At 41.3% G+C, this 552,651-nt stretch overlaps 5 protein-coding genes and 3 pseudogenes across 13 annotated transcripts; 4 read left to right on the plus strand and 4 right to left on the minus strand.

Annotated features, from left to right (window-relative positions):
- Nucleotides 1-55,966: 55,966 nt before the first annotated feature.
- Nucleotides 55,967-112,191, plus strand: SH2D4A (SH2 domain containing 4A). Of its 3 annotated transcripts, none has more exons than XM_090258943.1 (10): nucleotides 55,967-56,142; nucleotides 61,012-61,389; nucleotides 74,860-75,019; nucleotides 76,385-76,556; nucleotides 92,124-92,204; nucleotides 96,117-96,228; nucleotides 97,917-98,118; nucleotides 101,201-101,331; nucleotides 109,418-109,638; nucleotides 110,121-112,191. In XM_090258943.1, exons 2-10 carry the CDS (start codon nucleotides 61,209-61,211, stop codon nucleotides 110,211-110,213), a joined length of 1,353 nt encoding a protein of 450 aa, XP_090115069.1. In that variant the 5' UTR covers nucleotides 55,967-56,142; nucleotides 61,012-61,208; the 3' UTR covers nucleotides 110,214-112,191. The 3 variants fall into 3 exon arrangements, with proteins under 3 accessions (XP_090115069.1, XP_090115070.1, XP_090115071.1); XM_090258944.1 differs by having other exon boundaries at nucleotides 55,967-56,122; XM_090258945.1 differs by lacking the exon at nucleotides 55,967-56,142 and adding an exon at nucleotides 56,669-56,765.
- On the minus strand, nucleotides 87,543-89,080 carry LOC149996383 (isocitrate dehydrogenase [NADP] cytoplasmic pseudogene; annotated as a pseudogene).
- A 6,244-nt stretch (nucleotides 112,192-118,435) lies between the features above and the next one.
- Nucleotides 118,436-418,399, minus strand: CSGALNACT1 (chondroitin sulfate N-acetylgalactosaminyltransferase 1). Of its 3 annotated transcripts, none has more exons than XM_090258275.1 (9): nucleotides 418,282-418,399; nucleotides 276,593-276,687; nucleotides 190,511-191,439; nucleotides 153,637-153,853; nucleotides 145,293-145,394; nucleotides 132,215-132,393; nucleotides 131,200-131,294; nucleotides 122,724-122,805; nucleotides 118,436-120,120 (listed from the first exon to the last, which is right to left on the minus strand). In XM_090258275.1, the coding sequence occupies exons 3-9, from the start codon at nucleotides 191,142-191,144 to the stop codon at nucleotides 119,831-119,833; spliced, it is 1,599 nt and encodes a 532-aa protein (XP_090114401.1). In that variant the 5' UTR covers nucleotides 191,145-191,439; nucleotides 276,593-276,687; nucleotides 418,282-418,399; the 3' UTR covers nucleotides 118,436-119,830. The 3 variants fall into 3 exon arrangements, with proteins under 3 accessions (XP_090114401.1, XP_090114403.1, XP_090114402.1); XM_090258277.1 differs by lacking the exon at nucleotides 418,282-418,399 and adding an exon at nucleotides 325,810-325,874; XM_090258276.1 differs by lacking the exon at nucleotides 418,282-418,399 and adding an exon at nucleotides 276,905-276,996.
- Nucleotides 332,145-332,299, plus strand: LOC149996385 (small ribosomal subunit protein uS14 pseudogene; annotated as a pseudogene).
- A 13,259-nt stretch (nucleotides 418,400-431,658) lies between the features above and the next one.
- LOC149996386 (keratin, type I cytoskeletal 18 pseudogene) lies at nucleotides 431,659-432,702 on the plus strand (annotated as a pseudogene).
- A 30,338-nt stretch (nucleotides 432,703-463,040) lies between these two features.
- Nucleotides 463,041-497,163, plus strand: INTS10 (integrator complex subunit 10). Of its 4 annotated transcripts, none has more exons than XM_090258907.1 (18): nucleotides 463,041-463,283; nucleotides 463,829-463,896; nucleotides 465,106-465,209; nucleotides 465,921-466,060; nucleotides 468,258-468,339; nucleotides 469,098-469,238; nucleotides 469,689-469,860; nucleotides 470,280-470,449; nucleotides 471,177-471,310; nucleotides 478,586-478,742; nucleotides 480,109-480,191; nucleotides 481,246-481,398; nucleotides 484,699-484,807; nucleotides 489,306-489,385; nucleotides 490,468-490,630; nucleotides 491,625-491,718; nucleotides 494,638-494,715; nucleotides 496,764-496,986. In XM_090258907.1, the coding sequence occupies exons 1-18, from the start codon at nucleotides 463,155-463,157 to the stop codon at nucleotides 496,918-496,920; spliced, it is 2,214 nt and encodes a 737-aa protein (XP_090115033.1). In that variant the 5' UTR covers nucleotides 463,041-463,154; the 3' UTR covers nucleotides 496,921-496,986. The 4 variants fall into 4 exon arrangements, with proteins under 4 accessions (XP_090115033.1, XP_090115034.1, XP_090115035.1 ...); XM_090258910.1 differs by lacking the exon at nucleotides 463,041-463,283 and adding an exon at nucleotides 463,537-463,668; XM_090258908.1 differs by lacking the exon at nucleotides 494,638-494,715.
- Nucleotides 497,164-499,252: 2,089 nt separating this feature from the next.
- Nucleotides 499,253-533,694, minus strand: HGSNAT (heparan-alpha-glucosaminide N-acetyltransferase). The gene is made up of 18 exons (XM_090258167.1): nucleotides 533,421-533,694; nucleotides 529,973-530,088; nucleotides 526,722-526,858; nucleotides 526,395-526,516; nucleotides 524,041-524,110; nucleotides 514,828-514,897; nucleotides 514,037-514,146; nucleotides 513,018-513,094; nucleotides 511,878-511,908; nucleotides 510,328-510,488; nucleotides 509,153-509,268; nucleotides 507,308-507,429; nucleotides 506,766-506,892; nucleotides 505,538-505,624; nucleotides 503,331-503,408; nucleotides 502,633-502,703; nucleotides 502,423-502,535; nucleotides 499,253-501,683 (listed from the first exon to the last, which is right to left on the minus strand). Exons 1-18 carry the CDS (start codon nucleotides 533,677-533,679, stop codon nucleotides 501,502-501,504), a joined length of 2,049 nt encoding a protein of 682 aa, XP_090114293.1. The 5' UTR covers nucleotides 533,680-533,694; the 3' UTR covers nucleotides 499,253-501,501.
- Nucleotides 533,695-536,857: 3,163 nt separating this feature from the next.
- POMK (protein O-mannose kinase) lies at nucleotides 536,858-549,395 on the minus strand. Of its 2 annotated transcripts, XM_090258168.1 has the most exons (6): nucleotides 549,341-549,395; nucleotides 547,891-548,002; nucleotides 545,670-545,810; nucleotides 544,151-544,247; nucleotides 542,841-543,143; nucleotides 536,858-538,197 (listed from the first exon to the last, which is right to left on the minus strand). In XM_090258168.1, exons 5-6 carry the CDS (start codon nucleotides 543,120-543,122, stop codon nucleotides 537,427-537,429), a joined length of 1,053 nt encoding a protein of 350 aa, XP_090114294.1. In that variant the 5' UTR covers nucleotides 543,123-543,143; nucleotides 544,151-544,247; nucleotides 545,670-545,810; nucleotides 547,891-548,002; nucleotides 549,341-549,395; the 3' UTR covers nucleotides 536,858-537,426. The 2 variants fall into 2 exon arrangements, with proteins under 2 accessions (XP_090114294.1, XP_090114295.1); XM_090258169.1 differs by lacking the exon at nucleotides 547,891-548,002 and having other exon boundaries at nucleotides 549,341-549,365.
- Nucleotides 549,396-552,651: the final 3,256 nt, after the last annotated feature.

Below are 552,651 nucleotides of genomic sequence, written 5' to 3' on the forward strand. Positions count from 1 at the left end.
CTCAGTCCCCACCGGCCGTGGGGCCCCCGTCCTCCCGCAGCACAGGCCTGTGAGTCTCTACTGGCAGAGCATCCACAACCACACCCACGGCTCAGTTACTGCACTGTCTTTGCTCCCTGTTCCAGTGTTCAAGCTCGAGCTGAGACAGCATCTCTATCTCTTATCTCTTTTAACACATGATATTTTTTAAGAGTTGAAATACCATGGGGAGAACATAAAAGAGGGGACTGGTGCTCTAAGGCTGCTTCAAAAGCCATAAACACCTAAAAGTGAAAAAAGATAAAGTGAGGTCAAACCAAGAAAAACACATCTGGGGTACTGTTGCACCATTTCTTTGAATAATGACGCAGGGAATTTGAGTTGTGTTTGGATTCCAAAGGTAAAATTTCCAGAGAAAGACACTTAGTGCCCTATGACTTGGCTGTAGGGGCATGTCCTGATTTACTCCTGTCAGCTGGGTGGATGACTGATAACTAAATATTCTGATGTCAAATAGGCCAACCAGATTAAAGATGCAACTGGACTGCTGATTGGATAGGTTTTGTATATAAATGGATCCAGCCTCAGCAATAGCCATCTGATACCAAATCCTATGATCCATTTGCAAAAGCAAAACCGGAGACAGGTGTCCCATAGCAGCCAATCACTGAGAAAAAGATGGCCTGGCTTCTACACTTTTGAGGTCACAGGAAATAGTCGATTTTTTAAAATATAATTTTTCTCAATATGTGTTCTTCATCAAAAATTCCCATGTTAATATTTTAGTTTCTTTTCCCATCCACACAGGGTGAAAACAGAAGCTGATTTAAGTCTCGCATGTAATGATCACTCTGTAACAATATCACCAGAGCAGCAGTTCTCAAAGCGCAGTCTCTGGACAAGCAGCATCTGCATCACCTTGCTTCCCCAGAACCACTGAGTCAAAAACGCAATCAAAAACTCAGGAGGCGAGCTCCAGCAATCTGTATGTAACGAGCCCTCCAGCTGATTCTGGCGTAGCAAGGCAAAGTTCAAGGAAAACATTATCATTATTTTTTACTGATTACAGGGATTCATTATTATATCTTAAGCAAAAGGAAGTGACTAAATTGCTGATTTTTTGGTCTGCTCTCACATCTATTGTGCAAGATAGATAATTCTGGAATTGCTGTGCTCTCTTGTATCTAAAACATAAATCCACTGAAGATGGAATTCTGAAAAGATAGCTTCCTTGCTGTTTGCCATTCAGTTCCTGAAAAAACATTAGATCCTGGGGGGAAAAAAAAACAAAACAAAACTTTGCAGCTGAGTTGCTGACTGTTGTAGATTATTCTAAAAGATGCAAGGATGTTGCAAAGTTTCAGACTGGGTGGTATCTGATTAGACTGGGCAACATAAACTCCCAGAGTAATTAGTGAGCACTGCGACTCCAAAAAGAACTGGGATGCAAAACTAAACACAAAGGAATAAACAACTTTTTGTTTGGATGTAAGTGGATGGAAATATTTGGGAGACCAAGGGAAAGAACAAACAATATGTAGTATCATTAGCATGATCAAGTCCTTTCCATCCATCACTTCCATTTTGAATTAAAGCTGTTTTATTTCTGTGTAAACCCTTGAAACTATCTAGAATATACAAAAGTAGAAAATAAAGAAAAAGAAGGGTCTCCTTATAAATCTTTGCAACCTAAAAGCATGACTGTCAATAAACGCTCCTTGGAAGATTAGTGAGTGTTCACATTCCTCTGAAAATTAAGTCTAAAAGAAGGAAAACCAAGGGATCATTTGTATCTGATATGATTTTATCTTTACTTCTTCCGAAAAACAAAACTAAAGTAAAATCAGTACATTGGGCTTTTAATGAGCAATGGAAATAAACTTTCCTAAAACATGGAAGAGTGCAACATTAAGTGAATTTTGAAACCCTAAAACTCTCAGCTACCTCTCTGGGGAATCAGGTTTCTTTCTGCACTGATCGTGTGGGGGCAGAAAGGCCCTTAGGAATTCCTAGAGCTTTTCTGCCAAGTTTTCTGCTTTCCTTCTCTCTCAGGATCCACAAGATGTATGCAAGTCTCACATCTTACCTCAGGCTTCTTGGCGACAATACTTTTCAAGAAGTCTTTCCCTTTCGGTTTAGTATTTGCACAGCTTCTGTCATCTGTGTCTTCTGTTCTTTAGAAGAAAGTTGAAGTGCAATTTTGGGGGGGGAGGTTATTAACGATTTCCAGCAAAATAGTCCACTGAGCAAAAAGGAAGGGCAGGAAAGAAAAAAAAGTGGAAGAGGAAGGACAACTTAGTGAAAATGAGAAGTAAGCAAGTAACTACAGTCTTTACATGTAAATCTACAGCATAAATGAATGTCCTGACTTTGGAGAAGCCTTTAAGGTAATATACCCAGAAACTATAGGAAGGCCTTACTGGGTGATTTCCTGGCTAATTCTCAAAGCTGTGGTAAAGAGATATTATGTTCTTTGTAATAAGCACTGCCATTCCTAAATAAAGGGTACAGTACTTGTGCCTCAAAGATATTTTATGCAATGACTCTCCACTTAGAATGGAATGTGCTGGGAGACTGGACTTGCGAGGGCTCATGGACTCAGAGTAGGAAAATGTCATGCCAATATTCATTTTCAGTTAATCAAAAGGCCTCAAGAGGCAAAAACTGCTCCAAGGTTTTACATATCCTCATAAAACCCTCTTTTGTTCTGATCTTTTTCAACAGCCAGCACACTACAAAGAGAATGACCAAGGTCTTTGTCACCAAAAGTAACTTCCTTCCTATATTAGGGCAGGGCAAGTAGGGAAACAAAAATGTCAACTTCTAGATTTTAGTGTCAGATATTTTGAAGCATTCTAATTTCCGTAATACCCTAGGGAAGTAGTGAAATAGGGAACCATGGGAGGATCCATGACTGGAAGTGTCGCTAGAGAGAACACGGTAGGAGCCATTGCCAAGTCCATCTCCCTGGCCCCAATTAAAACTGCCCCCAGGAAAGAACCATAGGTGACATGTAAGGGTGACATTAGGTGGAGAGGGAGAAGAGAGCTGCTTCACAGACCCAGGGGAGGAGAACAGGGGTTGTGGTGAAGTCCAAGAAGACCACCACTCAAAAGGACGCTGGACTTGAAAGCATGGGTGACCTTTGCTATATCAGTTTCAGTCGAGTGGTGAGGACAGGAGCCAGGCTTCAAGGGACTAAGAAGTAACTGAGAGAAGAGAAACCAGTGACTGAAGAAAATGCTATTAAGAAGCCTGGCAGTGAAGCAAAGGAGAGGGAAAGGGAAGTGACTAGACGGAACAGTGTGACGTTAGGGAAGAAAAATGCTCATACGCATTTAAAGGCATGGACAAAGGACTAGACAGAAAAGAGAAATGCAGTAGGAAAACTAATGAAATAAATCTCCAGGGATGGTGACAAAAGACAGAGATCATTAGCAAAGATGAAAATACTGGTTTTGGAAAGAAATGAAGGATTTTTTTTTCCCATTAAGATAGGAGGGAGAATAAGATGGGTAACTTTGGAAGTGGACAAGAGGGAACCTGAGGCCTGCAATGCCTCATAGCTTCTTTTCTTAACAACCTTGGAAGCCATGCTCTCTGTCGAGAGTAGGCATGGCTAATGAAAAGGGAATAGGAGTAAACTGAGTTTATGTAGAGCTGTATGGACACTCATCTCAAAAAACCATTTATTTAAAGCTTCTTCCTCCAATCACTATATTTTCTTATAAAATGACACTTTATTTTAAAAAATATTTTTATTGAATTTTTTGGGTGACATTGGTTAATAAAACCATATAAGTATCAGATGTACAGTTCTATAATATATCATCTGTATATCGTGTTGTGTGTTCACCACCTGAAATGCGGAGACAATTGGGGAGGCAGGAGCAGAATTAACACTGATTGGCACCACTTTCATCTGAAAGAAAAACCACAGTCGATGTGACCTCAGATCTAAATGGGACATACATGGTTGTTGTCTCAGTTGCTCCCACAGGGGACACAAATAGCATTAGCCCATGGCAAGGTGATGACTGCCTTTGCTCTTGGCCTCTTTCAGCCAACCCTGACTGAGAAAGCCTGTCATAACCTCACTTCGGGGGTCCCAGGCCTGCTCACTTGGATCAAAATGGGGAAGCAGAGTGTAACCCAAAGCACTGCATTTACATCCACTTTGAGGTTCTAATGTCCGGCTTCTGCTAAGGCCAAAGGAACATGATGCCAAACTCAGGGCAGAGTCGAAGGAAATAAGTCTTTGCAAAGCACCAGGTAGTATTGCTTCCTGGCTGCTTTCTACAAAGCTGAGGAACAGTAAGCCCTACAAAGCTAGGTTTTATTAGAAATGGAAAAATATTCAGCTTCCCATATAGACACTGAGCTAATAATGTATAATATCCTTTATAAAATATTAAACGTAAAATGTGTGCAATCACAAAACTTTTGAATATATCAATACTAGCTTAGAACACTGATTATGTTTCCAATAGGTAAGCTGCCACCGGGTAAAGACTGGTCTTTTGAAGTTTGGATACACAGGTGAGCTGTGTATACAGCTAAGAAGTAATATACTTAGTCACAATTCATCCAACTATTCTTTTCTAAAAATATATTAAGAGAGGAAAAACATTTACTAACTCTTTCATAACCAACATAAGCTGATACAGAACAAGATTTAAAGAAACTCAAACAGCCAGGTATATTTTGGTACTGAATAAACTAGAACTCAAGTTTAATACTTCTGACTTTAATACTCACTGAGCCTTTTCTTAAGATCAGAAATTACCTAAGACTTACATGTTATATATACAGAACAATCTTACTTGACAAGAAAGCATATTGCTTTAGCTATCAGGCCTTTAATTATTTATTTTAATTACTAGGACTTTATCTATATCTTTCTCATCATTATAGGGATCTAAGTTCTCTGAATCTTCTCTTCTAAAGAAAGTTACTTCCTCTCTGCTCCCAAACTCTTGAGAGTTCTCTTCCTTATGACTAGCAGAAGAAAAAAAAGAAAAGAAAAAAAACCTGTGGCACATACTATATTTTCCTGTGCCTTCCTCTTGTTCTATCATGAAAAAGTTCCCTAGCAATTAAATTACTTTATTTGAATGCCTCCCCTCTTTATTTTCAAACTGTATGTTGCATTGAATCATTTCTTTGCTTGCAATTCTTAGTCCTAAGAGACTTCTTATATTCTTTTCTAGTTTTATTGAGGTATAATTGACACGCAGCACTGTACCAGTTTAAGGTGAACAGGAGCACAGTGATTTTACTTAACTATATTGTGAAGTGATCAAGAAACTTTTTAATGGGTCATTTTTTCCTAAATGTTTTAAGATCAAACCACACTCAAAAAAGTGTTTTTAGCCAAGCTATTCAGTAGCTGCTTAAAATATCTGTTTAGAAAAAATAATTTAAACCATTTTATTACATCTTCCATTATCTTCCCACCAACAAATCTGTAGACTATACCCATTTTACACAGTAGTATATTAAGGCAAATTTATTTATCTCTAAAAATTTATTTATTGAGGCAATTTTATTTGTATCTCCAATCATTAAAGCCTCATATGGTAGTTGTGAAAATTACAATTAATATAAATTAATTACATGTAATATAAAACTTAAAAGTGTCTATAAGTAAGCAACTGTTTAAAAAATGTTAGCTGCTATTACCATTTCAGGATTAAGAAAATATTGATTATCTATTTTGATAGTTGGCCTATATTTTCTGCCTAAGAAATCTATGAGGTTTTTATTCTTCCTGAGAAGTCACTCGAATGTCAAATTTTTTAGAGATATTAAATTCCTTGCTTAAAAGTGAGCAGGAATTGTGGTTAAGCAAAAATCTCCTATTAAAACTTCAGACATATGTATGGAATAGAACAAACTGCAAGGCTAAACATGAGGTGTAAACTATAATCAAAGTTTATGTTTGTTATCGTTCCCTAAGCAGATCTCTCAAACTCTAAATTATCAGCTTCTGCTGATGCTTCATCCAACAAAATACTGTTGAGGTCATATTATTCATGAATTTTCCTGAAGTGTGAGTCCAGGAAAACTGTGTGAGTCATAGGCTGCGTTTTTGTAACTCTTAGAAGATATGAAATACTTTAAAATTGCAAAAAAATTGCAGCATTTTACCATACTGTGCTAGATTTTATAGTCTTCAGAATGTGGGGATGGGGAATGAAACCTTCTATAAACGGGGATTGCATGTTTTTCCCATGATTGCATGTACTTTTCCAGTAAAAGTACGTTTCAGTCAAACTACAGGCTATTTCCAGGCGGGGCACATCTAGAGAGAAACCAAATGGGTTACAGAAGCCCAAGTATGCTGTCAGTCACTTTAATGGTGAGAAATTATTTTTTTCCTATGAAAGTCCACTTGACTATACTCAACTAAAGAATTCACGTAAATTTAAAGCAATTCGATTTTTGAGAGGATAATAAAATAATTCAATCACTTTACTAATTAAGAACAGATGACACAGAACCTTAACTAAAAACAACAATAATCTAAAATATATTTAGAAAGGCAGAGAGGATGAAGGAAGACAAAGGAGACAGAGGGGGAGGATCAAGAAAGAGAAGGAAAAAGAGCAGGGAACAAAATATCAGAACAGAAATATTTCACATAAAAAGAAAAAAAAAACTTTAGGAAAGTTAGACGCAAAATGATATAGGAGAACAATGAAAAGAGCTCCTTTTCATTAAAGAAAAAGAAGGAAAAAAATTTGCTAGATATTACAAAATGCCCCTCCATAGGGGTTTTACCAGTTTGCATATACACTAGCATTGTTTAAGAGTGCTGGTTTCCCCACTGCCCTCTGTAGAGACTATATTGTCTAACTTTGCGATGTTTGCCTCTCTGATACATGAAATGTCGCATCTTGGTATAGTTTGGTTTTTGGCTTCTTATTTAAGTATGATATACATATAGAAAAGTGTACATTTTCACAAACTGAACATACTCATCTAACCACCGTACTGATGAAGAAACAGAAAATTCCTAGCACTCTAGAAGTCCTCTTGAGTTCTCTTAGTAAATTTTAATTTGCATTTCTCCTATTTTAAGCAAAGGTAAGCTTCTTTTCATATGTTTAAGAGATATTAGCATTTTTGTGATTTTCTATTTAAATATTTTCCCATTTTTCTACTGAATGAGCCATAGTATGATTGATAGGAAAGCCACAAGTTTTTTAGGAGAATGGTACTAATAGAAACAACATCAACTGAGACAGAAAAGGATAAAAACATTATGAAATAAAAAGAACTCTAGACCCCAAAACTTCTACAGACAGGAAGCAGAATAGGAAAAGTACTCAGCTACAAACATGGGCTACATTTTATTGAAAGGGAGGAATTAAGAGCTCAGAGGGCAGAGTCAAGAGCTACAGAGAATCATTCTTAAAATAGTAGGCCTGAGACCTAATGAAGAACCTGGTTATAGGTGCCTGCCAAGTTTTTAGAATTGCTGTGTTCTTCCTGTTTTCCCCCTTTTTAAATGGGAACATCTATAGCAGCTATTCTATGCTGTCCTGCTATTGTAGGATGCACATATAGAGACAAGCTAGGTCGTCTCTTTAGTTTGCAAGTCTTTAGATTGAGAGGAATGTTATTAAAGTAGCTGCATGTAAAAAACCTGCACTTGGGAGGCCTTAGCTGCACCCATACTTGATTTAAATAACTTGATCTTGAACCTTAAGCCTAATGCACAATATTTTGGGGTCCATTTTGCTTATGTTTGGAATGTGGATTTTTGTAGCCAGAGAACAAACTGTAGAATATTGTATTTTCGAAAAGTGGAGAACATTCCTGGCCACACATACTCTCTTGAGAACTTTTCAATTTTCTCATTAAGAGATGGAGTCTATGTCTCCTCCCCTTAAACTTGATTGTGGTTTGATGACTGTCTCAATGAACAGAATATAACAGAAGTGATACAAATGGCTTCCAAGGCAAGGTCATTATAAGGAATACAATTTCCTTCTGGCTCTCTCTGTGTCTCTGTCTCTCTCTCTCTCTCTGTCTCTCTCTCTCTCTCTCTGGACACTAGCCTCTGTAACCCTGAACCACCACCATGTAAGAAGTCTGAGGCTGCTGTGCTGTGAGGAGTCCACACTAGTCATGAGGAGAGATCACATGCACAGAGAGATGCCTGGCCAGTCCCCAGATGTTCCAGAACTCTACTGATCCCACAGCAGCCAGCATCAGACCGCACCACATTAGACACTGCAAGCCAGAACTACTCAGTTGAGGCACTCCCAAATTCCCGGTCCACAAAATACATGAGAAATAATATATGAGTCATTATTATCAGACATTAAGTTTTGGGGTTATTTGTTATGCAGCACTAGATAACTCAAACAGATACTGATCCTTGCTCACAAAATAAGATAGTTTCAATTCTCTACTGAATTTAAAGTTAACAAGAAACTCAGACATGGTGTGTGAAAACAGCTCAAGTTTTAGAAATTCATTCTGGATTGCAAGAGATGTTGGTTAATTTCATACATATCATCTATAATGTAGTTACCTGAGTGCCTTATGCTCTAATTAGCAACATAAGATATAACGCCTGAATTTTCTAGCCAACATTTATTTCATTGGTATGAGATCTTGTTTCCACAGAATGAAGGTAAGTTAAAAAAAATTTTAGTCAGTACAAATTAGAATAATAAATAATAAGAACACTACCACCAAAAAATATACGCATGCTAGGAATAAAATTGGAAATTGTGTTCTCAGATCTTCAGCAGTTGTGAGCTTTGCTCTGAATGAAAATGTTAAAGAAGTCATTTGATAGAAATTATTCTCTGAGTCAAAATAATATTCCTTTTCAACATAACTGGCCAATCAAATTTATCTAAAGAAAGTTGGGACTTGATAGCTTTAAAAATCCTAATTCCATCATTTGATACTGCCAAGGGCCAACACACAGTTACTGGATATAATTACCAATAATTTTATTCTATCACACTTAAAAATAGCACTAAACTCTTGCCTTAACTAATGTAGTAAGCAACAATAGAAATACTGGTTTATGTAATTTTGATACAGAAGAAATATCTGAGCTGACTTGTGAACATAGAAATGGCATTAAATTACTGAGGCAATAAGGTTCACGGCTGCTATAATTCAACTGTAAAAAAAATCGGTGTTTGCCTAATTTTTAAAAGGGTTAGTGTGGTTTTCTTCTGAAATCTTTTGGAGTCTCAGCACATTTTATGATATTCAGTGTGTGTTTCCTCTTCCTCATTAGTAGTTTTTATCATTACCTTTAACCGGAGATTAGGATGTGACTTGTTTTGTTCCAGTTTTCCCCCAGTGACTGAAAAATAACAGATTCTAGGTGTACTTTGCTTCCTCCAGCACCCTCACCCTGTCAGGGAGAGAGGAGGCTTTAGCCCAACCATAGCCCAGGTGGGTGGAGCTAGAGTGGGACCGCGTGGAGAGCTGGCACAAGCATACAGGGTGCCTGATATGTGCTGTAGATCCACCTGACCTGACGGGGAAAAAGAGGGCTGCACTGGGAGTGCACCACCTCCACCAATGAATGGCTAGACACAGGAGCACATCTCTTCCCTTGGGTCAGTGGGCAGCCCTGAGAAGAGAGCCAGACAGGATCATTTACACAATGGGATGTGTCCCCAAGGCCTTCTGCTGAGGACAAGCCTAACTCACTTCAGCTGAATGAGACTGGAGGCAGGCATTAGTCAAAGGGGCTGAGGGTTAGATGTGGCCAATGACCAGCCAGGCAAGTCAAGATCTACCTCACTAGAATTCAGTCGGAGGTACCCAGAGGGATTCTTTAAAAACTTCTAAAAGCTCCCACATCCCCACAAAAATGAATCAGCTGTGGGAAACCACCACATTCCAAGAGCACTCACAACATACTAGCTTGGAGATGGACCATCAAGAGCTCTCATGGGCCTTGTCTCCCCTTCCTGGGTGGGACAGACTAGCTGTCCATGGGTGTTGATCCAGGTAGAGAACAAGCAGGAGAGCAAACGAAGACAGAGAGCAGAAGTGCATTAATCATGCCTTGTTATTTTCTGTATTCCTCCTGCTTTGACATCTGGGAGACCTTGCTCACCCTAGAGACACTATCCCTCCCAAGGCTAGATAATCCCTAGAGACCTGCCTGGCAGAGTACCTTTCGTAGGCAAACCAACCAATCCAAAGCCCATACCCATCACACTCTGAGCCATTATCCCCCTGACCTAATTGCCCCAGGACCAAGTACCAGAAAACTAGAGATAGCCCTTGTACCCCAGGGCCTGCTGAATTACTCAAAGCAGCCAATCCTGAACCCATTTACCTGCCTTGCCCATTCCCATGGAAACCACAATAGGAGCATTTGCCCAATCTTTCCCTCTCTCCTTCTACCTCCAACTAACCCTGGTGCTTCCGCATGTGCCTGTTGTGAACCATGCGACACCTCTTACTTCCAGAAAACTGTGAGTGAACACTTCTCCCTTAGCGACAGTCATTTTGCTATTACTCAGGTATGACCTACCATACCTGAGTAGACGAAAATTCCGGCACTCTGTAGACAGGAAGCCACCCCATTGGAGGCTTCCCGGCAAGAAATAGGCCTCAGGAAGGGAGAAGCCTCTCTTTTGAATAAAGTTGGACACTTGATTATTTCACTAGATTGGGCATTTAAACACAGACATGAGACTCTTCTTGAGACAAATAGTGACAGAAGATGCTTTGTTCCCAATGGGTAGTTGGCCTGGAAAAGCTACAGGATCCACCCAACAGTCTGCAAGCTTCTGGGAAGAAACTGAGTTTGTTACAAAAGATTTCTTAAGGTCACCTGTGGTCTGGAATGTAAGATTTTAGCCAGTTTGACTAGCCACAGTACTTAGAAAACAGTGTGCCCAATCTGTTGAAGCACCCTTCGGCCACCTAGGCCATCCATGCCCAGCTCAGCCAGCGCATCCATGTCCACTTCTTAGCAGAACCAATTCAGATTTCTTCCTTTCCACCTGCCCCATTCTGCTTTTAACTTATCACCAACTTTAGCTTCCAACTTTTCTCCTTGCCTTGCTCCTCAGATCCACATGCCTCTCTTCCTTACTATGGTTTTCATGCTCTAGTATTCTGATTCTCCACCTGAGTCTTCATCTCACCTCTCCAGGATCAAATTCAGAGCCACCCCAGTAAGCCTCCATTTCTCTCATGGCCAGGACTCTACCATGGCTTAGGCAAGACTAACCCAATCACAGTTATATGCCACTTAATGATGGGGACATGTTCTGAGAAATGCGCTGTTAGCTGATTTCCTCATTGTGCAAATGAGAGTTACTCTAATTTGGTCAGGATCTCTTTCTGAAAATTTCATTTCCTCCTTTTCAAAGACTAAGAGAAAGCATCTAGAAAAGAGACTGAGCCCTGGCTGGTGTCGCTCAGTGGATTGAGTACCAGCCTACAAACCAAACGGTCTCCAGTTCGATTCCAGGCCAGGGCCCATGCCTGGGTTGTGGGCCAGGTCCCCAGCTGGGGGTGCACAAGAGGCAACCACACATTGATGTTTTCCTCCCTCTCTTCACTCTCCCTTCCCCTCTCTCTAAAAATAAATAAAATGTTAAAAGATAAAAAAAAAAAGAAAAGAAAAGAAAAGAGACTGAGAAGTTTCCTTTCTTTCCCTCATCTCAGGAAAGCAAAAGTCCCAGGGTAGAGAGGGGGGAAAATCACACCTCATAACCGAAAGAGTTCTCCCTGAGAAACTTGTCTTTTCAGTTCATATTCAAAAGTACATCCCTGGACACTCCTTTCCTCTTCCAACACTTGTCCCTGAAATCTTACTGCTATTCTTACAGCCTGCTCATTTACGTAACTGAAATTATGCAATTAGGCTGAAATTTAGTCTACTTTCACAGATTCTAACACAATGACACTTAATCATCATTATTAACAATGCTAGTTATAATATATACCCTTCTTAGGAACATATAGCATAACACAAGTGGCATGTTTTCTAATAATTTTCTAATTATTCATAAACTATTAATTTTGAGTATTCATCATGTATCTTTAAAGGGAATTCTGACATTTCCTGTGCTTGGAAACTGCTCCACTTGGCAATTGGTTTTCTGATATATCAGGTTAACAAATTTCTCTTTGACATGAAATAAACTGCAATGTTTTCACATTTAGGTATTTCCCCATTTACCTAATGAGGGTAAAGGCCAATACAAAGGCCAGCTTAGTGGGTCTGATTACAAAAATAAAGGCAATTTTTATGGATAAGCAGAAAGTTAAAAGTTGTCTTTTCTACCTCTGTTTTTTTTTTTTTAAGTTTAAATGTCCATCTTTTTTTTGGCAGTGCATGAAATGTTATCCTAATATTGTTACTGTTCATAGATTTCCTTTATGATGTATTTGTTACCACCTTAATGCTTTGGTTATAGTTTTGTCTATTTAACACTGAAGCTATTATTAAATAAAGGGCAAAAAGCAACATTTGTAAAAAATGGAACTACATCTCCTTAAATCAGAATAGAATAGACTTGAGTTGTCCAATAAAATCATCCCTCAGTTATATTTATGAAAATTCTTCATATCCAACTACTCAATATTTCAGACTACACTGAAAGAAAAGCATAATTCACAGGTCATCAACCTGCCTAGATCCTCAAATACCATGCCTCTGACCATTTGATTTTATGCTACAGTAGGTTTAGATACTAAAACAAGAATATTTTTCTTAGCCCTGCAAAATACCCTGAATCGTTTCTCTTACAGTGTGAGAATTCTTCTCTTCACACAGTCATGATTATAGAAAGGGTAGTATGTTTTAGGACCCAAACATTTCTTCCTGAAATATACTCTTGTTAGACTTTTTCTTCACATGGAAATTTCAATGCCAAGCAGTGACTTACCAGGCTTGCATCTGGTCAAGTTCTTGGAGAGGTTCCTCTTTGCTTTGAGGTTGTGTCTGAAACTTGAAATATAAAAGGTATTCAGTTAAGCTGCATGATGTTAGTGACTGTTTATCCCAGAGAACTCCATGACAGAGTGAAAATCCAAATCTCTTCTTTCTGTAAAACCTTCAAAGTCTTTTCTTCCTCATTTTCTTTCTCTTATACACTTTGGACCACGATTGAAAACCACACAATCTTGGTTGACTTGTCAAAGAAAAGGTGTAAAACATACATATCAAGCAAATTAGGAATCATCAATTGCAAAATGATGCACAAGTTTCTTCAAATAGTTGTAGCTAACCCCATGAGCTGTCTGTCTATATTTGTCAAAAGAGTACGTTTTTGTTTTTTTTTTCTCCCAGTGCTGGAATGATCTAAGTGCAGCAAGGAACACTTCTGCTAGCCGAGAGTGAAAGGGAGAGTGATTCTAAAACAAGCCGGAGGGTAATCGGACCCTTTCACTTTGATAATTAATCCAAAGCATGTTTCAGGAAGTGCACTGGTTAGCTAAAGTTAGAGAAACAGTGGCCTCTTACGGAGTCCCAGATGTCACACTGATTACACACAGTGTGGGAGCTTGTAGTCTCCTTTGACACTTATTCAAGTAAAAATACAGGGTGAGAGGGCTACAGTAGAAAAGCCATCTTAGACCTAATTATTTCACTTTTATAAATAACATCAAAAAGCTCCCATTCTGTTATTATCCCATATCCCTTCCTCCCAGCAGTATTTACCTTCCTCATCCAGACATTTTAAAGATGCAAACGAGGCTCAATGTTTAAAATGTTAGTATCGACCTGTGAATTTTGAGTTTCCTAATGGTTCTGGCACCCTCTGTGGTGATATCATAAGCAAACAATCTTACAGTGTTTAACAACCTAAGATATTGAAAAATATCACACAACTGGGAAAAACCTTCTATTTCTATACAGGGCAGTTTTGCCCAGTTCACATATAAAATATAGGCAAGAATCACAAACACTGGAGGATAGCAAGAGATAGTGAGAAATTCATAATTTTCTTCTATACCATTTTACCAATGCAAGCACAGCTAAGAAAATCAGCACATGTGGGTCTATCCAAAGTCTAATAACAAGCTGATGTTAAAGTAAACCAGAGAGGCTGCACCCTTGACCCTTTTCAGATTTGGTACTTACTGGGGTTTGGGGAATTTTGTATTTAGACAACTCTGAAATTCTGCCAGGCAGACCCTAGTGTTTCACCTGGGATATGGTGGAAGGACATCCAGAACAGATAGTGATGGTAAACATGAGCAAGGCCAATGAATTTACCCTGGGAGAAGACAAAATATTTGAGGAGAGTTCCCTTAACTTTGAATAGCGTGTATTTGGTGGAAAACAATAACGCACAGATAAAAGTAAAATAAATTCAAAGCTAGAATAAAAGAAGGACTCCACTTATCAGAAACTTATCTGTCAAAGAAATTCCCATGGTTATCAATTTCAGTGGGAGCACAAGGTTATGTCAAATGACATATTTAGCAGAAAACTTGAGCCAGACCATTTTAACCACTCTATATTGCCTCAAATAAGTAGCCCTGACATGTCCTATTAGCTATTTACTAAGCACAAAGCGAGGAATTATCATGGATCAATACAAGATTCTAAGATAAACTATTTTATTGGTTTCCAATTATTATTTTCTTCAAGGGCATACTGTGGTCTTATTTCCTATAAATACTTTATTTAGTTAAGTATAAATTCATAAAAATTTTTCAACACATAATGTCACTGGATGGTCAATTTTCATTATTCCTGAATGCACATTCATTGAAAACATTTTGCAGTCCTAGTGGCAAACCACAAGAAATTGTGGCAAAGGTCTCCTTAAAGTAAGCAAACCTAATGAAACACATTGTACAAGGAAGCATTGTTTGCAATTGTGACATAACTGCATTCTTATCTACTTCCGGGGTTGCTTTTGTATTTATCGGAGCTGTAAACAGCTTCCAAAGGTCAGCCTGCCTTACAGAGGGGTACTCTGATTTCCTTTCGGTCAAGGCATAGATCCCTGCTCTGTTTTTGCAGTATTTTATCTTCTTCAGCTCTAGCCCCTTTCTCCTATGAACGTTGCCTCTCCCTCTGTGCCATGTCCCTGTATCTATTCCACTCCACTGGTGTTGCCTAAGTCAGAGAAGGATGCTCTCTCTCTACCTACTATATGCTATTTTATTTTGAAACAGTTGTAAGGAACACAATACATCTAAAGGTTTTAAACAGGAGTAGTTTATCTCATTTCTTTTTCTCTTTTGCTAAATATTTGTCTCATTATAAAAGTAATAAAGGTTCATTGTAAAAAAATTTAGTAAATTCTAGAAAAGTACTAAAGTGATAATAAAAATCAGTCACATACCATGGGCCAGAGATAATCACTCTTAAAGTTTTCTTCCAGTCCCTTATTCAACTCATATATTTATTTAAAATATTCAGATAGCATAGTAACCTGTTTTCTCCATCTACCTTTATATTTTGAATATTTATGTCTCGATGTTCTTCAAATATGATTTTAATTCCTACATAATTTTCACAATTTATTTACTTCTTGATCCGTGGTAGAGCATTTAGATATTCACTCACTTTTTATTATTTTACATATTACTTAGAATATCTTTCTAGACATTTTAAAATTGCCTCTCTTCACAAAAACAGCATGCGCACGGAGTAAGTCTCAGTTACCTGTGAGTTGAGGGTAACATCGCATTTCTTCACACCAGGGCACAGAGAAACTCTACAACTTGCCTGAGGCCACATAACTAGTGCCAGTTACGTGCCGCATAATGACATCTGGTCAATGATGGGCCGCACATAGGAAGGTGGCCCAGTAAGATCATAAAGTAACTGAAAAACCCCTATCACCTGGAGACGCTGTAGCTGTCTTCAAGTCCTGTCGTAACTCCTAACTTCCTACAGCGTTGCATTACCCACGTGCTTGTGGTGACGCAGGTGTAAACAAACCTACTGCGCTGCCGGTTATATAAAAGCACAGCACATACAATCACAGTAGTCGCTGTGTCATCTAGGTTTGTGTGAGTGCGCTCTACGACATGTTTCCACAGCGACGAAATCATCGAACGACAAATTTTTCAGAATGTATCCCTCCATTAAGCAGAGCATGACTGTATTTGAAATTCAGAATTCTTTGCTTTTTTTCAGTTTCTTCATCTCTCATGCTTAATCAAACACTTGACTACCCATTTGAATTGCCTTTTCTTAACCCATTCATTTCTATTTCTGCCCTGGCTGGTTTAGCTCAGTGGATTGAGCGTCGGCCTGCGAGCTTAGTGTCTCTGGTTCGATCTTCCAGTCAGGGTACATCAGAGAAGGAAAACTCTGACTCCAAAAAACCTCCGCTGCCTTGCGGCATACCTCTTCAGGGGAAAGGCTAAGGGAGTAAACCCCGACAGAAAATCCGGAGCCGGAGTCCCTAAGGCGGTTTGACGTTGTAGTCAACACCGGCAACTCCTGCGGCGCACCTGAAGCCAAGCTGTATTGACTCCGTCTTTCCCTTGGATCCTTCAGCTGCGAAGAGAGGGGGGGTCTGCTGCATGGGCAACAGCAGACCCTCCATATCACCCTGCCCAGGCTCTGTAGCTTCAGCGTCATCGCAAGATGTCGATTCAACACGGGAGGAGACAGATACCGTGTCACTCCCGAGTCGGACTGCACAGCCATTCTCGGCGGTGCAGATAGACTCTTAAGAAGCTACACCATCGTCTCTCGAGACGGACGGCTGCCGACGACATTTCTATTTTATACTATTGCCACCCCGTTCCTGGCCCTTGCTTGTAGCCACACCCCAAAGGCCCTTAGGGCTTTCCTGCCTTTGGGACCTCCTTGTTTGGTTCCTTTCCGCACACTCTTATCAGATGGATCTTACTTTATGCCACTATCCTGTTCAAAACTTCACTGACTTCTTAGCGAAACTCTAGATGCAATAAAAACATGTGTGCCTGGCTCTCAAAGCCCCGTTTTTCCCATCCAGTCCTACCTCATCCACTCCCCTTTCTGTCTGCTCACGCTCCCATTCCTGGCTTCCTGCCCTCTCTTTATAGTATTTACCCCGTACTGTTTCACCCATCTCTTCAAATTTTACTCAGTCCCCTAAGACCCAATTCAAGTCTCATTTATTCCGTGAAATAGAGGGAGCTTTTCATTGCATTTGAAGTTGGCTAGCTTGAGTTCAAAACTGCTTTTCTTCTTTTGCTTGGGACGGTTGAGGAGAAATAATTAATTCTTCTGAGTCTATTTCTGCATATGCAAATATAAGTGACTATACTAATATCTGCCCTATATCAACCTCCCAGGAAGGATTGAATATTTATTACAAAACTTTGATAAGCTGCTAAGTGCTAGACAAATGAGAGAAAATCCCACACTTTGAACCACTTCAGTATCCCACTCTGTACCACATAATACAGCATTGAATTATGTTCTGTCCTATCATAGACTCTCGGGTTTTATGTATATTAGTCATTTTTCCTCAGCTTATCTGTAACGTCTCTGAATACTATACAGTATCTTATATTACTTCTATAATCCCCAGAGCCTGTCACTGCATGTTGTCTTCATGAGTGCTTGTCTAATCTGGATGAATTCTGGCTGGTAAGGTCTGGATTTGGGTCACATTGGGATTTAATATAAATGGAAGAGCCCCAAACTACTGTATGTCTTCTGGAGCAGGAAGATCTTATACTTTGAAGAGTCCTAGAAGTCTAGGATCAAGGTTAACATACTCCTTTGTGAAGTCTATGAAAATGTACCTTCAGTTTGGATCTTGCCTCTCAGAGCTAGCCTCTGAATTTTCACCGCAACCCTTATTAGGTACATTTGCTCAGATCAGAGAACAGAAGCAAGGATGTCCTGTAGACATCTAGGAGTAATAACCCAGACCTTTGGATGTCTTTAACAGAAAGGTCAGACTACCTAGTCATGATGTTAAAGATGATCTGCTGATATCTTCTTATGAGTTACTGACTTAATTTGAAATTCATTTCTCAGTGTTGGTTATCTAGTTAAAAGAGACCTAAAGAGCATATTCCCCCTAATAGGTACCTCTAAAAAAGCCAGTTCTAGGGTTAAGATTAACCTTAATAACAAAATAGGATTAAGGTTAAAGTTAGGGTTAGTGCTACATTTAAATTTAGAATTAGGGTTACAATTAGGTTTGTGATGAATGTTAGAGTTAAAATGAGGTATAGATTTGGGTGTGTAGATGTAGATTTATGCTAGAATTAGGGTTCGTCTTGCTCTTAGGTTTAGGTTTGGTGCTGCAGCTGGGTTAAAAGGGCACAAGTTAGGGTTAGAATTAAGGTTAGGGTTAGGTTAGATTTCTGATTACAAAAGAGCATTTTACAAAAAAAGACCATACTTAAAAGAGTTGTGAGTATTTTTTTAAAATGTTCTTAAAAATTCCACTTTGTATATAGTAAAAGATGACAGGACTTTCACAGTTTTGCCAACTTCCCGGAGACTAGTAAAGCGCTACTGGGAAAGAGCCTTCATGTAGAGCTTTCCAAGATTAAATGCAACTATACAGTTTTCCATAGGTTATCAGAGTATCTTTTAAACCTCTAATTCTGAAAAGGCAAGTAACACTTTCAATGTTGATGTTAACACCCTAAAATTTAATTTGCAGATTGTTTTTAGTCTGTATCGTTCTCTTCGCCTCCTGACATGCCCAACGCTCCACAGAAAAGCTGACACCATTCAAGAAACAGCCCATGATCGGCGTTCCACTTACATTTTACCTGAACACTATATTTTACAATAAACACTATGTACTTTGGAAGCGCTACTCACTTGTCAAGCACCATACACAGAAAACAACCTCTTTTAACAGAATTATACTTCTAAATTGTTAGATATCACTCACATCTGTATTTCCAGCCCAGACCTCTTTCTCAAACTACAAACTTGGAGTTTCAATGAACAAGTGATGTCCCCATGGAGCACTTGAATTTCACAGGTCCGTAGGCCTCACCCAACATACCTGCTACTTCTTCTTTTCCATTCTCTCTAACACTAACACCATTTACCAAGTGCTTCAAAACAAAAATCTTTAGTCGACTCTTTTTTTCCCTCACCTCCCACTGTCTCTTCTTATTGTAAAAATTTTATCAAGTCTCCTCTGCTGCAGCCCCACCATCTTTCATTAGGTCCTTATTACCTCTTGCCTAAAACATTGCAACAGCCTCTTAAATAACCTTCAAATAATTTTCCTCCTTTCAAGTTCTTCCTTATTCAGTCTGTCCCCCTACATTGTCACCACACTGTGACATCTTCATCATGTCATCCACCCACTGAAAATCTTTCCTAAATTTCCTTCCAGAGCCTCTTCTGTGAACACTTTCTCACTCTTTTCCCCTAGAATTTTCTAGGTCCTCCTTTGCCTCCTGTCACACCCTGCACAGCTATGGTTGCACTTACCACACTTTATTACACTTGTGTCCCTGGAGTAGACAGGAAACTTCTGGATGTTGAGACTCTCATTCATTCCTCCACCACTGGGGCACTGAGCAATGTCTGGCACATAGTGTGTGTGCACAAAATTTTGCTGAAAAAAAAAAGCTATGTACAGAACTAAGTAACTTTCACAGATCCTCTTTATATATTAGTACATCTAGTCCCAAAATAAAACTTATGCTGTGTAAGGTTTCTTTAAAAAGCACACCCTGCATCTTAGCAGGAAGTTTCAGATTAATAAACAGCTGACAGAACAAACTAAATAGTATCCAGTGAATCACCAGTTGACAATTCATTGCTGCTAACTAGAGGCAAGGAGAGAGTGAAGATGGAGACAAAACATTATTCTTCACCGAGGGAAGATTTTTCAAGATGCGTGGAAACTCTGGGTATCAGGACATTGCCTATTTCCCTACACCAGGGTTAAATTTTGGGCACAGAAAAAGATTGTAACAAAAATGAATACAGAAACTGGATCAATACCAAATGTGTGGCCACCGAATGTCTACCACCTGCTTTGTCCTCTTGTGGAACGTAGAGCTTTGCACGTGGTATGTACTCAGTTTTCCTTGCTATTCATGAGAAGAATATGATGAAAATATGGACAATATCTGTTTTCTTATAACCACTGGCTAACTGTGCTAGAACAGAACTAAGCTGGGGTAGGGGAGGTGTCACAGTTTTAAAACCAAAGAGCTCAGCTGCCCATTTGCATTACAGAGTGAAGGCCTAGCAGCCACAGCCATGGTCACAGGCTGCCTGGACCAGATGCCAGAACCTGAAGCTTTTCTCTCGGTAATAAAATGCTAATTCCCAGCACGCTGAGAGGTTAGATCCTCCTGAGAACTTGGAAAGGTGCATGTGGTCAGAGGAATCAGGAGTGAATGATGGGTGGGGACCTGGGATCATGGCCAAATGGTACAGAAAAATAGAACTTGGACCCACAGTCTCTGTAGCAACCAGTGCAAACAGCCAAAAGTTGGTTAATAAATGCAAGCTGCCTTCATGTTTGCCCTGCCACCCACCGCGCTTCCAACACATGACCAACCAGAGAAAGCCAGGTAGACTTTCCAAATCAATCACACAGGACGCTCACCTCCAGCTTCTCCAGGGCAACAGCCTCCAGGCAGCAACCTGACACCTTCTCCGTTTTCCAGTATAAAGTTCCTATTCCCTGCCTGCCTTGGAGTCTCTGTCCAACACAAGTGATGTTGGCTAAACCCTATGCCACAGTAAATTCTGAATAAATAGCCTCTACTTGTTCTCATTTGGGTGGTCCTTCTGCTTCTTCACCCTGGGTGTCTTTGAAACTTTCCGAGAACCTGCAGCGTATGATGGAAGGAGGACTCAACTCATGGGGAAGACTGGAGAGCAGGGATCTGGAATTGGAAGGGGGCACTTTCAAGTTCTGATAGAGTAGCTGGGGTGCAGGTACAACACACAGGGTGATTCCTCTGGCCAGGGTCTGGGAGCCTCTGGAGAACAGGGGAGAAAATGAAGAAGTACGCTCAGTAGTGGCCCTGTGGTGACTTGCGCAGGGAGAGGGGTGCACGTGGCTTGTGCTGGGCCCCGAGCAGTGGCGGTGGTGGTGGTGGTGGCGACGTTGGCACAAAAACTGACTGGCTGTGCAGCAAGGACGCCCCACAGGGGGTGTGGGACCACCCTCAGGTGTGCGCTGTTCCCTTGGCAAGACCCCACTATTCAAGCCCACCACTGTCCTGGAGCTGGAGTGGTGGCTTGTCATCCTAGCGGTGGCCACCTGTCTGCAGTGACAGCTTCAACAACTGGAGCGAGAGGAACAGCTCTGCAGCCCAGAAAAGCTCATCAACAAGGTCTCCAGGTGTAAGCAGTCCCGGTGATGGACCTTGTGGTGGGCGACAAAGTGAGATCCCCCAGAGCAATATGGCACCACCTGAAAATGGATGACAGCGTCCCCACCAGGCAGCCTGCGATGGTGAAGAAGGTGCTGGCCTGCCACCCCATTCTGCTCTCTGGGTCTTAAGTGACTGATGCCCACATTTGGCCTTAACTGGCAAGCAGGCCTCATTTGTGTCTTTGCTCACTTCTGAAACAAAGAGCAAGGACAGTGTAAAGAAAAGAGATTGTCATAGGACCAGTCGGGGTAAAAGAGCCTGAGACGGAAAGCAAAATGTGGCTGATTCAGACATTATTAAAGCCAAAGAATGGTGGGTTCTACAAGATGCAGTTATCCGTAATGACAGCAAGAGCAGTTTGCTCATGGCTCTCCTCACTTATATTCTTTTTTTTTTTTTTTTTTTTTGGTTTTTCAATTACAGTTGTCCCCTTTTCTCCCAATTTCTCTCCCCCACCAAACCCACCCCCTCTCCTGCAATCATATCCCTCCCCGTTGTCCATGTCCATGATCACTTATGTCCTTGACAAACTCTTCGTACTCTGTATCCACTAACTCCATCCATTGTTGGTTCGGGGCTGATCCCCAGAGGCGTTAACTCCTCCCCATGCAGATCAATGATGCTCCAGCAGCCAGAGAAAGGCCCCAGGCTTGCTGTTTGAAGCTCTCCAGTCATGGAAAATCCAGACAGTGAATGCCTAGGAGATATGAATGGATCACCCACAGTGTCTGTTGCAGTGTATTCCATGCGCTGCTCAGGTCCACTTGTGTCCCACGTTAAGTTCACTCTGTTCTGTCATCGTAGTGGTCAGTCACAATATTTAAATATGTAAATGAATAGGTTTTCTTCAAAGTACAATGTAAGGTTCCTTGGACATGCTACAGAAGTTGGTGCTAAAGCCATAATTCATAATTGACTCTTTCCTCTAACATCCATTCTAGACCCTCATTCGGGACCAGCAGTGCCTCTAGGTTGCTCTAGGTCTAGGTTGCTTGCCCAACATGATAACCCAGACCTTCATCCCTGAGGAGCCTGAGACCCTGGCCACCAGGCCATTGTCATGGTGTGGCTGCTGTGGTTGCCCATTTATTATTTGTTTAGAACACTAGGTTAATGCTTGAGTTTAAAATGTACTTCTTCCTGCCCCATAACACAGCAGCTGTTCTATCTGCCACGATAATCACTATATAATTATTTTCTTTGCCAGATGGTCTACTGGCATGAGAATCTGAAATGGTTAGATTTACATTACAGCTTAGGTCTAAAGAAGCTTTATAATGTCCCATGTTAGAAGTATCTCACCATCTTACACCTTTCAGGCAACAAGGACCTCTAGCCCAGTATAGGTAAATGCTTTGGGGACACAATGCACAAATTTCCTAAGCTGGTCACTAGGAGTGATGACGAGAGGGCACTATGCCTACTTCAACCTCTTGGTTCTCAGATTGATGCATTATAGCTAACTATGAAAAAATGACACATTATAATAGCTTTGGGTTCAAAATCTATCATATCTTGCCCTGGCTGCTGTGGCTCAGTAGATTGAGTACTGGCCTGCGAACAAAAAGATCACTCGCTCAATTCCCAGTCAGGGCACATGCCTGGGTTGCAGGCCAGGTCCTCAGTTGGGGGTACACAAGAGGCAACCACACATTGATGTTTCTCTCCCTCCCTTCCTCTCTCTAAAAATACATAAATAAAATCTTTTTTTAAAAAAATCTATCATACTTTATCTAGGAGGACAACCCCAAGCTATTACCTTTGGTATATATAACTTTATGTTCTGATATCCTATCAGGCCAGCAGCTTTTAAGTGGTGTGGTACATCACAAATCCAGCAGACCCCATAGTCACGTATACATTATCACAACTCAGTTGCCATAACGTAGGTCCCTTGGTCTGAGGCAATGTTAGGCAAGACCTATTATATGATATCAGACCCTCTGTGAGAACTCAGAGAGTGGTACTGGCCAAGATATTGATGTATTTCTATTTTGCTCTTACTTCTAAGGGATCACTCCTTTTTTTAAGAGTGTATTCCTTGCTCTAGGGAAGGGAAATTCATCAGTGGAAAACATGTCAATGTCGATGACAATAAGGATGAATTAAGGAGGATAAGAGATTCCAATATAATCACCTGCCATCCAACGGCTGCATCATCACCTTGAGGGATGAAACTGTATACTGTATGCACTGTGGTATAAGTGTATTGAATATGTAACTGGTGTATCAGAATTTGAGCAGCCATAGTTGCTAGATTGGCCGTGATGAGAGGGACTCCATGCTGCTGGTCTCAAGAATAGTCTTCATCTCTGCAACAGTGGCTATTGCCTTTATGGGTCAAGTTCATGAGTATGTATTCATTCATAAAAAGCTTAAAAATGTTTTGTGTATGTCTGAAGTTATTTCCCTTTTTTGTTACTTATATTATATATTTGCTGTTTGTCTGTTTTTCCCTTCACATACTTTTCTTACTAATCTTTTTTCACAAACCAGCTGCTGGTTTTGTTCATCTCTACTGGTAGTTTTCCTCTTGTATCTCATTAGTTTCTGTCCTTATTTTTGTTTCCTTTTCTGATGTTTCTTTGTGTTTGTTCCATTGCTCTTTTTCCAAACTATTGCATTGGACAGTTAGCTTGTAATTTTTAGCCTTTTTAATTTTCTTTTAAACATATTTAAGGTTATAATTTTACCTAAAAATATTTATTCAGCTTTTCCACACATTCGAGCATGTAGAGTTTTCATTCTTCTATAATTATAAGCATTTATTAATTTTTTATTTCCTCCTAAACCAAAACTTAGTAAATTTTCAAGCATAATTTTTTAAGTTATAATTTTGCTAGTCATTTCTAATGTTACTGAATAAACTACAATTTCTACTTCAATAAACCCTAAGTTGCAAGTTCTCAGGGACACAGGGACACTTCCGATCCAATGCTTGGCAGACGTGGTAGCATTTCCTCGTTCTCTTCCTGGGTGGAGCCAGCGCCCCCCGCCCCGCCCCCTGCTTCCACTCCCCGTTGCCCCTGGCCTGGCTTATGTGAGGGGCTCATTCAGACCTCTGCAGGCTGTAGGGCAAACACTTCATGTCCTGTCTCCCAGGGCAGCGGGGCAGCAGGCAAACCCTTTTCATTCTTAGCACCTGAGTATTTCCCTTTCTTTTCTGCAAGCTCAGTTCTGTTATAAAAGGGTCATTTGCAATAGTGCATTGTAAAGAGTTTGAAGGAGGAGGATTTTCAGGTTGTCTAGTCTTCTGTGTTGCTTATAACTGGAACAAGTTCAAACAATACAGATGGGTAGAAAATGAAGGTCCATGTTGGTAGTCCTTACTCAGTCTTTAGAGTTAACCACTGTGAACAGTGTGGGCTCTTTCCCGCAAGACTTTCCTCTAAGCTTAGACAGTCCTCTGTGTTTGGGAGAATGATGACAGAGAGCCTGGATTCCTAGGCTCTGCTCTGTCACAAACTAACTACCTGTGTGACTTAGAGAAAAGCCATTAACATTCATAGGTCTGGTTTTCTCCTTTGGGAAATGAAGGGGCCAAGGAGATGCTAAGATGTAGCTCACTTTTTCTCTGACTTCTTTCTTAGTCTGTCCTTTTTTCAGGTTTCTGTATTTTTCTTTCATGGAAGTAGACTGTCGTTAGTAATGTATAACTTCCCTGTAATTATAAAGAAAAGAATAAGAGGATTCATGCTCTAAGGTCCTTTAAGCACGCGCACGCACACACACACACACACACACACGTGCACACACACAGAGCCTCTCTGCTTATCTATATGAACAGTCCTAATAACCTAGACAGATAATAGTACCCTAACATGCTATGTATTTCGGAGCATTTGCTAAAAATGCAGATTCACATTAAAAATATTGTCCCTTGGTTTTGAAAAAAGAGCCCTGGAGAATTCCAAGGAGCAGCTGGTGGAATGCAGAGCAAAGCTCTGACATCGGGAATGTGGCCTTGCTGGCAGCCCTGGGACTACCCAAGGGCACTGCTTACATCAATACTGAAAACTGTTTGTCATGTGGATTGTGAGGTCCCCATGCTGACCTTGGACAAGATCCTTTCTCTCCCTGGGCTTCAGCTGCTGCTTCTATGAAATAAAGGTTTGAATTCTCTTCTAACTTGGACATTCTACTCGTTCATAATCCAGCTGCAATTCTCCCGTATACCAAAACTTGTCCTTTATAGTAGGACATCCCTTTGTCCAGAGCTGGTCCTCTGTACAATCCTGCGGTGACACTTGTCTCTCAAACGCTGCACTCTGGTGGCATGGTTCCTTGGGCCACCCTGAACCCTCCTCCTACCGGAGAGGAAAAGATTTTGTAATCACACTTATTCCAAGGGGGTGGTCTGTCCTTCCTCGGGATGTTTATAATTTTGAAGACGTCCTCAGGCATGGGCAAAGTTTAACCCAAAGAAATAAATTATTTGTAAAATTAAATACTTGCCTGGCTCATTTACGGGAAAACGGAAGGTTGGGGTGTTGCACCTTTTTATTTCAGCGGAACCCCTTAAATGACCATCTTTATTCCCTGCAGATAGGGAAAAGCCTATTTGTCTATTGATCTTGCATCATTAATTAATTCATTCTACTTTGAATGAGTCACAGTCCTGACTCTCAGCACCTTTAAGGTAGGCTACGCTAAGTCACGATGTTCTGTAGGTTAAGGGTATTAAATGCATTTTCAGCTTACAATGGTTTCATCAGGAGGTCACCCAATCAAAAGTCAAGGAGCATCTGTGTTACTTTCTTCTTACTGTGAACAGATTTAATTATTCCTTTGAGGCATCTCTGAGTCCCAAATCATTAAATAATTAGTGACCCGAATGAGCACTGTTTTAAGACTCATTTGCTACTTCTTAGACTAGAAAATGAGAGGCTCAATTTCCTAATAACTTACCAGCCTTAGGGGAAGGACCAAGTTAATCCTGTTAATGACATCACTGTAATTGACTACCGAAGAAGGCAAGAATCTCAACAATGATTGCTGCCTCTCCATTCAGCATGGAGGATGGGAAGAGGCCTGGTCACCTGATCACAGCTGAAGTCTGGACTCTGGGTTTGAGGAAACTGGTCCAATTCACAGATGAGCAAACTGATTCAGAAAAGTAAAAGCTCCCTAGATGTGACCATTACATCACAGTAACTGCAGGGTCAGGAATAATACAATGAATGGCCTTCGAAGTGTTGTCCTAGATGCTAGGAGAGTGCATTAAAATCATCTACAGGACTCAAGAAAACACATGTGCCCAGATTCCACCCAGACTTATCCATCAGAGCATTCAGGGGTGCTATCAAGGAATGCTTGCTTATTTTGTTTCAAGCTCTAAGGATGCTTCTGATGCGTGCCTTTGATTAAGAACTATTGCATTATCATATGCTTTATTTACGCTTAAGTTGTTTGGTTTACTTGGTTCATGTGTTTGTTTCCCCGTTGAAGTCAATCCAGTTTCTGTTAACACAGAATATCTGAAGCCAGCATTTTGGTGCTTCCATCAGGATTATTCTCAATACTTACTTTAGCCAACTCACCCTCTATTTCTTCAGGATTGTAGCGTTAGGAAGGCTGCATGCACTGATTTCCCACATAGCTTCTTTGATGCCTTGTCTTAAAAAGGATCACGTGGTAGCACTTTGGATGCCAGGATGAAACCCTGGACATACAACTCTGTCCTTGAACAAACCCAGGAAGTAAGTTTTCTTTTCAGACTAGAGGATATGCACCTGGTTCTGGAGCCAGCCGTGGCCAGAGCCTCTGCAAGCCTACAGTACCACCTGCTGGAAGAACTTTTTACTTCATGCAATTTTAGTAAGTTGAATGCAGTTAACCTAGAAAAACTCAAAAATACAAAAGCAGTCAGCCAGCCCTTTTCATGTAGTCAAACAGAGGGTCAGTCTATAAAGGAAAATTCTGCCACAAGGATACAAGGATGAGAGGGGTGGAGAGAGGGTGACAGGAAAGAAGGAAAATGGATTATTGCATTTCAGTTAGGCAATCACTATGTTAACTATCCTACACGTGCTATCTCAAAAGGCAATGCACAGCTAGACAGCTTTATGAGATGCTTAGGAGTAGCAGTAGCAATATTATGTAGAAAATATATGCCTATTAAACAAAAACAGGAAAAGCAAGATATTAAAACCCGTGGACTTGCTCCACAATCAATAAATACTCTATTTTATGCCAACAAGAAGCTCTAAGCCAATAAAAACAGCTCTGTGCTCAATAAGTCTGCTTAAAATAACTACAAGGAAATTATACAGCCCCAGGAGCTACTCCAGCTAGAAGCAAAAATGATGGATTCTGACAGGTTTTGAGGAGGGAAAAAGAAAGGCGCTATTTCAAGAGGAGTCATCTGGCAAGCCATGAAAACAGTTATTTTACACCTAGGACAATTTTAATCTTGGGATGAGCCATAAACCTTAAATAAGACACAAAGATCCCGGGGATTTTAATCTGGGATGTTTCAGTTCTGATTGCAAGAGGTCGATGCAGCCCTTAGGGCGGGGGCCCTCATCGCCACCATGGTCCAGGACCCTGCTGTGTCTCGGGCTTTGAAAAGCAAAAATGTTTTACTTCCTCATTCCCCATCTAGTAAAGTCACTCGTTCTGTTTACTCTTTTAGATAGCACACGTTTCCTAAGTACAACAATAACAATACTAGTGCTGAAGACAAGTCCCATGATTCCATTGAGAACAGAGCGGGCCGGGGAGGGGAAAAGGTCAGAATTTTTTTATTGAGAATTTTTGGCTCTTTAACGCACACCAGGAAAGTCTAAAGTCTTTCGATGGTTATTTCAAGTTTCTACAGAGCCTGAGATTCCCGTGAAACCCCTATTCTCCCTATAGCTTTCCCTGCTACTCAGACTGGGCCACCTCAGTTGTTCAGAAGGATCTGGAACCCTCCCCAGGTTCTTTGGCATCACTTAATACCCTAGGATGTGTACTTTTGCTGGTGGCCTAGCAATTCTAGTCTTAAAAGATACAGCAAGGCCAGACTACCAGAACTAACTTTACAGGTTGAATCAATGTGAAATTGTGGTTTTTTTCTTCATCTGCCACTCACAGCCTAGAAGGTTCTAAACGTCAGTGAGAAGTAATATAAAGAACGTGGGCTCGGAAGTCAGGGAGACTTGGGTCCAAATCCCAGCTCAATCATTTACTACCTGGGTGACTTAGGCAAATGTAGTTCATCTTTCTGAACATATCTGCTCCTTGTAGGTAAAGTGGGAATCATATGGTGCCTACCTCATGGGTTCTGCCTAACAAGTTATGAAAAGTGAACAAGAGAATATGTGATGTGCTTAGCCTAGTGCCAGGTGTATAAAAGGAACCTGAAGAATAAGGATGACAAGAGTCCTGAGGGCAGAATTGGCAATGCTCTTCTGCTAGGTTGTAGGGGAGTCATGGCCAAGGAATCGAGAGAGGACAGAAGGACACGTGGGGACCAGAGGACCTACACAGAACTAAAGTGCCAATAATGTGTGAAAGCTGCTTGTCAAGAGATCAGGCAGGTGGCTGTCTCGGCATTCACACTGTCCCTCCGCAGTTCAGACCCTGAGCCTCCTGAGGGTGCCTTCAAGGAGGCAACAGCTTTGCATGTTGCCCTGACTCCTCAGGATGTGCAAGGAAAAATTGAAGTTCACAAAACAAAAAGGCTTGAAAGGCCCAGCATGCGGATGAAGGATGGGGCCTCAGCCATCTGCATGGGGCCATCTGCCTCCCCACAGTCCTTTCAGGCGCCGCCCACAATGCGCGGGATAGACAGTCAATGTATATGTGTAAGATAGAGTCTCTGGTCCAGGGCCCGAGGGTGAGCAGAGAGCCAGCCCTGGGCAACTCTGATGCTTCCTTTTGGTTTGGCCACTCAGGATGGTGACTCAGGGTGGCAATGGCTTCCAAGGCTGACAGTTTGTGTCCTGACTCAGCCACTTGCCAGCCCTGGGACCTTAGGCAGATTACTTACTCCTCGTAGGCTCGGTTTGCTCATCTGTAAAGTGGAAATAACACCACACACACACACACATTCACACATAGAGCAAGAAGACCAAGATTTTTCCCAGGTACTATGGGACATGCTCACTTTGGACATCACACTTCTCACCAACGGACAATGTGCTATGAATCTGAAGCTCTCACCATGTAATTGAAGGAGTGACCTAATCAACATGTGTGTGATTGATCAGTAACTTGGCCTCTAGGATAGAACTTTACCATGTCTGCATGCAAGACGTATTTCTGCCATTGGATTGAGTTTTAATTATTGCTTTTGTGCAGTGTTATGACACTGTATGGGGTGCATGCCAAGGAGGCATGGGAGATCTGTTGGGCACAAAGAAGATGACAGTGAGGGGGCATACAGAAGGCAAGGAGAAAGGAACCAGTGCTTGGCCCCAGGTGTCCTTTTACTACCTCCATCTGAGTATGTGTGGTGTCTGGGTGGGAGGTCCCAGGCCCAGTCAAACAGGCCAAGAGGGGCAGTAGCCAGATGGAACTCCATGAGCTCGTGCAGTGCAGCCCAGCACACATTCTCCCTGGGATCTGTCCCTGAGTCTGGGTAGAGATAAGCCAGATGACAGGCAGGGGGACTCTGGGGGACACATCACACTGCCAAAGTCCAGCCTGCTCCAAAACAGAGATTCCAGTTCTCTGGAATGCATATTTCGTGGGATCACAGAACCATTCTGTGTCAGGCCAGCAAGAGTCAGCCCTTGGGATACCAAGAAGGCTTGACTATTGGAATGACCCCAGTTCCTGGCCAGTCAGCAGGGCCAGAAGTGGTCTGGCTCTAAGACCCTTTCCACGCTCTGCATCAGAAGTTCTGTGTGGGGAGCCCTGGCCCTAAGAAGGTGGCCTGCGAAGCAAAGTGATCCCTGTCCATCCAGTCCCAGAGGCCCAGGCTACCTGAGGCAGGAGGTGCACAGGAAGCAAACAGTGCATGTGCCAGTGACTGTGACTTAGGATCCAGGCTCCCTGGGATTAGTCCCCAAATCTGGACCACAGGTTGGGACTTACGGGGGATACGCTGGGCTTCCAGGGTCCACTCTGCTCTTAACAGAGTAGCTAATTCTCCTGATGTCAGATCTTGAGATATTTCACAACTGTATGTCCAAAGATCTAAAAAGCCATTCTGGGCCTGACCAGGGCTACCTGGGATGGGAAACACCTGGAAATCATGATTGTCAGACAGGCCCCTAGCCTATTATGACAGTAGGGACATATGGGATTTGACAATACTCACCATTCAAACGTCCTCATTAGTGGTGCAGCTCTAGGAAAGTCTTGTTGACTGAGCATAAGTGAATGAGGGTCTTCAGAGGAATTCAATGACAAAGTTTTATTCAAGTGTCTTGAGGTTTGCAAATCAAAATACTACCAGTTCTGAAGAAAGCAGGAAAGTTGAGAGCTGTAAAAGTTACACTCTCGGGAAGAATCAATCCCGCATTGTTAGCCTCTGGATTGGTTGGAGATGGTAATCTTCCAGATGTCCAGTGGTCTGGACACATGAACATTCTTTCTTAAGATCTTTGGAGGGTTATCTGTGTCTCCAGGCATTGATGCATAACTGAAAATGTCAGCAGTTTAAGTCCTCAGGTTAAAGTAAAAATAAAACGTATTCATTATGATTCTGCCCATTCTAAGTAATTCTGTTACCTTGGCTATGTTGAATCGATAACCAAGTGGTAAGTCCATTTTGCATCTTCTCTCTTTCCTCAGGTTGATTCAGAAAGATAGCCTGGTGGGAGAGAGCAGGCCCTATGCAAAGGCCAGGGAGGCCTGATGCCTGGGGGCAGGTGTGTGGGAGCAAACTACATGCAGAACTCTCCAGGCACCTGGGATCAGTCCCTGGGTTGGCACTTGCAAGGACGGACTGGCTGGTAAGAACTTCTGGGGGACTCACAGCGACACCAGGGTCCACCCCAGATGAATGTAGCATACATATACACCACATATGTACATATACAGTTGACCCTTGAACAGTATGGGGGGTTAGGGGTGCCAACCCCTTGCAGTCAAAAGTTAAGGATAACTTTTGTTTCCCAAAACTCATTTGTCTGTCAGTATCAGCAGAGTATTGTTTCCTGGACCCTTGTAGCATAATTCAATATATCTGCAGACTCCCATCCACCAATTAAAAGCAGAAAAGGTATTTATTGAAAAAAATCTGTGTATAAGTGGACCACAGTTCAAACCTGTGTTGTTCAAAGATCAACTGTATGTGGAAATAAGGAGTGTGCAATACCAAATGTAGCAATAAATAAACTTCTTACTTACAGCACAATTTAATAATATACTTTTTCCTACCCTAGTTAATTTACAGATTAAGTATCTATAGTCCAGGGCTGGCAGAGTGCTAGGAAGCTGACTGGCTCCTATATCAATGGTGGCTTTGTAAAGCAGTACAATCCTTTGGGAAGCAATTTGGCAATATGTGTAAAGAATCATGAAAAAATATTAAAGCCCTTTGGCCCATAATTCTACCTCTGGGAACATATCCTAAGGAAATAATCCAAACTATAAGAAAAACCATATGCTCATAGATGCTCACTGCAGTACTTACAGTGAAAAATTGGAAGCAATTTAAATACTAACTAATGGAGAACGTCATGGTACACCATTGCACAATACAAGACTCTATTGTTACAACTAGTAAAAAGTTTAGAAGCAGATGTTTAAAAAATTACATTATATGAGTTAAGAGAATATCTGACTTTCTCCTTACTAAATGTCCTGTAATTTTCCTGCTATAATAGAAGAAAAGTAAAATTAGAGCATAATCGAGTTAGAAAAGTACTTTGTGATTCAACTAACCACATCAAAATGAAAGAAGGCAAGAAGTTTTGGCCTGCCGGACAACACTATTCACTTTTTAGGTTTCTTTTTTTCCTTAATTGCAGACACAGTGCCAAAGAATAAAAAAACATTTTGAATGTCTCTAGAATATCTTGGAAACCAAACTGATTGAATGATAACAGACATTCTATCTCCAAGCGGCCATTGCATAGAGCAGACAGACCACACACCCGCTCCATCCACAGCAAGCCACAGGGCTGGGCTGCCTCCTGACCCGGGGTGGGTTCGGGATAGAGCAATATTCAGCAGACCTGTCTGATGGGATCTAAGGCTTTGTTGTATTACAAGAGCTATGGAAAGGATCCAAAGAAGAATTATAAAGGGATAAAGACCAGTGTTCTTAGTCTCACTAAAAGTCCTCATCAAAAAATACTGTACTGAACTGTGCATATTTCTATAAGCCATTTCAAATTCCTATTGGAATAAGATGATTATGTATATAAATAAAACATCTAGATTTAAAATAAAAGAACAATAACAACAACAAGAATTTACTCTATGTTCAGCACTATCAGAAACATTCTGGACACAAGCTGGGTGGCAGAACCCTTAAGCAAGGTGCCTGTCTTCACAGGGGCCACACATCTGGAGGGAAGATGGGGCAGTGAGGAAGGTGTATGGGGTGAGGATATGGCAGTACACCAAGAGATGAACAAATGAGGACCAAAGTTCTAGAAAAAGGGTAAGAGAAGAGAAGGGACAGGGACTGTAGCAATGGAGAGATACTAAAATAAAAAAATACATGCTGGGAAGACAGCTTCCCATGCACCACAGAACACGCAGAGCATGACCGTACCATTATAAAATAAATGGAGTTTTGGTTTGGCTTCATATTCCTGTTTTGTATTCGAGGTCCTAGGAAATTCCATTCTGATCAAGTGCAAACACATCTTTTTCATTTGACTGTATCTGAGAAGTTTCAATCGAGTCCCCAGGTTGTCGTGTCTATGAAGGAGACAGGTGAGGGGTGAGTGCTGCTGACTCAGGTCTTCTGCATGCTGAGTTCTCTGCCAGCCTGCCAGTGCGTGAGCCCATCAATCTTGGCACTGGCTGGCACATTCAGCCTTTACTGTTAGGTTGCCGAATGTGGCTTTGGTCACAGCCAAAAGATTATTTGAAAGCTTAACCAGTCACTGAAATTATTCTGCTCTTTTATTGCTTAAATGACAAACTAAGATATCATTCCTGAAGGAAATGGCCTGGGTTTTTATTACTATGCAGATAAGATAAGGTTACTTCATTCTGCTGTCGAATTTAAAAACTTTGCTCTCTTTTCCAAGAGTTCATAAGACGCTGGGACAGGGACATCACTGAATTTTTTTGCTGCAAACTGAAGACCACATGGGAATTTCTGCATCAGTCAGTCAGCATCTGGTGGGCATCAGATTGATGCGCGGCACTATGCTGGACAAGGCAAGTGGAATTTGTTATTTATATAACAAAAGGCCTGCTGTCAGGATGCTCAGGCTGAGCATCTCAGATCCGACAGAGCATAAAGTAAAAACAGAAGAGTTCAGTGACAGTGAAAGTCACCAATACAGACTGATTGCGAGGCCCACGTGATTCTCGTCCCAGCTGCCACCACCCACCCTCCCCAGTTCTGCCTTTCCCTCCCTCTGCCCTGATCAGTCTGGCTGTCCCTCCCCACCCCCACCACCCTGTTTCCCAAGCACATCAGAGCCCTCCCTGCCTCAAGGGCCTCTGAACAGGCTCTTTTGACTCTCTGAAATGCTCTTCCCGATGTCTGTATGGTTTCTCCTTCACGTTGTTCAGGCTTCACCCACATTTCTCTCTCTGAGGAAGGCTTTCCCTGGCCATTCTATCTATATTTGCAACCCCTTTTATTATATTCCCAATTCCTTACTTTATTTTTGTCCTCAGCACTTATACAGTCTAACCTAACATATGTAAGCTCTATGAGGGCAGGAAATTTTGTCTGTTTTGTTACTGCTACATCCCCAGAGCCTAGAGCAGTGTACCACATGCCAGGCATTTGTAAATATTTGTCAAATATTTATGAAGTGAATGAACAAATGGCCTCTCGTGTTCCTGGCTCTGCATGTCACATACACGTATTGAAAGCCTCTTAGCAACACCATGAGGCAGATGTTATTTGTAGGAATCAAAATGCTTGTCCTTAAGTCCATGACAATGTGTTGGAATCCTCCCAAAAGCCTTCACAGGGCACCGTCAAAGTTATGCTGATCTAAGGCCTTTGGCCTTTCAGGCTCAGAGACATTTGGCCAAGTTTTCAGAACTCCCATATGTTCATGTACAGTGAGAGAGAAGCTGCCCCATGAACAGGCTGAGCACCATGTATGGTGGGTATCCTTTCCTCTGCAACCAGACCCACCCGGGAAACAAACCATCTACCCATAACTACATCCTCCCACACCTACCTCCACGTTAGGACTGTCCCACCTGAAGCCCCACCTGAAGCTTGCACCCTGGACAAAGCTCCATCTGCCCTGGACAGTGCTTGGGGGAGGGCTAGTCTCTTTCCCCTGCCCCTCCTTGGCACTCTGCATCACTGGTTCTCCTGCCCTGTGGCTTCCAGTCTGATGCCAGTGGGAGGCACCAACAAGACAGCTGAAGGTCAGGAGGAGAATGAGTCAGGGTATTTCCTGAAATTGCCCACAGAAGGGCCATCAATTTGGCAGTGGCCAGAAGGTCTGGTGATGGCCTTCCATCACTGGGTGGTGATACTTCCCCACTGTGCAAAGTCTCCAGGGGCTACTACACCTTCCCTTTTTGGTTCACTTAGCCTATCCACACCTCTATAAACAATCTGTTTATTAAATTAGCTTCAATTAACCTCTTGAAGTGTGCCATCTGTTTTCTCCTAGGACCCAGCCTGATGCTCGCTGTCAAAGTCTGACTTGTCTGAACTTCAGAGGTTAATCATTGACTGATTCTTCCATCAATGAACAGGATGTGCTCTGACAGATCAGCACTGTCCAGCTGAGCTTCCTGTGGTGGTGGAAATGACCGCCATGTGCACTGGCCAACATGACAGGCACCAGCCACATTGTCTGTTGAGCTCCTGAAATGTCACTAGTGGGGAAATTAATTTTAATTTAATTTAATTTTAATTAATTTAAATTCAACTAGCCACATGTGGCACGAGGTCTAGCCACTTAGTCAATAACTGCTGGCCTGGTAGGTAGTTATATGTCCTTCAAATCTGTGTCTCATCCTTTATGATAGCAAACTTCCTTATCTCCAGGTTTTTGGTGAAAAATTCACCATAGCTCTCAGGACTTACAACAATACTATCTAAAGAGGCTAGACAACTTGCCAAAGTAGGTTGTTCATTAGTAGTTACGAGAGGGAACCCTGGGCTTCTTATAGTCTGGGGGAAATGTAAGTGTGAATTATTTCAGGGGGTCTCTGTCTCTGCTCTGTTTCTGTTGGAGAAGTGGACCAAAAATTTCCCCTTTATCTATAGAGAAAAAAACTCAGCACAGAGACAATAATATAACAGTAGTGAGTATGTTCAGAGAGAAGTGACTTACTGACTGAATTGGGGAGAAGAACTGGACGTGCATAAGCTGGGCTCTCTCCTCTTGGGAATTAGGGGCCTGTAGGAAGCATTCATTCTGCTCTCTCCTCCATCCGGAAACCACACAAAGCAGTAACAGGTGGAGAGGCTAAACTGACCCACAGGGTATGTGTGTCTAATTCTGGAGCTCATTGTCAGAAAGCCTTCTTCTCAGCAGATAGAAACTATGCCCTAGGATTTATCTGTAATGAACCAGTAATTTTGGTCTCCCATCTGTCTTACTCCTGTCTTATTTCCTGAGTGGTTCAGAACTTGAAAAAGAAAAGGTAGTGTTATTAATGAGATTCTCCAAACATTCCAATTTAAGAGTCTGGTAACTGTTTTGTGACGACAACAAGCCACCTGACATGGCAAGGAGAGCTAGCAAGGTAATAACGTATCTCTAAGGAGGAGCTCCGTGAAAGAAGGTGTGCACAGGAAATGCAGGAGCAAGAAGACCAGGCAAGACTTCTCATCACTATGTGTCTGAATAAAACACTTTTTTGATTGTTATTTTATCAACTAGGCATGTAGCTCCATGAGAGAAGGCATTTTGTTCTGTTCATTGTTGGATCTTCAGCACTTAGCTTCTGCCTGGTACATAGTAGTTGCTCAATAAATATTTTCAGAAAGAATAAATAAAACACAATTGGCAGTGGTAGAACCATAGACTTCTTTTACAGGGCAATACACTAAGGCCAGGGGAACTCGATGACCCAAGGAGAAACTGCTAACTCATGGCGAAACCCAGGCGCCTGGCTCCAATGTTGTCTCCCCCTCCTACAAGCCGCCTCCCAACTCCAGGCTCTTGACAAATTATCCCACCTTTAACTTGATTTACCTTAATGCTGTTTAATCTCTGACTTTATGTTTTGGACTAGTCAAGCATAGCAATTCCTCTCCCCCCAACATGGCTTGTTTCCTCTTATCTCTGAGCCTCTGTGCATGCTCTCCTCACTATCTGAAGTAAGCTGGGCCTCGCCAAACCAGGTCCCTTTAAATCCACATACAATCAGACCTCCCCCCTCTAAGAACTCCTTTCTGATCAACCTTACCTAGTTTTAGTTATACCATTAAAGCACTTATTTTACCTACTGATAGAAATATTCTTGTGAACCATGTTTAAGGAGAACTTTAGGTAGAATTGGAAGATACGAGTATAGTCACTGAACTCTCATATGTGGGAATAGAAAGTGTCCTCTTTATAAAAGTAATAAAATAAAATCAGTTAAAATAAAAACCCTGATTCAGTTATTTACTTTAAAATTCTGCTGTGAGAAAAGCTAGTATATTTGTTTATGGAATTTCATGTTGTTCTTAAATTCACAGTATTCTTTGATTTTTAAGAAAGATGACTTTTTACAATAACTACTCCATTACATTCACAAAGATGGACCATTTAATTCTAACTTTAAACAGGAACGAAAAAGAAGATTTGCAGTCACTTCAGGAGTAAAGGGGAATATTTATTTTCAGAATTAATTCTGAAGTTTTGCTTATCATTTAAGGCTTAGTTTTGAGTACATAATAATTTAATACTTGTCTATTTTCTATTCAATTTTGCAATAATATTTATAAGGTACTGCACTATGTCCCCAGCTGTTGATGTGTCCTTGGAGTTTAAAATCTAGTGTAGAGACAGGACTTACACATATGAAACAATTAAATAACTACCTAAGATAGAATAGATTTATATTCCACGCAGATTAAGAAACAGGAGATAAGTATATAAACATGTTTATGATTTTCAGATAATGGTTTCCCTTTCTAAAGCATTATATTGGTTGATTACTCAGCAATCCAAATTATAAAGCACAATTAATGAGGCAAGACATTAAGCAATGACTCTAAAAACTGATATGCTTCATTAACTATATCTTTTTGTCAATTGCCAGGTATTTTATTCCCTTGACTCTTTTTTTTAAATTTATTTTTCAATTATAGTTGACATACAATATTATATTAGTTTTAAGTGTACACATAGTGATTAGACATTTATAATCCTTAAAAAGTGATCACCTCGATAAGTCTAGTAACTACCTGGCACCATACATAGTTATTACAATATTATTGACTATATCCTCTCTGCTGTACTTTACATATGCATGACTATTTGTATGACTGTATAACTAAATTTGTACTTCTTAATCTCTTTCACTTTTTTTGCCCATCACCGAACCCCCCTCATCTGGCAACCATTAGTTTGTTCTCTGCATCTATCAGTTATTTTGTTTTTTAGATTCCACATATAAGTAAAATCACATAATACTTGTCTTCCTTTATCTAACTTATTTCACTTAGCATGACACCCTGTTGTTGCAAATGGCAAGATTTCATTCTTATGGTTGAGCAATATTCCATTTTTTATACTTACTGCATTTTTATTCATTTATTTATCGATTGGTACCTAGGTTACCCCCTTATTTCAGCTATTATAAATGATGCTGCAATAACATAGGGGTGCATATACCTTTTCAAATTAGTGTTTTGGATTTCTTTGCGTACATACCCAGAATTAGAATTGCTGGATCATATGGTAGTTTTATCCTTAATTTTCCGAGAAAGTTTCATATTGTTGCACTCACTTTTTAAATTCTCGCTGAGGACATGTTGTTCATTGACTTGAGGGAGATGGGAAAGAGGAAGAGAGAGATGTGAGAGAGAAACATGGTTTGATTGCCTCTCATATGTGCCTTGACTAGGGATTGAACCGCAACCTAGGCATGTGCCCTGACTGGGAATTGAACCCGCAGCCTTTTGATGTACAGGACAATGCTCCAACAAACTGAGCCACCAGGCCAGGGTCCTCCATACTCTTTCCATAGTGGTTGTACCAATTTACAATCCCACCAACAGTGTACTAGGACCTTTTCTCCACATCCTTACCAACACTTGTTGTTTGTTGAATTTTTGATAATAACCATTCTGGCATGTGTGACCTGATATCTCATTATGACTCTGATTTGTAAATCAATTATATCTTTAAGTATTTAAGTCAAAGAGAATAATTTTCAAACTCTGTTTCACAACCCCTTAAATAAGACCATTATTCAAAGAAGTTAGAGAAATACAGAGGTGCCTTAAAAAATTATTTCCCTGTGTGATGTCAGTTGAAAAGCCAGTTTGACAGCTTCACTTCCAGACAGGCAAGCTGGCTCAGGAGGGGTAAGCTCCAGCCAGATGCTCACATCATGAGTGACTCAGGGGATGCTGTTGTGTCACGGCACGAAGGCCAGCACGGCAGAGAGACGAGCGTCAGTGGGGGCCGAGCATACTTGGGGATTGCAACTTGGTTGACACAAATTCAAGAGGAGTGTGAAATTTGACAAAGAAGATTCCCAATCTACTTTTCACTCCAGGATGGCAGAATGTGCAGTGGTTGAGGACACAGACTTGGAAGTCCAATTGGCTGGGTTGGTATCCTGGCTCTACCACTCATTAGCTCTGTGGTCTTGGAAAAGCAACTTCTCTCCCTCTGTTTCCTCATCTATAACATGAAGATAACAAAAGGTTTACTATGATGGTTAAATTAATGAAACATGTAAGACCCGAGGTACCTGGAACATAGTAACTATTTGATCTATATAAGCTATTTTTTTCACTGAAATTTATTTTAATTGTTTCTTAAAGGAGACACCAGTCCACAAGGCAATGGTCTCTGGTCCCCTTTCCTCAGGAATATACCCGGTTCTAAAAATCAGCAAGAGAAAAGAAAAGGTGAGAAATGACACAGTCCATGTGACTATTTGCTGTATCCTCTGTACCTATCATTTTTTTCACATGTGTCTACTCTCTGTTGTCTATCCACGCTGTGTGATCTAGAACCACATGACTCTCAAGGTACATAACCTCCAGGAGGGAGGTAATAAACTACTGCTATTTAGTCAGGTTTTTATTCTATTTCAAAGTATAGGGTAAGCATAAGGCAAAACTAGAGCCAGGCAAGCAGAAAAGAGTGGAGGGCATAGAAGCCTAAGTGAGACGAGTCTCTTAGAGGAGGAAAGATGCTGCCTCGTCTGTGTTTTGAATACTGAACTCAATCCCATGACATTTCTGGGGCCAATGGACCTTTGAGGAAAGGAGGTGATTAGGACATTTAAAGTTTGCATGATCCTTCTGCTCAAATAATCCTGGTCTCCTGTTATCGGGACCTAGTAGAAATCTACTTGAAATTTTCGCTATGTCAACCTGAGGAAACCTTGTCTATCTTGCCTTTTTACATATTCCCCTGCCTACTACTGTGCTGAGAAGTTACTAACGCTTCATACATATTTTTTTGACAGCTAGATCAGATCCTGAAAACTTGTAACTGAGAATAACTCAAATACTTCAGTTTCACATGGGTGTCCATGCATGTGGGCCACTCCCTTTGGAAGGGTGGGGGACAAGCTGGGGAATGTGCAATGGATTTGGAAAGGCTATCCAAGTGTTGGATGCCTACCAAGCACTTTTGTCTCCAAAGCCTCCTACATCACCAGCCTCTGGCTACTCACCACTGCATGATGGGACCTGGATCTGATGTCTTCTGAGCTTTGGCAGATAGATAGCAAAGTAGTTTTGAAAGTCATCTAGGGGCATCAAGATGAGAAACACCAAAAGGACCTCTATGTCCTCCTAGACTTTTGTTCTTAGTGAGGCTCCAGCAAACTGCCATCACTGATCAATGTTTATTTGACACATGAATGCTAAATATGACTGGTTTGCCTTTGAATTTTAGACTGATCCTTAAGAAGGAAAAAAAATGTTAGTCCTACTGATACAACCAGAATTTCTAGTCTTGCATCATTTCACACTTAAACCTCCAACCATTAGATGCCTGGTTTACGAAAGGAAAAAGAAAATAGGTTGACAACTGGATAAATCTTGTCATGGACTGGAAATAACAGATTATTAGCATTTTCAAAATCCTCCCCATTTATTATTTTTTATAAATAGGTATAGAATATTTGTTGAAACTTGGATATTATTGCATATGCCTTTAATTACATTCAACTCACAATATTAGGCTAAGTCATTGTCTATTTCTCAAGATTCATGGAACTGTAGAATCTTAGATCTTTAGTCTCCTTTCCTTTTAAGTCTTTAATTCTATAGATGAGGAAAGTGGGACTGGAGAAAGAAGACTGTGCCCTGGTTCCCTGTTCTCTTAGAGTCAAGATGAGCTTCCAGGTATCCCCCCTCCTCTTTCCAGTCTTTATTCTGTTCCAAACTGTCATTTCTCTTTCAATCATGGGCCATTTCTGCAAGAGAATAGCATTTAGCTGGTAAGGACTCATTTCCAGAAGCATAGGTGCTTTAGTAAATTTAGGAAAACTTAGGTAATGACTAACTCACCACTTCCAAAAGTAGAGCTACAAGAAGGTTCTTTTGTCCTCTGATGAAATTACTTCCCTGGGAAAGAACACAGCCACACCAGATGTGGGAAAACAGACACCAGTCCCAGGGCTGCCAATTGTTACACTGAGATCCGCTTGGGGGAAAAGGGGAGGCTCTGAGACACAATGAACACAGCTCCCACCATGCTGGGAAGAGGGTAGCATATGGTGACAGTGCAGGAGGGAGGAGGTGGTGGCCTCATGCCAACAGCTGTCATGTCCCCAGGGAGGGGAAGGAAGCATTTCCATTGGGGCTTCCAACAAGTTTAATAGAATAGGGGGAACCAGAGTGTACCTCATTCTACAGGCAGAGAACCCAAGGACTCCCACAGTCATGGGGCTGATGGTCATGACTCTTGTTGAGAGAGGCCAGTTAAGCATGAGCTATACAGCTAATAGGTAAAACTAACCCACCCTTTCTTCCAAGTTACCTTAGTAAAAGCCAATTAATTATATGCTTGCAATTCAAACATAAAATGTGTGCCCCAAATCTTTGTATTATGGCATTGTAATACATGTTTGTCATCTTCATTACACTATAATATTTGAAGGCTGTAGCCTGTAGGAGGGGACAGTTTATTAAATAGACAGTAAGTCTTTCTAACTGGCGTATTTGCTCTGAGGGCCCAAGTTCTACCAATAGAGGGATCTCCTGTAGGGACCCATACCAATCAGATGTTTAATGACAATGAAGCACTTCTTTAGAATTGTTATAATCAGAGGAGTCATGGACTTAGGAACCCCGGCACTGAAAGAGAAAGTGGGAGATAATGGCCCATGAAGGAGCAGAGAAAGGTAAAGAGGACCAGGAGAGTGGACATTCACAGGAGACAAAGAAATACCAAGTTTCAAGAAGAAGGAGACATCGCCAGGGTCAAAAGCAGCAGCAAGGCACTGTGAGTTAGGGATTCATCTTTGTTCATTAGGTTGGACAAGTTGGTGGACATTCATTTGGCAGAACAAGAGCAGTTTCAGTGGGAAGACAGGGCTGTGAGCATTGAGGAGTGAGACAGAGCCTGATAGCAATAGTTTGGGGGTGAATCATTGATGAAGAAATGCAAATGATTAATTTACTTTATTAGTTCGGGAAGTTAGCTTGAGCTCTGGCCGGGTGGCTCAGTTGGTTGGAGTGTCAACCCATACACCAAAAGGTCACAGGTTTGATTCCTGGTCAGAGCACATACCTAGGTTGCAGGTTCAATCCCCGGTTATCACTGGTTGGGGCATGTATGGGCAGCAACTGATGGATGTCTCTCTTTCTTTTTCTCTCTGTCTCTCTCTCTCTCTCCCTTCTCTCTCTCTCAAATCAATAACTATATCCTTGAGTGAGGTTTTTTTTTGTTTGTTTGTTTTTTTAAGTTAGCTTGAGAAGCAAGGAGGAACAAATTGAGAGAATCTATCAAGAGATTTTTAGGGTGGGAGACACTTGAATGTATTAATTGACTGAAGATAATTGTCAAAATAGAGGAAGACTCAGAATATAGAAAGGAGAGGCTATGATAGAATGGAGGACATGGAAGAAGCAGAAAGGGGTGAAATTAAGTATAGAAATAAAGAGGATGACCTTCAAAAGTAGAAGGCACTGGGATTGGAAGAAAAAAGACATGAATGGGTATGGAGGTAAATCAATTTTTAGGAAGGGGGATGAGAAACTGAAAGAGATTATAGAAGATGTTCACCATGTATGCAACTGCCAAGTGTCTTTTGGTCAGGTTATGAATTTTCCACATACGAATCATGCCTTCATAAGGTAGAAACCAGACCTCATGCTCCTGGCATCCCTTGCTGTGCAGGTGCAGGATGTGATTCAGCTTCCACCAGTCAGATGCTTCTGCATGAGATACTGACTTGGAAGGAGCCATGTGAGGAGGTAGGCACATGCAGACTCTATATTTTGGCAAGTGAGATGAAATGTTTCTCTCTTCAAATGTAATAGGCACAAAACTTCTGTTGTCCAGGCCTGAGACTCATCAGTGCCTGGTGCAAGCTTAAGTTTGGATTCTGACACTGGTGTTTGTTACAACAGCCCCCATGTCATGGCTGGGTCTGCGTGGCTTCTAAGCTGGTGCTCTGATCCTTCTGGAGAGTCTCTGAACTACAAAATAACTTTTAACAAATGTGGCATTTAACCAGTAGATTGGATTCTGTTGTTTGTAACAAAGCACCTTGACTAATACACCCAAATGTCTAAAAGCATCAATTTTCTCAAGAGAGAAGGCAAGGTCATTTGCTGAAATTGAGAGGTGAGGGCTTGAAGAGCCTGATAATGGTTTAGAGTAGTTGATGAAAAACCTGGAGAAGAAGCTGATTCAAGACTAGCTGAGGAATTGATGGGAAGCCTGAGGGCACAGCTAAAGTAGGGCCATGAGTCATGGGAGCCCTTATCTTCATTATTGTGTGATTTTCTTTCTCCAGCAGAATAGAGGAGAGAGGAAGGGAATTGAAAACCTGGGAAGAGAAGGGAAGGGCATAACGTGGCTGATAAACCAATAAGATTGGGGGAATTGAGGGAATTAAAGGTCCTTTGAGCTAAAAGAGCAGTATAGAGTGAATTCATGAGAATGCTGGGAGACTAGTAGGTTGTAGCCAGAACTTGCAATGTTCAAATTTAGATTTTAGAGCCAGAGAAGAGCCAGGTCATGGAAAGATCCGAAGGAGTAGAGGATGTCTCTAGAGTTAAAGAGACCCAGGAATATGTAAGCTATGCTGAAGGATGGGTCATCAACCTGTGTGGGTGGTAAAATCCCCTCGGATAATGGCAGGATTTGAAGTGAAGAGAAAAGCTTTGTATCATATCTCATGGTCTTTGAGTGAGGGGCAGTGCTTAGAAGCTGTACAGGTGACGTGGGTTGAAGGGATGAAATAGTGTAGCGTAATGCAATAGTCTAAAACTGGAATGAGCTCTAATACAAGAAACTTCATAGGCCAGAAACAGTACTGGTGGGTGAAAATATTTAGAAAGGGGACACAGCCAGAACTAAGGACTATGAAACTGTGAAAAGTTGACACAAGTGCCACCATTTAAAAATAGAGCCCAAGCAGCCATTCCAGAGCAACTGCCTGCATGTTTTGCTCCTTGAACCTTTCAAATGCTTGAACTGGGCAATATAACCTTTGAACTGGGCCAAAGCAAAAGAGTAAAACATTGTTTTACAAGCAATTCTTTGCAAAATAAAGAAGAAAGAAGACATTCTGATGATAGAGACTGTTGATTATGGACACTCCTTCTGAAGCTAGAATCAGTAATCAGCTTTGCATAGCTAAAGAATTATTCAAATTGTTAGCCCCATACATAGGCTGCAGGTCCCAGTAAGCTGATGTAATGTATCTTCTCCTGAATGCTCTCAGCTTTGTCTGGGGCCTCTGTGGTGTTTATACTTTTTATCCCTTCATTAAATTGCTATTGTAATTACTTATGACATTTCCCCCTTTTTGATAATATGCTTATTGCATATTAAGAACTGTTTCGTTTTGTTACCCCTTCCCCCAGCAATAACAGGCATTTACTGCATGTTTGATAAACAGGCAGAAACAATCATTCATTTCCCTTTCACTTTAGCAATGGAAACCACAAAGCTGAAGATTTTAAACATGTTATTTCAGTAGGAAGAGATGGAAAGGCAGGAAGAGGAGGAAGAGGAGAGCCACATGTGGCTTCTCCTCTTTACTCAAATATACTAGGAGTGGCTCTCTTAATTCTGTCTACATTTGTTGCCCTATCAACAAAACGTTTTACAATAAAAATACATAATTCTTATGAAATACTATGAGGATTTAAATAAAACAATTAATTCCAACTACAATATCTTCAAGTGGGATCAAGGTGAAAATTTAAAAAATAAATATTCTCACAACCACAGAGCACCCTCAAGGGAGTGCTCCATTCTCTGCCTCGATTTATCATCAGATACCCATCTTCATCAGTTAGTCCTTGCTTAGGCATGAGGGAGTACAAAATAATTAAAATGTGCAAGTCGATCTGAAGGAGTTGATAATCTAGTTGGAGAACCAAGAAAAAGAAACTGTTGAATTATAATTCAAGGTGACATTATTAAAATCACAGGACCAATCATGTAAATAATAATCCTTCTGTGTCAGAGTTCTAGAAATGCTATGTATTTCCAAACAAGAGTTACTTAGTGTGTGTCATTCACATTCTAGGGATAAAAGATTTATATCATTGCATATGATGAATGATAATTTGAAAAATAATAAAACTTCTAGGGAACATAAAAATAGAGGCATATTATTCTGTGGCAAGATAATAATATAAATCCCCATGAGATTCTCCCACCCTTTCATATGGAATAGCATTTCATTTCAGCACATTCAAGCTACACAAGCCAATCTTGAGGTTAGATTCCACAAAACACACTGATAATTTCTTAGGTGACAAAGTTACTTGACCTTAATTTCCAAAAATGAGCTTACCCACACTATTCAGGCAGGCACTGATTCCCTCTGGGCAAGCCCAAATCTGGATTAATTTGTTTCTTCAACAAACATGCATTAAGTAACTATTCTGTATCAGGCACTGGGCTGGGCTCTGGGGATACAAACATAATGAGAGAAAGTTCCAGACCTCCTATACAAACAGGGGCAATGACAGTGCCAGAGGCAGTCACGTTAGGGGTGGGGGTAAGAGTTGGGGGTGAGGAAGAGGCTTGGACTTGATGTTAGAACCCTCAAGGCCCAGCCCTAGTTCACCACTACCCAAGCTATTATGTAAAATAGGCAAATGACCTCACTTGTCAGTTAAGATCAAAAGGCCTATCTCACCAATAATAGCTTGAAAGTGCTCTGAAATGTTCATCTGTACAGATCCATGGTGTCGTGATCACTTACAGCACACTCAGAAGACTGGAAACCATTTCTATTGGACCATCAAGTGTTATCTCTTTAGTGACTTACACTACTTTCATGGAGCCTAACTGGGAAATAGATTCTTTAAAAATCAGTAAGACTTGAGTATTTTGTTCCTGAGCATTTAATTAGCCTTTTTATTTAGCCAGTTGAGAAGGGCTGTTAACCATGTAGCAAAACTAACCATAAAATGTATGCTTTCAAGCTACATTCAGAGAAATTCTTTCTCTTCCATTTCAAAATAATTCCTGGATGCCAGGTACGTTCTTCCTTCCTCTCTTGTGTGAACCACTCTCCTGAAAGAAAGGAGTGTGGATTTGAGGCTTCAAAGGAAAGGCGAGCTTACCTAAGAAAGCAACTGGGTTATGTATTCGTTTTAATAATCACCTCCAGCTTTGATCAATGCAGCTCATTTGACTGGGTGTCATCCTGCAAAGTGAAAGGTTGCCGGTTCAATTCCTGGTTGGGACACATGCCTGGGTTGCTGCCTGATTATCGTTATTTCTCTCCCTCTCTTTCTCTCTTCCTTCTCCTTTCTCTAAAAAGAAATAAATAAAGTCTTTTAAACAAACAAATAAATAAAAACCACCGCCATTCTCAGTATTCTTCTGGTGTTGATTTCTCTGTTCCCTCCCTTTTTTCTCCTTATGCGTCCTCCTTTGGTCAGAATTTGACCTACGCAAACATTTGGAACCGGTTGTTTGTTCTATCAATCCCTGCTTATTGCACTGAAGGGGATCACAGCCTCAGCTTTTCTCCAGAGGAGGCTCGAAAGCTTAATGTGGTCCTTGCAGGTCATTTACTGTGAGCCCAGGGCTGAGTAAACTGAGGTGGAGTCCTGAACACCCCACAGATGGCCTTGAACTAGCACAGCCCTGAAGGCAGGTCCTGTCTGCCTCTTCATCAAGAGACAGAGGAGCTTCTTGTTAGGAGAGAAATGCAGGTTCCCTTCACTATTCCTCCTGAATTCAGTAAGGTAAATGAGCTAGTTCATTTAATGTAATGTAATGACTGTGAAGATTATGTGTCAGAAACTCTTGTTTTAATTCAGGATTTGCCACTAACTGGCTCTGTGAGAGTTAACCTTGTTCCCCCCGCCCCTCCACCTTTCTTTTCAGCTGCAAGTAAGGTCCAAATAATGTTCAGATTTCTTCTAGCCCTAAATGCTGTATAATTTATTGTCTTTCAGTGAGGACTTCTAAAAATGCAGCATTCATTCCCAGTGAGGGGCAAATGTGGTTATATAGATTCTAAATGGATACAGACTTTTTTCTCCAAAGGGAGTCTACCCTCTTGTACTGATCTGTTTGTATAGCATGATCTGTCATTTACTGGCCATAACTTTCACTATATTGGATACTATACAAATTTCTCTGTCATTAAAACACTAAACCGCCAATAAACCAATTCTCTGTCTCAAACAATAGCATGCACTATTGAGGTCACAGGTTGGCTCTTAGTTAAACATACACTTAGAGGAAGAGGTAAAGTGTCTTCCTTTGCACTTCAACTTCCAGTTAGAGACAGTCTTCAGGCAAACAGTATAACTGAGGGGAATGGTTCAGTGGGGAGAACAGGAGTTCTAGGGAGCAGAACCAAAACCTCTTCCAGGAAAGACAAGGAAGTGAATGAGAACACCTGGGGCCATGGAGTGTGGGTGGGGAGTCTTGGGGCCAGAGAGGGATGTACTTTCCTCAACTAAAAGTCCAGAGGGAACATCTGGGTTTCCTAACAGTAAAAAGATTGGAATTAGTAAGTGTTAGATATATGGGGCAGCCAGAGTGAGCCAGACAGTGTCATCTCATGCACTGCATTTAATTCCCACCCTATTAAATGATACACTGTGTTTGTGGATCATCCATCCCCAGACAAGATTATGGGACTTTCTTCAAGACCAGAACCAAGAGGATAAACATCTAGTTTCATGTTTACTTTAATAAAGTCTAGGGGCTACCATTATTACACTTTCAAAATCCCACATAACCAATTAACTTTGTTTCCACATATTTTAGTGGTTCCTAACCTTGGCTACACATTAGAAACTCTTAGGATGCTCTGTAAAAAATTGTGATGTCTGTGCTCCATCATACCCCAATCAAATAAGAACCCCTTGAAGGGAAGAGAAAAAGGGACAAACTTTAAATCTCCCTAGGTTATTGTCACATGTGCTTGAGAACTACTTCTGTGTTCCCTGGCAGTAACCCTTATAAAACTGAAATGAACTTGTGTACTTTTTGCAAAGATTGCACATCAGAGAAGTCTGGAAATCAAAACCTGCTTCTGAAGCTGGTCTAAGGAAGAGATGATCAATACTAGCTTAAAAGCATATATTTTATGGTTAGTTTTGCTACATGGTGAATAGCCCTTCTCAACTGGCTAATTAAATGCCGAGGAATAAAAGACTCAAATCTTACTTTTTTTTTTAATACTATTTCCCAGTTAGACTTCATGAAAGTAGTGTACGTCACTAAAAAGATAACCCTTAACAGTCAGATAGAAATAGTTTCCAGTCTTCTGAGTGTGCTGTAAGTGATCACGACACCAGAGATCTGTACAGATGAACATTTCAGAGCACTTCTAAGCTATTATTTCATTCAGTCCTCACAACATATTTGGTGAGATAGGCCTTTTGATCTTAACTGACAAGTGAGGACATTTGCCTAGTTCACACAACAGCTTGGGTAGTGGTGGAATTAGGGCTGGGCCTCAGGTGTTCTAACATTCGTCAGAGCCTGTCCCCAACCTCCCATCCCTGACCCCTGCCCACTCAACTGCCCCTGGCACTCTGTCATTACCCCTGCTTCATAGGAAGTCTGGAACCTTCTCTCATTATGTTTGTACCCCCAGAGTCTAGCTCAGTGCCTGAACAGAATAGGTACTCGATGCACATTTATGAAGATGAAAAAATAAAGCCCACATAGAGTCATAAACCAATCAAAATAGTTCATAATCAAATCTAACTGTTGGCAGAAAGCTGAAAATACAGAAGACCTTCAATAATTTTTGCTTTATGATTGATGACTTGACTGGGATATATTTTAAAATTTGATCAATTTTTAATAAAGTTGAAATGTTTATTCTTTTTCTTTCACATATATTTCATATTCAGTGTAGGACAAAGGCATAACATACTTCTTTAAAAATTAAAAACAGTGGTTGCAGATGATAAAATATGACAGGGAAAATATTTTTTTTTTTTTCAGATTTAATGTGTTTTATTGATTAAATTATTACATTTGTGCCAATTTCCCTTCCCTCTGCTCCCCTCCACCCGGTGGCCCCCCTCCCTCCAGTTGTCCCCCCCTTTTAGATTATGTCCATTAGTTGTGCATACAGTTCCTCCCAACCTCTCTCCGTCTATTCCATTCCCTCCTACCTTGATCCCCAATTCCTATATCATCTCCCTCCCTTTCCCCATTCCCCCTCCCTGTTGACCTCCCCCCAATATGCTTCCCGTACCCACAGTTCCTCTTCCACTCTCGTTGCCTATTTAGTTTGCCTTTGTTTCATCTCCCTAGCTTCTGTTTTTTTTTTTTTTAAACCAGTCCCTTTAACATCTCATATAACAGTGGTTTGGATCTAATGAACTCTTTCAGTTTTATTTTGTCCTGGAAACACTTTCTCTGTCCTTCTATTCTGAATGACAATTTCGCTGGATAGAGTATTCGTGGTTGTAGGTTTTGGATTTTCATTACTTTGAATATTTCTTGCCAGTCTCTTCTTGCCTGTAGGGTTTCCCTTGAGAAGTCAGCTGATAGTCTAATTGGGACCCCTTTGTACATAATTCTTTTCTTCTCTCTTGCTGCTTTTAAGATTCTCTCTTTATCTTTAATTTTTGACATTTTGATTATAATGTGTCTTGGAGTGGTTCTCCCTGGGTCCAGTCTCTTGGGAACTCTCCTTGCTTCCTGGACCTGCAGGTCTATTCCCTTCCCCAAGTCTGGGAAGTTCTCCTTTATTATATTTTCACTCAATTTTTCAAGTTCTAGTTCATCTTCCTCATTCTCTGGCAAACCAATGATTCTTATGTTGGGCCTTTTATAGCTGTCCCAGAGGTTTCTGATCCTTTCATTGTTGCTTCCTATTTCCTCTCGCTGCATTGGTTGACTGCTTGTTCCTTCTCCATATTCCAGTTTGTTGAAATGAACTCTGGATTTTATTTCCTTTCCTTCTGTCTCGTATGCTGTTTTGTTCCTTTCGTTATGAAAGTTTTTCGCTTCTTTCATATCTTTTTCCTGCTCTTTTGTGAATTCTGTAAGCCACCTGATAACAATGGCCCAGAACTGAGCCTCTGACAGGTTTCTTATCTGTTCATCTGTCAGGTTCTCTATCTGCTGCCTGGTGAGTTGTGTCACCGGGATTTCTATAGTTGCCTGCCTCATTTTGACAGATGCGTTTTGTTTTCTTGGGCCGGCTGTGGGGGCAGTGCCTGTGTACGCGTCACAAATCAGCGACCGGCCGGCGCCTGCCTGTCCGCGACCTATTTCGCAGCCCTGTGGTGCTTTCTTTGGGGGCGGGGGTCCAAGATGGATTCACACAGTTATTCAGCTAGGAGACCGGGATCCGTCCTCCCGCCCCCCTGGGCCTCACTGTTCAAGGCGATGCGGCGGCCACTCTCCCCAGCTCCGGAGTCGCGCACCGCCAGGGGCTTGGCCGCCGGGACTCCTCGCCAGGGTCGCGCACCGCCAGGGGCTTGCGCAGCCCGGATTCCTCGCCGCCCGCCGCTCCGGGTGCGACCGCAAACAGCACTGCCCTCTTTAACTCTTACCTGCCCAAATGGCACCGCTGGTTTATAACTTCATATGTTGGACTTCCGTGTAGCTTTATTTTCTGGAATTTCTAGTTATCCTTTGTTTTGAAGTAGTTGTATTCCTCTATAGTTGTAGAGGGAGACCTAGCGTGTCCGTCTAAGCCTCCATCTTGGCCGGAAGTCGAAAATATTATTGTTTATCCTACTTTTTCCCTAAAGAAAAAAATCTGAAGGTTACTTCCATTTTCTGAAGAACTCAAACACAAACCGACCTTACGGAAGTGAACAGTGGCTCCTCTAGCCTTTCTGGAGGCAATAGCGCTGCTGTGCCGCACAGCCCCGAGGGCCTCAGGCTTTGTTGGCTCTGCTTGGTACCCCTCCAGCTGGCAGTGCCATGACCGGTGGCTGTACACCCAGCCCTGGGCAGCGGGGTTCTTCAGCAGCCTTCCAAAAGGAATGCTGAGAACATGTCAATTAAAATGTGGGAAATTTGCTTCCTGGTGTCCATTACTGGAAATAAATGACCAATTTTAAAAATTAGTACATACAATAGTAAATGGATGTCAGCTTTTCCCTTGGGATGCTGGCCCTGGATGGGCATTGGAGCACTCCTAAACATGTGTCCTGGTGATACCCATCATGCATGTCTCTAACTTGCCAGCAGCCAGCCAGCAGGTGATGCTCAGCCTGGTGGCCCAGAGCTCACATTCAATCAGGAGTGTTGCCAGCGCGTGAAGGCAGCAATCCTCTCCATGTGCACCCTAGATCATGGGTGGGGAAGTGTTTCCTACTGAGAATCCTGGCCCAGAGGGAGGGGAAGAGTAATCGAGGGCCTAGTAAATACATAACAGAGCTGCTTGACTTTCTTTAAAGCAATAGAAAACATTGTCTACTTTCGATATGGAGAAGAAATATATTTTTGGTTCTAGATTTTGCCAATTGATAGAGAAAACCCCAGGAGATGGGAGAGAGGAAATAAAAAGGGAAGGTGGTAGAGGAGAGGGGAGACAAAGTGAAGAGGATGGAGCAAGAACTACAGAAATTAAGAGTAGGAGAAGCAGGGAGATATTTACAAATACAGGAAAGAGACACATGGCAAGAAGGATGGAAAAGAGACGAGAGAAAGGGAAGGATACACTGGGCTCCACGTTGAGTGAATGACTGTACTATGTGTATTTAGCCTGCGTTAATCTGGGCTCTTAATATCCATTCAACTAACACGTACTGCATACTATTATGTGCCTGGGTGTTGAGCAGGATTCAAATTTGCATAGCATAGTTCTTGCTGTCACTTGCTATCATAACATTTACGCTTTCAAAGACATACACAACATACACACAGCTATAGTACAGGGCAGAGCTGCATTGAAGTGACAGCAGGTGCCCTGGCTGTCTGCTCTCTGCCATCCCCCAGTGTTACCACAGGGCCTGACACCTTGCAGTATTCATTAAAGGTTCTTGATGTGTTAAATGCTAACTTGTGATACAAATATATAAACATGGAAGAAGCACGGACTGTTTCCGGCTGGGAGGAAGGTAGGCGAGAAGGTTTCCTAAAGATTGATGCTTGAAGGATAGGTGGGATTTCATAAGCCAAGTTGTAGGACAAGCTATTTTAGACAAATGCCACAGTGTGAAGCTGTAGTTTTAGGGCCTGAAAATGCCAGATTACCTGAATGCAGGGTTCGTATTAGGAAGATGATAAAGTTGAAAGACATTAGTGCTAGGTTGTCCTGGTTTTGAAAGTCAGGAAGAGGTTAAGTCTTATTTTGGACAAGAACAAGGGGTGGGCGTGAAAGTTTTTTAACAACCAAATTAAGGATTAGAATTAATGTTTAAAAAGATGAATTTGACAACTCCATTCAGTAATGCCTGGCATGGAGCACCTGGAGCAGAGTTTCTGATAGCATGATCTGTAATCCCATCTTTGATCCAGTCACTAGGAGTGCTTGTTCAAAATGCAGATACCTAGGTCTTGCAGATATTATATTTCTTAGCTCTGGGGTAAGGTCAAAGATCTATGTTTAAATAAGCTATCCAGTACCTGAAATTTCCTATGCATAAAGCTAGCTAAAAATGGCTTTGAAGCAAGACCAGTGAGGAAGTGTATTAGTTATTTATTGCTGCATAACGAATTTCCCCCAATTTAGTGGCTTAATACAACACAAATTTACCATTTCAAGGTTGTAGGTCAGAAATTTGAGAGTGGCTTGTTTGGGTGATCTCATGAATTTGCATCAAAGCTATAGGCCAATGCTGCAGTCAGCTGAAGGTTTGACTGAGGCTGGAGAATCCATGTCTAGTTCATTCTGTGGGTATTGCCAGGAGTCCTCAGTTCCTCTCCACGTGGGCTTCTCCATAGGGTTGGTCATAACATAGCAGCTGGCTTTCCTAGGAGTAAATGATCCAAGAGAGGGAGACTCACATACATCAGGACAAGCCACAAGGTCTTTTATAAGTAACATAATGTAGTCCCCTCCTTATCTGTGGTTGGCTAACAGTGCTCTGAAAATATTAAATGGTAAATTCCAGGAAAAAAACAACTCATATATTTTCTTCTTTTTCTTAAAAGATTTTTATTTATTTATTTTGAGAGAGGGGAGAGAGGGAGAAGACCATTGATGTGTGAGAGAAACATTTACTGGTTGCCTCTCACACTCCAACTGGGGACCTGGCCTGCAACCCAGGCATGTACCCTGACTGGGAATTGAACCAGCAACCTTCCAGCTTGCAGGCCAGCACTCAATCCATTGAGCTGCACCAGCCAGGGCTCTTCTTTTTATTGAATTTATTGGGGTGATATTGGTTAATAAAATTATATAGGTTTCAAGGGTACAGTTCTATAATACATCATCTGTATATTGTATTATGTGTGCACCACCCCAAGCCAAGTTTCCTTCCATCGCCATTAACCTCTCCCATATCCTCTTCTCCCTTCCCAACCCTTTCCCTCTAGTAATCACCGTACTGTTGTCTGTGTCTATGCAGTTTATAAGTTTTAGACTGCGTGCCACTCTAATGAAGTCTTTCCTGCTCTGCCCTGCCTTGGACATAAAACAGCCGCTTGTCCAGCATATTCACACCGTACATGCTACCGACCCCTTAGTCACTTAATAGCCATCTCAGTTACTAGATCAACTGTCATGGTATTGTGGTGTTTTTGCTCAGGTAACCCTTGACCCAAAGCCATTCACATAACTTTTATTACAGTATATTGTTATACTTCTATTTTATTATTAGTTATGTAAACTCTTACTGTGAATAGTTTATAAATTAAACTTTATCATAGATATAAATATATAGGAAAAGACACAGTATATATAGAGTTTGATACTATCTGTGGTTTGAGTCATCCACTGATGGTCTTGGGATATATCCCCCAGAGAAGGAAAGGACTACTGTACTATGAGGAGGGATCAGTGAGGCTTCCTTGGAATCTAGGTGACACAAGAGGCAAAGTCCACAACCTAGGTGTGAAGAGATAACTTGAAATTATAGTATGTGATGTGAAATAATATGAGATACAGTATTCCCTCACTTACCGTGGGTATTACATTCTAGACCCCCCCACGATAGGTGAAAATCCACGAAGTAGGAACCTTACATTTATTTTAGTATTTATATATATTTTAAGGTTTTATAAACCCTTCCCACACACTTATAAACCATTCCCAGTCCCTTATTAACCTTTCCCACTCCCTTATTAACCTTTTCCACTTTTATAAACACTACTTATGTTCTTAAACATATTCTACACTCTTAAACCTACGTAACTTTAACAACACACGTATATAGTACCGCAAAATCCCGCGATATAGAGAAAAATCCGCGATAAATAATTAAATATAATATTTTAAAAAATCCCGCGATACAGTGAGGCCGCGATAAGTGATCTGCGATATAGAGAGGGACTACTGTAGTTTGTTTGAACAGTTATCACTTTCAGAAACTGTTGTAAGCATTTTATATGTTTTACCTCATTTAACCCTTGCAACAATTACTAAGTTAAGTAGACACTGCTTTTATTTACAGGGAGAAACCAAAGGACAGAGCAGAACGGTCAGTAGCAACGTGGGAGCCCTGTTAATAAAGGACCTGGAGAGAGATGGAGTGTGGAGGAAGGTAACTGGTTGTTACAAGTGTCCTATGGAATTTTTACTGGCTAATGAACCACCCTTCATGGTTCATCAACTGTTCAATCCACAGAGTGTTAGGATTCATTGTGAGCTGGCCACAGCTAACCAGGGGCAAATGACACTCCTGCCAAAGGTCACCCCACAGGCCACTCATTTAAAAGCAGTGGGAACCAAACCTAAACCAGAAATTCCCCCGTTAGGATGCCTAGAATGGCTCCTAAATAGCTAGGTCTCTAGGACTGACCTCTGCCCCAAAGCGCTGGCTGTCTTCTGCAGTTAGGAAAGGCTAGAAATGAGCAAGTTTCATGTTTGAACAGAGCCAGTCAGGTTCCCGAATTTACCAGGCAGGCTGTGGAGAGGACTGAACGCTCACCGTTTTATTACATCTTTCCCCAGCACCTGCAATCTGAGGCTCACCAAATCAAGCCATTTTTCTCCAATTTCGTATGTTCCTCTTCAATGGAACATACCTTCCAATGTGTTTGTTTCTGTTCCAGTTTCCTCCAAGATCTCCTTTTCCTGTCCTCAGTGAGCTCCTCCCCAACCTGTTCTGGCTGAAACTCACGATTGTTGACCTTCAGATTTCATTTACTATTCTCGCGGAGTCACTTGTTTTCAGTCTCCATCTTTCCAACCTTTCTCCTTCTAGATCCTGTCCTACAAAGCCACACCTGTACTGGCAAGTGCCTGAGAGTTTTGATCATTTACTTAGTGACAACAAGAGAGACAGAGAGAAAGAGAGAGGAAAAAAAAATTTAAAAAAGGTAAGCTCCAAGAGACGCAGGAGCAGAACCCGAGAGGTGGTGAGCCGACTTGGCCCGTGGGACTCAGTGTAACTGAGAAAGGGCTGCCGGCTTCGGCAGGCTCCACCTTGCAAGAAACCCTGAGCTCTAGGGTGGAGAAGGGGCCGGGCCGCCGATATGAATAAGTTACGCAGAACCCGAGATGGCGGGACGAGCTACGAGCCATCTAAGACTGCAGGCGGACGAGGTGGCCGGGACGTGGACCACCGCTGCGGGGGCCAGTAGACCTCCGGGACAGCGGGCCTGGCGTGCAGCCGGCCGCCGGGCCCTGGAGCGTGTCCAGGAGCCCGGGCGGGGCCGCAAGCGCCCAGCCAGTCACCCCAGCAAGCGGGCCGTGGGTGGGGCAGAGCGGGCGGGCCGGGACTGAGGGACGCTGTTTGCCAACCTCTCACCGGAGTGTTTGTCCAGCCAGCCAGTGCTGCTCCAGGGTGCCTCTGCCCTTCCCCGCCTCCCGCCCCGACAGCTTCGGCCGCCCTAACTTTAGGACGTGGCGGGTGCGCGGGTCGCCCTGCCAGGTGAGCCCGGGGCGCTGCAGGTGGGTGCCGTGGTGACAGAGGCCGAGAAGGGGAGGCCGGGAGAAGACCGGGGACCGGGCGGTGGTGGTCGTGGGGGTTCCTGGAGGGGACGCGGGAGGGCGCAGGGCTGGGCAAGGCCAGCGGCTAGGCCTGGGCGCCCTGGCCCCTTCGCCGCGCCCCGTGCAGGCTCAGGTGCGGGGATGGGCGGTGAGCAGGGCCGCGGCGGGCGGGCGGGCGTGCGTGCATCCGGTGTCCGGTGTCCGGTGTCTGGTGTCCGGTGTCTGGAGCGCCGGCGGGCGAGCCAGAGAGCCAGGGCTCAGGGTCGCGATAAGGGGTACCCCGGAGGGGGCGGGCGCAGGGCACGTGGGAGAGCCTTGGGGCAGTTCTGGGGCTGCGGGCGGGGCTCCGTGTCCCCGAGGGGCGTGTGCACACACGTCAGACGGGGTTGCGGCCGGGAGGGAGCTGGGGCAGCAGGATGGTGGCCGCCTGGGAGGGTCTGCGATGCCCTAAGGTTTCCGGACTCGTCTAGCAGCCCCGGCGCCGCGCCGCCTCCCCTGGCAGCCCCCGCCTCTCGCGGCCCCGCGACGGCAGCCCCACGCCGGTGCGCCGCAGCGACTCATCGCGGACGAGCACAAGCACACACGTGGGTAGAGTCCTGGGGACCCCTTCGCCCCTCACCTTCCAGGAGAAGGAGAGTCAGGAAACCGGTTTCAGCACGCCAGCTCCCGGGGTGTGCTGCAGGCTTGGAGCGCGGAGGGCCGGGGCCTGCCTCAGACTCCTGACATTGGCCCCCAGGTAGTTCGGTGGGGATGACTTCCTCCCCCTAGTAGTAGGCACCGTGCGCTGCCTGCCCCCGGGGCTGCTGCAGGCACGAAGTGGGTGGGCGTGGAGACGTGGAGTCGCCGTGAGAAGTCACAGCTTGTCTCTCCCTGCTCAGGGTCACAGGGAAGAAGCAGGCGTGGCACATCTCTCTAAACTTTGTCTCCTCTCCTCCTAAAAGGCTTTTGTTTGATTGCCTGTTTAATGGAAACGACTCAGATACAGTATTTTTTAAGAGAATAAGTAAGTGGAAGGCATATATTGCCATAGATTTGGCATGTGAGTGGAATTTTCCAGAGAAGCTGATGTGCACAGTGATTTAAAATTTCTAGAGAATGGTATATATATATTTACAAAACTTACCAAATTGCTGCCAGCTCTGGTAATTCACTTTATCCTCAAAACGGCCCTTTTACAGATAGATTAACAAGGTAAAGTTGAATAAGATAACTGCAAATCTGAAACAGCTGGCTGTTTTAAAATTCAAACTATATTCTTAACATTAAAGCTATACTGTCTGTATTATAATGTTTTTATGATTTATGCTGTATCTTGGGCTCTTTTTTGTTGGTTTGCTTGCTTTTGTTTTCATTCTGTCTCAGAGTAATTAAAAACTCAAGTTTTGTTTTGTAGAACAGGTCTATGGAAGGTGTGAGAGCCAGGCCAAATCTATGGGCATGCTGGAAAACAACTGACCTTATGACCTTTGAGAAATTTATATTTGGAATAAATAGCAGCTGTGGAATAAATAGCTTGTCCTTACTGTCTTTTAAGAAAAGTGCTGTAAGAAGAAGAAAATGGAGTTAGCTGAGCCTTTTCTTTTTTATTGGCTCCTGAATAAATGGAAGTTTGCTGCACTCAGTATGTTAGGGGAAAGTCATCGCGTTTGATTCAATATCACAATGATTGTCCTGTCAGACAGTGAAAGTGGGAGAAACCCTGGTTGGTTAATTTCCTTCTTTCTATTTCCTCTATCCTGGTTGACTGCACTTGGCTCTGTAACTTCACATAGATTATCTGGCATAGTCCTCAAAGGCTTCACAGCGCAGGCCTTCATTTCACAGATGTGGAAACTGAGTCCAGAGAAGTGAAGCCACAGCCCAAAGTCATACAGCTCATGACAGGGAGAGCTGGGAGTCCAGGCTGGGGTCCTTTGCTGGTTGTCCTCTGAGCACCCTGTGCTGGGTTTGACTCTTCCATCTGAAAGCATGGGGAGGAAAGAGTTCATTCACAGCAGTAGGAATCAACAGCCTTAGAATGGCATGCATGTTTATTTAGCAGCCTGACCACAGGACTGTTGTCAGTTGAGTCCTCAGGTATCCTCTGAGGACACAGGGAAGCCAGAGTATTTCCTTCAAGATCCACTGGTTAAGTTTAATACTAAAAATTCACATTTGCTAGAAAAGGCAAAACAAAAAGTTAAAACTGTGGACGAGCTTCAGCATCTCATCACAGAGCTCCCATGGAACTCTTCACACTGGGAGAGGCTGGCTATACCATTTGCTGTTGTGTGAGACGGGAAACGGAGTAGTAAAAAACGTGAGCAAGCAACGCCCACACCCGGGCCAGCATGCCTGTCAGTTCCTTGCTGTTTGTTGTTCCTAAGGTGGGCGGGGGGAGGGGGTCTTTTCAATACCTGGCCTCCCCTGAGCTTATCTACAATTACCAGGATGAGGCACTCCCTGTCCCACACCTTCAGTTCAGCATTTCCATGGCTGCAAGAATTTGCTGGTCTTCATTTGGAAATGTCACATGTGAGATCCCATTCTGATGATGTTCTGATTCGGGGCTCGCAAAGAAACTCCACTGTACTGGTGGAGTACAGTCAAGCCGAAGCAGAGCCAGACCGCCCTGGCTCCTCCACTTGCCATCTTCTCCATCTGTGATATTGGGCTCAACTCCAAGGGCTACTGTGAAGACTAAATGAGGGCTGAAGGTAGTGGCCGGCACTGAGTGTAAGCACTTATTACCAGGAGTACTCTGGATGGGGGAGAGGGGAGGGATGTGAATTGAGCACTTTGGGGGTTTTGGCTTTTAGGCTGTACCCACACTGTCATGTGGCTAGGATTTACCCCATTCGAAATGGGGAACAGAGAAACAGCCTCAGGCTTCACTGGGCTCCTCATTTCCCGCCATGTTTTATTTCTGTGAAAGTCAGCGATGGGAGTCGTGGAAGGGGCAACAGAAGGACATTTACTGGAATGTTAAGGAGTCATCATTCACTTTGATTTCTTACCACTTCATCTCAGAGCAGTGATGGTCCCGTGTGCCGAGGAACCGAATTCTTCCTCTGGTTCCTGTCATCTACAGACAAGAGGTCAGCCTCTGGAAATGTCTCCATTAGTGTGTGTTTAATGAGCCCTGCCCATTGGAAGCTGTTAGAACCCCAAAGTCAAGAAAGTATCACAGGACATCAATTCTGTGGCTGTTACAGCCTTTGAGGGTCACCTCAAAACAAAACACGAAGGGAGAGCCTGGGAAAGGCATGCTTGGCTGAATTAGAGCCAGACACTGCTTTTAATCTATTTTAGTTTTCTCTTAATATTGTGTTCCATTTGAGTTCCAGTAATTAAATGCTGCAGAAGATAGATTATAGGATGCAGTTAGCAAGAATAGTTGTAGCCTGCTACACCATGAATAGTTAGTGAATCTATGTGCTATGTTATGCAAACCATTTTGGGTTTGAGCACTTGTCTCAAAAGACTGGTATAGATGGAGAAACAGTTTGCAAGAAAGAGGAGGAAGAGAGGAAGCTCAGGGACACTCCTAAGAGGTGGGAGGAGCATCACAGTCTGGCATGTGGATGACAACAGGGGAAGGAACTAGGAGGCTCAGTGACTAGTGTGAAGTCTGAGACAGTTTGAACTTAGTTTGGAGAAGTGACATTTGAGAGGGCCTGGCTACATGGTGAGATTATTGAGGCATTATAAGCACCAAATTATTCGTTTGTTTCTTAGAATTTTGGTGAGCCTATCATATTGAAACAAATGAGTCTTGTTTTTCCAAAATGGAAACGTATACCCAATCGCCTTCTTGTTATAAAAGTATGAAGGTTTGCTTTTTTCTTCCTTTTTTCAAATCAACCAAGCAGAAACGTGTAAAGTAGAATGAAACGTCAGTGGAATTGTCAGCCCGTTTTCAGTAGAGCCGCCATGAGACCACTTGTGAATATACTACTCCAATGCTACCCTTGGGTAAGAAATCAAAGTGGATGACTCCTTAACATTCCAGTAAATGTCCTTGTGTCCAGGCCTCCAATCGCTGACTTTCACTGTCTTTTTAAAAGAGCCTCTAATAAACTCTTTTTTAAAGCAAGGATCCTTTGTAATGAATGTGGTCACCTCTCCATTCCCCCAGTTTATCTGATCTGTAAATTTAGATTTTATTAAATTAGGTTATCTAGAGGAGGTACACCTAAAACCTGGTGACCTTCCAGAATGTGCGTGAAGGTTCTCTCTTGCATTTGCACTGTTTTCATGGTTCTGGTAGGTTGTCTGAAATTGCATTGTTCTTCTGTGAAGATGAGAGAACACAGGTGTGTTTATTCAGTGCTACTTTTAAGGGGAAAATAGCATTGTGGTCTAATTTTTATTTCTCCTTTTTCCTTCCTTGAGTATGGTTCTGTTTTGGTTTGGTTTGCAGTAGGTAATTCTCTGAAGTCTCAAAAACAGTATTTCTTTAAAAATAAGTTGTTTGGAAAGAGCTTTTAATTTCCTCCTTTTTTAAAAAAATTCTTTTCTGAGCCATATAGTTGCTTTGTTAGGCTCTGAGGTAATAATGTGTTTGCTTGGTTGGAACAAAGCCAAACCTCTGTTAATATTTTTGTTTCCCTGAGATTGACCTATAAAAAAAGTTAAGGTTTGTTTTGTTTGTTTGTTTTTTTTTTTCTTGATAAAGTATCTTTGGAAATTACAGGGTAGAGGTTACACAAACCCAACAAAGTGTGCCTCAGCTTTTCTTTTCCTCATAAATGAAAAACAATACTGTATTCCCGCCAAGCTTTATTCGTAAGCCTGTCCTTGTCCGGCGCCTACACATTTTAATACCGCCTGCTTTTTGGCTCCGTGCAGGTTCGTGAACAGCATTGTGGTCAGGATGTTCAGTGTCAGGAACCAAGAGCCAGTTTGCTGAATTATTATCCCAGCCATTTGGGATTGCTGTGAGTCTCTGGGAAGGTCCATCCAAGTGCCAGCCCAGGAGCAGGCACACCTGGAAGCCATTTTCAAGAACTTCTGCCACAGGTGTAAAAGACTCCAGACCTGCAAAGATGCTGAAACAGATACTGTCGGAGATGTACATAGATCCTGATCTGCTGGCAGAGCTCAGCGAAGAACAGAAACAGATCCTGTTCTTCAAGATGAGGGAGGAACAGATCCGCCGATGGAAAGAAAGAGAAGCAGCAATGGAAAAGAAGGAGTCCTTGCCAGTGAAATCCAGACCAAAGAAAGGTAAACTTAGCTAGTCTCTTCTGTGAATGTGTTAGGAGAACGGCTCCTGGCTTGTTTTAACATTTCACACCAGTCAGAAGCAAGCCAGGTGTGAGTGCCGGTTTGGTAGATGGACCCTAAATGTTATTGAGATTCTAATAGGGCAATTTATCAACTTGAAGTCTACACTCAGGAGCACAAACACACACAGCAATTACCCTGGAGTTGTGTAAGCGTAAGCAGGTTGCTTGCTTGAAACCAGGCTGACCTTGAGCTGAAGTAAAAAGTTACCTGAGAGTTTGATGTGAGCGGTATTAAGGAAGGTTTCTAGCCCCGTTATTGTCACAGGTGCCTAGTGATCCACTTACCAGCATACAAAGTCCTTGTATCAGCATCTTTACAGCAATTGCATTTGCATTTTTAAGACTTTAAGAGGTTTTTCTTAGAGTTATCATTTTAAGGGAAACTCCCTCTTAAAATACAAATACTGCTATGATAAAAAAAAAGTCATAATACTTTTTAGTATTCTATTTTTCTTACTGTGAGCTAGCTTTTCAGATGTATTTCTTCCTGAGCCAAGGAATTCCTTGGTAGCTTGAGAGGGCCTTTTGAAACCATGGGGTGGGGGCGGAATTCTTTGTGCATCAAGACTTAAAAGTATAAACACACACACTCCTAGAGAAGCACATGTTAACCAGGCACCCAAGCCAGCGCCCTTACCTGCCCCCCACCTGGTCAGATTTTGTTACGGATGAATAACTGTTTAAAAAAAAAACAATTTTCAAGGTCGCTTACACAGGCATTCAAGACCAATTTCTCCTCATGTTTTGTTAAGCTAGGGAAAATAAAATTTGATAAAACCATTCAGGGTTTCAAAGATTGAGAAAATGAGCCTTACTTGAAGGCTGGTATGTGCAGACTCAAAAACGAAGTCAGTTTAGCGACCTTTGCCTTATACTGCTTTTTATTAAAAACTTTTTCCAATTAAGCCTTTATACTGATATAGAAATAAGTATCTCATGTGTTATATTATTATTAGTATCATCATCATCAATGGCAGCTATTTGTTAAATACCTGTTTTGTCAAACACTATGCAATAAACATTTGCACACATGATATCTCGCCTTCACAAAACTTCTGCAAAATCAGTATTAATTTTCCTGTTTTACAGATGAAGAAACTAGGATCAGAGAAGTAATATATGCAAGGTCACACCCCCAGCAGGTGCCCCATTCTGTTGGCTGTCACAGTGCTCTCCACTATCCAAAACAGAATGTTTCCTTCAACAAGTAACGTGTCCAAACTGAAGCATCACCCTTTTACCTTCCTGAACTGGTTTATGCTTCTCCTTGAGTTATTATCAGAGTTGATCAGATATAACTGGGCCTCTTTGGGTACCATGTTCATTATGGACAAAATATATGATGTGGTGGGTGAGTTTGGGGACTAGTGGGAGCCGAAAGGTTCTTGCCCCTAGAGTCAATGGCCCAGACTTTTTGTTAGGTGTTGGGCTTCTTGTTTGCTGAATTGATCTCCCTGTGGTGACTTAAGAAACAATTTCAGTTTCTTTGCTTAAATTCTTCCTTTGTAGAGTTTTGATTCTACCTTTCAGAAAACATGTATGACTCAGAAAACACGTATGACTATATTGGTTAAATGATCATGAAAAAATATATTAATGTGCACAGTGAAAGTTCTATCAGTATTTCATGTAAGAAGTTTATTATGCCCTTAAATTTAACACTCGGAAAAATATATTTTGCATTAAGCCAGTTCCTCTTCTGGTTACAGAGAAGGCAAGTGTTTGAGATTCTTTTCCTACTTCCCCTTAAAAAAAGACAGCAGTTCTCTGTCTTTCCTATTGTTCTGCTTCTGAAGCTGAAGCCACAGATAAAGAGGGCATTGTCATGGCAGGTGATTCCCAGAGGTGTGTTTGTGCTGCAGACCTTCTAGCCCCTGGCCAGTTTTTGCTGAGAGGCCTCACTGTGGGCTCGGTTCCTTTCAGGCCTAAGCTCCCCGCCTTCCGGGCCTTCTCTGCCTCCTCCACTGCCACCCCTCCCCACACACCCAGCTTGTACCTGTTGGATTTGAGTATTTCTTTTTCTTAGCAGTTCTTAGCCAGGCTGTGGCTTTGGAGATTGGCCTTTTCTGGCTCATTAAATACATCATTGAGTTTATTTAGTTTGCTTTGTGAGTTCATTTGTTACCCCCCAAAAATTTAATTCTAAAAATTAAATAAATATACCGTATGCCACCCTCCCCCCCTTGACACCTCTCTAGCTCATTGCTAGGCAGTGCTTTCATGTCATCTGGGCATCTTTGTGTGTACGGTCTGCTGTGGTGAGGTTTCAGGGGGCATCACTAAAATGTCTGATGCCGTGCATCCCACATGCCTGTTCTCCTTTTAGTCATCTTAAGGCTGAAGTAGGAGGGGCTGAAAAACAATTGAAAGTATGGGTTTAATTCAGTAATAGATCAGAAAATCATTTGGGGAAATGTGATTCCTAGAGAAGGAGGGAATTAGGGAGCTCCTCTGCCTGCTATGCTGTCCAGGGTGGTATCCTTACGCATGGGTGGCTGTTGAGCCCCTGAAATGAGGCTCGTTGGCCCTGGGGAGTGCTTGAAGTGTAAATAACTGATTTCAGGGACTTGGTCAGAAGAAGATACTGTAAAATGCCACATTAATAATTTTATATTCATTCTATATTGACATAGGATTTTGGATATCTTGGGTAAAATAAAAACATATTAAAATTAATTCACCTGTTGTTTTGATTTTGTAACGGAGCTACCAGAGAATGTGTAATTATAGATGTAGCTCATTTTTGGACAGTGCTGCTCTAGCCTATAAAAGTAGCACCAGCCAGTGTTTACTGAGCTGACAGTGTATCAGGCCCTAAACTCAATGCTTAAATATATTATCTCATGAAATAATCACAGCCAAGCCTGAAGTTTAATTAATGTTCACACTTTTGAGGCTGAGGGATGTTAACTAACTTGCTCAGGGCAACAACTAGTAAGTGATAGAGCTGAAATGGACCTTGAGTCTTACTCTCCCAAAGCTGGTGCTATGAAATATGTTACATGTCACGCTAACCTGGGGCTTAATACATATGCTTGCATCAGGGCCCTGCCATGGAATGTTTATTCTGTATAGTTATTTCTGGTAACACAAACAGAGGAGACCTTTACCTAGTAGAGGGCTGCCCAGCACTTGTTTCATTTGGTCTCTGAAGTTGACAGAAACCTAATGCCAGAGGCTGGGATCCGGTCACTGTGTGTGTGCCCTTGAAATGGACTTGGAGTCCTGGAACTTCACTGGCTGGATTCTCATTGTTACCAAGTGGGCAAGTTCTTTTATGCAAAGCCTTCCCTTTTTCAAGAAACAATGATCAAGCCATTAGTTTGTGCCACCTGCAGAATCTAGTTCCTTCTCTCCCTTCACCTTAAACCCACTGTGCTGTCCTCCCCCACTGCATTCAGTTCTCATCTCAGTCTGTTCTTCAGGCACAGCTGACTCTGTGGAGTTGCTGCTGAGTCTCTCTGTTGGTATCATGGGTCTCCTGCCCTCTCCAGGACTGTTTCTTTTCCATCTCTGCCTGACCCCTGAGTGTCTGTGTTCCCCAGGGGGTGCCTCACTCTGAGTCTGAAGCACTGGCTTGAGCCCTGTCTTCTGCCTTAGTCTGTTCCCCTAACTGAGCGTGATAATTTAACTGGGCTTGGCTTCTTACATGGTGAGCAGCCGGTGTAGATAATAGAAGTTGCTCTTCCCTTTCACCTTCTGGGCTTGTAGATTCTGCTGGTCTCCTCTCCTGACCGAAGCTCTCATCCCACCAACACCTGCTTCCCTGGGTGCAGTGCTGTGCAGGTTCCCCAACTTCCCTCTGTCCTTTTCTCTCTAAAATAAGCGTCAAAATTTATAAACTTTTTAAAAGATGGACAAGATTACTACCCAAGTTAACAAATCTAGCAAACAATGGGGAAAGCAAACAGTCTTAAATAATTTCAGTAAGTCCTGATAGGGCTCAGCCTGGCCCTCATTGAAGTGCACATGGGCTGGATGGAGCCTTCTCCTGGCCCTTCCCGCTGTGCGAAGCCCAGGGAGTGTGACAGTAAGCCCACACCCCCGCTTGTCCAGTGGAGTCCTATTTATGTTTGTTGTCCTGGCATCCCTTTTGGGGGGTTCACTGTTTGCACTCCGAAGTGTTTCAGTTTGGACAATGCAGTACGAGGCTACCCTGAACACAGCACAGGTTTTGTGCTCATGCAGACCAGGTTTGAAGTCTAGCTTCCGTTTCACCGGCTCTGAGATCTTGGGCAAGTTACTTACCCTGCCTAAGTCTCAATTTCCTCATGGTAAAAGGGCTAGTAATAGCCTTGGGGATACTCTAAATATTTAATGGCAAACACAGCACAAGCATCCATTAGAAGGGACATGGGGCCCTGGCTGAGTAAATCAGTTGGTTAGAGTATCATCCAGATACACCACGGTTGCGGATTTGTGCCCTAGTCAGGGCACATACAAGAATCAACCAATAAATGTATAAATAAATGGAACAGTAAAATTGATGCTTCTCTCTCTCTCTCTGTCTCTCTCTGTCTCTCTCTCTCTCTCTGTCTCTCTCTCTCTCTCTCTCTCTCTCTTTCTCTCCCCAACCCCGCCCTCCAATTAATTTTTTTTTAAAAGAAGAAGAAGAAGGGACATGACCAGAGCAGTCCTAGAGGCCCCTGCCAGCCAGACATTTGTCTTATGGTTTGCTTTCTGGATCAGGGGTGGGCTATCCTAAAAGAGGGGCCAGAGTGGTGGGAGATACTTGGAAAGTTGGAAGTCTGGGGAAGTATATCAATATTTTAACAACTTGGGTATTGGTAGGTATCCTGCTTTTACCCACCTTGATGGTACATACTCCCATTGTATTTAAATTTGTTAGGAGGCCCCTGGTATTGATGCTCTCCTGTCTTCCATTCATTCAGTCCTTGGTCAGTCCTCTCTTTGTGGGGACAGGGCATACAGTAGTCCCCCTTATCCACGGCTTCGCTTTCCACGGTTTCAGTTAACTCGCCATCAGCTGTGGTCAGAAAACATTAAATGGAAAATTCCTGAAATAAACAATCATAAGCCTTAAACTGTACACCGTTCTGAGCAGCACGATGAAATCCTATGCTGTCCCGCACGCATCCTGCCTTCGGATGTGGATGGTGCCCTGCCCAGCGTCTGCATGCTGGACGTGCGCCCTGCCTGCTGTCAGACCCCTGTGGCAGAACCACAGTGCTTGTGTTCAAGTCACCCCATTTTACTTAGTAATGTCCCCAAAGCCATTCACATAACTTTTGTTACCGTGTGTTGTTATAATTCTTCTATTTTATTATGTTGTTATTGTTAACCTCTCCCTGCGTGTAATTTATAAACCATCATAGGTAGGTACATAAAGGAATAAATACAGTATATCTAGGGTTTGGTACTATTCACAGCTTCAGGCATCCACGAGGGTCTCGGAACGCCTTCCCCACTGATAAAGGGGGATGGCCGTATAATTCTTCTCTCTTCCTCTCACACAAATTTTGCAGAATAGTGGGTCAGTCCTCCTTGGTACCACAGCACAAAGAATTGCTCTACAGAGACTCATATCTACACCTTATTCCCCACATAAAACTTCTATGGGGAAGTTTTGCTATGGTTGGCTGCCCTGAGGTGGATGCAGGCGGGATGGAGGCCAAGTGCTGACTCTGAAGTACAGTCTCAGAGCCAGGAGGGCCCTGAGCTGCGCTGACCTGCACACAGGGAGGTCATCCACACCGACACCTCCAGTCCCTCCCTGCTGCGCCCCCACAGGGCCACCTCGGGTACAGGAGTCAGATGCAGTGATGATGATGTGGACCGCGTCATGCTGAACTACAAGCCTGGAATAAGCCTGGCCACTTCCTTGCCAAGGACATGCATCATCACCCCATTATGTGATATTTTACAACACTGCCTATTTAGAAGTTTTATGTGCAGAATGAGGTGTGGATATAAGTCTCTGTAGAGCAATTCTTTGTCCGGTGGTACCAAGCAGGACTAACCCACTATTCTGCAAAATTTGTTTTTAGAAGACATTTTCAAGAATCCCTAAGATAGCAAACATGAACAGCACTGTAATATATAAACATGATTCAAAGACTGGGAGAAAAACTTATAATTCAATGGAAGTGCTATATAAAGTTCCCTCTCTCACTGTCCTCTGATTAAAGAGTGTTTGTAATTTCAAGGTGAAGAAGACAGAAAATCCAGAATGCCTGGATAGCATCATATATATGTAATTTTAATAAATATAATTTTAACTTAAAATAAGGAATTATATTTCTAATTTTTAAATTTTGTTTTTCAATGCTTTTAGAGAGAGAGGAAATGAGAGAGAAAAACACTGATGCATGAGAAAACATCCACTTGTTGCCCCTTGTATGCGCCTGGACTGGGGATCAGCACCCAGACCAGGGATTAAACCCATGACCTATCTGTGTTCCCTGACTGGGAATTAAACCTGCAACTTTTTTGGTTATGGGACAATGTTCCAACCCACTGAGCCACAACAGCCAGGTGTCATTTTTAATTTTAAAATATTTCTCAATTATAGTTTACATTAAACATTATATCAGTTTCAGGTGTACAGTATAGAGGTTAGACATTTATATATAACTTACAAAGTGATGCCCCCATAAGTCTGGTACCCACCTGGCACCACACATAGTTATTACAATGTTATTGACTGTGTTCCCTGTGCCGTGCGTTACATCCCCATGACTGTCCTGTAACTGCCAGTTTGTACTCCTTAACCCCTTCGCCTTTTTCGCCCAGGCCCCACCCTCCTAACTCCCCCCACCCCCACCCCATCTGGCAAACATCAGTCTGTTCTCTGTAGCTATGAGTCTGTTTCTGTTTTGTTTGTTTGCCTATTTTTTTATATTCCACATATAAGTGAAATCATATGGTGTGGCTGCCCTCTTAGGATCCCTTAAGTTTACACTTTACCTTAAGGAGGTACTTTGGGGGCAGAAGTGTGGTTCTATGTCTATCACTTTTTAACTCTTACCAAACTGGAGCTTTTCTCTTCTCCGTGTCAATGCTTTCTTTTTCATCTGTTCTCCACATGTCCCTCTATCCAACAGTCCCTCAGCCTGGTCCCTGGTACCTGTCCAACAACCCAAGTGTAGAACCTGCTCACGTTTCCCTTGTTTAAAGAAATCTTCCAGCCACCTCTGCTCCACGGCTGCTCTTTCTGCTGCCAGGCCTGGGTGCGATGCCTGGGGCACAGCAGGAGCTCAGGAAGTAACTGAGTCCTCTTTTTCTTCCCCTCAGACAAACTTCTTCAGAGCACACCCTTGCAGCCTCCATCTTTCACCAGTCTTTCTGCCCCACTTTTTTAGCCTGCCCCCACCTGTCTCCCCCAAGTTGTTCTCTCAGAGGTCAGAGGCTGCCGAAGGTCTGGCTCAGTCCTCGTCACCTTTCCCCTCACCTCAGCAGCATGGACTGTTCTCCCTCCTCCTCTCATGGCTGTATGGCCCTGTGTTCTCCTTGTCTGCTTCTATGTTATTTAGTTATTTAGGAATCAGAATCCTGTTGTTCTTTCCCCTTTTGAACCAGTGCTCTCTTTTCCCTCCCTTTGCTTCTGCCTTCTGAATAAAGCACGTGCTTTTCCAAGGTTCTCTTCTAGGCTTTCTTCTCTTCGTGACTCATCTGTGCCAGTGGCTTCAACAATGACATCTGTAAAGTAATCCCCAAGTTCACATGATCAATCTCAGTCTCGCTTTGGAACTCCAGTTCTGTATTTTAGTATCAACTGAAACTCTGCATGTAGATTTCTAGTTAAATTAGAAATAATTGATTCAAAATTTCCCAAAGAGCTCATTCTCAAATGCCTCAAACAAATGCATTTTCTTTTTTTTTAAGTATATTTTATTGGTTATGTTGTTACAGTAGTTCCAATTTTTTCCCCTTTGCTCCCCTCTTCCCAGTACTCCCCTTCCCTCCAGCAATCCCACCCCTCTTAGTTCATGTCCATGGGTCATGCATATAAGTTGTTTGGCTTCATCCTTTCCTATATTATTCTTAACATCCTCCTATTTTGTACCAACCGATTATGCGTCTTAGTCCCTGCACTATTTCCCCATTTCTTCCCCTCCCCCTCCCAGCTGATAACTCTCCAAATGATCCCCATACCTATGATTCTATTCCTATTCTGGTTTGCTTAGTTAAATTTTGTTTTTATTTTTTAGATTCGGTTGTTGATAGTTGTGAGTTTGTTGTCATTTTAGTGTTCATAGTTTTGATCTTCTTTTTCTTAAGTAAGTCCCTTTGACATTTCATATAATAATGGCTTGGTGATGATGAACTCCTTTAGCTTCACCTTGTCTGGGAAGCACTTCATCTGCCCTTCCATTCCAAATGATAGCTTTGCTAGATAGAGTAATCTTGGTTTTAGGTTGCTTTTCATCACATTGAATACTTCTTGCCAGTCCCTTCCTGCTTGCAAAGAGTCCTCTGAGAAATCAGCTGATAGTCCTATAGGCAACCCCCTGTAGGCAACTCTCCTCCTCTGTCTTGCTGCCCCCAGGACTCTGTCTTTATCTTTCACCTTTGGCATCTCAGTCATGATGCATCCTGGTGTGGTCCCCTCTGGGTCCAGCTCACCCAGGACCCTCCATGCTTCCCGGACCTGTATGTCCATCTTCTTCGCAAAATTTGGGAAGTTTTCCTCATTCTTTTTCAATTCTTGCTTCCTAATTCTGCACTGGTTGACTGTTTTTTTGTCCTTATGTCCCAAATCATTGATTTGAACCCTGGTTTCCTTCCCTTTACCATTGGTTTTGTGTGGATTTTCCTTCATTTGACTCAGCATAGCCTTCACTTCTCTTATGTGTTTGCCGTATTCAAGCATATATGTCAAGCCTGTGAGCATCTTTATCACCAGTGTTTTGAATTCTACATCTGTTAGGTTGTCTATCTCCTCATCTGTGAGGTTGTCTATCTCCTCATCGCTTAGTTCTCTCACTGGAACCTTGATCTGTTTCCCCTTTTGGGCCATACTTCTCTGTCTCCTCATTCTGACAGGTTCCTGTGTTTGTTTGCACCCGCATCCCAGGTAGAGCTGTCGCTTCTGTTACATTGTAAGGGGCAGAGCCTTAGGGATTCATCAGTACAGGGTGACCCATTTCACCACATTGTGGCTCTGTATGTGGGGGAGGGGTCCAAGAAGAAACAATGCTGCCTGTCCAGCACTCGCCCCTTTTCCAGGCACCTCTCCCACTTCCACACCAGACTGGCGCCCATCTAGCTGCTGCCCTGGCCGTTATTCCCAGAGTGGGTGGGTATTCAGACGTTCTATGACTGTGGGGGCCCTTTAAAAAAACGGACTCTGCTGAGAGACCAGCAGTTTCTGCCTCCACCCCAACCCCCACTGGTCTGCAGAGTCAGAAGCAATGAGGCTTGATTTTCCCTGGTGCTGGGACCGTGGGCTTTGAGGTCCAGTGAGGAGCTGGGAACACTCCCCAGGTATCCCTCCTAACTTTTTTAAATGTGTGACTGCGCTGTTTGTTGGCCTGCTGCTGTCGCTGCTGCTGCCACCACTGCCACCACCACACCATGTCCTCTCCGCCTTGGCTCCGCCCCTCCTACCTGTCTGGATGAGTATTTCTTCTTTATATCTTTGTTTGCTGGACATCCATGCAATTTGATTTTCTGGAACTTCTGCTTGTTTCTAGTTTTGAGGTAGTTGTATTCCTTTTTAGTTGTGGAGGGAGACGCAGTGTGTCTATCTACGCTTCCATCTTGGCCAGAAGTCGCAAATGCATTTTTTTAAAATTTATTTATTTGTTTGTTTACTTATTTATTTATTTTTAGAGAGAGGGGAAAGGAGAAAGAGAGAGAGAGAAACATCACTGTGTGGTTGCCTCTCACTTGCCCCCCAACTGGGGACCTGACGTGCAACCTAGTCATGTGCCCTGACTGGGAATCAAACCAGCGACACTTGGCTCGCAGGCCAACGCTCAATCCGCTGAGCTACAGCAGCCAGGGCTCCCAAATGCATTTTCTTGATGTCACCATTTCTGCTATCCTCCCACTGACCCCCCAAGTGCTGTGTCTCAAAATGTTGGCATCATCTTTGAGTCCTTCCTTGATTTAGCCACCTGGACCTTACCGCCCTGTTGAACACTGTCCTTTCCCTCATTCAGGCTGTGGTACCTCCTTCCTGGTGTTTTCATCCGCATCTCTCCCTCTTCTCTCCCCACTCAGTCACTGAACACGCACCTCCTACCACCCTGGTCCACCTGCCCTGGCACTTCCTAATCATTTCTCTGATCCCAGAACCACCTGCATGGACAGTCATGGACTCTTCATTGGTCACTTGATTAAGAACATGGAGCTAATACCTTTTGAATATTTATCATGCAACAGGTCTGTGAGGTCAGGGTTATTACCTTTTATTGAAGAGGGAACTCAGGCTCAGAGAGGTGAAGTGATATATATATGGTCACATAAAAAGTTAGTGAGAACACTGGGAGATCAATACCACTTTCTGGCTTCATGCAGTGCAGGCCGAAGTTTATATCCTGCAGCCAGGTGTCTAGGGCCTGTGCCATGGGGGCCTCTGTTCCCCTGCAGGATCCTCACCCCATGGCCAGTTGATTTCTAAACCTTTTTTAGCTCCCGTTGAGACCTTTCTTTCCCATAACCCCCCACTGCTTCCCTGCTCTGACCTTCAATCATGCTGTTCTTTGTGTTGAGCACCAAACCCTCTCCTGCTCTCTGCCTGCCTCAATTCCATATCCCTTCACCAAAACTCAGCACAAAGAACTTCTTATTTTTTTCTCTGTCCTTCCAAAGCAACTTTTCCATTCTTTGAATCCTCATTGGATTTAAAATCTAAGGCGGTATTAAGGTGACCATCCAAACTGGTCCGTTCATCTTCTTAAATATTCCTATAGCACCTTTAACACGACCCTTCCCAAATATGTTACTTTGATAATTAATTAATTGTTCAATGCCTGCCTCTTCCAACTGGAATGTAAGTTCCCTGAGGGCAGGAAGTGGTTGGTCTTGTCCATATGGTCACACATATCTACCTCAGTGCCTGATGCAGAGTAGACACACAATCAAATTAATCAAATAAGCAACCAAATGCCTCGCTCTTTCTCTCGCAGGCTCTAGGTGACTTGCAGGAAATGGCCACATCTGTTTTACCCACGTGTCCCCTGCAGCATCTAGCTCTGCATCGAGCTCCGAGTTAGAAACTGCCAAGTCTTTGTAAAATGAACTAAACAGAGGCTTTAACAGTCTTCCTTCATGTAGGTGTGAAGCCGAGGGTATCAGAGTTTCCCCACCTCCCCTGAGGTTTTAGTGTGTTGCTTGGAAACCCTTGAAGCCTCTCCAATCTCTTTGCTTTCAGGCCCCATTTAAGAGCTCCTGAAGGTGAGGAGTAGTCAGAACAAAGATTATTGTCAATGCCACTCTGTCAAGAGCCCTTTTTTTTTGCACCTGGCTAACTCTTATATGTTGTCTCTAATTCTCTTTCTTCTTGTCCCCAAACCACGATTTTTTAAAACTTCACTATACTCTCCCCACCCACCTCTTTTAAAAATGTCGTGATTCGGTCGGGTTCTCTCCTCTGGTTCTCTCTACTCGCAGTTTCTAAGCACCCACCTCTGTTCACAGACAGCTCTGGGATCTCTCTCCCCCGCCCTGCAGAGCAATGCCTTCTGCCCTGCCTGCACCCTGTGGGCATCTCTGGAGACGGTTTTGGGAGGACTGTGTGCTGTGCAGTACTGAGTAGAACTGCTGGGACCCCTGGGTTCCCCATGTGTCCCCTGTGGCGCTCTGCTGGTCTCCTCTCAGGACATGTCCCTCCTGCTGTCAAAAATACTGCTAGAGTGTAACTTAGGTGAAGGTTGAGAGATGAACATAATAAAAAATATTATTAGTTGCCCTGAGAGAATGTGATAAAGGGAGTTTTATGAGGTGTGACAGCCTTCTAAAGTTAATGAGCCATTTGGTGTTTCTCCAAAAAGAGCCCCAGCTGGCCAGGGCTTGTCCCCAGGAGGACACAGTCAGGATTGATCTTCCCTTCATCTGTGGGTAACCCTTCCCTGTTCCTCCACTTGTGAAACAGCATGAGGTCAGCTTCCTCCTGAAGGAGACATGTGACTCCTTTCATAGTGAAGACTATGACTCATCCTCCCCACCCCCCACCCCCACCCAGTATCTTATTCAGGACTTGATTATCCTGCAAAAAGTCTCCACTGCATGGGGCAGAGTGGAAAGTACCAACATAAGGAACAAATCTGACTTGGAGCAGCCTGCTTTTGAGCATATTCTCAGGCAACAATAGGAAGTAGGTCAACAATACATGGGACAAAAGACACTTTAATTGGAAACCTTCTTCTGCTTAATGTAAGGAGACAAGACAATCCCAGTGTGGATTCCCAGCCTAGAAGCATGGCCTAGCCTGTGGTCCAGTTGGGTGCCCTGTACACGCATCCAACACCCCTGGCTGGTTTGAGATCCTCAGGGCCCAGAGATCTTGACCAACTGTGGACCACAATGGCCCTGGGTACTTCTGCTCTGGGGCTTTACATTTAGCTGCAGCTCTTGGCCTCTCCCAGGTAAGCTCCACCATCCCCAGGTTTCAGGGAGCGTGACCTGTGTGACCACATCTCAGGAGTAAGGCACTAGAATGTAATACAACCCTTGTGACCAATTGTAAACAAGGGTTATTTAAGTAGCTTCACCAAGTATCACACTACCAGTAGTATTATCTTCTCACAAATGGGTGTGAATCTCTGAGCAGCCATATAAGTAAACAATAAGAGAGTGATGATAGCAGTTAACCTCTCTTGAACTCCTAGGACCGGGGCAGGCACTAGGGTGAAGTGCCTGGTATACCTAGCCTTCCTACTCCTATGGCAGGCCTATGTAGTAGGTATTAGTATTCCCACATTGCAGAGGAGGAAACTGAGGATTAGAAAGGCTAAGTAATTTGTCCAAGTCACATAGCTGAGACTTGGCAGGGCTAAGATTTAACTCTAAAATGTATGCTTTTTACCCAAGAACAAAGCCTATGAAGATACTGGAAACACCACCCCCTGGAGCAGCTGCTAATTCTGGGTCACAGGGACCTGCTTCAACTCTAGGGGTTCTGGTATTTGATGTTAGCTCTGCTACCCTAAAGGCTGGCGCAAATAACATGTGCTTTCTTCCCATCTCGCATTCTTCATTTAGAAAAGGGCACATTCAAAAACCATATTCATCATATGTTCAAAAAAGCATTACTGCAGCCACCGCCCAACTATCACCATTTCCATTGTTGCCTAGAAAAGCAGCTTGCTCCTAGGCGAGTTGGAAGTGCTTTGCCTCATCTAATTATTTTCCCCCAAAGACCCTAAATACTTGCATGATGGGAAACATCATAACCCCTGACTAAAGATTTTGTTCAATCCAAACTTTCTTTTGCTTACAGAGAGCAGCAAGTCTGTTCATTGGAAACTGGGAGCCGACATGGAGGTCTGGGTCTGGGTGATGGGCGAACACCATCTAGACAAACCCTACGATGTGCTCTGTAATGAGATCGTTGCTGAGAGGGCCCAGCTGAAAGCGCGGCAGGAAGCGGAAGAGCTCAGGTACGAGATCTGCAAACCCACAGGCGACAATGCCTAGATGCCGCTTGCTCACAGTATGTGGTGGGAGAGTCAGGTGGGATTTCAGGGTCACTACAGTAACGTAGATCTCTCTGGAAAGTCTCTTTAGACTTCTGATAATTCCCTTCCTTCCCAGCTATCCAATCAGCTGTTTCATTTTCCCACTTGTCATTCCTGTTTTGATGTGGATGTGTTTTCCCAGTGATCACTGGCTTCACTAGAAGCCTGCTGGGGCAGTGCAGGCTGATACAGCTGAACAGCAGTAATATAAGTGATGTTCCAGCTTCAGGCCTTCAGAGAAGATTGCTTAGCTATGGGCAGCTGAGTAAGCAGGCCTGTTAGCTACTTACACTGTGCTGGGCATTGGGAATTCAAAAATGAACAAGGGGCTTCCAGTCCAGGAGGACAAAAAGGCAGCTGCCTGCAGCCAGAACAGACTGGGATTGTGCTACAATTAAGTAATAAACAGAGCATTAACTGAGCCTGTCATTCTGATGCACCAAAGAGGGGAAATCTGAGTTGAACCAGGAAAGAAAAATAGCATTTTCCAGCTACAGAAGGTCAGGAAGAAAATTGCAGGCAGAGGGCATAATCAAGACCCCTAGACTTGACATATGGTTCTTTGGGTAACGTTGAGTTCTTCTGAGAGTTTGGGGTATACATGGGCACATGGTAGGAGGTGGGGGCCATGCTCACAAGTGTCTCAAAGGCCAGGTTTACAAGTTCGGACCTCATTCTGTAGACAGTGAAGAGGTTTTTGAACAAGGAAGTGACGTGATCAGCTGAAGATGTAGGAAGGTGACTTGGGTAGTGACAGTGAGAGAGATGATGGATCCCCTCTGCTCGATGCCCAGGGTGGCCTCTCTGAAGCCTGATGGCCCTTGAGTGCTGACAGTCCTCTCTGAGCTGGTGAAATAGACATAGGCACATGGACTTCTACTCAGATCCCAAGGGCTGATGATGCTCCCACCAGCTTCTGTAACTTAAAACTATAAGTGGGCATATTTATTTGCTGCTGATCATAGAAAGGCGGTGTCCCCTAGCAGTTTAACTTCTGAACCAGACCTGAGTTCACATCCTGGCTATCCACTATGTGGCCTTGGATAAAGTATATAATTATTTTGAGCCTCTTATAAAAAGTAAAGGTAACAGTGTCTTTCTCACAAGGTTGTTATGAGGATTAAGTTAAGTCTTTAGAATGCCGAGCAAAGAGCTCAGCATATTATAAGCACTCAGTAAATGGTGTCTATTACTGTTTTTCACTTAATTTGAGTGTAGACATCTGCTTTGGAAAAGCTGTCCATGTTGAAGAATGTTTTTGATAATTCCACATTTGTTTCTCTTCAGCAAAGCTCAGTCCAAAGAATTCACCAATAGCTTGACCACAAAATCACATTACTGTGATCTGCAAACACCAGATACCTGGGAGTCTCAGAACATCTGTAGGAAAGCAGCAGCAGAGGAGGAGTCGGGGCCAGACTTGAGATCAGCGCCACCCTTTAAAGAAGAGAAAATTCCAGTGAGTCTTTCCTATCTGTAAATGTGCAGAATTTCCTCACTGTGGGAGACAAAGATATTGGGACCACTGAGGTGAATGTAGCTGGGCATCAGGATTGTTACTTGAAGCCCTGCTAATCATTTGGGGGGATTTGGTTCTCCTGTTACTTCCCCAAAAAGGTAAAGCACCCCTTCTTCATGGGACTGAAAGTGTGGAAAAAAAGAACTCTACGAGTTAAATTTTGCGTTTGAAGATATTTTCAGGGTTTATTTTTCCCTGTTCTGTATCTTCTATAACAGGGGCGGGCAGCTTTTTCAGTGAAGGGCCAGACAGTAAACATTTGAGACTGTGGGCTATGTGGTCTCTGTTAGAACTGAATGGGCATGGCTATGTTGCAAAAAAAGCTTTATTTACGGAGACAGGCAGAGGGCGGGGTTCAGTCTGCAGGCTGTAGTTTGCTGATCCCTGTCCTGTGACGCTGGCCTATCTGTGATCTAGATTTCATTCTGTTGAGTGTTCCCCTTTTTGTTGAGAACAAATATAAGTGCCTCTTTGGCTTCAGAGATTCTGCCTGTGATTGTGGGGACAACTGTCTCCTCAACACAATAGAATATTCTACTCAGAACTGGTAGGAATTCTCTTATGTTTCAGTAGTTCAAAAAGCTCAGACAAAATTTGCTGCTTGGATTATAGTTTGGAAGAACACGTATACTATATTATAAAGTACTTTCTTCTGCTAGGAATTTCATTACACTGAGAATTAACAGGGGATTTGCAGTTGTTTGACTTCTATTCAGGTCCTTGGCTCTACAACCCGGGCTGCGTGTTCTCTTGACCTCTTTGAGGTGGTCAAAGAGGGGTACAGATACCTGTGTTGCCGACTTCACTGGTTCGCTACATGGCAAAGCACACTGCAGAGTTTCTCATTTAATCTTCACAACAACATTATGACCTAGGGTCTGTTTGTATTTGTATGTCTTACGGGTGAGGAAGCTGTGGGTAGGTGTGGCTGCTCCATCTGCCCAAGGTCTTATAGTTTATAAAAGACTGCATCAGGATTCAAACCTAGGTCTGCAGAACCCCTAGCTAGCTCACGCCATAACTACTGCACTCGATTGCCTTATTAATGTGAGGAACATGAAGAAGCTTTATCAAGGGCTAAAAATATGAGGCTCAAAATATTCAGGACTACGAAATTCTAAAATTTGGTGTATGCCCCGGGGTCAGCCCTGGGTACTTCTTCACGTCTGCAGTGAATCACCCAGGTTTTCTTTCCCGGGCCTGCTTTGCGCTCAACACGTTGCATATCAGACTAGCCCCCCTTTTAACGTCCCTAACATTAACAACAACAGCAACAAAAAAAACTCCTCCTTCAAGGGCGTTAAGTATTCAGGCTTCTCTTTGTGCTTGAATTACAATACTTTTCTAGACAGCAAATTTCACAAGTAAGACAAAAGATTAAAATAAAAATGAGATACCACGGGTATTCTTCTTTTCCTAGATCATCACTATTATAGCGAGAGTGGCTCTCTCCCGTTCCTTAGGTGTCTGCTAAACTGTTGTACAGGAAGAGATTGGCGCAGGGGGTCAGGAAACATGTAGGTACAGGCATATGGAAAAAACAGATAGAAGTTTTTTTCTATTCTATTATTTTCCTGCATCAGAGAAAATGCTTTCAGGGTTTTAGAAAAAATATGTAGACAGTGAGGAGAAGGCCCAAGATCGATTGATTAACCCATTTACTTAAAAAGTACCCATTATGTGCAAGGCATTGAGATGACAATGTAGGAGTAAAAACAGAGTCACCGCTGTCATGAACTTTATATGATAGTTGAGGAGGCGGGCAGAGACTTCATGTAACAAGCCATTTCAAACAACAGTAAGTGCTCCAGGGGAAAGCATCTGTTTCCATGCGCCCCCATTGCACTAGAACTGGAGCAGTACCAGGGACTGCAGGATGGCTTTGCGGAGGACATGCGGCTGGAGACGGCGACACAGGATGACCGCGGCTGGCAGTTCCAGCAAAGGGCCCGTGTGGACAAAGGCTGTGCAGCTGGAGGGAGCAGGGGGCTTTGGAAAAACCGAAGATGGCTGTGTGGCTGGAGTGGAGATGGGAAGGCGGGGAGTTTATGATTGAGTAAGAGGGTGGGGTGGGGCAGGGAAGGACAGGGTCTTGTGCACAACTTAAGTGTTTTGATCCTCTTTTTCAAGAACAATAGGAAATTGTCAATGGTTTTGGAGCAAGGGCTTGACCTGATCAGATTTATATTTTGAAAGGAACTGATCATTTGCAGAACAGAGTAGGTGAGAGGAGTGAGGTTTCTAGCACAACCCAAGTTTCTAAGCTTGGGTAACTGGGCGACGGGGGTGTCATAAGCGTAAATAAGAACAACTAGAGAGGGGCTGGTTGTGAAGGAGAACATGAGTCTGGTTTAGAGACAGCAAGGATTGCTCATGCTACTCGAGGTGACAGTGGTGGATATAAATTGATTTTCTGCATCATAGTAAAACACACACAATTTGACTTAGAGTTTGCAAAGTCTTTTCTCACACATGTATTTCATTTCATAATACTCCTGTGAAGCAGGCCATGCAAGTATGATTTCTTTTGTACAGATAATGAAACTAATGCTCAGAAATGAAATGATTTACCTCCAAACCACAGAAAGCCCTCATTTTTAAATAGCTATTTTAATTCACTCTCATCATAACCTTGATGTGTCTAAAACAGAATTCATCATCTGCTTCTGGAGACGAGAACTCTGATGAGAAACCAAGACTAGAGCTTTGGAAGGCATCCAGTATATATTTCCAAAATTCAATTCAGACAGTAAAGATTTCCAAGTTCCAGCCATAGTTTATATCTAGAAGGATATTGTCATATCTTTAAGATTTAATTGCCTACACCAGGCTTAAAATTTATTATAAAAAGAAAACTTACCAAGCAGATTTTATTTAGTTTAGTGATCCTGATGCTTATCTGAATAACCATGGAAAGATTTAAAGAGCAATCAATATTCCAGGATATTATAAACAAAGAAAAGCAGCTTTAGACTTACTATGTAAAATGGCCCTGTTAGATCTGCAATGTATCTCCACATGACAGATCATCACCAGAAAATGTGCCCCAGTTAAATTCAACCCAAATATTGACCAGAGTCAGTTACTTATAGGATGTAGTGCTCCTAGTTAATAAAGACCCCCTTTTATTTGTACTGAGGAGTAAGAGAAGACTGGATTTCTGCATTTGTATCAGCCAATGTCCCCCAGCAAGATTTGGAGAGTACTTCATAATACAGTAAATAGCCCCATGTTAGTTCAAGTCAGGTTTTCCCCTCTGTATAAGATACATGTTTTCAGAACTTGTTGAACTTCAGAATTGTTAATAAGAAATTGTGGACCTGTAGTAGGTTTCTGAGCTATGGTAATATAATAAGAGCAAGTATGGTAAAATATAGTCAGAAGAACTGGGTTTTTATTCTGACTCTGTCTCTGCAGGATCTCATTTTCCTTATCTATAAAATGAAGGACTTTTAAACAGTTTGTAGCCACAGAGCATACATGCATTACTTTCCACACCTGTACCCAGGGCAGACGTAACTAATAGATTGCAGCACTCCTCCCTGCTGAGCCAGGCTTGCCCTCACATCCTGTCCACAGTCTACTCTGGGCATCCGCACTTGGTTATGGAATTTATCTGTAGAGCTGGACTCTTTTGCTGAGATGATTCCTCCTAAGTTTCCTTCTAGCTCCAAACTTTCATGATCATAAACAATACCCATGCCTGCATGACCTGAAGTAAAATATTTTTTCATATCACTTTGGGTGTTAAGGAGAGTTTTTATACATTTTCAATGGATAAGCCATACCATAAGGTTTGGACTTTTCATATTCAAGCAAAAGTTAGACTAGGGTGTGAGGTCCACAGCTAGTAGTACAGGGCCAGAGTTACCCACTCTTATTTTCAGAAATGAGGCACAAAGTATGCCTTCCTCACTTAATTAGCAGTCTTATCCTGAGCTTTTCACCACAGACTCCGCCCCTAGACTCAAAACTAGACCTTTGGTCCACCTGAGACATAGCTAATCTTAACACATTAAAAATTAGAGATTTGTGCCTTTCCCTCCATGGAGCGAGAACACTAAGAAGCCCAGTCTATAGGTTTGCCTTGGATTATTTTATACCATGATTTATTTTATACAGTTATCTTCATTAGCAGATGGCTTCATCCAAGGAGGTCTCTTCTGGAGCAATGAAAGGTTTGCCCCAATTCTAAAGGTGAAGGATTTCTGCTTCACCCTCAGAGCCACAAGAAGCAAATCTGGGGGGTTTGAGAGGAGTTCTTCAATCCCTGCTTCAGGGTTTAGAAGGCATTGTGGCCAATCTCAGAGCATCTTCCTACACATGATTGTCTTTCCAAAAAAAATTTTAAGAACAGATTTATGTTGATTTAAAATTTTTTATCTTAACAAAGAGTTAACAGTAAGGCTGCCTGATTAAGTACCAGATACCTTGGAGCTGGACTGCTGACCCAGCAGGTGACCTGCAGTCTGGGAATGGAAGTTTCAGTCCTGAGAGGCAGCTCTGTGTCTTAGGACAGGGTGCTGGAAGGAACTAATTCCCATTATAAAGCAGGGATTAAATTAGCAATACTGTTTCTTTACAAAGGAAGCTGAGACAATTTACAAATATAAGGATGCTTGCTCAATAACATCTGATGAAAGCAACAAGAATTATCCACTGCAGTCCCTCAATTATAATATGCTATTCTTACCATGCATGAGTCCAGTGTTGGTCTTCTTAATTTTTCAGAGGAAGAGTTGGCGGAAAGCGAAGGTTGGGTGGTATGTGCATGCTGAGGAGGAGGCTGAAATAATGCCTAGATTAAAGCTGAGTATGTGGGTTTTATTTTGAAAAGCCGTTGCCCTCTACAAAAGAGCTGCCCTGTCCTTATTTTTGGCAGTGGTGATAGCGCTTGGGAAACTCTGAAATGATGCTCTGCTCAGTATCTAGTGAGAGCGTTGTGGTTCTCAGTAGGTCACAGCAAACACGCAGTGCGACTGGGTGGCTGTCACTGAACTGGCGGTGGTGGTACATATCGGGGTTTAGCTGTCACTCAGCCAGGGTCTGAGACACGCAGGTTGGGAAGCAGATGCCATTCGCAGGCAAAGACAAGTGCGATGGTGAGTTAATAGGAGCCAGAGGAGATGACAGGTGATGCGCTTGGTGCACAGACGCACCCTGCCTCACCCCCCACCAGAGAGAGTTGGGGTAAGAACTTGGAGCGCTCGTGGCTGGTGGCTGAGTGGATATCCTTAGGGACCCCCAGTGTAGACAGCCCTCCAAATGCAGCCAGTGTTCCCCACCCGTCTCTTGCAAGAGAATGTGAGAGAGAACAGAGCAGGTCTGAGTGTGGTTGGGAGAATGGCAAAGAATTCTAATTCAAAGATAAATTCCCTTTGTTTTTTTTTTCCGTTGTATGTAATTTGTACACTGGGAACTCAATAATTATCAGTGGACTGACTGTCCTTGCCCCTAAGGGGACCTTGAATAAAACTATATTTGCTCACTTGTAGATTTTATCTCCAGAGAATTACTTATTTTTACAGAAATGGCCTTCAGTGTGGACCACACTGAAAAACAGAAAATGTAAAAAAATTAGAACACAAACATGTAGGATTCAAAGCATTAAAAAAAAAAAGACCTTGAAGCTAGCAGATTAAAAAGCCTTGAGCAAGATTCTTCCTCTTCCTATTTTCTTTAACCAAATGGGGTTAGAGGTGAGATCTTTCCACCCCCACTGTGTGCACATGGAGAACACACACACTTCCCACAATGCCACAAGGCTCTGATACCAGCTTTTAAACCTGTCATTTCATTTTAACAACTGATAACAAAAACTTGCCACTAAAATGTACAGTTTAATTGTAAATTTGACATTGAAACCACGGTGGTTTTCAGTTATATTTTCAGGGTTTTTCTAATTCATAGCCTTCTGTTCCCATTAGTAGGTAGCAGTGAAGGAGCACCCCATAAAATGCTTTTCAGACATAATGAGAAATTCCTCTCAGGTTCTCCTTCCTCTCTGCATCCCTGCGAGATCACAGTGAAGCTTATGTCTACGCAGAAACTCTGTTCTCTGATACCAGGTTTGGGTTGTCTGCCTTTGTAAAGGAGAGATTCGGAAACAAGATACTAAGATCAGACTGCTGCTTTGAAACATAGAAAATAGTATGCTGAATTGCATTTTTTGGACCCATATTCATCTCCAGGTGCTCCTGCATAGCCACCAAAGTTTGGGGTTTTGCGTAGCTTGGGCTTTCTGTAAAGGGTGGAAAGCGGTATTAGGGCACAGATCCTTCAGTGGGTTCATCGAAAGTGAGCGCTAAAGCTTGGTGAATAGGCGAGGCAGAGAAGCCTGCCCCCAGTTCAGATAGATGCCTGTGCCCTCAGCTTGGTGGAACCATCTTGGAGTGAGTGACCTAGCTCTTGTCTATAGACAGCCATATTGCCAATCCCTGAAAGGGAGTCAGGTTCACACTTTTCATAAGGAAGCCCACTGTAAACAGGATGAAAAATGTGTTCCCGAAATGCAAATTAGAATGTTGAGTTGGATGTGAGAAAAAAAGGGATCATTCCAAACCTGTAATGGCTTCCTGTTTGTAATATACCCACTTCTAGTATACATGAAGGATGCATTTCAATATTATTTTTGTGAGAGATAAAGTATTGGGAATACCAGAATGAAGAATTAGTTGTGCTCATTTTGTTAATTTAAGAGTAGAGTCATAATCAGAGAGTTACACAATCACCCAAGCAGCTCTGTGTAAATGTAATAGAAATTTGTGGTAGTGTGTTGGGTAACATTTTATATAAAATAGATTCATAAATCCTGGGCCTTAAAAGCCATTTAAGTTGTTGTGTTTTTTAAAACAGTATGCTACATGAAAAGCTGAACATAAATTACACAAGAGAAAAACTTTCCTAGTCTTGAGAGTTGTACATTATGCAGTTGGTGATACAATTTAATTTTGTATGATTTCAAGTGATATTTGCAATAATTCACTTATCCAAGTCACTAGACAGAGTGCGTGGGGAAGAAAAGGATGGAATCCTGCTCTAGGAGACAGGCGCTGCTGGCCACATGGAGTCAGCCACTAAATCTCTCTGGGACTCAGTTTTGTTCTCTAAAAAATGGAGGTTACAATAGCTACATATCACTGTTTTAGATAATATACATAAAATTGTTATGTAAAGTATTATGTATGATATCAATATTTTTTTATCATTATTTATAGTTAGGTTCCTATTTTCCATTGTGTCAGGACTTCCCACATCAATCATGTTTTTAAGACTCCTTGTCTATTCCCTTAACAATCCTTTATTACTTTATACTTATACTTTATATCTAATAAGTTATTTTATTTCCTTTGCTCTTCTTTTTCTTTTTTATGGATAATCTGTCTGGTATCTCCCTGCTGAGAATGTTAGAGTGGCCTTTGACTCGTTCTCATATCTGAAATGCTTTTCCCTAACAACCCTTACCAGTTTTGCATTATTGCATTTTAGGGGGATGTTACTGCCCAGTTCTGCTGTTTGTGCGTTGCTTTGAGGGGCCGTAGGATGCAGATGTGATGAAAGTGGACAGATGTTCTTCCAGTATGGGAGTTCCATGCTTTAATATGCTCAAAATAAACTCAGATTGTATTATTTAAAGGTATGCCATAGAATTACACATCATATGAGAGCCTGCTGTACTCTTAAGTCAGGCTATTCAGTAGTCTGTGCATAGATTTTTCTAGGGAAACAGGAAAAGATTCCTTGTGGTCTCTGTTGTCCTAATTCATATTTCAGTAAAATTATTCCACAATGACTATGTACTATATTTTCAGCAGTAAAATTGTCTGTCCTGTTTTTCATCTTGTTAGTCTAGTTGGCCTTAGGAAAATATCTCCACTCTATATTATTATTCTTTGTCATTTTTCAAAGCACAGTTTCATTATTCTGACTCTCCCATTTTTTGTAAAGAAAAAGCTAACTCCCAATATGTTCAAAAGCTGAATATTATAGTCACCATTGGGAAATTCCTTCTCCATGTACAGTGGTTAGGAATAGAATGATCTGATTGTTTCGGCACAATGGGTGAGTGATAAGCCATCAATTTTCAAAGAATTTAAATTCAGCTGATCTTAATTAATATTAAAACTAGACTGGAATACCTTTTGGTGATGGAGAAAGTGTTTCATGAATTTATAATGTGCTCATTCATTCACCAAGTACTTATTGAGGCTTTGCTAAATGCCAGTTCCTGCTGTTTGCTGAGACTCCAGATATCCGTGAATTAAGCTGACATGGTCTTGGCCTTCAGGGAGGTTATTATTCTGACCATCAGTTTACTAAGGAACCATGGATTTAAGAGGTGTAAGAACAGGGTGAATAAATACTTAACCTAGTAGTTTGTTTTCAAAAGTAAACTCTTGATTTTAGCTTGTTAATTCATCATTTTCATCTTCGCCATAAAAGTTGAGTGCTAATAATGTTCTATTTATGCAAACTTTCTGGTTTACTTGGTGCTTGGCATTTGCTTGATTGCATAGCCCTACTTTTAAACAGAGTCAATATTAACTTCGTGGCCAGAATGAACTGTTTTTCAAACCAGTTTTAAGAGTGTAATTAGACTAAATCCTCATATTACACATAGTTTCTAGGGGAATATAATTTGTAACCATATCATATTGATGTCGTTAGCAACATCTTTTGATAACCCAATTGCTTCTGTACATCCGAATTGCCAAACTTCTGAGTTTTACGGTACACACACACACACACACACACACGTACACATCCATCCTTCAGTCAGTATGAATGGGATTTGCTCCCAGACTTAGTTGGGTCTGCACTGACTCAAGAGGACTATAACCATATTCTGACTTGATGTCTGGAGGATGTCCACTAGCCCCTGATGTCATTGGCTTTCAGGTTTTCTATTTTTTTTTTTTTTTACTTTTGAATAAATATTATGTAGCAGTTTTATTTTATTTTATTATTAAATTAATTGGCCAGTAGCATTATATAAACATCAGGAGTACAGCTTTACCATATGACACCTGTGTACTCTCTATCACATGCTCACCAGCCCAAGCTTCATCTCCTTCTGTCTCCATGTGTTTGATCTCCTTTCCCCTCTTCATCCTCCCCACCCTCTTCCCCTCTGGGAACCGTCATGCTGTTGTCTGTATCTGAGTTTGGTTTTTGTTTGTTCATTTGTTGTTTTTTTGTTCTATATCTCACATGTGAATGAAACCATACGGTTCTTGTCCTTTTCCATCTGACTTTTTCACTTGGCATAATACTTAAGATCCACTTATGTCTTCACAAATGGCAATATGTCATCTTTTTTAAGATGGAGTTGTATTCCACTGTATATGCCACATCTTCGTTATCCAGTCATCCATAAAGGACACTTAGGTTGTTTTCATGTCTTGGCTATTGTGATTAATGCCTATGTTCATTGCAGCAATACAGTTTTTATTTTTAAATAAAGCAAATATGAAGCAGGTAAGACTGCTTGAACTCTGCCCATAGAGGTTCAGCAGTTGCAGAGGTCTCTGTAATGTAGCAGATGGGAGGTGACTGCAGTGGTTTGTGTGCATGAGAGCAGGCATATGTCTTCTCTGGGACACCACACGGAACGAGCAAGCCATAGACATGGAAAGGACATGGGGGCTAGTCTCTGTTTTTCTACCTATTAATAAGTCACCTTACCTTTTTGATACCCTTATGGGGTTGATATGAAGATCAAATGACCTATTGGACATGAAAGTACTTTGTAAGCAGAAGTGATATAGGCAGATGGGTAGTTTTCCTCCCTTTCTTGTGTTCCAAATAGGAATAACTGAAGAGCATATTGCCTGGGACACAGCATCATGTGGAAGCATTAGAGACAGCAGGGTACCCCTTCCAAGAAGCCTCTTCATCCCCTCCAGGAATCCTCAGAGAGACAACGGTATTTCTGGGGTTGTCTCCCTTCAGTATTGGTGTCATAACTCATCACTTTTGAGCCACTAATATGGCTGTTTTGTAATAAAGGAAATCTCTCTTGTGTCTCACTATTTTTAGCCTATTACATTGTACTTAGTGTATTCCATGGACTTGTAGAACTTGTAAGTGTACCTGAATGAACTTGCTCTCCACCAGCCTTAAGTAAGTTCTTCATATTATTATTATTATTTTTGCCATTAGTACTTAAGTTTAATTACAATGAATAAAAGTTTAGATGAAGAACAGACTAGAATAGTGTTTATAATCAACTTCTGAAAAATCACATTTGTATAAAGGAAATAAAACAGGCTGGAAGTCAAAAAAAAAAAAGTGCAGCTTGTATTATTGCACTTGAACAAAATATGCTGTTCAGGGTAGCATAACATTTAGGCCACAGAAGGCCAGTAGGAGAAGACAGACAGAGAGGACAAACCCCCAGGTAGTATTTGTTCTGGATTCCAAACTCTCCAGTGGCCTCAAAAATATTTAACATTTTGAAACATTCAGTTAGAGCTCTTTACACAAATGACCGCTGTGTCTCCCACACATTTTAGTTGCACCCATGTTTTTCATTCCAAGTCTTATGCAAGTTTAAGGTACACCTGTACCTCACATAATGGGACACCAGTTACACCCACAGCACCCAGGGCCCAGGCCAGGAAAGTGGGGAAGGGAGCCAATTCCTACTTTACACAATACTAGGGACCAAAACTACGGCTGTAGTTCTACCATTCAAGCGCTCTTCATTTTGGTCATTTACATCGGAACACGAAAAATATTGACAGCGAGTATGAATCAGCACTAAGGTAATTCCTGAGCTACTAGTAGAAAATAAAATTTAAATTTAAAAAGTCCCCGGCCATGTTCTAGAAGTGGCATAACTGTATGAATAAGACAAAGGCTGTAAACTTATAGAAAAGATAAACTCTGACTTCCGAACACATTACAAAGTTGATTTTACCCTTCCCTTGAGTATTATACAGAAAAATGTAAACCAGTGGACCTAGTTACCAAAAAAACAGCTGTCCTCCTAAGCCGAGGAATGACCTTAAAGTTTGGCCTGAGCTAGTTTTATCTTCAAATTTTCTCTGAGTTTGTCCATGAACTCATATGTATTCAAGTAGTCAAAATGCTGCACGTTGGGTAAACCTTTAATACAAGCAGCCAAGTCCTTGGTCATGAAGCCAGCCTCAATGGTCTCAACACAGACTTCTTCCAAAGCCTTTGCAAAGAAGCCCAGATCTTTATTGTTGTCAAGCTTAGCTCTATGGGCTAACCCTCTGGTCCAGGCAAAAATGGAAGCAATGGGATTGGTAGATGTTTCCTGTCCCTTTTGGTACATGCGGTAGTGACGTGTTACCATCCCATGGGCAGCCTCTGCTTCTACTGTCTTGCCATCTGGACAAACCAGCACGCTGGTCATCATGCCAAGAGAACCATAACCTTGGGCCACGGAGTCTGACTGGACGTCGCTGTCATAGTTTTTGCAGGCCCAGATGAAGCCGCCCTCTGACTTCGTGGCTTGGGCCACCATGTCATCGATGAGCTGATGCTCGTACCAGATCTTCTGGGCTTCAAACTGGGGTTTGTACTGCTTGTCATATATCTCCTGAAAGATGTCTTTAAAACGCCCATCATATTTCTTCAGAATAGTGTTTTTGGTGCTTAGATAGAAAGGCCAACGTTTAGACAGAGCCATCTGGAAAGAACTGTGTGCAAAGTCTTGGATTGACTTATCTTCATTGTACATCCCCATGGCAACACCACCACCCTCTTCAAAGTTATGTACCAGGTACATCTTTTTGGCAGATCCATCACTTGGCGTGTAGGTTATCTCTACTTTTCCAGGCCCAGGGACAACAAAATCAGTTGCTCTGTATTGATCCCCATAAGCATGGCGACCTATGATGATGGGTTTTACCCAACCGCTTACAAGCCGGGGGATATTTTTGCAGATAATAGCTTCCCTGAAGATAGTATCACCCAGAATATTTCGGATGGTGCCATTTGGCAACTTCCACATTTGTTTCAACTTGAACTCCTCAACCCTCTTCTCGTCGTGGGTGATGGTCGCACACTTGACACCAACGTTGTACTTCTTTATCGCCTCTGCAGCGTCCTTGGTGACCTGGTCGTTGGTGGCGTCCCGATGCTCTATGCCTAAGTCATAGCTGTGAAGGTCCAATTCCACATAGGGAAAAATGAGTTTTTCTTTAATCAGTTCCCAAATGATTCGTGTCATTTCGTCTCCTTGCATCTCTACCACAGAACCACCACGGATTTTTTGAGACATTTTGACTTCAATAAACCACAGCAAATCAACTTCTAATCACTCCAACTCCTCTCAGTCTTGTAGATTCAGCTGAATGCAGTTTACCTCCTTTCAAATAAAGGTTACAGGAGCACCAATATCTTCGTCTGCGCCTGCACTCTGGAGGGTGCGTCCATGGGTGCGTCCCGGGTTCGTCGCCCGTTAGCGGGTCTTGGCGTTTGTATGTCCTTAGGTGGCAACACGACCTGCAGGCTCCTGGCCTGCACACGTCCTTGTGGCTATTGTGCAAGAGAATTGCAACCGCTACTGGCTCGGTTCCTCGTTCCGGGTCTCCACGCCCGCCTCTTCATATTATTTTAACCTTTAGAATAATGGTAAATCTTCTTTCACCTTGAAAATTAGTACTTTTATAAGTGTGGTTCTTAGCATATGTGAATAGTTTTAGAGTTTACAATATGTTTTAGCCACATGGAAGTCCTTGAATAAAAGTATTGATCTCTGGGTTGTTAAACTAACCAATTATTTAGGCTAAAATTCTTCTATAAGAACCAGCTTTGGTAACGAAAACCAAAACCTAAAACTTCAAAGAAAGGATGCCAACCCTGACTGGCACCAGTAGATGGTGCTGACAGTCACAGTGGTCCCTTTAGTCCCCAGCACCACATCCTTTTCATTGTCTGGCTCATGTGCCTTTGCCGAGCTTTGCGTTATTTTAAAAATATTAATAGCCCATCATATCTGACAGGTGCAAAAGCAGTGAGTATATTGGAAGTGCTAGTAAGAAAAGGAATATGACAACAAAAGAAAAATTAGCAATAAGAAAAAAGTGGTGAGAAAACAATGCTGTATGCATGTACAGAGGAATAGAGATGAATAGTCCAGTTGAAGGAATAATTCTAAGGGACAAAGAATAACTCACACAGTGTTTTTAAAGGGTTATACCCATGCGGATGACAGTTTCAGGCAAGTGATGGGGGAAGAGATATTTGGTGAAACCGACAACACTTTGGAATATATGGGTTAGAAGAGCAATGCCAGACACCACTTAGCCTGATGCTAATTCAGGAAACAACAGTTTGTTCAACAGTGTAACAGCTGAGCATGGTGGGGGCGCGGCTGACAGAACCCCGCTCCACAGCTCTGCTGGGTGCACAGGCCCAGGTCTTGTGAAACGGACGTGTGGAGAGGCTCAGAGCGCCGCTGGCATGGTTGGCGCCTTAGCTACAGTGCTTGAGGAGGTGACCGCCTCCTAATTTTCTACAAAGAAGAAACTGATCCTTTGGGCAAAATGATGATCCCTGCAGATCTTACACCATTGAGGAAAGGGACAGTGAGCCTGGTGTTAAAGCTCACATTCCTTAAAGTGGAAAATGTGTTCAGAGACTGCAAGCATGAGCCCTCCAAAGTTATCTTGGACTTTTGAACACCCTTCGACAAAACCTGGTAGAACAGTGCTGACCTTTCATATAGAGAGGAACTGGTTAGTGCACCCTCTGTTGTAGAATCAGAGCAGCTCTACATGTTATTTCAACACTAAAATAAGGAAAAAGTGAGACGGAGTATGCAAGTACCAATTGTGAAACCTATAGGATTCATTACTTTGCCAAGTAATGAGCATAAGAAATCTTTGACTTGCAGCTTTATTTTCCTGTCATTACAATGTTGACATAGTGGAACGTGGCGCCAGCCGGCTGTGTGATCTCAGTAAGCCACACAACTCCTCTGAGATTCCCTTTCTTCATCTGAAGAGTGAGCATGATGCTGCCCATCCACCAGAGATGTTGCCAGAAGTAAAAATAATACTAATGCAATGCCTGGTCATAGCAGGCCTCCAGTGCATAGAAGCCATTGGTGGCATCAGCCTTAACAGCACTACCCAGGATTAGCGGGAACTCAGCAGAGAGCTTGACGGGTGTCCCTCCAGCAATTGTGGTGGCCAGTTCTATCTGCTGAGATAAACTTTTGTAAGAAACAGACCAGAAAGGCAATGGTTAAAAAAACACACTAGAAGTTCATCTTTCTCCCTTACAACATCCAGGATCGGGGCCTGGTGCAGGAGGACTCAGTCATGCAGGGACTCTTGGTGGCTCTGCTGTCTTCAGTACCAGCATGACTGCCATCGTGATTCCAGGCCACAGGAAGGGGAAGTGGCCCGGATGCTGTGTGAAGGAGGTTTTAGGACCCAGGCAGAAGTGGAAAATACCAGTTACCACCTGCATTGTATTGGAGATAATGTATTCGCATGGGTGCACCTAACTGCTAGGGCTACTGAGGCCTAGCCCACAGGCCCAGTTACCATTCGAAAAGAGGCAAAATGCAGGTAGCCATACTGGTTTATTCCATAGCATAGTGAGTGCCCTGAAGTACTTACCCTCTGTGCTCTGTGCTGAATCTTGGTACCAACCTTTTGCTGAAAATATGCAGATAATTCGTGATCTATGCCAAAATTCAGGGATGAGTCCTCAGGCACAAGCACCAAGTCGTTGTAATGTGGGTGGTGGGTGGCTGTATCGGGCTATGCAGTCCATGCTGGGACTTGGCCCAGGTTCTGCGCTCAAACCAGGGACAGGGTGATGAGGGCCTGTGTAACTGACCTGGTTTTAAGAGGCTCCTGGTGTGATATGCCAGCTGGGTCACAATGCCACAGAGGTTGGCATGCGGCTGGCAGGAATAACACTGAGCAATCTAAGCAGTGGATCTGGGAACCCCACTAGCAGGAGTTGCCTCTTGGGAAATCCATCTAGAGTGGCAGATACCTGGATACCGGGCTGGGTTACAGGGTCAGAGGAAGCAGAGGGGAGGAATGTGATCAGGCAGGGAAAGTGGGCAGAGCGCCCAGGCACCAAACTGGTATTCCAGGCATGCCTCCAGTCCTAGGTGGGGAGCAAGGCATTGGCAGTTCAATGGCAGAGACTAAGCATTTCTCTGATCTGGCCTAAAATGACATGGGTACAGCAGGAGTGAAGGAAGAAAGCAGAGAATTGAGATTGAGAAGTAATGTTGGCATCTAGAAGTCACCTCAGGGGCATCAGGGCCTGCTGGGAGCAAGACACCAGCTCCTGGCTCTTGGAGAGGGGAGGCTGGGGCTTCACGTCCCCGCTGCCTCCGTCAGGATCAACTCAGGAACTCAGGTGCTGGCGGGAAACTCTGGGGATCCCGTAGTGAGGGTGGGCGCATCATTAGAGAATGGTAAAAGGAGGAAACATTAGCAGATTTTTTCTGAAATTGCATTGCAACTCTAAATGGTACAAAAATGTGTTTCATTTAATTTTCAGTCGCCCTCTGGTTCCTCAAGAAATATTCAACAAATGTTGGCAGATTCGATCAATCGTATGAAGGCATATGGATTTCACCAGGTAAAAAATTTACATTAGGTCTTTAGGGGGTAAATGCATAGCCATTTCCACTAACGTTTCACAAATTGGTATATTAGTCTCATGCAGCAGTGAAATTAAGCAGCAGAATGTGAAATCTGTCTCTAAAAACCTGTGAACATAGCTGTTCGTCTTTGCCTGTTCATCTGGAGTTGAAAAAGTATTGAGTGTCATGGAAAGAACAGATGCCAAGGTGTATCTGCTAGACTCCTCACTGAAGATCTGAAACAGAGACTATGTCCTGGGCTTCTGTAGACACTGGGGAAGGCTGATTCCAGAGAGTGACAAATGAGGCACTAACTTGCTAGAAATAGGGAATTCAGGCTAAGTTCCTTATGTGTTCATTGTTTGTACTACCTCCCGCATCCACTGTGCCAGAGCTCCTCTGGGCACTCAGACGTCTCTCGCATCCAACCAGACGTGAGATCCTCCGCACAGGCGGAGCCCACTTCCTTCATTGTGCTAGATTGGTATCACATTATGCATTGCTCACGGTCAGTGAGGCATAGACTGGCTTTGGAAACTGTAGTAGGATTTGACCTGCAGATCTGAAAAAGCAGGGTCGGAAACAGGGCTGTAAGGGAGGGGTCCGAGTGACCACAGGCCTGAGATGGGGGCTGTGGCAGAGGCCAGCTCTGGGGCCTGCGCTTCTGTGGATGGTACGATCAAGTCCCTGATTTCTCTGCAGGGACATACTTGAACTTGAATAATTTGCATGTTTGAGACTTCAGGAAATCCTGGTGAAGTTTCAGGGCTATAGTCTTGCAGGTATAATATGTGCCCTTTTGTAAAACAGCAGCAATAGAGTATCTGAAGGAAATTTTCAGTAATGCTGCCCAAGATACATTATATCATTTTAAATGAGGACAGGTGAGAAAGACAAAGGATCTGTGTCCATTCAACCAATATTTATTGAGTTTCTCCCATGTGCAAGGCACTATAATGGGCACTGGAGACAGTGAACAAAACAGATAAAAGCCCTGGCCTGGGCAAGCTTGTGTTCCAGCTGGGGACACAGACAGTAAACATTCCTATGGAGCCAGGTGGTCGTTAGTGCTGTGGAGGGAAAGAATGCAGGCTAAGGGAGCTGAAGGAGGCCGGGAGGGTGGGAATTGGTTTCTTAGAAAGGTGGTCAGAGATAGCCACCTTGAGAAGGTGATACTGGAGTAGAGACTTGCAGAAATGAGGGAGACAGCTATGCAGATGGCTGGTGGAAAGTATGTTCCCAGCAGGGGGTACAGCAAGGGTGAAGGCACAGAAGCACCCTTGACATAGTCAAGGGAAGGCAGAGAGCTCAGCAAGTGAAAAGAGAGATAAGGGCTGAGAATCATGCAGACTTTTATAAGGAATTTGGTATCTGGGTGTTATGTCAAGCCATAATGATGGATGAGATCATCCAGAGTGAGTTGAGATGGAAAAGAGAATTGGTCTGAGGTTGAGGCACATCGGTATTTCAGCTGCGTGGAGGGTGGACTAGACCAGTGTGTCTCAAACGTTTTTAGGTATGAGACAGCCCACCTTTCACAGCCATTCACATCTTCTCACGAGAGGGCCCAAGGCCACAGGCCATTTCATTCCATCTCTAACTAAAGGGGTTATATCAGAAGTCAAGAGAATGACTGAGCAGGTCACTTACCGCGCTTTTCTGTAGAACAAAGGTAATAAAACAGAGTCTTCCTACTTCAGGGGCCAATGAGGAACTGGTGGGCTAGGAGGGGAGGCTTTCTGTAGGAGACGTTTTAACAGCTGGAACTGTCCCTCTATCTCCACACCTCAGCCCCGCACATCTGGACCAGTGTCCAGCCTCAGCGCTGCTGCCTCTTCACCCCCCAGCCTTCACCTTGACTTTCCCATGCCTGGCTCACAGTCTCCATCCTGGGCCTACATGCTTCCAGCAAAATACTTCTAAAGAGGAAATGATAATTTTTTAAATAGAGGAAGTCAAGATCAACTTGTAAAGACTTCCTAAATGTAAATTTTCTGGGGGAACACTTAGAGAAACTCAGGACAAATTCTTAACGTTTTCTGGCTGCTTTGAATACAGTGGTCAGGGCCAGATCTCATCTGCTATTACTCTGTAAAACTCATTAATTTTGTCTCCTTTCCCACTGTGTCCATACGTGTTACACTGTAGATTAAAAAGGAATATTATTTACTAAGTATAGCACTCTCAGATATCTTAGCATCATCTGTATTATTATTAACTTAATATTTTTCCTTAGGTAGACTCACTCTTTAAACTGTTTACTTTTTCTAAGCAATAATATCCATGATGTCTTAGTCTAATGTTATAACATATTTTTTCTAGTCATTTTAAATAATTTTAAAATATGCATGTGAAAGACAAAGCTTTACTTTTTTAAATTTTATTTTTCAATTACAGTTTACATCCAATATTATTTTACTTTAGTTTCAGGTGAACAACATAGTGGTTATACAATCATATACTTTACAAAATGTTCCTCAGCTAGTGCAAGTACCCACCTGGCACCATACATAATTATTACTACATTACTGACTACAGAGCACAACTTTTATGTTTTAAGTCACCCCCCCCCAACCCCCCGTTTAAGCTTAGAAATGGCTAGTAGCACTTTATTAGTATTTCAGGCTTGTAAAGAATTTCAGTAAGGGGATAACAAATTTTTGCACTCATTTAAATCCCCAGACATTGTTCTTTTGTTCTTATAGTACTGATAAACCAAGGGAACTTAGTTCTAGGCAGGAAAAGAATGTAAGAAAAAAATTAAAATAGTAAATAACAAAAGTTTAGTTATATCTGAAGTGTAGTTTATGAATTGTTACCTTTTACATTAACTGATTTATGACTTCCCACAATAACTTCAAACAAGTTTCACAAGATTGAGGTTTATATTTTAATTCTGGTGAAATAATTAACAGCAAGAAAATCATTATTTTTCTATAGGAAAACACAAAAGGAAAAAAAAACTATCATTTTTTGCGATGTAGAATGAAGCAGTCAATCTTCCTGAGACCCTCAGTTGTTTCATTACTTAGCTAACCAAGACTTTTCTTTAGTTCACCAAGTTGTAAATTCAGTTTTCTTACGAGTACTCAGAGGGCTGTATCGAAATAAACAAAGTACATTTTAGGTCTCAGTGATTTGATGTGCTAGTTTCTCTTTACTTAAAAACTCATTCTCTTGAATGTTCTTAATGCTACAGATCTGTACACTTAAAAATGGTTAAGATGGTAAATTTTATGTTATGTATATTTTACCACAAAAAGAAACCCAAATTCCTTTTTTAAGGGAAGACTCATGTTTCTTATTTTATATTTTCCATGATTTTTATTTAAAGTATTTTTGTTTTATTTTTTTTTAAACAAAAGAATTTCTTTTGGAGCCACCTAAAACCATATGTAAGGAGCACAGTTTCCAACACATGGTTCAAGGGCACGTGGCAATACAGCTGAGACTGCTGTTGGAATGTACCCTTATTCTGGGGCCCTGTCAGGAACTGTAGTGTTTCCACTGCTTCCATGAAACAGTGTTTACACATGTCTTAGGGGACTCAGTTTAAAGAGGTAAGTGCTATGTCTGAGAAAAATGAATATTTATTGAATTCTTACTACAACTGTGCTAGGCACTTCTTAAAAATTATTTAGCCCTCATTATAACCCTGTGAAATATTCTTAATCTTCTAATATGACTTAAGGGGAGCAACCTGAGAGAGGTTCAGGAACCGCCCTTGGGTCGTACAATGAGGTAGCGCCACGTGGGCTGCAGCTGTGGTCACACCGTGCTCTCCCCGCAGCTCCACGGCGCCCCCTAGGGCCAGAGGGAGTCAGAAGTCAGGCAAGCCTAGAGCCCTCCTCCTCGAGGAAAACTGGCCGCAGTGGCTCACTAGTGTCTGTTTCTGGTTTTTTAAACAGAAGAAAGAATCCACGAAGAAAACACAAGATGAAGAAATAAAACAAATAGGTGAAGAGAGAACCAAGCAGATTTATAAGAGCTGGAAAGAGGATTCGGAGTGGCAGGCATCTCGTGAGTACCCAGAGGCCTCTAGAAGCCTATTGGTTCAGGGAACAAAATGATCAATCGAGAAAGCACTTAAAGAGCAATGTTTTAATAGTAAATTATTACTGAGAGGCTTAAGAGTCACTTGTTGAATAGAAGAAAGGTTCTCATGTCATCTTTGTACCATCAAAATTATGATGTGTTTATAAGATAGAATGGTATATAGCTATGAAAAACAGAAAAAGAAAAAAAAAGAAAAAAGAAAAAAAAAACATGCTTCCAAAGAGTACTTTATGACCTTGGAATATGTTTATATCTTTTTAGCTTGGAGAAGAAAAAAACATTATAAAATAGTATGCAAATCATCTCTATTTTCAAATGTCTAAGTATATAAAGGAAAAGAACTGGAAAGCTATAAACATGTTAACATTCAAGAGATGGAATTCAAGATTACTTATCCGAGTTCTTCTTGTTGTTATTCTGTAATTTCCTAAAATTTCAACAGTGAATACATCTTAACTCTGTAATCAGAACTCAGGAATAAACAGGCTGGATATCTCAGCACCCCTCCCATGCCTATGACCAAACCTGACACCTTTTTTAATTAGCACTGTCAGAGTTAAACCCCTTGGGAATAACTCAGTGCAGGTGAAGGCAGAGCAGAGCATGCTCCAGACTGCTTGGTGAATTCAAGTTTGGCATGGGACTAGGGTTTCCTTCCATCTTTCTCAGACAGAGAAGCCGTAACTGCCAGATCAGCCCTTGAGGCGCTTGAAAAAGAGGAGCGGCAATGTTTGCAACATGTTGAGAATCCTAAATTGATCTTCAGTTCTATTACAAAGAATACCATTAAAATGACAATTTTTGTGAAATGAAAATATTTGCAAGATCCAATCACTTTTCTGCAGTGAAATCCGAGCATAATGGAATGTCTTTGGCATCTCTTTGAAGTCACACGTAACAGGATTTGACTAATGATGCCTGAAGTGTAAATACACTCAAGAAAAATTATCCTTACATCCTGCATTAGAGTCCTTTAATACTGTGTTGCCAAAACAAAAGCAAAATAAAACAATAAAGCCTCTATTTACAAAGCAATATGAAGAGGTAGCCTTGGGTACTTTCATGTGCACAGACCCATTCTATGATTGTCTAGGGTAAGAATCACTTTACTGTGGTCTGACAGGCTGATTGAGAGTGGATTCAGCTCACTGTGGGCTCTGACCTGGGAGCCTCACTGTCTGGTCACCCTGTGCAAAGCCTGAACTTGTGAAGAGTTCCTGATAGCCTCGTCTTTGCTCCTGACTCAGGGCAGGTGATATCCTGAACTCTTGTTCGTGTGAAGGATTTAGCATCACCTCTTACTGTTCAAAGACCCTCCTACCACCTGGAATCTTCACTAAGTCTGTGACTCATCACATAGTCCTGCCAACTGCAAGAAAGTCTCTAACAAATGGTTCTACATTTCTCTCTTGTCCCTTCTGCCTCCTCTTCCTTCTCTCTCCCTTTCAGAAAGTCCCCAGACTCCCACCTCGTGAGGAACTCTGCACTGAACGCTGGGCTCTTGTGAACGTGCCAGCCCTAATTATCTGAATAACAGGCATTGATAGCGATTGTTCGTTATTATCAGCAGATGCCAGAATCTGTTTTTCAGCCGCAGTGCTGATTCTTCTAACCATCTCTGGGGGCCTTTCTCAAACGTTTTGTTTTTCTAGTGCGAAAGTCCAAAGCCGCTGATGAGAAGAGACGCTCCTTGGCTAAACAGGCGCGGGAAGACTACAAGAGGTTATCCCAAAAAGGAAGAAGCAGTGAGGGACTGCAGAGCCCACCAAGCATTCCACAGAAACCAAAAAGACCCCCACTTCCACCCAAGCCTAAATTCCTAAACCCAGCCGAATACCCCCGAAAGCCTTTTAGGTAAGAAGCTGCGCATATGGCTTTAAGAGTAAGGGTTGAAATGAGCTGAGGAAGGACGAATTGAATAACGGGCCATGGGACACGGAGGACGGGCTAGGTAACTAAATCCAGCCTCTCCTCTAAGCCTGTCTTCCTGAGACGCCTGATCTGGCATTCATCCCCTTCTTATCTGTCAAATATACCTCAATAATTAATATACCCAGTAACTTAGTGAACATCCACCTCATGTTCACTAAATTCCTGTGCTACTAACCCATTCCCACCTGGTGGCAGCAGGTGAGCCAATGAAGTGACAAGAGGAGACAACGACGGTTCCAGTGATTCCTAGTATGACTCTTAGTAGTGAAAGAATATCAGAGTAGGCACCTAAGGGCTTGCTGACTTGCTTGTTGTTGGTAGAGCTACATTTTCATTGCTCAGAATTAAAGGTCTGATGGTAATTCTTACTCTGGGATATGGAGGCATGCTCACATGTTGAAAATCTGGAAATGTTCCTTTCTGAATGAACTCTTTGTTGACAATGGTACTCTTGCCTCATAGATTGTGGAAGAATTACGCAAAATGATTCTGAAGAAAAAGTACCATAATAGTACAGCAGGCACCAATTGTAAAATTATTTTCTCCTGGTTATTGATATATGATTTTTTCATATTCTAATATATAGACAGAATGTAAAATAATCAGGAGAAATGAAATATTGACTGAATGAAGCAAAACTGTCTATAAAGCCCTGCTTTCTAAAAGAAAGACTAAAAATATTTCTCTGTTATGAGAATGGAGAAATAAGAAACAAACAAAAATCTCCCTCTGCTCAGAGTCAGTAGTTATCATCAAGGTTTTTTCCTAATGGGGATATGACCTCAGACACAGTGTGAAGGTGGACCTTTTCCCCTGCTATGATTATGTCTACCTACTCAATGGAAAGGTTCCATTTTAGGACTAAATGACCATGTTTACAAAGTGACGGTTTGGGGAATGACTTCTTTCTTATGGGCAACAAAACAAGAAAGGTAATCAGAAAGCAGGTCTCCTCGCAGTTTTGTGACCAAGCGCCTGAGCTTGTCTGGCAGCATTGGCCGCGGACCTAGCAGGTCAGTGTATGTTACTCCTCCTGTTCTGCAGGCTCTTCCAAGGGCGGGAGAACGACGTGTGCCCTCGCCCGCACTAGCTTCACAGCACAGCATATGTGACTGGCAACAATGAAGGGGGCCTTTACTAAGGGCAATTCTTGTTTTAAGCTGCGCTCATTTAGCTCATTCTTTCAACTTAAGACACTTGCATCAACTACTTCATGTGAGGCCGTCAGACTGGATGGCTTTAAGACTGGCACTTTAAACAGTGATGACCAAGGTCACCTAGGATCCAACCCAGGAAAAGAGAGACCTTGGAGTTTTCCCTTGCTCTCCAAAGACTTCTCAAGGAAGAAAATACCTAATTTGAAGATCAGTAAGAAAACTTACCATCTACTCTCATGTGTGTGTAGTGCCTGCTCCCCAGGAAAGTTAAATATTATAGGCAATTTTCTCCAAAATGCTATGTTTTTGTGTGTATATATGCATATATACATGTCCATCTGACATATATGTCACATGTAACTCGTGGTAGTATATGTTACCATAAAAAGCATAGAGTTGCAATGTTTATTTGTCATGGAAGGACATTCTAGTAGCTCATCCAAACTCATTATTGTTGATTTTACATTGAATTCTGCTCAAAATAGTGGGCTTTTGTGCGGGAGTTGGAAACATGTTTATTACATTGCAATGGTACTTTTTGTAATGGAAACTGATTTACATTCTAGAACTTAAGTTCTGCTACTGAACTGATTTCCAAAGGCTTCTGCTGCTTATATCTTTTTCTTACTAATCTTAAAACACTCTTCTTTCTTTAACTTTATATTTCTCAGACTGTCTTTTAACAGAATTAAACCTCTTCAAAGTGTGGGAAAGAGGAAATCAAGTCAGGGAGGTGAGTGGATAGAGAAAGAAGAGAAAATGTTAGGAAATAAGTTTATTTTGTTGCATTTGATTTATTATGTTTGCAAGTACATGTTCTCCAGGAACATAGTGCTGGGGATGTGTTTTAATGCTTATTTTCTCAAGTTTTAATTGGGAGTTAATGGAGCTTCTAATTCATAGTAAAAATAAATTAAAATCTATGCGTTAACACAGCAGTAGCTCAATTCCAAGACTAGCCCTGTAGGACTGGAAGGACAAGTGACAGATTTATGTTCCTTCCTATTTTCTGCTCTTGAGGAATTCTAGCAGTGTGTGTGTCCAGCTTCCCGTTATCTCAGCCCATGAAGTTAGATCGTTAAATGTTTATAATTCTCATTTCTCTCTCTCTCTCTCCTTCTCCTTCTCTCTCTCGTATGCTCTCTCTGGGGCAAAAGTTGTTTTACGGTTGTTAGTATGGGAAATAACACAATAATTAATAAATAATAATACAAGAATAAACTGTGTTGCCATGGCTGGTGTGGCTCAGTGGATTGAGTGCCGGCCTGCGAACCAAACAGTCGCTGGTTTGATTCCCAGTCAGGGCACATGCCTGGGTTGCGGGCCAGGTCCCCAGTTGGGGGCATGTGAGAGGCAACTGATCGATGTACAGTATCTCGCACACACATCGATGTTTCTCTCCTTCTCTCTATCCCTCCCTTCCCCTCACTCTAAAAATAAATAAAATTTTTAAAAACAAACTGTTTCACATATTCACAACTATAACCCTACTTTTGTCCCACCCTGTACACACACACACACACACAGACACATATATATATATATATATAAAATTTTTAAAAGATTTTATTTATTTTACTTTTAGAGACAGGAAGGGGAGGGAGAAAGAGAGGGAAAGAAGCATCAATGTGTGGTTGCCTCTCCTGCGCCCCCAACTGGGGACCTGGCCCCCAACCCAGGCATGTGCCCTGACTGGGAATCAAACCGGCGACCTTTTGGTTCACAGGCTGGCACTCAATCCACTGAGCCACACCAGCCAGGACCTATATATATAAAAATATAATTTTTGAAGTCATTATTTTCAAATTAATTAAATCTAACTTGATAAATGGTCTTACAAATAACAGGAATCAGGGAGTGACAAGGACAGCATCTGGCTCCGCCCTGGAGGACATCATCCGATGGTTTAAAGAGGAGCAGCTTCCTCTGCGAGCAGGCTACGAGAAAACGTCTGACACCATAGCTCCCTGGTTCCATGGTGAGTGCAGAGGGGCCTTCAGTGGGGCCTCTTCTGATGGTGGATCAATGGCCACGCCACCAGGAAGGCAAAAAGAATTAAGGCTTCCTTTTATTTGGGCTGCCCAAGAGTCTTTGAAGTTATTTTCACAAAGCAGCTTTTCAAAGGTTTCTCCGTGAGCTCCATTCCCATGATGTATTTAGAAGAAGCAGTCGGCAGCCATGGTCGCTGCACACGGGGAGGGTTAATTTATCACCTCAAATAAAACACCACTGGGTGGGTGGGGAAAGCAGTGCCAGGGCTCTTGATTGTGACTTTGATAAAACCACACCACCTTCTGTCCCCAGTCCCCTGAGGGAGTCAGACCTGGCCTTTGGGCATGGGGGCAGGGCATCGGGGTGGCACAACAGTCAGAAAGTCAGCTGTGCAATAGCTCATTGAGTGACCTTGAGCCGATCATCTTCTTTCTCTGTAGCAAGTCAATTTACCTGAGCCTCATTTTCCTCATCTGTTAAAGGACTTGAACTTTTGATCTTTAACTTAACAATTCTGTGCTTTCGATCGTTGTTTCCAGTCCGTAGTGAAGGCTGAGAGGTGGGTTTCTTGGAACCTGAGCAGATATTAGCTAATAAACTATTTCTTTATTTGACCCTACAAATTCAATTAATTCAAGCCCCTGTATACCTGGCTTATATTTCATTGACCTCTCAGTTTCTTAGACTTCAGGAAAACAAAGTGGTTTTCTTTGTTTTTTATTTTGCCTCAATAGGCTTCTTAAGTCTGTGGTTAAATTGGACTAATTGACTGTAAGTACAGCAAAAGTGCTTTAAATACAAATAAAGCTCTCTCACAGAGTGCACTTGTCCTAATGGGTGTCTTGGTTTGAATGATGTTTAAGGCTTCTCTCCTTCAGGTAGTATCACCTCACATATAACTAGATCTACAGAAATAAGCTTCCAAACATAAAACATGGCAAACTCTTCTAAAAAGAACACAATATTCATGGTGGGCTTTCTGCTGAAGGGCTGCTTTTGCAGTTAGAACATTTCAGCAGAACTGTCAGGTTGTCCTGGAAAATGCTTGTTCTTTGGCAGTTCAGCCTTTTGTAAGTGTCCCTCCTTCCTAGGACCAGTTGTAAACCTCCTTCCTTCCCATTTTGCTCAAAGACACTGGAAGAAAGAGTGACAACAGTGTCAAAAGACAAAGAGAGCTCAGGTCAATGACATGTTCATCATGGCGATCACGGTTTGTCTCATAATTGCCTTTTTTATTTTCCTTTTAAGATAAGAACTGAGGCAATTACCCACTTTGTAGTCCCTGTGTCATTGGGCAGAAGATGCTCTCACCCCTGATGACAGGGTGGTAGTTTAACAGCAGGGAGAGAGAAATTGAAAATGCTGGTTGACGTTATTAAAAATCCTGGTACTTGAACAGGCAGTTCTATTTGAAACAGTTGCCAAAAGATAAGAAGAGACAGTTGGACTAAATATCCAGGTAGAACTTGGGTTTAAAAATAAGACCCTTGAGTTTTACATATAAAAACTTACTAGCTGCTTTGTTATTTACTGTCATTTATACAAATATTTATCATAAGCCTAAGCAAAATAAATAATATACAGTAAAACAATATAATAATACACAGCCAGGTCATTAATATAAGTCACTGTCTTCAGTTTTAAGAAGAGAAATCTAACATATTTCTATTATAAAGAGGGATCGCATCTGATCTTTTTGAAGTATAATTATTTATCAGGAGCCCTCTTTTGAAATTTTGGGATGGAAATTCTTCTTTATTGGTTTACCACCTCGCTTTAATTGCCATAAATTTGCCTTCTTAAGTTATTGCTTTGGTCACCTAACTTTTCACCGCAGAGAAATTCACCCCTTTACCCTTTTCTCTTAATCAGCTTTAACAAGGATGAGCATGGCTAGGGGAGAACAAGGGAAATGAAGGAACTGATCACTGGCTTGTGGGGCTGGGGGAAGGTGGCCTGCTGTCAATTGAAAGAAGGAACATAGGAGGATGAGGAAATTTAGGGAAGGAGAGAAGAGAAAAGATAATGAGCTCATTTGGGATGAGTTTGAAATGTCATTGGGACAGTCATGTGAAAATATCCATTTGACAATCGGATTAGAGATAACAGATTGGAGTTGTCAGCTCATTATTAGAAGCACGAGGGGATGAGATTCTCCAGGAGTGAGTTGAAAAGAATGATGGGAGTAGCCAGGACAAAAACCAGGGGAGCCCCAACATTCAGTGTAATGGCAGAGAAGAGCGGAGAGCCCCGATCTCTATCTTGGGTCTTCTTTCCCACTTGGGGTCACAATGAAGCACAATGGTGTACAGCTGGGAAATATCCTGCCGTGGGTACATGCTCTGTGATGCCCATTTTGTCACCGGGGAAATAAGTATTGCCTCTGAACTCCTAGATGTAGGAGCTTGATGAAAAATCCCACATGCAAGAGAGAGCCTGAAATGAAGTGCTAAACTACTTCCTAAGCACCTTTTCATGATCTCAAACAAATCTAGATAAGCAAAGTCTCCCCACATCCACTTCTCTCTCAGTAAGACCATGGGTCCTAGTTTTCTTTGGACTTTTGGTCCCACTGGTTACATGGGACATGTGGGAGAACACATTGAAAAGATTCTCAAGTTCTTTTTCATGTTCTGTTAGTTTTCCTTAGAGCCAAAGCACATTTCTAGCTTTCACGTGGATCGGTTTGGTGTTGTGTCTCAGATGGAATAATGCAGAGACTTGCTGGCCATCTCTTGGCTGCTTCCCATAGAGGGGTGGATATCAGGGACCTAATTCCAGGTCATATGCACTCATTCCTTCCCATGGGAAGGACCTCCCTCCACATTTGTAGCTCAGCTTACTGCACTGTGCAGCCATACAATCATGAAGAACACATGGAATCTCCCACCATTTTGGCAGAAGGCTTTGTGAAGGAATTTGGTAGTTAGTATTTTTATACTTAGTACTCTATTTATTTTGAACTGTTAAATAAATTCCCTATATAGGACATGTACCTTAAAAAAAAATGCAGAAGGGTCTAGTCAAGGAACAAGTAGAAAGGACCCACAGACACGGACAACAGGGTAGGAACTGGCTTTTGGAGTGGGAGGTGGGCGGGGCAGGGGACAGCAGTGGAGAAAAAATTGGGACAACTGTAATTGAACATAAAAATTTTTAAATGTTTAAATAAATAAAAATAAAGTAAACTAGATTAGGCCTATGTACTTATAATATTTATACTTTGAATGAGATTTTTTTAAATTACACAATTGGTAGTTGTTGGTGTAAGGAAATCATGTTTTTTAATAAGATTTTATTCTTTATTTTTAGAGAGAGAGGGAGGGAGGGAAACATCCATTGGTTGCCTCTCGTACATACCCCGGCTGTGGACCGAACCTGCAACCCAGGCATGTGTCCCGATTGGGAATCACACCAGTGATCTTTTGCTTTGCAAAATAACACCCAGCCAACTGAGCGACACCAGTCAGGGCAGGAAATTATGTTTTTATATATTTATCTTGAATCCAGAAACACTGAAGTCTGTTAGTAATTCTCATCATTTGTCAGAAGATTCTGTTGAAGCTGGAAGTTTTTAAGATATTAAATATGTGCCAAGCAATAGACTGAGCACTTTAAAGGAAACAGGTTTTATTCCCACTTTACATAATAAGAACCTCGGACCTAAGATGTTAAGTTCTTTTCCACGCTTCTACCACTGGTGGTGGCAGAGTCAATATTCAGGCCCAGATCTATTTAACTTCAAAGTCACAGCATTTCTGAGTTATGTCAGGTCTCTCGGGGTGTTCACCCGCCTCTGTGCCAAAAGCAGTTCTCCCGGGCCTGCCATGGAGCTCACCTTCGCTCCAGATGCAGCTACAGCTGTGCTGTCCAACATGGCAGTCCTTGGCCATGTACAGTTCTTCATATCAGAATGAACTAAAACTGAATGAAATAAAAAATTAAGTGCCCGGTCACACTGGCCACATTCCAGGGGCTCCATGGCCACATGTGGCTACTGGCTACCCCACGGGCAGTACAGGCAATGTTTCCATCATCACAGAAAATCCGCGAATGGTACTGTTCTAGAGGGTACGTGGGCGTCATACAGAGAGGACTGGAGCATTTCTCTCTGCTCCCAGCTCAGAGGCTCCTAACAGCTGGGGCTGAGATGGTGTTCAGGCTCTAGGGAGTTATAGCCCAGCTGTGCCCCAGGTTCTTCAGTAAACCCTCATGTGGAGACATCTGCTTTGCTGTGGACACTGTAGTTCTGCCACATCCCGCCTGGATTCAGCTCTACAATAGACTGTTGCTGGGAGATCTGGTTCATTTCAGAAATTGATGAAGTAAACATTGGCCAGGTGGCTCAGTTGGTTGGAGCATCGTCCTGTACACCAAAAGGTTGTGGGTTCGATCCCCAGTCGGGGTGCCCCTGATCTATATTTCTCTCTCACATCAACATTTCTCTCTCCCCACCATCCTCTGCCTCTAAAGTCAACAGACATGTCATTGGGTGAGGATAAAGAAAAGGTAAAAAAAGAACTGATGAAGTAAAAAAGATTTTTTAATTACCCCCTCTTCACTAGCACAGAAATCCTCCTATGACCTCAGAGAGGTTTAGTTTTTATAAGCTGTGTGGAGAGAGCTGGTCAGAAGGAGGCGGCCTGTCGATGTCACGGCCTTTATGGCTGGGTGAAGATCGTCGTCGGCAGCCGTCCGTCTCGAGAGACGATGGTATAGCTTCTTAAGAGTCTATCTGCACCACCGAGAATGGCTGTGCAGTCCGACTCGGGAGTGACATGGTATCTGTCTCCTCCCGTGTTGAATCGACATCTTGCGATGACGCTGGAGTGTCCTCTCCAGTGAAGCTGAAGCTACAGAGCCTGGGCAGAGTGATATGGAGGGTCTGCTGTTGCCCATGCAGCAGACCCCCCCTCTCTTCGCAGCTGAAGGGTCCAAGGGAAAGACAGAGTCAATACAGCTTGGCTTCAGGTGCGCCGCAGGAGTTGCCGGTGTTGACTACAACGTCAAACCGCCTTAGGGACTCCGGCTCCGGATTTTCTGTCGGGGTTTACTCCCTTAGCCTTTCCCCTGAAGAGGTATGCTGCAAGGCAGCGGAGGTTTTTTGGAGTCAGAGTTTTCCTTCTCTGATGTGCCCTGACTGGAAGATCGAACCAGCGACACTTAGCTCGCAGGCCGACGCTCAATCCACTGAGCCAAACCAGCCAGGGTGTGGGTGAAGATCACTGCTTCAGAATTCCTAGCTGTGTGTGGGCAAATCAGGGGGTGAAAAAGGAGACTGCTCGAGTCCATGGCGATTAATATCTGAACTGGGTTTTGGTTTGGCATTCAAGAACTCCCTTCGCAGGCAGACAAAGCTCACTGCTTGGCAGTGATCCCAGCCAGGCCTCCCAGAATGTACCCAATGCCCGTGATGGAATCATGACAAATTGCACATCGGCTTGTATCATCATCAGATCTGCCAAGAGACTGCTTTTCAGGAATAAGAATCCTGCTTAAAGCAAAAAAAAACAAAGCCTAGTTTCTGTAGCATGTACCTTCTGAACCTGCCATCAGTAGCACTGTGTGCAAGGAGTCTCCGTTATGGCCTGAGATTTGCCACAGAATCATTTTATTGTGTTCTGGTGTCTCTGGAGATTGGACGGTGCCAAGATCTGTGCGTAATGGGTAATAATTACAGATGGAGAGGCTTTGAGCCATCTGATTTACAGCTACTGTATGATCTGATTTTAGGAGCAATTTGACCTTAACCCAGGTTTGGTTATTTTCCAGAAGTTTTCATTTTAGAGATCCAAATCCATCTGGATAACATCCAGATGTTATAAATTATAACATCTGCCCTATCAGTTGAAGTCACTTGGGATTTCAGAGTTAGCCTGCCAGTTGGTCTGGGAGGGGAGAGGAATCTTTTTCCAGAATGCTGCTTCTCCTTCACTCATGGGAGTGTTCACTGTCAAGGAAAGATATCCCTGGTTTCATAGACAGTCAAATCCGGAGTCTCAGACCTCGGTCACATGCAGCCCCTGGCCAGGCTGGTTCCCTGTTGCCTTATTTCAGCTCATGGTAGTCATCTGTAACCTAGCAGTGGGACCGGACTGTTGAGAAAGATAAAAGAGGCAAACAGAAGCAAGAGTCCCAATCTGTGTGAGTTTATACAGGTATCACTTGAGCACCGACAGCAGACAGTGCCACAGCTGACCCAAGAGGCTTACATGGTATCCGTAGTACCTGCAGTTTCCAGTGGCTCAGTCTTATCAGGGAGAGGACAGGGAGGCATCCCTAACCCGGCCAGGCATGAATGTGCTGCAGCTGGGGGCCTTCATACAGAGGCCTTGATCTCCCATTTCAGGGACATTCCCCATCTGTGAGTGGGAATTGGGGGGACTGCCATGCCTCTTCACTGCCCTCAGTTCTTGCCCCTGCATCTCACTAGGGGTGAGCCTCATGAATTGCCACTCTGAGGTCAGGCCCCCTGAATGGTGCAGGGCAGAGGAGAAGGAACCAGAAGGCCTGGCTGGTTGGTCTCGGCTGGGAAACAACAGGTGATTCTTTAAGTCCTCCCTTTATTAAAGTTTACTTACAAAAAACAAAAATTGAAATGTTTTTTATTATATGCTTTTCTGTGGATAATTAGGGTTCAATTCTCAATTAACTACCAACAACAAGACTAAAGGGCTATGAGAATCCATTGCCTTTTCATCAACTGTTTATTTCCCCCCCTAATAAGTACTGCGTAGCAGCTGTGGAACAGAAGCAGACAAGAGCTTCTGTCTACTGAAATGAAAAAGAACACTAGGACAGGGGTCCCCAGCCCCTAGGCCATGAACCCGTCCTGGTCTGTGGCCTCTTAGGAACTGCACTACACAGCAGGAGGTGAGTGGGGGCCGAGTGAGCTTTTCTCGCATGGCCACCTGAGCTCTGCCTCCTGTCTCCAACTCCCGGCCAGTCCTTGGAAAGACTGTCTTCCACCAAACTGGTCCCTGGTGCCCTAAAGTTTGGGGACCGCTGCACTAGGAGAATGCTGCTCCTCCCTCCCAAATCAGAGCTCACTGAATAATCCGACTTCACCCTCTTCCCAGGATGTGCTTGTGTACTTTCTATGTGTCTGAACATTACTGATGCATCTGAAGAATTACAGTAGGAATAAGAAGGGAAATCTGGACAATGAGTCAAACTCACGCGCGTGCGCGCGCACCCACACACGCACACACACACACTACCCCTGCCCATAACCAAAAATGCCTCTCAAAAATTTCCAGACATTGCCCTGCTTGAGAACCATTCTTCTAGACCAAATAGGACCATGCCCCAGGACACAGAGTCTTCATCAGTAAACTAAGGAGAGCATTGTCAAGGCCCCTCCCAGGATGACTATCAAAGGTCCTACCAGACTCAGAAGCCATCTATCCTCTGTGATGCTATAATTGGGTGTACAGTAGTCCCTCTCTATATCGCGGTTCACTTATGGCGGCCTCACTGTTTTGCAGGATTTAAAAAAATATATTTAATTATTTATTGCGGATTTTTCGCTATATCACGGGATTTTGCAATACTGTATACATATGTTGTGAAAGTTACATAGGTTTAAGAGTGTAGAATATGTTTAAGAACATAAGTAGTGTTTATAAAAGTGTGGAAAAGGTTAATAAGGGAGTAGGAAAGGTTAATAAGGGACTGGGAATGGTTATAAGTGTGTGGGAAGGGTTTATAAAGCCTTAAAATATATATAAATACTAAAATAAATGTAAGGTTCCTACTTCGCGGATTTGCACCTATCGCAGGGGGGTCTAGAACATAATACCCACGATAAGAGAGGGAATACTGTTCAGGTGGAAATCTGTCCTTCTGAAGGCTAAACATTTACACTCTTATATTCTGCATTGGCTTATGTAACCTACCCTGCCCAGTTTCCAAATTCCAGAAGATAAATGATATTTTACTGTGCTCCTTAGATGCCCCAAATGGACTTACCAGCATGCTTATTTTTATTAAACTTTATCCACACAGCTGTGTTTAACAGAAAAGAATTTTGGAAGTGATTTGGCTGAAATACCTGCTTTTCTTGCCCACAGGAATTCTCACACTAAAGAGGGCCAATGAACTTCTGAGCACGTGCCTGCCAGGCACTTTTCTGATCCGAGTGAGTGAAAGGATCAAAGGCTATGCCCTGTCCTACAAGTCTGAGGATGACTGTAAGCATTTCCTCATCGATGCCTCCACCGACTCCTACAGCTTCCTGGGCGTGGACCAGCTGCAGCACGCCACGCTGGCGGAGCTGGTGGAATATCACAAGGTGAGGCCATGCACAGACTCAGTCCGCCCTGTGAATTATTGTTCTGCAGCCACTTGAACAATGAAAGGCAATTATAAGAAAAATGACTGAGACAAGTAATGGGGGGGATTGGTCTTTGATAATTCCTCCTGGCAATCAGGCTTCTTAATTGCATTTCCTTTATCACTGAGCCTAGTTCCTCCTCAAATACTCAGGGAGACCCCACTGGGGCAGAGAACATAGGAGATGCTAAAAAACGTGTGTGTCCCCTGATCACTTCTGGGAACACTCTTAAGTTAGAACTCGAGCCCAGGAGGGAACGAGCGTACAGGGCAGTGTGTGGACGAGAAAAATCTCTTCAAATGGTCATAAGCCATAAAGCTCTGTGTAAATCAAGGGTGGGCAGGAAGGTCTGTACTATGAGGAGGTGGGAATGGCGCAACATCATTGTTTATACTGTCTTCACAACCGGACCAGTCTGACCTGTGCCTTTGGATTCACAGGAGGAACCCATAACCTCCCTGGGGAAAGAGCTCCTCCTGTACCCCTGCGGTCAGCAGGACCAGCCCCCCGACTACCTGGAGCTCTTTGAGTGACAGCCTCCAGCGTGTCACCCTGCAACCTCCAGCTGGGCTTTCCTCTGGACAGACACCGCTGAAATGCATGACCCTGCAGCAGAGCCAACATGGAGCAACTGCAAGTGTCCCTGGAGCCCTACGGAGCAGCTCTTCTGCACACATGCTGAGAGGAAATTGCCTGTGCACCAGATGCACTCCGACAGTAAGGGAGGTTCCCCATTTCAGTGACTACCCAACATGAAGGCTCCCACCTTCCTGATGCACATAAGATAAAGTGAACGAAGAAGAAATTGAAACCTTTCAGTAATGAAAGTGTTCTTTCAAAGCCAGTAGCTGGTGGGAACTATTTCATGGCATCTACACTCTCTTTGCATCATCTCAGAAGGTCTCAGGGTCCTAGTCGTATGAAGTTACATTCTGGCTTTAGGGAGCTGGCAAAAAAAGAAAGAAAAGGTCTTTATCGATGGCTGAGGTGACCCTCCAAACACACTTCACTTATTGTGCATGCTGGAGCCAGGATGTAAGAGACATAGCAAAACAAAGTTGGGAATGTAAATTGAATGCCTTTTAAAATACAGGGTGGGAGAGTTAACATGTACAAAAACACTGCAGACTAGGAGAGCGAGCAAGTATCTATGAAAGCGTGTCCTCATTCTGGAGAGCCAGGACAGCACTTGCTCCGTCTGCTCTGGCTGTACCCAGGAACGCACCAAAGGCGGAGCACGTGCGCGTGTGAGGTGCTTATTGGTGGTGACTGACGGAACAGAATGGTGAGAGGCGTGCACCCTACTTCTTACGGGCTGAACCTTGTGCCCAAAAAGATATGTTGAAGTCCTAGCCCCTGTACCTGTGAATGTAACCTTATTTGGACATAGGGTCTTTGCAGATGGAATTAAGTTAAGATGAGGTCATACTGCATTAGGGTGGCCCCCATAGTCACTGACTGGCATCCTTATAAGGAAAGAGGGATTTGGAAACAGAGACACACGCAGAGGGAAGGCGGCCAGGAGACAACAGAGCAGAAATTGGAGTGATGCAGTTACAAGGCAGGATCGCCAAGGATCACTGGCGACCACAAGGAGCTAGGAGAACGGGGCAGTACAGAACAGCTTCCCCCAGAGCCTTAAAGGGAACGCCGCCCCGCTGACACCTTGATTTCAGACTCTAGCCCCCATAACTATGAGAGAATAAGTTTCTGTTGTTTTAAGCCACCAACTTTATGATCGTGTGTTACGGCAACCCTAGAAAACGAATACAGAAGTTGATGCAATTTTGGAACCTGATGTGCATTCCATACCATTTGTTGATGTACAGTCTGTCCTCCTCATAATGAAGGAAAAATGGGAGAGGAGAAGGACCTTCCTCTGGCTCTATTCAGCTCTGGGATGAAGAATTGCTCAGTCAGGAATCTTATGCTCCATTGTGCCCCACCCCCAACCTCCAGCCTCAGTAGGTAGGTGGCCTGACCAAAGAGGCTTGGAGCCACGAGATCCTTCTGGGAAGATGAATATTTACTTAAACTTTAGCCTAACTCCCTGGGTCAGCATTGTTTTAAAGGAAGCAGAAGGTCGTAGCCATTTGATCATGAGGTTGTTAGTTGTGTAAAGCACTCATTGACAGTGTGAAATGTAATCTGGTAAGAGGGCAGGGTGCCTGTCTGTGTGTATATATGTATGAGTGTGCATGGGTGGGTATGTGTACTTTAATGAGAAAGTGTTTAAACACAGATAGTTGTTATGCGTTTCTTGAAATGTTCAGTGTGGTTTCTATGGTCTGAGAGACACTGTCAATTAAACAATTTTCTAAGAGAATCTCTCAGATTTTGTCTCTGAACAGTCATGACATTAAAGAACTGCAGAGATCGCACAGGGCTAGAAGTCAAATTTCTGTTCCCATTTCTCCCCACCATTGGCTTTGTGCCCTTGGATAGGTCTCTTTACCTCTCTGAACCTCAGTTTTCACTTCTAATAAAATAAAACAAGGTATCTTAACTAGGCGATCTTTGTTATTTACATTCAGCTATGAAAGCTTAAGGTTCTGGGATGAATAGAAGAGTGCCCTATAGTTACTAATACTTATGAAGACATGTAAGATTCCAGCACCACCCTCCACCTAAAATTATTTTGGAGGAAATAAGTATAGTCATATCCAGATATAACTACATTAAGTGACATCCTGCTTGGGGAAGATTTAGAAAACAGGAAATGGCCCAACTGAATTCACCTACTGTTACAAGGAGAAGCAGATTTGAGTTCTGTACTATGTTATGCTGTTGGTTACTGAGACTTGGAATAGACTGTCCACTGCTTGATGATATGATGGTGAGAAGTAATACCTGAAATTCTGACGGAAGGAGAACATTTTATAGAATTCAGAAATTGATGACAACTAAATGGGGTGGAGACCTGGATGCTCATCCCAGCTCTGCTATCGGACTCAGCCTCCTTGTGTCTGGCCCTAGTAATAGCCTAAGGGGAGGATGTCCAAATGCTCATCCTGGTCCCCTCCTACTGTTGCCTCAGCGCCCAGATCTGCCTGCCTCAAGGTCTCTTGGTCTGGGATGTTCCCCTCATGTTATGTCATGTACTCCAGCCCCCCGCTACTCCCACTTGCCTACCTCTTTGGGGCTGTGAGCAAATGACCCTCCCTGACATGTAGATGTTCCTCCCTCACAACTCCCTCAATAAGATTCTGGAATCTCCTCTTAATACTAATAATCCCAGACTCTGGCTGCCACCTCCCTACCTCCAGACCCTCACGTACCTGTGAGGTCCCTGGGGCTGGTCACCTGCCTTACACTGCAGTAAGATGCACAAGAAAGATATTTTGTCCCTCAGTGTCACTGGCAGTGCTAAGCAATGCCAGGAAGTGTTAGTTGGCTCAAACCTTATACTAAGAGGGAAAACACAGGAATAGTTAAGAAAAGGATCAAGACAAAGGAGAAAAAATGAAAATGGGGCATGGACAGGCCACTAAAAATATCTCAAGGGCATTTAGACCAAAAATTGCCTATCAGAGCTAATGCTTTGGGTTGACCTCCCCGCCCTCAACAACCACACAACATGCCCAGCGTCTATCTCTGGGGTGCTCTCAGGGCTGCAGCGGAGGTCCAGGACAGGCTTCCCAGCCAGGCCCTCCTGTGGCTCCTGACAGCCCAGGGCTACGGGGGTGGTTTTCACTTGGCTCCTTCTGAGGCTAATGATTAGAAGAAGTAGTTATACACATTTTTTGTTCCGCCTTTCTTTGACTGTAACTCGAGGATTTTACAGTGTGTTTTAGTTTTTTAATTGTTATTGATTTTTAACCTTTTCAAATGGGGTTTAACATCCTAGCAGGCCTGGTGATACTTCTTGTTCTGCTCTTTATACATGAGTTGGGAGGTGGTTTGGTGGTGGGCTGGTGGTGGAGTTAGAAACTGTGGGATTAATGGCTGCAGTACTCTATCCTGCTCATTTCAAGCTACAGCGTCTGACTCTCAGGTGGATGCAGTTAGTCCATTTCACCAAGCGTCCCACCTGGGGACTGCCTGTTACCGTGGACCACCGATGCAGCCAGCCGCCCGGCCCAAGGAAATCTGGTGAGCCCTGGGCAGAGGGCACAGAATGTGGCTCGGCCCTCCCTGAACCTCTGGGTAACCGTGGGCAGAGAATACCGTGAGACAGCACAGCACTGGCTTCTCTCCCGAGACTGCCCCCCCTCCCCCTCCCACAGAAGAGCAGACAAGGCAGACACAGCCCAAGGGGCACTGGCCTCTCCTACTGCAGAGGGCGTATGCAAAGGATCAACGATGCACCTCTGCTGAGAGAATATTTTGTGTTGAAACAACCACCCAAAGCCCCCAACCAACTGGCACAGTCCCCATAGATTTTGGCAGCAATAACAAAGCACTGAGTTCTGCCAGGAGAAGCAGCTTTGAATTCAAATAAAAGCTAATCAGAATATAGATCACGCAAAGCTGCCAGTGACTCCATGGGTGTTGGGCGTAAAACACACCCATCCATGGGGCCACCCAAGGGCTTTATCAATTCTCTTAGGAACAATGTCAAATCTTCTTCAAAAAGCAGATACTCCCACCTGCTCTTCCATCCTACCATGGCACAGCTTTTAAGTCTGGCGCCTTGGGGTCCTGCTGGAGAGCCAGCTTCCCAGGCTTCAGAGCCCTAACTGGCAAGTAATTACACAGCAGCCTGAGGGAGGTGCAGCCAGCCAGCTCCTGTGTTCCTGCATCGCTGTGTTAACAAGTTTTCATCCACTGTCAGGGGATTCCGCAGGTGGGGCTGGAGAACCCGTGGGAAACCCAGGCTCCAGAGTACAGGCTCTGGACTTATCCCTGACCAAAGCTTCCCCAACCCCCACCCCCACCCCTGAGACCTTCAAGCCCTCTGGAGCTGGGACCATGATGTGGGCCTGGAGCCAGCCACTTTCTGCCTGGGCCTCTGGGCAAGTTCCTTACCATGTCTGAGCCTTGGTTTTCTGCACCTGTAAAATGGAAGTAATAATATTACGTACCTCAGAAGGTTGGCATTATATACATAAGGTACCGGCTGTGCTCCTTCAAAAGCCTCTAATGCCTCTCAACTGCCTAGGGGGTCATCAACTCCAAATACGGAGCATGGAATTTAAGGGAGAAATTATCCATTATATTTTATACTTTTAGCAACCCTTCTTCAGATAGACTGAAATTGTTTTCCTAATGACAGAAATAAAGGACAACGATGCACATATGACGAGTTCAGGATCTGTAATGTGTGACCCAGAATGGCCCTCTTGATTATACCTGAGGTACTGGGCATGGGAATTGGTATTGAATAACAACAGCTGAACATGAACACCTGCCACCTGCCTGACGTGTCCTAAGGACATCATACATTTTTGCTCATTTCATCTTCACAATAATCGTATGACATGGATGTGACAGCATTTACCACCCTGATGAGGAACCTGGGGTACAGAGACACTGAGTGACTGGTTTAAGGTCATGTAGGTTGCAAATGAAAGAAGTGGAGTTTGAACCCAGCAGCGTGGTTCAAAGTCATGGTATTAACTTTCACACTGAGCAGAAGCCTGATTAGATAATATTGGAAGACTCTCCCCGAAACAAGTTATGAAAAGTAGATTCTGGGTAGGTATTTTCTTTCTTTTCAGGGTTGTGTATTCTGGCTACTTGGTTCAAGCACAACCTGTAACACAGTGCCCTGTGACGTTCTTATCTGTTGTGAATTCCGAGGCCTGATTCTCTCCTCATCCCTGATGTGTGGAGAGAAGCAAGTTGGCCACAGTTATGAACACAAAGGAGGGGCCAGAAAGAGATGACTGGAGTGCTGGTAAATAATTAACAACTGGCTGGGGTGGGGGGGTAAAGGGTGGGATTCAGGGGGAGTCCTGATGTATATGTAGTCTTTGCTAATTGCCAATTTCTGTGGTGTAAATACTCCCACCATGGCTGGCTTCAAACCCCCAATCTGCCACTCCTGAGTGAGGCGTGGGAAAAGGTACTGACAATGGGCTGTCACGAGGCTGCATCAGCACACTGCTGCTTGGAGGAGACCTGGGGCTTAAATCAGCGACCCCAGCTCTGGTGAGATGACTGGGTTAGTTACCAGGTGATTTATATATCGTGTTGAGTTGGACAAAAGCCTATTACATTTTTTCCCTACGATGGCTCTAAGTAGTGCTTAGTTGTCTTTAACTTCACTCGAAACAACAATATTAGGTTGTATGGTGACAGATGTCATGTTAGCATGCATTTTAAAAAACTTAACAAAATTTTTGTGCAGCCATTTTAATATTGAAGATGGAAGAAGATCTGCAACATTTTCAATGTATTACGCTTTATTATTTCAAGAAAGGTAAAAACACAACCGAAACACAAAAAAAGGCTTGTGCAGTGTATGGAGAAGGTGCTGTGACTGCTTGAACACGTCAAAAGTAGTTTGCAAAGTTTCTTGGTACTGTTGACATTTTGGCGAAATAATTCTTCGCTGTGGGGCTGCCTCATGCACTGGAAGATGTTTAGCAGCACCGCTGGCCTCTACCCACTAAAAGCCAATAGCAGGAGACAGCCAACATATTCAAAATATCCAAATTATAAGTTACTGGTGAAAATGAAAAATGTGTCCTTAGTTTACAGAAAAAACTAAAAAGACTTTTTGGCCTACCCAGTAAGAATAGGGGGAGAATGCAGAGGGTGGAAAGGGACCTAACACACACCTAAGGCTCAGGACTTCCTTGGCAGCATCCTTCCTTCCAAAGACATAATGTGACTTGGTCCTTCAAGCCACAGGTTCATTGCTGCTCCCCTTTGCTGTCTAAGGTTAAACTCCAGGTCCCTAATTACAATGTTTCCGTGGGGCCTTTGCTGGCCCTTCTTTGCGGGAAGGATAAGGGAGAGGTCCTGCTACGGACTGCATGTGCCCCCACAAAATTTGTATGTTGAATCTCCAGTATGATGTTATTAGCAGGTGGGGCCTTTAAGAGGTAATTAGGTCATGAGGGTGGAGCCTCCATGATGGCATTTGTGTCCTCTTAAGAAGACGAGAAGAGCTCTCCATGTGAGGATACAGGGAGAAGGGCCCTCACCAGACACTGTACCTGCCAGTGCCTCCATCTCGGATCTCCCAGCTTCCAGACCTTGGGAAATGGACATTTGTTGTGTAAGCCAGCCTATGCTATTTTTCGTAAAGCAGCCCAAACTGAGACTGATTCCCTCTTGCATGTGCCTTAAGAGGGCTCCTACCTTTTGATAAAACTGTTTTACCTGACTAAGCTTTAAAGGAGAAAAAGTTTAATATTATGCCGTTTCCTCTTTTCTGCTACCTTCAGCAACTTTAAAACCCAGTTGCACTGTCTCGGGCATCTGTGACATGCAATTTAAACAAGTGCCAACAGCTGGTCAGCCCACAGCGCAGCCTGGGACTGTACCACAGGCAGGATGCTTAGACCTGCCTGGCTCTGCTCCCTGCCACCAGCCTTGTTGGCAGTGCATCTTCCTGACACTGGGAGAAATTGGGCAGGAGTGTGCAGGTCAGTCCCTCAAAGCCATCAGAGCCACTGGAGAGACAGGCCAGATGTGTGCCCCAAATCTCTAGTATTACCATTGTATGAAAAAATATATAACATAATTAGAGTCGAAAGGGGCCTTGGAAATCATTTCCCAATTTCTTCTAATACAAAGAATAAATAAATTGTGTTAACAGCCAGGTTTGTCATTTTATGGTTCTCTTCTCCATCTAGATCAGCAATTTTCAGCCTTTTTCATCTCATGGCACACATAACCTAATTATTAAAATTCTGCAGCACGCCAAAAAATACATTTTTTGCCCATCTGAGAAAAACATAGGTATAATTTTGATTCAGTCACATGGGACGGCTATTATTGTGTTAGCTGTTGTCATGGTTTTTTTATTTGGCAATCTAAAGCAGTGGCCCCAACCATGTTGGCACCAGGGACCAGTTTCATGGAAGAGTTTTTCCACAGATAGGGCTGGGGGGGGGAGGGGATAGTTTCAGGACAATTCAAGAGCATTACATTCAAGCTCACCTCCTGCTGTGCGGCCCAGGTCCTAACTGGCACCAACCACTACCGGTCCACAGCCTGAGGGTTGGGGACCCCTGATCTAAGGGAAAAGAGGTCAGTGCCCCTGACTAAATAGTCAGGTATTACATGTTTTAAAAATTCTTCCAGTACACTGGTTAAAAAAAGTCACTGCTCTCAACCAGTTGTTCTCACCCAGGGGTGACTCTGGCCTCCAGGACAGCTGGCAATGACTGCAGATGGGCTGGTTGTCAGCCTGGGTGAGAGATGCTCCTGGCATCGAGTGGGTAGAGGCCAGGGATGCTGCTTTATATCCTACAGTGCCCAGGACAGCCCCACAGCAAAGAATGGTTTAGCCCCAAATGTCTGTAGTGCCAAGATTGAGAAACCCTGGTCTATGCATAGAAAAACTTTTCCAAAAACTAAAGACGTGGCATTGCTACTCCAAGAGGAAGTCATATCTACAAATCATATTTTATTAGCTGTCCAATGCCACCTTCTATTCATGTCCTGTGTTTTAATTTTTATGAACTACCAGTACACATCAATACAATGCACTTTTTAAAACATACCAACAGCTTGAATGTTCTTGAAGTTTTTAAACAAGGACTTGCTTGTGGGCAAACAGAAAATAAGGAATCAGAGGTAATTAGCTCATGCATCTGGTGCTGACTAATAAATAATTTCACATGAATGTAGAAACTACTCAATGTTAACTGCGTTTATTTTTTTAAATAGTTGGACACTGTGATACAATGCAATCTTCAGAAGCCTCTTGATGACTGAGTAGAACTGCTTCATTTAAAAAATAAAGTTGCTTCCCTCTAGACTGGGGTGGGTTAATGTGTAGCAAAATCTTCCCTCCCACGAGACTCCGGCAGATGGAGTGATCTTTCACAAAATACATATTCCTGCAATTCTTCTCCTGGAAACCAGAAGCCAGGAAGAGCACCCTGCTTTGAAAAGAGATTGTTTGGTTCACACTGTATACTTTGGTTTATTTAGACAAGTAAGAAAGTGGTCCCCAGTTCCCCTGAGGACAAGATGTGTGTTCTGACTTTTGAATAAATCAAGGTACCACCAGTTTGAATGCTGCCTTTTCTGTCAAGGTAAAAAAAAAGTATATTTTCTTTCCCTCCAGTGTTCAGTTGCTCCTCTTCACAAATGCCCTTCAGGTAAAGTATGTTTGTGTCTTTGATCTGCCAGTAGCCCCTCACCATGCCCCACGCGACGAAGGTCTGACACCAGAGCCTGACAGGATCGGCATTTGGCAATGGCCTCGGATATGGGTATCAATCTGATGCTATGAACAGAAGGTTCTCATAATGCATCTAAAAGTATCTTCTTAAAGAATATAAAAGTGTATGCAAACTTGTGCTCTTAGTAAGGCTTGCAAATTGGTCATTAAATAAGCAAAATATAACTCATGAGCAAAAGGAAAATGCATTTTTAAATAAAATTAACAAATGGACATAGTTAAAACTACAACAAAAAAGATGAGCAGATTATTTTTGGTTAATCTTAGGGGGGGCATGACAGAACAGTTGTGGTTTCTTTTCTTTTTTAGTCCATTTGGTTTTGCATAATAGACTCACAAGACCATAATGAGGGTATCTTTGAATTTCACGCGGTCTTCTCGGCTGACTTCAGATTTTTAGCATTCCTAGATGCTACAGCTCTCCTGATATAATCATTCACATGCGGAGACATATTTTTTTGCCTTTCATTCTAATGGACTTTTCAAAATTGGTCTTCATGAATATTTCAGTGAGCATCGAAAACACAGATCTCACTTTGCTGCAAACATAATCAAAACCTCCACATCATCGAGCTTATAATCTCACAATCATCCTCCTTTGTCAGGCATTGCAGAGGAGGCATGTGGACTACTTCTTCAGGCAAAGTGGGAGATGTTCATTCCTGCTGCATAAAACCCCATAGGCAGAAATTGGAGGCTCTCTCCTCTCGTCTGTTACTAATCAGTCAAATTCTTTTTTTTTTTTTCCCTTTGTGAAAATCTTTTCCTTGTTGCAGCCACTTGTCAGGTTAACTGAAAAAGGAAAAAGAAACGAAACATCTCCCCAAATTTATCCCTGGGAGTTCATGTTTTCTTGCTGCTTGTCTTCTGTTTCTGTTTGCGAAGGTGAGCCTCTATCTCATGCCTGAAGACCAGCATGCCCAGCTGCCCATGGGAGGCCTCGTTCATGGCCTTGGACTGCATGCACATCTTGTACTGCTCGGGAGTCAGCTCGTCCACACAGCGCTTCTCATGCCAGAGGTGGAAGAGTCCCCGCACAGGCGTCCGCACCACTATGAGGTTGCTGTGGAGATACTTGCGATACAGGTGCACATCCTCTCCACCCCAGCCTTTGATGTCCAAATCAAACCCACCTGTCGGGAGAGAACACACTACTGAGTCATGCTGAGCCTGCATCTCCTGATCTATAGTTGCTTTCCTGAGCTGCACAAGCACAGAACTTTGCAGGAAGAGAAGAAGCATTTAGGGGAGATGTGTTTCACCACCCCCTCTAAATTATGAGTGTTCATCTGGGTCAGAAAAATCAGAATTCTTGAACAGAGAGGAGCTTGATGGCAGCCAGCACCAAGTCCTGGAGATGACAAGACTGCAAGCAGAATCCCCAACATCTGCCTGATTTCAAGACGTATCAGCAATGCTAATTAATGACCAGCTTCTGATTAAGGGCTGCAGCAGCATCCTAACTTCAACCTGAAACCTCCAAATGACTATTTGTGCGTTTCTCTTTGAATGTGGCCTCCTCCTGCCATTTCAAATAGAACAAACCAGAGGCGTGCAACGTGAAATAGTAAAGCAGGATCTCAGTGTGAAAAAAATCACATCCCACAAAAGCACTCTTCCCTTTGGGGACTAAAGTGGTCCCAAAAAGCTGTGTGTCTACTCCCAGCTTGCGAAATGACTCATGTTATAAGGGCCCGGCCTTTGTCAGTTCCGAAGTTCTACTCAGAAAATCTTGTTTTACATGGGCATGGACTCCTCCCCAATGTCATAATGGTCCCCTAAACTCTCACCTTTGTAAATCGAGATGCCCACGCTGTTTCTTAACCTGAAGCCCACCGTGACTCAAGCAGAACCAAAGAAAAACTAGCTTCTTTTTGTCATTGTTCCTTTCTCACTGGGGTGATTTATCCAACTCTTAAAAGAAACAGTGAAGTGATTCTCCACATCTTTTCTGTTATGACATAACCCTTTTGCCCCTCGCAACCCCCAAACCGTGCTGCTCTGATGAAGGCTGTCCCTGGAATAAAAGGGGGGCTCACCCAGCACAGGGAAAACCATACCCCCCCACCCCTGGGCCAGGTAGACGAGTGATCTGTGGTCCCTCAAATGTGTGCAGGCAAAAGCCACTCTGAGTCAAGGGTCTGGAATTGCAGTCTTGGTTCTCATCCAAGCTTCCACTTGACCCGTCTTGAACTTTGGTTTCTTTATCCTGAAATGAAGTAGATGTCATAACAAAATGACATAGTAATGTAAGGGGCAGTGTTTGGTTAGCTGTAACTCACTCATTATTCCCAATGGTATCATCACAAGTTATTAAATACATGATATGCAAGTTATGACACTCGCAAATTAATACAATATTGCACAGAATGACTGGGGACAGACATAACCCAAAGATTTATTCTGAGGTTGTAGCAACAGCTTTCTGAGAAAGAGCACCCTTCCCAGCCTGCAATTCCCATGGTTTTCAATTACAGCTATGTCCTATCTTTAGGGAAAAAATGTATTATAAACCCAAATTTGATAAACATACATCATCACAAAATAATGTTTCCCTGTACACAGAGCAAGGAAATAGTGTCTTGAAATGGAAATCTCCTTGATAAAAAAATTTTTTAAATATGTCATTTTTTTGAAATTGATTTGCACAAAATCATTTTAGGATCATTTCTTAGAGAAATCAAAGAGCACCCGTGGCTCACGGCCAGTTGTCTGAGGGGACCCACCACTCAGAGACTGATACCCTGGGTCCCATGCTTCTTACAGGACCTGATTTCACTTGGTTCGGGGTTTTTTTTTTTCCCACTGGTGATTCCTGGGAGTGTTCTGTAGTCCCTGTAGACCACCTCACCTCTGGGCAAACACCCGGGCTGCTCTGATCATGCACTGATCTTAGAAAGAGAAGCTTCCGGCCTTGGGCTGGAGTGGAGCAGACCAGGAGAGAGCACGGTGAGCAGGCTCCAGGAGGCCCGCAGGGTTGCGTGGAGATGGGTGTCTGCACTGTGTGAGGACAGGAGCTGCGCAACTCCATCCTGGCTGGGGGGCACCCGGAGCCTATACCCAGGATCAAGGTTTCTGACCTGCGCAGTCATCCCCCAGTCATGTATATAAGCCACAGTTCTACTCCCTGCAGGGGCACGGGAGTTAGAACCACCATGGGGAGAGAGTGTGGACTTTCCAAGGGGGATGGCAGACACTCTGCTGTGAGATCCCTTTGCCAACGGAGTGTAAGGGCCTTTCCTGTCCGCGCTCTGTGAACGCGCGCGCGCGCACGCGCACAGTGACTGTATACTAAGTCAGAGACTGGATGACATCTGAATCTTCAAAGGTGTGTGACTTTCCAAAATTCCCCATGTCACCCTACTTTTTAATGGATCCCCTACAGCAGAGGCCCAGGCAGTTCTATGTGGCGGGTGCAGGGCCAGACTGGGCTGGAAGGCGCACTGAGGGAATTGTTTCAAAGCTGCCTTTGCTCCTCAGATGTGAGCCTTATCTGGGATAACTGGAAGGTGCTGGGGAAGGTTAGAGGAGCAAAAGTCACACACACTCCCAGGCCACCTCTTGGTCCAGCCCCAAGTCCATGACAACAGGAATGAACTTGAATGGCCTTTCCTTAAGAAGGGGCACCGCCTGTGCCGCCAGACTCCTCGGAAGCCGACCCAATTCCCTCGCGGCCATTCACTGGCCTCTAGGTGGCAGTGGAGATGCAGACTTGTGGCAAGCCGGTTTGTCTTACCTATATTGATGAAGTCTGACCGATACTGACATGTCATCCCGAATCCAAAGTCTCTCCAAAATCCAGTTTCCTTCTTTATGACCTGCAGGGAAATCACTGTCATTTGAGGGGAGAGGATAGAGCAGATAACAAGAAAGAGAGATCTTCACAAACTCATCTACATAACGTTAAATAGGGAGCCCATCCCAGCACTGATAAATAGCCACAACTCTGTGTGGGAAAGGCAGATGGATTTGATTCCTTTCGGACGGTTAGGAATAGTCAGCCCACCAGTCCCCAAACAGGGCCTTGTGATTTTTGGCACCTTCGGCTGGAATGTGTCTAGGATACAGGCATGAAAACACACACACAAACTCTCTCTCTCTCTCTCTCTCTCTCTCTCTCTCTCTCTCTCTCTCTCTCTCTCTCTCTCTCAAAAACAAACCAGAGAGCAAGGTTCTGAGCGGCGCCATGGAAAAGCCACCTACGTGTCTGGCCCAACACCAGTGCCAGCAAGCATTGCAGGCCTTGGCCCCTCACACAGAGCTGGGCAGGCAGCCAGCAAAGGGCTCAGGAAGTTGAGAAAAGGGATAGAGAACAACTCGGAATTGAGCTGCCCTGGCACAGGGTGCAAACAGGACTCCCTCCGGGAATAAAAGGAAAACCCGAGACTGCAGCGTGTGACTCCGGCTCTGCTCTTCTTGTTGAGGAAAAGGGCACTAAGAGTCCAGGTTATGAAGAAAGACTCTGTCCATTCATCCTTAAACTATTTTAAAACCAAACTGCTCCGAAAAAGCATGTGCAAGTGTTGCCAGGCTACAGGGCTGCAGAGAGGCCATCCAAGCAATGACAGTCTTTAAAAAGCAAGACCTGGCCCTGCCCAGGCTCTTATTTTGTGAGTAAATTTCCAATGTACTTGCCGAAGCTGCAAGACTTCTAAAATACTGCTTTCTATCTATATTTTTGGCTGAGGTAATTCTGGAAATGGTTTGGGGACCTATTTTAATAGTTATTTTTCACGATTCACTCTTGTAGTTAACACAGGTGATTCCATGAAAGGCAGTTCCCTGGGAGACAGGGGAGGGGAGACTGCAGCAGGTCCCCATCCACTTGGATGCCTGCATTTTCCATCCGGGACATCTGGCTCCATCTGCAGCTAATGAGAAACAGCGTGTGTCTTGTCCCAGCTTGACCACTGGCTGGCTTCTCAGCCTCAGGCAGGTCCCAAACTTCCTCAAGCCTCTATTTCCTTTCCTATAAATGAGGAGGTTGAGCTAAATCACCCCGAAGGCCTCTTCCAGCTCTAAGATCCAAACGTTTATCCTATTACCGCTATTTCACCTCCCTGAAGTTTCCCTTTATCTCTACCACAGGCTAAACTGTATTCGACAAATGGCTTGCAAAAGGGCTGATGAACTTGAAAACAATCTTATTTTCACTATGACCTCCACAGAGAGGTCGCCTGCATGGCCACTGGCAGGCGTCAGGGCTGTCTGAGGAAAATCAAGTCCGAAAGCTGTTTGTCAGTCAGTGTGGTCCCCCGCACACACTCTCCATTTCTTCCTCAGAACAAAGGCCTATGGTACAATATCTCCCAAGTGACAAGACAATTTCATTAGCATCAACAAGAAAGATTCTTCAGGGCAGGAAAGTCTGGGAAAATTTCCACTGAGTCACTTTTTAAAAATGGTTTCTGTTTCCTCCCTCTCATACCAAGTACTCTATGTCTGCTGCAGCAAATGGCTTAATAACCTTTCTGCCGGCCAAGACACAGACAAGTCCTCTAAGTCTCTGGATAAAAATGGAGTCACAGAGATGTGCCAGTATCCAAACTTCAAATATTTGGCTGAAGTCTGCATGGAATGTAAAAGGAAAAGCTCCAAATAGGGAAAACAATGGGTCAGGGCTTGGGAAGAAAGACAAGGGGGGATTGCAAGAAGTAGCCATCCTGGGGCCGGGATGAATGGACGCAGCGATGGGCTAGCTGACCAAAGGGAAGAGTGACCCTCAGCTGGGGACAGTGTGACAGAAACAAATGGATTTGTGAGTTGGGGAATGAGCCATATGATTACTTATTAACATTGACTTTAAAGTTGAAGAACTCGTTGAAATTTAGCCCTTTGTGGGACTGATGTGAAAGTGCCACAGCATATAATGCCAGGACAAGACGGAGTGCATTTATTGGAGTTCACTAATTAGAGGCTCCACCACCCTGAGTTGCTAACTGGAGTGGCACCCCCTGTGAGGAGCCTAGCTGAGAGTGAGCACTCTCAAGCGTACATCAGATCACAGCACATTCCATTGAAAGTCCTGCAGTGGTTTTCACTGCATTCTCTCTAATGCAATTAGAATAAAATCTATGAGGAAAGCTCTAGCCTGCAAAGGCCCCACGTGACCTGGCCTTGCCTATCTTGTGTGCCCCTTATATACAGACCCCTTGTATTTTGCCCCTTGAACACACCAGGCTCACAGGTTTCCACAGCTGGACACATGCAGACCCCTGTCCCTGGGTCACCCTGTCCCTGCTCCCTCCTGGGCTCTGCTCCAATGTCATTGTTCAGAGTCGTCATCCTGGCCCTCCCAGCCACTGTCAGCCCTTTCCACTCACGTCACACTCTATGCTATCTCTATAAGCCAGCCTCTTTGAAATTTGCTGTCACATTTGATTCTCTGTTAGATGACTGTCTCCGCCCACTACCACTGGTGAACGTAAGCTCAGAGCCCTGGTCTCATTCACAGCTGTGTCTCCAGCCCCCAGGTCACTGTCTCACACGTAGGAGTCACTCAGTAAATATAGTATGTCGTCAGTTAACATCGTTGATAGATTCTGTGACTTTAAGTGAAACAACGTATCAAAAATTCAATTTCACCATCGTCTAATTGATATGAACAGGAGTTGAGTTCCTACGGCATCTCATCATTATAATGAAACAACACCGAACAAAATGACATTATTTAAGGACCTGCTGTACTTCTCCAAGGAATGAATGAGGAGCAGTCCTAGGGCAGAAACAAAATCAAGCCAATGGAAACAGACATGATTCATATCAGGAATCTTGTCAGGGAGTCAGCGGTTCAGCAAAGGCCGAGGAATTCTGGCGGGAAAACCCTCAGAATTGTGTGGCTCTTGGACACAAAAATATTTTCACCTTCTTGGGATCTAAACAGAGAGCTTAACTTCTTAGAACCTTTGCCCCAAGCATAAGGAGCTCCACTGTTCTGGACAAGCATTGAAAATATATACACCAATGATGTCTAGAGGAGGAAGAAACCCTAAGTTAAAGATCAGACTTTAAAAGAGAAACCTATTGCCCTAACCAGTGTGGCTCAGTTGGTTGGGTATCATCCCACAAAGCAAAAGGTCACTGGTTCAATTCCTGGTTAGGGTATATGTCTGGCTTGCAGGTTTGATACCCAATTGGGGTGTGTACGAGAGGCAACTGATTGATGTTTCTCACATCAATGTTTTTCTCTTTCTCTCTCCCTCCCTTCCCCTCTCTCTAAAAATAAATACTGTAAATAAAAGTTTTTAAAAAATAAAAGAGAAACATTTCCTCTGTCCTGAATTTCCCAATCTGTTTTCAAGTACTATCCTCATTTTAAAAAATGTCTTTCCAGGGCTGGCCTCCTCTGAACCCTCTGAAGCACCTTTCTCTCCCCACCGTGACCTCAGCAGAGCACTGCAGGACATGAGTGCACCCAAAAGGACAGTTGTCAAGCCTGCTCTCCCAGACCCGCAGCTCTGTGGGTGACTCCTGTGACACAGGGGATTATTTTCTGTTAGGACCAAAACACAAGGCACAGATCAGCATCTCTCCCCGAAGATGGGGAGGCGCCCCCCCCCCTGCAGCTGTAGGGGGCTGGGGAGGCCAGCAGCGCCTGTTGGGTTTAATGGCGTTGACTTGGACAGCTGCCCGTGAAGCAATCTGGGCCCTAAGATAAAACAAATAACATACACTCAGGTGGAGTAGTTCCTCTAAATCAGAGAGGGTCTCCCAAGAACCGAAGTGTGTCTGAGCAGCCTCATGTTCACCTGAAACACCAGGGGCACGTATGCAACCCGTGCAGCCCACAGGCCCTGTGCTGCGAAGTCTTCAGAGCAGTTCAATGAGCGCTCTGCTGTTGCCGTCCTGAAATCCTTGGTAAGTTCTGTACAAGGGCCCTGCGCTTTCCTCGTGCCCTGGGCCATGCCAAGCAGGTAGCCTGCCCTGTCTGTGAGCAGCAGACACCTTGAGTTTCAGGGCCTTCTGTGGCTGGGCTGGGTACCCTCTGACCCCACATCACACATTCCTCATTATCTGGGCCCCAAAGGCTTAGTGAGCACACTGCACCAGCTTCCAGGGGCTGCATGTGATATTCAGGTGCCCCGTGGAAAGGCACAGTGCCGTGACAGTTTCAGTTTCTTGAGAACTAAAGTATTCTGGAGCCACGGCTTTCAAAGAATTGGCTGAAGCATGGACTCAAATGCCATCTCCTCTAAGACTTGCAATAATCCATTTTCAACAAGCCGCCTTCATAAAAACATGAAGTGTCCTCTGAAGGCTATCATGCTGGACAAGGAATGGTCCAGGTTCCCTCTGTTCTAGGAATGCGTAACCAAAGGCTGGGCTCTACGCTCTCCTGGAAGCACGCTGAGGCCAAAGAATATGTCTACTTGGCATCCTTAGCCCGTCTCCATCACAAAGGTGACACTTGCATTCCCCATCCTGCTGCCTAGCAGCCTGGGCAAGTGACTTGTACCTCGAGCTTCCAGTTCCTCACCTGGGAAATGAGCACGATAAAGCGTCTTCACCTTACTGAGTACGGCATGACGTAACGCGGACACAGTGCCAACTTACAAGGCTGCGTGGCCTGCATCTGCTAATGTTAGTTTGGGTACTCAGTGCGTGTCTGCTTCCCAAATAAATAAAAACAGACTGTGCCTGGTCAGCAATTCTTATAAGTTTAAACTGAAATGCAATTAGTGGTAAATACTTTTTGGCGGTGGGTTCAGAGGTAAGGATTTAACCAGAAAGAGGTGAGGACAAAAGCCAAATAAAATTCACATACTGAACAGAGTGGCACATAGTCATCAGATTTAAGTCACCTGGCAGCCTGAGGTGTCGGGCACCATGGGCAGTAGAAGCAATGAGGAGATGGCCCTGAGGTGGAAGGAGACAAGGAGACACTGGGCAGGGTGCTCACCTGGCAGAGTCTATCGAGCTGGTACCCTGTGCCAGGTGCTGGGGTTTGCAGACATTTCCTCTGTCATCAGTTTTACAGTCAGTTTGTGGAAGATAGTTACTCCCAACAAGGAATCGGGGTTGCAGCACTGGGCTGGAGCCAGCCAGGATGCTGCAAATGTCTTGCCAGCTCTGGGTTGAGTGGCATCGTATCGGTAGCCTGAAATAGGCCATGGTGGGAGTATCGACACCATGGGAAATGGCAAACGCTATGAATCAGGGCTTTTTTTCCCCCTTTCAGAGAGTGGGCTGTTAAACATTTACTAGCACACCAATGGCTTTATGCCATAAAAGACTTTTTTAATGAAAAGTATCTGCATTTGAGAAACATCTCTGGCAGAGGGGGAAGGAAAAACTGAGTGCAGAAGAGGGCAGGAGTCTAAAGATGAAAGTGGTAAGAGCCTCCCTGACCCCCGCCCCATGGCCCCAGCAAGAACTGACAAGGTTTGAACCAGGAAAGTGAATGTTAATAATTATTGAAGTTATAGTCACTCCTTTCTCAGACAGCTGTTTCTACATTAGAGCATCAGCAAGTTTCATCTCTGATGTAAAACTCTTCCTGAGTTTCCTATTAAATATAAGTATAAAATCTCATGATTTCACTTACTACCTGTAACTAATGGTCTGTACTCAAAGGTAAAGAAACAAGTAGTCTGAACACACACAAAAGTCCATAGTTTGGTTTCTTGCTTTTATCTGCAGACAAAATATTATCAAATGACAGTGGCAATAGCCAGGAGAAATAATAACTGCCACGAAGACTATAAGGTCCTATCTGCAGGGCTGCTGAAAAAAAAATGGTTTTTTATTTGCATAAATAAGAAACTTTTGTTACAGTGACATTCTTGATCTATATTCCAGGATGTAATATCAAGAATGTGTTAATATAGTATATACATCATTTCTTTCTAGACTGAGCCAAAATGAACCCTTAGTAGGAAGTCTTCTCTGATTTATCTCTCTCTAACTATTATTTTTATTTTATACCTTCTTAGCTCCTACACATCCTAGCTCTAGTAATATTAATTTCTGTAGTTTGATGTTCTCCTTTGGAGTTTTGTCATTTCTTTTATATTTAAGCTCTTATCTAGATCCTAGGCAAAGTTATTTCCATTGCACTACAGTAAGAAAATCCTAGTTTTGGCATGAGCTCTGCTACTAGCTGGCTGTGTGCTCTTGGGGGTAGTCAAAATGATCAAACAACCACTTCTGAGTATAGAAAACTCTCAGTTTCCTGACTTCTTGACTAGCACCTGAACCAGTTCTCTATAGGCAGCAAGTGCTCAAGAAATGGCCCATCTAGTGAAGAACATAATCAGCACTTTTCTTTTTTGGATGGAGACCCTTGCATCTCAGAGAGAACTGCTGTGTTTCTCGGGATTAAATAGTTATAAATATTGAACCCCAAAAGATCAGATGTATGTGGTCTAGGAAAGGTCAAAGGTATATTTAGAAGTAAATGTGAATTGCTGCAGGATGATTCAGAGGTTTCAGCTGTGGACACAGCAGTTTGAGTTCTGTTTCTGGCTTGACCACTAATGCTGAGGATCTGAGAACCTGGCTTCACCCCAACACACCTCCAGCTTCCCTCTGTACCTGCTCCCCTGCAGGCATGGTAATAACAAAATAAAATTTTTCACTTATGAAGTGAAAAGAATTCCTTGCAAGCAAATAAGGTCTTTAGGAGTTAAAACCTCAATGACATTTGATGTCAAATGTAACACGGCACTTATCTAAAATAAAAGGAACTTGTATTCTAATTGGCTGAAAGAAAATAAATCCTGGGTCCCATTTCCCCTCAAGCCCTCTTAGAAGCTTAGAACCCTTACAGAATGGAAGTAAGTTTTTCTGTCTTACTTAAAAGTGTATTTTCCACTTTTAAACATTGCAAGCACTTTCAATCAACAAGGGTGGATAAAAATTGGTTTTTGGAGAGTGAAAACTTCTTACTGTGTTTATGTATAATGCATATATGTACATATAGTACATAAACAGACATTCAGCATGTCTGTGGCATCAGAATTTCATTGGGGGAAGGGAAAACTGTATTATTACTGTATTGTACGGCTTGGGTCCCCAATGAAACCATGCTAGGACATGACCCTTGTCCAACCAGAAAGAACCAAAGCTGAAACTTTCTAGAACAGATCATGACATCAGCTGCCAGAGTTTAATTGGCGGGGGGCAGGAAATGGCTGGAGAAAACAGGTTTCACGACTTCTGGAAGCTTAAACACAGACTCCATCCTACAAAAGAATTTCATCAAACATATTTTCAATGAAAAGCCGTTTACTCTCCCATTGCACAGAAGTACAGGAGACTTGGTCCTACCACACTTTAATGTTCACACAGCAGATTTCCTTTCTGCAGCCTATAAGGTGTTCAATGGCGAGAAACATGGCTTTGCCTCAACAGAAGACAAAGCAAGGCAGCAAAGAACAGAGAGCCCCCAGGTCTGATGCCCCCCTGAGATTCAGCCTAAGCTAGAACACAGCTGTAGACAAGCCCAGTTGATCTCTGATGGTAAAGATCACAGCCCACCGTGAGGAGTGACAACAAGAATGGGAAATTGAATCTCAGAGGGGCACACCTGTGTGTGGTACAGACACCTTCTCCTGGCTTTTCTCATCTCCCTGTTGTCTGTCCTGCTTCTCTGCTTAACAGACTGGCTCATGCCACCCCTAGCAGAGACGACTCAGTTGAGAGATCCTCTGTGGCTAAATGGTCCCACTCTACTATCCGTCACCTATGTAGCTAAGATCTTAGCAGAGAATCCACCTTGCAAGTGACACCGCTGGCGCTAATGTGCACCCCAAGGCATGATGGGAGGGCACTGGATCTAGTCCCTGCTCCCCCACCAACTCATTCACTGTGTGCTGGGATGAGCCACCCCTTTCTGATCCCCAGCTTCCATCTGTCAAATGGGAACACGAATCTCACCTTTCTTACCTTGCAGAATTTGATGATAATAAAGAGAAAATGTGCTACATCCATAATGCAATCACACTAGTTTCCAAAAACCATAGAAGAAAACTAGGAAGGTGTGAAATTACCTTTTTGTAAAGGACTGTTCCTATTTATTTTCTATTCTTAAAATATTGCAAGCACTTTCCATCAACAAGGTACAGGGAGCAAAGGCCAGAACATCCGCCAAACTTAAAAATTAATACAGGAATCAATCCACAGATTTCCACCCACCTTTACCATGGTCAGTGCGCCTGGTAATGAAAGACAGGACAGAGTCACACAAAGGCACCTGCGGCGTCATTACTCACCAGCTGCTGTTCTAAGGGAGGGACCGCATCGTGATGGCCGTAGATTATGCCAGGATTATACTGACTGAAAAGGACTGGATAAAATACTTTTTTCCCTGCAAACCAGAAAACAAGCATTTGCTGAAAGCAACAGATAAAACTATTAGGTTTGTTCATGTATATTTAGCCCTCTGAAACATCCTAGATATTTGCATTCACTCTTCCTTTTCCCTTCACTCAAGTCTAAAACAGATCTTAGAAGTTTTGCACCATGTAGACCAGATGAACAGACTCTCAAATATTTCTGGCCTCTCAGCCCAGGAGTGATATTCAAAATATGGACAGTCAGTGGCTCTGGCCCTGGGCATCAACCACTGAGAGCGGGTGTGAAAGACGGTCCTGATGCCCTCTGCCCTGCCAGACGTTAACCCTTTCATTCCTGGCTTGTAGGGCAGGCAGTCTGTGCGGTTGCCGGAGGCTGGGGTGACTCCGGGCAGCAGAAGAAGAATTAGGGAGCACAGGACAGTTACTCTTTACCAGTTTACATGAAGAGTTTCAACACTCTAATAACTGATAAGGCCATTCCAGTAGTTATTAGTCTTGCCTATGAGTCAAATGCCATGAAAGTAATTTTCCCTTTGTGGGTGACTTCTGCTCAGAGCCCTTTCTCCCTTCATAACTGCCCATGGCTACTCCTTTCCCTTTGGTTCCAGGATGTTTCTCCAGGTCACGTCCTCCCCACCACACTTTCCCCTGCGGATGCTCACTAAAGCCGACCTCCCAGGTGGAAGTGGAAAAGAGGTGATGAATAGGAACTTGGGACAAAGGGTCCCAAAATTATGGTGGCTGACAGCCCACGTTGTGACACCAGAGGAGAAATCCAAACCAGATGATTTTCCTTGTCTGAGTCCCTGGGGTGAAATAAGGCTGATTTAGAGGCAGGACAGAGAGTGAATGGTGAAGACAGTGATGCATGAGTGTGGGGGAGCTAAGTGCCACCTGGGGCAGAGGAGGGGCCAACTCCACAGATCCCTACCTGGCTGTGTATTCAGCCGGCAGGTATTGAGGAATTCAGAGGTGAAGTAGATGTCAACGTCACAGAAAAAGAGAAGGACGTTGCTTCCCTTCCAGAAGCGGGCTCCAATGTCAAGTCCCTTTCCCCGGGAAAATTCTCCATTCAGCTGGATGAAGGTGAAGTTCCTGAAGTTGGCCGCTCTAAAAGGAAAGACAGACACAGTAACCCGAGAGGCCATGCTTCCCAGGCCAAAAGAATAACCCTGAAAAATACATGGCCAATTTACTTCTTGTTCCTCAGTAATTTTCCCAAACGGAAAACTGTACTGTCATGATTAATAAATACTTTTTGTGATGGAGTAAACTTGAACCAGTGAAGACTAGGTCTCCAAAACCCAGGTAAATCTCCAGACCTTCTGAGTCACCCCAGTGATGCAGTGGGAAATAAAATCCCGCTGGACTGGCCCCACCCAACCTCTTTTCCTCCATTTTCAACTCTAGGAGCCAGGCTTGATGGTCTTGATTTATGCCTATCCCCAAACAGATTTACACCTGATTCCTTCCCCACCCCCAGGTAAAGCTACAGAACACGACCAGGAAAATGACAGACGGGTTCAGAAGACTAGGACTGCCTCAGACCTGGCTCTCCTGTAGATTAACTGTGAGATCTAGGCAAGCCCATTAATTTCCCAGAACCTCGGTTGCCTCATCTGCAAAATAGGAATAATAACACCTTCCTTAACTGTCTCACCAAGTTATTAGTTAGATAAGCACTGCCAAGGGTATAAAGCACTAGGTAAGCATCAGCTAGTGCTGTCATTAGCACAGCGAATTCCCAGGCCTGTGGCCATGAAGCCAAGAGGTTTCCTTTGGCTGTTCTCTCCCAGGAACAGCAGAACCTTCTGAAATGGGACATGTCTTGAGCAAAAGTTCCAGGAATTCATTCAGTACACCTAGTGGGATAGGGATTGTCTTCTACCAGACAGAACTAGAGAACCATGTTTAGTCCTATTCTAGCTCCCAATTCTACCTATGCAGGTGCCTGGCATTTGGCAAATCCCCTCTTTCCTACTGACATGACCCTTCTTTTCCTACTCTGAGCCCTCCCCACTACCTGGCCTATTCCCATTCCCCAACTTCTCTCCAATCTTGATGTAGTCAAAACAAGTACAAAAGCCCATCTCCATTTTTTTTACAATAACGTGTGTATTCCTAGTAACTATCTTGGGTAAAGGTCAACACAAATATAGAGTCATAAACTTTTCAAATGCTAAGTTGTACTCTTATCTGGTCATTTAATCAGTGGAACGAGTTCTGCTACCCTTCCTTGACTTACCGTCCTTCAGATCTGGGAATGAGCTTGGTTCTTTATCTTGGGCATCTGTGGGCCCAGTTTTGTCTGAGTCTGATGCCAGCCAGGCTTTTCAGATTTAGATCAAGGTGGGAGGCCAGGCGATGGGAAGGGCACTGGTGAATGAGTCAGGAAACGTGGATCCAGGGCCTAGAGCCAGGCTTGGCCCCCATGGGTGCTCAACAGATGTTGGTGAATAAACATGTAAATAGAAGAATGATTCTAATCCTAGCTCTGCTTCTAATTTATTGGGGGTGAGTCCGTTCATTTCACTGGCCTTAGTTTCTTTGTGGTAAAATCTGATGATTATGGAGCTTGAAGGCCCCTTTGCACTCTAAAGTTCTATTTTTCTACATTCTGCAGCCTGTTCAGCACCGCTCCACAGTTAGAGGCATTCTCCTCCTCTTTTAGGACCTAACCTTCACTCTTTTCTCTGACTGGTGGGCCCTCATTCACATTTTCTAGCACTGAGGTGCTGCTTTAGGCCTTGGTCTGGCCCCGATAACTCCCTGTCTCCAGAACTGGTTGGGTGCAGTCTCCCTAGAGGTTTTTGGAGCCCAGGTCCTGTAAGTCAGGCTGAACCCCCTCTCCCTGCCCTATTTGCTCAGTATTCTGAAAAGTTGTACCCCGATTTTTGCCTGTGTATCTAAGGGAGTCTCACAACTTTCACCCACCATCCTGGGACCTGTCCTCCTCTCCCAACCAGGAGTAGGTCTCTTTCTTTGCTTGTCTCAAGGTTCTTGCTCTTTGAAAACCTCCCAGAGTGTGGGGAGAACTGTCACTACCTTGTGGAGCACGGAGGACAGACTTGCCCAAACACAGGGAAGCAGCAAAGCATCCTCACTCCTAGCTCAGGGACCTCCTCCGGCAGGTCTTCTGGAGTCTATCATTTGAGAGCTCAAGTATAAAAAGGCTTCATATTTAAACAACAGTGAGCAATCTTTGCCAAGGGAAGAGGAGCACAATTTCCTAATGCATTCGAGGAACTGCTGAATTTCCTTCTTGAACAGCCTACAGTCCATTTGTATAGGTATATCAAATATTTGCGAAAGTCGTGCTGAATACTTAAATAAGAATTCAAGGCCACATCAGAAACTCAGGTAACGGCATAAAAGACATGACACGCCTGGAGGTGGTCAACCTTGAGTGCATGCTAGAGAGACAGGGAGGGCTACACCTTTAGAGGGGAAAGTGGTCATGTGGTATACACATGTGCCCAATATGTAAGTTAATCCAGTTTGTTCTGCCTGAAATTCTCCAGACCCTGGCTTGAGCTGCTTGCCTCTGCTCTGCGGAAGCAGGGGGTGGGGAGGGGAGCTGGGCTTGCCTGTTAGTCAAAGTCACTGGGGAAAGGGGTAGGTACGGAGGACGTTGTTCCCAGTGTTTGAGATGACCTTAATTTGGAAGACCTATTTAAAAAGTCTTAAAACATCAACTTCTATGCTTCAATGTGTTGCCTTTAGGGAAAGAGAATTCAGGAAAACTGATGCTTGGAGACCCTCCTTACAGCCTAGTGCCAAAGGCAGTCTCTTTCCTTCCTCTTCATCCAACCTCTCTATGAGGATGAGACAATCCATGTCATATCTGTGGCAATACCCAATCTGAACATGCATTTCACGCGCCCTCTCCAGCATATCTGCAGGCTGTACAGGAAGCCCCAGGACACAGCACCCAGCTCCATCCAATCATGGCCCACATAGAAGCCCCTGTGCCCCACAGGGCCAGTGCACATGTGGTACCAGCAGCACCCCAACCAACCCCTCACCTATACATAACCCCACCCAGCCCAGCACTGCCTGGCTTCCTCATCCACCCTGACCAATGCTGGCCAGCAGTAGTCATGCATCATTATTGCTGGCCTGGCAGCACGCATATGTGACAGCTCTGTGCCGAAGGCCGAACTAGGAGCTGGACATCAGTGCACACAGAAGCAGTGGGCACGGGGTTGGGAACAGAGTCACCACTGGCCTGGGAAGCACCACCAGCCAGTCATAGGCACTGGAGAAGGCCCAAGGCTAAGTAAGTTGTCATCTACCTGTGGTTCCCAGTGTGGCTGTCAGGTCCCTGTGCTGAGCCAGGAATCCATCTGCAGATGGGTAATGGTACTAGCCTCTTCCTGATCATCCCTGCACCTCTTCTAATCAACCATTAGCTGGCGGAAGCCCTCCTTTTACTCTCTTGCCATCGGGAAGGGCCTCTGATTCTTAGCAAGTGTTCTCTACAAAGAAAGAGGTCTGAGCTGGAAACACCAGAAAAAGAATCAGAACTTCACTTCCCCCCTTTTCCAGAAAGAGAGATTAATATTCTGTCAAACACCTGGACCTGGAAGCAGGATGTTCTCCTCTTAGACTCATCAGCACCAGCTCCAGGCCACAGACCACACAGGACAGTTCACTTCTGCAAGATAACCAGGCCCTTCCCTCAACATGTCCCACATCTTCACTCAAAAATGCTGCTTGCTGGACAGAGGACTTGTTCCCTAGGCCAGAGCGTCCCCTGCTCAATGGTATTTGAAACAGTATGTTAAGAGGCAGCCAGGCAAGGACACATTTCAATGCAAAGCACCGATTTGCCCCAATGTGGCCTGACCATGGTGGGTTTAAAAATGTGCACAACATGGTCACAAGGCTCTAACACCAAAATGCAGATCACAGAGGTGCACAGACAGGGACCGTGTTTTGTCCTCTGTCTGTCCCCCTGCCCCACAGTGACCAGCCAAAGGATGGTTACTGATGGCCTGGACATGACTGGGACCTTCTGTCTCTGCTCGGTGGCCCCTCCTTGGAATACATTTTCTCCATCCACTCAGGGACAATCCCACTTAATCTTCACGGCCCATGTCAGGCATCACTGCCTCTCATGGCTTGCTGCAAACGGTAGTCCCTCTCTGGGATCCCTGGCCAGCCCTACCTCTATCCTCCTGTGCCCAGTGCCTTTTCCTGCATTTGCTTGTGTAGACATGCACAGGATGACATAGCAGGCTTTAGACCTTGGAGGACAGGGACTGCCTTACATTTTTTTTCTATCTTCAGATATTATCTGACACTGTGCGATAAGTGGAACACACAGGGACGCAGTAGATGATCAATAAACATGAGATCAATCAAAAGCTGACTCAATGGGAAACACTGAATCTATCACTGTTGGAGGACACTGCCCTGAAATACTATCTCCCCCCCTCAGGTTTGTTCTGGAGAAACCCCTGCACCTTCCACATGAGAGTCTTGACCAATAGGTTCCAAAGGACAGGGCACAAACTCAAGCTTTTAATAAGAAGACAAATATATCAATAACAGAAAAAATAGAGTTGATGCAATCTGGTTTAAAATATGTTATTTACCCATACGAAGAAATGCAGTATTTCATGGCATGTCTCACAAAGACATGGACATTTTTCATGGCAGAACGAGAGAGAGCACTGCTTTCTGTATTTTGTGATTTCCTATTATGAATTGGAGCCTGCAGTTTCAAATGGCCACATGATTACTCATAATTATCTCTTCTTTTCTCCTTGATTTGTATTATTGGCTGATGAACTCTTGAGTTTCTTATGCAATTCCTTTCTTTTATATAATAAGTCTGGTGTATGGGGACTCCTCTAAGTTATATATAATCATTCTGATAGAGGTTATAATGACCTGAGAAAGCTACAGTTTCTACTGGAGATTTAATTTCTCTAATTGACTTGCATTTCCCAGAACTGCTGGATTAAAAAATGATACAAGATCTTGCTGTCTAATATGATTTACTCTAATACAGACTTCTTCTCATCATTGCAAGGAAACTCCCTTCATTTAAAAAAAGCACTTAAAATGTACATAGAAACCCGTATTATATTCAATGTATAATTTACAATTTTAAATCTAACAGCCCTAAATATTGAACTTGCTTAAGAGTTCTACTTTCTGAAGACATCTGAATACAGTAAAGAATTAAAAGTAGGCACTTTAAATAATTAATGTAGAATTTTCTAGATTCTGAGCTTATATAAGCCTGCTTATAAAACTGTTTTAACAAGTTTATCTTGAAAAGATAAACAACTGAAAGCCATTAGCTAGACTACCTAAGGAAATGAGACTCAAATTAATAAAATTATAAACAAAAGAGGCGACATTACAACTGGTAACACAGAAACATAAAGTATCGTAAGAGACTATTATGTATGACTGTATGATAATAAATTACATAACTTAGAAAAAAATGAATAAATTCATGAAGCATACAACTTACCAAGACTGAATCATGAGGTACCAGAGAAACCCGAACACATCAATAATGAGCAAAACAGATTGAATCAGTACTCAAAATCTCCCAACAAATAAAAAGCCCAGGACCATTGGCTTCCCTGGTGAATTCTACCAAACATTTAAAGATAAATTAATCCCAGTCCTTCTCAAACTCTTCCAAAATATTGAAAAGAAAAGATCACTTCCAAGATCATTTTATAAGGCCAGCCTTACCATGATACCAAAGCCAGATAGGACATTACAAGAAAAGAAAATTATAGGCCAATATCCCTGGTGAATATAGATGCAAAAATCCTCAACAAAATACAGCAAACTGAATCCAAGAGCACATTAAAAGGATCATACACCACAATCAAGTGGGATTCACTGCTAAGATGCAAGGACAATTCAACACCTTAAAAGGATGAAGAATAAAATCATGTGATCATTTTAATAGGTGCAGGTAAGCATTTGACAAAATTCAACACCTTTCATGATAAAAACCCTCAAAATATTAAGTATAGAAGGAATGTACCTCAACACAGGGCCACATATGGCAAATCCACAGCTAACATCATACTCTATGGCAAAAAGTTAAAAGCTTTTCCTATAAAATCAGGAACAAGACAAGGATGCCCACTCTCACTACCCCTATTCAACATAGTCCTAAAAGTCCTAGCCACAGCAATCAGGCAATAAAAAGAAATAAAAGGTATCCAAATAGAAAAGGAAGAAGTAAAAGTGTCTTTGTTTGCAGATATGTGATCCAAGATATTGAAAATCCTAAAGACTCCATGAAAAAACTGCAAGAACTAATCAGCAAATTTAGTAAAGTTGCAGGATTAAAAAAGAAAAAAACGGTTGTGTTTCTATACACAACGAACTATCTGAAAGAGAATTAAGAAAGCAGCCCATTTATAATGACATCAAAAACAACAAAATAAAAAGGAGTGGAGTACAGATACATGCTACAATGTGGATAAACCCCAAAAACATTGTGCTAAGTGAGGAAGCCAGACACAAAAGGTCATATATGATATGATTCCATTTATATGAAATACCCAGAATAGGTAAATCTATATTTTTTTCAAATGCTTTTTCTGTGTGTATGAAGATGGTCATGCAGGTTTATACATTACCCTAATTGATTTTTGTTTAGTCAATCTTGCATTCCTAGGATAAACTGCACTTGACTATGGTATATAATCCTTTTTCTTTGTTGCTGGATTCAGTTCGCTAGTATTTTGTTGAGGGTTTTTGCATCTACTATTTATAAGAGATATTAGTCTGTAGTCTTTTTTCCTTGTTACGTCTTTTTTTATTTAGTTTTTAATTATACTTGACATATAATGTTATATTAGTTTCATAAGGTGAGATGGGAAGTGTTTCCTCTTCTATATTTTGAAAGTTTGTGAAGCATTGATAGTAACTCATCTTTAATGATTAGTAGAAATCAGCAATGAAGCTTTTTGAGCTGGGCTTTTCTATGTGAGAAGTGTTTTTTATTACTATTTCATTCTATTTATTTGTTGTTTTATTAAAATGATATATTTATAGCCCTGGCTGGGTGGCTCCGTTGGTTGGAGTGTCGTTCCATACACCAAAGGGTTGTGGGTTTCATGCCCAGTTGGGGCACATACAGGAGGCAACCAATCGATGTGTTCTCTCTCCCCCCTCCACCCCCTTCCTCTCTCTCTAAAATCAATAAATATATCCTCAGGTGAAGATTAAAAAATAAATAAAAAAATAAAGGGATATCTTTATACATGTATCAATACAGATTTATAATTATTGCTTTATGCGGTTATCTTTTAAATCATGTAGAAAAAATACTGTACTTTATACTTCCCTATGTAGTTACTTTTACTTCCATTCTTTATTTCTTCACTTGGATTTCAGTTTGTGTCTTGTGTCTTTTCATTTCAGACTCAAAGACCCCTTTTCATAGCATGTTTGCTAGTGATGAAATCTCTCAGTTCTCATTTATCTGAGGATGTCTTCATTTCTCTTTTATGTTTGATCGATGGTTTTGCTGCAGATAGAATCCTTGGTTGAGTTGTTTTCCTTTCAGCACTTTGAATATGCCACTCCACTCTGGGCCACCACTGTTTCTGATGAGAAGTCAGCTACTGATCTTATTAAGGATCCCAGATGGGTTGCTTCGCTCTTGCTGCTTGTAAGAATCTTTCTCTCTTTGTCTTCGTCTTTCAATCATTGGACCAGATATGCCTAGTAGGGATTGCTTTGAAGTATCCTATTTGGAGTTCGTTGAGTTTCTTGGATGTGTAATGTTTTTCATTAAATTTGAGGAGTTTGGGGCCATTATCCTTAGATATGTTTTCTGCCCCTTTCTCTCCTCTCTTTCCGGGACTCCCATTATGTCTTTGCTGGCAGTCTTGATGACATACTACCAGTCTCTAAGGTTTGTTCATTTTCTTCACTGTTTCTTTTATTTTGGTTTCTCAAACTGGATCATATCATTGGCCTGTTTTAAAGTTCCCTGATTCTTTTTCCTGCTTGTTCAAGCCTGATGTGAGTACCCTCCCCACCAACTGAATTTTTTAGTTATTTTACTTCTTAGCTCCAGAATTTCTATTTGGCTCTTTTTCTTTTTTTCTTTCAATTTCTAACTCTTTATTTGGAGAGCCATAGTTCTCTTCGGTGCGATGTGGTTCTCATAATTTTCTTTAGTTCTTTAAATATAATCTCTTTTGATTCATTTTTAACACAGTGATTCAACGTCTTTGTCTAGTCTGTCTAAAACCTGGGCTTCTTCAGAGATAATCTCTAATGATTAATTTTTTCTGATGCATAAACCATATTTTTTTGTTTCTTTGTATGCCTCACAATTTCTAAAAATTGAACATTTTAAATAATGTAATGTGGCAACCCCAGAAATCAAAACTTCCCCACGGTTTGTTGTTATAGTTTTTTGTTTGTTTAGTGACTTTCATAAAATAATTCTGTAGTCTCTATTAAGTGTGACCAGTTAGTAGTAAACTAATGATGAGAAAGAGATTTCCTTAAATGCCTAAAACCAATAAGTCTTTAAGTCTTTGCCAAAGGATTCTGTGTGCATGTTGGGGTAACCACTAACACTCAATCGGGCAGTTAACTTAACCTTAGCCTTCCTTCCTTCTTGCACTGAACCTCCAGGTCATCCAGAGGTGAAATATTAGGGCCTGCTCAGGCCTTTCCCAAGTATGAGCACAGCCCTGGTCCTGTGTCTGCTCTTCTAGATCCCCAGAAATATATTGGAGGTCTTCAAGCTCCTATGAAGATCTCACTCCCTAGACTCACCTTTTATGCTTTTTTGGTTAGTGTATTGTTTGCCCCAACTATTACCTATCACTTCAGGCAGCCACAAAGTTACAGGCTTTCTATAATTTTTTTTTTTTTTTTTACAAATACCCCCTAGAGAAAAGGCTTTTTCCACTGGAGAGCTGAGTCAAGTCAAATAAATACAACATTGTAAGTGGAGTCTTCAAGGGGACCCCAGACAGGTCTAATAATGACAATTCTCTAGGAATAATGCTTTAAAGGAACGCCAGCCCCCTCTGGCCCCTGGTAGCTGCCAGGCTGGGGTTCTTACTGTGCTTGTGGACTGCTGGGTTTCAAGGCTCCCGAAGAGCTGAGGGGGGTGGGGAATAGGGCAAATTAAAGCTCCACAAGCTGCCTGTCGCACCAGAAATAGGTCATTTTTCTAGGATAAACACTTTACAGATTGCTGTAAGCTTTGTTTAATTTCCAGAGTTCTTACAAAGGTGATTGTGATCACTTTAAACCCTTTTCTCATTGCTTTTATGGAGGAGAATGTTTGCAGAGGTCCTTTATTTCACCATTCACTGACCTCACATTTCTTTCTCTTAACTGTTGCATTATATTCAATTGCATGAATTTAGTATCACTTAATTTTTTTCTTAATATACTTTCCCAATATATTTATATGGAAAAATTTTGAACCTTCAGAAATGTAAGAATAGTGTAAGTACCCACATACCCTTCACCTAGATTCAGAGAGTGTTAACATCCGCCATCTGTCCTTTCTTTCTTCCTCTGAACCGTTTGAGAGTTGGTTGCAGACATCATGACAACTTTACCCTCAAAGATAAGTACCTCTCAAGAACCAGGACACTTTCCTTTATGACATTATAACATTACCATAATCACACTCAGGAAATTTAACATTGTCACTAAATTTTAATCTATATGCCATGTTCAAATCCCCCAAAGGACAATGTAGACTGCCTAAAAACAGGCACATCTCCACAAAGAGCTGGCACGCCAAGTGGAGTCAGGCCAGGCCCCTTCTCAGGCAAATGCTGGGCGCAGCAGCCACTGGCCGGCCACAGGCCGTATGCTTCTTCAGTGTGTGAGGTGATTCCAAGGGTGCAGGACTCCTCACCTGCTGGGGAGGGATGACCTAGGTTGCTTTTTTCATTTTAGCAGATGACATTATTTGAAAAGTCCTCATTTAAGAAAAGATTAAAATGATTAAAATTCTGCTCTCAGAAACAAATAAAAATCAAACAGAATAAAACCTTCCCCCCACATTTTCTTCTGGGGTGTCCTGATAAAATCTTCCTGAGGGTATATATCAAATAAATCCCTTCAAAGATGCATGACATGCTGACACACATTGTGGCCAGGCAGATCCCTGACAACACACACAGACACACACACACACCCCCTCTCTTATGTCACATAATTGCAATGGCAGGGCAGTATCTCATTTCTAGTACTTCAATCCCAGAGACAATTCTCTGAAAGGTGCCTTTGTGTCCTCATGACTGAATAAAGATGAACTCGCACTGTAGTAAATCTCAACTCATGCCAATTTTAAAAATATAATTTCCTACTACAACAGGTCCTCAATAATGTTGTTATGGCCAATGTTGTTTTGTTATAACACTGATGAAATGGTATAGGAACTTAACTCTTGTTTATATCAAGAGTAAAAGTAGTTTCATTATACATTGTTTCATTTAAAGTCACAGAACCTCTTGGTGACATTAAGTGAGGGCTTACTGTACATAGCTTAAGCCAGCATTTCTCAAAGTGTGATCCACGGACCACCCACATCAACATGTGGAACTCATTCTAAGTGTTGGTTCCCAAGCTTCATGTCAGCCTCTTGACTCAGAATTTCTGGGGCTGGATCCCAGGAATGTGCATTTTAAAAAACATCCTAGGTTATACAAAGCATATTTATATTTGAGAACCAATGAATGAGGCTTTAACCTAAATTAACTGAAGCTTTTTTTTTTTTAATTTGAAAATATCTTTATTTTTCCAAGTAATACAAGAATGTTGCTAATTATTTTTTAAGTATATTTTATTGATTATATTGTTACAATAGTTTCAATTTTTTCCCCTTTACTCCCCTCCACCCAGCACCTCCCTCCCCCAACTGAAGCTTAATATGGAAAACTCTGTGGAATAAGAATCAGCTATTGCAAACTGATCTGTATGTTTTCTATGGTAGTGGCGTTTAAATATTTTGACCAAAGCCCTTCCGAAGGAATATATGATATATTATGACACAGAACACACACACATACAGAAATTAAAATTTCATGAAACAATATTTATCTTTATGTGCTTGTGATGCATTCTGATATATTCTATCCACTCTATTTCAATTTTTAAAAACACTGAATATAACTCACTAAATCTATTTAATGAATAACGAACTGCAGTTTTCAAAACACTGATCTATAGCAATCAACTGAAAAGTAGAGCTCAACTGAGTGAGCCTAAACCAAGTGAGTAAAACATCACACATAGTCATCAAACTAGATTTTAAAAGATATTCTTAAAATATATATGTTTAGCTGGATTTGGAACAGTTTAATTATGATAGTGATACCCAAATGAAAAAAATTTCATTTAGCCTAATTTTAAATCTTATTATTTTCAACTAACAATTATGGGTTTTAGGATGGAGTACACTGGAGGGAAAATCTGGTGCAATTTTAAGACTGGGAGTCCTGGTAAGTTCACAGATGACGTTCAGATCCTGGCTCTCCCTTGTGTCTGAGATGGCACCTGAGTAACAGCCTCGCTAAGCCTCAATTGTGTTTATCTATGAAATGGGGCTAATAACAGCTTCTATCTTGTAAGGTTGCTGTGAATATTAAGTAAGATCATCCACATAAATAATGATTATTATTATTCAAAGATAAGCTGCATTTGAACAAGAGTTATACCATCTTAAAAGAATAATAAAATGATTAAATAAAGCTTCTTATGTAAGTTTTCATGTAGATTACTGTGTACAGACTTACTATCTACCTGGCATTATCCTTCTCTTGATAAACAAACACTGAACAGTTTCTGAGTAAGGCACTCTGCTAAGTGCTGGAGTTACAAAGAAGCGTGTGACATGGTACCACTTATTAAGCAGCTTGTTGTCTAGTTAGGACAATAGCAAGAAATGTAAATACCAAGTCATATGCCAAATGCCAACTCTGGTGCTGAAAGGGTGCATAGTTCCAAGAGCAGAGGACTGAAGGTCTGGAAGAGCTCCAGAGGTGGGGCCCCAGGTAGGGATGGAAGGGTGGAGGGGTTGAGTTAAGTAGAAAGGAGAGTGGAGAAAACGCCAAGTAGAAGAGGATAATGGGTGCCAAGACAAGGGGGGAGGCAACTATGCCCCCAGTTTGGCTGGGCACAGTAAGTCATCAAGACAAAGTTAGAAGTAAGAGACAGTTTGGGTACCAGGCTGGGGCAATGGGTGATCAGGAAGATTCGCCCAGAAGGTGGAGTGGCGGTGCCACAGTGTGAAATTGACCAAAACCAGCTGCAGAGGGCGGGGCATGCCTAGGAGATGGTCTGAACAATGGAGGGGGTAGGATGTGTCCCAAGGCATCAGTGACATCAACGCTGCACATGTCATCAGTTCACAGAATGAGGACACTGACACAGAAAAACGGGTTCCAAACAACTGATCAATGGGATATAAATATACAACCCTAAGTCCAAACTTTTTTGTTAAATAATTTCTGTTCAACTGAGTAGATTTAATCAAGGATCCTGCCCCTGCCATCGCTTCTGACTTCTCCCTAATCTCTCAAAATGCATAATGAAGGAAAATCAGAGGGTGAGACCGTTTGCTAAGTGGGCATCACTCTGAGCCTTATGAGCTGTGGCTGAGACAGAGCTCACTGCACAGCGGTGCCCTTCCTACTTCCCACCCTGACATAAAGACCTCAAATCTGTAGAGCTGAGAGTGAAGACATCCAGTCACACCAAAGCCCTATCCCTATCCCTGCTGCTCAGTACAGTTTATCCCAAAGTCAAAATCAATACCGTGCACAATGAGGACCAGTGTCAGGCAGAGTGGTCTCCCAGGGGAAGAGGGTGCAGAGTTCCCCCTACACATGGTCAGCAACCAGCCAATCTTGCAGTTAACCCACAGTGTTAAGAAAAAATAAAAAAAGCAAAACTAAAGCAGGAGTTTCAGCCTTGGATGTGCATGGGCTCAATGACCACGACTCCTGATTATGGCTCCACATCGTACTTACTTGGAAGTGTTTTCAAGTATTCCCTTGACCTCATTCATTTCTTCTTTCCCAAAGTAAACAACGGTGAGATGAATTCTCCCATCCTGCTGGATGCATGTCTCCCTGGAAAACAGAACAGATGTATGTCTGGACCTGTTTTCACAATAACAGGAAAGGCCCAAACAAATACCGATTTTGTAAAGTGCAAAGGGTCTTGAAGTAAACTGAGTGACTTGCCAGAAGAGCAGAGATGGCGCATTTCTGGCTGGCCACCACAGTTACCTGTATTTGTATTTATCTTGCCAAGAAACAATAAAATTTAAATGTGCAGGTCTGGTAAATGAAAACTCAGAGGCCTACATCCAATTTGCAATAGGCATAGCCCATTGGGACCATCCAGCATCATGAGAAGGGACTGATTCTATCCTTCTTTGCTATTAGAAGTCTATAAAAAAAAGAACACACAAATCCTACTTTATAAATAAGCAAGCTAAAGTCCAGAGAGGGTAAGACTAGAATCCTTGTCTGTGACTTTACTCTTGTGCCAACCAATCTTAAAGATTGGATGCATAAAGGTAAAACGACATTCTTTCATGTAGGACTCCAGAAACCCTTGGTGACACCCAGGAGTGTGACTGTCTGAAGGCATGCTAAAGCAGAAGCACAGATGCCGTCTGTCACCCTTCCCACCAAGCAGATACAGTTACCTCACTACATCCCCATTTCTCCTCCCTGTGACTCTGGTTGTCCCAGGCACCTGGCACCTCATGCTCCAGGGTCCCAACAGCCCTCTCAGGGCAAGGCCTCTGGCTCTGGAGTAGTCTACATCTGCTTTCCCCACCAAAGCTCATGTTAATTATCCACGTCCTGTGCTCTCAACAGTAACACCTTGCTAGCGTGGTACGACTGACTACTGTACGTGTAATTCGTGTGTACATGTATTGCAGATATGTGTATGTGAATGTATATGTGTAATAAATATGTTTATGTGTGCATATCTGTGTATGTATATGTATGTGTGTGCATAATTTTTATAGGTATTTTCTGGAAGCACGTTAATGGAGAGATTCTACTGATAAGGTATTTCATGATATTTGGATATTTTGCGTGTCCTATTTTATTGCTTTTGCCTCTATGTTAGCAACTTTCCTTAGCCCCCAAACAACAATCCACAGCATAACTTTCCAGAAATCCCTGAGCTCTAATTGCAGAGGCCAAATTATTCAATGCGTTTTATAATGTCATCAAAAAGGAGTGATTGTCTAGTTCGGATGGTTGGAAGAAATCCTGAGAAATACACAATATAGTTCCTGACCTCAAAAAACTTACATAAGAAATAAAATGAGCTCAAATAAAATAAAGACACTTCAGGGCACTGATAAAAATTAAAGAGAATTCAGAACGCATAGGAAATTCTATGGGCGGGATTGGCAGGGGCCTTGAAAGATGGACAGGGTTTATAAGGGTAGAGGACAAACAGAACCCCAGGTGGAAGACATATAAGGGAAGATTATATTGACCCTGGGCAAGAGGCATGCAGGGCTCACCCCACCCCCAGGCTTGCTTCTGAGAAGTCTGTTTATTTCCTGCCTGAAGAAAGGTGAGAGCTGCATCTGAAATTCAGACTGATAGCAGAGCTCTTAAAAGCAGACAAGGGACCAAAAACAAAGGCCCAGGATGTGACAATATGCTTCAAAACTGAGAGCTCCCTCAAAGCCCCAGTCCCTGCAGACTGAATCATCACCTACTGACAATAAAAATCCCTGCATAAACGATCCCTTCTGTACGCTTGCCCGGTAGAATAAAAGAACATACACAGCACCAGCACCTGAAAAACTGCTCTAAAATGGTATGTGCAACTGGAAAAAATCCATCCCAGAATCATTAGAGGGTCACCCACTGAGCCTGAATAAAAAAGCATTCTCACTTTTTTATTTAGGAACATCTATGCTGGCATTTTAAAAATCCATTCAAAGCCCTTCTTGTTTCCAAGGAATAGAACAGATACACTGGACACTGGACCTTTACTCTGCATTCACCAGCTGAGGCTTCCCAAAAAGGCAAAGCAGAATTTGTTCAGAGGTCCACTCCAGGGTTCCATTCCATTCATTCCTTTATTCCTTCTTCCATTCAACAGACAATAACCAAACAAGCAACATACCATGTGCCAGATACTCTACCAGGGAGCTTAAATATTAAGTCATTTCTGCCCTTGAGAAGTTCTCTATATTATGCATGACTGAAACTGTCTATAATGCAATAAAGAAATGCTCAATGAGAGAGTGAGCATAGTACTATGAAAACATCACTATCTATCTGAATAGTCTTGTAATGTTTGTATTTTTCAAAGGAATTCTCACTAGACTCCATCCCAATGATGTGAATGAGAAAGAGTGTGTATGTGGGTGGCCATATACATGAAGCTGCCTATGTTTTGCTCTAATTATCTGTACCTGGACACAGCCTGCCTGGATCCCTCAAGCTAACTTTGTTGTGCAAAGCATTATTCTCATTGCGTCAGATTTAAAAAGAACAATCATGTACAATCCCTGTCGGGGAACCAACCATCCAGTTTACCTGGGATTCTCCAGGTTTTAGCACTAAAGTGCACATCCCAGGATACTCCTCAGTCCCAAGCAAGCGGGGACAACTGGTCACCCTTCCTGCCTCAGAGACTTTACAGTGTATCAGAAGACTTGGACAGTTGAAGAGACAGTACAAGGCAGGATAGAATAACTTCAGAGACAGTAGGAAGGTCTACAAAGGATGTTTACCTTTTAAAATATAATGTTTTAATAAATTAATTTCAAGTAGTGATTAATTGCAAGCCATGTACCAAAAATGTGGAAAATGGCAAAAGTCTTGCTACCAATAAATGACCAATGAAAGGGACATACGCTTCTGCTTTAAACATCACAAAGAAGAGGCCAAGAAAAAAAATGAAAGGTTTTATTTTAGCTCTACACGGCTTCCAGACGAGCTGGAGAAGCAGCATGGTTGGGAGAAGACAGCCCAGGGGGACAGCTGGTCTTGGGAGAGACAGGAGCCCCAACTCCCACTTTAGGATCTCGGCAACAGGAAGAGGCACAGTGGAACATTTGGTCTATCCACATCACAAGGAAAGTTGAGAAGGAATAACTAACCTAATCATGCTGTCTGAAGTAACCCCTGCAAAAATGGTGAACTTGGCAGGCCCAAAGGACAAAAGACCATCACATTGACTCAGGATCTGTCATAAGAGCAGGAAGAGGAGAAGGGATGAGGGATGCTGACACTCGGATGAAGTATCTTAGATGTGTCTCCCCCTGACACACACATACCTTTAAGGGGGCCAAAACCTACCTTCTCTCCTCTTTTTGACTTGTGGGAGTTTTCGGAAGTGCTGCTGAAGACAACAGTAAATAAGACTAGAAGTAAGCAAGTGGGAATGATTCTCTCTGATGTTCCAGGCCTCAATCCTTAACTAAAGGCCCATTCTGAGAGCTGAATAATCTACCCCTCAGGGAAAAAATCCATCCCCTATTAGGTAGAGTGAGCCTGGTGCAGCTCACAGATCCATCCCAGGACTCAGAAGAGCCATAAGAACTGGGAATCTCCAACAAAGGCTGCACAAAGCCTCAGCCACGTTCCTCCTCTCCTCTATTTGTTTTTTCAAATTACAAATGAAGTAAACAGAACAATGAATACCCTGTCCTCAGAATATAGCTAGGAGTGGGACAGAGTTCTCAGTCAAGACACAGAGGTAGCTAAGAAGAACCCACTCCTCCATCAGAGCAAACAGTCTGATGGTCTCTGTGTGCCATAAAGAAAAAGGATGAAGACAAATATCACAGCTACCACGTTTCAACAATAATAGCCAAATCAAAGGAAGAAAGAGAAAGAGAAAATTAAGAAAGCAATAGTGTTCAAAAAGCTAGTGAAAAACCTAGTCTGAAAGAAAATACAACTCAAAGAGAAGAAAATCTTACAACTGTTTCACACTTTCTTAATAAAAATGTGAATTTAATTTTAAAAAGTTCAAAGAGGAATCCCAGCTAGTGTGGCTCAGTTGATTGGGTGTTGTCCTGCAAACTGAAAGGTCACTTGTTCGATTCCCAGTCACGGTACATGCCTGGGTTGCACATTTGGTCCTCAGTCGGGGTGTATACGAGAGACAACTGATTGATATTTCTTTTTCATATTGATGTTTCTTTCCCGCTCCTTCTCCCTACCTTCCTCTACCTCTAAAATAAAAAATAAAATTTAAAATATTCAAAGAGGAAATGACAAAAACAACATATTAAGGTTCATAGGCACATTCTATGCTGAGAAAATACATTGATAAACAAAACAGACAGAAGTAAAAATTAAAAATACCAAGGTATAAAATAGATATATCTGAAAATCAAATTCCTCACATAAAATAAAGGTTTATTTGAAGTCAGAGAAAAGACAAAGGCATTAAAAATAAAGAGAAGCTAAAAAATTTGTGAAGACCTGAGAATACTATTGTGTGTGTTAAGTGGAGAATCCAACCAAAAAAAGCAGAAGTACTCAAAATTAGAACAGCAAAAAAAATGTTCATGAAATGAAAATATCCTCAAAGCAAAAAAAGGAAACTGAATTACAGGAAAATCTGAGACAGAACAATAGATACTGAGATGAGACATATCCTGAGTAAGTTATTATTGTATGATTCAAGACTAAAGAAGGAATTCGTTGGGCACTCAGGTCAAACTAAGTCACTTTCAGGAGAGACAAAATAAAGTTGTCCTAAAACTTCTGCATGGTACCAGTAGGTGCCAGAAGATTGTTCACAAACTCCCGAGGAAAGGAAGTGTCCCTCAAGAATTTTAAGTCCAGCCAAGTTATACTTAAACTACCAAGAAAATTAGACATTCTATTCTCAAGAACTTATGATCCTTCTTGAAAATTTTTCTTACCATGAAATATAGCTAACGAAGGCCTCAGAAATGAAGAAGCTATTGTCAGAGGACTGATAACGAATATACTGAATCCACTTAAGTACAGGAATTGTGGTTATAAAACAGAATGCAACGCTGCAAACCCTGACAAGGTAAAAATTATAGGTAACTAACAAAATTGGGAAATGGGACACAGGACTTGGAGAAAGAATAACTGCTAATTTCCTCTTCTTATTGTAATTTTTCAATCAAGCCAGTCTCTAAAATGAAAATGTGTGGTAAAAAATACATAATAATTCTAATCTCCTGTCTTGCAAAATCACTTTTTTTAACTTTAGAGAGAGCTCTTAAGAACCAACATTTGTTTTGGTTGAGAAACATTTTCTTAAAGATCAGCAATTTCTTCTGTTATACTTCAGATTCTCTTCTATAAATTAAAGAAAGGTAAAATTCAATTTTTAACTAAAAATAGAATATACAGTATATCTCATGTTCTCTTAAAGTATCCCTAGCTAATTCTTATATCTGCAAATATACAGAGAAAGTTACCTAGAACAGTATTCAATTATTATTAAAAATAATTAATTTTGGGAGGAAGGGTCAGGAGTGAATTTTTAAATAACTTAACCTTGTTGTGTTCTATATTGCTTAAACATTTATAATAGCCATATATCACTTTTAAAAACTAAAAAGTCATGTTTAAATTATAAAAGCCAAAAACACCTGTCATTGAATTTTTAAACAAAACATATGGTAGCTATATAAAAATTTATAAAACAGAGAGAATCCAAAAGAAGGAGGTAAATTATCCATCATGCCATCTTCAGTGCCTACCACAGTTAATAATTTCCAGTCCTGGGATGGAAGGGACTTCATAAAGGCAATACCAAATATTTAATAAATAGCCTTTATATTTTCTCCCAATACTTTTTATGGTCATATTCATTGCATTTAAATATTTAATTGACCAGAGTTTACTTTGGGTTTTGGTGTGAAGTACGAATTGAATATTTTCTGTGTTTAATTAGCGGTGCTGAAGCCATGCCCTAATCAATCCATTCTGTGCTGGCTAATTTGAAATGCCTCCTTCACTGACACAGGATTCAACAGCCTCAGGTTTGAGTACCATTTCTCATCTCACTTTTTTTTTCAGCAACTCAATACACCCAGAAACACCTGGACTACAGAGCAAACTCCACACTCAGGCTTCTGCTCCAGCGTCCTCTGCCCTGGGAAGAAGTCTTTCTGAGCCCCACTGTCCCGTGTCGATTTCTGCTGTTGCTTCCAGCTTCATGTGAGTAGATTTACTCCCCGTGAAGGCAGGCCCTGCCTCTCCAACTTGTCTTCTCAGCCGGACGCTGGGTCAAGCAGCCGGAACACACTCAGGCTTCTGAATATCCCTCCCGAGTAACAAGTCTTACTAGCACCCTCTCCTGCCTGCCCACAACAAAGGGCATCTCAAGGGCGCCAGTCAAGAAACAAGGCGCTAGGGTTTTTGCTGGCTTTTAAAACATTAACTAGAATTACATTTCACTTCACCAGCTCAATTTTGGTGATTTGTGAGCTACTCAATTTTACTTTTTTCACAATACTTCCTTTCTATTACTTTCATTGTTAACTTCTTGCAATCCTCATAACACTAAGGCAATATATATCTTACATACACATGCCAGTCATGTATAGCTTGCTATTTCAGGCTCCAGAGTCCTACACAGACGACTTGGTCCTTCCCTGAGCAGACATGCCTTTAGCGCAAGCACTACCTTACTGAGCCCAGCACGCTCAGAGACTGGCCCGGCCGCTGAAGCAAATCTCAGGGCCCTTAATCTGGCAACCCCTAGACAGCTTCCTGGCCAAAGGAACTTATTATGAACTAGTCCCAGATATGGGCAGACCAGCTTCTGGGAATAATGATTTGACTTAATAACTAGTGCCAGCCACAGGTTCAGCCCCTCTAAGAACGTAATGCTTCATCAACCAGCAGCACTCTGCCATTCCAAAGAGAGCCCAGAGAGAGAACAGAGGAACACCAAAGGAAGGCTGACAGCAGCCAACGCTACACAGACACTTCAGCACTGGAGCCGAAGAACATGGCCGAGAGTCAAGTGGTCATGGTCACAGGGGTATTCTACAAACTGGGAACAGATGGAAAGATCAGTCTGCCTACTCCTATGATATCACAGAAGCAACAAAGAGAGTTATGGTAGCTTTCTTTAAATATCTGAAAAGCTATGATGTTTAAGAGGAAATGGGTTTGTTCAGTTATTTCTTCAGAGGCTAGCACTGGACCCACTGGGTGAAATTACAGGGAGGCAGACTTCAGGTCCTAATAAACGTCAGCTTTCTATCTGGAGCTGGTCAACACAGAGGCAGCCTACCTCGTGAAGCAGGGAGTTAGTTACCTGGTACACACATACATTGCATAGAAAAGCGGCATGTCAGAATGCTATCTATCGAGGGATTCTGAACTAGGGGAGGATTAGACCAAATGGCCTCCAGAGGTCTCTTCTAAGACAACTGCTTCTGACCTTAAAATTTAATTAGGAAAGGGTTACTTTCAAATGTAAAAATTTTTTAAAGAGTGCATTCAACATCCAGAATTTCAAGAAGTATCAACATACCCTTATACTCAGCATTACTGGCTTTTAATAATGTGAATTTAATAGTAAAAAATTAAAAATAAGTTTGATTTCCAAGATTTATAATTAGATATATATGACTTCCTATCTTTAAAACAAGCTAGCTAACTAAGTTAGCTGATTAACTTCAACCAGTAAGTGAATGTTAGTCATCGTAGCTTATAAGATCCAACATTTTGCAAGACCTTAGAGACACACATGTAACAATGACATTCCTGCATCTGAAAATAAAACAACACTTAGCTTTCTTGAGTAGTTACAGAAATGGGTGCTTGGAAACTTCTTGGCATAATTCTAAATTTAATGTCTGAAGAGACATATATTAGAATAAAAAATAGATTCGGATTCAACCCACTCCAGATGTTGCTAGAGCAGGACAGCAAATGAAGCCAGCCTATGGCAGAGCGTGTGCAGCCTCTAGCACAAGTCCATGGCCATGTGGCACTTGCCTTTGAGAGTCTGAGAGAGGGCCCACTCTACTAATGAAATAGCATAGCCCTGAATATCCCCAAATCTGAGCCCAAAGTCAAGTTAGAACTGCACACAGCAGGCAGGAGGCCATCTTTTGCAGACCCTGATGAAAACCCAGTCCTTCCTACTCTCTTCCCCTTCTGAAGGTAAATCTGCTTATCTGGTAGTTTTTTAATTGCCTTAGGGAAAGGCAAACACAAATGATAACATTGATATGAAGAAAACAGAAGTGAACAAGAAGAGAAAGAAGCCTTTGTACTTGGCAGGGGAAATGAGGGAGATGACGGGAAATGATATCAGCGTTTAACAGACACCACACGGAGGAAGATAAACAGGTGCAAACAAACAAACCTGAAATTCTGCATGAACTGTCGAAACTTGTCCACCCTCCTTGCCAGTGGCACGATCACGTTGATAAGTGTGTTGGCCATGTTGAGTTTTTCTTTTTTTACTTTCATGATAGGGCCGAATGGTCGAAATAAGACAAGTCGTCTGAATTCATGCTTGTGGTCCCCTTTGAACGTGAGTTCATACAAAGTGCCTTTATCCCTTTCTGTGCGGTAGATCCCTGTTAACAGAAATACAGGAAAAGATAATTTTTTTTTATAGCTGAGATGTAGCACAATATGCCTTTAAAAAACAAATTAAAAATTAAAATCAAATCTCTACAACTAATAATTATTAAAAAATTCAAAATGCTCCCACTTTCAAAAACCCCCAAAGACATCAGAGTACCATTAATTTAAAATCACAGTTATGAAGACTTCATAAAAACATGGGGGAAGTTTATAATGCTGGATATGAAACTATATTTAGTGGCATTAAAGAAAGGACTATAAGGAAACATGTCAAAATAAGACTAGCTATGATGTGGAGCGGGGTTATGTGCTTTTTCTCTTCTGCTACTATCTGCATTTTCTGCAACATGATTAGATAAAATAATTATTATATTTATTTAATTCAAATACTGCATTCACATTATCTCTTAAAAATTATAGCCATTTCAGATTAACTGACTATAGTGTTCTATTTAAGGTAACTTGGAGAGGCTCAGGGCCAGTCCTATGGGTCATGTGGTCCTCTGGAAGCTTCTGGAAGCATTAAAACAGACAACACTTAAAATACCCAGCACTGTGACAGGCACACATCTTAATTTCACATTGTCCTTCCTACCTCTGGGAAGCAGCCTAGCTCCGTGCTCCAGAGCAAGTCTATTTATGAACCCACCCCCCGAAACTGTGTTCTCCCCCATGTCGCTGTTACTGAAAAGCCACACAGTCCCACTTGTCAGACTGAAGATGTGAGCCAGAATCTCAGCTCAACTCTCAGGGTGAGCCTCCCAAGGGCTGGACCCAACAAAGCTTCCCTGTCTAATGAGTGCACAATCCCTGGTGTCTAGAGTCACTGATATTGTGGGCATTTTTCCTATAGTAAAGAAAAAAAAAAAAGCTAAAATTCAACAAGTCACCAGATAAGCTTCCTCATCTGTTATCTTTGATTTGCCATGTTTTCTATTCCATACCCTTTCCTTCCTCTTAATCCCACAATAGCTAGAAAGCACCCTCCAGTCTTTGAGTAGCTACAAAAGTAAATTTCCAGGGAAACGATCAGCCAGTTACAGTTTTTAAGGCCTCTCCCAAACCACTTCTCTTTCCTTCCTTACTCTCCCTCCTCTTCAGTGGGAACTACAGGTCTTCCTCACAAACACTACCAAGTCCTCATCTCTGTTCTTTGCCTGATAGGAGCCCTTCATCCCATAACTCCGGTTTTATAGCCTCTTTGATCCTGTTCTAAGTTTGGATCTCCTTGGGGTGTGACATAGAGAACTCTGGGATTTTTATAGTGTCATTTCTCACAGCTGTCCCATGGCCTGTCTGGAGATACAAAATGTGCAATCCACTGGCAGTGACAGTTGAGTGTGGGTGACCCCAGGGCCTGGTGCAGAGTTCCAAGGGCTGAGTCCTCTTCTGAAGCCTTCATCACTTCCTTGGGTGACGGGCATGCTGCTCCACAGCCCTCAAAGTCAGGGAAGCTGAGAGGAGTTTTCCTGAGCTCATGATGAAACAGAATTCAGAGCCCCTGCAGGGCCACTCATGGAAGAAAGAAGGAGGTTCATTCCTTAGGAAGCTCAAAGGACCTCTCTGAACATGTGCAATCGTTCCCTTCAAAGGCTGTTAATTCTCTCAGGCAACTAGTACTCATTAAGGAACCAGGTTCTTCCCCTTCACTAACACGTCTACACAGCCGGGTAAGCCACCAACTCCAGGGCCCAAATAAGGCTGGGCTGAGTTAGAAAGGAGTCGCATTCAGTAACAGCATATCTGCACAACCAAACAGGCCTGCCGGCCTCGGTGGCTGGGTCTTGTCAAGCTCCGCTATTCATGTCAGCATGCGTACCCTCTCCACACAGCAATAAATGCGGGAAAGGCAGCTGACAGTTTAACATGCAGATAAAAATGTACGTGGGCTGGGGATTGTTTCTTGTTTTTGTTGTTGTTGTTTTTGTTTTTTAACTGAGTCATTTTCTTTCTCAGCACCAGGATAAGAATCATTAATTTTTAAAATCTAAATCCACAGATTGAAAATACAGGTAGAGATACACACAAACCCGTCTCAGGGGATGGACATCAATTTACAAAGAACCCAGAGAATGTAGTGAGTTTTATTAACAATGATTCTCAGGGCCACGTCAGAACGGCTGCCTGTGCGAAGCATGCACCGTCAGCCCGGAGTGACGGGCGGCAGCCTTGTTCGTGTTTCCAGGAAGGCCCGTACACCCAGGCTAACTCGCAGCCATGATTTCAGCTGCTGCTTCACTGTCTTCAGCATCCTATGCCCGGAAACAGTTATCACACCAACTCTTCGGCATATTTCCTCATACTCCGCCTAATGAAATTAATTATGGCTTATAAATCTGGTTTCAGATCCCTTTAGTCTATTCTAAATAAGCTATTAAAAACTCTCTTGCAACCTAAGTCCACTAAAACCCACACCCAGCCATCTGCCCATGACACCCACAAGCACACGCGAGCACAAACGGTACTCTCAGTCTTCCTATAACACAAAGGACAACTCCCAACTGGACCCTTGTGCCTTCTAGAAATCCTTACTGGTGAAAACACAAAGGGACCAAGAGGAAAGAGGGCAGAAGCATTCTGAGGCAGGAACGGCTGTCACCAATCACCTGGCATGCACAATGGCAAATGCAAAGTAAATCGGTCACACGAACACCTTCCTTGTAATATTTTGTAGGATAGTATCATTTTTGTGCACTGTGCAAACTGAAGATCGAAATGAACTTTGGAACTAGCTAAAATTCTGGTTTAGACACCCTAACTGGCACCCTCTTTTCCCTTCTTTCTCTCCAAACTTATTTTGAGCTTCATGTTTCTGCTCCCTGTGCAAGCATCCTAATGCTCGTCTTACCCGACTGAAGGTGGCCCCATCCTAGAATGGCCACAAGGTGCGGACACCTCCAGGTATCCAAGAAAGCTCTGCGGTCTGCTGCAAATGTCTATGCCTTCAGTAGATGCAGGCCCCCTCTCTACATCCTGTCTTCAAAGTAGGACCTCAGAAATCATGAGGTCCTGGCTAGTGTGGCTCAGTTGGTTGGAGCATAATCCTGTAAACCAAAAGGTTGTAGGTTCAATTCCCAGTCAGGGCACATGACTGGGTTGCCGGTTTGAACCTCGGTCGGGGTGTGTATGACAGCCAACCAATCGTATCTCTCTCTCACATTGGTGTTTCTCTTCCCCTCTCTCTCCCTCTCTTCCCCTCTCTCTAAAATCAGTAAGCTTATTCTTGAGTGAGGAGTGGAAGAGGAGGAGGAGGAGGAGGAAGAGGAAGAAGAGGAAGAAGAAGAAATCCTGAGGCCAAGGTGGTACCACTCCTTATACTCATATCCTTACCCTCACTCTACATGAGTGTGCAGAGGCTGTGGCCAGTGCTGCACTGCTGAGCCCAGAAGTGTCTCCACTTTATCCCTGCCTTTCCCCCCTTCCTACACGGAGCCTAGGTGTCCCAGCTGGATCACTGCCACCTTCTGCAGACCCATGTCCCACATCCAGGACCCAATACATCCCGCACATACCCTCTGACCCTTAGCCTTCTTATAGTAGCACTATACTCTGGCTTTCCCCCAGCTCAGGAGCCCTCGCCAGCTTTACAAAGCCTAGAGAATAAAGTACTAATACCATGACCAGCTTTTAAGATCCTCCATATCTGGCCCCAATCTACTGTCCTAATTGTAGGTCTTGCCCCTGCCTCATGTGAAATCTGGGTTCCAGTCAATCTGGTTTATACTGAGCACATACAACTACTCTTCCCCCAGGAGAAACTGGAAGCCTCCTACAATGTTGTTGGGAATATAAAATGGCACAGCTTCTGTGGAAAACAATTTGGTGGTTCCTCAAAAAGTTGAACATACAGTTATCATATGATCCAGCAATTCCAGTTCTGGGTATGTACCCAGAAGAAATGAAAACACAGACTCGAACAGATACTTGTACACACATGTTCACAGCAACATTTTTCACAATAGTTGAAAGATGGAAACAACCCAAACTTCCATCAGCAGATAAATGGATAACAAAACATGGTATATACATACAATGAAATATCAGTCTTTAAAAGGAATGAAATTCTGATACATGCTACAACATGATTAACCTTGAACACATGAGCTAGGTGAAATAAATCAGTCACCGAAGGATAAATATTGTAGGATTCCACTTACATGAGGTACTTAGAATAGTCCAATTCATAGAGACAGAGTGTAGATTGGTGGTTACCAGGAGCTGGGGATGGGGGGTAGGGCAGGGAATGGGGAGTTAGTGTTTAATGGGAACAGAGTTCCTATTTGACATGATGGGAAAGTTCTAGAAATGGGACTGGTGATGGTTATGTAACAACATAAATGTACTTCATGCCATGAAACTGTGGCTCAAAAATGGTTAAAATGGTAAATCTTATGTTACATGTGTTATACCACAATAACTGCTCTCCTCTGACTCTCGGCCGGACCACCTCTCCCCTCCCACCCTCCTAAATCTGACCCTCCTCCTCTGGGAAGATTCCATGACAGCCCCAAACCCAAGTGATCACTCAGTCCTCCAGACAATTGAGTCTAAGGGCTTTCAAACTCTTCTTTGCTGAACTACCTTTTTGGCATATGAGAACATAAAAGGATATCATCTAACCCAGGCTTTTCATTTTACAGATGAGCAAACTGGGGCCCGAGAAGTTGTGGTTTGTCTGCCTTCACCAAACCCGTTAATGAGTCATTGAAACATACCCTTGTACATGGGTTTACTCCTTAGAGGTCACTTTCATATATAACATGAATGACTCAGAGTGTACAAAGGCAGGAACATAAAACACAGAAGTCAGAATAAACCACCGCAAGTCTGTAGTAAATTCTTAGTTCATTTAGCCACAGATTATCTTCACATGCACCCTTAGGGCTTTTCTCTTCCTTTAACACATAATAGTAACAGTTGCTAAACAACAATCAACTGAGCTCCTAGTCTATTACACATTCAAAGGAGCACATTTTGAAAGGAGGTGTTTTCATGAAGAAGTATTGCTAACAAGAAAAAGAATGAGTATATAGGAAAAGAAAATCTGTAACAGCAGAAATGCTGACAGTAGTAAAGTGATGGGTCACCTGCTGGCAGCAGAGGAGGAGGAAGAACATCACTTTAAAAAGAAATTTAAATGAGATCATTTAATACAAAGAAAAAACACTCCCCATGTAAACTGCCTCTGAAATATCTCAAAGAGCATACATCTACTTATTCTGTTACTGCAAGAGTACATTATCCTGACTCTGTTCAAGAAGGGAGACATGGAAATACTTGAGAAAGATTTTACTCCAAAATGATGCTTCAGTTACCTAGAAAATTCTGCTAAGATGGCATATCTCATTCTCAGACCACATGAGGTAAATGAGACACCAATACAGTGCCATCTGTTGTCAGCTCTATTTTCTTAGAGAATGTAGCTGACACTTGACATTTGTGAAAAGATGTCCTAAGACTGCCAAATGCTCAGATACTATAACACAAATTTCTCTCCACAAAAAAACAACAGAAAGTAACCACTGTAAAGCTTTTCCTCATCTGCAGGGATATAGAAACATCTGTACACACCCTGCTTTCTTGGGCATCACAGAGTGCCTGTTCATAGCAGCTTCTGCACAGGTTCTGATTCAAATGTATCACCGTTTTCAACTTTCACCTGATAAGAAGTGGCAGCATGGACTGGTATCCTTACTGAAACAATTCATGAAGCACTTTGCATGTTTCTATTTATTGTATTTGGTGTGTATTTATTCATGTCACAGATCCAGGCAGACAAATTCAACACCTGGCTGTTAACCAGAAATTGATAAGAACCTCACTTAGAGCTCCTCCTTACTTCATCACTAGTACTAGCAGTTGACTTTCTAGAGCCATTTTTTTCCCACAAAACTACAACCTACCTATCACTCCACGAAACCTATTGGTATTTGACAATACCTAGGAAGCAAATGATTCCTGTATAGTAGGATGGGCTGGGTTCCTCATCAAGTGACCCCCCAGCCTCATAGGGTTCATATTCCCTTGACATGGCTACTTTTATCTTTATTGATTTTTCTTATAAATTGTGTTCTGTATTAGAGATATAAAGATGACCATGATAAAAATCACTGTGCTTTCAGAATTCACGTTCTAGAGAAGAAGGCAGGCAGGTAAACATAACAGGCATAAATAATATGAGAAGCTCCTACTAGAGTCTGCCCAAGGTGTCAGGGAAGAAAGAAAAAGGGGGGCTTCTCCACCTGCTGGAGGGCATGGGCAGTTTGATGTCAAAGATATTTCAGCAGAACTGAAGACTGACTGAGTGTTTGCCAAGGCTACACCCAGAGAGGGCATTCTGCCGAAGATAACAGCATAAGCAAATGTACTGAGTAAACAGGGCAAACAAAAGCCAACTTGTTATGTCTGGCAAACTTCAGCAAGGCTTGTGCGCAAGGAGAGAGGTGGGAGATGAGGCTGGCAAGGCCACGAGGGCACAGCGAGGGTGCACCACGCCGCCACGGCAGGTCATCCTCGCTGTCCCGGAGCTCACAGGAGTACGCTGGGTCCTTAACAGGAACACGACGGGAGATCATTTCAATATTATCATCGCACAGCAGTGTGGAGTGTGAATGGATGATGGGGAATGAGACCAGAGAGCAATGAGGAAAGAGCCACAATGGCTCGGCAAGAAATGACAGAACGAGCTGGGGTGAAGTTGGTTAGAAGTGGGACAGCAGGTGAGTGGCGGGGAGGAAGGTAGTTTGACTGCAATCACGGGTGAGAAAAGGGACAAGAGTTTAGCTCTGGATAGGCCGAGTTGAGGAGCTGCATGAGGAGGTCTGATGCTCAGTGGACAGGCCTTTTTTAGACAGAGCTGGGTGCCCCAGCACACGAGGAGACGCTGTGCGTGTGGGTCAGAACACCCAGAAGTCTAGAATGAGAAGAGGCAGCCCAGGACGCAGGCCTGGAGTAGCCCAACTGTGCAGGTGCAGAGGGCGCAGGGCCACAGAAGGGACAGAGAGGTCCGTGGCACTGAGAGAAGCACAGAGAGAGGCAGGACAGAGTAGCAAGGAGCCCACCCCCGCCCCCCGCCCCCTGCAGCTGAGGAGGGGCTGCTCAACAGTGCAGCTGTCACATCAAGCTTAAGTACACTGAGGACAAACTGTGCCACTGGATGGCACGAGGAGATCGCTGGTGACCTTATCAATAATGATTTCAGATGAGTGACAGGGATGAAACCAGATTTGAAAGATGGTGAGAGAGGAAGTGGCAGGAGCAAGTTGAGGAAATACCCGTACTTTTCTTTGAGCTTGATTCAACAAGTTCATTCCTGCCTCAGGACTTTTGCTTTGCCCATTCTCTGCCCTCTTTCTGGGATGCGTTCCCCCCAGAGTCCTATGACCCTTCTCCCTTTTCAGGTCTCCACCCAAATGCCATCTCTTCAAAGAGGCCTTCCCGTTTCACTCTCTGCAGTATCCCCCTCCCCAGCCTCTCTGTCACATCTTTCATATGACCCTGTTTACACAGTAATTACTGTTCCCCCCACTAGACGGTAAGCTCTATAAAACCTAGAAATCTTTTTCTGCAAACCTAATGAATATCCGCTGCACAGAAGGAAGGGAAGGAAGCAAGGTGCTCAGATAAGAAGGGAATGAATGCAAGTCGGTAGTAACTTCTAGAGTTAACAGTGCCTTTCTTTTTAAGGGTTGTGGGGAAGGGAGAAACAACCCCATAGGCTGAGAGGAAGGAACTAAGAGAAGTAGATAATGAGGCTACAGGACAGAATGAGAAAAGGAGAGGTGGGTGGAATCTACAACCCAGGAAAGGACTTGGTCTTGGACAGAGAAGTGTCACCTATTTCCCAAAGCAGGACAGAGGAGGAGAGCAGGGTACAGACAGTGCAGGCAAGGAGCCGAAGGAACTCATGAGAAGAATGTCTGTAATTTCTCAGTGAAGCAGAAGGAAGGCAACACTAAGAGGGAGTGGATTCAGGGTGGGGTGCAGACTTTGACAGGAGTGATGTAGGGCTAGGACGGAGGAGATTGGGGCATCGAGTGGGGTAAGGACATGGAAAGGAATTACCAAACAGCACAAATGGGAGGCTGGGCTGAAGATAGTACCCTTGTACCTACATCAGCGCGTACACTCAGTGACTCTCCCAGCGGCATGGAGAAAAGGGGAAAGGGGAGAAAAGGCGGGGACTCACTGATCTAGGACTGGGCTCCGTGGACAAGCATGGGAGGGGAGGAAGTCATGCGCTGGGAATAAAGTGGCTGAAGGTAAATAGTATTGGGTCCAGGAGAGGGTGGAGCAAAGCCTAAGGAAAGGCAGGGTCAAAGGACATGAAATGGGTCAAAGTAAGAATAAACAACAAAGAGACTCAAGTCAGAAGAAATAACAGAACACACAGGAAACGATGGATTTCTGAGGACGTTTAAGTTTAATGAAAAATGGGGCTCTTCCAGGAGATGAAGAGACCCAGGATATGGCTTCCCTGGAAATCAGGTCTCTGCACTTTCTCTCCTTCAAGGCATTCACACTGGCCAGACCAGACAAGGTGCTGCTCAGGACCCCAACTACTACAGATCTCTTTTTCACCCCAGATTCTTATTCTTCAAGGGTTGTTGGCTTCTTAGAAAGAAATGGCAGCTCCACCTCTTTCCATAACCTTACTTAAAGAAACCAAAGGTGAAAATGTACACAGACTAGACGCCTACCTGGACTAATTGGAGTTCAAGAAGCTAGACCACAGTGGTGGTCTAAGATAGTGGAGAGTTCTGTAGGAATTCCAGAACAAACATCCAAGGAAGGAAAGTCAGAGCAGCCATTATCAGGGTACGTTTCCGAACAGCTGTGGGACTTCCTCTCAAAACACCGTGAGACAGTATATCCAGGATGTGGTAGAAAAGCAGAAAATTTAAGATAGAGGCAGCAGCAATAAGCAAGGTCAAAGGGCAAGGAACGTGTGTCCACACCGTTGTCTTTGGCTAACCATTGAGCTTGTAGGTGTACAACCACTTAAGCAACTTATCACAAAGATAGAGGACAAACAGCCTCACTATATTTACATTACCTCGGCTCATGTCTGCTTCTCAAACCACATTCACAAATGTCTTAATTCTAAAAAATATTCCAAAGAGGTAAAGTCATCTACCCATTTCCTTTTACAGATGGGTGAATTGGCGTTTTTACAGAAGTTAAATAAGTAACTTGCTCAAGGTTACAAATGATATGCTCACAGAGAGACAGCTGAATTTAAGAGCATGTTATAGTAAAGCTCTTTAAAGGTAAATCAACTTTATAATAAAAAGAATGTTTATAGCTCTCCTTTCTGTTCTATTTTTCTTTTTGAGATTGACTTTTGAAGGCAGAGAACATCAATAAAGATACTTCAGAAAGCTAATCAACTTTCAAGGTGTAACAGAAAGGTCAGTCTTAAAACTTGCCTTTGAAAATTAAAATAATACATTATTGACTGAATCATTGAAAGTAATTTCCTCAACTTTAACAAGTGGGATTAATAATAATACATGTATTAATTTAATAATAATTTACAGGTGTTAATTATACATGTATTATTAATGCTAATTTACATGCATTGATTAATTATACATGTAAACATGCAAGCCTAGTAATGGGAGGGACTCAGTGAAATTGAAGAAGGCTGGAAGGGCCAGGTCAAGAACATGGTCACACATGAGTCTAAAGGTCAAGCAGTTTCCACATCATGAAAGGCCTTATGAATCACACCAAGGAGCTCTTCACATTTGCCACCACATAGGTTTTTGGTTTTGTTTGGATATTGGTTTGTGGATTTTCTTTTATTTTGGGGGCAAATGGCTATAGCTAAAATATAACAATCTGAATCTTAAACTGTAAAACAGTATGTTCCAACCACTGTAAAGTTTTAAAGAAAACCCCCCAGAGATCAGCTTTTAATTGGAAAATGCATCCTACGTTACATTTTCCTCCAGGTCCCTAGAAACGCAGACTTGGACATGGCCACGCACCCCAACCTGATCCCCAAAGAGAAACAAAAGACATAAGCAGAGGGTAAAAAACATTTTTCCTTCTGAGTGAAAAGCACCCTAGAAAACAACTTTAATACTGACTACTGGGAGCTCTGAGGTTTTTCAGCCCAACAGGAACATCCTTTTTAATAAACTAATCTGCCTTTGGGTCATGCTAAAACCCTGTGAGATGGCAAATCATAAAATAACACCTTAGGTAACAAAGTGAAGGAAAGTTCTTAGAGATACAGTCTGGCCCAGGAGAAAGAGAGACCTGAATTTTCACTCCATTCAATCATTAACTTGCTCTATGACTTCTGACAAAGTTCTCAAAGCTTCAGTTTTCACCACTGTATAACACATGCACTAAACAATACATGACTCACCGTGTCCATGAAAATAACAAGAAACCAGGAGAAATACAGTTGTAATCTTAGGATTATGAGAGCCATCACGTCTACAAAACTCTTACAGTAACTTCAGTAACATATCATAAGACTGATGTTGTACAACTAAAGCCTAAAAATAATTCCATAGGATATTAAAATAATGTGGTCTATTGAACATGCAATTTTCAGATGATAGCTTAATATAAGGAATTTTCTTTTAACTTAGAGGGAATTTTAACAATTGGTAATATTTAACCTATTCAGGTAGTAACTCCCTAAATATTATTTTTCTCAAATAAGCCATGACCACCAAATTCTTGACAATGTTCCCACCAAGGGAAGAGGTCTATATCTCCTCCTCTTGAATCTGAGCGGGCTTGTGATTGCTTTGCCCACAAAAGGACAGCTGAGCGATGCAGCTTCCACTTCGTTTGCTGGAACATTTCTGTGGGAGCCCAGAATGCCATGAAGTTCAGCTGCCCAGAGATAGCCATGCTGTGAAGGAGCCCCACTCCAGGGACAGGCCACGCCTGCCATTAGCAGTCCAGAGCCTCATGCCATCACAGCCCAGCTGCAGAGCTGTGAGGGAATCAGCAGTTAGATGATTCTAGACCCCAGCTGTCGAGTCAGCCCCAGCCTTCCAACATACCCAGACAAGGCCCAGACATGCTGGAACAGGGACAAGCCATCCCCACTGTGTCCTTTCTGAATTCCTGGCCATCAGTGTAAAAATGAAGATCTCAAGCCACTAAATTCTGGGATGATTTGTAATGCAGCAATAATAACCGGGACAGGAGTAACTGATAATGACATGCAAATATGTAAATATGCTATGCTGCTCAGAGACAGTAGACACACTCACTATCAGTTACTGTACTCATGGCATTACTGGCATCCTCTAATGACACACTCATTAGACACAAGCCAGAACATAAGGCCACCCTACCTCTGCCTGGAGCTGGGCGAGGAGAATTCCCCAATTAGGACTAAAATTTTCCTGGGAAAAATAGTTCTGGGCCTACTGAACACATAGACAAATAGGCAGCTGAGACCCAAAACCCCACGCAATTGAGCATGGCTGCAATCAAGTTAGCCTAGAAAACTTTTCAAGTGGATGATATCAAACTCCTACTTTCGCCATAAAATCACACAAATAAACAAAGACCCCTTGATCAGGCTTGAGAACTATTACCAATAAGGCTATCCCAGCACCAGATCTCGTGCTTCCTTTAAAGCAATGGTTCACAGCCATGGCTGCACATTGGAAGCACTTGGAGAGCTTTAAAAATACTGATGCCCTGGTCCCACCCCCAGAGATTCTGATTTAATTCATCTGTAGTGCAGCCTGGACTACCCCCAAGAGGTTGTAATGTGCAGCCAAGGTTAGAAAGCACCGCTTTAGGGAACATAATTTCAATGCTTCCACCATCTAGGGATTCCCAAGTGGAGGCAAAGTCATTCAGAGGCAGTCACGGGGCACTGGTACTCTTCAATATGATTCCAGAAGTTGTGTAATGACAAAAGTAATGCCTTCCCTTTTTCCACCACTGAATTGCTCCATTATTCTAAATTACATCAGTAAAGGAGTGTTAATGTTGCAGGGGCCTAATGTAATAGAAGTTTTTATCCCTGAAGGCCTAATAATCAAATAAAACTGGAGTGAACACCACTGAAATCAGAAGAGCTTCCAGCTCTCTGTGCTTGTTATTCTCTTTAGAAGGACCTTTAAGTACACTGTGCATCTTTGCCGTGTGCGTAACAGCAACGATCTTGGTGAGCCCTGGTTTGCATGTTATATAACATCCGTTTCAGGTTAAGTGTCTGGATGGTGGGCAGTTCTATAAGAACACGGAGGTGAAATACTGAGAGTGCAAGGAAATCGTGAGCGCCTGGAGAATGGCTTATCTGAAGGCGTTACAGACATGGAATACAAAGCGAAAAACCTAAATGGTAAATGGCCTTATGAGTGATTCTTTATGAGATGTTGTGATGTGAGGAGACAGAACTGGGAAGATATGAGAGAAGACTGCACTTTGAGACGGGGACCCATCTGTAAACCTTCTGTAAAGGTTGTCTTCTGACCTCTGGGCCTCATCCCTTTCAGGGAAGATGGCAGTCATAGAGCTGCCACTGACGCATAAAAAGGCAACGCAAAGGCCACAGCTGCGAAGAAAAAGACTCCAGACTCTGTCCTCCTTTGTATGCCAGTTTATCCTCAAAGTAGACCATGGGGAAAGGTCTCGGGGGACTGGCAGACTATGGTGAGAACCAGGGTTCCCAAAGTGTCATTTGTGGGCCTGTGGTCCAAACGCCCTGCAGACTGGCCTTTGGTTTTATCCATGTTAACAACGGCATACAGCTGAATTTCTCCTTTTTCTCCCATCATTATCGCATACAAAATCTGGATACTTCACACTTTATTTTTCTCACTAATTCTCCTTAATGTCAGCTTATGGCATCTTAACTGCAGGAGCCGGGGCTTATGAAGAAACCTAGTGCCACACAGAAGGAATACAGTTCCAAAGGTATAAGAAGCGCTTTATAAGCAGGCACCTATCCAGGATTAAGGAGCATTCATGCAGATACAGATACAGAAAACCTAGACAGTTAGTATTCCCCACCAAGTGCCCTCAGAAGCTAGGAGATTTATCGAGCACCTAAGGGAGAGCCACCTTTCTTGACTTGGGTAGAAAAGAAGATACCTGTCCATGAATCACACTAACACTTTTCCTCAGGAAAGACCTCTTCCCTGCACACAGGGTCTCTTAAAAAAACAGGTGTGATATAAACGGTGGGATAGCAGATACCTCTTTGTAGCAGAGCCCTGAAAGAAGAATGCTCAGTGTGGCGGGTAGGCTTATTTTCAGTTTAAATTATAAATAACCACATCAATGCAAATTTCAGTTGCCTCCTCCTTAAATTCCAACTAGGAAACAAGCAGTGTGTTTTATACAAATCTAGTGAAACACACAGATGCTGAAGCAGTCCTGGGAATCTGATTCTCTGAGTGATTTAGTGATGAGGACTGTGTAGTGCTGAGGAGTAAAATGTGAATTTATCCAGAGGGGCTTGTTTCTCTTCCCGTTTCACATTTCCACCAAGCTTACCTCAGCAGTGAGTTATCTGTAAAATCAGAAGCAACATGACAACACTGGGAGGAGAAAGGAAGAATCTGTTCCTCTTAAATAGAGACACTGACATTTTCACACCGTGCCAGGTGCAGGCAGGGACATTGCATCCCTTCGCCGCTCTCTGCAGCTCTGGTCTCACACTCTGCTGAGGGACACCAGGTCCATGGAGTTAGCAAGTTTTAAAGGCTGTCATGAATCAGACACCAGCCTTATAATGTGGCTAATAAAATCACAATTGCTCTTTCCAGTCCCACCGGACTCCTACACAACCTCAGTGACCATAGCTGGGTCCCCAGTGCCCGGGATGTTGGCCCTCCCGTCCCCCCTACACACCTAGTCAGCACCTCCCTAATCACTGTCCTGCTTCATCTTCACACGTTTACGATGTCTCTTACTGTGTTTACAAAGCCTCTTATTCCCAACTAGAGTAGGGATTCCATCTTATTTTAAAATCTTTGCGACATTCTATGACCTAACAAATGGGTAGGACTTTAGCAGAAGCCCAATATAGACACGTGAACACTTTAGGGGCTGCAATGTAGTTGGGGATACAAAATGTCATGGTTCTCTAGTCCTGCCCAAGGACTTCAGCAAGTCTACCCAAGCTCCCCTGAACCCGCAATTCATAGCACAGGGCAACACCCAAATGGACTTGAGAACTGTCCTGGGTTCAGAAGAGAGTGCAAACTGTGGACACAAATACATTCTTATAGTCAAAATTCATTTCTGTGTCCTCAAGATGCAGCACAGTAGCTGGAGCACAGAAAGTGCTCAGCACAAGCTTGCTATGTGACTACATACGTATATATCACTGGAACATGGACGCCCCAATAGCCGTTCAAGGTTTAAATCAACAAACATGTATCAACCCCTTTTTGTGTGCAAAGCTAGAAATCATGGATACAGCGATAAAACAATATTTTGTCTTCATAAGTAAACACACACACCACACATACACAACCACCCCTAAATACACATACACAAAGCTCAGCATAGCTCCTGCTCCATTTCTTCCCTCTCCCTCACTGCTCTGCCTCTAGATCAGCACCGTCAAGTACAGTTCTCTGTCATGATGGAAATGTTCTTAATCTGTATTTTCAAATGGCTACTGGGTAGGCACTTGAAATGTGCTTAGTTAAAGTGACAACTGAAGTTTTCATTTCATATCATCTTAATTAACTTTAATTTTGAATAGCCATCTGTGGTGAGCGGCTCCCACACTGCACAGAGCAGTACTAGATCTTGTAGTCTATATCCAAGGGTGCCACTTCCCCACCTTCCTTTCCTCAACCCACTGCAATCTTACTTCTGCCCTGCCATACCACTAAAAATGCTCTCACCAACCCAGCGACCGAGGAGGACCACCATCAGTTACACAAGGGTCAACCTTCCAAGAACAAATTGTGTGTTTGTGTGTGTGTGTGTGTATGTGTAACTCTTATCAAAATGTTTCTCTAAAAAACAAGCTTCATGCAGTTTAGACACCTGAAAGACATTTGCAACTTGCAAAATACACCCATGTTCTTCCCCTAACACATACACACACACACACACACACACACACACACACACTCCACACTCCACCCAGAGTTTTCCCATTTCCTGTAATAGCAAGGCACATTTTTAGTTCCTCAGGCTAAACTCCACAGTCATTTCTGATTCCTCTCTCTCTTATCAGTCTATCAGCAAACCATGCTGGTTCTACCCTCAAAATGAGCCCATAATCCAACCACTGCCACCCCCACCTGCTGCCTGGCTGTCACCTAACTGTTGTCAATGCATTTGTCACTAAGCATCTTCCCACTTCTACCCTGCCTCCCCACAATTTACACTCAACACAGTACCCCAAATAATCCTTTTAAAATATAAGTCAGATTATGTTACCCTTCCACTTAAAGCCAGTCAGGTTTTTCCATTTCACTGAAGTTCAAAGCCAAAGTCTCCACAGTGGTCCATGTGGGGCTCCCCTCTGTGCCCTCATCTCCTCCCCTCCTCTCTCACACCTGCTCCACATCCAAGACAGGCTGTCATCCAGAGCCAGTGCACAAGCTGCTTCTCCTCAAAACCCTCCTCATCCAGATGTATGAATGACTCGCTCCTCACCTTCTTCAAGTTTCTAGTCAAATTTCACCTTCTCAAAAAGGCCTAGTCTGACTGCCTTACTTAAGATTGTTGTATTCTTCCCAGTGGCCCCACTGCTTTATTTTTTTCCCCTATAAGGGGAATTACCTTCTCTCTTACTATGTAATTTGCTTACTTAGGTTTATACTTACTCTCTTCCCCCAACCAGAACATAAACTCTATAAGCCTATCTAGGTTTTCGCTTCCGGGTCCCTAATGCCTTTGACAGTGTCCGAGTGGGCATTCCATGATGCTGTTGAAGAAGTAGGAACTGAAAAGGTTATCTGCTCTTTAATGCCTGTGAGAACACATGTCCTCTGAGGAAACTGAGGTGAAGAGAAATCCTTTAACCATTATTTTTAGGGAAGAAAGTTAACCTACAATCTGATGCCAACTCACACTTTTACATGCTGCTTCTCTTCTGAAGAATTAGCTCCATTTTTTTCTCACGCTGACAACTCTACAGAGCTTACATTTTCTTCCAGAGAGCTTGTGCTTTCACACTTACTCGTGTTCTGCCCCAGGGGCTCATCTATCATGTTAACATTTAAAAAGCTCCACGAACTAGGTCCTAACACACAGTCTTGCTTCAAAAAAAAAAAAAAAACAATTTCACAAAAGACAACCAACACCCAGAAGAGAGCACCAGCCCAGCCCTAGCAGTCGGTGTGGTATCTGGAAATGAAAGAAGAGCTTCTTTAACTGCTGCTCTTGCTTAGTCCAACAGGTGCCAGATCCAAAGAGCACTGGATGCCCTGTCTCCACAGCAGGGAGGCCCCAGACACAGCCCACCCTGGAGGAAGGGGCCAGCAAGACCACAGCAGAGTCTTCACTGACCACAAAGGGCAAAACAAATGAGCCCTGGGCTAGAGAAACTGGAACCTAATAGCAATTAACACAATGAATGGAAAGTCGATAGAATAATCGGTAAAATTCCAGATAAGAATAACAGTCATGCTTTGAAAGACTCAGCTGTTCACAAACTCCAATAGGCGAGAAGCCTGCAGCTTCAGCTAAGGGGCCTGGTGCATGTCTGCTGCTCATAGGGCTTCTCAGCCCAGAAGTGTCTTTCCATGTGCCAACTGCGCCATCCTGCCCACGCCATCCATCTCCTAATAGGATTCTAATTAGGAAAACATTGTAGGAATCATGAAATCATGGCAGTCTCCAGCCAAAGAAGGCTTACAGCTTCAGCACAGAACATAGCAGCCCAAAGAAAGAAATGAAGGAGAGTGAAAACTCACCTTCCAAGGTAAGCTGAAATAAATGTGAGTGAATATTGATATTCATCTTAGATCCAAAATTCTCCACATCATACAGTTCCCAAGAGACACCCTCTCATATCAACAGATACTGTATGCACAAAATCTATGATTAATATACTACGACATTCCAAATATGGCCACTGGTAACCATAACATTGGGTTAGATCACAATTCTAACTTTGTAAAGAAAACTTTTCAAACCTTCTTCACTGAAAAACTTGTAATTTGGCTTATATTAAATGATATTTTAAAATCAAAAAAGGGAAATGACCCTACCACTATCTCCATAATGTCTTAGAGAAAAGCAACTATATTTCCAGAAGGTATGAAGAGCCAGAGAAGGAGTCTAAAAAAGTTTCTGGGACTCTAAAATATTTTCTCCAGGTCTACCAACAAATATAACAGTAGTAACAATTATTAACATCTGTTGTGCCAGGCACTGTGATAAAAGCATTATATATAATAACACACATATTCCTTGAAAAAACTCAGGAGGTACTATCAATGCTTATTTTATAGATAAAGAACTGAGGAGCAGAGGGGTTAAGCAGCCTGTCCATATAACACAATTAGTTAAATGGTTTGCCTGAGGTTTAAATCCAGACAGCCTGACTCCAAAGCCAGACTTACGAAAGAAGACAGTACAGGGAAGGGACTAATAAGAGTTCCCCGCTGTGAGATCATAGAAAATACATATTGGTCCTCCTTCCCTAGTTCCTGGCACAGAACTCCTGAAACCTTTGTAATTTCCCAAGTGATAAGAGCACCAGGAGCATCTTTTGTTTTAATATTTGGTTTCTGAACCCAGTTCTTCACCTAGGGCTCCTGAAACCCTTATAATTTCCTTGGGCGATAGGACTGTCTTTTGTTTTAATGAGGTGACTCAGAGTGGGCTCCTGGATGACTTCTGGGTGAGGGCTGGTCACCAGAGAGACCAAGTCATGATTAGAAGCTTGGAATATTCAGCCCAGCCCCCAATTCTCTAGAGAAGAGAGAAGTGTTGAAAATGCAGTTAATGATTAGCCATGCTTGCATGATAAAACCTCCATAAAATCCCAAACGTAGGGGGTCCAGGGAGCTCTCAGGCTGATGAACAAGTGGAAGTGCAGGAGAGTGGTGTACCTGGAGAGGGCATGGAAGCTCCGCACCCCTCTTTCCCCACGCATCTTTTCCATCTGGATGTTCATCTGTATCCTTTATCATATCCATTTATAATAAGCAAGTTATCTAGTAGGTAAAATGTTTCTCTGAGTTCTGTGAGCTGCTGCATCTCAAGTGGGTGCTAAGGCAGGGAGGGTTTTGTGGGACTGAGCCCTTAACCTGTGAGCCCAATGGCTCTCTCCAGGTAGAGAGTGTAAGAGAATTGTTTGTTGGCTATGTGGGAACATCACTGCCTCCCACACACACACACACACACACGCACACATTGGAATTGGATGTAGAATCCTTTTACCTGCTCACAAGTCACAGTATAATTGAAGGGTTTTTATTTTGCATAGAGCCAAGATTGTTGGAAATTAATTATATGCAATTATAATTGTATGCAAATATGGCCAAGAAATAATGGCCCCCACTGGAAGGTTAGAAGATGTATCTCCTACAGGTACATATGGAGATTGAGAGATGGAATATCTAAGGCAGGTTAATAGGAAAGAGAGGAGTGTGAATCACCGTGGGAAAATGGTGTCCTGGAAGAGATGGAAGATGGAGGGAGTCAGAGCACCAGAATGATCACTAAAACATGAGTGCACAATTAAATCAGTTTTCTACTTTAAAGACTCATATCAAAATACATTGAGATAGGGAAGAATAAAACATCATATGAAACCATCACTGTCAAACACTGAATAGTACATCACTGAATAGTATAGTGGTTACTTTCATGTGTTTAGACCTTAAATTCCGAGTCTCTGTCTCAGAGGAAAAATCAAATAAGCAAAAATTTACTTATCACTCTGCAGTGCCATCAAAGGAAGTGTTTTTCCTCCTGTGCTCTTGTTCCTACACCCTTTGTGAGTTCATTCATTCATTCAACAAACATTGATCAGTGTCTGTGTGTTAGGGCTTAATGTTTGGGCTATTCGGTGGTATCTCAGTCTAGTGGGGCCCAGAAAATTGAGCAATCACAGGACACAAGTGCTACGAAAGAGAAGCAAGTCCGGTCTGCACCATCAAGTGTCCCGTCTTATGTTTTCACTGGCTCCCTTGACTATAGCATCTTTCCTTTGCCTTACAAAACACAGTTGAGTACATATTTCCAATTTTAAATTTTAAAAAAAGAAAAAGCTCTCCTTCCATTCTTCAATCTTTTTGCTAGAAACCTTTTACTCAGGAAGCCAGGCTGAGCTGCTCTTCACTGTGGTGATTCACTTACACACACTTTTTAGTCCTGTGTATTCTAACTGAAGCCTCTGTCCACAACTTGAGTAGCACAAACAGAAGCGACATTTTGCTCCAGGCTCAGAAAATGACCGATTGCCTCCATGGACTAATTACCACATGGACCAGCTGCCTTCACAGATCATCTGTTCTCTCAATGTCCTCAAAATGTCTCTAACTTCTGGGATTCTAGCATAAGAGCCAACAGCATCCAGAAGCCAATCCTGATCAATAGCCTTGCTCCTCCAGCCGACTTTCCTGCTCCTCTGTAAATAGCACATGGAACACTACTAATTTAGGCATTCTAAATATATGGCACATAATACAGACCAAGCTGCAGATGGCAGGCCACATACGAGAGGCTGCTGCAGCTCACACTAGTTTTCACACACTGACTGCAAAACATATTTTTGGGAAAGAAGGGAAAGGGGAGAGACAGGCTAAAAAAGAAAAGACACTGTTGACAGTAGGGTCTTTTTTTAAGAGAAGGAAGAAGGGGCGTTTTGTTCTTTCCTCTTGCCATTTAAAACTCCTATCCCTCTCCTAGGAGTACTAGGAGACTTTTTTTTTTTTTTCAAGTTAGAAAGCAAGGTAAGATGCCAGAAGGAAAAAGACTCAGACAGAGAGCACCAGAGCTGCTGACAATGTCAGTTGAACATAGGTTCTGACAATTTGTTGTTTGGGCCCATGAGGATCATGGTAAACCTGCATCCAGTTGGGGCTTTATATTGAGTTGTTCCCTCCAACTTGGATACTTGCAATCAACCATGAAGGAGGCAGAAATGGAACTTAGGGCACAAAAAATTTGTGTTCAAACTTCTTCTAAGACACTGATAATGTGAGCCTTAAGGATGAAGAAGTGGGGAAGGCAGAGCCTAGCAGCCATTTCTGCACAGGGGCCCCTCATGCAAACTGTCCTTCACAGAAAAGCCACTAAACTACCTGCCTGCGCTGTGTTTCTGCCTTATGAGCCAGCCCTTATAAAGGAGTTCCTGGAGTCTTATTTCAACCAATAGGATTGAGGCTTTTCCCATTCACTTGGAGCTGCACAGCTCTGACCAATCAGAGTAGCTCCACTCTGACCAATCAGGGACCAGGTCGGGGGCTTCTGTCTACATAAGCCAGCTCCCCTCTGGCTAGGGAGCATACTTTCCACCGAAAACTATGCTACCCTGCTTTAACTGGCTAGAGCGGACCTTTGCAGAGCAGACCTGCCTAGCTGAAAAGGCACCTGGCCCCAGGGCAGCCTCACAACCATGCTGTTTTCACAGCAGTTGTGCTGTAACACTGTCAAGCTGTGCAGAGCAAGACTGAACTAAGATGGCGTCAGTCCTGTCAACTAGGATGGCACTGACAAAAGCCATGTTTAGAGCATGTGCAGTAGAGCAAGGACTCACAGGGATGATTCAGCCCCTTGAGTGTGCACAGTATAACGTGGTAGACAATGTGTGCTGATCTGAAGGGTAGCACCACCCTCTCAGAACATGCGCAGTAGAGCAACATAATTAACGTGTGCTTATTGAGGTGGCACAAAACAGCATGTGTTAATCAGAGGTGGCCAATGGATGCAACACTGCATCATATGAGGTCTGAAAGCAAAGCCTTTGAGCGGACAGCTGAGACAGCCAAGAGACACTCTGCTGCTCGATCGACCCTGTTCTTGCTGACTTTGAAGCTGCCATAGACTGCCTTGCAAGATGCTGACTGGCTCTCCTCCCAGACCTGGACCGTGCTAGACTCTTGGGGCTAAGGTTCATTATCCCCCAGTTTTCTTGTGTGATGTTATTGCTGATTGTTTCTGAGTGATTATCACTGTTATTGGGTTATTAGAGATTTGGACTGAATCTACATTAATAAAAACTGAGTGAATAGCATAGTCATCTACATTGACTCACTATTATTTCTTGGAGTCAGTGTTGCCTGTAGGGCTGGTGATTGTATAGGAGGCCCTACACCTTGAGTCTGTGACAAAGGTTGGAGGCTGAATTTATAAGAAAGGCTATATTGTGAATGGTTGTGACATGAGCCATTCCATAGGAATGCTGTTCTCACAGCCTACTGTATTATCTGGAGCTATCTGCACTGCAGTTTCTTTCTTCACCACACCCAAAGTGAGGGATTCTTGTTGGCACTGAACTGGAGCCAACGGCCATTGGTTGACAACAATCACCTTCCTAAAAACAACCCTCACCTTTGCAGGCTGACTGCATCCTGGTAAAGATCAGTCAAGATTGAGAAAGTGACCCACAATATTTTTTTCTTCTTGATTCTACAGATGGACCAGGAAGCATGAAATGCACTAATACCGCCACCCGGAATTCTGTGTCTGTTTCAACCACCAGATTTTGTCATTAGGAGGAGGCCAAACACAGTTTCTTTTTTGACCATGTCAACATGACTCAAGCATTGTTATATATCTTTTTGCAAAGTGTAAGAGCAACAAATTTTCAAAGTAGAATGCCTGCAAAACACAGCATCACCTATAACTCCACCAGTGAAGACTAAAACCATAAATGCTTTGATATAGTATTTTCATCCTCTCAATCTTTTTTCTTTACACGGATAGATATAATTTTTATGACTATTTTTACAATTAAAATTATAGTTTTTCTCATCATAGGCTTTGACCCACTTTACTTAATAGTTACAGAATAAATGATTTTTAGTTGCTACACCATATTCCTCTATATCAATAGCACATGATTTTACCAGCCTCCTCTTGTCAGACATTTGGGTCATTTCTACTTACTATTAAAAATAATTCTATGATGAACATCCTTGATATAAAGATTCATGGGCACTTCTGAGAATAAGTTCTCAGAAATAAAAATACTCGGAAAAGGTATAAACATTTTACAGGCTCTTGACAGAAATTACCTTACACAATGGTTGGACCAATTTATACTGTCATTACTTAGTATATATGTTCATTTCACATCACCAATGCCATGTATTGTCATTTTTTTAATGATGGCAATTTAACATTCTACTTTCATTTAAATTTTCTCTATTTCTCACTTTTTCATACGTATATCAGACACTTGTATCTCTTCTTTTGTGGTCTGTTCATATCTTTTCCCATTTATCTCTCACGATGCTTTTCCTGGATTTAAGTTTAAGCAAGAACTCGTATCATGTGCATGTGTTTCTTTAACCAAGCAACATAAGGTCTTTTTAGATTTTGCTCTCTGCATTTCAAGTATGTCTCTCTGTTGCCTCTCTACAAAGGACATGGCTGATTCTGAATAACTGTGATACCTAACTGAAAGGTAGTACTAAGTCATACTTTTATATCCATATACTTTATATGAGGCTACGTGGTCTGCTGTTTTTCATGAATTCCAGTACAATTTAGTTTGTGGGCAGAGGTTATAGAGATTAATGATTTCATTAAACATGGAGGAAAGGCCAAAGTACACTCTGTACTATTAATAAACTCTATTTACTTATTGACCGTAATCATAATTTGAGGAAGTTCAGCTGTGAACGTGAAAATGAATAACATGTTTATGAACTAAACAGCCTTATAGGAATATTGGCAACTTTTGAGAATCCTTTAGAAAATGGTGTCTAGAATTCATAGGATTTAAGTAACAAAATATTAACTACATGAGAATCATGAAGGCTCCTTTTCAGAGGAGCACACAGCTTTCATCCTGAGATCAACCAGTATATGCCTGGGCTATACCTGATGTACAATAAACATTCAGTAAATGAAATGTTTGGTCAGCAAATTCACTAGCCTCTTCAGGTTCCAGCATACTACTCCTGACCTGCTGATTCAGATCTAATCTCCTGCCTGTTTCTTGGTGTCTAGTTGAACTCAAAACCTCTATCAATGTCCAGCCCCATGAACTCCATGCCATCTGCTTGGTGCCAGCCAAGGCTTGCTCACAGCTCCATCTCACTTGGTTTTACCCTGCAGACTTTCCTGGTAATGGCATATTTTGCTTCAACACCAGCTGGAGCCCAGCTGTGTTTGGTCTCGCAGCTGTTCCTGCCAGCCCAGCTTCTGGGCCCCGCTCTGATAGCCACCCGCCCAGCAAAGGCATACACGCTTTCAGTTATTATGCTTGAATGTTTAGCTTCAAACTAATGATAGCATGTTTGGAAAATTAGTTCCAAATTGGAAATTCATTTTTAAGGCAATCAGTGGACTCCATGGTCAAAAACATATAAACAGAGATTTTCCGTATTTCTGTCTGTTGAATTAATCTTAGAGTAAAAACAAATTTAGCTCTTCCTTCTTTTAACCTCTGTCCCAGCCCCCTACTAGTGCCTACTCATATCTTGTATCAGAAGGATATGATTTAGCACTTACATAAGTGGGAAAGAGATTTGACATCAATAAATATCACAGCAGCCTTAAAATTCTTTTTTGAAAAAGCCATGATATAAATATGTTCATAGTAGCTTATTCATTAAACACTCTTGAGAAATGTCTACGGAAAACCCTAACAGTCTACGGTTGGATGTAAAGAACTACCATCTCCTGACAAATTTGGCATCCCTCCTCGCACACTGCCATAGCCTCAGTTCAGGAGGCTTCATCACCTATTTTTAAAGTCTTTTCATTAGTCTCCTAGCATTTACTCCTTTTCTTTTTTTGAGAACAAAGATCATGTCATATTTATTTTCATTTATTTATAAGTTACTTTATTGAGATATAATTCACAAACCAAACACTTTAGCATTTAAAGTATACAAGTCACTTTTTTTTCCATATTCACATAGTTGTGCAGCCACAACCTAATTTAAGAGCATTCATCCCCTAAAAACGAAACCCTGGACCTATCAGCAGTCACTCCTCATTCCCCCTGACCCACCCACCTGGAGTCCCAGGCAACCAATAATCTACTTTCTGTCTCTAGAGATTGGCCTCTTCTGGACATTTCACATAAATGGAATTATAAAATGTGTCATATTTTGTATCAAGATTCTTTCATTCAACATGCTTTCAAGAAACATCCATGTCGAGTCTATATCATTTCTTTCTATGACAAATAATATTCTATTGGGTAAATATGTCACATTTTGTTTATTAATCTATCCCATTGATGAACATTTGGGATGGTCTACTATTTTGGCTTTTATGAACAATCCTACTATAAACATTTGTGTACAAAATTTTTGTGTAAATATGTGTCCTCATCTCTTGAGTAGAATTGTTAGGTCATATAGTAACTATATGTTTAACATTTTAACATTTTGTCCTATGTGGTAAACTATTATACAAACTCTTCGATAGCATGTAAAACCCTTGATACTTTCTGACCAGGCTACCTTGTGACTAATTCTCTCTCCCCTGTACCACTTACTTAAGGTATGACTCTGTGCTATCATTGCCTGTGTACATGGGTGTACCTCCCACTGTGCTATGGGGCTTCTGAAGGGGCAGGGACCGTGTATGTAGCTTTGTCCATCCCCAGCTCCGACAATGCCTGTTACATGGGGCACTTCCAATGAATGAACAGACCACTTAATATCCAAGCCTTTAAAACTCTCAAAGCATAAGCCTCACTGTCTCCCATCACCCACCTATTCCTACACTTAAAAAGCTATGAAGTTTCAAGTAGTGCTTAACCTAATTACCTCCCCCTACAATTTAATTTCCTCTTGGCTCTGTTCTCTACCATCAGTATTCCCCCTACAAAAACCTCCACATGAAGTCACCTCTCAGAATTGTATTTAACACACTAAATAGAGCTCTCCACGTTTGGAAAGGTCTATTCCTTCACTTCTCTACTGTCAAGAGTAAAAACCGCAGGCTGGGGGCAGAAGGAGAGCCAGGTAGGAGTCAGGAAAGCATTTCCAGGATGGAGTCACTTTTTGCTATTTACCCCTCCCCCACCTCAGCTCCTGGAAGTCCTATGAGAATAACCATAGGACAAAAGGCTCAGCAGACCTATCATGCTGAATAACAAGCCCCTATCACTCTGTGGATGTAGATTTCTGATCAGCAACCTCGATGGAAACAGATGGAGAGAGAGGACAGATGTGTCACAGCCCCTGTCTGTTGCTGACAGTCAGGACAGTCTCAGGACTGCCATCCATCTGTTGCCTTTCCCTGGGTAAGTCAGAATTGATTCTGACATGTGCAGAGGAATTTTGGCTGCTCTACAGAGACATTTACAATGTAAAAGAAATGGGGGGTGGGGGTGTAGGTCTTTATTTACAAATAGGTTGTGTTCAAACGGTTATCTGTAAGTCACTCAGAAGACAGAAACAATACAATCTATGTGGCGAAGTCCTCGGACCAGCCCACAGAAATCTCTGTGGCCTGTGGTACAGCATTTATAGTGCTATATAATTCAACCCAAGCCCCTAACTGTGAAATCCATTCAGTTATGACTTCAAAAGTTAGAATTACATTTTGAATGGGAAAAGGGGTCGCCCCTCCCCCACAGGACAGGTGGCAGGATGGGGACTTGGGAACTCTGAAGTCACCAGTGATGGCTCCTTGGACACAGGCTCCAGACCATGGGGATGGGTGCAGGGGAGGAGGGAAGTGGAAGTGACTGCCTGGGACAGGGACCCAGAGGAAGAACAACAGGATTAGAAGGCAGTGCACAGCCTCCTGAGGTGGTGAAGTCTTGGCTTTATTTCCTAACCAGGGGTTTGTGTAGGGTGCAGATAAAAAGATGGGCAGCAGGTGCTGAGACTTCAGCCACCAATGCGTCTCCGCACCTGCAGCGGAAGGGGACACGCAGAAAAAGGTGGATATTTGAGGAGGGAACAATATATTACCCTTTCCCTTTACTCTCCTACCTTTTTACCTCCCCTAATCCAGCTCACATAGGACTGGCACGAAGGAAATGGGGATTCTAGGTAGACCAAGGGGAAAAGAGGAAAGTGAAAGAAAATAAAAACCCCAAATTCTGGCAATGAGGGAGGAGGTGGCTCAACACCCTGTTTGGGGTGTTTGGGGAACTGTGCTTGTAAATTATATCTTATCACAATAAGAATAATTTTACCTTTATGATGAGATGGCATCTGAGAGATGAAATCCAAGTGCCCATCACTTCAGCATTAAAACTCAAACTACAGATATATGGTTACAAGGTAGGATGTTAGGCAACAGTGTCATTTCTGTGATTCATGGCCATGGAATAGAGGTCATGGGATTTGAGGTTTTCATTAAAGTAAATCTAATAATAGACCTCCAGATTTGGGATGTTACCACAATGTTCCCACTCATGAGTAAAATCAATACAAGTCAGTTCTTTTAAACTGTTGGATTGTGTGTGGTGCTTGAAACCAGATTGTGAGAAGAGATTATTGATTTGTAGAAAAATGGAAGCAGACAAAGGAATCAATAGGTTTTAAATTATTATTTTAAAAAGTGGTTTCACACTTCTGTTTCCACTCTAGGATATAATGAGCTTGAAGAAGCCTCACTTACAACAAAAAAGACAATTTTCAAATGCAAGACTTTTTTTGAACTTAATGGGGAGCTGAGGGCACAGAACAAACCGCTGGGCCCAAATCTGAGAACAGACCGGAGCCTGCAGGGAGGGAAGAGACATGGACACTTCCTCACTGGGGTAGAGGAAACCAGACACTGGTAAGAAGAAATTAACAAAATGACAAGGCCAAGTGCAGGCTGGCAGGACAGGGAAGCCCCTGTGGTTCCAAAAAGCAGAGAAGTCTGGACTCCTTTGCAGCTCTTTCTCCAGGAACCACACTGGGCACTTGCAGAAAAATTAAGAATGTCCATGCAGTGCAGTCCCAGGTGAGCGGAGCAGCAGCCATGTGGGAGGAGGCAAGAAACTCCTCCCAAAACCTTCTCTACTGTCTCTCCTTAGGAAACAAAAAACCTTATTGGTAGGGAAAGATTAACAGACACTCACCCTCAGGAACTGGTGAAAACTCACTGGAGTTGGGGGAAAAGAGGGAGTAAAAAAAGCCTTATTACAGGGTGTGGGACGGGAGAATACCCCAAGACCCAATGACATGGTGCCTGTTTAAGACTGAGATTTAGTCAGAACCTCAGAGATTGCCCCATCCCCCTCTGCCCTGCATGGCTAAGGCAACAAACCTGAATAAGGTCACAGCAGAACTGCTTGGGTGGGACGGGAAAGAAGCACAAGGAGAAGTCCTTGGAGGCCCAGTGTAAAGGGAATCCCCAAACTGCAGGGCAGAGCAGACAGCCTCAGGCAAAAACATTTCCACCCTATAAACACAAAGTGTCACTAAAGGAATTTGAAGCCTGGGGTGCACTGAGGATAACCATAGCAGCAACAAAACTCAAACCCAGCCCAGGTCCTGACTAGATTAACTGATCCCTTCTTACCAGTGTCCAGTTACATGTACCCCAATAAGCAAGTGTTCACAAACACTAAAAACCCAGGAGGAAGAAAAAGGTGTCATTTCCAGGCATAAACACTATTTATCTACTAGTTGCAAATAATGTCTGGTTTTCAAAAAAATTATGAGGCCTAAGAAAAGGCAAGAAAAAAACAAAGCAATAATTAGAACTGCAAAGCAATGAGACCCAGGTATGACAAAGACGTGGGAATAATATGCTAAGAAATTTAAAGTAATTATGATTAATATGTTAAAAAGATTTAATGGAAAAAAATGGACAACTTGTATAATCAGATGGGTAATTCCAGCAGAGAGATGGAAATTATAAGAATCAAATGGAAATGCTAGAAATTAAAAATACAGTAAAAGAGATAAAGACTACCTTGAATGGATTCATCAGTAGCCTTCTCTTTGCTGAGGAAAATATCAGTGAACTTGAGATGGGTCACTAAAAATTACCCAAACTGAAACACAAGGAGAGAAAAAAAAAAGTGGAAACACACACACACACAAAATAGAACATCCAACAGCATGTCAAGCATACACATAATTAGAATTCCAGCAAAGACAGAAAACACAGGGCACAGAAATCTCTGAAGAAATACTGGTTCAGAATTCCCCAAAATGAATGACAGACATCAAACTACAGATCTAAGAAGTTCAGACAACACCAGTAGGAGATATACAAAACCAAAACCAAACCAAGCCTAGGCATAATCTAGTTAACAGTATGGCACCAACATTTTCTTCTTAATTTGGATAAATGTACCATTGTATTAAATGCTGACACTAAGGGAAGCTGGGTGAAGGATATAGGGGAACTCTATGTGCTATTTTTGCAACTCTTCTATAATTCTAAATTATTTCAAAATGAAAAGGTTTTAAAAGTAGTTTTAGTGCTAGGTACTACATTGAGAATGCACTGGTAAAACCTAGGACAGAAAATAGAAATAACTTTCTAAAGAAACGATGCTCCACACCTGCTTATCCCCTGGAATCTGTGTTCTTGAGTTTAGAGTAAATCAGATTTGCAGTCTGTTCTAGGAACACAGGCACGATTTATTGTATCACTTGTATGGAAGATATCCTCCAATCCAAACACTAATTTACAGTGGAACTTTAAGAGCAGAGCAAATTTGTAAGGAGAGCATTGTATATCCCTTAGATTGTATATAAACTTTCCTTCCAAAGGTTTCAAGAAATTTCTTCTACACATGTTGACTGTGCAGTGTGTACAGGGGTATGGGAGTTGAAAGCTGAATTAGATATGGACCTGATCCTCCAAGAATGCACTGCATACAAAGGGAAATAAGACAGGGGAAGGGGGAAGGGCGAGGTCAGGGACCTCCACGTGCTGGCAGGAGGACCTTGGTGGAGGGAGACTTCCCTAAGGCTCATTTAGCTGGTTCCCAAATGGGAAAGATGCTATGAAGGCTGTGCATTTAATGAATAAAAAACCTACTGTGTACCAATTACTGTTGCTGTCAGCTGTCAGTAAAGACTGGCTGAATGTAAATGAAGAGCTGTAAACCTAGAATGAGAATGGGGAATGAGAAGTGCTCTTGAGCACAATATACTACTTGGGGAAAATGAGAGAGAACTTCCTACTGGAAGAATGAAAACAGCTCTCAGGGAGGGATGTCTTACAGAACACCCAACACTGGGTGCAGAGGATGGGAGCCCCAGCTCTCCCACGGAAAGAACATGCACAGGGAAGGGGGAATGTCAGGGCACACAAAAAAGAAACAGAATTCATTGGCAGGAGGGGGAGGGCAGGAAGGAGCAGCAGCAAATGAAAACGTAAGTTGGGATAAGATCTTGGAGTCCTCCAACATTCTTACACCATAAATGTATATAAAATCCAAATCTAGGAAAGCAGCATATTTTGGAGAATATAACAGAAATGTAAGCCTCATTTCTTCCCTTAAGGAACAGATAACACACCAAACAACCCCTTCAGGGATCTCAACTTGTTCTGAATTCAATATTCTCTCCTGACTCCACTCCCTGCCCCTTTCCAAATTCGGAGAAGAAACACGTGTCTGAGCAGTTTAAATAAAGCTTTCCGTGCCAAGGGCTCCTGGACAGAAGACCCGGTGAAGTGAACTGTTCGTCTCCTGCCGCGTCTTCCTGTGTCTCTGCTTATCTCCCCAGGGACCTCCTGTTCTCCTTCCCTTCCCATCCAAACTTCTTCCCAAGAAAATGTATACAACTCACCAGGGTAGGACTTCTCCCAAGAGGGTTTGCATGCCCTAGATGTGTCTTTAAAAGATTTTTCACATCACTGCGGGACCAGAGAAGCATGCGTATTGGGTCCAAGGCCCTGGGTGGTGAGAGGCCACACAGTGAGGAGCTAATATCTAAAGTTCTAGAATCTGGACCCTGTCAGTCCCCAGCAGAGTGACCTTGAGGATGCTACTAGACCACTTTGAGTTTTGGATTCGACATTGACAAAATGAAGATAATGAGAGTATCTACCTCACTCATGGAAGAGGGGATAAAATTAGTGTTTGTGAAGGGTCAGAAACAGTACCTTGTTTGACGTTCGTGAACCACACCCAGCAAGCGAGAGGAGGTGGTAGCTATTTGGGACTCCAGAGCTGAGTTCACTGCCTTCTAACTCCAGACACAGACAGTTCCTGGGAGCCTAACTCCTACGCCGAGCTCTTGGGTGCCTTGTGAGCTACAACCCTAGTGGCTCCGGTCCTGCTTGCTGGCTAAGCTGGTCTCCACCCTAACCCCACACCACTACCCTTGTCCTGAGTCAGTTGGCTTTCTGCTCTCTTGCCCTCTGCTGCCAACATGTTCCCCACCTCACTCCCTCTGCAGTAACCCCTTCTCACCCTTTGAGACTGTTACAGAAACAGGGGAGTCCAAAAAACCCCAGAATTGGCTGCTGGATGGGGAGAAGGAAGCAGCTTTCAGGATGCCTTCACATGCCGGAGGCTAGTGGCTAGTGTCTTTGTTATGCAAAATGTCTTTAGTGCATCCAAGGCCTCAGGTAGATGGGAGGGGTCTTGGACCAGGGGATGGTATGGAGAAAGCACACAGAGCCTACGTGAGGTTCTGTGAATGGTCAGAACTGTTGGCAACACCCACTGCGTCAGAGGACATAGTCAGGGATTTAAAAATAAGCGGCAGACATTTTAGCCAGGCTGACTGTGTGAATTTAACTAGGGACAGGCTGACCAAGTGGATTTAATGGGGGACTGACGATGCAGTTTTAAGGAAGGGACGTACCTTGCTGCTTTAAAAAGTTCTCCATGTCGATTACAAAGGACTAATCATGCAGTTTACAAGGAGGCTAAGAATCCACGAGGTTCTGGACTAAAAGCTGGTGGACACCGTAACACAGACGAGGTCTCCCCAGTCAGAACTGAATGATTGGCAGCTGCTGGTAAAGCTGAACTGTGTTTAGAAATTAGGGAAACGGTATCTCTAACTTTTCTAAAACTAGCCTGGTTTGGTAGAGGGAGGCAAGGATATGTGTTTAAGGGTGTTTTAAAGAACATAAGCCTTAACAGCAGAAATCCATAAGTAATTAAATCTATATAACTATTAAATAAACAATTCTTTTTCTTTTTACTAAACTCTAGTATTGAGAGTTATAATTCTGGCGGTGGGCAATCGGGCCCCTAACTAAACAGCCCATGGGTTTCTGTTCAATTGCAGCAGCCCAGGGGTTCTGTAACAAGACTGGCTCAGGTCCCACCTCCCTCAGTGTCTTGCCTGAGCATCTGCTTGTATCCAGCCACCAATTCTGAAAGCCCATGGCACTAAGAGTCAGTTCCCTTAACTGAACCCTTAATCATTCAGAGTTTAGTCTCCCCGTGCAGGTAATCACATCCTTCAGGTCTGAGGCCTGGCTTTCTTCTTTCCCAGTCCCCAAACAGCTGGGAGTGGTCTGTACACATAGCATATGCTCTATTCACACATGCTGATTAAGCCTTGGTGCAAGACCTCATCAATGGTCCCAACAGAGGACCAAGTAGGGGTCTGGGTAAACACTACAGATCCTTTCTGTAAACACCAATTCCTGCCCAACATGGCTGAATAGGCTGAAGTCTGAGCAGCAGCCCCACCACACCACTGGGGCTGCACCATTCAAGTGAGGGTGGCTGCCTGCTTCCCTATCTTCCCCCACCCTTCCCACTCCCACAGAGCACACATCCTTCCCATTTGTGTGAGGCCCAAGGTCAGGCCCTCTCTCCATCGGGACTTTGCTCTCACTGCTCTGGCTAATGCCAGGTTCCTCCATCTTGCACAGCACAGAGCATCACAAGCGCTCTCTTGTAGCATATTCTTAATACAAAACAAAAGGTATGAAGAAAGGTGATACCTCAAATTTTTTTAAAAACCCCAATTACAGAATTGCTGTAAATGAGTACAACAGAAATACTAACAAAATCATCAAAAAACAAAGTCCAACTTCTCAGCTTCTGCAGTCTTGAAAAAAAATACTCTGTACACATAGGACGTATATCAAACATGGGTTCCATGTGTCCCAGCCCACTGAAGGTCAAAAGAGCTGATACTCAACACCGGTGTCAGGAAACACAGTAAATCTTCTAAGTCTATCTTCCGTTTTCTTTCCCTTTCCCTCCTGTTCTGTCAACCTTAGATGCAGGATCTAGATAGCAGGGCTCAGTGCACAACAAACATGTAGGGTCCCTTGTTCAAAAATTATTTAGAATTTCAAAATATCCTGTGATTGCAAAACATTTATTCTAGCATGGGGCTCTTCTGCTCACTGCTGGAAGCTGGGCTCCTCCCACTGGCAAAAGTCCCGAGCTGGGTGACTCTTTCTCACCATCACCACAGGGAGAATTGACTCTCCAAAGTGTAGCCTCAAACCAGGTATTTGCAGTTAAGCCCATACCTCTGATTTCAGAATAACAAGCACCTCTCCCTCCTTAACAGAACTTGCAGTCCTCTCGCTGTTCTGCTTGCCAGCTCTTCTCCCCGCACCATGCTCTCGGCCAGACACAGGGTAGGCCCACCAGCAGTGCAGAATCCCTGCTCTGCACAGAGATCCCCAGGTGCCTAGAAATATATCTGAATGCCTGCCTCGCCATCTCTACCTCAAGTCAGAGTTGCTGACAAAGAAGCATACCACCGAAATGCATGCTGAGGGAAGGGCCCAGTTCCAATCCTCACAGTCCCAGGTACCTTGTCCTCCAAGTACCCAGGACCTGGAACTGGATTTGACTTGTCTAAAAAAACTTCAGCAAAGTGGTCACAGGGTGTCCCTTAGAGGTTATAATAAGACACAGACAATGAAAGTTGAAAGCTCAGGATCTTCATGCTTTGCCTTAGCTCCCCAGAAAGCACGAGGGCTTGGCTGTGGAGCACAGAACTTTGGGATTACCTGCAGACAGCTACTGAGGTTTTATAACTATTTCTATACCCTTTGTTTTAAAATATATCATCATAGGGTGCCTTCAAAACCTTCAGCTTCTTGTGGACCATGGCTTGGCCCCATATTGTCCCAAAATCAAGTTTTCTAGTGTCTGACCCACTCTTGCCACCACTAACCCTGCGAAAGCTGCAGGAGGGTGAGCTGCACAGGCTGGTGACACAGGGTGACCCCATGGGGACAGTAGTCACAAATGCCTCACATAGGATTCACATTATCAGATATTTGGATTATAAAAGAGGAATAATTCAGAAAGCTAAACTGTTCTATGGAATGATAACAAATCTAAAAACATAAAACCAAAGCCAAAAGTTGTGCCACTCAAGAGTCTGTATATTCCATACTGAAGGACCAACTAAACCACAAACATGAACAAGAAGTCTCTGTTGCCTTGAGGAGATAAACAGTTAGGTATCCAAAGGCACAGGACCTGATCACATTTTCCTACTTTCACTTTTCCCAGATGGTCATAAGAAAAATTCGTATGAGGATCTAACACAAAAATCAGTGTCAACAAAACATCTGGGGAAAGGAGGCAAACATTGTACCCTCTGTGTTTTCGAGATACAAAAGAATTAAATCAACACAGATTATAAGTTAGATAGTCATCACGGTGGTGTTCACCCTTCCCAAGCTTCACAGAATTGTAGAAAGTGGTTACAGACCAAACTATAAATATCTATCTGAATTCCTCCTTTTATAGAGGAAGATCCCAAAGGGTAGGTGGCATGTCCTCCTCGGTCAACAAGCAGAGTGGGTGGCAGAGCATCCCTCAAGGATGGTTGTCTGGTAAAGCTAAGAAGAAAAAAAGTGGAAGCAGCACTTTATATTTTGCAGACGGCTGGGGCTGAGTAGGGCCTTGGAGGATATCCAAGTCCAGTCTCTTATTGACAGATGTGGAAACAGAGTCTCAAAGAGCTTAAGGGTCATGGTCAAAGTTACACAGTTTCCCACGCTCAGCACCTGCCTCATAGTTAGCTTTCAGTGTTATGTACCTATTATCGTCTGGAAGCATTCCAGGGGCTTTGATGATATTTCTGTAAACACACGGAATCCCCATGTTCATTGCACTAGTTCAGGTTTCAGCAAATCTGTCGCCTTCACTTAAAGCTCTTGAGAGTCCAGAGCTCTCACTGGTAACCTAAAATTGTTCCATGGACTTCTAAATTGCTCCAACTTTTGGACTACTAAATCCCAAATACAAAATCAATCTCTAAAGGTTATATTTAGAGACCCAAATAAGTTATTTCAAAGATGTATTGTACTTCACTCTTATTAAGGTCCTGTCACTTGCTCTAACTCATTATAGAAAACAGATTTCAAAGGAGATCCTTTCCATTCCCTTCTCTCTCCTTAACTAGGCGTAGGTCAAAGAATCATAAATCAGGACTGAAAAGGTCCTCAAACATACTTCAGTGCCACTGCCTCTGTGAGGCTAGAGGCTAGCATCACAAATTCCAGCCACCTGGCCAAGTAGCCCTCAGTAAATTCTTATAGCCACTTTGTTCTGAAACATCAGTTTCAAAATTACTCCTTATGCTAAATTTATCTCTACCTTCCTGCAACTTCCTCTGACTAGGGGCGTCTTTCATAATGCCCCATCTCCCAAGACTGTAAAAGATTGCCTCCACAATCTCCTGTGACAAGAGTGAAAAAATGAAATAAACTGTGCTTCTTATGAAAGTCAAATATGTGTAAATACAGGGGTGGGCAAAAGTAAGTTTACAGTTGTTCATATGGAAAATATTATAGTAATTGATAAATAATAATACAAGAATAAAGCTGTGTTTTGTGTACTCACAATGGTAAACCTACTTTTACCCACTTCTGTATACTTAAAGTGCTTGTGCCTATTTACTCATCATATGAGAACAGCTGACTAGACTTTTACCAAGTTTGGAAGGTACATATGGATTGATCTGCTTTAAAATACAGGCTGTGTGCTTGAAAAACCATCATTGCACAGCTATGATTACAGTGCCTCTGATAGAAAGTCAGCCATATCTCAGGGCCAATAAACTCAGGGACAAGAGGCCTATGTCACTGCTGATCGAGAACAATAGTCCTTATGTATTATAATGTTGCATAAGAAAAGCAGGAGGAGATTTCAAATATGAATACAGATTAAAAATCACAAGGGTAAACGTTCCCAATTGTAGACACTGATTTGTAACTGAGTTCTTTGAAACTGCTTTATGTGGACAGCTATTGTAGCCTACGCCAGGGCCAGTGGCAACCAGGATTCATTTTTTAAGGATGTTTAATTATTTCCCTGGGGCTCAGCTAGTAAGATAATATATGTGGCAATGCTCCATACATTCTAGAATACTATAAAATCTGAGGCTGCACCATCGTGATATTTCAAAGTCTGAGTGCTCACCATGAGCTTATACTTGCAGCTGCTGCATGCACTAGGCATTTTTAATACCTCATACGAGGAAAAAAAAAAAAAAAAGCCCTGACACCAAAAGCTAGGTCTTGTAAAAGAGTTCTTTACCTCACTCTAGGTATATGAAAAATGATACTATAGCAAAATTGCATGAATTTATAGTTCACATATAAAATGGAAAAGAATCATAAGGAAAATATCCAAAGAGAACAGGCATAAACAGCAGTGGGAGGAGAAGCCCTGTTGCCCATAAGCTGATGAGAGATGGTGGTGACAGAAGCAAAGCAGGGAGGGGGTCACTGGACACAGCTACTGCACAGGTCTGGGAGGGTGGACTGGAGTCTGTCAAGAGGCAGGCAGAAGAGCTGGTGCCCTTGCAGGCACTTCTTTTCCCAACTTATGAGCTGATTTTGAACCCGTAACAGTGGGAAAATTGATAAGGAAGAAAATACAAACAAGTCTCCCAAGAAACACTAGACGGGCTGCTTTCTTCTGAAGTTAGACAAAATCAAACACAAATTAATACTAGGCTGTTCTATGCCTATAGAAGAAGAAAGCTCACTCATTCATCTCTAGCTTCCATATGCTCCTTAGGTTCCATCTATGTAATACAACCTAGTGGTTAAGGGCTTGGGCTGCGAAATCAGACTTCGCTGGTTCAAATCCTGGTTCTGTCACTTACTAACTGAGCGATCTTAGGTAATTTACTTACTTAATTTGAACCCCTATTTCCTTATCCCCTAAAGGGGTCATTATGAGGAAAAGGTGAATTAGTAACTGTGAAGTCCCTAGAACAGCGTCTGGCAAAGGTAAGAGCTATACAGCATGTTTACTGTCCTCCTGTTCATGGGCTTCACCACCAGGCCCAATGTCTAGGAGAAAAACGCCTGTGAAAAGGGATAAAATAAAACTGCCTATCATAGTCCTCTTGGGTTTCAAAGTTTTATGTTTACATTGTGTTTTATGTGTTTTATTTCTCTCTCTCTTTTTTAAACGAAAGCAAGAAGTTCTACTTTCTTTGGCCAAGAAACAATGAATCTGTCCACTCAATGACTGTGGTTTCCATGAGAAAGTAAGTGGAAACAGATGTTTCTGAGAAATAAAAACCATACTAGATACCTTTGGTGTTGCTCACACAGAACTCCTACCAGCCATCCCCAGAGCCAGCTGCCAGCCTCCTACAACCAGGACCTGCCTGGGGGCCTGGACCCAGATGCCTTTTCTTCTATTTCCTACCCCAATCCACAAACTTGCCAACCTTCTATGAAATCCGAGGCTGTGTAAGGATGCTGATTTGGGCTGGTCTCCGCAGGGCTGTTCAGGGTCTCCAAGGCTGATTCAATAGCTTCTACCAACTCATCCCGCTTGTCTTTCCTCACGGGTTTCTCCTCGGGGTGGCGCGTCAGGCCCGTCTCCAACTGGTACACTTTCTGCAGGGTAAAACTATCGAACGGCACTGCGGCGTACTCGGTGGCCAGCTTGACCCCGGCGTGCACCTCCGCCTTGTCCACCTGCGAGTGCAGGAAGGCCAGCAGGTCAGCCTGGGTTTTCTCAGGGGCGCCCTGGTCAGGCCCCAGGCCCGCGGCGTCGCTGGCGTGATACTGTGCATTCCTGAGCTGCTCGCTCCTCTCCTGCAGCTCCTCCTTGAGCTGTGCGATCTGCCTCTTGAGGCTGCTGACGTAGTTGCGGTGCTGCTCCTCCCACTCCTGCAGGACAGCCTGGTACCCTTCCTTCCCTGTGGGGCTGTTGGCTCGGGGCAGCCCCAGCTGCTCCTCATTGCCTTTGGGAGTGCAGGCCAGCATGTAGAGGACGGAGACAGCGCAGCAGAGAAGCACAAGCAGAACGACTACCCGAGAGACCCACGCCAGCAGCCCCCGGCGAACCATCGTCATTCAGGAATCAGGCGTGCGCCCAGAACTGGTGACATCTCAGAACGTCGGGGCCCCACGGAAGGGCTTCCCTAGACTAGACCACAGGAAGCATGCGTTTGGGGTCCCCAGAGCTGCCTTCACCCATTTCTTTCTAAAACACGTTTCGTCTCTTGGAGTCAAGCAGCACAAGGAGCACTTTTCCTACTTCTAGAGGACGGTCTTCCAGGCAAAAGCAACGGGTTAGCTGAAACCTCCAAATTTTCACATTCATACCCATCATAGCCTTCCAAATCTGCTGCTGATGACAGTTGGGGACCTGGGAAGAGACCAAATGATAATAAGACTTAATCAAGAGAATGACACCCTTATGTTCATGATGGCAGTCAATATTCAATAGACCACCCATGAGGTTTATGGAAAATGATTATGACAGGTAATTAAATATTGTTAAATGTTTGGAAATCAGAAGGCAAATATGCATTTGCAGAATAGTGTATATAAAAATATAACGGATACAGAAAAAAGATTGGAAGAAAACATGAATGGCAAAAGGTGAATTCTCTCTGCGCGAAACAATTAATGCTGATTTTTCTGTTTCTCTACACTTCTCTGTATCTTGTAAATTTTCCACAATGGCACATATTATTTTGATGGTTAAAAGGGAAAAAAGCAAAACTTTAATGATGTTGAAAATTACAGGCCGGGTGGCTGCAAAAGGTGAGGCCTGCATGGGCTCACCTGTGTGCACCCATTCAGGGCAGGGCTCAAAGCTGGCTCAAAATGATCTTCAAGCTAACTGATGAGGAGGTGGGGAAGCACCTGGAGGTTCAAATATGCAAATAATAAATGTGGAGGATAACATATTTGGAAGGAGTCAGGGGACAGTTATTGCAGCCAACTGTCCAATTCTGCTTGCAGACAGGGGATGGTGAGTTTACCATAGAAAGGAATAAAGTTGGGAGAAGAGCGGAGACCAGAGGTACTGTCTTGTCAGGACTCAAATCCCAGGCATGTCTCTGCTCCAGCTTCTAGGAGGAATTCTGTGTCCTAACCACTCATCAGAAACATCCAGACAGATCACAGGTCCTTTCCTTTGACTACATGCTCTGGTCCTCAACTCCAAACCCCAGTGACACATGAGTTGACCTGACTGGCTGTTCCCATCCCCCCAGGCTTCCTTCCTCCGTCCTCCACCCATCACGCCCAGTGTCACAACACGCTGCTTCTTCTGCGTTCTCCCTTCCTTAATAGCTATCTGAGCCAGAAAAAAGATAAGGAAGAATGAGCAATGGAAAATAGATTAAAATTTCTCGTTTAGAGAAATTTTAATAAAATCTTCCTAGATGCATCATTTTCTATCACTTCTCTTAAAAAAAAAGCTCCCTGAGGGTACCACGTGCTGGCCTTTTTATAAAAATTTGACATTTTCAATAAACCACATAATAACTAAATTATTACTTCGTCTTCACCCAACCCAGAAATCCAGATTCTGGGCCAAAAATCATCTCATTTACTGGTGGTCTGTCCCATTTACTAGAAGAAGGACTCCAGTCAATTAAGAACTTCAGGAACTCTGGGAGAAGACAGAGATGTTCCTTCTAGCATTCTATGCTGATAATATAGTAAACAATAGAGGCTCATTAACTATCTAAGTATTCACCTGCCATATACCATGGTCACACATGAGAGTCCCCCTTCTATTACCCTGGTGATGTGACCCTTACAGATATAATTAGTTATCAAAATAGTTTATTTCTTAATTTTCCTTAAAAATTCAACATACAAGATTCTCTCCAATACTTCCCTTGGCCTGAGGATTCTCTTTCCTATAATTGAGAACAATACACAGTTATTAGTGCTAAGTTTAAAGTGCATATTTAGCCCTGGGAGCCTTTTCTGTCTGATGCAAATCTTGGGATTTGTAAAATTACTATAATTCTGTGATTAAAAACATCTCAGCTTTGGTATTCAGGCACCTTGCTGTTTTTAATGAAATCTCTCAGATAAACTCATTATATCCAAGTATTAAATTACTAGTGAGGACATGTTATCACATTATTCTGCCACTTTAAAGACTTTTACTTTAAATGAGTTGTCATTAAAAACAAAATAAGCAAATCAAAAAAACAAAATGGAAATACTCAACACAATTTATTGTGCTGCAGGAACAAAATATGCAATCCTTCTAACAGATTTTTTTAATGGAATAATTGTCACATTTGCGTAATAAATTGAAATCATGTTAATTGCAGCAATGTATTAAAGCTGAAGAAACTTAAAACTGCATGATAATTACTTTGTTCTGTTCCATAAGCCTCTTTAAAGTCTAGTTCAGCTTTTGAAATTCACTTGCATAAATTTCAAAGTTATTTAATATTCCATTCTTCAGGATGCAAAAGGAGGAAAAAAAAAGATTTTAGAAATAAATGACTTTTTAAAAGGAATAAAAAGCTATAAAAATTACTACCAAAGAAGCAGAAATGTATTTCTCCTTTTAAATGTCAGAAGCAGATACTGTATGTCAGAAACTTCTGCATCCTTTCATAGACAAAACATTTTCTAATGATTCTAGCAATCTAATTCATTATCAAAATAGTAACAACTGACCAAACTATGGAATCTGGGAGTATCTACCTGATGAAGTCAGAAGCCTTATCCTTTGGATCCTTGCTTCTATGGAAAGTTCAGGTTTTTCATCTGGCAGCACAGAACATTGCGCTTAAGCGCAGATGGCACTTTACCAGCTCTACCACATCTCGGAAAGAACACCGTGATAAGATGTAAACAGACCAAACAAACAGCTAAGCCACAAAGGCGCTGTGCAATCTCTCCCTCCGTCTGCAGAGGTGCTGCGAGAATTAAAGAGTTAACATTTATAATGTGTTTGCAAACTTGCAGATGGAAAGCACCATGTAATTACCAAGTACTATTACAAGTTAGAGAGGACAGTGAAAATATAGTTTTATGGGATCACAGCAGCATTGTGCTACTATTTTTAAAATTTAGAAAAGGCACCCAGTTTTTAGACTAGCTCAGTCTTTGGAGGTGGCTGGGGATAGGGAAGGAGTAGTGAGCAAGAAGAATCACTTGTCAAGAGCCAATTTTAGCACATTTGGGAGAAGAGAGATGGATTATTTTTATTATTATTATTATTTTTTAATTATAGAAAATCCTTGGTGTTGATCAGGTTCCTTGCCATTTGCACTTTTAAATGTCCACCCTTACTAATTGCTTTCCCCACTCCCGGTCCCGGGACAAATCCCTCAGGATGTTTCTATGATGCACTTTGTCCAAAATACTGGATTCACTGATTTGACTGAAGGGAGCATCCAATCACAGTGGTATTGTTGCCATTCTTACAATCTAGGCAAGGGGTTGCTTAAGAAAGTAACAGCACTTTGTGAACATTTAAGGCAGAAAGTCTGGGTCCAGCAATGAAATGGGTTTCTCAGACTCCAGGTGCAAGTTGTCTGACAGCCCCCACATCCTGCCCAGGCCAGGAAGTATCCTGGACAGCCCCCAGATCTCCAAATAGCACAGCAATGACACAACAACGGGTCAAAGTCACAGTCTACTCCATCTAACACACTGTTGTTATTTATCCTTATAACAAAAGTTTATTGAACACCTACTAAGTTCTATGCACTGCATAAGAAGGTACAAGAGACAAAAAGATGAGTCAAGCACAAATTCCAACATCAGCAAGTTTATAAGCTTATTGAGGAATTACTTAAGACCTTCTCACATAATTATAATACGACCTCAAAGAGATAAATGCCATTAAAATAGACACCGAGTGTTAATGCCATGCCCCTACCTACTAAATGTATGTGTACTGGGGGAAGGAGGGGATTGAGAAGAAAAGTATAAACAAATAAACTTTTTATAATTTTTATTTATTGATTTGAGAGAGAGAGAGAGAGATTTGTTGTTTCACTTATTTACACATTCATTGGTTGAGTTTTGTATGTGCCCTAACTGGGGATTGAACCTTGGCATATCAGGACAATGCTCTGACCAACTGAGCTACCCAGCCAGGGCAGAACAAATAAATTTTAAAGTGACAAAAGCTTAGAAGAAAGGTTAGGCAGCACCAACATTTGTTAAAATGAGAGAAGCAAGTGGCTATAGATAATGTTTATCATTTCATCTTAGAGTGGAGGCTCTTTGTGGGTGAAACTAGGACAGATCTAAGTGTGGTCCAGAGTCTTAACACCCAAAATGGGAACAGTGGAAATTAGAATTTCTATGGCCAGGACAGAAGTAGCTACTAGATGGGTGTATGCATTTTACTCTACAGATCCCGGTGAACATTTAGATCACAAGAGCTGCATATTATGACAGAGAGCTGCCAAGATGTGTCTCAAAGATCCAAAGGACTCCTGGACAAACCCCGCTGATGAAATGCTGTCAGGGTTGGCAGCAGGCAGAAGGAACGGTGGCTTCATGACAAGATGAGGTCAGGCAGCACTACTCACTACAATGACTGGTCTTGTGAATGATAAAACTATTCCAGGAGTAGCAATAAAATCTATAAGATACCTCCACCTGGTGTGCTGGCACAGCCAAAAAAGCTGATGGGGGAAAAAACCAAGCCCTGTCTACTGGGCCAGGAAGGGGCAGACCAAAGCCCAGCACCGCCGTGGGCGTCTATCCCACTCGGGCACACAATCGGCTCTTTGATGGCGAAAGCGCAAGCTGTCCTTCAGTCAAAGGGTTGGCTGTACTAACAGAACATAAATCGAGGTCGTATCTCCTGAGTAAACATACCATCCTGAATGTGTGTGGAAAAGGCACCGGGCAAGGATTCTTATTCAGGGTTCTTAAATGCTCTCAAAAATGCACATAAAGCGAACACTGTAAATTTGACCCAAATACACGGCTCCATTAAGAATTCCCTGTACCACAGTTCAACCCCCATGTGCAGGGTGTGGGAGCCAGCTTCCAGGATGGCTCGCAAGGATGCTGCCTCCTAGTTTTCCCAGCGCTGTGTGTTTGTCTTCCACCCACACTGTCCTGGGGATTGATGTGAGTGACCAACATCACATGGCAGAAGTGGAAGAAAATGCTGCAAAATTTAACAGAAAATAAAAGGTCACTGTAAGAGTTGAAAGGTCCTAAACTTCTTAGCTCTACTCCCAGTATACATTACGTTTACAGACTTTTTTTTCCAAGTGTTTCTTCATCTGCTTTCACTTAAAGGAAATGAGTGTATACAACCAACGCCTGCAACTGCTTTTTGGCGTTCACAATAATCTGCCTCTTATACACACGTAATTAATTGTTGAGGGTTGAGTAGTACTCGCAAAGAAGTTAAAATAGCCTGAAAATGAGTGTAAGAGCTCCTAATCGCCCTAAGCCACACCCACCTGGAAGCTGTAGAGCAGGATTTCTCAGATGTTGCAGATCTTTCTAGAGCTCAGGTTTTTTTCTTTTATTATTACTATTATTATTATTATTATTATTATTACTACTACTACTATTACTATTTTTACTAAATTGGTTGGGGTAACACTGGTTAATAACATTATATAAATTTCAGGTGTATATACAGATATAAATATCTGTATACTCTATTGTCAGGTTTCTTTCTTCCACTGAGTCTTTAGTTGGCATGTACTCATGTGCTAAGGGCTTCAGCCTTGAGTGTACCCCTGGGAGCAACTGAAAAGTTGAAGTAAGGAGGTTAGCAGATCAGTGTTATTATCTATACACGAAGAGGTGCTAAAGCCACATCCCAGAGAAGGGACAGGGCTGCCACACAGAGTCAGCAATCAAACACCCAGGGTGTTGAACTGACTGGGAGAGTGAAGCCTTCCTCCCTAACCTCCTCCAGCACTCATGCCAGGCTGCTTGGCCTGGACCCGAGGCTCTGCCCTCACACAGAAAGGAGTCCATGCGGGTGGGGTGCAGCACAGGTCAGAACCAGCAGTTTGCTGACTTTGGCACTCAACATCAGCTGCCTTCAAATACAGTAAACATAAATACTACACTCCAGGCAGTCAATAGCTTTAAACAAGTACATATATGGAATTTATTCATTTATAAGTTATACACAAGTGTTACAGTATTGTTGTATTGTGTATTCACAAAACAATACCCCTACAATAATGAAGTGTAAATCTTGTAAATGTTTTCTAACCCTGATGGACCATCCGGGCACCCCTGGGTGGGCCCTGCTCCAGATTCCCATAAAACTGACTCCCCAATTGTGCTGCAAGTTTCCACAGGACAGAGCTCCAGCCACAGCTGATTCCAGGCTCCTGCCTCACTGCCCTGCTCCTCAGAGTGACTTTGCTGTCCCCAACGCCTGCTGCCAGGTCTCTGCAGGAATGCGTTTCCCTCCCTTGCTAACCCAGAGGACCTGGACGTGGCCTTCAGGGTCTTCTCTGGGAGGTTTTTTCTATAACCCAGCTCTGAGCTCCAAGGACCAGCACGGAGTGACCCCCTAAAAAACATCCTGATCATTTCTCAGTTGGGAATTCCCTAGAAGAGAGGTGCCCCTCCAGCCCCTCAACTCCACGCTGGCTTACTGAAAGAATCCTTCTGGTTCTTTTTTCTCTACTTTGAAGCAGGAAAAGAGAAATGTGACAAAAAGAAACTGGGGTCTGCTAATCAGAAAATGAAGACCCAGATATTAATTACAGCCCCATAGCCAAAAAGGCAGGAAACAGCTCCAAACCCTTTTTGTTATTCTCCTTTGTTTTTATTTTGGTTTTGAATTGTTGGCGAACCTCTGGAGGGAAGACTTGGCAGAGAGGGACTTCCCGAATATGCATAGATTTTCCATTCCCCCCACCCTACCCCCAGCCACCTCTGCCACCTCCGACCTTGTTTCAGGAAGGATCTCAGGCAGAAGCAGTTGGCCTAGGAGGTGGCCGTGGAGGTGGAGTGAAAAGACAATGCACAGTAAGAGACTTAGAATAAGTAGCATAATGAACCCTTTCCCAGCAGGAAGGTACAGTATCTCAAACATATGTCCAGGGCTGAATCAGCAGCCAAAAGTCTGCAGAGAGACCGGGAGCTGGGTCGTGCAGGGTTCTTTGTGGCCGGTGGCGTCATCCTGCCCCACAGAGTGATAACCACCCTCCCCCACATCCCACTCCATCCCCCGAAACCAAGCCTAACACCCTCCTATTGCTCATAATTACAACCACTTAGCGAGCATTTACTTTAGGCCAGACATCATACTAAGCACTTTACAAACATTATCTCATTTAATTCTCAAAACAATCCCATGGACTAAAATCTCATTATTCCCATGAAAGATAAGGAAACTGAGGCTTAGAGAGCAGTGAAGTAACTTGCCCAAGGCTCACAACTGGCACACAGCCAAGCCCAGTTTTAGATCCAGCTCAGTCTGATACTCAAACCCTGCTCTTACCCACAAGGCTATACTATTCACCACCCTTAATAAGCCTGAATGAAGGGGACGTGTCGCTCTGCACCCACGTGTCCAATCTGTCTTGCTTCTGAACTCATCATGAGTCTCCTTACTTACAAGCCTACCCATCCCCTTAGACGTGGCACTACGCCCTGTTTCTCTAGGTATAAGTTTTTGCCTCCCCAGCTAGCTGTGATCTGCATTTCCACACCCCTTGCCAGCTATGCAAACTCACGCCAATCCTGCCGTGCCCAGTCCACACCTTGCTCTGGCCCCACAGTTGGGGCCGGGACAGAATTCCTCACAAACAGTCAAGTGCTTCTGAGTAGGTGTCAGGAGCTTATACCCACATATCAGATCTAAGACAGCTCAACTATAAAGCATCCTGGCAAATGAAATGTTTAATCAACTGAGAGATCTTCTCTGAAAGGAGAAAAAGAGAACATCTCTAGGTCAGTTAAGATGCTGGCTGGCATCAGCACGGACTTCTCTCCTGTCCAACACTGAGTCCTTGCATCTTTCCTCCCGAGTGTGGCAAATGAGATGCCCATGCAGTGGCTTGCACCATGTGTCAACTAATACGCTCCTGTGCCAGCAGAAGTCGGCCCTGCCTCCAGGGGGACCAGGTCCCAGGTCACCCAGCACAGCTTCCAGGGAACTGCACATTGTTAATTAACAAGGAGGGGACTAATTAAGTGAGCAATGCTCTGCAGCCAAGTACCTTCTCAGCAATAAGCAAAGGGCCCTGGGCAGATGCCAGGGGAGTTGCTGAGTGGTGAATACCAGCTCTAAGGTGAGGTCAGAGGTGTAAATCACAACACACTGTGCTGTGAAGGCTGCGGAGGCTCATGTGAGATGGGCTCAACTTTCTTTCTTTTATTATTTTTATTTATTGATTTGAGAGAGTGAGGGAGAGAAAAAGGGAGAGAGAAAGAGGAACATCGATCCACTGCATTCATCAGTTGACTCTTACATGTGCCCTGACCAGGGATCAAACCTGCCACCTCGGTGCATTGGGACGATGCTCCCACCCCCTGAGCTACCTGGCCAGGACCAAGATGGGCTCAACTTTAGTTATAGTGAAGGCAGCACAGGTAGAAAAAAAGGAGCCCCCTCCTTCCTTAGTAGCACACAGAAGGGAAGAGGAAGATGAGAAATAAAATATACCAAATGTCTCTACCCTGTCCCAAGCAATGGTTTTAAAACATTTGAGACACAAAACTGCCAGAACAAACCACTATGGAAAGCCTAATTCATTAACAGCTAAAGGTAAAAATGGTCACTTTGGGTCAAAGGCAGTCACCTGGTATCCCTTCGGGCAGATCACCCAAAAGAGGGGGCTCCACCAAGGACCATCAGGGAATCACTAGATCTGCATTACCTGCTGTCTCACCTAAATCTCATGTGAGTCCTTGATCCCTCTTCTCCAGGGTCTGGGGAGGCTGGGTGACTTACCCATGCAGGGAGCAGGCCTCCACATTCCAAAACACTAAGTTATCTACCTCAATCAACCTGGCCTTGCAGAGTATAGACGGAGATACACAACACACACAGAATGCAAACCAGCAAAGGGGAGGCAGTGCCCACAAGTAGGGCCGCAGAAAAACAGCTGGGAAGTTGAGAACACGTGCAGCACAGGAAGCCCCAGTCACAGGACAGAACAGAGCCTCTAAAGAAATGCAGAATGCAGATACCCATCTGTAATAGTTCAAAATGGGGCTGTGACTTGAAGGCGAGAGAGTGGGGGGATGCATACAGCACTCTCACCCCTCTGCATCTTGCCCCACCCCTCGGGGTGACACTCTGCTTTAGTGTAAATAGTGCTGAGCCACGGAGCTGGCAAAGCCCAAAGCCCAAAGCCCAAAGCCATAGTCACCACATGGCTGGTGTGTGCTTCCCTCTCCCAGAGGGGTCACTCTATCCCCCTCACCCCCAGGCCTGGGCATCAGTCAGCAAGACTCATGAGCTGTTCTGCCCCAGGTCTCGTGAAAGAAAAGAGTGAGCAGAGCTAAGTCTCCATATCCAGAGGCGAGGCCCAAAGGAAACACCCCTGGAGACGTCCAGAATTGAAAGGTGCTGACACCCACTCTCCTGAGTCCTTTGATGTGTTTTGCTGGTGTGTTGAAGTGAGAAGGGTTAAGAAGGAAACAGCTACTTTAACTCAAGATAAAATACACAGCATAACTCCTCTCTGTTCCCCCTTTCCTTTCCCACCCACAAAGAAGACATCAGCACACAAACAAGGGTCTTTCTTTAGAAAGTGGTTATTATACAACAGAACTAGAGACAGCGTGGCTTGTGCAGAATTATTTTAGAAACCCCATGAAGCTAGATCAGCAGAGCCTTTGCTCGTAGGGCCATCTCTCTGAGTATGGAAATAGAATCAGCAACAGAAAAAATTAACGGGGGGGGGGGTGCCCACTATTATATAAATAGATAGTTATATTATTATTTTTCATACACACATACAAAATCTCAAGCTCATTATAGACCACATAGTTAAGGTTCAGGTTCAGGCCCACCATGCCTCCAGCACCTCTTCTGGGGTGTCTTCCCTTTCCTCAGGTCCCCACCCCCAGCTTCCAGGGCCAAACCTACCTTGTTGGCATATATCCCTGCTAGGTAGTTCACTGATTATTGAGAAATTCACTAAAAACATTTTAACATATTACTCCTATAAAGAAATTTATCAGCAACAGACACTGTCCTATTTCTACACAAGATAGATGTCGCAGAGAACATATTTAATCCAAGTTTGTTTTATAGTTTAATACTATTTAACATTTCACTAACATGTTCACTTTAACTATTCTATGTTCTTCTATAAATGTTCACCTTCCTATCTATGACCCCACTCTATCTGCATCTTCCTCCTACTTCTCCAGTGTCTCCTATGAGACAGGTCTAGTACTAGCATACGCATGTTGCAGATAAGAACACTGAGGCAGGTATTAGTCACTTGCCCAAGTCAACCAGCAACGAAACAGCAAAACTGGGTTTCTAATCCAGGCAGTGTGTCTCTCTTGTCTGTTCTCTTGGTTACTATGCCACACTGTTTCTCTGCAATGTACTGTGAGCTTCAACAGAGGTGTGTTTGCTATAAAGGGAAAGCAGAGAGAGAGAGAAGGCTGACCTGGGAATGCACAGGTCAGAGTGTGGGGGGCAGGAGAGGGGCTGGGACAGGCTATATTGCAAAAAGCCCTGCAGAGAAGAGAGATCTCACCAGAATGCAGCCATGTTGGCACCTGATCTCAGACTTCCAGCCTCCAGAACCACGCACAATAAATGTTTGTTACTTAAGACACCAGTCAATGTTATTTTATATTAGCAGCCTGTGCTGACTACGACAGGCCCTTACATCATGACAGGGAATTTAAATTTTATTTTCTAGGTGAGGATTAGCTAGCCATGTAGGCCTTGAAACAAGAGCGTCACATGACCAGAAATTAATTTCAGCAATAGGCAGTGTTGCGACCGGCTGGAGAGGGAACGGTCAGCATCAGGGAGCCCAGGTGTGAGGCCACCGCACCACCACAGTGCTCTACAGAAGGGACCTGGAGGCACAGCACTAAATGTAAAGGGAGGGGTGGATTCAAGAACTATTTCCTGGGTAGCATCTCCAGGACTTGGAGAACGAGGCCCAGGATTTAGCCTGTGTGACTCAGAGGATGGAGCTACCATTGAAAAGGAACACACATGCATCGGCCTGTGAACCAAGTGTCACTGGTTCGACTCCCAGTCAGGGCACATGACTAGGTCACACACCAGGTCCCCAGTTGGGGGCGTGTGAGAGGCAACTGCACATTGATGTTTCTCTCCCTCTCTTTCTCCTTTCCCCTCTCTAAAAACAGATAAATAAAATAAAAAAGAATAAAAATAAAATAAAATAACCTTGTTAAAAAATAAATTAATTAAATTTGAATTCTTAAAAGAAAAAAAAAAGAAAAGGAACACACACAAGAGAAGATTTAGCAGAGAGACGAGTCTGGTTTCAGACATGCAGGAATAACAGGCGGAGGGGGAGGACTTTGGAAGGGAGGCCCTGCTTGCATTTTTCAAATCCTCAAAGGCAAGCGCCCGCCCTGCCAATTCCTGCACCTTGCTGAGACTTCACACGTGGATTTATTTGGACTCTAAAGGGCTTTCCTGTGTTGCATCTCCGGCTGTCCTATCAGTATAGTTAAGTGGTTGAGAGCACGGGTTCTGGGGTTCATCCCATTGAAGTCCTACAGTTATGTAGCTTGTCTTAGCACATGCGTCGCGAACACAGGGAGCACAGAGAGCCTATCTTGCAGGATCCTTGTGAAAAGTAAATGAGATAGTGTGTGTGAGGTGCTCAGCACAGCACCTGGCACCAAGTTCATGTGCAACCACTGTGAGCCAAAAGAAGGCCAAATCCTATCACAGGGACAAGCCTGCCATTCACATCATTTTACTGATGAGAAAAATTAACCACGAAGAAATAGCTGATGTTCAAATGAAGTTACAAAGCTGGTTGAAAGCACAGTCAGAACCAGAACCCAGAACTCTAGACTCCTGGTCTCTTGCCTCTAATTTTAAATCCATATAACTCTCATATCCTTATCATCCCACAAAGCCCAATTTATTTTTTAAAAGGAAACAGAGAATTATGCTTAGTGAAATAAGCCAGGCAAAGAAAGAAAAATACCATATGATATCGCTTAATACAGGAAACTAATGAACAACACAAACAAACGAACTAAATAGGACAAGGAGCAGAATAGCAGTCAAAAGGGGGGAGGGGGGAGGGACAGAAGGGGGATAAATAAGGGAAGGGTTTAGTCAAGGAACATGTGTAAATGACTCATGGACATGGACAACGGGGAGGGATATGATTGTGGGAGAAGGGGTGGGCTGGGTGGGGGGAGCAATGGGGAAAAATGGGACAACTGTAACTGAAAAACAAAAAAATAAAAAAATAAAAATAAAAAAAAAAATAAAAAGTAAAAAATTGAAAAAAAAAAAGAAAAGTTCTCCCCAAGCCACCCTTTAAACAAAGTTGTACAGATCTCATTCAGGTTGCTGGGACATTTTAAAAAGACAATTGCATGTAAAAGGCTCAGGTCAGTGACCCCCAAACAGTGGAAGGGTCCAGGGGTTGGTTTCTTTATGTTTCTTCAACACCTTTTGGGTCTCAGGACAATATATTTCACAGCTGTAGACATGAGACTAGAAGCAGTAAGCAGACTTTTGTGACAAAAGGACTGACCCCTCAGACCCTGGGCACAGTTCCGCTAAGTGTAGACCTGCCAAGTCACTATTAAAAGAACAGCAGGTACTAGTTGGGAGAAATCTCAGCACATCCTAAGATATTTTTGAAATGCAATTTCCAGTGGCTCAAAATGAGGTGATTCAATACATCCATGTTCTAATTTCAGCTGCTGATACTAGAAGTATTCCTGGAGTTCAAAAGAAAATTTAAAACAGCAATAAAAGCTGCTTCCCAAAATAAGGCTTCGAGATGTCTCCAGTGAGAGGAGTTCTTTGACACCATCTTTTGACTATACACCATTATCCTGATATGTAACAGCTCCCAGTTCAAAGCTGTCCAAGATGGGCATAAGATGCCTCTTCCTGAAAGATAAATTGGAATAACATCCTTTTGAGTACCCCAAACTGAATCTGCAACAATTGCTAAAATTACTATTACTGTATTTACTACACAGTCTCCAAGGAGCAAAACCAACACAGGCTTCCATCCCACGCTACAATGACAAGGACCACGTTGCAGCAGGCACCTGTGGAAGATGAACAGTGGTTCTGAAACCACTCTACACTGTTCCACACCCATCCTGCTTCCCTGCAAAGGTGGCATATGGGCCCTGGCTGGTGTGGCTCAGTTGGCTGAAGCGTTGACCCGTAACTGAAAAATTGTGAGTTCAATTCCCGGTCAGGGCACATACCTAGGCTGCAGGTTCAATTTCTGGACCGGTCTAGGTGCATACAATCCCCAGTCCAGGTGCATGCAAGAGGCAACCAATCGATGCTTCTCTCTCACATCGATGTTTTTCTCTCTCCCTTCCTCTCTCCCTTCCTCTATCTCTAAAAGCAATGACAGTACGACCTCAGGTGAGGATTAAAAAAAAAATTTTTTAAGGTGGCATATGGGACTCTTCTGAGAAGCATGTACTCCAAAGTAACAACATGAACACAGAAAATAAGTTTTCTGAAGTTCAGCAAAAATATTACAAGTAACATGAACTTTATCCACCCAGCCATCAAATATGTACTGTACACTTATGAACGAAAGGGACCATGTCAACTATGGTAGGGGATAAAGAGAAGGATCAATCAAGGTTCCTGTTCTCACAAAGGTAACGGGCAGTGGGAGGTACAGGCGTAAAAACAACTATGGTATCTGGGGAATGTGATCAGTTGTTAGTAATATAAACTAAATGCTGCTGTAGTTCAGAGGAGCAAAAGATTCCTCTGCTTGGAAAGATCACAGAAGTTTCAGATGAACTTTTCAAGGTGGATATTATTTATTAGACAGATATAAGGAACCCAGGAGAAGCTCTAAATGAGCTCATAAATAAAATATGCAGCAGATCTAATTAAGGTTATTTCACTCCTATTCCAATTCCACTATTAAGGATGCAAGCTGTCTTAAAAAAAAAGGGGGGGGGATTAAGAACTCTAAAAAGTCACCATTTTATTGACAGTGTCTATTTTTTTTCTAGATATTTTTCTGGTCTACTTGTATCTGTTAGGGTTTAAACCTTTTTCATATGCTCCAGGGAAAGTTGAAGATGCTATGGACCTTGTCGCAGTCTTATTTATTATATTAATATTAGCTCTTCTATGTAAAAAGAACTCAAATTTTTTTTTTCTTGACACCAAACTAATGGGTCTCAAGACTAATGTAAATGCAATTATCCCGTGGTGTAGTGAGTCTGAGGAAGGTTCAGCCTTTAACGAGCATTGCTTTATCTCTATTAAAAGCCTATAATGAGATAAGATTTTTAAGAAGTTTCCTTCGATGCAGAGGATTAACACTTTTGCTTGACAGCACTTAGGAGATGTTTTATTTCCAACTTTCGAGCTCAGTGATAGGACCAACATAAGCAAAAACGTAACAAAACAAAGCAAAGGGTACCTCTGTCAAATATTGCACAACCTCAGCTTAAGAATCAGATCATAGATGCTGAAGAGAAGGAAAGGCGACTGTCTCCACTGCAGTCACTTGTAAACCAGCACACTAGCTCTGAGAAGACCGAGGAAACCTAGCAACAGTGTGAAACACAAATGGACCACGCTTCAGGCCTCAGCATTGCACGTAATGTATTGCTCTGTTGCGTCTTTCTCTTTAGCAAGTCAGAAAAGCAAACTAGGTCCTTCAGTACGGAGTTTATGGTGTCTGTCTAATTTATCTGCCAGATCAAGGTATCCAGGGCTCACAACCTCAGCTGCAAAGTTGATCAAAAAGACATTAAACTAATGTGAAAATGCTTTCCAGAGTATAAACTAAAACACTCATAATGGGTGGTATTATTACTGCTTTTATCTTCATTATGACTGGCACTAAGAATCTGCAGAAATTTCAAAGTGATATCACTTGAGGAAACCAAGTTAGGAGGTGAGAATCAGGAAAAATAAATCCTCGTTTACACGGCAGCTGCAGTTCAAGCCCAAGTCGGTTCTCGGATCACTGGCACCTGCCTCCCTCCCTCCCAGCTTTCTCCTCCTGCCCGCAGCCCCTCAGCAGCGCCCCCTACACACACTGCCCAGCCCTGCCTGGCACCAGGTGTGTTCAGAGGGCCTTCCCTGCAGAGCCCTGCCCAGGTGGCTGGACTCAGTCTTCCCTCCTGAGACACAGGCGGGCAACTGGCAGAGACTGCTTAGCATGTGGTCCCACTCAAAAAGGTGAGTGGAGATCCCTCATAAGCCTCGCTCATGAAGGTGTAGTCAATAACCCAAAGGGAAGTTGCCAGGTGGGAGCAGGATGAGAGCAGCCGGCGCTGGGAGTGGAGCTGAGTCCCAAGAAGGCCCAGAGTGCAGGTCCACAGGCTGAGCGCCTTGTCAGCACTGACAGATGAGACCAGAGACATCTCCTCTCTGCTGCCCATGGAGGGACTCCTGTCAGGGCTCACTAGTGCTGCTCGCTGTTCCATCCCACCTCCCACCCCCCACCCACCCACCTGTCCCCCAAATCCAACAGGTTCTAGGGAAAGGAATATGGCCCTGGGAGGCGGGAGTCCCGAGTTTCACCTCAGAGTCTTGCATCCCTTAACTAGTATGATAGGATAGCCATTATTTAAGGAGCCTTAATTTTAAACTTGTAGATTAATTTAAGATATACAGGTTAAAATTACAGAAAAACAAAAAGAATACTTATTTGATCGATAAAGATATTACTTGCACCCAATGGCAGTCAATCAGAAATGAAACAAACTATTTCTGAAAATATCATGTAATTTAATAGAAAAAAATGCTGTGCACTTTATAAATTTCATTCTATATACTAGTCTTCTGAACTACATCCTGCATAAAGTAAAACACGATCAGATTTTTAAAATACTTGGACTACTCTGTTCAACACTAAAATTACCAAAGCTGCAGTCATTCTAGGACGGGACAAAATGCTAAAAGCCTTTAGACAACAGCAGTTTAACAAACATTTGCTGAATACTCATGAAGTGCCAAGTGTAGTTCAAGGTATTAGATCTCTGTGTCTATCTGGATGTAGATATAGATCTATATCTATATGATGATACTCAGATAGACTAAGTACAGACATATAGACATAGATATATCTCAAGATATAAATGCATAAGACAGAACTGCTGACCTCAAGAAGTTCAACGTATAGGGAAGGAGACAGACACATGATCAGATAAATCAGTGAGTTAATTGCTGTGATAGAGGAGCAAAAGGTAACGAGGGATTGACATAGAGGAGGGGCATTCAATCCAACCTCAAGGATTCAGAAAAGGCTTTCTGCAGAAGGTAACACCTGACTTAGGAGGAGTTTAGGAAGGAATAGAAAAAAATCACCAAATGGCAGGGCTAGGAGGCATGAAGCAGCATTGCACAGGCAGATAGGATGGCGGGAGTGTGGGGTGAAGCTATAGGATCAGGCTGCAGGGAGCCTGGGGCGTTGAATTTAGGGAGAAGATTATGAATGTTGGCTTTGGACATGTTAAGTTGAAGTGCCTCTGAAACATCCAGATGGAGGTGGTGAACAAGCATGACAGAGGGGAAGTCTAGCCTAGAGATAGAAATTCAGGGTCATCAGCCTGTGGATGGTAATCAAACCACTGGACGGAATGAACCGACTTAGGGAGAGAACAAAGTGAGAAGCAAATCTGGTTCTGAATCTGTAGGAACTCAACACAGAATGGCCAGGGAACGGAGATGAGTCTGCAAAGGAGACCAAGAAGGAACTTTTAGAGTTCCACGTTCACTATACTCTCATGAACTCAGAGACAAAGACCCAAAGAGGGTTTCAACTTAAGCATTTCCAGTGCTATCCATGACTGAGTAGGGAAGTCTGCCTATTTCAGCTTCAATGTTAGGAAGCCCATTTCTGCCACATCTCCAAACCACGTTCTCCAAAGTAACCTTGTAACAAAGCGGACATTTTGGTCTTCTCTGCCTGAATACAGTTTCTCAATCTTGTTCAAAACTGTAAAGAAAGAAAGCAACCCCTGACATTCAGAAGCTGCTGTTACATCCACAACAAGAACATGTGTTCTGTTGGACATAAACTATCTGAAAGAATGTCAGCCTCAGACAAGGTTACCCTGAGACCACAATAAAAAGAAACAGAATAAGGCCATGTCGTAATTCTGTCTAATCAAGACAAAAACAAAGTCAGTGTGTCACTCACAAAATACTCCTTTCTTGGCCAAAATGACTGACGGCTACTACTTCACCAGTGACCACCTTATCCCCATTCTAGCCTCCCCCATCCCAATACATAAGACATATTGAGATACCTTATCAGAGAATTGCCCTGCTTTCTGACAGCATCCAGTCTAGAGCAAATCTGCCCTCCCTTAGACCTTCCGGCATATGATCCAGCTAAAACCCAAATCCAAATAATAGGTTCTCACTAACACCTTTTTACTGAGATGCCCATGATTGTCCAAGGTGGGTGTTCTCCCTTGCTGCAATGAGTAATAAACCCAGCATGTCCACATACTGTGATCCTGATGGATTTTGGCTGGAGGGAGCTGACAGAACTCAGATGTGGAAGATAAATACATTGAGCCCCTAAAGCCCCATAAGCACCAAGGTCAGGACAATAGTTACCTCTTAGGAGGGGAGAAGTTGAATGTGACTGGGAGGGGTATAGAGTATTTGGATACTGTAAGGAAATAGGGGTTAACATTGCTAGAATTTTATTTCTTAAACTGGGCGGTGAGTATATGGGGTTGTCATATTCTTAATTAAATATTTAAGTCTGAAAATGTTAACAATATATTTTTAAGAAGGATGCAAAATGAACAATGTCAGATGCTGCTGAGAAATCAAATAAGCTAAGAACTGAGAAAATGCCACTGAGCTGAACAACATGGAGGTCACTGATAACTTAGTAACTCTTTAGTGGATTGATGGGTGCAAATGACAGATTTGAGTGGATTAAACAGTGGGAAGGCCCTGGCCGTGTGTCTAGGTTAGTTGGAGCGTTGTCCTGTAAACTGAAAGGTCACAGGTTTGATTCCCTGTCAGGGCACATGCCTAGGTTGTGGGTTCAGTCACTGGTTGAGGTGCATACGGGGAGGTAGCTGATTGATGTTTCTCTCTCATATCGATGTTTCTCTCCCTCTCTCCCTCCTTCCCTTCTCCTCTCTCTCTAATCAATAAACATGTCCTCAGGTGACGATTAAAAAAAAAAAAAGAGTGGGAAGAAAATTGAGACAATAGCAATAGAACACTTTTTGAAAACGTTTTGTTGCCAGGAAGAAGAGTGAGAGTGGGCAACAGCTGGAAAGATAAGCAACAGGGGAGAAGCCCACAACATCCTTGCAAGTGGTGAGATCTGTGGGCTTCAGCTCTGGACAGGTGACAAGTGGGTGGGACCGAATCAAGAACAGGACCCTGTCCCCTGCTGTTTCATTTGACCTTTGGATTAGGGCTCTGATTAACATTTAATTGATCACCACCACACATTCCCTTCCCCACTATTGACTAATAAGCATCAAGAATAAACGAAAAGATGGTAAAGGAAAATGGTGCTTATATACTAAAACCCCAAACCCAAGCTCATAATATCTGTAACTCCTTCCTTAATTAACAGACTTGGCATGTATAGTTTAGTCTCTACTTTTATAAATTATAATAAAAGCAATACATAAACTTTACTATAATCCAGATACTAAACTTTTGTTTCCCAAAAATTGTGGAGCCAACAGCAAAGCAGTAATGGGTGGCTGTCCACAAAGTCTTCAAGACTTGACATCTCCCCTCACAAGCATTCTAATGAGAAAGGGAAAAGAAGTCACCCAAAATGAGTGACAGGCATGGTTTTGTTCAACACAAACATGTCATGCAATGTGGCACTGCTGAAGCTCCTGCTTTCAGCACAGCTGGACTGAGGCTGCAGTCGTGTTCTCTGCCACTCTCTACAGCAGCTCAGTTCACCCACCCAGCAGAGGCCGGCGGGGTCAAGGTCAAGCCTGGAACTTTAGCTGCGCTTTGCATTCTAAGGCCCCAAATCAGCGGTTACTTTGTAAAGCTGCCATTTCTTATTAAAGGAAAAATGATGATGATAAATTTAAAACTTAAGACTAATTCCAGAGGGCTCAAAACTCTTCACAGCTAAGATTACGTTCTAAATCCTCATGACAGGCTACTAAAGAATCAGATATCTCTTTTTTTTTTAAGAGATGGAAAAACTTAAATCCCAAAAGCACTACCTTTCTAGATGAATGCAAAATAATTAATCAGCCTTCCAGAAGGTTTATTCATATCTACATGTAATTAAGAAAGAAAATGTATGTCAAATAAAATAGATAATAATTTTTCCATGTCAATCAGATATATACTGGGCTGGTAAAGAAATTCCAGAATGCAAGCTTGGCCCTAACTAAATATACAGCTTGAGTGAATCACTTCATTTATTGAAGTTCTCTTGTTTGAAAAACTTCTAGAGTTGGACTACATAATTTCTGATGTTTCTTCAAAATTTATGATTCAATGGAATCTCCACATTCCCTTCCCATCACCTCTTACCAATAAAATAACCTTGGTAAATCACTGACCTTTTCTGGGTCTAAGTTTCTCAAGTGTAAAATAGAGCTTAACACCTTATCCACCTCTCGGCAGCGGACCTGAACGTCTCAGTTCTTCAGAATGCAGCCAAGGTGAACTTGTATATCAACTATGACTTCTTTGGAAGAAAAGAACTTTATTTTCTACACCTGAATTCAACTTTGCTTTCACACACCTTGACTGCCTGGAGCAGACTGCCAATCCTATCCCATTTTGGTGTTCTCACTGCAATACAGTGATTCTTTGCTGTTGGACTCAAATATTATTGTATCAGGCCGAAGCTCAATCCCTTTCCAGAAAATAGTGCCGCAAGATTTCTGCTGCCTGCCCTTTTCCTTCTCCCTGGATGCACAAACTCCTGGAAGGGAGTGGAAGAGCCCGTCTCCTTGGAACCTCTCTACTTCCTGCCTGCTGCCTGAATTTTTCTTTTCCATTCTCAAGAACACAGTCTTGAGGTCACATCCTGCATCAATAATATGGTTTACTGTAAATTCTAGGCTTAGACTGTCAGCTTTGGCTCACAGAAAAGCACAGACCCTTTTTGGTTGTTGTATAGTTTCTTTCTTTCCCTCTTCCAACAAAGCATAGCTTTTGGAAATGGAAACTGCTTGCTTTCAGATTATTGTCTCAAGATGGACCTTAAAACAAACTCTCATTTAGATCCCAGAAGCCCAGTCATGGCTGCTTTATCCAGGCAGTATCCACCCTCCTCCAGAAACAATGACAATCCCAGTTTCAATGTAAGGAAAGCTGCAGAGCAATGAGGAATAATTAGGGATTACTGGGAACAAGAACACATGGGTTTGGTATTTTCAAAAATATTATACATGTTACAAAAGCCTTTTGTATATGTCTTCTCTTTTTGATTCCCTTAAGCGTCTCTCTGCGTTAAATTCTGATCACTACAAAGGGTTCCCTAACTAGTCTTCCCACTGCACATCCTTCTCCACAGCTGCCATTATAGTTTTACTAAACTCACAACTTCAATAGTGATTTAAAAAAACAAGTAACTGACCTTCGAAGTCTCTCCAATTTGAACCTCTCCCCAGTTTCCAGCCTTGACTTCTACCATAGTCTAACAGTGGGACAGCTCAGATGACAGATGGTGCCTGAAGAGGCAGTGAGCTCCCCAGCTCCATGGATGTGCACATTCAGGCTGGTTAACCCCTTGGCAGAGATGGCATAGAAAGCAAGGTATCAGCCAATGCCTAGATTGGGAACCACCTAGCCCTATAGACAATGTTTATATGTACCCAGCCCACCTCTCTGTACTACAGTTCAACTAGAAAACAAACTGCTTCTCATTCGTACTCAGTACTTTCCTACTGCCAAACCTTCATTCACATTGTTATCTTTGTTAGTCTTCTTTTCAATTTATCGCTTTCTAAAGCCTACTCCTTCTTCGAGTCTAATCTCAAAAGCCTAGTTTTTCATGACGCTTTTCTTTACTGTGTGAACCCTGAGAAAGAAGACACTACTGAAGAGGGGTTCCTGGTTGCTAACTGGGAGAAAAGAAGAAGGAGGAGAAGGAGGAGGAGGAGGAGAAGAAGAACAAAGCCTAGCAGCCATCTGTACACAAGGTCCTCTCACACAAACTGCACTTCACAGAGATCCCTGGTGAGCTAAACTGCTTGTCTCTACACTGAACTGCCTGCCTGCACTGAGTTTTCGCCAGCTGAGCCAGCCCCTATAAAGGAGTTCCTGGGATCCTATTTCAACCAATAGGGCTGAGGCTGCCCCATCCGATTGGAGCTGCGCAGCCCTGACCATGCAGAGCAACTCTATTCTGACCAGTCAGGACAGTGCCTTTTGGACCAATCACACTGTGAGCATTTAGAGTCCTCATTTGCATGAGGACAGACCAATCAAGGATCAGGGCCAAAGACTTCTGTCCATAAAGCCAGCTCCCCTCTGGCTCTGGGAGCACACTTGCCCTTTCCACCAAAGCCTGAAGACTACACCTCCCTGGCTGAGCTGAAACACCAAAGATGTCTCACCAGGGCAGAGGGGAAGAGATGAGAGCAGCACAAAGCAGACGCACATAAGCAGAGCAGACTATCAAGGAGCAGAGATGTCTAGCCAGAGACGTGCCTGGCCCCAGGGCCAACTGGCTCAGGGCTGTTTGACAGCTGAGCTGTAGCACAACTGATCTGTTTTGCAGTGAATAAAGTTACCGTCTTCCCGCAACCTAAGTTGGGGGCTCCTGTTGGCATTGAATTGATGCCAATGATCTTTGATTGACAACTGTTATATATTCTATCCTGCTCTAGTCTTCAAGCACTTTGACTGCATCTTTCTCATGACTTATATCATAGTCTGTCCTCAGATCATATATTTTTAAACTTCACTTCCTCCTAACAGACTAAGCCCTCTGAGAGCAAAGATTAGATCTTGCCCATTTTGTATACCAACAGTATAGAGGGCACAGAATAACATGCTGTTTCAATTTGGGGAGCATCTAGAGTATATTTATAATGTTTGTTGCTGTGGGAATGTAGAAGCAATTTGTAAAGATTCTTTAAGAACATGCACTATAACGAAGGAGCAAAAGACAGATATATGAAAAACAATGCTTAAATAGAACTTCTTATATAAGATGCTTAAAACCACGAGGCCAAGAAAAAAAGAATTTTTAGTATTAGGTAAAACTTTCTGGCAAGTCTCCCCTCACCCTCTTCCAACACCAAATCAACTGTTTTGAGGTACTCAGATCCAGCATTTAGGCTTATTTCCTATAGGTCTAAATTTAAAAGAAGTATAATAATGAAGCTATATCCTCTTCAGTGATGTGTGAAAATAAAGTTAGGAAAAAAACTCACTTGTTATTAGCAGGCTTACATTTGGATATAATATTCAGCTGCATAAGAGTAGTTATGTAATAAAGAGGCAAACTGCAGGGAAATCAAATGCCTATCCCTTGCTCTACTGGAGATGGTGGCGTGTAGACGGGAAGAAAATGATCCCAACCCTGCAGAAACCATTAAGCCAAGGGCCAGAAAAGATGAAATGAAATCCACTCAGAACTATTTCTTGGCAGAACTAAAGGCAAAAGGACTAGAAAATTGAATCAGAAATGGAAAAGCCCCAAGTGACCTCAACTCACTCACGTGTATTCAAAATGCACAGGGAATGACAGTTTAAAGAGGCATAAAAAAATGCCTGGAAGAAATCAAATAATACTAACAGACAGCTCATTAGAACTAATCTTGCATGTGGCAGTATTTTTTCCTCTTCAAGTCAAGTGGGGATTTTGTAATCCAAACAGTTCGGTGATTATAACAATATACTTTGTGTATAGCCATTGCTCTTCACAATAGTTCCTTCCAGGAGAAGCTTTAAATCCCAGAGAGCTGCCCAAATATCCAGGGTGACTGACACAGCCCACGACGTTGCTGGGTTAGAGTGGGTGAGGGCACAGAGTTAGTGGTGAGGACCAGGAGAGTGTTTAGAAAGGACAACAGCAAAAGCGTAACACCATCTGTGACAAGGGGAACATTGTCTAAAGAGATAGGTTTCTAATAGATTAAAAACTTTTAAACCTATTTCCAAATTATAAGCCCTGTGCCTATTATCCACAAGTAGACTACATCACGCAATAAATAAGAAACATTCTCTCACATGTTTAATTTTATGGAATAATTAGTGAAGCTTTACAGCTCTCTAAAGGTCTGCTAAAAATTTTAAGAGAGTTCTCCCAGCATCTGAAGAAAGTGCTCCTTAAACTATTTCCTAAAGCAATAGTCTAAGAAAACTTAGTAATTTACATCTTCTGTTCTAATGACAGTGATAAAAATGAGAAAAAGGTTGATTGCTATTTAAAATAGATCTCTTTGTAATGAATGAGTCATCATCAACTGAACTCTGCTGATTAGAAGGTTCAGAAAAATATATGCACTCAATTTCAAAATCACCATTTCAATGAAATGTCCATTAATAACAATAATAACATTTTAAACATTTGCAATCATTGAGCAATGATTAATAGACCCAGATTAGCAATTGAAAATTAAGATTTTGTTTCTTATAACTGAGCTAAACATAATGTTCCAATTTAATTTCTGGAAATTTAAAAACTAAACATGATTCTATTTGCAAAATAGTGACTTGAGACCATGGACTTAAGCTAATATAATACACCATATTAACATACTATAGAAGAAAAATCACATTCAAATCGGTGCAGAAAAGCACTTGAAAAATTTCAACATCTATTTATGATTTTAAAAATACTCTCAGACAACTTAGACTAGAGGGAACTTCCTCAAATTGATCAAGAGTATCTACCAAAAACCTATAACTAAGATTATATTTAATAGAAAGTATTGAATTGAGAACAAAGCAAGGATGTCCATTTTCACAACTTTTGTTACTATATAGTATTACGAGTTCTAGCTAAGTGCAATAATCAAAAAAAAAAAAAAGAAAGAAAGAAAAGAAACAGAATACAGATTTGATGTAAAAAAATAAAACTGTCCTTATTTGAAAATAAAATAATTGTCTTTGGAGAAAATATGAAATAAAAATATAATAATGTTTATAATCACTCAAAAAAGTGAAATACTTAGGTATATATCTAAGAAAACATACATGACCTAAGTCCTGAAAACTACAAAACAGTGATAAAAAGTCAAAGGTCTAAATAAATGAATTCAGGGAACAGAAAACATATTCATGAATTTGAAGACTCAACATAGAAAAGATAATAAATTCTCCCCTAATTGATATACAGATGTAATGCAACCCCTATTTAAAAATCTCAGCAAAATTGTTTTATATAATACACAAAATTATTCTATACATGAAACAGACTGACAGATCTTGAGAGGGGTGGAGGGAACTAGAAGAGATTACCTACAGAACATATATGCATATATGCATAGCCCAACAATGTGGTGAAGTCTGGTTGAGAGGGGCTGGTGGAGGGGGCAACGGAGGGGAGAAGGGGAACATCTGTAATAGTGTCAACAATAAAAAAAAATATAGACTTCCAGCCAAGATGGAGGTCTAGACTGATACACTCCATCTCCCTCCACAACTAAGAAGGAATACAACTACCACAAAACCAGAAATAACCAGAAGTTCCATAAAATAAACGGAAGTCCAACGTATGAAGTTATAAAGAAGTGGTGCCCATCCAGATGAGTAGGAGGGGCGAAGCTGGGGTGGAGAGGTCAAGCTGTGCTGGCGGCAGCAGCAGCAGCGACGGCAGTGAGACGGCAGCAGGACGGCGATAAGCACAGATACCCATATTTAAGGGGAGGCAAGAAGCGACTGGAGAGGACCCCCAGCTGCAGACCAGACCCGTCAGCTTGCGATTCCAATGCCAGGAAAGGCAGACCGCCATTGCCTTGGACTGTGAGGGCCAGAGGGGGTAGGAAGAGGCTCCCAGTCTCTCAGCAGAGAGTAAACAGCAGGAATGCATCTTGGACTTCCAACTCCACAGAAAATGCCACAGCATGGTAAGAAGGGTCACCTGCTTGTGACAAGTGCACGGGGCTCCACCCCCTATAGCACAGGAGGTGTGGCAGCCCGCCCGCGGAAGCAAACGTAAACACAAAACTGTCAGGATGGCACAGATCATGATAGAGATCCCAGCTGACCAGACAGCAAATATCTACTCTAATGAAGCAATAGACAGGAAATCTTTCTGAGGCACAGTTCAGAGCTTTGGTTATAAGAATGCTTATAGACCTAACAGCAGATCTTAAAAAGACAGGGAAAGAATGAAGGCTAGTCCTGTTGAAATAAACAAGAACGCATACGAAACTAGTACTGAGGGAAAGAAAACCAGGGATCAAATCAACAAATCAGAACATAGGGAAGGAACAAACAGTCAACCAGTGCAAAAAGAGGAAACAAAAAGTGAGGAAAATAAAAAGAGGCTCAAAAACCTATGGGACAGCTATAAGCGGGCCAACATCCGAATCATAGGGTTGCCAGAAGGTGAAGAAGAAAAACTAGAAATTAAAAAATTACATGAAAAAATAATAAAGCAGAACTTCCCTAACTTGGGGAAGAAAATAGACTTACAGGTCCAGGAAGCACAGAGAGTTCAAAAAAAACTAGACCCAGGGAGAACCGCGCCAAGACACAATACAATCAAAATGTCAAAAATTAAGGATATAGAAAGAATCTTAAAAGCAGCAAGAAAGAAGAGAATTACATACAAGGGGTCCCAATAAGACTATCAGCTGATTTCTCAAAAGAAACTCTGCAGGCAAGGAGGGACTGGCAAGAAATATTCAAAGTAATGAAAAGCAAAAACCTACAACCACGATTACTCTATCCAGCGAAGCTGTCATTCAGAATAGAAGGGCAGAGAAAGTTCTTCTAGGACAAAGTAAAACTGAAGGAGTTCATCGGATCCAAACCACTGTTATATGAAATGTTAAAGGGACTTGTTTAGGAGAAAGAGGATCAAAACTATGAAAATTAAAATGAAAACTGTATCACAACCAACAACAGAAGCTAGGGAACTGAAACAAAGGCAAATTAAGTAGGCAATGAGAGTGGGAAAAGAATTATAGGTATGGAGAACATTATTGGGGGAGGTCAGCAGGGAGGAAGAAGAGGGGAAAGGGAGGGAGATGGCACAGGAATTAAGAAGCATAGTAGGAGGGAGTGGAGAAGACAGGAAGATGTTGAGAAGAACTATATGCACAACCAATGGGCATGGACTAAGGAGGGGGACAACTGGAGGGAGGGGGGTGACTGGGTGGAGGAGAACAAAGGGAAAAGAAATTGGGACAACTGTAACATCATAATCAATAAAGCATATTTTTAAAAAGGAGAAACATAAAAAATAAATAAAGTTTGTACAAGAAGGTGAATGATAAAGAAGAATAAAGTGAGAATAATCAGTCTACCCATTTCAAGAATGATTATATAGCTACAGTAATCAAGGCTGTGATACTGTCACAGGGTTAACCACATAGACCAATTAAAGGAAATAGAGAAACTGAAATAGACCCACCTGATATGCTCAATGATTTTTCATAAAGGTGCAAAAGTAATTCAATGAAGAATGAATAGCCTTTTCAACAAATGGTGCTGAAGCAATTAAACATCCACAGCCCCCCCACCTCCCCAAAACAATCTCAACCTAAATATCACATTTACACAAATTAACTCAAAACGGATCACAGATTTAAATGTAAGACATTAAAATATAGAGCTTTCAAAAGAAAAAAAAAACATGGGACAAAATCTTTGGGATCTAAGGCTAGACAAAGAATTTTTTGATTTAGCACCAAACATATGATGAATAAAAGGAAAAACTGATAAATAGGATGTGATCAAAATTAAAAACTTTTGCTCTGCGAAAGACTTTGTTAAAAGGATGAAAAGATAAGTTACAGACTAGGGGAAATATTTGCAAGCCACATATCTGAAAAAGGACTAATATCTAGAACATATAAAGAACTCTCAACAATAAAAAGCATAAATAATCCAATTAGAAAATGGCCAAAATGGGGTAGGGGGAGAAGGGGAAGGATCTAGTCAAGAAACATGTGTAAATGACCCATGGACATGGACAACAGGATGGGGATTGACTGTGGGAGTGGGGGTGGGGGCAGTGGAGAGCAATGGGGGAAGAACTGGAGCAGTTGTAATAGAACAACAATTAAAAAAAAAAAAAGAAAGAAAGAAAATGGCCAAAATGGCATAAACAGATATTTTGCCATGGTGGAAATGAGCCAGGAAGCAAAGGCAATAGTCTAAGCAAAAGATAACAGTGGTTTGAATGAGGATAAGGGCAATGACATGAGCAGAAGTGAATGAACTTGAGCCCTCTGTTGGATGTAGAATTGAAGGACTGGCCGATTTGGATGGGAAACAAGAAGCAGTTATCATGGATAACATAAGCCTTTTGAAAGGTTCAATTTCCTGAACTACAGGAGACTGGAAAAGGTACTTTCTACAAGGAAAAACCAACCAGTTGTGCTTTGGGCAAATTGAAGATGACTAAGAGAAGACAGTTGGAAATGGCAGGTTTTGTGTGATTCCCTCTGTGCACTTGGGTCAAAGCTTAAAATAGGTCTTCTACGCTTGTCCCCTTATTACCATGATGCCCCACAATTATTTTGCCTCTCCTCTGAGCCCACTAAGCTTGCTCTTGCCCCTATGTTTGTATACATCTCTTCTCTGCCTGGAAATTCTTCCTGAGACCTCTGCCTTAAGGGCTCCATCTCATCTGTCAGGTCTCAGCTGAAACATTTTCTCCCTAAAAGACTCTCTGCTGAGCATATACCAGAAAGTAACACTTGACTTCCAATCACTCTCTATCACATTTTATTTCATTTTCTTCCTAGAAGAAGCTGTGAGAAATTATACCATTATTCATTTCCTTACTTATTGTTTGCCATCTCCCCAAGAAAGTTAAGCCCATTAGACCAGAGACCTTTGGTGTTTTATTCTCTGCTGTAATCTAATTTACAACAGCGCCTGGCATACAGAAGGCGCTGATTAAGTACTTTCTGACTGAAAGTGAGGAAGGGAAGAAATTTATACCAAGGTTTCTATAAATCATGAATATCAGAAGGACTGTTAAGTAGAAAAATGTCTTCTTAAAAAATGCCAATCACTCTGGCCAGCGTGGCTCAGTTAGCTGGAGCATTATCAGTAGACTGAAGGGTCACAGGTTCAATTCCTGGTCAGGACACATACCCAGGCTGCAGGTTGGATCCCTGGCCAGGGCACATATGAGAGGCAACCAATCAATATTTCTCTTTCACATCGATGTTTCCCTCTCTCTATATGTATCTATCTCCCTCTCTCTAAAAGCAATGAAAAAAAAAACTCCTTGGGTGAGTATTTTAAAAATGCTAATCAATGTATTGCAAATAAGACTGTCTGATAAATACATGCTTTCCAGGTCAAAGGAGGTGGTAGTCCGACTAAATGCTGCACTAACCAGACCATAGCAGGTATATGCATAGTGAGGTGCAACAGCAATATTTATCCTTGAGAGAAAAAAAGAGAAATGACTGATACTAGAAATATTGGCCATGGTGACTGTGATTCTCCCTGGCCCTTTCTATAAACGTGATACACCTCCTGAACCCCGTACTGAGAGGATGGTCTTGGGTTGTTGAACACAGATGGTCAGTGAGATGACCTCAAGAAGGGAGAGAGAAGAGGGGTAGGAGGGAGCCTGGAAAGAAAATTCTGTCCTAAAGTGGTGGTGAGTAGCTAGGCCCATCATACTCCTTCCTCTCTAATGAAGAAATATTGAGAGAATTAGTCAACTGATTGGTGGAAGTTAGAAACACAGGAAGAATAGCAGAGCCGCAGAACTCTAGATTAAGGATCACAAATTCCTGATACTAAATGGATAATAAGACAACATCACTACAATTGTCCCAGATCCTGAAAAATGAACATTTCTGGTTCCCATGAGATTCCTGCTTTCCTCGTGTGTTTCTTGACAATTTCTCAGCTTCATGTATTATTCGGGAGTTTGTTCTTTGCTACCAAAATAGTCTAACAATCTACATATGCAGCCAGAAAAATGAGGTCCTCTCCAGTTAATTATGGTCCTTCCATCTGTCGGATTATTATTACAGATGCTTAAAATGATTGTTAAAAGGGCTGTGTGGTGACATGGACAAATATGGGACGCTATAATGTCATCTGGATCAGGGTTATAACATAGGTCTGTCACCCATCCCTTTCCTCTTGCTTCCTGGGTTCCCACCACACTGGCTCACTGTGCACATTCAAAAATGACTAAATCTGAGTTAATATTTCTGGCACGTGGAGAATGCTTAGAAATCTCTGTAAGTGAATAAATGTTTGCATTGTGATTATAACTAGGGAAAGATTGTTATGCATAAGATACTGGAAGGAGAAAAACCAAAATGATCATTTCCAAACTTCTTAAACAGGGCGAGCCAGGTTCTTTGTGATCTGATCTCCACTTACCTCTCTTGTCTCAATGCTCAGCCCTCACTTCTTAGAGTCCATGCTTCGGCCATACTGATTTATGGTGCAGATTTCTTAATGTATTCCACTTGTTCCTCCCCTGTAGAGCTTTGTTCATCCTAACCCCTTTGCTTGGGAAGTCTTTCCTCTTCCTCCACCACCTTTGCTTGAATTATCCCCAGGCATCCTTCAGCATCAGCTTAGATGCCACCTTCCAAGAAGCCTTGCATGACCCCAAGTTAAATGCCCACCCATGTGCTCACCTAAAATAACACACCTCACATTGTACTGTAGATGTGTTACAGAAATAGGGGAGTCCAAAAACAAACCCCCGAGTTTGCGGCTGGGAGATAGGGAAAAGGAAGCAGCTTTCAGGATGCCCTTGCAAGCCTGGAGCTAGTGGCTGGAAACATTGTTGCAAAGATCCGCTTTACTTCCAAGGCTCAGGTCTGGAAGGGGTCTTGGACAGTGGGCTGGAACAGAAGACAGAGCCTACGTAGGGTTCTGTGAATGGTCAGAATTGCTTGCAACACCCACTGTGTGAGTGTGAGAGGATGCAGTGAGGGAGGGAGAGGAGGCACTGAGGAAGAGGGAAGCAGCTGCAGACATTTTGGGCTGGCTCTGGCTCTATGAGGCTCTCTCTCAGGCTCTTTCTCTGGCGGGCTCCCTCCATGTGGCTTGGAGGGGCAGGGGTCTCCAGGCTGCTTTAAGAAGAGGCTCTTCCCAGGCTGCTTTGAGAAGGAGAGGAGATCCACGTGGTTTGCAGGAAGAAGGCAGTTTACAAGGAGGTTGAGAATTCAGGCGGTTCTGCATTGAGAGCTGGAGGGCACCACAGCACAGAAAGGACCTCCCCAATCAGAATTGAGTGATTGGCAGCTACTGGTAAAGCTGAACTGTCCCTCGGAAGTAGGGAAACGGTGTTTCTGACTTTCCTAAGACTGGCCAGGTCTGGGGGGGGGGGGGGGGGCGGGGGAGGCAGGACTATGTGTAAATAAACAATTCTTTTTCTTTTCACCAAACTCTGGTATTAAGAGTTATAATTCTGGCGGCGGGCAGTCGGGCCCCTAACTAAACAGCCCGTGGGTTCTGTTTCAATTGGAGCAGCCCAGGGGTTCTGTTACAAAGATATATATTGAAGAACGCAACCCTCTCCACCCAACCCTGTTCCCACACTGTAGGTCATTTAAAGCAAGAGATGTGTGTTATTCATTATTCTCTCCACTGTTGGTCATGCCTGTATCAGTACCTATGAAACAATCAAATATTTCCTCTGGGTAACTAGGTAATAAAGAATCTCTACTGTTGTTAGTTTGGCCCTTATAGGTTTTTCAATATTTATTTTCACAAAAATGTGTTTTATGTTAGGACATAAATATCATTCTTGAAAGTATTCATTTTCCCATTCCCTAAAAGGAGTGTCTGGAATGGAAGAATGAAGGACCACTTTTAAATGAAGTCCCTTTAGGCTTGTGTCAAATATTGCTCTTGGCAGTTCTCATTTGACTCTCATAGCACTTGACAGAAAAGGTCTTCGGTTATCAACAAATATTGGAATGGAGACAAAACATGTTTATAAAAAAGAAGAGGAAACTTTGGCATGGCTAGAGTTTATTATGGTGAATATTTCCTATCCAAAACAATCGTTTAGTGTTTGATGGAAATAAAAGTATTTTGATGGAAATAAAAGTATTTAAATGGAAAGGAATCATTCTCTGTACCCAAGAATGAAGAGAAAGCACAAGGAAGCACTCTCTCACTCTCTTTCTCTCTCTCTCTCTCTCTCTCTCTCTCTCTCTCTCTCTCTCTCTCAGGTAAGCCCAGAAGAAAGCTATTTAAATTCCCTATAAAGAAAACACTGTCAGTCAAATCAGAGCTGTGCCACTTAAGCCATAACAAAAAGGGAAGAATGTTCATTCCGCAAAAGATTGAAACTGTGCTAGTGTCAAAGGGGTCATTAAATATTTTAAACAACAGGCTCAATGATACAGTTCCTTATGACGACAGTCTCCCAAGTTCCAGATCTCTCAACTCTTTTCGCTCCTTTCCTCCTGCGTCTCAACCTCCTCAGGTTCTGAATGACAATGACTTGTGAAATCCTAACGGAATTAAAGAGACAAGAGATGGTGACTAATTTGTATGGGGGAGTTTTAAGAATCTGCGTGGAGGAGCAAAACACCTTTCTGTCTTCAGTATAAAGACAAATAGGCAGCCTCTTCCGCTAGCCATTTCTTCTCCATTCTATTATTTTTATTTATTTACCTACCTAAAACCTCTCAAATCATGTAATTTCTTTAGAATAGTTGTTATTCAAAACAAAACCAAAAAAAGAAGAAAAAGATTTCTTAATTGTTTTCACTGCCTAAATGGCTCTAAAACTATTGGGTCCATTTTATAAAAATAGCATTGTATGCACTTTATGAAGCCCTTCCCTAGATTCCAATTCTGTTTCCTGATAAACCCAATTTAGTTTTCATACTTCAGTAATGAAATCAAAGAGGTAAGAGCTATTCTTAGAATATTCACCCACAGGTGTAACTGTTTAGCAGCAAACAGATAGAACAGTCTTAAGGAAAGGTACTGGCAATAAAACCAGTTTAAACTGTATGATGTTCAAGTCCAGTAATTTAAGAAGCCGTCACCTGCATTTGCAAATTGTAAGCAAGATTATGACTGAATTGTAATTTTAAAATATTAGGCTCATGAGACTTCTAAAAATAGAAGTATATTATACAAAGAATCCTCACAGTTTCTCATCTTTGGCTTCAGATACCTTTATCAAATGCAGAGTCTGATCTTGATGACAGCTCAGCAAAACAATCACGTTGCCTTTCCCCATCGCTATCACTTCGTTCAGAGTATTTTTATAAACTCTTTTACCAAAGTGAAACACAGGCCTGTGCAGGGAAAGTGTTAACATAGCAGGCCCAAGGCTGCTGTCCTCAGAGAGGCCTGCTTACAAGATCAGCCCTTGGCTGGCATCTGAGAGAGCTCCCTAAGTGATACGGCTGTTCTATGCCCAGGCTGTGCAGATAAACAATGTGATTTACAGTGCACAGCTGCTTTTCACTCTGAGAATTTTAGTAGAGGCTGCTAGGCAGGGAATGCCTACAGGACCCTAATAAAAACCCCAAACTCAGTCTCTCAAATGGGCTTCTCTGAGCAGAAACACTGCAGAGTGTAAGCTGCATGTTCGTTGTTAGGAAGGGTACGCTCAGTGGGACCTTTCCCACTGGCAGCATGCACAGGAAGACTGCGCGTGGATTCCTCCAGACTCCACCTTGGTCTTCTCCCCTCGTATCTGGCAGTGCATCCTTGCTGTCATTGTAACCCATCTTAGCCACAGTCTGGCCCTATGCTGACCCTGTGGGTCCTTCCAGTAAATCACCAAGTGTGGGGATGGTTTGGGGGAACCCCAGAACAAGGCTTAAAGCAAAACATTAGCTCTTTCTGGGTAAATATTTTCTTTGTTAGTTTTTCTACTGGGGAAAAGATTGTTGTCATTAAATCGGGCCTACATTATAACCTGATGCTGCTAATGTGAAAGGTTCCTATTAAGGAGACACAATTAACTTTTCACAGGTTGTTTGCTGCTATTTAGTTTACAGAAAAAGAGCAGTTTGGTGGCCACAGGGACATATATGACTGTCACACTATAGATTTAGACACAGCCCTAATCATGAATCTGCTCCTTGCCAGAGGCAACAATATAACGCAGAGCAGACAGCTGGAGACTAAGGTTTTATTTCCCTAACTCAATCTTAAGAAAATTATAATTTAATAGAACTCATCTCCACTAGTTTTTAAATATACTGTTAAAAGATATTGGGTACAAATTATCACTGAGTAACTTTTATTACTGCAATACTGAACACAATTAAAATGATTAAAATAAAAATTCAAACAGTTACGTTTTTTTCCTCCAATGGTGAAGAAAAAAACTACAGAGAGCTTCCTCATAACTCTGAAAAAAGAAAACTGTTTTTCACTAATTTAGAAATAAATAAAACTAAACCAAAGCTGACCCCTAAATAAGTATGCGCCTGCTTAAATGACCTTTAAAAAAAAAAAATTCTAATGTTAAAAATCCTAGAGAGGACCTAAAACTGGCTTATCCAAATATTTCATTGTTTCCAAGAAATATAGAATGTGTCCCCATAGCTATGCAGGGAGAAAGTCAGTGGTAGGTTAATAAACCTCTATCAGCTAAAAGTTCAAACAATTCTTGCACAGTTTTGACTCATATAGTAAGTCTGACCTTCACCCATCCTGCTGGAAAACTATGGACACACAACTTTGTACTACAAACAGAGACTGTGTATCTAAGAAACAAGAAAGCCCTCTGAGGAGACAATAAACAAATAAACCATGGTTTATAGAAAAGATGTTAGGCTTCTTTTCTTTCAAAAAAAGAAGCTTTCTAATACAAAGAGTGGAAACCATGAGAGAAGCCAATGCATTCTTTCAGAAGATTTCTATTCACAGTAACTTAGCTCCTAGGACAACGGTGAAACCCAGCTGCCCAAGGACGGAAGCACAGCAAGGCCACTCCCATATCATTCCTGAGGCTAGAAATACACCGTTTTCCAGCGAGACTTCTGAAGTCCTATTTCTGGTCATGACTAAACAAAGGCTGAGTCTCAACTGTGCAGAGAGGCCTATTCCCAGCAGTGAAATGGCTGCCACATTTGGTCCCTCCTCTGCTGTAGGAGGATGCAGGATTGTAGGAAATGAATAAAATCCCCGATGAAGACTTTTCTATAGAACAACTAACATTTAATTAAAAATTTAAATTCATAGATAAGGCTTTTGTGGAAAATGAGATTTGGAGGATTTTCTCACAGACTTATCCTGAAAAAGCAACCTCTTGCCTATAACGCTTTAAAATATATATATTAATAATAATAACTAATGCTGAGAAAGTATAACATTCCATCCTGATTTTGTCAGATGAGTTAGTGGATGGCCAATTTGCTGATCGCAAGGACTTTGCCTGATGCCCAGGACAGGGCTTCAAACATACAGGCAGTCAATAAATGTTTCTGGAAGAATAAGATTAGTATATTAAAGACATAAGTAGTAAAAAAAAAAAATAGATAAGTAGTAAAAAAAAAAATAGGGAAGAAAAGAACTCTGAAGAAGTAAATGAGTCAAATTTATCAGATAAAACCACAACATGCTTTTCCTCTCAAAGTCTCCAGGGAGCCAAGGATGGAAGATTCTAGAGGAGCTGATGAGCACCAGCTACAGCAACCCCATATTTCTAAAACCACAAAACACAACACACACACACAAAGCAAATAAGCAAAGCCCATATTTATAAATTATAAGGATAGTTTTGGGTGTGATAAAGTTTGAAATCCAAATAATACAGACAAATTCAGGACATGTAGTTGCCACAGTATTGAATCAGATCACTACAGAACGTTTCATTTCACACAAGGGAAAAATAATTTTTACAAGGAAACAAGGAAAGGCTCAATGTGTTTTACATACTTGATTCAGTTACACAAATAGATGTATATAGATAAATTCAGTAGAATAAAATGCCTACTTTCTAGTATTTTAACCCAATTTCTATGTATCTGAGACCCAGTGACCAAAGGCAATCACTTCAACTCTTTTAGCTGTTTCTTTTAGTATTTAATTCATATTTTAACAAATACTCTTCAGTTGTTATTTCTTATCCATTTCTAATGTCTATTGGCTTCCTGTTGTGGAAGATGAGAATTTAGCTCTCGTTATGTTCTACACATACTTCCCTGCACCCCACCCAAAAATTCTCTCAATTTAACTATATCACAATTTTGGTTACAATAATACTTAATATTTGCATTATGTTATTGTGTTTATTTAAATATTGTTCATAACTGAGCCCTACGGTATACTATACAGGTTTACTTATCGCGGCCTCACTGTATCGCAGGATTTTTAAAATATTATATTTAATTATTTATCATGGATTTTTCGGTATATTGCAGGACTTTGCAGTACTGTATACGTATGTTGTTAAAGTTACGTAGGTTTAAGAGTGTAGAATAAATGTAAGGTTCCTACTTTGTGGGGCGGGGGTGTCTAGAACGTAATACCCACGATAAGTGAGGGAATACTGTAATCATATTTATTTTCTTGTACAATCAATTGTTTTTCCTAACGTAAGTAATTACCTCAATTTTCCATTTTCTTAATTTTTTCTTGTGCACCTAACACTAATTTTCTTCATACTCTAGCACAGAACTAGAAAATTATTATCTAAGATAGACACATTAGATGGTCTTTCTGATTTGTTGCTTGTTTCCTTATTTCCTGGCCTCTCTATCCTCCAGTCTGATCCAGAAAGGCTGTTCTCCAGCCCTGACACAGGTGATATCCAGGTGTCACCTGGAACTTCTCTTTACTTCCCATCAGGGATCTTCCTTCACTTTGCCTTAATTGCTGCATCTTTTTTGGCTTATTCTCTCATCTTCGTAGAGCACCTTCTCCAAGAACTACCCAAGAAAGTGCATGAGCGGCCAATTTTTGAGACCTCTCATGTCTGTCTGAAAATAGCATTATTCTGCCCTTGTTTTTTGATTGACAGTTTGGCCAGGTACAATATTCCAAATTGGAAATTATTTTCCCTCAGATTTGGAAGGTATAGTTCTACTTCTTCTAGATTCACTATTATAGTTGAGAAGTCAGGCACTAGTCTGCTTCCTGAGTCTTTGTATGTGACCTACTTTTTTCTCTGTTAAAACTTTTAGGAAAATTTTATTTTATTCACAGACTTTATCAGATGGGTGTTGGAATTGGCCCTTTTTTCCCTTCATTGTACTGGGAACCCAATGCAACCTTTCCATATGGAAATTCACATCCTTCGATTTTGGAAAACTATTCTATATCATTCTTCTCTAATTTTCTCCCCTGAATTTTCTTTATTTTCTTTCTAAAACTCTTAATAATCAGATTTTGAACTTCCTAAACAGAGCTTATTTTCTCTTTTCTTTCATGTTTGCTGTCTCTCTTTTCATTCTATTTTCTGAACAGCACCATTAATATTCCAATTCTTTGCTGAATTTTTAATTTCTGATATTATATTTTTAATTTCCAAGCCCTGTTTCATGAATACAGTATCTTCTCTAATATCTCAGAGAATATCAATTCTAATTTTTAAAGTTTTATCCTCCCTGCTTTTCCTTCTGTTTTCTCTGAGCCTCCTTTCCCAATTATTTGTTCTGACCCCATTCATTCATGATCCTCAAATATGTGGTGATGCTTGGCAGTCTGCTATGAGACCTAAAAGGCTGCGTTTATGTGGTAGGACTGCGTGGGAAACCCAGACATTTTATGGGAGACCTCCAAATGTCTTTTTTCCTCAACTGGTCAGCTTCCCAGACAAGAGTCTTCTAATCTTCTAATCTGAGGATAGAGGAATATAAACCTGGTTGTCAGAGTTCTGGTTGCCCAAAAGGTGCATTACCTATATTCTCATCTGTATCTTGTTTCCAAGTCCAAAGCCTCTCTGGTATATTTCTCTAGAAAATATACCTACGAGGGGTATCTGTCTAGCCACCTGGAATAGGAGGGGTCTATCAGCAGTTTTCAACTTCACCCTTCATACCTGTCTTCTAGCACAGCTGTGGTTCCAAGTGCAGAGACTTCGTGTCCTGAACACAAATCCACCTCTTCAGGTGACTTCCCTCGCTGTGGACACTTGGCTTTCATATTAATTCATTCCCATTTGTCCATTTGCTTTCTATCTACAAAAACATGTTGGCATTCCTTATCCAGCAAATCTTATCTTCCATTTTCTTTGCCCATGTGGATTTATACCTTTTTTATTTGTTACCTATCATTTTGGGTAGTCTCAGGAAGTGGAGATAAACAAGCATCCTCAAACTTCCATGTAGAGCTGTAAGTCCAAAAATCTTTTATCATTAAAAATAATTTGAGATTAGAAGTCTTAGAGAACTCTCTAGATTATCATCCCTATTGATTAACTGGCATTTGGTCATTCCTTGGCAAAAGTATTATGTTGTTTTTTGAGTCTGTAAGTCATGATTTATAGATGGCACGGAAAGAATTCAGATGGAATAAAACACATTAAATAGATGATTTGAAAACTGGCTTAAAAGAAAGTGCTAAACAGTCATAATAGTTTATACTATGAAGAGAAGGCTGAGGGACTTAGGAATGACCATCAAGAAAATGAAGAATTATTATAGACACAGATGGTTGGCCCAATTTCTCTGTTTCCATTTCAAACAGAATAAGAAAACGGACTTAAAACATAGCATAAGGGAAATGATCTGACAGTGAATAATATTAAATATTACTAGGAAAGAGTATGGAATTTTCTTTTCTGCAATTATATTAAAAGTGAGAATATTCCTCTTCTTAGAGGTAAAATCCTGCACTAAATGACACTTAAATTCCTTCCAGCTGTTATGTTTCTTTTCTTTCCAAAAGACCTGTATGCAAAAAATAATCACTGCTATTCTGAGCTTCCTTTTTCCTTCCTTCCCCCTGCCCCCTATCTCTCTCTCTCTCTCTCCCTCTATCTCTTTCTCTCTCTCTTTCTCTTCTTTCTAATAGAAACATTCCTTTCTAGAAATAAGAAAGACTACTTCTAAAATGAATTTGGTTTAATTTTAAGATTCACACTTGCAAGTTCCAATAATGTTTTAGGGAAATTAAGGGTCTACATGTTAAGAGCATGACTACATTCAAAATGTGGGTAGTACTTCAATATTGAAACAAAAATTAGCATCGCTCAAGTTTAGATTTTGCTTTATAAGTTGCACTTTAAAAAAGTATTAGTTTCCTGCTATAAAATGACTCATGAAAATAGTCAAACTAGAGCTAAATAGAATGCTTATAAGATAAGAGGGTAAAGTATTTTTCCTTTCCATTGACCTTCATGAATGCACTAAGAGCACAATGATGGCTAATAAAGGGCCACCAGGAGGGGCAGAGGCAGCAGAGCACATACTGAGGACAGGTGGAAGACACATCTTGAGGACATACAAAGGATCAACCACATGGGGTCCTGCCTCCATCACATGCTTGATGTTTATACTGTTGTTAAAGAAACACAGGTTTTCTGTCTCTCTGTTTTTAGTAGAGAAATCAGAGCCTGACCTCATACCACACACAAAAAACTACTCCAGGTAGGCTGAAGACCTAAATGTGGGAGAGAAAACAAAGCTTTAAAAAAATTCAAATTAATACCTTCGTGACTTCTGATTAGGAAAAGACTTCTTAAATAAGAGACAAAAAGTACTAACCATAAATACTGATCAGTTGGACCACAATAAAAATAAAATAAACTGTTAATTAAAACATACCCAAAAGGAAGTAGAAAGGCAAGTCATAGAGTGGAAAAAGATGTTTGTAACACATACAGACAACTTAAATCAAAAACACATTTTTTAAAATCTCCTAGAAATGAAGAACTAATCCAACAGTAAAGGAGAAATCCAAATGTCCAACAGACATGTAAAAATGAGTTCAACTTCATTAATCATCAGCAAAAATGTAAAGAAAAACTACCATAAGATGCCACTCTATGCCCATCAGAATAACAATTTTTTAAAACCTGAAAATATGATGCATAAATTGGTATAACCCCTTTAGAAAACTGTTTGGCAGTATCTAGTAAATCTGAAGAAATACATGCTCTGTGACCAGCAATTCCACTCCTCCATATATATTTAGCAGAACTATGAGAACACATTTATTAAAATAGCAGCATTGTTTATAATAGTGTAAAACTGGAAACAATTCAAATGTCCATGAGTAGTAGACTGGCTAAATAAATGATCATATACTCATGTAATGGAATATTTTGTAGGAATTTTAAAAAATGAATGGAGAAATTTCAGAACCCCCAAATGAGAGAATATATTCTGAACTTTTCAGAAGAAAAAAGTACAGATGACTTGAAATTAGATTGGTGTAAGACTGACTGATCAGCAACATTGGAGACCAAAAGGGAATAATGTCTCCAAGCTCTGAGAAAATCAATTTATTCATTTATCAAATAAACAAGATCAGTTTTGATAACGGGAAAGTCAGTGCCCATAACACGAGGGGAATGAGGAAAAGGAAAGAGAAGAGCTAAGGGGAAGGATGGAGGTGCAAGATCCTCACTCTGTAAGTCGAGGACCAAGGGATCCCCCCAAGTAAGATATAACTATAGCACTTAAATTACTTAAGTAAAGGAAATAAAAATTGTGATACAACTATGCTGGGCAAAGAAGGGAGGCAAGACAGAATAGTATGGCAGGAAACCAGTAGACACTGTCCAAAATGACAAATGAGAAAAGACCGGTGTAAGTGTAGTATTTAGAAATAGAATAATAACTGCCAGAAGAAGCAGAGACAGGAGTTAAAAGTGGTTCCTTTGGGCAAGAAGGAATGGGTGTGGGGAGGGGGTGAAGCAAAGAAACCATTTCTTTTTATTCTAAGCCATTCTGCACTCTCTGACTTTTTATCCATGGGCATGAGTTACTTTGACAAAAAATTTAAATGGGACTTCAGTATAAAATGTCTTGAGAACTTGGTTACTGATCTGTTGTTGCAAGGGAAGTTGTAAGTGACTGAGGGACAGATGGTGGGGCCACCAACAAAGACAGCACTCAGACAGAAGACCAGACCGTGGGGCAAAATGAAGAATCTGGTTTCGAAGCTATCGAGTTTGAGATGCCAGTGGCACCTGCAGAAAGAAATGACTAACTAGACTTGGATGTGCAGATCAAAACTGCAAGGGGGAGGTTTGGGTTGGAGATGACCGTTTGACAGTCAATTGTCTGCAGGCTAGTTAAAGCCACCAGTGTGAGTGAGACTCTCTGGGAAGAAAGCAGCATGGTGGGATTAAAGGAGAGGGCCAAGGATGAAACCCTAGAGAACATCCATGTCAAATGGAGGGAGAAACCTGCCAAAGAGAACCAGGAATGTTTGGGGTTCCAAAGCCAAAGGGGCGGAGTTTGAAGGAGGGTAACAAACTATCAGATGTACTAGAGAAGTCCATTTGAAAGAGCCCCAACTCCCAAACTTTTCAAGATTTCATATGCTTCCCATAAGTACTCTCTGACCTAAGTATTTGAAATCTGTCCAGTAGACTTAAGCATAATTCCCACATATTTAATACGGAACTAAAGCAAGACCTTGATGCTGGCCCAACTGGAAACATCTGTAAGCATTCAAATGCATCTCTGTAGTTAAGGTGCTGTTTAGTGCTCCAAACTATCCACTTTTAGATGTCACTTGGCATGTTTCAGGAGGTTAGGTTCCAGGGGAATTTAAGAGATCCATTACTAGTCACATTTCCTTAAAAAATGAAATTTATTATCACCCTTAGACACTCTGCTTAAAAACATGGTCTAACTGCTTTGTGGTAAATGTTCAACCTGATGTGTAACCTACTGAAAATGCAGCTTTGTGAAAACGTACCCACTCCACACATTCCTCCCCTTGGTAACTCAGCCATGTGGGGGGAGTCACAGAAACTAAAGAAGTAAAATGCTCTTCATTGTGCCTCTGGGTCCCCACTTCTAAGACAGCCATCTGGAATGTGGGTATTTTTTCCCTCAGAGATAAGAACAACAATAACACGGGAAGTTGTGATGATGAGAAGCACGTGCAACATCCTGCATTAACAAACTATGTAAAAGGAGCATTTTATTAGTGGACGAAATCCTGACTTAACCTGTGTTCCTTTTCTTTTAGAAGGGAGGAAAAACAGCCGACAATCAGTATTCATGAATCCAATGGATCTGCCTTTGGCATCAATTCAAGGTCAAGTCCAGTGTCACTGCACCACAGCAAAGGAGACTGCTCTCCCACAGCGCTGTTCTCCAGTCCATTTAATGAGCTGGCACAACTGGAACTCTGCATTATTGGGACTGTTCTGCATGCAAGCTCATATCTGCTGCAAGCAGGCACAAACTAATAGATTCTCTCTTTTTTTCCCAGGACAATTTCTTTAGTGCCAATACGCAGAGCTACAGTAGTCATATTAATGTACCATCTATCTTGAAGCCAATCTAACCTCAAAAAGGCTTTGTGATTTTTAGGTCAATGCAGAGATTAAAGTAGAATATTATAAAGTTTCCAAATGTAAACCAAAATGGGACCAGGTGCAGACATTTATGTAAATCAGATACAAAGTCACTGACACCTGTAGGCAGATGTGCTGTACATAAACATTATACCACACGCAAATGAGAAGGATCACCTGCCCAGCAAATGGTCTTACACCTTGACTTGAACATGCTTCAGAAAAGAAGAGCAGAATTAACTCCTGGTAAAGCATTCTAACATGGCTTAGTGAGGGGAAAGGGAATGGGCAAAACTGTTGAGGAGTCCCTTATATCCCACATTCAATTCTTCTGCAAATCTTGTTGCTCTACCTTTAAATATATATCAAGAAGTTATCAAGCTGTGACTATCTCACTCCCTACTCCTAATTCCCCATCTTCTTGGGCTCTCACCATAAACCCCCCCCCCACCTCCGTGTCTCTGCCATTCTTGCCTCTCTGCAGACTACTCTACAGCATCCAGAGTGTACCTTTCAAAACTGAAGTCAGATTCTGTTATTTTCCTGCACAAAACTCTCCAAGGTCTTCCCTGCACACTGAGAATAAATCCCAAAGTACACTTGACTCTTGAACAACATTGGGGTTAGGGAGGCTAACTCCCAAGCAGTTGAAAAATTACATACAGGTTTTGACTCCCCAAATAGCCTACTGTTGACTGGAAGTCTTACCAATAACATAGAAGTCAAAGGACACATACTTTGTATGTTATATGTATTATGTTCTGTATTCTTATAATAAAGCAAGCTGTGAAAAGAAAATATTTAAAAAATTATAAAGAAGAGACATTATACTTGCAGTACTATACATATTTATTGAAAAATCTGCATGTAAATGGACCCATGCAGTTCAAACCACTTTTTAAAATTGATTAGAGAGACAGACCGACAGACATTGGCCTGTTGTTCCACTTATTGATGCATTAATTGGTTCCTTCCTGTATGTGCCCTGACCAGGATCGAACCTGCAATCTTTGTGCATCGGGATGATGCTCTAACCAACTGAGCTACCCAGCCAGGGCTCAAACCACATTGTTAAAGAGTCCACTGTACTTACATGGCCACCAAGTCCCTAGATGATCTGGCACTCGGCCTCCTCTTCCACCTATGGCTCACCACTCACTACCTACTTGAGCCACTCTGACCTCCCTGCTGTCCTAGGAATATACTAAGCATGTGCACTTTTGGTTCTTTTTCCTAGAACATTCCTCCTCAAGATTATCATTAAGGTTTTGCTCAAAGGCCATTGCTTCAGTAAGACTTTTTGACCATCCTACCCAAAACAGCATTCCCTGTCACCTCTGTCCCCTTCCTCTGTTTTGTCTTTCCTCTTGCCACTTCTCAATGCCTGTCATTTGATTACGTAACTCTTTGATTATTGCCTGTCTCCTACTTTGGAATATAAACCCCATGAGGGAAAACTTTGTTTGTTCAACCAAACTTTGGTTGTTCATCCCCAGTATGTAGAACGATGTCTCACAATAACAGGTTCTCGGAAACTTGGGTTGAACAGAGGAATGAAGAATGAAAAAATATAGTCTCGCCTCTTAATAATAAATACATTTCTGATTTTAGGCAAATCACTGGTCTTATCTCTGGGATAAGAAAATTAGACCTCATGGTTGCTAATGTCTCCTTACATTCTAAAACTCTCATATTTCCTTAATCAGCTTATCACCACCACAAAATAGTGGACATTACCATTTGATTAGTATAAGGGTGGAGCAAAAGTAGGTTTACAGTTCTGAGTACATGAAACACAGCATTTATTCTTGTGGTGTTTAGTAATTATTGTATTATTTTCCATATGAACATCTGTAAACCTACTTTTGCCCCACCCTGTATATCAGGTATGCTATAAATTATATTAATAGCTCAAGAGTTCATTCAAACTATCTCTTAGCACACTTTAACTTTACTTTTTTATGGACTTATGGTTCTTTAACAGATCCAATTTGTTTCCATTGTCAGTAGTATCATTTTTTATATAGATACAAACTCAACTGCATAGTCGCTCCTGGGAGGTAGGGACCCTTTCCTCAGGCTGGCTACTTGGCTCTCTGTTCTTTCCAACACTAGCTCAGAATTTTTTTTTTTTTTTTTAATAATTAGGAATCCAAGGGTCTTCATAGCTGAGCAAATTATACCATCAGCGTGTCCAGGTGGTTTCTGAACACACTTGTAAAAGAATATGCTAATACAGAAAAAGAAACTTAGATGATCTGGAAAGTTAATTAACAGCATTCAAAATTATGGCATATATTTTATATCATGTGGCTTTTATCTAGATTTTACTCTTTTAAATTACAACACTTGTCTTTTGCTTCCAAAAATGAAAAGTATTTTTAGAATATACACCACTCAAGTACTGGCTCAATACTCAAATTATTAGTGTCATGAATTAGCCAAGATAAGAAAAATTCTTTCCATGCTGACATTTAATTTAGAAATTAAAATGGAATAATGAACAAGTTTTAACTCTAATTATCTTTTTAAAACATTTATCAAAGGATAAGTCCATGAAACAATTTATATAAAGGAATTTTCTCATTATCAGCCAATTGAAACATTCTGAGCATGATTTGAAATTTTTCAAAGGAAACCAGTTTCCAAATATTTGATATCCCTCGAACTGCATGCTTGGATAAATAGTTCTACTTCAATGCAACTGTGCCTTTCACATCGAAAAACTTAATTTTTATTCCTCAAGGAACTTCAGAAGGAAATGAAATATTTCAATGCCTTATTTTAATTTGGGTTGAATAGAGGAATGAAGAAAGGAATGCTTTATTTAAACAATAAAGGTGGTATGAGAAAGAAAAATAACAAACTAACACCTCTCGTGAACACAGATACAAAACTCCCACTCATAACTTTAGCAAACTGAATCTAGGAACATATAAAATACCAAGCTGATTTTTACCCCAGGTACTAAGTTGATTTAACATGCTGAAATCAGGAATTTAATTTCTCACCATAAGTCTAAATCAGAAAAATCATGTAACCTCAATAAATGCAGAAAATATATAAAACAAAATGCAACATTCATGATTTAAAACCCTTAGAAAGGCAGAAATAGAAGGTCTCATCTTTCTTTCCTATAGCAAACATCATACTTAATGCTTAAATGCAGAAAACTTCTCACTGCAATTAGAAGGAGAAAAATTGCCCCCCATCAGAACTTACAGTCAGCAGTAAACTGGCGGTCTAACCAGTGTAGCAAGCATAAGTGAAAACATGATTTAAAGATTGGAAAAGAAGAAGCAAAGCTGTCATTATTCACAAATGACATGATTATGTTTGTAGAATAGCAAAGGTATTTACAGATAAGCTGATAGGAGAGTTGAGCAATGCAGAAAATCAATTAGTAATGCAGACAAATCAACTAAATTTCTATGTAACAGCAAACAGAAAATTAAATCCTAAAAAGAACATTTGCAACAATATAAAAATATGAAGTGCCTAACAATAAGTCTAGCAAAAGATATGTAAGACTTTTGGGAAAGAAAACTATAAAACGTTATTAAGACATTTTAAAAGACAAATAAAGGAAGACTCAATATTGTAAAGACATTGATCTTCTCTTAATTAATTCACAGATTCAATGCAATTCCACTCTAAATTCCAAAACCATATTTGAGGGATCTAAAACTTAAATAAATTGCTTCTAAAATTTTATATGGAAATGTAAAGGGCTAAGACAAGTCAAGACTCTCTTGAAGAACAAGAACACTTTCTCAAATACCAAGACTTTTAAAAAATATTAAACCAATGTGGTACAAGCATAAAATAGACCAATAGAAGAGACCAAAATGCTTATAATGATATGTGATAAGATAGTCTTTTCAATAAATATCTAGAGAGAATAAATTAATTTGGATCTTTATCTCACACCACACATAAAAATTAATTTCAGATGAACTTCATTCCTAAATGTGAAAGGTTAAATTTAAACACAAAATGACAATGTAGAAAATATATTACATTGATGTATTAAATATAATACAGAAAATACATTAAATATAGAATTTAATGTAGAAAATATTTCATGAGCTTGGAGTAGGGAAGGATCTCTTAAACAATGCACAAAAAGCACAAACCACAAAAGAGATGACTTATAAATTTGACCACATCAAATTTAAAGTTTTCTGTTTACCAAGAAACACCATACAGAGAGTTATCCCAGAGTGGGAGACGAGATTAGCTAAAACTAACAGAAGAGTAGGATCCAGAATGTATAAGCAATTCTGCAAACAATTCAAAAGAGGTAGACAACACAACATAAAATGATCCACTTCACAAAAGAGGAAATTCATATGACCATAAAAATACAAAAAAGTCATCAACCTCAGTAGGAAACAGAGAAAAGTGAAGAAAAAACACAAAGAGCTATGAATGCACACACTCGTTTAGCAAACAAGCAAACAAGCAAACAAAAAGGCATGACAATAATAAGTGCTGGCAAGGTCCCAGGATCATTTTGCAGTAGAGCAGAGATAAAGAGAGACATACCCATGAGCCAGCAATTCCTCCTCCAGGCTGACAGGGAAACTCATACTAGCATACACTGGAATACAGGCATAAGAATATTCACCGCTGCATCATTTGAATGTCCCAAACTGGTAACAACTTTAAGAGATAGATGAACATGTCATATTTTCATTCAATGGTCCCTTTCACTGCTCCCAGCCTGTGAAAGCCCATCCTCCACCCTCCACACCCATCATCCGAAGTGCCTGGTCGGAGGGCCACCATCATCTCCCTTGATTCTACCTGCTCTGCGCTAGTCCCCCAGCCACTGACTTATGTCAGGTCCTCATTGATTGCTCTCCCATAACTTACCACAGGAGCCTGCTAAGTGCTCTCCCTTCCTGCGTCGTTTCCTTAATCCACCCTTCAGGGCTGCTGCACCAGGCCGCCAAACCACCACCCGCCCAGAGCCCTCTGAGCCTCAGACATGCTCACTAACTCCCAAGGGCTCATGGGGACTGGTAAGCCTCCTTGCGTAACTAACGAAGGCCTCCAACCTACAGTCCCAGCCTCTTACCTGGCCACACGGTTCCCCACACCGGCTGCCCCCCAACCCTCAACTCCAAGCCTGAAAGGTGTGACTCCACTACCCTACTCACCATACATCTAGTCCTTCTAACCATATTTCTTCCACTGGGAACTTGCCCATCCTGACTTGATCCTTCTGTGTTCTGGGCACCCACAAGACCTTGCTTTAACTTCAGGTGACATATCTGTTTCTCTTAACTTGTCCAACAGCCAAACTCTTACTTTTCCTCTGCAAACCTGCTCCTCCCTTGGGCTTCCCCATCTCAGTACATGCAGCTACCACCCACCTGGTCACTCAGACCAAAAAGCTAGGGCTCGCCCATAATGCACTTCTTTCTCTCCCCCAATATGCAGTCCATCATCAGTCCTTCCGCACAACCTCCAGAATCTGGTCCCACTGCCACAGTGGCTCCTGGGACCACAACCACAGCCACAGCCTCCTGATGGCTCCCTGCTTTAGGTCTGCACCCCTCTAAACCTCTTCTCCACAAAGGAGGCAAAGAGGTCTTTTAAAAACATAAAGCTGTTAAAGGACTCCTCTGACACTCCATTGATTTTAAAATCAAATTCCTTACCTTTCAAAACCCTGAATTACCATGCTGGCTTCATATTAGATCAGGATTCCCTTGGGAACAAAACAAAACAAAACAAAAGCAGCAGCAACACAAACGGATGCCAGGTTCCACCTTCAGATTCAGATTTAATTTGCCTGGGGTGAGATGCAGATAAGTTTTTTAAGTTCTGACAGACAGACGTTTCTAATGTGAAACCTGGGCTGAGAAACACAGAACCTGGGGATCGACTCTAACTCCCTCTCCAACCTCATTAACCCCCACCGACCCCTCACCCACTATCCTTCATTGTTTGGTTCCTCAAAGAGGTCAAGCTCATTCTTGCCTTGGGGTTTTTGCAAGAGCTGTTCCATTGCCTTATATGTTTCTGTACTTGATCTACCCAGCCATCCTGCTCACTACTTCAAGTCCAGTCTTAATTCATCTTAAATATCACCTCCTAAAGAGTCCTTCATGGATCACCCAGTCAAAAGAAGCCGCAGTGACTCTGTAGCATACCTTAATTTTCTGCAGAGCAATTATTCCCTAATATTTCTCGTTTGTGCAGTTTATTTCCCCACTAGAACATAAACTCCATGAAAGTAAAACCCTTATCTGTGTTGTTCATCCCAGTTTCCCCAGCTCCTACAACAGTGGCTGGCACACAGCAGGGGACTGGTAAATATTTGTTGAATAAAGAAGTGATAAGTTAAGTGAACACATCCGGGTCACCTCTACTGCCACACTGTGCTTTGCAAATAGAAGAGCCTCAGAGGACACTCCATTTCAGGAGCTGAAAATAACCATTATATTACAAATTTGACCAAACTTTAAAGGTTATAGTCATTCTCACTGAAAAAAAATATCCTTTCACTAGCCTTACAGCAAGAATAGAATCATGCATTATTTGAAAGACTAAAATCCAAGTATATGATTGTCTAATCACTATGCTGTATGCCTGAAACTAATGCAAAATAATATTAAAATTAAACTACAATTGAAAAATAAATACAACAAAAAATATAAGGACTAAACTCCAACTTTCAGAAAAGATCTAAAATTGATAAACATCATACCAAAAAAACAAAAAACAAAAATAACCAGTCTATATGACTCCCAGAATCAGCAAATTTCAAGTACGTCTTCAAGTTCCTTGGGCATAACTGTGACCTTTCTAGGCAATGCAGTATGGCTGCTTCCTTGCCAGGCTATGAATACTAGATTTTTCAACACCATGTCAAATTTTTAAATTAAATCTTTTAACCTACATTTACACATTCATTCATATATATAATCAGGTTATTAGAGATACCTTTCAAATTCAAGGTCTTCTAGCAACCAGTTTTAGTAAAAACAAACAGGAAGTCCAAGGTTAAATGAGAGAGGTATTCAAATATTACATTCTCTAGCTCCACTTTCTGGGTACTACAAATAGAGGCATCTCTATTCATAGATTAAAGACATTCAAGGCTGATCTAGTCTATAAGTGCCCATTTCTAGATATATTGAGGAGATCACCATCATCAAAATATGGCTTCTATTTTTTAGTGGGTTGAACGGTGGTCTCCAAAAAGATATATGTACGTTTAATCCTAAAAACTGTGACTATTATTGTACATGAATGTTACATTATATGGCAAGAAATATGATCACATTAATGATCTTGAGAGGAGGAGCTTATCCTGGATTACTGAAGTGGGCCCTAAATGTAATCCCATGAATCCGTATAAGACAGGGGGTGAGGGTGACTCTGACACAGGAGAGAAGGTGGCAACGTGGTCATGGAAGCACAGACTGGAGTGAGGTTGCCTAAAGCCAACACTGCCTGGAATTTCTAGAAGTTACAACAGGCAATAAATGGATTCTCTCCCAAAGCTTTCAGAGGATACACAGCCCTGCCAACACCTTGATTTTAGACTTCTAGACTCCAGAACTGTGAGAGAATAAATTTCTATTGTCTTAAGTCTCCCAGCTTGTGTTCATTTGTTTACAACCACCACAGGAAACTAACAAACACTTAATTGGATCATTAAAATGTACTAGACATTATGAAAAAAAATGACTCAAAAAATTTAACAGCTATTAAAAAGCTTTGTTTCGAAGTAAATAAATTTTTTTAACATTTACATTTTAAACAAGCATAATTTAAATATAGTCACTTTCCATCTTGAAGGACAGATCTAGAATATGGTGCTCCGTTCTCATTATGATTTGAAGCCACGCATTTGATGTCTCTGTAAAGTAGCTTCCCATCTGAAAATGTAAGATGAAAATTCTTGACTCCCTCAGGATTGTAGGAATAATGTAAAAAAAAAAAACAAATGACAGGGGTTATTCCTCAAAGACTCATAGCCTTAGAGCTAAAACTGCCCTTGAGGAGTACTTAATGCTAACCCTCATCCTAGGGAAAGGAACAAACACAAAGGCTCAGGAGGGTGAGGCCTTTGCCATGAGCAAGCCAGGGAGACGCCAGGTGTCTTGATTCTGGATCGGAGCCCTCTCTCTGCACAGCAATGTGCTGCCTCTGAAAGAGTGAGGATGACATTCCCAGCTCGATCCTACTCTGCTTTCTTCCTCCAGGAACAGGGGGAAGTTTTCTCTGATTCCATGCCAACACCTGGGCACCTTCAGGGCTAATGGCAAAATGTGAGGTTGGGATACAGATTGTTTTAACTGAAAAGACTCAAGCCTAGGCTTGATGGGAGAAAAAAAAAGGACAAAACAAAAACCCAAAATGTACTATGACGATAATGAGCCAGTCCTTGCTCAGAACCAGATTTCCACCAGTGCAAAAAAAAAAAAAAAAAAAAAAAAAAGAAGAAGAAGAAAAAGAAGCCTTAGGCAAGTGTAAACATCAATTCTTCCAGCATCAATTAGCCAAGAAAAAGAGTGAGATGGTCTGCTTGGAAGCCATGCTAGGTAATAACAATCTAAAAGACTCACATCTTAAAGACTATAGGTCAATATGGCCATTTTCCCGTTAAAGAGACAGTATGGTAGACAAAGGCAAAGTGTATGGTAAAGTTCATCATCTAATCAGGATAAAAACTCTTAACAACTAGGACTAGGAGGCAACTTTTTAAATCTGATGAATATTATGTATAAAAACCCACAATAGTCATCATACTTATTGATGAAATGTTGAGTTTTCCTTTCAAAGACATATGCACCCATATGTTTCTTGCAGCATTATTTACAATAGCCAAGATATGGAAGCACCTTAAGTGACTATCAATGGCTGAATGGATAAAGAAATGGTGCATATATACAATGGAATATAACCCAGCCATGAAAAAAAAAAATATCTTGCCATCTGCAACAATGTGGATGGATCTAGAGAGGGTATTGTGTTGAGTAAAATAAGTCAGACAGAAAAAGACAAATGCTATATGATATTAATTGTATTTCAATATATCTAACAAAGAGTTAGAAAATAAAATATTTTTTAAAAATAACATTGACTATATCATCAAAAATATAAAGTATCTAGAAATGGATTTAACAAAAGATGTACAAAACCTATACTAGGAAAATTATACAACTTTTCTGAGTTTTCTAAAAGCAATTCGGGTGTGTGCATAGATTTTAGTCGCAACCAATGAAAGAAAAAGAAACTAAAGATAACTATTAGCATATCTTCTAAAACACTGGTTTCTGAAATATAGAGGTACCTTGATGTGTTATATAAGAATTCTTATCACACCGGTGCAATGTTTGTTCTGATGGTGGACCAGAATTCTCATTATTAGTCCATATTTTAACTAAACAATGAAGAAACATTTGAATTTCCACACTGAGTATTATATTAACTGTAAAAAAACAAAGAGACTTTGTAAGTCCTTTAATTTTACAATTAGTATAAAGAAAAGTTATTGGAATGTAAGATATAAAGTGGTATTTTATGGATATATATATATATATATATATATATATGTATATCTTCAACACTCCTGAGATTCTACTCAGCAAATCCATTTAGAATAAGTGGCCCTAAACAATGGATATATATTCAGGTCAATTATTCCCTGCATGGGAATTATTTGAAATTTCTGTCTTATTTTTCAGTCATCCCCCCTGTTAGATCTACCTTTGAATATAGGTGGAATGAACAGTTTCCCTTAATGTGATATTTATAAAGTAGACCTCGAAATTCTCCATTAGCCTAAAAACATAAAAAATCCAAGCATCAATGGTTAATTCCTTTGAGCTAAGACACTAGGTCTCCTGGAATCCATTTTTAAAAGAAAAATACTTCTTGGAGGAGGTAACATAAGTGAGTCACTATCCAATTTTAATACCAAATTTAATTTACTCCAAAGCAAGATTCTGGGGAATCAATTAGACAACATAGAAAAAAAAAGGAGAGCATTTTTAGGGACAGATCTGGAATACCTAGTGCTACCATTAGGCAGGTGGGTCAGCACAGTAAGGTATCCTGGAAAGTACAAAGTTAATGACATTACAGTGCTAAAGAAGAAGAGAAAAGATGCTAGAGACAAGCGTAATGCACTGATGTGAGGAAGCAGTCTGGCTGTCAAGATGTGTTTGAGAGACTATTGAGTATGGCACTTGATCATATCCTAACCTGCACACCTGATGGCCTGTTCTCTATGGTGCCCTACTGGAATATGGTAAAACCATGAAAGCAGGGGTTCTTTTATAGATGTCACAGCACAATGAACCACTCTGAACCCAGTAGGTACTCAATACCAATTGAAGAATTAAAATTTCATTAAAAAAAAGTAATTGAGTTCTGGGGAAATAAAATTTGTATTTTTAAATTAGAGCTAGCATCTTTTAATGTTAAAGGTGAGTTGTTGACAATACCAAGTGTTGACAAAGATGTGGAACAACTGGAAGTTGCATAAATTGCTGGCAGGAGTCTAAATTGACAAAATAAATTTGGAAACTTGTTTATTAGTGTGTTCTAAAGGTAAACATAGGCCTACTCTATGATCAAGAACAGATATGTCCACCAGAAAACATGTACAAGGATATTCAAAGCAGCTTTATTCATAATAACCCAAAGCCAGAAAACACAAATTGTCCATCAACAGTAGAGTGAATACATGCATTGTAGAATATTCATTCAATAGAATACTACACAGCAACAAAAAGAACAAACTATTGTTATATGCAGCAACATAGATCAATCTCACAGACACAGTGAAAGAAGCCAGATACAAAAGAGTATATATCTTATGATGCCATTTCTATGAAGTTCAAAAACAAGCAAAACTAATCTGAGGTGTTGAATTAGATTAGAGGTCAGAATAGTGGTTATTTTTGGGCGAGGGGATAGTAAGTGTGAGTGAGGGGTAGACAGGTAGACTTTTCTGATACTAGACGTGTTCTAAACCTTGATTTCGGTGATGATTACACAGGTATATCCATATGTAAAGCTTCATTGAGCTGTACTTAAGATTTGTGTATTTATATAAATTATACCTCATTAAAAAGGTAAGAAAAAAGGTTGGCTATTTTCCAATGGGTAATGCTTGTTTTAATCACCTTAATTATGGGAAGCCAATTTTTTTAAACCTATTTTTGCTGTTGGGTATAATTTGAGTGTCTGAACACTTGATGGGACCTTTTAGCCAAGTGTACAAAGAATATTTTCTTGCCTACACGGATCAGATATATAAGCTGTTCTGTCTCAATAGTTTACTCTTCATTAACATATAAAAAGAGCCCCAATCAAAATTGAGACATAAACAGAGAGCAAGAGGTAATGAGGACAGGCAGAGAAATGAGCAGCACCCCAACTTCATGATTGAAGGGTGCCCAAAGGTTAAAGACAGTGGCTCATGCTAGCCCTGAGGGTTCTACTAATTTAATAAGACAGGTTCAGAGATGTCTCTCCTTCTAGAAGCTCTGCATTTGATACGCATGAAACACTCACCTGCTAACCCCTCTGCCTTATACAAGTCTAAAGACCTGTTTATTCAGGAAGTTATAGAAATCTAGAGCAGGAGGCACTTGAGAATTATTACTGAGATAGTCTAGAAGTACAAAAGGCAATTGAGAGCAGTCAAAAATTACAACCAGGAAGAGTTACTGTCTGCTGACACCTCTTTCTCCATTAACTAACGTGGCCAATATGGCATTTACACTAAAAAGGTGCCAAACATATTTTAAGTTAATGGTAAGACAGATAGGAGATTTTGAAATTAACTCCAGATGAAGGTCATCAATATTTGAAAAAATTCTACTGAAAAGCCACAGAGAAGGGCATTAACTTCATCTCTCATAGCCAAAGCCCAAGGAAAATGGCCTCAGCTATTTCAGTCACTGACTTTTCAGAGAACTTTAGAGTCCATCAGCAAAATAGAAATAGAAACCTTTTGCCCTTTTTGCTACCAGACAATGGCTATCTGAAAAGCTAATATGTGATATTTCTGAAATTTTTAGAAGAAGGTACTGTACATTTTCTATGAAGCCCAGATAGACCAGTTAGATTCATTAGGAAATCTGTAGACTAAAACTGTATGCCTCATCTTCACCAGCAAACAAGTTATTACATTATTTTTCCCTTTAGCTGACTTCCCACATGAATGAAACACACTCATCATATGTCACAGTATAATTTTGTTTTTCGAATGACTACATAAAATCATCCACCATCATATGTCTTTCTCAAACTCAAAAAAAAAGTAAAATCAGCCAATGGACTGGAAAAACCTCCTCAACAACAACAAATGAATGTAAATACTTCCTTAAAATGATCATCATTTTCAGGTTTTTTTAATTTTAAGGCTCCATCTCCCTAACCCATAGCATTGAAGAACCACTTCCCCAGAAGACTTAAACGTTTATCTATAAAATCCACCTCCTCTGATGAAAGGGATGAAAACTTTCAAAGTCATGCCATTAATTTTTTCCCTTTCTTATCATTCTTCCTAAATATAATGCAGTTTAAAAAAAGAGTATTATTTCAGTTAACACTGATTCTATGGACAAAATCAGAGCAATTTTCAGAACAGTTTAACAGAGCAAGTCAAGAGAGCAAACAGCAACAAGATTCAAGAGTTTCTTCTAGGTTGGGTACTTGAATTATCAGGAGGATCAGTTTGTAAATTATATAACTATCTAACCACTATGCTGTACTACTGAAACTACTGTAAAATAATATTGAAAAAAAGAGTCCCTTCTGGGAAACTAGCCTTACTGATATAAGGTCCAAATAACAATAAATGGACAAAGTTCTCTTTGACCAGCAAAAGAAACACTTTATGTGTATATAGCACTCACACACACAAAAAAGTTTTAATTCAGCAATATAATAAATCATTCCAATAGTTTTCACTAACTCTACTTACCAACTACATATAATTTAACCTTTTGGTGGATAATGTTGCAAAGCATACTTCCTTTGCAAAAGGAAGGAAACCGAATAGCAAATGCTAAAAATGGCATTTTATAAGGACTAGGAAATGTTTACACAACTTAAATGTTTTATTATTCGGGGCCACTTACAACAATTCATACTCAAGTTTTTCATGGTAGTCCAAAAGACAAAATCTATAATTTTCATTCTATCCCAGTTAAGATAAATAACCTGAAATGAGATATAGTTGTTGGGTACTTTCTCTAGAAAACTACCATGGCCCCAAAAATCATGTTTAGAAAGCAAGAAGATAGTACAAAGAATGTAGAGTCAAAACTACTTGTTACAACCCGTGGAAATGACCCTAAATGAGAAATACACAGATGACAAAGGATGAAATGAATAAAGAACAGGTTTGAACCTCCCACCAGCAAATCACTTAAAAGGATACACTCCCACAGCTGTAGCATTTGGAGGTTTTACTTTGATTTCAGGACATAAAAAAGATGAAGTTAGTTTGGTTCATCCTCTCCTCACCTAGCCATACCCAGCAAATTAACCCATTTCTTCATTTGAACACTGACTGTCTGAGCAACCAGTATGTTGAACAAGCACAACTAGAGAATGTGATCGAAACAGAACTTCTCCTGCCTTTTAAAATATCTGTCAGTAGGAAGTGGCCGTCCCTTGCTCCAGAGGAAAACTTGGGCAGGTAGCAGGTCCTATCTGTTCACTCTTAGGTAATAAAAGTCACTTAAAGTCATAAAGCAATCTTAATTTGGAGATTACTACTCAGTCTCTTTTAATAATCAATACTTGACATCTGATTTTGAGTTCCAACCTCCCCTCCAAGACCAGGCTGGTTTCAGACCCATGATCTTGGAAGAGGGTGCATCAGAGCTTCTTCCCAACAGCTGCTGACCCCCCCCAGGTGTGGGGACAAAAGGAAGGAGAAGGGCAAAGGGATAAGAAAGTTTTTACAAACCTGACTCCATTGTAAGCTGGCATCCCGTTCTTTGGGCCTGGCAAATACCTAAAGCTCATTCTTCCGTGTATGAGCTGCTTCAGTGGGTTCTTAAGAGATCTCATTGCCAGAAACCTCTCTCCTCCAGGTCCCCTGACCTGGACAAGCATATCTCAGTGCTGTCAAGCTCCACAAGCCTTGGAATATGGCATCTATTTCCAGCATCTTGCTCCTGGGGGTGCTCTGCGTTGCGCAACCAATCGGACGGAACCCAAGCAGACACGCTGCTCTCCTGTGAGTGGCTAACCTCAGGTGCACAGACAACCATCATTCACAGCTTTGCTTGGCTCCAGTAATGTTGCAGGGGCAGGCGGTCAAAACGCCCAAGACCAAAGTCACAGCCAGCCCATTCCCGGCCACCCGAGGCTTAGGAGCCCCACAAGACAGTACCCTCCAGCTGTCCAGCCACAGAACTGTTGCTCCAAGGAGCTGCACCCCCATCCCGCGAGGTTGGAGTAGAAGGGCGGGCTGTGTCCACAATCCTCTCTCCACAGTCTGACTCATTTAGAGCTGTGGGGCTGGTTCTCAAAACTGCCTTGTCTGCCAGCTCACATATGTACTGACTTTGGATCCCTAGTGAAAAATGCAATTTTAAAATTCCATTACACTTCTCCTTTATAATCAGAGTGGCCAAAGAGGCTCAACTTATTGAGTAATAAAGCGAGTGGTTTTATTTTTCCAATAACTGCTACCATTAGCTGCACGCTGTGTGTTTCCTTCCCACTCGAAAGCTGAGTGGTTTTGATTCTCAGTCCATCCCAAAATGTTTTAGTCACTGCTGGTTATCAAAATAGTCTAGTGTATACAGCACCATCTATTAAGTATTCTTGTCTAAAAATAATTGAACCTGCATCTAATGAAAGTTTCTAAATCTACCTACTAGCTTGCAGGTAAGACCAGAACAATGAAACAAGTTAAATGTCACCACTATGAAACAATTGGTCAAGAGGGCGAAACTCTCTTTAGGACAAATGAATGCTTCTCCTTCAAATCAATGTCATGAAATTTAAAAAAGAGTGAAATAGGGAAACAACTACATACTAAAGGGGACACAAAACACAGCCACCGAATGCAAAATGTGTGCTTTGATTACATACACACTTGAAAAGCAATTGTCAAAAGAAATTTTTGAAACAATTGAGGAAATCTGAATGTGGATTAGGTGCTATTTGATATTAAGGAATTAATATGAATTTTGTCAGAAACAATAACGGCATACTGGTTTTGAAAAAAAGTCCTTCTCTATTAGAAATATACACGAAAGTATTTACATGTGGAATGACATAATGGCTAGGATTTGCTTTAAAATATTCCCATAAAACATTTTACTAAAATATAAGTTAGAGAAGGACAGATGAAATAAGATTGGCAAAATGTTGATTATTGTTGAGGTTGAGTGCTGAGCTCATGGGAGCTCATTATATTCTACTTTTGTGTATATTTGAAGATTTTCATAATGAAATTTTTTAAGTCCATGCAACATTTCAAACTCATGTTCAATCCTAAGATCCCCTCCTCTCTTCCGAGCAAGCCAAGTTGGTGGTTCTAATGGCTCAGAAGAGAAGAGGTAGGTGGACAAAGGCAAAGGAAGTGGGTGCAGTCCACTTTCCACACCACCTCTCTTTTCTGCGTCCACTCCTCTGACAACAAAGCAGAGAAAGGCTGGGGGAGACCTTTCCTTCAGTAATTAGTTGTCATTTTCTTTGTTGGTATCCTACTGTTACCGGACTGACACCCATTGCAGCTGGTAGAGACAGACAGATGGGGGCCCCAACAAGCCCTGCTGGGAGGGGTCTCCATTCTGAGCAGCAATTCTGGGCATCGATGGTCTCGTGTTAGATCTGATTGCACCCTCCAGCTGATCCCCCTGCTGCCACCTTGCATTGATCTGACAGCCTTTTTATCCCACCTGGTGATAGCCTAAGCTAGTTTTCCCTGTGCTTGGGCCTGCTCATGAGTGGAATCCTGCTTGCATATCCCTCAGAGACTATAAATTTGAGATTATCTTGTTTCCTCTGCAACTGGATATACCACCACACTTATCCTCACCAATGCTCTCTGCACTCCATTAGCACAGGGGCACATCCGCAAGTCCTATGGCTCAGTAGTCATCCAACAAGAGAACACACAAGTAGTCTTCACTTCTTGGAGACCCCAAGAATTTTTTGAGCTAATCCCTTGCTCTATCCTTCACCTCAGCTCAGAAGCATGGGAACCTCCAAACCCTTTTAGCTTCTCTGTCCACCTTTGGGAATGAGAGAAAAGTAACTATTATTCACAAAGGTTGTATTCAGAAACACTCCTCATCTCTATTCTACATCTCAGCTTGTGAATGGTAAAAGTTTTACAAATTAGTGCCCCTTCTTGCATTTGGAAATCAACCAAGGGTTCTATTGGGCCTTGGAGAACTTGTAATTTTGTTCTTAACAGGTTATCAGCTCTACTGTTGGGGCTGGGGGAAGTGGCATAAAATAGTTCAATTAGCACCTTCCACTGCTCTGCTGCATCTATTAGGTATCAGGTTACTATGCCAGGCACTGCAAATATGAAGGCAAATAAAGACACACTCCCATTGGCTTTGAAATCAAAAGAATGAATTTGGATACAGGATCTGCCACTTCCCAGCTGTCTGACTTAAGTAAGCAACTGGAGCTGATCGTGGAGTTAAGACTGTCCGTGACCAGAAAAGGAGAAAGGTGACTGAAACGACTCCTAGATCCTGGAGTGCTCTCAATCAACCACTGAACAACACTGGCCACATATGAGTCCAGCCTTCTGCCATGATTAATTTGCACGTGAAATAAAGAACTAGCTGCCACACAACGTAAGTGGATCCTGTAGGTTGCACTGAATGGAGTGGTGGGGAAAATTACGCCAGGACCATAGCCTGCTTTCACGTGGCTGAAGAGCTGGTGCAGGTCCGCATCAGACACAGCAGTCCTGGTGTAGGTGCAGCGGGAGTGCACAGGCATCCGAGGTATAAGGCAGTATGCGGGCTGCAGATGCCACCTCCAATCCCATTCCCTCAGCTAGTCGCTCTGCCACTGGCATCTAGAATAATAATTTATCATAATTTCTAACATTATCTCTCACAAAAGCCCAGCCCTATTATGTGAGCTAAGCTGGCACACAGCGAGCTGAAAGGACTCTGGGATAACCTTCTGCAGTCGGCACTGGTCATGTTCTGGAACTTTGTGTACACCCCTTCTATTCTCAGGAATCAACTGCCTATGAACCTGCTGCTCCAAGAAGAAAGACATTTATTTTCCCAGACTCTCTTGCATTTAGGGTGAAATGTTACCTCTGACTTTAAGTGGAAAAAAAAAAGCTTTTATTTAAGTCGCTCTATTTGCGGGTAGCTCAGCCCATACTCTACTACACCAGCAAAATGAAGACTTTCTGTTCTACAGGACTGCAGACCATATCACCTCTGTATTATTTATAACCTTATATGAGAGAGAGAGAGAGGAAGAGGAAGAGAGAAAGAAACAGAGAGAAATATTGACTTAAAACTGTGTTGCACATTCTCCTCTAGCCTGCAAAGCCAAGTTTTCAGGGCAGTGACAGCCCTAGTTGTGACCATTTTCTCCTCTCTCAATTCCCCAGGCTGACCTCCACCTCCATCACTCCACTCAAACTGTTCTTCCTGAAGTCACTCCTGATTTCTTTTCCAAAGTCCTGATTGTCCGATGCCTTAGGAGTCAAGCAAACAGAAATACACCAGCTTGAAACTCCACACCAATCATAATTGTTGACTATATCTAGATGAATAGCTTTATTCTACTGCCCACCAGAAAAAACACTATATCTTTTCTGGAGGAAAATAACAGCATCCAGGGGTCCTGAAAATTTTCCTACACGATGTCAGGTACTTAATTAAAAATTACAAAGGATAGGAAGAAACAAAAACAAATGACCAAAAACTAAGAGAAAAAATGGACAATATACTGACTCTAGGTATAATATCTAGATGACCTAGACACTGCAATGTTCAAAAAGGAACTTTAATATAATTTTAATTACTATATTCACAAAAATAGATTAAAGATGAAGAATTTTATTAGATACCTGAAATCTGTGTAAAAGAACCGAATGGAAATTTAACTATTGAAATTTAAAAATTCAATAGATGAGATTAACAGCAGATTAGAAATAGCACAAGAATGGTTCTCTAAAGTGAAAAGGTTGTCAGCAGAAAATATCCAAATAGAAGCACAGAAAGAAAAAAAAACCAAAATACAATGAACAGCTTAAGTGGTACATGAGACATGGATAAAAAAACTAATATACGTGTAATTAGAATCCCAAATGGAGAAAGGAGAAGAAAAAACCAATGGCTATAGAACTAACTAGTCACAAAGAGTTTTTCCAAAACTGATTAAGATATCAAGCCACAGATCCAAGAAGCTTCATGAACCACAATTAAGGTAAATATCAAGAAAGCACGCCTAAATCCCACCACAGCAAAACTGCTGAAAACCAAATATATAGAGAAAGTCTTAGAAGCATCCATGACTGGAGGAATGTGGAGAGGCAGTAATGGCAGATGTAAACAGCATATTTAGTCCTGACTCATAGTTTTATGCTCAGTTATGGAATGTTGATAGCCTCTCTCACCCACCTTGCTATTAGGTGAAACTAAGAATAAAAGTCAGATAATGCCCTCTTAAAGTCTCAAAACTACAACTTTTTATTAATTTGGAGCAGAATTCTGCAAGGTATAATCATGACATATAAACTCATTTCTTTCTTCCTTATTTAGTTTTAAAAACCTGTCATTTACTCTAAAAGATAAAAGATTTAAATTGAAGTCTGATGCTTCTCTAAGTCCTAAAGTGAATATAAAAATACATCACCTACTGAGTATCATCAGTATACTAATATATTCTCATAATTTGACTTTCCAGGAAACCAAGGCCCATAAAGTAGAAAATAAAAATGAGTTACTGTTCTGGTGAGGGGAGTGTGATCTCTTAACATGTAGACAGAGAGCTGCTATTGTAGATATTTAAGAATGCAAGTTCATCATAATTACAGAAGATTCAGAAATTTATTATGATTTTTCCAACAACTTATAGAATTATTCATCTTTGTTAACAGGGAAAAAATCAGATGCAAAAGCTTAAAGATACTTGTTTGATAATAATCTACCAGCCCAGACTCTGTTCAAACTATGTGACTTACCCAAATGAGTCCTAGAAATGCTGGAACAGAAAAAATGAACCTTGAAAATACCAGTGTTGTGTCACTTAGTCCTTCCTCAAGAAGGCCACTGCTGTTACTAGGCACTACAGCTGACTATATGTCCCATTTACTGAGATTTTAGATATTGTCCTGGTAAATGATAGTATAATAGAAGAATATGACTACTTAGAACATTCAAAACCTGTAATGCACATTCACGACACTATATTGTACCGGTTGGGGAAAAGAACCCCTATTATTCATTTCCCCTTAAAATCCTGACATTTTTATTTAAAGAGCCTGAAAGCATCTACTAAAATCAACATTTTCTCTAGCTCTTGTGTGAAGGAAATCACCTGACTTCAAGAGTAATACTTCTGACCAAGACCTGGTTGACTGAGGAATTCAATATCCCTCTCCACCCCCCAAGGCCCACGGTGATTGGTTTAGAGATGGACACATGATCCAGTCAAAGCCAATGAGAGTCATTCTTGGGACCTGTGGGAAGGTTGAGATAGAAGCACACTCACTCTTAGATCTAGAGATGCTGTAACCTTTTGCTACTACCTAAAAATGAGGCTAACAGAAAGCAGAGCCAAAGGATCTGAGTCCCTGAATCAAGGAATCCCAGAAGCCAGTTGCCCTTGTGTGTTTATATAAACCAATTTATTCCCTTTACTGACAAGGACACGAAGACTTTGGAGGGAAAAAAATTCTACGCTGCACTGAACCCAGTGCAAAATTATGGGGTATATATGATCTCAGACCAGCATCTAATGTTAAAATAAAAGTACGGTCATTTTGTTCCATGCTAAGTGACCTTTTCTCAAAACTTATCAGGCTACTGCATGTCTCAGCCCATTCTGATAATAAGCAGCAAGTATAATTCAGAACAGATAAGAATAGAGATCTACATTCAATTTTCATTAAAATTGTCAATTACTGTAAATCCAATTACTTTGATTATAGGTCTTGCTTTAGATTATGTTCGCTTGCAGGCATTCAGTTTTAGCTTATTTAAATTCTCCAGCCACCTTCCTGCAACCTTGTACTAGGTAAGCCACAGAGTCTCCTTATTGGGGTTGAAACTGCCAACCAAAAAACAATGATTGCTCTGCAACTGAGCAACCAGAATAAAATGTCAGAGGTTTCCAAATTCTGTTGGCCGCCTGCTCTTACTTTGGGTTTGAGAGAACACAAATCAATGAGGCTAAACTCTGACAACTGTCACTCTGTGCAGTCTGCAGCTTTTGGGATATGTCTATGCTGCTTGGTTATGATTAAATGACACATCAGAAGCAGAAAGTGGGCCAAGACTAACAGTCTGCTACATTAACACAGGCTTGGCTAAAGTGTTTCTTAAAAACGCTCAAATTAAAGGCAACACTATCTATGCTGACGCCAGCCTTGAGACTTTCAAAAGATCACTGACCTCTTTACTTTTTTTACCTGTAGAACATAAAAGTCAAACTAAATGGTCACCAGCCAGAGCTAATATTTGAGAAATCTGTGATCGCTAAACCTGGAGCTTACAGTCATGTGCCTCACGGGCAAGGGTATTTGCTATTCTGTAATTAAATTATGGAGACAGTTAATATTACTCAGACTGCATTTTTAAAGTCTATGATGATTTAAACATTAGAATTTCAAATTGAGCTGTAATAAAGTATTTTTTTTTGACAGAGTATGGCTTAGCTTGGATTTTGAATTAAGAGAAAGCTTAAGCTAACAGTTAACCTTGGATTAATATTTATTTTGCTAATGTTAGCTTTACATCATATGGTTGATACTCTATTTCCTCCAGGAGAATATTTATGTCATTATAAAGTTCTAGCTAATGCCACTGAATTCTAGACATAAGGCACACTGCTAGTGAACACTATTAACTGTGTACTCAAAAACCAAATGCTTATTTCTAAAATCAAAAGAAGTATAATCTAAATATACTCAACAGGGAAAAATAAATGGACCCTGTTCAACCATATTCTTTTCTTCCAGAGTCTGTCCTAGACTGACTGGTAACAGAAAGCATTTGAGGTCAAGGCTATAGCACTATAGAATAAGCAATAAAACATTGTAAGCCATCTCTTTATTTTTTTATTAGGAGCTTGTGATCCTGCTCAACTGCAAAGAAGATATTCAGATGCCAGAGTGACGGCACCTCTGCCATGGGTGACAGCAACAGACAGCAGGATGGAGGCAAGAACATCAGACTGGACTTCGGACTTGAACAGATTTAAATTTGAATTCTAGCCCCATCTCTCTAGCTGTGTACCCAAAGACGAGTTATCTCTCCAAGCCTCCATGCCTCATCTTTATTTAAAGAATTAATAAGGAATACTTCCCAGGGCAGTTGTAGGGAATAAATGAGGAAATTATATATGTATGTATATGTAAATGAGGGAATTATATATATATAAATTACATAGTGCTTGGAACACTGTGCAGAAATTGGTTCCCAGTTCTCTTCCTCTGGCCCACTCTTAGGCAACTCACTTCAGAGCACCGCAGAGAGAATGCAGGCTAGTAAATGTTCTCTCCTCCAACCATAAATTAACAGGAAGGAGGCTGCTTTCTGCTTCAGTTTATTCTCTTTAGTAACCATTGCCATAACATCTGTGGCAAGACTAGTGACCACATGTAACTGAAGAAGGCAAGGCACAAACGATCCTTCATCAAGGCACCTCCTCAACCACATGAAGACAAGCTTGGTTTTCTTGCTTCTGATTAAACACTTAGCTGCTAGGGCCTTTCCCACAGCTATCACGCAACCTTTGCAGCGTACGCAGATTTGGTAGGTCCTGACTGAATTTCAGTGCCCTCTGTTCTCACCTGGGCCCTTTCTCAGACAAGGCCACCCGAACAGCTGTGGCCACACCACACCACTTCTCTATCCCTGTAACCACTCCCTGAGTGGCTACTATAAAACCACTAACCTTACAGAGCTGTTTCCTGCCTGGCTCCTCACAGTATATGGTAGAGGAACAGAGATTCTAGAAGCTGGTAGGCCATGAGGTATAAGATGAGAAGAACCACAACAGAGGACATTTCTCCAAGAGAACATCAGGTCAACCTCCACATTACCAAGCCATCAGCCTACTGACTCCCAGAGCTGCAGGTCTAAGCAGCACCCACCATGAAGAAATCAGCAACAGCACCCTTGACAGTGGTCCTCCTCTCTACCACGTCCTCATGCCCTCCCAGGAACCTCTGGGACCACATTGGCAAGGGATCAGGGCCAGGGCCCAGACATGCCACCCTAGGCACAGGCACAGAGGCTGAGGACCTCTGAGCCATAACCTCACATCAATTTTCTTCCAACATGAAATGAATTCCCTTTGGGAAACATGCTCAACATCAAAAAGGATGATGAAGTGAGGACACCTACTGCAGCCTTAGAGGAAAGAAATGGATATCAGAAACCTTTCCCAAGCAGAGTGATTTTCTCAGCCTCTAGAACATATAAGACCACTTACAGAGCATCTCAAAAATATAGGGAACTTGGCACCAATCCAGACATACAGAATCAGAACCTCTAGGGACTAGCCTGGGCATCTGTAGTTTTTAAAGCTCCAAATCAAAGGTTGGGAAACGCCCACTTAGTTTTCCATCACAGGCAGTGCTTTTCAAAGGCTGGTGAGGGCTACACTGTTCTTAAAAAAGCTAAGAAATGTCATGCTGGAAAAGGATTCTGTGAGGTAAAAAGCTGGGAACCACAAGGTGAAACCAACATTTGTCTTTACTTTAGAACTCACAGCCCTTTAATAGGACAAGGTGCCTTGTACTGTATGAGAGAGGAGTCCATTTTCCAAACTTACCTCAAAAATCTCCCTTTGAAAAGCATCCCATAGCACTAGTAACCTCTGGAAACATTTTGGGAACCACGGGTCAGATGTGATTATCCCCCATTAATTGTCTCTAGGGGTTTCCTGAAAGAACAGTGTGGTGAAAATATTCATTCCAAAACACCTTTGCCTTCCCGCCCTCAGCGCTGGAGCACAAGGAGGAGCAATGGCTGAAAGCTGGCTCCACTTGGAGATTAGTTTAGAGTCAGATGATGAGGTTCCTGCTTCTCACTTCTCTCCAGTTGGGACGCTACTATAAACAACTCAACACTTTTCTAACTTTGTCCAAACAAAAGGAAAAATAAAAGCTACAAAAGTAGTGAACGAATATGAGAGCATGTACACACTGCCTTGCTTCTTAGAATAAAGTTGCCAAGTGTGTTCATATCCTCAGTAAACCTTCTGTACAGATGATGCTATAGACACCCCATATGCTATTATTCTAGGAGCTGGTGCTAAGGGCATAAATACCTCTACATTACAAGAGAAATCCTTAAAAGAAAGGTGCCTTCCAACTTTGGATTAGATAATGCCATAGTTATCAAAGGGCATGGCTTTCTTCTCTGTTTTTCCCACTTTGGGAGTCACAAATTTAAACTCTCAGCACAAGCAACAGACTTCCAATTATGATCATTTACATACTTGGACTCTCTTTTGTGACAAGCATTTCAAATACACAACAACAGCAAAAAAGCCACACACAGGACCCTGGCCAGGGGGCTAAGTTGGTTGGAGCATCGTTCCATACACCTAAAGGCTGCAGGTTCGACTCCCAATCCAGGGACATATCTAGGTTGCAGGTTTGACCCTGGTCAGGGCATGTATGGGAGGGTATCGATATATGTTTATCTCTCTCCCTCCACATTCTTCTCTCTTTCTTCCTCTTTCTCTAAAATCAATAAACATATCCTCAGATGAGGATTAAAATCACCACACACAGGGTATTCAGTTAACGATGACAAAGATACTAATGTCATAACACCATCCTCAATATCATTTTCCAGCCAGTGAGAATTCATCAGACATTATTATTTGTGTAGATCATTATTTGTATAAGTAGTGCGTGCTAACCAATTGCACCACTGGAGCTCCATAGATCATTGTTTGATTCTCAGTAACATGAACTAAAGTTCAGCTAAGCAAACTTAAAAATCAACCAGTAACTCATATCCTACCAGAATACTGATTACCTAAGTATGAATATTACCCATAAATTAGAGTACACCCAGGCACTCAATCAACAAATTTGCTGTGTCTCCTATGCACCAGGCAGTATTCCAGGAGTTGGAAACTCAGCAGTGAACAAGAGATAAAACCCCTGCCCTCATGCAGCTTTTATTTCAGATCTAGGAATCCAAACTTTTAGCGAGTTTTTGATCCAAAAAAATTCTGGATTATTAGAGCTGAAAGAAATTCTGTGCATGACATGAATTCCAGGCAGGTGGGCAGGGGACCTAGATCCCAGCTGTGCTTGTATGCCTGACATTAGGCCAATGGTCCCTTCACTTCTCTGAGCCTCAGTTTCCTCATCTGTTAAACAAGAACTGACTTTGAGTCTGACTCAAGCACAGTAGTCTAGAGGTATTTGGAAATATACAGAGGGGGGGTAACATCTGGTTGACACAATGACTGAGTTGGCCCAGGAATGCTGAATGAACATCCTGCATGTCACAGGACAAGCCTAACCCAGGTCACAGAGCATGTGACAGCTGAGCATGGAGCAGGACCAAGATCTGCTACACTCAGTCTGGGGCCCTTTACCAGACACCATGCCATTCCATTCTTTTAAGGATTGTCTTGGGTGACATGCTCCCTGGTTTCCATTCATTTGAAACAGGCCAGATAAGACAGTGAAGGTACCTTCGATGGGAAAGTGATCAGCCAAGATCCTCCACTTGGAAATCCTCCAACTGGGTAGATCAGGTCACCTCTAATTGTCTAAAACTACCTAGACTTTTAAAACACCCCCTAAGTCCGATCAGGAAAGTCTTTGCATAGCTGAAGCTCATAAAATTAAAATTATTATGTCACCTAGATCTAATTTCTACTAGGATCTAGCTAATTTGCACAGCTATTGTATCTTGTTACATAAAGATATAAACCTCATTACAACGCTGGTTTTGAGAAGATTTAGAGCATTCTTCCAAAGCCTGAATGGAATAATGTTAAAATATTTTTCAAGAAAAATTTCAGTTCATAGAAAACAAGCAGCTTGTGGGGATAATAATAAGTGAGCCAAACAAAAAAACTTAAGTAAAAAAGAAATCTTATCAAATAAACAACATAGTTAAACAGCTAATATTTTATTCACTGGTAAGCACAGTGCAATGCAGTGCTGTATGAGGGGTAAGAATCAGACCTCTCTCTCTACTTGAGATGTATCATAAATGAAAGAAGGAATTTTCATCTTTTGCCAATTAGGTTGAAAAGTCTTCTCTGCCTCTTGTCTGTATGTGGTGAAATTATAATCTTGCTCCTTACAGTTATTTAACCCCTAACCTGCCCTGAAGGCATATACTTGGGTGGCTGAAGGCTACAGAAGGATTACAAAACATCCCCAGAAAGAATCAACGGTTCTCAAACTGTGCACTGAGGCAACCCAGGCACCAAAGGGAGTTCACAGTGTGCTTCAAAATACTGTAAGTTTGAAAGCAAAGCACTGTAATACTAGGTATCTGTTGGACATTGTGCAAACTACTAGCTCAAGATAGTTTCAACATTGGCTTGAGCTACATTCCTTCTGATGATATCACATCTTTGCAAAACTACATTTTCAGCAGTTACTGTAATTTTTTTAAAAAAAGCAACTGCTACACAGAATGAAACGGCGGTGTCTAATCTGAATCCAAAGTTTTAGAAGCTGCGCAATGCCCAAGAGATGCACATGTCACATTATTAAGTAATGGGGCTTACGAACAAGATAAAAGTATTTTTCTTTCAATTTATTGTATTTTACCCAAGCAGCTACTAAGTTGTTAGTACACACTCATAAATTAATGAACCTAACTATTTGAAAAAACTGTTAGCCATTTCTTTTAGTCAAGGGGTGTTGGAAAAATTAATAAGACACCAATGGCATCATGAACGGAGAAAAACCTCCAACTTAAACATTTTGGTCAAGTTCCAAAATATGGTGGGAACAGGAAAGTTTCTTTTTCAAAGAGCAGATATTTGAAAAAGAGACTCGTTCCTGAAACACCACTTTGATCAGTCACGGTGGCAGCAACAGCTGCAGTGGCCCTGTGGAAGGATCAGGACGCCGGCTTATCAGCTCTCACATTGTACTGGCCACCCCACCTTTCTAGAAGACTCAAATATGGGAGGGATCTGGAATGCTCCCAAGCATCCCAGAAGACTCTGCTGCAACAGCTCATGGACCACACTATGGGCTCCTCGAGGGCAAGGAGTGTCATGATCCTCCCTAAATCTCCACATCTCGCAATGGCCGACTCATGGTCCATATCCAATGAACTAATTAATTAACCAACAAACAACTGAATTTTTTCAATTATGTAAGATGGAAAAGGAAAAGGGAAGGAGCAGTGGACATTTTTTTTCTATTTTAGAATACTGTAAAAATTTATATGTTAGTATTGATAACAATTTATTGCAAACCTACTATGTGCCAGGTACTTCACAGACATTAATCTGAATCCTTACAATAACTCTAACAAATAGCATTTATCCCATTTTCCAGATGCAGGAAGTGAAGGGCACAGGGGTAAGTACCTTGTACTGACTCGCCTTGCTAATAAGGAATAGCACCGAGGTTTCAATCCTGAGTCCACAGCCCTGTAAGGCTAAACAGCCTCTCCTCCAGAAACACTCAAACAATGACCCCAACACCAAACTGCCTAATGACAGGAAGGGAGAAGGGCCGTGGTCATAACCATGTGTGTCCCTAATTTACAGAATAGCCATTGGGATATACAGTATAGTATAGGATATGGAGTAGCTAAAGAACTTATACACATGACCCACGGACATGAACAATGGTGGGGGGATTGCCGGAGGTAGTGGGGAGTGCTGGGTGGAGGGAGGCAAAGGGGGAAAAATTGGGACAACTGTAATGGCATAATAAATAAAATATAATTAAAAATAAATAAAATTTTATTTAATCCTTTTAAATATTCAGAAGAAAGGGTCTAGATACAGCTTCAGCCTTTTTTAAAGGGAATAAAACTACCTGAGTACATCTCAGGAAGACACTAACGTAGTAATTGCAAGTTACCACAGCGGCGGCTATGTACTTTTGCTTTTGTTCCCAAAACCGAAATGAGACCATTGATAACTGAAAATTAGAAATGTAGTAACCAAGAAATTATTTCTCTAAAGTACTTGAGACTCTTCTTCAAAATTAGTTATTTTCTTTCATTCATATACTTTTTTTGTCTTAACTTTCTCCCATGATTTTACTCAGAAAAAAATATAGAGACCTTCGTGAGGGGGGCAGTATAGACTAGAAGAAAGATACTGTTCAAAATTAATTGAAGACTTAAATCCTTTGCCAGACATTTCACTACCTTCCTTATCAAAACAGGAGATTCCATTCATGACTCACTCATACTCACCCACTTATCATTTATTCCGTAAACATTTATTGAGCACCTACTATGTGCCAGGCATTGGATTGGGTGCTGAGGATGCAAGGTTGTCCCAATAGTGTCCAGTATCCTCAAGAAGTCACAAGCTAGTTAATAATAAAGAAAACAGGAAAATCAAATGGCAGTAACACCATTTAGTACGTGCCATAAATGAGGACGTTAACCCAGAAAGTCAATCCAGGGAAAGGGGGGCCAGAAAGGATGGACCACCTAAGCCAAGTCTTGAAGAATGAGTAGAAACTGGCCCAGCCAATGAATCTGGAACAATATCCAAGGGAGGGGAAACAGCTAAGGCCCTGGCCCCAGGGAGAGAGGGTCATGCCAGAGGCCCCATGAGGTTTGAAGGGTTGGCACACCAGGGCTCGGGTTACCCTAGAGATGCTGGGATGCCACGTATAGATTCTGAACCAGAAACATGAGCAAAGATGCATTCTAGAAAGGCCACTGTGACAGCAGGGTAGTGAAGGCAGGGAGCCGAGTTAAGGAGAGGAGAGCAGTAGTCCAAGTGAAAAGTAATCAATAAGGGCCTGTGCTAACTCTGAGATGGTGAAGAAGAGAGGTGGGCAAATTTGAGAAGGGGCGGAGGATGGTGGCACTTAATGACAGACCACATAAGCATGGTTACGGCAAGGAAGGAAGTTAGGGATGCCTTCTGAATTTCTGGCTCCGGTAGCAGATTGGAAGGAAGAGGTATGGGCTGGTAACTGAGGTGAGAGCTCGGCTGAAGATGTGAGTGGAGGCTGCTGGTGGATATGCGTAGAGATGACCAGAAGTCTGTGACAAGGAGAGTAGAGTGAGCTGGGGGGACAAATATGGAAATTAGCCGTAAATTGATGAAAGTTCCCCATTTAGACCGGAAGAAACTACGTGGATGATACAGAATGTTAAGGGAGCATCAATACATAAGGTATGGGAAAGGGGACTATGCTGGAACACCCAGAAAACTAGGGAAAGAATTAGGAGAGCTTATTGTCACATTATATAAGCCAAGGGGTGAGTGTCAATGACAGCAGTCAAATTATTAAATGCTGGAGAGAAGACTGTGTGGGGAACCACTCCTTGTGGTTTCGGGAATCATAGCTCTGGCCGTGAGCCAGGCTTCTCCCCCCTCGGGAAGTCTTTAGGTCTCAAGAGAACACTGGAAGGCTGTGCGGGAGATAGGACCCAAGGCCATTCAGAGGGTTTCCATGGGAACTGAACTTAAAGAATGCTTATTATGCTTTGGAGCTTGCTCTGCTTTTCTTGTCTCTTAGTTAACTATAAACAATCTCTAGCAAGGAACGTATGAAACCTTGCACCTAATGCCAGTGTGGCGTCGCGATGTTGAATAGACCCTGACACAGACTGGTCACCGTGCCCTCTATATTGGTACTTGTAATCTGTAATTGTCAACTGTAATCCAAGCATCTAAAAGCTATTGATGATTTATGAATTTTGACCTTGTATCTCCCATGAGTACCCTTCTCAATAAAAAGCATGAGGGACAGAGGTCTTGTGCTTTCTCCACTAGAGGAACAGCCACCTCCCTTTCCCCCCAGACAAAATACAGTGTCCTGGATAAATTTGTTCCACCATGGTCATGAAACCTCTCCTAGACAGAGTAGCTTCCAACTAAACCTGGGCATTGGAGGCAGCTCCGCCTCAAGACAGGTCACCAACTAAACCTGGGCATTGGAGGCAGCTCCGCCTCAAGACAGGTCACATCTGATCTTCATAATGTGGCTTTCTAAGTAGTAAAAATAAGAATTAAGATGTCTTGTATCAAATTACAGTGAGATGAACAATTACACTGAGACTGAAATACACAATAAGGACTTTAAGGGAAGAAAAGTTAGGTGATCGTGTAATAGAAAAACAATGCAACCAGCCCACATGTAATCAGCTGATCTGCACCCAGGCACAGTTCTCACTCCAACTTTGGGTCATGAATCAAATTAGGACAAGGCTATAAGTAAGTGTTTTATTTCACTTTGCTGCAATAAATTAGCATAAAAGTCACATGTTATAAATCACATGATGGTACTTAATTTAATTTTAATTTAAGATCCCACTCCATCCCCCATCAAGATCTCTATTTCTTCATATATATTTCACAGGCTTGGGACAAGGTTGGCTATTCACATGTTTTATAAACTTAGAAAACACATTTAATGATACAAGTAGCTCAGGCTGAGAGTTTATATTATACTGTATATGAGATTTTGGCTCTCCTATCACTTCTGTGGGAATTTCTTCTAATAGATTCTTTTCCTGTTTAAGTTAGTCAAGTTGATTTCTGTTTCTTAGAACGAGGAATCCTATTAAATAATATCCAACACTTAAATTTGTCAACAAATAAAATTTTAAATATTAACTATCATTATATTCTAAAAACCAAATATTTTAAATTTTAATATATAAGAAAAAAGACCAGAACTTCAAAGGAAAAGTTATTCCTTTAAAGTGAGTATTACCTCTTTAAAAAATCACCATATTTTTCTCATTTCTTTTCAGATGACTGACATCTTCACGAGACTGGATTCCAATCCAAGAATTGGCACTTGGTAATCACAAAGTGCATTTAAAGTCTAACACGTAGTAAGTCTCAATACACAAAGTCTGTGCAGAAAAAGTCCAACCATTGTTAATATAACAGGAATGGTTTGCACAACATCCACATAACCTGGCAGCCAAAAAGAGTGGCCTGGAATGTGTTTGTATGAACAATGATGACTTCACTGTATTAGTCAGTGGGAGCAGTAGATGCCCTTGACTGAGCACATGTACTGTGTGGCCATTGCATTCAAAATGACTGAGCGAGTACAGCAACAAATCTGCATCAAATTTTGCATTAAGCTTGAACGTTCCTCCACAAAACTATCTGGATGATTCAGAAGGCTGCAGCTATGGGCAACTGGTGATTGGCAGCTTCATCACAACGGTGCCCTGGCTCATGTATCACATCCCGTGCAGAGTTTTTTGTTGAAACATCAAGTCATCCAGGTGACTCAGCCCCACTACAGCCCAGATTTGGTGCCCTGTGACTTCTGGCTTTTCCAAAACCTAAAATCACCTTCAAAAAGGAATAAATTTCAGGCCATTGATGAGATTCAGGAAAATACAATTATGACGTGGTAGCTGATGGCAATTGGGAGAAGTGTGTGATGTCCCAAGGTGCCTACTTTGAAGGGGAATGAGGTGTCACTATCCTATGTACGATGATTTTTGTATCTTGTATCTTCTTCAATAAATGTCTCTTTTTTATAGTACACGGATGGATACTTTCTGGACAGGCCTCATGTTTGTTGAGTTGAAATACGTAACTCGTTATCAAAACACTTAAATGTAAACATGAACTAATATTTCTAATTATCATATTATTTTTTAAACTTCAGAAAAAAATTAAAGTAGCAACTTGGATTGAACTTTGTTTTTCTGGTGTCCTTGACCATAACGCCATGTCTGTAATGTTATAAAAACGTTAGTAACAATTGAGCTGCAAGTTTCCAGAGAGTTAAAATTGCCCACTCTCCACCTCTAATTTTTATCCCATCTCTAATTCTTATCCCCACTTTTTTCTCAAACCTTTACACCAACTTCATCAGATCCCTGCTTTCCCTTCTCAGCAAACATCCCCAGGCAGACAGGATCCAAGTTTCACTTTAAATTCTTCAGGAAAGCTATTACATAGTGGGTCAGAACCTTTGAGTAAAAAGAGGACTGCTTCCTAAGTGTCAGCTAAACATTTTGAGATAGTGCTCTTTCAAGTACCAGAGTGTAATTTACAGTTTTAGAGTCATGATTTTCCACATGAAAGGTCCATTAGTGTGATGGAAAAAAAGTACTGAAGTAGCTGGCTCCTAGCCATCAAATCAAACCCCAGAGTTTGTCATGCCCTCTGCCTGTGAAAGAACAAACATTTCTGCTCTTAATCATAAAAATAATTTTTAAGTGTCATACAAATATTTCTGCATAAGCAAAGATCCTAGTTGTTGAAGAATAACATGTAAGGAAGTGGGTAATTTGGAATCAGATTTTAACTGCAAACATAGGCAAAATAACAAAAGGAATAACAAGGTCTAAAATTAAATTCCAAAGATCTTATCAATGTAAATACAGTTTGCTTTATTACATAATACATTTTTAAATAAAATGTGATTTTAAAAATTGAGCAAATGAAAAATAAAGTTCTGGGAAAGAAAAGTCGCCAAATCAAAGAAATTCCTTTTGATTAAAAAAATATATATATTGTTATTATATTACAGTTGTCCCAACTTTCCCCCTTTGCCCTATTCTGCCCAGCCCACCTCCCACTCCCACAGTCAATCCCCACCCTGTCCATGGGTCCATGTCCATGGGTCCTTCATACATGTTCTTTGTCTAGACCCTTCCCCTTCTTTCCACCATTATCCCCCTCCCCCATTCCCTCTGGTCACTGTCAGTCTATTCCTTGTTTCCATGTTTCTGATTCTATTTTGCTTATTAGTTTATTTTGTTCATTAGAGGCCTCCTATAGGTGAGATCATATGGTATTAGTCTTTCATCACCTGCCTTATTTCACTTAGCATAATATTCTCCAGTTACATCCACCATTTTTTTTTCTTTGCTTTTAAAAGTGTGAACACTGGCGGGGTTGGGGGGTGCGCAGGGCTCCAAGATGGCAGTGGAGTAGGAGGCTAGATCGTGCACCTCCTCTCAAAACCAGACTAGAAATAAAATTAAAGAGGAGAACAATCACCCAAGTTAAACAGAAGGCTACCTGAAAGAGAGACTTTTAACCAAGGATGCCCAAAACAGCACCCCAAGACCAGTAGGAAGGGTGGGGATATCTTAAAGGAGCCGGCCCCATGCACACAGGTGGCCAACTGAGGCTGCGGTGTGGTTCTGGGAGCTTCCCTTTGAGAGAAATGAATCCAGGACCACAGACCTGGTTCCCAGCCATGGACAGCCAGTGCTGACTGAGATCAGCTCAACACATAGCAAAATCAGTAGTGAAAGGCCGAAGAGTCTTTCTCTGCTGGGGAGAGACAAAAACCGCTGAAGACAAACCTATCATCTTTTCTTTCTTTAAAGGGGCAAAGCACGGGATTGTGCTCGCAGCTACTGACCTGGGGCCCCAGCATGAGGGGTGGAGGGGTGGGGGGGATGGGGCGGGGTGCAGTGCAGACTGCAGTTGCAAGAGGAGAGTCTGGAGCAAGAGGCACTGGGGAGAAACTTGGGGGTGTGGCTGTGGGATTTTTAGGGCCGCGATATTCCTGGGCTCCACAGCAGCCATCTTCCTTGAGAAGAGCTAGCCCTTCCCAGGGAAAATCAGCTACCTTAGCCTGTGCGATACCACTCCGCCGACCCTCTGGAATTTCCTCCCCACACTCCCTGGAATCCTGTTCACTCCTTCCACCATGCACCTTCCTTGTTCTTTCAGTTTGGCCCTGTTTTGATGTTTTGTTTTGCTTGGGTTTTCTTTCTTTCTCTTCTCCCATCCTGCAGCTTATCCCCTGATGAGGAGACAGCAATGTAAACGGACTCAGGCATGTCAGAGACTGCCTCTAGGGCGCAAACAACCCATATGCTTTCTTGGAAAACAGACTGGTGCGTCCCCAACACGGGAGAGCCATAGAAACATGCTTCCAACACCCGGCAGCCCCAAAAGCTGGGCTTTGGAGACCTACTAGGAGCCCCACCCTGAAGCTTACAGGGAAATAACCCCAGACAGACTCAGACTAGTGGTTCAGAGGAAGGGGGAACACACCCACCATCTTCCCTGATGTCAGAAAGGCGCCTGCCACAGGAGATCCAGGACTCACAGCCTCCTGTTTCCACCAGAAGCCCTCTCAGAAATAGCTGGGTCTGCGACTGGTCTAAGGTTGACAGCAAGCCATCAGACAGAGACAGGCAGAGGCAGATCCTGCGGTGACATGGGATGTTTGCTGGCAGACCCTTGGACCCACTGCTGATAAAAACCAGCTTTGCAGAGCACCTTGGCCCATCTTGGAAGCAGCCAAGCCTGGAGGAATCAGCCACAAACTATGGATCACTTATAGTTTCAAAAAGGCTGCTGAGGGCCAGACGTGAACAGCACCTGCAATTGGCTTACACCAAATGCAGACATCAGAACTGTATCCAAAGGGAGAAGTTTGGTTTTTCCAGTCTTTTTTATGGCCTTTTTATTATTTTTTATCTTTTCAATTCTATTTTTGATATTCTATTTTTTCTTTTATATCTCTTACCTTACTCTTATTTTTGATTACTTCATTTTCTTTTCTTCTTTTCTTTTATTATTTTTGTGACTTTTTCTCTTTCCGTGTTCCTTCTCCCCATTTCCCTCTTTCAATTTATTACAAGTATTAGTTCTCTTCCATTTTCTCCTCTCATAATCACTTTTCTTCCTTTTGGTCTTCTCATAATTTTTCCTTTTTACCTTTCTCTACCATTCCATTTCTCTTACTGATTGTATCATTCTTTGCCCTTTTGTCATGGATATTGCTGTTTGTTATGGGAGGGGGAGTTGCTTATCTTGGTGTTGTTTCTGTGTTGTTTTGCTTTGTTCTACCAGCACGGATACCGCAGCATATGAGATGGGGTGGGGTGGAGCCTCATAGTCAGCTAGCCATAGGTGAGTTCCCACCAATGAACAGATCAATAACAATCAGGACCCAAATACAAAAGAGTCCACATAACCCACACAAAGGACATTTCTAGAGCATCCAGATCAGGAGATTAAGGTGTCCGCACCACTGGTTGCCAGAGGATTCCTATTACATAAGGCCACTACACAAGGCAGAGAGTCAAAGCAGAGCAACAAAATGAAAAAAGACTTAAAAGTATATAAGGATAGTTTAAGGGAGCTTTGGGACAACATTAAACATAACATTCTCATCATAGAGACACCAGAAGGAGAAGAAAGGGATCACAGGCTAGAAAACCTGTTTGAAAAAAATAATGACAGCAAAATTCCTTGACTTGGTGAAGAAAAAAGTCATGCAAGTTCAGGAAGCACAGAGGGTCCCAATCAAGATGAACCCAAAGTGGCCCACTTCAAGACACATCACAGTTAAAATGACAAAATTTAAAGACAAAGAGAGAATCTTAAAGGTAGCAAGGGAGAAACAGCTAGTAGCATACAACAGAGCTTCAATAAGGTATCAGCTGATTTCTCAACAAACCCTGCAAGCCAGAAGGGACTGGCGTGAAATATTACAAGTAATGAAAAGTTAGGAGCTCCAACCAAGACTACTCGATCCAGCAAGGCTCTCATTTAATATGGAAGGTGTAATAAAGAGCCTCTCAAAATTTTTTTAAAAGGGCTAAAAGAGTACATCTCCACAAAACCAGCACTGCAAGAGATGCTAAAAGGACTGCTTTTAGAAGAAGAAGAAATATATAGAGAGAGAGAATAACACAAGTACAAAGGGGAAAAATGGCAATGAAGAAGTACCTATCAATAATAACTTTAACTGTAAACAAAAGATATACACAGACTAAAAGTGAAGGGATGGAAAAAAATATTTCAAGCAAATGGACATGAAAAAAAAGTTGGGGTAGCAATACTTATATCAGAAAAATAGACTTTAAAACAAAGGCCACAATAAGTGGCAAAAAGGGTCACTACATATTACTTAAAGGAGTAGTCCAACAAGATGGTATAACACTTATAAACATATGTGCACCCAATATAGGAGTACCTAAATATATAAAGAAAATCTTGGTGGACTTTAAGAAAGAGATTGACAGTAATACAGTCATTATAGGGGATTTTACCACACCACTGTTAAAAATGGATAGATCTTCCACACAAAGAATCACCAAGAATATTGTGGCATTAAATGACACTCTAGATCATATGGACTTAATTGAAGTTTACAGAACATTTCGCCCTTGAGAAGCAAAATACACACTCTTCTCAAACACACATGGATCATTTTCAAAGATAAACTGCAGGATAGGACACAAAACAAGCCTCAACAAACTCAAGAAAATTGAAATCATATCAAGCATCTTCTTGGATCACAATGGCTTGAAACTAGAAACCAACATTAAAAAAAAAACTAAAACCTCAAAAATATTCAAATTCATGGAGACTGAATAACATGCTATTAAATTATGAACAGGTTAACAATGAGATCAATGAAGAAATCAAAAAGTTTCTGGAAACAAATGAAAATGAACACACAACAGCCCAAAACCTATGGGACACAGTGAAGGCAGTCCTGAGAGGGTAGTTCATAGCAATACAGGCTTACCAAAAAAGGATAGAAGAATTTCAAACGAACAGCCTAACCCTACATCTACAAGAACTAGAAGAACAACAACAAGCAAAGCCCAGAGCGAGTAGAAGGAAGGAAAAAATCAAGATCAGCACAGAATTAAATGACATGGAGACTATAAGAACAATTCATAGGATCGATAAAATCAAGAGATGGTTCTTTGAAAGGATGAGCAAAATTGACAAATCTTTAACCAGACTCATCAAGAAAACAAGAGAGAGGACTCAAATAAATAAAATCAGAAATGAAAGAGAAGTTACAATTGATACCACAGAAATACAAAGGAGTGTAAGAAACTACTATACACAACTATATGCCAAGAAATTGGACAACCAGAGTAAAATGCACAAATTTCTGGAAACATACAATCTTCCAAAACTAAATCGTAAAGAAGCAAAAAACCTGAATAGACCGATAACAACTAGTGAAATTGAAGGAGTAATCAAAAAACTCCTGGCACACACAACCCTTGGACCAGATGGCTTCACAGACAAATTTTACCAAACATTCAAAGAAGATCTAACATTGATTCTCAAACTATTTCAAAAAATTCAAGAAGATGGAAGATTCACAAACTCGTTTTTTGAGGCCAATATTTTCCTAATTCCAAAACCAGGTCAAGACACAAGAAAGAAAATCACAGGCCAATATCTCTCATGAACAGAGATGCTAAAATCCTCAACAAAATATTAGCAAACTGGATCCAGCAATACATTTAAAAGATCATACACCACAATCAAGTGGGACTTATTCTGGGGATGCAAGGATGGTACAATAATCACAAATCAATAAATGTAATACATCATATAAACAAAATGAAAGACAAAATTATTATATTAATAGACGTAGAAAAACTATTTGATAAAATTCAGCATCCATTTATGATAAAGACACCCAGGAAAGTGGGACTAGACGGAGAATACCTCAACTTTAATAAAGGCCATATACGAAAAAACTACTGCCAACATCATACTCAATGGGCAAAAACTGCATTGTTGACTGGTCATGAATAAAGTCATGTTTTCAAGCACAATAAACCGCTATATAGTTTATCATACCAAAAATAGTTATTAAAAGTTATACAGAAGATATGTACAAAATTTCATTTCAATACATTACATATAAATAAAGTATATAGAAGTTTTTTTAATTGTTTCACTTTCATATTTAATTACAAAAAAGAAATAACTGGTGATATTGGATAGCTTTTGTATAAAACTGCCTGTCAACAACTTAAGATCAGGAAAAGGCAAAGATGTCTGCTTTCACCACTCTTATTCAACATAGTACTGGAAGTTCTAAGTCACAGCTATTAGACAAAAGAAGAAATAAAAGGTATCCAAATTGGAAAGGAAGAAGTAAAATTGCCATTATTCACAGATGATAGTGTACATAAAAAACCCTATAGGTGCCACCAAAACAGTGCTCGACCTAGTAAGTGAATTTGGCAAAGTAGCAGGATACCAAATTAATACTCAGAAATTGAGAGCATTTTTGTACACCAACAATGAACTATAAGAAAGAGAAACTAAAAAAAATCACATTTACTATAGCAACAAAAAAATAATAAAGTATCTAGAAATAAACTTAACCAAGGAGGTAAAAGGCCTATACTCAGAAAACTACAGATAAATACAAACATATACCGTGTTCATGGATTGGAAGAATTGCCATCATGAAAATGTCCATACTACCCAAAGCTATCTATAGATTCAACACAATTCCTATTAAAACACCAATGGCATATTTCACAGATCAAGAACAAATGTTCCAAACATTTATATGGAACCAAAAAAGATCCTGAATAGCCTCAGCGATCTTCAGAAAGAAGAATAAAGTTGAAGGGATCACAAATCTGATCTCAAACTATACTACAAGGCCATTGTAATCAAAACAGTCTGGTACTGGCACAAGAACAGAAACATAGATCAATGGAAGAGAATAGAGAGCCCAGAAATAAACCCATGTCTCTATGGTCAATTAATATTTGAGAAAGTGGGCAGAAGCATACAATGGACTAAAGACAATCTCTTCAATAAATGGTGTTGGGAGAACTGGAAAGGTATGTGCAAAAAAATGAAACTAGACCACCAACTTACACCATACACCAGAATAAACTCAAAATGGATAAAAGACTTAAAATATAATTCATGATGCCATAAAAATCCTAGTGGAAAACAAAAGCAGTAAAATTTCAGATATCTCATATAGCAATGTTTTTGCTGATATACTCCTAGGACAAGGGAAATAAAGGAAAGAATAAACAAATGAGACTACATCAAATTAAAAGCTTCTGCTTGGCTAAAGAACCGATCATCGAAATCAAAAGGGAACTAACCATATGGGGAAACATATTTGCCAACAATACATTGAACAAGGTTTAATCTCCAAAATATATTGAATAAAGAACTCATCCAACTCAACCCCAGGAAGACTAACAATCCAACATCACTAGCCATCAGAGAGATGCAAATTAAAACCACAATGAGATATCACCTCACACCTACCAAAATGGCCATCATTAACAAATCAACAAACAAGTGCTGGCGAGGATGTGGAAAGAAGGGAACCCTAGTGAATGCAGTTGGTAAGAATACAGACTGGTATAACGACTGTGGAAAATAGTATGGAATTTCCTCAAGAAATTAAAAATGGAACTGCCTTTTGACCCAGTAATTCCATTGTTGGGAATATACTCTAAGAATAACGAAATACCAGATCAAAAGATTTTATGCATCCCTATGTTCATAGCAGCACTATTTACAATAGCCAAGATTCAGAAACAGCCTAAGTTCCGATCAGTAGATGAACAGATTTTAAAAAACTATGGTGTATTTACACAATGGAATACTACACAGCAGAAAAAAAGAAGGAATTCCTGCCTTTAGTAAGAGCATGGGTCATACTGGAGACTATTATGCTAAATGAAATAAGCCAGTTGGTGAAAGACAAATATCATATGATCTCACTTATAAGAGGAATCTAATAAACAAAATTAAGTAATGAGCAAAATAGAGCCAGAGGCATAGAATCATGGAATAGACTGACAGCTATAAGAGGGAAGGGGAGAGGTAGGGACTGATTTGAAAGGAGGTAAAAGGATTGGTCAAAGAACACATAAGAAGAACCCTTGGACATAAACCAGTGTGGGGATTGACTATGTAAGTGGGGGGTACACTGGGTGGAGGGGTGGCAAAGGGAGAAAAAACTGGAAAACCTGTAATAGCATAAAAAGTAAAACATTAAATCCTACCCCCCCCAAAAAAAGTGTGAACCCTGAGAAAGAAGACACCTACTAAGGACTCCTGATGACTAACTGAGCTTGAATGAGAGAGAGACAGAGAGAGACCGAGACAGAGACCCTAGCAGCAATTTCTACACATGGGACTTCTCATGCAACTGAACTTCATGGAGAGGCCTGCACTGAACTGCCTGCTCGCTGTGTTTCTGGTATCTGAGCCAGCCCTTATAAAGGAGTTCCTGGGATCCTATTTCAACCAATAAAACTGAGGCTTTTCCCATCTAATGGAAGCTCCAACCAACCACAGCAGCTCTCTTCTGATATACCAGGGCAGTGCCTTTTGGACCAATCAAACTGCTGGGATTTGGAGTCCTTATTTGCATAAGGACAGACCAATCAGACACCAGGTGCAGGGACTTCTGTCCATATAAGCCAGCTACCCTCTGGCTCTGAGATCACACTTTCTCTTTCCACGAAAGACTTAAGACTGAGTCTCCCTGGATGAGCTGAAACACCAAAGGTGTCTTGCCAGAGCAGAGCGGAGCAAACCAGCACAGCACAAAGCAGACTGGCAAGGAGCAGAGCAGACCATCAAGGAGCAGAGCAGAGCTGTCCAGCTAGACAGAGGCCTGGCCATGGGGCTGCCTTACAGCTGTGCAATTTTCACTGCTGTATCACAATCAAGCTGTTTTGCACTGAATAAAGTTTCCTTCTTCACCACACCCCAAATTGGGGATTCCTGTTAGTTTTGAATTGGCCTCAAAAACCATCAGTTAACAAAAGGATTAATTATCTTTTTTAAAGCAAGGTCTTCGACTTACTTTTTGTTACTTTTAACTATGGTAAAATACACACAACATAAAATTTACCACCTTAATAATTTTTAAATATACAGTTCAGTGGTGTTAAGTACATTCACACTGTTGTGCAACCAATCTCCAGAACTTTTTCATCTTGCAAAACTGTGATTCTTTACCAACTGGCTTATTTCACTTAGCGTAATGTCAAGATTCATCTTACGTTGTAGCATGTGTCAGAATTTCATTCCTGTTTAAGGTGGAATACTATTGCATTGTACGCACGTACCACATTTTGTTACCTATTCACCCATCAATGGACACTTGGCTTGCTTCCAACCTTCTTCGACTTACTTTTTAAACGATTTATTTAACTGAGCAGGCACCTGTGCTGGAGTTATAACACCTGGTTCAATTCCCTCCCCTCCATGGTAGCACAGAAAATACAAATGTTAAAAAGAAAGGAGGTGGAGGAAAGATAGGTACATCGTGAAGCACTCAATAAGTTAAATACAGTACTGACATTGCTAGGTTTTGATGAGGGTCTTCAGATACCAGAAATTCATTCAAACATTTGTTTTTCAATATCAATATGAACAAACATATGCTCGATGCTGAAAATGCAAACAGTGCCTCCTTTGAGGGCAATGGTGGCCAAAGGACAGACATCTGACAGGTAAACAACTATAAATAATGGGGAAAATAAGGTGAGAGAGGGCCCAGCCCCACCCTCGGGCAGGGCTCTAGAAAGGCTTTCTAGAACTGAGTCCTAGAGACAGAGTCAAGAGGGCACAGAGGAAGGAGAAGATTCTGCAGAGAGGGGACAGCAGAACAAGATGTGGACATGAGAGGGTGAAGCACAGGTTCAGAGACAAGAAACTAACTTGATGAAAAGGGAATCCCAATAAGCAGAGCCCCAAATCAGAACAGAAAAGACAAAGGCAAGGCCTAATGAAGTGTCAATCAATAGGAAGAAATGAAAACCCACTGGACATCATGCATCACTGGATACCCATTCTGGTACCAGTGTGAATCTCCTGGGCCTTGGCTGGAGTACCCTCAAGTACTGAAAACAAATGATGGCTCGGGGGTATACATTAAAATTGTAGCAGCAAAAGATGAAAATCATTAAAAGCTTACAGACCTGATGTCACACCTCCTTCCATTATGTGGAAATATTTTTTAAGTCTAAACGTGTCCAAAAGAAGGCCACTTTATAAAATACAAAGTGATCTACTCAAATGTCCACTTTTTCAAATACGAGCAACTTGCCAAGTTACTGCATTGTAGTTTTATATGAACATTTACTTTCAACAGCTACCTCATTTCCAAAAAAAAAAAAAAAAAGATTAGGTCATCTACTGTTTTATGTTATCTAGTCGTCGCATCTCAGGGGCTCACAGAACTGGAAGACCTACGAGGTTATTGTCTATAAATAGAGTTTCTGTACCCAGAAACTACACAAGAACCTAACTAGACCATGAAAATGAAAAGAGAGATCTGCACCCTGCTCAGGTATAAGACCAGGAGACCATCGCGCAAACAGTAATAATAATGAGATGACATGTGCCAGTAGAGAAGAATATAGAAGGGAATCAAAGGAGGCACCTTCAGGTCTGGGACATCCCTTTATTCACTTTCCACTCACTCACTCACCCATTCATTCCTTTCTTCAGGGCCTCACAGGTGCCAGGAGTTGTTCTGTATTGGGGATGCCTGTATAGGAATGCACCTCGGGTGGCTGCTGAAGGATGAATAAAAGTTCCTTGGGCAGAGGTGGGAAGGAAGAAAGTGTTCCAGGGAGACAGAAGAGTGTGGAGACTGACACAGCTACCAGCAGTCACAGCGAGTGGGGCAGGGGCAGACAGGGGAGGAGTGGGAGATGGGAGTCCCGAGAGGGTGTGACCAGGAGCCCAGGCTGCGAGACAGCAGCACACCTGTCCCTTGACAGGAGAAAAGGCATGAAGGATGTGTGCAAATGGGAATACATTTCAGGATAGGGAGAGCCAGGAAATAAGTACCCCAACAGGACACAGGGTGGAGTTAAAACATGGTGAGCAGCAATTTACTGAGAAGAAACTGTGAGGGAACAGGCTCCGAGTAGGACGTGAGTAGGATGCCAGGATACCGATATGCAAACCTTTTATGGCCTAATGCTATTAAATATCTGAATCAAGCAATCAAATCTCTCCTTGCTTGCATTCCATGACCACCATGCACTGGTATAGATTTTCTGCCTACCAGAGGGAGAAACAACCCTTCCATTCCTCCACAATTTATCATTTGTTTGTTGCGGCTCTGGTGAAGGTCCATTGCTGAAGGTCCACACTCTGAGTCTATAAAGGACTCAGTCAAGAAGGAGTAATTCCTGGAAAACTGACTTTCCCATGTTAATACTGCCCAGGTAGAGACTCAGCTCCCTAGTAACATCCTGTGTCTCTGCCCAGGGATCTCTGCCACTGCACTGAATACCACTAAAACCCACCTCGGGATGTCCAGCTCTGCCCTTTTGTGCCACCCTCTCCCCCCAACATTCCCTGTCTTGCTACTCTAATAGCTTCATATTAGAGCATAAATATCCTATAACTTTGCATTGGCCCAAACAGACCTCAATAAGCTTTTGATTGCTTCTCTATTTTGTAAAGTTTATTTTGGCTCTTTCCTATAGTTATCTCAGGGTTTTAATAATTATGGTCTACATTGTGGTGTTTTAATGACTTGTTCTCTTCTACATCATCCAAGTCATTCACAAAAACATTAAACATCAGAAGAACTAAGATTAGAACAATTCCATTTGTCTCTCAAGTTGGCCCTGAATCACTCAGGCCTCTTAGCCATTTGAAAAGAATTTGTGAAAAATTATTCTTTGGTTATTTTTATTTGTATTATTAAACTTTTGGCCAAGGCTGTTTCTATTTTTCTATTATTAGTAACTCAGACACAATCCCTTTTAAATTCTTCATGCTCTGTTTTAGTACAAAGCAGTTCATTAACACAGAATCAAATGTTTTCACTTCCACTCTTTAATCTTAACCACTGTAACAAAAGCAAAAACAAAAAATACAAAATCATGAACAAAAGCTCTAGAGAAATTTGTTAAATGAAGAGGCAGGGTGAAGGGAATTTTCCTGATGATATGTACATGTGAGCACAGCTTACCTACTTTCATTAAGATGTCTATACTAATTTCTAAAGAAAACTAAAAAAGGTGTGCTCTGCTGAAGATAGGAACCATATACATAACCTCCTATTTCATACTGCTGCATTTCAACATTAATGATGTCCCTAAGGTTCTTGTTTTTTTTGAAGTTTAGTCTCTATCTTATTGCAGACAAATACAAAATCACTGGTTACAAGAGCAGAATTAAAACAATGTTCCAGAGATTTACATTTGTCCTCAGACTAAAAACAAGCATATAATCCATTAGGGTACTATACTCCAAGACTTCCAGAAAGTATACTCCTAACTAAGATGCTATACATTAGAAAGGAATATCATTCTTCAATTTCCTAAGCCATTTTATTTAAATAATTATTTTGTAGCATGGTCAAAATTATGGTGCCCATCTGATTATGGGCTAAATATTTGAGAAAGTTTAAGATTCTGTCACCACTTCCAAAAGGAGATCACATTTTCCTTTTCAAGTGAAGAGTTTTTAAAAAGAATCATGTAGTTCTTCTAACTACCTTATTGGTTTAAGTCATTTGCCACTTTGGGAAGAGAGAAATTCTGAAGAAGTTGGTAAAGTCAAATGTAGATTACAAGCTTTACAAAATGAATAAAAGGATTCAAAGCAGCCACGTAATTGTATTACTTTGAAAAAGTATTCCTATCTTAAAATAGTAATTTGTTATTAATCAAACTATCAAATGTGAAATGAAATTAACATATTTCAAACATAGCCAGGATACTGAGTTCAAGTCAGACATACAAACCTTCGTTTCTAAAGTAATTTATGATTATCAGATTCACTTACCTGGAAGTATAAGAAAAGAAGGTTATGGATGGAACGACACCATTCCTCCACTGGGTAAAAATACCTCGGCTTCTCTCCTTGAAATGGAAAGGATTCTAAAATACAAAACAAACAAACAAACAAATAAATAAATGGTAGCCCCTGTGAATGCCCATGTCTTAAATGTAGGTGGTATTACAAAATGGTAAAATGCTAGATCATTTAGAATATAAAGTACAATTCATCCAAAGTATTGCCCCAAAAAGCAGAATAGTACTTTTCCCTATTTTAACTGGTAAAATACAAAACATTTGTTTAAAAAAAAAAACTCACATAAAGGTTTAGTAAACGGTAAAAGCCACTAAAAAGTGTGTGTAAAAGCAAAGCGGATTCATATTTACTTGATTAAAATTTTAAAAAAAGCAAACCGCAAGAAAGAACCGTGCCTGCTGCCCACACGCTGCGCCCGCACTCACAGCCGCTGGGCTGCGAGGCTGGAGCAACACTGAGGCCCCTGGGCTGCCAGGTTGGGGCCCGGAGTTGAAGTGCTGCCCCCCTCTGAAAGCACCGTGCACAGCGCCACCACTTGTTTTTTAATGGTTCTATAGAGTGAAATGTTAAAATAACAATAATAATAACAAATCGTCCTGGAAACTTTCCCCGATGGAAGGAAAGGATTCACACGTTCCTAAGAGTCAGAAGATGGCAGGAAAACCCAGGTCCCCTGACCGCCCGCAGCGCAGCGCCGCCCCTCTGGTAGCGGTAGCGCAGCCGCTGCTGTGCCCGTGGCTGCAGCGAGGATCTCCAGCTCCCGGGAGGGTGGGCGTGCGCTTGTCTCCCCGGGACAGCGGCCCCCACGCCGCCTGCCCCCGGCTGCGGCTCGCCCTCGCTGTCTTCCCAGCCGAGAGAGGCAGGTTCAGCCACGCGCCCCCACACCATCCCTGCCTTGAAGGAATTCCACTGGAGGACATAGTTGTGTCAAGGAAGATAAAAGCAGACGGAAAAGAGATAAGCAGAACACTCTGGAAGCAAAAGCCAGGTAAATATCCTGGAAAGGGACTGAGCCCTCCTGTTAGATAAGTATTAACAATATCTTTAATTTATGCCGAGTCCTCTTTCCCAAGAGTTTTCATGATTTTATCTCATCTGTTTTTGTATTTATTGTTCCTGCTTTACCTACAAGAATAAAAAAGGTGCAGAATGGTGACACGAGGCCAAAGGAAGGTTTTAACCCATTCATGCCTACATCCACTAGCCCCTTTCTCTGCAGGGACAGCCTCCTGATGACTGAAGCTGATCAGCCACATATTCTGAGTCTTCCTTCACCTCAGTTTGAAGGTTTTTTTTCTGAGGCGCTGGCATGAACAAAGTCAGTAGAAGAATGAGGTGTATCACTACAGAAACTTGGAGTCCACTTGTATCCACACACTGTCACCAGCACACTGTGGGTTTCATGTGGCAGTGGGCTGGGCCAGGCGACCCTGCGGGCTCCAGGGCAGTGCCCTCTGCAGGTTGAAGCCCTGCCTCTTTTGGCTTTGCTCGCACAACGCGCACTTCCGTCTCTGCCTGCCTAATTAATCTGTGTCTAAATGGAATTGCACTTGGCAGAAAGGCAGCAATGCCAAAGTGGAATAATCACTTGGACCCAAATCTGAGTTGTTTTCCATCCTTGACAACAAAGAATGTTACTCCAGAGCCTGCAGGACAAGAGTTGAAATGAGTTTATAATTTGGCTTTTCATCTCATATTCTTACTCTCTTAAGTTTTCTTCTTTTAGCATTCAGGGGGCAGCTGTAGAGGCTAGATCGCCAACATGGTCTTTATTGATATCCTTAATAAATTTGTTTGCCATCTAAAAAAAAGGGGGGAAAAATCCCCATTATTCAAAACCACTTTTGTTTTAATAATGAAACTAAGTAGACTGTCAGCTCATACCTCCACATGATCATTAATAATTAATTTGTTCTTCTCACACCAGCAACTTGAAGAGAAATGTTCAGTGTTTTCGTCTACACACATTCATCCAGCCTCTAAGAGTCTGGTCCTAGGATTGCCAAACTTCAGGTTAAGAGTCACAGGATGGCTCAGCTCCTTCCTCTTTTCCTAATAAAGAACTTATTAAAACCCTAGTCTTTGGCTCTGGGAAGTACACTGCCTCCTTAGCAGTTACACACATCATGTTCCCCAAGAAGGCAGTCATCTCAAGCTAGTGATGGAAAAGGAAAGAGACAGGAAGACAGAACCACTGGCAAGACTCCCTTAGCGATCTCTGTGGAAGGGAATTAGCATCGTTAAGAATTACTGAAGATGAACCAAAGGTATGCTAAGGGGAAGTGGTATGTTCAACTGGACACATCCCCCATTAGAAGGAAGGAACCTCAACTGTACATCTGTAATGTTCTACACACTGAGCTAGCTATTTGACATTTAAATTCATTTGACCCCCACAATAATGCTATGGATACGTTCATTAATATTCCCATTTTACAAAGAAGGCAGATAAGGCTGAAAGGGGTTAGGAAACCTTCCCAACTAGTACACAGTAAAGCCGGGAATTTTCTGCCTTCAAACCAGAAGCTCTAAAAAAAAAAAAGCAAGCCTTTACTTTTCTCTTCTGCAACACTGCCTTATCTACAAGTACTAGTCCTCATGTGTGATTCTCTAGCAGAGGCAGGTGCTAGCTACATTAACGTGGTAACCTAGCAGATACACTGCCAGCTTCTAAACTGCCATGGAGGCCATGGAAACATAGATTCTTCCCATTCTCCTGAATCCCTCATCCTTCCTAAGAAAGGATGATAATAGCACACTCGTGGACCAGTCTTCCTGAGTAGCAAAGAAACAAACAATAAGAAGGTACTAAAAATGAAAGCTAAATCCAGAAAAGCAACTGCAGGTGCACAGAGTAGACAAAGTACCTTGCTTTGTCCGATTCAGAAAATAGTTCTTGATAACATTCCCTCAGTCTAAATACCTGTATCCAGGTGTGACGTCCCCTTTCCTGTCATCTGGTGCCCCGTGTGCTCTCAACAGTTTGGCACAGAGAGTGAGGATTATAGAGGAGCTTCTGTAGTGGCTTCGTGAGTTTTAGTTACAGTAACAAGTGGGCAAGAGAAAGCAAGGTGTGCCTTAAGAGTGGCTGGAGAATGTCCATGGAAACATCACACACAAGGGTTTTGGAAATGTTCCAACGGGGATTCTAAAGGTGAGGAAGTCTGCCCCACTTCGCCCCACAGTGATAGAGTTGGACATACATCAATTAGCAGGACTCCATAAATAAGTCTGCTTGTCATCATGCTAAAAGATTACCAAAAATCAACTATTGAAAAAAGCAGTTAAAAATGGGGACACTGAGGTGAAGAATATTTTAACAATCTAGGAACTGATTCTATTCAACATACAATTAATAAGGAAACATTCCAGCATTTTCATTTCCAAAGAACTTTTAAAACACTTTGGTCCAATGGTGCGACGATACCCATCCACATGCCTTATATAAATTCCAAGGTTTCCTCACCCTCACAAATGTAAATCTTTAAATCTTTATTTCATCTAAACCAAATGTCAGACACACTGATTCCTGAATAACAAATGAAAAGCACCAAGAGACTACATATGTGTCTGCCAACTAAAGCTGCCTGGTGAGATTTCCTTTGTGCATATGTGGATAATATATGTTTTAAAGTCATGATAATGTTCTTTAGTTGTACAATCAATGGAGTCCTCTATGTGTTATGGTAATGTTTTTTATTTGCATAAATCAATGGAGTCCTCTATGTTATGGTACTGGAAGACAGCACAGTCTGGAACTGTGCAGTCAACTTCTAAAATTATCTTTCTCAAGAATATGTTTCAGAAAAAAAGGTGCCCTCAGATGCTACACATTACAAATTGCATGTTACTATATTCTTGAATACATTCCTTCTACATTAAATAACTTTACTGAAAATAGTAAGTTTTAAGGCACAACTGACTTTAAAAGTCATGAGTTCTTCTCCAAAAATGTTGTTTTCTGTTATTCTGTGAAATGAAAAACAGGATCTCTGTGTTCTGGTCTCCTGTGTACAGAAACAGACTAAATAAGAAGATATCTCTTTCTTATTCCTAATCCTTCCAGTGCAGGTCACTATTCTCTTCTTCACTTCAATGTTTTCACTCTGATAGATGGGGATAATCTCAGATACTACTAGCAGAACTACCAAGACTATGAACAAAATTATCATACTAAATTATCTGAAGTTTCTTTTAAGATGTATGGGTTTATTATCCCCTTCAAGGGTATCAAATAATATTTCCTTCTACTCCAAAGATTTATCAAGTGCCTCTCAAGTAGGCAATGGGGTCCCTGTGGGTTTCTTTTTTGAACCATCTTCACCTTGTCAACATGCGAACCACTAACATGATGAAAAATGAAATGACTCACATGCTAAAAAGAGACACAAATAATATGCTGTTAGAGCATAAAGAAAGACAGTCTAATTTGGTTTGGAGAGGATCAGAGTAATAGCTAGCCTCTTGGAAAGAAACTAAATTGCTCTGTTTGCCATTGGTTGTGAGACCAATAACCCAATCTTTCTCCTAGATCAGTTAAGATACAGATACATGGTTGATTAAGATATAGACAGACTGGTGATGGACCTTCACAAAAGAGAGCTGCTTTCCAGTACACCGTCTGCAGTGTCACAGTTATAGTCACATGCAATTGTTCATTTTATGAGACACCTCTGCCAATAAATTCTTCTGGGCCAGCCCTGCCCCTATTAGATATTGCAGATGCTCAACACATGTTAGGTACCATCACAGATGCAAATGAGGCATAAACAGTATTTCAGAGAGATTCGCTACGCTTAATTTTGTGCAGAACAAGAGACTGGGTTTTTATCGTTGTGGGCTGTGTCACCTCAAAATTCGTACGCTGAAATTGTAGACCCAATGTGATGATATTTGGGGGTAAGTTCTTTGGGATTTAATTAGGTCATGAGGGTAGAGCCCCCACGAGGGAGCTTAGTGCTGGAAGAAGAAGGCAGAGGGCTAACTAGTTCTTTTTTCACCACATAAGGATACAAGAGAGATGTGAGCTGATCACAACCCAGACGAGGGCTCTCACCAGAACCAGACAATGCTAACACCATGAACTTGGACTTATATTTGTGCTGTTGATAAGCCACCCAGTTTATGATGTTTTGTTATAGCAGCCTGAGCTAAGACATCATCTTATATGCTTTACTACAAGACTTCAGACAAGTCTATAACTTCCAAGTCTCCATTCCCAGATCTGAAAAATAAAGGGATTGGACTAAATCAGTGATTTCAGAGAAAGAGGATAATCTGTATTTGTTGCCTCCCCACCCCCACTGAGAATCTCTGTATATAAAAGAATATGTTACAGATGGGAACAAGCTACATGGAGAAATGATGAAGATGCAAGATGTCCTTTAGACTTAGACATTAGTACTTGAGAAGGGGAGCTTAAAACAGTACAAGCTCTTATAAGAATTAAAGTTATGGCTTTCCTGAATAGAAAGATTTTACCAGACCACTTCATAACAGGCCTTTCGACAATCAAAACCATAAGTTTAACCATTAAGCAATTGTTACATCTTGCCATGGCCTATCTAACACATAGCTGGCTGGTAGACTCAAGCAAGCACAACTCCCCATGCAGCAAAGTAAGCTCACCCCCAAAGACAACACAATGCTCAAGAAAAATAGCTCAAGGATACAAAGTCCCAGGCAACAGGGACCTTGACATGGGGCAGCTCAACGAGAACAAATCATATGTTCCAACACCCTACACAAGAGACCAGCCCCAACAGAACAGAAGAAACAATGCAGAAAGGGCACAAGTGTGTGGCTCATAAATACCAGGTCTAGTCCCAGGTCTGCCAGTGAGTTATTGTTTGACCTTCGGCAAGTCACCTGCAACATAAAAGTGTAGACCAAATAATCTCCAAGTTACCTTCCAGTACAGAAACTACCCTTACTTTTTATTGTTCTCCATAAAAATCTGCTACTAGAATCCCTGTAGCATCTCTAAGGTCAATATATACATCTCCATTGCGGGCTCAGTTTTTCAATTCTTGTATTCCCAGGCCTCTCAGGCAGAGTGCACTCAGGACAACTGCCTGGAACACAAGTTTGAGATGCAAAATGGGTAATGTTTGTTTTCTCTGGCTTCTTTATGACTCCCTCTGGCTAAAGGCTACCTTCCTACACTGCCAAGCCTCTGTGCTTCTGGCACTGAGGCTTGATCTATAGTATTCCTAGGGCTGGTGACACAGTGATAGATGAAGAAATTAAATCTTTCACCAAACTTGAACGGCATTTGGAATGGGAATTTTTATCTTCTTCCTACCCAGATACAGGATTGTCAATAGTTGAGAGATACTATGATGTTGGCAAAAGTCATTACAAAAATGAACTTTGCTCCCAATGATCTCTCAAATATCTTGCAAATATATGATTTTGCTGCATCAATATTTTTAGTTTATTTCATGTTCTGCTCCAGCTGCAAGGGAATTGAGAATATACTGTCCACATTTTCCAAAAAAAAAAAAAACTAACATTAACAGAATAAATATTTCACCATGAAAATGAAAACTATGTGTAAATATTTATAGAATTGAATTTATTAAGTAAACTCATTGGGTTAAGCCAATGGAAGGATGCTTTCTTTATACTGAGAACCCACAAGAAAGGAGGAATTTTAACTTCATTAAAATAAATAAATAATAATATTGCTTATAGACACCATTTTAAAAATATGCATATAGAATGTAAATTGGTGTTATTCTCAGTAAACCTAAAATTGCTGTACTTACTATGTATACTAAATAACAATGAAATGGGGCAGGAGGGGAGAACAGAAAACACAGATATTTAATCAGTAAATATTTTTAAATATTTAAAATTTGTTTTCACTCCAAATCACAGCCAGTTAAGCAAGACAGAGGTAAAGAGTGTACAAAGAAAATATTATTGGCGTACTTAGCAATAAAAAGAAATGAACTATTTATATACATATCGACATGGATGATAATTAAGCTGAGTGAAAGAAGTCAGGCAAATAGAAAACATACTGTATGATTCCATTTACATAAAATTCCAGCAGATCAGTTTTGCCTAGCAATGAGGGTGGAGGGTTGGGAAGGGCCAGGAGGGGCCATAAGGGGGAGGATGGCAAGATTACCAAAGGGCACGTAAAATCTTTCCTGGTGATATATATATATTCATTATCTTGATTTTGGTGATGGTTTCATGTGTATATCAAAACTAATCAAATTGTAAAAAAAAAAAAAAAAAAAAAACTAATCTAATTATATACTGAGTTTCCTAGGTATTGATTATACCTCAATAAAGCTATTTAAAAAATGAGTAGAAAGACAAAAATTGAGGAAAATTTTTTAAAATAAATAACTTAAAATTTGGGGGCAATTAAGATAGCTGCTGGATGTAAAACTACAGGGGGGGAAAGCTACAATAGACCCATAAAAGACACCAGAGAAAGATTTCTGATTGTTGGAAATTCAGGAGGTTTTGCAATCACAGAGAAGTCTGAGCACCCATCTCTCTCTTAAAAATTATTTTTATTCCTCAAGATTTTTGACAGAAATAGTTCTAACTACCCTCAGAGTAGTAATAACAAAGCTAGCATTTATTGAGGACTTACTGTAACCCAGGCCCAAATCTAATTGATTATTCAATTTAATCCTCACCTAAAGAACCTAAGAGATGATCTGATACTCCATTTTAAAGATGATGATATTGAAATTCAAAGAGGTTAAATAACTTGCTTAATGTCATCCACCATCCCGGTGGTGGGCCTGGAATATGAACCTAGATGGAGCTCTTGAAATTAAACTTCTCTTCCTCTGCTAGACAAACGGGATCCTGAAGCGATGGTATAGATCATGATTTGCTGACTCACATCTCTGACAGCTTGAAGATACTCTGTGCATCAAACAGCTACATTTCTAAGTCTAAAGGCTAATCTTTTGCATGGTAGCAGCAGAAAAGGCCATTAATGAAGTGACAATGGAAGGCAGGGGGGATTGCAGCAAGATGGACCAGGAACAATAACGGCTGGAAGTCAACAGACTTGGTTGTGCCTATTTCTGTAAACTTGGCAAAGCCATTTCTCCCTGAGTCTGTTTTCTCTTTGGTAAAATTAAGGGGTTGGACTAGTCAAATTCTAAATCTGCTTCCAACTCTGTGATTCTGCAACTCCACTTTTGGGGAATACTTCCTATATTTTGTAATGTGGATCAAAAATTTTCCATGACACCAAACATATTTCAGATACAAAACTTTCTCCATCCCCAGAAACATCTGGATGCTGCCCACACCTAGCAAATTCCTTCATTACTTCCCTAAAGCGTTCTATTCCCAAGGGCCAGTCCCAAAGGAAGGCCAAAGCAAAGGAGGAAGGTGTCTCAGCCAGGGCCTGCCATGTTTCGCCGTGCACTCTGACAATCTTTTTCACTCGAAAACACTAGAGTTTATTTGGATTTTCAGGTGGTGAAAAGGAGGCACCCCACCACCCAACATCTCATGTCATTTTCCCTGTGAATCCTCCGACATCTGAGATGATCCAAGGTACTAAGTATATTGTGGCTACAGGTGTCAGACTCCATTTATTCCATTCCTGTTGGTTCTCTAAAGTGGCTATTCTCTCTTTGCACTCAAAACACATCGTTTTCTCTTTTTAAATGATGGATCTTGTGATGCTTTGGGGAGACATCAAAAATAAGAGCAACTAAATAAGGCAATGGTAAACCATTTCAGCATCCATAAAACCTTCTCCTCTATCACAAAAGAAAAGGAAAAAAAGCAGCTGGGAAAAAAGATGTAGCCAAAAGGGGACTTGATATCTTAAAGAACGTCTCCCTTCACCTTTTCGGGGGGGAAAAAAAACCCTCAGACACAGACTACAGTATGGTGATTACCAGAGGGACAGGGAGTAGTGGGGAGAGGTAGAAGAGGGTAAAGGGGGAATAAATGGTGATGGAAAGAGATTTGACTTGGGCGGTGAACACACAATATAAGATACAGATGGTGTATTATAGAACTGTACACTTGAAACCTACATAATCTTATTAAACAATGTCACCCTAATAAATTCAATAAGTTAATTTTTTTTAAGTTTTAAAATAAAATGTTTTTCAAAACAACTTCTCCCATGAATTTTCATTTCCATATTTTGGGATTTTAGCTGACTTAGTTATTTCTAGGATATGCATTTCTCAAGTGCAATAACTACTTTCAAAATGCATTGGTGAGACAAACTTTTAAAACTATGTACAAGGAATACAATGTCTATTTTTCTGTAACTCTACCTATATATCTGCTCTACATTTTTATTTTTTATTTTATATACTATTTTCATAGCTACCCTGATCTGTCTCAGAGTATAAAATTTTTGTCTTTGCTTCTATTGACTGACTTAGCAATCATTATACTACAGTAGATCCCCCTTATCTGGGGTTTTGCTTTCCTCGGTTTCAGTTTCCCACAATCAGCCTCAGTCTAAAAATATTAAGTGGAAAACTCCAGAAATAAACAACTTATAAGATTTAAATTGTGTGCAGTCTGAGTAGCATAATGAAATCTCAAAATGTCCTGCCCCATCCCACCCGTGAGCATCCCTCACCCAGTGTATCTACACTGTATATGCTCCCTGTCTCCCTTACCCCCGTAATAGCCATCTCAGTTATCAGACTGATGGTTGTGAGATCACAGTGTTTGTGTTCAAGTCACCTTTATCTTACTAAAAAATGGCCCTGAAGTCATCCACATAACTTTTATTACAGTAGACTGTCATAATAGCTCTATTGTTATTATTGTTTTTAATCTCTTATTGTATTGTGCCTAATTTATAAATTAAACTTCCTCATAGGTATGCATATATAGGAAAAACATAGCATAAACAGGGTTCTGTACTATCAGTAGTTTTAGGCATCCACTGGATGTCTGAAGTATTCCCTATGGATAAGGGGAGGGGTTCCAGATAATAAACAAAAAAATTAAAATACAAATCACCCCTTTCCCACATACAGCCACATATTTACAAAATTCATTTTCAGCCTTTGTCAATGCATAGACAGGCTTTAATGTGGTTGTATTCACTATGAGAAGACTGTTTTCCAATTTTTTTGCTCAAATTCTCCATATATCTACTTAGTCCATATATCTGTCATTGTAAATGGAGCACTATTCTATTGTGTTGCTAAATGGTTTAATTAGTCACCTTTCAGTTAGTTGTTTCCACACATTATTATGAGCCACTCAATCATTTTTTTCTTTTTTATTAAATGTATTGGGGTGACATTGGTTAATAAAATTATATAGGCTTCAGGTATACAATTTTATAATACATCATCTATATATTGTATTAGGTGTTCACCATCCCAAGTCAAGTCTCCTTCCATTACATTAACCCCCCACCCCTCCCCCTCTGATAATCACTACATTGTTATCTCTACGAGATTTTTTTTTTTTTTTTTTTTTTGCTAAATCCCTTCACCTTTTTCACCCAGCCCTGCACCCTCCTTTCTCTGACAGCTGTCAGTCTGTTCTGTATAAGGCTGTTTCTATTCTGTTTGTTAGTTTATTTTGTTCATTAGAGTCTAACATGTGGTGAAATCATATGGTACTTGTCTTTTTCTGACTGGCTTATTTCACTTAGCATAATAATCACCAGGTCCATCCATGCTGTTGCAAAGCACTTTTAAATACATAAATTTTGTTTTTCCTTTTTGAACTATTTCCTCGGGCTATAATCTAAAAAATAGGATTAACGGTTCGCAGACCATAATCAGCTAGGTGATTCTGATTATAAATTGACAGGTGGCTCTCCAAAACAGGTATTACTGATTTGTCACGTCACCAGAAAAATATGAGCCTAGCTTTTTCTTCATAGTCTAACAATGGGGTTTCTGGGTTCTATTAATTTTTAAGGTGATTTAAAAAGAATGATGTAAAGTCCTTTCGTTTTTGACTCTGTCGTATGCTTGTTTAATACCCTCTTACTGCCTCTTTTGAAAAATAGGTATTGATCACTGACTACAAGCCAGGTGCTTTATGTGCCTTATAACTCATTCAATACCTCTGACTGCCTCATAAGGTAGAAATTACAAATTTTATTTTTATTAAGGAAACTGAGTCTCAAAAGGTTAAATAATGTGCACAAGATTTCAAGGCTAATAGCTGATGTTGTCAGGATTCAAACCCACTGTCTGCTTCCTGTGGATTCTCCATTATTCGATCCTGCTTCATAATCACAACCTTTGAACATCTTTCTAGTTTCTTTTCTTCTTAAATATCCTAACAGTTTTTCTTTTCTTTCTTTTTCCTTTCTTTTTTGGCTTAGTTTTTCTGTTTATTGAGATCTAAAACACACAAAGTGCTTTAAGTACCCTCATCTTAAAGGGACAGTCCAATGAATTTTTACACACTATACACAATGCAAACATCACATGGGTCAAGATACAGAATCTTTTACCAGCTTAGGATCTTGCCTTTTTAAAAACAAAAACAAAAACATAGATTGGCTTTGTGCTTCTCATTCTATCTAGGGCCTGGTAGTGAAGCTATACAAATAGGTCCTTAATAAACTGTTTAATTATTGAAGGTCAAAATGAAGAGTGGCCTCACAGACTATGTGTTCCCACCTATATTATTAAAATTCCTCCAGATGTGGAACCTGAAGCCCAGGAAAAAAGTGACCTATCCAGGTTCTAACAATTCAGAGCTACTTCTGCCATACGCTGCCCTCACCTGCCATTGGCTAGCTGCTCTCCACTGCTTACATTAAAGACACAGTAAAGGGTGACACAGAAGGCGGGGTACATAACAGAGAAAGAGGGCCTAAAGATTTTTTTTTACTGTTATCATTATCTTTATTTTAAATCAGTCTTGAAATAACCAAAGGGTGAGATTGGTAGAAAAATGCTCATTAAACTGAGCTTAATGTAAAACTCTCTTTTTTAACTATAAGTATCACATGTTAAATAAAATGAGTTTTGTCCATCAGCATAGTCTACTTACAAGGAGATACACTTGTTCCAATAATGCACCATTGCTTGTGATTTCTTTGGAATGCCTCCTTCTAAATGAACTTTTAGAGGTAATTTGAGTGAAACAAATAAACCAATTTTACTTTTAAAAACTATAACATTAACAGCAGAATAAAAACTGGATGTGTGCTTTTTAAATTACTAGGAAAACAAACAAAAATAATAATCCATAAAACAAAATCACAGAGAGTGTGATTTCAATTTACAGAGCCTATCAAATATGACAATAAATGTGAGTGGCTTAAACATCTTCAACAAAGACAAAGATTCTCAATATCCAATTATATGCTGTTTATAAGTAAGCCTAAAGCCAAATGACTCATAAATCTAAAGCAGAAGGAAGGGTAAAATGTATCTAGAAAATACAAGTGAAAAGAAAGTTTGGATGGCAATTTATTTCAAACAAAGCAGAATCTGAGGCAAAAGAACATTTAAGACAGAGACTATGTGAAAAAATTCAACCTCACTAAAAATTCCACTATGAAAAAAAAACAGTTTAACTTATCAAACTGACAAATATATTTTAATTATAATTTTTTTACCATCGAAGGTATAGCCAAATAGACACAAACATACATTACTTTTAAGAAAACAATAGGAAAATGGTCGATATAGTGTGGATGCATATAATGCAATAAACATGCAACCACTAAAAACCATGTTTTAAAAAATACTTAATAAATGGCAATGTAACCATCCTGCAGTACTAAAAGAGGCAAGATACAAGGCATATACAGTTGGACCTCAATTTCTCTTACATAAAGGATATATATGAGATATTTTCGTTTTAATCCTTACCCAAGGATTAAGGGAGGAAGAGGGGGGTCGGGAGGGGGGGGAGAGAGAGAGAGAGAGAGAGAGAGAGAGAGAGAGAGAGAGAGAAAGAGAAACATTCATCAGCTGCCTCCTACATGCACCCTAACTGGGAATCAAACCCACAAACCTAGGTATGTGCCCTGACCAGGGATTGAACCCACAACCTTTTTTGGTATATGGGACAACGTTCCAGTCAACTGAGCCACCAAACTTTTGGGCCACCCAAGCGGTTTCCAGTCGCTTTTCCATACAAATGGCTTGTCTTGGCTCATGCTTTAGACTTTCCTAACTTCTCTCAAACAAGCAGCATTTGACCTCAGGCCTGGAAATAGCAGCAGCTGGCCTTGGTTCACAGCTTGGCCTCACTTGGCACTTCCAAGCCCAGCACAAGTAGCAACCATCTGCAAATCACTTTACAGCTTATGCAGCGGGCCCCAGACAGAATGCAGGTGGTGACTGACCTTGGCCTGCACCTCCCAAAAAGCCCCAGAGCCTGGGCACCCAGTGGACAGCTATAGACCACGTCAAAGCACCACCACCCAACCACCTCCACAAGCAACACACTAAAGGGCAGACTCAATGGGCACCAGAGCCCTGCTAAAGTTAAGTCCTGCTCTGTTGAGTGGGCCCCTGCACAACTGTGGTCAGAGGCTGGTGGTCAAAGAACATAAATGCATGACCCATGGACATGGACAATGGTGTGGGGATTGCCTGAGGGAGTTCTGGGTAGAGGGGGACAAAGAGGGAAAGATTGGAACAACTGTAATAGCATAAACAATAAAATATTTTAAAAATAAATAAATAAATTTAAAAATTAGAAAAATATACCAAAATAATGCTCCAGTTAAATTAGAGATTTTTAGTTACCTCTTTATGCTATTTTTTCCTATTCGGGGGGAAAAAAAAGAAAGAGGGCCCTGAGGTCCAAGACAAATGAAAAGATGGCATGAGGGGACTTTGCTTCTTGAAATGAACTCAAGCACCCAGACTCCCTGACACAGACAGACTCTAATCCATTCCAAGGCACTTACAAGGGAGTCAGAGAGAAGGTTTCAGACCTCCTATCATCTTCAGGCTCTAAAACCCCATGATTTTTAGTGTTTTCTTCCAAAGACTGATTAATGTTTTACTGGGCTAGAGCGAATTTTCGTTTTTATTTATGCTCTGCAAATAGACGTATGCTACTTTCTTAAGCAGAGTAAATAAACTAATAAATAAACAAAACAATAACACAGTTCAATCACCCACTTTGTTCCTCAATCTATCCCACAAAGACACAGATTTACCAATGGCAAAAAAAAAGAATGTGCAAGTTCTTGAGGATAATTCTGAACAGGAAGTTCAAAAATATTTTAAGCGAAGGCAATCTCATCGGAATAGCCTCCCAAAGTATCTTCACTGAATCACTTTGAATCCATTTTGATGTATATATTTTGACATGTTAGGGTACCTTAAAATAAAATTCTACTGATTTATGTTAACATGTCATTTGTTCAACAATTTGAAGGAAGAACAGATAAGCTTTTAAAAGAGAAACTCAAAAGACATTATAATCCCACATACTTAACATGAGAATTGTACTAGTTATCATGACTAGGAAATAACCAGATCCCAGATCTTTTTGGAAGTTTTCTATCTTTGCACAATATTTACCAACAAAAGTTATAATACTGAGGGCTATCAAGTGTGACTCTAAGACTAGAATTCATAGACCTAAAAGAACCTCAGCAATCATGGTGTTCAACTTCCATTCTCGTAAAAACCACAATACAGAGAAATGCACTGACTAGCCCAAGTTTTTAGCTGGCTCTCTTTCCCAGCTGCATCACTAATCTCTTCTGAATTTTTCCTTTCTGCTGGATTTAGATAATGTAATTATCACCATCATCCATTTTCTCCCAGACTGAACATTTTACCTCAAAGGAGAAAAAATAAATAAATTTTTAATACAGTGGAGCAAGATGTTGAACAGGCAAATCTCTCATCTTTCTTTTCAACAGAAATGCCCCGACTGTCTTTCCAGTGTCAAGTTCTAGGAGGGGAATACAGTCCCTGCCCTCAGGGAGCTCTATCTGCTCCCCAGTCACCCACAACTTGGACAGCGATGGGGTTTAAGGAGGCATTGCAGGGTTCTGTGGGAACAGAGGGAAAGAGCATCTAATCAGATTAGGCTGATCAGACTCACACCTGAAACACAGGTAGGCACGCAGATGAGGGAAAGAAATGGGAGGCAGGGAAATAGGGTTCTCGGCTGGGCAACCCATAGGAGAAGCAGACATGTGGAAGTATGGCGGAGTTTGGGACCGGCAGGGAGCTCACCATGGCTGGGATTCCAGATGCCCATGGGAAAGTGGAAGTAGGTAAGGTGACAGTGAGGACCTCCACTAAGTGAAGGAATCATGACCTAAAGGCAAAAAAAAATCACTAAAAGAATTTAAGCAAGAAAGTGAAATGGTCATATTTTCAAATGCTCATTGTAGGTCCATGACAAGGCTGACCTGGAAAGATGAAGACCCAAGGTTGGAACCAACCAGAAGGCTCCTGCAGTTACCCACCTGAGAACTGGCATCTGGTGCCAGATGAGGGACATGTTTAAGAAATATCTACTTATGCAATCCAAACTGGTGATCATTTTCACATGGGGTGAGGGAATGGGAGGAATCTATTCAAAATTTCAAAGTTTCCTCTTTTTCAAAAAACATTTTGAATCAGTTACACATTCATATCACAATAACAAAATGGCACATGTCCTCAGACTTTAAATTTCAAGAAATACTGACTAAATTCTGACAATTGGATGGGATGCATAGGACAATGAGTTACTTGAGAAACAAAGGAGAAACAGAATAGACCTGTTGACAAGTCACGGAATAAAACCATAGTTATGATGCCAGCTGAACTTGGCTTCAAATCCCAGCCTGGCCAATTGAAACCTTAGGCAAGTTATCCTTTTTTAATCTCAGTTTTCTCATTTCTAAAATGAGGATAATGATGAGACCTACTTAAGGAGGTTAATTAGGAAGTTCAAAGTGCAAAGTGCAGTATCTGATATAATACTCATTGAATGATCATCATTATTATATAGTATAGAGGATTTCCTAGGGCTGGAAAATAATAATCTTGGAATTTAAAATATTAGCTTTTATTGTTAAGATACCCCAAGTTCTGGGTATTGGGTAAGAAAGACAGTGGCAGAAACTTGGTGGGTATCAGTTGATTTAAAGATGTTGTCAGTTTCAAGTTTCAAAGGTCGTCAGAAGGAGATGCTTCCACACCCAAAAGCTCGAAAGGTGATGACACAGTAACAAAAACCTTTTAGGCAAAAGGAGAGGAATTAACTATCTTGTATTCTAAATTGATCAGCAGAGAAACTCAATACTATGAAGAAAAGTTGTAAAAATATTGTGAAAACCTTGAGGCATTAGCAGCTTTGACACAGGTGATGAGGGGGCAAGAAGTCCAGGCTCTGGGAAGACCCTAGTAGAATAACAAAATGTATACAGAAGCAATTGTTTTATTTAAGTTAACATCTGTTAACTTTCATCCTAGGATGCTTCAGGAAATCAGTAGATAACAATAACAATGCTTTTTACTGATGTTTTGGGTGAATGAGGACGGTGGAATTCTGGCAAATGTTCAACAGCCAGCTCTTCCAGGGAAATATTGCATGTATATCTGTATCTCGTACATAGTTAATTATAAGTTTTACTGATATAAAGTATTACTGCACAATTTTACAAATAAAAATAAAATATACACTATACTTTATTATAACTTCCATATAGCTGATTGATCATAGATTTTTGCCAAATTCTTGTATCTGTAGAAAACCTTTGGTTGCAATTGACCAATGGGTGCATTTCCAACACAAATGCTTGATATTTTATTTTACATTAAGAGTTAAGACAATAAATCACTTGCTTGTTCATGGCAAGAGTGATTTTATTTGCTGACTTAGATAATTGTTTTTTAATATTAGAAGAATATTCCACAGTATTTTGTGCTATTCATGTTGTAATGCTACAGACAGGAGACATTATTAAGTTCAAGCAGCAATTGTCTTCATTTTCTTAGATCTAGAAAACAAAACAGTGAAATTCTAAATAATCCCTTTCAAGAAAGTAGAAAAATGTATGAAAAACAGATAAGATTCAGTAGATTTAAGAGCAGGATCCCGTGGCAAACTGAAAATCCTACAGACCAAGGAGCTAGAAGCCATGAACACTGGTCCTAGACCAATTAACCTCCTAAGTGACCTCTGGAAGTCACTTACCCTCACTGAAACTGTTTCAAAGAAAGATTAAATTTTCTTCACTGAAAAAAGGTAGAATCGGGCTAAATGATCTCTAAATCCCCTTTGGCTCTACGATAATGTGAGAACTGTAAAGTGAAATAATAAAACAAATACAAAATGAAGGAAGTAGTAATAGTAACATTTAAAATAATAGCTAATCCCAGCAAGGTTTTTGCAGGTATAGACAAGCTTCTTCCAAAATTTAAATGGAAAGGCAAAAGAACTAAAATAGCTGAAAACAATTTTGAAAAAGAAGAATAAAGTTAGAGGAATCACAAAACCCAATTTTAAGACTTACTATATAACTACAGTAATCAAGAGAGTGCACTATTGGCAGAGGAATAGACACACCAATCAATAGAACAGATTTAAGACCCAGAAATAGCTCTACATATATATGGCCAGCAGGAAGATACAAAAGCAACTGGATGTAAGGATAGTGTTTTTAACAAATGGTGTTGAAACTATCTATATGCAAAAAGTTTTTCAATCTAAATTTTACACCTTAAATAAAAATTAAATCAAAATGGATCCATTCTTACATCTCAATGAAAAAACATAAGCCTTTGAGGGAAAAACAGGAGAAAACCTTTGTGAATTAGGGTGAAGTAAGGCAATCTTAGACATAACACCAAAAGCATGATCAGTAAGCGAAAAAAATCAATAAATTAAACTTTTTTCCTCTGCAAAAGGTCATGTGAAAAAGATGAAAAGACAAGTCACAAGAAGGGAGAAAACATATGTAACTCACATATTTAACAAAGGAGTTGTATTCTGAATATATACAGAACTTTCTAAACTCAACTGTGAGAATACAAAGAATATAATTTTTTAAATGGGCGAAAGACTCAAACAGACCTTCACCAAAGAGAATATATGGGTTGCCAATAAGTACATGAAGAGATGTTCAACATCATTAGCCATTAGGAAAATTAAAGCCAGAATAAGGTGCCACTTAACATCTATTACAACAATAAAAATTACAAAAAAAAAAAAAAGAAAAGTGATAACAGCAAATTCTGGCAAGGATGCAGAGAAACTAGCTCTCTCATTCATTCCTGGTGGAAATGTAAAGTGGTACAGCCAGTAGAAAAAAAGTTTGACAGGTTCTTTTAAAGTTAAATATATACTTAACACAACTCAGCAATCACATTTTTTAGGTATTTACACTTAAAAATGAAAACATGCTCACACAAAATGTGCATGAATTTTCATAGTAGCTCTACTTATAAGAGCCAAAATATTGACAACAACCTAAATGTCTTTCAAGGAGTAAATGGATAAACAAACTGGTAAAACCATACGGAATACTAATCAGTAAGAAGGAACAAAGGGAGGGAGGGAGGGAAGGAAGGAAGGACTACTGATCCACAAACAACTTGGATGGATCTCAAGGTCATTACATCGAGTGAAAAAGGCCAATCTCAAAAGGCGGGATTCCAATGGTTATGACATTCTCAAAATGTGATTAGCTACAGATCAGTGGTTGCCATAGGGTAGGGGTAGAGGGAAGGCGTCACTATAAAGAAACAGCCTTTGTAAGAATAGAACAATTCTGTATCCTAACTGTGGTGGTGGTTACATGGATCTAGATGTAGTAAAATTTTGTAGAACTGTACACACATACACATGAACATACAAAAGAAAACATTAAAAACTGGTGATATCTGAAGAAGCTCTGGAGTTCAGTTAATAGTGCTGTACCAATACCAATTTCCTGGTTTTGAAAAAGCATTATAATTATGGAAGATATTTTCATTGGAGAAAGCTGGAGAAAGGATACATGGGAACTTTCTGCACTATTTTTTCAACTTCAAAATTAAAAATTAAAAATAGCCAATACTTGTTGAGTACACTCTATGGAGCCATAATGTTGATAATTATATATGTATATCTCAACATACCAAATATGTAAACCTTGCAGTAGATACTGCATTCATCATATTCTACTGATGAAAAACCTGAGTTTCAGAAAAGTTAAGTAATTTGGACAATGACCCAGTTGGTAAGTAAAAGAGATGGGACTCAAATCCTGGAAGTCTAGTTCCAGAGCCCTCAGGCTTAGACTATAAGCAATACTTTTTGAGGGGGGAAAAAAAAGGCAGACAACGAAAAGGTCAGAATAAAAGTTAACACTATGGAGGAAAAGAAAAAGAAGACAAAAATACAAAGTACAATGAACAAGGCATGCAAAGGCCCCCAGAGTGATCCATTTTGATTGGCATATTTCTAGAAGACTGAGGAGAAGCTGCAGAGAGGTAAGGGACTTTTTCAAAGGAAAGTTAAACAGCTCCTATTAGTATAGGTCAGAGCAAGTGGGGTTATTTAATCAAGAAGAAATCAAGAGGAGGTTTAATTACCAATTATGAAGACTTTTGAGAGAGTATCCAGAGGATATAAGACAAATAAAAGGAGATTTAAATTGTAAAAAAAGAAAAAAGGAGAGCAGAAGTTTGACATTAAAAAACCTTTTACCAACAGTATGGCAGTTCCTCAAAAAATTAAGAATAGAGTTATCATATGACCAAGCAATCCCTCTTCTGGGTATCTACCCAAAAAGCTCAAAAACATTTATTAACAAAAATATATGCAATATATGTTCACTGCAGCATTATTCACAGTGGCCAAGACTTGGAGACAACCAGAGGATCCTTGATAGAGGACTGGATAAGGAAGATGTGGTACATATACACAATGGAACACTACTCACCCATAAGAAAAGATGAAACACGGCCATTTGTGACAGAAAGGATGAATCTTGAGAGTATCATGCTGAGTGAAATAAGTCAGTCAGAAACATCTAAGAATTATATGATTCACTCATATGTGAGAGAGAAAACTGAAACTCATAGACACACACAACTGTATGGTGGTTACCAGAGGGAAGTGGGTAGGAGGACAGTAAAGGGGAAAGGGGGCCAAATATATGGTGACAGAAACTGTCTGACTTTGGGTGGTGGGCACACAAAATGCAAAATACAGATCATGTATCATAGAAATGTACACTTGAAACCTATATGACCCTATTAATCAATGTCACCCCAATAAATTTAATAATTAATTAATAAATACGAAAAGTAAAAAATAAAATGTTTTTCTGACCGTCTGAGGAGGGATAAAGCTAAAACAGGTTAGAGGCCAGTTGATTTTTCTGAGACAGACAATTAAGAAAACTGAAGCTGACCGTTTATTCTACTGAAAATTAAACCTGTGTGGATAGTGCCTGGTGCCAGGCCAAATAGAGGGCACATCATACATATTATCTGTTTTAATCAGTTAATTATAACGTAGATGTAGCCATTCATTCCATGTTACAGATATGGAAACTGAGCTTCAGAAAGGCCCTTCAGCTGCCCAGGACGAACATGGGAGATTCGAACCCAGGTTTCTCTGCCTTCACAGCGCAGGCCTCCCCTGCTACACGTGGAGACTTGAGAACTTGCAGAGCCCCTGGCTCCTAGCATAATACTGAATCGAATCAGCCATTATGATCCCCTCCAGCTGCAAAAATATCTCTTTCTCAAAATGCAACTACCCTGATTTTACATCAGCTTTATCTCTATCCAGCTCTTCTTTTTGGAACTCGATTTTGTCTGGTAAGTTAACCTATGTTTCTAATTAGCATTCTCCTCACAACATCCCTGTGGGGTATGACAAATTGAATTAGGAGAAACTAAAGAGAGAGATAAGCACAATGACTCCTATCCTACAGACGAGAAACCGAGCTGCCCAGGAAGTCAAGCGTGGAATCACAATTGTGTATGGACGGAAAGAGACTTAAGGGGTTGGGGAGTGCAAACCCCTGAAGATTTCAAAATAGAGTTAGTACAGCCCAGTGGAAGCCACCACAGAGCAAACGCCCAGCTGGAAGGACTCTTCTCATCCAACCAACAGGGGCCCAGTGGCGACCACCGGCTCCCCAGCCTCCGTCCTGTGCAGCCAGCCGGTTACACTAGCCATGGTTAAGATGTCAGAAAAGGTATACCACCCAAGTCCCCACGTGTGTATTTATGTGTGAGTTCCAATAAAACTTTATTTATGAACACTGAAATTCAAATTTCCTATAATTTTGTGCTGATTTTTAACAAATTAAGACTATTTTTTAGAGAAGTGTTAGGTTTACAAAAAGAATTGAAAAGTACAACGTTCTCCTATATTCCCAACCAGCCCCCTCAGTTTCCCCTATTATTAACATCTTTTTTTTAATGTGTTTTATTGATTACAGTGTTACATTTGTTCCAATTTTCCTTCCCTCTGCTCCCCTCCACCCGGTGGCCCCCCTCACTCCCCTTGTCCCCCCCTTTTAGTCCATGTCCATTGGTTGTGCATATAGTTTTTCTCAACCTCTGTCTATTCCATTCCCTCCTACAATGTTTCTTAATTCCTATATCATCTCCCTCCCTCTCCCCCTTCCCCTTCCCTGCTGACCTCCCCCCAATATGCTCCCCATACCTATAGTTCTTTTCCACTCTCATTGCCTATTTAGTTCGCCTTTGTTTCGATTCCCTAGCTTCTGTTGTTGTTTCTTGTGATACAGTTTTCATTTTAGTGTTCATAGCTTTGATCCTCCTTTTTCTAAACCAGTCCCTTTAACATCTCATATAACAGTGGTTTGGATCTAATGAATTCTTTCTGTTTTATTTTGTCCTGGAAACACTTTCTCTGCCCTTCTATTCTGAATGACAGCTTCGCTGGATAAAGTATTCGTGGTTGTAGGTTTTGGATTTTCATTGCTTTGAACATTTCTTGCGAGTCCCTTCTTGCCTGCAGGGTCTCCCTTGAGAAGTCAGCTGATAGTCTAATTGGGACCCCTTCGTACATGATTCTTTTCTTCTCTCTTGCTGCTTTTAAGATTCTCTCTTTATCTTTAATTTTTGACATTTTGATTATAATGTGTCTTGGAGTGGTTCTCCCTGGGTCCAGTTGTTTTGGAACTCTCTGTGCTTCCTGGACCTGTACGTCTATTTCCTTCCCCAAGTTTGGGAAGTTCTGCTTTATTATATTTTCACTTAATTTTTCAATTTCTAGTTCTTCTTCTTCACCCTCTGGCAATCCGATAACCCATATATTCGATCTCTTACAGCTATCCCAGAGGTTTCTGATCCTCTCATCATTTTCCTTGCTTCCCGTTTCCTCTCTCTGCACTGGTTGACTGTTTGTTCCTTCTCTGTGTTTTGATTTGTTGATTTGAACTCTGGATTTTATTTCCTCACCATCTGTCTCGTATGTGGTTTTGTTCCTTTCAGTATGAGTGTTTTTCAATTCTTTCTCATCTTTTTCCAGATCTTTTGTTAATTCTGTAAGCCACCTGATAACAATGGCCCTGAACTGAGCCTCTGACAGGTTTCTTATTTGTTCATCTGTCAGGTTCTTCATCTGTTGCCTGGTGAGCTGCGCCCCCGGGATTTCTATAGTTGTCTGCCTCATTTTGACAGATGCGTTTTGTTTTCTTGGGCCAGCTATAGGGGGCAGAGCCTGTGTACTCATCACAACCCAGCGACCGGCGGCGACTCGCAATCTTTTTCACCGCTCTGTGGCCCTTTATCGTCACTACCCAGTGAGTGGCGGCGGTCCAGCAACCTTTCTCACCGCGCTGTGGTGCTTTGTCGTCACTGCCCAGTGACCAGTGGCGATCCGCAACCTATTTCACAGCGGTGTGGCGCTTTGTGTGGGGGTGGGGGTCCAAGATGGATTCCCGCAGTTATTCCGCTAGGAGACCGGGATCCGTCCTCCCGCCCTCTGGGCCTCACTGTTCGGGGCGATGTGGTAGCTGCTTTTCCCAGCATTGGCGTCGCAAGCTGCCGGGGTTCGACTGCAGCCGGGATTGTTCTCCCTGCCACCTGGTGCGACCGCAAACAGCACCGCCCCCTTTCGCTCTTCTTACCTACCCAAAGGGCGCCGCGATTTATAACTTCATATGTTGGGCTTCCGTGTAGTTTTATTTTCTGGAATTTCTAGTTATCTTTCGTTTTGAAGTAGTTGTATTCCTCTCTAGTTGTAGAGGGAGACGGAGCGTGTCCGTCTAAGCCTCCATCTTGGCCAGAAGTCACCTAACATCTTATACTAGCATAGTACAGTCATTACAAATAATGAATATAGACAATTATAAACCAGTGATTTTCAACCTTTTCATCTCATTGCACACATAAACTAATTACTAAAATTCTGCTTCATGCCAAAAAATATATTTTTTGACAATCTGACAAAAAATAGGTATAATTTTGAATCATTCATATGAGACATCTATTGTTGTGTTGGTTGTTGTCATTTTTTTTTTTATTTGACAATCTAAGGGAAAAGAGATCAGTGCCCCTGACTAAATCGTCATGTATTGCATGTTTTAAAAATTCTTTGTGGCACACCAGTGGAAAATCGCTGTTATAAACTAGATAGGTCTATGGGGTCTGACAAATGCATAATGACATGTGTCCACCATCACAGTATCATACAGAATAGTTTCACTTTGAAAAGTCCCTAAAAATCCTGTATGTTCATCCCTCCCCACCTCTGGCAACCACTGATCTTTTTACTGTCTCCAAAATATCATGCAGTTGGAATCATACAGATGTATGCAGCTTTTTCAGACTTGCTTCTTTCACTCAGCAATATGCATTTAAGTTCCTCCATAGCTTTTTGTGACTTGATAGATCTTTAGTTTTTAATTAATAAACATTTTCTTCTAGAGCAGTCTTAGGTTTACAGAAAAACAAATCAGGAAGTACAGAAAGTTCCCACATACTGCCTCTCCCCATGCATACACAAGTTCCCCTATTCTTTATAGCTTGCATTAGTGTGGTGCATTTATTAGAACTGAACAAATATTAATACATTATTAACTAAAATTCATACTTTAACACTACAGCTCACTGGGTTTCCACAAATATATCATGACATGTATCCATCATTAGCTCATTTCTTTTTATCACTGAGTAAAGTTCCGTAATATGATATACCATAGTTTATCCATTAACTATGGAAGGATATTTTGGTTATTGCCAATTCTTGGCAATTATAAACAAAAATTCTATACACATTTTTTTCCATTTTATTTTATTTATTTAATACACATTTATGTGCAGGTTTTTGTATAGAGATGGTTTTAAATTCATTTAATTAAATACCTAGGAGCACAACTGCTGGATCCTATGGTGAGAATATGTTTAGCTTTGTAAGACATTGCAAACTGCCTTTCAAAGTAGCTGTGGTATTTTGCATTCCCACCAGCAATGAATGAGAGTTCCTGTTGCTCTGCATCCTTGCCGACATTTGGTGCTCTCAGTTTTCAATCTCATCCATTCTAACAGGTGTGTAATGATATCTCATTGTTTTAACCCATGTGTATTTTTTTAAAGCACACTGTCCAACTCTCTAAAGTAAAAAGACAAGTCATAACAAACTGCCAGGATTCAGCCCATAACTGTGATTTTCAGAAATTTCAACCAACAAGAAGGCTTTTTGAGAGAGAAAAATGTTTTCAAAAGATTCCTATTGTTGAAGGCAGAGCTGATATTACTTGGTACTTGAAATATACTGAGCTTGAAAATGCCAAAACAAAAATTGTCCCTTCATCACTAATATACTAAAATAAACTTTCAAAATCATGAGCACACCTAAAGTAGACAGAGAAAAATTGTCTTCCATTGATCACCAGCCATATAAAGGCATTTTCTTTGATATTGATGGATTTGGCTTTCTTTAACAAAGTTCTCCTTAGATTTAAACAAACAGTGTGCACTCCTAAATTGCAGTAGGTCTGGTTTTTTTCCTTCTTCTATAGCTTATCCAGATGTTCTCTCACAGTTTTTATGAAAAATGGAGCAACAGAATAATGGGAAGAACGTTTTTGCTGTGTATTATTACACCTGTTATAGCCTGCATTTTCAAACAGTGAATGTTATTTCCTTACTATATTTATTTCAAAGCAGCATTTCACACCTGCATGCTCTTATCTCTACAAAGCATCAGGCAATAAAGTGCAAAAAAGTTCTTGAAAAGAAGTCATTCATTTAATATTTTTGCAAACAAGTGAACTTGCCATAGTTACAACTTTATGACTATGAAACAACATAATCAAAAGTCACATAACACATCGACCTTGAAAATTATTGGCAAGCATCTTAAATGTTTAAGTGGCCCATTTTGCATTCCCATTCTTAACAAGCAAAATATAACCATATAGCACAGGAGCTTTTTTCCTCAACTATGGATCTGCTATTTAAGGGAGCTCCTCAAAAGCCTTGGAAATAGTCATAATTAGGTGGCAAAGATGCCTGAAAACTTCTCCAAACCAAATGGCAAAACATTTAAGAGAAGTGTCAAAAAAAGCTTTTGCCAGGAATAAGAATAACATTTGTCACACCTTTTCTTTGTGTTTTTATCACTGCATTTTAGAGTGTGTATCCAAATACTTCTGTTCTTAACCACTGGCTACACACAAGAATTGGTGCTAGGAGCCCCTATATTTTATATGGCAACATCCTCTAGTGTAAAAAACTTCAAATAAAAAGCTGAAACACCCATACTTCAGTAGTGCTGAGAAAATTCTCCCCATTATTTTGCTGTCAACCTGAGCAAAGTGACTATGCATTCTGCTGAGAGCTTTTTTAAAGGTTATTGGGGGGCTAGTAAAAATCAAATAGCATAACTTTTAAAATTTTCCAGTGAGGTACTTCTGGCTCAGAGAAAACTTGATTATCATTGCTGCATTGAAGGTATCTACACCAGCTCAACCATATATCCTTACTTATTGTGTTGTGAAGTTTCCAGGAGAGGAGAATTGCAGATGTTTAATGCAGTACAAGTTACTGGAAGATTTTTGTAATCCATTTCTTTCCTTTTTCACCCTACAGCTTGATAAATATACTACTCTAATCCACACCAAAGAGGGGAAGATTTCTAGCATACTTTTATGGGTACAAATGTATCCCCCACAAAAGATATATTGAAGTCTAAACCGCCAGTACCTAAGAATGACCTTCTTTGGAAATAGTATCTTTGAAGATGCAATGAGGTCATACTGGAGAAGGCAGGTCCCTAATTCAATATGGCTGGAGTCCTTATGAGAAGATGATGTGAAGACCTAGGGAGAAAACATGAATACAGAGACAGAGATTGAAAAGATGCAGCTGCAACCCAAGAAAGGCCAAAGTTCAACAGCCACTACCAAAAGCTAGGATATGGAAAAGAATAACTCCCATCTATAGCTTTCAGGAACACCTGAAAGGTGCTGACACCTTTCAGGCGTACAGATTTCAGATTTTTAACTTCCAGGTCTGTGAGACAATACATTTCTGTTGTTTTAAGTCACTCAGTTTGTAGTAATCTGTTGTGGCAGCCTTAGAAAACTAATACACACCATGATCAAGTGGGATTTGTCCCTGGGATGCAAAGATCATTCAAGATACACAAAACAATCAAGGTGATACACCGCATTAATATAATGAAAGAATGAAAATCATATGTTCATTTCAAAAGACAGAAAGAGCATTTGACAAAATACAACATCTTTTCATGATAAAAATGCCTCACAAATCAGGTAAAAGGAACAACCTCAATATAATAAGATCATATATGAGAAACCCACAGCCAACACTATACACAGTGATAAAGGTTGAAAACTTTTCCTTTAAGATCAGGAACAAGAAAAGGGTGCCTACTGTCACCACTCCTATTCAACATAGTCCTAAAAATCCTAGCCAGAGCAATCAGGCAAGAAAAAGAAATAAGAAAGGAAGAAGTAAATCTGCCTTGATTGCAGATGACATAATCTTATATATAGAAAAGCTACCAAAAAACTGCTAGAACTAATCAGCAAATTCAGTAAAGTTGCAGGATACAAAATCAACACATAGAAAACAGCTGTGTTTTTATATACTAACAACAAAATATCTGAAAAAAATGAATAAAGAAAACAATCCCATCCACAGCAGTATCAAAACAATAAAACACTTAGGAATAAATTTAACCAAAGAGGTGAAAGATCTGTACACTAAAAACTAAAAGACAAAAATAAAAAATATTGAAGAAGACACAAACAAATGGAAAGATATCCCATGTTCATGTATCAGAAAATTAATATTGTTATAATGTCCCTATTACCCAAGGCCATCTATAGATTCAATGAAATCCCTATCAAAACTCCAATGGCATTTTTCTCAGACATACAAAAAACTTTCCTCAAATCTGTATGGAGCCAGGCATGAAAAAAGACCCCAAGTGGTCAATGTAATCCTGAGAAAGAAGAACAAAGTCTGGGGCATCATGATTCCTATTTCAAACTACACTATCAAGCTATAGTAATCAAAATCGTACAACACTGGCATAAAATAGGTGCATAAGCCAATGGGATGGAATTGGGAGCACAGAAATAAACCCACACATATACAGTCAACTAATACATGACAAAGGCATCAAGTATACACAGTGAGGACAGGAAAGTCTCTTCAATGGATGGTGTTGGGAAAACTGGATAACCACATGCAAAAGCATTAAAGTGAATGCCTATCTTACCACTCACAAAAATAAACTACAAATGGATTAAAGACTTAAAATTAAGATGTGAAACTGTAAAACCTCTAGAAGAAAACATAGAGGGAAAAGCTCCTTGATATTGATCTTGAGAGCAATTTCCTGGAAATTACCCCAAAAGCACAAGTAACAAAAGCAAAAATAAACAAGTAGGGCTACATTAACTAAAAAGCTCTGAACAGCAAAGGAAACCAATAAAATGAAAAGGCAATCTACTGCATGGGAGAAAATATTTGCAAATCAGATCTGATAGGGGCTTAATATCCAAAATATATAATTAACTCATTAGCAAAATAAGTAACTAAATAAATAACCTGATTATAAAATGGGCAGAGGAACTGAATAGACAGTTTTCCAAAGGAGACATCCAAACTCCTAACAGGTATATGAAAAGATATATGACATCACTAATCATCAGGAAAATGCAAGTCAAAGCCATAATGAAAAAGCACCCACACCAGGTAGAATGGATATCATCAAAAATACAAGAGAAAATTGTTGAAGAAAATGTAAAGGGAATCCTAGTGCATTGTTGGTAGAAATGCAAATTGATACAGCTACAATAGAAAACAGTATGGAGGTTCCTCAAAAATTAAAAATAGAACTACAGTCGTCGTCGGCAGCCGTCCGTCTCGAGAGACGATGGTGTAGCTTCTTAAGAGTCTATCTGCACCGCCGAGAATGGCTGTGCAGTCCGACTCGGGAGTGACATGGTATCTGTCTCCTCCCGTGTTGAATCGACATCTTGCGATGACGCTGAAGCTACAGAGCCTGGGCAGGGTGATATGGAGGGTCTGCTGTTGCCCATGCAGCAGACCCCCCCTCTCTTCGCAGCTGAAGGGCCCAAGGGAAAGACGGAGTCAATACAGCTTGGCTTCAGGTGCGCCGCAGGAGTTGCCGGTGTTGACTACAACGTCAAACCGCCTTAGGGACTCCGGCTCCGGATTTTCTGTCGGGGTTTACTCCCTTAGCCTTTCCCCTGAAGAGGTATGCCGCAAGGCAGCGGAGGTTTTTTGGAGTCAGAGTTTTCCTTCTCTGATGTGCCCTGACTGGAAGATCGAACCAGCGACACTTAGCTCGCAGGCCGACGCTCAATCCACTGAGCTAAACCAGCCAGGATAGAACTACAGTATTCCCTCACTTATCACGGGTATTACGTTCTAGACCACCCCCCACCCCCACGATAGGTGAAAACCCGCGAAGTAGGAACCTTACATTTATTTCAGTATTTATATATTTTAAGGCTTTATAAACTCTTCCCACACACTTATAACCATTCCCACTCCCTTATTAACCTTTTCCACACTTTCATAAACACTACTTACGTTCTTAAACATACTCTACACTCTTAAACCTATGTAACTTTAACAACATACATATATAGTACCGCAAAATCCCGTGATATAACAAAAAATCCATGATAAATAATTAAATATAATATTTTTTTAAATCCTGCAACACAGTGAGGCCGCGATAAGTGAACTGTGACATAGAGAGGGACTACTATACCATATGATCCAACAATCCCACCTCTGGTATAGCCAAAGGAATTGAAATGAGGATCACATAGAGATACCTGCACCCCCATGTGCATTGCAGCATTATTTACAATAGCCAAGATATGGAAACAACCTAACTGTCCATCAACAGATGAATGGATTAAGAAAAGATGTGGCACATACACAGTTTGAAATATTATTCAGCCACGAGAAATAAGGAAATCCTGCCTTTTGTGACAACTTCAATGGAATTTGAGGACACTATGCTAAGTCGAATAAGTCAGACAGAAAAAGAAAAATACTGTATCATATCTCTAATATGTTAACTCCAAAAAAGCCAGACTCGGAGAAAAAGAGTAGAGTGGTGGTTATGGGATAGGAGAAGCAGAGAGATGCTGGTCAAAGGAAAAATGTTCTAGTTATAAGATTAACAAATTCTGAGGTCTAACACATAGCATGCTGATTATAGCTAATAATACTGTATCATATACATGAGTGTTGCAAAGAGGGTAGATCTTAAATATTCTCACCACAAAAAAAATAATAATTTTTGCAATGAGATAGAGATGCTAGCTAATGCTTTGCTAGTATATATGAATAAATATATATATATATCAATATATCAACAAATACATCAGATCAACACACCCTATATATTAAACTTATATAACATTATGTGTTGACTCTATCTCAATGAAGCTGAGGGTAAATAAAAAATTAACCATAAGAAAAAAAAAAAAAAAGAAAACTAATACACATACCCTGTGATACCCTAGGAAAATGGGTTCTGGAGTCAAACAGGGGTTCAAATCCTGCTGTCTTGACAAACTCTCATGGCATTCAAAGCTCCTATGGGACTTCTTACAGCAGTAAACCCATCCCCAGGGGCCAAAATCCTGCCCAGACCCAGAGCCAATGTCTTGCTATTTGTCCCCACAGTTCTCTTAGCAGGGACAAGGTCTCCAGCAATAGTGCCTAACAGTGTATGGGCAAACCCCATGAACTTGTAAGTTTGCTTTCTGTTTGTTTGATATTTAATACACAAAATATGCCAGGAAATTCATAATTTCACCTTAAAATTAAGATGTAGCTAGGATATTTTGTCATATTTATTAATCCTAAAAATATATTTAATTACTTTTATACATATAAAATAATTTTGGCTTAAACTTTGTTGGTATGGATTGAATTGTGCTCACCCAAAATTCATATGTTGCAACCCTAACCTCCAGTGTAATGGTATTTGGAGACAGGGCTTTTAGAAGTTAGTGAAGGTTAGATGAGGTCATGAGGGTGGAGCCCTCATAATGGGATTAGTGTCCTTAAAGGAAGAGACACCAGGGAGCTTTCTGTCTGTCTCTCTGTCTGTCTGTCTGTCTCTCTCTCTGTGCCATATGAGGACACCATAAGAAAGTGGAAGTGTATAAACCAGGAAGAGTCCTCAACCAAAAATCTACCATACTTGCACCTGGACTTCCAGCCTTCAGAACTGGGAGAAAATAAATAGTTGTTTTTTAAGCCTCCCAGTCTATGGTATTTGTTATGTTAGCATGTGTTGACTAAGATAGTTGTCAAATAAATGAGAACACAATTTAACAGAATGATGAAAACACCTCAAACACACAGTAGTGGTAATCAGATATTAATAGGGTGAGAACCCTTTCATTGGAAATTTTAGGTACTTTAAGTACAAAAAACATTTAAATGATTGTGTTTAAGTTTCTGTGTTCCTTTTCTCTCGATACTAAATAAGATCTGTTTATTTCATGTTTCACAGCACTTCCCTGTGCCCTGGAGTTGGCTGTCAGAAGGAGGGGAGGGGAGGGAAGAGGGCTCTCCTACCTTCTCCCAAGCACACACTGGTTTAAAAGTTCTGACCTGTGGCTGGCACCTGCCACTGTCAGCAATGACTGTGCAAGGCCATGCATGTTAGAGCCAAGGGCTTAGGTGAGTCAAGGCTGCTTTGCTGTCCATCTTCCCTGATGCTTACTTCTCATCTATAGAAGCCAAACATCTACTGCTCCTCCCCTCACCGGCCCCCATGCATCTCAGTCTATTTTCTCAGCGAATTAGGGGTCACTTCATAAAGGCATGGAAGTAGGGAACATGTGAGGCAGCCGGAGTGGGGCATGTAGGCATCTTCCCACTGTCCCTTTCATCTTTTCACTTCCCTGCTCCTTTCAAGCTTTTTTTGTAGAAGGGTTCTCACGCAATTTTTCCAATTTCATGGTAGTATTCCTAGAAATGAAATATAAGAGAAGCCAGAATTCCAGAAAAAAAAAATAATACTTCTGAAGTCAGTACTACTTTTGCATAGTTGGAGTCACTTCACAGGGAAGGGCTGACTTCTGTTTATATTCTGTTTCTCTGTGTCTGAAAAGTATTGACAGGTCCCAAAGAGACACAATTGGTTTATCACTTATTTATACACCTGGACAACACAACCTGTCAGGCCAAAATCAGCATTCACAGCAGGTGAGGTTCACCGATGCCACATATACACAGCCAACAGTGCTTTCCCCAATTTTAGAGAGATCTTTATAACATCCTTCTAGAATTTTCTATTCAACATAAATAGCTGAGAGTCTTTCTTCTTTGAGGTTTTATGAAGTTTAACCTGATTATGTAATACATCATTTTATACCATTTAAATATGGATGCTTTAATAAGCTAATCAGAATACTCGAGACAACGGTTTCAAATGCATCATTCATTGAATAAAGCAATGACTTACGTTGTGTCATCATTTTCATTAAAACGTCTTAAGGAAATTGTTTTGCCTTTAAAGGCTCTCTGTCGTACCTGATATGCAACCAAACCACCCAGTTCTTTTCCATGAAAAATCTTTATTTTTCTCAAGTTAGAGTTGGTGACTAATACTTAGTTTTAATAGCAGCAATCATTCTTTTTCATTTACCATATGCAGTTGGTAAGATTTTTATTTTACTGTTTTTCTTTCCACTTTAAAGTGTTTTTGTATGATAATGCCATAAGCCTAATTTTCCCTTCTGTTAGGTCTTGATCATTCCCCCAAAGGCTGATTTTTAAAATGAAAGCATTTAAAACTTGATGTTGGCGGAATGATTATGTGGTCACATGCATAGATGGGATAAAAAGCCTACAGATACTGTTAATATTATTCCATGCAAATTAAGTCTAATGCAGCACAAGTAGTAAGCAGCTTCCCTTCAGGGCTGATCTAATTGTAAAACTGGGGCTGAGTTTTTAAAAGGCAGTAAGTAAGAGGAAGGGCACATAACTAGGAATAAGTTTGTACTGCTGTTGCAGGACTGACTTCTGAGTATCATTTTCATCTGACATGGAAAATCACAGCCTAAGAATTATACCCGTTTTATGAAAGTTTACTCTAAATTCACGTGACCAGTGTTTGTTACTAGTTTTTAACAAACATACCGGAACCGGTGCCTCTTAAACACATTAGCTGAAGTTGGCTGTAGGAAACAGTTCAGGAGCTCCCTTGAAGGTTATCTGGAGCAACACACAGGCTGAAAGAGAAAAGCCCCTTTAACTGAAAGCAGAGGTTACAGGACATGTCAGTTTCAGGAAGGCAGGAAGTGGCAGTGGATCAAGCTGAGCGCCTGACAACCAAGCCTTCAGTTCCCTGACCAGGCACTGAGTAAGATGCATCCCTTGCATATGCTGAAACATTCTCTATGCCTGCAATTCCCTTCCTGCCTTTCAGCAGAGATGAATTCACCTCACCCTTCAGGTACTCAGCTCTAATGTGAGCTCCTCAGAGAGACCTACCTTGACCAGCCCCTGCCCTAACTGTGTTTACTGCTACAGAAGGCAGAGCAGAAATGAGAAACATACAAAAACAACCTTCAGAGAAGAAGTGGCCATGAAGCTACCCAGAATAAGAGCCACACTCCATCAATGCCTACTTGGCTTTGGGCTCAGCCTAAGCCTGGACCTACCCTTCTTCTTTCTGCCCTGTAAGAGTTTTAATCTCACTTTACTGTTCTAATTAACGAATGGTTCTCAGCAGCATCAAATAGGTTGTCCCAAAGTAAAGTACAAGAAACTGGAGGAACTGGAAAGAGAATAATAGGAAAAAAGAATAACACCAAAGAAAGGAATATTTGAAATGTATTATAATTGAATGAAATCTAAATGCACAAAAGACTGACTCACCTGGAGTTTTAAACAGTTTTAGGAGATTTTTGCAAGATTTTTGCAAGAAGTGATTATGCAAATGGACTGAAAAGAACAGGAACAGAAAGAAATACCACTGAATGGTTACTTCCTGAAGCTAAGAAATACAGTATCAGTTCACTGCTCACCACTACGAGCCAGCTGAACTAGGCCTCTGGGAAGATATTTTATAAATTCAGTAGATGATCACCGTTTTTATAGACCACATTCTGATATAAAAGCACATACAAAGACTTACATAACTTCCAAGGTCGGTTAAAACCACCACATATATCATTTGCCAAAGGCTTTTAATACTTTAAATGTCTACTTTCTGTGTTCTTTTCCTGATCTTTTATGGCTCACCAATAAATAGATGTGTCATGATGATCTATTCACTAATGAATCCTCCCTGTCTCTTAAGGACTCTGAAAAGGGAAAATTGGGAGTAAATGTAAATGTTTTCCCAGGCCCTTTATAAGTACAAAATTAAAGAGACCCGTTATCCTGTAATTAAAATGTTCTACTCAAATGAAATCTCATTTTCAAGAGATCCAACTGCAGAACAGTCAATAATAACAGGCTTTATGTCCAAATGGGAGCAAAGGAGAAAGGCATAGCATGCTTGCCCTGGGTTAAGAAGGGTTATATTTAGACAATGAGGGATAACCATGTCTATAAGATGGGGTCTGAGAAAAATATGCTGGGTATTATTTTTTTTTAATTAATGGAAATTTTGCTCCCAAATTTCCACAGAAATCTTTTTCTTTTCTAACCTGATTATTCACTGCACTATGAACCACTTCTAGGAATAAGTCAAAGAATTGTAAAAGTCTATTAATCATATCTGAAGCCATGTGGGGCAGATCTGACAAAATCAGGGTAACCCCAGTGACCCACATGTTCTGACATAACTGAGCTGCCAGAGGTACTGCGAGGAGAGATGCATAGAAAACATCCAGCTTAGGACGGACTCAAAATAAGAGACAAATACCCATTGAGAACTACATTATCCCAAGTTTTGGGGGACAGGAAGCTGGTTCAAGACACATTTTGACGAAAAAGCTTCCCTTTCCTCCCACACCTGCAAGGGAAGAAGGCTGCTTTTCTTACTTAGACCACAGACAACATGTAACTGCTTTGACCTACTCCATGTCACCATAAACAATGGCAAATATCAAAGAGCTTCCTGAACTTACAGGGACATATCCATTTGCATTACATAGAAGTGTTCTTTGGGATACTCACTTTCAGAAGAACAGTTTTTAGAAGCATATAATAAAAAGGTAGGGGGAAGAGTGATTAGAAGGTGAAAGCTAATCGATTTAGTTGAAACTGAACATCATTTCAATCTAATGAAATGTCTGAAAGATTAGACCAATAAAGTTAAGTTTTATATTGTAACATATAGCATATTCTTTTGAAAGGAAAGCAACTAAATGTATCAAGACTATGTAAAGGGTTTATTTTCTTGTAACAATTGTGAAGCTTGTTACATGTGAAAAAACCTGCACAAGATCAATGCATAAAGCAGGTGTCACTAGTAACACCAATGTACCTTTAGACTGTACTTCATGCCGCTCCAGGTGCTGTTTTCCGCATTACTTTATATTACTGTCAAACTAGCCATTATTTCCCTGAAAAGAAATCCACCCAGAGAAGTGGCTTAGCTACATGTAAAAGAGAGTCAGTGATGAAATCTATCCCATAAAACCCCAAAATCTAATACTTTTATTATTCTCTTTAAAGGCAAGTTCTCTTTAGGAGAAGATTAATTTCCTTAATAAACATAGTATTGCATGGTGGTTGAGTATGGGCTTTGAAAACAAACAAATCTAAGTTCCAGGCCTTGCTTCACCGAATATCAGCTGTTAACTTTAGACAAGTAACCTATCCTCTCTGGCCTCAGTTTTATCATCTGTAACATGGGGATAATTGTATAATGGGCTTGCAATAGCCATTATTATTACAGTGAGCCCACACGCAGGACTCACTGAACCATCCTGCCCACTGATGAGAACTCCAATAAAAGTCCAGTGCAGCTGGTGGAAGTGGAAATGACAGAGATAGACCAGGGAAAGAGTTCTAATTCCCATTAAAGATAACGTAATGAGCAAATACAGGGTGGGGCCAAAGCAGGTTTACAGTTGTGGGGATGCAAAACACAATGTTTATTCTTGAATTATGTATTAATTATTGTATTATTTTCCATACAAACAACTGTAAACCTACTTTGGCCCCACCCTATATCTTATTAGCCTTAACATCTCACATCACATCCTATAGCACATGCCAGGCATAGCATCATTATAACAAGAAATATTTGTATATCCAGCTCACTTTATGGAATATTTACTTGTATTTATAAATACACATATAAATCTCCCAATATTTTAATCTTATTGTTTTCTCCTTGATTCTTGAAACTACACTTTTCCAAAGACTCTTGAGAGTTCAGCTGCTAGAATTTTCTTGATAGAACACCAAACTGCTGCTAGATATGTTTCAATGCAATAGCTTTGCATCCCTGATACAGTCATATTTTCATTTACTTGGGTATAATAATTACATCTGGAAAATGTATATACTTGGACTTAAAACAAAACTCAAAATCAGAACCCCACTGCAACAGAAAAAAACAACAGTATTAACTCTAGGCCAATCGCTGTGGAACTTAACAGTAAGGCACTGCAGCATTTCTCAGTTGTCGATCTGTCACACTCAAATCTAATTTAAATTTCCAAGGACTTTGCTTTAGAAGTTTTTCCATGGAAGTCGGTCTTTGCCTGACTTGCGTACTATAAATTTTATTAACCAAAATCTGCAGGGCCTTACACTACTCTTGAATAATTCTACATCTGGTAGGGGAAAAAAAGATATGAAACCTCTCACAAACATCTTCTATATTTCAGAAAGTACACTTATGGGCTTAAGACTCAAACGTTTGTTGTTTTTCCTTCCAGATTATCCAAAAGGCTGGATTCAATGCCTGGGACCTGCCCCATGAGACTCAGGTTGCTTAAACACAAAACGAGGTCTTTGCTTGATCCTCTCCTGCCCTTTTCTCAGCAACAGTGGAAACATCTGGAACAGAGGCAGAATCAGTCCTTTTTGTGGCTCATTTCTCTTAAGTCTCCCCTTCCTCAGGGTTTTCATGTCTCCCTTCAATATAGAATCTACCCGTATTGCCAGTAACAGTAACCTGTAGATCTTCCCTGGCTCTTTTTCTAACAATCTTTTCCCTCCTCAGGTCTCCTCCCAAAACCTTGCAAATGTCTTCAGGCTCCTTCAGGACACCCAAAAGACTCCACTGGACTTATCCTCAAGTCAGCCTGCTAGACACACACTCCATGTCCCATCCCCAGGCGAGTGTGGGCTTTCTCCAGTGATAACAAATGGGAGTGTGAGAAATAACACAAGTATAACCATTTTTAAATGGAGCCAGGAGAACTGCTTGTACCTTCTTGCTCCTTGAACCTTTGGAATGTTTGAACTTGGCAAAGCAGCTTTGGCCTGGGCCAAAGCAGCACTGTCTTACAAGCAGCTGTTTACAAAGCTAACAGGAAAGTAGACATCCTGACCACAAGGACTAACGATTATAGACACCTTCTGAAGACAGAATTGGTAATCAGCCATGTCTACAGCTAAAGAATAATTCAACTTGTTAGCTCCAATAGAAATTTCTTTTTTCTCTTCACATAATCATTTCCCTTCCTTTTCTCATAAAAACTCCTTGCCTTCACCCCGTAATCGGGACACAATTTGGGTTTCTGCCTAAATGGGTGCCTCCCAAGTTGCAATTCTTTTGTATCCCAAATAAAGACTTGTTGCCTCTCATTTTGGTTTATTTTTAGGTTAAAAGGACTTAAGCAAATAGTAAACCAGATCACCGCAGGTTAACAAAATGCCTTAATCTATTAAGAAGATGTCTACAAAATAACACCACTGGCTACAGTTTGCAGCACTGGAGCCAACATGGGGACTCTACTTGGAGTCTTTCAAATGTTCCTGCATGGGCAGTTGCGGATGTCACCTACCCTACTTCAGGGGATAGGTCATTTAAATGAGATGGTCCCACAAGCAGACATGACCTCTCAAAAAGAAGCACATGGTCTCTATTTTAAAGTTTCACTACACACACTCAACGCATGTTTTAAAACGTATAAAAAACATTTTACAACATAGGGAGAAAACAAGGGGAGAAAGAAACAAAACCTGCAAGCATTCACTCATATTCTCACATAAGCTTATCTTAAATGCATTAAAAAGAACAACTTCCCAATGTGCTGAAGCACCAGCAAGTGAATGAAAGCAATGACTCACAATTAACATATGAACTCCACATGCCTCCTGTTTGCTTGCCAGTGCTTTGCTGTGCAGCACCCGCAGCAAATTTTATCTATAAAGAGCCAGATAGTAAATATTTTAAGCTTTGTGAGCCACACAGGTTTCCATCACATATTCTTGTTTGGTTTATTTTACAACCCTTTAAAAGCATAAAAAAAATTCTAGCTCGAGAGACATTATCTGGCAACATTTGGCACGTTTGGCCACTTGCAGGCTGGTCACGAAGTCCAGCCTTGGAACATCTTTGGTGTTTAAAAAGTGATGTGTGATAACCACCTTCCCACCTGACAAAATTACGAATTAAGCAAAATACAGAAAATTAAAAAGCTTTTGTTTAAAAGGAAAGTGTCTTTCTAGATAGTTACTAAAATAGTGCAGTTCTACCTAAATGATTTTACTGGTTTTATGCAATTCCAATGGAACTCCCAGAGCTGTCTGGTTTTTATTTTGTTGGTTTTGCTTTAGGGAAGGGCGGGGGAAGGTCAGAAAGATACAGACTAAAGAATTTTGGACTTCCGGCCAAGATGGAGGTGTAGACAGTCACGCTGCGTCTCCCTCCACAACTAAGAAGGAATACAACTACCTCAAAACTATAAACAACTAGAAGTTCCAAAAAATCAAACTACATAGAAGTCCAGCAAACAAAGATATAAAGAAGAAATACTCATCCATACAGGTAGGAGGGGCGGAGCCGGGGCAGAGAGGACACGGTGTGGTGGCGGCAGCAGCAGGCCAGCAGAAAGCGCAGTCACACGTTTTAAAAAGTTGGGAGGGACACCTGGGGAGTGTTCCCAGCTCCTCACTGGACCTCGCAGCTCACAGTCCCAGCACCAGGGAATATCAAGCCTCATTGCTTCTGACTGTGCAAACCAGCGGGGGTTGAGTCGGAGGCAGAAACTTCCGGCCTCTCAGTAGAGTCCGCTTATTTAGAAGGCCCCCATGGTCCTACAATGTCCGCAGACCCACCCACTCTGAGAATGACGGCCAGGGCAGCAGCTAGAGAGGCACCAGTCTGGTGCGGAAGTGGGAGAGTTCCCTGGAAAAGGGGTGAGTGCTGGGCAGGCGGCATTGTTCCCTCTCAGAACTCTCCCCCACATACAGCGCCACAACGTGGTAAAACAGGTCACCCTGTACTGATGAATCCCTAAGGTTCCGCCCCTTACAACATAACAGGAGTGACAGCTCTAACTGGGATGCAGAGGCAAACAAACACAGGAGCTTGTCAGAATGAGAAGACAGAGAAGTATGGCCCAAAAGGGGGAACGGATCAAGGTTCCTGTGGGAGAACTAAGCAACGAGGAGATAGCCAACCTAACAAATTAGGAGATAGACAACCTAACAGATGCAGAATTCAAAACACTGGTGATAAAGATGCTCACAGGCTTGACAGATACGCTTGAGTATGGCAAACACATAAGAGAAGAAGTGAAGGCTATGCTAAGTGAAACGAAGGAAAATCCACACAAAACCAATGATGATGGGAAGGAAACCAGGGTTCAAATCAATGATTTGGAACATAAAGAAGAAAAAACAGTCAACCCGTGCAGAATGAGGAAGCAAGAATTGAAAAAAATGAGGAAAACTTCCCAAATTTTGCGAAGGAGATGGACAAACAGGTCTGGGAAGCACAGAGGGTCTTAGGCGAGCTGGACCCAGAGTGGACCACACCAGGACACATCATGATTGAGGTGCCAAAGATGAAAGATAAAGAGGGAGTCCTGGGGGCAGCAAGAGAGAGGCGGACAGTTGCCTACAGTGGGGTGCCTATAGGACTATCAGCTGATTTCTCAGAGAATGCTTTGCAGGCAGGAAGGGACTGACAAGCAGTATTCAATGTGATGAAAGGCAACCTGCAACGAGGATGACTCTATCCAGCAAAGCTATCATTTGGAATGGAGGGGGAGATGAAGTGCTTCCCAGACAAGGTAAAGCTAAAGGGATTCATCATCACCAAGCCATTATTATATGAAATGTCAAAGGGACTTACTTAAGAAAAAGAAGACCAAAACTATGAACACTAAAATGACAATGAACTCACAACTATGAATAACTGAATCTAAAAAATAAAAACAAAATCCAACTAAGCAAACCAAAATAGGAACAGAATCATAGGTATGGGGATCATTTGGAGGATTATCAACTGGGAGGGGGGAAGGGGAGAAATGGGAATATGGTGCATGGATTAAGAAGCATAATCAGTTGGTACAAAATAGACAGAGGGAAGTTAAGAATAATATAGGAAAGGGGAAGCCAAAGAACTTATATGCAGAACCCATGGACATGAACTAAGGGGGATGGGATTGCTGGAGGGAAGGGGGGTACTGGGCAGAGGGGAGCAAAGAGGGAAAAAATTGGAATTACTGTAACAACATAATCAATAAAATATACTTAAAAAAAGAATTTGCAAAGTGACTCATATAATTTGTATTTTAAAAATTAAAAGGTTAATATAGGTAAGTTCTAGACAATAACCATAAAAAGGAAAAATACAGCGTCTAGAATAGTAAAACATTACAAAGCTACAGTATTTAAGACTGTGATTCTACAGTAAACAAGAAGCACATAAATAAAATAACATAGAAACAGACCCTAAGACATATAAAACATAAATACATGATGAAGTAATGACAAATGACTATAGTGGCTTATTCAACAAAAAGTATTGTTGGGTCAATTGATTATCTATGGGGGGAATCAAATTAGGTTGTTTTTAAATCTCAGAATAAATAAATTCCAAATAAATCAAAGAGGTAAATCATAGAGGAGCTAGAAAAAAATATGTAGTTATATATATTTATCTTCTTTCTGTTTGGAGAAAGACTTTCTAAAACTATGGCAGGAATTATACACACAAAAATATATGTAATTAAAAACTTAAAAATTAAAAACAGTAAATTAATTAGTGAATCTGTTTTTACATAATAAATTATATACATTATGAATGATTTCCTAAATTGACATGCTAAATAAATTAGTAAATTAAATGCAGGTAAACATCAAAAACTGTTAAGAAATAAAAGCTGACAACTAATTAGGAAAATATTTTCAATATAATAGAGAAAGCATCAATATCCTTAATATATAAAGAGCCCTTATAAATATAAGAAATATACTAAACCTCAAAAGATGAAAAGCAGAGAGTTTTTTAAGGAGTAAAAACATTAATACACAGATTTTAAAAAGTTCAACCTCACTACTAATCAAAGAAATGCAGACTGAGACAGCATCATTAGTTTTTGTTCATCAAATTAGCCATGCTAGCACATAATGTCAGTGGGAGTAATGAGTCCCAGGTTCCCACCCACTGCTGGCCGGAATAGAAATTCACTCTGGTAAATAATTTGACAAGCATAATGTATCAAGTATCTTTAAAGTATTCATACGTTTTGACCTATTAATTTCACTTTGAAGAATCAATCTAAATGAAACAATTATAAATCTGGACAAAGATGGACATGCTAAGATAAGACACATAAACCTGGAAACAATTTAAATGGCTAATGCTGGGGAATGATTAGTAAATCTTGGCACATACATATTACGAAGTATTATGTTGCCATTAAAATTAGGCTCATGAAAACTTTTTAATGATGGAGAATTTATTATGGCCTAATTAAATGAGAAGGGAGAATACATAATTCTGTATATGTTGGGATGTCAAAATGGTGTATGATAAAATGCACATACAAACACATACACACTCACAGAAAAAATATGCCCAAATGGTCAATAGTGTTTATCACTAGAAAATGGGATTACAGGAGGTTATTTTATTCTTTATACATTTCTACATTTTCCACAATTTAAATATTTTTATTTCCTAATCAGAAAAAATATATACTTTGAAGACAGCCCTCAACCCCTCCAATAAAAGACAGTAAGAAAGGAAATGTTGATACTCATTAAGCCAAAGCTTATTCTAAACCATAATACAGAACTGAAGGTGACCTCAGGCATCTAATCTAAGAGATTGCATTGCAGATTAAAAATCACTAAAGCTATTTTATAAAACTAAGACATGTCCTAAATTTATCAAGGTGTTACTCCAATCTACAGTCAGCTGGTATTAATACTCCTTTGTAAACATCAGCAGAATGCTCTGTATAGGCAAGGCATGGGTCTAAGAGTAGAAACACCAGTACCAGTAAAAGGAAAGGATACATGTAAAAATCCTATAAGCAGCAAAGTTGAATTAATTAAAAAGGAAAGTAATCAATAACCTTGATTTTATATTATTTGATTATCAGAACAACCTGTTAGAACAAATTTAGGCTTGCTCTCACTGTGGCAGGAAACTGCTACCGTTCACTTGTTTCTAATACAATGAACAAAGGAAACAAGGTACTGGGATTATTAATGAATCAAATAGGGAGAAATGAATGACTCCAGGGAGCGTGATGCAATGGTATCAAGATACAACAGTAGGGAATACCCAAGACACCCTCTCATGAGGACATGAAGGATCTAATCCAACTGCTCAATATCAAGTTCATTTTAGCAGAGAAAGATACACTGGGGTGGAAGGAAACACTGTAGATTGCGGAGTCACACCGACAGGGGTTGGTGTCCCAGCACACCCACTTACACACTGTGTGCTCTTTAGCAAGACTCTTAACGCCTCCGAGCATCAGTTTCCTCAACCGGCCATCAAACATAAATGGTAATTAACCTGGCAGGGTGGTGTAAGGTCTGAGACAAGTAACTACTAGATGCCTGGTTCGAAGCCCAGTACGTCTAACAATGAATGGAACCCATTACTCTCTTAGAAACCAGCAGCCACAGAGGCCAACCAGGCATCCCTGTGGGCACTGCTTCTCCCCTTCCTGGCAGACTTGCAGGCACTGGGGAAAGGCCTTTCTTGGAGCTGGCAGCGGGTGCTGAGACAGGCTGAAGAGAATGATACAACACTTAAGCCTGAGTCAGTCCCTGGGGTTTCCCCAGGCAACTGGACTGGGCTCTGCCCCATCATACCTCAGCCCAGATTCCAAACAGCCTGGAACCAAGCTGGGGACAAACTGATGGAAAAAAACAGCAAAATAATCCCCAGAGAAGGCACAAAATAACCACAAATGGGGGAGGGGAAGGGATGCAAGTTATAGAAAGCACAATAAGCCTTATAATTATAAGAAAAATAACAAGAAATAAGCTAAGAAAGAGAAATCAATAATTCTAGAATAAGCCTATTGAATAACATTTTTAAAAAGACATTGAAGAAAGGATGGAGAAAATTGGCAGTGATGGGAAGAATTATGAAGACAAAAATCAATATTACTCCATAGACAGGCAATAGAAAAATACTAGAAATACACAGTAAGTATGTGTAAAATAAGAATGCTGCCTGGTCTGCATTAGGATCTTGAGAGAATCAGACCATAACTTTGGAGAGAGAGAGAGAGAGAGAGAGAGACTTGCAAAGCTCCAGCCATCACCAGAAGCTGATGAAAGACCCCAGGTGGAATGCCTGGTAACAAAAGTTAAAGGGCGATTCTAACAACTTGTCAACGAATTAAGGCCTCAGTTTTCAGAGAAGTAATATAATTTGAGGAGATAATGCAAATCATTAGCAACGTTAAAATTGATTGTAATTACACTACAGGTAGTTGAATAATGTAATAACGAGCCCTTACTTAGGAAAAAAAACAATATGTCAGTCAAATGTGACAGCTCCTACACTGATTGGTATAGGCACTTCTATTTTAGCCAGGAGAAGAGCATATCGGACAGACCTGGGTGTGAATTTCAGCTGTCCCCTTGCTAGTTTGTACATGTTGGTTAAACTCTCTAAGCCTTGATTTGTCATCTTTCTCATTGGTGTTTAACAATTAATTGACAAACACCTAGCATATAGTAAGCCACATAAATCATATCGATTGTGAAGCTTAATAGCATCTCTTGCGTTGAGCTATATTCTAAAGATAGAAGGAAAGACACACATCCTCAATGCCAAGATCTTGTCAAGTTGCTAAGAGAAAAGAATGACAGAAATGTGGATAAATAGTCTGGTACTCAGCTCCTCGGAGAGAACATGCATTATCTAGATGGTGAGTGATTCAGCTCACCACAGAGCATCTGGGAACCCGACCTGTCTACTGGTCCCCTAAATAAGAGCAAATCTTCTGTGGCCCCCATGGCATCCTCCACAGTGGGCCTCACAAGTCCACAGCAGCCATCCTTGGGTATCACAGGCCACCTGGAAGGTCATTTCCAAAAGTCCCACAGCAAAAAGGGCATCCCTACCAGGTTGGGAGAGGTCCCCCAAGCTCCCGCTTGCCATGTATCACTGTGACCGGGTGCCATGTTCAACACACTTAATATGCAACACATATTTTCTGATTGATGCCAGTGACTAAAAATGGCCTTGTGCTTATATGCCTCTTGGAATGTAAAGTTATGTTTGCTTCTCTTTCAAGTCTTCAGCACATGTGAATATTCAAAAAGAACCTAGCTAGCGTTCATCTGCTAAGTGAATTAAAAATGTGTATCTCAGTGCTAATCATAATTCTCACCACAGACTGGAGTTACACTCCAGGAGAGCAGATTACTCTGTAAACCTCAATGGCTGAACTGTTTCCAAAATGTAAAATAGATAAGAAGAGGATTGTAAATATTTTTGGGTTGCTCAAAAATTACTCAGTGAAGGTCACGTATTACAGGATACTAGATTCTGGTCCTATTTACTTCAGAGATTATATTAATATTCAAAAGTCTTCAGAAGAAACTGTTTCGCCTACATCCTAAATAAAAGCTGTATGGTCAGCTCGGTTGGCAGCAAGAATTTGTATAATGAGACGTTTGAGTAAAAGAAAGAGGCTCTCTGTGTTGTGCCAATCTCAGAAAACAAACGCAATAGACGGCACTGCTCAGCCAAGACACTTCAAGGAGCATTGAAGAGGCCGTGCACGGATGGGAGCTACAACAGGAAATACACAGTTGTTTTCGGGGCGCGGGGGGGTGCAGTTCCCAAATGCTTCGCTTTGTTTCGCTGTCTCAAGAATACTTCAGGAGTAAGTGAATATAATGACAGTTTGTTGCATATTATACAGATCCTCTTTAAAAATAGCTCACTATGCCACTTAGTTGTTCCTTCAAACACTTAAGGTACCGTAATCTTAATCAAATTTCCAAATATGTTTGTGTTTTTAATACATTCAGGAACAGAATTGTATTTTAAAAAATTAAAGTTCAAATCTGACAGTCAAAACAAGTATGAGCATAATACTCTGTTGGCGGGAACACATAATTCTATGGAGGGCAACGTAGCAAAACTAAAACCTATACTTTGACCATTTCTAGGTTTCATTTCTACAAATTTACCCTACAGATACACTATCACGTGTACACATGCCATTTCACCAAAGCTTTTTATAGTAATATAAGAATGGAAACAACCTAAATATCCACCAAAAAGTGAGTGTATAAATAAATTATATCCATAAAACAGAATAATGTGGAGTCACTAAAAAGAGTGAGGCAGTTCTATGCATAATAAAATGAACCAATATCCACATGGTTAGGTGAAAATCCTCACATTGTTAAGTTTTTTTTTTAAAGCAAGGTGTGAAAGTATTAGGGTATGCTGCTGTTTATATATAGAAATGATAAAGGTAAAGAAATGCTCACATATAATAGTAGTAGTTAATATTTGTTGAATGTGCTCTGTATGTCAAGAATGCTCTTAGCACACTTTATATGAATTATCTCAATAGTTCTTCTCAGCAACTCTGTATATACCATTAATATACCCATTTTACAGATAAGAAAACTGAGGCACAGTGAGTTTAAGGTCACAAAATTAGTGGCCAAGGTTCAAACTCTGTCTGGCCCCAGAGCTCACCCCCTTGGCCATGACTGTATTGAACACTCTAGTCCATGTACTACCTCTGAAAGTGTTTATAAGAAACTGGTATGAAGAGTTGTCCCCAAGGAGAGAACTACCTGACTAGAGGGTAGGGATGGGAAGGAGGGTAACTTTTCACTGAATCTTGTGAATTCTGTACATTTGCGTGACCTGTCTAAAAATAAGTAAACATATGCAATAATTTTTTACTCTGTCTGCTTGGATTAGTTGGCAGAAGGATATGAATTACTGTTATGAATGAAATATAGACAATATTTTTGAAGAAATGTAGTTTTGTTCATGTATTTATTTGTTTTCAAGGGCTTGAAAAAATGGGAAGTAAACTTCAGAACACAGTTCACAATTATGCCTATGAGCAATTTCCAAGATTATCAAAGGGGAATGATAAAATACACATACAAAAAGAACAACACTAAATCTATTGCTACAGTGAGGGCTGAGATTGTTCACTTACCACGGATTATCTCACATTCTCACAGAGGCAGTTTTTAAACCGTTATTTCTACATAAAGAGAGAAATTAAATGCATTCATAGTAGCAGAAAGAATAAAAGCATACTTGATCTAGCTCTTAATTGTGATCTATTTCTAACAACAACAGAGAAAAACAGCATTTTTTCTAGTAGAGAAAACACTCATATAAAATATAAAGCCACACCATCATACCATATAAAAGGTATAGAAGGTCTGTGAGGTAGGACCCTAGGTTTTATGTGTTTATCTGAAATACAAGGTCAATACCCAGAACAGTGCTTCTCAAACTTTAAGGTGTAATGCATCACAAGGATCTTGTTAAAATGTAGATTCTAGTTCAGGCAGTCTGGGGTGGGAACCAAGATTCTGCATTTGTAACAAGCTCCCAAATGACGCCTATACGTGGTGGGCAGACTACATTTTGAGTAGCGAGGTGCTGGACAATATATGTAAGTGAATATAACCACAATCTGATAAATTAAGTTGTAGAACTAAATCACAACTATTAAAAGCTTAGCCCTTTCAGAGGCATTTGAAAATTTGGCAAAGAAATGGATTTGAATAGATTTGCATTTTCTCTTGAAAACTGAGCGGTGTGACATAAAGAGGAAAAATGTACCACCTGTAAGTACATTGTTTTCAAATGTGGTCAGTACTTCAAAGTGGATTTCAAAAGATGCAGGAGAGGATCTGGTTTCAAGAATGGTTCAGAAGCGCTAGTCATTAGCACACCGTTTTTTACATAAGTGAGCGATTTCAAAGCACTTACATTTTTTTCAACTTAATGAAAATTCATCAGATGAGCACCAATAACTCAGCAACTGTGGAACACAAGGTGCTGATGACAGGAGCAATATGGTCCCTGTCCTCCAAGAGTTCAGACGTGGAGACAGTACAGAAGCCTCCATCACAGGAGGGATCTTTTGCAGGAGACAGAAGATAAAGGAAATTGGGGCGGTGGGGGGGCGGGGGGGAATGATGCAAACAGCACACTCAATTGCTGAGGAAATGCAAAGCAAAGAAACAAAGCCACTGGCATAAGGAATACATGTGTGGTAGTTTGGGCCATGATTTCAGAGAGGAAGTGTCTTGGCTTAGAAAAGGTGAAAAAAAGCAATCCAAGTACAGCAGAACAAGGCAGCACATCCCAGGTCATGGAAAGAACAGGGCACAGGCAGAGTCACGCAGCTCTCCCCTTGTCCAGCACATTCCTTTTTACGAAGAAAAGAGACAAAGTAGTATTTCTAGGGTGGGGCCAGGGCAGGTTTAAATTTGATCTCATTTACGATGGTAACTATTGAAAGTTCCTGGCTTAGGAGTTACCAGATAATTCCTAAGAGTCTGCAGCACCTGGACAACACCAAATAATGCTGAAGAAAAGGTGGTCTCAGAGGTAGACAGCAAAGGACAGGTCCTCAGAAGTTAACATTCTCTCTGGGCCTTGGTTTTATCAACTGTAAAGAGTGCAGCAAAATTTTCTGAAAAGGGCCAGACAGGGACTATTTTAGGCTTTGCTGTTGCATGCAAAAGCAGCCATAGGCAATATGTCAATGCATGAACTGAAATAGGGCCATGTTTCAATAAAACTTTATTTTACAGAACAGGCAGCAGGTGGGCTAGATTTGCCAATGCCCCAAATTTTAAAATGGGGGGTGATAATAACTTTCCCAAGGCTAAATATTTCTGGATCAAGATCAGGAGGGGAAGTTGATAAAACTGACATGTGACACTGATACCAACTCAAATATTCATTAGCTATAACTATCTATGTATATCTAGAAACATTTGCTCCCTCTCATCTTGATATCCATCCCTCCTAATTCATGGGTTGAAGTGTCTCCTCTCATCCACCTATCTCCTCTGGTACCTCACTCCTTAAATCTTCTCCTGGCTGGTATTTTCAAACTCCCTCTCCATATTGCCTCTCTCTTCATCAGCATACAAATGGCACAAATCTATCCCATCCCCTCAAATAAAAACCCCCTATCTCTTCAGCCATATCCCTTTATATCTACCACTCCATTCATCATCAGCTTCAGGAAAGAGCAAACTGTTATCAACTTTCCCCCACTTCTCAGCATATCCACTTAAAATACCTTTAAAAATACCTGTGTTAAGCCCTGGCTGGTGTGGCTCAGTGAATTGAGCACCAGCCTGCAAACCAAAGGGTCACTGGTTCAATTCCCAGTCAAGACACATGTCTAGGTTGTGGGCTAGGTCCCCAGTTGGGGGCAAGTGAGAAGCAACCACACACCCATGTTTCTCTCCCTCTCTTTCTCCCTCCCTTTCCCTCTCTCTAAAAATAAGAAAATAAAATCATTAAAAAAACAAACAAACATGTTAATTGGATTTTGATCCTGCTACACTTCTACGAGTCTTTGCCAAAATTAAGAGGCACTTCCTCTGTTAACTCACTTAATCCCTCTCTAGCAACGGAAACTGCTTACTGTCATCCCTTCCTTCAAACTTTCTCCCCACTTGGCTTAAGAGACGACACCAGCTTCTACTGCCTGCGGCCTCTCTGGCCTTCAGCCTTCTTCACATGCCACTCCTCCTCTCCCTTCAAGTATCTCCATTCACCAGGTTTCTGCTTTGAACCTCTTCTCTGTCTATGTAATAATTTATGGAATATGGGTTTGAGAGTTATGAACTTACTGCTTTCATTAAAGCCATGTAAGTGAATTATGAACTGATGAAAACAGAATCTATCCCCTTTTCTTCAGACCTGCTCCACCCTCCCAGATTTGCTGAGCCCTCCATGGAACCAGCACCCGCCTGGTTACCCAACCCAGGACACTTACGTTCTCCTCTAGTTCTCTTCTCCTACAACCCGCATTTCCAACTGACAGTCATCTCCTGCCAGTTTTTTGTTGCCAAACAACTCCAGTGAAGACTTCCCCAAGTCATTATGACCTGAGCTCTCAGCAGTGTGGACACTGTTGAGTACCCCCTCAAATGGCAACTCCCCACCCCAGACTGTAGGGACCCAGCACTCCCGCCTCTTTGGGCACTTGCTATCACTAGCACCTAGAGGCTCCTTTTTCATGGGCTGTTGTGTGCTCTGGGATCCAGCCCCTGGTTCTGGTCCAACTGCATAGCTTTAAGTCCCATCTATCCATTTGCCTTCAGTACCCAATCTGAATCTTTAGCCATATGTTTCTCCCGAGCATCAGACCCCCACCTCCAACTACTCACCCACACGTCCACTTCGTTACCAGCAAGTGCACCAGCAGTGGTAGTTTTTGACTGCCTGGCCTTCCTCCACGCCCCGCTTCCTCTGTAACGGAACTCGTCTTCCTTGTAAGGAAGTCATTTTAGTGGCTTTCCCACCAGAAGTAGGGTCCGTCCGGTGAGAGCCCTGCACCCCTCTCGGTGTGCCCATTACACAAAAGTGTCTTGTTCCACAATCACTAAAAACACACCTACTGATTGCTTTTGAAGTGCTTTAGAACCTCCATGCTGGGATGCAAGCAATAGTGAGCAAGACAGTCATAGTCACTGAACATATTTTCCAGCTGCTTCTCCAAATACAAAATAAACAAGAACTAGAAATACTCAAATCACTTTTCTACAAGGCCATATCCTGTTACTGTCATAATGAGCTTTCAATTTCACATGGGAGGGGAAGAAGTTTTAACATATTTATGTTTAACATTTAAAAATCTGACTAAATCATACTACGAAGCTAAATCTGTGAACGTGTGACGTACAGAGAGCTGCCATCTAGAGACCCTAGATCCAAATCACAACAGCTCCATCCCCTACTGGCTGAGTAAACAGGATGAGTTATGTTTGCCTCAGTTTCCCCATCTTTAAAATAAAACTCTTGTGGAATCTTTAAAGATTTAGATCAAATAAAAAGTGCCCAGTTCAAAGGAAATTTTCCAGAAGTATCAGATAAAGCAAACTCAAAACTTAAAAGAAAGCATTTTTCCACTTCTACTAAAATATAATTTTTAAAAAGTTCAAAAATCACCTCATCCTGGAAAAGAACTGGAAAGCAAAAGAAATTCTGGCATGCATTCATTCACTTAAAAAACTGAGTATTGATCAAATAAATTTTAGAGCAGTAATTTTTGCAGAATAGTATGGCCTAATCTCTCTTTAAATAAAACAATGGTTGGTAAAACTCATTTTCCTGGAATAGTACAAAGACTTCCCTCTGCAACACACATCTGAGACAATGCAAAAAAAAAAGAAAAGAAAATCTATGCTCTTTATAACATAGGACCCCATTGCCCAGAGGAGACTTCTACCCACTTTGACGGCCTTTCTGAACTATGCACGTGAGATTCAAAGAACCTTTATGCACCATCCAAATTGCTAGCCTTTTCTAATCCTTTGTTTAGTAGGTTTGCATCCTGTTATTCAATGAAATTCTTTCCTTTAATTATTGAACAAAAATATTCCAACTATCTGCTTAAGGCCTTCCACTGAGTGCTACTGAAAATGGAAATATGAATAAAACATGCAGCTCTCCGTCTGGTGATGGCAATAAGATTGAAACAGAGTGAGTAACAAAAAGTAGTAAATTTATGATAAATGCACCGCTGCTACTCTGGTAATTCAGAGGAAAAGATGCCCTTCAGATGAGAGTGAGGAAATTAGGATGTCTTCTCAGGGCACCTGTAAAGGGGACAGAGCTGTGCTTCCGATCAACCACAAAGTGCCTACCATTTCTCTTGTCTAAAGGCTGGGCACGACTTGATGGGCAGAATGGGGTGGGCAATTTGTGAGTTATGCAACTCCAATGATATCACCCACTTAGCAGCCATTTTAGATTTTACTGTTATAAAATTTTTCTAACCAATAGCAATAAGGCGTCTTGAGGAAAAACGTGGCTTTTTCTAATTTACACAACGTCGCAATATTCACAAGCATTATGGCTGCCTCCTAGGGACTGCAAAAAAATTTGACTGTCTCAGACCCTATGTGAAGGAAAAAACTCCCCTAAAAATCTGTCGCCAAAAAGTAGCCATCACACAGGACCTCCAGTCCAAGTTCACAGTGCCTGGGTGGCCTGGAAAACCTCAAGCTAAATATTTGTTTTAAGGTGGTCCCAGGCTGGTAGAAACTCAAGAAATCTGGCATCAGCAAACAAATCCTCTAGAAGAGCTGACTTTCAATATAGATCTCCGAGAAGCCTCACAGATAAATATTCAAAAACTTCAATATACATTTAAAAGTCACAAATAAACAGGAGCAAGAGCCAGCAGAAACCCCCCCAAAAAACCAGATCAGCCAAGATTTCAGATACTGAAATTATGAAACATAAAATATAAAACAATTATGTTTAAAGAAATAAAAGTAGCAATTGATGAGTATGAAATGAGAAACTATTAAAAATAAGCAATTTTTAAATAAATAGAACTTTTAGAAATAAAAGCATGTAAGATAAGTCACATTTAAAACACAAAGGATATGTTTATTAGCAGACTAGGCACTGGTGGAGAGACATTTTGTGAACCTGAAGATAAAACTGAATAAATTATTGAGAATAAAGCAGAGAAGGACATAAATGGCATATTCATGTGAGTTAAAAAGATGAGAATGTTAGAGATGTCTGACAGATCCAGTTAGATGTCCATGAGAAAAGAAAGGTAATGGGTTATGGGCAATATATGAAGAGATAATGGCTAGGCTGATGAAAAACATCCATTCAAAGATACAGAGGGTCCAATAAATCCAGAACAGATTCATTAAAAGACCTCCACACCTAATATAGCATAGCGATACTACAGAATGCCAAAGACAAAGGGATCTTCAAAGCAGCCAGAATAAAAAGACAGACTACCTACAAAGGAACAACAATCAGCTGATTTCTCAAGAGCTATAATGCAAGTCAAAACCAATGGAATAATATTGTTCATGTGATGAGGAAAAAACACATGTCAATCTGGCATTCATAGAGACTGAGGAAACATCTTAATAAGAAGGGCAAAATAAATACATCATGGAAAGACTATTTCAGACAGAGGAATCAGAAAGTGCAAACGTCTGGAGATGAGCACATGCTTGGGCTATTTAGGAAAGGACAGTATGACAAAGGCAGAGTAAGTGAAGAGGAGTGCTGGTAGATGGGGACAGAGGATACCACAGGAGCAGGTTACATGGGCTTTTAAAGCTGATTTTGAGAACCTGAATTTTTCCACTGGGGAGGTCAATGGAGGGTCCAGTAAGCGACATGGGCTGAGCCCCATATTGCCAGGTGTCCACACATCAGTTAGACGCCTGGTGCAGAGAAGACTCAGGCATCAGTTTTGTGTTCTAACTCGCTGTCATTAAAGCATCTTTGAACCTTGAAATCTTATTCAAAAAGAACAGTGATAGAAGAATTATGGTTAATTATTATCCAACCAACCATACTTTATTAAGATGATTCAAGATAGTAACCACCAAGAAGAGTCATAAGGAATTTCAAAATCAAAGCAAGTCCTATGCTCCACTAGATTTTTATCTGCCATGCTACCTTAGCAGGCTTCAACTCCTTTAACGGAATTTTGGGGCTAAAAAGTAATACATACTACTTACCTTCTAATCTACAAAATAGGTCCTTGGGGTGTGATATTCAGAAGCCAGTATCTGATGGCTAGTTACATTTATTGAATTTGTAACTAGCTTCAAAAATGGTTTTTCTGTTAATCTAAGTAATGGAATCGCTTGTTCAATTCTCATTGATAATACAAAGGGGTTTTTTTTTGTTAGTTTTTGTGTTTGTTTTTTATAATATACATGTCTTTATCATGTATGTTTTCTGCAAGATGGCTCTGGCATTTCAATGTCGAGTTCTCTTTTACTGAAATATACTATATTCTGGGCAAGTTTATCAAGGAATCTCCCAGAAGAGGAGTGTGTAATGGTATTTCTTCTCTCATCATCTTAAGTTCACACTGAAAAGCAGGACTCTACAACCCAGCCCCACTTTGTCTATGTCTTCCACCATTTCCCATCTATAACTCTCAACTCTAAGCAACCCTTTCTTTGCCCCAACTATATCATCATTTTTTACCATGGCTCATTCCTTTGTCCTAGACACTCTACACTCTCTGCATCAACCCAAAACATTAATTTTCATCACCAATTCAAACACTTCCATAAAGCCTTCTGCAAGTAATTGTGTGTTTCTCACAAAGCAGAATGTTTCTCAGGAGCAGACAATTAGTCACAGGAATCCCTCAGAACATGTATCTCTGGACTGGCTTAAAACATTCAAACTGAATCTGCCCAGATCTCATAAATTACCATGAAAGAGTTTGTCATCGAAATCAACCATCAGCTTAAATTCTCATTTTCTGTTTTGCATAAGAGTACAGAACACACACCCTGTTCATCACTGCCTCAATTGTTGGCTAAAGACTAGCAGATCATCCAATTTTGCTTCATATGTTGCCTACAACCTTGTCAGCCCAGACTTCGACCATCAAAGTACATAACCCCCCCACCCAGCAATGCACCTGTAAAGGGAACAAAGCTGTGCTTCCTACCAGCCACAAAGTGCCCACCTTTTCTCTTGTCTGAAGAGATGGCAACAATTTATGGCAAAAGTAATAATGGCTCACATTTATTGGATGCTTATCATATGCTAGACTCTGTCCTAAGTGCTTTCTAGGTAGTAATTCGTTTAATATTCTAACAACTAAAAGGTAGGTACTGTCATTGTCCCTGGCTTATAGCTGGGGAAAATGAGGCACAGTCTCACATCTAGGATGTGGCCAGGCCTTGATCTAAACCTGGTTAATCTGTTGGGCTCTGGAGTTCACATTCTTAACCCCAATTTCATACACACACACACAACTATAAAGAGCCTACTCTACTATCCTATCCATTCTTCCATGGGACCAGAGAAGATAAAAATGTCTGCTCCACAATTTTTTAAAAAGAAGGAAAAAAAAAATAAGAGGGTACAGCACATTTAAGAGTGCAGTCCAGGGGGCTAGACAGGCCTGAGTTATTGTCCCAGCTCTTTTAACTACGTAACCTCAGGCAAATTACTCAAATCTCCCTAAGCCTCAATTTCCTCATCTGTAAATTAGGGATAATTACACCTTCTATCACTGCTGATGAGTGGTAGAGGTCGGATTCAACCCCATAATCTTCCCATAACATTACGGTGCCACATCCTCCAAAAGATTATATTCTTGCGAAACTGTGGGAAATACCAGTGTTTCCCTGCTGCTGGCTGGTTTGGAGGCAACTGTACCTCCAACCAGAACCTCCAGCCCCATTACATCTAAAAACTCTGGTGTTCTGAGTTAATCAGCATGCCATCACACGAGACACACTAGATAACAAAGAAGGCCATCCTCTTCCTCACGAACAGCTCCATCAGTGAAAGGAACGTTCTCTGAGCCACTCACACACAGTCCCCTGGATCAAAGGTGATAGCACTGCAGATGAGAATCTCCAGCACCAGGGGCATCCATGACTCCTTTGCTCAGAACAAACTCTTCTACACAAGCAAAACACCATATTCTTAAATCGAGTATGCACCCCCAAACCTCCTAGAGTGACCTCATTCTATAGAGCTAGGGTCTTTTGGCACACCCACCCTGGAGCTGCAAGGTGCTGGGTGCCTCCTTCCTCATTCCTGGAACTGGGCACAGGCTCTGCTCAGCATATGAAGCTGAGTCACCGCACAGGAAGTACTCCCTGCTATCGTCACCTGCACAGTTCCTCGGTGGAATGCTGCAAAGTCCTTGTATAGGCTCACTCGGCAGCACCAAGTGAAGCTGTGGATAAAATGAAGGTCGAAAATTAAAATGAATACAACTCTCTAGAATCTAAAGAATGTAGCAAACCAGCAATGCCTATGTGAGGGATCTGGTATCATGGCTCATACTTGGAGACTTTTCAAATGTTCTGTAAAATAGTACTACTGTTGCTATATAGTTTGTTTTTTTAAGTAACACAGGCAACGTGTAGTCTGGATTGGAAGAGACATAAGGTCCTTCCTTCCTAATCTATTTCATGATCATCTGGGTTATGCCCCTTATAAAAATAAATGCAACAGACACCCAGAATATTCTGTTATTGTGGGAAGAGGAGGTCATCCCTTTCCATAAGCCCTAAAGGTCAGGTACATCTCTACTCCTAATAGATGTCCTTATGGATCTACTACTGACACACACAGTCACAGATATATCCTGCCTTTCCGTTCCTCAGTAATACATTATATGTGTGAATAGCATCTCCTCTTAAACTGATTTTGATCAAAGAATGTCCTTTCATCCTAGTATTTCAAGATTTGGCAAACAAGGCCATGTTCCATACCCACTATTCCCCTTTCTCATTTTCACTATGCTCTGATTAAGAGGTTAGATAGTTTTATAGTCTCTCTACTGGCAGCTACTCCTTTCCACCTACCATTGAAAGCTGCCGGTCTCTGCATTTTCTCTTGTTCTTTATTGAAATTCATAACTAAAACAATGATGACATAAATTCATGTTTCCAACGCTCTCAATGGTTTTTAAGAATCCAAGATAAAATGTTAAGGTGAGGCCTTTTTTCCTCCTTGTACCCAAGAGAGCAAGATGGGTCACCAGCAGCTCTCCTGGAGACGTCAGAGAAAACTGGGCCAAGGTTCTTGTTCCTGCCACGTCTGCTCAAACCAGAAACATGGCTTCAAGTGTGTCGCCAGCATTTCCGTCAGGACATGAACGATAAAGGGTTCATTAAGTTGGACTAGGCTCACTTTCTTGAATGGGTCATTTAAGACATCTACCTTATCACAGAAACAATGCCAGCTAACTAGCTAGCTCTTTGTACATAAGATAAAATTTCAATTCCAAAAAAAATATTAGGGTGATGTTTTGGTTAAAGGGGTTTGAATCATCCAATCATTGTATGATATCTGGCTAGTTAACAACTGTGTATTAGTAGTAAACAGTATTTCCCCTTCAGGAAAAGCCTCCTATTATTCATCCTTTCCTCTTTTCTGATTGGACACTTTTCAGTCCTGAAGTGAAACAGCCACCAGCCACAAGTGTGCCTACGTGTAGGAAACATATCAGAGAGAGATGATATTGCTCAGTTTCGCTCTGCCAGTAACAGTGCCCAACACTGGTAATAGCTCCTTTGGGCTCCATCACTACCATCCGCTGCGAGTGATGAGTGATGGGGAGACGGCGAGACCACCTGCTGTGGCGTTAGCAGAGCTGTCATCTTCCTCCCTCCAGGAGGCTGCCCTGTGCATCCAGCTGCTCTGAGCCTTCACTCACTCCCAAGAAGAAAATGCCTCTGCCTACAGCTCTCCCCGCCATGGATACCCACAGAGGTCAGAGCTCATGCATTCCCTGCCTACGGTACCAAGCACACCTGTAACCACAGAGGGAAAAAACAGCCTGTGTCACACACACCTGGAAGGAGACAAAAGCACAATGGACAGCAGTCCCCATTATTTGTGGTTGTACTTTCCATGGTTTCAGTTACCTTTAGTCAACTGCAGTCTGAAAGCGTTAAATGGAAAATTCCAGAAAGAGACAATTCATAACTTTCAAATAGATAAAATTTCATTCTGTCCCACTCTGTCCCACCTCGAACATTATCTCTTTGTCCATCATGTCCGCACTGTGCATGCTCCTCACTCATTAGTCACTTACAGCCACCTAGGTCACAGATCCGCTATTGCATTATCACAGTGTTTGTGTTCAAGTGACCCTTATTTTACTTAATAATGGCCCCAAAGCACAAGAGCAGCGATGCTGGCAATTAAGACATGCCAAAGGGAAGCAGTAAAGTGCTTTCCTGAAGTGAAAAGGATGCATGCATAGGGAAAAATACAGTATATACGGAGGTCAATACTATGCGTGGTTTCAGGCATCCACTCCCGCAGATGGGGGGCAGCTACTGCACAGCGTCTTCTGTCCGTGTATCTATTACATTTCTCATCAATCATGATCACTCTGCCTCTACAATGCCACAAATCCCCCAAATGGTTGTGAAACCACTTCCCTGGAACAACATCAACATATTTAAAAATAACCACAGTCCTGAAGATGGATTTTCCCACCTTCCATGACTTAACATCAGGCCTGCACTTACAGTATGTTTTTTATCTCCCACCATGGCTTAAGGATAAAACTATAAAAACCCTGTTTTCTTTGGATAATCATTTTGCTTTTAAACCTCTCCCCCACCCCCTAAAACATCTAAAACAAAAGGTGTTGAAAATCACTTGCTATGACTAAATATACCCAGAGCAAATCATACATTTACAACAACCAATGACTTAACACCCCAGTTTGCCTCTCCTCCTTGGATGGGGTCTTCCTACAATGGGCTCCCTTCCAAACAGCACAGTGTTCATGCTTTCTTGAGCTGGGAACAGACATCCTAGGCGCCACAAAGAAGGCCATACTGACATGCCAGGCACGCATGGCCAAGGATGGCAGTACTTCCTTAAGCTTCAACCTTGGACAAAGAAAGAAGGTATAAAGAATGATTACCAATTGGGGATAGGGGAGAGGAGTTAGGAGAAAGTCTATACTGTATGATACTTAAAGAGACAAATGTATTACCTGAAGAAACCTGGGGAAAATGTCATACTACATTTCTGTTGTGCCCAGTTTCAACTCATCCAGAAGCAATCTTAGGAATGAGAGCTGAGAAGAGCCAAGGAGATAACTGTCTTCTCCTCCCCAGTACTATCATTCTCTCCCCTTGATGTTTGATATGGCCCTGAAATTGCCTTCATATCTGGCTTTGATGAGACTCTGGCAACTTTTTAAAATTTTTATTTATTGATTTTAAAGAGAAAGAGGAAGGAGGAGAGAAAGAGAGAGAAAAACAGCGATTTGTTGTTCCATTTATTGATTCATTTATTGGTTGATTTTTGTACATGCCATGACCAGGAGTATAGGGATGACACTCTAACCAATTGAGCTATCCAGCCAGGTCCAAAGCTCTGGCAATTTTAAAACAAATCCCAATTTGTTTTAAAACAACAGACAAATGCCACTTTCTATAAAAGACCAAAAAGGACACTCTTCTCACAGCAAAGACATTTCCAGTTACCAGCAAAGGGACACCCACACCCTCACAGGGGCCCATGCAATGGCTCAGGATAAGCCCTTGGAAATAAAGTAGTTTTGTTCTCATGACCTCTTACTATTGATATATTCCTCCCAAATGTTCCTCAGACTCACATTTGTGCTGAAAACATTTTTCAAAGCTGTAAATCTAAGAGAGGAATGAAAACATTACTGGTTTTATCAGGTTGCTGGATAAAGAAATGGCATTTTTCACTCAGCTTCAAACTACCCTAATTGATAAACTTGGAATTTATGAAAATAAAGTAAAAATTTATTTGTACAAGTACTCACCACTGATTTGTGTTAGATGCCATGGATCTTTCAGGCTTTTAACATGGTGCTTAAAATAGTTACAAAATAGTTAGCTTGTCTCCTATGATAACAAATACAGAGGAGCCAGAACTCAGAAGGAAGGATCAAGAAAAGGCAACTGTCTCCAAGGTACTCAAGCTATGAGTGGACTTTTGATGAAATCAATGCTCTTATTGAGAGCCTGTGTTGAAATATGCCCGTATAGTGATGACTCACCCACCTCCTCCCAACATCCAGGCTGGAGCGCTGTGGGCCTTCACCGCCATCCTTGCTGACTGGCAGCCCCAGAGCAAAAGCACAGCCCACCCAGCACAGCATTTGGTTCTGCCATCAGAACTGAGGTAGACTGGTCGCATCAGAAGACACGGTCCCTTTCCCCTCTTAACCACCCTAAGGACATTGATTTTCCCCCGATACTTCACATAATATGTAAGCGTGTGGGTTAGTTATGTTTGGGATAATGAATAACTAAAAATGTATGATCCCCTAGATAAAATAGCACATCCTCTACTCATTCAAATTTATTTCAGCTTCCAAGAAGTAACTTCTTAGTCTCATCTCCCTGGATAAGGTGAAGGGCCCACATGTATCTACCCACATATTGATGATGTTCTAGATTCAGCTTCATCTTTCACCTTTCCATTCAAAACTTCCTCATCTTTTTACATTTTCTCAGTGACAGCTTTCCCACGGCAGTCCAGATTTGGCTCATTTAATTCCTTCTGGAGTCATTCCAAATTGTCTGTCTAGTTTAAGTCCAGGTAGCATTCAAGATACTTCCCTTTCCTGTGTAACATGTAAAGTAAGAGGAGGGTATTCTATGCTCATGGAACTCCATCCACATGCTGGAGGAAAAGGGGCAGGATACTCTCTCAGTGTTCTTCCTAAAGCCCCAAAGCCCAACTTACTGGTCTGTTGCAGTCAGACTACAAAACCATCAGTGCTGTAGGGAAATAAAAAGCATCCAATCCACCCATTGCTTCACTTTACAACTAAGTGAACCAAGGCCCAAAGAAATCCGATAGCTTGCCCCAGGCCTATGAAGAAAACCCCATCTCTTCTACTTCTCCCTATTCTAGTTAGCTAGTTTATCCAAGTCATTTACTAACATTTTCTCCTCAACAGACATGATTTCCATACTGCCTGAGTACTTAAAGCATGAAGTGACTTAAGTGTTCCTCCACATGGCCGTGAGGGAAGGGGGTCGGTGCCATGCATGCCCTGTGAACAAGCCTGACTGGAGTATGAACAGGCCAAGAGATCGGAAGTCCAATGTGACCACAAAATGACAATAAGGAAAAAGGTACGTATAACTCAAAAGCAAGTGTCTCTCCCTCAAGGGAGGAACACTTTCAAAAGGCTAAGAAGGTCACTGCTGCTTTGTGAGAGAGAATGTGAAAATCACAGACTATAATAAATCACTATAAATTACACCACAGAGAATGGATTATGAGATTATAGTATCCACACGTTTTCATTATAAAAGTATTAAATATTGGTAAGAATTCAAAAACTTGATAAAGCATATGAAAAAGTATTAACTATATGAATGACCATGAAATTTCCTTCAAGTTAATATTTTCTAAGAAGGAAATATTATTAGTGTACAGATTATAGCTCCTATGAAAATGAAGATAATAAAGTTGAACAAAACTGTAAAAATTCAGATTTTAGGAGAGGCTGGCAGTGCATTAAGAAAGTAAAAACCTGAGCAGCATATATAGTGTCCTTTAACCTTCCCGGGGGAGAGACAACACTGGCTCCAAACTCTGAAACACGGTCATCTACTCAATGGGAAGTAGCTCTGACAAGTACTTTTTCTACTTTTCTTTAAAAAAATGCAAGAAAGAAAGGTAAAATCGCACATACTCTCACCCTTTCTTTTATGTAAAGTAAGAAGTGACTGTTCCTTCCCCCAGCCTTTCAATCCCACCCTCGTCCTGGCAGCCACCTCAGGAATGCAGTTTGGGAACAGATGCTCCTCTGCTTGCTGCTCCACTCACAGATCCCCAGCTCACACATGTGTGCACACACACATGCACACATATACACACATACAGTCACAGACACACATACCCACACATGCGTGCACACAGTACATTTATGCACATTCACATATACACATGCCATGCATGCACACACATACATGTACATACACTCATATACACATACCGCACATATACAGTGCACATACGCATTCACATATACACATGCCATACATGCACGCACCACACACACATACACTCACAATACACATCTACACACACAATGTATACACCCATACATACACACATACACACATGTACACACACTATACATATACACACACACTCATATGCATACATTTTACAAAAATAGACAAACATTCCACATATGAGTCAATTGGCTTTGTCTGACTATATTTCAGAATCTAAAAAACAAATAAGGAACAAGTTGAATTTTTTTAAGTAATAGAAAAATTTCTTAAGTCACTGATCAATTACTTCATGAGCAAACTCAAACCCCAAAATTCTTAGCTATATACTTCTAAACTGCAAATCTATTTAAATAAGAAAATGTTATAAATCACATAGAGTTAGGAATACATACTTGAAAAACCTCCTGAAATACTCTGAAAAATAATTTATGAATTTCTAGTAATCATGCTTTGAGGTCCAGTCACAGGCAGATCCACCTAACACACAGAAGCAAACACAAAGAGGAAGCCAAAGTGGGAAGACATGAATCGTTTTTCGATTCCTCCCCCAAACACTTTTATAAAAAACTGTAGATGGCTATTTCTGACTCTGAAACAGATTCTGCACAAAGCAAGAGACAGAAACAGCATTAATATCAAAACACTCACAGCATATATATGGCATCAATCATATTTATAACATTCCAAAAGTCATCACAAGGCTTCTGAGCAGGCTTCTTAAGAGTCCAGACACATGGATTTTATTCAAAAGTACAGTATTTTAATAATTTGCTATATGGCTTTGAGGAAATAATTTAACTATGTGAAATTTACTTTCATTTCCCCAACAGTAGCTTGAGTAAATTTGCCAATTTGAGCTCTAGTCCAATCCAGTGGCTATGTAACCATGCGGGCAAAAAGAAAAAAGAAAAACTATGTTTCTGAAGCAAACAATTTTCTCTTTGGTTTTATGTATTCCTGCTTAATAAATTTCATTATGAGATGAAAGGCAGTACCATAAACGTCACAGATATCAAAAGCATATGATCACTCTTCTATTTATCAAATCATATAAAAACTGTAACCTTTTCCTTTCAAAACCCATTTCTAATGTAAAATATCAAAGGCCTCTTAGAAGGATGGTAACAGAGCTTTATTCCAGCATGAAAGCCTTCCATGTTGCCCAAATTTACCTGTTGGCTTCATCTTCCATGAGCCTTGCCTGCATGTTCCTTACGGTTCTGCCCAGGAGTAACCCACTATTCTCCCAAATGCCTTCACTCCACCCCTCTTCAATTTTGTTACCTCCGCCCGGAATCCTTTATTTCCCCACGTCTACAATCTCCCACCTAACAAAATTTCTCATTCTGGGCTCATCACAGTGTGTCCCACTCCACACATGTTTACCTGCCCATATCACATGTAGTCTCTCCTTGACCTCTACATTCCCTCAGTGCCTACTGCAGTACCTTATAAGTAGCAGAATCTCAATAAACATTTGCTGAATTGAATAATCTGTTGTCTAATACCTTACTTCCAAAAAATTGATCTGTATTCCCTGAATAAAAATGGTACAATTTTAAGGCAAAAATGTTACTGCAGCCAAGTTATATCTTGAACATTTCATTTCAGTTTATTAGCTTTTTAAATTATTAATAACAAAATGTCATTAAATATATATGTGTAATACATATATAATGCCTTCTATGGCACTTGAATCACTGTCCCTATATTATTCTTATGCCATCTCTGAAGGGTCAGAAGCATTTATTTTATATATGGGAAACCAAGGACCAACCAACAAGTACGTGATATCAGCTTGGAGACCAGAACTGTTTATGTGTTGTTGAAGACAAGAAAAGTGGAAAATAGAAACCTTTTTTCACAAGCAGCTTGTCACTTACTTGCAGAAAAAAGATAACATGAGACAAGTGGAGCATATGGGCTTAAAGTATTTCTATGGTTTCTGTCTTAAAATAGATTCCACTTGGCTCCCAGCAATGGTGGCTTTAGCCTCCTTAGTTAATGGCCATTACAAACATGGCTCCCCTGAGGGCCAGCTGTGAGAGCCAGGAACTGAGAATGACAGGCAGGGTCTCCCTGAGCACCGTGCTCGGCACACTCTGCAAGCACCGTGGGAATTCCAAGGACAATGGAGCCAGAGCAGTCACAGAAGGCCCTAAAAAGAAAGCATGTGTCAAGCTGGCAGTTGAAGAAAACACAAAATTTGAAGGGTGACCAGGAAGAATAGGAAGGAGAACGCAGGAGCAAGGCATGGAGGTGGCCATAGGCATGGGGTGCAACCGGCAAAACAGCACAAAACCCAGCTGACAGTCAAGCGCAGACCCAGACCAGAGCCTTCAGGTGCTAAGATCCAGCTAGACCACATTCTCTGCACACAACTGGAAGGCTCTGCTTCGGCCGTCCTCAAGTGTCCCTTCAACCATTACCTCAGATAAGCGAGCTCGGTCTGTAGAAAGAATGCATATGGGACAATATCTCTTTAAAGCTTCTTTTTCTCTAATTATACATATAATCCAGGTTTACTATAAAAAATTCATAAAAGTCAGAAAAGTAAACAGAAAAAATTAGCGACCATCTAGATTATAATCCAACCATATTTTCTGCAACATTTATTCACCAATTACAGTATTTCTAGGCTTTTTGGATACATCAGTGGGCAAAACAGACCAAAAAAAAAAAAAAAAAAACTCTACCCTTCCACAACTTATATTCTATCAGGAGAGAAAGACAATAAGCAATAATATGAACAAGTAAACTGTATATATTTGTTACAAGGTGGTAAATATGGAGTGTAAGAAGCAGAGCAGAGGAAAAACACTGGAAGTGCATGGGGTTTGGCAGTGGGAACGGCTACAATTTCAGCTGGGCAGTCCAGGTGGTCTGGATTGAGAATGTAGCATTACCAAATTGAGATCATATTACTTTATAGGCTCCCCTCCCCACCTATTAGATGTTACTTCCTGTGCCATTAAATATTCTTTTGCAATATGATTTTTAATGACTGCAGAGAACTCCATCTCATGAAGGTACCATAGATCCTCCTGATCTATGGGGCAATTACTTTCTCCCTTTTTTAGCTACTATAAACACTGCTTCTACTTCCTCCAAAGAAATGTAAAGAAGTTAAATTTCATAGAATTGGGTACAAACAATGTTAAGGCTCATGGTATATACTTCAACAGCACAGGACAACAATATCTTAAAGCCATATGCTCAGACTCTTCTTCCTCTCTTCCTGTCGAGGTTCCTGTCACCCACACCTGCCAATCTCTTCACTGGGCTTACAGAAGTGCTCTGGCTTCCCCATCTCTCCGCTATCAGCAGCTCTGTATAACAGAGAGGAACTCTGCCCTAGATGTCTACCTAGTAGAGTGTCTGGTATAGATAGAGCAGAGCATGCAATAAGTATCTACTTGATTAATAAATGAAGAAAAAAATGAGTGAGTATTCAAAAGGCGCTCTGGCTTCATACAGCTGGGGAGATGCTTAGAAATATTCCCTCCCCTTAAAGCTTCATTCCACCAGGAGAATTGAGTCATATCTCAGACACATCAGCATCTTCCTAACAGTATTTCCTGCAAAGTATTTCCTTTAATGCCTTTAGGATGCTGGAAACTGCCATAGGACCCGGACAGCTAAAGAATACTATTACTTATCTAAATAAAATGCTGGGCAGTGCACAGAGACTATGCAGAAAACACTTCTACTATTTCCCCCTTTCTAGTTACTTAAAGATGACAATTATATAATTTCTTACTCTCCAAACATATCTTTTCAAAGTTCATAAACCATTACTCATCCTAAATTCCAACCATGGCATTATTCAACTGCTATTCTCCTAAAAATAAAAATAAGAAACTTACACTGTCACATAAAGAAAGAAAAAAGCCTTAAATAACATGCGTAAAACTTGACAAAGAAGAAAATACTGCACTCAGAAAAGCAAGAAAGAGCAGCACACGTCGGTTATTTACCACTTAAGCTGGTTCGTTACAGGATCACGCCATTGAGCAATCATAGTTCTATTGCTGAGGCAGTGGGAGACTGAGCTGTCAGCACTGTATTTCACTGTTAGAATAACATCCTCAAAATCCTCCTTCCATAAGTCCGCTTTCAGAAGTTGAAAGTGAATCTAGAAAGCTATCTCAAAATATTTCCTCATTTACAATGTAGCCTCAGAAAGAACGAGGCAAACGTCCTCTCATATTCACCAGCAGTGAAAATGCACACCGCGAAGTGACAACTGTCCTTTCTGTGAATAAACCACATGGCCCCTTCATTCACTGCTCTAAAAGGGGATGTGGATGCAAAGAACAAACGCGAGATGGATTTCAGAGTCTTCAATGGGTGTCTGGGTTTAAGTATTTGAGCTACATAATTACTGTATCTTCACAACCAACCTGGCTGTGCTTCACAGATGCTGAAAATAGAGAGGGTGAGGATGCTAACCTCAGCAAATAACTATTTAAAGAAGAAGTTGAGTTTAGGTGAGAGGTGCTGGCAAGAGGTAAGAACCTGGGTGTTACCAATAAGGCATTTTGAATCATAGAACTACCTTACTGGTGAATGCCTATATACTCATCCTCCCTCTGACTACAACTAGAAACTGTGGAAAAACTACAAACATCTGAGAACTATGAAAAGGAAACAAAAGCAGACAGATTGTGCCTATCGTAATGAAAATTGTTTGGTACCAGCATAAGGACAGATATATGAACAAATGGAATAAAGAGCCCAGAAATAAACCCTCATATATACAGCCAAGTGATTTTTGACAAGGATGCCAAGACCATTCAGTGGGGGAAAGGACAGTCCTTTCAACAAATGGTGCTGGGAAAACTGGGTGGTCAGCTTCAGAAGAATGAAGTTGAACCCTTTCCTAACACCATCTACAAAAATTAACTAAAAAATGGATCAAAGACCTAAAACCATAAAACCATTAGAAAATATAGGGCAAAGCTTCGTGATATTGGATATGGCAATGATTTCTTAGATGTGATACCAAAGGCACAGGCAACAAAAGAAAATACAGATGAACTGGACTTCACGAAAAATTAGAACTTTGTGCACCAGAAGACACTATCAACAGCGCTAAAAGGCACCCACAAAATGGGAGAAAATATTTGCAGATCATATATTTGATAAGGAATTAATACCTAGAATATACAGAAAACTCCTAAAACTCAACCATAACAACAGCAACAAAAAGCTGATCCAAAAATGGACAAAGGACTTGAATAGATATTTCTCTAAACAAGATGTACAAATAGCCAATAAGCTCATGAAAAGACGCTAAACATCGCTGATCATTACAAAAATACAAATCAAAACTACAATGAGATACCACCTCACATCCATTAGGATTGCTACTGTCAACAAAATAAAAAATAAAAAAAACAGAAAATAAAAGTGTCAGTGAGGATGGGGAGAAATTGGAAAACTTTTGCAGTTAGTGAAACATAAAAAAATGGGGCAGCTGGAAAATATAATAGTATATTGGTTTCTCAGAAAACTAAAAATACAAAAATATAATTACCACATGATCCAGCATTTCCATTTGCAAATATATACATAAGAAAAACTGAAATATGGGTCTCAAGGAGGTATTTGCACACCCATGTTCATAGCAGCATTATTTATAGAACCTGAAATTCAGAAGCAACCCAAGTGTCCATAGATAGATAAATTACCAAAATGTGCTTTATACATACAATGAAATATTATTTAGCTTGAAAAACAAAGACTATTCTGTTATAGGGCAGAATGAGAATGAACCTTGAAAACATTATCCTAAGTGAAATAAGCCAGTTGCTAAAAAAGACAGCTACTGTATGATTCCACTTATATGAGATACTTAGAATAGTTAAAATCATAGAGGCAGAAAGTAGAATGGTGGTTTCCAAGGACTGGCTAAGATGGTAAGTTTTATGTTATGTGTATTTTACAGCAATGAAAAAATTGGAGGGGGGGTAAAGTGTAGAAAAGAAGCAAAAGTTGGAAAAGTGACCTGCAAATGCTTAATTCCCCTCTCCCTGTTCCTCTTCCACTCCCCTTCCCTTGGCTTTGCTCCAAGGGTGGGCTCCATTCACAGAGGTCCACAGTCAGACAGATCTCCGATAGAAAACCCATCTGTCTCGCTCCTGTGAATCAAAAAGTATGAGTGAACCACAGAGAGGAGAGAGCTAGAGAGGGAGATCCTCTACTTCTGTGCGTGAACCCAACCAACCAACCAAGTCTCAAGTTCACCCCTAGGTTGCATGCGTCAGGACAGACCTAGAACAGAAAGCAGAGCCTTTGGAAAACTCAACTATGTTGCAACCTCCACTCAGAGAAGGTGAGACAGAGGGTGGCCTATCCCAAACCATGTGGATTGCTAAAACAAAAAACACAAACATTCTCCAAGATTACAAAAGGACCCAGAGTTTACATTACATAACATTCAAGACTGTGCAAAATTCCTTGATATAGAAAGAACCAGGGAAATGTGAACAGTTCCCAAGGGGAAAGATAATCAATAGATGCCAACTCAATATGATTAAGATGATAGAATATTCAAGCAAAGGCTTTAAAGCAACTATTATAGATATGTTCTGTGAGGTAAATGCCCTTAAAATCAATGGAAAGCTCTGTGTTCCCAGCAGAGAAAAAGAAACTATAAATAAGACCAAATGGAAATTATAGAACTAAAAAACTAGAATACCCATAATCAAAAACTCATGGGGCCCTTGCAAAAACAGAATGGAGATGAAAAAGGAAAACTCAGTGAACTTGAAGATCAATAGAAATTACCAAATATGAAGAACAGTGAGAACAATATAAGAAAGTAATAAAAAACACAGCCTCAGGAAACTGTGGAACAATATTAAAGATTTAATAGATATCACTGTTGTGTAAAAAGGAGCAAATAATGAAATTAAGACCAAAAATAAATATTTGAAGAAATAAAGTCATGGAACTATATAAGAACATCTGTAAAGTTAAGTGAAAAGATCAAAGAAGGGACAAAAAAACTGAGCCTGGGGATGTCCAGTGTGAGACATTGGCAAGAGGAAGAGAAACCATCAACAGAGACAGGAATAAAAAGAAAGAATGAGAACTGAGAGGATGGGTACTGGAATCAGGGAAGAAAATCAAGAAGAGTAGAGGATCGTGTCAAATGCTGATGAATCAAGTACGATAAGGATTGAGAAACAACCAATAGATGTGACAATGCTGAGTTATTAGTGACCTTGGAGAGACTTGTTTGGTAAAGTGGTGGGGACAAAAGCCAAACTAATGAGGATGCAAGAAGGAAGGATGGAAGGAAGGAAGGAAGGAAGGAAGGAAGGAAGGAAGGAAGGAAGGAGAAGGAGTGTAGATATTCTTTTGAAAGTATTACAGAAAGGTAAGGAGAAAGGAGTGATAGCTGCAGACAGAAGTGAGTTCAAGAGTCCATTTTTTAAGATAGAAGGTATTGTGGGATGCTGATGGTACTGGCCCAGGAAAGAGGAAAAATTAATGATGCAGGAAGAAAAAGGTCAACTGTAGAGGGTACTCTTGAGTAAGCGAGAGGAGACAGAATCATGAGCAAGAAGATGGGCAGGACTTGACAGGGGCCTGGATGGGTATGATGGTTTAGCAGGGAAAAGAATCAGAGCCCAGAAGTACAGATGGGGTGGGCTTGTAGTTTCTGCATTGAAGCGATAAAGTCACTGTCTTCAAAGTGTTTTTACTTCAGTGAAATAAGAAGCAAGGTCATCAGTTGATATTAGGAAGGGTGAGGAGATGTTGGAGGTTTGAGGAGAAAAGAAGAGGTGTTAAAAGTCATTTTGAAGAGGGAGAGTGTGTGTGGACAGGAGCAAGTGCAGTGCAGAATTCAGCAGAGATGTGGACAGGAGTCCTTTGTGAGGAATAGAACCTCATATTAAGGTACAGATGAATGGAATTTTCAAATTGTCTGAAAAACATCATACTCATGAAATGCTGCTCAACTACATTATAAACACATTTCCCCAGTCATTTCCTCAAAGACTAACCCTAAATGTTAGACAATCACTTTAACCTTAACACCCAGAGATTGGGGGCAAAGAGATGGACAGGAGGTAGAAAGAAGTCTCTGTGTATCTGCTTTGTGGCCTGAAGGAGATGGGACAGTGAGAATTAGTGTGAAATACTGAAACCCAGTCAACAGACAAAGGTCAGAAAAGGGAGAGGGACATTCCAGACCCATAATTCTCCAGATAACCAGTGACAGACACAAAAACTGTTCTAGGAGAAGCCATAAAAAAGGGTAGCTCAATTTTAAAAAGTCTTGTCTTATGTTGTCCTCATAGTTGAGCGATTACTAATGGTGTTTGACATACATGCAAATCAGGTACCCAATAGAGAAGGTAAATAAGCTTCAGGAATATTCCTATGTCCCCAGTTTATTAAAAAAGCAAAATCCAAGACTGATGGTGTACAGGGAAACGTCAAGGGAAAAAGCCATAACTGAAAGGACTCCAAGGTAGCAGAGAAGAGTAAAAAGTAATTCCTGGCATGTAACGAATCAAAAATCTTAAAAGCATTTTAGAAAAAGAAGGAATTCTGTACCTCTTGATCCATGAAAGAGAGCTCTTCAGAAAATGAAGATATTCTGTATTTTAGATGGCCAACAGCCTCATGGATGTTATGCAATCAGTAACATAGAAAATAAATTGCATCAAGTTCTGAAAAACAGTAGTTATTATCCTAAGTATTAGAATTCTTAAAGGTAAGGAAGCTCAAGACTGCTGAAAAGCCGTAAAAAAGGGTCCAACAATTTACTCCACATACAGATCAACCTCACTTTAAAATATGGAGGAGGACAGAGAGAATGTTGATCGAATGACTCCCGTGGTCACCTTTAAACTCTAGAAAGCTATGAGTCTTGCTTCTTCTCTTCAAATGCGGTCTCATTTTAGCATGACCACGTGCATGAAATCTAACAAGCACTAGGGCTGCTGCGGTTCCTGTGCACACCGCTGGGTGCCAGCAGCGTGCACTGTGGTTCAGGCCCTCACCCTCCCCTGCACACCTGCCCTGAGTGCCCTACCTCAAACAGGCACTGGGGCTTGATCCTCTGATAATCAAATGGCACTCTTACATCCTGAGAAGAATAGAAGACGGCAGCAAGGTGGGATCAGAGGCCTGGTTCCAGTCAGGGTCCTGTGTTTCGTTTTCTATAAATCACTTCACATTGACTGAAAGCAGTTTCCTCACCTATTAAAATGAGGGGGATGGACAAAAACCGTAGACTCTTCAGAAATGGAAGGAGCCCCACACACCAGTTCAGATTTAATTAAATTCATTTACTGATGTACACAGAGCACCTTTCAGATCCAAACTTTTAAAAATAACAGCCACAATAACAAACATTTTGTTCTGAAGGTTCATTTGCAAATCAGTTATTGGAAACTTGGAATGTCCTTCTCCATAGAAATAATGTTATTAGGGATACTTGAGTCAACCCACAAAAATTTATTTAACTTGTAAAATACCTGAATATAGTATGATGACAATATCACAGCCCACTGGGTTGCAAGGGGAGCATCTCTCGCCTCCCTATAAAGCCCCCACTGTCCCTGCCAAGCCACCACCATCAGGAAGAAATAAATTCTCATACAAAAAGAAGGAACTGAAAATGAGGATAGAAATGAAATGGAAAGACAGATTTTGGGTGGGTGTGGAGAGCTGAAGCAAAGATCTGTAAGAGCAGAGCGAGGGGAGAGGAGCAGAGAGAGAAGCTCTTTGCCTCTCATTTGTCCCCAACCCCACTAGTAGCTCCTTTCAGCGCAGCAGACCCGGTTCCACCAACACCAAGGCCACATTATAAGGAAACATTGGGCTCTGAAAAGGAGAGGGGCCTGGGACAGGGGCAGGACATGTCCTGGGCCTACATCAGATGAGTGGTGATTCTGTACATGAATTGCCCACAATCCAGAAGTTAAAAGGGCATTTCTAAGAACACAATTTGGCACTTCCTAAGGCCGCTGAGCCTGGTGTGCCTGATCTCATGCTTAACAGCACCTCACCTGCCCTGGATGGGGTTCCAAGCCCCATCTTCCCCATCCACTCCTCCCATCTCCATCCCCCACCCAATTGATCTTAAGCTGGGCAAGGGACTGAGCCTACATGCTGGACACCGTGCTTAGAGAGCTCTGCTCACACCTCCTTCAGCCTCGCATGTGCACGGAGTCAGGACTTCACAGAGCCCTGGGGTGAACCTACCCAGACCCTGCCCCATCTTCCAGACCATACCACAGGTCCCTGGGACCTGCTTCAGTACCTGCCTTGTTCAACCTCTCGAAGGTGGAACACACCTCCAGTCTGCACAAGGAAGGCTGTTTGCAGAGGGTGCAGACAGACCTGGCACCTGTGGCCAGGGATACCTGTATATGTACCACAGGGAGATTCTAGACAAGAAACTTGAGGAGCCTGGGCATTCTAAATGTGAATCTGGCTGTCCAGGATGATATGAAGGTATATTTATCAAGACGCGAGGACAGAACTGGATTTATGCAAAGGTTGACTTATAATGTTGAAATATTTATTTAGTTTTGGGAGCTATTATGCTAAATGAAATAAGTCAGACAGAAAAAGACAAATACCATAAGATTTCATTATATGTGGAATCTAAAGAACAAAATAAACAAAACAGACACAATACAAATACTCATAGGAACAGAAAACAAATTGATGGTTTACAGAGGGGAGGAGGTTGGGGGGGATGGATAAAAGAGGTGAAGGGATTAAGAAATACAAATTGATAGTTACAGAATAGTCATGGGGATGTAAGTACAGTATAGGGAATATAGTTAATAATATTGTTATAACTATGTATGGGGCAAGTGGGTACTTGAAATAACCAGTATGCTGTACATCTGAAACTAATATAGAATAATAGTGAATGTAAACTGTAACTAAAAAAAATTTTTAATGAAATATTTACTTAGAAACAGGATGTGGTAGCGTCCATTTGTATTCCTGCCCCAGGCCCAGCAACTGTTAGAGACGAAATGTCTTCCCTCTCCCTGCTTTTGGCCACCAGGCAATGGGCTGGGAAGGTCTCACCAGAAATTGTGCTAACGAGGTGGCAGGCTAACTTACTTCCCTTCCTAGGGCTCTTCTCAATTAGAAAAAAAATGGCTGCCAGCACCCCTCCCAAACAGAAATCTCCCCAAATTTCCCTCCCACTGTGGACACTTCCCTTTGACACACACCTGCACGCACCTATAAGATCACAAAGATGACCCCTGTCACTGCCATGCCCCTGGGACTTGTGGCCTTCCCCCTTCTGATTCCCCAGAAGAGGAGCATTCACTAATGCACACAGGGGTGTGAAGCCCACAAATTATGTTGCTTCAGTGTGAAATGATTTTCCAGAAAAATCGGTCTAAACCACAAGTCAGTCACAGATGATACAGGTCTCAGGTTACTCACCCCTGTGCAAGCCAGGGCCATGACACAGCACGGCGCGAGCAACGCTATGATCTGGGACAGGTCTGTCTGCCCATACTGGAGACCTGGGTGGGTCTAAGTGGCCTTTCCGGCAGGCACAGATAAGAGATAACACAGTTCTGTCCTGCATTTGAAGGCAGGGTGCTGCAGTGCCCCACCAATTCAAGATCAGATAGCCATCCAGCCACACAAAGACATTTAGGAAATACCTAAAATCTGGGCTTATCAAGGGCTCGCTCAGTGCGGTGCTGTCCTTTATTCGATGAAGAGCAGGTAGAACAAGTTCACCCTGAGCATAGCATCCCTTTAAACGACCCTGGAGAAACTGATTTTCCATGAGAGACAGGACAATGGGGTAACTAATAAACAGCCAAGTTAAGTGTCAGATCAGGATATGTGATTTGATCTGTGCTCCAGTTCAGTCTGTGCTATGTGATTCACACTTGGTCAGGCTTTCAATGATTTATGATAAGTTCTACCAGTTCTTTACATCATGACCTTAACCCTACTTTGGTCAATCGCAATCATTATGATCAGTATCCTGCTTGATCAGGTCACTAAGCCTGGCCACCTCCCACTGTCTAGGGGCCCATCATTACAGCACTTCACTGATCCGACAGCACTCCATAAACAGGCTTCAAAAAGTAGAAACAAAATTAAAAGTTCTGGCAATTGAAAAACTATTAGAATTTCTAAGAATTTGGTAGTATGTCAAATTCTTTTTTTAAAGGCCTTTCTACATACCAACAACAGTCAGTTAGAAAAGAGTATGAGGGAAGATATCAAAAATAAAAATTGCTACCTAGAACTGAACATGAAAAAACTGCAAACAAATAGTACTGAAGTAACTGGTTAAGATTTGGAGAAAATAATAATAATAAACAAGCTCTAACAAAGACAGGACAGGGAACCATAAAACCATGAGAAGAAAGTGCCTGCAAGTATTTATAGCATATTGAAACGGGACAAGAATTCTGTGTCATTCCCGCAGCGGTGATGCTCCACACTCCCCATGGCTCTCAGCTCAGAAGAGGTGCTTCCTCCCCCCCTTCCCACACCCTGGGATCCGGGGTCACCCAGGAGCACTATCTCTCACAAGCCTAGGAAGCCAGTGAGGCTTAAGCAGTGGGGCCCCTCCCGGGAGGGCAGGGCATCCTGGGCGGGAGGAAAGGTCAGGTTCCCATCAGGAAACCTTACTAGATAAGCTTTTCCCGTCAACTGCTGAAGGAGACCTCAGAAGGAAGAAGGGGACTTGACTCTCCAAAGCTTCAGTGATTTCCTGTGATTGCCTTTCTCATGATAAGTAAATATGCACTTTTGTATCGAATTCTGTAATGCAACATTTTATTTCTTCTTAAAAAGAAAATCAAAATCACATAAGCATCAGGCTCCCAAAAATCTGAGCCCTTCCCTGCTCGCACACTCTCTACTGTAGCCCAGCACTCACAGAGCTTCCCCAGCTCACCTTGCCACACACGAACATACGTTGGAGCAGGTGCTCGACGAGTATTCAGCTCATAACTATACATTAAAACACGCACACTTATTTAAAAGCACAACCTTGGAAACTAGGCCCTGTTCACTTTTCTATAAAATGAGGACTATACTACCTTGCAAATTGGGAAGACTTAATGAGATTAGACATGTAAAAATGCTAAGAACTGTACCTAATACAAGAAAGTAAAAATGTAATAGAAGGAAGGTCTGGGAAACGTATGTTTAAAGTGGTTATTTCCAGGTGGAAAGATGAGAGTTTTTTCTTTATTTTCTTTTGTTTATTTGTATTTTCTAATTTTTCTCTATTTCTTTGTTTATTTGTATCTCCTAATCTATCAGCAATAAGCACATATTATTTGAGAAAATAGAAGGAAAAGAGTTATTTTGGAATGATCCTAATTAGTATTAACTAGTTCTTAGTGTTAAGTAGCTCTGTAAAAAGAGCAGTTTCAAAGTAAACTACCCAGACTTGGGAGCTGGCCTGTCATGCTGTCCTGTGGGACTGAATGAGCTGCTGATGGACTGAGACCAGAGACATGGACCTGGGTATAGATCCTGGCTGGTCCTTGGCCCTCACCATTCCAGAGCCCAGTGCTGCCTCAAATAGAGAAGAGAGACAGAGGGTGTTCAGCTTACCAGCCCCTGATCTTCCCAGGTAACATCACCTAACACAAGCCACATGTCCCCAGGGAACTCAGAACAAGATTGCTTGTGGCAACCACATCAGCTGGTAACTCTTCTTACTCCAATGTTCCTCATTTGCAATTCTTTGTAGCTGAGATTTCTGAATCTGGTAGATGTGGTCTTTCAATTAAGGATGTTTCATTAGGAGGCTAACTTTGATGTATCAGCATGATATGTCGGGAGGCCTGCGTTCAAGTCCTACTTCTGCCAGTTAATAGCCCTACAACCAGATCACTCAACTTCATTGAAGCTGTTTGATCACCTGTACAACTTGGATAGTAGTATCCACCTATACTCAGACATCAAAAGGATCAGGTGCATACATGTTCTAGTGAACTGTGAGATGTCCCACCAAGGTAGGAACAGCAGTAATGAGACCTGTTAGCCATACACAACAAAGGCCAGAGGACCCTGGTTCTTCTCAGGCAAACCAACCTTGGCTAATGGAGTTTGGGACTGCCAGCACTGTCTCGGGCTCCAACCAGGGCAGGAGAAGACCCACAAGAATGCCCCAGAAATGGAGGACCAATGGCAACACAAGGCCACCCAGGGGTGGGGGTCTCTATTGTCAGTCAGGACTCTTGATAACAGGGCTAAACTGAATACTTGCCACTTTAAAGGAAAAAATCAGAAGGCTAACAAAAGCTCACTCTCACTTTATCCAGAGGAGGGGCCCTCTGGGCATTGAGGTAGCCAACAGGAGTGTCACAGCCGCAGACAGGTCCACACATCTTCCCTCTGTGAACTGCTCACTCCGGAGTTGAAGTTCCTGCCCTGACTGGCGTGACTCAGTGGGTTGGGCACTGTCCCACAAAGCAAAGGATCACTAGTTTGATTCCTGGTCAGGGCACATGCCTAGGTTGCAGATTCAGTCCCTACTCAGGGCATGTACAATGTTTCTCTCACACATTGATGTTTCTCTCCCTCTCTATCTCCCTCCCTAAAAATAAATAAATAAAATTAAAAAAAAAAAAATCAAAGTTCCAGGGGGAGGATCATCCAGTTGGCTATGCTAGGAGGTGTGCTTACGATCAAACAGGGCAAATGCCTGCTTGCCACCAAGAGTACACACTGAAGAGGCATCCCCAAAATGGAAATGATAGCAAAAGCCCAAACAAAAGTGCACTCTGGTCTGAACGCTCGGTTCACATGGAAATGTGGGCCACATAGAACTCAGGCTCCTTCACAGACTGGGGTTGTTCGCCACCTCTCCCTCACCCTTAGTTAGTAGGAAGAAGACAACCTGGCCTGGGCAAGGACATTGGGGAAGGTGGCAATCCCAGAGAGGGACGGCATCAAACCACTAACACCCTAGGAAAACAACAGGGAACAGAGTCATCGTGGTGGCAGGACTAGAGATGGGCCCATGCTTGGTCACGTCTCCCTTCTCAGACTCCACTTCCAACTCAGTCACATATGTCTACCTCTCGTGCTTGGCACAGAAATTTCTGTCAGGGACCGAATTATGTAGAACACAAAAGCACACACACTAGAAAATGCAAACACCAAAGATAGGTTTTACAAATGCCCTCTCTGCTCTTTAAGGGCCTCTATTGGTATTAATACCTGTAGAAATGTGCACAGTATGACTGTCTTTGTGACTGTCACTCTAACAGAATGAAGCAGACATCACCCAGGCCTCAAGCCACCCATGAGCTTTGCACCAAACATTGCAGTGTTGACCTCTATATATGATCATTTCAACCCACACCCTTCCTCTGCTGAGCAGAAAAACTTAGGAAATAAATGCACAACTTACGTCTCATCCTTTGTCCCCATTAGAACTTTTGGTTTAGAAATAGTGCAGTCGATCTAAAAGAGATAGCTTACTAAAAAATATTATACATATGCGCATCACAACAACAGTCTAGGTGTATAATGTTGTACAAATGGGCAAATTACTGAAAAAGGAAACTAACTAGAGCTGATATTCTTTTTATCTAGCCATAAATTAGCACAAATTATAAACTAGATTATATTACTCTCTGCATGGTGTGTGCCTCAGACCATTGCCAAACTGGTAGGAATGATTTCTGAAATGTCTTCAACCAATTCTCACGTGTCCGAGAAAATCTGGCTTCTAAACACATGCAGTTCCACCAATGAAACACCACTCTCCTATTATTTACTCCCATCAGTGGTTTTTACTCCTTAGGAAAAAAATAATAAAAAGACTACACCCAGAGAGTACTGTGATTGCTGTGCCCATTACAACTGTAGATCATGAAGCAAAAAACCATTGTGATTTTTCAGTTGCTGACATTTCCATGCCAATTTCTTATGTAAGTCAAAAAATGGAAAAGTGACTGAAGCAGATGCTATATGACCCTCATAGAAAAAGTCAGGTTTCTAATAAAATGTGAACACCCACACTGGCCTATAGCAACACAAATAATCAGCTCCTTACATTTGTATAGGCTCCGCAGCTTACAGTTTTTCCAGTTTAGAAAGCGCTTAAATAAAAGTGATCACACCTCATACAACATCCCTCTAAAGCAAGTGTTCACCCTCTATTTTATAGATAACCAGTTGACACTCTGAGAGAAAATGATTCTCTGACAAATACTGATTTGCTCCCAGGAGCCATCCCTGGAGACATCCTGGAGCCTCCAAGCTGTTGGTCTTCCTGTGGGTTGTTGTACTTCAATGAATAGTTGGGGAAAATAGGTAGTTTGTTGCAGAGGCCTCTGAGATCAGGGTAAGGAAAGAACTCATTAGGAATTCCAGTGAAGGTCACTGGGGGTGGCCGCAGCATCCATCCATGTGGGAGGCTGATTTTTATTTAAAAGCTACATGGTCTCTTATGAAACAAAATGGCAGGCAAAGGGTTCACACACTGGAGGGGAAGGAAAGAAGTTATCACAAGTGGTGGGCAATCCCCAAGCACGTTTTTCTACAGATGGAATTCCTTTGTTTTGCAGTAAATATTTATTATGTCCACTGTATACAAAACTGAGCCATGATCGCTGCACTTAAGCAAATCTAGAAGAAAAATTAAGTGACATAGGTGAATGGGGAAAATAGCACCTTATATTTTGTATTGGCTCCTTTCCTTCATCCTACGAATTCTCCCATCCTTGAAAAAGAAAAAGAAAGTGATCACTGTCTGACTGGGTATCACCTGGTTACTGCATTTCTCTCTTCATACCTCAGCTAAGCATACCTCAGCTAAGAATTTTATTGTTGTTCTATTACAGTTGTCCCAATTTTCCTCCATTGCTCTCCCCTGCTCCTTCCACTCCCTGTTCCCACAGTCAATCCCCATCCTGTTGTTCATGTCCAAGGGTCATTTATACTAGTTCCTTGACTAGACCCTTCCACTCTTTTCCCCTCTTACCACTTTCCCCCTCCCCTCTGGTCAATGTCAGTCTGTTCCTTGTGTCCATGCTTCTGGTTCTATTTTGCTCGTTTGTTTGTTTTGATCACTGGGTTCCTCTTATAGGTGAGATCATATGGTATTTGTCTTTGTCTTTCACTGAATGGCTTACTTCACTTAGCATAATATTCTAGAGTTCCATCCATGCTATTGTGAAAGGTAGGAATTCCTTCTTTCTTTCTGCTGTATAATATTCCATTGTGTAAATGTACCACAGTTCTTTGATCCACTCATTTACTGATGCACACTTAAGCTGTTTCCAGCACTTGGCTATTGTAAATAGAGCTTTTATGAATATAGGGGTGCATAGGTTCTTCTGAACTGGTGTTTCAGGATTCTTAGGGTATGATCCCAGTAGTGGAATCGCTGGACCAAAAGGCAGTTCCATTTTTAGTTTTTTGAAAAAATTCCATACTGTTTTCCACAGTGGCTGCACCAGTCTGCATTCCACCAACAGCACACTAGGGTTCCCTTTTTTCCACATCCTTGCCAGCACTTATTTGATTTGTTAATCATAGGCATTCTGATTGGTGTGCAGTGGTATCCCATTGTGGTTTTAATTTGCATCTCTCCAATGGCTAGTGATGTTGAGCATCTTTTCATATGCCTATGGGCCCTCTGTATATCCTCCTTAGAGAAGTGTCTATTTAGGTCCTTTGCCCATTTTTTAACTGGATTGTTTCTCTTCCTGGTGTTAAGTCATATGAGTTCTTTATATATTTTGGAGATCAAACCCTGGGTCGAGGTTTCCTTGGCAAATATGCTTTCCCATACGGTTGGTTCCCTTTTCATTTTGATGATGTTTCCTTTAGCCAAGCAGAGGCTTTTTAATTTGATATAGTCCCATTTGTTTATTCTTTCCTTTTATTTCCCTTGCCCTGGGAGATATATCAGCAAAAATATTGTTGTGTGGAATATCTGAGATTTTACTGCCTATGTTTTCCTCTATGACTTTTATGGTGTCATGGCTTAATTTAAGTCTTTTATCTATCTTGAGTTTATTCTGGTGTATGGTGTAAGTTGGTGGTCTAGTTTCATATTTTTGCATGTACCAGTCCAGTTCTCTTAATACCATTTGTTGAAGAGGCTATTTTTACTCCATTTTATGCTACTGACCCCTTTGTCAAATATTAATTGACCATTGAGACATGGATTTTCTTCTGGGCTCTCTATTCTGTTCCATTGATCTGTTTGTCTGTTCTTATGCCAGTACCAGACTGTCTTGATTACAATGGCCTTATAATAGAGTTTGATATCAGGTATTGTGACCCCTCCTATTTTGTTCTTCTTTCTCAAGATCGTTGAGGCTATTCAGGGTCATTTTTGGTTCTATATACATTTTTTGAAATATTTGTTCTAAATCTGTGAACTATGTCATTGTTATTTCAATAGGGATTGAATTGAATCTATAGGTCATCTTGGGTAGTATGAACATTTTAATGATGGTAATTCTTCCAATCCATGCACATGGTATTTATTTGTATCTTCCTCAATTTCTTTCTTTAGTGTTCTGTCATTTTCTGAGTACAGGTCTTTTACCTCCTTGGTTAAGTTCATTCCTAGGTACTTTATTTTTCTTGTTGTTTCAGTAAATTGGATTTTCCCCCTAGTTTCTGTTTCCGATACTTCATTGTTGGTATACAAAAATGCCTTCAATTTCTGAATGTTGACTTTATATCCTGCTATTTTGACAAATTCACTTATTAGGTAGAATAGTTTTTTGGTGAAGCCTATAGGGTTTTCTATGTACATTATCATGTTACCTGCAAATAATGACTGTTTTACTTCCTCCTTTCCAATCTGGATGCTTTTTTATTTTTTATTTTTTTTTCTTATCTGATTGCTGTGGCTAGAAATTCCAACACTATGTTGAATAGGAGTGGAGAAAGTGGACATCCTTGTCTTGTTCCTGATCTTAGGAAGAAAGCTTTTAATTTTTGCCCTTTGAGTATGATGTTGGCTTCAGGTTTCTTGTATATGGCCTTTATTATGTTGAGGTATGCTCCCTCTATTCCCAGTTTACTGAGCGTTTTTATCATAAACGGGTGCTGTATTTAAGCAAGTGCTTTTTAGCATCTATTGATATGATCATGTGGTTTTTGTCTTTCATTTTGTTTAAATGTTCATACATTTATTGATTTGCAAATATTATACCATCCTCGCATCACTGGGATGAATCCCACTTGATCATGGTGTGTGATCCTTTTAATGTATTACTGGATTTGGTTTGCCAATATTTTTTGAGGATTTTAGCATCTACGTTCATCAGCAATATTGGCCTGTAGTTTTCTTTCTTCGTTGTGTCTTGAACTGGTTTTGGAATTAGGATAATATTGGCTTCAAAAAGAGTTTGGGAGTCTTTCCTCTTCTTGAATTTTTTGGAATAGTTTGAAAAGGATAGGAGTTAGCTCTTTCCTAAATATTTTGTAAAATTAACCTGTGAAGCCGTCTGGTCCAGGGCTTTTGTGTGCCAGGAGTTTTTTGATTACTGCTTTAATCTCACTAGATGTTATCAGTCTATTCAGGCTTTCTGCTTCTTCTTAATTCAGTTTTGGAAGATCATTATGCTTCTAGATATTTGTCCATTTCACCCAGGTTGCCAGATTTCTTGTCATATAGTTGTCTGTAGTAATTCTTACAATCCTTTGTATTTCTGTGGTATCAGTTGTAATTTCTCCTCTTTCATTTCTGATCTTTATTTATTTGGATCCTCTCTCTCTTTTTCTTGATAAGTCTGGTTAAAGGCTTGTCAATTTTGTTTATCTTTTCAAAGAACCAGCTCCTGGATTTACTGATCCTTTAAATTGTTCTTTTAGTTCCTAACGTCAGTTAACTCTGTTCTGATCTTGATTATTTCCTTCATTCTACTTGCTCTGGGCTTTGTTTGTTGTTGTTCCTCTAGTTCTTATAGATGTAGGGTTAGGCTGTTTGTTTGAAATTCTTCTATCCTTTTTAGGTAAGCCTGTATTGCTGTGAACTTCCCTCTCAGGACTGCCTTCACAGTGTCCCATGAATTTTGGGCTGTTGTGTGTTCATTTTCATTTGTTTCCAGAAACTTTTTGATTTCTACCTTGATCTCATTGTTAACCCATTCATTATTTAAGAGCATGTTTTTCAGTCTCCATGAATTTCAATGTTTTTGAGTTTTTTCCTTAAGGCTGGTTTCTAGTTTGAAGCTATTGTAATCCAACAAGATTCAGCTAAGCATTTTGAAAGCACTGTCCATACCTGTCTCCACCTCATCATCATGATCAAATTTTTCCTGGTAGCCCTGCAGTATGACTTTCATCCCTACCCTTTCAACAAAACTGCCCTTGCCCAGTTCAGCTGGGCCCACTGCTCTGCAGACCTGATTAACACTGTTTAATTAGTACCTAATGAGTGGGCCAAGATAGAGTCCAATGGGCCATGCTGTTTATGGGGAGCAGTGCAGCCTCACCCTATCAACACATGATCAAGTCTTTCATTTAGAAGCCACAGTTCAAATGTTCATCAGAGGCTCCTAACAGGGTGCAGCAGTTCTAAAACATGCCAAATTCTTTGGCACCTCCTTCATCAACAGGATAGTCTACAGTCCCTGCCCTTCAACACTGGCCCACCAACAGAGCCCAGCAGAAGTAACACCATGAGATTTTGAGGCTGTTGTGAAGACCACATCAGAGCTTGCCACCTGGTTCTCTTGGGATGATCACTCTTAGAACCCAGCTACCATGGTCTGAGAAAGCACAGACACCTCATGAAGTCTCTTACATGAAGAGAGACCAAGGCCCCTGGCCCTCAGCCCCAGTTGAGCTCTCAGTTTACAGCTAGAGCCAACTCACCAGCCATGTGAGTGGCCTCATGGGAAGAGGATTCTCTAGGCCTTCCTCCCCTTGCCCTTCCATCCCCTTGACCCGTCTGTCCTTCTCTTGAACCACTCGGCTAATGTGCATAATGTGCAAGCCCTCCATGCCAAGCTCTGCTCAAATATCCTATTTGTGAATTCAATAAATGACTGTTGCTGTTTTGAACCACTATGGGGAAGGTTTGTTATGCAGCGATAAACAAGTGATATGCAAGACTACAGAAGACTCTGGCTTCTACGTAAAAATTCTAGAAGAAATATGGTGAGAATTTTCTATTTTTTTAAATCCATTACATAAAATACAAAAATATACTTTAGAGTCAACTGGAAAACTACAGGTACGAATTTACCAGAATCTGAAAACTGTGTTTCAGAAAAAGGTCAGAAGCAGTTATTTTCTAATAGATTGCCTAATATTGATTGGGTGATTAATATATGAATGCTTTTGGAATTGATTTCTAAATTAACAGAAAATATAATTTTACATCTTTTCTTTCCACATGACCGCATTAACTGCATATATAGCCAAGTAAAGCTGCTTTTTAGTATTTATTATTCAGATTACCTATATTATTATAAATTCATCAGTTTTCCTAATCCAATCCAGGTCCCAGAACACAGATTTCTCCACTTTGGGTCTTAACTCACACTTTCTGCAACAGAAACATGATGGGAGCTACTGCAAGTGTGATAAATAAAATTATTCCCATAGCAAACAGCTCACATTTCTCCCAGCTCAGAATTTGACTATAGTTTACCAAAATGAAAAAATAGAAACCATATGTAAAACAGCTTTTTCTATTATAGGCAAAGCCCACTTGTAATAATGTACAAGATATTCAAATTTGCTTGATCATAATGGAGCTATTTAAAAATACATGGCTAGAGTTCATATTTGCTGTGTGCAGATAGAAAGATGAAGATACTTTGAATTAATAATTAATATGTGACTGAAATCCAGTAGGGAAGTAGGTGGTGTGTTATGCATACTACCTCACCCTTTCTATCAAGCCCTGGGTTTCCTGTGGGCTGTTTTGCTCAATGGGTGACTTGGGAAATTAGGTGAGCACATTGGCGAGGCATCTGAGAGCAGGGGGTAAGGGATTCACGACTCTCTGAAGGTCACCGGGGATGGCCACAGCATCCATCAACGTGGGGGACTGATTGAATTAAGTGTATCTTGGTTTCTTGTGAAACAAAATGCCAGGCAACAGGCCACGCACTAGGATAGAAGGAGAGAGGTCTGAGCATGGTGGCAAACACCCCACAGTGCAGGTGGTGGGTCCCAGGTGTCCCAGCAAACCCCTGGGGAGTCCCAGCACAGAGGTTGACTGGACATGCAGAGGGTCCCTCTCGGAATGCCCAGAGTGGCGCTTCCAGGTCTCACTGCCTCAGACAACACACCAGCCTCAGCCATCGGGGAATTTGTGCTAAAAGAGAAAAATCCACTAAACAGGACCCAATATTTTTTTAAAGGTAACCCACAAATTTACTTTCACCAGAGACTAAAATTTAAGAAAGAAATTCACAAGGGCTGTAAGACCAAACACAAATACCACAGGTGGCCTAGCCCACTGAGGATGGTAGCCATCAGTCCTGCCAAACCAAGGCCCTCGTGATGGTCCAGGCCTGGCCACTGGCTGTCAGGCCTGGAGGGACACCAACAACTGACCCAAACAATGACCTCCCACCACTGCTTCTCAGCCATGTGCCTTTAACTAGTTCGGTGACCTCATTAAGCCTCAGTTCCTCTGCTATAGGATGGAGATATTAATATCAGCCTTTGTGAAGAGCCAAGGCCCTAATGCAAAGGTTCCCAAAGTGCTTCCCAGGACCAGCAGCATCAAGACAATCTGGAAACTAGTGAGAAATGCAAATTATCAGGCTATACTCCACACGTGCTGAATCAGAAACAGATTGAGAAGCCACAAGTGGAAGAAGCTAGCTGCATTTTGACAAGCGCTGTAGGTGAGTCTGAGTCACACTGAGAACCACTGCATAACTACTCTTAAAGCACAGTGCTGGGTGTATAGTAACGGTTCTGTAAATGATAGTTATCATGGTCACAAATAGCTGAACTCTGTGTAGCTTACCCCTTCTCCACAATGCACGCAGATAACACAATGTTCTACTTACAGTGTATTCAGTGTCTGGAACGATGACAATGGAGATGGTCAATGATGACCAGGATGATTAAAAGTGACAAACTTTCTAAACAAAGTGACTGGAAAGGGGACAGAGACCACAGGATGCCTTAATTCATGGCTGCGAATTTATATGACTAACTCAGGAAGTGTTGCTTCTGTAGCTATCCAGGACATAAAGACATGAAGAAACCCTTTCTATACAGAACCTTCCTTTGTTTTAGTACTCACTGTCATGGAATTCTTCATCACTCACGCAGAGCTTCAACTACTGAAAGGGTGGTTTCTGGAAATTTTGGTCAAAGGCCAGCTGCTGAGCCTTCACACGGGGTAGGAATCTAACAGGGTGCCCACAACCTCAAAAGGAGGCAGCCTCCCCAAAATGTGCCTGAGCTTCCAGTGGGCCAAGGAACAGTCACAAGACACACAAAGGGCTCTCAGGCACAAGCCTTGGAAAACCAGGAAGTCTAACATTCCAGGTCCTTCATCCCTTCGTGAAAGCCTTGCTCTGCTGCTTCAGTCGGGTCCAGTAGGCTATGGCCGCCTGTCAGCACAAATGAGTCTGCCTCCATCCCTGCCCCAGACCTGCACCTGTGTGCTGGTAGTTCCCCTGTTTGCAACTTAATCCACTGCTTGCCCTTCCCTCTACCTCCACCCCTACAAACTACCTTTCCAGACTCATTTGTCAACTGGCTCCAGTTAGGTTTAGGTGAAAGATGGAAAGAGAGGAAGGAGAAAGAAGGCGGGTATTTCTTCCTTTTGCTCTCTCTGCTTCAGATGGCATCTCCAGCAGTGCCTTTGGCTTCCACAGGGTTCCCCTCCCACCAGGCACACCTTCCTGGCATCTGTCCCCGCTGCTTCTGGGAGCTTCCACATAGATCCAGCTCTTGGCCTCTGGTAGCAACACCCCAACCCCGTTCTCTTTTTTTCCACCAGCCTCAGAGGTGTTAGTGGTTTCCTGCTATTGCTAATCTCTGGTGACCTCATCGTTCCCTATGTGGCATTCAGATCTTCCAAAGACTTTTGTAACTAAGTCCTTGCATTAAAGGTTTTCTACTTGACTGCATGGGCCATGACTAATGCAATCTCCTCTCACATCTTCAGACTTGATCATGCCTTACCTGACGCTTGCCCAAATGAGTCAGCTTCCTATCTAACACTTTCCTTGGGGCTGTCTTCTCCTGTGGGGAGCCCATGTTCTCATCTAGGTCTTTAGTTCTTACCTGTCTGTGATCACCAGTTTTGATACCAGCCCATGCAACTTTGCCCTGACGCCAGCCCCAGCCCTGATCACCCAACTTGACTTGATACCCATCTAACTCCAGCTCTACTGGCCAGTCTTGACTAGCATTTGCCACCTGCCTCTCCTTGAACTCAGAAACTAAGCTAATATGCACATGGAGGTTCTCAATAAAGATTTTACACTGTAAATTTTCTCCAGGAACAACCATACCCCATTAATGAGTATGCTAACAGGGGAAAAGTACATTTGTGATTTGAAATAATTATCCAACTGGCTCCCAAACTCACCTGATATTTTCACAACATTCCACTTCCTTTTGGCTAGAAAGATACCACAGATGAACCAACTAGAGTCAGAACACAGTGTTCCAGAAAATGATGATGCTATTGGCAACTACCCACATAAATGCAATAAATACAGTATAATGACTATCCTTGTTTGTTGCTTCTTGTTTTGCAGAGACAGATGCCCTCATTTCAAGTCTTGCATTCCAATGACCAACCTTAGACAGCTCAACTCTCTCAGTTTTTCAAAAAGTTAAGAAAACTAAACAGAGACAACTGCATATAATGAATTCTGTGATGTTGATGACTTGGGGTCCGGAGCACAGCAGCTTCCCTGGGCAGACACGCACTACATTTATATGGGCTGCTGCTGCACTACAGCTGTTGGAAATAGTGTCCATGAGACCTCATAGAATGCGCAAGGGGATGGGTTTCCTTAAAGGTCAAATAAACTGCCAGAAGGGATCACTACCTTCATCAGCCCTTCTATCGTTACTCAGCTATTCCCAGTTTGTCCTTAAGCAAATGCAGGCAACTGTCTTTTTTAAAAAGCACATTAATAAAAAGAAGGAAAAAAAGAAAGAGGTACAGATTTACAGATTATTTTCTATAACCATCCACAGCACAAACCCTCAAACTCCCCAAGAGTTTGTGCTGTGATGTCTGTACAGCAAATATAGACCCCAGAGGCACCAGGCCTGCAAGGAGCCAAAGCCCGCCCATCTGACAAGGCCTGGAGATCAGACACCACGAGAAGTTCCTGGGCCCACACAGGTCCCGCAACTTGCTTTGCATTTGAGCGCTTACAGTCTAGCATTTTAACATCACCTAATATTGTGAACAATGATGTAAATCCCCAGAAAACCTACCTGTAGAAACATTGATTCAAAGTACTTTCAAAGTACAGTGTTACTTTTTTCCTAAAACCATACCACTGACTTAATTTCAAACTTCTACAGAATTGGAAATAATTTAAATCATAATAACAATTTCAAAAATAAGAATTTGGACTTCTATTATTTTTCCCACTCAAGTTTCTGGACAATTTCATCCTTGAACATTTACAAAAGGGAAAAAATTCACCGAGGAAATTCTAGCATAGGGGTCTTACCTGCTTCTTGTCTTTGCTCTCCACTGCCTAGTTGTATGACCATGAGTGTATTTCAAAATCTCTCTCTTGGCCTCACTTTCTTCCTTGTAAGCAGGTTGCTGGCCCCTCTCAGGTCTAAAATGTTCCTATTAAAATGACTGTACAACTATTTCAAAAAGATATGCACACCTATGTTCATTGCAACATTATTTACAATAGCCAATGGAAACAAAGTAAGTGTCTGTCAATGGAATAATGGATAAAGAAGACATGATCTATCTATCTATATCTACACACACACACATGCACACACGCACACACACACTCCATATTTTTCGCACTATAAGACGCACCTGACCATAAGATGCCCCTAGGTTTAGGGGAGGAAAACAAGAAAAATAATATTCTGAACTGAATGGTGTACTAAAATATTAAATAAAATATAACAGAAGAATGTTCTGAAAAGTGAACAGCAGTCAACGGCAGTATTAAGAACCATCATCACTGTCATTAACAAATGAGGAGAGACTTTAAGGTTCGAGTGCTCTTCTAGTTTTCTGGGAACCCCAAGACCTCATCATTGCTAGTGTCAGAATTTATGCAGCTCACAATAACTGATATCACTTTCTTCACTATCTTCATATATGATACTATCTTCAGTTCCATCTAAGGCATTGCTAATGCCACGTTTTTTGAATGACTGTACAACGGTTTCATCCTTCACTGAGTGCCATGATGTTTTCACCCATTCACAAACTTGAGTGATAGTGGTCCTCTTCATTCATCCAGCAGGAGTCATATCATGATTACCAGCAGCCATCCATTTGTTCCACTCTTCTCGCATAAAGACTTTAAATGATTTGTTGATGGAAACGTCGAGAGATTGTAACTGGCTGGTAAGACCCCCAGGAATTACAGCTAGATGAGTCTTCACTTCTTTAAAGCTCTTTTTTGTAGTTTTGCTAATATGTGCTCTACACTGGTCAAGCACTAATAAGGCAGGTTTTTTCAGAAGCCCGCCGGGACGTTTGGACCACACTTTTTCAACCCATACTCTCATTCCACTTTCATCCATCCATCCTTTCTCATGAACATGCACAACAATTCCTTGTGGAATCACTTCTTTTGGAAAGATTTTCCTTTTGAAAATTAACATCAGTGGCAATTTGGTGCCGCCTGCACAGCAGGACAACACAACCATGTAATGGGTTTTCTCATGTCCTGAGCTTGTCACGGTTATGGTTTTGGCACCTTTGCAATCGCTGCCCTACACAGCACCAGCCAGCTCAGCCTCCTGCGTAACCTGACCATTTTTCTGGAGCCACAGACTGGCACTAAGATGGTGTGAGGCCAGGGCGTTACGGAATAGGAACTAAGGGATTAAAAAGTGCCTCCAACCTTCTGAAAGCTCCACTTCCCCTCACTTCTCCCTTGGCAGTTAGCCCAGTTTGGGCATTCAAATAAAAAAAGCTCATCACTTCTCGCCCCTCACTATTCATTTTATGACAAAGAGATGAGCTTTTTTTATTTTAATGCTCTAACTGGGCTAACCGCCAAGAGACAAGTAGGGTTTTGGGATGATTGGAGGTACTCTTTAAGGTAGGGCCTTTAATAACAGGCATTGAGGGAGTTAAGAGGTATCACTAGTTGTAACAGTCACTGAGAGTATCACTATCCTAATTACAGATTCTGGCAGACTACCCCCAGTGCCTGTTATGGCCAGTGATACCCCTTAATCCCCTCAGTGCCTGTGTTACTACTAGAATAGTGACCCCACCATAACTCCCTTTATATACTACAAACTTCAGCATTTATGGGTGCTCACCAAGTTACTGCTGGCCTCCCACATAGAAATCTGGTGTGCACTGGAAACAGTATGGAGGTAGACGAGACAGCTGTAGCATTTAAAGGAGCCAGTAGCCAGCCAAGAACATATTACTTCAGCTCCACTCATCTGCCTCTCGTGATTAGCAGAGCTTAAGACACAGTGACTGGTGATTGGAGGCAGTTCTACTGACACAGACCCCACCCAGTGTCAAAGACAATTGGCAATTGGCACTGTGCCTCATACCCGTTATTAGCCTCAGCTGATTCGACAAGTCACTGGTTGTAGCTGGGAATGTCAGGCGGCTCTCTGCCCTATCCCAGGTCCTGGGTGATGGGCAGAGGCGGACAGCAACTGACCAGACACCCTGAGATTCAGCAGTGAAGTGGGACATTTTAGCACCCCCAGGGGTTTCGCGTGGGCCCACCACTTCCTCTTCTAACAGCTGTCACCACCACTGACAAATCAGGTAATACACATCACGGTCTGTGATGCAATATTTGCTCCATAAGATGCACAGACATTTCCCCCCACTTTTGGGGGGAAAGAAAGTGCATCTTATGGAGCAAAAAGTGTGTGTGTGTGTGTGTGTAGAGAGAGAGAAAGAATGGAATATGAATCAGCAATAAAAAGGTGAAAGCCTTCCATTTGCAACAACACGGATGGACCTTGAGAGTATTGTGCGAGTGAAATAAGTCAAAATGAAAAAGACAAATACCATAGTACAAATTCACTACTATGTGAAATATTAAAAAGCAAAAACAAAAAGAACCCATAGAGGCAGACAACAGATCAGTGGTTACCAGAGAGGACAAGGGGTAAAGAAGGGGCAAAACAGGTAAAGGGGGTCCAGTCAGTTGTGTGGTGACAGATGGAAACTAAACCTTTGGTGGTGAGCATGCTGAAGTGCATACAGATGTCAAATTATAATGTTACACACATGAAACACATAATATTATAAACCAATGTTACCTCAATAAAAAACTTTTAAAAAGTTAAGTGGCTGTACAATTGGCTCCAGAATAATAACCTAAAAAATACAGATTTTAATTGAAGGTAAATATGAAACATATAAAATAAAAACACTGGCCCTTAGACTTCTAAAATATTTTAGAGGCTACTTGCCAGCTTGGGCAGAGAATATAAGAGAAACAACAATGTGAAGACAAAGGAATATGTGTGATTTCAAATAGCTCCCAAAAGTTACTAAGGTTTCACATAATGTAATGTACATGCTTTTTTTTAAAATTTGGAGTCAAAAGCTTTTTCCTTCAGGACAGAAGATTTTGTAATATTTCTAAGTAATCAAGCTCAACAACATTTGAAGAAGAAAAATAAACTCAAGCGCTATACCACAGAAGCATTCATCCTGTCACAAAGCCATTAGAGATAATGAAAAATGATAGCATGGTTCAGTTTTATTTATAGCTTCTTCTTAATAAAATAAAAAACAGAAAAATACTCCAAATATAAATTTTTAAAGGCTTTAAAGATTCAAGACTAGTAGCAAATTTATATGTATACACACATAAGCTTATAAATAGTCTTTTTTAAATGTGCACTAAGTATTCTATGGCTCCTACTGAGTTTTGCCTTTTTCCAATGCATCATGAATAATTAGATATCCTGTAGTCTAGGTCATCGTCATCAGAAATTTGGGAACTTGACAATGTGAAAAAGATTCTGTCTCCAACTTGAATTTTATACAATCTGTCCTAAACACCACTAACCAACCTCCAGTATAACCTACTGAAGCAAGACATAGTGCATCATAAGTCACTTACCCTCAAACCAATGAACTATGCATTACCCTAATTTAGGTGTAGGAACAGGAATAAGAAAGAAATACAAGCTTTATCCCATTTAATCAGATAAGCATGCCCAAAATATTTTACTTTTTTAAATACCGCCCCCCCCATCATAATACATAACAATAACATTAACAGTTTTTTAGGATTAGAATATTTTTAATGTTTTATTAAATGCTTTAGACATAAAAATAATATAACAACCAAAAATAACGTAACACTGTTATTTAAATGGCACGTTGAACAGCAGTCAGCAAACTTTCCTAGTAAAAGACCAAAGAGTAACTATTTTAGGATTTTCAGGCCAAGAGAAAAATTATGGATATTATGTAGGTACTCACATAACCAGAGAGCACACAAATTTCCTCAAATTTATTATTGATAAAATACAAAAGATAGTAACAATTGACTATATCACTGATCTACTAATGAGGAAGAGCAGAATTTTTTGGGGAGGGATAACATTTCACTTAATCAAGGTTTAGAGTCACTGTTCCCTGTCATCAGATGGACTGTAAATATTCATCTATAGAAACCATTCTTAGCTCATGGCCAGTGTAATAATAGACAGTTGGCCAGATTTGCCTATAGTTGGCTGACCTCTGCTTTACACCTTACAAACTGTTTTAACTAATCAGTTATCCAACTAGTAATATTCATTATATGCCTTCAGTTATTCTTTCAAAAATATTTGTTGAGTATGAACCAGGTGCCAGGTGCTTCACTAGACCATGGGATACAGAAATGGGCAAGTCAGGGTCCCTACACCAGGGATACAGTATGATTTACAGACAGGCCTGCCCTCGGGGTAGGGAGGTGTTGTACTTAGAAGCGTGTGTACTAAATGCAGTGAGAGAGACTGATATGACTCAGGAGAGGGCGGCAGCACAAGGAGGAAGTGGCCTCCTCTGACATAGCTAGTGGTAAAGAGCCCACGGGCTAGAATGACACCAATGTGCACTCACCAGCTGTATAACTCTAAGTAAGCCATTTAACCTCTTTGTGCCTGTTTCTCAATTATAAGATGAGAGTGATACTAGTGGTGCCTACCGTATAGGTACCACAAGAGAATTGTGAGAATCAGCAAATTAATTCACACAGAGCATCCTGAACAGTGACTGGTACACAAGAAGCGCATGCAAGTGTTAGCTGCTCTCGGTATGATGGAGAGGGTTATGACTGAACTGAATCTTAAATGATAAGTGGGAATTTCCCAGGAAGACAGGTGGAAAGAGAGCCTTCCAGGCAGAAAACTAGTGCAGGCAAATGAACACAAGCATGAAAAGCAGTCCTGAGTGGTTGGTGTAGCTCAGAAGTGAAGGGGGCTGAGAGGCAGGACGCACCGATGATGAGAAGAGATTGCAGAGGGTTGTGTGTGCCATTCATAGGAACTGGTCCTTGATACCACAAACAAGGGGACACCCGAGTTTTAAACAGTTGAGAACATCACCATCACACAATCCAGCAACAAAGAGAAGGACAGTCAGGAGGAGGCAAAGACAGGGACTACCAGGAGAGATGGCCACAGCCCCAGAAAAAGAAAAATGGCGGTGAAGATGCAGGAGGTGAGGCGTTGGAAGCCACATAGAAGCAATTTCCGAGTCATAGTGACCCTGAGCTGTGGGTCACGGGGGAATGAGGAGTCGGGAATGACATCCAGGTCTCTGGCCTTGATCGTGCAGGACTGATTCTCCATGATGGGAATCCAGGCAGAGAAACAGTAATGAACATGGAGGGGGTCCAGACAGAACAGTGAGCCAGACTAGCACTGAGAACAACCGACCATATCCGTGCAAGATAATGAGGCATAAAACCGCAAGACTGGGCAGAAGTAAAACTGAGGATTAACAGTCAGGAAAACCTAGGGATGGGACAAAGTGTGGCTGGGTGGGCATCAGAGAGTGAGTGGCACCCACTCTCCTGGGACGAAGAGCCACACTGTGGGCCCAGCTGCTTCAAGGCCCTCCCTGGAGCAGAGTGGAGCAGGAGGTAATGAACTCACTTTGGGACACATTGACTTTAAGGAGCTCAGAAGGAAGTTGTAAGGAGTCTGGAGTTCAGAAAAGGAGGTCTGGAAACACAAATTCAAGAGTCACCAGAAAGTATGTAGTGGATGTCCCTCCCAGAGAGAGTAAGGATACTGAGGAAGGGGAGAAAGTGGATACTGAGAGAGTTATCTAAAGAGGACAGAAAATAAAAAGGATATGGTGTCCTAGGAACCAAAGAGGAAGGTCAAGAACTGGAGCAGCCACTGTGGAAAACGGTATGGTGGTTCCTCAAAAACTTAGGAATAGAGTTGCCATATGACCCAGCAATCTTTCTGCTGGGTATCTACCCAAAACATGTGAAACATTTATTTGCAAAGACATATGCGCCCCTGTGTTCACTGCAGCATTATTCACGGTGGCCAAGACAAGGAAACAACCAGTATTCCTCAGTAGATGTGGTACATATAAAGAGGACAAAGAGGATGTGGTACATATAAACTATTGGATACTCCTCAGCCAGAAGAAAAGATGAAATACTGCCATTTGCTACAGCATGGATGGACCTTGAGAGTATATGCTAAGTGAAATAAGTCCGTCAGAAAAAGCTAGGAAGCATATGATTTCATTCATATGTGGGATATACAACTGAAACTTATAGACACACACAATTGTACAGTGGTTACCAGAGGGAAGGGAGGTGGGGGTAAAGGTGGTGAAATATATGCTGACAGAAGATTATTTGACTCTGGGTGGTGGGCACACAATGCAATATACAGATTATGTATCATAGGAATGTACACTTTAAACCTATGTAATCTTGCATTGTAGAGTGAGTTTCTATGATATAATGCAATACAAATGTCAGATCAAGTAAACCTGTATCTAGCATTAATTGTTGCATTAACAAATTGCTTCAAAAAATGATAACATCTGTTATTCACACTTTCTATAGGGTCAAGGAAAAGTGGTTTGCTAGGTGATTCTGTCTTAGGGTCTCTCACAAGACAGCAGTTAAACTGACAGCCAGCGATGTCTGCTCCTAAGATGGCTAACTGAAATGGCTGGCAAGGTGGTGCTGGTTGTTAACAGGAGCCCTCAGTTCCTCGCCACCTAGACCTCTCCATAGGGCTGCTTGAGTGTTCTCACGACACAGTGGCTGGGTTCCCCAGAGCAAGTGATCTAAGGGAGCATATTGGAGGTGTTGATGTTTTTCATAACCCAGTCTTGTAAGTTCAGCGTTTTCACCAGATTCTATTGTATTGCACATACAGTGTCGGAGGGGACTATATGAGAATTTGTATGCATTTTGGAGCGTGGAGATAAATAGATCTACCTATGTAACTATATGTGTGTGCGTATTCCCGTATGTATTAAGTACTTCTGTTAATATTTTCAAAAGAAATTATTAAAAGTGTAAAAACTTATATAATCTTATTAACCAGTGTCACCCCAATAAACTTAATAAAATTTTAAAAAATCAATAAAATTTAAAAAAAAAACAACACAAGAATGGAGTGATAAATACTATCAAATGCTGCAAAAAAAAAAAAAAAAAAAAGTCAAGGAAGATGGAGGCCCAGAGGATCTCTGATTTGCTGTTCAGAAAGCCATGGTGAAAGGGTCAGAGAAGTTGTCAGGGAAGCTTGAGCTTCAGGGGGCAAAGAGCGAATGGAAAGTTACAAGGTGGCAGTAAATGTAGGCTGTGGGAATCCCACTTCGGAGTGTGTCCGAGGGAAACGAAACACTATCTCGAAAAGATAAGTCTTTTTTTCCCTCCTTTTTATTTCTTCAAGTGAATTTATTGGGATGACACTAGTTAGTAAAATTACATCGGTTTCAGGCGTACGGTTCTATAGTCCATCACCTGTACATTGCATTCTGTGTTCACCACCCAAGCCAAGCCTCCTTCCGTCACCATTTGTCCCCCCTTTGCCTCTTCTACCTGCCCCCTCACTCCCCTTTCCCTCTGGTAATAACCACACTATTGTCTGTGTCTATGAGGGGATTTTTTTGTGTGTGGGGTTTTTTGTTTTTTTTTTTTTTTTTTTTTTTTGCTTAATCCATTCACTTTTTCACCCTAAATTATATAAATCATTTACTGCAGATCTGAGCCAAGAACCTAACCCTCCTACTTCCGGGTATGTGATCTTACTAGATAGCACTCATGGGTTTGCTTTTGACTCTAATTTGTGGTTAAACAAGTCTTCATAACTTGTTGCCATGGTTCTTCCTTATGTATAAACCTTGCCTGATAATCTTTCTTGTCTGCCAAATCAGACTAATTTCCTTCCTTCTCTACATTTCGTGATGATGTTGACAGTGCTTTTTGTATTACTGCCAACCTGTCTGTGGACGGAGGTGTGTAGGCAGGTGATGGACCATACAACAAAGCCTTTCTCGCCATTAATCAGGGAGCACCTACCACGTGGCCCATACGGTGAATCTTTAGTTAGAAACTAAGAACCCTTTTTACACTTGTGCTGACAATACCTAAGCTTAAAACATCCTATATTCCCATCTCTTCCTGTAATTGTCTTTTCTTTCTTGAACAAACTTCTTAAAGGCAAAAATTTAACATAGGCTAAAGAACGTAAATGACTGGACTACCATAGCTGTCAATCTGGAGAAGGCAATCAACTGCTAACTTAGAAACAGACACAAATTCCTTGAGGCCCCTGAGGGGGCACTCCGGAAGTGAGGTCCCCCTGCGGCAGAGACCGCTAGCCGCCCATACGATACCCCTTCTTCCCTTTTTCCTTAGTAACAGGTCATCTGTATTTTTTATTGAATTTATTAGGGTGACATTGGTTAATAAAATCATACAGGTTTCAAGTGTACAACTCAATAAAACATCATCTGCACACTGCATTGTGCACACACTACCCAAAATCAGGTCTCTTTCCGTCCCCATTTACCCCACTTTGTCTACTTCCACCTCGTCCCACCCGCTTCCCCTCTGGCTGTCACCACACCTGTCCATGTCTACATGTCATAGATGTTTTTTGCTTATTCCCTTCACCTGTGACAGCTGCCAGTCTTTTCTAGGTATCTACGCTTCTGTTTCTATTCTGTTTGCTATGTTATTTTGTTGATTAAATTCCACATATAAGTGAGGTGGTATGGTGTTTGTCTTTCTCTGCCTGGCTTACTTCATACAGCATAATAATTTCCAGGTCCATTCACAAGAATAAACTCAAAATGGGTAAAAGACTTAAATGTAAATCGTGAAACCATAAAAATCCTAGAAGACGTAGGCAGTAAAATCTCAGACATCTCTCATTGCAATATTTTTGCCAATATATCTCTCCGGGCAAGGGAAACATGAAAAAAATAAACAAACAGGACTACATCAAACTAAAAAGCTTTTACACAACAAAAGAAACCATCAACAAAATGGAAAGGCAACCCACTGCATGGAAGAATATATACGCCAACAATATATCTGATAAGGGGTTAATTTCTAAAATGTATAAAGAACTTACACAACTCAATGCCAGAAAGAAAAACCCAATTAGAAGATCATCTGTATTTTTAAAAGGAGCAAAATGCCCAGAGAAAATTACCTTTCCCAATATCCCTTGAAGATAGAGATGGTCAATAGATATTAGAAGTCCTTAGGTGAGGTTTCTAGGAAGAAATTTTAAAGGGAGCTTATCCATCAATTTCCAGGTACCCCTTGCAAAAAATATATTTTATTGATTACACTAATACAGGTGTGTTCCAGTTTTCCCCCTTTGCCTCCCTCCCTCCAATCCTTCATTCTTCTTCCTTCAGTGATCCAGACATGATGGCTGGAGCTGTAGCAGCCATCATGAGCCCATGAAGGAAGGAAATCAAGCAAGAGAATTTCAGTTACCCTCACATCCTTATGACACCAAAACTATGCCCGCGACTGTCTACCTTCAGTCTTCTTGTTATGTTAAGGAAATAAAGCTTTAGGAGTTTAAGACCATGTAGTGGGGTGGGGTTGGGCAGCATCTGTTACTGTCAACCAACTGCAATTCCTAAGAGAGAATATTTAGGATACTGAAAAGATTCTGTATCTCTGTGAAGTAAGATACTTAATTTGCTATAACTATTAATAAATGTTACTGGAGGATGATGATTATGATGATGATGTTAACCTCTACGAAGCACATCCTAGGTGGCAGGCACTGAGGCACAGAAAGGTTAAGTAATTTACCCAAGGTCTCACGGCTAATAAGTGGTGAGGTGGGCTTTGAATCCAGGCACTCTGGCTCCACAGTCTGTGCTTTTAACTACAAGACAGTTATATCAAACACAACAAACCAATATACACTGCACAAGCTAATCACCACAGATAGACCAGTCTTTAAAAAGTTTTATTGAATCATTAAAGAAAATTCTCATTATGTCAGCCCTAAATTGCTCTTCTATTTGAGAAATTATTTATTGACGGTCTGGCAAACATTTGATTGGTTTCATAATTGCCTTGCATATTACATTAAATACTGCTCAGACCATTAGTCTAGTCTCCTGATAGAAGTTGTTCTTTCCTACCACCCACCAATGCAAGATTAATCTCCAAAAACTGGAGCTTTGACCACAATTAGCCCTTCACAGTTTTCAGTGGATTCCTGTTGCTCGAATGAAGTCCATACTCTTCAGCCTGCAACTTCCCTCACGTCCCCCTGCCGCACCTTCTCCACCTTCCAACCACTCCCCTTCACTCCCCAAACCCTCCAGCCAAACTAAGCCACTGGTGTGCCCTATAATCACCTGGGAGTTTCCACCTCAGACCTTGACACACACTGCCCAACCCATCAGGATGCACATCCTCTCCTATTGCTTCCCCGGTTCCATGTGTCCACTCCAGACCTCATCCTCAAGACTCAAGTCAGACGCCTCATGTGCCATAACAATGGCTTCTTCTAGTCTGGCCTACACTGCATGGATCTGACTTAGGAGGGAAAGCACTGGGTTTCAGTCTCCCCTACAGAGGGGAAGGGTTACCCAGCCATGCAGCATGCCCCACTTAGACCAGAGCCAAGGACCAGTCCCCCTTCTCCACTACTCACCTTCTTCAGGCTCCCTCCTGGGGTGCTTTCACCTCCCTCCACATTTTATCTGATCAAAATCAACACCGTGGACAGACAGTCTTCAAGCTAAAGATACTTCACCAAAGGGAAACTTGTAACCCTAGGGTTGTGTGAGAAAGTAGAAAGAGGAAGGCCACAGCAAAGCTCTTCCCAGTGCTGAGGGGTCCAGCCAACATGAGGCCTTTCTGGTCTATTGACCAAAATCATACAAGTCAGGAAAATCCAGGAGGTCGTTTGTTCAAGGTTGTTACATCATAAGAAGGGGCTTATGTATCCTAAGACCCTCAGGTAATGTGGAGATTAACTACTATGGATTCATAACCTCCTGCACCGGGCAACAAAGTTTAATCAAAAACAAAGAATCCCCTTGTGGCTTTGGAAGTATACAGTTATCAGATTCATTTACTTAACACACACACTCATTGTTTTATTGTTTTACTTTTTTTATTTACTTACTTTTAGAGAGAGACAAAGAAAAGGAAACAGCCATGTGCAAGACATACATTGATTGGTTGCCTCTCATTCACCCCCAACCAGGGACCTGGTCGGAAACCCAGGTATGTACCCTTCTGGGAATCAAACTGGCGACCTTTTGTTCACAGACCAGTACTCAAGCCACTGAACCACACCAGCCAGGGCAACATAACATATTCTAAACCAAGTTATGCACAATGTCCAAACCTGGAGCTTTTAGGTATAACTAATTTCGGTTCTCCTCAGGTAAATTATAGTCAATGGTGTTCTTTCTCTAGGAAACTGCCCATTCACAGGCTGAAACTTGCTTTTTCTCACCTCATCTCACACGTCACTCTCAGCAGCCTCAGATACCAGGTGTGGGTAAGTGGTCATTCCATCTTCCTAGCTTCACTTTCTGATTATTTTGATTTGCTTTAACATTTTTTTAAATCCTCACCCAAGGACGTGTCTTTTTATTGCTTTTAGAGAGAGAGGAAAGTGGGAGCATGGGGTTGTAGAAACATCAATTTGTTGTTCTGCTTATTGATGCATTCATTGGTTGATTCTTGTATGTGCCCTGCCTGGGGATCGAACCTCCAACCTTTTGGTGCATGGGCTGATGCTCCGAATAACCATGCCATCAGGCCAGGGCTGGTTTTTGTTTGTTTGTTTGTTTTTGTTTTTTTATTTTGATTATTCTGATCTGCTTTTCTAGCCCCCAGAAACACTAACACAGGACACTGCATGCGCGGAGTTATTTAAAGTTTTGAGTGAATGAAAGCACAAGGATGCACCGAATTTAATGGTTAATTGGGCGATTCAGTTGGTCATTATCCCTCTCTCCTATCCCTCTTTCCTCTCCCCTCACCTCCTGCAGCCCCCGGAAAAACAAGGCAATAAACGAATGTGCTGCCTAAGAGGAGAAAAGAAAAGTAACCAGGCATTTGAATCACAAACCTTTCTGGACCGCTATTAATTGGGGGTTAGGGGGTTTTTTCCAAAGCACTCCTAAGGCTGCTTTTTTAATTTAAAAATATATTTCTAACCTCTGTCCAACCCCCAATCATCCAGGGCCCTTACAAAGTAAACCACAGCATGGAGGAGACTTGTCTATACCCCTCTTTTTTGTCTGTCAGTGAACCCACCAACACCCCCCCACAATTTAATATTTAATTCATTTAAATTGGGACAATTCTGTTGCCAGCTCTAAAGGGATTTCACAATAGGGTAGCAAGTCATTGTCCCTGTGGTATGTGAACCAAAGCCCAGCTCAATTCATATCTGTGTTGTGGGGAACAGAGTTTCCTCAACATCCTCAAAGGAAACGTTACTTCCTAAAAGGAAAACTGCTGTGGGGGCTGACGGTCACCTCTGGGAGCAGTCAGGCTGCTGTCACACAGGCCACCAAGAATGTGAAGAATTGTATGCCCTAAAATCAGATGCTGGAACGCACTGAATCAGGTTTAGAGGACTGCCTATTCCTAGCTTCAAGTCCAGAAACACCCAGAAGAATCTCTTTTTAGCCTCCTTCCACAAGGGAGGAAGAGGAATAACTTTACTGAGGGAAGAATACATACCAATAATTATAATGAATGTCTGCAGTGGCTGCACCCCAGGGCATCTAGAGGTCAGGTCCCCCACCCCACCCCCAGAGTGTGACGCCAAGTACAGGCCTTGTGTGGTGGGCCCTCTCTTCCCTCTACATCTTACGTGAGCGAAATCAACACCCTAGAGTTAAAAATACTTCACAAAAGGGAAACTCGTAACCCTAAGGATGTGTGAGAATGAGGCAGAAGGAAGATCCTGCGGAAGCTCTTTCCAGCACCAAGGGTCCAGCCATCATGAGGCTACTGCCTCACTCATCTACTGACTGAAATCGCCCAAATCACAAAGACCAGACAAAATGAGCATGAAGTTAGCCCGGGACAGGTGGCTCAGCTGGTTGAAGCACTGTCCTGTATACACGCCAAAAGGTTGTGGGTTCGATCCCTGGTCAGGGCATATACATGGGTTGTGGGTTTGATACCCAGTCAGGATGCGTACAGGAGGCAACAGAACAATGTTTCTCATATCAATGCTCTCTCTCTCTCTCCCTACCTTCCCTCTTCCTTCCTCTCTAAAATCAATGAACATGTCCGTGGGATGAGGATTAAAAAAAAAAAAGTAGCATGAGGTTAAACAGGATCTGAGAATATAGTCAGTGTGAATGGAAATACTGCTACTGGAGCCAGGAAATTCTTGGTTTGTTGACAGATCAAGGAGTTCTGTGTCCAAAAGTACTGTATAATTAAGCATAGCCAATTACAAGGTTTAAATCCCAATTAACAGCTCTGTGAACTAAGAAGCCAAATAACACAACAGTCACCAATTTACCAATTATGTCCTTTAAAGATGCTTAATTTAAAATAATGACATACATGAGGGATAAGCCAGCAGCCAGAAGAAAGATACCTCTACAAGCCTGTAGATAAGTAATACTGTAGATAAGTGATACAGTATCAAAGATGGGGACCGTTTTTATTTGAAGTGCCATCGATTGCAAATGGGAAGTTGGGATGAAGATCACACTGGAGTAGGTGACCTCTGTAGTCTATCATCCAAAGTGGAACACTCCTAAGAACAAAGGTGTCACTATTAATAATTGTGCTGGGATAACAGACATAAACTGGGACTGTCCCAGGCAAACCAGGGTGTAGAGTCACATACAAATAAATCAATAATAGAGGGCTAATGTTTAACAAGATTTTAAAATCCACCCCAAAACACTCTTAAAACTATGCCAAATATAAACAACAAAAATACACTGGAGATCCATGCTGAGAAAAGAAAGGGGCAAGCAGAGGCAGTGACAAAGGTAAGTACTGAGTGGGGGAGGGAGGGAGAACCAGAGGGAAGCAGTTATTTTTGCCCTGAGGTCAAGGCAAGCAACCATATTATCCTGCTTTATTTCTTATGTTTCAATGGTTGAATAATGTGATATTTCCTACATGCAAAGGAACATAAGTTATGACAACTACACGTAAGTTCAGCACCCATGAGCCCGGCACCCATCTCAGAACCAGAGCAGCACCGGACCCATCATCACAAGGCATGGGCAGCCGATCAAGGTGATGTACTTTAATCTCTATTTGTCAGGTGCTTTGAAACAGATCCACTGGTTAGTAACTCCAGACTGTAGGGCCTTTTCCTGAGACTCATGGTCTACCACGATGAGGGCATCCACAGCAATGCCGAGGAGGGGAAGCTTCCTTCCCAAGACAAGTAGTTCCAACTTCTCACCTCAAAAACCCTGCTGCCCAGTATTCACAGTGAGTTAGGAAGGTCATGTCCATAAGGTGTGCATGAACCTTACATTCAAGGAACTCAGCAAAGACTCAGCGCTGCACCCAAAAAGAAAAGGGAAGAGGGGACAAAGACCTGCTCCTCCGTACCGTCCCCACCTTTCTCCATTTCCACTCGCTGTCCTACCCACCCCCTGGAAGTTTTTAAACCAAGAAAGCAAAGAAGGTAAGGGGCAGGAGAGTAATCATCCGCACTGAGTGGAGGGGTGGTGGATGCCCCGTAATCCTGGCGAAGCCTGACGCCCTTGCTCATCCCTCTCACAAGTCCCAAAATAGGTGTGCATTCCAGTTCTATCACTTACCACCTTTGTGGCCTTGGACACACTGTGTAACTGCTCTCAGTCTGCTGCATCATCCATGCAGAGTCAAATGTGCCCCACAGGGAAGAATCAAGTCAGATCAAGTATGTGAAGGCTCCTTAAAGCTGATTATTGTCATATACACATTTGTGTCTGAACTTGAGCTTCTGGTATTTTTATTATTCACCAGGAGATACCAAGGGCCAGATCAGGAAACAGGACAGGGCTGGATTCAAGGATATGTTGCCCTACATTCTGATTAAATACTTACAAAGAGACAGAGACATCTTTTCAGGAAAGAAGTTAACCCTTCTTCAAGTCTTAGGAAAAGGACTTAGACTAATGCTCAGTGGCCCTTCAATGAATTGATATTAGAATAATTTAACACTTATTTTATATGTATGTGTTATGCCAGGCACCATGCTGGATACCAGGGATACAGTGATAAACAAGAAAGCAAGGTCCTGCACTGCAGGCGCTGATATTCCAGTGAGGGAAGGGGAGACAATGGGCAAGTTTCAAATTAACAGACAATTTCAGATGATTCTAGTGCTAGGAAGGAAATAAGTAAGGTGCAATGCTTTGGTCCAGCTGGTCAGGGGTGGGGGTACTGTTTTAGATAGAATGGTCAAGGGTACAATGTCTGAAGAAGCACAATTTGAATTAAGAGACTAGTTCTAATAGAGGGACCAGCAAGTGCTCCTGGGACCAGGAAAGCTCACGGCAGGTTCTAGAGCCTCAAAGAAGGCCAGGGTGGCTAAATGCTTTCAATCCGTGCTTCTCAACTTGGTAAGGGATAGAATCCCCAGGATAGCCTCAGACTGCTGACATGGGAGTCCGCCCCCCTACCCCACACCCCACACCCACCAGACTCCCATGTGATTACCTAGGTGAGCCTGGGCGCGGGGTGTTCACCAGGCTCCTGGTTATCTCTGAAGCACTGCCCAAGTTGAGAACCACAACAAGCAGGTAGATGCAGGAAAGAGCCCTGAGCACTGGGAGATTGAGGCCTTCCTCTTTTAAGGACTTATGCTCAGAACTTTTACTCTGGTCAGCAATGACACCAAACATAAAGTTGAGGCCAGGTGAGAGGGCCTGTCCACAGAAGGTACAAATGAGTAGCTACTTATATTTACCTCACAGCCTGGAAGGAGGCAAGACCACTGTGTATGAAATATTTACCCCTGGAGGCTAGTGTTTTTCTTTTTCCTCCTTGAGAAATACTTGCAACTAAATCAACTTAACCCACATTCCTGGAAATTACCTGTGACTTTTGACATAAAGTGTTAAAAAATACCAAAAAAAAAAAAAGCATAAATTACGGTAATTACAATTGTCTCTGTCATTCTAGAAAATGCAAAATTAAAGATTAACACAGCCTGACTATGTGTGGGGAATGAATATGGTTTGTAATCCGTACATCAAGACATAATGACAAGCTGAGAAGTCAGCTGGCAAGGGTGCTACCGTCTTCTAGTTGATTTTATGGCATATACCAAAAGCAGGAATATCATCTGTGACAAGGAGAGTTCCTGTGAAAGAAGCAGATCCTGTAAAAGAAGTGACAGAAAGCACAACAAATTCACCACCGTGGTTTCTTCTGGGGAGGGAGTGAGGAGAACAGAGTACATTTATCAGAAACATTTTATTTCTCTCATTTTAAAAAAATGAGAAGCAAGTATGGCACAATGCTAATATTCATTAATTCTAGGGAGTGACCTATGAGTGCTTGTTATATTACTCTCTGTACTTTTCTGTATGAAAAAAAAAAAAACAGGAAGAGAATAAGTTTGAAGGGTAAAAATTCTTCATTTAACACTTCCTGCATAATGTGTTAAATTGGGCTGAAACCCTGTAATTATTTCTTACCATTACTGTTTGCCAGTTTCAGAGGCAATGCTCCTGAATTCATCATTAGCATTTGTGCTCCTGTTATATTTATACATGAGGGCTAAGAGGAGTGCTATTAAATACTTTATAGGTTGTCTATTTCACATTCTCTTCTGTTATTCAACTGAATTGCTGCCTTAAGCATCTCTTTGACACTTTGCCTAAAAATACTGCAGAAAGAAGGATTAATAAGAGTCTCCGTATTCACCAAGGAAGATGACTGATTCAACAGAACCCTGCCGCTGTCTTGCAGCCTAGAATGTTCCCTTTTCCTACAATCTTCCAACACACCATTCCGCCTCTTTCAGGACAGCTCACCTGATTAGTTTCCATCCACTCTGTAGCTCCTTTATCCTGAACTCCCAAATTCTCCTTTATCTCTGAATTCCCAATAATGATTTGAGCTGGCTTGTGCAATCCTAAGCCATTTCACAAAGAAGTGCCTCTGGACCGTGTGAACGCACAGAGAGCCGCCAGGCGATTTTTGCTCTCAGGAAGGGGAGTCACACTGAACAGACAGGGATAATGAGCCACATAAGAGATACAATTTATTTGGGGATCATAAAAAAGACAGCAGCAGGGAATAAAGTTCATGAAAGGCTTCAGGTAAGAGGGAGGATTTCAGTGGGCCTTAGTTACTGAGTTAAATTTCCCCAGAAGAAAGTTTTGTAAAGAGAGACAAAGACTTAGTAGGTGTATGAATTGAACTATGTCCCCCAAGAAAAGATATGTTGAAGCCCTAAGCCACAGTACCTCAGAATGTAGCCTTATTTGGAAATAGGATTGATGCAGAAGACATTAGTTGAAATGAGGTCATCCTAGAGTAAGGTGGGCCCTCGCCTCAGTTTAATATGAATGGTGCTTTTATAAGAAGATGACCATATGGAGACAGAGACACGCAGGGAGAGTGCCATGTGACAACAGTCGGAGGCTGAAAGGCTGCAGTGATAAACCAAGAACCACCAAGGAGTGCTGGCAAACCACCGAGACCAGGAAGAGGTCAGGAAGGACTCTCCCCTGCAGGTCTTAGAGGGAGCGTGGCGCTGTCCACACCCTGATTTTGCACTTCTAGTCTCCAGAACTGAAAAAATAAAGTTGGTTTTTGTTTTTTAAGTCACTCAGAGCTTGGTACTTTGTAACGGCAGCCGTAAAAATACTAATACAATAGGGGATTCGAAGAAAGAGAAAAAAACAAGATGCGGTGAAAGGGAACCACAGAACATATCCAGGAAATGCCTTTAAGCAGCAAAGACCTGTATCCTCCTGGACCTCACGTTCCTTAGAATGAGCTCACTCTGCATCCTCCCCGCTCTTATCTAAAGGGCTCTCACTTCACCTCCTTTCTAGCCTGGCTTGAAAAGATAAGCTGTTTCTCCTTTCAAACGCTAACTCTGCCACCTCTAAACTTTAACCAATTACTTTCACTTGTTTCAACATCTTGCTCCCACAATTTTATACTTCTGCTGTCTGCTGGGTAAACCAGGGATCCTTGCGTGCAATTCCACTTCCTCCCCCTCGGCTCCCCACTTGCGGCCCTCTCCTCAGTTTCCTTTGAAAGGCAGCCTAGGTCAGATTCTTCTATTTTCTACTGTGTGTGACTGAATCCTTTGTTGCACTGACCTCTCCTGACCCTTTATCAAAGCTACTCTGGAGGGGTGCTGATTACACCACCTGGTCGCAGATGCTTAACGGACACTTTCCTTTCCTATCTCCAAAATTCTCTGCACTGCTTAACACTAACGTGCAATTTCTCCCTACTTAAATGCTCTCTTCTTCTGACTCCTGGAGGGGAATACCCTCCACTCGTTTCCCGGATTGCTCCTTTTCTGTTTCCTTCATTGGCTCAAGATGATTTAGGCACTCCTTTCCTATGCTTCCATTCCACTGTACTTTGTACAGACCTCTGTGTTTTGTTTTGCTATATTCTCTGAGCTGCTTGGAGCTGTAGTTTGGTATCAGTAATTTGGGGAATTTCTCAGCCATGATTTCTTCAACTATTTTTTTCTTCCCCATTTTGTCTCTCACATCTCCTTCTGGCATTCCAATAACGTGTATGTTTGGCTGTCTGATATTATCCGACAGCTCTTGGATGTTCTGTGCTTGTTTTGCTGTTCTTGTTGATTTTACTTTTTATTCTCTTTGTATTTCAGTTTGGGTAATTTCTACTGACCCATCTGACCTTGCACATTGTTCACGTGTTCTATTAGAGTCTAGCTAATCGTAGTCATTTTAAACTCGCCTGTCAGATACTTACAAGGTCTGTGACATATCTCAGACTGGTTCTCATGATTGCTTTGTCTCCTGGGGGTTTTTTCTTACCTTTTCATATGCTTTGTAATTGTTTATTGAAAGTTGGACATCTTGGGTAGAATAGACTAAGGTAAATTTTTTTTAATGCCTGCAAATGGGAACATTTCCTTCTGCTAGGACTTAGTGTGCTAAATTGAGCTAATCTAATTAGAAGTTGGGCCAGCTTTGAGGTTTGTTGTTGCTCTCTATGGTCATCCTCAGTGTCCCACAGGCCAGTAATACCCTGCATTCAGGGTGAGGGTCAAATGCCAGTCTATCTGTTTTCTGATGTCTGATGTACCCTCCCCCTTCAGTATTTCCTTTGCATCATGACTCAGAGAAAGTCTGCCTCTTGCAAAACTCCATGCTTGTTAGACCGATAGGGGGGGTAGGGGGTGAGTTGGAATGGAGGGTGTCCTCTGTTATTCTGATGAAGCCTCAGTCTTATACAGATACTGTGACCCTGGATTTGGGGGGGATGGCCTGCTCAGTGATCCTGCCCTTCCCTGAATCCAGGGTCCTGAATTCGACCTGTAATCATGCCCCTCCCCCAGGGGCTGATATTTTCTTTTCCCGTTTTCTTCCTCCAGCTACCATGAGATTTCATCAGGACCCTAAAGATGACAGTCTCTCAAAGTGAAGCTTCAGTTCTGACAGGGAAAGAGTTTAGGCAAATTTTCTTGCCCCTTCTGTTTTCTCCCCCACTTCTGCCCGTCAAAGTAGACTTTCTCTGGACTTTCTCAATCTTTTCTGTAAATGATTGATGTGATTCATGGAGGGAAAAAACTGGTAAGAGAGTCAAGATCCCCTCCCTATTTTTGCATCCCTCAGAGGCCTCACTTTCACCAGTACAAACTCAGCCAGACTATTCTCCACCCATTCTCCAGTCACCCAGCTGAATGCCTCAGTGTTCACTGGCATCTCGCCCAGGTGAGTCAGTGCCTGTGTCTCTCCCCGAAGAGGTCTGTCTCTCCTCACCTCTGGGCCTTGCACCCTCAGCACTCCCATGGGTTCAGTACAGTTGTTAACTAGCTGTTTGTCCAGCTTCTCCTCCTTGTAAGGCTGAGAGCAAAGCTCTTCCCAGGTCTTTCTATGCTTCTGCATCTCCCCCCAGAAACTGAAATGCCTCTGCATTTTCATCCTCTTCCCTCCACCAAGAATGACCTTCCTACTTACCTCCAAATACCAAAACCCATCCCAAATATTGCAAATCCCTCAGAAGCACTCATCACTTCTCCCATTCATAAGACACTCCCCTTTCTCCGTGTTCCAGAGCCCTGTGTTTTTACCTTTGGCACTTAGTGCATGCTACTGATAGGTAGTATGTTTTCCCTCATGTTATAGAGCATAAGGTGTTCCTGTGGTGTCAATCTTGTCTTACAACTGCAAATTATTCTGTACATGTTTATCTTGTATCTTAAGTAAAACAACTTGTTCTTTGATAATGCAGTACAAACATTTTTCCTTTTTAAAAAATTAAGTCTCCTTTTACACTACTTTATACTCTCTTCCAGCCTCCAAATACACAAAGAGCACAGAAGCTAAGATTCACCTGATGCTTTTCTGCCAGATATTAGAATATAGTAGTAATTATACATAACTAAGGGTCAGAAGTTTTATTTTATTTTATTTTATTTTAAATGTTTATTGATTTTAGAGAGAGGAAACGTGAGCGAGAGAGAAAGAAAGACATCAATGTGAGAGAGAAACATCAATTCCATACACACGCCAATCAGGGATCAAGCCCACAACCCAGGTACGAGTCATGACTGGGAATTGAACCCCCAACCTTCTGGTGTATGCTCCAACCAACTGAGCCACCCAGCGAGGGCCAGGGTCAGCAGTTTTATATTAGAGCCACAGTTCTCCTCTCAGTAACTGTGTGGCTTTAGACAAATGACTTACACTCCTAAGCCTCAGCGGGGATAAGTGGGGGAGAAGTTAATACTTGGTTCACAGAATGGTGAAGATTAAATGAGATAATGCATGTGATAAGCATTACACAGATATTAGGGTGTTTTGGTGTTTTTTGTTTTGTTTTGTTTTTTGTATAGTGATCATTTTTAAGAAATAATCTCTTTGGCGGAGGAGAAATGGAATGAACTTCTACTGAGTCCCAGGCACAGTGCTCTATGCTTCTGCATTCTCTAAGCCTTGTTACTTCAAAGATATGTGTATCACTATTCAAATTTTGACATGAGGAAACTGAAGTTCAATAACTTGCTAAAGGTCACATAATTGATAGGAGGCAAAGCCGAGATTCAAATCTCACTGTCCAAAGGCTGTTCCCACCACCCAGCACGGCCCCACCGGCCCCACTGGGCCTGGCGACTTGTGCGGTGATTTCACAGCGGACACCAAGGCCTCGGAGAACCACACAGCACTGGCCGCCTGACACAAACCTCGGTGGCCATAAAGATAGGGTTTTACGAGGCATTGTGAGTGAGGGGACGTGGTTAAGGGGCTGCCTGATGAAATGCCCGTATCTGTTCAGAAAAGGCCATGACAGAAACAGAAGGAGTAATCCAAACCCCCAGACCCATTGACTCGGCCCGACCTTGGCCCAGGTGGCCTCCAGGAAGCAGGGAGGGAGCCCAGCACACCACACAGGTAGTCCGTATAGGACTGATCTTTCCTTTACCTCCTCTCAAGTCGCCCCACCAGGCCCACTGAGTAACTAACGAGCAACTTTAATTTCCTTAAAGGAAGCCACTGTCTGTGTCTCATTCAATGCAGGTTCAAGAAAATGTTACCTCGAGGGACAGAAGCGAGTTACAAATTTACTGTATCACTGATGGAATGGCCTCCATAACTGTGGATCGTTGCTTTCTTCTTATGACTGCAGAAAATCTCTTGGGGGTCATAGAGGCACAGACTCATACAAGAGGAGATGGCAGGGCAGTCACCTGTGAGGCCTCAAGGCTGTGAGTTCAGTGCCGGGCCTGCAGACTCTGTGTGTGCACAGCTATATGGGTTTCGACAAATACAACCGATCAGTAATCACCACCACAAAACAGTGCCACTACTCCAAACATTCCATCACACTGCCCTGTGTGTGGTTTAGGAATTAGGGTAACACCAAACAGCTGGCATGCTGGACTCAGGTCCCTGGTTCCCAGGACCCAGTTTCCCAAGTTCCTGATTGGAACCAGGTTAGCAAGAACCCCAGCTTGGTCGTCCAGGGACCACAAGCCCATGCCTTCTTTCTATAGGCTATCTTCTTCAAGATTAGAGATCATTTCTAGTTTCTCACACTGTAACCCAAAAGTGTTCCCTAGAACAGCCTCGGGCACTGCTACACGGCAGGCACCAAGTATCCCTGTGGCCAACGAGCCTTACAACGGTCCCTGCCTTATCCACCTGGCCACAGACTGCAGCACGCTGGCCAAGGGCCTCGGTGGACTCTCTCCCTGGAGTTTCAGAGCTCAGTGCCAACGTTCCTGTTTATGATGCCTGAACGGTCCACTACCCAACAGGCTCTCATTTCTTATTCATCTTCCAGTTTACAAAGTAGTAGCCAGAGACTGAAGCTGAAGTAAGTCTGCACAATTCCTATGCTACTGGCAGAAATGCATGGTCACAGGAAGTACATTTTTGAATGATCTAACTGAACACATTCTCTTTTCTTTTTTCTTGCCATCAATGTACTAGTTTTATTTGATATGAACTGTTAATTATTGGATACAGTGTTTTCTCATTGGGAGAACTTAGTAATTTTTTCAAAACACTGCTTTGACCATGTTATTTCCCTGCCCCAAAATATTTCACAGTTTGCTGCTGTTTATCTGATAAAGTCCACACCACTAAGCCATCCGTAAATTTGGCCACATTGCCTCCCACAACGCCTCCACACAAAGCTCTGCCCTGGCCAAGCAGGACTTATTTTCACCTACGCTAACCCTGCCCCTTTTGCAAGTGTCAGACCACCATGAACAGGAATAAATTTCCTCCCTCACCTGGATTTCAATGACCCAAACTCATCATCCTAAGCTACCTTGGTATGAGAGGGTTGTTGACAGTGCTCTCTGTCCTACAAGACCTCTACAAGGATCAGAAAGAGTCAAGCTTCTGCCCTGGCCAGGTGGTTCAGTTGACTAGAGCATTATCCCATACACCAAAACGTTGAGGGTTCGATTCCCTGTCAGGGCACACACCTAGGTTGCAGGTTCAGTCCCTGGTTGGAGTCCATATGGGAGGCAACCAATCAATGTTTCTCTCTCACATAGACATTTCTCTCTTTCTTTCTCTCCCTGCCTCTCTCTCAAAAATCAATAAAGGTATTTTTTTTAATTTTTAAAAAGAGTAATGCTTCTCCCAAGGAACTGTCTTGGCCTATGGACACCGTGAACTGAATAAGGGATTCTTTCCCTCTATCTGCTGACTTCTAAAAAGCTCAGAGCTAAAGCCGTACCCTACTTCCAGTAAGTATATGGGACCTTACAGCATTCATTTTGTATAGTAACTTCAACTTCAGCCCTGGTTCAAATCATAGATCCCTACCCTTATTTTCTCTTTGACTCCTTTGTCTCTTGACTTATAATTTATTTTTCTTGCAATGTGTTTGCATTTCTTTGAAGGGAAGATGAAAATGTGTGAGAGAGAGACTCTTCCTGACTAGGACTGACACATGCATCCTGCACTTTCCACAATGCAAAGCTGTCAAGAGCAATCTTAACTTGCTGACAAAGATGTGTTTGGAAGCGAGCGCAAGTTCTTCAGGCTGCCACTATTGTGACCAACCAGGACCTACTAGGTACAGAAAACCACACTGAGGCCCTGACCTGCCCTGAAGGAAGAAATTTCCTAGTCCTTTATTTTTAGAAAAATTGACAAGAAATGTCCATACTACCCAAAACAATTTACAGATTCAGTGCTATCCCTATAAAAATTCCAATGGCATTATTCATTGAAACAGAAAAAAAAATCCCAAAATTTCTATGAAACCAGAAAAGACCCCAAATAGTTAAAGCAAACTTGGGCAGGAACAAGGCTGGAGGTATCACACTTTCTAATTTCAAACTATATTATATACCTATAATCAAAAGAATATGGTATCAGCATAAAAATAGACAATGGAATAGAATAGAGAGTCCAGAAATAAACCCATGCATATACAGTCAACTTACTTTTTTTTTAAGTTGCCAAGAATAAACAACGGAGAAGGGGTAATCTCTTCAATAAATGGTGCTGGAAAAATTGGACAGCCATTTGCAAAAGAATGAAATGACACCATACACAAAGATCTGCTCAAAATGGACTAAACACTAAAATATAAGACCAGAAACTATAAAACTTCTAGAAGAAAACATAGGGGAAAAGTTCCTTCATGCTGGTCTTGGCAATGATTTTTTTGGATGTGACACAAAAGCAAAAATAAACAAGTGGGACTACATCAAACTAAAAAGTTTATGCACAGCAAAGGGAACCATGAACAAATGAAAAGGCAACCTGTGTGATGGGGGTAAATATTTGCAAACCATAGGTCTGCTAAGGGGTTAATATTCAAAATTTATCAGAAACTCATATGACACAATACAAGAAAAAAAGATGGGCAGAGGAACTAATGACATTTTTCCAAAGAAGATGGCCAACAGGTATATGAAAAGACCCTCACCATCACTAATCATCTGGGAAATGCCAATCAAAACCACAATGAGATACCACCTTGCATCTGTTAAGATGTCTGTTATCAATAATACAATAGATAAAAAGTGTTGGCAAGGATGCAATAAAAGAGAAACTGTGTACGCTATTGGTGGAAATGCACATTAGTACAGCCACTATGGATAACAGTATGGGGGTTCCTCAAAAAATTAAAAATAGAACAATCATATATGATCCAAAAATCCATATCTGGGTATTTATCCAAAGGAAATGAAATCACTGTTTCACAGAGATATTTGCAATCTCATGTTCATTGCAGCATTATTTGCAATAGTCAATATATGTAAATAACTAATGAATAAAGAAGATATGTCACATATCATATATACAAAATACATATACACCAACATCATGGAATATTATTCAGGCATAAAAAATAATAAAATCCTACCATTTGCAACAACATGGATGACCCTGGCAGGAATTGTGCTAAGCAAAACAAGCCAAGCAAAGAAAGACAAATACTGTATTGTATCACTTAGTTGTGTAATCTTAAGAAAGAAAAAAAAACTCAAAATCATAGAAACAGAGTAGATGGTGGTTGCCAGGGGTTGGGAGTGGGGGATCTGGGGGGGATGTTGGTCAAATGGTACAAACTTCCAGTTATAGGAGGAAATAGGTTCTGAGGATACAGCGTGCTGACTCTAGTAAATAATACTGTATTATATACTTGAAATCGGCTAAGAAAATAGATCTCAAGCAAAAAGAAAAAAAGTAACTATACCAGGTGTCAATGTGTTAATTTATTTTATTGTGGTAATCATTTCATAATAGGTGTGTGTATATGTGTATATGTACATATATATATCATTGTACATTTTAAATGTATTATAATTTTATTTGTCAATTATACTTCAGGAAAGTTCGTGGAGAAGAAAAACTACAAGAAGGTAATGAATATCAAAAGCTAAATGCTCATAATAGTCTTCTGATGATGGTAGGAGCGGCCTCCAGCAAAATCCCTATGTTATTACTGGGTCTAGACCTTGATTCTTCCCTCCTGCTTATGTAGCTTCCTGTCCAGCCTAAAGCCAATCATTTGGCAAGTGTTTATTTGAGTCATTTCTACATGGGAGTATGCCTCACAATGCTATCTGCCTACATTCTCCTTTCTCCTTTACCAACAGAACACCAGTTTTGCTCCAGACGGCAATGTACCTCCTTAAAAAAAAAAAAATCCACTTCCCCAACGGCCTTGCAACTAAGGATGGCCTACTTCTGGCCAGTGAGATGTCAGCAGAAGCCTGTTGGTTGGGCCTTCCAGGAAACCTGTCACTGTCCTAATAACAGCAGCACACTGAGCTGGCCCTAGCCTTTTGATCTTGACATTTCCCATTCTTACTACTTGCAAGGCAGACGTAATGACAGAGGTACCAGAGTCATTTTGTAAACCTGAGAACAACAGAAAAGCAGAGCAGAAAGCTAAAGGACGCTGGGACACTGTGAACATGGAGGAACTGCCACGCCAGTCCTAGACACGACCTCTGCACATCTTCCTGCAGGAGAAAAACGAACCCCTACATTTCAAGTCAGAGTTCTGGGTTTTCTATAACATGCAGCCAAGCTCAATCCCCAAGGATGCAAGGAAGCAGTGTGCTTAACAATAACAGAGAAGTCAGAGCTGATCCCAGCCGTCAAGAGAAGTCAGCTACCGGGGAGGTAAGAAACTCAGAGGAATAGTCCTAACAGCAGATGGAACGTGACAAGTTCATGAGGCTGAGGTAGAGACTGAAAGAGAGTTCAGAGGGAAAGAATAGAAGCTAGCTAAAGGCATTTATTTGGGCCACTTCACACTAATATAATCACATTTATCCCACCTAAAGAGATGCTGTTCAAGCCAAGAGAATGAATCTCTGCTGGTGGAACTGGATGCACCCAAGCACCTTTGAGTGGCGGCTCACCTGCCCTGGACAAGGCTGAGGAGGGTGGCTGTGCCAGGCCTGGACAGGCAAATGTGTCACTCCGATTCTCTCCCTCCACTCTCCTGCCCCTTCTCCCTTCCACCGACTCACTTTTTCTTGAAGTCCTACATATGTATTCTCAAGGTCCAAGGGAGGAAAACTTTCCTCCATCCCTCACTGGATGATTCTGGTGCTGTTGGCTCACGCCTAGAATACTCTGCCTGAGAGATCCCCAAAGAGGGCTTTGGTCACAGGTTTTAAACCATAACAAAAGCTTTGATGAGAAACTGAGCCGGACATCGGCCCTGCCAAGGTCATAACAACAGCTGCGGGCAGAGGCCTTAAGACTCTCTGAGCTCATCTTCTATACGAGCGGCACAGTCAGGACATCCAAGAAAACACCCAGGGGGCTGCGGCGCTGCTTTCCAGATGACAAGAGGCCAGGCAATCAACACGGCGTCTCAAGAAACAGTCACCAAACTGTGCGGCCGGCCCTCTCTCTCCCTGTTGGAACTTGGTCACCCTGAAACGTTCCCCACTGGGTTGTCCATTCAAGGTCAATGTCCATGAACCACATGGGCGATATGTCACATGTTCCTCTTGACTCACTGGCGAGTCCTCTGTCACAGGCAGCCTCTGCAACCTACCACTGGTGCTCTCTACTGGAGCATGCTGGCCTGTCCCTCCCTCTTCCGCTCCAAGTCTCTGACTCACCCATAATCCCAGCTGGGGCGCCACCCTTCATCCCCCCCAATACACTCCATGTGAGCCATAAATAACAGTGCCCTGAGCTTTCAGCATCCCACCAGATGCTGTGTTCTCATACCTTGTTGTATTTTGATTTGAAAAACACCACTATCCACTGGGACTCAGGCCAGGCCAGGCAGAATGACGCAACGTGCTAGGCGTAAACCCCACGTTCCCCTCCGAAGTTGACCACTGCCACTGACCCTCAGGGCCATCTTGCCTGGTCTGCACCCTTTCTCCAGAGGTCTCCTGGTCCTCCCTGTAAACAATACCCTGGAGACTACAAAATTGGTCCTCCAGACACACCAGGCGAGCCCAAGTTCCCCAGACAAGACCTCTAGCCCTCTGCCTCTGCTTCCCCCACCCCACATGTATAGAGGCAGTCTGATCAAAAGTATGGAAAACACTGCTTTCCCTATGAAGTCAGTAACTACAAAAATATTTAAATGGGATTAACAAGTCAACGGAATTCTGTTTGTCATCTAAAAGGTTAAATGTGAAAAGGCAGCCATGCCTTCTGACTATATCGCACAGTTGAAAATATGCATTACATTGGAAACACACTTGCAACTAATGAACTGAACCACATATGCAAATTAATAAATGCTAATTGGCTTTGGCTGTTTCTCTTACATAAAGTCAATATTTCTATGGGTCATTAAATGTCTCCCTTAACATATTAGTTTCAAAAGAAAAGTCAATGGCTATAAAAACAAAACCCCTGGTTGAAAGCAATGTGAAGATTTAAAACTAAAATTTTGCTATAGTGGAGTATCTTAACATGCTGGCAACAAAAACCTAGTGAGTCTTCAACTCAAATAAAAACTAAATTTTATATTGAATTCTTGATTTCTGTGCTTTAAAGCTGACAGATTAATTCTGGGTTAAGTGTTTACCTTGAAATGCTTACATTGCAAATGGTTTAAAATAAGTTATTTACTTGTTTGTTTACTTATTTTCTAATTAGATGATGAAAAAGAAACATAAAAACCAATAAGGCAGCAAAAGGAATCAGGCCTTGAGGCGACCCACAAAACTCCCACCACCTCCTGCACGTGGTTTCTCTGTCCTGGTGCCCATGGGCAGTCACTGGGGAGCTTGTGACCACCAGATACAATCTGGCCAGCCACCCCGCAGGAGGCCTCACAGCCCTGGCGATGCACCACAGCCCAGAGAGGCGCCGGAGCAGCGGTCTTACACCTCCAGCGAGCGCACAGTCATTGCTGGAACACGCTCAGATTAACCAAACTCACAGTGCTGGGCGTGACTGCAGCACCAATTCCTCTGCGATTAGGAAATGACATCACAGGCACTAGCTTCGACCAGAGAAGCCACATCGTCAGGAGCAGTTTGCTGGGGAAACGTGACAAGGGCCAGTGCAGTCAGCTCACAAGTCTTTTCAGAACAACTAGACTATGGACTTCACTGGCTATCACTACCTGTCACCCATCTCTGCTCTGGAGACAAAGTGTAGAGAAACAATTCCAATGTCTGTGGAAAGTTTCCCTTTTCAACATCCCCACCTTAGAGCAAACCTCCTCTGTTTATAAATGCTAATTTACCCAGGTTACACAGCTGGCGAAGTCCTGGATCTCTTCACCTCTTTAAAGAGACAGGGCATTCTGACCTGAGGACCCAACAAACTGATAATCAAAATGTAATGGCAATCTTTATTTCCTTTACTTTCAAGTTCTTATATTTAGGGGGACTTTGGTATAAACCTAAAGGACTGAAAACAGTATCATACATGCGATAGTCTAATATTTTGTTTAATCCTCACCCAAGGATACTCATATGTTCATTGATTTTAGAGAGAGGGGAAGGGGAAAAGAGAGAGACACATTGATCGGTTGCCTCCCACACATGCCCCAACTGGGGATCGAACCCAAAATCTAGGTATGTGCCTTGACCTGTGACCTTTCGGTTCAGGGGACAATGCTCCAACCAACTGATCCATCCAGCCAGGGCGTGAGTTTAATATTTTCAACATGCTAATAAAAGACGTGTGCCAATAACAAAAAACATCTGGCCATTAGCACTATACAAGTATTTTATGCTAGCACTACATATATTAGTATTATATCAGTGAGAACATCACATTATTTTCATACTATCCAAATACTAGGTACTATTCTGAAAAAGAACCAGTGTTTATCTCAAACCTCAAGAGTAGCTGACTTTGTTGGGTCTCAGGTTACCAAGAGTGAAAATAAAAAGAAAATGGAATTTATAAAACTAACTGCTAACAAGTAGATGTTGCTGGGATAAAAAGAGAAGATGAAGGTAGGGTGAAGAAGTTAAGTCAATAAGTTTTTTTTCTAGTTCAAGAGTACAGAGATCACTGTTAGCTCCTCCCATGCTGTGATTTTCTTTTTGGAAAAAGTGCTTCCCATGAGAAGTTCATAATTAAGTGTAATGCTATAGCTCTACTACTTAATGGTACTGTACATGAGAAAACTCTATAAACACTCTGGAAAATTCAAGTGGCTGTATTATGATCTGTAAACAGTCCCAGTCCCAGATTCAAATAAAAATAAAAACAGCTGGTTTGAAATAGAGCTTTCACCTATAGTTCTACTTTTAACCAAAGAATCTATCTTTAAAGGGGAGGAGACTTTCTTCTATCAATGGAAGTAGTAATATATTATCATTTATTTTGAGGAGGGGAGCTTCAAATATCCCACTTCTAAAGCCTTATGATTTTCTGGCTCTTGGGTATATTTGTGCCCATAAATTCCCCCATAAAATGGGGTTTCTGCATAAAACCTCTTTGCTGCTTTCCCAGTTTCCAATCACCTGAGCAAAGCTTAGCCCGGGAAGCAAGACCCACCCAGCAGCACACTTGTACTCATTCCTGTGGCCACTGTGACAAATGAGGGACAAATTACCACCACACGTTTATTCACAAGTTCTGCAAGTCAGAAATCCAAAATGGGTCTCACTGGGCTGAATCACGGTGTGAGCAGGGCTGTGTTCCTTCTGGAACGCAGGGGAGAACCTTCAAGGGCAGACCCATTTCTTGACCTTTTCCAGGTTCCAGAAGCCACCTTCGTTCTTTGGTGATGGCTCCTTCCTCCATCTTCAAAGCCAGCAATGTCTGGTTGAATGCTGCTCACACTGCATCAGTCTGGTTCTCTGCTTTCTTCATTACATCTCCCTCTCTGACTCCTTTAAGGTTTGTACCTACATTGGACCCACCTCCCCATCTCAAGGTGATGAATCCTAATCACATCTGTAAAGCCCTTTTTGCCATGTCAGGTAACATACAGATTTCAGAGATTAGGATGTGGCCATTGTTGGGAGGCCATGGTTTGGCCTGCCACCACACTCTCGAGTAGTAAATAAGAATTGACAAAATGCAGTGAAGTTGCAGAGAGTTCAAAACAAAGCACAAATATAAGTCTATTCTGCTCAGATACCTTAGGTTCCGCAGCCTCAAGGGTGGCACGTGTAGCATGTTATGAGCTCTCTTTGTCGTGCCTGGGTCATGACCTCTCAGGGAGGTAAAGGGCTGGCATTGGGGGTCAGGTGGAAAGGAGAGAGCACACATGTGCTTGGTGTCCCCACATTCCCTTCCTCAGCTGGCCATGTATAGCTCTCCTGAATGAGCAGAACTTGACCCCCAGCCTGTCCCTGATCCCCGCTGCCTCTGATGGGGCTGCACAGTGGTGGTCTGACGCACAGACACCCGCCTCACTTTTGCCCATGCCTCCATCTACCCGTGACCACTACTGTTTAACTTGACCCTGATTTCATCTTTACCTAGAAAGCTACATGAGATCAGAAGAAAGCGCAGAGTCTTCCTTTGCAAGTGTAACTGGCCATTTTCAGATGGGTGGAGAATTCTAACACACTCATCTTGGGCAATCCTCTTGCCAGTGCAGCCTACCCTCCACACTAATTAAAGAGCTGAGTGAGCTCTGGGACGCATGGCGATCCGAATCATAACCTACTGGCTGCCCAAGACACTGGGGAGCATCCAGCGTGGCTCTGGAAGGTAGCTCAATAAGTAAGATACAGCCCAAGGCCTGAACTTCTGCAAAGACTCTGTGACCATATTACCTAGGGGAAGTCATAGGGCCTCGAATTTCCTAACAAAATACTGATGATTCTGCCTGAACTGCCTGTATGTTAGAAAGCACATAAGCTCCACATATTTAGATTTCTTTTTTAAAAGGGTACCATAATTACAAACTTTAAGATAAGTGAAAATTAAATTTTAATGCAACAAAATTCAGGGCCTTTAATAAATGACATAGCCCTATGGTCCTAACTTGGTGCACAATTTATAAACTGTTTATTTGAGATACAAAAAACTGTTAGCTACGTTAATAAATATGGCACATCCAATCTAATATTATACAGCTAGTTTTGTGAAATTAAAAAAAAAACACTTATTTTTAGAATGGGTATAAAATTGTGAGAACAATATAGTATCGGCGATGTTAAAATATATTAAGATACAATAGAAGGAAAATACATGAGATGTTGGCAGATATTTCCTCTGGATAGCACATGTTATCTGTTAGCCATCTTCAGTTGCAAACAACAGGGATCAGCTCTGAGGAACTTGAACAAAAAGCGTCTTACTACAATATTGGGAGCTCAGGGCATTGAAAGCTAGGGGCCAAGCTTATAAGTAAGGGAGAACTAAGTCTGCTCTTCCAGGTGACAGCTTCAGGAACGTCCTCAGACGGGAGTGCTGGTCAGTGTGCCACCACCAGGAATAAATGAGCTCCAGCACTTTTAATCTCTTTGTCACTGTCCTCAAACACACCCTGGGGGCCAGGGGAGGGCAAGGCACCTGCTCTTCAATCCCACCAGACTCCATCCTATGGGGACAGATGTAATCCCCCAAAAGGAAGTCAAGGGGCTCAGGGGAAGGAGAGGATAATGAACCATTTAAAATAAAGTTTGCGTTGGCAGAATTAGGAGTCACTTCTATCTCTTTTTTAAATATATTTTTGTATTTGCCAGGTTTCTTACCATGATGATATGTTCTTTTTATCAAGATAAGTACGTTCTTTATTATACATATGGTGGAAACCACTGGTTGCCTATCAAAATCTGCTCTCCCCTGTCCTAAAACCACAGCTAGATTACATGCCCCCCCTCTTTTTGCAGATAGGTCTGGCCACATGACCAAGGAAGGCATGGCCAAGCTCTCTTCAGTGGAAGATGAGCAAAAGTACTGCACACCACGCCTGGACTAGCAGGCCTTAGAATAGAAGATCTGTGACCTCCACACTTTCTTCCCCTTCCCCTGCAATCTGAGCGTGGCCGCTCCCAGCTCCCATCGTTCAAATGGCAACAGTGCCTTAAACATGGTGGAGCCATGACTTACAAGGAACTTGGACCCTTGAAAAATCCCATGCAGCAAAACTGCCCTGCTCACCTGGAATGCCCCCAAACGTACATTTCCTTAAGCCACTAAAATTATTGTTGAGACTCTTTATTGTAACCCCCTGGCCTCATCCTAATTAATACAACAGAAGCACGGTCTCATTACAAGGGTGACAGCAGTTCTACTAGTTACGCTCTGAGAGGCTGGGTCAAGTAGTGATGAAGAGTCCCCACACGGAGCAGACTGCCAGGACCTAAACATGGGCCCCACCACTTCCTAGAGGCCTGCCCTGGGCAAATTATGTAGTCATTCAGTGCCTCAGTTCCCTCTTCCATAAAATGGAGCTAATGTCAGTACCTATCTCATAGGATTGTTGTGAAGATTAAAACACAAGAGTGAGCCCTAGCCGACTTGGCTCAGTGGACTGAGCACCAGCCTGCAAACCAAAAGGTTGCTGGTTTGATTTCTGGTCAGGGCACATGCCTGGGTTGCAGGCCAGGTCCCCAGTTGGTGGCATGTGAGAGGCAGCTGATCAATGTTTCTCACCTTCTCTTCACCTCTCTCTAAAAATAAATAAAATCTTTAAAAAACAACAAAAACCACAAGAGTGATTAGCACAAATTAATCACTTTTATAATTTCTAATTTAGAAAAAATTAACACTTCTAGAGGTCGACCCTAACAATATAGAGTGAACAAAGAAGAAAGTTTAATATCATATGGAGCATTCTTTTTTTTTTTTTTTTTTTTTTGGAGCATTCTTTATTTCTGTAGCAGGAATTAGTCATGAGCTGTTTGAGGAACGCAAAGAAATGCTTAAATTCATGGGTGTAGGCTGGAGATAGTTTTATTCTAAATTCTTGTTTCAGAGCTCTGTGAGTTTAGGTCAGATTTTTAATCCTGTTCACACACACTTGCTCTAATCTGAGCGTGCGTGCACACACACACGCACACACCCTCACTGATTTAGAGGCCACATGCTCCCTCCACATTTCAGCCCACGATTTATGCAGTTGTGGAATAAAGTGCTATTCATTCAATGAAGAGGCACATTGCTGCCTCATAAAAAGGTGGCTTGTTAATTCATTTCTCCAGTTTTAATACTTTGTTACAAGTTCTCCCAAATTTTCTAGAATATTTTTAGGTGTGTACTGTGGGGGAAAAAAAATTAACTCTTACTTTGATCCCAGGAGACTTAATTCACCTTAAGCCTGGGCCTTTCAAGAAGATTAAATAAAGGATTAAAGTAAAATTGTTCTTGAGGCAAGCAGCCTGATTTCTACAGAGTTTTTTATGTGGGTTTACAAGTGTCGTGTTACTAAACGAGTTTACTGAGGGAAGAATTTTAACTCTTCTAAGATGAATATATTTTCCCAAGATAATTTTCACATAAATTTCCTCTTATTTCTTCTAACAAAACAACCCATGGATATTTCCATAACAGCAGGTAAACCAGGGAACCTAGTAAACCAGGGACTTACAAGATTCAACTAAGTGTGCATTGAAATGTACCCCTGTGGCAAGGAAGGAAAGTAACATCCTTTGAAAAACATATGCACACACTCATTTTCACCTCCCCAGCACCTTTGGCTCTGGTGGGAACCCAGACAAGCTCCCAGGAGGAGAAAGCAGGACGTGAGCAGGGCCACGGTGCCAATGCTTCCTGCCATCCCCTGGGTGCAGAGGGGAAGACCTCAAGTAGGTGTTCCCGTGGACCCCACTAGACTGGAGACCTCCTAGGTAAATCCTTTCAAATTTTTCTGTAAAGTGATGGGATTAAGAAGTGCTAAAAGTGGAAAAGTGGAAGGACTCCTTTAAAGAAAAGAAATGAGGCGTCCTCGAAAGTGGGGTGTTTTGTGACACATCATCTTACAACTTTAAGACCCGAGAAACTTGTGATGCCAAATTTCCATGATGAAATTTCATCAGGCTAGCTGGAACAAAGTGCCTCAAAATAACTAGTAATGAAAATAAGATCCACTGCCCTGGCCAGTGTGGCTCAGGGGGTTGGGCATTGCCCCACAAATCAAAAGGCCACTGATTTGTTACCCAGTCAGGGCATATGCCTGGGTTGCAGGCCAGGTTCCCTGGTTGGGGAAGCCTGGGAAGCAACCAATGGATGTTTCTCTCCCTCTCTTTCTCCCTCCCTTCCCCTCTCTCTAAAAATAAATAAATAAAATCTTTCTTCCCTGGCTGCTGTGGCTCAGTGGATTGAGCATTGGCCTGCGAGCCAAGTGTCGGTGGTTCGATTCCCAGTCAGGGTACATTACTAGGTTGCACGTCAGGTCCCCAGTTGGGGACACAAGTGAGAGGAAACCACACAGTGATGTTTCTCTCTTTCTTCTTTCCTTTCTCTCTAAAAATAAAATAAACAAACAAATAAATAAATAAATATATTTTTTTTAAAAATCTTTCTTTAAAAACAAGATAGAAAAGAAGACCCTCAAAGAGCTCCGGAAGTGGATGGTGGCCATAGCTGGATAACAATGTAAATGTATTTAATGCTGAGCTGTACACTTAAAAATGGTTAAGGTGGTAAACCTTGTGTTATGTCTATTTACAAAATGTATATAATTAATATCACAGTGTTTTTTAAAAAGCTCTTGCTTAGACTTCCTTTTTTTTTTTTTTTTTTTTAGGTGGGGGTTGTGGGGGAAAGAGAGGGAAAGAAACATAGATCACTTTCCTCTCATACCAGCCCTGACCGGGGACTGAACCCACAACCTAGGCATGCACCCTGACCAGGAATCAAACTGGCTACCTTGGGTCTACAGGATGACTCTCAACCAACTAAACCACACCAGCCAGGACTAGACTTTAATTCTTGATCAACATCCTCTATAATTTTATATTAATAAACTCTTTTAAACTGCTGCAACAGTTAATAATTTTAAAAAATAAGTAAAATGTTGAATCAAATAATAACCAAGTTGTCAGATCACAGTGCAATTCTATCTTTGGTTTTGATGTCCATAATGCATTGATAGTAAACAGAAAAAAAGACCATTTCTTTGAAGAAGTGTCACTTGAAAAACCCTTTCTTACAATCAATTCTGAATCTTTGACCTTAATAGAATTAGGTAATATTGCAATCTGGATCAATTTGGCTTTAATTACATCTCCTCTTTTTCTAAAAATTAGTGTACTAAAAGTGGCCTGTTTTCAAACAAATTAACAAAATGGTTCATTGAGATTCCTCCTACTATCTTTGATAAACATTAATAACAAGAAAAATCTGCACTCAAAAACACTTTTTAATTCCTAAAACACAAAAGTTAAAGAGTTTTTAACAGTACATTTCCTAATTTATCTATTTTGTAACTTGGATAATATTGAATTTGTTGTTGATGATGATGATTTGTTCTTTTTAAAAGCAGAACATGTAGCTATCTCACATTCATTTTGGAAGTATGAACAGGGTAAAATACAAATAATTAAAAAGTGGAATATCTGTACTTACAAATAATACTTCTTAACCAGTCCCTTATGCTGACATGTTGGGGAACAGTATGGTGCTGAAGAAGGATTTCTGAGGGCCATAACATAATTTGAAAAGGGATAGAACATTTGGACAGAAGTGGGGAGAACAGGTAATATCAACCTAATAAAACCCATTGTTTTCTGTTGCTCTTGGTTTACCCATCTGTGCTTTATATGGAAGGTATCCAGTAAACTCAGGTTAAATAAAAATAAAATCTTATCCATATATTCTAAATACACAATTTTATAAAGCCCTTTTGTCGATGTAGATCATGCTGCTTGAAGTACGTTACATTACAAGATCATATCCAAAGCCCACACTCTTCCAATTGTCAATGGGAAGTTCTATTTAAGCATAAAATAGATTCTATTATCTCTCACTTCAAACACTTGCACTTTCCATGAGCAAGAATAAATCAATTCTCTGTGCAGAAGAACCACCAAAGTAAACCCCACTGTCTCAGACCTTCTGATTTAGGAGTCAGCAGCTGTGTGACACATGAAGTTTTATGCCTGTATGGATTATCACTGACCTCCTCCACAATTCCTAAGACAGGATTTGAATCAAAGGGTAACAGGCAACGCACAAGCATCCTGTGCACTGAGAGGTGCAGGTCCTTCTGTCGACCAAGGACCGCTGGTGCTAACCCATGCTTGCTGCACACTGACCTTTTGCAAGTGAGAGTCAAACAAAGAGATACTTCTTGAAATAAATCAAGTAATGGGTATTAGGTGATTTTAAAGGATGATGATAAATTTTTAGGTGTGAAAAATGGCACGCTGGTTACGTATAATAGAAACCTTATCAGGTTGAAGTATGTTTCCCCCTGCTACTCAAGTGAAATTCTAGTACGTCACATAGCTCTCCAGCCACTTGTGGTAACAGCAAGTCCTAGAGTTACTTTAAGTCACAAAACACAATTGTGATTCAGAAAATAGAATGTTCAGGTAAATACATTAATCGACCCTTTAAGGCCAAAAAAGTAAGATTGCCTGCTCCACCCCATACTCCCACCAAGGATCTGTCAGCCTCTGTCTTTCCTATCCATCACCTCTCCCCTACTTGCTAGCTGCTATTACTCTCCCCTCCAAGGATGGAACAGATGGAGAAGCAAGGACCACTTGACTGCTACTGCCACAGAACTAGTGACAGAGACAGCTGGCTACCTACCAATATCCATTAGCCCCTTCCTCTTTACAAAAAGAATACCAATTTTGACCTGATCAGGTACCTCAGTTGACTGGAGCATCATCCTGTGCACCAAATGGTTGCAGGTTCAATCCCAGGATGGGAGGCAACTGATCGATGTTTCTCTTATATCCATGTTTCCCTCACTACCACTCTCAAAAAAAAAATTAAAAATCAACTTCTGACCAAGATAGAGGGCTGGACAGATACGCTGCATCTCTCTCCACAACTAAGAAGGAATACAATTACATCAAAACTGGAGACAACCAGAAAATCCAGAAAATCAGCTGCATGGCAGTCCAATAAAGATATAAACAAGAAATACTCACCCAGACAGGTAGAAGGGCAGAACTGGGAGTAGAGAGGACATGGTGTGGTTGCCCTCTCCACCTCCAGCATGGTGGTGGTGACAGCAGCTATGGCCAGCTGTGGAAAGCTCAGTCACACATTCTAAAAAGGTAGGGAGGGACACCTGGGGAGCAATTCCAGATCCAGACCAGACCGCGCAGCTCAAGGTTCCAGTGCTGGAGAAAATAAAGCCTCATTGCTCCTGACTGTGAAAACCAGTGGGGGTTGGAATGGAGGAAGAAACTCTCAGCAGAGTCCATTTGTTTGGAGGTCCCCACGGTCCTAGAACGTCGGCAGACCCACCCACTCTATGAACCACGGCCGGGGCAACAGCTAGAGAGGCTCCAGTCCCAAACAGGAAGTAGGAGAAGTGCCTGGAAAAGGGGCAAGTGCTGAGCAAGTGGCATTGTTCCCTCTCAGACCCCCTCCCATACACAGCGCCACAATGTGGTGAAACGAGTCACCCCATACTGATGAATACTTAAGGCTCTGCCACTTACAATGTAACAAGTGCGACAGCTCTACCTAAGACACAGAGGCAAACACAGGAGCCTGCAAGTTGAAGAGACAGAGAAGTATGTCCCAAAAGAGGGAACAGATCAAGGTTCCAGTGGGAGAACTAAGCGACAAGGAGATAGCCAACCTAACATATGCAGAGTTCAAAACACTTGTGATAAAGATGCTCATAGGCTTGACAGATATGCTTGAGTACAGCAAACACAGAAGGAAAGAAGTGAAGACTATATACTAAGTGAAACAAAGGAAAATCCACACAAAACTAATGGGGAAGGGAAGAAAACTGGGGTTCAAATCAATGATTTGGAACATAAGGAAGAAATAGTCAACCAGTACAGAATAAAGACACAAGAATTGAAAAAAATAAGGAGAGGCTTAGGAACTTCTGGGACAACTTTAAACATGCCAACATCCAAATCATAGGGGTGCCAGAAGGAGAAGAGGAAGAGCAAGGAATTGAAAACTTATGTGAAAAAATAATGAAGGAAAACTTCCCAAATTTGGTGAAGGAAATAGACATACAAGTCCAAGAAGCACAGAGAGTTCCAAACAAGCTAGACTCAAAGAGGACCATACCAAAACACATCATAATTAAAATGCCAAAAGTGAAAGATAAAGAGAGAAACTTAAAAGCAGCAAGAGAAAAGAAGGGAGTTACCTACAAAAGGGTTCCTATAAGACTATCAGCTGATTTCTCAAAAGAAACTTTGCAGGCAAGAAGGGACTAGCAAGAAATGTTCAAAATGATGAAAAGCAAGGATCTACAACCAAGATTACCCTATCCAGCAAAGCTATCATTCAGAATGGAAGGGCAGATAAAAGTGTTTCCCAGACAAGGTAAAGCTAAAGGAGTTCATCATCACCAAGCCATTACTATATGAAATGTTAAAGGGACACATTTAAGAAAAAGAGAATCAAAACTATGAATATTAAAATGACAACAATCTCACAACTATTGACAACTGAATCTAAAAAATAAAAACAAGGCAAACAACCAGAACAGGAACAGAATCATAGGTATGGGGGATCATTTGGAGGGTTATCAGCTGGGAGGGGGAAGGGGGAAAATGGGGAAATGGTGCAGGGATTAAGAAGCATAATTGGTAGGTACAAAATAGACAGGGGGAAGTTAAGAATAATATAGGAAAGGGTGAAGCCAAAGAACTTATATGCATGACCCATGGACATGAACGATGGGGGGTGGGATTGCTGGCTGGAAGGAGTGTGCTGGGCAGAGGGAAGCAAAGAAAAATAAATTGGGACAACTATACCAGCATAATCAATAAGATATACTTTTAAAAAATCAATAAACATATCCTCATGTGAGGATTTTAAAGAGAATCCCAATTTTAAGCTGGGCCCATCGCAATAAGGTTCTATTTCCTACCCTCTAATAGAGCTCCATGTGACCCTATGACTGAACTCTGGCTAATAAGATATAAGCAAAAATACTGAGTGCAATATCCTTAAACTATCCTTAAAAAGGAGGGAACAGACACTTCTGCCTTTCCTTCGCTCCTGCTGCCTGGAACATAACGTGATGGCTGGAGCCTGAGTGGCTCCCTCTGACCATGAGCATGAAGACCACATCCCTGGGAGCAGTGGCTTTGGAGGCTTATTCCTGGTAACTGTGTAGAGCCACCACCCCACCCTTGTGTTGCCTACTTCCTGAATTATTCTATGCAAGAGAGTAATAAACTTCTATTTTGTGTAACCATTGTTCTTTCATTCATATGTAGGCAAATTTACTCCTCACTACTATAGATGGCTTTACACTCTCTCGACCAGCTGATACTTACACCCAACTCTATGTCTCCCATGGGCACTTTGGTGGGTTCTCCAGGGGTTCCCCTCAAAATCCTTGTGATATGAGTGATGCATTCTTCTATTTGCCACTCCCCACCACTACGCAGCCCCTGAGGCTCACTCCACAAGCTCTGTTGGCTCTGCCTCTTGGACAGAGGTCAACCAGTTCCTGGCCAGCTCTCCATCCCTGCAGGGGCCACATCTGGTCCCTGCAAAGCAGCCACAATTGCTCCAACGAATTTGCCAGCTGCTCTCCACTCGGCCATGCCACCAAAACATCTTCCCAGGGTCATAGCCAGCCCACCACACGTCCAGCTGGAGGGGACACAGAGCATGCTCTCCAGGAAGCCTCTCTCCAGGCTTAGGGTGAGTGAGCAGCACCCCCATTTCACACTTCCTTCAGAAAGAGGGTTTGATGCAGGCTCACAGCAGAGACTTCTCCAAAGAAATCCCGTTACAAATCCCGTATCAATGCTTTTCATACTCTCAGAGGAAGGAGGATTTTCAAGAGCTGTGAACCTGGTGTTCAGCTATTTCCTTTGAAAATCCCCATTTCGGTCTTTCTCACAACTTACTTTAGTAACTGCTAGCTAGTATATCTTGAGGCATTTGTCAAATCTTCCAATTCAACAGCCTGTCACAAAAATAATATTTGTGCTAAAACTACAAAGAAAAGCAAGGAAACCATTAAAACAATATTTGAAAAAGCAGTTACCTCTGGGGTGGGGGTGGGGGTAGGAGAAAGGAAGGAAATATGAACCAGTAAGCACAAATGAGGAGCTTCAAAGGGAACATTCTAGATGTTTATCTGGATAGTTATTTATTTTACTATTGTAAGTTAAAATGTTCACACATGTTACATACACATATATTTATTCATAATTCATTAATTTAAATGTAAACAAAGGACCAGACAGAAGATAACATCTAAACTCCACAGCAAAACAACTTGGAAAAAAAGACTGTACTCTGAGAATTAGCCTATGAATTCAACATAAAATGGAGGAAGCTGGTCAAAAAATGACTTTAACAAGGGGAAAAAGGATTTCCTCAAAAAGACCAGTGTTGCTCGTAGGAACGTCTGTAGTGATGATTAGTTCTGTGGCAGAGACAATGCCCTCAGCACACCTGCTCTACTTCATCGTCTGATGACAGACTGGGGAGGAGCAGCGCAGAGGTGGCCACGAGCACCTCTGAGCTATCTGGGTTCAAAAAGTCTTCAAACCCTCTGAGCTGAAAAGGAGTCTTGGCCAAATCCTCAAACGAGTTGCCCCTGCAGGCCAACCCTACCAGGGCTCCCCAAAAGCTGTGTGAGCCATAGGGTCGTTTTATAAAGCCTTCTGAATTACTTTTGTAATTGCCAAACCAACTTTCTGATTATGATCTGGCTTCTACAGAGCTTGTCTATGGGGAAAGGAGCTGCTGATCATGTAGGCTTTATTGTTGTTGTTACTAAGGTAATGTTAGCTTCATTATCGTTAACAATGACAGCTAATATTTCTTGCATGCTTATCCTGCTTGATCCTCACAAAAACCTTAGTCCTACTGCAAGGCAGCGTGGGGAAGTGATAAAGAGCAACAGACTGCCAGGCTCTAACTCTGGATCTAACCCTGTACCACCTTGAGCAATACATTCAGCCTCTTTGGGCCTCAGTTTCCCCATCTGTAAGGTGGAATAATGGTAATACCTACCTGATAAGGTTGTTGTGAAGATGAAATTAGTTGATTTTGCCAAAGCCCTGAGACAGCAGCCGTCACACAGTGGGTACAGGACAAATGTTTACTATTATTTCCATTTTATTCATAGTAGTAAAGTTACCTGCCTAAATTCTGTAGGCTTCACACGCCATGTGCTTAACCAACATGCTTGCTATTAACCACCATCACAGGTTCTTGTCAAGGTAAATTAACACCTGTGCCTTCGGGGTCCTCCTTGACCTTGGGGTATGTTGGTTAAATGACTTACTCAAGTCTGAAGAAAGTCAGACTCTGGGCCTTCAAAACAGAGACGAGGCTCTCCCCAGCTGAGCCCTGGTCTGGCCCAACAACAGCCAACCTAACTTTGAATAATCCCAGGACAGCTGTCTGCCATCCTGCCTGACATCCCACTGAACTCAGAAATTCTTAAGAACAGGCCTCTTACTTTAAGTTCTCAGTTTCTAGCAACATGCCAATCAGCAAATATAAAATAAAAATTCTTCTGTAACCCCAGAGAGATTCAGATTATATCAACACTGTCTTCAGGTGGTTGTAAAGCAGCAATCTTTCCTTCAAAACCTTTCTAACCTACCCAGGCTAAGGTCTACTCCACCTGTGAAGGGCCCAGGAAATGGGAACTGGTCCAAACATCATCAGCCGAGGTTCACCACCGTTCTGAAGGAAAAGTGCCACGAACGAGCAGAGCTGCACTTCCATTTCTGCTGCTAACACCCCTGCGAACTTGGCTGAGCCCCTTGGCTCTCGGAGCTTCAGCTTCCCCATTTGAGAAGCAGAAAAATTAGACCAGATGATCTGTAAATTCTCTTCCATTCTTTGATCCATGTTTTAATTCAGAGCCAAATCTCATTTTTGATTTGATCACATTCAAAAACAACTCAAAATAACTCACTCTAAGGAGACGCACTGCTTTCCGTAATGCATATAAGGAGAAAGTGATGCTGCTGCTATTTGCAGTTCTGAAGGGACACAGGCCGCTGGGACCACTGTGAGGAGAGTTCCTATTGGCCTGATAACTACACATTACATGAAACTTGTGGCTTGAAAGCTTTTCTACCAGAGAATAATAAACAATAAACGGGGCTTATTCTTAATCTGATTCATGCCAATCAATGTGCGAACATGTGTGTGCCTGTGTGTTTGTGTATGCTCATAGCACACTGCAGATTTTTTAGAAATGTAAATAATAAATGAGAAAGTATGGTGAACTCTCCAAAAAAAGGACAACATGTATTACAGTGGCTGTCTCAGAATGATGCTAGATAACTTATTCAAGATACTAAGGTGATTTATAATCTTTTTTTGGGGGGGCCCTGTACTATGAAAATGCTTGCTCTTAAGTCAATGATGCAAATAAATTTTTGAATTAGACTGCACAGAAGAAGTGGGAAAAGTAAGAATGAACACATGGACTTCCATGTGATAGTGGTTTCATATCTTAAATTATTCTTTTTATCAGGACCATGTATAACATGTGACTTCTAACTGATTGGTTTTCTTCCAAACATCATTGTAACTTGCATTTTTAGCCTTTAAAGCTACTTTAAAATTCTTTAATTTAGTAAAATTAATGTTATCAGATATATCTATTCAGAAGCCTGATTCATGAAAAATGCATACTATAGATACCAAATTTCTGCACTCGTTTTTCACAGGTTTCATAATCTTTGTAGCATGACCCTTCTTAATGGCCAAACAGTGCTGAACCTTTCATCAAACTTTCATGCACTGTATTTTGACACACTGGACTCTGGCGCGGGTGCGGGGGTAAGGGAGTAGAGAGATAAGTGATCCAGGAAGCTGAGGTATGTCACAGGTAATGACCAGGCTATTATTCTGAATGATAATGCCAGGCTTGCACAAAACATTTTGCCTAATTAGACTTCACACAAGGAGGGGAAATGCTTTAATATTTAACAAGTATAATGGTGTAATCAATGTATACAAATCAGGCCTGATAAGGAATATTGTTTATTAAAGAAAGAGACAGATGGCTACGGGAAAGGTATAGTCATTAAATGTAAAATCTCACAGGCTCCAACTGTGAGTACCAGCCACGTACCTTCAAATTGCCACTCTAACCCAGAAACTCCATGCATTATTTAGTCCCGTCCTCCTGCTCAGTAAGCTATAGATACACCCACACCATAGATTTACCAAAATAACTGGGTTTCAATAGATCATCTTTGCTGTTTCTCAAAGCTGTCTTTTCTTAAACACTTTTGCTGCTGTCAAAATCCCAATGAGTCAAGATGTCCAACATCTCTTATAGTCATTTCAGTTAGATAATTAGTTCTCCTTTTTATTACCTTCAATAACACTTAATGTGTTGGAAGCCTTCCTGACTCTATTAAATCCACCCAGCCTGCCACAAGGTTATGAATACATAATTTGTTTATAGGTATCTTTAAGAAAACACAAAGTAAGAAGACAGTATAAATGAATATAGTTAAAAACAGGTTGCTTATGAACTACAAGTTATAGCAAAAGAGATTTCTAAGGGTGGGTTATCTGTTCAGTTTCTCCAAGGTCAGAATGACACTCAAATAAATACAGGGACCCAGAAGGCAATTTGCGCATTTGTGAGCAGTTTCTCACTAACCTTGCTGCTGACCATCAGTTGCTACACTCATTCATTCCACACATATTATTGAGAACCTACTGTGACTACACACTATGTTATACTCTGTGGAGTACATCAAAAAATGTGTAAACTAGGGTCCCTACCAGAAGCAAGATTTAACAGCGGGTGCACCAGGCACAAGCCCTGGGCCCCGACTTCTGAAGGGCCCCGCAAAACCCCAACTTTACAGTTTTTTCTAATGACACCAGGTATGGTTTCATATGTGCAATTTTAACTACGTACAAGTTGTAGACTTGCGGAGTCCTTCAGAAGTCCGGGCCCAGGGTGCGCGCCCGGTGCACCCACGGTTAAATCCACCTCTGATAGCCTCCCTAAGCTCTTGGGAGTCCACAGACTTGTCCAAGTTTGACATAAAAGCAACTACAATGCCTATCGCCATGTAACGCTTGGCCACACTTGGTAATTATGGAGGTACTGTGGCAGTCTTGGGAGTAGCAGTTTTGAGAGCAAACAGACCTTTGTTGAAATGCTGGCCCTTGCCTATTGTAGTCATCTGAACCAGCCCAGGTGCTTCATCTATCTGATAATATTTCTGTATGGGTTTTGTTTTTAATTCCACAAATAAAGGGCTGCAAGTAGTGTTTATCACACAGCAGTGTTTTGTTTTGTTTTGTTTTTCCCTAACCTCTGCCATTTCTGTATTTCCAGGAGAAAAATGGGTCTCATTTTCATTGAAAAACCAAGTACTTAACTCTTGACTTAGCTGCAATGAAAACCATATCTAAAGATACCAGATAAGATGTGAATCTTATCTTTCCTTGGGCACAATCTCATTTTTTACTTGTGTCCCTCACTAAACTCCTCAAGAACTATTCTTAGCAAGTGTTTCCAGATAGGTCCTTGGTTTGAAGTGCAGAGAACAAAGGATTTCAAGTTTTAATTTACTAGCTGGATGTTTACAGATGAAGCTGAGAGCATTTAGAGTCAATCTGATTCTTGAAGCGTATTGCCATTGTTTCCATTTCTGATGTTATAAAATCAACAGGATATAAAATCCCCTTGGCCTCGAAGTAGGTACTGAAAGCTTGCCATCCCCAGGAAGGATGTTCCACATGCCATTAAGCCATAATTTGATAATATATTCTACTCTGAATTTCACTCTACTGTGAGTTCCTGGAGGTAAGAAACTCCTGTATTTTCATGTACTTATCTCTAGTACTGAGCACAGTGCCAGGCACATGGTAGGAGCTTCATAACTACATTCTCAAAAGATTCTGAGAGCATCTAGAACAGACAGTTGTGTAGGTGGCATCGTTGTAGGGGAACCTGAAATAGCCTGCCAGTAGCTATGGTGCCTAAGGATGTGTGGCCCATCAAGAACAGCATGGAACCCAAGGGACTTGGGTTCCACTCCTAACAATGTCATTCCACTAAGTCACTTCACCTCCCTGGGCTTCTTTCTGTTCATTTGCAAAATATGAAGATAATTGATTATGAAGATAATCAAAATGTTCTCAAACATGTTATTATTTCTGCGAAAGACTAATGTTAGACCTAATGATCTCAGAGATAATATGTTTTTGATGTAATCTTGCTAACCAGTGGCCCTCCCATTACTTCCACCTCCAATAAGTCATTGTCAAGACTATGCAATGAGGTCTACAAATCCTCCAGGACCCAAGTGTCCCTTTCAAATGCACAATATTGCCATTCCAACGATTTCTAACTTACATAAATAAAATAAGTGAACATTGCCAGCTTTATTCAAAGCTTCTCCATGTATTCTCTGACCCTCATTCCTAAGTGATTAACGGCAGCACTGATACTTACCCATTTCACACCTGCATGAGATTTGCCCCCAAAATCATCACAGCCACTTGTGGAGACCAGGAGCAGGAATTTAAAGAAGTGGGCGCCTCCTGTTCACCTTCGTCCTAGGCTGGACCATCGCCAGCAGAACAAGCACCTCCTCAGGCACCCAGAGGGCTCTATAAAGGACCCACACCTACCTCCCACCTGCTCCACCCCAGTGAAGAGCTCAAACACCCACTGGCTACCCTGTGGTCACGAACAAAACTCACCATTTCGAGAGGATGGGGAAGAAACTGCCGTCCTGGTCGTCAGTGAGCAGATCATTTCTATAGTTGGTTTCTGAGGCCACTGCCTTGAGTGGGAGAGAAACCAAAAGCCTACAGTTCCTGCATGTCTTCCTATCTCATTTCCATCAGAGCATGAACGTGAAGGCACCCTCTCTGCATAAAAGGTCCAAGGAGGTGTTCTCATGGCCTCTGTTATCCACACTAATAACAGCCCAGACTCATTCCGGTCCAGACCCACTCTCAGAGGAAGACAAAAAGGTAATTCCAGTAAAGCTGGATAAATTCTCCTAAAAGATATTCATGGGGAAAATACTCAGGAATTTTTTGATTATTTAAGTGAATAAAACACTCGCTACAAAGAAAAAACGCTTTTCAGACAACCCAAGATGTTGAATCAGATCCAACGAAGTAACGGATTTTATGCTCAGATTTTGGCTTCAGCCAGCATTTGGATTGATGAATTCATTCACAGTCCATAAATTTCATTTATTTGCATTCAAATGGCCCCTGAGTCTAAATGATTAAATTACTACTGTAAAAGATTAAGAAGTTGCTTATGGCCACAGAGTGAGTCAGCTTTGGAATCCCTTGTCCACCAACCTAGTCTCCTTCTGTAGCCATTTGTCTACACCTCCATCTGGAGGAGATATTAAAAATAAAAAATCCTCAGCTCTCTCCTGTTAATTAGGCACAGAATTCTCTGGGCCCCAGAAACCTAAAGGCCATAAGTTTAGTGAAAACAAAAAACAAAAAAAACCAAAGGGACCCTCCCTATCAAAGAACAGCCTTCAGATAGAAGCCAGAGCTTGCAGGTCATAGGTACACCCAAAGAAATATCTGCCCACAACACAAGTCTCCTCACTTGGTTCCCCATTACGTAGCTGCAAACATACTTAAATAAATTTTATTTCTACACAAATAAGATATCCAAAAATACCATGGGTATTTTGAGTTGCTATGTCTATGGAGGCCCAAGAAGTACTTATTCCCTCTCCATTTGCAGATAGAGCAGATGCGAAATAAGAAAAGAACAGCCACGATCCTTTGGACAGCTCATTAAAGCAGCCAAGGGACTTAAGGAATTCATTCTTTAACATCAAGTCCCACTCACTGCCTCACTCCCCTCAGTCCTGGGCTGTGAGCTACAATACACAGGGAGACCAAGAGTGGTTTTCTGGGCTGCGTCTCCATACCGGAGGAACTTCTCTAGTGACATGTACACAGTGGGTGTTCAAGACACGTTTTATTATAATCATCTAGAATTTAAGACATTGAAAAAAAATATCCAAGAGTAGAATTAGAGGAGTTAAGGTCAAGGGCAAACAAAAATACACACTGCTTTTCCTAGTCTTCCCGATGCGCCTGGGTCCCTGTTTTCTTTTCCACGCTTCCTTCCTGTGACCCTGTGCCAAGCAGTTTATGTACCTTATGTAAATCCATCAGCAAACCACCCAGTAAGACAGGCACTATTACCCTCATTTTACAGATGAGAAAACTGAGATCTCAAGAATTACGTAACTTGCCCAAGATCACAGTTAAGAAAGAGGAAAGTTGTGCAACTGGGTGACCTGACTTTAACTCCCAAGCCCACTCACAACACACTACTTCCTCATTCAGTTCCTTGTTTCCCCTATGTTCTCACTTTTTCAAGTGCTCAGCATACATTCATCGTGCTGATCTTCCCCAAAACCATATGAACTAACTTGGATTTCATTCCAAGGGCTGTTCCTTTTCCTACAAAGCTGCCCTTGTGTTGTTTTCTTAAAGTCTGCTTGCTCATTCCATTTTCATACACTCTATCAAGTCTATAAAATGGGCTGTTGAAAATTACAATAACTTGCTTTAAACTGTTCCCAATTCAAGACTGTTTTTAAATTTTTTGCACTTTAAAAAAAAAAAAAAAACCTGAATCAAGCTTCTCTTGCACCTGGGCAGATTCTGTTTGCTTATTCACAGAAGGGCTGGTGTATGCCTATGTGCCAACGCATAATAAACAATGAGTCAAGGTCTCCTGCGCACTGGCTGAGTCAGACAGTCCTGAACTGTAATGATTTGGTAAAACCTCACATTCCCTCCCTAACGCCCACAGCATCTACCCTGGACACCAAACAGGCAGCTTATTATCACAAAACCACGAGGAACATCTCTCTAAAAACGTTCTCTGATCTCACAACCTGGCCCACCCTACAGAAATGCCAGCAGGACCCCATGCAGGGGCCCCTCAGACCTGGCTCTCTGCCCCACTGTGTCTTTAACCAGATCTCCAACTGGAAAAAATTTTAAAAGGCTTGTTTTCCTGCCACCAGCTCCCCCTTGAAGATCTAGAGTGGGAACTGGCAACAACTAGTAATTTTGACTTAGCTCCTCGCTGAGAGAGGATGCACTGCTTTTGGAAAAACCCTGCAGCAGGAGACCAGGGAGTTAGAGGCACGTAGCAAGCACCAACTGGGGGGAGCAGGAGGGCTGCAGACCTCTTCCTAAACTGCAGCGCAGCCCACCCTGCCTCGAGCTGCACCTCTGAGCCAGTTGACTGCACCTCGTGCCCTCGAGAAGCTGCTCGTGTTCTCACCTTGCTCCCCACCTAGCTCCCAAACCCTTCCATCTGACCCACCTCGGCCTTTGTTTCTGGCTTGTTCCAACTTCCATGAGACCTGAGCTCTTGGCTACTCCCCCAAGTAGCGTCACCGTCACCCCTTGGACCCAAACCTTCCTCTTCACCCCAAGCACCTGTCCTGGGCTCCAAGATGCCATTGCCTCCTGGAATTCCTCTGCTTCTGGCCAGCCTGAGGAACAACCCACTGTGACGGGAACCCGAAACTGGCACCGCTCACCTATCACCCCACACCTCTGCCAGTTCTGTCACAGCCCCGTGAGGGACAATAAGAAAGTAACTTTTAGATGAATTCATCGCAGACTACCTTGGATTTTAGATATCTTTATCTCTACCCCCCAGTAAGTGTGGGAGCAGGAAGGGGAGAGGAGGGAAGGAAGCAAGTGAGAAGAGACAGACAAATAGGAAGAACAGGAAAGGAACCACCACTGCTTCCTGCCTCTAGTGGCCTGGTGCTTTCCTTCTGCATCTCATTCAGTTCTTACAACAGCCTTAAGGTATTATTATCCCCATTATGCACACAAGGACACTAAGCCTCCAGATGAGAGACTCCCAGTCAGTAAGTGGTAGAGCTGGGATTCAAACCCCAGGATTGCCCAGCTTCAGAGGCTTCAATGTCTTCCTGTCTACAGCAGCCTTCCTCATCTTTGAAACTCCGTAGTGTGGTGAGTGCCTTAATAGAAGGGGTGAATAATAATACAGGGTGGGGCAAAGGTAGATTTACAGTTGTGAGTATGCAAAACACAGAATTTATCCTTGTGTTATTATCTAGTAATGACTGTATTACTTTCCATACGAACAACTGTAAACTTATTTTTGCCCTATCCTGTATTTCTTAAATGAAGGCATGAATGGTTGACTCCAGCCTTCATACCTTAATATTCTGCAACCCACACATTTGATTTTATTCATATATTCTGCTTATAAATTGCCTGCAAAATGCCTTGATAAGAAGTTAAATGTTGTATGTAAATAAGTTGTACTACATTGAATTGTATTTTGAGCTACTAGAAAATGCTACATATTAAAATCTATAAATAAAAAGTGCTGAAGCAGACCCACAGATAAAATTTCATTTGTCATCTTGCTCCATCATGTCCAGAAATAGATACAAATACAATACACTAAGGAAAATCAATGTCTTCACATTTTGTTAACCCTTAGAACTCTACAGCATTTTGTAGGCTACCAATTCAATGAGTATTTGTGCTGGAAAAGAAGAACAGAGGTTATGAGCTCAAGTCCCGGAGCCAGGCAGACAGGGACTCAAGGCCCAGGTCCACCACTTACGAGCTGACCTTGGGCAAGTAACTCACCTCTCTAAACCTTGGTTTTCTCATCTGTAAGATGCAGATATTAACAGTGCCACTCCCTAAACTGGCTGTATGGATTAAATTAATAACTCATGGCCCACACTTCGCAGAGCCGCTGCCGGATGGTGAACGGCACCACAGGTGTCAGCCCCTTTACCACGTGAAGAGAAGAACTGTAACGCAAGTGCAGCAAGAAACCCGAAATGAACCACTTGCATTCACAAACATTTTTATAAACACTAAATCCACCTGAACCCCCTGTTCTAGGTTACTGTGATTACTGGCAAGATCCACCCTGAAAGCAATGCCACCAAGAATAATGACGATGATCACCAGCAGTGATACATTTCTCATTTACTATGTGCCACGCACTGTTCTAACCATTTCTACAGAAAAGAGCATCACAACAGTTGTGCAGATTGTGCCACACAAGAGTGCCCTGTGGGAAGTGAGTGGGGCTGAAGTCCAGTTCACTCACTGCTTACCACGCCACGCACCCTGACACAGGACAGTCCACCACAAAGGGACACACTGTGGGCTAGCAGTGCCCTGTTTACATGTGTTAACAGATACATTAACTTCAACAAGTTTCTAACAAATGGGAGACAGAAGTAGAAAGTCACTTTTGAGAGTACCCAGGACCTAAGTGAAAGAACACCATTTTAGGACAACTGTGCGCCACTTAACAGCGGGGATGCAGTAGGAGAAATTTTCATTAGATTTTGTTGGTGTGCAAGCATCGTAGAGAGCACTTACACAAACCTAGATCGTAGAGCCTACGACTGTGACTGGGTTGCTATACTTTTTACATGGCTGGCAGCCCAGTAGGTTTGTTTACACCAATGTCACCACAAACACACGAGCAATGCATTACACTAGGATGTCAGTATAGCTAGATACCACTAGGAGACAGAAATTCTTCAGCTCCATTGTAATCTTACAGGACGGCCGTCATATATTCGGTCTGTCATTGACCAAAACATTATGTGGCACATGACTGTAATTTCATTACCAGAGTAGATAAGTATATCCCCAAATCACCAGTGAACAATACCTATTACTAAGCTTCACAATGTGTACCTACGTGCTTTGGGAACCCAAAAATAAGCAGGCCCTCCTGTTCAGTATAAATACACAATTGATAGTCCCTGCTTCCTGCTTCCCTTTTCCTCCATCAACTCAAATGTTCCTGTGTTTGAAAATGAAACAAAGTATCAGACATGACCCCAGGATAACCAAATGCTATGTTTTGCATTGCCTAAAAACAACAACAAAAATTACCTTTGTAGCAAGGGATATTTCACTAAGTGAGAGGTTCAACATTTCATTGCAAATTGTAGTGAACTGTCCACCCAGGATGGGCACCTCCCAAGGCAGGTTCCTAAAAATGACTCCTGTGTATAAAAAGATTCGTTCATTTCCAGTCACCTAGGGCATCCATAATCTTGGTCAGCTCAAGGGTTTCTTGTCCACCCTAAACGCCTTGTTCTGCATACAGCTTTATACAGCTCGTTTTGGCTTAGACTCAAGCTTCATTCTGGGAAGAACAGAGAAGCAGGTATATGCCATGGCCTTTGCTAGCCAGATGTTTGAGGGCGAAAGCAATACTCTTCCAGTTCTAGAAAAGCATTACTTTGTGCAAATGGGATCTGTATAATTTTCAATATGCTGAAAATCATAAACATAATCCAAAAACATTAGCTTAATTAGAGGGAAGTGATAATAAAAATAATCTGCGACCTTCACGCAAAGTTATTCCTCTTACCCAGTTCCTTAAAGAGTACTGATGTAGACCAGGATAGAAAAACAGCAAAAATCAGATTGCTTTGTTTTAAGATCCCACCATGTGAAAACCAGAATTGGAGGGCTGATAATTTTCTGAACTCAGCCATTCTCCTAAGAGAATAAACCCCTTGGTACGATTACAGGCCTGCAATGCGCTGAACACTTCTCTTAACTGTTGTTAATTTTACTTTAGAGATTAATAGTGTTCAGTGTGTCGCTGTAATTAAATTTCACTGAAAATCTGAAAATACAGTTTTCTCTTATTCATTTGCAAACAACATGGCAGTATTTTCAGTAATAATGTTTGCTTGCATACATTGTCAATACTTTTTCTACCAAACAGCAAGTTATAGCTGACAAATAAAAACACCAACACACTTTAAAATTGTTCCACAGTCTCAAGCCTGGCTAACTTCATCCAAATTAGAATTTAAAAATAAGAGGTCTCCTCAAAAACTCACAGAAGAAACATGCCTTTCAATGATGCACCTTGAAATGTAATAAAACATATTTCTTAAAGGTGCAGTTTAATGTGGTCCCTTTTTTAAAAAAAAAAAGGATATCAAGAGCTTCCACTGACCAGATAAAATTCCTTTTTATCTACAACAAAACTCATATTGTTGTTAGTGCTACAAGCACCTATCTAGGAAATAAAGCCACTCTAAAAGATAAAAAATAAGCGCCCTAACCAGTGTGGCTTGGTAGGGCATTGTCCCACAAACAAAAGGCCGCTAGTTTGATTCCTGGTTGCAGGTTTGGTCCCTGGCTATGAGAGGCAATGGATCCATGTTTCTCTCCCTCTCATTCTCCCTCCCTTTCCCTTTCTCCAAAATAAAAAATAAAATTTTAAAAAAGACAAAAATAAGCTCCACCAAAGACATTAAAAACTTTGAAAATACTAGATCTAAATCACATACTTGATGTTTTAGAAAGTTTTTAATCATATATTTAAATATAAGTCTGTGCCAAGTAAAAGGCCCAATTCTTCAATCTCCTTTAAGCCTTTAAGTCTAAAGTTATTCCAAAGGGTATCCAATCTGTCATTTAACACCGCTTTCATTTTTTTTAGGCCTTCGGTAGTGCTTTTTGCACAAGGTTGCTCCTTCTAATAAAATATTCGATGTCAAGAACCCAGGAAGTTAAATTCCTTCGCTACCTTAGAGAACAGAATAATGGCAATAAATGCCAGCCTAGGGTGATACACGAGGCAGAGGAGGCCCCTAGTGGTGAGGCCATAGCTCCAACCTGGCTTTATCCATTTTATAAGACTGCTTCATCACAAGGGCAAAATCAATAGGTAATAAAGTCTACCAGAGCTTTGCTTCTTTAATAACCTCTATTAGCCCTAAAATATAGTAGGGCTATCATTTAGAATCCCAAGATTCTTTCATCAGGAATATTTTTTTAAAAAGGAAAAAAAAGAATGGTACCTGAAGAATAACTCCATTACATTCTGTATTTCAAATGAACACATACTGATTAAGCCCTGACACCCTGACAGGCACTGAGCTGGGCATGGGGAGATGAGCATCATTACAGAGCATCCCATGATTTCTTTCAATGTAATAACATCACATTAAGGACAGAGCTAGGACGATATGAAGACCGGGAAATAAAACTTATCATCATATGACCCTATGATGGTTTCTTACCAACAGGAAAAACCTCAAGTATCGCCCACCCCAACCTCAAAGTGTCAGCTCTTCGTTTTCAAATACCTATAGAGGCAGCACCTGAGGTTCTTCAACAAATCATAAGTGAATGAAGGAATGAAAAGTAAGATGGCAAAGAAGAAGGAATTTTAAATAAAAAAAAAAAAAATGTTGGAATAGGCCAGAGTTTGGAGATTCCTAAAAGTTAAAGGAAGGCAAAAGGCACGAGGAGACAATGGTGAAGCTCTTACTGTGCTCCAGACACTGGACTACATTCCTCAATGTTATTTAATTCTGCCTAACCTCTCCGTTAGGTGAGGGATATGACTGGCATTTCAGCACATAGGAAACCAAGGCTGGGAAAGGTTAAGCGACTCCCACCTGGTCACAGTTAATAAATGGGAGAGACCACTGGGAGCCCAGGTATCTGGAATGGCATTTTGCTTCGAACTCTATCAATACAGTTTGCAAACAGACAGATGAAGTTTGGAACACAACATGAACAATAATGTGTAGTTCAGAGTACATATAGCATGGTAAAGCGACGCAGAGGAATTATAATAGGAAATAGTTATTGGGTTCCTACAATGGGTATGGCATGGCCCATCCTTGCTTTCCAGGAATGGCCATTCTCTGGTACACAACACAAAATCCCATATCCTGTTCTGCACTACTACACGGTTTCAGGTCACTTGTGACTGAGGCTTTCGTTTTTGCTTTATTCTATTTCCAATGGAAAGACTTTTCTCCTCCCAATTAGCGACATGACAGCACCGCACAGGGCTTATTAATGCTCATTGTTACAAGTAACATTAAGATAATTATGACTTTCTTGTATGAACACTTAACAAAATCCAAGAAATATGGCAGATTTACATTTAAATTTCTAGTAAAAAGATGTGAGAGAACAGTTAATTATCTTTATCATCTAGACCCATCTAATGACATTTAAGTTAAAACTACTCTGAGGCTTTGAAAACAGAATAAAAGCGGAGTTTGCGAAATAACCACTCTATCATTTATGTGTTTACCAAGGCTCACTGTTTCAGCATGTACAGCTCTGTTGAAATCTTTTCCTCTCTCATCCCTCTTTCTTTGCTCATTGATGAAAAGAGAACTTCCAACATCACTGACGGTAATGCAGGTGCAGGAAGTATCGCGGAAACAACAACTTTGCCTTCTCTTTGTACAGCTTTCCTCCTCCTCCCCGCCATGCAAACCCCGGTGCCCCTAGACCTTGCCCTCGACCACAAAAATACTTCTTTAGGGCATCCTCGGTCTCGATGACCTCGGTCCGGGTCCCAGGCAAGCCGGCATACTGCCCACCCGCCACCCTCGGCACGCCCCCTCCACCCTCTCCATCGCAGCAAAAATAACACACCAATACCCGCAAAGTAGCCCCGCGATCCTGTATCCCTGCTACTTTTTAGTAGGTGTAAGAGAAACTCATTAAACAGTCAAAGGCCACGAGGAAGATTGGTGAAGCCAAATGACACCCGGCGTGGCAGCAGCCAGGACCCTCCCTGGAAGCCTCCTTCGCGGGTCCCTGAACGTTCCCCTGAAGGTGCCGCGCCCGCCCAGGGCCAAGCCGCCCCCGAGCCCCACAGCGCCGAGCCCCTTCCCCGCACCTTAACCCGCAGCCCCGGCGGGCAGGACGAAGGGAGGCCGGGCGCCGCACCGTCCTCCGGGGCTGCACGAGCCTCCCCGAGGTCGCGGGCTGGAGAGAGCAAGGCAGCCGCACCGACGCCCCCGCGCGGCGTGCCACACCCGGCCGGCCAGGAAGGGGACCCTACTCACCCCGAGGTGCCCCCCAGGGCTGCCAGCCAGCTCCTGCTGCTCCCGCGCAGCCGAACTTCCCCTCCTGCGCGGCCGCCGGGGGCTCGGCTCCACCTCCGGCTCCGGCAGCCTCGGAGCCTCCGGGGACCCGGGGGGCGGGGAGCGGCGGCGGCGGCAGCGGCGGCGGGCGGGCTGAACCGCGGCCGAGCCCCAGCGCTCGTCGCCGGCTGGGGGCCGCAAGGCAGCGAGCCCGCGCTGCAACGGCCCCCGGGGGTCGCGCTTCGCTGCGCCTACCGGCTTCCCCCCAGCGCCCCTCTGCAGTGCGTCCCTCTGCCCGGTCGTAGCGGGGCGCCCTGGCGAAGCCTGTCCGCCCTTTGACGAGGGCACTACCGGAGACCTGGGGTCCCCTGCAGGTGGGCGGCTTTGCACGTGACTGCTCACTGAGATCCGGAAAAGTTGAAGGAAGGGGCTAAGACACTGGTGCGTGGCCGGTGCCCCGGGAGAGGGGTGATCTGGTGTTTATTCCACAAGTATGTGGTCCTTCCTCTTTCAGGAACGAGCTCCCCAGGCGGCCATCGTCCCCCACCCAACCCATTTCCTTTGCCCTCTCTGGGCTGCCCTCCCCTCTGTGGGCCGACTTACAGAAACTTTGTAAATTGGATCTTGGAGAATTTATTCTGTAGTCGGTGTCTTTGCGACTCTGGCCAGTTATAACGCTTTCACTAGGGAGCTTTTATTTACAGCGAAGGTCAGAACCTTTTTAGCTCTGAGGCCCCACCACCGACGTGGTCTCAGTATAATGAAGGCGAACTCTTGGTATAATGAAGGCAGAGGAATCAGTGTTAGGTTATAAGAGGTCAACTCTCCACCCCTGCAGATGCAACTTGCAGAGGCCCCTACGCTAAGCCCTAGCAGAAACCAGAGGTAGAAACCAGTCCGACGATTCCCGGTGCAGTGCTCCTACTGCCTGGCCATCAGAATGCGCCAAGTCCCCATCTGGGAGATTTCAGGGCACCAGACTTAAGACGGGCATAGGGTAGGAGTCCTGGACGTCGTAGGCAGTCCTGAGGCATCCAGTAAGCAATTCTGGCTTCCTCCCAACTCCCCAGCCCACCTGGGTCTATCCTCCTTCCAGCCCAGGCTGCCCTGGGACCTCAGGTGGCTCTGTCCCTCAGATACTCATTCACCCATGTGCACCTTAGCTCACCCAGGCCACCCCCACACCCCTCAGTGAGTCAGTCATCCTTGTGACATGAAATCCTCATAGTAACTCAGTTGGGATTTAGGAAAGAGGGAAGAAGCATCCACATATATGTAGGTACAAGTCATTGGCCAAGCTTCCTCCATACACTATTTCACAGCAGCCTGGTGAGGCAAGTCGTATAACAATCCCCATTGTGCAGATAGATGGAAGGGCCACATGGAGGTGGGAGTTAGTGATGAGCTGTGTACAGGTTTGAGCCTACACAATCGAGCACTCTTTGGGTAAACAAGTAACCTCTTCAAAGACTTCCAGCTTCAGCAAAACATTCCCACTCCTCCACGTTACAGCTTTGATACTCTTTCCTCTCCTGAGGTATCTCCCATCACTGTTCAGTGATGTCTCCAGAATTTCTATATAACGGGGTTTAAGAAAGGACTCTGATTTTGAAGGCAGGCCAAGATCTTGAGTAGGGGCACGTAGCTGGACTCAGATTCTAGGTTCATACGGACTAGCTTGGGGAAAGTGAAGGAGGCTGCAATGGTCTCTATTTCTGTCATCTTGAAGAAAAAAGGAGCGCACTTCAGAATTAATTACATTTTCTTGAGGGGCTTGTAACACCCTTGTCAAGCAAGGTACCTGAAGTTTTCTAAACTTTTTCAGTTAGGATACCAACATATTAGCATAGCAATGTATATATCAATATGTGGCATATCACTGCACATCAGTATAGATCAAGAGTCACAAAGCCAATACTAGCTAAGTATTTGGTGCCACTGGGTACATCTTGACAACAATTAGTACATGAAAAGATAAGAAAGTGGCCCTGACCAGTGTGGCTCAGTTGGTTGGACATCGTCCCACAAAGCGAAAGGTCACCAATTTGATTCCTGGTCAGGGCACATGCCTGGGTTTCAAGTTCCGTCCTCAATAGGGGAATGAATGAGAGACATCCAATGGATGTTTCTCTCTCACATCAACGTTTCTCTCCTACCCCCTCTCTAAAAATAAATAAATAAATAATCTTTTTATAAAAGGAGTTGAAAAAATAATAAAACTATGAAAGTGATATGGTAATGTGAGAGAAGATTCATTTTTTTAGCTGCACTACCCAGCAAGAAAGTAGCTATTATTCTGATTATTATTTAGTAGCTATTATTTGGATTACCTTTGGAGGGCCATCATTCAGAAGCACTGTCAGCCATCCTTCATCCCCATCATTAGGAGAAACAGCAATGTATGAGGGGAAAGGACCAAGCAGCTTACCTTGGCAGGTCCCCCTCCGAAATGCTGCCTAGCAGAATTGAGACACTGAAACCAGGAAAAGGATGAGTTCCTATACATTTCAAAGACCAAAGGACTAGAAATACTGGGCTGAACACCAAACTCATGTGTTAAAAAAAAAGACTTTCAAAGCTTACTACAAAATAAATGTTTTTCACATGGATTTTAGCTTTCAGCTGCAGTGTTTTTATGTAGTTATACATTTTTCATAACCATCGTGATTTAAAAATCAGAGTATGTTATTTGAATTTTCAAGCACATTATAAAGGTAACAATATGGGCTAGTAATGTGGTTGCAGTAAAGAATATGTAGAAAGTTCTAGAAATAATTAAGGTCATGATGCCAAAATGATGTTATCCCCTTGGGGTGGGAAAGTTAGTCCATATAAAAATATATTCTAACCCTGGCTGCTGTGGCTCAGTGGATTGAGCGTCAGCCTGAGAGCCAAGTGTCACTGGTTTGATTCCCAGTCAGGACACATGACTAGGTTGCACGTCAGGTCCCCAGTTGGGGGCGAGAGTGAGAGGCAACCACACAGTGATGTTTCTCTCCCTCTCTTTCTTCTTTCCCCTTCTCTAAAAATAAAATAAATAAACAAAAAATATATATTCGAAAACAATACATATAGTGTCAAACTTTTACTCATAAAATTTGAAATATGTACATTATAATATGTCATTTGTTTAATGACTTGTTTTAAAGATGTACTGCATAGGTATTAAACTTTAAGTACAGAAATATTTCACACAGTTCAAGGTCAGACTTCTCAGCCTCACCAGGATCCTTGAGAACCTAAACCCAGAGATGCAGGAGCTGAAAGAACAGCTGTGAAGTTCATTCATTAAAACACAATTCGTCTATTTTCTAAGAGATGCACTCAGGCAGTCACTTAAGTTGGGTTGACTCTTTAAACAGTTCTAATAATCAGGGTTATCTGATCTTTTATATCACAGCAAATGTGCTGTGTGGTAAGAGGTAGCTCATTAGATGGGAGAGGTCTGTTGTACTAAAGCATAAAGACTTGCCAGACACTACTACTGTTAGTGGTATGTCATTGAGATAGGATCTCATTATATTCCATATAGTCTACTGTAGAAATCTGGAAAATATGCAATATATTCCCAAATATATTTTCATTTTAAATGAGTAAAATAAATAATGTGTGACCCAAAAAAGCAAGCTTTGTTACTCTAGAAAAAAAAACCCACACATGTTGAAGACCTCATTCCATAAGCACTGCAACTCAAACGCAGCCAGACTTAATTAATATTTGTTGACTGAATAAGGGATGCTTTTAACTTCTTCTGGATGTTTTACTTTGGCATCTTTAAGTGCACACATCAGATCGATGAGTTGGACCATAATGTTTTCAATCTTACACTCTGTATTATTCATGCTCTTTCTGTCCAGATCAGTCCATAAGGAGGGCATGCTCTCCTCACGGCGCACCTACAAAGCTCTGTCTCCAATGACAGGGGACTGGAGCACCTCACTGAGGTTTCACATAAAACTGAGGTTTCACAGAAAAGCCACCAAGTGCTTCACAGCGCGACTTTTCCATTCTACTTCTGTGCATTAAACTTCACTGCCCTCTTGTTTAAAGAAGAAAACAAAAAGGTAACAGTGGGAACTACAGAAAAACAAGAGCAAGGGAGCACCAGAGACTAATTCACATCTGGTCTGTATCTGCCTGACATAAATTCCAGACAACTAAATACAGAACAGCTCAAAATGCTGTCTTTTACTTCTACAGCAGTTGCACTCATTCACCCATGTGCACCTTAGCTCACCCAGGCCTTTCGTTTTGCAAATCAGGAATACTGGTTTTCAAACATTTTCCTTGGATAACTCCAGTCTCTGGTTTACAGAGAAGAGGTCCTCTACCTTTCACTCTTGCTTTAATTTTTTTTAACTCTAATGGATAGACTATTTTAAATTATTGTCATTATTTCTTTCCAAGCATTATTAGCATTTTTTTAAATAGATTATTTATCATTTAAGTCAATGTCTGTAAAGTCCTGTCCCATGTTCAAGCCCCACTCAGTGGCCTTTCATTGCTGTAAATATACACTACGGTAAGATCTCCATTAATAAGAGAATATGTTTCAACAACACACATTATTATAAGAATCTTTATTATTGACAGTAGAAATAAGATGTATAAAGGTGTACTTAAGAATGTTAGAATAGGAGTGTTACTATATAAAATATTAACACTAAACAGGGAAAATGACCTGGGGATAGGAAGGGAAAGCATAGTCACAATCAATAGATCCAAACATAAGAAATGCCTAAAGGACAGGCAACAAGTGACACTCCCACTAAAAAATGAAAAAGACAGAGAGAGGCAAAGATTTTGCAGATATGGAAAACAAACTTTACGATTTCAAATAAGGGTATTTCCTTTCCTTTCTTCTTAAGTGTCTAAAACCTGTGCAGGCAACGGAGTCATTGTGTATAACTGCACATTTGTGCACTAAGTAGATGATGTCTGTGTTGCTTCCCTTGCTATCTGAGACAGATGTGGCTTTTTGTAAACATAACCAGAAGATGCTGTAGGTGTTATTATTCATCCAACAACAGTAGTTAGGCAGCGAGTGTGTGCCAGGCATAGTGGGGACTATAAAAATAACTGCACAGTCCTTAACCTCAAGGAACCTAAACTCTAGTAGGAAAAGCCAAATACAATACTGTAAAAATTCAAAGGAAAAAAAGAAGAGAGATCCCTGAGGTGCTCATGGGTGGCTTCCATTAGAAGTGGCGTTTCAGATAGCTCTGCAGAGACGAGTGGGATTTGGATGGGCAGAGAAAGCGGGAGGGTGGCACCAGGGAAGCTGAGATGGGTAAGTGCTGTGCAGATCCTGAAGACAGTGATCTACAGGGGCCAGAAGAAAGGGGATATTTGGGGAGAAAAGTAAGAGTCTGAAAAGTGTCCTGAGTCTAGATAATGGGGAACTTTGAATGACAGATAAGAAATTTATTTTATGAATTTTAGCAGGGTGGGGAAGTGTATATGTGAGCAGGCACTGTTTGGTTGTCTAACCAACAGCTTTTCTTACTTTGCTCAGAGCCCATCTCCAAGAGGCCCTAGATAAGGCCCTGAAAGGACGGTAAACATGCCCCCATCTCTGGGGGGCGGGGGGGGAGCATGGGGAAGAATCATGGTTGGTTTAAGGCAAAAAAAAAAAAATTCAATGTGAAAAATAGCTAAATTATCGTATCTATGGGAAGAGAGGTCTGATATCAACTAGAAATAGAGGCCACATCCAGAGATACAGAGAGAATGGAGAGACCTCCACATAAAAAGTGTTATCATTTAAGTAAGAATGAAAAAAATCAACTAGTGTAAGTTATCTCATGGGAAAGAAGGTGGCTGAGAACACAATTTGGGGAATATTAGAATTAACAGAGCAAGAGAGAAAGTTCTACAAAGGAAATCGGGAAGAAATGGTGAGAAAGATAGGAGAACCAGAGATGTGTCTTAGGAGCCAGAGAGCTGCAAATGGTGGGTGATGGTCACCAACAAAATTCTGTAGCATCCATGGATTTTGTCAAGAAGTTACTGTAGCTATAGAGGAGCCATTATCAGCATTTCAGAAACCCAAAAGAAAAGGTGTATTTATTCACAATGGGATTGCATCTGCTAACTAAGTATAGAAAGTTTTGCTGGTTTTTACTAGAATCATATAAAATCTGTGCAGTTACACTGATATTTTGCACAGGGCCCAAGCTAATTTGCTGTTGATGACATCACAGGACTTTCTGGGATGTGAATGGTGACCCTGTCATTGTGCACAGAATATCCAGCACGTCATCAATCTTGACCTAGAAAACAGCCAGAATTAAGCAGCTAGAAGCTGTGAATAGGGCACAAGAGTCTGTATGTTTGTTAGTTTGTTTTTTATCCTCACCCGAGAGAGAAACATCGATGTGAGAAACGTTGATTGGTTGCCTCCCATATATGTCTGGACCTGGGATCATCTGAGGATCGCACACCCCCAGACTTGGGATCAAACCCTCAACCTAGGTACAATATATGTACTGATGAGGAATCGAATGCACAACCTTTCAGTTATGGGACAATGCTCCAACCAACTGAGTCACACTGGCCAGGGCCAAGTGTCTATATGTTTACTGATCCTGACTGGTTTTTAGCATCACAACCATGTCAGAAATCCAAGCAATAAGACAAATTTAGTATATCCCTTTGATAATGGTGAGTTGAATCAGAGATGAAATACAAAAATAATGTAACTACAAATGGAAACTGTCATTTTTGTTATAGGGCCTCAACACCTTTAATCTGCAGACCCAGCTGTGTTCAAACCCTGAGTTTGTCCTAAACAAACATGGTCGTCTGTTAGGATCCACAGCCCCACCACAGAGCGGGGGTGTTGTTGGTCTTGCTGCCCTCAATCTGTATCCACTGTGAGCATCTGCCTGCCAGCAGCTGTACCCTTCCCCTTTAGCATCTGCTGTTTTGGGCAGTTTTAAGGATTGGGCTTGGTTTTCTGGAGGTATGAGTCCCCTCTGAGAACAACTTCTGCTTTGAAGCCTGGCTCTCTGCCCTAGGCCCTGATCCCTTCCTGTTTTCTTTTCCAGCCTCAGTTCCTCCACCCACAACACTATCCTCTAACTGAATCTTGCTCTGACCTTGACAACACCAGCAAAGTAAGTTTAGATCTCTGCACCTGAAAAATAATACCATCTTCACACCTAAACTTTTGTCACCCACTCCCACACCCCCTTAAAGGTACAGCAACATCACTCAGATCAGAGTTTGTTGTATCCCTTTGGGCATTGTGGATGGGCCTGCTAGCCAGCTCTCAGAAGGGCCAACCCTTCCATCGGGTTAGTTCAAATAATGCTATTATTATTATTATTATTATTATTATATCATTTTTAAGGTTATGGCCTTTGCTTTGTTCCAGGCACTGCAAAATGGGACTCAGAGAGTCTATAGAGCTTTTCCAAGGTCCTATAGCTAGTAGGCCACGGGGCCAGGATTCACACCCAGAACAGCTTTCCTTCTCCTTGGTCACACTCCTAGGGTTCCCATGTCTTAGACTGAGACAAAGGAGTTCGGATAACTAATAAAATCTTTCCAAAAATCATATCTATGGGACAAAAATAATAAAAATCCGGAATTCAGATCTAGCTCACCAGACTTGCAAACCAGTGCTCCTCTGCTGTGTGCCACATGCGTTCTTCTAGCATTCTAAATAGAACTGATTCAAGATTTAGGAAGTGAAGCGAAGTATTACAACAGAAAGTTGAGCAAGATTTTAATTAATGGATCTGCATTATCATTTGCTGTGTCCTTTAGTCACATGGAATCATGTTTTGTACTCTAACTGATGTGGTAATCAACATCATTTATCTATTCTCCATTTAGTAAGCCAACAACTAGAGTCACTCTATGTTTACCTACTTAAATAGAAAAGCTTTTTTGTGTTTTATTTTTTCCTTCTCATAGAACAGATACTTCTTGTTCCTAATTTTTTTTTTTAACCAGCATCTTGGAAGACTACCAGCTCCAGGATTTATAAACAGAGCTTCCATCCAGAGAGAGATTTTATCTTGATTGGGCAGAGAAAGGAAGATGGCTCCCTCGCTGATAAAGGGCTTTTTGAAGACTCATTACATAACCTCCGTTATGCGTTAGAGAATAACGCCCAGGAAAGGGAAGAAGAGAATGTTGCTTATTGATATAAGTAGAGTTCTATTTTTTTCTTCAGAGTAATATTATGATTGCAGATAAGTAAGTTCACAATACCAAACTGCAGTTGAATTTCATCAAAAGAGAATTGGGCATTCCTCCTTAAACTCTGGGATCCTTTGCATGTGCTGCCTCTTTCCCCAGGGAAGGAAGAGGCTGCTGGGACCAACTCTTCCTAGGATGTCTCTAGAAAACTCAACCAGCTCAGCATAGGCTAGGCTCATCCTCTCTTCCAATCCTGCCTCAAACAACCCACTCTGAGAAAAACTGGGAAAAACCATCACACTTGGAAGTGACTAAGAAGCTGTCATACTTATATAGGAAAATGTGTCCTACCCAGGACCCCTGTGGTCCTCTCCTTGCAGAAGCCCAGATGCAGCTCTGAATTTTTAGTCACAATTAACTGGAGCTTAACAATGGCTATGTCCTTTTAGTTTGGGGGGCGGGGGGCGGGTTGCAAAATCTATTTATATTATAATAAAAATATACCTAGTCTTAGCTTTTAGATTGCCTTTCTTCAAAGGGACCACTCAGAGTCAGAGAAATTTAGAGGCCAGCAGGTAGATTCTTACAGTAACAGCCTATAAGAGGATCCTAACATTTTACTAAAATAAGTCAGAATTATAGCCCCAGTTAATCTGAGTAAAATGTAATTGGTCTCACTACTCTTTAAATAGATGACATTCTGGAGTGGGAAAACCAACACCACACACACACACACACACACACACACACTCCTACCTCTGTTGGGTATTTTGTTAGTGTATAAGTGCCAAATAGTAATTAGTTGCTTTCAGCCAAAATTCTGTAGCATAATAATGTTTACTGAAGTGAACAAAATTCTAAACCTTTTAATATACCTCCTAAGATGTTGTCTGGTTCAGGAAAATTACAAAAGGAAATGGAAGTGCAAACAAAAACTGCAGAAAAATAGAAAATAAATTTAAATAAATTTATCATCAGCCAATGAAGTTAAGTAAGTGATTCTAATTCCACACCATGTTCATTAGTATAAACTAGTTTCTTCCCATTCCCACTAAATAAAGGTTAAGTTATTATTTAAAGAATAGAATCTGAGTGGTGTTGCATTACTACCTTCCTTGGACAGCACATACGAAAATCTTAAGCCAATGTCAGAGCCACTCATACTTTCTCACTATCAAAATATAAAGAAAGAAAAAAAATTGGCCTCTGCCATTTTGGAAAACAGTTTGGTATTTCTTTAAAAATTACACACATATCAACCACATGATCCAGCCATTCCACTCCTAGATATTTACCCAAAAGAAAAGGAAATATATGCCAAGCAAAGATCTATGCACAAATGTTCACAGCAGTGTTATTTGTAATAGGCAAAAACTGGAAACAACCCAAATGTCCATCAACAGTTGAATAAACAAAGAAATTGTGGTTTACCCATATGGCAAAATATACTTAGAAGAAAAAGGAATGAACTATTTAGACACTCAACAACATGATTGAATCTCAAAACAGTGATGCTAAGTGTAAGAAGCCAAGCTAAAAACAGTACATATTGTATGATTTCACTTATATAAAATTCTAGAAAATGCAAACTGACCTATAGTGAGAGAAAGGCCAGTGATTGCTTGGGTATGGGGTGGGCAGGAAGGAATAGAAGGGAGGAATTACAAAAGGGCATAAGAAAACTTTTTGGAGTGCTGGATATGCACACATTCTTGACTGTAGTGATGGTTTTGTCAAAACATAGTTCCAGATATGTGCTGTTTATTGTATATTAATTATACCTTTATAAAACTATTTTTTAATTAACTTTAAAAATTTTTAAATATGCCCCTCCATTTGAAAAAACACATTCTGTATCTTGCTTTCAGTAAGAATCAGGAAGAGCCTTTGGAGACTAATTAAATGATTCTGATATTTTTATTCAATGGCTAAGACAGTGGGTCTTCAAATTTAGTAAGCACTAAAATACCTGAGATGCTCATTTGAAGTGCAGGTTCCTGTATTTCACCCAAGGGTGAAAAAAAGACCAAAAAATAAATAAAATGTAGGTATTCCATATATACATAAATACACTGTATACTTTGCTGATAAAAACAATCTGTAGTACACAATGTACAGCATTCTATGTGTTTTAAATTTGTTTTGTAAATTTCATAACGTTAATTCATTCTTAGGGAATGCTCTGGTAATTTTGCCAGACTCTACAGCTAACCTTATGGTTGCAGTTGATAAAGTATAGTTCCAACATGACTGTTGGTTGATATTTTCATTGTTATCAATGAGTAAAAAAAAAAGTGAAACATCATTTCTTAATGATGTGAGAGCCTTCTTTGCTGAATTGTATAATAGGTTTTGAATATTGGAAGAACCTTCCCTCATTTTGTACTAGTCACAATGTATAATGATGTGACACACTGTAAAGTTTCATCTACATTATTAACATTTTCTCTATCATGTTCTTAAGTCTGGGTAATACATAAAACAATAAATCAAACCTGGTTTGTATTTGCCAATTTCCATGGTGTAAATGCTACTTATACTACATGGCCAATTTCAAGCCATCACCAAATGTGCAGATGGGAACAGATGCACAATGGCACACTGCTCTACGGTATTCCTACCACACAGAAACAATGGCCATGACGTCAAGGACATAGATAGTAGTGAAGTGTAGTAGAGGCCATAGAAGTGATGAGTTTTGAGTATTTTTTATTTAATGATAAGCTTATATCACTTAATTTTTAATGATTTTTAGTAATTGGCTCATAAAATTTCTTAAAATGTAGTGGTAGTTGGCTCTCCAGAGCCAGTATAAGTTGGCTCCAGCAAACCACTGATGCCACCTTGGCCCTAAGGAACTAGAGTCTCTGAGGCAAGGCTCAGAAATTTGCATTTTTAATATCTCCCAAGATGATTCTGATGTAAGATGCCAGCAGAAATTCTAATTGCATTTTTTTTTCTGTTTAGCTAGTAAGTAGGTAATCTTCAGAGGCAACATATTATGGGAAAAGAATACAAGATTAAGCATAAGAGCACCGTGGTTCTCACTCTAGTTATGCCACTAATTATGTGGCCTTGGGCAAATCACCAGCCCTCTTAGTTTCCTAATCTAATAAGGAGGGAGTAGGACTAAGAGAGGATTGATAGGTGTAATTTTAAAGAGATTTACTTACATATTGAAGTGCTCATTGTTTTAATGATCTGGTGTCTATGATTTGCTTTAAAATGCTTCAGGAAACAAAGAAGAAAAACAGTTGAGCTGGAAAGTAGGTAAAATAAGATTGGCAAACTGTCTTTGTGATGAAAACATAAGGATAGATTATACTATTCTCTCTACTCTTGAGTATGTTTGAAATTTTCTATAATAAGAATTTCTTGGAAGTCACTAATAATCTTCTAGGATCCCTTCTATCTTTAAAAATATGTTTTACAACAATTAAATATGTATGCAAATGGGGAATATTGAGACATTTTTGTTAACTTTCAATATTATTTTCTAGAGTATCCAGATTGCAAAGGCCCAATTTTTGAAGGCCATGGAAAGATTTAAAGAAACATGATTCTGATGGTAAATGTATGAAAATTGCAGTTGTTGATCTAGTATTAAACTAAGAAAGAAATAAAATTTTTTTTTGATGTTTCACATCATCCTTGGGTTTCTAAATTGTTTAATGGAACAGGGGTCAGAGGTTAGCGTCTATTATGGATTTAATGCTTAGGAATCTGAATCTACTTAGGAGTCGCACAGGAAATTAATGGCGGGGCCGCCATTCTAACCCCAAGGTTTTAACCTGTTCCTTGGGGCTCTCCAAAGCCTATGCAGCTATTCGAGCTAAATAATACTAGGCAACATTTAGAGCTTTTACATTGTGGATTCATTTAACACTGTTTGATTCATCTAATTATTATATAAATAATGCTACTGAAAATTTTCATTTTAGGAATTTTAGGTCCCTCTTGTATAAATTCTGTACAATAAAATTAACTCTATAAGCATCAATTAAATGATAAATTATTAGGTTAGAGTAAGAAAAACGAAGCAAGAACCAATCATATGCTGACTATACAATAAACTTAAAATATAGACATAGGTTAAAAGTAGGAGGGTAAGAAAAAACATACCATATAAACTCTACCTGAGAGAAAGTTGGAGTGGCTGTGTTAATATCAAAGTGGACTTCAGAACAAGAAATATTGCCCGAGAAACAAGGGCAAAACATAATGATGAAGGGGCCAGTTGCCAAGAAGTCAAAGCGATCCTAAATGTATGCACTGTACAGCAGAGGTTTAAAATACATGAAGCGAAGAAACTGATCGAACTGAAATGTAAACTGGAAAAGTCCACAATCCTTGAGCTCACCACAAGGTCTGGCAGCTAAACCTCAGAGTCTCACATTAGGCTGGGTCTTCCAAAGGGGGCCAAAGTAGTCCCCCTGGCACACACCAGAAAGTAAAAAACAACTCTCTCTTAAGAAAACATCCTCAATTTAGGCCCTCAGTGTTTGAAGTGATTAAAATCAACCAAATCTGAGCTCACAGTAAAAGATCACCAAATATATAGGGAAATAAGCCATCATGAACAAAAGTTCAGAAGCAATAAACTTAGAACTCTGGGAACCTTAGTATTGGAATTATCAGACACCGAACACAAAATTAACTTATATGAAGAGGGAAAACTTGCATAACTGAGGGACAAAATGAGAAGGCAACAAAACATAGAAATGAACGCACATTTCTTTAAGAACTAAATAAATCTTTAAAATATAATCATTGACACTAAAGCCTCAATGAATGGGTAAAATGGCAAAAGAGATGTAGTTGAAGAGAGAATTAGGAAACTCAAGGCTAGATTGGAAGAGATAGCACAGCCTGTTGCAAAGAGAGACAGGGAAATAAAGGATGTGCCATAGGTGGACCTGGCGCTCACTGCTGCTGAAACCTGAGTCCTGGCCTCTTGCCTTCCTCCCTGAACAACAGGGGCTTCAGCACTCTGGCTTCTCCACAAACTGCTGAATCCTGGGCATCATGCGGTCTCCCAGCCACCAGGCCCAGCCAGCAGCAAGACCCGCAGCTGTGCAGGCTCTGGGGGCTCAGGCTAAGGCCAGCGTCTATGCAGGCTCTGGGGGCTCAGGCTCCCAGATCTGTGTGTCCCACTCCACCAGCTCATGAGGCAAACGAGTGTCTGGATGCCTGACTGTGGGGATGACCATGGATCTGGCAGGCATAGGGAGCATCCAGAGTGAGAAGAATAGGCAATGCCTGAATGACTGCCTGGCAGCCTACTTGATAATTGGAGACTGCAGAGCAAAATCTGGGAACATCTGCCGAAGAAGGGACCCCAGGTCAGAGATTGGGATATTATTTCAAGACAATCAAGGGCTTGAGGGCTCAAATATTTGCAAGTTCTGTGGACAATGCTGGTATCATTCTGCAGATTGGCAATGCCTATCTCACTGCTGATGATTTCAGGTAAAGTATGAAACGGACCTGGCCATGTGCCAGTCTCTAGAGAGTGACATCAATGGACTCTGAAAGGACGCTGGTGACACCAGTATCACTTGGCTGCAACTGGAAACAGAGGTCAAGGTTCTCGAGGAAGAGCTTCTCTTCATGAAAAAGAACCGCGAGGAGGAAGTAAATGGTCTACAAACCAGATTGCCAACTCTGAGCTGACTGTGCAGTTGGATGCCCTCAAGTCTCAGGACCTCAGCATGATCATGGCGGGCATCTGGACCCAATATGATGAGCTGGCTCGGAAGAACAGAGAGGAGCTAGACTAGTGCTGCTCCCAGCAGGCCACAGTGTTCAGCTCGCAGAGTGCCGAGATAGGAGCTGCTGAAGTGACACTCACGGAGCTGAGACAAATGGTCCAGTCCTTGGAGATCAACCTGGACTCCAAGAGAAATCTGCAGCTCAGCTTGGAGAATAGCCTGAGGGAGGTGGAGACACGCTATGCCAAGCAGGTGGAAAGTTTGATGGGATTCTGCTGCACCTGGAGTCAGATCTGGCCCAGACCTGGGCAGAGAGGCAGCACCAGGCCCAGGGGTAGCCGGCTTGCTGAACATCAAGGTCAAGCTGGAGGCTGAGATCACCCTCTACCACTGCCCACAGGAATAAGGGGAGGACTTGGATTTTGGTGACACCCTGGACAATAGCAACTCCATGCAATCCATCCAAAAGACCACAACCTGCAGGACTGTGGACGGCAAAGTGGTGTCTGAGGTCAATGACACCAAAGTTCTGAGGCGTTAAGGCAGCTGAAGTGGTGCACTGTTGGGGTTAGGAGGCCAATTAAAAGCTCAGAGATCATCTTTTAAGAAAAAGAATGTGCCATGTATCAAGTGGCATGGATGAAAATAAATCTTATTCTGAACACATTTTGTGAAACTGAAGAACATGAAAGAGAAAAAAATCTTAAATGCTATGGTAACCATATTATTTATTGTCCAAACTGGGAGAGTCTTTTGGAGTCCTTGCCCTAAGACAACAGACTTATACTGGGCTGTCCTAGGCAAACCAGACACAGGGTCGTCCTATGGAAGGGCCAGTGACACAAGAAGATCATCCTCATGGGATGATAATTAGACTGAAAGCAGACTTTTCACCTGTAGCAAAGGAACCCAGAAAACTGCCAAATAATATCTAAAACATGCTGAGAGCAAACTACTATGGATTTTGAATTATGCAGTCAGAAAACCTATGTTTCAAGAATAAAGCAGAAACAAAGACATTTTGAGGTAAACAAAAACTGAGAGTTTATTGCACTGCATCTTTGAAGAGACTCGTAAAAGATCCTCAGAAACAAAAACCTGCTGTGGGAGCAAAGTGTAGGATGTGAGAGGGAATGAATGAAAAAAGAAATAAAAAACTTAGTAAATGTGTATGTGCACATGTATACCTAAAGCAGATATTATCTGTGTAAGATAATAATGTCTAATTTGATGGGTAAAAAAAAGTTGAAATGCTGGACAGTAGTAGCATATATTAATAAATTGGAAAGAGTGGTCACAAGCAAATATCCTGAAGCTTTTTATGACCCTGGGAGAGAAAAATTATGATTAACTTTATTATGGTAAAATACTAAGGGTAACCACTAGAATAAAAGAAATAAAATTTGTAACTTCCAAACCGGTGAAAGAGGTAAAATGAATAAGAAAAAATTCAACAAAAGAAAGAACAATTAACAAATTTGATAATACCAAGTATTGGCAAGATTGTGGGATTACGGGAAGTTTTATACACGCTTTGAAAATGTGGCATTATCTTAGTAAAGTAAAATATGTATACATTACAACCCCACAGTTCCACTTAGGTATGTACGAGAGTATAGTAGAAAACCTCATGTACATATGTATAGAAACAGGAGTGTTTTTAGACACATTGTTCATAATATTAAAAACTAGAAACAATCATATTAGTTTGCTGGGGCTGCCGTAATGAAATACTACTGGGAACCTTAAACAACAGAAATGTATTTCCTCACAGTTTTGGAGGTTAGAAGTCAGAGTCAAAGCCGGGTTTCTTCTAAGGCCTCTTTCTTCTTGGCTTGCAGATGGCCACCTTCTTGCTGCATCCTTACACAGTCTTCCCTCTGTTCAGCATATCCCTGGTGACTTTTTGTGTGTCCAATTTCGTTTCCTTAGAAGAACACCAGTCAGAATGTATTAGGACTTATCTTAAAGGCCTCATTTTAACTTAATCGCCTCATTAAAGGTTCTGTCTCCAAATCTGGTCACATTCCAAGGTGCTGGGGTCAGGACTTCAACATATGAGTTTTGGAGAACACAATTCAACCCATATCAAACCTAAACGTAGAGCAACAGCAGAACATATAAAATCTTGGAGTAATTACTCAAAGAATTATTATACAGCAGTAACACTGGTGATACCAACTACATGGGATAAGACAGGTAATGTTGACTGGAAAAAGCGAGTCATAAAAGACTAACTCCATTATAATATCATTTTTTACATAAGAAAAAAAAGCACAACTAAAAGAATAGAATTTAGGGGTATATACACAGGTATCACTATTGTTAAAAGACAAAGGAATGATCAATATAAAATTCAATACCGTGAATTTTTTAATTCTTCTTGGGGAGAAGCAGGGAGATGATATTCAGGAGAACTCCACAGTATTGCTAATGTTCTAATTCGTAAGTTGGGTGGTGGGCATTTAATAAATCACTACATATATACTTGCATCATCATATGTATAATATTTATATATATAAAATATAAATGCATATAATTATTTATACACATTATTTTGTATGTATCAAACATTAGGTATTAAAAATCCCTCTTATGGCCCTGGCCAGTGTGGCTCCATTGGTTGAAGCATCATCCCATAACCAAAGGGTTGTGGATTTAATCTCCAATCTGGAAGCATACAGTCCCTAGTCCAGGTGTGTACAGAAAGCACCCAATGGGTGTTTCCCTCTTGCATCGATGTTTCTCTCTCTCCCTTCCTCTCTACCTCTCTCTCTAAAAGCAATGAAAGAAAGATGTCCTCACATGAGGATAAAAATAATATTTAAAACATTTTAAACCCTCTTATGATCATATATTTCATGTAAATCTATTTGAGAATGGATGCTAATTCATTTATATTATTTCAATGTTGTCATAATTTTTGTTATATTCTTAGGATAACTTAGTGGAGGGTGTAGAATTATAAGATATCTTTGAAGAGAATAGAATGTGTGTCTGGAACATGATTATCCATATATCAGATTCTCTTCTTATGCAGTTCAAATATAATACATTTGTGATTTTATCACATGCATAGTAGTAGCATACAGAATCTACTTCTTTTACTCTCCTTATCCTTTTAAATTAACTATGGTGATGGTATAATTATACTGATTACATTTTTTAGAGCTGGTTTCTCAGCCTCAGCAATACTGACAATCTAGGCGGATAATTCTTTGCTATGGGAAAGTGTCCTGTACCAGTGTAGGATGTTTAGCAGCGTCCCTGGACTTCACCACTAGATGTCAGTAGCACACCCCTACCCCTACCCCCAAATCCCAATCATGATAATAAAAAATGTCTCCAGGCACTGACAAATGTCATTGGAACAAAAATCACCCCTGTTTCAGAACCTCTGTTCTTGAGCATTCTTGGTGAAAATAACACATAGATATCCCACATTGGAATTAATTTTTTCATATCTTACCCTACTTTCATTTCTTGCCAAATTATTTTGTTCCTTAATATAAGATCTTGTTGAGCCACCAAAACCATGCTGACCACAATCTTGATTTTCATTTTTTTAACGTTTCACTTCACAAAAAAAGCTGTGGATGTAGAGTGAAGGTAAAGCACCTGAGTTTCTCTGTGTTGCCCTGGTAACAAACCTTAAACTTTAATTTTCTACAGCTGTGGACTAATCCATGTTTTTACTTAAATTTTTCCAATTATGTAATGGGAATGTAAAATATATGCAGAAACTTTACTTTTTACTCTTTAACATAAAGCTCTTTATGCATTTACAATAAATCCATTTCTTTTTCTTCTATATTTTCTATTGTTAGCTTTCATTATTATTATTTTTTAGATTTTATTCATTTACTTTCAGAGTGAGGGGAAGGGAGAGAGAAAGAGAGGGAAACATCAATGTGTGGTTGCCTCTCACACACCCCCAACTGGGGACCTGGCATGCAACCCAGGCATGTGCCTTGACTGGGAATTGAACCAGTGACACTTGGCTCGCAGGCTGATGCTCAATCCACTGAGCCACAGCAGCCAGGGCCAAATCCATTTCTTAAAATAGATTTACCCAAAATGAAATTATCGGCTCAAGCTTATGAATAGTTTTAGAGCTTTTGAATGTAATGCCTTTACCAAACGGCTCTACCAGTTCATACAAGCACCATCTCTGGTTTAAAATAATACCATTAAATACATAACTCTACTAAAACAATAAGACTTTTTCTAACTACCTTGAGAATATTGGCTTTCTCAGTTCTTTGGAATGTTTTCCAATTTCTAGAAACTTAATTATAAAAACCTAATTTCAAGAAGAAAATTTCTTCAACATGATAAAGGCAATATACAAAAAAAAAAAATTACAGATAACATCACACTTAATTATGAAAGGTTGAAAGTTTTCCCCCCATCAGGAACAAGACAAGCATGCTCATCCTTGCCACTTCTACTCAACATAGTACAAGAAGTCCTCACTGGAACAATTAGGCAAGAAAAATAAATAAAAGGCATCCAGATTGGAAAAGAAGAAGTAAAACTATCTGTTTGCAGATGACATAATCTTATATATAGAAAACTTGAAAAACTTCACACAAAAACCTGTTAGAACTAATAAGTCAATTCAACAAAGTTGCAGAATACAAAATCAACACACAAAAATCAGTTCAATTTTTTCTATTACAGTTGTCCCATTTTTTCACCCGTTGCTCCCCACTACCCAGCCCACCCCCCTTCCCACATTCAATTCCCATTCTGTTGTCCATGGGTCATTCATACTAGTTCCTTGACTAGACCCTTCCCCTTCTTTCCTCCATTTTTCCCCTTTCCCCTCCCAGTTCAATTTTTATACACAAGCAATGAACAATCTAAAAAAGGAAATTTAAAAAATTATTCCATTTACAATGGCATCAAACAGAATAAACACTTGAGAATTAATTTAAGGAGGTAAAAGAGTTGTACACTGAAATTATATAACAATCCTGAAAGAAACTAAAGAAGACATAGTTAATAGAAAGACATCCTGTATTACTGAAGGAATATTTAATATTATTATGATGACAATATGATCCAAAGTGTTCTACATAGTCAATGTAATCCCAATCAAAAGCCCAGTGATGATTCTTGCAGAAATAGGAAAATCCAACTTAAAATTTATATGAAATCTCAAGGGATCTCAAATAGCCAAAATACTCTTTAGGAAAAGAGCAAAGTTGGAAGTTTTCACACTTCTTCATTTCAGAACTTACTACAAAACTTCAGTAAATTAAAACAGTGTGGGAGTGGCATAAGTACAAACATAAACCAGTGGAATAGAACATAGTGCCCCAAAATAAACTCTCACATATATGGCCAACTGATTTTTGACAAGGGTACCAACACCATTCACAGGGGAGAAGGAATAGTGTTTGCAAGCAATGGTGTTGAGAAAACTGGATACCCTCACACCACATACAAAAATGAACCCAAAAATTAACAAAAAATTTAATCAAAGATCTAAACTTAAGGGCTAAAAACTATAAAACTTTTAGAAGAAAACATAGGAGAAAATCTTCATGATTTTAGGTCTGGGGATAATTTCTTAGATATGACACAAAAAACACAAGATTAGTTGGACTTCATCAAAATTTAAAACTTCTGTGCATCAAGGACACTATTGAGAATAAAAAAAGAACCCACAGAATGAGAGAAAATAGTTGCAAATCATATATCTGATAAGAGACTAATATTAGATTATATAAAGAACTTCTACAATTCAACAACAACAGCTCAATTGACAAATGACAAAAGACTTGAATAGACATTTCTCCTAGGAAAATACACAAAGATCAAAAAATATTCTCAACATCATTAGTCATTAGAGAAATGCAAATAAGAATTACAGTGAGAATACCACTTTATACTCATTAGGTTGGCTATTATTTTTTAAAAAGTGGGGAGTAGGGTGGGAATAGCAAGTATTGGCCAGGGTACAGAGAAATTGGATCACTTGTACGTTGCTTTGGGAATTTTAAATGGTGCAGCTGCTATAGAAAACATTTTAGCAGTTCATCAAAAAGTCAAACATAGAATTATCATGTGATCTAACAAATCTAGACCTCAGAACATACCTGAAAGAATTGAAAGCAGAACTCAGACAGAAACAGATATCGGTACACTGATATTCACTGCAGCATTATTCACAATAGCCAAAAGGTGGAAAAATCTTGGTGCCCATCAACAAATGAATGCATAAACAAATTATAGTCTACACTCATGATGATATATTTTCAGCCAAAAAATAAAATTGTGATACATGCTATGACATGGATGAACCTTGAAAACATTACACTAAGTGAAATAAGCCAGGCACTAAGGGGAAAATATTGTATGATTCCATTTATAGGAGATTTGTAGAATAAAGAAATTCTCAGAGACAGAGGGACAGTAGTTACTAGGGGCTAGGAGAAGAGGAAAGGCGGAGTTGCTGTTTATAGGCTACAGTTTCTGTTTGGGATGATGAAAAGGTTTGGGGAATGGATATGGTAATGGTTGCACAACATTATGAATATACTTACTGCCACTGAATTGTACCCTTAAAATGATTTAATTGGTAAGTTTTATGTTATATGTATATTTCTGTAATATTTTTAAAGAATGAACAGGTAGTTTGAGATGCCAATGCACAATAAGACAAAACTGAAATCAAGGTGAAACCTTGAAATCAAGTTTTTAATTTATCAATTTGAAAATCTGCTCACCTACAGGTCAAATGATTTTCATTAAGCCCTAGTCTTATATGATTTAGCTAAGTATTCCATCACACCACATTCTTTTAAAATCTTTAGGTGACAAAATTTAGGCATTTACCAATTTCTAACAGGTAAAAATGTGTTCTTAGTTAGGAAACAAGAGGAACTAACTCATACTCTAAGAGAGACATTCACAAAAATAAGGGGGAAAAGAATATACAACTTTCTTTAATAATAGTACTCTGATCCACTCATCTACAGATGGGCACTTAGGCTGTTTCCAGCACTTGGCTATTGTAAATAGGGCTGCTTTGAGTGTAGGGCTGCACAGGTTCTTTTGAACTGGGGTTTCAGGATTCTTTGGGCATAATCCTAGCAATGGAATCGCTGGTTCAAAAGGCAGTTCCATTTTGAGGAAGTTTCATACTGTTTTCTATAGTGGCTGCACCAGTCTGCATTCCCACCAACAGTGCACTAGGGTTCCCTTTTCTCCACATCTTCGCCAGCACTTGTGGTCCATTTACACAATGGAATACTATGCAGCAGAAAGAAAAAAAGAAACTCCTACCGTTTGTGATAACATGGATGGAACTAGAGAGAATTATGCTGAGCGAAATAAGCCAGGGAGTGAAAAACAAATACTATATGATATCACCTATTACAGGAAACTAATAAACAACACAAACAAATGAGCAAAATTGAACCAGAGGCATGTAAACAAGGAACAGACTAATAGTCACCAGGGGAGAGGGGGAAAGGGAGAGGAGGGGGGTAAGTAGGGGAAGGGCTAGTAAAGAAACTAGTATAAATAACCCATGGACATGGACAATGGGGTGGGGATTGACTGTGGGAGAAGGGGTGAGCTGGGTGTGGGGGAGAAATAGGGGGGAATGTGGGACAACTGTAATAGAAAAACAATAAATAAATCAAAAATTAAAATAATAATATACTACATGTACAAAACAAATCTTTACCTTCCTTCACCTGTAGAACAAGGTTAGCATTACCTGCTCTGCATCACTCCCTCTGCCTGGTCCCCCTGCCTCACAAAAAGGTGAACACCGAGGCAGGACTCAGGCTCTGAACTGAAAACGAGAGATGGATAATCTTATTTTTTAACTTTAATTCAGGTTCAATAGACATCTTAAAAGATATACAGTACTTTTTAAATTATGCAAATTCTGGAGGGAGGACCACTTTTCCCAAGGATGCATACATACATTTTGTGTGTGTGTGTGTGTGTGTGTGTGTGTGTGTGTGTGTGTGTTTTGTATGGAGGAAAATCTAGTCTTACTGAAATTAACACCTATTTTTATGTATCACTTTTCAAAAAGAACATTAAATGACACAAATGAATAGAACAAGAAATCCTAGGAAGACGTTCTCTTACACCTCAGAACTTAAAACATGATAATGAAGGCACTGCAAATCATTGGGAAAGACCAAGATGGTGGGGACACTTGGCTCAGGATTTGAGAAAAAAAGTACATTTAGATCATCATTTCACAATATATTATTTTGAGATTAATAAATTAATTTATTTTAAAATAATTACGTTTAGATCATCATCTTATAATACATACCAAAGTAAAAACCACAATAAAAACCAGCAGAAAAAAAGAACTTAGTATTTATTGAGACTTTACATGAAGTGGCCCTTTTAAAATGAAAATACTTTTATAAAGCATAAATGAAAAGATTAGCAGATGTGACAGCAACAGCAACAAAAGCAAAAATTAAAGGCTAACAAACATATATCTATGCTTTTACAAAGATATATGTTTTTAGCAAATACAAAAGACAAAGGTGAATATCTTTGCTTCATAAAGAACTTGTATCACTCATTTCTTCTCACTACCACAGCCACACACACACACACACACACAGCTTAACACTTGAGTTTTAGAGGAAGGTTTGGAGATGAACATACCAAACCAGTCTCGGGGAATGAGATTAAGGAGATATAGTGAAGGACAAGACTTTCTGTTTTTATATGAATTGTATATTGTTTTAATTTTATAATAAGCGTACATTACTCTTGTTATTTTAGAAAACATACATTTTTGAAGATATAATGCAATATCACAACACATAAACAATTAATTAAAAAGGAAATAATACTAGTAAGCATAAATAAATTATTAAACTCTGTCATTATATTAAAGAAAAACTAATTAAATACACATTATCATTTTGCTTCTATCAAATTATAAAAGAGCAGGAAACATAATTCCCAGTGTTATTATATAATGGTTACAGCAATATGAATTGGCACAACCCTTTGATAAAGCAATTTGAAAATATATTCAAGAGTTCTAAAACTATTCATTACCTAGAACAAACAATTTCATTTCTGATAGGTTTATTTTAAGAAATAATCCATCTAAAAAATAATACCTAAACAGCTTTATAGGAAAAAGTAGAATGAAATGATGAAAGTCCAACAACATAGAAATGGTTAAATGAATTATATACATGTGTTCGATGAAATATTAGACAACCAGTAAAAGGATACTTTTTAAAGACATTAAAGAATATATAGCATTACATAAAAAAACTTAGGAAAAATCAAAATTCCAAACTAATTATAAGCTACAATTATAACCACAAACTTTTAAAAATGTCAACACACAGAAAGACATAACGCAATATTTCAAATGTTACTCGAAAATTGATTGTGTTTTTATGCAGGTAGGCTCTTACCACAGGGCTGGTGCATTGGAAGGGTTAAATAAAGAGTAGCCATTACTATTGCTCCTAAAATCATTATTAATGGGACTATGTATTTTTAAAATCTATTTATTTATTTTTTAATTTATTTTTATTGTTTTTCTATTACAGGTGTCCCACTTTTTCCCCCATTGCTCTCCCACCCTACCCAGCCCACCCCGGGACTATGTATTTTTTGTTAATGAACGTGTATTACTTGAAAATAAAAACTCATTCTTCTGAGAAGCATTAAAACTAAATATTAGTGGTGGTGATTCTGGGTAGTGGAATTGTGGGTAGTTTATATAATTTTTTTGCTTATTTAATTGTTCTGAATTTCATACAAGAAACACATATTGCTCATATAAATTTTAAAGGGTTTGAATTTTTAAAAATTTTAACACATATGTTTAATATGTGGGTTTTACTGATCAGAAAGCCCTGGCTGGTTTAGCTCAGTGGATTGAGCGTCGACCTGCGAGCTAAGTGTCGCTGGTTCGATCTTCCAGTCAGGGTACATCAGAGAAGGAAAACTCTGACTCCAAAAAACCTCCGCTGCCTTGCGGCATACCTCTTCAGGGGAAAGGCTAAGGGAGTAAACCCCGACAGAAAATCCGGAGCCGGAGTCCCTAAGGCGGTTTGATGTTGTGATCAACACCGGCAACTCCTGCGGCGCACCTGAACCCAAGCTGTATCGACTCCGTCTTTCCCTTGGACCCTTCAGCTGCGAAGAGAGGGGGGGTCTGCTGCATGGGCAACAGCAGACCCTCCATATTGCCCTGCCCAGGCTCTGTAGCTTCAGCGTCATCGCAAGATGTCGATTCAACACGGGAGGAGACAGATACCGTGTCACTCCCGAGTCGGACTGCACAGCCATTCTCGGCGGTGCAGATAGACTCTTAAGAAGCTACACCATCGTCTCTCGAGACGGACGGCTGCCGACGACTGATCAGAAATTTACTGAGCCAATTTACTGAATCATACTCACTACAATACATTGATATTGGTTGAGGTAAGTGTTCTGGAAAGAGAGATTTACGCTTTTTACACTATATACTTCTGTAAAATTTTATATTCTTATACTTGAAGAAAAACCAAAAAGCACTTTGTTCTCTTATTATAATCAGAGCAAATAATACTCCTACTAAAAAATTAATTCAGTCACTACTCAAGTAAGTAATCTCAGACAGATACATAGATTTTAGGACAGTGATTACAGTATTTGGAAGTTGGTTCAGAAAAAAAGAGAGAAAAGCCAAGTAGTCAGTTATTTCTTCGGTTTGTTGTCTTGGTAACTAAGGCAGCTGTATGAACTGTGTTCTATTATTTTTCAACCCTGTCACAGAAAAATTTTCAAATGGGAAAGCCAGGGTGCCAAGGGTGTAATTAATCTCCTTGAAAGTGGCCCATTAAAATAATGTCAGTGGGCATAGGATAAAAATGAAACCAAACAAAAAAACTAGAAAAATATAAGCCTAAAGCCAAAGAGTGCTACACATTTGGTTCCCTTTATACAGTAAGATGAAAATTTTTGCAACAGGCCAAAAATCTCTACGGCTGGAATCCAAGGAGGCCCCGGCAACCTTCCTCAGAAACCAGTCAGAGTGGGAAAAAGCTTCCTGAGGCCAAAATCACTAACACAAAGAAATAAAACTTCCACTGGTAACAGCTTCAAAGGGGAAAAGGGATGACTTCATGGGATAAATCCTTATAACGGAGGCTGTTTTCAACTGCCATGTGTAAAACGAGAAATTAGTACTACCAACAGTTATTCAATCAAGAGAAGCTTTTGCATGCAACGGAGCTGTATTAACACGAGGGCATGTCACAAAGCACCTACATGTACTAGCTTTCTAAAACAGGTCAATTGCAATCGGCCACACAGATTCCACCAACGTCCGTGAAGTGCAAATGTAAATAGAGACAGATTGCTCTTAGCTGGATTCGATTTGGGCCTAGTTCCAAGTCAGCCGAACCTGAGGCAACTCAAAATGTTAGCAACTTTTTATTCAACCTGAGAGTGTAAAAAAGATCAGGGAACTTGTTTTTTACTTTTTTCACACTCCACATTGCCCAGCACAGAGGAATGATTTCCCTCTTAGGGAATCAATAAACCAGCTGGGAAAATGTCAGAGATGTTAGTTAGCAATTGAAAGAGAGATAGCCTCAGATTCAGGCAATTAACAGATGCAAGAAGCAGCATTATTATCTGGGTATGCTAGTGTTCAACAAAAATCTTTCAGGCCCCAAGTTTTTTTCTGAATGAAAGGGTTTATTGAGCCATATGCTAGCCAAAAAAAGGACCAGGTTCTGGGGAGTGCAGTCTGAACCACCAGCAGTGGGGCCAGAGGCAGGAGAGAAACATGTCCACTGGCTTGGGGTTGACAGGGCTCTTTCATACAGTAAGTTTGGAGAAGAAAGACGTAAGTCGTTTTGGAAGAATTTATATTGGTTACAGATAAAGGGGTGGGAGAAGGTGAAGCGAGAAAGGTCTGGAATAGATGCATAGTCCTCTAGGAAGAATATTTGCTCCTTTTGGGTGGGTTGTGGGTAAATAGTCCAGAAAGTTCAGGCATAAGAAAGGCACTGTGGCACCAGGTGCTTGGCTATTCTTTCTAGATACAAACTGAAATATCTGCCTGGAAGTTAATTCAGAGTTTCAACATACATTCAGGAATGAGAGCAGCCTTTTGGGGGGGGATGGGGGGGGGGCTTGTGTTGTTATTTTCTTTGTTTTTTGTTAACTGATTAACCTTTCTGTTTCTCTCCCATTCTCTGGCCCACTGTAATTAAATTTAGGGTATCTCAAAATTTTTATTTTGTCACTAGCTTGAAAAAAATTGTTTAAATTAAACAAAAAAACTCAGGTCACCCTAAGAACCATACTTTTTTAGTTACCCTCTACACAAGAAGAAAAAACTTTGCATTTAATTATTGGCCTTTTTTATATTTAAAAATTGAGTTTCCACTTATTTTTCTTATGACCAAAATAAATTATGCTCATTGGCCTCCCCTCCTAAAGAAGGAGGGGGAGGATGACTTGGAGGAAGAGGAAAAGGGCAAAAAAACAAAACCGAGACAAGCAATAAGGGAAAAGAAAGGGAACACAGGCCCAATTTCCCAGCAGCGGCCACTGGGAACCGTCATGGCATATCCATGTCCTTCTTCACATGTACAAGTTCTTTCCTAAAATATATTATTTCATAAAGCTTTTTTCATTTAAAATGTATGGAATGTTTTTCCTCTTTGCCTTTCTCTCCTCCTTCTCCTTGCCCTATTGCACAACTCGTCCCATGAGTCATTAGATCATTAAGTGGGGCCGAGTAAGACAGGCCTGGGTGTGGCCATGTGTGAGCGGTGGGGTTGGGGTAGGCGGCCCAGCATGTAGGACGTCAGAGTCTGACAAGGTGAGGTGGGGGTGGGGGCTTGGGGGGCAACATTGGCAGCCCAAAGTGGAACTGTCAGAAGCCAAGTGGGCGAGGAGGACAGCAGCAAGAGTGACAGACCGATGATGCACAGTGGCCCCTCTCGGGGAGCTGGAGCCTAGGCAGGGTGCAGGGGCATCAGCAAGGGGGTGGGGCACCAAAGGCGATGGGAGAGTGAGCACACACAGGGGATTAAACTAATAAGTCAATATTCTGAGGATAACAGAAATCAGATTTTTCACTGTTATGTAAGAAAGGTACTAATATGGAAAGGGAGAAGAGTAGAGTGAAACCTGTGGCTATGGGTTGAAATTGGAGATAGTGTAAATGCATGATTTTTATTCATATACTTATTTATGAATATGTATATGTATAAATATGTGAGGTGATGGATGTATTAACTAGTTGGGAGGATTCTTTTCACGATGTATATGTATATCAAATCACAACAGTGTGCACTTTAAATACCTTTGAATTTTATGTGCTAATTATACCTCAATAAAGCTGAAAAAATAACAAAACATAACTGACAAAGATACCAGATGAGAGAAGGAGACTGGACTTCAGGTAGTGGGTACACAGTAGTGTATATAGCTGTCATTATGAAGATGTAAACCTGAAACTTATATAATGTTATTAATAACCAATGTTGCCCCAATAAATATAATTTTAAAAGAACTTAGCATAGTATCTGGCACCTAATATGTGTTCAGATAATGTTATGACTATATATATCATAGACTGGTTGGCTTATGAAAAACAGAAATTTATTTCTCACAGTTCTAGAGGCTGGGAAGACCAAGATCAAGGTGCCAGCAGAGTCTGCTTCTGAAGGGTGAGAGCTCGCTTCCTGGTGGATACACAGCTGTCTTCACCCCTCAAAGGACGCCCTGCAAAAATAATCGCATGGGGGATTAGGTGACAACATACGAATTTGGGGGGGACACAGTCTATGACATGTACACAAGGAAGTGATTTTACAAAAGTCAGGATAGTGGTTACTTGTTGGAGGAGGGGAAGAGAGAGAACAATGGGCGTAGGAAGAAGCCTCTGGGGAGACAAAAGTGCTTTCTTCACCTGGTGGTAGTTACAAGGATATTTGCCTTAGAAGAATTGACAAAGCTATATGTTTATTTTGTGTGGTCTTGTATATTCATGTTTTATTTTTACAATGAAAATAATAAGCAAAATTAAAAGGCACACTGTGAAAAGGATATATACATGGCAGCAAAATATTATATCATTTTATAATTATCTTTAAATTAATAAGGAAAACATTAATATCCCAATTAAATAATAAAGGTCATTCATAGGAGACCTACTGCAATGGTCAATAAACATATTTTTAAATGTTCAACCTTGCTACTTATCAAAGAAATTCAAATTCAAGCAGAAATAAGAATGTTGATTGATCAATTTGTTAAAGATTAATAAAATAATAACTAATATTGAGGATGGAGAGAATTAGCATTCTCCTACAATGCTGATGAAAACCTGGTTTATTTATCATAATTTTTTTGGACAGCAATTTGGCAATATTTAACCTTTTAAAAACCTTTAAAATGTATGCATTTTATTTTTATTTTTTTAATTTAATCTTTATTGTATTTCTTTCCATCACCATTTAGTCCCCTTATAGCCCCCTCCCCGGGGCAGTCACCACACTGTTGTCCCAATCTATGGGTCCTTTTTCTATTTTACTCAATCCCTCCACCCACTAATCCCCCCCACCCACTAGCTGTCATCTGCTCTCCATCTATGAGTCTGTTCCTGTTTCACCTGTTAGTTCGGTTTGTTCCTTAGATTCCACGTATGAGTGAAATCATATGGTATTTATTTGTCTTTCTCTGACTGGCTTATTTCACTTAGCATAATGTTCTCCAGGTCCATCCATACTGTTGCAAAGTGTAAAATTTTCTTCTTTTACAGCCGAGTAGAATTCCATTGTAAATGCCCATAATTGTTTTATGCACTCATCTATTGATGGACACTTGGCGACCGTAAATAACACTGCAATTAACATAGGGATGCTTATGTTCTTTTGAATTAGTGTTTTTGGTTACTTGCAATATATTCCCAGAAGTGGGATTGCTGGGTCGAAAGGCATATCAATTTTTAATTTTTTGAGGTGCCCCCACAAAGCTTTCCACAGCGGCTGCACCAGTCTGCATTCCCACCAATAGCGCAAAAGAATTCTCTTTCTCCACATCCTTGCCAATATTCGTTTGTTGATTTATTGATGGTAGCCATTCTTACAGGTGTGAGATGGTATCTCATTGTGGTTTTACTTTGCATTTCTCTGAGTATTAGTGACATTGAGCATCTTTTCATATGTCTATTGGCCATCTGTATGTCCTCTTTGGAGAAGTGTCTATTTAGGTCCTTTGCCCATTTTTTAATTGGGTTGTTGTTTTGGTTTGGTTTTGGGGTGTTTTTTTTTTTTTTGGTGTTTAGTTTTATAAATACTTTATAAATTTTGGATATTAACCCCTTATCAGATGTATCGGCAAATATGTTCTCCTGTTCCATGAGCTGTCTTTTTATTTTGTTGAAGTTTTCCTTTGCTGTGCAATAACTTTTTAGTTTGATGTAGTCCCATTTGTTTATTTTTATTTTTGTTTCCCTTGCCTGGGGAGCTATAGCTGATAAAAAATTTCTACAAGCAATACCGAGATTTTGCTGCCTATATTTTCTTCCAGGAGTTTTATGGTTTCAGGTCTAACATTTAAGCCTTTGATCCATTTTGAATTTGTTCTTGTGTGTGGTTTGAGAAGGTGGTCAAGTTTCATTTTTCCACATGTATCTGTTCAATTATCCCAACACCATTTATTGAATAAACTATCTTTAGCCCATTTTATGTGCTTATGTTCTCTGTCAAATATTAAGTGTGGGTTTATTTCTGGGGTCTCTATTCTGTTCCATTGATCTGTGTGTCTGTTTTTATGCCAGTACCAGACTGTTTTGATTACTGTGGCCTTATAGTATAGTTTGATATTAAGGAGTGTGATTCCTCCAACTTTGTTCTTGTTTCTCAGGATTGCTGTTGCTATGCAGGGCCTTTTGTAGATCCATATAAACTTTTGAAATATTTGTTCTAGTTCTGTGAAATACATCATTGGAATCTTGATAGGAATTGCGTTGAATCTATAGATTGCTTTGGGTAGTATAGACATTTTAATGATGTTAATTCTTCCTATCCATGAACATGGTATCTGTTTCCATTTATTTGTATCTTCTTCAATTTCTTTCTTCTCCGTGTCTTAGAATTTTACATGTACAGGTCCTTTACATCCTTGGTTAGGTTTATTCCTATGTATTTTATTCTTTTTGAAGAAATTGTGAATGGGATTGTTTTCTTAATTTCCCTTTCTGTTAGTTTGTTATTGGCATATAAAAATGCAGTTGATTTTTGAGTATTAATTTTGTATCCTGCTACTTTGCTGAATTCAATGATCAGTTCTAGTAATTTCTTGGTGAAATCTTTGGGGTTCTCTAAGTACAGTATCATGTCATCAGCAAATAAAGGCAGTTTTACTTCTTCCTTTACAATTTGGATGCCTTTTATTTGTTCTTTTCTGATTGCTGTGGCTAGGACTTCCAGTACTCTGTTGAATAAGAGAGGTGAAAGCAGACATCCCTGTTTTGTAACCAATCTTAAGAGGAACACTTGTAGTTTTTGCCCATTGAGTATGATGCTGGCAGTGGGTTTGTCATATATGGCTTTTATTATGTTTAGGTATGTTCCCTCTCTTCCCACTTTGCTGAGAGTTTTATCATAAATAGGTGCTGGATTTTATCAAAAGCTTTTGATATAATCATGTGTTTTTATTATTCATTTTGTTTATGTGGTGAATCACATTTATAGATTTGAGAATGTTATACTGACCTTGCATTCCCAGAATAAATCCCACTTGATCATGGTGTATGATCTTTTTGATGCATTGTTGTATTTGGTTTACTAATATATTGTTAAGGATTTTAGCATCTATGTTCGTGAAGGATATTGGCCTATAATTTTCTTTCTCTGTAGTGTCTTTATCTGGTTTTGGAATTAGGATAATGCTGGCCTCATAAAATGAGTTTGGGAGCCTTCCCTCCTCTTGAATTTTATGTAGCAGTTTGGGAAGGAAATATATTAGTTCTTCTCAGAATGTTTGGTAAAACTCCCCTGTGAAGCTATCTAGTCCACAGCATTTGTTTGTTGGTTTTGTTTTTTTTTTTTTTTTTTTTTATTACTGCTTCAATTTCATTAGGTGTAATCTGTCTATTCAGATTCTCTGATTCTTCCTGATTTATTTTTACAAGATGTATGTTTCTAGGAATTTATCCATTTCATCCAGGTTGTCCAGTTTGTTGGCATATAGTTGTTCATAATATTTTTTTACAGTCCTTTAAATTTCTTTGGTGTCAGTTGTTATTCTCCTCTTCCATTTCTGATTTTATTTATTTGGGTCCTTTCTCTTTTTTTCTTGATGAATCTGGTTAAAGTTTTGTCAATCTTGTTTATCTGTTTAAAGAATCAGCTCTTGGATTCATCAATCTTTTGTATCATCTTTTTAGACTCTATTTCATTTACTTATGCTCTGATCTTTATTATTTCCTTCCTTCTACTCACTTTGGGCTTTGTTTGTTGTTCTTCCTCAAGTTCCTTTAAGTATGAAGTTAGATTGTTTATTTGAGCTTTTTCTTGTTTTTTTGGGCTAAACCTGTCATGCTATGAATTTCCCTCTTAGGATTGCTTTCCAAGTGTCCCACAGATTTCAGATTGTTGTGTCCTCATTTTCATTTGTTTCAAGATATCTTTTGATTTCTTCCTTGATCTCATTGCTGACCTATTCATTGTTTAATAACATGTTATTTAGTGTTCTTCTTGTAATTGATTTCTAATTTCAAGAAGATGCTTGATATGATTTCAATCTTCTGAAATTTACCAAGACTTGTTTTGTGTCCCAACATGTGGTCTATCCATGTGCATTTGAAAAGTATGTGCATCCTGCTGCTTTGGGGTGAAATGCTCTGTAGCTATCAATTAAATCCATTTGAGCTAGTATGTCATTTAAGGCTGCTCTCTCCTTGTTGATTTTCTACCTAGAAGATCTATCCATTGAAGTCAATGGGGTGTTGAAATCCCCAACTATGACTGTATTTCTGTTGATCTCTCCTTTTATATCATCAAGATATGGTTTACATATTTCAGTGCTCCTATGTTGGGTGCATAAATGTTTATTAGTGTTACATCCTCTTGTTGGATTCTTCCCTTCGTCATTATGTAGTGTCCTTCTTTGTCTCTTACGATAGCCATTGTTTTAAAGTCTATTTTGTCAGGTATAAGTACCGCTACTCCAGCTTTTTTTTTCTTTTCCATTTTCATGAAATATCTTTTCCAACCTTTTACTTTTAGTCTGTGTGTATCTTTTGGTCTGAGATGGCTCTCTTGGAGGCAGCATGTATATGGGTCTTGTTTTCTTATCCATTCAGCTACCCTATGTCTTTTGGTTGGAGCAGTTAAGCCATTTACATTTAAGGTGATTAATGATAGATATGTATGTAGAGTCATTTTATTGTTAGATTGTTTTCCTCTTTTTTTTTCTTTCTCCTTTTCTTTTTCTTCTTCTTAAAGCAAGCCCTTTAACATTTGTTGCAGTACAGGTTTGGTGTTAACAAACTTCTTTAGTTTTTCTTGTCTGGGAAGCTCCTTATTTCTCCTTTGATTTTCAATTATAGCTTTACTGGGTAAGGTAGCCTTGGTTATAGGTCCTTGCTTTCCATCCCCTTGAATATTTCATGCCACTTCCTTCTGGCCTGAAATGTTTCTAATGAGAAATCAGATGCCAATCTAATTCGTGCTTCCTTGTAGGTAATTACCTGCTTTTTTCTTGTGGCTTTTAGGGTTCTCTCCCTGTCTTTAAGCCTTGTCATTTCAATTGTGATGTGTCTCAATATAGGCCTCTTTGGGTCCAACTTGTTTGGGACTCTATGCTTCCTGGACTTGTGTGACTTTTTCCTTCACCAGATTAGGGAAGTGTTTGGTCATTATTTCTTCAGATGGGTTCCTTGTTCACTCTCTTTCCTTCTGGTATTCCCATGACGTGGATGTTGTTACACTCCATGTTGTCCAAAATGTATCTTAAGCGCTCCTCATTTTTTTTAAATTCTTTTTTCTTTTTGCGGCTCTGCCTGTTGTTGTTTTTTTTTTTGTACCTTGTCTTCCAAAACACTGATTCTATCCTCTGCTTCATCTAACCTGTTTATTTCTTCCAGTGTATTATCCCAGATATTGCATTCTTTATTTCTGACTGGTCCTTTTTTATGGTTTCTATGTCTTTTTTCATGCTGTTGAGTATCCTATAATCATTACTCTAAACTATCTAATAAATTGCTTGCCTCCATTACATCTAGTTTTCTGGAGAATTATCTTGTTCTTTCATTTGGGGTCTGTTTCTTTGTCTTCCCATTTTGGCTGTTTCTTTTATTTTCTGCCTTAGATGTTAAACTAATCAGCTGCTAAATTGATCAGTTGTTAATCTAATCAAGCTTTAATCAGTAGCCCAGCTTAAGTACCACAGGGTGGGGCAGAGTAATAATTCCTGTGAGCAGGGCTATTTTTTCCCCTGAGACTGAACCCTCTTGGAGAGGCGTGCTCTGCCTGAGAAAGAAGGCTTCTGCAGTATGGGAAATGACTCAGCACAGGGATGCTTGTAGCTGTTTCTTCAGTTCTCTCCCCAGAGCAACCAGCCCCAGACTCTCCTCAAGTGTTCTGGTTCACTCTGCTCTCCCTCTGCCAGAGCCTAGGGGAAGTGGCTGCAAACAAAACTTCGTGTGTCGGCCCTTTAAGAGGCTCTCTGTGTCTCCAGTTGTTTCACTCTGGCAGCAGAAACCCTGTTGCTTTTCACAGCTGGATGTTATGTGGGTTTCTTTCTGACTCCGGTGCTGCAGGCTGGAGAGCCCAGGTTGGGATTTAGACCCCACGCTTCTCAGAGAGAAACCCCTGGCTGCTGAACTAGCTCTCTCACACTTCAGCTGCCACCTGTGGGAGCCCAGCCAGCCCTCTTGTGCCTCCTCTGCACTCCATATCAATCACCTTGTGGTGAAATGGTTTCTTCCTTCTGTTCATAGTTATAAGGCTTCACTGCAGCTATTATTCAGTTGGTTATTCTGGATGATTTCTCTACAATTTAGTTGTAATTCCAGATTTGTCCTGGGAGAAGGTTAATGTAGCTTCCACTTACTCCTCCACCATATTGGATCGACCACATTTTATATAAATAACTCTCCTTTTATGATGTAGCCTAAAGAAACTGTCATGAACATTTGAAAAGGTATATTTACAAAGATGTTTATAGCAAACCGCTATTTATACTGGGAAAAAAAAAACTAGAAACAACTAACTGTCCAATAATAATGAATGTGTTAAATAATCAATTCAAGGAAATATTTTGAGGCCATAAAAAGTAGAACACAATGAAAATGTTTATAAGATATGGTTTTGCAAAAAGCAACTTTAAAAGCAATGTCTAGTACAATGCTTTTGTTTCCTTTTAAATATTTTTATTGTTCAATATAACATACATAAATAGTAGTACAAAAGAGTAGGTATAGTTGATTTACCACAAAGTGAATATCTTGTAACTCCCACCCAGGTCGAGAAATAGAACAATTCAAGCATTCCAGAAGTGTCCTCATGCCACCTCCAAGCTTTACTTCCTTTCTTCTCCCCAAGTAAACCACACTCCTGACATAATTGTAATCATTTTCTTACTTTGCTTTCTAGTTTTGCCACTTTGTGTTTATATCCATAAATACTGTAGTTTAGTTTTGTCTGTTTTTAAACTTTATGTAAATAAAATTATATGGTACATGCACTTTTAGTTCTGGTCTCTTCCCCTCCCTGATGTTTCACATGGTTGTCTAGTCATTTTTCATGTTTCTATATTGGAATGGGGAAAGGCTTTCTAAATCGTCATCGTCGTCGGCAGCCGTCCGTCTCGAGAGACGATGGTGTAGCTTCTTAAGAGTCTATCTGCACCGCCGAGAATGGTTGTGCAGTCCGACTCGGGAGTGACACGGTATCTGTCTCCTCCCGTGTTGAATCGACATCTTGAGATGACGCTGGAGTGTCCTCTCCAGTGAAGCTGAAGCTACAGAGCCTGGGCAGGGTGATATGGAGGGTCTGCTGTTGCCCATGCAGCAGACCCCCCCTCTCTTCGCAGCTGAAGGATCCAAGGGAAAGACGGAGTCAATACAGCTTGGCTTCAGGTGCGCCGCAGGAGTTGCCGGTATTGACTACAACGTCAAACCGCCTTAGGGACTCCAGCTCCGGATTTTCTGTCGGGGTTTACTCCCTTAGCCTTTCCCCTGAAGAGGTATGCCGCAAGGCAGCGGAGGTTTTTTGGAATCAGAGTTTTCCTTCTCTGATGTGCCCTGACTGGAAGATCGAACCAGCGACACTTAGCTCGCAGGCCGACGCTCAATCCACTGAGCCAAACCAGCCAGGGTCAGGCTTTCTAAATAGTGGTATGAATATACCACAATTTATTTATTCATTCTGCTCTTGAAAGACATTTGGTGCTATTATGAATAAGGTTACTCTGAACATTATTCTATATGTCTTTTACTTCACAGGAGCACACATTTTGTTGAGTAAATATTTAGGGGTGGGTTTGCTAAGTGAAATGATCTGTGGATCTTCAGTTTAGTAGATAATGCCAGTTTTCCAAATTGGCTATAACAAATTGACATTTTCATCAGCAGTGTGAGAGCCTCCATGGTTCCACATCCTTCATGATTAATACTGGTTATTGTCAGTCTTCCTAAATTTTAATAACTGTATGATTACAGAGCATTATCTTATAATTTATTTTGCATTTTCCTTGTTTCTAAAGGGCTTATTGGCCACTTAGACATAGTCTTTATTTAAGTGCCCATTCTACTTTGTTGCCTGTTTTTTCTGTTAGGTTGTTTCTCCCTTTCTGGGAGTAGAAAAAATATTTTTTTTAAATGACTGCATAGATATTCCATCATGCATGGTAATAATAGTTATTTCTGAGTAATGGAATTATGTGTGATTTCTATTTTCCTCCTTGTGCTTTTCTGCACTTTTCCAATTTCCTATAATGATTATGCATTATTTTCAGAACATTAAGTTTTTCACAATTCTAATAAATAAAAACTTTTTTTTACAAAAGATATTATCTAGGGAATAAAATTTGAATGCTTAACAGTTAAATTTATGGGATATTTGAATGATTTATGGTAGTGATTCTCAAACTATTCCAAGGTGTTCTACAGCTAAAATTGAATAGTAGTACCATTTCCTAATTTACAACGGTTTTGTTTTGTTTAATGCCTTACAACTAAATTTAATACATCAACTTATCAACCTATGTACATTATACATCAATGGATTATTAATACACTGAATAGACCCAGCAGAAACAAAAGTTATGAAAAACATTAGAGCCATAATTAGAACAATCAAACTCCTATATCAAGAAGAATTCCTGCTTTCATTGCCATCAGAGCTGCTATTAATATAGCAACTTCTAAAGTAAAAATATTTGCGTGCTGACAAATGACAAGTTAAAAGATCTTAGATTTCTCATACTCTGCAACTTTAATTATCAAATATTAATTGAATTACAACTGTTCCTGATGGTATATAGGATAAAAAAGAATTAGAACATGATGCTTGGCCTCAAAGAGCTTGCTATCTAATTGGAGGAATAAAGCAAGTCTTCTGCAAATAAGAAAATGCATGATAATGTATAAAGGATGGAAGGAGTCAAGAAAAACACACTTTGTACAGTAGGATGAAGCCTTAGAAAATGCCTAGTACAAGAGGAACATAAACTTTGGGTAAATTTTCTTTTCTCATTATTGGGACTGAGCACTGTCCCATAGTAGATGCTATCACACAACAATATAAGATTTTTATCTAAATTTATGCTACTCTCTTCCTGTTACCATAGAGGCTGATCAAATAGCTTTAGGATGGTCTCTAAGCTACAATTCCCCGGGATCCCAATGCTTTCTCTACTGCTTTGCTATGCTCCACATCTTCCTGATCCACAAAAATGTGCTTTCTTTTGGCCAAAGTACCAGTATGCCCTTGTATAATCTAGAATAACTTGGAGATGGTCTTGAAATGTTACTAAAAAATTTACCTCCCACTATCATTCTCAATAATTCTAAATTCTAAATTTATAACTGTTAAATTAGAATTTTGACACTGAGGATTTAAATGAACTACTACAGAGTATAAAACTAAATAAGCCTGGATGTCAGTGAAGATGATGAAGGGCAGGGGATTTGTCTCTCCAGGTGAACATTATACTGTCAAAATCTGTGTTATGTTAATTATTTGAGAATTCTATAGTCTATGCAAAGGCTTGTAGTTTCCAAGGGAAGAAGTGTCTGGTAAATTGTGGTTAATTTTGATCGATATTAATCTCCTGCTCCTCCCACTCCCCAGCCCCATGGAAGGCAGCTCTACCAGTGTTCCTAGAGTGCTTGCAGGAGCCACAGTGGCAATAAGGTCTTTGTCCTCCAAATACCAGGAATCTGTGTTCTGATCACAAATTGTTGCTTCTGATCACAGAAGTGCAGACAGAGCAGGCAGTTATTGTCGCAACCTCCACCACCATCATTTCATGCTCCTCCAGCTGAAGCACCTTTCAGAGGATTTAAAGAGACAGTGGCTATTTTATTCCCTTCATTTTTCTCTTTTTCCCCTGTTGAGGTCCAGACATTTAAGGATTAGTTACATATATAGGGAAATTTAGAAAGTTTGCACTCATGCCCAAAATGCAAGCTCAGAAAGAACATGAGAAGACCTTAAGTTTACATCTCAGGCCAATCCCTGACAGACACCTACACACACACACACACACACAGAGAACAATCCTAAAATTTATATGGAACTACAAAAGATTCCAAATAACCAAAGCAATCTTTGCAAAGAAAAATAAAACTGGAGGCATCACACTTCCTGATTTAAAAATATATTACACAGCTACAATAATCAAAACAGTATGGCACTGGCATAGAATCAGACACATAGATCAATAGACCAGAAAAGAGAGTCTAGAAATAAACCCATGCAGATATGGTCGATTAATTTATGACAAATTTACAATGGAGAAAGAACAGTTTCTCAATAAATTATGTTGATAGCCACATGCAAAAGGATGAAACTGAACTCTATCTTATAACATACACAAAAATGAATTCAAAATGGATTAAAGACTTGACCATAAAACCTGGAACCACAAAACTGGGAAACAGGCAGTAAGCTCCTTGACATTGGTCTTAGTGGTGATTTTTTGTATTTGATAACAAAGCAAAGGGGAAGGGGAGCAAAAATAAACAAATGGGACTACATCAAAGTAAAAGCTCTTTCACAGCCATGGAATTCACCAACAAAATGAAAAGGCAACCTATGGGATGGAAGAATGTAGTTGCAAATCATATATATAATAAAGGGTTAGTATTTAAAATATGTAAAGAACTCATATAACTCAATAGCAAAAAAATATCTGATTAAAAAATGACCAGAGGATCAGAATACATATTTCTCCAAAGAAGATATATATGCAGATACATATATGTATATGTATATATAGATACAGATATATAATAGATAGCCAACAAGTATATGAAAATATGTTCGATATGCCTGATCATCAGGGAAATGCAAATCAAAACCACAATGAGGTATCACCTCACATTTGTCAAGTGATTATTGTCAAAAAGACAAGAGATAAGTATTGGCAAGAATGTGGAGAAAAGGGAACCCTATGCACTGTGATGGGAATGTAAATTGGTTCAGCCACTATGAAAAACAGTGTGGAGATTCCCTCCAAAATTAAAAACAGAACTACCATATGATCCAGCTATGTCACTTCTGGCTACTTACCTGAAGGAAACAAAAACACTCACTTGAAAAGACATCTTCACCCCCATGTTCATTGAAGCATTGTTAACATCAGCCAAAACATGGAAACAACCTAAGAGTCCATCAATGTATGAATGGATAAAGAAAACATAATATATATACTGGTAACTCTCCTAAAATGCCTTCTCTCTCAGAGGGCAGAAAGAGAGAGAAGTAGAGTATTTCTTTCCACCCTCTCTTCTTGTGTCAGTGTAAGAGATCTGACGGTGGCTGTGTCCCTTTATGGCAACAGCTTCTACTTGGATGTCCTCCTCCATGACCTCTGCTCGCATCCTTCAGGTGGAGATGGGGTAATCCTTGCTATTGCAGGCTCTTGTGTCCCTCAACATCCTCTGTTGGTTCTTTGAATTCTGTCTACTCTGCTATAAAAAGTTCTGTCATCAAATCCTTCTGAAATCCATTTGAGTGTATCTTTGTTTTTCCCTCTTGGGACTCTGCCTGATGGAATAAATATATGAAAAGTAGCCTCAGGAAACAGATTCTCAAGATGGAATTCTGGGATTCCCATATGTAGATCTACCAGAGGGAAAGGGAACACTGGAAATGAGCCTGTAATTATTTCCCCACAGGCATGCCTAGCACAAAGAATCCTCACATTGGTCCCTTGACTAATGGAGGAGCCACTGTGCAGGAAGGGTAGAGTGAGTCTCTGAACTTATTCCATCTTGTCAAAATAGTTATCCAAAAGACCAAAGTAGCCTCCAGGGAAATTGCAGATTAATGCCACTACTATATATTTGAAAGATGTATAATAGATGACTCCAATTATATCCCATTTAATTTACCTGATGGTTCATCCTTGAAAAAGCCAAATGGATCTTGGAGAATGACTATGAATTGTCATGGATTTAGCCAGGTAGTGGTGCCAACTACGGCTATTGTATTAGATATACATCTTTATTTTATACTAAAGCAAATTAACACAGCTCCTGATACTCAATATGCAACTATTTCCCTAGCAAATGCCAGTTGCAAGAGCAATTCCAGTAGAATTCAAAATGTCAGTGACATAGGGATGCTGGATGGAGCCTATGACAAGGGCTAACAGGAGAATCATAGTACAAGCACAAAGCATGCCCATTTGAAAAGCAGTTCCCAGAGTGCTACTGGAGCCGGGTGGAGACTGACCCGACCACAGGATATCAACGGACCTATGATCTGAGGGGATCATCATGATCTTGGTATTACCTGAAACATTATTTATGATGCCATCATAAAGTTGGGAGTGTATAAAAGCATTCTACTATTTAATGGAAATACAACAGGTAACATAGAGTGTCTGAGCAGGTCTGAAAAGCACAAGGAATTTTCAAGAGCGTGGCTCAGAGTCCCACATAGCCAGGCCTACTACCTCACCGCCCCTCCCTGAGCTTACATCTGTGGCCTCATAGGAGTAACAGTATAAAAGGCACACATGAGGGTGTACGTGGTATGTTGGCATATGGAATTGGGTGGCCACCAAATGACAGCTGTACTGGGGGGTAGCCCTAAAACACAATGAGGAAAATATCTCCAGTAGATAGAACTTTGGGCACTTCATCTGATGGTCCACTCTGAAACAGTCTAAGGTATAAATCTCTACTGACATAATAGGTGGCTGACAGATTATCTGACAGCTCAGGGACTTGAACAAAATTGGTGACAAAGAGATCTCAGAGTGAAGTATGTGGACTCTCAGAGTGGGTTCAAAGTGTAAAGGCAGTTGTGTCCTATGTAAATGCTCCCAAGAGGACATCCACAGTAAAGAAGACTCCCACTAATCACCTGGAAACAAGATGACTCATCCCAAGGACATGAGTCAGTCTCTTTGCCCAGCCATCTGGTGTTTGCTCAATGGATCCATGGAAAAAGTAGCCATGGCAACAGGATGCTATGTGTGGACTCAACATGAACTTCCCCTCACCAAGGATGTGACTAGAGTTACCACTGAGTGTCCAAACAACTAATGATAAGAGCCAAAACAAGTCCCCAAATATGCACCATTCCCCAGGGGAACCAGTCAGCTACCTGGTGGAAAGTTGATTACATTGGACCCTTCTACATCATGAAGAAGGGAATGATTTGTCTTCATGGGAAGTCATACTATTACAGATTCATATTTGCCTCCATAACACTTGTACCTATTCTACTTTTCATACACGTACAAAACACTTTATTCATTACCATTGTGACCCATACAATATCACTTCAGACCCCAAAACTCATTTTATCGCAAATGAAATGCAGCAGGGGTAATAGGACTAAGGTATTCACTGGTCCTACCCTGTTTCCATCGCCCAGTAGTAGGTGGCCTAACAAAACGGTGGAATGTGGTCTACTGGAGGCTTTGGATGTCAGCTAAACCACATCCTGTGAGGCTGGAGTGGGTATTATCCTAGAGATATTATATGCTTTAAACCAACCAAGGGTAGGAGGAGGGAATGGCTCCTCAAATTATACCTCACAATCCACTAACAGAATTTTTCCTAACTGTCCCCTCAATCCTGTGCTCCGAGAATTTGGAAGTCCTAATTCTTCCACCAGGGAACGCAGCCACGTTTCCATTGAACTGAAAGCAAGACTGCCACATGACCAAAATGCAAGAAAGAAAGGGGATCATTTTATTAGCCAATGACTGAGCCTAATTACCAAGGGGAAACAGTCACTGCTACACAAATATTGCTCAGGGACTATGGAATCCAAAGGGTTTACAAGATACCTCTATTACTGCCATTCCTGTAAAAATTATTGCCTTAGGTTGGTTTACCCCAAAGTGCCCAAGATGCATGTTTTATTGAGGGAGTGCCCTCCAAGAAAAAAAACCTATGAGGGAAGGAAATAGGCTAAGGATGGGGACAGCACTGGACACAAATGTGGTCTCAGACAAATCTAACTTTAGCACATAAACTATGCCATAGATTTGCCCCTCTTGGGGCAAGGGCACTAACTTTTTGGAGTGCCCTTGCCTTTGGGAGTTGTTAACTTCTAAGTGAAGCTGAAGGCATTTCTCTACAGAAGAGGGCAGCTCTGAGCAGTTGGCAGACAGTACTCACAGCAGTAAGGAACAGGTATGATTTCTCGCAGAGGGGATTTGTGCAGGGCACACCGCATCTACTAATCAGTAGGCAACTGCAGCAACCCAATAAAAACATATCCTCTTCTGGAAGAAACCAGTAGGAATAGATTGAAATTGTAGATGTAGGGATAACTGGTCAGGCAGACTCCTCGAGGAAGCCAAGGCTACGAGATTCAGCACAGATGAAGATTTTGGCCTTGAGCAAAGAGAGTAAAATTTGTGTAAAACTAGGTTTAGGCAAATCTGCAAACAAAGAATGAAGAAATTAAAAATTCTCCTAAATTTTATTGATAGCCATCTACTATATCTTAGTGGCCAGGAAAATAGTATAAGATATTATAAAAGAGCTTAATGTCTGGTAAATCATCAGATTTAAAACACTGTTAAGACCCTGGAACAAAGGAGGAGTGAGGTCAGGGAGTTTCCCTGAGGAAGTGTTATGTGAGAAGCAAAAAATTAGCCCCTTGAGGTTGGCAGTGGTGACTGTTCTAAGCAGAGCAGAAGTGACAGTACACAGAATGTGGAGATAACGGAGGATGTACCTCACTGAGGAAGTGAAAGTTCTGGGTAAGGAACTTGAGGCTGGATGCTGGGCATCTTACATGACTTAGAAGCTGTCGTGGAGAACATGAGCCAGATGGAAATATTTCCAAACTGGGAGAAATCTCCAACTAAACATTTCTCCTCAAGTGTGTCTTGCAGCATCTCAAAGCATAGAAGGAAGGTACTACACCAAGGGGAATTGACATCTTTTGGCCTCTGCTCCATGATCTTAAAGTCTCACAGAGCATCTAAGCACCTGGCTGATGTGTTCCAGATGACAACTTCTAAGTCAGGGACAAGAGCCAGGCAGCTCAGATTCTTCACAGTATCAGCAACCTTGAGGAGGAAGCTGTTGTACTGACAAATTCATGGATGTTCTTGCTTATATGACCACAACCTGGAGAAGCAGGAATGCTGTCGTGTATCTACAGCAGCCTTCTGCTGGAAAAAGGATGCCAAATTCAAACTCATGAGGACTTGAAAAAATAAACAAGTTGGGTAGAAAATAGCCACAAATCTTATGTTGTATCTTGGCAAAAAGATAGAGGCAATCTCAATTGACTGGCATCTAAAATACATCCAGAGTTTCCTTATTTAGCCCCTAGATTAAAATTTTTAATTTACAATTGTTATCTACTAAAACACCAGAGAACTAAAGATTCAGGAACAAGTGTACAGTTTTGTTTTGATTTTTCCAAACATAAATTTTAATGACCAAATCAGTAATTCTGCCATTTGAAAACCCTTACACAAACTTTGTACATTAAAATCAATAAAGTAATGAAAAAATATTTAAGATAGCAATCTGTTTTTATGACCTATTTATAAGATAAATGTTATCCTGATCTGTTAAATTCCATTTTCTATCTTCTTTTCTAAAAGCCAGAAATATTTGTATCACTGAGCTTTCCTGGCTTACAAAGCGATCACAAAAAATTAGGCTGTTCCTGTACACAATCAGAGGACATTTACTAGCACCTTTGGAAACATAATGCTTCCTTGAGTGCTAATACAGTCACTATATCATGGAATGACTGAGGTAAATGCAGCGAATCTTACCTAAAGATATCATTTAAGATATCTATGAAACAAAATCAAAATTTAAAAAAAATTGAGTAAAGATAAATATATTTAACATTGCCATTTTTAGAATGAAAAAATAAGCAAAATAACATAATAAAAGAGCTTGGTCATTAATGATTTGATGGCATTGGCACTTCAGAGTGTTCCTTTGTGCTTGCCCTTTTTGTTTCTAAAACTAGAACACTAAATGTAGCACACTCGCAACTAATTTTAACTGTTTATTTATATACTGTACATTATACTTCACATAATCATAAACAGAAATGGTGTATGTTCATATTTATTTTTAAAATTTATAATGATCATGTACATAAGTATATAGTCATTTCTTTTTTAAAACAAACACATCAGCTTTGAATCCTTAATCTCTTGGTTTTAAATGGAAATTATCAGTGATAATAGAATTTCTAAAATTTTTGTCTACATAGCTTGGATTGAAGACTGTCATGAACTATTCAGAATCCACATTTTGGTATATTTTTCCTATTGCGCAAATAAATACTGCTTCCTCTGGCTTTTAAGTGAGGCCTCCATTCACCAGAGCATGGAGGTTATTTTGTTTTCCTTCTCTCCAGTGAAAAACAAATCCGGAGTTTTTGTGAAAATGACACTGATTCTGGTTAGAGGAGATACTTAAAATAACATATTTTTCCGTAGTTCACACGTCCATAACGTGGTAAAGCCCTTGCTAGGACAGGTACAACCACCTCTCTAGCTCGCACAGGATGTAGCAGTTTTTAAGTACCAATTACTACTGCAACTGCTCAATAAATGTCTTGGAAAAAAACAGCGAATAAAGGCGCAACAGCAATAAAATGGACGTACTCAGAGAAGATAAATGGCATCAGACCAAACGCTAGACAACGCATTCTCCTCTGTAGCGAGCACCGTACCTGCGCCCCAGATCTTACTCGTAAATTTACTCCAGAGGCCGGTCTCTGAACCCAGCCCGGGCCGACAGGGATCCTTCCTGCCGCCTCCCGTACCGCCCTCCGCTTTTTCCTCTCAAACTTCTTCCCAGCCTAGTCCCGGAAACCAAGCCCCGGGGGAAACCAAGGACTGCCCGCCACCGGGGACTGCTTGTCTTCTCCCCCGCCGCCGCCTTCCGAAACATGCCTAGCGCGGAGAAGTTACGAGCGCCGGGAACACTAGCCTAAGGACTGCGGGCTTCCGCGCATGCTCTCTGGCTGGACCAGGGTCTCGTGAAACCCGCTAGAGGGAGAATCCACCTCTCCGGACTTTGGAGGTGACCCGAAAGAATCCTTACAAAATTAGCTTCGCAAATGAGGAAAGAAGGGGCGTGACGGTAACTGAAAGCCGACTGGAGGAGGCTGCTCACAAAACCCGGAAAACTCCTCCGGTTCACTCTGATGGTGCCCACGGGACCCCAGACATGCGCAGTAGCCTTCGCGACGGCGGCGGCAGGAGCGGTGGCTGCGTCTCTGGCGCTGGAAGGTTCGGCCACTTTAGGCCGGCAGCCAGACACCTCGTGGGCTATGTCGGCCCAGGGTGACTGCGAGTTCCTGGTGCAGCGAGCCCGAGAGCTGGTGCAGCAGGACCTGTGGGCTGCCAAGGCATGGCTGATCACGGCCCGCAGCCTCTACCCCGCCGACTTTAACATCCAGGTGAGGTCAGGCCCTGCGTGGGGCCGCCTGCATAGAGGTGTGAGCCTCTCCCAGCGCCTGGCTGACCCGGGTTGGCCGCCTGCTGCCCCGCCGCTCTTCCCTCTCTTTTCCCGCTTCTCTCTACCTCCCCCCACCCGCCCCGTTCTTTCACACCGTTGATCAGCCTCCTCGGTGAGGCCGGCACCTGGAGACCCAGCGAACCCCGCTGGAGGTCGGGTCTGGTAGGAGGCGTGGCGTGTATTATGCTGCGTGTGCGTGGCCCCGACAGCACATCAGCGCCACTAGGAAGGGCCATTCGATCGTTCATTCATCACGATGGCAGCCATTTGTTCAGCGCCTGCTACTTTTAAGACGTTATTCCACTAATCTTGGGAACCCAGCGGTTGTAAGTTAGCTTGTAGTCACAAGGATACCTTACTCTCGGGCACCCCATCCCTCAGTGGGGGTGGGGGCGTGCTTTGTGGAGGCTAACTAGCGATGCAGGCGGCGAGCTTCTTTCCAGCGGCCGCAGCGGAGGTTGTGACCGGGTCTGATCTCTGTTGCAGTATGAGATGTACACCATCGAGCGGAATGCAGAGCGGACTGCCACCGCGGGGAGACTGCTGTACGACATGTGAGTGGGGACTCTGGACTTCAACTTTTACTGCACTAGATCTCTCCTGAGGTTTTGCTTCTGTCTATGAGGAGGGCATTGAGGGAAGAGCTTCAAGTTCATCCCCGTTCCTGGTGCCTAAAGCTTACTTAGACAGGAGTCTAGTTCTTCCATTAATTGCTGACATGCCTTCTGCAGAGAAGTCTTCATGTGTTTCTTGTTAAAACTTTGCTGTCCAAGCATTTCTTTTATTTTGGAAATAATACATGCTCTATGTAAAAGTTAAAACAATACGGAAGTATACAGAATATAAAGTGAAAGTCCCCCCCCCAACTCAATCACAGTTAAAATTTGTGTGTGTGTATCTACACATACGCACAGTGTGTGTAATAGGTTTTGGTGTGGAGGGGATTACAAACACAAGAGCATATTAATTATTCCGCACCTTGCTTCCTGCACCCACTGTAGTGGATTCCTTTTCATGTTTGTAGGTGAAAATCTACTTATTCTTCTTCATGTCTGCATAGCATTTCATAACCACTCTCTTATTGGTAGTTTGCAATTATGTGAAATTACAGTGTCAAAAGGCAATTTTGTTCCCCTGTTTTGGTGTTTGTCGTAGATTAGATTCTAAATGGATTTTCATAGTGAAAGGTATGCACATTTTGCATTTTGATACACTGTCAAATTACTGTCCCCCAAAATAATTATTCCAATTTACATTTCCACTAACAGTGTATTAGAGTGCTCGTTTTCCCACACCTTTGCCAACAATGGATATAATCAAGCTTTTTATCAAATTTAAATTTTTGCCAGTGTGATAGAAGAAAACGGTATTTTGTTATTTTTTTAAAATGTGTCTCTATTGTATTACTAATAAAATTAAGTATATTATCAAACATTCTCGTTGGCTATTTGTATTTTTTTCTGTGATTTGCCTTTGCCCACTTTTTCTTTGGATACTCAACTTTCTTATTAATATTTAGAAGTACTTTACACATTATGATAACTTACCTTTTCACTTATAAAAATCTCAAAACTTTTCCGGGTACCTTCATTTTTTTTAAATTAGTTTTTATTTTTATATCTTTATTTTGATTGTTTTGGTACATCTGTGTATTCACTTGGATTAAAGAAAAATGTGTTTTTATCCAAATGCTAATGTTCTTTCTTTGCTGGATACTATGTAGAATATGACATTTTAATTTAATGCATTCATTTTAAAACTAGGTTTGTGAATTTCCCAGATCAGCCGGTGGTATGGAGAGAAATCAGCATTATTACATCAGCATTAAGGAACGATTCACAGGATAAACAAACCCAATTTTTAAGAAGTAAGAATGGAGTATTAACTTAAAGGTGTATGAATTACCGTTTCTGGACTACCAAGTTAAATATAGACAAAAACGTCACATCTGTAGTATTGGTACCCATATGTATGTTTTATTCTTGGCAGCTGGTCTGTACAAATGATGTCACTTGGTCCCTGAAGCACTTGCTTAGAATCCTATAAACTTCCTTAAGGGATGTGGATTTATCAGTTAGCCCAGGAAACTGGGTATATTTTTAAGAGGTTTTAGAGTAATCAAAGCATCTGTAGATTAGGCAGATCTCCACAAAACAGGAGAGAAACTTTTAATAAAAGAAACTTTTAATAATTTATGACCTTTAAACGTTTACTCTGTGTTTGTTGCTATAGCCAATCAAAGATTTCAAATTCTGAATTAAAAGGAAAGTACATGGTTTATGTCATTTCAATGTAAACAAGTGTATGTTCTTTATCTCAGCCAGCAGCAAGCACTGTTGTGACCTTTCACATATATCATTCTTGCCTTATGGATCCCCAAAAGGTCTTTTATGGTCATTCAGCAAACATCTTGTGCCCAGTATTATGTGACCCAAAAGTCTTCCAGCTTGTAGCTGAAACCCAATAGTAATTCTTTATATAGTATTTGCTGTTCTGTATATAAAAATACCTTACTTTCACTTTTGCATTGGTATTCTTTCTGAAAAAAACTTTTAAAATTGTAATGTATTGTGTACAGGTTTATTTGAAACTCTTCCTGGTCGGGTCCAGTGTGAAATGTTACTCAAGGTTACGGAACAATGCTTCAACACATTGGAACGGTCAGAAATGTTGCTTCTACTTTTGAGACGCTTCCCTGAAACAGTGGTGCAACATGGGGTAAGATTTGATCCTTTCCTTTTTCTTAAGAGAAAATAAAATTCAACAAATTCATCAGTATGGTTAGGACCTATAGTGGGTATTATTGTAAAGCAGAAATTCTGAGGAACACTAGATAAGGCTGAACTTAAATCAGGAAATTTTTGTTAGTAAAGCTAAAAGGATGTCAAGATTCTCAAACTATGCGTTTCCAGTAGAAGTTGTCTTATCAGTAAGGAAACAGTCACCAAGCTTTGACAGTGCTATTTACTTGCAGTCTGTAAAGTACAGTAGTTTTGTTAAAATAATATTATTCCACTGTATTCAACAATGTGTTTGAATTTTAATGAGAGCCATAGTTTATCTTCTTAACACATTGTTGCCTGGCAATTTTATACAAAAGCTATCCCATATCACTGGCTATTTTTTTTATAATTGAATATGAAAATGAAACAATTCTCAAAATTTTGTCACAGAATCCTCTGTTACTCTCAGTTTTAAGAATTATAAATGCTAATGCAAGTGCAAACACGAGTTAACTCGTTATTGATCAACTATGTTTGGGCTTGAAAACACGAGTTTTTTCGGCACCTGTTTTTCATGTGCTTTTGCCCTGCGGACACTGTTTTCTTTCTATTTGTGCCCTTTCCTTATATCCGTAATGATTCAGTGCTACTGGCAGGCTTTGGGAACTGTTAGGAATCTCCTTCTGTTCTCTACAGATCCCTTGAGGTAGATAGTATCCACTTTATAGATGAGGACACTGAATCTTAAATATGTTAGTAACTTTCCATAGCCAGTAAGTGGGAGAGGCAGGATTCAAATAATTAACCATTCCTACCACTGCCTGGCTTTCCGAGGCTGCTGGCAGTCTTTGTCAGTCCTCAGCTTGCAGCTACATCGTTCAGTTTCTGCCTCCATTGTCACAGGGCCTTCTTCCCAGTGGGTCTGTGTCCCTGTGTCTTTACATGACCTTATAAGGTCATTGGATTTAGGTCCCACTCCAATCCAGTATGACCACATCTTAACTAATTGTACCTACAAAGAGCTTACTTTTTTATAATGTAAAATCTATATAAGGTCACATCCTGAGGTTCTTGGTGGACATGAATTTGGGGGAAGGGAGCAGTCATTATTCAACCCAGTCCACTCCCTGATCATTCCTCTGACTTTAAACTTTCTGTGTTGGGTAATCTTTAACGTTGTCCCACCCCAGCCTTGTGTATCCCAAGGGGTCACAAGGGAAATAATGCAGACATCTTGGTGGATTTTTTTTTCTTTTCTTTTTTTTTTAAATTATTTATTTATTTGTTTGTTTGTTTATTTTATTTTTAGAGAGAGGGGAAAGGAGAAAGAGAGGGAGAGAAACATCACTGTGTGGTTGCCTGTCACTGGCGCCCCCAACTGGGGACCTGACGTGCAACCTAGTAACGTGCCCTGACTGGGAATCGAACCAGCAACACTTGGCTCGCAGGGCGACACTCAATCCACTGAGCCACAGCAGCCAGGGCCATCTTGGTGGATTTTGATAAGCCGACTTTCCATTGTGCTAGGACATCAGTAATAGAAAGGTGGCCTTAAAACTCCAACAGTTCTGGCGCTGGCTGGTGTGACTCAGTGGACTGAGTGTCAGCCTATGAACCGAAAGGTCGCTGTTCTGATTCAGGGCACATGCCTGGGCTGCAGGCCAGGTCCCCACTTGAGGGTATGTAAGAGGCAACCAGTCAATGTTTCCCTCCCTCTCTCTTTCTCCCTCCATCCCATCCCTCCAAAAATAAATAAGTAAAATCTTTAAAAAGAAAACAAAACAACTCCAACAATTCTGTTCAGGCTGTATGACTGGCTGTTCCAGACAACCCTTGAAGGTGATAAGTTTTTTTCCACATTTCTTAGAAAATTTCTATATCTCTTTTATCATTCTAACTCTAGTTCCAGTGCATGCTTTACGTTTCTTACACATTTTGTTAGCATTTGAATTTTACCAGTTCAGAGGAAGATAACTCAAACTGGTCTGTGGTCAGGTGAATTTGGGGTTCCCTTCTAGGCTATGTTGCAGATGTTCTTTCATTTTCTAGTCTAAAATGAGAATGTTTGTTTCTTGGGGAAGCTTGAATATACAAATTGTGTAGTAAATTAAAAAATAAATGCTATTTATTCATGTGATTCTGGCATCTTAAACTGTTAACACATTTAAATGATTAAATGTATTTTGAAACAGGTTGGCCTTGGGGAGGCACTGCTAGAGGCCGAAACTATTGAAGAACAAGAATCTCCTGTTAACTGCTTTAGAAAATTATTTGGTAAGAAAAACTGTATTTTGTATTAATTCCTTCTGGTAAGCAGAATATGCTGAGGTAAGCAGCATTTCAGAAGTCAGGCCATTTGTGGAAATCAAAGCAACTATTCATGTTATAGACTTTAAATCTTTATTTTCTCAGGCCAGAAAGCATTTTAAACAACTTCTAGATTTTTATTATGTAGTGTTTGATATCTCAAAAGAATATGTGTGACTGTATATTTTAAGTATGAAGCATAATGATAAACAAACATCTGAATCACCACCCAATGTAAGAACTAGACCAGCAATGTTTAATTTTTTTCATCTCATGGCACACATTAACTAATTACTAAAATTCTATAGCACACCAAAAAATATATGTTTTGCCTCCCTGATAAAAAAAAAAAAAAATAGGTACAATTTTGATTCATTCACACCAGACGGCTATTGTTGTATAGGCTGTTGTCATTTCTCTATTTGACAATAGAAAGGAAAAGAATCAGGTATTGCACGTTTTAAGAATTATTGTGGCACACAGGTTGAAAATCACCTAACTAGACTCTTAACCACAATATAGAATCTGCCTGTGTTTCCTCACTGACTTCATCCACTCGTGCGCCTCTGCACTGTAATTTTCAAATAAAAGTGCCTTAAGGGTTTTTTCCCCTATACATTTTAGGTACTACAGTAAGTGAACTTGAAAATAAATTTTGTTTTTGTCAGAACCCTAGGATAGATGGACAACTTAATCGGTTTTTTTCTCATTTTTCTCTTCAACAGTTTGTGATGTCCTTCCTTTAATAATTAACAACCATGATGTTCGATTGCCTGCCAATTTATTATACAAGTACTTGAACAAAGCAGCTGAATTTTATATCAATTATGTCACTAGGTCTACTCAAATAGAGAATCAGCATCAAGGTAAGTGAGACTGTCCTACAATTTTGTTTAGACAGACTTTAGTAAAATTGCAAAGTCAGAAAACCCTCATCATTCTGATTATTCTCCTTTGGATACATTCCAGTTTGATAGAGCTTCTTAAAGATGATTTCTAGGGAAAAAAAAAATACTGCAGTTAAGAGATGAGGCTTTTCTAGAACCAGTTTTCCCCCTTAATTGAAACAGTCAACTTGCTGAACTATAATGTTAGTACACTGAGCTTTATACATGTATCACACACAGCTCACAGGTCACTTCCTACTATATGAATGGCCACTCGTGGGTCCTTGAACAAAACACATAACATGTTGAGATTCTGTGCTCTAGCTTTTTAAATGTGCAGTCAGACTTCCTTTTTCTCTAGCAAATACCACATAAATAGTTAAGTAGTAATGTTAATTGCAGGTTTGCTTTTTTTCCCTCACATCTCAGGTGCCCAAGAAACATCTGATTTATTGTCACCTAGCAAACGTAGTTCTCAGAAGTACATAATAGAAGGACTGACTGAAAAATCGTCCCAGATTGTGGACCCTTGGGAGAGGTTGTTTAAAATTTTGAATGTTGTTGGAATGAGATGTGAATGGCAGATGGATAAAGGAAGACGGTAAAAAATTGTTGATTTCTAGAATTGCCTCACAGATCTTTGATAGCATAATCTCGGGATCCTAAGAAATGAAAACACTTTTTTTTTCAAAGCAGTATTTTTGCAAAAGAGGGTGGTTTTTCACTTTACTAAATGATTCCCAACAGAAATATGAAGTCTAAAGATGATGTTGAGCTTGAAGTACTCTTTAGTCTTCAGAGGAAAGAAAAATTGCTTGGCATGTCTATGTTATAAAATCTTGGTCTAATTGCTGCTCTAATTCAGAAGGAGAGTTTCCATCCATATACAGACAACAAAGAATAGTTTTACATGCCTAAAACTACATTTGGTAAATGTAACAGTTCTACTGGGGCATTTCTTGAGACCTTTTGCTGACAAGCCCAGTAATTAAATAACCTTTATCATTCTTCATCTTTCAGAAGCTATGGTGATATTTTGCATAGAATGAAGGACCTCTGCAGATACATGAACAACTTTGATAATGAAGCTCATGCAAAATATAAAAACCAGGTGGTTTATTCCACTATGTTGGTCTTCTTTAAGAACGCATTCCAGTATGTCAACAGCATACAGCCGTCTCTCTTCCAAGGTTGGTTTGAGAATATTAGTGTCCCAAGATACTGGCCTCAGCGGGGATGGTGAGGAAGATGAAAATGCTCCCCTTCACATTGTTCTTGGATCCAGATGATTGTGGGCTGATGCCAGTGCTTTTCTTAGTTATTGTTGGTTTTTGTATAAGTACATTTTTGTTGAAAATTTTTATATCAAAGGATGTAGTGGTACTATGAGTTTGAATATAGGTATTGAATGCAGCAGATGTAGCAAAGTATTGAAGTAGATTTCACAAAGACTTTACAATAGACAAAGATATTTTTAAGTAATATATATGCATGTAAATTCTGGAAGACGTGAAAAGTAGAAAAATAAGTGTAAAACCTCCCATAATTCTTCCAGTATAACACAGCTCTCATTTTTGTATATTGCCTTATAGTCTTCATATATAAGATTCGTTTGGAATTTGTAACCATAATGTACATATAACTTTGTAGCCTTACTTTTCTTAGTAATTTTATGATTCTTGATAATTGTTGATACCTAAGAACAAATAGGAAAAAGGAACTTAGATTTGTAATGTATAGCTGTATGGTCTTCTCTATATATACATATATACTTGCTTATTTTTTTAATTGGGGTCCCACTGAACATATTTTTTAATGACCTGTATTTTCATATGAAAGTTGAGTAAACTTCCACCTGGTATTAAGTATTCTTTTCCTTGCTGCATTTTTAAGTGTTGGTGTTTCCCCCATCCATAGGTCCTAATGCCCCAAGCCAAGTTCCACTGGTTCTTCTGGAAGATGTATCAAATGTGTATGGTGATGTAGAAATCGATCGTAATAAACACATACATAAAAAGAGGAAACTGGCTGAGGGAAGAGAAAAAACCATGGTAATCCTTTCCAATATGATTATTAATAGATTAAATATTTATGGTTTGCAAGAAATGAATCTTTGTAAAATATGTCTTTAGAGCTAAATTGATAAAGCTTAAGTCTTTTAATTTTAAAATGTAATTACTGTATAAATCAGTGGTTCTCAACTAGATATGATTTTGCCCTGTACAGACATTTGGCAATATCTGAGGACATCGTTGATGGTCATATCTGCCAGGGGAAGTGTTGTTATCAGTATGTAGTGAGTAGAGAGCAGGGATAACTGCTAGACATTCTACAATGCACAGGAACCCCGCCCCCCAAACAATTACCCAGTCCAAAAGGCCAATGGTGCCAATGTTGAGAAACCCTGTATAAGTTATTTATACCTCCTTTAATTGAGGGGCATCAGTTAAATTTAAAAAGCACAATCAAACTACATTGGACATCTGGAGCGGGTGCTGTGGCAAGTACTGGTCTCAGAATGGCAAGTGCCTCAGCGTGCAGGGTAGGAAGTAATTGTAACCCAAGGGGAGAGGCTGGGAAGGTTTTATGAAGGAGGTCAGATCAGCCTTGAAGGTTGTATTTGGTTTTGTCATTTGGAATTGAGAAGCAGACTTTGTCAAGAGGGGACAGTTTGCACAAAGATGCCAGAGGCTAGGGAATGTAAAGAACCATCAGACTTCTCGCTTGGCTGTGGAGCAGACCTGTGCAGGACATTGATTTCCAAACTTCTTTAAAGCAGAAGAATCCTTTCTGTAAAATCTTTAGGGCAAGCTGAATGCATAACATGAACGTAGAGGTGTAAAGGGCCAGGCAGTAAATACTTCAGGCTTTACAGGCCACAGGGTCTTGTAACTACTCAGCTCTGCTGTTACAGTGCAAAAGTAGCTGTAGACAAAGGTAAACAAATGATGTTCCTTGTCCCTGTTATTTACAAAAACAAGGTTTGGCCTGCAGGTCATAGTTCGCTAACCGCTGCTCTAACTGAAATGCCCAAAGCGGGCCTGCTGTCTCACTTCTTTTCCCTTCTCTCCCAATTTCAGTCCCCTTGACCCCTCTTCTTTAGTTCTTGAGTAACTTATTAGACCCTGACATCATGAGCGGTGTGCCTTAAATCATTTTAATCGGCTGTCTCTATAGACTGTATAGAGCAGGGAAGATGTAGCCATTCTGAAAGCTTGTAAAGTTATTAACCCTTTTAACAAACTAGCTCACTTCCTCCCACAGAAAAATTCACATGCACAATTTTGCAAATAATGTCAGAGGTTGACAGATGCTTTAAAATCCAACCATGAAACCCAGGTTGAGAACTCTGTGCTCATAGGCTTTCCCAGGTGCCCTTTGAGTCATGTTTTAAAAAGATCACTGCCCTGGCTGGTGTGGCTCAGTGGATTGAGCACCAGATTGTGAACTGAAGGGTTACTGGGTTGAGTCCCCATCAGGGCACATGCCTGGGTTGCAGAATAAACAAAAATTGGTTAAAAAAAAAAAAAAAAAATCACTAAGGCTGCTGAGAGTTACCCCACATTTCTAGCTCTCTTTCTGGTTTCTGAGGGTGTGTGATTTATTCAAGTACAGTATTCCCTCACTTATTGCGGGTATTACATTCTAGATACCCTCGCGATAGGTGAAAATCTGCAAAGTAGGAACCTTACATTTATTTTAGTATTTATATATATTTTAAGGCTTTATAAACCCTTCCCACACTCTTATAAACCTTTCCCAGTCTTTTATTAACCTTTCCCACTCCCTTATTAACCTTTTCCACACTTTTATAAACACTACTTATGTTCTTACACATATTCTACACTCTTAAACCTACATAATTTTAACAACATACATATATAGTACTGTAAAATTTTATATAGGTACTCACCAGTGAAGTATACACAACTTGAATGATGAAGATGATGAATTAGCTGTGCAGTACTGATGACGATGAAGGTGATGAGGATGAATGAATGTACTGCACAGCAAAGAAGAGCATTACAGCTCTTCTAAAGGCACCACTTCATCAGGCGCTTCTTCAGGTGGTGCCGTAGTATCTTCGGCGTCATCCATAACTTCTACTTCTGCTAAAGGCATAGGTGTAACTGACCTCTTCGTTTGAGTGATGAACATAAGTTATGGGGAGTTGCTGGTGCTGCTTCTTCTTCTGATTGAGAACGTTTTTGTAAACTGACATGGCACTGTCGATTGAATTTGCAAACTGCAATGAACGAACAATATGGGGGTCCCATTCTTCAGCCACTTGTTGAAGTTCTTTGGCATTCTGACCTGGTTGCAAGACGATCAGTTGTTAGGCCAACCTCCTCCTCTTCTTCAACCCGTTGTTAGTCTTGTTCCTCATCCTCTTCTTCACTTGCTGACTTAACTCCTCCAAGTCTTCATCTGTCAATGATTGAGAGTGCACACCGATCAGGGTATTTATGTCCTCAGTAGTCATGTCACTGAAGCCCTCTCCTCCCAGTATTTTTGCCAGCTTCACGGCCTTATCCACCACAGAGTGATGGATTTCATCAGGAGAGAATCCCTTGTAATCATGGACCACTTCTGGCCACAATTTTTTCCAGCTGGCATTCAAAGTCTCACTCTTCATCTCTTTTATGGCCTTTTGGATATTTCAGAGACATGATGCAACTGTGTACTCATGCCAGTACGCCTTTAGTGAGAAGTCTTCATCTGAGTCCATAGCTTCAACAAGGTTTTGCAGGGCATTTCAGATGTATAGTGCCTTACAAGCTTGAATAACACCTTGATCCATTGGCTGAATGAGCGATGTGGTGTTCGGCGGCAAGAAGTCTATCTGGATGCCATCATACATCAGCTCGGCAGCATGGCCTCCAGCATTGCCCATTATCAGAAGCACTTTGAAATCAAGGCCTTTCTCTGCCAGATAAACCTTAACCTCCAGGATAAAACATTGATGAAACCAATCAGTCATGAGGAGTTTCGTGATCCAAGCCTTAGGGTTGTGCATCCAGTACACAGGCAACACATTCTTATTTTTGTTTTTTAGGGCCCTTGGGTTCTTGGACTTATGAATAAGCCCTGGCTTTATCATAAAGCCCGCAGCATTCCCACGCATGATTGAAGTTACCCTATCTTTTTGGGTCTTGAAACTAGGGGTTTTTGCTTCTTCCTTCATATTGAAAGTGCGAGACAGCTGCCATTTCCAGAATAAGCCTCTTTTATCCATGTTGAAAACTTGTTCAGGGTTATAGCCTCCTTCAATGATGTCTTTGAACGTGTTGTTCACGTACTCCTCGGCTCCGGCTTTATCTGCAGAGGCAGCCTCTCTGTGCAGAGAAACTTGAGTCCAAAGCTTTTCTGAAATTTGTCAAACCAGCCCTCGCTGGCACTGAATGTGGTTGGTCTGGTTGGAGAAGCACTCGAAGGTCCTGCCTCAGCGTCGTCATCATCGTCCTCTTCTTCATTCTCATCACTGTCGTGATCATCCCTTTTTGTTGCTAAATCATCATACAGTTGCTTGGCCTCGTCCAGATGGTGTTTGTATCCAGTGAGATATTCTTTTTTCTGCAATTGTTTATTCACACAGCTAATACAGACTCCATCTTCACGATGATCTTATTGCGGGAAGTAACCACTCTCTTTGCTGTTTTGTTGAAAGTCACTGATGCCGTAGGCCTGATATTCTTCTCGTCCTTCTTTATATAGCGAACTGTAGACTCGTTGATCCCATAATAGCGGCCAACAGACGCATAGCTTCTCCCTTTCTTCAACACATCGAGAAGTTCCACCTTCTCTTTTATGGTAGGCATCTTCTCTGGCACTTGGGTTCACTGCCAGAATCCTCAGAAGATGCAGAACGTTTGGGTGGCATCGTAGGGCTTGCAATAAATTCAGTCTTTAGGGAAAATTTCACAAAACACAACACCGCAGAGCAAAACTATGCACAGCGATCAGAGGTAGGAGTGAAGTGGACAAGGCGAGATGCTGAACGCATGCGCACAATGCAGGATAGCAGACAGACTGATGCTACGGTTACTGAGCCAATCAGCGCCCAGGATACACAAGACAAAGCTCTGGTTGGTCGCCTTCCATCAATCAGCCAATTGTGTGGTGTGTACAATCTCACGTAGGCAAATGAGCTTGAGCGTACATCTTGTTTTCAGCATAATGTATGTGTTTATCCACAAAAAAATACATACTGTAAACTGTGCAGTATTTTATTTTGATTTAATATTGTTTTAATGTTAGGATTATTTATTATATATTTTTATATATTTCAAAACATATTTTATATGTTTTGAAAATTTTTAGGCAAAAATCATTAAAATCATAAATACTACGCATATAAATATGTATACAGTACCGCAAAATCCTGTGATATAGCAAAAAATTTGCAGTAAATAAATAAATATAATATATATTTTTTTAATCCCACAATACAGTGAGGCCGCGATAAGGGAACAACAATATAGGGAGGGACTACTGTACTTCACATTAAGACATCCTCCTCCCATATAGATAATAGGTTGTATATTACCAGTTTTAACTAAGAGCAATGAAACTTCCCCATTTAATTAAGTATACATACCCATAGCTCCATGCTGCCATTTCTCTCCTATACTTCCTCCCTTTTAAGCCATCCCTGTCTTCCTGGATCGTGGGAGTTGGCATCTTGTCTCCGTGGTTTCATTCTTGATCTCCACACTCTTCTCTACCCAGCAGCCCCAATTGATCTTTTTAAAACACGAATCAACATCACTCCCTTGCTATCGCATGTCTGGTGGCTTCCCATCACACTTGGAATACAATCCAAACTCTTCGCTTTGGCTTCAGGGCACTTGCTGAGCAAGCCCTTGCACATGGCTGGCACATTGGTTGGACGCTTCCAGTGCTCTGAGTGTCCTGCCTCTCCAGCCTCTGCTCTTGCTGGCTGTGTGCTCTAGGATAGGAATGCTTTCTCTGCCAGGCCAGGCCCTGTTGTTCAGCTTTCAGCCTGAACTTGCTCCCTCCGAGGCCTCCCTGAACGCCAGTCAAAAGGAGCCTTCAGTTTTGTGTTTGTTACTCTGTTTTCATTCTCTGATAGCCATTATTGCTGTCTTTTTCTTCTCTGTTGATTGGTTTGCTGTCTGTGTCCCTTCACTAGAATATGAGCTCTATGCAGCCAAGGACGTTGTCAGTCTTGTCCACCTCTGTCTCCTGGACATTTGAACAGTACCTGAGTGCTAACAGGGGTCTGGTGAACATCCGGTGAGTGAGTGGCTCCCGTACTTCCCTCTTGGGTTCGGCGTCCAGGCTGTGGTTGAGCTGTTGAAATTTCTGGTCCTATGTTGCTCCTTCCCTTGTTCGCCTGTCATGTGTCACCTGCTCTCACACTCTGGCCCTCCAAGCAATCTGAGGTTTCCATCCGTTTTTGTTTCCATTCTCTTAAGTGACTTCATCCAGTTGTTCACTCTGTGCCACAGTCCGCCTCCACCTGAGGCAGGTAGGGCTGGGTCTGTCTGGTCACACCAGAGGATGTGTGACGGCCCATGAGCGCAGCTCACAAGCACGTCTTGTTTTACTCAGACTTGGTGTAATAGCCTAGCATCTAGAAATGGGAGGCTACTTTTAACAATCCAGTTATCTGACCTCCGCTTAATAATTGGACTATCTGATAACACTGGCCCCTGGTGGTCGCTCACACGACATGCCAGGCAACTGGAGCTGGGGGTGGGGGAGCGATCCTCTCCTGCAGGCAACATGTTCCTACCGTAGGCACTCAGGTACGTTCCCTGTGGTCAGGACTCTTGCTTCAGAGCATCTCAGAGCTCAGAGTGTACTTCTGCATTTCAACATCAGTTTCTCAAAATTTTACCAGCTGGAACTCCACACTGTATACATCACATCCGAGGTCCCTTCCATAAACCCCTGACCACATTTTGAGGCAGAATGTCTTCTAGTGAGTACACCATTCATATTAGTGTATCCCATTAGATTACCAGCATGTGGCTAGAAACAGAACCCTGATGAAACAATACCTGGCACACAGGTTTGACTGTGAAAGGGATCTGGGTAAGTGTCGTTACCGCGGGAGGATAAGAAGCTAAATGGGGTGGTGCCTGCGAGGGTTCCAAGCACCAAGGACTAGCAAGAGGATACAGTACTGAGCTCTGAACGTGTGGGAGACAGGTGGGTGGTAGGAGGGAAGTGCCTGCTTTTTTCTGATTGTCTTGAGGGATGGAGCTTTTAGCTAAAATATTTGTACCTTCTTTGAAATGGTCTTAGGTAAAAATCAGCAGGAAGAATTTAATTTGGATCATTGAATTAATAAAAATGACCTAGGTCAAATAAAAGATTCAAGAAATTCTCAGCAAAATAAAATTAAGTGGAGCTGTTTTACCTTTACTGACTGTTTGTTTTCAGCAAAATGACCAATTCCAGTAGCATTTACAGTAGTTGCCTTTCTCTGAGGCCTTCTTTTTCTTTGGCTTAATATTAACTAAGATGAAGAGCAAGAAAGTAGAACTCTTTTCCTGGCAGGACTCCTTGCATTGGGGAAGCCGAGCTCAAGAGAAGGGTAGGCATTGCAGAACTTATATGCAGCAAACAAAAGATAATAGTCATTTCTCTGAGTTATTTTTAGGGGACGCAGGCTTTAATTTTATTCCATTACATGATAAGCTATTATTTGGAAACAGATGCATGTCACATATTGAAAAGAAACTAAACTATAAAACAGGCACTACCTATACCATATCTCTGAGTGTAAAAATCTAACTTTTGGTTTCTATAACATTGATGTTTTTAAATTATTGGAAGTTTCAACTCCATAACTTTACTCTGAAGCCAACGGAAGCTTAGAATTTACCATTAGAAAAACATAAACTTAATTTAATTTTTTTAAAGGTTTTATTTATTTTTAGAGGGAGGGGAAGGAAGGGAGAAAAAGAAGGAGAGAAACATCGATGTGGGAGAGACACTGATCAGTTGCCTCTCCCACGCCCCCACTGGGGACCTGGCCCGCAACCCAGGCATGTGCCCTGACTGGAAATTGAACCAACGACTGTCCAGTTCTCAGGCTGGTACTCAATCCACTGAGCCACACCAGCCAGGGCTAAACTTAATTTTTAAAGTAAAACTTGAATGTGTAAGAGTGAAAGGTGAAGAAATTTATATTTTTAAAGCTAAATTGTTAAATTTTAAAAATTCATTATACTTATGTTAGTGTCTATTGATATAATCTCCATATAATAACCAGAATTGGCAGCAATAAACATAATGTTTCAGTATATAACTATATTAATTTTAAATTAATCATGTTCTTCACATTCTCTCAGCAGAGTTCAGACGATGAGGACTGTTCAGCAAAAGGAAGGAATCGTCACATTGTCATCAATAAAGCAGAGCTTACGAACTCGATTGAAGTGTTAGAAAGTTTTAAATTGGCCAGGGAGAGCTGGGAGTTGCTCTATTCCCTAGAATTCCTTGACAAGGGTAAGAATATGTTTGTCATATTAATGCTGTTTAACTTTTTATATAGGATCATTATTGTAAAAAATATTATTCTACTTGAAATGTCAAGTCACTTATAGCTAATTGAATTGATTACAGTAGTTCACACATATTTTGGGGTTCTTTTAAGCAAGATATCTAATCAGTTATTAATATTCAAATAACCATTTACCTCTTAGCTTCTACTCTGAGGGTATATTATAATCTGTGTTGGGGTGAAGTTTGAGGGAGAATTTTTGGTCTTTTAATATTTTTATTTCTGGCCTTTTTTTTTCTTGCTGCGTTGTTTGTTTTGTGCTTTTAATTGTCCTGTCCTATTGCTTTGTATCCTCCTTAAGCCAGATGTTACTAAGAATACAAAAGGTAATGCTATTTTTATCTAAACATTAACTCCACTGCCTGAAAACCTCAAAATCCAGATGCTACAGAAAGTCTGTTTTCTTTTGGGTATAGACATAGTATGTTTTATCTGAATAATATTAAAATATTAAGTATTTCAACATTTCTTAGAAATGACCAGCACTTTGCTAACCAGCGTATTTTTATTGTACGTTTGAGTTAACACCCACCGCTTCCTTTTAGCCAGTGGACATCCACCCCCTAGCCTGCTTCTGTCACATGCCTATAGAGGGCCCTTGGTCATATTTTCTAAGTGAATATAGCATCATTCTCTTCCTCCTTGTCACATCTAGAATAGTAAACATGTATGTGACTTTCCTTTTATCTACAGATTGTCTTTTTGAAAAATGAGTAAAACTCTAGTGCCACATATTATTTTAACTGGGTAAAAATAAAACAAGATCTTTTGTAGGGAGAAGGAAGCAAAGTAATTTAAAAGATAAATGAGGGCCCTGACTGGTGTGGCTCAGTGGGTTGAGCATCATCCTGTGAACCAAAAGGTTGCTAGTTCGATTCCCAATCAGGGCACATGCCTGGGTTATGGCCAGGTCCCCAGTTGGGGGCTTGTCAGAGGCAACCAATCGATGTTTCTCTCCCTCTCTTTCTTCCTCCCCACCCCTTTCTCTAAAAATAAATAAGTAAAATTTTTTAAAAAATAAAAAATAAATGAGGTAATATGTAAAAAGCATTTTGAACAGTTCTTAGTATGTGCTTTGTAAATGTTGGTGCCTAATAAAAACAAGCTGTGTATTACTGATAAATACTGTGTTCTAATGTTACAATCTAATTGAAGTTCTAGACCATTGCTTTAGAAATTAAACTCTAAAGTTACCATCCATTTTTTTGTAATTTGTTTCTCTGACTGTTCTCTCTCGTTGGGTTTGTTAGTTTTGTTTTCTGCTTCTGTGTCACATATTTTTGGTAAATTTGCTTTGAAATTCTCACTCAGAATTTACAAGAATTTGTTTGGCATGGAAGACGGATACTTGGCTTTGGTTAAGAATCTTCCTCACTGATATGATCATCTATCAGGTAGAGTAACGTGTATTTTAAGTACCTGCGTCTGTACAGGATGATTGTTGTTGTGAGCCATCAGCATGCAGAATGTGTATGTCCCTCTGTGGATTACCAGTCCATGCTCTGAAGACAGATGTTCTGTCTCAGTGGTGGAGGAATTATGGTCTACTTTCATCTCATAATAATTCCAAAGTGGCAAGGCTGCCTCTTTTGTGTCATTTGGTATTTCCAGTCCATTCCTTTGTAAAAGTAAGATTTTTACTTTTGAATAAAAGATGGATACTTCTCACCCCTCCCCCTCTACTCTGATGAAGTCTTTCTGTCTTGCTCTGCTCTTCCCAAGCTCCTTATGCCTAGAATGGAGAGAGCAGTTTATTCACTAATGGGATGAAGAGCTTCCAGCCTCTCTTGTTGCAATGGGCAGGTTGCTGCTTCTATCCTTCTTAAAAGAGAAGTGGTATTAGTTAGTAAAGTATTTATGGAGAAATGGTATATTCAAAATGTTCTTTATCAAAGGCCTTCAGTTATTTTATTTAGTCTTAGGAATTGAGACCAGCCCTGGCTGATGTGGCTCAGTGGATTGGGCGCCGGCCTGCTAACCTAAAGGATGCCAGTTTAATTCCCAGTCAGGGCACATGCCTGGGTTGCGGGCCAGGTATCCAGTTGGGAGCATGTGCGAGGCAGCCAATCAATGTTTCTCTTACACACTGATGTTTCTCTCCCTCTCTTTCTCCCTCCTTTCTCCTCTCTCGATAAATAAATAAATAAATAAATAAATAAAATTTTAAAGGCCTATTAAGAAAAAGAAGCAGCAGCAGCACTGCTGGCCATACTAGAAGGCTATTGTGCATTGTGTGTGAATCCTGCACCACTACCCTAAACAAGCTAAAAAAAAAAAGAATTAAGACTAGAAAGACCATTGCTAAGCCTCTTTTTCCCTCCTTGGATGATCAAGCAGAGTTACCTTATTTGTAGTTACTTGCTAGTTGCTTAGTTAAGTTAGGAGGTTGTTTTTTCTTTTTTTTAATGACAGTATTTTTTTCCCTTTTTGCTGTTCTGTCTTTCTAAGGGTCAATATAAAAAGGCAATAACCAGCCTGCATCATTTAGCAGCTCTCCAGGGATCACTTCCTCAGCCACAGATCACAGGACAGGGAACCCTGGAGCATCAGCGGGCGCTCATCCAGCTAGCAACTTGCCACTTTGCCCTAGGGGAGTACAAAGTGAGTACTGCACACCTGGCGGGGACCCCCAGATGCACCCAGCTACCCTGGGCCTTTCTCTTTTCCCAGAGTGGCTTTTTAATTCCATGCATGTCTTCTTGAAATGTGGTCTTTCTGCCTAGATTTATTTATTACCTGTTCTGCTGGAAAATCATGGTGGTTTTTAACTTAATTTTCTCTTTATGATAGCTTCTCTGAAATTGGGTTCAGTTCTTTATTATTATTACATTTTGTTGGAGGATGATTTTTTTTTACTTTCTTGCCTGGTACCCCTTTGGAGTGGAATCAGTGCTGTTGTAATGGACAGAAGGGCCCTTACTAAGTGGGAAATGAGGATTTACATTAGTTTATCCGAACCTCAGATTCTCTCTTTCATGGTGTCGACACCTTGTATAGGGGTGTTATAGGAGAAGGTGTTTCTTCCATGATTGTGAGCCCCTCCTACCACACGGGGGCCAGTATCCTTTACCTTGGATCTTTCTCACAGTACCTACCGCAGTACTTTGCACAGCTTTTATACTCAATAAACATTTGAATTCAATTCAAACGGTAAGTGCATTCTTTATACTATATGAATGTATTGTATAAACTTAAGGCCACAACCTCTCACACAAACTCTGAATCCTTGGTGATTAAAAATCCTAAATTAAATTATTTTTATCTTGAGTTTTGAAACATGATTTATAATTTGCCAGAAATTTTAGAAAGAAACAGAGTATGTAGAATATGTGCACTTAAAATTGAAAATGATTTTCTACCATTACTTATGTAATTACCAGCTACCCAATTCTAAATTTTGATTAATCCCTTCTGAGAACTTAAAAGAGCACATGTTTACCCACACATATACATATATCATGTAGAATTAGACAGCCATACAGGGACAGCATACATGTAGTACGATATATTAAAAAAACTGGCTGATTTAATTAAGCTCAGAAAACTTCTCTTTGAGGGCTTCAGTTACACCCTGAGCTGATCGCTCCTAGGCCTGCTTGGTTTCTAACTCGTCTGATTCCTCAATCTCTAACTGCCTGTCTTCAACTCAGTCTCAACATGTCCACATGTGAGTTTCCTTACTTCTCTGGCCCTTAGACATGAAACAGCCCAGTCATGGTTGACGAGTAACTTGAACCCTTTTGATTTTTCCAGCATACTGCTAACATCTTTGGTACAGTGCCTTTTATTTTCATTGCCACCACCCTACTCCTTGGTCTTCGATTGAGATTTTTGCCTGTATTCTTCCTTCCCTTTCTATAAATGATGGTCACTGTTTTCTAAAATATTGCTGTGCCCAGAGCTGAACCGTGTGCTGGGATGGAGAATACAAGCAGGGTGCAGGGAATACGTGGTCCCTGCATTTGATTTGAGTTGGAGAGAAGTTCAAGACAGTTAAACATCACACATTAAGTGGTATACCTCAGTTGTGTGCACAGGTGGTGCTTGGGGAAGAGTGTTCTCACTGGGGGCCAGGCAGTCAGGGGAAGGTTTACAGCAAAGGCTGGCGGTAGGTGGACTTGGAAGCATGGCAGCCTGGGACTCAAGTACAGATTCTGGCCCCACCACGTCCTAGCCTTGTGACCTGGGCAAGTTACCTGGGCTGTCTGACTCAGGTTCAAGTTCTTAACAACCAAACTGCCAACCTCTCAAAGCTAGAGCTTCACAACCTTGTGGCAGTGAGAGCGAGGAAGGGGGAGATACCCCTCAGCCCTCAGGGCAGTTAGCTGTGGCTCAGGGCAGCTAGAGCCTCCAGGGCAGTTGCTACCCAGTTCTGGGCAGCCTTATAAGTATTTCTGTTAGCTGCAAAGACATGAAAGAAGTTGAGAAACATGGATTTAAGATTTATCTTTCTTATCTGTAAAATGGCGATAGTAAGAAGCTTGTGCCTGACACATAGAAAATGTGACCTAAATGGGATCTGATGTTATTTATTTATTTATTTATTTATTTGGTTTTTCAATTACAGTTGTCCCCTTTTCCCCTAATTTCTCTCCCCCACCCAACCCACCCCCTCTCCCGCAATCATATCCCTCCCCGTTGTCCATGTCCATGAGTCTTTTATACATGTTCTTTGACTAAACCCTTCCCTTACTTATCCCCCTTCTCTCCCTCTCCCCTCCCCCCTATTGACTGCTATTCTGCTCTTTGTTCTATTTAGTTCCTTTGTTTGTGTTGTTCTTTAGTTTCCTGTATTAGGTGATATCATATGGTATTTTGCTTTCTTTGCCTGGCTTATTTCACTAAGCATAATTCTCTCTAGTTCCATCCATGTTGTTGCAAATGGCAGGAGTTCCTTCTTTCTTTCTGCTACATAGTATTCCATTGTGTAAATGTACCACAGTTTTTTGATCCACTCATCTACAGATGGGCACTTAGGTTGTTTCCAGCACTTGGCTATTGTAAACAGTGCTGCAATGAACATAGGGGTGCATAAGTTCTTTTGAATTGGTGTTTCAAGATTCTTCGGGTATAATCCTAGTAGTGGAGTTGCTGGTTCAAAAGGCAGTTCCATTTTTAATCTTTTGAGGTAATTCCATACTGTTCTCCATAGTGGCTGCACCAGTCTGCTGTTATTATTAGACTCTGAGTAGGTAGCCCGGAGGTGAGTGGTGAGTGGATTTCCTTCCTCTGTGTGGATTGAAACCCACCTGCTCTGTGTGGCTCCCGAGCCCTATACTCTCATCCACTAGTGCAGCCTCTGTCCCTCTGTCCTAAACCGCCCCTCCTTTCCTTCAAGGACATCACCTCAACAGATAGACAGCTCTTTCCCGTATCTTTCTCTCCTGCTTTGAAAACCCTTTTTCCTCTTTTCTACATTGTAAATCCTTCCCCCACTTTAAGGCTAAGATCAGGATAACCTTCCCGCAACTATGTTTTAAATTCTGTTCTGTACCATGCAGTGCTCCACTATATGTCCCATTCTGTTCATTTTTCTATTCAGTGAGTTAGTAAATGCTTTTAAGGCAAGGACATACTTCTTTTGGGTGCCACTATGCTGTTTAACACCTTGGTAGTTTAATTAATACTTGATTACTTTGTAAGTTTTGTTTTTTAACAGCAGAGAATGAGTTACTGCTCCTTCAAAGGTCTAGTACACAGATTTAATCTTACTGTTGTTATGGTACCTTCTCTGCATGCACTGTTGAGCAGACAGTAGTGATCACTTAGAAGATCTCGAGGCGTCACTACAGACCTCTGTGCACACGTTACCCAGCTGCATGCAGGTGTTTTAGTGTGAGGTTCATTTGGTTTCAGTTTCAGAAAACTTCAGATTACCTCCTTTTGCCTTATCTTCTTCAGGTGACATGTGAAAAAGTCCTTGATTTGATGTGCTACATGGTACTCCCCATTCAAGATGGAGGCAAACCACAGGAAGAACCTGCAAAAATAAAGTCCAAATTTAGAAAAGGTACAGTGACAAGTTTTGTTTCTATTTTGTAAAAATAGCTTTAGGACCCAAGGCTGGGAATTTTTTAATAATTCCTTATAAGATAATACTGTGATATACAGGGCTTGACAAAATGTATGAAAAGTTAATCCTTTGTCAAACTTTTTCTTGGCTCTGATTTCATCAGCAGCTGTAAATCTGTTCTTCCGAAGCTCTCTTCGCGTATTGAGTTTGTTCTCTTCAATTCTGAACTCCTTTCCCTTCCTTTACCAATTCTAGGAAAATATGTAGATGGTTAGTTAAGTATCTTGTACATATCCCTCTTGGGCTATTTTGAGCTTTACTTCAAGTTGCACATTGCTTGAAAAGTACATAAATTTAGTTGTAATGCTTATAAAAAGAAAATGATTCACTATCACTGATCTAAATTTCCACAGTAAAAGTCAGAAAAAGTTGGGCACATGAAACCCAAAGAATATAGATGACAGGAAATAATAGTGATATGAGCAGAAATCAATGAAACTGAGAAAATTAATAAAGCCAACAGTTGGTTTTCTGAGAAAAATTAATAAAATTGATAAATGTCTAACAAGACTGATCAGGAAGAAAGTGAACACTAATTACCAGTATCAGGAATGAAAGAGGGACTGCCACAGCAGAGCCTGCTGAAATCAGAAGGACATTAAGAGAATAAGTGAAGAATAACTTTATGCCAATAATTCAACAATTTAGATGAAATAGAAAAATTAACTGAAAAACACAACTTACCAAATGGTCAAAAAAAAAATTAGAAAATCTGATTGTTTTTATATCTGTCAAAGAAATTAAATTTGTCATCAGAAACCTTCCCACAGAAAAAACTCCAGGTTCAAATGGCTTCATTGGTGGATTCTACCAAGCATTTAGGAAGAACTAATACCAATTCTGTCTGCATTTTTTAAGAAAATAGAAGGAAGAGGGAATACTTTGCAATTTAGTTTTTAAGGCCAACATAACTCTGATAGCAAAACCAAACAAGAACATCACAAGAAAAGAACATTGAAGGCCAATACCCAGTCTGAACATAGAGGCCAAAATCCTTAACCAAAATCTAGCAAGTCAAATATAGCAAATATATAATACAAGTGACCAAGTAGACGGGGAATGCAAAAGTCACTTAATATTAAAAATCAGTAACTGTAATTCACCATATTAGCAGATTAGAAGAGAAAAAGCATATGGCTCTTAATAGAATTCAATTATATTTACATTTATTATTCCTGATTTTTAAAATCTTAGCAAACCAGAAATAGAAGGAAACTTCCTCAGCATTATACTGAACTATGAAATATTGAATGTTTCCTAGATCAGCAGCAATAGGAGGATGTCTGCTCTCACCACTTCATTCAAAACAGTATATAACATGTACAATCAGCAAGAAGAAGAGATAAAAGCATAATTTACAGCTACATATTTGGCTACATAGAAAAACCTAAGAAATCTCCAAACAGCATAACATAAAAAAACATAGACTGCTTAAGGATAAATTTCATGAAAGACGTGCAAAATCATGTTTATAGATCAGAAGACTCCGTACAGCCTCTATATCCCCAATCTACAGAGTCAGTGCAATCCCAGTCAGAATCCCAGCACACATTTTTTCTCTTTTTGTAGAAATTGGCAGGGCCGATTCTCAAATCTATAGGAAGTACAATCTAGAGTAGCCAAAACAGTTTTGAAAAAGATGAACAAAATTGGATGACTTACCCTATTTGATAGCAAGACTTCATATAAAGCCACGGTTATTAAGACAAAATTGGCATAAGAATGAGGAATCCAGAGATAGACCCACACAAATATGGTCAAATGATTTTCAATGAACGCACCACAGTAATTCAATGAAGAAAGGAAAGCCTTTTCAGCAGATGGTGCTGGGACAGATGTATTTTCCTATGGAAAGAAAAAGGAGCCTCAACCCTTCCCTTGCACAACTCACAAAAATCAATTTGAAATGGAGCATAAACTAAATGGAAGAGCTAAAATGATAACATTTTTAGAAGAAAATATCTTTTCAATGGATAATAGGTAGATTTCTTAGGCCCTGAACACTTTCTAGAAGAAGAAAGCACGATAGTTGTTTTTTTTTTTTTAGTATATTTTATTGATTATATTGTTACAGTAGTTCCAATTTTTTTCCCCTTTGCTCCCCTCTGCCAAGCACCCCCCTCCCCCAAGCCATTCCCTCCCCGTCCCCCCCACCCCCAGTCCATGCCCATGGGTCGTGCATACAAGTTCTCTGGCTTTTCCCTTTCCTATATTATTATTGTTTTTTAATAATTAATATTTTATAACAATAAAAAGTAACAGTCCCCCCCTCAGACTTAAGACCCTTTATAATCTTACAGGGGACAATGGGCGACAGTCTTGTGCTCCTCTAGCTGCTTCAAGCTGGGCATGGTTGTCATCCTACCTACCCTTGGATCCAGAAATTTCTAATAAGAATGAAGGTGTGGAGGGGAGCACAGTAGTTTTGATAATTATGCTTCTTGAGGTCCATGGCAGCTTATGCTATTCTGTTTACTTTGTATTTGTTTAAATTTTTCTATAACAAAAGGTTCTTTTAAAAAAATGATATAACCTATACCCCTTCAGAAACTAAGTATCTCTGTGGAACAGGGACAGACCAGGTGGATAAGACCTAATCTAGCAGGCATCAAGACTAATTTTAAAGGTATAGTAATTAAGATAGTGTAGTCTGACATAGAGATTGACCAATGGAACGTAACACCAAGAAACAGATGACATTACAAGTCAGTGGGGGAAGAATGAATATATCCAATAAGTGGTAGTGGGACAATTGATTATAAAAATATGAAACAACAATAAAAATGAGATCTCTCTTTCAACACAAAAGTAATTTACATTTTAAGATTTAAATATGAAAACTAAAACTTTTAAGCTTCTGTAAGAAAATCTTTGTGCCTTCTAGGTAGAGAAGGATTTAGGCTACAAAGAGGATATACCATAAAAGAAGGAATTATGGTCTTGGTCTAAAAACCATTGCCTCAAGTTTTTCCCACAAGTGTACAAGAAATGTATATAAGAATGCTTAAGTTCAGCACTGTTTGTAGTAGGGAAAAATTGGAAATCTTAATGTCCTCCGTAAAAGAACAGATAAATCAATTGTGGCATAAGTGAATGAGAGAATATTATATAACATTGAAAATCGGGATGGGGAACCCTGGCTGGTGTGGCTCAGTGGATTGAGTACCGGCCCGCCAAAGGGTTGGTGGTTCGACTCCCAGTCACGGCACACGCCTGGGTTGCGGGCCAGGTCCCCAGCTGGGGGCACGTGAGAGTCAACCACACATTAATGTTTCTCTCCCTCTCTTTCTCCTTCCCTCCCTGTCTTTCTAAAAAAATAAATAAATAAAATCTTTTTTAAAAAAAGATAAAGAAAATTGGGATGGGGAGAAAACAGGTGAATCTTAAGAGTCCCAGGTACACACTTCTAGTTATAAAATAAATACATCCTGGGGCTATAATGTATATAGCACAGTAGCTGTACGTAATCATATTATATTGCATATTTGAATGTTGCTAAGAGAATGGATCTTCAAGTTCTTATCACAAAAAGAAAAAAATTCTGTAACTATGTATGGTGACTGATGTTAAGTAAACTTACTGTGCTGATCATTTTGCAATATATACGAATATCAAAGCATTATGTTGTACACTTATAACTAATATAATTTTGTATGTCAGTTATACCTCAACTAAAAAATCAGCCCTGGCCAGTGTGGCTCAGTGGATTGAGCACCGGCCTGCAAACCAAAGGGTTGCTGGTTCGATTTCCAGTCAGGGCACATGCCTGGGTTGTGGGCCAGGTTCCCAGTTGGGGGCGCTCGAAAGGCAACCACACATTGCTGTTTGTTTCTCTCTCTTTCTAGAGCTACAGGTATTAGTATTGAAAATGCAATTTGCAGGTTACATATGATATGACTCTGTTCATATGGTAGACTGAAAACATGCAAAACATTCCTCTCTGTTGTTTATGAATTCAAATTATTGTGTTTAAAGTATGCAGTATGCATTGGATAATAAACACTACATTCAGAATAATGGTTACCTCTAGGGAGGGAGGGAGGACGAAAATGATATTGGGAAAGATACACCAGGGACTTCAGCTAAATTTGTGATGCTTTATACTAAAATATTTAAAAAGGAAAGCAAAATGTTAACATTGTATAAAGCTGAGTGGTGAGCACACTGGTGTTAGCAATATTCTCTATAATTTTCTATATATTTGAAATATTTTCTAATAAAAATATTTAAGCAAGTTTAGGAAAGAAGATGGGTAAATGAAATCCAGAGACCATTCATAAACCAATTTCGCCTCCACTAAATGTAATTGTGGTTTAACTATTTATGAAATCATGTGACTGTTGCTTATCCTTCTTTTTTAGGAAAGCATCTTAAACATTTGCTTTTCCAAGCTGTTTTCTTTGATAATAACAAGCATGTTGTGGACTTTTGTTAGGTTCGGATCTGAAGCTTCTGCCTTGTACCAGCAAGGCTATCATGCCCTACTGCTTGCATTTGATGTTAGCTTGTTTTAAGGTAAGCTTAGAGTTTCTTAGTGTGAAAGTGCAAGTGAAAGAAGTTTAATTTCGAATATTGTTCTGATGACCTGGAATGACTTGACTTGAGAACCAATGTTAGTTTAGTCCTTTGGAAGTGCAGGTTAGCGGAATGAGGAAAGCACATGGGCTAGGAATGAACAGATATTTATTAAGTATTGGCTGCCCTGGGCAAAGACACATCGGAAGTGATCCCCTTCCTTGAGAAGTTTACAAATAGTGGGACAAACATGCAAGTAACCTTGCCTGTAGCAGTATTTAATAAATATTTTATGAATTAACAAACAATTCAGACTATATTAGCTATAGAAGAAGGGATTATAGATGTTGGGTTCATTTATTATCAGGCCCGTGGCTGCAGGCAGGCACTGTAGAGCTTCAGACAGGTTTATGAGCAGGAGAACAATGTTGGGTCTCCACTTTAAAGTAGTAATTCCAGACTTAACTCATCATCGGAATCATGTGGGCAATGGAAACTAAAGTGTGATTTTTAGGCATAGCTGCTCATTTAGAAAAAAAAAGTTCTTTTCCAGTTTTCAGTTCACACCGCTATTTACTTCCCTGTTGCTCTCTGCCTTTTTTTCTCCCCAAGTCCATGTTTTCAATCCCTTCTCCTTTAGGGTGCCCACTCTGCCACCCTCTACCAACTGTCTCCTTAAAGGAAATCCCCCAGTTATTCTCTCTGTTATACAGGCTGCACAGCGTTCTTTTGCCCTTATTCCCAAATTCAAAGCTTCAGGCCCACCATGCATGTCCAGGTCCCATTAGGATGCTCATGTAAACACATTGCCAGCCACCATTTCCACAGTGCAGGTGTGTGTGATTGGGGGCAGGGGTGAGGGGCGAGGCCTCTCTTGTGGGGGACCCGCCCTCCTCAATAGGCAGTTGTGTGATGTTTGCAAGGCAGGTTTGTTTTCTGCCATGCTCCCTTACTCTAATGGCCTCTATTATGCATTTTCATAGAATAACATTTTTTTAAGGAAGTGATATTTGGTGTGTTTTATTTAGATTACCCCATGATTTCCCTTTCCTTCTCTGTCTGCATATATCCTTGTCTTGCAGCTTAGAGCTTTCACGGACAGCAGGGATGACATGGCACTGGGGCATGTGATCGTATTGCTTCAGCAAGAGTGGCCACGGGGAGAGAATCTTTTCTTGAAAGCTGTCAATAAGATATGCCAACAAGGAAATTTCCAATATGAGAATTTTTTCAATTATGTTACAAGTATCCTTTTTCTTGTTTAAGCATAAGAAATTCTGATTTTTTTTTTTTTTTTTTAATGACTGTATGTTACAAAAATGAACAAACCATTCTGGGTAGAAATAATGACTTTCACTATTTAGGGGTAAGAGAAGAAATGGGGATCAAAAGTGGAACAGTGGCCATTGGTCTTGTGAAAATCACGAAAGGCTTCAAAGAGGTGGTGTAAGGAATCAGGAACATCAACAACCCTGGGTTTCCGCCTCTGGAGAGGTACCCAAGATGCCTGAAGTAACAGCCTACTGGTTCCTGACAGGCCCAGAGTGGCTGGTTTGGCCACAGAATATAATAGCTCATTGGTCTTCATCTTTCAGAAGATGGCCTCCTGGGGCCTCTCCTGGGACATTGGCTGCCCCTTGGGATCAGTTTTTGGCACTTTATACCACAGTTGTCACAGCTGCTGCTAGTTGTTGGAGCTCTACACCGTATTTGTCACAGCTGCTGCTGGTAACTCACCAAAGATGATGCCCAGCCCAGCGGTGGCTTTCAATGATGAGAAGTGTTGTATTTCATCCTGTTCGTTAGGGAAAGACCACCTTTGAAGGTTAGGTATCAGTTTGGTGTTTATACTTTCTTGCCTATCTCAATACATTATTTTTGAATTGCAAGGAATCTGATGTCCTCGTCCAAGTGCCTAGAGCAATAGTTTTTAACCTTTTGGGGGGAATACAACACCCCAACACCACTTTCATTTCTTATTAGGAAAACTAAAGATTTTGCTCTTGTGATCATATAGAACGTTTCATTGTCATCTCTGTGAAAAACATGTTTATCTTTGTGAGTTAGTTCAGTTGGTACAGGAATCATTAGTTTTGGAATCACACAGACCTGGGTTCCAATACCGACTCCACAACTGTTAGTGGGATGTTAGTTCCTCAGTCATTACAAACCTGTTCCCTCATCTGAGAGACCAGGGCACCTTGTTCTTACATGTGGTTAACCTGAATCTGGCCTGCAGATATTGATATGCTGGAGGAATTTGCCTACTTAAGAACTCAGGAAGGTGGGAAAATTCATCTGGAATTACTACCCAATCAAGGAATGCTGATCAAGTAAGCCAACTGACTTGCTCTCCCATGCAAAGTGCTCACCTTTTGTGTGCTTGTGGGAAATATTTGTAAATGTCGATACCTTTCAAAAATTTAATAGAAAGGAACCCAAACCTGGTCTCTGTTTTTGAGAGCAGTTTTGATTCTGGTGCCTTTGGAAAGACTTGGTGTTTCCTTAACAACATTTCTGATAAAACATTATTTGTATTAGGGTGTTTCTCTCACTTTTGAAACTTTTTCACTAGACAAAAGTCTTATTCATGACCTTTTCCTTCCCAATTACAAACTGTGTATAAATTTTTGATTATAGAGTGCTTTTAATTAAGAAAAGTCCTGCTTATTAAAGTATCAAATTAGGATAATTTGTTAGGAAAAACTATAGACTTTGTTTATAAACTGTACTTGGATTTCAGTATTGAATTGAAGCCCACCTAAGCAATCTTCATTGCTTATATAGCATAAAGAAAAATAGCCCAGCCTAGAGCCTCCAAGAACACGCCTGCCCCAAGAAAGGATGGGGGATGCTTGGTCTCAGTCATGCCCTCCCACACCTAGAGGAAGTTAGTGACCATTTATGATTTTTAAATAGCTCATAAATCCTGCTTCTCTCCTTCAGTCCTCATTGCAGTTTGGGTAATATATCCTCTGTGCTGTAGATGCCACGCATAGTTTGGTTTCCATACTTCCTCCTTTGCGTCCTGCATACTCAGCGTGTCTTAAGTCAGTGTTAGTCACTGCAAGAGACTGAACCCAGAGGGATGAGAAAGTGTTGCTAAGGCTGAAATCATTTCCCTTTTTCCCTTGATTGTGAAATGAATGAGTTTGCAGTTGCTGAAAGAAAACTATCCACAGTTTGTTCTATCTTTGTAGTCTTAGAAATATTCACTCTGGATTTCTGTAACCTCAGTAATTTGGTGCATAACAAACATGTGCTATCAGTAATAAAGTCTTGTGGAATCCAGGCTAAAGAATGGGAAGATTAAGTGGGGTTCTTGTCCTTCATCTCACAACTGTTATTAAATACTCTAAACATTTAAAATAAGAGAACAAATGCTTTTTTTTTTAAAACATGAGACCTTAAACATTAGGTTGCTTTAGCAAGATGGACTGGACATGCTCATCCTCCCATCTCCATTACTTTCCTAAGACTGAATGCAAACTGGGGAAAATAATGGCATGGTTCACAATGTTCTTTACAGTGTTTGACAATGAAGATCACTTGTTGACATGGGAGCCTAGGTAACCCCTTATGTGTTGTGATTTCTTTTCTAGGTTTTGAGGCTGGGTATACAGACATACCTTTAATAGCTTTTTAGTTAATTTCCATTAACATTCATACAAATTATCATAATATAGAGACAGCCTTAGCAGAACCAACTCCATTTACTTAAGGTTAAGCCTACAGCTGAGTCTCACTTTAATTAGATAATGCTTAACTGGATGTGGAAGTGGGAGAAAATAGATCGCCAAAAAATCAACAGCTGAATCTCAAAGTTTATTCTACTGAACCTTTCTTTTTTTAGCCAGTTTTTACTGAGCTAAACAGTGACGGGTACATGCAGATAACCCCTACAACGAGGAGTAAAAGCAAGGGGCTTGGACACCCGCATAATACTGTGAAGGATGTTTAGGATGAGGCAGAGATACACAGCATGCATTTCCAGGCTTTAGGGAGATAATTCCATGCTCCCCACCTTGGTCAATATAATGCTTAATTTCTAGACCATTAAGCTTCATAGGAAACCTGCTCTTCCATCAGTTTGGAAGCAGGATTAAGGAATAGTGAGCTGACCTTGTAGGAATTTGCCCACTCTTCACTGTGTGAATTTCAAAGTCCATGTGAAGCCTGCATTTCAAATTGCTATGCCTAACCTACAGCGGGAGGAGCAAGCCGCGTAAGCCAGAGCACCCTTACTAATGGAGGTATGATGAAATCTTGAGTAAAACTATATTCCTTTTCCCTTTGGGTTGCAAACAAACCCTCTGAAGCCATTGCAGACCTTTTGGGTGGCCCTGCAGCTAGGGGCAGAGGCATTGTGAGCAGTGCACCTCCCCTCCCCTTGGGTAAGGGCGTGAGTCCGTCCTAGTTGTGGTGTCTCGGAGGCCAGCAGGTACAGTACGGACGGACGCTGGGGCACCGGGGCCGGCCCCACAGGAGGGAGAAGCTCCTTATTCTTTACAGAGACATTTTGCTCTTGTGTATTTTAATATAGAGAAGACTTTCTGTGCTGATATTTGCAGTGTTTTAGTTGCATTAGACTGGATGAAATGGGAAATGGCGTCCTGTGTATGCTCTGAATAGTGCAGATAATAATATTCTGAGGGGATCACTCAGCTAATTACTAAATCTTTGTTGTTACAGAATTCTGCAAAGCCCTGGGTCGCAGGCTCGTACCCCCACGCCCCATTTTTCCTTTTCTCAATACTTTTTGAAATTCAAACTCAACCTTCCTTTATCAAAAACAGTGCCAGCCCCTCTAGTTCTCTTGGAAGGGCCTCTTCAATTTGGGGCCCAAAGTCACCAGGTTTATTTCTAGGATTGGCCTGGGCATGAGAAGAGTGGAGAGTGAAGGAGGCTGGATTGAAAACGTGTCTTCTCAAATGTTAACCCTCCCCCCACTGCCATTCAATCGCATCTCATTGTCCTCTTCCTCACTGGTTGCTTTTTATGCCAAATCTCAAGTGGGCTGAGCTCGGGGACCAGGAACCAGGATGCCTGTGGACGTGGCGCAGCAGCAGGTGCAGTGAGAGCGCGCTAGCTTCTCGTCCTCCTGACCCAGCTGCGGCCAGGGGCCTGTGGCCGTTAAGGGGTCTCTGTATAGTCTGCTTCCAGTCTTGTGCATTTTCTCTGGAGTGTTGTTTTTGCAGTGCAGGGTGAGTCGGTGTGGGTGTTTGAATGCTGCCGTTTGCTGTTTTTTAAAGGCCTACTAGCCCTCCCATGGGGTTACTGCAGCAGGAATTCTTACCTGTGCTTCAGCCCAGCATACAGACTGCTGACAGGTACCAAGTGGAAAAACACCTGCTCATAGTGTGCTGTTTTGTCAACATGTTTTACTGCCCATGGTTTTCAGCTCTTTGTTCCTCAGTGCTCTTTTTCATGCTTTCTTTATTTTCTAATTTGTTCTGCATTCCTTGGCAAACCATTTGGTTGTAATATTGTAACATTTCTTATTTTTTTCCATAAATTGCCAGTGTTTTTGTGTTCAATTTAAAAATCATTATGGATCTGGAAAAAGTGCAAGTTATAAAACTGTGTCAGATTAAGTGCACATTAGGCATTGAGTGCTCTCTTTTGAGAAAACATAAGGCATTCAGTTATAAATATTGAAGGATAACGAAACTTATTTTAAGTAAATATTTACTCTGAAATTTTTATGAGTGGCCAGTGTTCAGAGGCATTATTTACCTGTACTTACCAGTATTTACCTGTCACTGACACTTTTTCAGACCTTACTATTCTGAATGGAAAATATTTGGTAGGCTAGAATGTCACGTTTATTAGCTAATTCAAACCACAAAAGCTAATTCTCTCTTTCATCCAAATTTACCCGAGGGATAGAGGCTCTCATAGAAATATAATTGAGTTGTGCTGCTATTTATATGTGGAAATAGAACATTGAACCATGATCAGCAGGATACAGTGTATTCTATTTTTACTAGTATTGAGAATTTGCTTTGAACCATCAATGCCCTTTACTGTCTGCAAAAAACCAGTAACTTCCGGTTGCTCAGAGTTGGCTCCAATTTGGGATTCAGTCTGGCTCCCAGAATTACAGTATCTCAGGGCAGCCGGAAAAGGTCTGTCTGTTCCTGGTGGGACTCATGGCCCCGGCCTCACTGACACTGCTAATCACCAAGTGAACCAGCCAGGCTTGACTAGAAATGTCCCCAAGGGACCGTTCCCTCCATGGCCCTGCCGCCGCACTGCCTAGCTCACGGTGCTGTAGAGTCCAGGCCTGTCTTCACTGGTCTAACAAAGCCGGGTGTTTTTTCTTCTGTTGCATTGCAACCTTATGACTTTGTTGTACTTATTTTATATGCTAACACAAGTTTTAAAAAACATTTTAGATCGGTTTCAACAGTTTGATTTTAGCCAATACATGAAAATCTAATTTTAAGTCCCTGTTACTGTGTCTGAGGGAAGTGAGGCAGTAGGGCTGGGGAATGGAGGTGGCTTCTACTTGTCTAAATCCACCAAATTACTGAACTAGTGTTAAAACTCCTTTTCTTTTAGTTGAACCCATTGAATTTTGCTAGCTTTGTCTTTTCCTTTCTTCATTTTGGTGTCTTTAAGTTTTCTGGGATTTCCTGTGTAGTTTCCCTCTCTAGAGCACAACCTTTAGAGTAGCTGGAGACCTTGCTTATTTGTGCTCCCACTGACCCTCCCACCAACGCACAGGTCTCCTGAGTACGTGGACCAGATCTGGTCTTCAGTTTGCTGGCCATGGACTGTCATTCAGTGACACCTCTCTCTCCCCAGCTGTGCCAGACTCTTGTCTTGGGAGCCCCAGCTCCTCCTGTTTCTCAGGCAGACCCGAGTCTGGCTGGGCTTGGCACTTAGAGCTGCTGTCCTGCTCTGGCAGCATGGGGACAGACGAGCTTGTCACCTGGTGGCTGGGCACAATTTCTGAGCCTGTCATGGAGCACCAGCCCAAAGGCGCAGGTGCCGGACTCATTTAGGTTCCCCTCCTCCCTGGCGCTGCCTCTGCAGCTGGATGGCCCATTGGCCCAGAGTAACTGAACCATGCACAAGTCAGTGCGGGGATGCATAATGGCAAAGCCACAGGAGCTCACAAGCGAAGCAGGTGACATTTTCCTGAACACTTAAATCTTTAAAGTATTCTTTCACTGAGTGGGAAAGATGCCTCTAGTTTTAAGACTTTCTGAGAAGGAATGGGCAATGGGGGTGGTTTGGTTAGGGCTTTTCTTTTAAAATTATTTTGCTTATACTTAAGATTTAAGGTAGGCTTTATTCCTACCCCAGACACACTGAGCTGTGACACCAGCACTGACCATGGTGTCCTCTGTTTCCCTGTTGCTGCCCTCAGGCACCACACGGTCACTCGGGGCATCACCAAGGGTGTGAAGGAGGACTTCCGCCTGGCCATGGAGCGCCAGGTGTCCCGCTGTGGCGAGAACTTGATGGCGGTGCTACACAGGTTCTGCATCAACGAGAAGATCTTGCTCCTGCAGACTCTGGCCTGACCAGAGCCCTCTGCGCCAGGCAGCTCGGCCTTGGGGTTGGGGAGGCCATGAAGCACTGATAGATGTTGCTTGACAACTCTCACAAGGAAGAAAAACATCTGAGTTCTAACTCCTTAAAAATAGCTTCCAAGAGCCTGAGAAGCTATTTCTATTTTTTAGAAGTCATTTTTTTGTAATTTTTGTAAAGCAGAAAAATCAACCTGTTTTGTAAATAAAAATCATCCTAAATTTGGAAGTTTTAAATTTTTATTTTCATTCTTATGTGTTTTTTTACTTAGAAAGACATTATTCCTTTTATGACCTCAAGATCTGACTTTCCATAGTTAGGCTTTGGCTAAATACTACATATTAACACAATACTAGACTTTTTCATTCTGGAAATTTTAATACCAAAAACCTTTATGCCAAAATGGACTTGAGTGAATTTCTGCTGAAGGAGCCATGCAGGTGGGGTGTGGGGTTTCTGCCAGCCCAGGAAAGGGGGTGGTGGTGGAGGGAGGCGCCCTCTGCCTTCAGCCGCGGGGACTGTAGGGCCACACGGCCCGGCTTCCATCCCTGCTCTGGTGGCCCTTCACTTGCCACATCCCAGGGACAATTTCTCTTTGCCTCAAAAAGTAACAATTTCCCTGTGCTCCAAGCTTGTCTAAAAACAAAGATAATGGAACCCCTCGAAGGTGATGGTTGTGAAGACTGAAAGTGAGTTCACATGAAATGCTCAGCAGAGCAACTCACGTGGTAATTGCGTAACCAGAGTTAGCTACCGGGTTTCTTTTTTCTTTTGCTCTTCTAGAAATACATCAGTAAACAGCAAAAAGCATTTGTTTCTAGGGGCTAAGTTAGTCACTGCATAAAAAGTTTTAGAAATCTTTTCTAAATAAGGCCCTTTTTACAGATATATTAAAATCAACGAAATGGTTTAAGTAGTAAACACCTGATCTCAGAAAATGTTTCCTCTGTCTTATTTTAAAAGTGTTTATCAACGTAAATGAGTCGATAACAAATATATAAACCATTCTGTTTATATATTTATATCCTGGTGTTGTCCCTCCAATAGCTTTCAAATCAAACTCTTACCTTTTGGTTTTGTAACACCTTCACATTGGTGTTTGGAAGCAGGGCATCAAAACAAAACATCCTAATACCCAAACGGTTAGGCACCAGATAAAGAATCATCTTTTATTCATTTAGTGGTGCCACTCCTGTGTGCCAAATAGCAGGGGAAGTGAAAGGCTGTGGCCACAAGGTAAGACAATAACAAAGAGCTGGCCGTGAAAGGTAGGAAAATCAGAAAAATAGCATCTCTAAAGTCCCAGGAGTCAATTCCACCAGAACCCAAAATGGTCACAGCCGCTGTGGGGTGGCCATGTGCTCCGCACTGCAGGGAGCAAGGCCGGCGTCCCTACAGCAGCAATTTTTGGGTAGAATTCTGCAATGGAAAGCCAGCATGATAATGGCATCTTTTGTCTACTGCAGTTCTGACTTAAACAATTAGACAAGGGGTTTATGCAGTCTGAGGCATTTCATGACAATACAAATATGTAGCATTTCTATCAGCACTGAATTTGGAAATGCTTATAGCCCAAAGAAAAACAGTATTTTGGAACTAAGGGCCAACAAAAAACTGATTCCCCAAAGAAAAATGTTGGCTAGCTACACTGGTGAAGTTAGGTTATATAAATAGGCAACTAGAGACAAACACCGGCAATGTGATTTCCCATCTAATTTTACATTCCGTCCCCTCCCAGAGGAAGTAATCTCGGTCCTCCACCCAGCCACAGACTTGGCCTAAACCAGTTCCCTTGTCACTGCTGATTTCTCAGTCAAGTGACACACTTGCAGCCTCTGAGGCACAGGGAAGGCTGCCAGAGGCTTCTGGGGAAGGTTGCCTGGCTGATCATATAAAAAGGGATGAATGCCCTCTAGTCCAGGGAGTATCTTGCTGGCCAAGTGTCACGCGGCTGTCCTCCCAGAACCAGGAAAGGAGCTGGCTGAGCCAAGTGGATGTTGGGGAGCCAGCCTACCTCAGGGCTTCTCCTAGGAGATAAACCTCCCTGGTAACCCAGCCGAATCAGGACTTCCTCTTCCTATGGTTCAAGACATCCTGATATACTCCCCAATTTAAGAAATGCTTCTGGATAACTCATCTGGACAGGACAAGCCCAGCCTGACTTGCTGTGGTTTGGACATCCATAATGATTCACTCCAAGAGGGGTAGCAGCAGTTTTCCTCAATGACTGTCCCCAAACCTTAGCTCCATGAACGTTGTCCCAGGGCACGCCAGATGCTAATTTTATCAGCACTTACATATTAAAAACAAAGACAGCCACCATCGTTTTTGCTTCAATAAACATTTACTTAGTGCCTGCTATGTACATGGCACTGTGTTTGTGCCATGAATATGCAGATGAACAAGGCATAATTCTTGCTCTTAATAAGCTCACAATCTGGCGTGGGAAACTAGACATGTACACAAATAACTATCATAAAGTGATAGGTGCCATAAAACTGATCCCAATAAGATACTATGAGAAACCAGAGGAAGAAAATAATCACCTTTGGACTAGAGTAAGAGATTAGACAGGTGCCTTAGAAGTAGAGGGTCTAAAGCGACAGGTCAAATGCACATAGGAGAAAACGAAGTGGAAAAGGTAGTGCAGGAAGGCTATAAACAAAGTCAGGAGCAGGAGTCCTGACTATGGCAATAGAGGTGGGAAGGGTCTAGCCAGGCTGCAATAAGTAGGGTGGGTAGAGGGGGTGGGGAAGGAAAGCTGGGAACATGTGTTGGGCTCATCTGAGGACGGGCATGTATGCCTGGCCACGCTGTATCAACTTCAAGGTTAGTTTTTATAAAGCGGTGATGTGCTCTGAACTCCGCTTCATAAAGCTGAATCTAATGACGATAGATAGTGACCACAGAAGGAAGGATTGAGGGAAGGAGGCCGGTTTAAGAAAAAAACAATCACAAGAGTCTGGACTAGAGTCCTTCGGCAGCGTGACTTAGAAGGCGGCAACAGGAAGGGGAGGCAGAACTGAGACCTGGCAATGACTAAATATGGGAACAGGGGGAATAGTGGAGGCAGGTGGTGAGAGGTGGCGGCCGTTTTGTTCCTCGAGGCAGGAACGGTTCACAGAGCTAGGAATATCCAAAGGGAAAAGATTTGGGGAAAATGGAGGGAGGAGTTGAGCCTGGGTGCTGGTGGCCGTCCAGGCAGAGGGGTGTGGCGGGCAGTTACAAGCTGGGGTGAGAGTTCAGGGCAGAGGTCAGGACGAAACACAGACCGGCAAGTCGTCCACACAGTGGCCACAGTCAAAGCAATGTGGAGACGGCCCTGTCTCGTCACAGCAGGATGCTCTAAAGTACAAGCTATTGCCACATTTTCCTTAAATATAAAATTCCCACAGAAAATTCACAAGTATGATGATGCATCATATGAAAGTGCTGTTTCTCTTTGGGTTCTCCCTTCCTCACTCCCGAGAAACGACTTCTTCAGTTTGGCGATTCCAAGCAGGAAAGGCCTCCACTGTGGAGGGTCATTCTGAAAACTTACTCCAAGGAGTTTTTTCAACTTTCCGTTATCACTTGTCTTGAAGAGTTTTCTGTAATAAAATTATTTCTCTAAGGATTTCAGAAAAGCTATTGACGTAGCCCACCTCACTGAGTCTTAAGAGGCGGAAGGGACATGACAGGCCATCGCCACCTCCCTCATTTCACCGATGAGGAAGCTAAGACTCAGACAGGCCCAGGCACCTGCCGGCATCTTACGTGGCAAGGAGGGCAAATCTGGAGCCACAGGCAAGACAGTGTGCTTCTCTCTTCCACAGCCATGCCCCTGGGTACCAGCTATCATCTAGATACACAGAGACACAGACAGGCAGGTAAGTGGTGGGTGGATAGATATAGATAGGTAGATAGGTGACTGATAGGTAAATACATGAGTACATAAGTAGATAACTAAGCAAGAGTGGCTTGGAATAAACATTTATATTTTAGCTTCTTTTTTTAAGTAGGAAAATAAGAAAGTAGCTTCTGACAGAAAGGCAATTTGTTTTTGGACCCACCAATATCTTTGCAGCCCTGAAAGGTAAATTTACCCTTTCTTGAAATATTAAACTTCACTTAATTAAAAAATATTAGACTATATTATTACACCTCACATTCAGTTAGCTTTACAGTCAGCCAAAACAGAAATGATGGTATCCGTGATTGACGCAGAAAGGCAGGGTGCAGGAAAACAAGATCAATAAGAACCAGACCTTAGATTGTTCTATCCATCACAGAAGCAAATGCCCATGGCAATTCCCTTTTGAAAAGTCAGCCAAGAAATCCTTACATTCGAATTCTAAATCCATCCGTTTGCACAGGAGATGGAGAAAAAAGACAATGACCTTCCAACATTTAAGTCCCAAATGCGCAGGCGGAGTTCTGATGAGCCATGTCACAGTCTCCTCGCCTGAGCACATCAGCGACTTCCCTAATAACCTACTGATTTTATAATTAATGATTCCTTTTAATAACGGCTGTGTCAACATGCCCCCCAAGGCCCACCAGAGTCTGCCAGCAACACACTTCAGCTGGAGCAATCAGATTTTCCAAAAAACCTTCTTTCTATAGAGAATGTAAGCGATGAGCACCCAGAGAGCAGTGGCGACAATGTTCTGGATGAGATGCTCTTTGTGCGACTGGTTGTCCTGCAGCCGCCACTGGAAGGGGAAGTAGTTCTTGAACACCTCGTGGCCGACGTACACCAGGATAGAATTCATTCCTGAAGGAGGACACAGATGATCATGTCTCCCTAAGTCACCTCTGCTCGTCTACTGAACTGAAATTTGACTTTAGTGCAGTGAAAAAACCGAAGCACTCACTTCTACTGCCCATAATAAGTGACGCTACCTTAGGTACTGAAGTGTAAACTGTATAAAAAATTATTAGAAAATACTCATTTTATAACAATGGAATTCTTGAATGCTAAATCTGAAAGGAAAACCAAAATTATTAACTTAGTACTTTCTCACAGAAAGCTTCAGGTCCAAAAGAAGAAACTATTACTGGAATCAGAGGGCTGAAACAAGTCGCTGAATTTATCTGGTCTGCCTTGCAGTCCCCAGGCAGAGCTGAGTTTAAACTATCCTGTCTATCTCTTGATATCGCCTCTTGTTATTCCTTATATATCATCTGTAAGGCAGTGCATCAACATTAAGGAAGAAAGTCTGCCCCATCCCTGGAACATCAGAAACTAGATGACAGGCCCTGAACTGTTGCCTGGGGAATACCAAATACCAATGTAAGGAGGTAAAACAGGCGGCTACTTCAGAACAGGCCAGTGATGTCTCACACGCCTAGGGTTGCGTGGCTTCTGCTGCTTCCTCCCTCAGCCTGTCTCCTGGAAACACGCGCCAAGGCTGCAGCTCGAGGCCCCAGCACTGGGCATGCTCAGCTGGTCTCTCTGGGCCAGTCCAGTTGGTCAGTACTGTCAGCTTTGTTTGGGGTTCAAGGTGACCTACCTGGGTAAAAGAATGGGGTTCCTGTCCACAGTCCCTTCACATCCACAATGGGGTAGAGGATGAGCAGGATGAAGAAGGCAAAGGAGCTCAGGGTGGTGACGTAGGAAATGGACCTAGGAGGCGAGGGAGAGGTGTCAGGGCTCCCTAGGGCGTGTCCAAGGTGAGCACGAGCAGCCACCACCACTGAAATGCACTGTTTTCTGTACCTACCAGAGATTTTTGTTGACTGGGATAAAGCCTTCGTTTTCAGAAATTTTCGTCAAAGCAACAGAGATAAGCCCCTATCATGGGGGAGAAAGATGTTAAAAAGTTTTTTATATTCTCTCAAAAAACAATTACGTTTTAAAACGGAAAAATATTAGTTATTTCATTGTTTGGTGGGGGGGCTGAAAATTGTGTCATATTCTTTTAACTGGAAAAGTATTTTTTAAGATGCATAATTAAAAATATTCTCTAAAAGTATCTTTTCAGCTTTCCTCCAAGTTGAAGGAAAACCAAGTGATAAATTAGAGCGAAAGCTGGGAGGAAACATGACTGCAAGGTCAGGAGAAAACGAACGGTCGGCCTTGCAGCTCCTCTGTCCCTGGAAGTCCGGACGCTGGCATTTGGAAGCCTGTTAGCATTTGCCTGGTCTTTTTGGTGTGACTCCCCACCAAGACCCAAACCTCAGTGCTGATTCCGCGTGCATCCCTGGCTGGCTGGCTGATGGCAAATGCTGACTGATTTATAACAGCATTTTCCTTAAAAATATGAACATGAGAATTTAGGGGTAAAGACTGGTTCCCCTCTGTTATTCAAGTGAAGAATGCTATCTGTGGTGACAGCTGATATATCAGTGTTGCTACACACTTTTTCTGTTAAATTTGTATGTGTGAAGGAATCATAGGGGGGGAATGCCAGTTACTCACTAGAAAACAACACCAGGCAGTGAATCTGATCAGAATGTCTTTGGTCTGCTCTTTGTAATATAAGAGTATTTTTCCTGCCTGGAAAAGAAAACACAATATGACCAAGAGAATCACCTCAGGTATATTCTTATTTCATATCCATCCATTATCTTAATCACTCAGCTGACACATCTGCCAGGCACACGGCTAGACACTGGGATTACATAGAGGAACGGCACCGCTGTCCCTGCTCTGGACCAGTGAAGACTGAGAGGCCTGGGGGACCACCTAGGGGGATGAAGACTGGGAAGGAAGTGCCATAGAGCTGAGGGCAGGAGTGCAGAACAGAAGAGCATGCAGGCAGCCTGGAACAGCATGCCCAGAAGCATGAGGGGAAAAGCCCAGCACCCCTGAGGTGCTGCAGGTAATTCAGGAAGGCTGGGGGGTGGGGAGGGCGAGAAGGTGACAGGCAGATTGACTTGTAAGTCTCATTGAGAGGCACTGGCTTTCTCCCATAGGTGACAGGGAGCCAAGGAAAGTCACCCCCTCCCCCTAAAAAAAAAAAAAAAAAACAGTACCAAGGGACCAGCTCAGACTGGCCTGCCAGATGGCCCAGTCTGGTGGTGGTATAGAAGAGGGACAGAGACAGGGTAGAACTGGAGGCTGGGAAATATTTTAAAAACAGTGAAATCTGAACTTTGCATAAGAATCCTCCAAATTAGGAATTTCTGAACACATGAGACTACAAGAAAAGTGTCAATAATTTATAATGATAACTAAATTTATGTTTTCTATGTGCCGGTTCTTAGAACTTGACATAAATTAAAGTTACTTCATCCTCTCAACACCTTTCTGAAGTCGGTGTTGTTGAAGTGCAAAGGGGCCAAGCCCTGTGCCCAAGGCTGCCCAGCCAGTGAGCGGCAGGGTCGGGTCCAAAGCTGGCCTGCTCTGCAGGCCTGCACTCCCGCACTCACTCGGAAAGGCCAGCCAGGCCGCCCCTGCAGGCACAGCCTCACTGGGAGAGCATGTGCAGGGATTAGACGGAAGTGCAAAGTATTGTACACTAGGAAGTGCTACAGAGATAAAGGCAGTGTTCCAAAATATGAAATTATTTAACCACCAAAACATATATGGTTTAGACCTGAACTATCCAATATAGGAGCCACTAGCTACATGCAACTACTTCAAATTAAACTTAAAATAAATAAAATTTTAAATTCCGCTCCCCGGTCACACGAGCCACAGTTCCAGTGCTCAGCAGCAACAGGAGAGCACGAAAATAGAGCATTATCATCGTCACAGCGGAGCGCTGCTTTGCACATTTTTCTTCTTCCAATCAGTGCCCCTTAAGTAACAGTTTCAAATACCAATAAGGAGAACTTTAGGAAGAAAAATCTAGACTGTTCAGAATATTAACATGTGAGATCAAGCTACACTGACTTTGTCATAAATATGCACAACTTGAGCCCTGGCTGGTGTGGCTCAGTGGGCTGGGCATGGTCCTGCAAACTGAAAAGTCACCCACTGGACTCCGGGTCAGGGATCCACCTGGGGGCATGTGAGAGGCAATCCATTGATGTTTCTCTTACACGCTGATGTTTCTCTCCCTCTCTTTCTGCTCTCTCTAAAAATTAAGTAATCAATTTAAGAATCTTTTCAAAAATGCACATCTTGAAACCATGTAGAGTGTACACAAAAGAAACGTGACAGGAGCCCCAGCTAGGGAACTGGTCAGAGCGTTGTCCTGATGCACCAAGGCCACAGGTTCAATCCCCGGTCAGGGCACATACAAGAAGCAACCAATGAAGGTATAAATAAGTGGAACAACAAATTGATGCTTCTCTCTCATTTCCTCTCAAATCAATTAAAAATTTAAAAAGAGATGTGACAGGTGACTTCCCAGCATCCCCAGTACCCAAACGTTCCTCACAGCCCAGCAGGGAATCTATTATCCAGACACGGATGAGCCTGTTTCTAAGATGAGCTGTAAGAAAAATAAGAACTCATTTTCAGCATATAGAAATTATACCTAATTATTTGAATTTACTGAATTTTAGCAACTTATAGTCTTGACAGTTTGTCAAATGTAAACAGAATTTACTAGACCTGTAATACACAGACGGTGATAAGCTTCCAATTACCTATTTTAATGAAACAATTTTTGAATTAGTGATGAACCAGTAATCACAAACCGACAGAAAGAGTCGCCTAATGAAACGAACAAATACCTGAACTCCTAAAAATGCCAGCACAATGGAGTTGATGGTCCCCAGGATTCCTTCTGGGTCGTAGGCCACCCTGGTGTGATAAAGCACCTGAACAGAACAGGACAAGAAGGCAGCACTCACTGACCATGAAAATGCACACAAACACCTCGCAGACTAACTACAAACTTCAATACATGCCAATATTTAGCATGTTTTGTTTTTACTGCAGAAATTCATTGCCAACTTGTGGGGCTTATAAGCAGAATACTTGTAGCCAAGAAACTGTGCACGGTGTGATGCCTTAGAAGGGAATACAGAGACCAAGGAGGAGCTGTGGCCCGGCCCCGCCACTGCACTTCCAGGCGGCTCTGCGACACGACACATCCCTCGCCAGTTTCGAACACTGTGCATAACACCCTCACAGTGCTCCAGTGGATTCTTTCTGGGCAACCCTACTGTAACATCAACAGCTTCCTATCTTCTTTTAAGACAAATAACAGTTCACACATCTGTATCGTTTCATTATAAGTTATTGTAGAAACTGTAGAAATTTGGAAATAGTGTGGTGAATGCCATAATGTGCCATTCAGGTATCCCCCTCCCCCACCCTTTGCAATACCAAAGCCTTCACTCCTCAGCTACTGCAAGTATTAATGGCCAACAGCTCTCGGCCAAGACCCTCTTCTGGACTTATCCTTGACTGAAGAGAGCTGCCTCTCCAGGAGTCACACCCCTCGCTGGAGGCAGTCCCCATCCAGCCAGGGATATAAGGGCCACATCCTTCCCCTCAATTCAGAACAACACTGAAGGACCACCTTGCCCATGTGGCCTGACATGGCCATGAGGTGAGCTGAGGCCCTGGCAAGACAAAATGCAGTTCAATGGCTCCCTCTGCCCTTCATTCCCCAGCGGGCGCTGATCCCCAGGGGGCTGCCTGCCTGAGAGACCTCCAGCACCAGAATCCGTCTCAGAGACTGCTGCCAGGAAATCCGACCTGAGACACAGGGACGCACCATGCTACGCATTTGATACAATGTACTCTCTTGCTTTATGATCCAAAGACATAAGTTTACCTATTGCCCCATAATGAACACTGAAGCCACTAAAGTCAGTCACTTTTTCCAATAAAGACTGGCTCCCATCACAATTTATTACATGGACATGACTGAGAGCTGGCCAGCCCTCTCTCTTTTCCTTCCCTTCAGAGCTCCTGCATGTTCAGTTCCAAGTGCAAGCCCGTGCCACTCACAGTCGAGGAAGGATGCTGATAAATGTGATCCTCCCCGAGAAGCAAGCGGTCGACGTAGCCGGCAGCTCCTCCGGTACAGTTCGGATACTTCCCCAGATCTCCAATGCCGCCGGGGCCAAGATAGCCACTGGGGAAATGAGCACATACTTAACTGACGAGACTCCAAAGGGGCATAAGTGTACATATTGGCTGTGCACACAGCCCAACCAAGACCCTCAAACACGTTCAGGCCTGAGAACCCCCCAGGGCCAGGCACTCTCACCAGTGCTCTTTGACTCGACTGCTGCCCCCCACCCCATGTTAAGGCTCAGCAACGTCCATTCAAGCTGACCCCGAATAAAACCTCACAGGCACACTCCTTTGGACACACACCAGGTTTTTCTTCCAATATAAAAGTAGGCCTCCAAGGAGAAGAAAGAATGAACGAGGACTCCTTTGACCTGGGAAATCTGGAAGTGGAGCCCCAGCAGGTCCAATTTAGCAGAAAATGACATGCAGAAAGGGATTATCTACATGGGGGATGAGGGTGGGGGCTCTCTTACGTGGGGCATCCCGGAACAGGTAAAAAGAATGTCAAGGCCAGCCAAATGCTCTCCAGCATCAGAATGAAGAACCACTGGGGCCAGCTGGATGTGATGTCTTGAAGAGAAGAGAATCTTCTCTCCTGAGTGAGGGGCATAAAAATACATACACACTAAATGCAACTAGAACGGGAAATAACGCACAGTATACATATTTGGAAAAGTCCCTATGATTCTTCTCTTGGCCTTCATTGTGGCAATACAAAAATATGTGCTTGTTTATTTCATTTGTATCATGTGACCTAGGTGTTCCCTCTCTATGAAATACCACAGTAAAAGAATCAGTGGACCATTCCACTCCTATACCCAAGAGGATTGAAAACAGATGTTCACACAAAACTTGTACACAAATGTACATAATCATTAAAATGCATAATAGCCAAAAAGTGGAAACAGGTCAAATGCTCCTCAACTGATGAATGGATACAAAATGCGGTACATTTACAAAATGAAATGCTATTCTCCAAGGAATCAAATAATCATACATGGCACTACACAGATAAACCTTGAAAAACATTATGCTAAGTGAAAGAAGCCAGACACAAAAAGCCACATACTGTGTTATTCCATTTATACGAAATATCCAAAATCAGCAAATCTATAGACAGAAAGTAGATTGGGGTGGGCCAGGGCACTTGCGAAGGAAGAGAGCTAGTAGCGAGCACAGGGTTTCTTTGGGGGTAGTGAGAATATTCTAGAATGAGACAGTGGTGATGAGTGCACAATTCTGAATATTAGTAAATATCACTAAATTGTACACGTTAAACATGTGAGTTTTATAGTATATGAAATATATCTCAATAAAGCTATTCTAAAAAAAGGAATTAAAAAAAGAAATGTTTTAAAAGGAAAATGAAATTTAAATGAGCTATTCTGGTTAAAGAAAAAAGGGTGCAACCCACCTATTCTTGGGGTCCCACCAAACCCCTCACGCCATCGTGGTGGCCCATGAGAGACCCAGGAGGTCTCACACGTAGCTAACCACGCCCAGGTTCACCTGCACATGCCTAGTCTCACTTCACGTTAAGGAAATCTATTATAGAGGGTACAGCCAGACCACAGAGAGGGCAGAGGAGACGAAAGAATAGTGGTTAAGCACCCTCCAAAAACATGTAACTAAGCAACCAAGATAGTTTGGGATTTGATGATGAATTTGCTAATTACATGTATAGAAAAAAACTAGAAAACACGTACAGCTTTATTAATTTATTAAGTAGGAGCCCAAATGGAAGGGTTTAAACATTTCCATCTGAATTTTTACCTCCTTTAGGGAAAAAGAAATACGGTCACCTGGGTAAACTCAGCAATTTACAGGAAGACAGAAAGAAATCACAACAGAAGTGACTCACACACTTCTTACAAAGAAGAAACAGCCAAGGACACACTGTCTTTCTCCCATACCCTGCCTGGCACTTTTCCTCCAAGCTGAACCTTTGCAGTCTTTTGAATAGATATCAATATGTTATATAAGTTTTTTTAATACATCTTATACTACAAGGAAATTGAGACTGAACTAGCAAACCAGATGATGGTGGTATCATTTTAACGCCATCCAAATGCATTTGATTATAGGACACTTAAAAATGTGTTGAGAATAGATATCATTGTTTTTTACCACAATAAAAAAATTACTGATATGAAGACTAAATGAAAATAACTAACTGAAGGGGAAAAACAATGTATCTGACTAATAGTATTAAAGAGTCTATAAGTACAGTACTGCAATCAGAACTAAAGAAAGTCCTAAAACTATACAGTGATATTCCCCCCCTCCCCCATTTTGTCTAAAAATATAGGGTCTCTCACCGAGGCACAACGTTCAGGCACAGGCTTTGCAAAGAGGAGCTCTAACACGGCCACCACAAAGTAGGTCACCCCCAGCCGCTGGAGCACGCCCGGGATTCGCACCTTATCCCAAGACACTGCAGAAGGTACGAGTCAGGCGAAGGTTAGCCAGCATTTCTCATTTCACCTCAAGACAACACACCTATATGGCATCTGAGGCAGTCTTCCTTAAGCTCTCGGGGATGGAAATACTATGTACAGGCAGGAGACATGGCTCAAACTCACAGGGGAAGCTGGCTGGCTGGGAGACGGGGCTGAAAACAGAAGTGTCTTCCTCAGGTGTGGGGATGAAGCAAGGACTACCCTTGGCCCTGGAAGTTCATCTCCTGGCCCTTTCTCATAACAATATGAATTTAACTCACACATCTACCGGGAGCCTGCAGACCCAGCACAGGCCACCAACAGACTCTCCCTGCCCTACAGGCTACACAGCTGTAGCCCTGGAAGTAGGAACCCTAGAATGAACCCTACAGTGAGCAGTGGCCCATTTCTGGAGACCCATTGAGTCAACTTGATGTGACACCTCCCCCTAATGCCTAAAGTCTTAGTGCTTCTTGCCTGAGGGGCTCATTTGAGGCGAGACATCTGTGTCCTCTTTTGCGAACACCCCTTGAGCACAGACACCCCCACCTTCCTCCATTCCGATACTGGGTCCTAAACACTGGACTTAAGCCCTTCCTTCAGCTTTCCCGTCTTGCTCACTCTGCTAGAACAATGACAAAGACGTCGTTCCTTCCTAGCAATCCAGCTGGTATGCAGGTGGTGACAAAGGTGAATTCTCGAACCACCACACCATAGCCTTTCATGAAAGTTGATGAAGCCAAAGTGGCAGGAGGGCAGTGTCTGAGAACCAGGTGACCCGGTCAGCTCCTACTCTGCCCCTCACCACACTAAGTTAATCTGGAGAAGGCACGTCAATCCCTCACAGCAAGAGACAGGTTTGGGTGGCCTTGGAGGCGCCTCCCAATATAATAACAAAAACGCCCACACTTAAATGAGCTCTATATATGGTTTCCTAATAACTGTTCTTTTGGCAGGTACCTGAGATGGAGGAATTACATATCTTTCGAATTACAACATGTACTTTCTGTATTTCAACCTGAATATATATACTAATAGAGGGGAAAAATACTTACATGGACCAAGGCAATAATTGGGGTTCACGATGATAATTCCTATACAAATTAGCAGGAAGCTCCTCCATGCAACTTTCCCTAGCAACCTGAATTTTGAGCATCCCCGCTGCAGTATGGAAGACATTGACAGAAAAATGGAAGATCCCATAATAAATACGAACCTAAAAAAAAACAAACCAAAAACAGCTATTACTAGGTGGCAATTTCCAATTTTTTTGTCTATATACCATGAATGTTTTATAATCTACTAAAAGAGAAGCAACACATGACTTTTTAAAAGTAGCCAATTACTGAAATGACATCGAGTTAATAGTGGAGGAAGCATCAGAATGCAGCCTGTTGGGCTATAAGGTTTGTGTGCCTTTGAGGAGACTCTTCAGTACTGAGTGCAGTTTCCAAGGACAACTGTCCCTTTTAATTATCAGGCAGAAATGATGACAAAGACGCTATCATCCAAATAGCTCAACATTCACTAGCACACACATCCTCAAAGTCCTTGGGAAAGAAATCACACATTTCAATCATTTCTAACTTCACTCTTGCTTCTGAAAGAAAAATGAAAACTTTATTATTTTTTTTCTGATTTTATCTGAGCCACACTTTCCTTTACCATATTAAAGTACCTCTTTTTAAAAAAGTCAGAGCAGTAACTTTTCTAGTTATTTGGCAAAGGGTTAACAGAGATGAGTTTGCTCTGGCTGCACTCCTTAGGGGGCGGTCACATAATCAGATAAAAGCCTGTAGTAATAGGAACAGGAACCAAGCCACTTTTCTGTAGGGAACCTCACAGAGAATATGCACAAATAATTACCAGGTCTGCAGGCTTGTAAAGGCTCCTCCTACCCAAAACCATCTCAAAAAAGAACTCCGCAACCTATCCCCCGCAAAAGCCCTGAGTTAATATTAGTGACGAAACACAAGATCAAAGTCTAAACCAACAGCCAGGATTCACCCCTAATGATTGGAGTTTAGTTGCTCAAAGGATCACAGCAAAGACATAAATTCCACACCGGCCAGAAGCCAGGGTCCTGCAACAAGGTTAGTAAGTCACCAAGGAGTAAAGACAGTGTTTGGTTACTCCACTATTATTCTAAATTTTAACTCAGAATACCATTGCCCTGTCACATACTTATCAGCATTCCCGACACCAATATACCGCATTTCTTTTAGAAATTATACTTATTTTCAGGATTAGTGGTATTGACAAAGAATTTATAATTTCCTACACAATCCCAGGACCTTATCGTTTCTACACTAACAAAACGTCCCCTCTGAAATCACTCATCTCGTGTATGTACACGACTTACATAAGTATAAGAATTATTCAAAAAATAAATAAATAAATAAAAATAAAAATAAAAATAAAAAATAAAAAGAATTATTCAGTACCACAACTTCTGCAAGGCCCTCTCGACAGTAGAGGCCTGTGAGTTAACACAGGCCCGTGGCCCACAAGTCAAGGCTGGTCACGGAGAAAGGCTCCATCATTAGCCAAAAAAATAACATTGGAAATGAACCAGAGAGGAGCTGGTGGCAGACTGCCAACTCACCATGGGAACACAAGGTCAGCCACCGTCAGTCCTGCAGAAACACACAAAGAGTAAGGAAAAGGGCTCTAGAATGTAAATACTTTCTAAGTTTAGAATGGCCTACTACATTCTGCTATATAAGGGAAGTAAACTCTGAGTTCAAAGAAAAACACTGTGAAGTGACATACACAGACACTCCCTGGGGACTTTGCAACCCGTCATGGGCCTAGAGCATTGACTGAGAGCATAACTGGGCCTGGAGAAACCAAACTAGACGTTTGTGAACCAGTTTTTTCTGTGGACCAGTTTGTTATCTTTTATTTTTTAAGATTTTATTTATTTATTTTTAGAGAGAGGGGAAGGGAAGGAGAAAGAGAGGGAGAGGAACATTGATGTGCGAGAAACAGCAATGTGTGGTTGCCTCTCACGTGCCCCCAACTCAGGACCTGGCTCAGCCCAGGCATGTGCTCTGACTAGGAATCGAACCGGCAACCCTTAAGCTCACAGACTCGCACCCAATCCACTAAGCCACACCAGCAGGGCCAGTTTATCTTTAAGCAGTGCTATACAAAATCTATTCTTTTTTTTTTTTTTATTGTGAGTTTTTTTTATTTTTTTTATTTTTTTATTTTTTATTTTATTTATTTTATTTTTTTTATTTTGGTTTTTCAATTACAGTTGTCCCCTTTTCCCCTAATTTCTCTCCCCCACCCAACCCACCCCCCAAAATCTATTCTTAAACCAACCATTAAGGCAGATTCACAGCCATCACTCAGCACCACTCAGACCAACCTCAGGCCTAGGGCACCCCAAGGAGTGCCATGAGCCTTAGAAGGCATGTACATGGCTGCACTGAAAGGCATATCTAGACCAGGACAAGGACCATTTACAACTAAGTTCTTAACATCTTCTGCAGAGCCCCACAGTCCTGAGCAGAGACCTTTGCAGTTTATGCATTATCACAGTGAAGCATTACAGAGCCACAGAACACAAAAGAAAGAATAACAAAATAATCTAAAGGTCATTCTATGCAAGGCAGGAGCTCAGTGGCTCGGAGGAGGCGAGGAGGCGGCTGGGGCCTCGGCTCTGGATCTCCTGGGGGGTGCCCAGCTCTTTGAAGGGGTCCTATATAGGCAACAATACCTTCAGGAAAGGACTTACCATTCCAACTTGCGTGTTTGAAATACCAATACTTTCCTCCTCCGTAATTAACAAAGACCATGAGGATGAGAGCCAGCCTGTAAAGCAAGAAAGAGCAGTTTCAGGTTGTGCACATGTGACCAGGGACGGCCCAGCTGCCAGACACATACTTATGCTCACGATGTGCACCCGTGGCACAAGAGGACACTTGAAGAGCAAGGAATGATTACTTCTGGTCACTACAATTAAGACCCTACACCAAAGTCCCTGTTGCCAACACTACTCACATGATGAAGTCTTAAGAAAAATTTACACTGACAGTAAACTATAAAACTTGAGAACAAAGCAAAACACTTGCAATCTCTCAACACTGTGGTGTTTATTTAGGTGTCTCATGTTAAAGAACTATAGGAGAAGGGTTAGTCGCTAGTCAGAGCTGAGGGTTCAAATCCTGGGTCCTTGTCTCCTATGAACCACGAGGCCTTGGCGAAACTCTCGTCAGTTACCTCAGGGCGCTTCTCTGTAAAAGAGAGACGACAGTACCTCACAGAGAAACCCCTGGGACTCTCAACAATAATGTACATTATAGCATCTAACCAGAGCTTGGCAATTTTAGCACTTAATAAATGTCAGTTCCTGTCTACCTGTGAACATTTTATCCCCAAAGTGGCAATGAGAATCCGAAAGAGAAATACAATAAAAATCAATTCTGGATATGCTACTGTTTGATGCTAATTCTGTGGAATGCAGGGAATGAAGGCTTTAGTATGTTAATGGGTAATTTGTGAGGACTCTTGGAGCCCAGCTGCCTAGAACCAAATCCTGGTTGTCGGCCTTAGTCCCTGAGTGTCTGAGAGGCAGCCAATCAATGTTTCTGTCTCATGTGGATGTTTGTCTCCCTTTCTCCCTTCCTTCCCCTCACTTTAAAAATAAATAAAATAAAATCTTTAAAATTAAAAACTAAAAATAAATGTGTGTTTATGTATAAACATCTAATTTAGACTACCTGTGCCCACCGGGCTACAAAGGAGGTGACGTACCCCCTGAATGTATCCACACAGCGGAGGCGCAAAGGCACCGCAGATGGACGCCACACTTCTGGTCGGACATCATCACTGAGCGGACCTGCCCTGCTTGGAGAGCCCAGCTCCTTCAGAACAAAGGGGAGAAGGACAATGACAATTTATAATGCTAGGGAACACATTTCATTTTCTGCTGTTTAGAGAGAAATTAACAGAGCAGAAAGGTAACGATCGTTGTTCTAAACAGTTTGTTTTTGTAAAAATCCCATCTAGAGGCCTGGTTTTTCGCTTTACCTGCTTTAGCGCCTTCAGCTGAGTGTGCTGTGCCCATGCTGATGAACGGCCACAAAGAACTGGCCCCAGCTGGTACAAGTGTACAAGGAACTATGTCCACAGTGAATAAAACTCTGCCAGTGAATTTATTAGCACAAATAATATGTTTAACCATCTTAGTAGGCAATCGCATTTACAGATTCAATACCGATGTCTCTTGCTTTAATAGTGACACTCTCTACTTACTTAACTGGATTGATTAAACAGAGCTGCCTGCGGGGTGGACAATGTTCCCACATCAGGCATCACACAGCAGCCCTGAGTTCCAACCTCACTGAAGAAACAGAGGGGACAGTGCCCTTCCCAGCAGCTGAGAGAAGACTGCTCTTTATTAAGAAAACAGGACACACGACCTGGTCTTCCACAATATAAATAAGATTAATTTAACCAGATATTAAAGACTATTAAAAAGGAAATCATAAATTCCCAATCTACAAAGCCACACAGACCACATATGACCCATTTTAATAACTCACAGAGTTGATGAGGCGATCCGTTTCCCGAGAATTTATTGCTTTCGAAATCCAATTATTAAAGTCATCCAAACTGTAAATAAAGAAAAGCCTCAGTCGATTCGTTTTCTTTGGCAGAATTTTCAAAATGATTGGCTGTCATATTGAAAGAATATTAATTTAAACTCCTATTCCATACAAGTCAAAGAGTTAAATATTTTAGTTTTTTAAGGAAACAAAAGTAAAAGTCAAAGTTTATAGCAGCAGTATTTTTAAATGCTCAACCCTTACAGCATCATTTCCTCATCAATAAAAATAGGAATAAAGATAGAACCTTCATTCAAGAGTTTTTGTGAGGGTTTAATGAGATTATTATTCCCCGGGGCTAGAATTCTTATTAATAATACTATTAAAATTAGAATAGCAAAAGATTTCAAACAAGTACACTCAATGCAGAAATGACTAAACACAGTACATGACAGCTGTGTAACAGGATGAAATACAGCTATTAAAATAACAAGAATGTGCCCTGACTGGCGAAGCTCAGTTGGTTGGGTGGCGTCCCTCAAAGTGAAAAGTTGCCAGTTCAATTCCCAGTCAGGGCACGTGCCTGGGTTGTGGGTTTGCTCCCCAGTCAGGATGTGTGCGAGAGGCCGCTGATTGATATTTCTCCCTTACATCAGTGTTTCTCCCCCTCTCTTTTTCCCTCCCTTCTCCTCTCTCTAAAAATAAATAAAATCTTTTTAAAAAATGAAATAAAATAACAAGAATGTGGGTTCTGTGCATATAAAAAAATACCAATTTAAACTATTGAAAACAAAAAGCAAAAACCCATTACACAGACTCAATTACAACTAATGAAAAATGAATGTATGAATACTGAGAAAGTTTGAAAGTAACTTTGGAGTAATTAAAATAGTTAATATATTGGGTATTTTTTCTAGAAGGGTACTTTATTTCAAAAACATATCCAGAGATTAACAACTAAAGGAGACAGACAAAGGCAGTAGATCCCTGGCAGTCTCCAACAGGCTGCCCAGGCCCAGACTGGTACACGATCTGACGCCACCAGAGGCAGATCCAGGAAGTGCAGATCAATCTAAGAAGCAGCAACAAACAAGAGGAGTCACAAAAATGGAGAGATAGAGAAACAGGCCCCCCATCGAAAGGAAAGGAGAAATCTCTAAAAAGAGTGCTAAATGAAATAGAGAAAAGTAAACTCTCAGACATGGAATTCAAAACATGGATTATAAGGAAGCTCAATGAGCTCAGCAAGCTCAAAGAAAACGACAAAGAACTCCAGGGAAACTACAAGGAACTCCAGGGAAACTACAAGGAACTTACTGAGAATTACACTAGCATGAAAAAGGACATAGAAGCTATCAACAGAGCCAGGAGGAAATGAAGAATACAATTTCTGAATTGAAGAACACAGTAGAAGGAATTAAAAGCAGGTTAGAGGAAGCAGAAAATCCAATCAGCGAGCTGGAGGACAACATAGAAAAAAATTTCCAGACAATGCAACAAAATGAAAAAAGACTGAATAAGAACGAAGAGGTTTTAAGACAGATGCAGTACAACATGAAACGTAATAATATCCGTATCATAGGAATATCAGAAGGAGAAGAAGAGAAGCAAGGGATAGAAAACTTGTTTGAAAAACTAATGACAGAAAACTTTCCTAACTTGATGAGAGAAAAAGTCACGCCAAGTCCAGGACGCACAGAGGGTCCCATGAAGATGAACCTGAACAGGCCCACTTCAAGACAACATCATAATTAAAATGGCAACATTGAAAGACAAAGAGAGAATCCTAAAAGCAGCAAGAGAAAAACAGGTAATAACATACAAGGGAGTTCCAATAAGGCTATCATGAGGTTTTTTAACAGAAACACTACAAGTCAGAAGGGAATGGCAAAAAATATCTCAAGCAATGAAAAACAAAGGCCTACAACCAAGAATACTCTATCCAGCAAGGTTCTCATTCAATATGAAGTTTCCCAGACAAAAGACAACTAAAAGAATACATCTCCACCAAACCAGCATTGAAAGAGATACTAAAGGGTCTGCTTTAAGAAGATGTAGAAACAGAGAGACAGACAGGAACACAAGTACAAAGGGGGAAAATGACAATGAATAAGTACCTATCATTAATAATCTCAAATGTAAATGGATTAAATGCACCAATAAAAAGGCATAGGGTAGGTAGCTGAATGGACTAGAAAGGATGACCCACATATATGCTGTCTACAAGAGACCCACCTTAGAACAAAATATCTACGCAGACTGAAAGTGAAGGGATGGAAAAAAATATTTCAAGCAAATGGACATGAAAAAAAAGCTGGGGTAGCAATACTTATATCAGACAAAACAGATTTCACAGCAAAGGCCATAAAAAGAGACAAAGAAGGGCATTTCATAATACTTAAGGGAAAAATTCATCAAGAAGCTATAACCCTTGTAAACATATATACACCCAAATTAGGAGCACCCAAATATGGAAGGAAAATTTTCAAAGACTTCAAGAAGGATATAGACAGCAACCCATTCATAGCAGGGGACTTTAAGACCCCATTGTCAACAGCGGACAGATCTTCAAAGCAAAGAAACACCAAAGATATTGAGGCATTGAACAACACTCACAACAAATGGACTTAGTTGATATATATAGAACTTTTCACCCCAAAGAAGCAAAATATACATTCTTTTCAAGTGCACATGGAACAGTCTCAAAGATAGACCACATGGTAGGACACAAAACAAGCCTCAACAAATTCAAGAAAACTAAAATTATATCAAACATCTTCTCAGATCACAACGGCTTGAAACTGGAAATCAACCTCAAGGAAAAAACTCATAAACATTCAAGCTCATGGAGAATGAATAACATGCCATTAAATAATGAATGGGTTAACAATGACATCAAGAAAGAAATAAAAAAGTTTATGAAAACAAATGATAATGAACACATAACCACTCAACACCTATGGATACAGCGAAAGCAGTCCTGAGAGGAAAGTTCATAGCAATACAGGCCTACCTAAAAAGGAGAGAAGAATCTCTAATAAAATATCTAACCCTACAGCTATAAGAACTAGAGGAAGAACAACAAACAAAACCCAGAGCGAGTAGAAGGAAGGAAATCATCAAGATCAGAGCAGAATTAAATGACATAGAGACTAAACAAAATATTCAAAAGATCAATAAAACCAGGAGCTGGTTATCTGCAAAGATAAACAAAATTGACAAGTCTTTAACCAGGCTCATCAAGTGAGGACCCAAATAAATAAAATCAGAAATGAAAGAGGAGAAATCACAACTGACATCACAGAAATACAAAGGACTTTAAGAAATTACTATGAACAACTGTGTCACAAGAAATTTGACAACCTAGATGAAATGTACAAATTTCTGGGAATATATAATCTTCCAAAACTGAATTAAGAAGCAGAAAGCCTGAACAGACCAATAACAACTAGAGAAATTGAAGCAGTAATAAAAAAAACTCCCAGCACACAAAAGCCCTGGACTGGATGACTTCACAGGTGAATTTTACAAAACATTTAGGAAAGAACTAATTCCTGTCCTTCTCAGACTATTCCAAAAAATCCAAGAAGAGGGAAGACTCCCAAACTCTTTCTATGAAGCCAGTATTACTCTAATTTCAAAACCAAGTCACGACACAACAAAGAAAGAAAACTACAGGCCAATATTCCTGATGAACATAGATGCTAAAATCCACAACAAAATATTGGCAAACCAGATCCAGCAACACATTAGAAAGATCATACACCATGATCAAGTGGGATTCATCCCACGGATGCAAAGATGGTTTAATATTTGAAAATCAATAAACATAATACACCACATAAACAAAATGAAAGTCAAAAACCACATGATCATATCAATAGATGCTGAAAAAGCATTTGATAAAGTACAACACCCATTTATGATGAAAACTTTCAGCAAAATGGGACTAGAGGGAGCATACCTCAACATAATAAAGGCCATATACGAGAAACCTGAAGCCAACATCATACTCAATGGGCAAAAACTGAAAGCATTCCCCCTGAGATCATGAACAAGCCAAGGATGTCCACTCTCCCCATTCCTATTCAACATAGTCTTGGAAGTTCTAGCCACAGCAATCAGACAAGAAAGAGAAATAAAAGGCATCCAAATTGTAAAAGAGACAGTAAAACTGTCATTATTTGAAGATGACATGATAGAGTACATAGATTTCGTGGAAACTCCGTGAAAAACTACACCACCTAATGAGTGAATCTGACAAAATAGCAGGGTACAAACAATATTCAAAAATCGAAGGCATTTCTGTACACCAACAATAAAATATCAGAGATAGACACTAGAAAAAAATTCCATTTGCTATAGCAACAAGAAAAATAAAGTACCTAGGAATAAACCAAGGAGGTAAAAGACCTCAGGAAACTACATAACACTAAAGAAAGAAATTAAGGAAGATACAAATAAATGGAAGCATATACCATATTCATGGATGGGAAGAATCAACATCATTAAAATGTCCATACTACCCAAAACTATTTATAGATTCAATGCAATCCCTATTAAAATACCAATGACAAATTTCACAGACCTAGAACAAATACTTCAAAAATTTACATGGAACCAAAAAAGACCCCGAATAGCCACAGCAATCTTGAGGAAGAACACCGTAGGAGGAATCACCATACCTGATACCAACTATACTACAGGGCCATGGTAATCAAAACAGTCTGGTACTGGCATTAAGAACAGACATATAGATCAATGGAACAGAATAGAGAGCCCAGAAATAAACCTGGGTCTCTATGGTCAACTAATATTTGACAACAGGGGAAGGAACATAAAATGGAGTAAAAAGAGCCTCTTAAACAAATGGTGTTGGGAGAACTGGACAGGGACATGCAAAAAAATGACACTAGACCACCAACTTACACCATACACCAGAATAAACTCAAGATGGATCAAAGACTTAAATGTAAGCCATGACACCATAAAAGTCCTGGAGGAAAACACAGGCAGGAAAATTTCAGATATCCCACATAGCAATCTCACTGATATATCTCCCAAGACAAGGGAAATAAAGGAAAGAATAAACAAACGGGACTACATCAAACTAAAGAGTTTCTGCTCAGCAAAAGAAAACATCAGCAAGATGAAAAAGAAACCAACCGTATGGGAAAATATATTTGTCAATGATACCTCAGACAAAGGACTGATCTCCAAAATATATATGAGTTCTCTCATACGACTCAACACAAGAAGACAGACAACCCAATTAAAAAATGGGCAAAGGACCTGAACAAACAATTCTCCAAGGAGGACATACAGAGGGTCCACAGGCATATGAAAGAATGCTCAACATCACTAGCCATCAGAGAGATGCAAATAAAAACCGCAATGAGATACCACCTCACACCAGTCAGAATGGCCATCATCAACAAACCAACAAAAAACATGTACTGGCAAGGATGTAGATAAAAGGGAACCCTAGTGCACTATTGGTGGGAACGCAGACTCGTGCAGCCACTGGGAAAAACAGTACGGAATTTCCTCAAAAAACTAAAAATGGAACTGCCTTTTGAACCAGCAATTCCATTGCTAGGATTATACCCAAAGAATCCTGAAACACCAATTCAAAAGAACCTATGCATATCTATGTTTATAGTAGCGCTGTTTACAATAGCTAAGTGCTGGAAACAACCCAAGTGCCCGTCTGTAGATGAGTGGAGCAAAAACTGTGGTACATTTACACAATGGAGTACTATGCAGCAGAAAGAAGGAACGTCTACCATTTGCAACAACATGGATGGAACTAGAGAGAATTATGCTTAGCGAACTAAGCCAGGCAATGAAAGAAAAATACCATATGTTATCACCTATTACAGCAGACTAATGAACAACACAAACAAATGCGCAAAATTGAACCAGAGGCATGTAAACAAGGAGCAGGCTAACAGTGACAGGGGGAAGGGGCAGGGAGAGAAGGGAGGTAAGAAAGGGAAGGGTCTAGTAAAAAGAAGGTGTATAAATGACCCATGGACATGGACAACTGGGTGGGGACTGAATGTGGGAGAAGGGGTGGACAGGGTGCGGGGAAGCAATAGGAAAAAAAGTGGGACAACTGTAGTAGAAAAACAAACAAACAAAAATTCTTAATGGGGCAGAAAAATGAAAGTGAAATAAATTAATAAATGAGCCAGCAACACCCCCCTCATAAAACCCCTCACATGTAGGCAAGTGAACAAAAGAAAATGTAAAGTATGGAAATGCAATTTTAGTGAATATTAGAAAGACAAGAATTTTACTTCACATTGTATATTTTCCTCCCTATCTGACCCTCCAGAATTTGGCATTCTGAAGAAGTAAGTAATGACATAAGGTTCTTTGCATAAAACTACTAAGACCAGTTGTTAATAGAGGGTTATTTTTTTGTCCTAGACTTTGACTGGAATGTCATGCCTAAAGGAGGCTTGCTTGGGCTCTGGTTGTTACCAAAAAGCCCTGAGGAACTGAGATTGACTTTCGAAGGTAATAAAAGCCCACAAGAAAAAAGGCCTAGTACCTTGGTTGGTTGTGCAGTTCATGGCAATCTTTCCAGGGAAGGAACAAAGTTTACTTTCCTGAAAGATGGCTAGAAGGGACCTTGAGGCACAATGGAAAACCCTAAGGACTTGGAAAAGATAGGTGTTTACAGGCAAGGCTGAATGGCAGGTATGTAGCTGAAGGGTAGACTGAAAGTCACCCTAAAGATTTCTTGCGTAAGTTCCAGCAAAGCAGACGTAAAGATCATATGTGATCATTGCTCTTGTTGTGTTTATGCAAACGAACAGGACAAATTAAAACTGGACTTAATGCAGTCCCTTTAATGACAAGGAGGGTAATCTTGAGAAAAATTGCGATTCAAGGAAAATCATAATGCTCAGTGGTAACTATAAAGTAGTGCAGCTGTCTTTAAAGTTTATTTTCATTTAAAGTTTGTTTTCATTTAAAAGTTAAACTAGGTCTGTGACATAATCAAAGATGCTTAATTTACAGGCAAGAGAATGTTAAATGCCTTGCAACTGGATATCTTTCCAATAAGACAGTCTTGCAGATTTAGAGACTGGTTTGTGGGTTATGTTGCATAAATTAACATGTGTGTTGTTTTCATAGGGCATAAGCCTATGATCTCACTACCTGAGTGACTGTACGTATAGGCCTCAAAAAAAAACAAAAAAAACCATATCCAAATGATATTAAACTGATTTACATAATTAACAAAAGATAAATATATTAACTGGTTTTTCTTTCAAATGAGATGTTTACTTCCCACCTGTTTTACATAAACTTTGCACAGTTGAATTATCCAATGTATAGAATATTTTTCCTTTCCTTTTTTTTTTTTTTTTTTAATCATGGAAAGTTTCAAGCATATGCAGAAGTAGACAAACTAGTATAATAAATCTCCATGGATCCGTCTCCCAACTTCTACACAGGTCAGTCTTACTTCACCTACACTCCCATCCAGCACCCCTTTTATTTTAAAGATTCCCAGACATCATACCATTTCATCCATAAACACTTCAGCATATGTATCTCCAAAAGATTAGAACCATTTTAGACATAACTGTAGTACCTTTATCACATTCAAAAATATTATCAATATTCATTAATATTATCAAATAACCAGTTCAATTTCCCTGTCTCATGAGATTTTTCTTACAGTTTAATTGTCCGAATCAGTATACAAACATGCTCCATGTATCCAATGCATAATTTTTAATTTCTTCTCTTTCTCCCCCCACAACTCAAATCTTATTTCCAGTTTATTCAGCAGAAATAACATCACTATCACATGAAAAGCATTAAAACAGAAACATCTAAGGAAGGGTGAAAAGGAAAAGTTTAAAATGTTTAAAAAGCGCTTAATTTTCTTGTACATGAGAAGCTGAATGAATTCTCACTACTTTTTCAGGTTCTTTTCAGGTTCAGACAAACCTATCATCAAGGGTGTGCTGAAAGTGATGGGGCAGGACAAGGGGCTCCTGCTCTGCCAACAGCAGCATTCTGCCTGATGCTGCAAGGTGGAATCGCATGCAAAGGAGAGCGTGAATGCCACAGTGGGTGAGGTGGTGTTTCCTCCCTTTGCAAGAGCTTGATATCAGCTACCAATTACTTTAGAAAGTGACATAATAGGTATATTCGCATTAAAAGTGCCAAATGAAAAAAATCCTAATAAATTGGAACAGTATTTTCATCTTATCAGAAGACTGACAAGATAATAATACCTTAATTCAAATAAATGAAACGCCTCTGCTAGGATTCTGTGCTGTCCCTAAAAAGCAGATAGATTACACATTTGCCCCTGAGCAGACAGTCATTCTTCTACCCTACACACAGTCAGGTTTCTCGTATTTGGAATTATTTCTAGGATGCACAAAGGCAGAGGGTCAGAGTGCGTACACTCCCCAAAGCTGCAGCATTTCCCCAAGCTAGCAAACATAAAGGCTAGGTTCTCCTTCTTCCAACTTGGATACAGCTCACCATTAAAATCTTGTCGCCCTTCCTGAGACCCTAACAGGCTGAGTACATGAAAAATCCTTCTTACTCCTTTCAAAACACACAAGGACTTTCCTTTGAAAGATGATTTGCCAGGCCTGGATCTATTTTACTTTCTTTTTCTTTTCCAGTGTACTAATTCACTCTCACCAGAACTGGTGTTAACGAAGAATTCCCTCCTCCGGCTGCTAACCCAACAAAGGGAAGGGGTCCTTGCTGCCGCCTGGAGGTCCTGCATCTCATGCTCCACCTCTGCTGCTGGAGGCCCAGGCTGGCGGGAGCTGGGAAGCTAGACTACATGGGTGGCCTCAGGGCTCAGAGCCAGAAAGCAGGAACAAAAGTCCAGCCTGACAGCCACCTCCTAAAATCATCACAGCTCACTTCTACTTGCTATGAAGCAGGATGTGAGATTCTTTTCAGGAAATTATTGCTCAAGCATTTGCTTCTACTTTTTCAGCTATGTGGGAGGATTGAAGGCAGTGATCCATTAGAACTAGGTTTTGGTTTCCCTGAAGTCAAGGGTCATCTTTTAGGCTATATCGAATCCCTACGACTGGACGGGGCACGGTGGGCACAGTACGTATTCCTTCAATCAAAGAATGATGGTCATCTGATGGGTCAAGCTACCCTTTCTGAATATATTTTTCTACCTTCTACTTCCCCAACTGTGCTTACCTTAACAAGAACCTCAGCAAGCACACAGCAATGACGACTGCTAGACCAGCAAGGAATGCAATACACACAGCTATAAAAATAACAGAGAAGATGTCATCATCAAAAATGTCATCACAGGAATAAAAATTTGTCACATCATTACATTTAATCTGTAAATAAAAAATAAAACTCAAAACAAATGAGGGGAAAGGCTGTATTCGTCGGCTAAATTTCCTATAAACAACCGAGAACACTTCATAAGGGGAGTGCTAATTTTCATTATGAAAAATACCAAACATGCACAAAAATAAGGGAATTGTACAATAAACCCACATAGACCCACCACCTAAATTCTAGAATTATCAAAATATTGCCACTCTTCCTTATCTATTACCACTCTCTCCCGCTTTTTTTTTTTTTTTTTTTTTTTTTTGCCTGAGGTGTTCGTAAGCAAATCCCAGACGCCGCATGATTTCACCCCTACATCTTCAGTTGTATCTCTAAAGCAATGGTCTTGTAAAAGACACATCAGCGTCATGCGGCTCCTGACACAACCCACTGAGAAGGGCACAGCATCCCTTCTGTAGTAATTCACCAAAAATGCAGGCCCTCAACCTCATCGTGAGAAAACAGCAAGTAAGTCCAAATAACAAACTAACTGGTCAGTCCTCTTCAGAAGTGTCAAGATCATGAAAGACAAAAAAAGACCAGGGAACCGTCCAAGACTAGAGGAGAGGAAGGAGCCCAACAATTAAGTGTACTGTGGGAACCTGCATTGGGTCCCGGACCAGAAAAAAAAGTAGAAGAAATAACTGGAGAAAATGGAAAAGTCTTAGACCAGTTAACAGCACTGCATCAGCGTTCAGTTCCTGGTTTCAATAATTGTACATGGGATTGTTGTAATAGGATGATACATTTTGGGGTTTAGGAAAAGCTGGATAAAGGGTATATGGGGATTCTTTTTGCACTGTTTCTAGAAGTCTAAAACTATTTCAGAATTAAAAGTTTCTTAACAATGAACCTTTTGTGATATAGCCACATCACACAAAATTAACAATAATTTCCTAGCTGTTTTTTGGTCATTAGTATGTTCAATTCAGGATCCAAACAAGATTCACATCCTGCCTTTGCTTGTTTTGTTTCTTGTCTCATTTAGTCATGAGCAGCCATTGACTTGATTTAAGCACCAGGTCAGCTTTAGTCTATTAAGATTGTCCCATGTCCTAGGTCTGTCTGTCGTACACCTTCTCAGGGTGTCATAGAACTTGTTCTTCTATTTTCCAAATGTTCGGCACATGGGAAATTAACTGTAAATACTTGACTAAGAAAGTTCAACTTTCTTCAGAAGAATGCCTCACAGGAGGTGCTGTCTCTTTCCCACTGCATCATGTCAGAAGCACCCCAACACTGACCATGTGCCTATGTCTGTGTTCAGCTGGTGAAAGCTGGGCCCCTCCCGTGTCAAGTTCCCCTTTCATCTGATAGTGTCACCCATTCATGCTTTTTTGTCTGTAGCAATTACTTCATTAGGGGTTGCAAAATATTATCATTCTGCTGCTTATTAATTTTTCTCTAAAGAATTTACCTATCCATCTAGAGCTATTTAATTATCCTAAAATACAGTTAAAACTGGAAAAAGAGGATAAATACTTAAATCTTTCCTTTCAACCGACAATTTTAAGTCATGGGAGTTAACATCAGGTGTCCTGTTACCTCCAAAGGCAACGAAAAGTGTTGTTGTTTCTGTTTGAGGGGAGGGGGCTTGCTCTTCCTAGTTTCACAATGGAGTCATTAGGTTTTATATATTCCATGTGTTTCCATCAATTACATTCATTATTCTTTTTAATACTTGAATTGTCCCATATTGGCCCTTGCTTACCAGCTCTTATGTTTTTATGACATAACCCCACAATCTGCAATAGCTTCACTGTAAATAGTACTTACTTATGCCCTAGGGCTTACTATATTGTCTAATGGAGGGCTCAGAATGACAGATTTTTCTTCAGTGGAGTTATTACAGAATGAACAGTCCTTCTTAACCTGGACTGTCAGTGTAAGAGACATACAGGAAATACTAGACCCTAAATCCAGAAACAAGGAAAGATACTTGACAGTGTCTTTCCACTGCATTAACTTTTTTGGCTTATTTATGCTTCATAATTAAACAACTATGAGACTACACTGACATATAATTTTTTTACATACACATGACCTTCTTGGTATTTTAAATACCAATGATAAAATAAATATACCATAATTATGAGACCGATAACCTATAATCCAGATTTTAAATTACACAGTGTTGCAACCACTACTCAAAAACTATAATGTTTAAAAATGCAAATCTGAAAAATCAGCAAAGAGCATATACATACGAAGGTTGCTGTCAACTGGATTCTTATTGACAACCAGGTCACAGGCAGTATCATTGACTCCATTACGGGTACGCTTTACCAAGAGAGAATAGTTTCCAAATTCGCCAAATTTGTATTCCAGCCTACGAAAATTAAGTAAAATTAAGAAAAAGGATTAGACTAGGAAAAAAAGGAGTTGGATTTTGGTTATGTTATGAAGGACAGGCATTGCCCGCCACAGACCAGGAAAGATATAGGAAAATATTTTGAAGGAAGAAAAAGCTAAAAACCAAGTAAGAAGAAAAATAGAGAAAACTGATTTCAGATCACAGCAAAGCAGGTACAAACCTACAAACTTCCTTCCCTTCCAAGGTGTCATTAACTTGCAGGATGGATCTGTGCTGAGTGCTCACAGCAACAGCGGCAGTGCTGGGCTTCCCATGTTCCCCGCTCCCAGGGACATTCGCCAGAACCTGAAGCAAACACTACAAAATAAAAGCACAGCACGCTCATCAGGTGTCTGACAGTCTGTCGGCTGTTGGAGGACATGAACATCCAACTGAAGATCCTGAGGTGAGTTTTCTTTAATAGATATGGAAAAACTTTTAAATTTCAATAATTTAGATAAAATTTGCCTGTATGTTGCCTAAATGTGTTGTTATGGAACTATATAACCTCTATTCATAGGTAAATTTTTCACATTAACAAATACATCATACATTGAATCTTGCATTCTATTGTTCTGATCATTATTTAACAAATAAGTTTCCATGATTATACCCAATTTGCATATTCATAATTTTTAGTGATTGCATTAATTCTATCAAATATTATAATTTTTTTAGGCTGCTTTCAAAGCTTATCTTTTTATATGAGATTTATATAAATTATGTTTTTAAAAATAAATAATTTAATATATTTATAATGTATATGTTACAGTGTTTTAAAGGGTCTACACATGATGCTTTTATTCATTTAAATTTATTTAGTTCTACATAGTCATGCTAATCTGGCTTGTCATTTCTTCCACTGCTTCATTACTTTAAAAAGGTATTCTGCCTTTTTTAGTATTTTTTCAAATTTGTGGCAGTTTTTAAAACTTGAATCCACTCAGAGCATGTGATAGATGTTATACAATTCTAAATACTTTTCCCCAGGGTTTTAGTTGTAATATGTTACGTTCTCTTGGAAAATAGTTTCTGCTTCTCACACTTACTTTGGTCATGGTCTTCACTTCTCATTTTACATGAACAACGGCGGCCTCATAACGGACCTGACCGGGTCCAGCAAGTCACCACGATGCCAATTCTCCTTTTAGGAGTCCCTTTCACTCTCCTGCACACTTGTTTTTCCATATGGATTTTGGAATTATTTAGGCAGATTTTATAAAGTACCCATTGATATATTAACAGCAGCTGTGTTACATGTAAGACTTTGGGAAGTATGTCATTGTCCTGGTTAGTCTTCCTATCAGAGTGCACTGGCTATACCCCTCCATTTAACCTCAATGTTTCCCATTAAAATTTCATCATTTTCTTTTCATATGAGCTCTAAAGATTCCACAAGGATAAAAATGTTAACATAAATCCATCTCTCAATATGCTAACTTATTTTACTTAACAGAATTTTATTTAAGATTTTTGAACCTATATTAATTAGAAAGGTTTGCCTGCATTTCTTGTCATACCTTTGCCAAGTTTTAAGATGAACATTCTATCTATACTGCAAAATAAATCAAATATCAAGTCATCATTTTTGAGGGGTGGTTATACTTGCGCCAATTTATATAGATTGAAAATTACCTATTATTTGAAAATGCATAAAATTTTACCTGTTTTTAAGTAGAGGAATTCATTATAACTTTCCAGTTTTCTTAATCAGTTGCTGATCTATTAATGTTCTCAATTTCTTGAATCAATCTTCATATATTTTTGAAGGAAATGAATCAATTTTTGAATGTTGAATTTATCAGCTTGTAACTGTTCATTGGATCATAATTATTTTAATTACAGTGGTTATATATCCTAATTTTTAATTTTATTAATTTCCATTGTGTTCTTAAATTTATCAGTAAGTTACCAATTATGTGACTTTTATTTTAAAATATCATCTCTTGACTCGTTCCTATTTGAATTTTTTTCATTTTACAGTTTACATAGTTGCCATTTTTATTGCTTTCTTCTTTTCTTTGTTTGGATGATGATACTTTGCTTTCCAAAACTCTGAGACCCCTACTCAGTAGCTTTGCATTTCCCCTGTTCCTTCTGACCAACATATAGCAGGATTCTAAGAATGGAGGGATATAAATCCACATTCGCAGCTGGGTAAACCAGGAAAGAGTTACTTTACTTCTCTTAATCTCAGCATCACCACTTGCAGAATCCTGACATATTCTCTTTATGGGATTGTTGTGAGGATTAAATGAAATAAAACATATCTGAGACATAGAACAGGCCCTCAGTAAAGAGCAGTTACAATTTCTATTATCATCATCTTTACTATCAGAAACATCTGAATACAACTTCTCATGAGAATTTCCTTTGTGAGATCAAATATCTTTCTATGAAATATATTTCCCTTAGACATAATTATCTCCATGCTCTTTTAAATAACTTAGTCTTTTTTTTCTTGAGTTGGTTTTATGTAGTGAAGTCTCCTGTTTCTTTGATTCTCCAATCTGTCACCAGTGTCACTATTTTTCTGCCAATGACTCTATATTTTTTAACGCTAAAGATGCTCTTACCACCCCTATAGCTAATACTTTGATAATGCAGTCTTTTTTCCCCTCAGCTTGTTTTCAGAAGATTTTAGACCATTATCAAGTCTGTAGCTTTTAAATTCAGCTATTGTTGATTTTTGTTTTTAGTTTTTTCTTTAGGTCCTTCATGCAGACTAAATCTTTTCTTTGTCATAAGCTACATTTTTTTATTATAGATTTTCTTTGTTTCACGTTACTTTGCAAAGCTTTCCACAAGTTTAATCAAATAGAGGAAGTATCATGCATCCCTCCAAAATGTTTTCAGCTGGTACCCATTCTAGGGGTATACCATACATTCAAATTCCTCCTTTGAAAGTGGTACATTGAAACTCTTAACTTTATGTGGAAATAAAGAATATTTTAGTCTACATGCAAGAATAGCCTCATCCTTAAAAAAGCAAAAAGTTCTAGAATAGATGTAAAACCTTCAGATAAAATAAATTCTTTATCATCAGAGAAGCAGATCCTTGGAATAACTGCCACTCTGCGTCAGCCTGAGCCTCACTACTGTCCTCGCCACCCTTGCCCTTGGAGAACACTCAGGTGTCTCACTCCCTTCCCTGGTCCAGCAAGAGGGTTCAGCATAAGCAACGAGTAAAATACAACATGCCCCATCAGTTTTGCTCATCACTGAGAACTGAGTTTTTGTTTTGTTTTTTTAACAGCAGTGAAAAACAGAAACAAATGTTCCTCATTGCTAGGCATTCTCCCTGATTATATTTCTTCTGATTATATACCCTGTTTGCGTCCTTACCTACAAAATAGCAGGTATGAGAGCATCAAGGGTATATCAAACTATCCCCAAAGTAAACAAAATGGTGAGCATGAACACTATACCTACTTGATAACAGCATTCAGAATTCCAGTAGACAATCAAGTTTGTCCCAAGTAGTTCATTATGGATGAGCAGCAAAGCTTGGTCCATCTTCAGCTCTACATGCCTTTTTTTATCTAAATCTAGTATGAATTAGAAAAAAAAAGTTTAAAAAATAAAAGAAAAACAAAGCACTTGAAAAATGTGTTAAAGTACACTTGTGTAAATGGTGGCTTCACAGGAATGCTTCTCAAATGCCTGCATTCTGGAGGCCCTGGGGTCTCTGACTTCTTATTTTGTGTATACACAGATACACATGCATGCATACACATGCATGTTGCACACACACATGCACACACGCAGGTCCCCTTTTGCGCAGGTGCCTTTACTGCACAGGAGGAGTTAGTCAACACCATTCACACCCAGCATATAAAAAGACTATGCAAGGACCTTAGGTTCATCAGTGGCTAAGATGTGACAGGCACTGAATTTAGTACAATAGTTTCTACATAGCTTCTATTTTGATAACAAGACAATCTCATAAGTTACGTATTTTCTCCATTTAACAGATGAAGAAATTAAGGTTCACAAGGATTAGATAATTGCCCATGGCCACAGAGTTTTTCTGTGAAATATTCTGAACTATTTTGAACCCAATTTGTGTGATTCTGAAGTCCAAACTTTTTTTGACTGCGTTACTCAGTTCTGAGCACCCTACGGGCAGCAGGAGACCTGCAGAACCCAGCCTAGTGGTCAGAATGAGCATGTCAGACCTAATGGGGGATCTGTGTGCCCCTGAAAGTCTGCTTCATAATCACTTTGGTTTGGAGTTCTGAATCTCCTTCTGGTTTCCACAGGAGATTTGGGGAGTAAGGAAAGAAGATAAGCTTAGAGCTCCCCACTTGATACTTTTAGGAGTTCACCAAGACATGCACACTCTAAATTTAAGTTTGCCAAATTTGGAGAGAAACAAAGCAAACTATTATCAGCTAAAATTAAAACAAAATGCTTCACTGAGACCAACTGGGCCATTTTTTCTTTACTATAGTATATGAAGGAGAAATTAATTTTACCCCCTAGCTTCTAGGCAAAGGGAAAACACAGGAAACTAATAACACAACTAGGAAGATGATAATATAGCCTCTTTTATTTCATAATATGAAAGCTTACTTCAGAGATAAAAAAAAAAAAAAAAAAAAAACCTAAAGCCCTGGGCCCACTTCAGATCAATTAAATCAGAATCTGTACCCAAACAGCAAGATTTTTAAAACTTCCTCCCCAAAACAACAACAAAAACTCCTCCAGTATCAATAATTCTAATATCCAGCCAAGGTTGAAAACAACAGCTAGAGAGACTGAGTGCAAAGTCAGGGGATTTTGACACCTTTGTACTTTTTTCTATTATGTGAACATATTCTTTTTTTAAGCCAACGAATCTGCATTACTCAAACACACAAACGACGCAATTCCTAAGCTATCCAATGTGACACTGAAACTAAACCTGATGCTCAGGTTCAAGAAAAAGCTGCCAACTTCAGACACAGCTGAGTTTAGAAATACCAGGGTAACACTCAAGGAGCATAATCTGCATGTCTCCCTCCTCCTCTTCCTGTCCACAATGTCTTGGTAAGGAAATGAACCAAATAAAGTCATCTTTCATTAATCCTTGGGTAACCATGCTGTTTGTATATTAGACTTTTATTCCATTTCCAAATATTTAACCCCTGGTTCTAGCTTTCTGCCCAAGAGTGTCTTTGCTGGGCATATTTTAAAGGACATATTCTACTTAATTTTTTTTTCTCTTTTTAAGTAAACTTGAGTCCTCAAATCATATATATGAAGATGGAATTCTTAGTAGGAAGTTGGTCAGCCCAAACCTGGCCTCCAGGTGATTCTCAAAGTCTAGCTGTCCTCTCAACACAGCTCCGTGAAGGTTCTGGGGTGGATCGCTTAAGAAAACTATGTTCTCCTCCACTATATACAACTGCTATTTACAAACTACCTTTCTTTCCTAAAATAATTATGGTTATGAATTGGTGCTAAAATACAAAGAAAGCGCATTGTATGAAATTGTCCTCGACAAGCTGTGACTGGACAGATGATGTTACCTCTTGGGCTGTTTCCACGACTATAAAGGGAGGAGAGAGAATGAGATTGAGCCTGAGGGTGGGGGGGCAGAATAGGAAATGTAATCAGCTAAGATACTTTTTCAAAATTCATTCTGTCGTAGCCCAACAAGATTCTGATTGGGGAGGGGCAGCAGTATGAACTTCACTCAGTCACCAAAACCCCTTGTTCTGATACAGAGGAGGGGATGACAGGAGGGAGAAGAGGCAGGTGACTCTCACCCTCCCAGGGGAGAGTCTGGCCCTCCCCAAACGCCGACCTGCCCAGGGTTTGCTACACTTGACTGATCCCACAACCCCTGACCGAAGCATCGCCTGGAAACGGCCTTGGGCTCCTCGTTCCAGGAGTCCAGAGAAAGGCCCTGGAATTTGTATTTTTCACAATGTCCCCTGGTGAGTTTGGAGACCAGACAAGTTAGCGAAACAGTGGATGAGCTGAATGCCTCTCTTCCCCACCGCATATTAGAACAACCCCGCTATCCCGGCAAAATACCCACGCCAGGCCCCTCCAGGCTGCGAATCGCAAACCTCGAACCTCGCTCAGTGGCATCCGCAAACCGCAGGGTGTCGGCAGGCCACGACCTCGACTGTTCCTCCTGTAACCTCGTAAGTTAAGTCCCCTAAGGGAGGCTGGGGGGGCGGAGTCCCTTGAGATCGGACTTCGAGTTTTAACTGCCCACTCCTGCGATCACAGCCTCCAGCAGCTGAGTTTCATTCCGCACCGCCCGCCACTCCCGAGTGTAATCCCAGCGCTCAGCGAGGCCTTTGGGAATCCAGCTCGCAACCGGGGCTGACGCGCTCCAGAGTCCCGCAACTCCGGCCACGGGGCAGGGCGGCGCCCGCGCTCCGCCTTTCCCGCCCCGCATCGGAAAGGACTTCATTTGTGCGGAAGAGCCGCCGTACGGTGGACTAGAAGAGCTTTGCGACCTGGGTACACCCCTCTGAGCCATTCGACTCTAATCTAGCTTTGCACTGGGGAGGGACAGGACTCCCGTTCTAAGGCACACTTAGACAAGGGTCTCCTGAAGACGCTGGGTGCCCCGCAGCCGCGGGGCGGGACAGGCGCGGGCCTATTTGTCCCGCGACTCACGGGAAGACCGGCGCCCCTCTCCCGCCCCGCTTTCCCCGTGCTTTCGGCCTTGGGTTGGTGCAGTTCTGATGCTGATCCGCGTGTTCACACCGCGTAGTGTAAACAAAAGCTCTAGCTCCAGGGAACAGCTTTTCGAAGCGCTCTCGCGCAGAGCGTCGCAAGCCGGGAGGAGAGCCGCGTCTCCCAGTGGGCGCCGCAGGGGGAGGGGGCGCGGGGTCCGCCTTGCACCACCCCGGCCGGAGCCTCGGCGCGCACTCACCTCGCGGCGGCGCGGACTCGGAGCCCCGCTCCACAGAGCCATCCGGGGCCAGCAGCGTGGCACTCCATACCGACGCGACCAGCAGCAGCGCGGCCAGCGCCCGGCCGGCGCCCCGCGCCCAGCTCATGCCGTCCACCGCCGCCTCCTGCCGCCTCTCCCGCCCCAGCGCAGCCTGGGCTGCGGCTCCTCCTCCTCCTACGCCGCCGCCGCGCTCCCGAGCTCTGTGCTTCTTCTCGGCGCACGGCCGCGCGCCCGTCATACCCTCGCTGTCGAACGCCGTCCACGCTGCCTGAGTCAGCCGCGGGGGGCGGGGAAATGGGCGGTGCCGGCTGGCGTGGGAAGGTCCGAGGGGCCGGACCACTCTCGGTCCTAGGCTCCCGGAAGCTTCCTAAGTGAAGGGCCAAGATTCCGTCCCCGAGGCGCAGTGCACTTTGTCCTCGGGGAAACATCCACAGGGAGGCCTCCCGCAGGCCACAAGCCACTGCTTTTGTCTCTGATCACTCCCCTGAACAACTTTCTGCTAACTTCCTGCGTCCAGCTGTTCACCGTACAAATAAGTGGGTGTTAATGTCCTCTGTCCTGGAAATGTCATGGTAAGTAAGACAGACGGAGCCCCATCCCAAGACGTTCACTATCCAGAAAGATGAGACTTAAAGCCATCATGAGGTACCACCACTTTGAAGAGCTCTTTGCCAGTCTCTGATCAAGTTCAAGGCGAGCAGGCACGATGACCCCGCAGTTGGACTCTCAGCTATGACTGGAGAAATGGATGACTCTCAAAATAAGGCAGAGGGGAAATGCAAGTTGCAGAAATATTTTCATAATAACTTACATGTAAAGTGTAAAGCCAAGAAAAATAAGACTGTATGTTGTTTACAGATATATGAATATATAATAAAAATGTAAAGACATATATGGAAAGATAACCACTAAACTTAACCGCTAACATGACACTTGAAAGACTAAATAGTTTCCCCCTTGGATCAGGGACAAGGCAAGGATCTCTACCCTTACTGCTTCTATTCAGCATTGTCTTGGAGGTCCTAGTCAGTCCAACAACTCAATAAAAAGTATACAGATTGGCTGTATTGAAACATGGCATGAATGAATATAATGTGGAAAATCTTAAAGCATCTTCTACCTCCCAAAAGTACAAGAACTCATAAGTGAACTTAACAAGGTCACAGAATTACACAAGCAAAAATATACAAAAATCAATGTATTTTCATATCCTAAACATAAACAAAATTGGAACTTGACTTTTTTTACAATAGCATTTACACTAGAATTTTTTTATCCTCACCCCGAGGACATTCTTTCATTGATTTTAGAGAGAAAGGGGGTTGGGGGCAGGGAGAGAAAGAGATACATCTATGTAAGAGAGAAACATCGATCATTTGCTTCCTTCGACGCCATGACCAGGGACCAAACCTGCAACTCAGGCATGTGCCCTGACCAGGAATAGAACCCCTTGCCTGTTGGTTTGCAGGAGGACGCTTCAACCAACTGAGCCACACCAGCCAGGGCTACAACAGAATTTTTTTAATATATAAATAAATGTAACAAAATAGGAATAAGACCTGACACTAAAAACTAGAAAATATTAATGAAACTCTTAGATGTTGCTAATGGGAATGTAAAATGGTACAGATGCTTTGGTAAACAATTAAGTTTTTTATAAAGTTAAACATATACTTACATGTGATCACAGGAACACTCCTAGGTTTTTACCCAAAAGACATGTATTTAAATGTTAACAGTTTTCGGAGGGGAGCAAAGGGGAAAAAATTGGAACTATTGTAACAATATAATCAATAAAATATACTTTAAAAAAATGTTAACAGTTTTATTCATAATAGCTCCAAACTGGAAACAACCCCATGTCCATCAGCAGATGGTTGGGTGAACAAGTTGTGGTATATACATACAATGAAATATTACCAATAAAAAGGTGTAAGTTACTGATATGAACAACATGGATGGATCTCAAAAACATTACAATAATTGGAAGTGGGGGGCTGAGGGGGGGAAATGGGACACCTGTAAAAGCATGAACACTTTTTTTAAAAAGTTACGAGTGAAAAATGACAGGCACAAAAAGGTTTATTCCATACTATGTTGTTCCAATTATATGAAATTATGGGGAAAAATCCTCCTTTTTCTAAAAGGCAGGCAGTCACTGCCTGAGGCTAGTAGTGGGGACAGGATTGAATGGAATGGGACACACAGAAAATTCCAGGAGACAGAAATGTTTGATGTTTTCTCTGTAGGGGTGGTGGTGACATGAGCATATAAATTTATCAAAGCTCACTGAAGTGTACACTTAAGATGACTGCATTGTATTATATATAAACCAGGTGTTTGCCTTGGAAAATCAGATGGATGGTATGCCATTTAAAGATGTAGGGAACACAGAAGCAACAGATCTGGAGCAGAAAAGTTATTTGGCAAATGTTGAGTTTGAGATGTTCTTTGTGAAGACATGTTTTCAATACTCGAGTAGATACTTGGGAGTGGACTTGCTGAGTGATGATGAATATTTTTAACTTTTTGAGGAATGCCAGATTATTTAAAGAAGCTGCACAATTTTGCATTCCCACCAGCAATGTATGAGGGTTTCAATTCTCCACATCCTCACCAACACTTGTTATTGTCCATCCTTCTGATTTCAGCCATCCTAGTGGGTTGTGGCAGAGTTTTTATAACAAAAAGCAGCAGTTAAAGCCATACTGTGGGCAAGCATATTCTTACCAACCAGAGGACCCAATCAACCACAGGCAGTGAGTAGGGGATAGGACTGATAATACTGCCCTATCCAGCCTGTGGTTCCCACTGCCCTGTGAACCAGTTAGAAAGGCAAAGTCTCAGACTCTACCCCCAACCTACTGAGTCAGAGACTCTAGGGTGAGACCCAGGTCCCTGTGATTCCAGTGATCCAACCCCTCAATGTCAGTTTTAACCACCTTACTAGGGATGATTACTATGCACCAAATCCATCATCCTCTGCAAATGAGGGTGAGTGAGCAAGGAAAGAGCTTTTTGAAAGATTCAATCATGCAACTTGAGTGGAAGAGTTTGACACTTTCCAGTAGTGACAGTGTTGATGTAAAATGTTCACAATAATTAATTCTGGACACACAAAACCCAGCAGGAAGGTAAACAGGAATTTCACAAGTACCATCCAAGACAGTAACACATATTCTCCTCATACTTGCTGTTTTAAATATTCCTAATCCACTCAAAATTTCAAAGAGCATGCTATCATAGCTCTCCTTTGGGTCCTAGGAAGTAGGGTGGCACAGGAGCTTCACAAACCAATCACTTATGACAGTAAAGATGGCCTCACCCATACCAAGTGAAACAGACCAGAAATGATCCCATGACATGGTATGTTGATTACCATCTAAAACAAGGGAAAAAATTCTTTGGAGAACTACTCTGTTTTTAAATTTTATTTATTTATTTTAGAGAAAGAGAGGAAGGGGGAGAGAGAGAGAGACATCAATTTATTGTTCCACGTATTTATGCATTCATTGGTTGAGTGTTCTATGCGACCTGACTGAGGATCGAACCCACAACCTTGGCGTATCAGGATGGGTGGTCTAACCAACTGAGCTACCTGGCCAGGGCTATGTTTCTTCTATATACTGTCATTTAAAAATCTTCTCTATCTACCTTTCTTATAAGCCTACAAGCTCAATTATTTAGGATAGGGGAAGCCTCTGTAGCTACATTTTTGTTACTTCCTTCAGACACAGGTTAGATCTGCAGCTTCTCTGCATCTTCACCTGGGAGGGATTAGCATTAGAAGTAAAGCCAGACTGACGTCTGGTTTGCTCTTGCTTAGCAGCTTCCACCCAGGTGGCCAGGAGAGGCAGGGCGCTCCCATGTGCATGTGGACAGGGAAAGAGCCACGTGGCTAAACAGCAACAAGCTCGCCGTCAGAGCAGAGCTGCTGCAACTACTCTGCTCATGCCCTAAATCCCTTCACTTACTGCACTAGTTTTTATAGCATTTCTCTTGTCTGAGACATCACAGTGTCTCTGAGTGAATTTAAAACCTTCTGGTAAGTGTCCAGAATATCCTGAGCAGTAGGTCTCTCTGCAGGAGTCTGGCTCTTACAGGCCTTATGAATATCGAACAAATGGAATCGGACCATATCACTCCCCTCCACATGCCCCAAAAGGAAACTGGAGACATCTGGAATCTTCCAGATGTCAATCTTCTCGTCATATGAGGGCATGAGATGGTCATGAAAAGGCATGTCCTTCCCATAGGGCCACAGCTGCTCTGGAGCCACAAAATCCCCATGAAGCTCCCTGTGGCCACACTTCACAAATGTCCCGGTGCTGCGGTTCACCAGGGGCAAGGCGTCCAGGTCGTTCACCACAATGCTGAAGTTACTGGTCAGCAGGTACTGGGACAGCGTCTTGGGCAGATCGTTGGAGTCGCACATGACCAGCGTGCCCAGGGGGCTGTGGTGCAGGTAGTTGATGATGCCGACGTAATCCATGGCCAGCTGCAGCCGCTGATGCCAGGTGTTCACATGCTGGTACTTGGAAAGGTTTAACGTTTCTTCCAGACGGCTCAAGGACCCCAAGGGGTGATACTCAGTCAGAATTGTGTTCTCATCTTCACAGAAGCCAAGCAGCGTGACAACATGTTTACTCTGCAGAGATTTCAGCATCTGCAGTCCATGGAGAAAATCATCTTTCATTTCCAGACTGGTGAGCCGGGACAGGGCGACTTTGCGTTCCTTCCACTCCGACAGAAAGACCTGAAACAGAACCAAAAAACATCACCTGTCTTAGGGAGCCGGGAAGCAACTCCACACACATCTTTTTTAAGCGCTGGATCTGGTGCAGAGCATATAGAAATTAAAACACAGACCCAGCCCTAGGGTTGCTCTTAGTCTAGTTACAAAGACTCACTTATGAGCAAACACAAGATACCCAGCGAGGCAATTGCCACAGCAGTAGGTAAAGGCCCAGAGAGGGAGGCGGCCGGAGGGGCTGTATGGTCAAGGTGCTGCAGGCCACGTGGAGAGGGTGCCCGCAGGCTCCTGAGAATTCCTCAGGGCTTGCAGGGTGATGTGGAGCGAGGGAAGCACATTCCCAGGAAAGGGGACTGAACGTATAAAGACGCTGAGTAGCAAACACTGCCAGTTCCAAAATACTGCAGCACAAAGGGGGAGAGAAGACTGGAAAATTCTATGTAGGGGGTCCAGCCCAGCAACCCATCACACAGAACAAGATTACTCATTAATTTTAAAAGGTAGCATAGTAATCCAAAATAGGAATAGTTCTATGTAAAGTAAACATTTTGACATGGTCTGTGGGTTTGTGTGACTTCAGCTGTAAAAGCAGGAACTGAAACACACAAACACCAGACCAGCCCATCCTGGTACATAGCCTCCAGGAAACTGTACAGCAGGAAGCACTGTAATGAAGAACCTTCCCTAAAGGGAAGGCAGAACATGGGCTTGGAGGTCAGGTCACGGCTCCAGGCTTCCGGCTGTGTCTCTCTGGGCTTCTGCGTCTTCAATGTTAATATAAAAAAGCTATTTGGGGCATTATTTATCAAGAGCTTTTAACATCTAAGTCCATAGCCTATCTAAAAAGCTCTAGGAGCCCTGACTGGCGTGGTTCGGTGAGTTGGCAACATCCTGCAAACCAAAGGGTCACCAGTTCGATTCCGGGTCAAGGCACATGCCTGGGTTGTGGGCCAGGTCCGCTTTTGGGGGTGTGCGGGAGGCAACCAAATGATGTTTCTCTCTCTCTCTCTTCCCCTCTCTAAAAATAAATAAATAAATAAATAAATAAAATCTTTAAAAAATAAAATTTTAAAAAAGCTCTAGGAATAAAAAAATCTGGCTTTATTTATAAAAACATAAACTGGAATCCAGACATCCCTCAAAGACTGAGGAGTAGTTCAGTATGGTAGGATCAGCAAAATGCATATATAGATAAGAGTTTTCCCAGATAAAAGTATGCTGCAAATGAAAAGGGATACAAAACAGAAACAGAAGGAAAGAGGCTAATGTTTCAGTTCTCAGTCATATGGTACAACTCTGGGTGATTATTGTCCTTTACACCATTTGGTATTTTCCATCTTTTCCAGAATGAATATATATTATTTTTACATTTTAAAACAATTTTTAAAAGAACCCAGAAATATTATATCAGAGGTGGGCTAGAGGACTTTGAAGATTTCTTTTGGATCTGAGAAGGGCAATTCATTAATAGAAAACCCAGGTAATGGATTGGGTTCTCTTTCCCATCTAGCTCTATAATTTTGTATAGACCTGTAACACAATCTTCTGTGATCTATTTTTAAAGACTTGAAGGACATTTAAATTATTTCCCTTTTTTCCCTTAACTACAGCGCTACAATGTATAGCCTTATCTGTACATTTCTGTGAACATCTGCAAGTGTTTTGATAAGCCAGGCAGTAGGTGGGCTCCGGAACGAAGAACGCAGACTGCCATCAGCCCTCTCCAAAATCTGTGCCGCATGCACTTACGCCAATCGTGCGGGAGAGAATCTTATTTTCTGTACCCTAATCACACTCGATGTCATCAATCTTTGCAATCTGTGCCAATCCAAGGGATAAAAAACACCTTATGGACCCAACTTCAATTTCCCTGATGACTGAGACTGAGCACTTCTCATCTTCATTGGCATTTTGTTATGTCTTTTGTGGAAAAGATGTTCGCTGTCCTTTACACAATTTCCTATATAGTTGTTTACTTTGTACTTATTAATTTCTAGGAACTCTTTTTACATATTATCCAGGTGACCCTTTATTATAAATGTAAAGGACAAATTTTAGAAAATAATTCACTTAGTTTATATGGTCTTTGATAATATAAAGAATTTAACTGTTATGTAGTCAAATGTCTTTCGTGTAACAAGTACAGTGGACCTTGAACAATGCTGGGATTAGAATCACCAACCATCTCTGCAGTCAAAAATCTATGTGTAACTTAGGTCAACCTCCCACATACACAAATTCCCAACTGCCAACTGATACTAGAACAACTTGAGTTTGAACTGCAGCCAACTAAATAGCATGGGTTAATTGATAAGTGGACCAATGCAATTCAAACCTGCATTGTACAAGGGTCAGCTGTATTTGTGTCAATTAAAAAACTGAAATAAATCCCTTCCCTTATGTAATTTACATTCTAGTGCAGAGCGCAGACAGTAAAGAAAATAAACAGGACATGTATAAAGTATATTGGAAGGTAAAATGTGCATTGGAGAAAAATTAAAGAAGGAAAGGTTTATAATTATAGTGTTGGGGAAGTTCTCAATGGGATGATGGCTGAGCAAGAACCGGAAGAAGGGAGAGGAAGGAGACAAAAAATCTCTGGGGCACCCACACGCCAAGCAGCAAGAATAGCCAGGGCACAGGCTATGGGAGGGAGCATGCCCAGAGGCTGCAATCAGCAAGGCCAGGGCGGCTGGAGGGCAATGAGCCAGGGAATGGAAGAGGCTGGAGACAGGAGCAGACCTTGTAAGTAACGCCTTTCAGTTGTTGAAGGGACTCTCCTTTTCCCCAGAGTGGGATGGGGAGCCACTGGAGGGTTTGAGCAGAGAGACACTGTCGTGTCATTTAACAGCAGCATTCTTACTGCTGTGTTAAGAATAAACTGAAGAGGGTGGGAGGGGGACAGGTATGGAAGCAGAGACCACTTTGGAAGCCACTGAAATACTCTAGGAACAAGATGATGGTGGCCTGGATGGGGAGAAAGGGATGCGAGCAGAAGTCTAAGGAGTGGCCAAATTCCAGATCTCTTCTGAGGACACAGACACTACAGTTTGCTAATGGATTGGACATGAATGTGAGAGAAAGAGAAGTCAAGGAAGCATCCCAGGTTGGTGTCCCAAGCCATTGAACAGATGGAGCTGTCATTCACTGTGACGAGGTGAATAAAGGAAGAGCAGGCTGAGGGAGACGATCTGGGGCATACTCAGTCTGAGAAGCCTCTCACACATCCAAGTGGAGGTGTGGGATAGGCAGTTGGACAGAAAAGTCTATAGAGCCTGGCTGGTGTGGCTCAGCGGACTGAGCGCCGGCCTGCGAACCAAAGGGTTACCAGTTCGATTCCCAGTCAGGGCATATGCCTGGGTTGTGGGCCAGGTCCCCAGTTGAGGACACGTGAGAGGCAATCACACAGTGATGTTTCTCTCACTCTCTCTCTCTCTTCTTCCCCTCTCTTTCTAAAAATAAATAAATAAATAAAATATATATTTTTTAAAGTCTAGAGAGTCCAGGAGAGAGGTCTCAGCTGCAGGTCTCACCAAATATGCACACAGCTCACTCTCAGATGGTTCTGGCCACCTAAAGCAACAAGTCTGTCACTTGCCCTGTTGTCATCACAGCACATGTCATGGACATATTTCATTACATACTGTTTCTTCTTGTCTTGATTGTCTGACTCCCCAACTAGAAAGCAAGCTTCCAGGGCCTTTGCTTCATTCACTCTCGTACCCCTCACACATAGCAATGAATGAATGAATCTTTAAAGGAACCAGTTACCTTGTTTTATGGTTTTACTTTATATAAATGCCTGTCCCTTCTCCCTGTCTGACTTGTTCCTTTAAGATGTCTCCTTTCTGCATTCACGGAAGCAGCAGCCATGGCTCCCCGGTCTCTCAGAACCAGGACCACCACTTTATCAGACTGCAGGCCCCTGGTTGCATTTTCTGCTCCCTCCTTCTCTATTATCAATCACTCAGTACAGCCTCACACAGGAATTGTCTCTGTTCAACAGTCCTGAACTGGCTTCTATAGTCACTCACCACAGAAATGATGACCACTAAATTGCAGCACACACTCCCACCTGGTAAGACAAGGGCTCTTGAAGCTTCTATTTGAGAAATGAATTCACCCCTTTGGTTTCTCTTATTAAAATTAAAAACTTTTAAGAATCAATACGCCATCAGAATTTGAATAGTATGAAAAAACTGCCCATAACCCTCATTCACTATAGCATAATTTCTATCATTTTTATATTTTTCTACATAAATATGTAATTTTGCAGTTGAAAAGAGTATATTCAACAATTTCATATTCTGCCTTTTTTTACTTATCATCGTAAAATTTTTTCATATTGCTGCCCAGGTTCCTAACTACACTTAATGGTTACAGAACATTCCATCAAGTGGTTGGCCCATAATTTAATTAACCATTTCCCTATAGTTATTATTTCTAGTTTGCTGTTACTACAGAAAACAGAGAAAAGTAATCCTTTAAGCCTTTAAGTTTTTCCTTCCACTGGATTATTCTATTAGATCAAATCCCAGATGTGAGATCACTGGGCACAAGGGTAGAAGCGTCTGATGGCTTTTAACTTTCCCAAGGGGCCACCCGTGAACACCTCGGTGGTGACACAGAGTGAACCAGGAACTCACTCTCTTCACAGCTCCTTCCCCAACGCGCTTCAGCTGCCTCACTTCAGTCCTCAGCTCCTCGCAGGCCAGCCACGGTGAGCAGTTCCTCATCTGTCCCATTCTGAAGTAACCGTAGGGACAGTGACTGGGGCCCTCAGCGAGTCGCCGAGGGGAAATGAAAAGCCGATCCAGGCAGAGGTAGAGGAGCGCGTTCATGAGGACCATGGCCAGCAGCAGCCCCACCACGGGGGGCACTTCTCTGCGAGGGGCACTTTTCCTACCATCCTGGGGCTTCTTTTCCATGGTGTTATCCTTTGCGATCTCCTTAAATAAAAAATGAAACAAGTAGTAACAGTCCTTTTTTACGTCCATTAAGGTGTTCTGACGATGAGGGGGTTGAAGGTGACATATCCGCTACACATCTTTTCCTCAAGGATCCCATGCTTTAGTGCCATTGTGAGGACGAAGGTACTGAATTCTAAGCTCACACTAAACGCTCCATGTCAGCTGCTGTCATCATCAGTGCTTTCTATTGCAAATCATAGTCTGGGTTCACCTATTTTAGATTCAGTTAGAAGGGAGGTGCTGGCGTGTGTCTGATTTTGTCTCTGACTCTCCCATGGTGCTCGCACTGAGTACATATAAAATGCGGGGGTAGTAACATGAAAGCAAGGTGTGGGTGTCAGTCCACTGGGGCTGGGACAGGACAAAGGAGAGCAGCAGCAGATTAGCTAGGGTGGGGGGTGGGGGCAGGCATGCCCTTGAACCCACCTAAGGAACTGGGATGTTCCTTGGAAGGTCCCCGAAAGCTCCTTAACGTTTTTAAGCAGCGAAGGCTACTCTTCAGCAGGGGTGGGAGGGACGGACCTGGGAGACTGCTTAGAAGGCCCCGGCGATACCCCAGGAGAAAAGCTGTGGAGCATGTGAGCTAGAAGTGGCGGTGAGAGTGGAGCTAGGGAGCCGCGGAGACGGGCCTGGCACGAAGTCACCACTGAAGGCGTGGTTACGCACCAAAACAACGGACGCCGGCTCTAGCACTGGAGCCAGTGTGCGGACTGTGGTGAAGGCAGGCGTTACGGCTGTAGCTGCTGGATGGCAGAGGGGCTGGGAGGGCTGGGGAAGGACCTGGACACCGGGTGCTTGACACTCAGGGTGCTTCGGGCAGAGGCTATCTGTGAACCAGAATGGAACTGTGTCAGTACTTCAACAAGGGATATGGCCTTACCAATGTGTGCCAGCTAAATATAAGCACTGGGATACCTGGGGGACAGTAGTGACAGAACTGACCCTGCACTTCTCGGATCTGAGACGCCTGTGACGTGAAACGTTACCTTCTAGGTACGTCTCCCTTCTGCCAGTTCAGGTCTCCATCCAGACACCTGGGTCAGTCAGGGTTCCAGTGGCCCCGGGCACTAGTTTGAAAGTCCTCTGCCACAAAGTGCCAGAAAGGTTTGTTGAATAAAAATTGAAACTCTGCACACAGACAAATGGCAATAGTACAAATGGTTCGTGTTCCCCAGGGGCCCTCCCTGCATCTGGGTGTCCCTCCAGCTCTTGATCCCCAGGACGGGGCAGCAGCTCCAGGGAAGTCCTCCTGCAGCCTGCTGCTGTCGCTGAAGCAGTCAGTTTGGAGGGGAGGCTAAACATCTATGTGACCTTGTGGTCCCCCAGGAAACCAGACCCTGGGGTCCCTTTGCAACCCAGATCATATCTTGACTTTTTTACAGACAGCCCTGCTTGCCTTTGAGCCCATCAAAATAAAGCATCATTTCAATTTTGCCTAAATGCCACCTGTCCCCCCAAATTCTGTAATAACTCTTTTACTCTGACTGAGACACCAGGTTCCAATGCTGTGCAGGCTCACTCAGTGCAACGGGTCAATAAAACTGACAGGTTCATTCGGGTGGCCTAGGTCCCCCTCCCTTCAAACTGTATCACCTCCTCCCCCATCTTCTCTCTCAGCTCATGATCTTGTTTCCTACATTACTGAAAAAAACAAAAGCAATCAGAGAGTCCTGCCACAAGCCCTCAACACCACATTGCAGGCTCCTGCTCCCCATACCTTCTTTTCTGTGACTCTGAACAAAACTGGCCTGCTCCCAGCTCCCTGCCTGTGCACAGATCCCTCCCCTGCTGCCTGCTCATGGGCACTGCCCTGGCAGGACTCCTCTTTTCTCCTGAATCATGACCAGTATGCGCTAACTCCCCCCATCATTTCAAACACCCTCCCTTCACCCTACTTCCCCTCCACTGATTGCCTTATTTCTCTTTTCCCTTTTTGCAAAGTCCTTTAAAAACTATCTATACTCCATCCATCTCTCTCCTCCATTTCTCTTGACATCACTGCTACTCCATCCACACTGGCCATATTAAGGTGACTTCCACATTGGTAAACACCATAGGCAATTCACAGTCCTGGTCTTGACCTCTCAGCAGCATCTGGCATAGCTGATCACTCCCTCCACCTTCAAACACTTTCTTTATTTGGTTCCCAGGAAACTTCAATCTGGTGGCACCTCCAGTCTCTGACTGCAATTGCTGGACAGCCCCAGGGCTCAGACGTGACCTCCTTACTCACTCCCTGGGAGATCCACTCATGACTCTCCATCTGCACCTGCTGACAGCTCCCAAAGCCTTCTCAGATCTCTAGACTTGCTTCCTTGATATCTCTACTTAGATAGCTGAAGGACAACTCAAAAATATTTATCTTCCATAAAAATTACAATAACTCAATTTTAAAATGGGCAAACAACTTGAACAGACATTTTTCCAAAGTAGATGTACAGATAGCCAATAGGTATGTGAAAAGATGCTCAACTCTATTAGTCATCAGGGAAATACAAATCTTACCACATATCCACTAGGATGGCTGTGATCAAAAAGTTAGAAAATAAGAGGTGTTGGCAAGGATGTAGAAAAACAGGAACCCTCATGCACTGCTGGTGAGAATGTAAAATGGTGCAGCCACTGTGGAAAGCAGTCTGGCAGGTCCTTAAAAGGTTAAACAAAAAGTTACCATATCAACCAGTAAATCCACAACTCGGTATATAGCCAAGTAAACATACATGCATATAAACAATTGTAGTTGAATGTTCACAGCGGTGTTATTCATAATAGCTGAAGACTGGAAATAACACAAATGTCCATACACAAAAGGCCACGTATGATCTGACTCTATTTATATGAAATGTCCAGAGACAGAAAGTAGATTAGTAGTTGCTAGGGGCTGGGTGAAACGGGACATGGGGAGTGGCTGCTAGTGGATATAGGATTCCTTTTTGGATGAAATGTTCAAGGATTTATAGTAATGGTTGTAAGTATACTAAAAATCACTAATTATACACTTTAGAATAGCAAACTTTACAGTATGTGAATATCTCAACTTTAAAAGATAAAAATACTTCCCAAACTCAGTGCCTGCTCTTTCCCCCACAAATCGCTGTTTTCACAGTGTTTACAATCTCAGTAAATTACAAATCTATTCTTCCAGGACAGCAAAGCTATAGGTCAAGGGTGAGTAGAGTGTGATATGGCTCCTCTCTAAGAAGGAAATTTTGGAAATAATGGATTATTCTACAATTCTGTGTGCTTTTCCTAATTACTTAGAGAAAAAACTGCTTTGTTTATCCTTCCTGTAATTAAGAGGAGCCAGGCCCCAGCTGGTGTGGCTCAGTGGATTGAGTACTGGCCTGCAAACCACAGGGTCGCCAGTTCAGTTCCCAGTCAGGGCACATGCAGGCCAGGTCCCCGGTTGGGGGCACGTTAGAGGCAACCACACATTGATATTTCTCTACCTCACTTTCTCTCTCCCTTCCCCTCTCTCTAAAAATAAATAAATAAAATCTTTTTTTTTAAAAAAAAGAAGAGCCTAGTAAACCCTGGCTCTCTTGAACTGCTCCAGCATCACTCAGCAATCTCCTTTTCTAGAAACGATGCTATCTGTTCACCCCAGCACCTTGGTCTTCCCAGCTGTCCCGCAACCAGCAACGTTCTGACAGTTACCTGTACCGCTTTCTCATAAAGATTCCAGGCCCACATCTTTCTCTCTGGCCCATTCTGTCATCTTCAAGGACTTCAACTGAAACTATGATGACTTTTACCACTCAGCCCTCAGTCTCTTGAGCCTCTTCCACTAGTCCTGACCTTTTGAAGGTGCTCTTAAAGAAATGGGTAAAACAATTGCAATCTCTCTTCTACAACATTAAAGTGTGTCTCATTTAGACATTAGGTCAGGGACCAGCAAACTTTTTCTGTAAAGGTCCAGATGGTAAATGTTTATGTTTAAGGGCCAGAAGTTGAAATTGAGAAAACCACATCACTGTGACTTGCAGTACACTGAGCAGCAGTGCAAAGGGATGAGAGGCCACATATTGTCTGTCATATAGTTATTCAGCTCTGCCACCAGAATGCAAGAGCAGCCCCAAACACTACATAAACAAATGTGCACGGCTGTATTATAATAAAACTTTATTTATGGACAGTTAAATTTGAATTTGATACAGTTTTCATGTGTCACAAGAGATTATTCTTTTGATTTCCTCTCTCCCCACCCCCAATTTTTTAAAAGGTTAAAAAAAAAAGAAAAAAAAAAGCATTCTTAGTTCACAGAGGCTATACAAAAGCAGGCAGTGGGCAGTAGGTGGCCAAGCCCTGCCATAGGTAATGATACTCCTCTGGGTCTGTTACGGGCTATATTTCCATTCTATGCATTCCTGCTATGTAATCTCATTAATGAACATGACTTTCGCAGCCATGTATATACTGATTTCCAAGTCTTTACTGCAGCCCAGATCTTTCTTCTATGCTTCACTCAGCTGGCTCTTCAAGGTCTGGGATATGTCTCTTCTATCCACAGCATGCCCCTTCTCCAGGGTCCCCTCTCTGGGTCGGGCATACGTCATGCCCACTCCCTCATGTCACAGAACAGATGACTTGATTCTTCCCTTCCCTAACCACTAAACCAACCAATTGCCACATACAGTCAATTCTATCTCCCAACTGTCTCTCAAATCTGTTCACTTCTCCCCTTCCTTGCTCCCTGACCCTGGTCTAAGCCACCAGCACCTCTTACCTGGGCTTCTGCAACAGTTTCCTATACCATCTCCCACTTTCTCTTTTCCAACCCATTCTCCAGCAAATTGGATCTTTTTTTCTTTCCTGAAATGTTTCAAGCACAGAGAAATCTAAAAAATAAGACATCCATTCAGCTTTGTCAGGTAACATTGCATCACGTTTTTAAAAGATCTTTTTTAAAGATATAAAATATTACACATATAGTTGAAGCCCCTGTGGACCCCTCCCAATCCTATACTGCTCCCTCCCAGGAAGTAATCACCATCTACAAGTTGGTGTATGTCAGTTCTCAAACTGTGGTCCCAGGACCTACAGCAGTAGCATCACCTCGGAACTTGGGAAAAATGCAAGTTCTCAAGTCCTCACTCCAGACCTACTGAACCAGAAACTCTTGAGCTAGGGCCCAGAAGCCTGCGCTTTGACAAGTTCTCCACGTGATTCAGATGCACATTAAAGTATGAGAATCACTGGTGCATTTAATTCCGGTACATGTGTTTTATTTTCACCACATGAGCCCATTTCTTAAAGAAGGCTTTTTAGCCCACCTCAATACCTGATGGGCTTTTTTCTTTTAAGGGCATATTTCTAGATTAGGCTGCCCAGAGCCTAGGATGTAAGGTTGCGTGGCTGAAGGAGCTTTCTTGCCCGGAATTAAGCAAAAAGACACTGGTTGTGAAAAATACCCAGCCAAGTTAAGGAATAACGATTGGGGGGCCAGTTGGATAGGAAAAAGAAATTCAAGCACTGTTTAGAGAAAATGGATTCCTGACATTGATAGGAAAAAGCTGACAAACCAGAAAAAGATTGGAAACCACTGCTCTACACTCACAGCAATGGAACAAAATTAGTTTTTACTAATTTACAAAATATTTTAGACAACCAGAGAAGAAACGGATTAGTATCGCTCAATACAATTTAGACTGGAATTTCATTAAAATAATTGTTTTAAATATTCCGGATGCTGAGTTAGTCTTAATGTTCTGTAGAAAAGATAAGGGATGGAGAAGGCAGGACTACTAAATAAAATGGCTAAATAAAAAAGAGCAGCATACATTTACACTAAACACAGAGCTTGCACCTGGAGGCGGCTGGCAGTGCTGGCACGAATGATCGCGTGCAGAATAAACGCCGGGGAGGACTTGAAGCCTGTAATTCCTGTCCAGTTCGCGCGCCGCGCAGGACACGGGGGTTGGGGGGTCGGGGGGGTGGGGCGGGAGGGTGGACGCTGGCCGTCCCGGGGCAGTGTGGCCTCTAGTTGAAGTCTTGTCGCGCCGCCCGAGCGGCACGGCGGGGCCGCCCCAGCTTGGTGTTGGGGGACGCGGGCCAGGCCATGGACAGGTCCCGTGGGAGGCTGAACTGCCCTCCGCACCCATCCCTCACCCGCTGCGTGCCCAGCCACTTCCCTCCACGCTATGCCCCCCATCACTGCCCAGGACCGCCGCGCCTACCTGCAGCCCTTGGCCGGGCACACGGCCTCCTGCGCCTGCGTGGCCGGAAACGCACCCCAGTCGGACCAGAGCGAGGCCGCCCCCTGGTGTCCGCGGTCCGGCAGATCCCTGGAGACGGAACGCTGCAACGCAAGTTTGAGCGCTACCCAGGTTCCAGCCGCGTTGCACCGACCAGTCCGTCTCCTATTCTGGCTTCTTCTCCAAGCGTATGAGGACGATGATGTGTTGCGCTATCACTGTTTTAGATCAGACGCCCAGCCGGGTGCTAGGTGCGGCAGAGAGGAGCTGAAACATCTAGATTCTTCAAAAAGCCTCCGGTCAGTGCAAAGCCATGGTTTATAAAGGGTGGTCCTCAGACCAAACGCTGATGCTTCACATCTCCAGGGAAAGTTTAGACTTGAGCATTCTCGGCTCCAACCCAGACCTAAGGGGTGGGTGCCATCAATCTGTACTTAACGAGGCCTCTGGGCAATGCTGATGCCCTGAAGTTTGATAAGCACCCGTGCACGGGAAGAGGCTAGGCCCAGAGCAGGAAAGCTCAGCTGAACAGGTTCAAGGGCCCCAAAGGAGGAGCATGGAAAGGGGGAGGGAAGCTGGAAGGCTCAACAGGTCACACCACCATTTGTACCAGGCGGAAAGGTTGTGACATTGAAAGCTCGCGCAGGATTATACAAGCTTTTATTTGTTTAAACCATAAGTGTAATCTTCCACAGTGACACATTTTCCAAGTTTGGAATCAATAGACCGTCATTATGTAGGTTAAAAAGCCGAGCCTGTACTGGTAATCCGAACAATGAAAATTAAAAATAAATAGAAGATACTTGCCTATCAGATTGGCAAATAGCAAAAAGACTGGTAATGCCTACTGTTGATGTACAGAATCTAAACGTTCCCCCACTCATACATGAGTGTAAATTTGTATAACCTGTACCAATTCCACCTGTGTATAAAGGACCCTAGCAAAATCCTCTATGAATTGACCATGCAGAAATAAATGAATGTGCAAGAGATCTCACTGGAGTGTTGTTGATAAAGGATAACAGGAAAAAAAAAAAAAAAAAAGAAACGTAAATGTTTAACAATAGGGCTTTCTGAAAGAAATTATATCCATGCAACCATTAAAAATGATGTGGTATAATGGGTACAGTTTCAGTTTGAGATGAAAATGTTCAAGATGGATGATGGTGATGGTTGCATAACAATGGGAATGGACATGATGCCCATTAAAAATGGTTAAAGTGGTCAATTTATTGTTATATATATTTTACCACAATACTGTATAGATCTATACTGACATGAAAGGATATTTATAACATATGGCTAAAAGTGGGGAAGCAATGCCATTTAAAAAAAATAACCACTATATAAATTCTATTAATTCTATATAACCATTATATATAAAATTTTATCAATTAATTTTATTAATTCTGTATAACCACTATGTATAAAATTCAATTTTATTGGCGATAACCACAATATTAGGGAACAGAATTTGGGGCAATTTAAATTTTCTTTTTGTTTATATGTATTTCCTAATGTTTACGTAATTAACATGTATTACTTCATGGGTGTACATATATGAAGATGAGCCTGGTATCAATATGTGATATATATCAGAGGGAGGATCCTGAAACAAGCCTATTAAATAATAATTTTTTTAAAGAATGTAAAACAAAATGAGTGAGATATGAGAAACTTTGAACATGAGAACTTTGAACAGAAAAATAATCAGGAGTTAACTGACAAGACAGGAAATGAAAGAAATGAATAAAGTGCAGTCAGTTGTGCTGTAACACATTTTTAAAAGCAAGTTTGTTGCAATAAGATTGATTATTGAAAAATCATTTGAGCATTGCACAAATTTCCAATTTATGTGGATTTCATCCTGAAGAAACACTAGGTGAATGCAGAAACCTGCACCAGGTGAGCCACACTGCACAGGAATGATCAAAACACACATGCACACCCCTCAGCACCCACCAGTGTCTTCAGTTCACCTGTGAGTTTGAGTCACACTCCTCCACACCGGGTGTCGCAACTTTCAGATTGATTCCAGATAACCCTCCATCAGTTCACAATAACTCACAAGCTGCAACAATTCCTCCAATGCCCTCTTCCACAGGAAAGCTTCAGGTGTTTTCCAAGGTAAACAGCCATGTGTAAAACTGTGCTGTTTTAAGTTCTTGTCTTTTTTAAACTGGTAAGTGTTGTGTCTCTAACCCCATTTTTACCATAAGCCCCCTGGTTTTTCTTGGTGGTTTTGCATAGCATGGTGGTGTAGGAACAGAGCATCACGTTCTGGCAGAAACCTACACAGGTTTTTAGGTGAGTTTCAGGTAGAACCACAGTAGCATCACTGATAGAGCAGACAGAGTAGGGAGAAAACACTTTAAGTTTGAAATGGAGTTGTAGTCCAAGTTAATACCCAGCAGGACTTTCCATCTCTGGTGAGTGGACAGTAAAAAGGATTCCCCGGACACTGGAATTATCTCCCTCAAAGGGCCCTGTGATGCTCTGGAAAAGGATGTTCTTTCCGAGAGAGAACATATAGAGAAGAGCCAAATCTGAGCTCTTGGAAACTGTAATTGCAGGACTAGAGGAAATTTTTGTAAAGAACAGAGAATCTGTAAAAACTCACAAGAGAGAGAGTCCAAAAAGGACAAGAGGACTAATTCCTACTAAGATGGAGCAAACACGTGCAAAGTTTTCTTTCCCACTGAGCACAACTAGAAAACCTGACAAGAACTCATTGCACAGTTGTCTGGGGTCTCTGAAAAGTGACTATCACCAGATCAAAGGACACCAGACTTGGAAGCACCACTGAATGGTCATGATGTTAGTTTTTCCTCTGCTCTGAACTCAACACAGCCCCAAACCTGGAAGTAAGCCCTGGGGGACAGAAGGACACCCTGGAGGAAGCCTCTGGTTCCGGCTTACAAAGCAGAAATGGGAGCTCCTAACATCTGGAGAGACTGGAGAAAATTAGTGTTTTTTCTCTTTCCTTTTACTTAATTCCCTTGCACCCCAACTCCCAATAAACCTGTGGCAGGGGCAGTGGCAAAAGCAATAGTGCCTGGGAATAGAAAGTAGGAACCCAAACCAGGAGAACTATCTTCCTTTCCATTCAGTGGAGCTGTGACTCCGAGAGGGCAGAGACAAACTCCACTGCTTTTTCTGTTTTTTTTTTTTTTTTTTTTTCCCTGTTGCTGTGGCGCAACTGTGGAAGTGGACAGTTTCTCACCTGAAATGGGAGACTTCTGGCCAGAGGGCTAAAATAAAACCCCAGGCAACTAGAAAGTACTGGGAAGAAA

Source organism: Furipterus horrens, unplaced genomic scaffold (genome assembly GCF_987537825.1).
Source record: "Furipterus horrens unplaced genomic scaffold, mFurHor1.1.pri manual_scaffold_12, whole genome shotgun sequence".
Taxonomy (NCBI): domain Eukaryota; kingdom Metazoa; phylum Chordata; class Mammalia; order Chiroptera; family Furipteridae; genus Furipterus; species Furipterus horrens.

What these genes read in the sequence shown, in the direction of transcription:
- INTS10 (XM_090258907.1), top strand. Translation starts at nt 463,155, where the DNA reads ATGTCGGCCCAGGGTGACTGCGAGTTCCTGGTGCAGCGAGCCCGAGAG. An exon ending in CTGCTTTAGAAAATTATTTG is followed by an intron (nt 468,340 to 469,097) that starts GTAAGAAAAACT and finishes TCTCTTCAACAG; the next exon opens with TTTGTGATGTCCTTCCTTTA. An exon ending in CCTAGAATTCCTTGACAAGG is followed by an intron (nt 478,743 to 480,108) that starts GTAAGAATATGT and finishes ATTCTCACTCAG; the next exon opens with AATTTACAAGAATTTGTTTG.
- HGSNAT (XM_090258167.1), bottom strand. Translation starts at nt 533,679, where the DNA reads ATGACGGGCGCGCGGCCGTGCGCCGAGAAGAAGCACAGAGCTCGGGAG. An exon ending in ATTCTGAATGCTGTTATCAA is followed by an intron (nt 526,859 to 529,972) that starts GTAGGTATAGTG and finishes TTTATTTTGTAG; the next exon opens with TGTTTGCTTCAGGTTCTGGC. An exon ending in CGGATCGCCTCATCAACTCT is followed by an intron (nt 514,147 to 514,827) that starts GTGAGTTATTAA and finishes TTTGTTCTGAAG; the next exon opens with GAGCTGGGCTCTCCAAGCAG.
- POMK (XM_090258168.1), bottom strand. Translation starts at nt 543,122, where the DNA reads ATGGAAAAGAAGCCCCAGGATGGTAGGAAAAGTGCCCCTCGCAGAGAA. An exon ending in GGGAAGGAGCTGTGAAGAGA is followed by an intron (nt 538,198 to 542,840) that starts GTGAGTTCCTGG and finishes GTTCTGTTTCAG; the next exon opens with GTCTTTCTGTCGGAGTGGAA.
- SH2D4A (XM_090258943.1), top strand. Translation starts at nt 61,209, where the DNA reads ATGCTGAAACAGATACTGTCGGAGATGTACATAGATCCTGATCTGCTG. An exon ending in TTAAAGAAGAGAAAATTCCA is followed by an intron (nt 76,557 to 92,123) that starts GTGAGTCTTTCC and finishes TTTAATTTTCAG; the next exon opens with TCGCCCTCTGGTTCCTCAAG. An exon ending in TTCGGAGTGGCAGGCATCTC is followed by an intron (nt 96,229 to 97,916) that starts GTGAGTACCCAG and finishes TTGTTTTTCTAG; the next exon opens with TGCGAAAGTCCAAAGCCGCT.
- CSGALNACT1 (XM_090258275.1), bottom strand. Translation starts at nt 191,144, where the DNA reads ATGACGATGGTTCGCCGGGGGCTGCTGGCGTGGGTCTCTCGGGTAGTC. An exon ending in CAGTTCATGCAGAATTTCAG is followed by an intron (nt 145,395 to 153,636) that starts GTTTGTTTGTTT and finishes TCTGTTTTCCAG; the next exon opens with GGAGACATGCATCCAGCAGG. An exon ending in CTCCCTTAGAACAGCAGCTG is followed by an intron (nt 122,806 to 131,199) that starts GTGAGTAATGAC and finishes ATTTCCCTGCAG; the next exon opens with GTCATAAAGAAGGAAACTGG.